General features: G+C 41.6%; 1 protein-coding gene across 1 annotated transcript; it reads right to left on the reverse strand.

The window, feature by feature from the left end:
* Positions 1 to 113,533: 113,533 nt before the first annotated feature.
* Positions 113,534 to 436,839, reverse strand: CNBD1 (cyclic nucleotide binding domain containing 1). Its single transcript, XM_054017211.1, has 12 exons — positions 436,788 to 436,839; positions 429,226 to 429,301; positions 419,187 to 419,300; positions 240,402 to 240,547; positions 234,214 to 234,371; positions 213,699 to 213,833; positions 208,447 to 208,579; positions 182,208 to 182,317; positions 180,062 to 180,212; positions 146,268 to 146,335; positions 115,782 to 115,841; positions 113,534 to 113,671 (listed from the first exon to the last, which is right to left on the reverse strand). Exons 1-12 carry the CDS (start codon positions 436,837 to 436,839, stop codon positions 113,534 to 113,536), a joined length of 1,341 nt encoding a protein of 446 aa, XP_053873186.1.
* Positions 436,840 to 500,300: the final 63,461 nt, after the last annotated feature.

Genomic DNA, 500,300 nt, shown 5'->3' on the forward strand with positions numbered 1-500,300 from the left:
ATCTTCCAGAAAACACCATCCTAGCCACTATGGATGTAGAAGCTCTCTACACAAATATTCCACACAAAGATGGACTACAATCCATCAGGAATAGCATCCCCGATACCATCACAGCAAACCTGGTGGCTGAACTTTGTGACTTTGTCCTCACCCACAACTATTTCAGATTTGGAGACAATTTATACCTTCAAGTCAGCGGGACTGCTATGGGTAACCGCATGGCCCCACAGTATGCCAACATTTTTATGGCTGACTTAGAACAATGCTTCCTCAGCTCTCATCCCCTTATGCCCCACTCTACTTGCGCTACATTGATGACATCTTCATCATCTGGACCCATGGGAAGGAGGCCCTTGAGGAATTCCACCAAGATTTCAACAATTTCCACCCCACCATCAACCTCAGCCTGGACAAGTCCACACAAGAGGTCCAAACACCACCTTATACCGGAAACCTACTGACTGCTATACTTACCTACATGCCTCCAGTTTTCATCCAGACCATGTCACACGATCCATTGTCTACAGCCAAGCTCTAAGATACAACTGCATTTGCTCCGATCCCTCAGACAAAGATAAACACCTACAGGATCTCTATCAAGCGTTCTTAAAACTACAGTAGCCACCTGGTGAAGTGAAGAAACAGATTGACAGAGTCAGAAGGGTACCCAGAAGTCACCTACTACAAGACAGGCCCAACAAAGAAAGTAACAGAACGCCACTAGCCATCACCTACAGCCCCCAACTACAACCTCTCCAGCACATCATCAAGGATCTACAACCTATCCTGAAGGACGATCCCTCACTCTGACAGATGTTGGGAGACAGGCCAGTTCTCACTTACAGACAGCCCCCCAACCTGAAGCAAATACTCACCAGCAACTACACACCACACAACAAAAACACCAACCCAGGAACCAAACCCTGAAACAAACCCTGGTGCGAACTCTGTCCACATATCTATTCAAGGGACACCATCATAGGACCTAACCACATCAGCCACACCATCAGGGGCTCGTTCACCTGCACATCTACCGATGTGATCTATGCCATCATGTGCCAGCAATGCCCCTCTGCCATGTACGTTGGCCAAACCAGACAGTCTCTATGCAAGAGCATAAATGGACACAAATCTGACATCAGGAATCATAACATTCAAAAGCCAGTAGGAGAACACTTCAATCTCTTTGGTCACTCAATAACAGACCTAAACGTGGCAATTCTTCAACAACAAAACTTCAAAAACAGACTCCAACGTGAAACTGCAGAACTGGAATTAATTTGCAAACTGGACACCATCAGATTAGGCCTGAATAAAGACTGGGAGTGGCTGGGTCATTACAAAACCTAAACCTAATTTCCCCAATACTAATTTCCCCCTACCGTTGCTCATACCTTCTTGTCAACTATCTGAAATGGGCCACTCTCATTACCACTTCAAAAGTTATTTTTCCTCCCTTGGTATCCTGCTGTTAATTGAATTGTCTCGTTAGACTGACCTCACTCTTGGTAAGGCAACTCCCATCCTTTCATGTATTTATACCTGCTCCTGAATTTTCTACTCCATGCATCTGATGAAGTGGGTTCTAGCCCACGAAAGCTTATGCCCAAATAAATGTGTTAGTCTCTAAGGTGCCACAATGACTCCTCGTTATTTTGCTGATACAGACTAACACGGCTACCACTCTGATCCTTGGTTACTGTTGCAATGGGAAGTATTTCACCATCATAAATCATCATCATCATCTGATATGAATAAGTCATCTGTCTTTTTCCCAAATAAAGAACAAAAATATTTATTTAACACTTCTGTATTTTTCTGCGATATTATTGGCAATTCTACCATTTTCATTAAGTTATGGACTAAATGCCATTGTTAGGGTTTCTTTTGTTACTGATATACTTAAATTCTTCTTAATGTCCTACAACTAGGATGCCCATATCTCTCCTCTGTTTTTTGTTTCCCTTATAAAGTTTCTACAGTCTTTTGCTGCTCATTTAGAGCCATAAACTTTAAGGTCAGAAAGGACCACTGGCTCATCTAGTCTGACCTCCTGTATATCACAGGCCACCAACACCACCCAGCACTTGCATACTAAACCCAACAACAGAAATTGGACCCAAGTAGTATAACCCCAGGAGACTAGACAATTATGTGCCATAGGCAGAGACTAGGAGGGGCCAAGGTGCACCAGTGCCTGAGGCCCCTGCAATGGCAGGGAATTGATTAAGTAAGATATAGCTAGATAATCCTTGCAAGTCATCCACACTCACACCCTGCAGAGGAAGGCAAAAAAAAACCCCACCCCTAAATCACTGCCAATCTAATCTGGGGGAAGATTCCTTCCTGACTCCACATGTGGCAATCAATTAAACACTGAACACGTGAGCAAAACCAGTCAGCCAAGTACCTGAGAGAAAGAATGCTTGGTGCCAACTCAGGGTCCTAGCCCACCCCATTCAATATTCCATCTCCAGCTGTGGCCATACCGGATGCTTCAGAGGAAGGAGATGAAACAAAAAACAAGACTGAAGAACTTGCTACGAACTTCACCTTTCCCCCATTTGTTATTTGTATTTTTAATTGCTGCTTTCCCTACCCCTCTCAATCAGCCTTTATTTTTTTATCCAGTATAGCCTTATTTTATAATTGTGAGATTGTGGCTTTGGGGGCATCTAGTAAAATGCTCTTAAATAGCTTCCAATTATCATTAACATTTTTCTGTTTAAATTCTTTCTTCCAGCTGATTTGGCTCACAATTATTTTCAGCTTTGTGAAACTGGCTCTTGAAAGCACCAAGTATATATTTTACTGGTTGGGTCTTTATCTTCACATAAAAAATGTAATCAAGACATGATCACTTACACCTAAGTGACCACTAGCTTATACTTCTCTAATCAATTCCCCTTTATCTGGCAAGATCAGATCATATATAGAATTCCCCCTGTGATGAATGCAACACTTTTTGAGTTAGGAAAGTGTAATGTATAATTTTTTTAAAAATCCCAAAGATGTTTTAGTATTGGCAGCATGAGCCCTCCAGCATGTGTCACTCACAAATCCCCCAGGGTAACACAATTTTTTCCCCCCTGCACATTGTAAATAGGGGCTTAAGGAGCCAGTCATTCTGGTCTCTGATGTAATTTGGTAATCTCTTGCAGACACCAGCTAGTACCTCATCTTATGCTTTATCTGCCAGAACACTGATCCATAAGCACCACTCTCCCTCGCATTTTAACCACTCAATCCTTCCTAAATAGGTTATCATCAATGATTTTAATCTTCCCAGCAGGTGTCAGTAAATTGTCTAATTTATATTCGTAAATGAACAATTCCTCGTTTATTACACAGACTCCTAGCATTATTGTATAGATAATTAAAGAATAATTTTTCTTCACTTCTCTTTGTGTTTTGTTTAATTTTGTTCTTGACATCTTGGTTTTGTGCTAAATGAATGTACTTATTTGTCCCCCATTTTCATCCTCCCCTTTTGTTGCCCCATTCATCCCCTCTCCCCACTGAAGGTGGGTGAGTGTTCACAAACCAAACTCCTCTACCTTACACCCCTTAGCTAGCCAGTGGTTCACTTCCAGAATCTTCTGTCTTATTTCACTCATAGGACAGGAAGGATCTCAGAGAAGACATTTCTTTCCTTCAATACCCTTCTGAGTTCTATTAAATCATCATCATTTCCTGCCATGAGTGCAGGGGACTGGACTAGATGACCTCTCGAGGTCCTTTCCAGTCCTACGATTCTATTATTCTATCTATACACTATGAGATATAACATGAAGCAGTGTTATTATTGCCAATATGCACCACCACCAGAAAGTCTGAACCACTCACTTCAGAAGCCTATCCAACTCTTGCAGTCACATTTTGTGTCATGGTTCCAGGAAGGCAGCACACAATCCTTTTCTCTGCCTGATAGAATGTTCTTTCCACTCTTCTTAACATAAGATGCCTGACAAAGACCATCTGTGTTATTTGGATGGTTGGAGCTCTCTTTGAGGGTACACTTGATAGTCTTGTGGGTTGGGCTGAGCAGCCATTTTCAGGTATGTCCTGTAAAGCTTTCTTTTCCAGTCAACCATCTGGATTTTCAGAGACATTTTCTGCAGTTTCCACATTGAGAACTTAATTATGTGTTATTATGTATTATTCCTAAGGCAAGCAGTGAAGATTTTAAACCAAACCATGATTCATAGACTGAGAACCGGCTGTTCTATTGTCCTCTACTCGATATATATTTACAATATAACTTTTTAGAAGCCTCTCTATGGATTAGATCACCAAGTATGGGACTTCCAAGAATCTTTGACTTTTAGTGACCATTAAAAATTGTTGCTTACCACAGAATGAGCTACATCCAGCCCCAGTATCAAACATCCATACGGTGACAATAATGTTTAAAAGCTTCAAGAGATTATATTAATTTCCCAAATATCATCATCACCATCCTAAATCTCAGGGATCTGACCTCATACCAGTGATTCTACTGGAATTATCTTCATTCAAACAAATATGACCAGATTTAGGAATTTCTAAAATCACATTATCTGAAGTCAGTGAAGTTACATTGATGTACCTTGTGTGATCAGCATCAGGTCCAAACTGTGTTAAAGCATATCTGACTGGGAGGCACATTCTTGTCAGAAGAAATAATTAGGAAGAACACTAACAGGAAGTTTTACTAGCTGGCTTGCCAGACCCCAGTTGGGTAGCAACAGCATTAGCAGGACAATTCGGAGTCTTATAGGAATACACATGATGACCTCACAGCAGTATTCTTCCCAAGCAGTCAGGATACTTTTATATAAGCAACAAGTCTTTGGCATTGGACAAAAGCCAGTGAGCACTCTCTTTCTTTTGGCTTTTTAAAATGATGCATGTTTTTCTAATTATATTAAGAAAAAAATAAAGGTAGCAAACACAGAGAAAGAGATAGTGCCCTAATATATTTAAAGGCATTTATATTTATATTTAAAGATATATATTTAAAGTTTAAGTATTATCCTTATGACCTAATCTCATATTCTAATAGCGTAAGCAAAATAACCAAAGCAAACAAACAACGTAATACAAAGGAAAATAAAATAGTAACACAAAAGACTCTGCGGCCAGATGGGCAGGAAAACAAAAAAGTGTAAATCAGGATTAAATCCATTGCACAGATGGTAAGAGATAAGACACAAGATGGGATGAATCAAATATAAATAGACAAACACAACTCACCATTAGAAGTCAAGTTTGATTCAAACATACCACACGGTACTATCTGAGAAAAACTAGTTAATTATTCTATCAACAAGGAAAAACTGTGGTCCTGTGATAATTGGGCCTACACATTTACCCTAATTATGAGCTCAACAGTAAAAAGTGAGGGGAAGTTTATAAAAGGTCACAATTACCTACAATAACAAATGGTGATGGGAAAAGTTATGAAAGGGAGACAGATACTGAACAAAAAGGCCTACTGACATAACTCAAGGACTGTGTCAAGGACTTGCTTGGTAAACAAGGGTGGAACCAGAGATCAGTAAACCAAATTTGGTGTGTCAAATCTAGGCCCAATTGGTAGACGAAATAATGAGAGGATGGGCTATTCCACCCATTGCTCCTTTTTGGGTTCCTTAAAGAAAGAGACTTTGGGAGAAAAATTGGTTATTGGAGCGAGCTTCACCATCATGACTGCTACTCCCAAACACGACCTGGAAAGTGATACTTTGTTTTCCATCCTCCCCTCCCCCAAAATGTCCTTTTTCTTTCCTACCTTATTTCCTTTTTCTCTCTCTCCTTCATCCTTCTCTGTAATAATAGTCTGGCTTAGATGGCCAAGACTATATATTTTGCAACATTGCTATAAGCCTGTGATCAGAGAGCCCAGCTGAAAGCAATGCCCTAAACAGCCTGATGCTGACACAAGTTTGCCAGGTCTCTGGGTGGCTGAGAAAATGTGCTGGGCCTGTGGTTGAAAATTAGAGTCAACACCAGAGACAGAAGCTGAATTTTCTATCTTTGCTGATCTTTTCTGTGTGTGTGTGTGTCTTGTTTGGTCGTCTAGGAAATGGGATTGGATTTTAATAACAACAGCTCCAGCCCATCTCCACTAACTTCTTCTCTTTTCCCCCAAAAGGACAGTTATTAGCATGCTTAACACCCTCCAAAGACTGTTAAAACCTTCCAAAAGTTTTCTCCAGCTAAAGGGAAAGGGAAAGGAAAAGGGGACGTTAAAATTCAAACCTTAATAAATACTTTATATTTCAAATGCGTTAACTATGTTTCCTTCTTTTCCTTTATCTTTAATAAAAGGTTAAAGAGGTTTTTAATGATGTGTTTGCCACGGTACTAAGCAGGCTGAGGTATACCAACCCCCAGACTTTGTTTAACACTGTTTAATAATGGACAGTGACTGGGTTATGTTAATACTCTTGGTCCATCTAAATTAATACAATAGCAGTATCTCAGTTAACACTGTGTGGTAACTATGAGTGAATGTTGACTTCTCAAACGCAACTATACATGCAATTGTGAACCATGCCAATGGCAAGGAGTAAGCTGTACATTAACGTTAAGTGGGCAATATCTTCCACACACTAGTAGCTACTTCAGCAAACCAGGGTCACAGAAAGGCTGTCCTCTGGCTTCCTCTGAGATGCACAGAAAGATCTCTGTCTTTTTATGCTCTCTCATTTTTTCCCCCTGACTCAGTAACTCTTGCTTGTGGGTAACAAACCCCATCCCTCATGTGACCAGCCACAGTTGTTTATTTTTCAGTTTTAAGCATTTTGGTGTCTTACTAAGGGATTTTCTTCTTTCCTACATTTATTACACTGAAAGCTCTCTAAATATCAGCATTTCCATGGGGAAGCACCAACATGATGTTCATCTGCTTCTTCAGTTCACGAAATTTCGTGGTATTTTTCATCATCTGTCTCTAATATACTCTCCAAACAAAACAAAGGCATCATCATCAGGCTCCCTGCTAGCAACAGCAAAGCCTGACTGTAGTGACAAGCCTCAGACAAGAAGAAGGGAGTAAATAAAAAAAGTACAAATTCCTTTGCTGTTTATAACTAAACTTGTTTATAACCTCACCTGTTTGGTTGGGTTAACAGGGACAAAGTATGCTGCCTGGAGCTAGTAAGTTATTAATTACTCGATTGATCCACTCTCTGAGACATTTTACAAACTAATTAGGCTTTGCAAGGGCACACCCATATTAAAGTATTGGTTTCAGCTGTTGAGAGACTTCAGGCTGGAACAGTTGAAAGCAAGATTATACAATGGAGAGGAAGGGATGAAATTCTGTGAAATAAGAAGCCCTGTCCTAAACTGTGTAGAAAATAGATCCCACTGTACATGACACAGATCAAAGGAGTGTTTAAGTTCCTGAAACATGATTTGTTCTCTTCTTGATTTATTCATTTAGTTTATATTTTTATCTGTGATTTTGTTCAGACCTCATAAGGTAATAGCATATTCATGTCTGAATCACTATTCTCCAATGTGAAGTAAGGCTGTGATCTTCTACACCCTTTAATATATTAATTGCATAAAAACTGACTCTCAGGTTTAGTAGCACAGAGTTCACAGATGTGGTTCCTTCCATTTTGCATGAAAAGAGCACCATAGACAGAAGGAGTCAGTCACTGAGCCTTGGAGAGCAGATTTCTGGTAGATCAGTAAGAGATCCTGACTTTATTCCTAAAAAGGAGCTCAACCATCCTATGTGTTTGCATCACAAAGATGCAGACACAGATAATCATTCCAAGTAGTTTGTGAGAAGATTGTTGTAGATTGTTCCAATGATCCCAAATGAGGATCCACGAATGGAGAACAATTCAAATACTTAAATTATTAGTTATAAACACAGTTCAACCTTAACTTATGCTACACATTCACTAAAACACCACAGTTGGCCACACAATTCTTCTTACAGCTTTTGTAAAGACATACCTTTATTTTGCTGAGAAGAGGTTCATATTAGGTAGAACTCACTGTGACACTATGTCCCATTTTCTTCATAGTAATATTGTTATGATATGAGTATGGCATAATTATGATGTATTTTGTGCAAGCTCAGGCATGGGAGATATCATTGAAAAGGTTATGATTTACTGAAAATGATTATCCTACTTGCATGCATGTATCATTTTGGTATCTGAAGTTAGGAATATTGTCTATGTATTTATTACAAATGTGTTTACACCTGGGGAATGCCCACTAGGCAAAAGACTGTCAGTCTAGACCAGGGGTCGGCAACCTTTCAGAAGTGGTGTGCTGAGTCTTCATTTATTCATTCCAATTTAAGGTTTTGCATGCCAGTAATTTATTTTAATGTTTTTAGAAGGTCTCTTTCTATAAGTCTATAATATATAACTAAACTATTGTTGTATGTAAGGTTGTATGTTGTATGTATGTAACAAGGTTTTTAAAATGTTTAAGAAGCTTCATTTAAAATTAAATTAAAATGCAGAGCTCCCCCTCCCCCCGGACCGGAGGCCAGGAGCCGGGCAGTGTGAGTGCCACTGAAAATCAGCTCGCATGCCGCCTTTGGCACGCGTGCCATAGGTTGCCTACCCCTGGTCTAGACGGCTGGCTGGGAAGGGCCATTAGGGAGAACAATATGTCTTAGAAGAAGCTAATCTCCCACCGGGGAGCCTTCCTGAGGATGCTACAAACAGCCTCTGACTCATGGCTGCTATGACACTGTGGGGGACATGTGACCAGATCACCTGGTTCATCTTGGAATACCAGTATTTTTCCACTGAAAGGCGTGGGAACCAAGCTTGGAGACAAAGGGTTCCCGCCGTATGCAAAAGCTATTTAAGACAGGGGAGTGACATCATTGTGATTCTTCATTGACTCCCCTCCCAAAGGAGACTCTTGGAAACACCTGAGGAACAAGGACTGAACTAGGGGGAAGTGCTGGACCCAGGCAAGAGGGATTTCTAGCCTGTGAAAGGAATACATGGGGTTTTAAGCTGCAATCAAGTGCAACTTGCCCCTTAAGAGCCTACAACTGGCTTAAATCATCATTTAGGGTGAGAATTTTCTACTCATATCCTAAATTCCCTCTAAGCTGTGCAGATGCCTATTAAGCCCTGCGCAGAGGCTCAGGGCTGTAGCAGGGAAAAATGCCTCTCCCCCAGCGCAGACCTGTCATGGCAGAGAAGGCCGCCCCTCCCCACTGGCCTCAGTGCAGACTAGCTCTGGACTTGCAGCAGCCGGGGTAGAGGAGCCGCTCCTCTGACCTAGGTCCACCAGAGCTGCCGGGGAGAGGAGCCCCTCCTCGGCCCAGCCCAGCCCCACCCCACCAGAGCTGCCGCAGCCAGGGAGAGGCGCCTCTCCCCCAGCCCCAAGCTGCTGTGAGAAGAGAGGGCTGGAGGGAGTCCTCTCTCCCAACCACAGCCCCAGCGCAGCCGGCACCCCAAACCCCTCATCCCTGGCCCCACCCCAGAGCGCGCACCCCTTGCTGGAGCCCTCACCCCCTGCACCCAACCCTCTGTCCCAGCCTTGAGCTCCCTCCCGCACCCCGAACCCTTCATCCCTAGCGCCACCCTAGAGAGTGCACCCCCAGCCAGAGCCCTCACCCCCCCCCTTGACTCCAACCCTCTTCTCCAGCCCTGAACCCCTCCCACACTCCCCCTTGGCCCCACCCCCACTACATGAATTTTGCTATGTGCACCAATATGAAGGTTATGCGCCACACATCACCTCCATATTAGTGCACATAACAAAATTCATTCTGCTCAGGGATGTTAAAAATTAGAGGGAACACTTCTTATATCCAATCTCTTTAGTATATTAAGCTTAGATTGCGTTTTTGTTTATTTGCTAGGTAACCTGCTTTGATCTGTTTGCTATCCCTTATAACCACTTAAAATCTATCTTTTGTTGTTAATAAATTTATTTTTGCTTTGTCTAAAACCAGTGTGTGTGTGGGAGTCATAACTTGGGGCAGAAAGCTGTGTATATTCCTCTCCACATTGAGGGTGGGGACAAAATTCATGAGCTTAGGTTGTACAGTTCCTTGTGCAGTGCAAGATGGTATAATTTTGGGTTTACCCTCCAGAGGGGTGTGTGCACTTGAGTAGCTGGGCAGTTCCTCACCCAAAGCCTTTCCATGCAGAGCTGATCTTAGCGTCTGCATGTAGCTGCAGCTGGGTATGTCCCTACCTGTAGGTCTGCTGGAGGGGGCTTGAAGGCCTGTCACAGTAGTACAGTGTAAAGGGAGCCCAGGCTGGTGGGTCAGGTGGGCTCAGTAGTACCCCGGTTCCAGATGGCACCCCAGGGGAACCCGTCACACTCGCTACCCAGAACCCACCATGCAGAAGCATGAAAAACTGAGCTTTGTGCTGGGAATTCATTGGCAATTGTGGAAGTGGAACAACACCGTTCTACAGCTGCTATTACATCATATGGGCTCCAAGCCCTTATGTGAGGAGTATGTGCTACTGGAGCGTTGAACCCAATATCCTTGTCTGTCCTCAGCTCATCCCCAGTGGCATGCTCATCTTTTAAGACTCATCAACGAACTCTGTGGGTTGCTTGCTGGGCTACAAAGCACCCCACTTGGTTGCTTCTCTCCAGGTTCATCTCGCCGTCCTCCCAAATAGCCCACAGGTAGGACAAACAGCTTGGTACTGGCCCTCCCAACTTGGATGACTTTCACACATTCTGCATAGTTTTGTCATTTATTACTTTTAGACCAGTAGAACAAAGGTTATTATTCAGAAAATGTCTGGAGACCTGTTTGGGATTCATTCAGTTTCAGCTCCTCTCAGTGTAAGCACATGAAGCCATTTACAGTAAAAGAGAATTATGGTTTCAGATCATGAACTCTGTATGTGGTTTCTGTGGGTATCCCTTCCAAATATGACATTTGCAAGAGATATAAAAATAAACTAAGTTAAAGACTAGCATTTTTGTATGCACACCCACTATTTAAGTAATCACAACCCTGGCTTCTTCTGACTCGCCCCGAGAGAAAGCATTTAGTTGTTTGTGCCAAGCAGGAAGGATACAAACAGGAAAGTAAGTCTGAACAGAATTTGAATCTTCGAGGGACACTCTCAAGAAAAAATGCCCACAAATTAAATTTAAATGTAGGGAGGAGCTGACAGGAAGCTGATTATAGCTCTCTGATTCTCATCTGCCCAGCCCCAGCACTACTTAAAGCTAAATTTAAGCTAGTAGTATTTCACTGGAGGCAGGTTATCTAAGGGACTTTCCAGCAGTAGAAAATGACTTTGCCACACCTCCGGGCTTAAGGTTATTTCTACGGAATACTGTAGTATTTATATAAAATCTGATTGCAAACATTCATAAATAACAAGAACAAACCTCAGGATTAACATACATTCATACCATCAGCAGACATTTTAAAGGTCGTTATTACTGGTCTGCGTAACTGGTTTGTAGGCCTTGGGCTAGCTCCTCTGCATAAGGATCATTTTCATGAAAAATCAAATATTATCAAATGTGCAAAGTAAACAAACTGGGGAATGTGGAGCAAAAATATTTTTTCTTTTCCCTTTCATTGATAATCTTGGATAACAAAGCAGTAGTAGTTGCAAAAATTTCAATCAGAAGTGTGACTTTTAAGTTTAAATGTGAAAATACCCCTCCTCCCCGTTAACCCGGTAATGTCGAGGTGTTCTCTTCCCCAACCCACCCACCCCCCACATGTTCCTCTTGGCTTGTCAAAGACAGAACTTGTGAAAAGCCACATGTATCAGGTAAAGAAAAACAAAAAACCTCCAGAAACACATGGTGATTGCTAAACATATAACTTGCAATTTGGGGACATGTCAGTGCTAGGAATTATGTTTTACTTGTCTTCTCCTTTGTCATGAAAGCTGCATCTGTAAATTGTAGCATTCAGGAACACAGTGGTTCAAGAAAGACCTCTGTTTAATGAATGCCCAAAAGTGAACAGTAGCACTCTTAATTATACATGGAAAGAAAGCTTATTCTGAATCATGATAATGACTGTAGCAGTTTAGGAGAGGTTTTTAGATTATTGCTTAGTGATAGTGTATGCAATCTCAGTATGCTGGTATAACCACTGTGTCTTTAAAGTCCTTTCCACTCTGGCACAGAGAGGTCTTTCTAGGACCATTCTCTGTGCAGCCTGAGTTAGGAATGAGAGAGAGAAGCCTGCCAAAAGCTCTCCACAGACTCTTGTCTGTAGCCTGATGGTTATTTTGCAAATTTCTTGGGTTTTTAGCTCATGTTTCTTGTAAGCTTTGTGCCCTGGGTTGTCTGCCCAAACTGTGACTGTAGCAGGGTGAATGCTCACTCCAGCCCTGAAGAGGTTGGAAAAGCCCTGCAGAGGGCTGGGGCTGTAAAGGAGCAAAACCCTGGCTGATTGGGGAAATGGCTGCAGCTGGGGCCATGCCCCAGCTGAGCAACTCAGCCTTATAAGAAGGCCAGGGTAGCCAGAAGCAGAGGAGTCTCCCTCTGACAACAAAGAGAGACAGGCCTGACTGCAGGGAGCTCACCTGGGACCTAGAGTAAGGCAGGGCTGGGGAAAGGCCTTGGGGGCTGGGAAGCCCTAGGCCAGCAACTCCCCAGGCTGCAGGGCCTGGTCCTAGTCCTAGGCCCATATAGGTATTGGGGTTGCAGAGGGGCAACCTGAGGGTGGGTAAAGGCAGCCAGTCCAAACCCCTTGTTGCCTGTGATGATTGGCTGATAGACTGCAGTCTGCCCCAGGGCGCGGGGGCTAGATGGTGACTGGAAGTAGCCATGACTGAGGTGACATTGGGATAGGGGGTGGGGGTTCCCCTGGGTGGGGAGACCCAGAGAGAGAGTGGGGTACTACTAGGGGGGCAGCACCCAAGCCAAGGGCACCGGGGTCCAGGAGGGACATGGGGGGGGGGGGGGGGGCAACGACAGGCAGGACACCTGGCCTGCAGAGGGTGCTCTGGATGCTGGTGAGTTAATTGCTGAGGCCACCAGCAGGAGGTGCTGCAGGGGTGAGTCCACCTGATTACAGTGACAATTAAACTAAATTCACTTATGTAACTGCCCCACCTCAGCCTCATTTACACAATAGCAAGGATTCACTGAAATGTCAGCATTTTACACCTGAGCAAACTAGATTGGGTAACTCCAGATATGCTTGAGCAAGGGGGTTAGAGACTAAGGCAGAAATTTTATTAAATGATGCTACCTTCAGAGCAATGTTTCCACCACCCTGAACTACATTCTTCCTAGAACTATTACCACAAAGGAAGATTATCACAGCACTGTTGAAAAATTGTTTGGTTGATGCTATGGCATCCCTTGTGGGAGTTTATTTGGAGTCAATCCTTCTAGAAGTGACATTAAAAAATGCCCTTTCCCCAATGTTGATCATAACCACAAATTAAAAGGGCATGAAAACAGTCACCTTATGTTGGGCAATTTAGCCTCAACCCATACAAAGCATTGATAAGATGGCCAAACTTGACATTTTTATTAAAAGAAAAATTAAATCACACTTTTCTACTTTCTACTATCTTGTCAAAGATCTTTCTACAAAGGAAAGTCAACCGCCTACACAGCTCCATACAGTGAAATCCATTTTGTTCTCTCTGAGTGAAAAATAAGTCTAATCACTTTTCCCCTGGAAAAGACAAATGTGAGCAGCAGGCCCATTGAAACAATTGATTATTCAGTTTCTTGAGTTAAAGCACAAGGGTCTTATCTACAAAGCCATCAAAAAGATTTTTTTATTGAGAATCCAAGTTGACAGAGCATTATTTAATGTCTGGAAATACAAGCAGCTATTTTTCTTTTTGTTTATACTAAACAAAAAAGCTAGTAACTTACATGTGAGAAAAACCTCAGATTCTTACAAGAGTTAAGAACTTTAAAACAAACTATTTCCGAATATATTTCATGGCCAAGTTTTTAAACAAAGCATCCCTAATGTGAGGCTCCTAAATTCCTATTTAGTTGCCCATAAATTTTACTGAACTTAGTAGAAGTTGCAGGTGCTCAGGACCATTAGAACCTCACTTATATGTAGGATGTAGGAATCTAATATAAGTGTTCCAGGTTTGGGAAAAAAAGACCAAATTCTACCAGCCTTACTTACACTAATAACACCTTAGTCTATGGATAGGAATTACTGAGTGAGTAAGAGTATCAGAAACTGGTCTTTAGAAGGCAAGACTGATATTCCAGTCAAAATAAATTATCTCATTCTGCAACATATATAGCCCTTTTTTTGCATGTATAACACTGGTTGTTACCAAGAGAAGCTTCATGCATGTCTCAAAGGCATCATATTTCCCTTTGTTTTCCTATACCTAAAATGACAGTTTACCTAAGACCCAAAGGGAGATACTTTTATAGCTATAACTATAGTTTAGTAGTATACAGATAAATCACTGAACCACTGGTTTCACTGCATGCAAGAAGTTAAGCTAAACCTGTGCTACTGTTTGATTTAATATAAATAACAGTTTTCATTTTATTATGTCACTATTCAAATGTCATTTTAATATTATCAAAAAGCCCAGCATTTGTTTTCCTCTACTGGTAATGCATCCACATTTTTTAAAGAAAGTTTTCAAAGTGTTCCTGACGTTATCTGGATCCACTTCTTAACTATTAACAAGAATAAATATGAAAATTAAATCCCTATTGCAAAAAAGTTGTGCTGTTTCTGAACTGTCATATATGCAGACAGATGGCCATCAAGCAAATGGCTTCATTAAGAGAACTTTCCCATTCAGAAAGCCCATATGGTGGCACACAAGAGTAGAAAACTTATTTAATTTTCAATCGAAAGGAGTTCTTTATGAGGTTTTCCATGAGGAAATAGTACATTGGTCCTACAATACTTTTAGTATTTTTCCTGTTAAATGTTTCTCATTTAAGAAAATACATAGAGTAGAACTGGGTCAGTGTTCAATATTGCTTCACTCCATCTAGTCTATTTGATTAAATTTCACTTTGATGCCATTTCAAAGAAAATATTAAGAAAAAATAGGTAAAGAAAATGTGTTGAAAAGTGGTTTCCTGGGAAGCAGGAAGAGGAACGGTGCTTTAAATGTGAGTCATATTAGTTACACACACCACAATGGTTTTGGCCACCAACATTAAAGAGAGGCAGATATGACATGTCAGATATTTATAGAAAGCTAATAACATCCTGCTCTTTAATATTATTGTGTGGTGTATGTATAGAGGACAAATTCAAAATTACAATCACATGGGAAAATATGTTATCAAAGTATGTCTGCCATGCATGATGTGGTTCTGCCCCCTGGAAGGTATTTCCAAAGTACTTTAAGAGACAATGGGAATTTAGTTACAGGGAGATAAACAGGACCATCACAGCAGAGGAGGAGATTGCAGTTCAATTTGCATTTTAAAGCAAGCACCAATGGGGGGGGGGGAAACAGCCTGAAACTTCCGTCACCAGGAGACTCCATGTTGCCTTCCTCACAGTTTGAATGAATTTACTTTGGGGGTAACCTTCAAAAGAATCCATTTCAAAGGTTGACTGGATTATGAAGGGCAGAGAACCCCAACTTATCTTTCACCTTAGACGACAAAGGAACCATGCATTTTGGACTTTGTGGGAGATCCTGATGAGAAGGATGGTCAACCATCTTGCTGGAGGGTAGATTGGTAAGCAAACTACCTTGAACAAAGGTTGTAGCTTGTTTTGTCAAATCTTAGCTTCTAGAAAACGTTTTTCACTTTTTTTTTTGCTTTTTTTGCCATTTCTAATACTATCCTTTATACTTGAACTCACTTCAAATCTTACCTCCTTTTGTTAATACGTTTGTTTTACTTTTCAGTTAAACCAACCCAGTGCTGTGTTTGTTTTAAAGTGAATGTTAACTCCAATTAATATGGCAAGCTTTTGGATTTGTATCTTTAAAGAAACAAACCAACCTTAATACCCCTCTGAATGGTCCAGGAGATGGCTGGACATTGCACAGCATGTGGTTCAGGGAAAATTCAGAACTGGGTGTGCATTGGGGTCATCCCTGCATAAAGTAACTGGGTGATAGAGACTGCTGTGAGACTGTTGTGTTATAGGCAGGCTGCTGGAGTCAGAGTGCTGAACCAGGGCTGCATAGCACACAGACTCAGAATATTGCATGCTTGTCTGCTGGCTGGAAGTGTCTAGACAAGGGAACCACAGCAGCAGAGCATTTTGAGGCACTCAGGGATACAGGACAGGTTTCATAGATTTTAGGACTGGAAGGGACCTCGAGAGGTCATCGAGTCCAGTCCCCTGCCCGCATGGCAGGACCAAATACTGTCTAGACCATCCCTGATAGACATTTATCTAACCTACTCTTAAATATCTCCAGAGATGGAGATTCCACAACCTCCCTAGGCAATTTATTCCAGTGTTTAACCACCCTGACAGTTAGGAACTTTTTCCTAATGTCCAACCTAGACCTCCCTTGCTGCAGTTTAAACCCATTGCTTCTGGTTCTATCCTTAGAGGCTAAGGTGAACAAGTTTTCTCCCTCCTCCTTATGACACCCTTTTAAATACCTGAAAACTGCTATCATGTCTTCTCTTTTCCAAACTAAACAAACCCAATTCTTTCAGCCTTCCTTCATAGGTCATGTTCTCAAAACCTTTAATCATTCTTGTTGCTCTTCTCTGGACCCTTTCCAATTTCTCCACATATTTTTTAAAATGCGGTGCCCAGAGGTTATGTCCCTGGCCTGAATTGCACCCCAGAATGTGACAGCCTTCTAAAACCTAGAAAGGGCAAAGAGCAGATGCCTCTTCTAAGTCCATTGTGCATTATCATGCAGATCTACTATAGCTGTTCAGTGCTCTCACACTATGGTGATGAGCATTGCAGGGACATAGCCATGAAATCCTGGTCCCATTGACATATTGGCAAAATTCCCATAGACTTCTTTGAAGCCAGGATTTCACCCACTAATAGCTAGTGTGAACTAGCTACTTTTAGAAGCCCGAGGAATAGGCATGGCTGAACTTTTTGGCTGTTAATTGGCATTGGCCACTGTGGGAAGACAGCATACTGGGCTAGATAGACTTTTGGTGTGACCCAGTATGGCCGTTCTTATGTTCCTGTCCTCCACCCTCTTTTACCAGTAAGTGCCATGCTCTGGTAGGCAGAAGCCAGATCAGACACATTCTTCTCAGGTTAGTTAATTCTTCAGAGGATTGAGAGCTAATGGCAGGAAAGTGGATGGGAAGGCTTCAAAGTACTTTTTACATAAAGTGATTGTGTGCCCAATCCCACTTCCATTTAATTCCAAGGGGGCAGGAGCAGGCCTCTCATTTAAATGTTCTCAACATCTCCACTACAAGCCCTAAAAGCAAAAGGGTCTATTGTCTCAATGATGAAAGTGTGTAGCATTAGTGATCAGAGCTGGAATTCTAACTTCATATTTGGATCATTGTCGTTGTTGGCTTCATTGCAAAATTCAGTAATTGGTATCTCTGTATTTCTGTTGCAAATACTTGCTAATGATATTCTCTGTGTGCAGTTACTCTTCAGTAATTGAGTCCTTTCATAATAGAGGACGGTTTAGAGATCCAAATGTATCTTTAAAACCTTAAATAAAATCCTACCAGGGCTAACATTTTAAAAGAAATACATGGTAATTAAAAACACATTTTAGGATGTTTTGGACTATAAAAAACTTTTCCAAAAATAGTTCACAAATCATATATAAATGTTTACATTAATATTTTTAATACTGAAAAAATTGAAAAATGAACAGAATCTGCAGAAAGGATTTTTGAATTACTTTATGTTCCTTTAGCTATTCAAGTTGTGCACTATAGTTATATTATCCTTCCTAGTGCATTTAGCATGTATTATAAACTATAATTGACAATGGAAGAAACAGTTTTTAAAAGTTGCAATTCCTTCCATGATATCTAAATATAAGAGTACATTCTAGTCTCGGCCATTAACGAAATGGAAAAAGACAATTCTGTTCTTTGTTTGTGTAATTTATAATGGATTGATTGGAGACTAACAAGCTGGAGATTCTTCACCTATAGTTCTGGTGAAATGTGTTTTCTGAAGACAGATAGACAAAACACTGCATCCAAAAAAAAAAAAAAAAAGCTACATATATCTGCTTTTCTAAAACCAAATATTTTAGTCCAAATATTTAGTTCATTTCAGCAAATGTCAGCAAAAATACCAGATACTGCAAACATATTTTTCTTATTAAAAATTTTTTCCACAGTGTCTAGGATACTTGACAGCCATTGTTCTCTGCTAGCACTCTTTTCCTGGATTTCATATTAAGGAACCCAAAATTCATATGCACAGCGTTCATTGACTTGCATGGGAGCAGAGTTCATGGACTGTTGGTTAAATGGGAAATTTAACTTGCATTAGAGATGGGCTGGGTAGAAGTTCCCCACTGTACACCTATGTAAAAAATAAAATGCTTCCTGTATCATCCCTCAACTAGTTAATCACATTAAAAGTCAAGACAGGTTTTCATACACAATCTACCTGAAAATAATTCTGCTAATATTGTTTCATCCTCATTCAGAACAATTAAAGCTGTCTCTCTGGTCCTACTAATGAAGGAACATACCCAATGTAGGTAGGGAAGGGTGGCAGACTCAAGAAAGAGTTCCCAATGACTTCAATGATCATTGAACCAGGTCTCAAATTACTAGAAATATGTGCAACCCATTGGTTCTAGTGTACCCAAAGATTTTATGTGTGCGAAACTTAACACAACCTGATTGAGATTAAGTTAATCTAAATGTTGCATGAGAAAGATTTCAATGTGAGTTAGGTTCCTAACCTACTTAGGGTCTGTTTAAATTCCCACAAGGTGTCCACCTGCAACTTTCAACATCTAAAAATACCTTTGAAATTCTGGTCCTTTGTCCCTCATCAGCATCATGCAGTTTGAGAGATGCTTTTCTACATGATGCAAAGGAACATCTCCATTTATGCTCAGCTGGCAGCTCTTCTGCCTAGGAAGAATGAATTTAGTTTGAATTTATTTTTCCACAACAAGGACGTAAGGTGCATACATACAGTCATGCAGAGAAGATTTTGGCCACCGTCAGATGTGCCCAATAAGGCAGAATAAAATTATACAGTAAAGTTTATCCTCCAGATAAAACTCTATCACCCAGCTACCCTTTCTCCCCTTAGGAGTTTCATGACCTCTTTAAGTGTGAGATTTATTCATTTGTAGGATGGGGAAAAAATGGGTTAATAAAGCACAAAGAACAATTTACTCTAGAAAAGTTCACTCCATGCTTTTTTCTGCATAAATAATGCACAATGCTTAAATAAAAGCAAGTCTTTTTAGGAGCATGCCAAATATAGTCAATCCATTAGGAACATGTTAACTGTAATACTTGTCACTTCTGAAGACACATTGCTAGAGTGACTAGCTCTCAGTTATACATGACGTGTTTCACTTTTGATAGATGATTACTATTGAAAGCAATTACTTATTCATGTGTCAGGACCATTCAACAAATACAGCTACTTTGAGGTGAAAGACACAAAACAAGGCGCATGATAGAAAAATAAAAAATAATGAGTAAGTAAAGACAACTGAAACATGAAACTGAAAAGATGAATTTAAAAATAAAGGCACATGCCTAGTGAAAAAAGTTTCCTTTCCACCTTCTTTATCATTGAAAATATTAGCTGCCAGCCAACTTGCTGAAGTAAGTTATGCAGAAGACAGATAGCTGTTCTAGCTGTGTCTTCAATGAGTAGTGACTGCAGTGAGGCAGACTTCATTAGCAGCTCCGCCGACCTTTCTTCATTTGATCTAAATAGGGATTTATAGTATCAGAAAAATGTAGATGAACTGCCTTTAGCCATATTCCAGCTTTGAGCGTTTGTCTTGTGGCAGTCTGTCTTTGTCTGAAATCCCAGAATGGATTTATGTAGAAGTAGAAGAATGAGAAAATAATAACCAGGACAACTGAATTGGTAAACTTAGTGATGCAATAAATACTGAAAATGAAGAGGAGAGAAAAATTGTTTTAAAAGATAAAAACATTTCACTTAGATATGAAGTAACAGTGCCCTGTTTTCTTATACGCGTCTGGTAAAGCCTAATGACCTGGAGAAAGAGTATAAGTGTATCCTACGAAGAGGCAATTTTAGAGATTCCCCAATTACTTTCCTAAGGCATTTCTGTGTGAGATGCATTAAATCACTGTACACACTACTAAAAATAAATAGAAATCTTCCTACAATAATCTTCCACAATATGCTATTTAGCTATGTCTTTATTATGTCTAGAAAAAGAAATACAAGCAACCATGAATGTACACTATGTATTCTGAAAATATAAATATAATCCTAGATAGCTATCTGCACTATGAAGGGCTTATTCTGCCAGCCTTACTCACACTGAGCAGTCCTTTACTCTGAGTAGTCCTGTCTCACAGGGGTCAGTGAGACTATCTGCAGAGCCAGAAAATGTGTGCAAAGGTGGCATAATCAGGTCTATAATTTATTTAAAAAGACAGCAGAGGCTGTTTTAAAATGGGCACCAAAGATTTTCAAAAATATGTGCTGAAAGCTAGGCTTTAATATTTATATTTAGACAAAATAGGCACTCAGCACTTTTGACTGTAAGGCCCCTTATTTATGTGCTTAAATGTGGATTTAGGAGCCTAACTATTGACACCCAGTTTTGAAAATCATGGACCAAATGTTCAGTAAATTACAAAGGAAGTAATCTTAGAAGGTCTCTAAAGTCCCAGGCGAAGTAATGTTCCAACAGAAGTCAGCTTGGAGGACCTTAAGGTCACAAAACAACCCATTTTACCAGGGAGAGGTGTTTTGGGTACTGGATTCCTGTTTACACACTATACCACAAGACTGAAAGGTATAAGCTACAGGACTTTGTATAGCAGTAATATTAAGGCTGAAACTTGGCCACTGCATGTGGCTTGTTAACAAGCCTTTTTTCACTACATCATATCCGAGGACTTAGGAGACCACAACTCCCCAGTGAGGCTAGTCTCCTTCGTCCTATAAGTAATTCAGTATCAAATCTGGGTAGAGCTCTTTAGGCACCTTAATCACAGGAATTTAGCTCCAGACCGGAGTCAGACTAAACACTGCTCTGCAGCAGCAATATATGTTAATTTGAAAGTGCATGTTACAGGGGCTGTTTTCTCACCTATAAACCCACCCTGGTGTTTTCTTTGATGCAGGGTTATTAAATTCCTCCACTTCCACATATCAAATGTATTATTGCGGAGGTGAAAAAAGCCGATGACACACGCACCTTCAAAGTGGGTTTGATTCTGCCCCCATTGAGGCCAATAGCAATTCCCACTGATGTCAATGATGCAGAATCAGGGCTATAGCCATTTTTTTAACCTTTGAAAGTCCCTGCTTTCCCAGGCATTCAATTGTTACTTGTATTCTTCAAGGCCCTCTTTGTACATTATTAGTCTGAAGCTCCTGATGGGAAGTTCAGTGTCTCTTTCCACTGAGAGCTTTCAAACTTTTCTTAATTGTGGAGTAAAGAAGCAGTTACCAATAATTTTAGCACTGAGTTTAAAATCTTAACATAAAGAAGATCAGCACGTTTATTTATGTATTTTAAAACAGAAATGGTGTAAACTACACATTTTTAATCTAGGTTTTTAAACAGATGTGATGTTTCTAACTGGGATTTTGGTATATACTATTATGAAGATAGGGGCCATTTGCAAAATTTGGGTTTTAAATGTGCACATCCAAGATTTGGGGTTATTTTTTATTCAGAGTTTTTTGGGGGTCCATCTATAGTTTTAAATGACTTTGCTGCTTATAAAATATCTTTTGTCTGAAAGAAGAATGAGGTATGCTGGGGAATATCAAAGCAAAGTGCAAGGATTCGGAATCTATGAATGTTAATATAAGCCCAGCTGTGGCTGACGTATGACAGAAGCACTTCCAGTACATTCAGCCTTTGTAATCGATAATACCATTTTAGGAGGAAAGCGTGAGAAAAAACGTAAGGCTCTTCATGTTTATTTTCTTGCATGTTTTGAATATGTTTGGGATATTTTTATTTAAAAAAATGTAAATTACCATATTACTACTGTAAAGGTAGATTTAGATTTGCCCTGCAATGAAACCAATACCTTGACTACTGCCATGGTAAGAAAAGATACTGTGTATCGCTTCAGAGCCTGTGGTTAGCAGGTAAAACAGCTGGTGTGAAGCTTCAATGTTCCACACTTCACACCTTGAAGATCACAGTTCTTTTTTATTCAGGAAGTGGATCACAGCAGCAGCTCCACTGTGCAAAAAACTGAGGAACTAAGCATGTTAAGAGAAGTGAAGGATGATCTCAATGTGGTTATAGCGTTTGCTCTTTGAATACTACAAACATTAAAAACATTTTAAAATAACAGGAAAATCGTATAGTGCTGTTGATGCTTTTTTCTATCTAATTCCAGGGCAGAAAATACTTTGGAGGACAGCATGGAAAAGATCAAGGCTTATATTTCACAAGGCAAATGCGGTTATCCTGCCTCAGCGTTTTTCATGCCTTCAGTAGACTAGAGTTTTCAAAGGCACCTAAAATAATTTGGTACCAAGGATTTGGTACCTTCTGATGATTAATGATATACAAAGAGGCCTTGGGGAATGCCTGAAATAAGGCTCAAATTTTTAACAGCAAGAGTAATTAACCATTGGAACAACTTACCTAGGGAGGTGGTGTATTCTCCATAACTTTAAGTCTTTAAGTCAAAACTGGATGGTTTCTAAAAGATATGCTATAATTCAAACAGAAAGTATGGACGTGATTCAGGAATTACTGGGTAAAGTTATTTGGCCTGTGTTCTGCAGGCCAGACTAGGTGATATGGCCTTAAAAATCTGTGAATCTCTGATTTAGACACCCATGACTAAGCACCCTTTAGGCATCTTTAAAAATATCTGCCTTAGATATAAGGGAAAGGTAGTTTTCAACTGCATTATACTTTACTGAAAGAAAACAGGGTATGAACTTTGAGCATATGGGCAAGCACTGAGAAATACTGAAAGCCAACAAATATCCATTGCCAAACTGATGAAAGTTGCCAATTGAATTCCAATTCTCTCACAAATTTTCTTTCATTGCTTGTGTCATAACTATAAAGGGAAGGGTAACAGCTGTCCTGTGTACAGTACTATAAAATCCCTCTTGGCCAGCGACTCCAAAATCCTTTTCCCTGTAAAGGGTTAAGAAGCTCAGGTAACCTGGCTGGCATCTGATCTAAAGGACCAATAAGGGAACAAGATACTTTCAAATCTTTGGGGGGGGAGAAGGCTTTTTGTTTGTGTTCTTTGTTTTGAGAGGGCGTTCGCTCTCGGGACTGAGAGGGACCAGACATCAATCCAGGTTCTTCACATCTTTCTAAACAAGTCTCTCCTATTTCAAACTTGTAAGTAAATAGCCAGGCAAGGCATGTTAGTTTTCCTTTGTTTTCTCAACTTGTAAATGTACCTTTTACTAGAGTGTTTATCTTTGTTTGCTGTACTTTGAACCTAAGACTAGAGGGGAGTCCTCTGAGCTCTTTAAGTTTGATTACCCTGTAAGGTTAATTTCCATACTGATTTTACAGAGATGATTTTTACCTTTTTCTTTAATTAAAAGCCTTCTTTTTAAGAACCTGATTGATTTTTCCTTGTTTTAAGATCCAAGGGGTTTGGATCTTGATTCACCAGGAGTTGGTGGGAGGAAGGAGGGGAATAGTTAATTTCTCCTTGTTTTAAGATCCAAGGGGTTTGGATCTGTATTCACCAGGGAATTGGTGAAAGGTTTCTCAAGGCTTCCCAGGGTGGGAATGGTGGCAGCGGGACCAGAGCTAAGCTGGTAGTTAAGCTTAGAAGTTTTCATGCAGGCCCTACATTTGTACCCTAAAGTTCAAAGTGGGGATACTTGTCAGGATCATTGGGTGAAATACCCAAAATGAGAGATTTGTTTAATGCAAAATGTTTTCAAATAAATTTAAAAAGGAAGGGAATTTTGCTGTCTCACCCCCAAAAAATCTACAGGTTCAGCTTTTTTTAAATCTTATGATGACTGAAAATTTGACACATTAATTTCAGCCCAATTTTCAGCTGAGCTGGTTGTAATTGATTACCTAACTCACATAGTCTTGATTCTTACTTCTGGCCTGGCTGAGCCTAGATCATGTATGCAGGAGGCTGTCAGAAGCTATTTTGATTCATTTCCTCAGGAGGAAAAGCCGCAATCTGTGTGATCTCTTTGAGCAGGGCTGGCACCAGGCACCAGCGCAGCAAGCCGGTGCTTGGGGCGGCACTTGGAAGGGGGCGGCATGTCTGAGTCTTCGGTGGCGGGTCCCTCAGAGGGAAGGACCAGCCGCCGAATTACCACTGAAGAATGAAGCGATGCGGGAGAGCAGTTGCCGAAGTGCCACCGATCGTGGCTTTTTTTTCCCCCTCTCTCGTCACCGCTTGGGGCGGCAAAAAAGCTGGAGCCGGCCCTGTCCTTGAGCCAACTGGAAAAAAAAATTGGCACCAGGGCTCCCGGTCATAAATCATTTCCTTCCCTATGATGGCCTTTCTAGGATATTAGAACAGTAACCTTGTTTCTTCACTTCAAAAGAAAGTAGTGGGAAAAGCATCCCATTCACCACTGAAAATTAGTAGGCCAAAAGTTCTTCCTTGAGAAGATGACATACAGGCCTGGAAGGATCGTCTTGGGGCAGAGTGCCAGATGAACTGTGAGGGGGTGGTAAGGAGTTCACATAGTTCAGATAAAGAGAGGGAGTCCATTCATCAGATTTACAACTACTAAGGCCACAATTAGAGCTGGTTGAATTTTTTTACCATAATTTTTGTTGTTGAAAAAAGTTGCTTTTTACTAAATGAAAAAAATTCACAAAAAACTGTCAACTTTTCGAAAAAAAATTATTTTTCCATGTTTTAATTGGAAAATTTTATCAAAATGTTTCACTTACCACAAATTTGTTTTTAGTAAACAAACAAATGTCTATAAAAAATTAGGAACATTTTTTTAAATCTCTGCCCTCACTCCATTCAAATGCTGTAAAATGGGAACAGCTTCAAAATTTCAAAATCTTTTGTAGATTTTTTTAAAAATATGTAACCAGTTCTAGCTATAATGAGCTATATACACCAAGCTTTTTGCATATATTGTAGTTTTTCTGTATTAATGCTGGGATTTGCATATTTGTATTTTATTTCCATTGTAATCTTAGCAGGCAAGTTGCAAGGATCAATAATGATTCGTTTACACTGTGGGATCCTAATATGAAACAGGCTGGCTTATCTGCTGCAACACCATAATAGCAATATCCTCCGCAATCACAAAGCCCCTGACTTCAGTCTCACTACCCACTACACGTACTACTCCGGCTTCTTTAAATTATAAATAATTTTCTGTATGGGAGTCTACTGCATTCCTATGGACTGTACAGTGAAGAGGGAAGGAAGAGCTCTTAATAGCAAGACTAGCAGTAGGGCCAGAGGAGTAGCTTACTACCAATGGCACAACAGAGAAGATATCTGTATCCACTGCTTCTCCCTCATGGGTTCTTTGGTGACAGGCATTGACATCTCTGAATAATGGTCTCTGGATTCACTGTGATGGCCAGGGCTCCCAATCAGCAAGGCACTGCTCATAGACCTGTAATTCTCAGCCATTCTGAGCAACAGGAGAGTTCTCTGCAGTGGTCCACACTTACTCACAGCTAGTAGAAGGTTCCATCATAAAGCTCATTGGGAATTTTTAAAAATTGGAATTTAATGAAAAAAAACCTGAAATTTTTCACCCACAAAAATTGTGGAAAAATAGCCCAATTTTTCAACCAGCTCTAATCTGGAAGATGGGCTTCATCTGTGCTATTTTTAAATGCATTTTTCTACATTCACTATGTTTACTTTTAAAAAAAGTGTTAGCATGAATTTGAAAAGCTGTGATCCCTGAATATCTTTTGTATGAATTTATTGGTCTTTTTGGTGAGAAAATAAGCATTTATAATCAGCAAAAGTTGTATTTTCTTTGTGACTCAGGCCAGGAGGCTCACTTACGTGGGCTCCAAAGCACAGTGTAGATATACCCATCATGGCCTGAATTGGACATCTGTCTCAACCTGGCCACCCCTTTTATGCCTGAAAAAATGTAAGTGCAAAGAATAATAGGGCAAATAATTTCCAGCTTTGTAGATGCAACCAGGTACTTAATCCTCAAATTACATTAACTGCACCTTTCAGTTATTTGCACCAACAATTTGTGGGTGCAAAAAGTCAGGGCAGCTTTTACAAATTTGGTCTGCAGACTGGATAATCCCAGAAATTTTAAAATGTACTTGGCTATTTGTTCAAAATTTTTGCTTTCTGCAACTAAATGTACTAACTATTTTCACCTGAAAAAATCCTTCAAGAAAGGATTACAGTGAGCTTTTATGAGTGCAGTGCTAGGTAACGATGCTCGGAGGAAGTACTTTTTTTTCTCCCATTTTCTAACATGGACACATAAAAACAATATCTGCTGATGCAAGATAAAGCTGTAGTAGAACTAATAATTACAAGCCTTAAAATGCCTGAAATAGTACAATAAATTATTTCTCTAGTAAGCTACATTTATTGACTTAAATGAGCTCAAATGGATTTCTTCCAGTCCTTCAGTATTGAATGCTTATACACCCAGATTGTCAGAAAACCAATGAAAATACATTGATTTAAAATCCAGAACCCAATTTACAGTTAGCAAGAGAAGCTGCTTTCTATAACAGTTATCAGCCACAAACAGTCAAATTCCAGAGGAAATTCAGTGACTTCTGGAGTTTGTTAGGCCAAGTAAAACTCAGCTTGTGAGGTTCAGTCACTTAATTCACTCATTGTTTGTTTTGTGAGGAGGAGGAAGGGTTGTTCTTGTTTTGTGGGGGGTTTGTTTGTGTGTGGCATTTATTTAAACTAAACCTCCTTAGCTTCAAAAGCCTAAGGAGAAATGCTGATGAGACTAATATTTCCTCATTTGATTCAGGTTTGAAATATCATAATAGCCTCTCTCCTATTTTATTCCTTCCATTTTGTTTTAAACTCTAGGATATGCCTCCTCTGTGTACCAGATGGCTGACTAGTCAGGCAACCTTGGTTCTAAACCTGACATCAGTCTTTGCATGATCGGGGCCTTGGTCTCTCTAGAACATCTGTGAAATGAGTTCCCTACCTCACAGGGAACATGTAAATTTTAATAATGCTTATAAAGTGGTTTGGGTCTCTTAAAAGGAAAATGTTATGGAGGGTAAAGTTTTTTTTTTTTTAATTCTAATATATTTTGCAACTTGGGTCCATGGCCGAAACCAGGAAATGCATGCAGATTCTTTAAAAAAAAATTAAAAAAAAAAAAATAGAGAACCGAAAACTTTTGTTCAAGTTTTTGCTGGATTTTATTGTATCCAAACCAGGACACCTATTTTTCATGTTAATACCAGATAGACAAGCCCTTAGATGCAGCAAATACATAGGAATAAAGCTTCAGTCAGGTTGATTCCTGGCTTTCCTGTTTGCATACATAGTTTATATATGCTTAAAATTCAGGTGCTTTTATTCCTCAACCATAAAGGCAGGAGAGAGTCAAGGAGACTAATATCATTTGGAAAGATACCTATACAAATTGTGTCTGTGAAACAGCTATTAATTACCCCTCTGAGAACTGACAGTTGTATATATAACTACAGGAACAAGCACTCAGTTTTGACTAATGCTGCCCCCATTAAGTCAGTGGTAAAACGCCCATTGACTTCAATGGGAGCAGAGTTAGGCCAATGGAGAATGCTTTTGAAAATCCCACTGTAGGCTTTAAAACTAGACTGAAGAACTCCCTAGAAACTCTATTGTAAGGACCAATGCTATAAAAGACTCTTGAACTCAGGGAGTAGTCAGATCTTGATCTGACCTTAGCAGCTCAGGCCCATACACATTTCTTCAGTGTCTCACAAAACCTTCAAAAAATTCAAATTGGTTTGCCTATGGGCAGTTTGTGATGGACTGAAACCTGGCTGAATCATAGCAAACAAAAGAAATCTAAGGGATAAAGGAGTTCAGGAAAGTTGGCAGTTTTTCAAGGAGACAATATTAAAGGCCCAACTGCTAACTATCCTGATGCAAAGGAACAATAGGAAGAAGCCAATAGTATAAGCATATATAGACAAAACCAGAAAGGCTAAGGCACAAAATCAGTTACACCTAGCAAGAGACATAAAAGTCAATATGAAGGTGTTCTTTAAATACATTAGGAGAAAGAGTCGGTCTTCCACTTAGTTGGGAAGGAGCGCTAATAACTGATGAAATCAAGAAAACCTAGGTGCTTAATGTCTTATGCTTTAATCTTTGCTAAAAAGTACGGCAGTCAAGCGATTAAAAAAATTGATTGCATGCTTAATTGCACTGTTAAACAATAAGAGAATGCCATTTATTTAAATACTTGTGGATATTTTCCACATTTTCAAATATATTTCAGTTACAACACAGAATACAAACTGTACAGTGCTCACTTTATATTTATTTTTTATTACAAATATTTGCACTGTAAAAAACAAAATAGTATTTTTCAATTCACCTAATACAAGTACTGTAATGCAATTGCTTTATAATGAAAGTTGAACTTCCAAATGTAGAATTATTTACAAAAAACCCACAATGTAAAACTTTTGAGCCTACAAGTCCACTCAGTCCTACTTCTTGTTCAGCCAATCACTGAGACAATCAAGTAAATGCACAACTGGTTGAAAGGCTGTACTCAAAGAGTAGTTGTCAATATTTCACTGTCACACTGGGAGGGTATATCTAGTGAGGTTCCACAGGGGTCCATCCTGTGCCCAATACTATTCAATATTTTCATTAATGACTTGGATAATGGAATGGAGGGAATGTTTATAAAATTTGCAGATGACACCAAGCTGTGAGTGATGGCCAGCACTTTGGAGGACAGGATTAAAATTAAAAATGACCTGACAAATTAAAGAATAGGTCTGAAATCTACAAGATGAAATTCAATCAAAACAAGTGCAAAGTGCTTAGAAAGGAAAAATTGAATGCATGACTACAAAATGAGGAATAATTGACTTGGTGGTAGTACTGCTGTAAAGGATCTGGGATTTTAGTGGAACACAAACTGAATATGAATCAGTGTGATACAGTTGTGAAAATTGCTAATATCACTCTATATTAACAGGAGTGTTGTATGTAAGACACAGAAGGTAATTGTCCCACTTTAGTCAGCACTGGTGAGGCTTCAGTTGGAATAGTGTGTCCAGTGATGGGTGCCATGCTTTAGGGAAAAGGTGAATAAATTGGAGAGTCCAGAGGAGAGCAACAGAAAAAAAGAGGAGAGATTTAGAAAAAGTAACATATGAGGAAAGGTGAAAAAACTGGGCATGTTTAGTGTTGAGAAAAGACAACTGAGAAGGGACCTGATAACAGTCTTTAGATATGTTAAGGGCTATTCTAAAGAGAATAGTGATCAATAGTTCTCCATGTAGAGGTCCATTTCATGATTGTAATAGCTGCTTTCATTTAATTAACATTCTATGGTACTCCCTCTGCTATGTAAATACCTATATTAATGTTAATTACTTGGAATAATAAAACTGTAATCATGTAACTGGTAATAAATGTAGCATGCAAGCAATAATATAATATTTAAAAAACAGACCAGAAAAAAGCAGTGTTCTTCAATTTATCAAATTATAGATTTTTGCACACTAGACAGTATGACAAGCTGCTATTTATGTTAACCCAACAAAAGCTATTGTCAAAAGAGCCCACACATATGGTATTTATAAGATAAGTAAAATCATATGAACTCAAATAAACTTTTCCCTGGACTTCCTGCAACTCATGTATTCTTTCTTTTCAATTACTGGAGATAATTGAATAATGCTGTCTTTTTATGCAAAGAAGAAATCATTGTTCAAAAGTCAAAGAATTGCTTTGGCAGACTCTAAGAAAGGAACAATGCTTTAGTTTAGAAAGTTGATCTGGAAGTTTTTATTATGGGATTCTAGGCCATTTTCAAAACACAGACATTTCAGTTGATAACAATTTCTGCTACATGAAAGAGTCAAAAGATGCACTAAAACTTGTATTTCATGTGAGTAATGCATAATTCTATGAAGTTAAAAACAATAGTTTAGTACTTGAGAACCTATTAAACGCCCCTAGCAATTTACAAATATTCAATAAAGTCTAAACACTAAGCACATTTTTGAGCCAGATTAATTCTAGCTATGTATTTGTCAGTGTTCAGTTGAGACATGGGGGCCTTGGCATGAACAGGCACGTAGTTTGCTGGCATCACAGGTAAACTTAAAATGTCTGAAATATCTGAACTAAAACCCCTACTCAAAATGGATCATTTGTGGGTGTGAAAGCACCTAGAAGATTCACATTCATAAACAACATGGTGCCCAGGAGCTATCTCCTACTATAGCTTCTGTGACAGACCCAGACCAGTGGGGTACAGCTGTCTGGTAGAGGACAAATATACTGGTCACTGGATGAGTAGTTTTCTGTTCCCTGAGTGACCAGAGCAGGGGCTGCACTAGAGTAATTAGGAACCTGCTAGAACCAGTTAAGGCAGACAGGCTAATTAGGACACCTGGAGCCAATTAAGAAGAAACTGCTAGAATCGATTAAGGCAGGCTAATCAGGGCACCTGGGCTTTAAAAAGGAGCTCACTTCAGTTTGTGGTGTGAGTGTGAGGAGCTGGAAGGAAGAGGTGCAAGGAGCGGAGAGGGAGAGGGAGAGGGAGAGGGAGAGGGAGAGGGTGTGCTGCTGGAGGACTGAGGAGCACAAGCATTATCAGACACCAGGAGGAAGGTCCTGTGGTGATACTAAGGAAGGTGTTTGGAGGAGGCCATGGGGAAGTAGCCCAGGGAGTTGTAGCTGTCATGCAGCTGTTACAGGAGGCACTATAGACAGCTGCAGTCCACAGAGCCCTGGGCTGGAACCCGAAGTAGAGGGCGGGCCTGGGTTCCCCCCAAACCTCCCAATTGACCTGGACTGTGGGTTCTTCCAGAGGGGAAGGTCTCTGGGCTGTTCCCCAACCCACATGGTGAATCTCTGAGACAAAAAAATCTGCCAATAAGCGAAGGAACCACCAAGATAGAGGAGGAACTTTGTCACACTTCATACATCCAAGAGTTTTCAACAGAGAACAAGTTTTATGGTGCTTTTGCTGCAGTACACTTTTTTTTTTTTTTTTTTTTTTTGTTAAAGTTGAAATCCTTAAGGAAGGTCAGATTGGCCAGTATGGGAAAATTGTCAAAGAAGGTCATGTCTAAGGCAACTTAAGAGGTGCCTCTGTAAATGATATTGGTTCATAGATTTGAGTGTGATTATGCAGAGGCAATTACAGCACTTTAAAATTTATCTCAGACCTTCTCTTTGATAGTTTATTCCAGTTCATGCAAAAGGTCACCCACCATGCTAGTCCTTTGTAATAGAAGTTATAAGTGACTAATTCAATCAAGATAATGTTCTCAACATTACAAAAGATGGTCATGGTGATTTTGCTTGCAGATATTTGAGTTCATGATATTGGATAACTCTTATCTAAACCACGAAGCCAAGATATTGATCTTCTCTACATCAATCATAGCCTCAAAAGGTCCTGGCTTTATATTATTGTAAGTCAGAAGCTCATGATTGCACTGGATGTGTAGTCTTTTGTCAGTAGTGAAGAAACCTATGGTTCTTGACTTTCCCCCCAGTTAGTTTCACCTAACATTTATTTTTCTCCTTATGCTACTGCCATTTAAACCCTTTGTTTCTTGTATATTGTTTCTTATATTACTCATTTCCAAACTTCGGTGTAATTTATGCAACATAAACCTTCCCTGGTGACTTCTGTAGGAATGGCTCACAGATAGCTGCTTTGTGCAATTGTTATCCAGGCTTGATTTCCCAGATCATGATTTTATCATTTAAATAGTCAATTGCACATGCAATTGTCTAGCAGAGGATCATTCTTGCATCAACTGACTGCATGTGAGCCTTGGTCATTTAAGCATCTATAATGAAAACTCCCTGTCCTTATCTGTTGCTAAGCTATGGGATAAATGACTGGGCCCATCAGTTTGATCCTTCATTCAAGGGGGACCTGCTGTCCCCTTTACCCTGATCACAATCCTCTTCCTTTCCTCTTTCAATATACCCAAGTCCTTGTAGAATATTTTCCTTCAATCCCAGTCTTCTTCTCCCTAGCCAATATAGCTTCATTTCCTTATCCCTCATCCCATGTGCTCTGACCTCCCAACATCTACCTCACCCTCCCTCCTCTTCCTTTCCTCTCCACATCACCTCCATAGAATGAGTAATTAAGATAATGCCATGAATTGATCTAGCAGATCTGGTATTCTCTGTTATTTACTAAGCTGTCTGTTACATTCAAATATGGCATCCATGAGCATTTCCCCTGCCAGTGGTGCCACAGAATGCATTCTGCCTTGTGAAGGCCCAGAGTGTGTGTATGATTTGAGTGGAGCAGATGATCCATTGTTCAACAGAAAACCTTCTGAAGCTGTTATCCTGTGATGGAAATAAAGGCAGAAGACCTACTGGGGAGCGGTAGCAAAAAGAGGAAGGCCATGGGTTCATGCTGGAGACCATGCATAGGAAAGATGCTGGTGCCTTTTGATGGCCAAAGATTTAATAAGTAGCATAAATCTACTAAAACTAAAGTAAAATTTGTGAATTTGGAGAACTAACAAATCCTCTAATAAAGGACATGGTTGGTTGTGCTATTAATAATTCCTGTTTGAAACAGTTTTAACATTAGCTAAAGCAGTAAAATATCAGCACCTCTGCAGAAGTTACTAAATCACAAATAAAAACCATGAAGAAAATGAAGAGGCAGATGGTGTGGTTGTCCTTACAAAAAAGGAAAGAAAAGAAGCTCTTTGTAAGAGTGTTTGACAAAAAATTACCAGAACCAGTGAGCAGTAAACTAAGGCAGAGAAGGGGTGTGGGAATTGTGGCATTCAGCATCCCAGAAATAAGTGTCCTACATATGGCAAAGTCTGCAGAAACTGCAATACAGAGGCATTCTGCAAAAATAATCAAAGCAAATAATGTAAATGCACTCAGAAATCTAAATTGCTGATGCAAGGACTGCAGTAAATGAGTCATGTTTTGGAACAGTGCCCCATGTCAGTACTGAGGGGGGAAAAAAATAAAAAACTTTGTCATGGCTAAACGTGATACAGGAATCCATTGTACTATCAGCAAACATCTACCAGAAAAATTAGGAATCAATTCTAGATTAAAAAAAAAAAAAAACACCACAAAAGTAAAATAATCAATATTTACATTTATTTGTCTGTAGGTTAGTCTGCCTGGAAAAATGGTGAAAACTCAATTGTTTGGGATTGGACACAGTACTAAGCAATGTAACATAGGGAACAATCTTGCACTGGCATGGAGGTGGACTGGATGATCTAATATGCCTTTCCCATCTTTATTTTCCATCTCTGACCCCTGAAATTTTATGCTTCTGAGATAGCATCACTGCAGAAAAATTGCCAGTAGTTGGAATAAGAACTCTAAGATCATATGGTAAATAGGGCCCAGATCCCAATCAGGAATGGTTCCATTGTGATTGGCATAGAACAGGCACAGATCAGGAGAGACACACTGTCCTAAAGAGTTTACAATCTAAGACAAGAGGCAAAAAGAGTGAGATTCTCACTCCTGCTCTGGCCCCTTTATTCAAGGTAATTTTTAGATTGTTTATCTTGAATAAAATGGTATTATAAATTAGCCAATGTAAAGGGGCCAGAGCAGCATGACAAGGCTTTAAAAGTCCTGCTTCTGGCTGAGGGAGAAGACCCCCAGTGAAGGAACTGAGAACAGCCACAGGATGTCCTCTGTGGACCCCCCATCTCCCCTCAAGATCCACTGTAGGGGACATACTGGTGACATGGGTGGGGCAAGATGTGCATTTCAGGGGCAGGACTACAGTACATAGTATTGTGGAGATTTTGGGCAGCTTTGCCACCATAGGGAAGACTGGGGAGGCTTCCAAAAGTTAGTCTCCTGAGGCTCCCTAAAATTATGAGGGGGCCACTCCAGCCTTAGAAGCAGCCCAGAATTTGGAGACTACAAAGGTGGCTTAAAGTCACCATAGCCTTCTGGGCTGTGAGTCTGTGCTGAGTCGCATAGAAGTACAGCTCAGAATCGATCCCTCATTCTTTATAGGAACTGCATCTTTACCTCCTTTCTCCCAGTTTATTTTGACTGTAAGCTGTCTGAGGCAAGGACTGTCTCTTAGTTTGTGTATGTACAGTGCCAGGCACAATGGGTTCCTGATTCTCTAAGACCCTCTAGGATATTTTTGTAATTGTGAAGAAATAATGATCTAGTTTATAATCAAGGTCTTATATGAAAGCCCTTCATACTTGTCTATAAACAGCAAACTATTCATAATCTGTCAACACATTAACAGAAGCTGGTGAACAGACCTTTCTTGCCTAAAAGTTTTGGCCAAACCCCACAACTTTTTATATGATCTACACAAGGGTGCCTCATCTACAGCACCATTCTGGGCCAGATACATCACTTTATACTCTACCCCATTCATAGTCCCAATATTGGCCATGGCCTGCCCAATTTCCAGATTTTTATTCTTTTATAATATATATATAACCCACACACAGTGAACATACTGGCTAGTGGCTCTGTACCCCAAATAATTTACATAACTTCCCAAAGCAGACATAAAATTTATTCTATCTGATGCAGGGTCAAATCCTACGGTCTGCAGATGGGCCAAAGGAGATCTCAAAGATTGCAGAAACAGATCATTTCTGTAAGATGAGTGTCCTAGACATGGAGCAAGTGACTCTGGGGTGTGTGTTCATGCACCTCTACTCGGGCGAGGTTGGGAAGAGCATTAAACTTGGGCATGGACAGCCACTTGGATACCTACTACATAAGCAAAGGAAAATTATGTGAACAATGGCTCCTTCTGCTAGCACTCCAACCGCCAAAGTCATAAGAATCTTCAGTGAAGGGGTTTCTACAAACCCCCAAGAAAAGCTAAAAAGTTACCCAGTCAGCACTTTCCTTCTTTGGTGTCCCTCACCTCCCACAGGGAGATCTTCCCAGGCAGAGTCCTCGTTGCTCATGTAAATAAAGATTTTTCTGTTTCCCAGGAAAACTGCGCCCCCCTGTTGACAAGTAATGCCATCAGAAACATTGGGTAATTTGGTGACCAACTCCTTTTCATTGCTTATATTTGTTTAATTTTCATTAAAGGAAAGCAATGTGACAGATTTTGTTTCCTGCCAGATGCTCATGGCAGGTGTCTAAAAAAAAATGTGCTAGAGCTCTCAATGGATACTTTCAAAGTCTATTATGAACACACAAATTATAAAAAGTGTAATACTTAAGACAAGGTGCTTTATATAGACTGAAAAGCACACCAGATGCAGTCTGAAATTAATGGAAATATGGATATTCTGTTTCATTTTCTCCCCTGATTTTCAAATATCATTCATCACCCTAAACTTTCAAGGGTTCTTTCCAAGGCACCTGTGTCATCCATACCAAATATAAAATAGAGATTCCACTTTGGTAGAAGCCTGGGCTCTAAATCAGGGATAGAACCTTATTTCTCCTTTTCCTCCACCTACTGGAACATACCTTCTATCCCATAATAGAGATCGGGACTGTGGTTCTTGTATTTACATAAGGGACAAGCGACCCTGTGTCCTCTCCCATTTAAAAAAATCCCTGCACACCAGGGCTTACTGTTACTTTTGGGGTATGCACACAGCTTCTGTTTGTTTTCTCTTTAATTTTTCTAGATGCCATGTGAAATATCTATCATCATCACCAGTCTAGCCTTGCCCCAATCTTCAGAGTCAATATCAAATCCCTGTACACTCTTAAGAGTATCGGCTCTAAAAAAAGGGGCACTATAAAAAAGTCTTTTGAGGAGTTCAATTTAAAGGTAGACAAAAGACTAATATAGTTGCAGAGAAACCTAAGAGGGAATAAAGAATTGACATCAATGCTGTGAGGACAGGATGGGACCAGACCGATTCATTAACAAACATAGGGCTAGGGACAATATTTGCTATTAGAATACAAAGGTAGTGAGCATGTATGTCTCAGGGGACTGAAGAAGCAACACTGAGACTCACTTCTGGGACCCAAATTCAAATCTGTCCTAAGTCAATAATGGCCATTAAGTCATCATCATCAAATGAAAAAAGAACAGGAGTACTTGTGGCACCTTAGAGACTAACAAATTTATTATAGCATAAGCTTTCATGGGCTAGAGCCCACTTCTTCGGATGCAAGAAGATCATCAGAGGGCCATTCAGTGGCCTATGGAAAATCAGCTGGTGATCTCAGTCATGTTTATACCCTATTAGCACCATTGTTGGTGTTCTCAACAGACTAAATGTGCATGGAACTTAAACTACTCTCTCACCTCTAGTGGGGATTCCTCCAAAATAAGACTGAGACCTGTTGAGGAGCAATATGGGGAAGTTTGTACTGCCACAAGGAGTTGACCTGGCACTGTTAAATTAACTAAATTGACATCATAGGACAATGAGGTGAATGAAAGGGAGAAACAAAAGACATTTACTAAGTGCTGCAAACCTTGGATATGGTTCCAAGCCAGTTCAGAAAAGTCTCAGACACTTAGCTCTAACCAGTCCAAGTTATGTTTCCAAATGGTTCACACATCTGTAGATCCAATTATGTGCACATTGTTCTTTGTGGGATGCAATTTTGTTTTACTGCCAATGGAAACAGAGAGGCTATTTCATCTGGGGTTGTGTAGAGCAACAATGACATCTAAAATCTAATGACCTAAAGCGTTTACTCAGAGGTGCCTTAGACTTACCCCTTTCCTGAAAGATACTAGTCTGGACTTGGAAAATCTAATTTAATGTTTTTTCTGTTCAAAAAATATCATTCTTGAGTAATTAGTAAAGGCCCACTCTGGAGCCTTTTATTGGATCTCCAAATCAACTCACTAAAGGAGATCCTGGAGTGCTTTGTCCAGAAAGTGAGAATAGAGGGAATAGGGAACCTGACAGAGGGTTATTGCCCAGGGACAGAAGCAGCATAGGAAATAGGAAAGCCAGCAGGGATGGTTTATTTTCCCCAAGGGAGTGAGGCAATGGAGGGAGTTAGGACCTCGGTAAATAATTAAATTAATCCAACAAAATAAAAAGCCAGCTATTTATAGTTCAAAAGGCCATTTGTTGAGGAAGAAATGTATTTAATGTTGCAAATTCTGACACATAGGTATGTTTGCTTTATTTTTTAATCCTTTTGTCTTCACTTAATTCCTCCTTTGCTATAATATTTGGCCTTCTAGCAAAACAGAAGTATGGAATTATTTCTAAGTAGCATTTTGGATCTGAGGAGGAATGCCATTGGTGTTCAGAATGTCTTCAGTGCTCAATAAAAAGTTTTAGTTCAAGATATTGGTTGGTGTATTTTTTTTTAGTTTGCTTTTGAAATAAAATCCTTTCTGTAAGATCGTGATTACAATAGGTTTGTATAAATTAGACAGAGGATAAAATCCATTGCAGAATTTAGACATCCCCTCTGCAAGTTCCAGAAAATCCTTATGTCCAAACCTAGATAAACTAGTGCAGACTCTGATCCGAAAGATCAATACAATTTCAGGTGCTCAGTAATGAGCAAATAGACAACTATGATGCTGTTTCAGGCTGGGGAAAAAAATCCTATTGCCCAGAAATCCAGAGCAAACAGAACCTGGAAAACGAAGTATCAGCTTTTTCTGAACAGCAGACAAGTGCAACAGGAGACTGGGATTGGCTTACAACAACACTGAGCTGTCAGAGAGAAGGGGAGCCAGAACAGCTGAAGGGGAGTGGATCCAGGCAATGGGGGAAAAGGGCTGAGCTGAATCATAGAATCATAGAATATCAGGGTTGGAAGGGACCTCAAGAGGTCATCTAGTCCAACCCCCTGCTCAAAGCAGGACCAATTCCCAACTAAATCATCCCAGCCAGGGCTTTGCCAAGTTGGGCCTTAAAAACCTCCAAGGAAAGAGACTCCACCACCTCCCTAGGTAACGCATTCCAGTGCTTCACCACCCTCCTAGTGAAATAGTGTTTCCTAATATCCAACCTGGACCTCCCGCACTGCAACTTGAGACCATTGCTCCTTGTTCTGTCATCTGCCACCACTGAGAACAGTCGAGCTCCATCCTCTTTGGAACCCCCTTTCAGGTAGTTGAAAGCAGCGATCAAATCCCCCCTCATTCTTTTCTTCTGCAGACTAAACAATCCCAGTTCCCTCAGCCTCTCCTCATAAGTCATGTGCTCCAGCCCCCTAATCATTTTTGTTGCCCTTTGTTTCTGCCCTTCTGAACAACAGAACTGAGCTGTCAGGTAGAGGGGAAGGGAAAGGGCCTAGCTAATGCTAGTCACTCAAGTTGTGTTTTGGGAGAAATGTGTGGGATGGAGATGAAAAAGCAGCACTGACCAGCTCAGCCTCACTTTGGCTATGTTGCTGTTAGTGCTTTGATCTGAGGTGTGCAGTGACTGAGGCATGGAGAGACCAGGTCTGACCTTTGAGACTTTTCCAGAAAGGCAAACAACAGCATTTCCCCCCCAGACAAGCCAAGGCTGACTGTGCAGCAGCTTCTAAAGCTTAGCAAGCTTAGCAGCAGCAAATGATCTGGAACATTTTGATTAAGGGAGGAAGTGTAAGGCTTGCAAGTCAGAAATCCGGACCTTGTCCTCCAACTCTATAGGTGAGAAGTGCCCTAAACACAGTGGCTCTGGCATAATGCCACTATACAGTCAGGGAAGTAGTCTGCAGAAACCCATGCAGCATAATTTTCTGTATCCTTTGTATCTGAAGAGCCGTGCTTTGTCCTATGGCACTTCCTCCATGGAAACACGGGGCAGCATTTTAAGAGAACTCATCTCCCAGTTTTTGGACCTAAATGAAGTAGCTAGATCTTCCGAAGTGCTCAGCACCTCCCAATGCTTTCAGTGAGGACTTGAAAATCTGGTTGGTTATTAAGATGCTTAAATGGGAGTTCTTCAGTACTGAGCTCTTTTGCCAATCTGGCCCAAAGTACATGCTTCACCTTAAAATAAAAATCCAGCAGATCCAAGCCAGTTCTAGTGCATTTAGAATAGTATTTCATTTATATATTTTCCATATTTAACTTCAGAAATACTCTCTACACAAACTTGATTAAATTGTTCAGTATTTAACTGATAACAGCTATTAACAACAGTTCAGGATAACTACTGAAATGTAATATTTAATTTAGTTGTCTGGCAATGAAACTAATATGATTTTATTATGATGTTACAGTGGCTCCCAGTCAGGGCCCCATTGTACTAGATACCGTACAAACACACACAGAGGTATAGTCCCTGTCCTGAAGAACTTCAGTCTAATCTGAGACAAAAATGCAACAAGTAGATTTATTAAAAAAAAAAAAAAAATGAGATGGGGAAAGGAGGGACAAGGGTAACAGTAGTAGCAGCACATGGTTACACAGACCAGGTATATGGCCAACTTCTATTTTATTCTTGTTTATATATGTTGTTGTACCGCACTTAACCCTGTAGTATCCGAACACTTTCACTCTGGCATTGAGCAATGTGATTAACATCTGTCTCGTGTTCGGCCTCTCAAACCTCTTTTGAGGGGGAGAAGTGTATGCAGTAGAGTTTGTGTTTTGGAATTTACAGACAGACACAGACATTGCTATGTATTTTTGTTAGAGAAGGCAAGGTCAGAAAAAAACGCCTTGCACTTAGAACAGGAAGTGATGACATTTGTGATGGTCCTTAGTTCAATAAATATAACATTGTTATCCTCATGGGAGATCTAAATGCACAGGTTAGTGATGATAAACACTGGATGAACACATTATGGGCAGACATGACATCCTAGGACAGACTGACAACAGGGAATGTTTTGTTGAACTGTATAACCTAAGCAATCTTTGCATTGGGTGTACACAATTTCCACACAAGGAAAGAAATAAAATGACATAGTGAGCAAATGATGGCTTCACTCAAAAACATGTTGTCATTAGTAGGCACTGGAGAAGATCATTGTTTGATGTCTGCATGTACACAAGTGTTGGTGTCAGAAGTGACCACCATCTAGTTATTGGGATTAAAAAAACTACAGCAGGTAATACTACACAAGGTAGAGGATATGTATGATGTTAGATAATTAGTAAATCTAGCACTGAGGGCTTATTTCAAGCTGCAGCTTACCAATAGATCTGAAAAGTTAAAGACAATGATGGAGGACATAAAAGAACAATGGCAGTTGTTCAAAGAAACAAGTGTGGATACAGGTAGGATTACAGTGGAGGTGAGATGATCTAAGAAGGAAAAATGGCTCCAACCAAATACAGAGGCTTGTTGAAGAGAGAGAAAAGAATTACAGGAAATCCAACAAGAATGAGACTGGAGCAAAAGACCTATTCTACTACAAGAATATGCAGACAAAGACGAGGAAGTTAAAAGATCAGACAAAAAAAAGAGATAAGAAAGAATGGATGGAAAATAAAGCAAGAGAATCTGAGAAGGTGAACAGGAGATAGGATTCTAAACAGCTTTCTTTACATCACTGTGAAATTAGGAAGGCTCAAGATGGCACAATGTTAACCACAGAGAAAGGACAGAGAGCCCATTGGATGGAACATTCCCCCATTGTGCTCAACCAGCTAGAACCACTAACACACTGAGAGATGTAAAGAAATAGACTTACCAATATCATCAGAAGTAATCATCTTTGAGGAAGTAACTGAAGAGTTGAAAAGCACCAGGCTATGATAAGACAGATGCTGAAATGTTAAAAGCTGAAAAAGAAGGGATGGTGAATTACATGTGAAAATATTACCTCACCCACCTTGTCTTTCTAATATCCTGAGACCAACATGGCTACAACAACACTGTAAACAAATGTGCAAGTTGGAGAGAATGGTTTGGGGAAAGGAGACTGTCCGAAAGATTGGAGAAGAGGTATCATCCGTAAAACCCTAAAAACAGGGAGCAGTTTATTTGTGATAGGACTGTCAACCCTTTCCAGCTATCTGTACCTGAAAAAGGGTTTGCATTATCATTTTGAATGAGAATGAAAACTGCTGTTGCTAAAGTACTCAGGGAGGAACAGGTTGGATTTTGATCTGATCGATCATATTCAGAACAGATTTTCCCCTTGAGAAGACTATTTGGGAAAGACTTAGAATACCAGCAGAAGGTGGTTTTTAATGACCTTGATTTTATTAAATCATTTGATAGGGTCCGCAGAAAAGCCCTTTACAAGATCCTGAGACATTTATGGAATTCCAGCAAAGACTGTTAATTTCATAAAAGCTTTCAATGATAAGTCTGCATGCAGTGTCAGGATAGAGAGCAGACATGCAGTGTCAGGACAGAGCAGACATGGAATAGGATAAGATGGTTACTGGTGTAAGACAAGGTTGTGTAATATTCTCACTTCTCTTCTGCACTGTCATGTGATGAGAACAGTGATGGTTGCTGCTAAGGACAGTGATACTGTTTGGATAAGAGATAATCTGCAAGATTTAGATTTTTCAGATTATATGGTCATATTTGATACCAATTTGGATGTAATGAAAATACTGTTTATGAGCATAAAGCAGAAACAGCTCAAGTGGAACTTCAGATAAGTATGCAGAAGACCGAGACCATAGAGACAGGAGAGAAAGCTGTCAACACTGGCTGATGTGTGATTGACAGAGAAAAGTATGCAAGAGTTGATGACTTTACCTATCTTGGAAATACAATTTTTGCTAATGGCCAGCTCACTAAAGAAATGAAGGCAAGAACTAGTAGAAACAGTGGATCAGTCTCCTATTTGTCAAACAACTGGAAGAGTAAGAAAATACATCTACACACTAAAATGATATTGTGCAACATTATTGTCCTTCCAGCACTATTGTAATGTAACACATGGTGGAAATGCACAACAGGAAGCTGAATGCATTCCACCAGCATTGTTTAAGAAGAATCTTGGGAATTCATTGGAGAGACTGTATAACCAATGTGGATGTGTTATGCCACACAGGTCAGTAGACTGTGGATTCAATAATTAGACAGAAACAGTTATGGTGGTTTGGCCATGTCATCAGGCTATGCTGTGGCAGAAGCACAAGCTGCTACTTAGATTGGATTCCAACTGAAGGGAAGAGAAGGCCCGGAGGACAAAGAATGACCTATCACAGGATGTTCGAAAAGGATGCTGCCATCATGAAGACAATTTATGATGGCATAAAACATCTTGCTCTAAATAGACAGCAGTGGGGGAAAATGGGTTCTCTCATGTGTCACTAGGCACAGGAGATTGTAAATTTAAGTAAGTTCGTTCATGTGGGAGTTCATTCCATGGTCAGGGCTGGCACATGATTATATCCATCCCTATTCATCATAGCCCTTAAATTGGAGTTTAAAGTAAAGTTAATGTGACTTAAGCACTTGCTTAAAATTAAGTACCTGCTTAATGGCTTTGCTGAACAGGGATAGTTTCCTGAATTAGGATCTTAATTATTTTTATCATTATAAGATTTAAGTAAACAAACATAAAACAGGTATCAATCTTCACAGGTCATTTAATTAAATCAGTTGCCATAAAATAAATAGCAAATTAATCATTCAAAACAGATGTCAATGATTGGAAAACATGTTTTGATAAATTGGATGATTTTTAAACAAACTATTTTCTAGTGTCTGAGAAGCAAGAAGAAACAATATTTATTCTAATTTAACTTTTGATTAATCTTTTTCTGGCTCAGATGCTTCTCTCAGTTAAACCAGTATAAATCTGGAGTAACTCTTGAATTCAGTAGAGCTGCTCTGGACTTACACTTGTGAAGCTGAAAGCAGAACTTGGTTGGTAACCCCAAAATAAATAAATAAAAGTAGACTTTAGTAAAATAAGACAGATGTGAGGTCACCCACCAAAACTAATATATTTACATAACTCTTAAAATGTGAAGAGCCTGAGGTTAAGGCTCTCTAAACTGTAGGGGGGAAAGCATACAGTGTTAACTGAGCTTCATCTTCACACCCAAAGGCTTGCTGAATAGCTCAAAGAGAAACAATTGAATGACACTTTTGGAGAAAGAGGACCTCAGCTGTGTTGACATGTTTTAAGCAGGGTCCAATATTTCTCTCTAAGTATCTTGGTTCAGTTGAGGGGAGACGTACCCATTAAGTTTAAGGGGCTCAATGGTGAATTTCTAGAGAACTTTTTGGACTTTCTTACAATGCAGTGCATTAATTAAGATTCTCTGCAAGTCAGAAGGCTTTCAATCAAGCATTCCTAACCCATGTAGATTAATGAAGATTGTGAATATTATAATGAAATGAAAAGATTTACAGGACTACATTCACTAATTTCATCTTCCATAACAACCATCTGATAAGCTTCAACTGTGAAGAGTTTTAAAATGTTAGTAGGAATAAAGCAATGCAGTATGAATGCAATTTACTTGTTAGGTTCATTTAAACAAAACAAAGCCAGTATTTGTTGGTTTATTAAATTTAAAGCTTTGAAATCATTTTTAAAACCTCCTGAGAGATTTTGTCTCACAATGGTTGGTACCAAGGTGGTTTACTGTATTGATAGAAACATCATTGATACACACATCATAATCCCCACAGATGCTCTCACAGGAAGTTGATTGCTCACAGGTCTAAGGTTCACTTCAAAAGATTCAATCCTGGCTTCTTCTGATATGCCTAATGGGAAGCCTTTTAAATATTATTGTAGTGACAGTCTCCCCTAACCACTTCTTTGAACAATTTTTTGAATCCCTGGGTTTATCTGATTTATTTTCCCTTTCTCCCCTGCCCTTCTTCCCCATCCAAAGTATTGCTGTGTGATCCTTGAAGATTGCTAGAAAGAGAGTGTTTGGGACTGTACTGTTAAGCACAACTCTGGAACATATAGCTAAAGAAAAAAATTAAGAATGAAACGCACCTTCCCAAATCACAATGCTCCAGAAACAACTGGCATTTGGAAATGACCAGTTACAGTCTAGGGATTCTCATTGTTTTCAGTGCTAGCCAGAATATGCCCATGATTCAAGATATCTGAAATACTATGATTCAGGGAGATTTATACTACTGACATGGGAATAGCACCTGTTTGAACTCCTTTTGTGTTTTATAAGGCTTCTTGCATTTGATATTATATTATCTTTCTCTTTTAAAACATCTTTTTAAGTGGAAACTATGATGGTAAATGGTTATAAACAATTAATGAAAGGAATCTACTCAATTACCAGCAGGTAAGATTCATGTCTTATGAGCCATCTGTTTTCAAAAGAAAGTGAATATTTAGACTGTTTATCTTGGCTAATTTATATTACCATTTGATGCAGTATTTACACCTATTTGATTGGCAGAGTGCCTAATTAACCACTGTTCTGCAATAACTGCCTGCAATGTATTTGATACACTACATTGGTTAGTGTTTTTCAGAACTATGAGGTGATGACTGCTGTGCTTGAAGTAACTAGAGCAGAAATTTAGTAAAAGTTCAATACAGAGCCGAGCAATTTAAAACTGGCTTGCACAGTAAGCTAAAAGAGTGTAAGCTCTCTTTGTTTGCAACTCAAACCGCTTGCTTTGAAGTGAATTCCTATCAAGGAAAGCCCTTGAGGCCTTGTCAACAGAAGAGATCAATTGTAGACTGGTAGATTATTCAAAGGTCATTTTGTAGGAAGGATTTTTCATCAGGATTCAGACTACCTTTTTTGAGCTACAATTTTTTTTTAACATCAGATCTTTGAAAAACAATATTACTGTTTAATATTAATGTTGTGCTTTTCATTTGGGCTCTCGGTGAAGTGACTATACAAAAGTTGAGATGAGAGAAATATTTTTACAGCAAATACAGTATCTTAGACTCCTAAAATTTGGAATAGGCAGAAACCACTCTCTCAAGAGCTCTATTGCACAATAGAAAACCTGCAAAACATAGCGGAATGACCTTACTTTCTGCTAACAATGCCAAACGCTGTTCTTTCCAAGCTAAACCAAACAACCAGTCCTTAGCAATACCATAACGTTACATTGAAATATAAAATCAGAAATGAAGAATAGACAATAACACTGAGCAATTAGTAGGGCCCTACCAAATTCACAGGCATGAAAAATGCATCACGGATTTTGAAATCTGGTCTTCCCCAGTGAAATTTGGTCTTTTGTGTGCTTTTTACCCTATATTATACAGATTTCATGGGGGAGTCCAGTGTTTCTCAACTTGGGGGTCCTGACACAAAGGAAGTTGCGAGGGGGGGGTCACAAGGTTATTTTAGCAGGGTTGTGGTATTGCCACCCTAACTTCTGCGCTGCCTTCAGAGCTGGGTGGCTGGAGAGTAGTGGCTGTTGGACAGGCATTCAGCTCTGAAAGCATCGCCCTGCCAGCAGCAGCGCAGAAGTAAGGGTGGCAATACCATACCATACCATCTTTATTTCTGCGCTGCTGCTGACGGTGGTACTGCCTTCAGAGCTGGGCTCCCAGCCAGCAGCCACTGCTCTTCAGCTGCCCAGCACCACTGCCACCAGCAGCAGCAGCGCAGAAGTAAGGTAAGGGTAGCAGTACTGCAATCCCCCCACCCCAATAACCTTGCAAATCCCCCACATCTCCTTTTTGGGTCAGGACCCCTACAATTACAATGCAGATTTAAATAGCTAAAATCACGAAATTTATGATTTTAAAAAATCCTATGACTGTGAAATTGATCAAAATGGACCGTGAATTTGGTTGGGCCCTAATTATTAGAGATACGTTACTACTACCTATTGTTGTGCCTTTGCAGAATTGCATCAGATTAGGGCTGTGCAGCAGGTCAATTTTCTGCTAAAAGAGAAATTTGTGACATTGATTTTTTCCTCCCTTTTTTAAAACGATTGATACGATTCACAAAATATACTTATGTCTTGTGTATCTTGACCAGAATTGGCAAATAGTAGCAAAACTGCACACAGCAAATTCCACTATGTAGCCTATAGAGCTAACTTAGCCTTTTATTTTACTTAGCAGTAATACAAGGAACCTACAGGCCTGTGTCTGTAAGACATTGTCTTAAGCAAGTTAGCATAAGTAAAGCAGGCCTATGACCCTTAGCTTACATAAAATGGCCCATTCAGTTGCCCTAGATTTTGGGGAACTGGGAATAGCTTGCTCAAGAGGGGAGTTGGTACATAACAATACCAGTCAACCAATATTGATACAGGATTTGAATATTTTAGGATAGAATCATTGGCAGAAATCTAACCACAAACTTGCTTGAGCAAAGGTGGGGTATATGATAATGAGCTAACTGGTATTAATATGTTCACCTATGGGATAAGTGCATCCTAATGAGGAAATTAGATTTGGACATGGAAGGCTGGGCATCAGAATGAATATTCATGATAGTGTCCAGGCCCTATAATAGGCCAAGCCACCATGTAGTGGGGTAGCGAACTTTCCATCATTGACCCTACAGCTCTTCAGCCTTTGCTTTGTCCTCAAACTATCCACAATCCTGAGGTCTCTTCCAACCCTAATTATCTATGAATGACTCCAAGATATTTCTTGAGTGGTAACAACTAATTTAGACCCCATCGTTTTATATGTATAGTTTGGATTATGTTTTCCAATGTTCATAACTTTGCATTTATAAACATTGCATTTCATCTGCCATTTTGTTGCCTAGTCACCCAGTTTTGAGAGATCCTTTGAGAGCAAGTAGTAGTGATTCAACAGTAAATCAATCACAACTGCATTGCATTGTTTTATTATTTTATGTGGTGTAACAGTCAAGATATTCTCCTTTCATGAATTATTCTTAAACCTATATTTTTATATGAAATGCTAATGAATGTCGTTTATTCATGGATTTTTGCAACAACACAGAACTGATTAGTTTGTAAGTCAAATTATTGAACTAAAATTAGTATAATTACAAAATACAGCTATTTTCTTGTTCTTGAGATTTGTTGATTGCTAGGGCAATTTCTGCAACCTTTCTCCTATCATCAAAGTAATTACCTTACAAATGTGTACATTAGTTACACTTTTAATCAACATTTCTTTATCTACTAGGAGCGTGGGCTGGATATGTACAATATAGATTAATATATGGCTGGGTTTTCAAAGAATTATAGCTTCGAAGGCTAGAAGGAACCATTGTGATTATCTAATCTGAACTCCTGTACAACAGAAGCCATAGGACTTCCCCAAATTAATTCCTAGAGCAGTTCTTTTTGAAAAACATCCAGTTTAACAGCACTGCATACCGGAGCTGGCTAGAGAATAGAATGGTTATTCCATGGGAGCTGTGACATTTCAAAATTTGTTCTCATTATAGGTCGGAACAACAACAACAAAAACAAAAAACAAAAAAAAACAGAAAATTTGAAATTTCCCATGAAATGAAAGATTCCCCCCTCCCCCCAAAATCAATTTGGAACCATCACAATATTCAGTTTTGACAGTGTTGAATATTTTGTTTTGATAATGTCAATATATTTAGTTTCAGTAAGTGTGATGGGGTATCCACCCCACACAAGCCCTGGAAAGGGTTAGGGTGGCCATGTAGACAAATAATTGGCCAAGCTGCACTGGAGGAAGAGCCATGGAGCAGGGAGTTGATTAAATGAGGCTCAGTGGGGCAGGTACAGGAGGGGCCTGTATAAAGCCCAGGAGCTGAGAGCAGAAGGGGGCTGCAGTCACTCCCTGAGAGGAAGGAGATGTGCTCAGGACTATAGAGGTAGTCCATGGTTACTCCCTGAGAGAAGGGAATTAGAAGGCAGGCAAACTCAGAGGGGGGAAGTCAGGAAGGTAGGAAAGGCTCATGGGGAAAGCATCAAGGGAGGACAGTGCAGGGCTTGGCTGCTGACTGGAGGGCCCCTGAGCTGGAACCTGGAGTAGAATGTGGGCCTGGGTTCCCCTACCAACCACTGGGGATGTGGCACCAACCAGGTAGAGGACAGTGGACTGCCTGATTTGTTCTGGAAAGACTTTGTTACATGTCCCTCAGCCCCCATGCTCCCTGGAAGGGGGAACCATGGAGTGACCTCACCGGAGAGCCGAGTCACAGAGAGGAGGCTGCGGTTCCTGGAGCAAGAGGGGTCTGCGAGGCAAGAGGATGATGGGAGAGATACCATCAGAGTAGGCTGCTATGCCTGACCAGAGCTAATCCCCAGGATGGCCATTAGCAGTGAGTGAACCCTGTCACATTAAGGTAAAGTTTCATTGTGACTATGTAAAAACATTGTAATATAAAATACTGTATATAATATATAAATCAAAACAAAATTAAAATGATAAAATCAAAACAAAATGTTGTCATAGGAAAAAGTAAATATTTCTCATTTTGATACTATCAAAAATTTCATTGAGATTGACATGTTCCTGCAAAACATTTTGATTTCAACAAAACTGCAATTTCCAACCGATAATTGTTCTGTTGAAATGTGTTTGACCAGTCCTACTGACATAATTGCAGATTTTATGTACTCTATATTTAGAGAATGAAAAATTTATTTCATCATTGGTTCAAGTTTTCACAGTTCAAATTTTACTGAATATCAAAATAGAGGGGGACTGGACAGCTCAAAAGAATTGTAAAAGGATCATTAAGAAATGTACTGCCTTCAAAAGAAAAGATTGCACAGTACACTAGTGAATAAGTTGAATGAGTTATACATCCTACCATTCCATTACAAATATCCACTGGTAATAGTTGTCCCTTCAATGCCAAAAAAGCAAACTGGCTACTTGTACATCGTCTTTCCTTTAAAGATTTACAGATGTGTGTTTGACATAATGGGAATAGTGTTTTACAGTAGTAATCTGTTTATTCCTATGGTCAATTTTATAAAGAATAGGAATATTAACATTGCAACACTGGTGCTTTTCTTATTCTAGTATGAAAACTAATCGGCAGATTAGTAACCTGTGGCCACTGCAGTCTGAAATGGTAATGGAAAGGCTACCCAAGTGAAAAGAGAACACTGATTCTCTTTGTTAACAGGCAAAAGAAATATATTCTGGTGAATTATTTCATTTAATTATTTCAATGGGAAACATTATGGCTAGTTAAATACAAATAAAAAGTTGATGGAAGGCTCAGAAAATTCTTTTCAGATTTCAAAGATGCTGTTAATATTTTCAATATTTGTCAAATATTGGGTTACCTGACATTGGCCACTGTCAGAAGACAGGATACTGGGCTAAATGGATCTTTGGTTTGACCCAGTATGGCTGTTCTTAATGATTAGTTATGTTAACCCTGAATTGGTTAAAAACTTAAAGCAACATACCTTACAACAGCTTTGAAAGTCTGTCATGCATTCAATTGGGATCTGTATTTTCCAAGTCTTACTCCTCATGATCAGATTGTCAAAATAACAAATTCCTATTTTCTAATCATTAATTATTCTTTTCTAAATTCAATTTAAGGCACTTTTAAATACTTTTAATGGTTAACCTTACTTTTCCATTAGAGGTAATGGTTAGAATACTATTGCATTGAAGTTAGTCTTTGAATGAAGAAAAGCTCCAATACATATCACAATAACCTGCACTTCCTTACAAGGAGCGGTGAAATCCCTGGGAACCATAATTAAAGGCTCCTTCATACAGTACATTTTAAAACTATCCAGAGACTGAAGCTGGCACAGAATACAGTGACCTGCTTGGCAAGTACAGTATCCTACCATCAGCACATTCATCCTGAGCTCCAAGATTTAAGCTTGCAATATGTATGTTTGCAGGTGATGCTTAAGATGTTGGCTTTGTCCTATAAAACTCTAAATAACGTAGGACCTATCTAACCGAGAGACTTCCTCTCTCCCTGTGCCATAAACATCACAATTGAAATCAGCAGAGGAGCTTAAGTTGAAGCATGAGAAGGTGTTGATAGAATGAGGTGCTCTGTGAGGGCCGAACAGCTTCAGAATTCGCCCTTCCCCCCCGGGTCTGAAATAGCCTGAATCCAACGACGATCAGGACAAAGTATATTTTTCTCCCGAGCATGTGAAGACTGGAAGAAGGGAAGAATTGTTAAAGGAGGAGGGGGATTTGAGCTTTGAGTTGCCTGGTTTGCTGGTAGCAGGTTATATTGATTTGTATGGCTACATTTTAATTCTGTATTTTTAAGCTATGTTTAGAACATCTACAGTGTATGGGTAGAAACCCTAATGTATATAAATTTGAATGAAACTATAATTAGAGTCATAATGAAAACTGAAATCTCCTGGCTTTAAATAATTGTTAGAAGCTTTTTTCCCCTTTAGAATAAAGACAGGGATAAGAGAAGACGTTAAAGAAGGGAGACTTAGAAGAAATAAGGTACTCATATATTAGTGTAGTTTCATAGTAATGTGGATTATATAGATGTTTAAATGAATCCCACAAGTGCTAAATTCAGAGTACCTTTTCATGGTCTATGGTTTAACTCAATAATCATTTACATGAGGTAAACCTCCCGTTTATTAACACCAAAATGCAGCAAAAATTAAAAGTTATTAAACCAGTTTATTTTAACTCTTTGTTACATGATGGGAATTTGAAGTGGGTTGCAACCAAAATAATCTCATCTTTATCAGTGTAATAAAATCACAATGCTGTTACTTCAGTTGAGTCAATATCTTCAAACAGATATTAAAAAGCGAATAGAGGCGAAGACACGGAGGAAATATAGGTGCTCTTTTTATGGTTTGATGATAGATGGATGATTGACACACATTAGACCTATATCTTGAAATGGAAAAGAAAGAAAAGCAGAGGACAGACACAGAAAACAAAGCAAAACAAATAGAAATCCCCCCTTCTGAATTATTCTGGGTTTTATTCTTCTTCTTCCATGGAAAACCACCCAGGATGTAATGACAGCCCTTCTAGAATTTTCCAGTAATGTTTGAGTTAAAACAGTTTTACACAGGTTCATAGATGTAAAGGCCAAAATGGAATACTATCTAGTTTGATCTGCATAACACAAGCCATAGAATTTCACCAAGCAACTCCTGCATCAAGCAACTTGTGGCTGAACAGCAACATATATTTTAGAAAGAAAGCAAAGAAAGAGAGAGAGAGAGAGACCTTGAAATAGTCTCAGAATATATCAACAGAGCCCAGTTCTTGAAACAAACATGCCCAGTATTTTTTTTTTTTTTTGATATAACAATAGCTGAAACATAACAGGCTCTTTGTAAGTAAACTCCAGAGTAACAATTGCTTATTCTAATTGTCTAAAACCTGTTATACTCTTTTTCTCTCTATCTCATAGTTAGATCAGGCTTCCATTGTCATGACAGTAAATTAAAATGAGTGGCTTTAACTTAATTGTATTGCTGTCATCCCACAGTATATTAGAAAGAATATTACAAGCAATAGCTGCCGTACCCTCATGGGTTGCTTACTAACTCTTTCAGATCTTTTCCCTCTGTCCTTTAAAAATGGATTAATATCTGTGTATTGGAAATCTCTAGAAATGATGTATCCTAAGACATGACATCAGTGTAAGTGAACACTTCCCTGGCATAAGGGTCTCCAACTGCTAAACAAATGGCAAGGCATCTTGTCAAAAATAAATGTTGACATGAAGCTGAAACATTGATCCTGTGATACTGTTTCATTACAATTACTATTTATATTGTATCAAATGATTGACACTGCTGTAATTATTTTATCTGATAGAGGGTGGTGCAATAGAGTTTCAGTATCTCCCTGTAACACTGACTAGCTGTTCTCTGATTGGTTTATGGAGCAGACTAATTAGACGCTTCAGGCTATCAAAAAGTAGCTTATCATTAGAGCTCATTTGGCAGCCAGGAAGCCAATATTAATACAATTGAATACTAATAAGATTTCTAACATGCCTCAGTGGATTAACTTGCTACTGGCCAGAGTTAAATAGGAAAACATCTCTTTTCTAGATCTAGTAAGTTGAATGTATATGGACAAATAAAGAAGCCCTGTCTAGATCTCTACACTGAATAATAGTTCAAACAGTATATGCCGTGCCCCTGACAATACAAGATACCAGTCATAAGTCACTAATAATGACTATATTCTGAGCTCAAATGAGGGCTGACAATCTACTATAGGGCCTGAATCTTGAAAGGTGCTGCTGACCCCTTGTAAGAGCCATTGAAGTTAATCACACAAATTCTTACTTATTTTTACTCAACTTTAGTCAAAACTACCATTGATTTGCATACAAAAATGAGTAATAATTCCAGGATTTGGTACTGAAAGTTTGTTCATTGCCACCATTTCCTCTGTTTCAGGTCTTCATCTATGCTCTCTTTGCATTTCCCTCTCTCTAGCTTTGATGTATTTGGTAATGTGGCATATATATTTTATATATAGTTAATTACAGAATTATTTATGATTGATGTTTGAATTAATAGGCAAATATTTCTCTCATAAAAAAATAAAATAATTATTCCAAAATAGAAAAAGAAACCATTTATCCATGAAGAGCCTGATTCGGTTAGTTCTCACTTTGACAAAGCTCCCAATGATTTCAGTGCAACTATGCAGATCCAGCGGCCCCAACAGAGTCAGTCAGTGGTGAAATGCAGCAACTGGTTGGGGTATCTGGGTATGGATTATGCGCCTCAAACCTTTATGTATTTCATTTGCATAAAGAAATATTATAGTATGGTTTCATATGGGTGAAGAAATTTCACCCTACATTTCACTAGTTTGAAAATTGTTACAGACTAATGATTTACAACATAAATATAAAATAGCTGCAATTTATTGACCAAATTCAGAGTCTGACTTTCCTGTACCGCATGTTGAATAAGAACATGAGAGGAAGTTTCTAAAACTAAGCTGGCTATTTGTTAACAGAACTATTTACAGATGTGCTGCAACTATAGCTTAGATTCCAGCCATGGGCACACAGACTGGCTTCCTGGTGTCTCCTCCAAACTCTTCCTTCCTGCAACCTGTGTTCCTCCTTCCAGGTTCCATGCAGGTCACTACATACACTATTGCTATAATTATGCATAACAGTGATGATGGTAAGAAAGGCAGCAATAAATAGCCAAATCTAAGAGCAACTTAAGAACTGAACTCTGAACCAAAACTCAGAGGACCAGTTCTTTCACCATCATAGCACACATTCTGATATGACATGTTCTTGGAGTATAGTCTGTTTTATTGCTTTTTGAAATAACATCACCAACTAGTGGAAAATCTGAAGCTTGTCTCTCTCACCAACAGAAGTTGTTCCAATAAAAGATATTACCTTACCCACCTTGTCTCTCTAACATCCAGGGGCTGAAATGGCTTCAACAACACTGCATATTTATTGAAGTGACAGTGCAAGGGAAGAAGTGGAAGGTACTAGCTGATTCCTAAGAAAGTCAGAGACTAATGTTGCTGAAATGTATTTTGAATATATTGCTATTAGCTTGCTGCTCTTAACTACCAAATTTCACCAGAATCCTCTTCTGGGGAGCTAAAATGCACTCACAACTTAAACATTTATTTAAATATTTGCACTATCATCCGCTGTTTACTTTATAGTTTCTAGCTCACCAACTCAGTTATATACCAACCACTAAGTGGAGCATCAGCTCTCAAAGGTTTGTGGTTATTACTCACCATGATGGCAATTAAAAAAGAGTGAAAACTTCTATATCCCAGTGCCAGTTCTTTGGATTCATCAGGTGGCCTTGAATTACCTTTTGTAAAAATGCAGTTACTTAATCTGCATATGTTTACATATTTTATATGTACTGATGTTGCTACTTCTTGTGTCCAAGAGTCAGGCATTGAACTACAACAGCCATATAAGTGATACACTGACCCCTTTTGTTTTCATAAATTAAATTAAAATTGTATTCACACTTTAGTCCTTATATCCAAAGCCTGCTTTTAAGGGATTATATGCCATAACATGAAGCAGCTATTCAATTTATGCTGTTGACCTCCTGACTAAGGTCTGCCTATTAACCTATCAACAAGGCTCATAAAAGTTCATTGTATATTTTACTGAGGACAAGGCTTCAGTGTTCACAAAATCTATTAGGTTTTTGTCTTACCAACATGACATTTACTCAAAAACCAATTCTACAAATTACTTTTGGGTGACATTTGGAGGTTAAGACTGTTCAAGAAATAAAGGGGAGATATTTTCCCTCATGTAACCAGGCATCTTGTGATTAACCAGTCGGTATGCAGACACCAACGTATTTTATTGTTGTGCAGTCTTCTCTTTTAAATCATTCTTTTTGTAATGACATTTTTCTCCCTAAACAAATTCTTTCCTAGTGGCTTGTTCAGCCTGATTAATTTCAGAACCATTGCCCATGAATGTTTAATAAATACCTGACAGACAAAAAAAATAAGCTCCACCCACTTCCTCAGCCAAGAGGTCAAACAACCTCTATATGCACTTCTACCACAATGCTGTATTCTGTGAACTAACTTAAAGGGAGGTGTTGAAGCACTAGGGGAATATCTCTAATAAACATCTCTACTAAGGGACCATATTGATCACTAATCTCAAAGTCTCTGGGAACTAATACCATATAATACATGAAATAGATTGTGACCTCTCCTGCATGCCTTACAGCTAAGTCAGGAGTGTAAAGTACATCCGTCTTCCAGTGAGAATAAGGGGAGAGATAGCTCAGTGGTTTGAGCATTGGCCTGCTAAACCCAGGGTTGTGAGTTCAATCCTTGAGGGGGCTACTTAGAGATCTGGGGCAAAATCAGTACTTGGTCCTGCTAGTGAAGGCAGGGGGCTAGACTCAATGACCTTTCAAGGTCCCTTCCAGTTCTAGGAGATAGGATAGCTCTATTAATTATAGAGCCATCATCATGAAGCCAGTACTTCCACCACCCCAAAGCATGTGGTTAGGTGTGAAAGGGCAGAAGATGGGGGAACATTGGCTCCATTTTCATCTCCTGAACTTACTGACCAGCACAGCTGTGACATACACCACACCAAGTGCAGTGTTGGCTCCACCAGAGCAGGAGGAAACCAGGAAAGAAACTCTGAGGTAGCACATACTGCTCCGTACATGGGGCTTGTGGAGAAGCTCCAATGGGTCCCATAAAAATATTGCAAACTAAAAGGTTGTTGTGTGCTGAGATAACCTTGGAGAGGGAGCAGGGAAGAATAACTTCAGTTCCCTCAACCAAGAAATATCCTCACATCACACATAACTGAAAAGAAAACAAAATATCTTTAGTTCCATCCAAAAGGAGTTTATAGACGTACTCTGATATAGCCCTCAAGCATCACTAAAGAAGACCCCCACCTCCTGTCCTCTTCAGATTATATTGTGGGACAGACAATATCTTAACTCTGCTAATCACAGATGCCATGACGGTTATCATTAGGGCAGCAGGTGTTTATGCAACTATCCCAGTACTGGACTGTTTCTCACTGCGTAGCAACTTAAGTCTCCCTTAGGCTTCCTAGTGTAACTTTTTTAATCAGTGGGAAGAGCTAGGAAGTAGAACTTGGCCAGATATATATGAAGACAGTCATTTAAAATTATTTTGTGTGATCTGGGAAAGTTTCAAGTTCCCTAAAACTTACTTCTTTAAGTTTTTACATTATGGCATTTCCTCAGAGAAGAAATTAGTTTGAGAACTTCTGAAAACATAATTCCCTCCAGCTTGCAATATCCAAAGTGCCTTTCATAACACTGTCCCTTCTGTCCTCCTTCTACTCTCTGGCCTTTCCTTCAGGGTTTTTTTTGTCAACAGTTCCTCTTCTTTTCACCATTTTCCCATGATGGTTTCACAGGACTCAGTTTTTGGCCTCTTCCTTTTCTCTCAACATCTGTCTTGGTGGCATGATCCACCCACAATATCTTCAGCTACTTCTTCACTCTTGACGTAACCTATCTCATAGGTCAGCCTGTCTCTGATATCTCTTCCATGATGTATTGTCATCAGCTTCAAATTAACATGCCAAAAATAAAACTAATTGGACCTAAATCTGCTCTCACCATCAAAGTTACACTCATGTAACTTCACTAACTTCAGCATAGTTACCCCAAGGTACACCAGTGAAAGAAGAATCAAGCAGCCATCTTGTTTTCTTTCTGAAATCATCTGTCTGTCTCTCTCGAACACTTCACCATTCTTCTTGTCACTCTAGCCCATAATCTAGGTTGGGTGATAAGGGGTAGCTACTCCTTACTCCTCGCATCCAGGTCACATCCATATCTTGCAGCTGCTTCCTCCATATTATCTCAGAGAGTCAACATTTTCTCCCTATTCTGACTGCTAAAATTTCTGTGCAGACCTTTATCTCTTATCTTGATTGTTGTTACTACCTCCTGTCTGGCCACCTTGATACCTGCAGCACACCCCCCCCGCCCCCCCGACACACATACACACACCCCTCCATCCCTAGAAAATGCAGCTACAAAGCACAGTTGCCAACTTTCATGCAGTAAATAAGCACCCTGGCTCACAGTAAGCCAAAAATCAACCTAATCCCATTTCAAAACAAGGCCAAAACAAGCCAACCCCTAAGAACCCCAACACTCTATGTGACTAGATTCCCCACAGCATGCAATCTGGGACTGTGGTGGGTCCACTGTGCACCCCTGACTCTCACCACCTTTCCCCTGCTTGCCCCTCCTTGCCGGGAGCCAATCAAAAAAAAAAAAAAAAAAAGAAGAAGAAGCAACAAGCCACAATAAGCAACAAGCTACAAGCCAAAAATTAGCCAACAAGCAATTCACAAGCCAATTGAGCCAAAAACAAGCCCAATGTCCGCGGGTTTTTTTCTGCAGGTTTGGCATGTCTACTATGAAAGTTATGTCTACACAGCAGCTGGGAATGTGGATAGACACACAGACACTAGCTCCCCTTGAGCTATCAACTAAAAAGAGCAGTGTGGCTCTGCCTCGGTCTAGCCACCCAAGTATGTATCCAGGGGTCGCGTGGGTGTGTACTCAGGTGGCTAGCCTGAACCACCATCCTTGTTGCTATGGCCATACTGCTATTTTTAGCATGCTAGCACAAGCAGAGGTAGCACATGTCTGTCTACCTGTGCTAGGAAGCCCACTATCAGCTGCTGTATAGACATGCCCTAAGATCAGGCTCCTTGCTTGGGGTTCCAACCCATATCAATCCCCCTGTTTGAATCCCTCCACTGGATTCCACTTCAAGTTCAAGCTCCTTTCTTGTCCTTGCAATCAAGGCCCTAATCTCTTATCATAACACCACTCTACTCTGCCAGGGCTACAAGCCTCAACATACCATTTGTTTATAGATTAAGCTGATATGCTCTAAATACACGTAGAAAATTAACCTCAATTAGGTCATTGTATCTAAGAGTTTTTCTTTGTGCTTCTGAAGCAAAGAAAGGGAAATTCATGCATATACACTAATATTCCAACAGTAAAAAAAAAAAAAAATCACCAATTCATTTTCAAACACATACTCTGGACTTCTGCTTTTAAAATGATAGGACCTCCTTCCGCCAGAAATGCGGTTTCAGAATCTGAGTCATTTCAGCAGGTTTGTTTACCATAAAGTAATAATTCATTCAGATAAATTACCACCCTGTCTTTCCTTTGTCATGAATATTAAAAAAGTATCACACTGCAGATCATGGTCCTCATTATGATCTTATGTTTGTGTAAATCAGTGGAATTACTGCAGTGTAAAACTTGAACGAGATGAAGCCCATTGGCTGGCTACTAAGAACTTGACTAGAAAATAGAAGAGATATATTTAGGCCAAGTGGATGTCTTTCTGTAAGAATCATGATTTTAATATTAGTGCACAAAAGCTATGCCTCTGAAACTCAGGACTCCAGATTCTTAACAGACACTGCTTAGATCTGTATATCAACTTTAAACACATTGTGAGAGTCTTTAACAAGTGATGTTATTGGCTTTGAAGATTATAAAGTGAACTAGTAGTGAGTCACTAGTCTACTTTTATTCATCCATTTGAGCAATTGTTAAATGGCTCTGCTAAATCAATTCACTTGGAGTACTAATCTACCCAATGCTTAACTAGGTTTTATCAAGGCAGCACATTTATAGATCTACCAGATACAAATGCTAACTTCCTGAACAATTGATTTATAAATGATTTTTAAGCTATTTTTTGTAAGGAAGCAGGTGAACTGAAATCTTTTTAAATGATAGTTTCAGTTTGTGAACAGAATTTAGGAGGGCTGCAGTTTTACCTTGGGCAATTTATACCTTTATACAAGGTGTTAACAGTGACTATCACTTCTACAGGAACACCTGAATGATTTATGTTTATGATTTTACACATCCTGGAAAACATTGACAATATACATTCCCAGCCAAATAGATTTCAAAGTGATGATGCGTGAGCCGGCTTCTTTTTATCTGAGACCTGGTCTCAATTATTTGTTCATAATGAAGACAGCATATAGGTGTATAACCTATAAAATGATCAATCAAGTCAAACTTTTTTTTTAAATATAAATTAACCTCTGGATTGGGGTTTTTTCACCTGAAAGTCTCCTGTTAATCAGATAAATATGCTTTACTAAAATTACATAGAAATTCCTCCAAACCTGGCTAGTTTGTTTGTAAGAGCAAGACCCAGTAAGTTGTGGTAGCTAAACACACGTTCCTGAGACCATACTATGCAATGAGGTGCCACTGAAGTCAGTAGGGTGCTGTTGTAGTTGCAAACTGATGGAAGGATCAAGCCATAGTCTTTTAGCACAAACCTATGAAGCCTTTTAGCCTTCTATCACAACAGCAGTATAACTAATTATGGATAATTTAGTCACCGCCCATTGTAAGCGATGGTGCAGAGCTGACCCACTCGAGGGGGAGCACTGGCAGCATTCTGCCTCATTGAAAACAGCAATGATATAAATATAAATATGAAATCAAATCCAAGCAGCATACACAGCCGTATGCATGATTAGTGCAGGGCTATAAATGTGCATGGTGCAGAACAAAAATATAAGATGTGCCCTGCATTACACAATTTACAAACTAAGCTCTCAGTACTGCTCATGTTATGTAGCACCTTTCTACTTCAGGATTGGCTCCATTAAAGGCCATCTATACTGTATTTGAGGTCTTCAATAGATTACACACTAAAGTATTTTCCTCAATATTAACTATGGGTATTTTGTCATAAACTTATACATGCCAGGGGGGAAAAAGCTAGCAATGAGAAAGCAAACCACATACATAGGGCCTGATTCTAACAGCCTTATTTTGCAAGAAGTTCCACTGATTTTGACTGGGCTATTTGTGATGTGAGGCACTCAATGAGAACAAGAGTGGCAGAATCTGGTCCTTAGGATCTCGTGCATCCAGCAACACTCAGAGCAATTCTCTCTTTCCCTGTTCTAGTTTCTATGCCTTTTTCCATGCAGCTTCCTACACTTAAAAGGCCCTTCTTGATCTGTTTTGTCAAGTCTACACTGTCTCCTCTTTCAAATCTTCCTTAAAATACTTCTTTCTTGATGCCTGTGAACAACAGAAACTTTCAAGATACCTGCATTATTAACTGAAGCAACTTATGATCTTATTACTGTAGCCCCTTCTTCCCCTTCCTCTCACTTAGGGCCAGATTCTACCATTGATTTCACTGGAACTACTCGAACTACTCCATGTGAGTAAGGCTGGCAATATCTGCCCACTAATATTTATCATCCTTTCTCATGCAATGTTTAAGCTGAGAGCCAGATACTTCCCCCATCCCTTTACAATGAGTAATATCTTACTCCATGATCTGACCCATTGAAACTAGTCTTTTGATTGGTATATAATATGCAGTGCCCTATATGTTCCATGTGCAAATGCAGACTATATCATAGGTGGTATAAGTTTGACACGTACTACTGAGAATGATTCCCAAATTCAAGTGCATGACTTGATGTTGTTTGTTTAACAGAATCTTCATAATGCTGTGGACTGCCAAACATATTATAATGGCTTTGGGGATTATTACAAGTAAATCATGCAGCAAATCTGCATAATAATGTCCTTATGCCATGATGCATCATGTCAAAAATCCACAATGCAACATTTTAAAGACATACCAAAACCCCTTAGGATGCACCAAGGTTTGGTCACATTTTGTTGCTTTTGAAATGGAAGAACCTTACATTGACCATAATGAAGGTACTAGGGAGCACAAAAAAAATATAGCAGGGAAACCAATCGCCAATGTTAGTTAACTGGCAAAAGGAAAGAAATTCAGAGTGAAGGCTTTCACTATAGCTAAGCCACTCTGCCTAGGTAAACAAGTGGATACAGGCTGTGATTTTCATAGGGTCCTAAGGAAGTAAAGTGCACAACTCCCATTGGATTCAATGGGATTTAGGACCCAACTCCCAGCCATACTAGAGAACACTGTGCTTCACATACTGTATGATTGTATACTTTGAATTTCACAGCAAAGTTCATCTTTGAACTCAAAACCTTAAGTGAAACTAAGTATAATCCTCCAAGTTTCCTGGGGTCAAAACCAGTGAGTTTCACATGATCACCACCTCAAACATGGATCAGCCCAGGTTTGAAAGCTTTTCAGTAAACATAGCCCAATGCAGGGATTGTATGAAAACCTGAAACTAAGTAAATATTGTTACAAACATTTTTTGCACAGCTCTACTATGGAGGGGTCCCATTTAGAGTCTTGGCTGTAGCAATGTGAAATATGTCCACAAAGTAAGTTAAGCAACTGGCTGTAGTTTAAGTTTCACTACCAGTCTGACCACAAAAATACAGAGAGACCAGACTTTCCATTTTCCAACACAGGTGACCTGAAAACAGGAGAATATTCACAAGTGCTGTAAGTGAGTGCAGCTGTATTAAAGTCAGAGGAGTTGCTCCTGCAAACATCAGCTCTGAATGTATTCTACCATGAACACTAACTTCAGAAATATCGATCTCTACTTCACTAGCTTTTGCCACTGTTGTTTAATAAGTATCAGGGGGTAGCCGTGTTAGTCTGTATCCACAAAAACAACGAGGAGTCCGGTGGCACCTTAAAGACTAACAGATTTATTTGGGCGTAAGCTTTCGTGGGTAAAAACCCCACTTCTTCAGATTGGGTTTTTTACCCACGAAAGCTTATGCCCAAATAAATCTGTTAGTCTTTAAGGTGCCACCGGACTCCTCGTTGTTTTTGCTGTTTAATAAGTTTTTGCAATTTCCTCAAGAATAATCTCACAGCTTTCCCCAGAGACTGTATTGCAACTCAGTCTTATTGTACAGTACACCAGCTTAGGCTTTCTCCAGCTGCCCTTCAGAGTTAGAGTACACTAGTTCCTCTTTGTTATGTTCATGGCAAATCCACTGAGCTTTAGAAACAAAACAAATTCTCTTCTTGGAAGGTTGCAACCTAACACCAGTGGCGTATTATCACCTAGGCCAACAAGGCCTAGGCTCTTGTCCCCTCCCCAACTCCGCCCCTTCCCCAAATCCCCGGCCCGTCTCCTCCCCCAGGCGTGCCGCACTTCCCTCCTTTCACCTCTCTCCCAGGCTTGCCACGCTGGGAGGGAGGGAAAAGCGAGTTGCAGCACGTTTGGAGGAGGTGGACCAGAGGTGAGCTAAGGCCTGAGGGTGCGGGGAGTAACAGGGGGCTGGGAACCGCTCCCCAGCTCACCCCAGCTCACCTCTGCTCTGCTGCTGCCATCCCCCGAGCGCGCCGCAACTGCCCTTCTCCCCCCTCTCTCCCAGGCCTGCTGCTCGAAAGTGCTGGGAAGGAGGGAGGAGAAGCAAGTAGCGGCACGTTCGGGGGATAGCGGAGGTGAGCTGGGGCCAGCGGGCACGGGGAGTAACTCTTGGGGTGGGGGAGCAAGGAACCACTCCCTGCCCGAGCTCACCCCTGCTCCACTGCCGCCATCCCCCGAGCATGCCATAACTCCCCTTCTTCCCCCTCCCTTCCCAGCTTGCCGCAGGGGAGCGGAGGTGAGCTGGCAGGGGTCGGGGGGGGTGGCAATTTTTTGACGGCCTAGGGGCGGCAAATTTGTTAATCCACCCCTGCATAACACTGCTTTATTCCTTAGAATTCAGAAATCTAACACTCAACAACCAAAGAGAGAGAGAGAGAGAAATAGCAGACAGGCAGAAGTCAATTCACCTTACTCCAGACTGGCTCTTTTGCAGATTTTCTACTGAGGATTCAGAGCATATGGCTTCCCTCAAAGCCTTCTTGCCAGCAAGCAGGATCAGGAAACTCTTATAATGTAAGTTGATAGCTGTAATTTTAATATAGCTTTCAACACACCACACTCTTTTTTTTAAACCTAGTATAACATGAAGCTGATAAAATAGAAATGAATTTACTTATAGGCATTTCTTTTGAGTTCATCACCACCAAAGAATCCAAGTGCCTCATGACACTTGCTTTGAATCATATTACATCTACATAAGTGTCGAGTGTATGTTTGCATGCTATAACAGTCTGTCTGGGAATACTGAATTTATGCATAGACTATGGAGTTCAAACTTGAAATAAGTTTTAAATGTGTGGATATTTTTCTTAAGAAAAAATACCACACCTTTGTGAAAGAAATTTATCAGCCAAGGACACACACAATATTTCATCCATTTTCATGTTTATGCGTTCCATCTATAGCACTTAATGCTCGAAAAAAAATCATTTGAATTAAGTTGTATGCTCAAATTCAAAATGTCAAGATGAATGTGTAACTGAATTAAGATTATTTTTGAAGATTTATGTGTATCACATGTTACAGCGTGGCAATAGTCATATGGGATTAAACCCAGAGCATGTGACAAGTTATAAATTGCATTTATAACATGCCTTTGACTGCCTTACCTGATGCACTGTTCACTAATCCGTATGTTCTGGGACTATCTCTAACACTCCAAACAAACCTCAAACAAAATCAACATGCAAGAGAAACATTTCATTCTTGTGGAATTCCCCCCACAAAATGCATTGGTCTGAGGCTTAAAACAGGCAATATTCATTCCTGGACCAGTCACCAGTTTAAGGCTTTCAATCCCACAACTCAGGAAGACTAACTGAGTGCAGACATACACTACATGAGGGCATGGTGTGATGTAAAGCAGAGGTTCTCAAACTATGGTCCGCGGACCGAGCTCCATTCAGGTGGTCCACAGATAGTTCCCTCTATGGTGCACACCTGGGCGGCCACACACGGGAGAATGGAGTGCCACCCACCTATTTAGTGGAGCTGTGCAGACGTGGCTCCACTAATTAGGTGCCTAGACCCTGGAGAAGATGCACACGTAAGGTGAAATGGTGGCCTTGGGGGAGATAGGGGATAGGTGGGAGGGGGCAGTGGGGTGAGAAGAAGGGGTGGGGGAAATTTGAGATGTGCAGGGCTGCGGCGGCCAGAAAAAGAGGCAACTTTCCCCAGCTCCAGGCTGCAGCTGCCAGGGAGAGACAGCCATCCTTCCCAGCCTCAGCTTTGTGGCTGCTGTGGCGGGGGAGAGACCCCCTTCCTTCCCAGCCCCAGCTTGGGGGCTGCCGTGGCAGGGGAGACAGGGCACATCCATCGCATTAGAAAGGTAAGACTACTGATACTAAAATATGAGTTGTGTGCTTTTATTTGTAGAACAAAAAAAATGTTAATTATTATTAAGTTTTTTTTATATAGTGCTTTTATCCAAAGGGTTTTACAATCGTTAGCTAATGGTACAAACAACATTTGGAAAGATCATTAAGTGGTCTGCTGAGACCCTCAGCAATTTTCAAGTGGTCTGCAAAAAGAAAAGTTTGAGAACCACTGATGTAAAGGTTTTAATAAAAATTAATTGGGGATGACATGAGCATAACTGAAAATTGTGAATAATGCAGCCAGTCGAAACTCATGCCAATGAAATCTTTCCAACACCACACTATCATCTATTCACCTTCTCTGGAAGTGTGTATGTGCATAACCACATAAATATTCTCCTTTGGTGTCCATACACTTATACACAGGATCAGACAAGTAAAGCTGAATTTCATAGCAATATTGCTTTCCTCAAGTAGCTAGCCAAGTTTGGATGAGGATTAATACAACAACATGATCCTCTCTTTTTTGGTGCTGATTTGATTACCATTTGACTGTGCACGTAGCAGCCAAGGGGACTACAGGAAAACAGACTAAATATATACAGAAGAAATAAAGCAGTCAATTAACTAGAGACAAAAATGACTAAAGTTGTTACAAATAATTTGAATTAAAAGATTAAATATTAAAACTACATAGTACTCAGACTCCGTTTTCCCTAACACCTCACCCCCACTCCCAGACCTGCACAATTTGGCACATTTTACCACATGTGGCAGTAGCTGTTACAATAGCAAAGAGTGGTTTAAAGAGGACTTGAGGTTCATTGGAAGATCTATATGGGAAAGTGTGTACAAAGTGTGCCTGCAGAGAGATCTGCATCATCTAATTGTAGCTAGAGGAGTTATTTACTCCTGTTCAGGAGTACGATTATAAATTGAAAAGAAATGCTACATAGTGTAATCTGCATTTCATTAGCATGGATGTGACAAACAGACCATAAATATCTGTATTAATTGCATAGATTGATCTGTGTCCAGCACATAAATCACATTTCTGGATTTCTGGTATCAGTTTCAACACCCACACCCACCCAGAGAAAGAGAGAGGACACCCTTTCTAACAGCCATCTAATACCTTACATACAAGGGTCATTAACAGACAATGTTACAGCAAATAGCCTTAATAGCTCCAGCCTGCTCTCAAAGGGGCAGTGAAACCAGTTTGTACAGGGTGGATCAGACCAAGAAGCAGATTGAAAGTCATACAGGAGGATGTGGGCTGTCTAGGAAGAGAATGTAAGCAGGGCGAGTTCTTGAAGAGGGAAGCCAATTCAACTTAGCTTGGGGTGAATCATAAGTTTTGATTACATTAAATATGTATGTAGGCTGTTTTAAAATCCTCGCTCTCATAACATAAGGCTAGGTTTACACTACGGGGGAGGAGGTCGACCTAAGATACGGAACTTCAGCTACGCGAATAACGTAGCTGAAGTTGCATATTTTAGGTCAACTTACCTGGCTGTGAGGACGGCGGTGAGTCGACTGCTGCCGCTCCCCTGCCGAATCCGCTTCCTCCTCTCGCTGCGGTGGAGTTCTGGAGTCGATGGCAGAGCGATCGGGGATCGATTTTATCGTGTATACACTAGACGCGATAAATCGATCCCTGATAGATCGATCGCTACTCGCTGGATCAGCGGGTAGCGAAGACGTGCCCTTAGAATGGCAATACTGGGTCAGAACAGTTGTCCATCCAGACAAATATGCTCTCTTCTAACAATGGCCAATGCCAGATGCTTCAAAGGGAATGAACAGAACTAGACCATTATTAAGTGATTCCCTCCCCTGTCATCTAGTCCCACCACCTGTCAGTCAGAGGCTTAGGGACATCCAAATCATGGGGTTGCATCCATGATCATATTGGCTAATAATCATTGATGGACCTATCCTCCATGAAATTATCTAATTATTTTTTTAACCCAGTTATAGTTTTGTCCTTCACAACATCCCCTGGCAATGAGTTCCACCGGTTCACTGTGTGTTGTGTGAAGAAGTACTTCCTTTTGTTTGCTTTTAACTTGCTGCTTATTAATTTCATTCAGTGACTCCTGGTTCTTGTGTCATAAAAAGGGTAAACAACACTTCCTTATTCACTTTCTCCACACCATGCATGATTTTATAGACCTGAATCATATCCCCCTGTAAGGCTGCATGGCCATCCCTCCCTGTCAATTTCTGAGGGAGGCCACACCTCCTCACTGTCACATACCTGTAAAGGTGATCTCAAAAATGGGAATTAGCTGCTCCTAGTATTCAGGCTCTCCAGCCAGGCAGAGCAGTAAGACAGTCTATGAGACCTGGGCCCTCAGTCAGGGCAGGGAGCAAATAGCTAAACAGCTTTGGTCTGCAGTCAGGGCAGAGCAGTTAAGCAGTCACAGAGCCTAGGCCCCAAGCAGGGTAGAGCACCAAAGCATTCAGTGGCTCAGTCAGGGGTGGGCCAACACAGGTAGGCTAGCATCCTAACTCAGCAGACAACAGGCCTCCTGGCCTCAGGTGGGGTGGCAGATGGTAGGAGGATGCAGGCCCACCTGACTTCACCACATCCCAGCCCAGAGCCCTAACAGTGGCAGAGTGGTCTGCCACTGGGTCAGCAGGTATCCAACCACAATATGCTAACCTAGGATCAGGCCAGCAGTTAACCAGACAGTCATCTAGTTCTCCTGAGCTACTTCCTACATCCCCATGGTTTGGTACCTCTGTAACATGGGGGTCCTCTATCTCCTTGGGGAGTTCTGGCCAGTCTTGTGGCAGCAGCCCCAGCAGCTTCTCAGCATCTCTGTCAGCCAGCAGCCCAGGGAGATTTGGCCAGTCCTCAGCACAGCAAGGTTCCTCTGCAGGTTCCAGCATCAGGCAGGATGCAGCTGTCTCCCTTGGCAGCTCCAGCCCAACTGGGCTGCTGGGCCCACCTTTTGTACTTCCACTTCCTGCCCCGCCCCTCAGCTTCCGGTGGGGCAGGCATGGCTTTCTTGGTTCTGCACACTAGGGGCATGTTGTACTCCCTCCTGGTCAATCTCTGAGGGACGCCACGCCTCCTCGCTACATCCCCCTTTGTCATCTCTTTTCCACGCTGAACAGTCCCAGTCTTTTAAATCTCTCCTCATATGGAAGCTGTTCCAGACCCCTAATAATTTTTGTTACTTTTCTGTGTACCTTTTCCAAATCTAATATATCCTTTTTGAGATGGGTTGACTAGAACTTCACACAGTATTTAAGGTGTGGTCATAACATGGATTTATATAGTAACATTGTGATATTTACTAATTTAGTACCTGTCTCTTTTCTAATGGTTCCTAACATTCTGTTAGTTTTTTTGACTGTCACTGCACATTGATCAGATGTTTTCAGAGAACTATCCATAGAATCATAGAATATCAGGGTTGGAAGGGACCTCAGAAGGTCATCTAGTCCAACCTCCTGCTCAAAGCAGGACCAATCCCCAACTAAATCATCCCAGCCAGGGCTTTGTCAAGCCTGACCTTAAAAACCTCTAAGGAAGGAGATTCCATCAACTCCCTAGGTAACCCATTCCAGTGCTTCACCACCCTCCTAGTGAAAAAGTTTTTCCTAATGACTCCATGATGACTCTAAGATCTCTTTTTTGAGTGGTAACAGCTAAATTGGACCTCATCATTTTGTATGTATAGTTGGGATTATGTTTTCCAATATGAATTACTTGTCCTTTACCAATATTACATTTCATCTGCCATTTTGTTGCCCAATCACCTAGTTTTGTGAGGTCCCTTTGTAAATCTTCACAGTCTGCTTTGGACTGAGTCATTTTTGTATCTTCCACATTTTTTTCCACTTCACTGTTTACCCCTTTTTCCAAATCATTTATGAGAGAACCTTCCTTTTTATTTCATGATTGCTTACTTTGCTTAAGAGCCTTTGGTGAGGAACCTTGTCAAAGGCTTTCTGAAAGTCCAAGTACACTATATCCTCTGGATCCCCCTTGTCCACATATTTGAAGACCCCCTCCAAGAATTCTAATAGATTGGTGAGATATGTTGACTCTTTCCCAACACATCGTGTTTTCTACGTTTGTGATAATTCTGTTCTTTACTCTGTCTTTCTTTCTCTAATGCTTTGTTCCAACTGCCAAATAAAAATATTTTGTTTTAAGAAGGCTGTGGATCAATATAAATGATCACATGTTCCTGAAGGGAAGAAATGCAGGTGCCTGAAATCCAGTCAGACCTATAGGGTGACAAACATTTGGTATAAACAGGGTAGCGTACTCAGCTTCTGATCAAAGAGTGGAAGAATTGTCAGATTCTATCCCAAGACATACAAGGGCAAGAGACTGATCACCTGTGGGGGTGCTCTCAAAGAACCCAGAAAGAGTACATCAGTGCAGCCAGCCCTGTAATTGTGACAATGAGCTTCCCATGCAAGGTATATCCCTTTGCGCAGAGCTCTTTTAATTCACTGTTGTCAGCAAAATTATTGAGAGTTCAATTGCTGGACTCTGACCCAGATTGACACAGAATGAGGGGCTGGGTCATGAAGGTCTCCTCTACAATTGATGGTTGGGCAGTGGACCACTGATAGTGCCTCCAAGATGTTATGTAATACATTTAAGTGGAATACATGCACTCATGCCCTTAACCTGCTCTTTAGAAGGAGTAAAGGAGGTTGTCAAAAAACTCTTCTCGAAAAATAGGGAGATGAATGGATGCACTAAAAATATAATTTTCCACTCACCCATCTCTGTGGAAACTTGTACTGGTTTAAATTGATAAATGTTGAAAAGGGCTGATTGCTAAAACATTTGAGTCCTAAACAGTATTTTGTTCTTTTATAGCTACATTAGATTTGACTGGCTCCTGGTAAACTTGTGCTCTGATCAAGTCAGGAGAAGCCAGTTGAGAAATGCAGTGTGTCAGTTTGCAAGATAAAGAAAATAAATATCCCATTAGGGAGATTAGACTTTAGGTACACTTTAAATACTATATTCAGAAAGGAAGAGCATTCTATGTACAAACAAGAAGACTTCAAATTTCAAGCTGGTCAAAAAATGTCCAGCTGAACATTTTTCCATCAGAAAATGCCATTTCTTGTGCTGATTTCAACAGAAATTTATTTAGGAAAAAAATTGAAACAAAGCACTTTGATAATGTCAAAATGCTCCATTTTGATTTTTCATTTCAAAATTGGTTTGGTTCAAAATTTATATTGTTTTATCTTATGTATGTAATATGCTATTAAAGTCAAAATCCAGATGAAACATTAGTGATTTTATCAAAACTAAATGTTTTGATTAACTCAAAAATACATTTTTGAAATGTTTGTAGCTATTGGAAATATGTAAAGAGGCAATAGAAAGGTGAAATTCAGAATTACGTACAGATTATTCAGATGGAGGCTGGAGATTAGTAAGAAAGAACAAGTTACATTTAAATAAAAATACTAAACATGGGATAATATGAAATTTTCAACCCAGATTATATGTCATTTCAGTAATCATTAATATGATGTCTTTCCATTTCAGATCTGCTTCCTAAATGTAAACCAGGATGGGACATTTTTGTCTATGACTTGAAAATGTAGACCAACTGCAACATTTTTGTCAAAGGTTATCAAGCACTGTATACACAAAGATTTTCTGGCTGGGTTTGGTTTATGTAGTCCAGATGTTTGGTATTTTAAATAATTTACAAGTTATATTAAATAGACATCAAAGTAAATTTAAGGGAGTAGCACTTTTCAGTAGCAAGAAATTGTAAAATGAGACACTGAACAAAATACTCTGTACCTTCAGTGTCAGAGCGGATTAAGGGAATGAATGCATGTGTATTCCATTGAATGTATTACATAACTCCGAGATTATCCACACACACAGTTCAAAAGATTCAGGGCCCAAATTTGAGATTCCATTTGATAATATTTCTTTTTAATTTTTGTATATTGTTTATTGTTCTTTCCAGAGTTTATTTCACCAAGTATGATTAGAACTGAATATGTAGGACCACCATTTTCAAAATATGGCTTCTATTTTTGTTCAGATTATTTTACACACCCAATCAATTGTGCATTATCAATTGTGTTTGCAAATAGAATTTATATGAGCAAACATGGTTTGCATGCAGAATTAAGTGGACATTCAGTGCCTACTTATTCCTACTCATGTGGATCCAAAGTCCAGGTAGGCCTTGCAGGGATTTAAAGTGGATTTCTTACTCCCCCTTTCTCCCTCAAAGTGGTGCATGCACAATCTAAATATTAAGGTACATGTCTGCCTCAATCGAATGAGCATGTTTTAACCTTTAGCCTGTGTGTATTAACAGGTGCCAATACTGTACACACTTAAACATGGGCTTACTTATAGTCAGGTGATTAGCCCTATTGAACACAATGGGATTACACATGTGCTTAAAATTCAACATGAAGGTGTTTCCAGGATCAGTGCCTAGTAATGTACGTAAAGCAAAAGGTTAAAACATACTCATTCCACAGAGGCAGGCACATGCTATGAAAGGTTAAAATGAGAAGGAGAGCATCCCTCTCCCAGTGATTTCAGTGAGGAACAGTTGAGTTTGAGCACTGTTTTAAAGTTTTAACATGTATTTAATATTTTGGGGTTTACACAAACTAGAACTAGACTCACGAGGGTTTGTAAAATCAAAACTATGCAGGTTTGCCAAATAAAGAGATGGGACAAACCCAGCAGTTTTTAGCTGAACCCTATACCACCTCACTGAGCACTCTGATGGTTTAATAAAATGGAACTTGGATATGAAAGGGATGAAATCTGGCTGCAAAGTTTTGCAAAACCGTACTGCTGCCTCCTCACTCTATCTGTGGTCTGTGTATATGTAGAATATGGTGTATTGGTGCACTAGGCAAATAATATTTTTCCTCCCCCTTCCTCAATGGAAACTCTCTCATTAAAACATCTTTAGAATTAATTTTATCCTCTGCACTTATTCTAGAATTTCTGTACCTTCTCTTCTTAGGTCTCACTCCATGTCCCCATTCCGGATAATTACACTGGCAGCCGGACTTACAAAATTGTGCATTTCACGTGCCAGGTCTGATGCTCCATATCATTGGCTTCAACTGGTCACACTGCTGTTCCCAATGAAGCACCTGACTATACCCAGGCAGTTTAAGTTGAGGCATCTACTGGCCTGGGCTGCCTGCCTCCCTGGAAATTTCCAGGGCCTTTCTTGAATGGAATAAATAAAACATGAAATTTCTACAGAACGCAGCATAAGACATCGATGAGCTTGATTAAAGACATTTCTGCATAACAGGTTTGTGACAATTAGGAGTGAACAAGTCACCTTTACAGGAGAGTGAATTTGAAGACAAACAAGGACCAAGAAGGTTAATGAAGGCGATCAGGTTCCAACGCTGTCATCAAACGTTTCTAAGGAAAGTTGCAGTCTGCCGAGTTTGATAAAAATGCAGGTCCATGTACTAAAACTGAGTAAGGAAATCCATCTGTTCCCCAATAAATTACCAGGAGGTACTCTAGAATGCTCTATTATTAGACATGCATGGAACCCCAAGGCACCAGCCTCCTTTCCCCTCACCCACTGAACAGCTGTTTCAGTGAGCCACAAGCCCTTATCTCAGATTTGCAGATGGACCCTTTAGGTGCCAGTCTGACCCTTTGAAGGGTAATTACAGAAACTTGAGTAGAGCGGAATAATTTTAGCAGGATTTGAAGGAGTGAGATATTAATAATTCATGCAATGTACTTAACTTGCAAGATTTTAATTATATCTTTATCATTTCTCCATTTAAACTTCCAGTATAGCAGAACGGAGAGAGTAAGCTAACAATTTAAGCTTCAGAGTACTATGGGTAAACTATATGAAAATATATTTCATGCCTTGTTTGCCAAAATGACTTTGAGATTTTAGTTAGTGCTTTAAAATTATAGCTCTGTATACTGACAGTTAAATACAAAACGTTTTTCAAATGAAAAACAAGTATTTCTACTTAAACTAGTCAAGACCAGAGTCAGATACTGGCAGAGCTAAGGATCCTACCCAGACCTCCTCACTTCCAATTCTGTGCTTAACCATTGCTGAATGCCCATTAGGAAGAGCTGAAGGCACCTGGGACCTCCACAACATCTGTATAAATAAAGTACTGGTAACTCGAGAAATAAAAGAGGTAGGAACCCAGTGAACATGATGTACTGCAGCCCTAAATTTGGACCTGCACCTAATAATTTGGTATTGAGAAGCAACATGGTGCCGCAGGGAGGGTATTGGGCTGGGAATCAGGAAACCTGACTGCTGTTCCTTGCTGTGCCACTAATGCACTGGGCAACCTTGGACAACTCACTTCACCTTGCTGGGCCTGTTTCTCTTCCAATTCTTCATCTATCTCATTCAATGGGATAGATTAAGAGAAGCACACACCAGAATACCCCACAGACCCATGGTTAGGGCACTCTCATGAGAGACGCCCTGTTCAAATCCTCTCCCCTATCAGGCCGAGGGAAGAACTGAACCTGGATGTCTAACCACTGGCCTGATGTTAGAAGGGAGGCAGCACAACCACCATCACATCCTATTCTGGTCATAGGCACTGAATGTGGGAAAAAATAGTGGGTGCTCAGCACCCACCTGTGGCCCCACCAATCAAGTCCTGCACCTCCCACCTACCGCTGATCAGCTGTTCAGGAGGTGCTGAGGGTAGGAGGTTGAGCGAGGATGGGGTGCACTCGGGGGAGGAGGCGGGGCAGGAAGAGGCAGGGCTGGAGTGGGGCCTTGGGAGAAGGGGTGGAGTGGGGGCATGGCCTGGGGTGGAGCAGGGGTTGAGCACTAGAAAGTCAGTGCTTCTGCTTCTGTTGTTTCTTGGGAAAAAAATGTTTTGGTGACTCCAGGAGAGGGGTTTCTGGCTGTGGCTCCTAGATAGTGATGTACACCTCCCTGCAGCCCAGACAGAGGTGGCTATCTCTGTGAGAGGGGTGGGGTATAGGAACATCCCTCTTGTTGGCGTCTCCCATTATCTAACTTAGGCAGCTCCCTATCTAGCCTGCTGGCTTTTGTGGATCCCATTCTCAGGCACTTATCTCTCCCCATATGCTGTATAGGCAGCTTAGGTGCCTAACTGAGGTTTAACTTCTTATCAAACTGTCTGTACTGGGCTATCTTGATTATCACTTCAAAAGTTTTTTTTCCTCTTACTTAATTGGCCTCTCAGAGTTGGTAAGACAACTCCCACCTGTTCACGCTCTCTGTATGTGTGTATATATATCTCCTCAATATATGTTTCACTCTATATGCATCCGAAGAAGTGGGTTGTAGCCCACGAAAGCTTATGCTCTAATAAATCTGTTAGTCTCTAAGGTGCCACAAGTACTCCTGTTCTTTTTGAGAAAAATTAGAGTAATTTGATATTCATGAAAAAAGAAGTTTTAAAAAAAATATTCCAACATTAAAGTATACTAGTGTTCACAGACTTGCTTGGGGAGCAGTAATCAGGTGGAGCTTTAGGAGCCCTTTGGCTCCCAATCAGAGCTAATTCTAAAAGAGGACTTGCAGCACAGAAGATAAAAAAAGTAAAACAATTAAGATATGGCGTATTGTGCAGGCTGTGTACTTGCTATACTTGCTGCATCTTAAGCAGATATTGTTGCTGCCTCTTTAAAAAATGTATTTTCTCCTTCTTCTACTCTTCGGGTTGTCTGAGTCCTGTTTCAGTTAGTTAAGTGGTCCAGCTGTAAGCTGCTGTAAGGCTGATGACTACCCACACACTACCCAGGGAGTAACCACCCCACTCCCACCCCTTCCTCAAAATGACAGGCTAAATAAAACATTGCAGGCAATCAGGCACAATTTTTTGCAAGAATAGGCTTTCTTGCAAGGTTTCCATCATCTTGTGGTTTTGGCTGATTCAGAAATACCATGCAATGAGAAGTGCCTCTCTCCTGGTTTTTTAGCCAATGCAAGAGAGTGCTGGAAACCAAAACAAAGAAGAAAAGTTTAACCAAACTTTTCCAAGGCTCAAGTAAAAGTTTAATTCAAAAGCTGGACAAAGGTTTCAGTTAGTTTTTACCTTATCAACTTGCCTGTCTCTAATTTGTGATTCACTAACTGACGGAATCCAAAATTCCAGATTACACAGTTAAGGGAACAGCGATCTTTGTTTCCAATAGTTTGTTTTAATGTTTTTTAACATTTATGTCTACACATTCAATTAGTGATTTCAAATGTTGAGCAGAGTTTTCATTACCTCCATAGGCATGCATATGCATATTAGTGTTTACATTTACTTGCCTTACAGTTTACAATCAGGTTGTGTCCTCTAAGAAATGAACTAATTTTGAACCTGATCTTACTATGACCATACAGTAGTACACAGTGTTCTTAGTACAGAACAACCTCTATATTATGAGCTAATTGGGAATTGAGAAGTTCACTAAATTGAACATCTCAAAATTACAGTAGATATGGTCCATAAGTTGCAAGTATGGTGCACTGTGTTGTTTTCTTCTTGTCCTTCAAATCACTGAAAAGTGACTTCCAATGTACTGAAGGCACTAGAGTATGAAGAAATGTTGACTTGTTCTTCATCAACTTCATTTTCCTGATGTGATATTTTTTTCCTGTCATGAAAAATAATTGGCCATTCCTAAGATTGGTGTTTATAAAAATAGAAATTCTACTGTATTATAATGAGCAGTGCAGACCACATCTCTACTAATAGATGGTGCTGAATCTTCATGTTAATTTGTTGTCTTGTATGTTGTTATGTTATTGTATCTGATCCGAGAGGTTTTGGCAGGAATTTTGAGTTCTGCTGGAGTTGTTACTTGAAGTGTTCCAAAAAGTCCTTTGCGTTCCACAAGTGAGTATTACAAGCGGTGGCAGCAGCTTCAATGTTGTATGTAAAGGAGGGTCAAATGATAGTGGAAACACTGTTTTTCCTAACTTCACAAAGATTTCAGTGTACTATGTCTGGAGGATAGTAACACTGCAAGAGGGGAAAACAGCATCTGTGTCGTGGCCAAGCACATTTCCCTTTGAGCCATTACTTTGAAAACAATGCTTTGCACATGTTCTTGTAAAAATTCACAAAGGCAATCAGGAAATGTATATCTTGTTGTAAATATCACTGTCTGAGATAAGGAATAAAAAAAATTCCTGACATTGTGGGTTCCTAATTCAGTCATCAAGAAACAATAACTCAATTGTAATGAAAAAAATGCAACTTCAAATTAATAATGCACACTACTGTTTATTTTGTCGAGCCATAGATTTTCACTATACATAGTTTAATTAATGGAGCCATTTCAACTGAATGCATAATGTATGGGAGACCATTTGTATATTATTTAAAAAGCAAGACTTTAATAAAACTTATTAATGTTCAGATTTCTAATATGTATAGTCAGTAAATCATAAAAATGTGTCCGGTTAAATAAAAAATTTCAGCCATCTCTTTAGTTGTACAAGCCCGCACAAAAACTGCTATAAAAAGTATATACTAAGCTATTTTGAAATTTACAACCTTTAAATTTAATCATCTGGTTTAGCATTTGAGGCAGTGGTGCCAACTCCTGTGATTTTATCCCAAGTATCACAATATTTGATGTTTTTCTTAAAACTCTAGCTCCTGGAGTCTTGTGATAACATACGAATTTCAGCTTTAGTTTTTTTAAACGAAAATTTCTAGCCCTCATGATTTTGGAGAACAGCTTGAAAATATGACCCAAGTGTACCCTAAGGGCTCAAAACCAAAAGGCAAAGAAAGAGATTCTAAAATTGTTTGTTTTAATAATACATCTCATGCTTTTTAAAGAACTTGTGATTTTGAGGCCTGACTCCAGATTTTGGGATTGGCAATATTGTTGATGTGTCATAGAATTAAAAATAAACACACAGTATACATCACTGGAGCAATACGTGCATTGGGTATTTCTGATGTAGTGGGTGAGAACGTGGAATAGGAAGTATCATCCGCGACTTTAATATTTGAATCAAATAAGCTTAACCCATCAAAAAACCAAAACAAAGACTGAGAAGAAATTGTCACTCAGGAAAGCAAATGACATTAAAAAGCAAGGAAAGATCAGTCTGGTCTGAGTCACTAAACTCGGATATTGATCTGGGTCTGAATCCAGATTTCCCCAGAGTTCAGAAGGAACCTCAGATCTGATGTTCCAGTTTGCACCCATCTCTAATTTACTGGCATTTTAGGCTGACTGATTACAATGGACAGTGGGAAAATGAGGACAGAACAGAACAGGATTTATGTAAAATGCTCTTAACCAGAATTGACAAAGATCATTGAGGAAGCCTCATCTCACTGGACTTTTAAAAGCAGACTGGACAGGAAAAGGGACTGGATGGCTCTTAGCTCTTCTATGTCTCCTATGATTCTACAAAGGGAACAAAAGCTTTCGAATTGTTTTGATGTAAATAAAAGGCCTAAGCAGTTTAGTATTTATTGTATTACAAGTAGCCAGGAGAGTGTTTAGATTAAGTCTCCAAAAATTAAAAGGGACCTCTGGCCACATCCTTTCAATATCATCCAGTTCCTCCAGCAACCTGTGTCAAATCACAAACAGCTGCTCTGTGGATTGTAATCAGCTCAGCAACTGGTACTGTATTTGAAGACATTTTTATGCAGCCAGCGTTAGCAAAAGACCTAGGACCCTGAGAAGTATTTTTACACTCTTTCTCAAATGTTGACTAGATACTCCATGCAAAAAAGTCAATTTACTGCAAAGGGATATCCAGATATTTCAAGTTTAGCTCTCATATATGACTTGCTGATCTTTCATTGCGTCAAAGGGCATGTCTACACTGCCCCGCAGTCCAGATCAACAGGCTGTGAATAGCAATGAGCTGAGCTGTAACTTCCCGTGTGGACGCTGCAGCACATAATGGCACAGCAGCATCCCCACAGGGAGTGACAGTACAGCACTTTGGTGCTCATTGCTATCCACATTCTGTTAGTTCAAACTGGGGAGCAGTGTAGACATGCCCTCTGACTCATTGACGGATCAGCAATTATATATGAGAGCTAAACTTGAAGTATCTGGATGTCCCTTTGCAGTAAATTGATTTTTTGTATGGAGTATCTAGTCAGAATTTGAGGAATAGTGTAAAAACAATAAGTTATGAGTGTTTTCATTAAGAAATATGAACAATGGTACTAGTTATAGGCAGGTTTTTTTTCAATGGGGTCTGCAACATGAACTTTGTTCCAAACTTTCTACTAATTCTGGAATGTATAAAGCTAGGGTTCCTGTTTGGACATCTCTCCCCGGTTACTAGAAAGTATTAAGTCACTGTCATTGAACAAAAAAACTTCAGAAACAGACTTCAAAGAGAAACAGCAGAACTAAAATTCATTTGCAAATTCAACACCATTAATCTGGGCTTGAATAGGGATTGGGAGTGGCTGGCTCACTACAGAAGCAGCTTTTCCTCTCCTGGAATTGACACCTCCTCATCTATTATTGGGAGTGGACTACATCCACCCTGATTGAATTGGCCTTGTCAACACTGGTTCGCCACTTGTGAAGTAACTCCCTGCTCTCCATGTGTCTGTATATAATGCCTGCATCTGTAGCTTTCACTCTATACATCCGAAGAAGTGAGGTTTTTACTCACGAAAGCTTATGCCCAAATAAATCTGTTAGTCTTTAAGGTGCCACCAGACTCTTTGTTGTTTAAGCTCTATGTATCTAGTTCTGTTCCTGTCCAATTCTCACTAAGCCCACAGAACTGGGGGAAAAAAACTGTTAACTTTGCTATGTTTACAATTGTTTTAATTTGATTTCATCTTCTCCAGGGATCCTAGTATTTATTTAAGTAACTTGTGCCTTGAGAGAGATGGGAAGAGGTAATAATTTTTGTGGGTTATTTTATGTGGTCTTTAATGGATATGTATTTTTATCCCTCAATATTATAAAATACATGAACTAATTTAGAAATTATATTTAACCATACATTATAATCTGTGCTAATATGATAAAATAATTTATAAAGAGAAAAATTCTATTAATAAATTGAAGGTCCTTGCCCAATCCTGCCACTTCTTTCTTTTAAACATATCCACAGTTCACCTTTTCTTCTCCATCCTTGCTGCTGAGTCAATATTTTTTGTACCTTCCCATCTTGACTTACTCAGCTGCCATATCTCCCAATTTCACCTCAGTCCAAAATGTAGCTGCAAATAGTCTTTCCTTTTCAGTGCTTACCATATTATTATTAATAATTTGTATTGCTGTAGCAGCTCCATCATACTGAGCAGTGTACAAAAATGACAAAGATGGTCTGTCCCTCAAAGAGCTAAATAAAAGAGGAAAGACAACAGGTGGATACAAAAGACATAGAGATGCCAAGATGATGATTAGGTTTCTTATTTCTGGATTCTTTCCATTGGCATCTCTCTTTTTCCGCATACAATTCAAGCTCTCCTCCTCATTTTCAAGCCACTCTCAGCTCTCAGGTGAGCCATTGTTTCTTGCCTAATCTATCCCTGTCTCATTCACCTGTTCCAGTCTTTGGGCTTTCTTTCAGTCAGGCCATAACATATAGGTAGAACAGTCCTCACACTTTCAGAAGGCTGCAGCCACCAATCTGTTTGGTGACATATTGTGAATATAAAGCTCAAACACCATTGTGCATCCCTTATGTTGTACTGTTTTGAACTTACTGTGTATTTTACATCCTTAGGGAATGTCTACACTGCAAAAACAACAACAACAACAAAAACACAGCTGTCCCAAGACAGTGCCCACTGCTCTTCAAAAGGGTCTAGGGAGATAGCAGACGTGGCCTAGAGGAAATCTCCCCGGATGCATGATCGAAGGGAGGAACGGAAATAGGCCTCATAGTTGCAGAGACCTCCTTGTCCAGCATCCTTGCCGGAAGCTAGCAGGTAAGCCAGCACTCTGATGACTTAGGCATCAGTCAGCTACCCCAGAGAAGGCTGATTGGGGATGTGCAACTAATTGGCTGATCAGGCTGGATAAGCCAATTAGTCCGTCAGCTGAGGGGCATAAGAAGGACACAGAAGACAGTACCGAGGAAGAGAGGGAGTAACTAGGTCTAGCTGAGGCCACTGTGTGTAGAGAGCTCAGGAAAAGGAGACCTTTGTTCTTCTCTGGCCCTGTGGGAAAGAGCTAAAGGTAGAGAAGCACTATAAATAAACTTCCTGTGCAGGGCTGCATTGGTGTTGGTGATGGGAATGTAAATAAATCACACCAAGTTGCCACTTAGGAGAGTCTGAGAGGTTCCTAGGGCATCTGAAGATGGGGATAGAGCATGCCATCTTACACACATATTGGGGGACCAAGGGAAGACTGGGGAGTTGAGAAGGGTATACATCATTTTTCAGGGTACAGGTGTGAGAATAGGAGAAATGTAGTGTTCCTTCTACAGAAAAGAAGAATAATTGAGAAACAGGAACTCAGTTTACATGGCTCTTGTCTCTCAGTTCAAACCATGAGAACCTGTACAGTCATTCTGAGCGCTCTAAGCATTAATGGGGCCAAGTGCCCCAGTTGAATATTTGTACAGACAAATCCCACTCCACTTTAAGCATACAATGCATACAGTGATTTGGGGAGTGAGGGTGGACAGTTTTGGGTGCTCATTTGCATGCCATTGCTCAGAATGCTCTTCCAGCCCCTCCCTATTTCACGGCTGTACAGGATAGGAGGGGTTGAAGGATTTGCACACACTAATATTTGGATGAACTTGATTGCGGCAGGCTTTTAACACCATATTTTTAGCAAAGCAACAGAATTGCAATCAATTATATAAAAGTCCTGGTCTCATAGCCAGGTTTATCATTCCTGTAGTGGTGATACATGTTAATTTTCCAATTCCCATGAGATAACATAGATTTGCCTTTTCAGTATCTTGGGAGTTAAGTTTCTGGTTGTTTTTGTCGTAATAGTTTCAAGTTACTCAAAGTTGCTGTGGTAAGGCATCTTGTGCAAAAAATAACAGGGAAATAAACCTTTGGAAACAAAATGATTATCTAAATAAAGCATGTGAATAAACCTCACTCTAAATGATATGCCTAAGTAAAACTATCAGAGGGGTAGCCGTGTTAGTCTGAATCTGTAAAAAGCAACAGAGGGTCCTGTGGCACCTTTGAGACTAACAGAAGTACTGGGAGCATAAGCTTTCGTGGGTCAGAACCTCACTTCTTCAGATGCAAGTCTTCACTTGCATCTGAAGAAGTGAGGTTCTGACCCACGAAAGCTTATGCTCCCAGTACTTCTGTTAGTCTCAAAGGTGCCACAGGACCCTCTGTTGCTTTTTTCTAAGTAAAACTATTCATGCAAGAGAACTGTACCATATACAGTCTATGTACATTATTCTTCCCTTGGAGGACAAAAGACATGTTTTGAATTAACAAGTAGTTCAGTTTAGACCAAAATCCTATAGGTGGCAGTGTAAAGCACATCAATAATCAAAGTGTTTTTCAAGTGGGAGTAACTCCGTTGTTTTCCTTATTCCACAGCACGGTGCGCATGCGCGCACACGTATTTCAGGCTCCTAAATGGTCATTCAGAGCCTTTCTATTTAGATTAATCAAAGGTTTATAAATCAGTATCTTATTGTGTATATAATTTGGTTTATGATGCTCATGTGTCCTTTATCTTCACTGCAGGTTGTTGTATTTCTCCCAGTTATACCACCCACCAATTCAATCTTTTCAGTGCTTTTCTGTTTTCCCTCCCCACCCCCACCTCCAAGTCATTATAAATGCAGGGTTTTACAGAAGCAATGTTCTGAGCAACAGGGCCCCGGCTATGGAACTCCTTACACTCAGCTGTGCCCAGACCAAAGTAGCAAGAGTCAATCTTCAATAAAGGCTTTTACCAGGAACAATACCTGAAAATAAATTGAAAAAATAACTAATTCCTGAATATATTATTTACAACCCCCTGAAAGCCTAGGAATAGACATGGATTCTTATGCTTTTTTCCAGAGCAGATAGTATTCACCCAAGTTTCAGAGTAGCAGCCGTGTTAGTCTGTATCTGCAAAAAGAACAGGAGTACTTGTGGCACCTTAAGACTAACAAATTTATTTGAGCATAAGCTTTCGTGGGCTACAGCTCACTTCATCAGATGCATAGAATGGAACATATAGTAAGGAGATATATATAGACATACAGAGAACATGAAAAGGTGGGAGTTGCCCTACCAACTCTAAGAGGCTAATTAATTAAGATGAGCAATTATCAGCAGGCGAAAAAAACTTTTATAGTGATAATCAAGATGGCCCATTTCAGACAGTTTGACAAGAAGGTGTGAGGATACTTAACGTGGGGAAATAGATTCAATGTGTGTAATGGCTCAGAATAGAATTCTGGGAATGTGTGAATAGAGACTGGGAATGGCTGAGCCATTACACACATTGAATCTATTTCCCCAGGGAAAGGAAAGAGGAAGGAGGTAAATAGCCGGGTCCCCCAAGGAAAGAGGTAAATAGACGGGTCCCCCAAGGATCTGACCTGAGGCCAGTGCTGTTCAACATATTCATATATGATCTGGAAAAGGGGCTGGGATAGTGAGGTGACAAAATTTGCAGAGGCTACAAAAGTATAACTGGACTCAAAAAAGAATTAGGTAAGTTCACAGTAGATAGTTCCATCAATGACTATTTGACAAGATGGTCAAGGATATAACCCCATGCTTCTGGTGTCCCTAAACCTCCAACTGCCTGTAATTGGGACTGGACAACAGGAGATGGATCACTCACAATTTCCCTGTTCTCTGCTCATTCTCTCTGAAGCATCTGGCACTGGCCACTGACTGAAGACACAGGATCCTGAGCTAGATGGCTCATTGGTCTGATCCAGTATGGCCGTTCTTATGTTCAAAATATTAGACACACATTTTATGGTAAAATATCTAAAGTAGACAGGTAACATAGCTACTCTAGAACCTTGGATGCATAAGTGGGAGAATAGAGAGAGGAGAAGTAAGGATGTGTTAATGCTTCCATATACAATATTACTGAGATCATTAGTGGAATACTCCAAGGACAGTCCCTCTGTGCTTCTCGCATAGAGGACATGATTGGAACAGTCTCGTTATACCAGTCCCTCCAGCAGGTATGGCACCTTGGCTGCTGTAAGTTATATGGAGGGACCAGCCCTGCACACTGGCGTCCCAGGCTCAGGGTAGTACAAAGCTGAATTTTGCACCACACACACCATGCTAGATGCAGTTGCACAGACCCCAAGATCTGGTTCCTTAATTCACCCTCTTTCAGTGTCTCATTACACACATTTGAGTCTATATGTGGAAAAGTCCTATAGAACACATGAGAAAATGCTATTTTGAAATGTCCTGTAGAATTTAATAGAGAATTACATTCCCGCTAAAGAATTCTGTAGCATAGTCAAAAATCTTATAGAGGGAATAAAATTCTGTATTACATTCTAAAGGTTTTTACAGTAATTTCTATAGAATCCAATTAATTTCATTCCTGTTAATGAAGTTCGATAGGACTTTTCCATAAAGACCCGTGAAATAAAGAAGCTGTTTCCAACTCAAGAGAATAATAAATGAGGGCACTGGAACATCTTCAGCAAGCACATGTGAAAGTAATTATTGGAAGGAAATGAGAAGCAAATGAAAGTGTATCATTTGATGCAATTCACTGAGCTAGCTCTATGGGATTGGCTTGCCCTGGCAATTTGATGTCAGAAAGCACACAATCATAAAGAGGTTATGGTAGGTCTGGCAACAACATCTGTGCTCCATGTGTTTAAATAACACTGTTGGAGGGGAGACAGAAACCTAAATCCTAGTTTAAATCCCTAGTTCTTTAAAAGCTATTCTCTATGTTATTGGGCCAATCCATAACAAATGAGCAAGCCCCCAATATAATGTGGATAAATAGGGTGAGAACATTTTGGGAATGTATTCTGCCTATATTTACATCTGTGCATCACTATAGATTTATGTGCCATCTCTTTCTGTTGTACAACTTGTTGTCTCTTCTTGTATACCTAGAGTACAAGATTTTGGGACAGGGACCATTTTTTTATTATAGAGAGAGCTGGTCAAAATTTGGAAAATTTAAATTTTTTATCTGAAAAAAAAAAAGAATGCATTTTTTCACAAAAGAACTGTGAAATATTTTCACATTTTGACCGGCTCTAGTTATATGTACGCTACCTAACACAACAGGGCCCTTACTGGACCTGTGGGTACTACTACAATACTAACGATAAATTAAGAATAAAGACACACAAAAAAGTATTTGCTTGTACTGTAGTGAAAGTCTATTTGTGACTACTGATTGGGGTGTCTGTCTCCTTCAGATTCCCTTCTCCTACTGCCAACACATTCAAAAAGCATCACATAAATACCTAGAAGAATAAAACACAATGAAAGAAAATGAACAATAATGAGGGGAAAATGAAATACAGGAACAAATAATTACCTGTGCATGAAGTGCAAAATTCGATTCTTAAGAAAAGTTTAAGGAAGATATCATATCCAGTTTTTCTACTCCATATTTCAACCCACTCCTAGGTAAGGTAGAATTTACCTCAGATTGACATTCTTTATTTTATAGTACTTCCTAAGAACACTAGCTAAGGATCAATGTCCTGTTGTGCTAGGCACTGTATAGACAAAGAAGACAGGCCCTGCCCCGGGCTGTAAACTATCTGCAAATCAGGCTGGACACAACAAATGGACAAAGCAGACAAACAGTGTGGAAGTAGCTTGGAAGGATGAGGTCACAATAGAACAGATTTATAGCAGAAAAGCAGAGATCTCTGCTCTCCACTTGCCTAACCAATACCAGCTTTATAGGCATCATGGCACAGGTAGGTTTTAAGAGGATAAATTAGTAGCTTTCCAGACGTTGATGGGGAATTTTTCCCACCACTCATGAGGGGTGGCACAGACGAAAGCACAGAAATGTTTAAATGAGAAGCAGATACATAGGCAATTAAAACTGTCATTTTTGGAAGTGCAAAGGCAAGAGTTAATGGCCCAATAAGTTAGTTAATCTGATAGATAGGAAAGGACAAAAGAGTGATGAGGGAAACAGTTGATGGATGCAAGACTAGGGGTGATATAGCCAGGAAGACAATCCTAGCAGCAGCACTTAAAATGGATTTGAGGGGGACAACGTGGTAGGCATCAAGGCCAGAGAGAAGGAGGTGACAGTAGTTGAAGCATAAGATGAAGGCCAGAACAAGACCCTTAGTATTTCAGAAAGGACTGAATCTTTTTGATGTTATGTAGATAGAAATTGCCAGACTTGGACATAGTCTGAATGTATAGGTCAAGAGTGAAGGCAGAGTCAAGGTAATGACCAAATTACAAGCCTAGTAAGTAGTGGTGGTATCCATGGTGACAAAGAGAAGAGAGAAAGATCAATTAGGATGTTTTATTGTTAGTATTACTGTGGTGCCTTAGAGTGCACTATTATGCTATTCCTATTATGCTAGGCACTGTGCAAACACAGATAAAAAAGTCAGCCAAAGCCCAAAAAGCTTACCATCTAAGCTTAAATCAAGAGGCAAAAGACAGATGCAGACAGATGGGGAGAGTACAAGGAAACAGTGGGACAATGTTGGTCAGCATGATAGGCAGTGGTCTCAATACCTCAGCAGCCTAACTGTTGTCAAGTGTTTTGTAGGCATCAAAGGAGGGTTTTGAAACACTGCTCTACAGCCAAAATGCTTCTGAAATAAATGTAGTCAAACTTTACTAATTCTGGGTCACTGAGAACGAAAATGATGCTTAAAATTGTTGATTGGCTCTAGTTTTCAAGCTATGCTATTGGGTCAGTATATACGACCCTTGACTTGGGAATGGCGGAGGATAAGTGAGTTATAAAGGGAAGGGATCTCAATTTAAACCAGAAATGACTAAAATACATCTTTGACTGGATCTATGAATAAATCTATGACTGGGTTTGGACAGTACTTGCTTTTTAGGCAAAACAATGAATGATGCAATCTGAAGCTAGTATTGCGTCATTGCGTTCCAAACATAGCTTAAAATTACAGAATTAAAATGTAGCCGTACAAATCAATATAACCTACTACCAGCAAACCAGGCAACTCAAAGCTCAAATCCCCCTCCTCCTTTAACAATTCTTCCCTTCTTCCAGTTTTCACATGCTCGGGAGAAAAATATACTTTGTCCTGATCGTCGTTGGATTCAGGCTATTTCAGATCGGGGGGGAGGGGCGAATTCTGAAGCTGTTCGGCCCTCAAAGAGCACCTCATTCTATCAACACCTTCTCATGCTTCAACTTAAGCCCCTCTGCTGATTTCAATTGTGATGTTTATGGCACAGGGAGAGAGGAAGTCTCTCGGTTAGATAGGTCCTACGTTATTTAGAGTTTTATAGGACAAAGCCAATATCTTAAGCATCACCTGCAAACATACATATTGCAAGCTTAAATCTTGGAGCTCAGGATGAATGTGCTGATGGTAGGATACTGTATTTGCCAAGCAGGTCACTGTATTCTGTGCCAGCTTCAGTCTCTGGTGTGAAAGTGAAATGAATTATATTAAAGAAATAGAATGAATTAAAGAATGCTGTATGTACCTTTAAGTAGAAATGAGAAATGCTGCAAGCCAGGGGGGCAGGAAAGCAGACATTAACTGCTTAACTTGCCACTTAAGGGCAATTGGTGAAGCATTAGTCTTAGATCCATAAGAGTTAACAAGGAAGCAGGTTATGCATATTGTGCTCCATGCATATTTTACAATTTTGCTCTCTCTGTCCCTTTGTTTAGTTTGCACCCTTTTATCTGTATAAATAAGACTGTTTGAATCTTGCATGGTGGCTCACATTATCTGAATGTATTAGCAGAGCGCTGTGCTAATAAAACAGAGTGGTCTGACAAACTATGAGTCCTGAGTCTAACTTTGACAATTTGGAGGTTCCACCGAGATGGCAACCGTCTTCACTGGGGCTGTGTGATTCCTGACCGTTTTTGTAGGACGACCGTGGTAGCCGGCACCTGGGCATTTGGCCCGAGCGGTCCTCCTCCTGAACGGAAGGGTGCACAACCACAGTGAGGTCTACGCCATTGAACCTGTTGGTTCCCACTCTGTTCTGGTAGGGATCCCAGGATCTGGCATCAGGAATCTGGTCAGGTAATTATTTCTGTGTTTTGTCCGGACTGAGGACTGTCCTGTCTCTGTGTCTATCCGTGCTCCTGTGGAGTGTTTGAGTCTGGGTGCCATCTCCGTCCGGGGATCGGCCGACCAAGGGGTTCCTGTCCCCCCGGTCTGAGTGAGTGAAATCTGCACAATCGCAGCCGCACCGCACCTTGGGTAAAACCCTTGGTGTGAAAGCAAGGGCGATTGAGTCAGTAGCCTGTGGGCTCCTTTTGTGTGTTGCACCGGGCATCGCTCTGACGAACCCAAATTTCCTTCTTGTGTGATTGGTGTGTATAAAGTCCTCCTGTATTGGAAATCAGACGTCTAAGTTGGGACAGTTCCCTAAAGGAACGCCGGCTCAGTTTTAGGAAGGGTCCGGACTCCTGTAAATTTCTGGAAAAATGGTCTAGGCTAACTCAGGGAGATCCCAAAACTCGGTGGCCATTGTTAAAACCTTGGACCAAGGACTGAGTGGACATCTTACAAAAAACAAACTCAGCCAGCCTAAAACTAAATTGGCTAAAGGAGAGGTTAATTGTTTCATGCAGTGGTGGGAAGAGGCAAATCGTAGGTGGACAAAATCAAAACTCACCTCTCTCAAATATTCAAATAATAAATTAAAAGCTTTATTAAAAGCCTCCTCTCCCACCACCAGACTGAGTGCTCCCCTTCACTCTGTTCTCTGACAAAAAAAAAAAAAAAACAACCCCGGATCGATCCCAACTCCCTTCATACTCCCATCTCATTGTACAAAGGATAAAATGCCCCTTGTTCTGTTCCCCTTCGTTGTCTGCCTCAGAAACTGATTCTTTAGTGTTCTATTACCAATTCAGCAAGGAGGGTGGGCTCCTCAACTAGCCCCCACCCTTCCTGGTCCCTTTCCTTAAGCATTTCTTTCAAAATTGTGAAATGACCACAATATCACTCACAAAAATGGTTCATTGGAAAAAGCAGGACTGGGCCGGACAAGCAGGCAAGCAACAGATAAAGAAAAAAAAAAAAAAAAACAGGTTGGAAGCCCTAAGGGCATAGTGTCAGGAGTAAGTGCAAGTATGAACCCCTGGAACAATACTTAAAATGGTGAAATTTGAGTTGATAAAGGTGTCGTTTTGGGAAATAAACAAGTGATTTAAGGAAAGAGAGTGAAAAGTTAACTCTACAGAGGCTGGAGAGAATTAAACAGTTAAACTTTGTGAAAATGTTAAAAAGGATCTTGTTAAAAGAATTCTTGGTTTCTTTGCAGCCATTCTAAAGGAAAAATGGGCCCTTTTCCAGAGGAATGTCTGTAAATAGTCCAGGTAAAGAGACTATCTAATTAAAATCATTTGACTATGGACAATTGAGTCAAATTTGCTAAAAGAACATAGGGGGGGTTCTATTGGAACTTAACTGCCCCAAATGTATAAAGGTAATGTAATCTATGTACAGCTATGTAAAAACAAAGCAGTGTAAGAGGGATGTTAAGGGAGAGAAAATGTGTATGTATCTGTCTGTCTGTGGGAATATGTGAGGTTTGTAAAACTCCTGTTTTGTACGTTTAAGATAAATTGGTTTTGTTTTGTTTATAATGCCACTAAAAATCCATTTGACTCTTTAATTCAAAGTTGCAAAACTGACAGACCTTTTTGCCAGACACAAGTAATCAGTGTTGGTTGACTTTGAGATTTGGTATTTAACCCTTAAGGGGTAACTTGATTCTTTACAAAATTTAAATGTTTTCAAATAAAGACCAAGTCATGACTGCAGTAGGACAGTCAAAATCAGAAAAATAGGGAGAGATTCTGGATTCTGTTTGTTTGTTTTTGTAACAAAATAGCAAATGAAAGCTGCAGGAAAAGAATAAAATCAGTGGCCCTCTGAAGCAACAGCAGGGGTGAGGTGCACAAAACAAAAAGAAGCAATGTTAGAAACACTGAGCCTTAAAATGGCTCTGTGTAATCAGACTGTCACTTTGATAAGGGTACATAAAACTCTGTAAGAACAAAAGAAACAGTTACACCTTATGTAAAAATTAATATGGCTAATGTTTTAAAAGTTAAAGTATAGAAGGAATGTGCAGACGTGTGCAGTGTATATTATAGAGGGGGTAAAAGAAATGCAAATGAAACATGCTACTTAATTAAAATCCTATTAGGGCTCCAAAGGAGCCACAATAGACTGTGTTTTCTTTTACAGATCTCTGTGTTTTGGAAGCAAGAGTTAAAAGTAATCAAAACTCTGGTAAAAGTTAATTGTGTTCCTTTTAAGACAGAGTCTCTGAGCTCTGCTAATGGTTATGAATCCAAAAGCCAAGCCTGTGTGGATGCAAATTATCTAACTGATAAAGGAAGTGAGAGAACTGCCAGCACAAAGAAGTTGCAAATAGAGAACATACCTGGTCAGCAAACAAATTGTCTAAATAAAAGGCACGGCACAACAAGATACCTTTAATTAAAATAATTTTAATGTTAATAAGTACCCCTGTAACAATGTATAGTGTGTATGATTTTGGGGGGGAAAAAAATCCTTTATGGTAATGATGCTTTTCAGCTGTGAACAAACTTAAAGCTTAATCCAGCAGGAAAGACATTGTAACCTTGGTCTGCTGTAAAGGGAAAACTGAGGTACACCACCTCATGGATTTAATGACTGAACAGTGGGATAATTTCCCCATAACTCTTAAAAGATAGAAGCCATTAAAACCTGGCCTGCCTATAGAACAAAAACACAGGAAAATATGGAGGTAATTCCTCTTGTTTTGCCTGCAATCAGCAAGGGTATTTGTAAAAGAAAGGAATATTTTAAGCAATAATGAATGCCACCCCAAAAGGGGTAGAAAAATGTTATTTTTGTCTTTCAGAAAAAGCTAATATCAGCTACAGGACAACCTAATAAGAAACAAATAAAAGTGGGTATGCTTATCCATGCCTGTTGCTCCAAAGCCCTGTAGTAAAGACATCTCACTAGGATCCTGTATGTGGGATAAAATGAATAATGAGACCAAAGTACTGTATAATGGGCTATGTGTATGTGTTAATTCTTGGGGGGGGAAAAGTGTTTTAAAAGAATGGAAGTGTTAGCAACCTTCCAATAGACAAATGTAAATGTAATGCAAGTACTGTGTTTACAAAAGGTAAAAAGGTAACATAGTTCCTAAAACAAACAAAGGGGCAATGTGGGAAACCGAACCATTCATATTATACATGCTAAGAATTGCCACTGCAGAAAGACATAACAGCTTACCATTGGTATAATATATTTTCTGAATGGTCTCCCACAACTAATGGCGTACTAATGTTACTAACCCTAATTGTTTTGGATTTTAAATTGTATGTGGGTTTAATTGGAATGTTTGAAATGTGCTGTTGGATAAAACAAATGTATGCAAAGCTAGAGCCACAGGCCCAAATCACCTCCCAGTATTTTCTATTACGTGGACTAAATAAGAAGTGACGCTGGTGATTAATAATCTTAGTGTCAAAAGGGGGATATGTAGGAGCAGGATTTTATAATGTCCCATAAGAATTAATGTATGATTTGATTTCATCCCTGTCAGCCACCCTTTTTGAATAGCAGAAAGGAATGACAGACCAGAACAATCCTTATGACTGATTGTGGTCACTCTTTTGTTTTAGAATAAGTTATAATGTCTACTATGGTTTCCTATATGTATTACAAAGTAGGCCTCTAGTTAAATATACATTTCTTTGTTTTAAGGTTTAGTAAGTAAGAAACAGGATACTCTATTGTGTCTATGTTAAGTAGATTAGAGGAACATTGAAGGCCTGGGTCTCAGTGTAAATTGTCTTGGTTATTGATTGTAAAACTTAGCAAGGTTTAATTTGCAATGCCTTTTTGCTCAATATAAAATACTACTGTTTGTATTCTCAATCTGTGTGAATAAGGAATGTATGCATCAGGAAAAGATAAGGTGTGAAGGCCATTGTTATAGCCAGAGTCAAGGAAGAAGAAGTAAAGAGACTTAAAGGACATCAAAGAATCATCAGGTACTGCTTATTATCCAGATGGCTGTTAAACTGTCTGGCATCACAGCGTGCATACATGCTTCGCAGTGTAAGAAGGCACCCCCCAGCAAACCAATCACCTCAGGACCGCGCAGAGTCAATTTTGACTCCAGAAGAAGACATAGAGGAACAGCCTGCAATACCTTACCATCTACGCTCTCGTAAGGGTTGCCAGAAGCAGACGAGGACCTAAAGCAAGGCCCAAAAAGAAGCAGTAGTGAGCCTAGCACCTGCTGCCTGGTGGATGTAAAACTGTGACTGCGGTTCCCTCAGTTGAGGTTGTCAGAACCGGAAGGGCCTTGCCTCCAACATGAGCCTCTGGTGGCACCTATTCCTCGGCTGCTGGTGTCTTAAGGTCTGGGGAGTCCACAATGACAATTCTTTTATCCAGCAGCAAGTGTGGATAGCTCAGACTCTTAATATTTCTAATTGCTGGGTCTGCAGCCACATCCCAGCTCACTCTCAAGCTGGTGTTCCTGTCCTGGCAATCCCACTCAATTCCCCAGACCACACTGGAGGACTTCATCCGTTTAACAAAACATGGAACAATAATGACACTTGAGAAGCCATGGGAATAAATGTACCTAAATGGATAAGTGTGGTGGAGGGAAAAGGTCATTGGTGTTGGGTGTGTAATGGGACTGGGCTGGATCTGGGAAAAAGTCATTGCCTTCAGCATATTGTGGCCAATGGTGTATGGGATTATTCGAACAAAACTAAAGAGTGGCGGGCCGGGTATGGGGATATGAATTTTTTCTTGACCTGGGATCAAACAGAAAAATCAATCTCATGTCCCCCCTACAGTAATCTTAGTGAAAACAATACAATCTTTCAATGCCATGCAAATAACACCACTCCTCGTAAGGAGAATTACCCTGTGCCCTTCAGAGGATATTACTCCTCCTTTGTAGGCACCTATGTGACAAATGGGTGCAACCGACCCTTCCCAGCCTTAATAGGCCATCATTGGGTTTGTGGGACCAAAGCTTATACTGTGTTACCAGCTAACTGGTCAGGTATCTGTTATCCTGCCTGACTCTTCCCACAATTCCGAGTGCTAGGGTCCTTCCCACGAGAACGCCTTCGTAATTTCAGGCAAAGAAGAAGGGACTTATCAGATGCCCAATGGTATGTAAATAACATAAGCCCCTTGACCTGGGAAGAAGCCATTGGTGGTTCCCTTATCCCACTTGGGGGAGTAAAACACCATGCAAAAAGGCTCCTAAGGTTACAAGCAGTAGTTGAAATAATGGCAAATGAAACCGGAGAGAGTTTAAAGACCCTGGCCAAAGAAACAGGGGCGATCCGACAGATGGCCCTCCAAAACCGTCAGGCATTGGACATAGTGCTGGCGGCCAAAGGAGGGACCTGTGCTCTTATTGGAAAAGAATGTTGTGTGTTCATACCTGACGACACCAATGAGGTAATAGATCGCGCTAGTCACTTAGAACAAATTGCATATCTTCCCCATGAAAAGCCAAGTTCTTTATGGAAGTGGCTAAGTAACCTATTCAATTTCTCTGGCATAGGAAACTGGTTGTTTCAGGGAGCCCTGACTATCCTGTGTGGAATCCTAATGATTTTTGTATGTTTTCAGTTAATCTCCTGTTGTATCCAGAATTGTGTAAGGTATGCCACCCAGGTGACTGCCCCAAAACAGAGTGCTAATATGATGATGTTAAATATCACTGATGAACGAAGAGATAAAGAACTATTAATATGTGGAACCCAGTAATTGTTGGTCTTTGCGTAAGCTTGACCAAAAGGAGGGATTGTGAAAGTGAAATGAATTATATTAAAGAAATAGAATGAATTAAAGAATGCTGTATGTACCTTTAAGTAGAAATGAGAAATGCTGCAAGCCAGGGGGGCAGGAAAGCAGACATTAACTGCTTAACTTGCCACTTAAGGGCAATTGGTGAAGCATTAGTCTTAGATCCATAAGAGTTAACAAGGAAGCAGGTTATGCCTATTGTGCTCCATGCATATTTTACAATTTTGCTCTCTCTGTCCTTTTGTTTAGTTTGCACCCTTTTATCTGTATAAATAAGACTGTTTGAATCTTGCATGGTGGCTCACATTATCTGAATGTATTAGCAGAGCGCTGTGCTAATAAAACAGAGTGGTCTGACAAACTATGAGTCCTGAGTCTAACTTTGACACTGGATAGTTTTAAAATGTACTGTATGAAGGAGCCTTTAATTATGGTTCCCAGGGATTTCACCGCTCCTTGTAAGGAAGTGCAGGTTATTGTGATATGTATTGGAGCTTTTCTTCATTGAAAGACTAACTTCAGTGCAATAGTATTCTAACCATTACCTCTAATGGAAAAGTAAGGTTAACCATTAAAAGTATTTAAAAGTGCCTTAAATTGAAATTAGAAAAGAATAATTAATGATTAGAAAATAGGAATTTGTTATTTTGACAATCTGATCATGAGGAGTAGGACTTGGAAAATACAGATCCCAACTGAATGCATGACAGACTTTCAAAGCTGTTGTAAGGTATGTTGCTTTACGTTTTTAACCAATTCAGGGTTAACGTAACTAATCATTAAGAACAGCCATATTGGGCCAAATCAAAGATCCATTTAGCCCAGTATCCTGTCTTCTGACAGTGGCCAATGTCAGGTAACCCAATATTTGACAAATATTGAAAACGTTAACAGCATCTTTGAAATCTGAAAAGAATTTACTGAACCTTCTATCAACTTTTTATTTGTATTTAACTAGCCATAATGTTTCCCATTGAAATAATTAAATGAAATAATTCACCAGAATATATTTCTTTTGCCTGTTAACAAAGAGAACACTGCTCTACAGCCAAAATGCTTCTGAAATAAATGTAGTCAAATTTACTAATTCTGGGTCACTGAGAACGAAAATGATGCTTAAAATTGTTGATTGGCTCTAGTTTTCAAGCTATGCTATTAGGTCAGTATATACGACCCTTGACTTGGGAATGGCGGAGGATAAGTGAGTTATAAAGGGAAGGGATCTCAATTTAAACCAGAAATGACTAAAATACACCTATGATTGGAATATGACCGGATCTATGAATAAATCTATGACTGGGTTTGGACAGTACTTGCTTTTTAGGCAAAACAATGAATGAGGCAATCTGAAGCTGGTATTGCGTCATACATGGTATGAATTGCATCATGTTATTCCGAGAAGTCATGGATGATGCAATCATAACGAAGCTTACATCACTCTGCTAAACAAATTGCCCTATATCAGCTCTAGAAATCATACAGTGTCGTGCTCTCTTATTTCTCAGTGTTTGATTTTGCAAAGGGACACATTTCTGTTTAGCCAAAGTGAACAGAGATGCCTCGTACTTGTGTGAACAGTGCAGATAACTTCTGCTATGTTTGTGGTGAAGTGACTTTTGCATCACAAAAGCGCAGTATAACCACTATGGTTAAGAAAGCCTATCACCTGTATTTTGGCTGCAAAATTGGAGATCAGGACAAGAGGTGGGCCCCACACATATGCTGCAACACTTGTGCAACAAATCTTCTCCAGTGGTTGAACAGGAAAAGGAAATCTATGCCTTTTGCAGTGCCAATGATTTGGAGAGAGCCAACAGATCATACCAGCAATTGTTACTTCTGCATGGTGCCTCCAGTTGGGAAAGGTGTGTCAAAGAAGAAAAAGTGGACTGTGCATTATCCAAACATTCCATCAGCTATACGCCCAGGACCCCACGGAGAAGGACTTCTGGTTCCTGATGCACCAGAATCATTCTCACTTGAGTCAGACGAGGAAGAGGAAGAGGATGAAACTTCTGGTCCTGAGCCATCAATGTCACAGGACCCACATTTTCTCCCATCCTCCTCCTCTGAACCACACCTCATAACACAAGGTGAACTGAATGATCTTGTCAGGGATTTGGAACTACCCAAGAGTAAGGCAGAGCTGTTGGGCTCCAGACTACAGCAGTGGAATCTCCTGGCAGGTGATGTTAGGGTTTCCATGTTCCGTGACCGTCAAAAGGCTCTTGTCCCATTCTTCTTTATGGAAGGTGATCTTGTAGCCTGCAACAACATCGATGGTGTGATGGCAGCCCTCAACATCATTCACAATCCAGATGAGTGGAGACTGTTCATTGATTCATCGAAGACGAGTCTTAAAGCTGTTTTACTGCATAATGGCAATGTTTTGCCATCAATTCCAGTTGGTCATGCAGTCCATAGGAAGGAAACCTATGACAACATGAAATAACTTTTGAGGTGCATAAACTATGACCAACATCAGTGGCAGCTTTGTGGTGATTTGAAGGTTGTTGCTCTCTTGCTTGGTCTACAGACTGGATACACAAAGTACTGCTGTTTTCTCCGCGAATGGGATAGTCGTGCAAGAGATTCCCACTACATCAAGAAAGATTGGCCACTCCGACTGTCATTGGAGCCTGGGAGGAAAAGTGTTCAGCATCCACCACTTGTTGAATCAAGGAAGATTTTGTTACCACCCTTACACATCAAGCTAGGTCTGATGAAGAACTTTGTCAAGGCCATTGACAAAACACAAGCAGCTTTCAAGTACCTCCATGGAAAATTTCCAAGATTAAGTGAAGCTAAGATAAAGGAAGGTGTCTTTGTTGGTCCTCAGATTCGTGAACTTCTTCGAGATGATACATTTGACCATGCACTGTGTGGCAAGGAAAAGATGGCCTGGAAAGCCTTCCAGTTAGTGGCAATAAATTTTCTCGGAAACAACAAGGCAGACAACTACAGGTTGTTGTTGGAAAACTTCCTCAAGGCATACAAAAACCTTGGTTGCAACATGTCACTAAAGATACATTTTTTGCACTCTCATCTAGATTTTTTTCCACTGAACTGCGGTGCAGTGAGCGACGAGCACGGCGAGCGATTTCACCAGGACATTGCAACAATGGAGAAACGCTATCAGGGCAAATGGAGCCCATCAATGCTTGCAGACTATTGCTGGACAGTGACAAGAGATGCTCCATTTAATGAATACAAGAGACAAGCCAAGAAGTGCCAAGTAGACACTGAATAGGACTAAACTATGTACATAATAGTTTTTTGCCTTTTGTTTCATAATAAATTTTATTTATATAACCCTTTTGCTGATTTTTAAAGTGTTACATAAACAGGACAGGTGAAATATTATCATGTAAAGCAACCATAAACACATGAAATGACCTAGGTTTACAATTTATGATTAAAACTCTACTATCTACACAATATACATAGACATAAATTGTAAAAACTTAAATATCTTAGAAACAGTAGCCAATCGGTTGTTTTAATTGTCATATTTGAATTCAGCACATCAAAATACATAATAAATAGCACATTTTATCTCTGAAGCAGACGACTTCTCAAAAATTGTAGACCAGTGTAATGAGGTAGGTTTGTGGAGGTTTATGGGGAGCTCCTCTCAAGCATGAGGGGCAGCACTGGAGAAAGCGCAAAGGTGCTTATTTGAAAATTTAACAAGTGGGCTATGAAGGCTGGCATCATGGCATGCAAGAGTCCACATCTCAATAGTGGATGAAAGGTGATAGGAAAGGTGGGGATAAGCCAGGAAGGGCCTTGAAAGAGAAGACTAGTGCTTATTATGATCAAGAGCTCAGTTTTCATGTTGATCTTCTGTTATAAGACTGGAAGTAATTAGTTATGTCCAAATTGCACTGATAGAAATAAGTTGTCCTGGCATACCCAAGGTGCATTACAACTTATACAAGATGGCTCAGAAGTGCACAAGTAGACACATATATTTAGCTACTCGCTGACCCTCATATCGCCATGGACATGAGCAATGTCAAGGTTTGTGCCCATCTCAGAAGTGATGCTCCTGGTATTTTGAAAAGTAAATATAATGTGGTTTTATTTTGTCTAGTCTATAGTATATAAAATCCTTTCCCTAAATTCAAGGCAACAGAAAGCATGTGGTGTACATTACAGAAAACAGCAGTGTAGCAAACACATCCTAGAATAGAAACCACATGTAGTAGCCAGTGTGTAAATTTAATCAGAAATACAGTTTTACATTAAGTGAAATTATTCCCCATCCCTCCCCTGTTATTTTGCATTTACGAGACAAAATACTATAATGAACTTTTAAATTTAAAGTGAAAGAAAATGGGGCTTTACAAATATTCTCGTCTCCATAAAACATTAAGAAAAGATATTATATTCAGCAAATTAGAATGTAAAGGTGTTACTTAGAAAATTACACAGAATCAAGAGAAAGGCATGAGGACACTGAAGCAAAGAGACAAAAAAACAAACAGGAAAAACCACACCCCTAGAAAGTAGCTATGGACATAAATAAATAGAATACAACCCCTTAAGAGATCATGATGCATATATTTACTCTACCATTCAATCAGTCATAATAAAGATGCCTCATAACTCTGATCTTTTTTTCAGGGAAACTAAAGATTAGGTCAAGGCAAAATAGCCATTTTCTGTTCTATATATAGTCCTATCTATCCATCTTCTAGCAGTGATGAGAGTCTTTTCACAGAGTAGAAAGAAATATCCCAAAGATGAATAGATTCTTATTATCCACCACAGGTGCCACACTGAGATCCAGGTAATTAGGAATTAGGTTTTCTCACACACAGAGATAATGTATGCTTTTGGGCGGGGAACCCAAACAAACAACAGAACAACCTGTCTCCATCAGAGAGTGCTGCGTTTGAGCCTCACTCTGCAATCGCCTCCATCTTCAATTACCTCCCAGCACACTATCTCCATTCTCCATCACCCAGCAGATAGGCAGGAAGATTCCATATATTTAAAAGTTCTGACGTAGATCTTCATAGACACCAATGGTGGATTAGACACTAAGGACTAGATCCACAAAGGGGACAGTGGCTAATTTTCAATCACCTCGTCATGCAGTGTAATTCACAGCCCTTAGTTAAGCACCCAAGCTCCCTATACAATGCAAGGAAAAATTAGGCACCTAAGAATGGTATCCACAAAAGCCAGCTCACTGAACAGGAATCTGCCTAAGCTAGCCAATAGGAAATGACAAGAGGGGTTGAACTTAAGTCTGGTTAGTGGGCGGTGCCTAACTCCACTGGAGATAGAGGCCAAAGCCCTTTATCACAAAAATTGAGTTGGAGGAGCCACCACTCCCCTGAATAACTTTTAGTCCCCTAATTAGAACATTCACCTATGATGGGGCATTCCCTCTCTGCTCAACTTCTGGCTTGCCTGTACAGCTGCTGCCTACAGAGTACAAGTATCCTGGTTCAAATTTCAGCTGATGTAATATGCAGGCCACTTCCATAGACTTCAATGGAAGCACTCACATGCTGAAGTTAAAGTTAAGCCCGTGCTTCTGTACTTTTCTGGATTAGGCCAGTGCGCTCAGCACCTTGCAGGTTCAGGCTCAGACAGATACCCACTACCAGATGGAGCATCCACTAACTGTCTGACTGACAGTTTCCACCTTCTTTCTCCACCCCTCCAGCTAAGAAAAAGAAAGCATTTCCAGTCCAGAAGTGTTTCCAATATACATGCAAAATGTCCCAGCAAGTTCCTCATCACACACAGTGCATTTTTCAAAATATCAGCATTACCTGGACAGATTACATGTCTAGTTAACACCAGTTGACTAATTGGTAAATGTGCATTACAAAGATTAACGTTGGATCTATTTGCTCTTCATTTTTAAGTGCTTGTGGGTAGCCAAATGACCTCTGTAAACAACCAAGAACATTTGTTTTTAAAGAGAGTTACCAAGACCTCATTAAAACTGCCAGGGACTGTGCTTTAATGATCCATTTCCTTTCTCCTTCGTACTACTTACAAGATATTTGCACATAACTAGAAGTGTTTGTTCATGAAACCAACTTCCCCCTTTTTCCTGGGTCACGCATTGGTGTCACATTCCCACGCTTGTGACATAATTCCTTGTATACTGTTGAGTTCAAACGCATTGCTAACTTTTCTCCAGTTAAAACAGACGATTAGCAATCCTTTTGGAAAGTGCTGCAGTTGATTTAGGCTGTATGACTTTAACACTACTAGGGGTCAAACAGCTAAAACCCCAGGTAATGCTTTAGAATCCTACTTAGTGTTTCCATAGCTTGTCTTTGACCAGTATTTTTAGGTAAAGGATTTAATGTTCTGGTAAGAGGCCTGGAAATATCTTGTTAGCTAGCAGGGTAATATTTATTGGGCTTGAAGGGCTTGTAGTAGTTATGGAGTCCAATAGGGTCTTAGATCAAGTGGAAGAGATAAATGGTAAACATATTATTACTAGTACTGGATGTATGTGTATGAATGGGTTTCTGTTGTTTTCATAGAATCATAGAATCATAGAATATCAGAGTTGGAAGGGACCTCAAGAGGTCATCTAGTCCAACCCCCTGCTCAAAGCAGGACCAATTCCCAGCTAAATCATCCCAGCCAGGGCTTTGTCAAGCCGGGCCTTAAAAACCTCCAAGGAAGGAGACTCCACCACCTCCCTAGGTAACGCATTCCAGTGTTTCACCACCCTCCTAGTGAAATAGTTTTTCCTGATATCCAACCTGGACCTCCCCCACTGCAACTTGAGACCATTGCTCCTTGTTCTGTCATCTGCCACCACTGAGAACAGCCGAGCTCCATCCTCTTTGGAACCCCCCTTCAGGTAGTTGAAGGCTGCTATCAAATCCCCCCTCATTCTTCTCTTCTGGAGACTAAACAATCCCAGTTCCCTCAGCCTCTCCTCATAAGTCATGTGCTCCAGACCCCTAATCATTTTTGTTGCCCTCCGCTGGACTCTTTCCAATTTTTCCACATCCTTCTTGTAGTGTGGGGCCCAAAACTGGACACAGTATTCCAGATGAGGCCTCACCAATGTCGAATAAAGGGGAACGATCACGTCCCTCGATCTGCTGGCAATGCCCCTACTTATACAGCCCAAAATGCCGTTAGTCTTCTTGGCAACAAGAGCACACTGTTGACTCATATCCAGCTTCTCGTCCACTGTGACCCCTAGGTCCTTTTCTGCAGAACTGCTACCTAGCCATTCGGTCCCTAGTCTGTAGCAGTGCATGGGATTCTTCCGTCCTAAGTGCAGGACTCTGCACTTGTCCTTGTTGAACCTCATCAGGTTTTTTTCGGCCCAATCTTCTAATTTGTCTAGGTCCCTCTGTATCCGATCCCTACCCTCTAGTGTATCTACCACGCCTCCTAGTTTAGTGTCATCTGCAAACTTGCTGAGAGTGCAGTCCACACCATCCTCCAGATCATTAATAAAGATATTAAACAAAACCGGCCCCAGGACCGACCCTTGGGGCACTCCACTTGAAACCGGCTGCCAACTAGACATGGAGCCATTGATCACTACCCGTTGAGCCCGATGATCTAGCCAGCTTTCTATCCACCTTACAGTCCATTCATCCAGCCCATACTTCTTTAACTTGGCGGCAAGAATACTGTGGGAGACCGTATCAAAAGCTTTGCTAAAGTCAAGGAATAACACATCCACTGCTTTCCCCTCATCCACAGAGCCAGTTATCTCGTCATAGAAGGCAATTAGGTTAGTCAGACACGACTTTTATTCTTCCCCACCCCTGTTTTTGCCCTGTGGCAGCCAGCATGGTTCAGTGGATAGAACACTGGGATGGGGAGAAGTCAGTTCTCTCTCTGGCTCTGCTCTATGACCTTAGTTCCATCACTTCCTCTCTGCACCTCTGCTTCCATTCTACTTTTGTGTCTGTACTCCAATGGGGAGGAGTTTAATTATCAGTGCAGTTATTTATGGGATCATCTAGGAAAAGCAAGTATTTAAGTGAATAATATTTATTGTACTGGGTAATCCAAACAACATATTGATAATATCATAAAGGTACCTTAGTGTACTCTCATTGAAGCTGATTACATGTTTGATTGTGTCACAGGAATACCAGTGAGAGAGAAAACACCATTGCCCAAGCTGGCTATTTTCCTTGCAGTGGAAGCTCCCAATAATAGCTGCATTTTCAGCCACCGGAGCTTTTGCAGCTGGGAATGGTATGTGAACCCTGGCCTGCTATTTTCTAGGAAATGCAGGTGAGAAGTCAAGTGGCTATTTAGTTTTTGTTTGTAATTGCTTAGATGAAAAAATGTGTCTTAAGAATTACTTTTATTCAAGCAAGTGAATAGAAGGATTTTCTACTCAAGCTGTATCACATATCAGTAAATACTTTGTTATGGTTTGGTATGAGGTTAATTGTTTGATTGTTTTCCTTTATGAATGAAGAAGCAGCTTGAACTCTTTTGGGTGAGGAACTTTGCATAATCTTTGCATAGAAAATGGTCTGTATCGAACAGGAATAGAAACAGGGCCAGCTCCAGGGTTTTTGCCGCCCCAAGCAGTGCAAAAAAAAAAAAAAAAGCCACGATCGCGATCTGCGGCGGCAATTCGGCGGAAGGTCCTTCACTCCAAGTGGGAGTGAGGGACCGGCTGCCGAATTGCCGCTGAATAGCTGGACATGCCGCCCCTCTCCAGAGTGGCCACCCCAAGCACCTGCTTGGCAAGCTGGGTGCCTGGAGCCGGCCCTGAATAGAAATATGGTACAGCTGGAGGAACTACAGAAGCAGGCAGAAGCCTGGCTATGATTTTGGATTATAAGCATTTCTGCTCATTTATAATTCAGATAATAGAGAATTCATTAATTTCAGCTATGGCAATTTGTATTTTAATATATTTTGCTAAACATCTCTTTTTTAAATCTTTTTTTGAATAAAGGATCATTTTTATATATAAATCTGCTACAGTTGCTCAATGACACAGCTCAATGTCCTAAAACTGATTTTATATACACAGGCACATACATACGTGCACATACATGAATACAGACACACACACGTATACACATTTTATATACATATAAACAAACAGTTGGTTTAAATCTAATCTATGATTACATTATACTTTTCCCTCCCTTTCTGTACCTTAAAGAAATAAAAATAAACAACAATAAACTTAATATTGATTTTTTAGAGGGAAAACTAACTCTGTAATCAGGGCCGGCTCCAGGGTTTTGGCTGCCCCAAGCAGCCAAAAAAAAAAAAAAAAAGCCACGATCGCGATCTGCAGCGGCAATTCAGCGGGAGGTCCTTTGCTCCCAGCAGGAGTGAGGGACCCATCCCCCGAACTGCCACCGAATACCTGGATGTGCTGCCCCTCTCCGGAGCGGCCGCCTCAAGCACCTGCTTGCCAGGCTGGTGCCTGGAGCTGGCCCTGTCTGTAATGAAGTAGCTATGGTATATGTGCATCACTGATCTCTGCTGAGTGAAATCAGAAAGAACGGATTAATTGAATGCAATAGAACCTATACTGTTAATAGCTAATAGAGATTTTCCTTTAGTTCAGACATTTCCTGGAGATGCTCCTGAGATACTGTTAGTGGTGCTACTGCAAACTCTCAGGCAAATGTATTAGTGGAATTAATAAAACACTGCTTCTTACTGCAAGGAGGGTGCCCAAATCTAGGCATGGGTATGTAACAGGAAACTGTCTTGCCCCAGTGGTTTGGGACAGTCTGGTGGCACATAGATGTAAATGGTGAGTGGACTGGATGGAAATGAGAAACAGGGAGGCCACAGAGGAGGAGGGCACAGTCATGAAGATGAGTGATAACCAAAGCTCAAACAAATACTTTAGCTGAAGGCATAGGGAGAAATGAGCAGACTTTTTATATGCAGCAGGATTTGAGGACAGCCTAGATGTGTAGGGAGGAGAAATGGAAAAGCCAAAATGAACCCAAGCCTGTGCAGTGACAGGGATGGTTATGGTATTACCATCATCATCAACAGAAAAGCACAGGGTGTTTAGTAGGAAATGTAAGGAGCTCATTTTTAGCAATGTTTAATATGACGACATGGCAGGGCATCTAGGAAGAGATACTGGGAAAACAGAAAGAGATGTGAGCCTAGATAAGACAGAGAGAAGCTAGAGATAGATGTGATATTCATCAACAATGTATGGGTGTGTGTTAACTGATGATCTTAAGACCCATTGAAGTAATATTATTACTATAAAAGACTCCTAGCAAAGGAATGTTACTGAACAAAGTCACAGAAGTAACTGAACTCTTGCATTAGCTATCTGAATAGAGAGGATTGACCTGGCAATGAGGAAAAACTATTTTCCTTCAAGTGGATGGTCAGCATTCTATACTAGGACATGTCGCTTGGATTGCTTGAAAGAACAAACTGAAACTCAGCAGTTCAATTGCACTGGGGGGGGGGAGGGGCGGGGTGATCCTCCTGGCAAACACATTACTTTTGGTACAGGCTACAAGCTTGATAAGTTGATGCAAGACTGAACCTGGATCCAGCACACTACACTGAGTACATGTTTGATCAGACCCTGCCTTGGCACACTGGGGTGGATCTATCTTTCTGTCTAAGGTATCACTATCACCATGTTAGTTGAGTACCTGCAAAATTTCTGGTGACCCGCTAAACATAAGCGACTCTGTCCTGTCTATTGTGATCTGTGGGATTCTTTTGGACTTACGTGCTCATTCTGCATAAAAGGAAGGGTGGAGGAGGTCAGCTCTAAGCAACTATCAGCTCATTGCTGGAAGAGAAATGGGTTGCTTGGGTTGGGACTATGCACAGACGCTATCGCTTTAAATAAGTTTTATGAGGGGCAGTGGGAGGGAGGGTATTTAGAAGGTTATTGTGCAGATTGTGGACTCTGAACACTTGTGAGGTGCTCTACAACATTAAGTATTTAATTATCCCAGTGAATATTGACCATTTCTGCAGCTATTGCAAACTTCCTTCTAGTGGGTCCTATTCCATTTCATGAAATGAACGGGGGAAGATTAAGGCTATAATTTTCAGAAGCACCTAAGTGACTTAGGAGCCTAAGGGAAATCAGGACCCTGAGACTGACAGTCCCCGGGAACAATGGGGACAAATGCTCCAGGCCAGCCTGATTGACAGGGCAGGCAGGCTAATCAAGGAGTCAGGAGGCCAAGGTGGTCTCATCGTCCATGTGAGCTGGAATTGCCTGGGTCAGACAGAGTGGGGCCGAGCTAAGGAGAAAGCAGGGGCCCAAGCTGTGCGGGGGAGCAGAGATGTGCTACCCAGAGAGGCCAGAAAAACAGCCCAGAAGCAGGTCAGTGCTGGGAGCAGAGTCACAGAAGTAGCCCAGAGAGCAGATCTGTGCTGGGAGGAGAGCTGCAGCAACCAGAGCCAGAGGGCCCAGAGAAGCATCACAAGGAACTGGAGGCAGAGCAGCAGCAGCAGCCGTGCCGAGGCAGAGTGGAGCTGTAGCTGAGGCAGAGAAGCTGGAGCAGTCCAGAGCCGGGTGCGGTGAACAACTGGGGAGAGCGAGGGGGACCCTGGGCAGCGGGGCCAGCACAGGGAGACGACCCTAGCCAAGGCGCCTGGCAGGCCAGACTTGGAGGGAGATCGTAACCCCAACGGGGCGGAGGCAACGCTGGGAAGAAGGGTCTTGCCACCTAGAGCCTGAGAGCGTGTGGCCACCGCCAGAGCAAGTGTCCGACCCACAACATCCCTGAGGCACAGCCAGGGCCTGAGAAGGAGGCCTGGGACTTGTGAGGAACAGACTGAACTTCCCTTACATTCCAGAGATGCTGGTTGTGATGTCCCTGTGCCACAGAGTGGGGTGACGGGTTTTCTTTTAACCTTTCCCATTTTTTCCTTATTTTTTTCAATTGATTGCTGTTTAATAAATTGTATTTTTTTTAACTGCATGTAATGATCAATGGGTCAGGGAAGCATCCAGTGCAGAGAGAGCACGCTGGAGTGGGGACACCCTAGCCCCTGCCCTAAGTGACCACGACAAGGTTGGGGGTTGAGGCCCCCAGGAATCCTGGGCCCAGCCTTGTTGGGGTTACAAGGACTCTGCCACACAGCGTGGAAGGGGAGCGCTTGAGGTCAGGCAGGCCTCTGGGTAAAGGAAGTGGGAGTGAGGACTCGGATCCTTTCGCTAGCTCACTTCACCGGGGTAGTGTATAAGCCAGGAAAGTTCCCCACAATAGTGGGACCATTCCACCGCTTGCACAAGCCTATGTTTCTTTCAAACATGACTTAGGCACTTGGGCCCAGATCCTCCAAAGTATTCAGGCAGTAAATGCCCATTGCAATCATTGACTTCAATTGGAGTTAGATGTCTCAGTAACTTTGAGGATCTGGGACTAAGTCACTTTTGAAAAGGAGCCTTAGTCTCGTAAGTCAGTTAGGTGTTGCAACATTGAGCAAAACGATGCTTAAATGTCTTTTAAAAATCTGGGCCCAAGCCCAGCAGAGAAGCTGGCTTAGCTGTAGGCAGCCAGCTGGAAGGGAACTAGCAGGAGCCAGCCTCATCAGCATAAACCTGATATTTCCCCCACCAATTTATTTGGGGTCTCCCACAAAATCACAGCCTCAGGGCCAGTGTTTCGTTTGTTGTAGTGCATCACAGAAATAACTCCTGACCATTAGGAACAATCAGAGTGACAAACTTTCAAACCTTCTGAGCAGTTATTTTTTCAAGCCTATCTTTGCAAGGACTAGGGCAGGGATCGGCAACCTTTGGCACGTGGCTCGGTTTGTTTACCTGCTGTGTCTGCAGGTTCGGCTGATCGCGGCTCCTGCTGGCCGCGGTTCGCCACTTTGGGCTGCGGGAAGCGGTGTGGGCCGAGGGATGTGGTGGCCACCGCTTCCCGCTACCCCATTGGCCTGGAGCGGCGAACCGCAGGCAGTGGGAGCCGCGATCGCTGAACCTGTGGATGCGGTAGGTAAACAAACCGGCCTGGCCCGCCAGGGGGCTTACCCTGGCGAGCTGCATACCAAAGTTGCTGATCCCTGGACTAGGGCAAGGTATTAACTTTTTCTGAAAAATGAAAGCCAAGAGTTTTCTTGTCACCATTTCCAAACCTATCATTGTGAGGATCAGTGATCCACAATACGCTGTATGCCAACTTTGATGCTAAATTCTTTCCCTTTCTGAGATGTATTTAACTCAGTGCTGTAAGGCAAATGCAGTTTCCATTTCCAAATTTAGATCTAAAATTCATTTGTAAGCACATATATATTTTTAACTAGAGTAACAGAAGTGAAGATGGCAAAAGTTTCATGCAGCTGGGACAGAATATGCCCACAAGTCAGTATAAAACCATAATAAGTCAGTAATACAGCAGGGTCACAGTTGGATGCATCTGACATAACTGAATAGGATTTTGTCAACCACTCATTTTGAATTTAGAGAACATTTTATTGCTATGTGCTAATATTGAATCAGTGTTCCCCATATGCTCGCTTTCCATTCAAAAACGTATCAGGGGGAATAAATGAAATGGAAAAAAATTCAAAGTCACACAGTCTATTCATTCTCCCCCACCCAATCTGCAAGACAGGGTCAAATAATGAAATGGAAAGCAATGATCGGGCAGTATCTGAACTTCCAAGCCTGTGAAACTCAACTAGTAACATAGGCCAAGTCTACAATACATGGTAAGGTGTGATTCCCCTGTGTGTGTGTGCTCATAGTTCTCATCAAGCTAGCATGAGTATAAATAGCAGTGTCACTGCGGTATCACTGGTAGTGGCAGCAGAGGCATAGCTGAGCTGTGTAAAGTACAAACCTACCTGAAACCGGTGTGTATGTACTTGGCCCAGCCATGCCTTCGCTGCTCATAGCATTGTTACAATGACTACACTGCTATTTCAAGCTAGCACACATATGTGTACCCAAGCAGGGGAATCATACACACACACAGCTCGTAGTGTAGATTTAGCCACAGAGGGACTCACTTTCAGTGTTCCCCTCCAACCCCCACAGCCATGGAAGAACAGCACCACCAATGCCCCCTCCCATTCAGCCTCACAAGTAGTGGTTTTCTGGGGGGCGGTGGGGAAGGGGAGGCGGGGAGGGGGGAGTTAAGAGGTCTGGTTCCCTGAAAGTGGATTAGGAGAAAACATCTTCTAAAAAAGATGGGGAATGGGCTTGTGGTTCTTAATGCCTCGTGCAGCCTGGAGACAGACAATCTCCTCTTTCCCATACCCTTAACCTCATACAAGGAGAAGGTAATGAGGTTCCAGCCATACATCTGGGACCAGGTTAATGGATAGGGAATTGATTGCAGCCCTTCATCAGATGGAACAGAGAGGTAAGGGGCTGATAGCAGCGCTCCACCAGGTGGAACAGATTACAGTGGATGAGCTACACTGGATGAGTTATTGCTAGATAGTTTCCCAGATATACTACTTAATAAACTTGAGGCCCAGTTAAACTATATTCCTGGTGTCTATTTTACCAGGTATATAGCAATAATGTATTTGAAAGACATAACATGTTGCAGTGTTACTGAGAGACTGAAGTGCACTTTTATTCGTTTTGGTATTCTAGAACAACTAATGACGGACAACAGGTCACAATTACTACAGCAGAATTTAAGTCATTCCAAATGAAATATTATTTGGATCATACTACTAGCACCCCACATTACCAGCAAGCAAATGGAGAGGCTGACACTCAGCCAAGAAAATCCTACAGCAGGAAGATCCATTCTTTGCTCTTCTGAGTTACAGAACAACACAGTTGCAGCTACTGGATAGAGTCCAGCACAACTCCTGATGGGAAGACAATTCAGAACCACTAGTCCAACTTCAGAAAAGAATCTATCTCCAAAGTGGTCAGATATGTAAAGAGTAATCAAAGTGGATAAAAAGGCTAAACAAGCTTATGAACACTTTTATAACAGACGTCACTCAGATAACTGCCAGGTCTGTCAAACTGGATGAACAACTGCAGCTGTCAAAAAAAAAAAAAAAAAAAAAGAACGTAGTGCCCAGACCATATATGATTGAGACCGACCTTGAAGAGCTCAGCAGAAATTGTCAACAGTTACTGTTTATTCCTCAGAAAAAACAATCAAAAGAGAAAACTCTACAAATGGCAGATGCAGAACAAGAAGACAATTACTCAAGGGTTCTGGACCAACCACAGCCAATTGTTGCAACTAATGGACAGCCAGATGACCAAGTTATTATGCTTTCAGGTCATGTAATACAATTCAGAGACACCTAATAGACTGATACGTACTGAACTTCCAAGACAGCATAATAGTGTAAATATTGTAAATGGTAGGAATGTAGAATTTAAAGGGGGAGATGTAATGGAATGCTAATCCGCATTTTGCTGTTCAGCTACTAGGTGACACTGTGTGTAAAATACCTTATTTAAGCTAACCTCGGCCATACCTGGGAGAGCATTAAAGGATCTTATGATGAACATATCTGGTGTATATCTTGTTCAGAAGCAAGCTATGTAGCCATATCTGGTAAAGGAATATGATATCCCATAAATCATTCCAGCACCTATTGGTTTTAAAAAGTCATTCAATCTGTCTTTGTCTGTATTCTTAAGTAGGTTAGGGCAATTCTATCAGAGACTGCAGGGGGAATGTAAATACATACTCATCTTCTAGCATTAATTCAAATGCACATTTGATATGCTCGATGTACAGTTACTAAATAGTTACTAAATGTTTGCTTTGAAAACAGGCCATTTGAATTTAAAAAGCCAAAGACATTGGTAAAAGAGCTATAGATTCATTGCTTGGACAGATAACCCACTTAGTTATATTCTCAGAAATCCAGAGACAGATCCTTGTGAAAAATTAAGAATAATTCAACTGACTTCCATAACAATTTTGATTTAAAGTGTGTGGCTTCTATTGGCAAAAAATTGGCTTGCATAATAATTTTGATCTAGAATGTGTGGACCAAAAAAAATAAAAAAGTTTTCAGCTGATGCATTAAGTTGTGGACCAATTATCAAGGTTCCTATTATTCACTATATAGTTTATAAACCCCTATGCTAATAACACCAGTTAATGATTCATCACAATAACTTTCCTTTTAAAATAGCAGTTCATTCAAATTAAATATCAAACTCCCCTACATTCCATTGCAGCACATCATGGTATCTGTTGGCAAATGAGATAAATGACTTATCAGGGATATTAAATGACATACCCTGTGGAAGATTTTACACTCAGGCTGTAGCTATCCTGGTTTGCCAAGCAACACATCAATTTTGTCCTCTCTGACAATGTGTTTAACCTGTGTTTTTTCACAGTGGGTTTTAAAATAAGCAATTAGAAGACACAATGTTTTCTTCGGGTTGATGTATTATGTACTAAGACACAACTGACCTTCAAAGCATGATAGGTATCAGGAAACAGCAACTGTTCTTAAGCTCCTAAAACACTGGGATAAACTCATGTGCCAAATAGAATACTTTTAACCAGAAACGTTATTTTAGTAAGAAGATGACCTTGCTTGTGTTCTTTTTCCAGATCAACTGTAAGTAAATGTATTATGTTATATTAATAGTTAGTCTGGACTTCCAGATGTCAGAAACTTGTGCTCAACAGATTTTGTTGGATAAGAGTTGGACTTCATGTTTTATTTATGAAGCTGCCTTGCTTATACAGTTCATAAAATATGCGGAAAAAGAAGGAATGGTTTCCTTTTTCACCTCTCTCCTGAATCTTGACTTAACTGATTTGTGAACACCTGCAAAAATGAATAAAATACATAGACATGTAGTGAGTAATGTGAACTTTGAGAGGGAAATGAACAAAGGATTATTAGAGAATGATGGCCAAGAATTCTCATGATATATCAACTCTCTAGAGTTACAAGGGATATGCAGAGGATACAGCTCTTGGACATATGATTCAAACCCTTCCACCTGGAGTTAGATGTCTTAAGGTGTTAAAGCAGGCAGGCTGCAAAAAGTTACACCATTTGAAAAGCTACTGGCTTTAGCCTTTGTGTGTCTTCAATGGAAGATCTCCAACCCTCATCTTAGACATAATTAGATCTGTCTGATGGACAACAAATCCATTTTGCAGAAATTGTGTCAAAATGGCTGTTTTGGGATCAATAAACTAAAGTTTTTGATTTGGGTCTCTCTCTCTCTCTCTCCCACCCCCTCCAGAAATATCTAGAGAGCTGAGGACCTTGCATACCCCTAGAACAATCCTTGAAGCTGATGCATCTCCGCTAAATACCTTGGCTTCAACAAACCAGCATTTTGCCTTGAGATTCCATTTTGTCAAAAAAGTTTGGACCAGCTCTAGATATAATTAATTCAGTTTTACAAAATGATGGTTTGGGGTGGCATTTTACCATGAATTTACCCACTGCCAGTTTGCTGCACTGACCACTGTGCTAGGAGGTTAAAATCAAGGCTCTACCAACTCACTGCCTCTTTGCCACCCAACTGCATGGGTGGTGGATGTAGCAGGCAGACAGCACTTAGTTACTCCTCCACACTGAGACCCAAGGTCCAGGCAGTCAGTGCAGCAGTGGAGGGAAAGTTTTAGTTCCCCTTTTGCCCCTGTGTGTGCATGTATCTGGCCCTGAGACATTAGAGGGTCCAACATTAAGGCTTAGGGGCCCTCCATCCTGCAAGTTATGATCTTAAAAGAAAGTTACATTAAAATGTCTTGACTGAATGCTATATTAAGAATGATGGAGCACTGATACACTCCTTTATTCTTTCCTGTTTTTAACTGATTTTTTTCCCATATGAGTCAATCTCACTTCTTGAACTAACATGAAAAAAATAGAATAGAGTGGTCAGAGGCATCATGCCTATGCCTTCTGATATTACTGGAGGGTTATTTTCCCCTTCAAATTCACTTCTTTAGCTTGGTTTTCATAAAGACAAATACTTAATTGATTGAACTCTGTTGGAAGGTCTTATGTTCCGAGGCCCCATAAAACATTATTTGGATTTCCCTGTATTTAACAATTTGGGATGGTCTGGTATTTATAGAAATGTACAATAAATCTCCTCTTGGAACAAATACCTTTGTGGAAATTGGGCATTCGATCTCGCTAGTGCCATACCTATTACAAAATGGAAGTCTTGCTGGGTTACATTACCTTGGATGTTACACTTTGCTCATCTCTGAAATACAATATAATCTGTTTCCGTGAATGTGTTTCACATCATTTCCGTTGTTAATAATGAAGTGTAAACCAGAGCATTATATTTGCATTAATGTGACCATGAAGGAATTAGATTTGTTTATGTGGCATTATCAAGTCGTACAAACTTTCTAATCTAACATTCTGACTTTGATTGTATCTCACTTCACTGGGTTGCCAAATTCCTAAGGATCAAATTTAGCCCCCTGTGGGGATAAAGTAAAAACTGAAATTTCTGCAACCTAAATTAATAATAATAATAATAATAATAATCTGTATATGGATTTCTGTTACTGCATGCAGGTACATTAAGCAAAACATGAATAGATCTATAATCAAAGAAACAGAAATGTTGTCAAGTCTCAATGGTCTCATAGCCTAGCATCTGAGAAAGGAGAAGATAAAATGAAAAACTATACCGCTAGCCAAGAAATGCAGTGAGACCCCAGACCTGTTTTAACTACATCTTTTTACATTTAATAAAAATAGTAGCAGGCATATCTCTCCATCTCTGAAGACCTACATCATGCTGGAAGCAACGTGTGACAAAGATCCCAAAATGAGGGACACATACACACACACACACACACATAAAGATATGCAGTAGTCTTATAACACGGTGTGATTCTCGCCTTTAATGTAAGTGATTCTCTCTATAAACCACAGTTTCACAGTTCTTTATTTCAGATGTAAATAATTTTCAAAGATGAAAATGAGGGGCCACCAATTGTGTGTGGAATGTTGGTACCTTTGGGACTGAAATAAGTGATGTATCTCAAAATGAGGGACAGTTAATAGGTATGATAACTTGTGAACTGTATTAATCTATTGCAAATCTGACTATATTATGTACTCCCAAAGACTGTCAAATACCTACTCTACATTCTGTGTTCCTTTACTTCATAGTGGGAAATGAATGAGGCTTGTAACCTGGCTGCATAGATTGTAAGCATGTTATTTACATTCATATCACTGTTTGTTATGTTAATACTGATACATTTTTATATCTGATGCAATTTTTAGCTGCACTGTCTGTCTAGTAGCATCAATTTATGTGTTATATCCTGTTACATTTTGTAATGAGTAAAAGTGTTAAAATGTTTTTGATAACATTTTCAATGAAAACCTATTTAAATTTGGCAGATTAATACTTTTTAAAAATATGTCTTTGCTGTAGAGAAGACAGAGTAGGCTTGAAAAGAAGAGGTTCTTTCCAACCAGTAGTTATAGAGTTAATGTTTCAACAGACTACAAAATGATATCATGTCTGCTGATATTTTCTGTCATTTCAAGGGTAGGAAGATGGACAAAATGTTGAAAACTGCATGGTTATACCAGAAATGGTGGTGTTAATGTAATAGTCAAATTTTCAAATCTTACATATAAATTGTACTCTTAAAATAGGTTTTTATGATTGTGCAGAGGTGATAGTGTGCACAAAACCTTAATTTATAAGCCAAATAGGAATAATTTTGTACCACTCCCCAAAGCTGTTATTCGGGCACAACTCCCATTACATACTGTGGAATAAAAGTGTATACAGGCACTCCATTTGAGAGGCTGCTTCCAGCGGTGTCTACAGTTTTGCAGTTGCTTTAATTATGGACTCACTTAACAGAATTTAGAAGTCTAATCACCTGATTTTGAGGAGAAATCTAATAAATAGCTAAGTAGTATGAACTGCACTTTCAATCAAATGCATGTGCAAATTTGCAGACATTTATTGCAGGCAGGAAATTATACCTACTATCAGATGATGGGTTGGGAGACCCTTTTAAAATCAGGGCCACTGGGTAAAAAATCTGAGAGCCTAACAAATTTCCTATTCAAACAGAGGGTCCTGTGGCACCTTTGAGACTAACAGAAGTATTGGGAGCATAAGCTTTCGTGGGTAAGAACCTCACTTCTTCAGATGCAAGAAGTGAGGTTGCATCTGAAGAAGTGAGGTTCTTACCCACGAAAGCTTATGCTCCCAATACTTCTGTTAGTCTCAAAGGTGCCACAGGACCCTCTGTTGCTTTTTACAGATTCAGACTAACACGGCTACCCCTCTGATACTATTCAAACAAAACTTCTTACAGGTAACATAATCACTAGCGGCAATTTCCCCAAAACTGAGTGTCTATGAAGGACCCAAGTGCATCAAATATTTTTCCAAATATAAACTAAATCAGGTAAAATGTCATGCAAACTATAAGCATGGGAACCCCATTTCTTATTTTTTTCTGAAAGTTAATTTTAAAGGCCTCTGAGACTTTGATTACTGTAACTTCCATACTGAACAACTGCTGTACTGAAAAGCCATTCAGCTCATTGTCTCCCTCTCTATGGGCCAGATTCTGGCTGGTTCCTGCACAGGCAAGACAGAGGTGGCATGCACTTGTATACTCCTGCACAGGTGCTGGCAAGAATCCTGCTGGGGACAGTAGTTCTTAATACTTGCTATCACCAATGTAGGTGCCGAAGCAGTTGCAGGCGATCACCCAGTTAGGTGTACCCTCATTAGGGATGTAAAATCCACCACTCCAGCATTCAAACCCTGGGAACTGCCAGAAGGAACCTTCGCTAACTCAACCAGAATTCCTCCTGGAAGCCAGAGCGGTAATGCAACCCCTCTGCATTTGTTTTCATTGTTGGGAGGAGAGGGTATTACTGTACCCCCTTTGCCATCATTTCAAAGTTTGCAGTTGTAGATCCCAGATGCACAGGCAGTATCCAGTCTAGCATCCCAATGCTGTCAGTATGCAGAACTACCACAGAGGCGGGAATGCTACTTTCAAACTATTAATAAAGATAATAGCTACTCATCGATCCAGTGAATAATCAAAATTCCAGTTTTTGATTACAACAATACTACAAAGGCCATGGAAAAACCCTCACTCATGCTGCAAGTTGTTCACAATCCACTGAATATAAATTATTCTTTCGGCATAAAGATTCAAAATATCTATACATGAATCTTCATTTATAAAGTAGTGAGGGAAGTGTATTAAACAGCTGAGTCTGAGGCAAAAGTAAGGGTAGAATTAACATCTTTTGGGACTTCAAGGTTAGGGGTTTATGTTTGTATTGCAGGGCTGGCCAAGCAATAGATTGGTTTTCAACTCCCCATCCCTTTCATCACCTTTCTTGAGGTTGATGGCTCTTTTTCCTATCCTGTATGCTTTCTGATGAAGTCATCCTATCTCAGGGGATCCCCTGATGGGCAGAAATGTCTCTTCTTGGGCACATTTCTACATCTGCGCTGGGTACTGGCACAAGTCTCTTCAAATATTGTATACACACTACACTGAGTTGCTCCTCATGAGATATTCCAGTGTTTGACAGAACAAAACTGAGTTCTTCACTAGGATCGCAGGGAGAAAGGGAGGGACATGGAAGTCTCAGGAGGATAGAGGCATAGAAGTCAGTTGGAAGAAGTAAGGTGAGACTGCAGAGAAGCTGTGGAATGGACAAAAATATCTTATGCTTAGAATATCACACAAAAGTCTGTGGCTCCAAAAGAGAGCTACAAATAGCACAATTCACTATCTGTACAACTATGTAAAAATGCGTTCTTCTATGCAGGGAACCATACCCTTTTTCTTTACTATTGATTTCAATAAGGAAAAACTAGGCTAATTAAATGTGCTTTGTTAGGAAACCAGAATCCTCTTATTCCTGGAGTTTGTAATAACCTGTTAAAGCTGTCCTCAGGGTAACTCAATGTTAAGAAAAAGATGTACTTGCTTGTTTTTATTTCTTCCATCACAAAAAGATTAAATAGGTCATAGTGCAGGAAACAGGCGGGCAGGGAGAAGGAAGGGTTGCCAAGCCAAAATAATTAACAGCTGCATGCTGGTCTACAGAAACAAACAGGGTGGGCGAAGGATTTAATCTAGGAAGGCTGCTGGAAGAGCTCAGAGAGAGAGGATTGATGAAATGACTGTTGGCTTACATTGAAGTCCCCCGCCTCTCATACACTGCTGTCACTCAGACAACAATTCAATGATGCTTGTTCTGTCGATTTTTTTCCCCCTCTTGGCCGGATGACTCCACTCATGTGTCCATTTCCCCAAACCAGGGATAATTCCATTGTGAAACAATATATCCTGCACCACCTTGTTCTGACAAGAGAAAAATAATGTATTAAAGAGAATGGAAAAGTAACTATACACAAGCTTAAAAGAGGGGATACCATTTAATATGTAGCCTCAACACAGAGCAAATTCTGATCTCCATTACAGCCAATTTACCTCATTAACTTCAGTGTATATGAAGCCTAGTGGCCTAATTCTCCTTTCACTTGCTCTGGTGTAAATTGGCAGTAACCCTTTTGAAACAGATCAAGATACACCGGTATAAAGCCAGTGAATGTGAGTGGAGCCCCTGGGACTTTTATTTGATTTCAATGAGACTGTGCAGATGTAATTGAGTATGGAATCTGGTCCAGAATCTATAGGTCTGTACTAGAGATCACAAAGAGTACATCTAAACAATTAAACATCTGTGGCTGGCCCGGGTCAGCTGATTCAGGCTAGCAGGACATGAGCTTCAGAGCTGTAAAATTGCTGTACAGACATTTGGGCTCAGGCTGGAAGCCGAGCCCTGGAACCCAGCTGTGAAGATCAGATCCAGACCTGAATTCTCCCTGTAAGTTTGGGAAGTTTGGAGCCATCTTTATGGTTTGTTGCTATTTACAAAGAACTAGAAAACTGATTGTTTCCATTTAATTAACAAAAACATCTCTAAGAGATATTTCCATATGGGACAAAGGCAGAAACATGAATATTCTGCTAAACATTGAAGTTTTTGTGGCACCTTAGAGACTAACAAATTTATTAGAGCAGAAGCTTTCGTGGGCTACAGGCCACTTCTTCTTAGTTAGTCTCGAAGGTGCCACAAGTACTCCTGTTCTTTTTGCGGATACAGACTAACACGGCTGCTACTCTGAAACCTGTCATATTGAAGTTTGTTTGCTGTTATTGTATCGGTATTTAATCAGAATGTTAAATAATGTATATGGTATGTACTGTAAATTCTGATTAGAAGTGAAACTCTGAAGTTTGGTGAATAATGAACACAGTTGTGTCCTTTCTTTCTGAGTCTTGTGGCAGGCAGCTAAAACATAGAATATTGGAAAAAATACTATTTATTATTGGTATTTCTACAGCACCTATTGCTATGCTATCTAAACACTATGCTACCTAAACTTTCTCACTTTTTACTATTAAACTAATTTAGTTTTTTATAATGCAGCTGCATTTGATCTTCACATTACATGCAGGGAAAACTTTGTAGGATTGATTGTTAACAAGAAGGTTTAAAAAAAAAAAAAACAGAAGAAAATATAGCATTTTCAGTATCTCAAAAAGGCCTTACAATCACCAGCAGGACATCTGTTAAAAATCTAGCACTGTCTTGATCACATAGGGACATCTGAATACTTTAATGCAGAGCAGTGATAACACCTGCTAACAGATTAAACACATTATGTAGTGTTTTTTCAATAATATATCGTACTGTACTGAAATTTCATTTATCTTCTCATTTAGCTGCAGCTTTTATCAAAAAACAAATGGTTTAGGGATAGGACTGGAGGAAAGCAAAAGCATCCTAGTGCGGTGAAGAGTAATGAGATCTGATGTTCATCTGCAAGTTGGAGAGGGTTGTAGGACATGGGTGACTGCATTTTGGCAACCACAAACTACAGCACAATAAGGATCCATGTAAATTTAACTGATTAAGCAGCTGACTAATTGCTGCATAAACAAAATTGGAGATTCTTTATCTTATTTCTATAGCTACCTAAACCACATCTGCATATCAGTACACAATTAGAAGAACATGAATATTCTTAAATTGATCACTGCATACTGTACTGATTGGGTTTTTTTAATTACCATGATTATTTGTATTATTACTTGGCAATGAATTGGTGCATTTTAAAAAGAAGTTTGTTTTTTAAATCCGAAGGATATTTCTCCCCAAATTATATTCACTTTAAAGTAGATCAAATTTTCTTCTAAGCAAGACAGTGCCCCTTTAATTCCAACACAACTGTAAAAAGATGCATCTGAAATGATTTAGTTCTTAAAATTTCTATTAATATTTTAATTATATTAAAATTGATTTTTCTAAGGCTTCATAAAACTACTCATTATACAGGCCATTTCACATGTATGGAAGGATGCTAAGTAAGAGCTCTCCAATGTTATAGTTTATATATTGTAGTACCTTGACACTCTGCCATTCTTTGTGTTTCTCTTTATTTATATATTCAAAGTTGATCTCATCCTGCATGAAAACAGAACAATGCTGATTAGTTAAGTTAATGTTTTTTCAATTATTTAGTCTTTTGTGGCCTATTTTCAATAACTACCTAATTTTATAATCCCCTCAAGCCTGTATGATTTAATTTATATACTCCTACACAGAATACATCAGTGCAAACAATATGAAAATAAATATTCTTAGTTACAGAAACAGGAGTATTGAATAACTGTTCTCTACTAAGAATAAGAATGTTCCTCTCACAGGGAGACACAGGCTGACTCAAGAACCCCAGCTCATTAGGACAATTTTCCCCCACAACATTTTTTTTTTTAAATGCTGGTAACTACACACAGAACCCAGTTCAAGCAGCTGGAATCCTCTTCTCTTACTGCAGAAATCTAGGGGGGGACAGAACCTAAAAGTGTCCTCTACACAAAAAATGAGTCCCTTCAGTTTTGGGTTAGGCCAAACAGTCATCTAGCTAACTTGCCCCCAAATCCTTGTGCATAGTGATGACATCCTGATAGATTTGGGGCACTTTTTATTTATCTATTGCATGCATGCCCACAATACAATACGGAGACTGGCTCTGCTCTGGAGCCCTGAAAGAAATACTAACAGACAAAACAAATAATCAGTCTGACTTTGATGAGTAGGAACTGACAGAGGGGCTCACCACTTGTAGCAATGCCGGAATCTCAAGTCCGCATAACCTGAGGGGAAGTTCCCTGAGTGGTTTTATGGAGGAGATAGGCGGATAACATCACTGTAAAATAGACCTCGGAATGATCTCTGAGGTGCATACATCTCACAAACCTGCTGTCAGTTTCACTGGCTCATATGGCCAACTGGCTCCTTCAGGTAGCCAGTCTGGTGGTGTTTACAAAAACAATGACAAGGCTGTTTTCTGTAAAATTATCAGGCCCTGAAAAGGGGGAGCATTCCTGGTTAACAAGCAGACATGTTTACCTTGTTTATTTATTAAAAACGTAACTTGCATTGCTCATATTAATGCAGAGTAGGGTGGTGATCATAGTGGGTAGAGACAGTGTGAGGAGAGAGGGCATAAGAGTCAGTGATGGGGGGAGGATGGTCCTCAGGCAGTGAGGGTGAACTGTTTTGCAATCCCAGCAAAAATGATAAGGTTGGCCTGCCCAGAACCTTAGAACCTAGGCACTCCAAAATTGAGAAACACACAAATAGAGCCCAAGGAGCTTGCCAAAGGCTACAGGGAAAGAGTGTGAAAGTTAGGATTAGAATTCTGGAGTTCCTGGCTACAGGCCCATATGCAATCCAATATCTCTTATTCTAGAGTTAAGCTATTCTTAGTATACAGTTGAGTGTGAATATGTGGAAGTAACTCACGTGAATGATTTGCTGAAATTATAAAATTTGAGAGGAAAGGCTGAATGGCTCATGAAAGACAGAGCCTTGAGACTGAGCTCAGCCATCCCTTCACACTAATTCATGAAGGGAGAGAATGAGAACCCACTGAAGTCAATGAAAAAAGTCTCCCATTGACTTCAGTAGTTTTTGGATCAGGCTCTATATGCAATTTAGAAGCATTTAAAAACCATTCAGGACCTAGTTCTAACCTTTACAAGAACAAGAGTTCTGCACTTGGACTGATGGCTATACAACCTGTAGTCCTTTGCATAAAATTACCATCAGTGTCTCCACATTACAAGGTGCATAAGGCAGAATATTTCTGCTCTTGCATTTCAGAAGATCTACAGTGGCAGATCTGACTATGGATGAGATTCCATCTCCACATATGTTGCTACCTAAACTAAAATGGTCCGTGATTAATCAACACTACCTTTCCTCTGGCATTAATAAAAAAAATTGATGAGTGGGGAATGTAGGGAGGGGAATATTACTTTCCACTGAAAATATTAATTTCCACTAAAAGTGCTGTTAAGAGAAAAATGAAAGACTGCTTGGATCAATTAAATATCTGCAGTATTAATCACCAATGTTCCTAAGGGACCTACCAGAGAAAATAGAAGTGCCACTAGCAGTTATTTCTTAAAATTAAGAAAAACAGGTGAGGTGCCAGCAGACAAGAAGAAAGCAAGTATTGTGTCAGTCAAAAGGGTTTAATCGAGTAATTCTAAAGCATTTAGACTAATCCTATACAGTGTAAAACAGTGGAATAAATAAGGATATCAATATTAAGAAAGGAACAACAAAACTTCAACAGACAAATATGGTAAAAGTACTGGGGGATAGTGTCTCAGGAGACATCAATCAGTTTTGAAAACAGTAACTAAGATATGGGACATTATTATTACTATTATTAAAAAGTGCTCAAAAACATGCTAGAATCTTTACAGAAACACTGGCTCTTTCTCCACAATGTTACATAGAATTTATGATGGTGTAACTCCACTGATTTATATTCTCTATGAGAATCAGGCCCATAGGATAAGTCAGATCCCTAACCCATAGTGCTCACAATCTAAAGCCTTTACCTTGCACACAACTGTGCAAATACGGACTCTTACACCTATGCCGAATCTCTTTGCCTTCAGTGGGACTCGTCATGGGTGTACAAGTGTCATCAGTCCATTTGTTTGCAGGAGTGAGAACAGAAAGACATGGGAAAGGTGGAAGGAAGCAGCACAATATTGTTTGTATTACTTTTTTCACCATCAGATATTCCTTTCTTTGATCCAAAACACACAGCCTATTTTCCTTCTGCTTATTTAACCTATGACAGCCTTACCTCATATACTCTATTTTATCCTTTGATTTTTCCATTAACAGTATTTTTTAAACTCAACCTCATTCCACCCCATCTTTCCCACACATTCCTCCTTCCAATCTATGTTGATTAGTTGTTTTAACCCTTTCCTATAGGCAATCCCTGCCTGACATAGTTTCCCTACTTTCCTTGACATGTCCCACAATATAACCCCTATCCACTCCTGACACCTCCCACCCGACTTTCAAAGTCTCTTCCCCACATTCAGGCTGGTGTTATTGATGCCAGAGGGAACTCAAGGCAGTGCACCCCTTATTAAGAAACCACTGTTGCCTTGTCCTGTATCCTGGGAGAGGTGTAGGTTTTGCTATGCTATGATTATGGTATAGCTCCAGCCTCACATGCTCAAGTTCAATGGGAAAGGTTGCTGCGATCCTGGTAACCCCAGTGCCCAAGGAGGCCTGCCTGTTTCACTCTCCCCATAGACGACAGCTGTGCACATACTCCTGAGGCTTACAAAGAGGGAGAATTGCTCAGCGACTTACAGTTGTAAACCACAGAGCAATGACTTGGAATTTTAAAAAGGCAAATTTAGATTAGACAACAGGGAAAAGGTTTTTAACAGTGTGGACAGTTAGACAATGGAATAAATTACTGATGGAAGTGCCCCAGGCCCCTTTATCAGCAGCGTTCCAGAATAGGCGAAATTAAACACACTTGAGAGTATAGCACACAAGAAAACCCTGCTGCGGAGGGGAAAGACTAGATAAAAACAAACAGATTAGTTTCAGCCCAAAGGTAATATTCGATGGTTCGGGCCTGCTCCTGCTGAAGTCATTGGGAGTTTTGCCAATGATGTGAATAGAAGCAGAACCGGGCCCCTAATTTTTATGTGTCTCTTTCACCTTTTTTATTTTTCCACTGTGCCTCTTACTAGCCTACAATTTCAGATGAGCCATCCTGATTTTTTAACCTACCTGTCCCAGTACAATGTAGACCATCTCGCCAATTATGAATTGCATTGGCTATGAAAAGAATCAATGTTTGCTGACATGCCATTATGAAAAGAGGTAATTCTAAATCACAATAACTCAATATAAAAACCAGAGATATCACTTATGGAAATTTTATCTGCTTTAAATCTTGACAGATTTAGTATAACTATTGTGTAAGGAGCTTTTTAAAAATCAAATGAATGTGGTTTAGGGTTCACTATTAGATTGAATTGCCAGGATTTAGAACTTCAGAGTTGAAGTTCTTTGGGGGCAAGCATTCCATTTCGCTCTGTTAATTTTATGTTCTGACACCAGCTGCAAAGTGCCATTTACATCTGCAAACCCACTAAATCATAAAGGAGTAATCTTCAGCTCAAGCTATCCATCATTAGTAAATTGACTGATTGCAGGTGAGACAATATCCTCCCACTTAACAATCGTCAATTAGCCAATATGTCTATAGTTAATTTGGTCAGTATCAATTGCTGGCACATAGTATTTCCTTATTTACACTTCATTTTAAAATAAATGACAAACCCCTGTCAGTGTTACCCATGTCCTCCCTTCTTCCCTTTCCTCCTTTTGTTACAATTGGATTGAAAGATATTTGGATCAAGGATTATGTCTTGCTAAATGTTTATACACCACACAGCACAATAGGGTCTCAGTTCTGACTAGGGCCTCTCGGAGCTACTGCAATACCAATCATAATAGTAGCAGCCAGGGCCAGCTCTAACTTTTTTGCCACCCCAGGCAAAAAAGAAGAGTGCCGCCCCACCATAACACCCCTCCTCCAGTGCCACGCCGCCGACCCCCCCCAGCACCACACTGCGCCGCTGAAACCCCCGCGCCCCCCCCGAGCGCCTCGCCGGGCCACCCAAACCCCCGCCCCCACCCGACCGCCTCGCCAGGCTGCCCAAACCCTCGGAGCACCGGGCTGGGCCAGCCAACCTCCCTCCCCCCCCCGAGCGCCGCGCCGGGCTGCCCAAACCCCCGGAGTGTCAGGCCGGGCTGCCCAACCCCCCCAGCACCGCGCTGCCGAAGTCTCCGCCCCGCCCCCCCCAGCGCCGCACCACTGAAACAAAACAAAAAAACCCTTCGAGCGCGGCCTCGCGAACAAAAACAAAAACACCGTGAGTGCCCCCCGCCACCCCAACATTGGCCGCCCCTTATAAGGTGCCGCCCCAAGTACGTGCTTGGTCGGCTGGTGCCTGGAGCCGGCCCTGGTAGCAGCATGAAATTCAAAAGGTTTAGTACACAATTCTGTCCTCTGATTGACTTCACTGGGGAGCTGAAGCTGAGCTTCTCAGCTCAGAATGAGACAGCTGATTTTTATTCAAATATAGCCAATTATAAATGTTCATTTCACCTACATTCCCCTAGAAACTCTTTTGACCCAACATCTCTCTCTCCAGGAACTATCTGATATTCTAGAAAGCTTGTTATATTTTTCCTTATCATATTGGTGTCCATTTGAAGCCCAAAATGAACATAGCCCAGTCATAAATGAATCCATGACATTCACTTATGCTACATCTTGATAATCAATTTCCCCTCTCCAGGATTAAAAGTAGCAAGACTTTCAAAATATTGTACAGCTCCCTAGCCAGAGAGATTCCTATTGGCTACACATCTAAAAAGGGTCAGACATGTACATTATTTCTTCCAATGTCTATGCTAACAGACACACACTGAATTGGATCCAAGTCCATCTAAGGAGAGAGGCATACATGGAATTCAGTGTTTTGCTAAATCAACCCACTCTTTAATGGGACTCCAGAATCATGATCATGGAAGACAGTTTGATCAGAAAATCCATGCATTTTAGGGGATGGCAGAATTGCAGAAGATTTATTTATGTGAGCAGGCTCCTGCCAGCCCATTACTCCCTTTCCGCAAACTCTGGAAATACACATTGTGTCTCTGAGCACAATTTAGTCTTATAAATGTTAACAACTGACATTTTACTTTTCCCTAATGTGATGTTGAGAAAATAAAAACTTCTACTTTCAGTAGTGTAGACAATAGTATTACCCCCAAGAAATACAACAATAAGTAAATATTAATTAGCTGCTAAATCTGATACTCCAGTGCCTGTATAATAATGTATGCACTATGGGGTGAAGTAATCTGAAAGGTGATCTTCATTTTTCCTCATTCGTCATACCCATACTGCACTAGTAAAGAGGCTGTTATGTGTTGTAATTATGAGAGATCGATACCACCTACAGCTAATACTCTTCTTATTCAAAGAAATTCTAACCAACAGCATGGGTTCTAACTCCAGTCATTTTATTACAATACATAGTAATAAATACAACACTTAAGTATGCTTTAGATCCATCTAATTAACTCCTGATATAATTAACATATTCACATTTAATATTCTGCCCTCTCTGAAATACATACCATACTTCTGCTAAAAGAAAATCTGTAAATCCATTATATTGTTTACAGGTGTCAAAGTCGTAAGTATAGTTGTAAATTATTCAAAAGAGCAGTTTCTTATATTTAATCGTCATACTGCATCAAACACCATGAATGCAATAAAGCCATTGCAAAGTCCACATGCATTTAATGTCTTGTCACATAACAGAACCTTTAGTCCAGAGAGGCACCCTTCATGTCCATAACAACTTGGCACCCCTTAATTTGCAGGGGAATTCCTTAAGCGTAAAACAAACTTAAGAGTTGAATCTGTCCATCAAGAGAATCAGAAACATAGATTTCCTAATCCTGATGTAAGTGTGTGAGGAACAACAGCCAGTATTTTTTCCATATGATTAATTATATGTGCAAGGGCATTTCTATTCCATGCTCTTAAGTGCCTCAGGAAACCTAGGAGAGGGGTTGTTGTTTTGCTTTTTTAAAACATACCTCATACAATGAAAGCTGACTGGAAGTCTGGATATTAACGTTACAGAATGTAGCTGTGTACAATTTATTTTACTTTTCTAGCATCCAACTATGTCTTGTACACTCTATTGTACCTTGTTGTCAGACTTAAACCTTTTGGAGAATATTAACATTTAACTTGGTCTGTAAACTCTACCTATGTTTTGCGGGATAGAACTGGGCTGTTGCATGACAGTTTGCTTAGTAGTTCTATAAGAAACCATATAACAAATGATTTCCAGGGCTTTTCTTCTAGGTCAGCAGTTTGCAAACAGTCTTTCAAATTCAATTAAAATGCTTTATTTCCCCACTGGCCTAAGGATAATAAATGGAAGAACATCTGTACTTAATATTTCTCTCCTATAGAAATTCTTCGTATTACATACAAGCAAACTGAGGTGCATTGTCAGTGACTAGTTATTTCCGATTTCATTAAGACTGAAGGTTGTTAACAGGAACTTGATTCCTGTTGTGAAAGTAATGTTAAGGCTAATTTTGGCTAGTTGCAGAAATAATTAGTAAATAGATCAGCATAGCAGTTTGTTCTGCTGTTGTTTCAAAATGCCCCACTGTATCAATTCAATATTTTGCCATTAAGAATCAGGTGAGGGAACTGGCTGTGACAGCACTGTGTGTTAGAGCTATTTTAATATACATACAGTGCCTGACCTGAAGCGTGTTGAAGTCAGTGGAAAACTCCAATGACTTTCAATGGCCATTACATCAGGTCCCTGGGAAGTAACATGATTTTAGACCACTCAATTAGTGAGTCCATTCTTGGCCACCAACAGAGACCTGTAAGCTTTGATTTGACTTGAATAAATCTATGATAGTTTCATGAACAAGCTGAGAAAACCTGAGCTGAAACTTAAAGGAACAATCATAGAATTGGCCTAATTCTGACCTCACTTAGACAAGATTTACACTGGTGTAACTTTATTGACTTCAGTCAAGTTGTTTTTGATTTATATCAGTGAGATTAGAGGCCCAATTCATTCTCTCAGTGGCACAACTTGAAAGATGGGGAATAAAATCTCAGTAAAGATCCTCTTGTGAAGATCCTTCAACGTAATCCCATCAGGCACCTGTCCTAGCTAGTTTTTCGAGCTCCTGGTGGTACAGCAAAGTACCCCTGGGGCATGCTCAGATGGAAAAAAATACCACATTAAATCTATAGAGGATCCACAACTGTTGAATAAATTGTAACATCATGATGTAAATATCAGAAAAAAAATCTGCTAGAGATTGCTGCAAAGTGGTCTAAATCAGGATTTTATGCCTCTTTTTTATTCTCTGGTCATATGATCTCAGAAAATGTATCTGATTAATATAGCACATGGAAAGATTCAATTTCAAACTACATTTAACTTAACATTCAAACAGAGCTCTGAATTTTTTTCATTCTATGCTGGTGTCCTTCACTACACTAGAGTGTAAATCCAAACTGGCTTTGCAAAAATCAATGACATGACCTTCTGGAAAACATTTGGTGATGATACAAGTGTAGAAGACATGCAGCAAAACCAAAGAGAGACCCCCATGGGTTATGCAGCTTGAAAGATACTAGCTATTTTAGTATTATACCAAAGGTTATGATTTTGCAATGAGTATTTTAATTAAAAGTCATGGACAGGATGTGGGAAATAAACAATAAAACATGGATTTATTGAGAAGTCTGAGACCTGCTGTCCAGGGCTGAATTATTGGGATTTTCAAGAAGTCATGGAGGTCTTATAAAATCATGGAATCTGTGACCTCTGTGACAGATTCATAACTTTAATTTTATACCTGATTATGTGTGCCCTGCAAGTCAAAGGTAGTGAATAGCGTATTGCTTCATGGCTCCAAGTAGACTTCCTCAGCAACTGCTCATGTGTTGCTGTCATTCACAGCTTCCTTAGAAGGCTCATGTTGATCCACAAATATATACAAAATATCAGCTTTCTCTTGGAAACATCAACTGAAGGCATCCCTTCTGAAAGGTCTCACCATTCTTTTCATGCTGCTATTATACACTCTCTTTTACAGTTCCATGGATGCAGTTTCCTCACAGACAAAAGGAAATGTCTGTGTTTCTGTTTTATGAGGCAACATCTCTTTTGAGTTTTACTTTGCATGCAAATGCAACTGCACTGTTCAGTGTATCACTCAGTGTAGTCTGTCACCATGGAGACAGGGGCTTAAAAAGCAGGGTCATTCTGAGAAAGTGTGGAAGAATTGCATCCATTTACACATTGTAAGTTTAAAGTAGTAAAAGGTCTATTCCAAGAACTGGGATGATATTTTACAATACAGAACTCCACAATTATATTACCAGTGTTATGTGTCATCAGTGCATTAAGGCAACCAAGCACAGGGCTTGGTTTCCTCAAATAAGTTACCAGACTTAGTTTAGGACCTGTGAGCCGAGCACTGAAAACACTGGAGGCCAGTAGAGTCAGTCAGAACTGACACAGCTGAATTAATGTATCATCTGCTCACTGGAGTGTAGCTTTCCTCCATGGGTGGAAATATCCATATGGCAAAGAAGTTTATATGAACAAGTTTAGCTAAACTGCAATTATCTACTTTAAGGACAGTAACTTAATATTCCGGTTTTATGGAATAAGAATAGTGGAATATATTACCTACATGATCTACCTTCCCTAAATGTCTACATTGTGTATCCTAGGCCAGATTCTATACCATTGAAGTCAATAGTACAACTCCCATACAAGTCAATGAGGACAAAATTGGACCCCTTTTGTAAGGTAGCCTGTGTAGTTGGCTGCATACAGCCAAAGAATGAAAACATGACTTTTTTTTCTCAATGTATTGGGTAATGCTGAGATCCATGGATCTTCCTAGATATAAGAACTATGTTCCATTTACCACTATGTTGTCTGACATGCTTGTCTAGTGATTGCACAACTAATTAATTAAATGTTTGAACATGGTCTATAATCCCTAGAGCAATTATCTTAGCCTCTGCCATAAACAGATTCCATTTGATCAGCAAGAAGCTCAGCTTTCTGTAAAGTTGGTTTTGATGGCAGAAGAAATCATTTATATACGCATGACATGCCTGTTTCCTTTACCATCTGAAGGTGTATTATCTCACTGGACATAATACTTTACACATAAGTTCCCATAAATATATTAGTAGATATCTAAGTACGCTGGCAAAATGAGGATGTGTTTACTACCACTTGTACTTTCACCATAAGTTGGTTAAAGCTGAAACCACAATTGCATACCCAGTTATTAAGAAGGAAAAATGCATAAAATATGTATGTTGCCTTCAATATCAATACAGTCTTAGCAAAGCAGGTGTCCTGCATATCCCCATTACTATTAAAGGTATAGATTTCAAGCATATCTAACTAATGTTTAAAGGGTAGCACAGGTTCACCAGCCTCAGGAAGAAATGCAGAAGGATGTATAAGAGATATAGGGTGAAATGTTTAAAAGTCCCTAAGTAACTTAGGCTCTTAAGTCCCATTGACTTTCAGTGGATATTAGGCTCCTAAAGGCCAGATTTTAAAGAGATTTAGGTGCCTATCTGCATCTTTAGGTGCATAAATACCTTTGAAAATCTATCTCTGAGGGCCTTGCTGCCATAGATGTCACCTCCCTATACACCAAAACCCCTTACAATGACAGCATCACTGTCTGCCTCAAACATCTACAAGACAATGGACAACACAAAGATATCCACCCCAAACATTGCCATACTCATCCATTTCCTCCTCACCTATAACATTCAATACCAAATACTTTGCCCAAACCATGGGAACAACCATGGGTATAGGATGGCTCCCCATTATGTCAACCTCTTCATGGACCACCTTGAGGAAGAATTTCTGGACAAATGTACCATGAAACCAATGAAATACTTGAGATATATCTATGACATTTTCATCGTCTGGACAGATGACCTAAACTCCTTCACAGATTTTTCACCACAACTTCAACAAATAACTCCCGTCCATCCAACTCTCTCTAGAATGCTCCCACACCAGCATCAACTTCATGGACACCATGATCCGCTTCAACAATGGACCCCTGAAGACCAGTATATACAAGAAATCCACAGATTACCACTGTGACTGGGGTCTTTGCAGGGAGCCAGCTGTGGTCACTCAATTAGGGTGAACTGCAAAGAATGGGGTAGCCAAACCCCCAAAACTGGTGGACATTCCAATACTTAAATGCACCAAGCCAGCATAAAACAGCTTCTTTATTACTTTACTGGTTACTCAGAAGTCCAAACAACACAGTTCCCTTAAAGTGATCCAACCTCAGGCCTCCATCCAGTTACCCACATCAAATATGATGATTTCAGTAAATCTTATTTCATCATTTAAAAGAAAAGGTTCTACCAATCCCTACAGAAAGTGCCTGTATCACAGCAGTTTCTATAGGTGGGCTGCAGTGTAACTCTTAAAAATGTATCTTACATTCAAATACCGGTATTAACATTTTAAAAGTAGCCTACCCACTCTGCCTCATGGGCTGGTCTACACACATAAATTACAGTGATTTGACTGAGCTGGTTTCAAAATTGATCTATTTGAATCAGTACCAACCTCTGTGGACACTCTTACAACAGTTAAGGTGGTTAAAATCAATTTAGTTTAAATTTGATTTATCATATTAAAATAAATCTATTTAAAGGTGCAATTTTTTAACTGTGAGGGTAATTAACTGTTAGAACAACTTACTAAGGGTTGTGGTAGTTTTTCCATCATTAAATCAAGATTGTCTGTCTTTCGAAAAGATACGCTCTGGTTCAAATAGGAGTTAATTCAGGGAAGTGCTACGGCCTGTGTTATGCAGGATCAGACACATTACCTCCCAGGTTAATGAATGTTTCAGATCTTACCCAAATACACACTACAGCCTGTTCTTATTAATTAAAATCTAAAGGTTTATTTATAGAAAGAAAGAAAGAAAGAAAGAAAGAAAGAAAGAAAGAAAGAAAGTTAAAATTGGTTAAAGGAATCGATTACATACAGTAATGGCAAAGTTCTTGGCTCAGGCTTGTAGCAGTTATGGAATAAACTGTGGCTTAAGTCAAGTCTCTGGAGTACATCCACAGCCTGGATGGATCATTCAGTCCATTGTTCAGAGCTACAGTTTGTAGCAAAGTTCCTCCAGAGGTAAGAAACAGGATTGAAGACCAAATGGAGAAGATGCAGCTGCCTTTTATAGGCCTTGGCTACACTGGCAGTGTACAGCGCTGCAACTTGCTGTGCTCAGGGGTGTGAAAAACCACCCCCCCCCTGAGCGCAGCGAGTACAGCGCTGTAAAACACCAGTGTAATCAGAGCCTGCAGCACTGCACGCTCCCTCGCAGAGCTGCACGCTACTCCCCTCAGAGAGGTGGAGTACATACAGTGCTGTGAAGTCCTGAGTGTAGCCAAGGCCAGAATCTCTTGCATGCGGCCAGTGCTTCCTTTGTTTCAAACACAAGCTGCTCAGCACATGGCTTGGAAGCTTAGAGTTCTCTCCATAGGCATTTCCCTGCATGCCTTGCTGAGTCATAAGGGGTACCTGCCTTCTCTCAATGGGTCAGTTGTATAGCTGATGGTCCTTAATGGGCCATCAAACAGGCTAGGCAGTGCTGATGCTAAACTGTCTGGGGGTGTCACCCAGAAGCATAGCACAAGTTTGAAATACAGACATACATATCTATAACTCATAATACAAAGGTGATACAAACATATAAACAAGATTATAATATCTGGCAAATTATGACATTATTGCAGATATCTTACATGGCATATCTGGCTGATTACTTCATGGGCATTACCCAGGAGCAAACATTTGAAATCCAGGTATAGAGCCAATATTATAACTTTAAATACAAAAATGATACATGCATACAGATTACATAATCATAACCAGCAAAGCATAGCCTTTTCATAGACATCTTACTCGACAACCTTTGTACAATATTTGCTGCAAATATATAACAGTGGTTGCAACAATGATCTATCTGGTCATATTTTAATCAGATAACGTCACAACCACACATACCTTTACACCCCAAACAAACCAAGACATCTGTTATCTACAGCCAGGCCCTCAGATACTACAGAATATGCTCCAAGGAGAAAGTCCAGGATATACACCTTACCATGCTTAAAAGCGTCTTCACCAAACAAGGACATTCCACTAGAGAAGTAAATTGCACCATTGAACAGGCCACCCAAATACCCCAAAAGAACCTGCTTCAATACAGAAAAACAACTCTCTGACTGCACACCTCTATTTGTCACTTACCACCCTACATTGGAACCCATACATGATATCATTAAACAATTACAACTCATACTTGATGGAGACCACATCCTGAAAGAAATCTTTCCCAAACCCCCTCTTCTGGCCTTCAAACAACCCCCCCAACCTCATCATCAGAAGCAAGCTCCTCACAGACCAGGACCCCCCACAACTGAAAGCGGCACCAGACCCTGCCAGAACAACAGAAGCAAAACCTGCAGACATATCTCCACTACTACAATGATCAACACACCCCAGAACCCTCTTTTCAAGATCCATGAGTCCTACACATGCCTATCACAACATCTGGTGTACCTCATCCAGTGCAATTAAATGTCCCAACAACAACTATGTGGGTGAAACTAGACAATCCCTAACATCTCGAATGAACTCTCACAGAAAAATGACAAAAAGACAAAAACACCATATCACCCATGCGTGAATACTTTTCACAGACTGATCACTATATCTGGTGTCTCAATTCTCATCCTCAAAGGAAACCTGCACAACACCTTCAAAAGACAAGCCTGGAATCTTAGATTTACAACTTTGCTAGACACTAAAAATCATGGTTCTAATAAAGACACCATATTTATGGATTATAATAATAATCTGTAACTCACTAACCCCCTCCCCCCCACACACTTTTGTCCTATGACTGTAGGGGTGTTAATGGGGCACTTCACCTTTAATGGTCCCTTCGAATATGTGCTAACTACTTATGCTAAACTATCTGTTCAATCTTGTGTTTAGCTGTGAGGCTCTCAATGCCTTTCCTAGACCTAAAGAAGAGCTTTGTGTAAGCTCGAAAGTTTGTCTCTCTCACCAATGGAAGTTGGGCCAATAAAAATTATTACCTTACCCACCTTGTCTCCCTAGGGGCCTAAGTCACTTTTAAAAATTGGATTTAGCCTCCTAAATCACGTAGATACTTTTGAAATTTTTGCCCACAATGTCCTGCTTCATCACCTAAATGTTAAACACTGTCATCATTAATTGCTATCATTAGCTTTTAAAAAATAACTGTAGCAATCTCATCTACAACTGTTGGAAAAATTTGACCATTATATACTATAGTCAGAGAGAGTATGAACACCATAGAACTAGCAGTGTTACTTAGAAAAGTCTATATTGCTGGTCAGAATTTCCTAACATTGTATAGGCCCAATTCTGACACTTATTCATATTTTATAGTGTCTTGGTCACCAAAGAGCCATGTTGCAATCTATTGGGATAGTTAAGAATGTAAGGTATTATTCTACGTAAGATTTGCAACATCTGGAAATATCAATCTAAAGAAACAAAGGGACATCCTTTCTTATGTTCTCCTTTCTTGTGTTGAGTAGCACCTTACTCTACGAGCAGGTTGAGTGAAATTAATGAGAACAGTAGTAGAGTAAGGTGATATTGAACATGAAGAAACATACCAGAATCTGGTCCAAAGTAAAATAAGCTATGAACATGTGAGTATAGTGACACTTACTATCATCTAGCTACCACCACAGCTATCTCATATCATTCACCACAGAGACAGTCATTCTCAAGTTGCAGGAGTTCCAAATGATCATTCAAATGAGAATGATGGCTAATGGTGAATATGAGACATTACCAGGGATGGTTATTATTGTTATACTTATTTATCTATGCTGTAGATTTTACATAGTTTTTAGTTGGCAATTGAGACAAAATAAATAATATAAACGCCTGCAAAAAACTTAAATATGGATGGAAAAACATTTAGAAGTCAATCCTTGGTTTAGATTTGTGACTGCCAAATAGGCCATTTTTCACAATTTGTTCCCAGCTGTGCAATGATCTTCAACTTATAAATAAGGCCATTTTTGGCAGATCAATGACATATGGAAAACAGTAGTCTCCATCAAAACAGTCCAGGTTTGTGGGAAAGTAATTATTCTTAATATGGAAAAGAACAAGAAGTGAAATCACTGAGACAAAGAAGCATTAATGAGTCAATTTTCTACAGCTTCACAGATGAGGGGAAAATATAACTTGGCTCAGTAGAACATCATCATAACTAGCCGTGGCGTGGGACAGATATGAACTTATTCCTCTAACTTGAAACTCCCACAAGTGTTGTCATTATTCTAAAGATAATGAGTGTTCAACCCCCTATCCCATGGAAATACTACAGTATTTTGGTACCATTGTTGTCTCTAGAGTTTGAAAGATTTGTTTTGAATTGTTGTCAAATGGGAACAGTAAATGTTTACTGCTTTCTAGTTACAGTACAATATTTTATTTTATATTTCTTCAAAAATGTTTCTCCCAAAATGTTGAATTCAACAAGCACTAATATTTTTTTTAACCTTTATTAAAGATTTTTCAGATTAAGAGTAGAAGACTGCAAAATATTGATTCCACACTCATGAAAGTTACTAGAACTATATTTAACACTAATAAAGTTTATTTTTATGAATGTACACAGCTATGTGGGAAAATATTAACATTTTCATACAGTACAGTAAAGCACTGTACTACGCTCACAATACTATATTTAGTTGACAATCAAAAGAATGGAAGTTTTGTATCAAGGATATAGTGTTTTTTAATAATTTCAGATCAAAGTGTTGCCACAATTAAATTTGTATTCTTGGGACCTGATCCTTCCAAGGGATCTAGAAGTGTGGACTTTCACAACTGCATGGAGTCCTGCTGAGTTTAACTGGACACTGCATAGGGGTAAACTCTTCCCGTATCGATCTCTTGCCAGGATTGGGGTGTTGGAAAGGAAACTTGATTTTATTGGATAGCATCATGCAAAGTTGATCACGGATGCTTACAGTGGTTTTCTAGAGACTTTTTCTATACAGAAAGGGAAAAAGGATGAAATCCAATATGGAAAATACAGTATCAGCATTGTTTTCTTTTTGCCTACCTCTTTGAAGAGATCTTACTGAACTGTCAGCAGACACTAAATAACAAAGCCTGATAAGTTCCAGAACAAACAAGGATGTGTATATGACAGGAAGCACAGGCTGAATCAATTCAATTACACTCACAAAATGTCCACAAAGTACATTTTTAATATGAAGAATCAAATTAAAATCAAAACAAATATATTAAAAAAAAAGTTTGGAAAGAGACTGAATTAAAGCATCTTACAACAGCATGTTCTTTTAGTTTAAAAATGTTTGATGATTTGCCATGCAAAAGTCCCAAAGGGTACGTCTACACTTACCTCCGGGTCCGGTGGCAGGCAATCGATGTTCTGGGATCGATTTATCGTGTCCGGTCTAGACACGATAAATCGATCCCGGAAGTGCTCGCCGTCGACGCTGGTACTCCAGCTCGGCGAGAGGAGTACGCGGCATTGACGGGGGAGCCTCCCTGCCGCGTCTGGACCCGCGGTAAGTTCGGACTAAGGTACTTCGAATTCAGCTACGTTAATAACGTAGCTGAATTTGCGTACCTTAGTCCGAAGTGGGGGGTTAGTGTGGACCAGGCCAAAGAAGCAACAATTATTGGAAGTAAGTTTCTAATTACAGAGTGGTGTATGGATCCCTTTTACTGTTGATTTCCAATGTGTTTCAAGGCTAGATTTCACCACAGCAGTCTTATCATCATCCCCCCTCTCCTCCCCAGCACATTTCTAAATCCATTGTTACAGAATTTTGTTTATACAAGATAGTATAATTATTACCACTCATCACCATTGTAATGTGTATGGGAGTGGGAACAGCTGACCCCTCAAGTCTTAAATATTTTATATTAAAAAAATTGATCAACTGGAGTTTTCAGTTCATAGAGGAACTGGTTGCTCCTCAGATTGAAAAAAGTGATATCTCCTGTTAACAGCTCCCGTGGGGAACCCACTGGGGCTTCTCTGTAGAAGGGGACGGGGTGCATGTTAGTGGACTGGGTTACAGGACCAGGCTCACGGTCTGCAGCTCCTGGCATCACGTCACATTATCCTGAAGACATTTGAAGAAATTGCCTAAGTCAGTTTGAGTGTTTAAAACTCCTAATCAAGATTATTATATTGGAAACATGAGGCTATTAAAAGTTGTGGGGTCAAAGGACAAGTAAAGACCTCAACCATCCACACAAGGCAAAATGCTTTCCTTTTTAAACACAGAAAGTGCCTGTATCACAGCAGTTTCTATAGGTGGGCTGCAGTGTAACTCTTAAAAATGTATCTTACATTCAAATACCGGTATTAACACTTTAAAAGTAGCCTACCCACTCTGCCTCATGGGCTGGTCTACACACATAAATTACAGTGATTTGACTGAGATGGTTTCAAAATTGATCTATTTGAATCAGTACCAACCTCTGTGGACACTCTTACAACAGTTAAGGTGGTTAAAATCAATTTAGTTTAAATTTGATTTATCATATTAAAATAAATCTATTTAAAGGTGCAATTTTTTAACTGTGAGGGTAATTAACTGTTAGAACAACTTACTAAGGGTTGTGGTAGTTTTTCCATCACTAAATCAAGATTGTCTGTCTTTCGAAAAGATACGCTCTGGTTCAAATAGGAGTTAATTCAGGGAAGTGCTACGGCCTGTGTTATGCAGGAGGTCAGACTATATGATCACAATGGTCCCTTCTGGGCTTGTAATCTATGAATATATTCAGTTCAGTGCCCCTGAACTACTTTAATTATACCAGCTTCTTCCATCCCTCTACAGGCCATTATGCCACCAGAAAATACTTATAGAGTGCAGTGTGCTCCAGCCACATCCCATCCTGCCCCCTGGACATATTCAACATATCCCTTATCCTGAGAGCAGGGAAGGGAACTGACTTAGAACCATCACACCCAATCTATATTAATTGGAGTATCTCTCTCCTCATAACAGGGGTGTTCTGAGAGGACTATTTAAATCCCCTGTATGTCTCCAGAGTAGTGCAGGAGCTGGGTCTCTCTCTGTATATATATATATATATTTGATTTCACTTTAATATTTCCATCTCTCTGCTCTTTTTTCACACTTTCTCATAAGTAGAGCACAAAACCAATAATGTTTAAGTGAGCTCATCCATCTGTAGACTTCAGTGCCTAGAGCCGTCAATCAAGTATCTTCCATGACCTCTAAATTCACAAACCCAAACCCAATCCCCCTTCCACCCACCCACACAAACACACACACACTCCATACACAAAGTTTTCTGCTGACAGGAAGATAGTGTCAACAATCCTTACTAAGTGCATGGTTATAGCTCTGAGTAGTTTTCCTATCTTCTATTACTTTTCAGTGGGGGGAGCCATCAAACTATAACTCTATTGAAATCCTCCATTAATTTCTATTCATCCTCAAAACATTATCGGTATTAGACAAAAGCAATTAATGCTACTAATTTGTAGCACTCGGAATCTTTTTTGTATGATTAACTACTGAAGTAGTACAAATCTTTTTTATTTTATTATCTTCCATAGGATTTGAATTTTTTAGATGAGATTTCATTACAGAAGAGTTGGGAGAAAAGCTCTGAAATCTCTTATCTTAATGTAGACCTATGTTATTCTAAGAACTGTAATGATTTACCATTTGGTACTCTATTCTTCATAAGCATTGGCATATACTATAAGGAGAATACTGTTTTTGATAATATCATGTTTGGATTGTACCATTACTCTAGCCTGAGATAGTACTATTTAAATACTTTAAACAATATAATAGAATATTCTTAACTGGGGCATACTTTGATGAATGTTCTGGATTAAGTAGCCAACCAAATTAAAAGGTTTTGTTTTTAAAACCAAACTTAATTTAAATTCTCTCTCACACCTGCTATTTATAATGTAGTAAGGTTCGAAATTTAACACTCTGCTCTGAGGACACAGAGCAGAAAAGTCATGCAGAGAAAAGGCAGGAATTAAAAAGTAAATGGAAGTAGAATAAGGAAGGATCAAGCTCGACATAAGGTCTATCACAGAGCAAGTCCTCATGGAGATTCTTCTCAGATCACTTATCTCTGTCATCAGATACCTTCAGTTAGCGTCCCTTATTGTCGGTAGGAAAAATATGGGGGCCCTCTGTGTCTGGGAGTTCAGATCACCTGACAGGATTTTGTTTTGCACAGTTGAAATCCTGTGCTTCATCCAGAATCAGGTATCTCATGTAGGGCTGGATCCTGCCAATATTATTCATGTTGAGTGGTACCAAGTCTACAAGTAGTCCCAATGGTTTCAACATGGCTACTCGCAGAGTGAGGAACTATTCAGCATGAGTAAGTGTGATGGAATCTAGGCCATAATAAATTAGCACCACTTCTCTAGCCAAAACAATTCACAAGAAGCAGAATTACTATCCTAATTAAGTCATCCCTGGGAAACATCCCAATTAAGCAGATATCCAAATTAATATATCCCAATTAAGTGGAGTGCACTGTATTTCAATATTTAGCTGACAAGTGGATTTATTAGTCCTATTATATTGATGTAAATGCAGCAACAATTACCATTCACCTTCATCAGTCAAAATATCATTAAGTGTGGGTGAGTTGGCACAGTAGGGGGAAAACTGAAAAAAAGGATTGTCACCTTTCCACTGGGGAAAAACAAATTAAGACCTTTTCTTCTCCATCCTACCAAACCATGCACCATATTCTTTGCATTATGTCTCCACAAATGCCCTCTCATTATGCCCAGCAAAATATTCACCCTATTTTCCAAAACAAGATAATACTAAATGCCTTGACTAAAAACACATAATATTATAGACCTGGAAAGATTTAATACGGGGTAACTTCAGCTGTGGTCCAACCTAATTGATTACATAGGCACACATGGCATAAGTTTCTCTTTCACCAGTTTGCATTATAAGATTTTGCATTACCCAATATTATAAGACAGCACTGTTGATATTCTGTTACTTCATGGTGCAAAGGGGCAAAATGGGATTAATTTCGGTTTTGTAAAACCTCGTGAGCAGGTTCATAGTTGCAAAGCCAGAAGCAGGTGAAAACGAGCAGCTGAGTTATGTATTGTTGTGTATCATTCTGCGCATTAATAAGACTTCTTTAAAAAAGCCTTTAGAATGCATTTCTTAGTATTTATTAAAATGAACAGGAGTACTTGTGGCACCTTAGAGACTAACAAATGTATTTGAGCATAAGCTTTTGTGGGCTAAAACCCACTTCATCGGATGCATGCAATGGAAAATACAGTAGGAAGATATATATACACAGAAAACATGAAAAAATGGGTGTTGCCATACCAACTCTAACAAGAGTAATGGGTTAAGGTGGGCACTCACATTGTGAGGCACTCAGATGTCCTCTGCAGAACTAACAGTGCCCCTGGGGCAGGGAGTTGGTATTTTGTTTACAAACGGAGGCAGGGTGATGAAGATCAGAAAGGGCTGGTAATTGCCTGTAAAACAGGAATCCCTCTGCACGGGGTGGGAGTGTTGGAGAGAGAATGCAAGGGACCACAGAAGAGCCAAGGTTATATTCTGAGAAGAGGGAGATTTGAGGGGCATAAGTGAAAAGAAGGGGCCAAAACCCAGGGAAGTGGTATAGAGAGGTTCCCACTCTACCTGGGGTACTTATGTGGTCCCATCACCCTAACATCTGAGTGCCTCATAATGTGAGTGCCCACCTTAACTGATTACTCTCATTAGAGTTGGTATGGCAACACCCATTCTTTCATGTTCTCTGCGTATATTGTGACAGACCCAGACCAGTGGGATACAGGAGTCCGGTAGAGGGCAAATATACTGGTCACTGGATGAGTAGTTTTCTGTTCCCTGAGTGACCAGAGCAGGGGCTGCACTAGAGTAAATCAGGAACCTGCTAGAACCAATTAAGGCAGGCAGGCTAATTAGGACACCTGGAGCCAATTAAGAAGAAGCGGCTAGAATCAATTAAGGCAGGCTAATCAGGGCACCTGAGTTTTAAAAAGGAGCTCATTTCAGTTTGTGGTGTGAGTGTGAGGAGCTGGGAGCAAGAGGCGCAAGGAGCTGAGAGGGTGAGCTGCTGGAGGACTGAGGAGCACAAGTGTTATCAGACACCAGGAGGAAGGTCCTGTGGTGAGAATAAGGAAGGTGTTTGGAGGAGGCCATGGGGAAGTAGCCCAGGGAGTTGAAGCTGTCATGCAGCTGTTACAGGAGGCACTATAGACAGCTGCAGTCCACAGGGCCCTGGGCTGGAACCCGGAGTAGAGGGTGGGCCTGGGCTCCCCCCAAACCTCCCAATTGACCTGGACTGTGGGTTCTTCCAGAGGGGAAGGTCTCTGGGCTGTTCCCCAACCCACATGGTGAATCTCTGAGGCAAGAAAATCTGCCAATAAGTGCAGGACCCACCAAAATAGAGGAGGAACTTTGTCATGCTGGTGTCAGGAGTGGAATGTTGGGGTGCACAGCGCGGTGGAAGAAGGAGGATGATTAAAAAACAACAACAACAACAACAAACAAAAGGGAGAGGGTTTATTTTTTTTTCACCACAATGGATGACATAGTGCGGGCACTGATACAAACTATGGTGGCCCAGCAGGAGGCTACCCGTGTCCAAGCAGCCGCCCAACAGGAGGCAGTGCGGCTGCAGCAAGAGACTAATCGCCTGCTGATGGACCAGGCTGCTCAAGACCGAGCTATGTTGCGGGAACTGGTAAACCAGGTAAAGTCCCTTACAGAGCTGAATCGTGGCCCTGATGGGACGTGGCTCATACGGGCCAGCCATTGGCTGCAGAAAATGACACGGGAGGATGATGTAGAGGCATACCTTCTGGCCTTTGAGAGGACAGCCCTACGGGAGGCCTGGCCTCGAGATCAGTGGTCTGGCATCCTTGCCCCATTCCTGTGTGGGGAGGCCCAGAAAGCCTACCATGATCTGCCTGAAGAGGCTGTGGCAGACTACCCCCAGCTGAAAGCAGAGATCCTGGCCAGATCTGGGGTAACAACAGCAGTGCGGGCCCAGGAGTATCACGGTTGGAGATACCAGGAAAACAAAACCCCGCGGTCCCAATTGTATGACCTCCTCCATCTTGCACAAAAGTGGTTGCAAACAGAGTCCCGTAGTCTGGAAGAGATACTAGCAGTTCTGGTCATCGACCGATACATAAGGGGACTACCACCAGACCTTCGTGCCTGGGTAAGCCAGAACGAACCCTCCATCTATGACGAGGTTGTCACCCTGGTAGAGAGGCAAAGGACAGTGAGGGAGCTGAGCCAATCAGTTAAGGAAGAGGCACCTCAGGTTATACTAGCAGCACCAAGCCCTAAACTTCGGGTGACTGGGCCTCCAGGAGGGCCCAGGTGGAAAAAGAGAGAGGCTGAAGGCCCATCAGAGGCCACAAAGAGTCTGAGCACTGACGGAGAAGAGGATCGTGATGTTAGACTGCCCAAACCAAGAGACCAGCGAATGCTAGACGTTATGCCTGCGGGAAGTGGGGACACATAGCTACACAGTGTCCCAATGCTGAGGAGCCTATGCAGTGTAACCTGGGGAACTGGGCAGATCCATGCTCCCTAATCCACCTTGTGGGGGTCTCACTAACCCCACATATGTATACCAGACCAGTGAAACTAAATGGGTTAGGGACCACGGCACTGGTTGATTCAGGGAGTGCTATCACGCTTATCTCAGGGAAGCTTGTGAAGCGTAGTCAGCTGCTGCAGGCTAAACGTACGGGGATAACATGTGTCGATGGGACAGTTACTACCCCACCATCCCAGTAAAAATCGAGATCCAAGGGAACACTACTGAGGTAGCAGCAGGTGTAGTCTCTAAACTCCCATACCCAGTGCTCATAGGGAGGAACTTCCCAGGGTTTGGAAACTTACTCCCAGTAGGGGGATTGGAGAAAGATGGGGACCCTAAAATTGATGAGGCATCCACAGCAGACTGTCAACCCCCAATCTTCTCTGAAATATCCCCAGATTTGTTCTTTATTCCCAGACAGGGTAGAAAGACGAAAAGGGAAAGAAGGGCAGCTAAGGCCTTGGGAACCCGAATACTGACCCAAAGCCAGAGGGTCGCCCTTGTAGGTAGGCGGACCCGCGCAGCTGAAAAGGAGGTCACGCAGGAGGGAGAAGCACCTGAGACTGACCCCCACTCTAATGCTTCTGAACCAGTAGAGGCAACAGAGACTGGGCCCCTAGATCTTGGGCAGATTAGCCCCGGGAGAGGAAATTTTGGACGGGACCAGGCAGAAGACCCAAGGTATGACAACATTCGGAAGGAGGTGACTGTAATAGATGGGGTTCCCATGGAAGGGAAAACCAGGGACCAGGACCCTACTTCATAATGAAGAAGGATCTCTTATACCGGGTTGCACCAGTACAGGGGCAGAAGGTACAGCAGATCCTAGTACCTCAAAAACACCAGAATGTTGTATTAAGTCTTGCTCATTGCCATCATTTTGGGGAGTATTTGGGGGTAGAGAAGACCCTGGCACGAGTCCTAGGACAGTTCTTCTGGCCCGGAGTACATAAAGAAGTGCGGAGGTACTGTGCCTCCTGCCCGGGTGTCAGCTGCACAGTCCCCGTCCCCATTTGAGGGCACCTTTAGTACCCCTTCCCATCATAGAGGTCCCCTTCGAGCAAATAGCCATGGACCTAATGGGACCCCTGGAGAAGACTGCTTGGGGCCACCAATATATACTTGTTGTTTTGGACTATGCTACTCGCTACCCAGAAGCCATCCCCCTGCAGAACACAGCCTCTAAAACTATAGCCAAAGAGCTGGTGGGGATCTTTGCCCGAATGGAGCTACCGAAGGAGATATTAATCCTCACAACATCCTGGTGATGAAGGGAAGGAGGTAAGGGCCTTTCTTTATAGATAGAGAAACTGAGGCAAAGATGAAGTGACTCTCTTGAGGCCACACAATCTGCACTAGGACCCAGGTCTCCCCACTCCCAATAGCTTAAATCATTAGACCATGATGCCTCTTAATGAGACATTTTGTCTTTTATGTCCCTGCAAATTCTCCTTCAACTCTGTTAAATTCCTGCCCTCTACAAATTTGTTACTTGAAAGTAACACTAGAAGTTTTGGACCAAGCAAGGAGTAAAATGTATGGATTAACAACCATATTTTTTCAATGTTGCCATTGCAGTAGTCAAAATAATATTAGATTGCTGTAGTACTTCCAAGTTTTCAAATAGAAAACAAAGACGTGATATTCTTTTCCCACAGTGAGTTTGACTCATCAACAGTAATATGAAACATCAGGGGAAATGAAAGCCAAATGGCAGTATTACACTCCAAGTTCAGAGGATGAATTCTTAATATTTTTAAGCAAATGCTCTAATACTACAGACAGAAGTTTTAATATTTACTAAGAAAGTAAATTATATTTTTAAGAAACAATATTCCAGGGGGCATTACTACAGTATGAAGGACACACACACTGTAGTACCCCTCTTTAGCCAGGGAGATCTTGATATAGGTCCCTGTCAGCACTTCAGAGTGCTAGTTGGGAGGGTGAGTTATCTGAGTGACACATTTTTCCTCCCTTGCTGCCTTCCACTTCTGGCCCCCTCCCTTTCTCTAGCAGCTGACTAAGAGGACTTCTCTGTAGTCCTAGCCCCTGCAGCTAACAGACAGCAATGTTCCACCACTCTTATTTATGTTGAGTTGTAATTTACTTCATGAGTATTTCACTGAAGTCAGTGGAGTAAGGCACTACTCAGTTTGAGAAAGAATTCTAGAATCTGGCCTAGGATGAATAGAGAGAGGAAAGCACTTATTACATAGGGCTTGATTGTGCAACCTTTACTGACATTAGTGGGCATGCTTACTCACATAAGCTGTCCTGTTGAAGTCAACTGAACCACTGGAGTAAGTAAGCGCTCACCCAGCATAAAGATTGCACAAAATAGTCCTCATCTAGCTTCTTTCACCTATGAATGTTAAAACCCTTCATAAACAAAAGGCCAGACTGAGCCTTTAGGCTATGCCCTAAATGTGGTGAGGTGTACAGTTGCATTGCTGCAGAAGGAGTATCAAGAATGAAATTGTGACTTATTCACAATTCCTTTTCTGTTCCCCTCTTGCTCTGATGGTAGAAAAAAGTTTACTGCGATCCTAAAAAGGGCATAGTTTACTTCTTCCTTTGCATCCATCCAACTTCATTGACTGGTGTGTTGGCAATGGCTGTGTTCATGCCCTGTCCCTGTCTGTGCCACAGAAGGAAGCAGTAGCAGGGATCCCTGAACCACATTCCAGATACAGTAACTCCTCACTTAATGTTGTAGTTATGTTCCTGAAAAATGCAACTTTAAGTGAAATGATGTTAAGCAAATCCAATTTCCCAATAAGAATGAATGTAAATGGGAGGGTTAGGTTCCAGGAAATTTTTTTTTTTTTTTTTTTTTTGGCCATACAGTAGAGTACTATAGTTGGGAGGTGCCCCTACCTTACCCCACACAGGCACAGCCCACTGACACTGGAAACAATAAGGCCGGCAAGGAGGCGGAAGGTGCTATAGGCTAGGAGAAGCACGTTGCACAGCAGCAGCAGTTTCCCCTACTCTGCAAGCACCAGGGGTGGGGGGCTCAACCCTTGGCTCGCTCACATCACCCCACCCCTTCCGCCAAACCCCCACCCTTAACCCACCTCTTCTTCTCTCTCCTCCCTCCCCCCCTTTATTCTGCATGCTGCGTCCTCGCTCCTCCCCCGTCCCTCCCCTGCCTCCTGCCCACGGCAATCAGCTGGTTTGTGGCATTTGGGAGGCAGGGGAGGGAAGGGTAGCCTGTACGCTGAGTCTTTGTTCCTCCCCCCTCAATGCCGCAAGCCAGCTGATTGCTGCGGGGAGGAGGTGGGGGGGGGAGGGAGAAGGCGCTGATCCGCAGGGTCTGTTGGCGGGTGGGAGGCGCTGTGGTGGGGGGCGTAGGGGAGCTGATAGGGGGGCTGCCAGCTGTGGACAAAGCAGGCAGCCAAATGACGCTATAGCAGAGCATTGCGCAACTTTAAATGGAGCATGTTCTGTTATTGAGCAGGGACATAAGATCGAAACAATGTTAAACGAGAGGATGTTGTTGATGAGGGGAGTTGTTGTAGTGTGGGCTGCTGAGGGTGGGCCTTACCCCCCCCCCCCCAACTGCCCTTTGTGGCAGTATTAGAGCTCCTAATAATCTAGTCTTACCTGATTAAGCCTCACAACATCTCTGTGAGGTACATATGGATTGTATTATTATCCCTAATTTACAGGTTAGAAAACTGAAGCACAAAGAAGTTATAGTTTGCCAAAGTCAAAATTGCCAGTCTGTGGCAGAGCAAGGGACAGCTCAGATATCCTCAATTGTGGTACCGTGCTATAACCACATGACCCAATAGATATCCAACACCTTGGACAGGAGTGCACTGACTCCACCCACTACCAGTGCCAATGGAGCAACCAAAGAGAAAATGCTTCCTTATCCCAGAAGTTGAGTTCACTGACCCCCGAGTATTCCACTCCATGCACCTTGAGGACCAAATGAAGTGACTTTAGAAAAGGAGAAAATGTTAACTAACTGTTTTTGTTAGTAAATCTAAGGTTGCATGATATTTATTAGAGTAAAATAAATGTGGTTGCTTAAACATTATATAGTAACCAGACAGAATTATAAAATGTACTATGAATATTTGATGCCATAACAGTTGTGTAATCCACCTAAAATTGATAGTAAATGTTTTTAGTATCTGTAAAAACAGGAGTCCGGTGGCACCTTAGAGACTAATAGATTTATTTGGGCATAAGCTTTCATGGGTAAAAACCTCACTTCTTCAGATGCATAGAGTGAAAGTTACAGATGCAGGCATTATATACTGACACATGGAGAGTAGGTAGTTACTTTGCAAGTGGAGAACCAGTGTTGACAGGGCCAATTCAATCAGGGTGGATGTAGTCCACTCCCAATAATAGATGAGGAGGTGTCAATTCCAGGAGAGGAAAAGCTGCTTCTGTAATGAGCCAGCCACTCCCAGTCCCTAGTCAAGCCCAGATTAATGGTCCTTGTTGTTTTTGTAGATACAGACTAGCACGGCTAACCCCTGATACTTTAGTATCTGTGTTTCAGATGTGGTTACACTTGGGTGACACCCACTAAGCAAAATGCTTCCAGCCTAGACAGCTGGTTGTGAAGGGCCTATCCAAGGTAATGAGCCATTAGTAAAAACAAAAGGTCTTAGGAGAAGCTTATCCCCCACCTGGTGAGCCTTCCTGAGAATGCTCCAGACAGCCTATGAGTAATGACTGCTATGACTCAGCAGGACATGTGACCAGACCACATGGCACTGATCTCCATTTTGGGTACCTGTATTTTTCCACAAACTGGGTGGGGAACTGATTTTGGAACAAGGGGTTCCTGCCATATGTTAAAGCTGTATAAGGTGGGGTGTAACATCATCAAGGGGCCTCACTCCTCACACAAGAGAGCTCTTGGAAACATCTGAGGAACAAAGACTGGACTTGGAAAAGGGTCAGTCCCAGGCTAAAAGGATTTCTAGCCTACGTACAGAAACCTGGTGAATTGCTTGTATCATCAGCCAGGGTGAGAGCTTGCTAATTTATATCCAATTTATCTAATATTTTAGGCTTAGTTTCCTGTTTTGTTTGTTTGCTAGATAATCTGCTTTGATCTGTTTGCTATCACTTATAAATCACTTAATCTATCTTGTTTTAGTTAATAAACCTGTTTTGTGTTTTTAATCTAGACCAGTGTGCCTTCAATTGAAGTGTCTGGGGAAAATCTCAGCTTGGTTTAACACACGTGTATTGTGCATATTCCTCTCCACATTGAAAGAAAGGCAAACTGGGTAATAAATTCATACTGGTCAGGGTTTCTATCAAGGCAGGATGGTTCAGTTCTTAGGACCTGGGTTGGGGGATATTTTGGCTGTAGCCTCTCTATTGTTGGTTCATGCAGTGGCTGGTCAAAGCCTGCATGTAACTGCAACTGGGTGTGTCCCTGCCTGTGTGAATTCTGGTGGAAGTGTAGGTCCGAAAGCAGTCTATAGCTTATCAGAGCAGCACAGTGCTGAGAGGGAGCCCAGGCTGGTGAGTCAGAGGGCTCAGTGGTACCACACTTCCAGGTGACACCCTGGGGCAAACCTTTCACAGTGTACATTGGTGAGGGGACTCTCCCCAAATGTTGTTTATTGTCTGTAGGAAATGGGTATTTCACACTAATAGGAAAAAGGGGTTTTGAAGTTAAACTCATTAGCAGATTTAGGTTTTATGACCCCCGATCCAGCAAGGTAATCAAGCATGTGCTTCACTTTTACTATTATTAGATGTTCTTGTGCTTTGTGACACATGGCAACCCAGTCTTTCAACCTCCAGCAGTTGAATGCCTGTTCTTGCTCTGTTATAGTCTGTTTCCATGACAGCAACATATTTCTCAATGGTTTTCTTATGTTAGCTCTTGTCCTGCTCTTTTTTGTATGTGATCCAATTGTTTCTCAGTAATTCCATCATTTGCTTCCATGCTAGTTTTTGATTCCTGATACTGAAGAGTCCCCCGCCCATCCCAATACACCGGTGATACATACTGCATTGCTTAATGAATCTTTCACCATTGTCTATTTGTCCCTAAGTTCTATGATTACCTGTGCAATGTTCACATCTAGGGCTGTCATTAATAACTTTGACTTTCATTTGTAACAAAATGTTCTTATAATTTTGTGAGTCAACTAGTTTCCATTCCTGTAGCACTTGAGTTGCCTGTTTATTAAGGAGTAGTCCGCTCCCAATGTGTGAGTATCATATTAAACGGAGTAATTTTTCTATCTACTTGACTCAGTTTCCCAGTGCCCCACATGGTTCTCACTTTCAAGCAATTCTAGTTTTAGTTGTTAGGTTATCTTTAGGGCCCTACCAAATTCAGAGAAAGGAAATGTGTGTCATGGACTGTGAAATCGGACTAGTGTAGGGTGAGTTGTGGTAGTGCCATCCTTACTTTTGTGCTGCTTCTGGCAGTGGTGCTGCCTTTAGAAATGGGCACTGGCCAGCAGCCCCCACTCTCCAGCCACCCAGCTGTGAAGGCAGTGCAGAAGTAAGGTTGGCAATACACCCCCCTCCCCTCCCAATATCCTTGTGTCCCACTGTTTGAGAAACACTGACTTAAGGGATTTACAAATATGCACAGTCTAATGAGGACCATTGCTCCACCCAAAAGGACCACAGTTGATAGCTCCAGGCATCATGTAGTGAAGTTCTCAGATCTGGCTCAATCCTGAAAATCCATAAATTTCTGGGGTGGCCCCAGAGACAATGACAGGCAGGGTTACCATGTACTCCCTTTTGCTCATTGATGGAGAATTTGAGAGGTTGGTATGCTGGGACATTTGTCCATCCTGGCGACATGGCTGTAAAGCATGCAACACCACTTTGAATATAATGAGCGACTAAAGGAAGGCCAGATCTTTGTGAGATTGTGACTTTTGCACAATGTCAGATGACTTTATGCTCAGGATTTGGTGTGACAGAGCATATAGAATCCCTCTAGCCACTCCAGGCTGAAAAACCTCACTGAATCAGAGCCCCTGTCAGCTGTAATTGATGCAATTTTGAAAGAATGAGCTAGATTCTGTTCTCTGTGAAGCTAGTATAAATACAGCATCACTGCCCTGAGTCAGCTGCATGTTTGGTGACAAGAAAATAGGATCTAATTCCTCCCAGTATGTCTGTACTACACTACTTGTAGCTCTTTTATTTTAGGTTTGCTGAATAAATACTTGTTCCTGTGCAGACTAATGGATAATCAGAACTTGAAAATCAAGTTCTCTTTTTTGCTCCGTACAGTTTGGCCAGGGTTAAGCTTCCTGCCATTTTAGTGCTAACACTTGCCCCCTTCTCAGATTTGCATACATCACTGGCTTAAGAGGTGTATATTCATCAACTGAGCTTCAAGTCCAATTCTCTTTCAGCCCCTGTACAGAGGCATGCTAGGGCCATGGCTGGAGGAATAAAGAGGAGTGTCCACACTGCTCTCTGGCTATTACAGATTGTGGAACAGCCTATTTGAAAGTAGGCCAGGGTACACTGGCCCCTGGAACAACCCAGAATCTGAATGGCACAAATGGAGCTTAAAGTCACCTTAGACCTCACTCTGCCTGGGCAGTGTCTTCTGAGCTTAACTTCTGAAAGTTGAGCATAGAATTTGGCCCCTTATATGCAGCCTACACAGATCCCCATGATGCTAAAAAAAGAGCATGTATACTGAGTGAGTCAGGAAAATGTATTTTTAAAAGGACTCTGTGCAGCTTTTTAAACAGGCCTCTTCTAACAACGTGTTCACATGGGGAAAAAAGTGAAAGCAAGTATCTTTGTTGTGACTGGGAGACTATTGTAAATTCTTGTGCTGTCACAAAATATAGCTGTAAGCAATACCAACATACATTAGCAGGTGGATGAACTGACAACCGCTTTCACTCACTTTCTGCTTCACTTTGCATTTTTTCCCCCAGACAAATGTAAAAATGCTGATTTCTACCGACATTTGTATCCTACCTGGTATTCCTAGTTAACTTGTTATCATGCAGTGAGCCAAGGGGAGAAATTACTACTCCTCTCATCACAATCTTGTTCAGGTTTAATTCATTTTGAGCAGTCCAGGACATCAACTGATGTAAACTGAAGATCTGCCCCTTCATTCTAAACATATCACACCTTGAGCTTTTAAACTTACTTGTGTGATATTATAAAATGTTGGCTCAGCTGTTTGGAGGAGAAGCATTTGAATCACCATGTCCAAACCTAAAACAAAAAAGTGGAAGAAATTTCTCAAAATTTTAAAACTTAATACAAATGACAGAAGCAGCAGAAAAGTGAGTGGGTGAAATATTCTTAATTGATTATAGCTACAGTGAATGGTGTCACTAGTTAGGGGCTAATCCAAAGCCCATGGAAGCCAATGGGAATCTTTCTATTCACTTCACAGGGTTTTTGATTAGACTCTTAAAAAGGGCACATTCTTGTTTGCCTAACTCACACAAGCAAACCCACTGACCTGAATGACCCATTTGAGGAAGACAAATGGTTTTGCCTCAGTATATAGACAATGTTCTCCCTACAAACCTGAAGCAGGTTCTCTCCAATCCAAAGGTTCCTGATTATTCTTGATCAGGAATGCTGCAAACACTTATGAAGGTTTCTCTTTGCACAGGAGTGAACATGATTGCATGTTACTTTGAGGAGTCAAAACAATTATTTATTCACAAGAGAGCCAAATCCTGCTCATCTTGCACTTGTGACCAGCCCCAATGACTTCAGTAGGCCTGTGACAGATTTCTGTTACCAATCTGCCTGAGGCGTTAGGTGATCAGGCTGAAGCCACAGGATATTTTGGGGAGGAGATGATGGAACACCTCAAGCATCTAAATTTTAAAGCTTTATTAATAAAATAGAGAGTGCTGGGAATGCTCCCATGTCACTTGGGGAAGAAAGAAAGCATTACACCCCAAGCGCTAACCCACTTTCATACTCACACATGCACTACCTAAGACTGGCCCGGCCTGGGTGTAACGTAGGGAGTGGGGAGAGAGAAGGATGGACGAGTGTGTGGTCCTGGGCCCAGGCCGTCCAGGTCTGCTGTTGCTCTCCAAATTGCTCCAGCTCTCAGGAGGGTTTTAAGTCCTGGCTCCTTGGGGTGGGCGAGGGGGGGGAGAAGGGAAGTGTGCTCCGTTCGGACACCTCTGCTCCTAGTGCCCTCTGTGCCAGTCCAAACTGGCTTTCCATGGTTTCTTTAGCTTTCCCAAAACACCCTGGCTCCTGGGACTCAAGGCTTGGCTCTTCCGCTTGTCATCTCGTCTGTGTTTTCAATCTCCGCGGCCCTGGACTTTGTTTTCTTCTTCTTCACTGGCCTTGCTGTTTTGCAGGTCTGTATAGTTGGATTTCTCTCTCACAGCTGCTTGGGCACATTCAAGCCCCAGTCTCTCTTAGCTGTCAACCAAATCTTAACTGTGAGCAGTGTCCTTGGGTGGCTGGGGCCAGTGTCTTATCTTCAACCTGAGACTGAGCAAGCTGAAGTGTTGAGTTAACCCGTTCTCTGCTCTTCTCCTTCCTCCCCTCTCAGCCTCTTGTACCTGCAAAGGAAACTTCCACTCCCCACTCACACACCTTTGACCCTCCCCAAAATGCTTTGCGATGCTTGCAACAGCGTTAGCAATATACAATACTGATCTGCCTTCCCAGGGGACTCCCTGAGGGAGGGGGCCTTGGGGTGTGACAGGCCTGCTCATGTGAGTAAGGTGAGCAAGAATTTACCCACAGTCTTATGGTAGAGACTCATTTTATAGGAGGGGTTAAATAGTAACAAGAACAAAAAATTATTAACAACAAAAGTAGTATTGCAACAGAACTTTAAACTAAATCCTAAGTTATAAAATACTGAAATGCATATAAGTAAAAAGGGACATAAACCATTACACGAGATATCACCAGGCCACTTCCTTTTCCTTGTTTTAGTGGCTGACCATGCATATAGGGAAACTGCTCGGATCACAGATACATTGTCAGTTCCTAACAAATATTCTATTTTCGGAGACCTGCCAAGACCCTCCTGAATGTATTATTGCACAAACTGTCTAAATATCTGGCATACCCATGAATCTTTTTAAGAAGGGGGAACCAAGGTGACATCTTTGTAACAGAAACAATGCCATATCCAGTTGCTTATTAGTATCCCCTGCCCTCAACTTAATTAGGGATTTCATATTTTTAAATGTAAATCTAATTTCCAATTCTGAGAAATGTAGAGAATGCAAAGAATTTTGAATATGCTCCAACCAAGGAAATTTATGTGAGACAGTCCCGCTGAGCTGTTCCTCTAAGCATAGCCTTGGCAAATGCTGTGGGTACATACCAGGAATATGAAGCCAAAAATATTGCAATATTGCACTTTGGACAAAACAGAATTAATTGTCTTCGCTTTAAGAAGAGCAACTGGAGTATTATTGGGAGGTCAAGAATCTTCCTAAGAAATTTGTTTTAATCATTTCAAATTCCCTGGGTTCATTCCATCCCCATATTTCTGCACGAAACAATATTTGAGTTTGTGCCTCAAACACTATAAGATGATGCAATGAAATTGCTCCCGTGAGTTGAAATAAAATGTAACAGCTTGCACAGAATTTGAGGCCTTGTCTTTCGTTCCCTGAATGTGTTCATCCCACAAACCATTCTGTGAGAACCAGATACTCAAGTAGGGGAAAGAGCTAACTTGTTCAATATATTGCCAATCGATCCTCTATTTATGCAACCTCTGGCTCTGACTAAAGAGAATTACTTTGGAATTTTAAATTTATTTATCAGAGGCTCTCCCATTGGCAGTATAAACCAAATGAATTTAATAAATGCTTTAGTCCCACTGGTGGTTGCGATAATAGAACCATATCTTCCACATATAATAAGACAAGGAGATTCATGGATTTTAGGTGGAAATACTGATCCCCTTTTAATGCTAAAACATAATTGATATAAAAGTTAGAAAGAAAAAGGGGCTAGGAAGCAGCCCTGCCAAGCCACCTTTGTAAATGAGGTGGAATCTGTTAATTGCTCACCCAGACCTATTCTAATCTTGGCCACTGTTTGTCTGCGAAGAGCTCTTAAAAACAAAAACAAAACAAAAAACCTGCAGATCTATTCCAGGTATTCCCAATTCCAGATAGTATCTTTCAATATACTCAAAGGATGATTTTAGATCAATAAAAGCTGCATACAGTTCCCCCCACCCTTAGGAGGCACATATTTGTAGATTAAATAAGAATGAACAACAATTATCTGTAATTGAGTGGCCATTTTAGAAACCAGCTGGTTCCTGAGCAAATAATTTTTTCTGCTCTAATCTTCCCAACAAAATATCTGGTGAAAATTTAAAGCAATGTCCAAAAAACTGATGAGCAATAATTCCCCTTTTTCTCCTATCCCCTTTTTTGTGAAGTGGATTGATACCAGTAGCCTCACCTGAGTGGAAAATCTGTGTATTATTTATACCAAGAACAAGTGCCCACTGGTCAATGTTCTCCTTAAATATTTCTGCAGGAATAAAAATCTTTCCTTGGCACCTTATTACAATGTTGATCAATTCAAAATGTAAATTCCTTCCTTACTGGATACTGCAGACCATTCTAGATGGAAACTGGGAATGGAGGCTACCAGAGTTAATAAATATCCTATCTTTATAAAGTACAGAAATATATTTCTCCCAGATAGGCTTGGGGATCATAGCTTCAATATTGCCCCAATCCTCTTGTAATCCATTGCTACCAATTTCCAAAAATACTCAGAATTTCTCACTTTCGCAGCAAATTCAAATTCCTTCTACAATGCCACACAACGTTCTGACAATTTTTTTCTTTCAGCAATCTTTTATTATACTTTCTAAAATGGACTAGCTTTTGGGTGGAACCTGCAAGCTAGCTTTCCTGACCTCCCTTGCCAAAATCTCTAGCTATGCATTATTTTGAAAAATAAAAAAATAAATAAATAAAAACCCCCTCTATAACATAACATTCTTTTATCTTTCGAATGGAAAGAACAGTCCTTCTGGTAATCAGATCAATCTGTTATTTGTGTACAATGAAGTAAGTCAAGGTACAGACTCACATAACTAAGGTTGAAAAATTGATTTATTTTTTTTACCCTAACTAGGGTGACCAGATGAGAGGAAGAAAATATCAGGACACATTTGGGGGGGGGGGTGGTCCTGGCAGAGCAAAAAAAAAAAAAAAATGCTGCCGTCTGGTCACCCTAATCCTAACACATAATTAGAGGAGAGATTCTCTTTACTTTTATATTTAACCAGTGGAGTCCACTTAATTTACCTTGCATAGAAGGCTTCAAAATTAGAAATGAAATACTGAACAACAGGGATCAATGAATATAAGAGCCCCAGGGGACAAAAATTAACCTAATTAACCTGGAGGGGCTGATGGTCACTATCAGATTTAGGAGCTACTGAAACATTAGAAAAATAAGGCCAGCTTAAAATTGGAATGGCAATATAGTCAATCACACTCCTACCACTTGAGAGATTTAGTGACCCATCATGTCATCACCTACCATACCACTTAAAACTTCCAATCTGAATCTATTCAAAATTGCAAAAAATATCTGGCCTGCTGAATTTCTTAATTTATCTTTAGAATATTTTTTGGAAAAGGGCAAACAATCCATCATTACATTTATTATTTGATAGATTTTAGCAATTCATTGTTTTCTGCACCCAATTGAGCATTAAAATCACCTAAGAATCAAATTTGCCATTGGATCATTTCAAATCAGTATGTCAATAAGAGATTCTAATTCTGCCCATATAGATTCATTATAATAGGAGGCAAATATTCATTCAAAGAAACCAATATATTACACTGGTCTACAATTTGAGAAGTCGTCTGCTTCAGAGATAAAATGTGCTATTTATTATCTATTTTGATGTGCTGAATTCAAATATGACAATTAAAACAACTGGCTACTGTTAAAATGTAAAAACTTAAATATCTTATTATGTCTATGTATATTGTGTAGATAGAGTTTTAATCATAAATTGTAAACCTCTGTCTTTTCATGTGTTTATGGTTGCTTTACATGATAATATTTCACCTGTCCTGTTTCTGTAACACTTTAAAAATCAGCAAAAGGGTGTTATAAATAAAATTTATTATGAATCAAAAGGCAAAAAACTATTATGTACATAGTTTAGTCCTATTCAGTGTCTACTCGGCGCTTCTTGGCTTGTCTCTTGTATTCATTAAATGGAGCATCTCTTGTCACTGTCCAGCAATAGTCTACAAGCATTGATGCATCCGAAGAAGTGGGCTGTAGTCCACGAAAGCTTATGTTCTAATAAATTTGTTAGTCACTAAGGTGCCACAAGGACTCCTGTTCTTCTTTTTTCAAGCATTGATGGGCTCCATTTGCCCTGATAGTGTTTCTCCATTGTTGCAATGTCCTGGTGAAATTGCTCGCCGTGCTCGTCGCTCACTGCTCCGCAGTTCGGTGGGAAAAAAATCTAGATGAGAGTGCAAAAAATGTCTCTTTAGTGACATGTTGCAACCAAGGCTTTTGTATGCCTTGAGGAGGTTTTCCAACAACAACCTGTAGTTGTCTGCCTTGTTTCTGAGAAAATTTATTGCCACTAACTGGAAGGCTTTCCATGCTGTCTTTTCCTTGCCATGCAGTGCGTGGTCAAATGCATCATCTCGAAGAAGTTCACGAATCTGAGGACCAACAAAGACACCTTCCTTTATCTTAGCTTCACTTAACCTTGGAAATTTTCCACAGAGGTACTTGAAAGCTGCTTGTGTTTTGTCAATGGCCTTGACAAAGTTCTTCATCAGACCCATCTTGATGTGTAAGGGTGGTAACAAAATCTTCCGTGATTCAATAAGTGGTGGATGCTGAACACTTTTCCTCCCAGGCTCCAATGACTGTTGGAGTGGCCAATCTTTCTTGATGTAGTGGGAATCTCTTGCATGACTATCCCATTCGCAGAGAAAACAGCAGTACTTTGTGTATCCAGTCTGTAGACGAAGCAAGAGAGCAACAACCTTCAAATTGCCACAAAGCTGCCACTGATGTTGGTCATAGTTTATGCACCTCAAAAGTTGTTTCATGTTGTCATAGGTTTCCTTCCTATGGACTGCATGACCAACTGGAATTGATGGCAAAACATTGCCATTATGCAGTAAAACAGCTTTAAGACTCGTCTTCGATGAATCAATGAACAGTCTCCACTCCTCTGAATCATAAATGATGTTGAGGGCTGCCATCACACCAATGTTGTTGCAGGCTACAAGATCACCTTCCATGAAGAAAATGGGACAAGATCCTTTTGACAGTCACAGAACATGGAAACCCTAACATCACCTGCCAGGAGATTCCACTGCTGTAGTCTGGAGCCCAACAGCTCTGCCTTACTCTTGGGTAGTTCCAAATCCCTGACAAGGTCATTCAGTTCACCTTGTGTTATGAGGTGTGGTTCAGAGGAGGAGGATGGGAGAAAATGTGGGTCCTGTGACATTGATGGTTCAGGACCAGAAGTTTCATCCTCTTCCTCATCTGACTCAAGTGAGAATGATTCTGGTGCATCAGGAACTGGCAGTCCTTTTCCGTGGGGTACTGGGCGTATAGCTGATGGAATGTTTGGATAATGCACAGTCCACTTTTTCTTCTTTGACACACCTTTCCCAACTGGAGGCACCATGCAGAAGTAACAATTGCTGGTATGATCTGTTGGCTCTCTCCAAATCATTGGCACTGCAAAAGGCATAGATTTCCTTTTCCTGTTCAACCACTGGCGAAGATTTGTTGCACAAGTGTTGCAGCATATGTGTGGGGCCCACCTCTTGTCCTGACCTAACCTTGTGAGGAGGGCTTTAAACTAGGTTCGACGGGGACAGGTGAGCAAAGCCCACAGGTAAGTGGGGAACATGGAGACCGGGGAGACGGGTTGGAAACGAGAGGGAGTGTGGGCTATATTGGCAGAGAGAAAGGAGGGTCAGGACAAAACTGGGAGGAAAGATCAAACCAGTATCTTAGATGCCTATATACAAATGCGAGAAGTATGGGGAATAAGCAGGAAGAACTGGAAGTGCGAATAAATAAATACAACTATGACATTGTTGGCATCACTGAAACTTGGTGGGATAATACACATGATTGGAATGTTGGTGTGGATGGGTACAGCTTGCTCAGGAAGGATAGACAGGGGAAAAAGGGAGGAGGTGTTGCCTTATATATTAAAAATGTACACACTTGGACTGAGGTAGAGATGGACATAGGAGACGGAAGTGTTGAGAGTCTCTGGGTTAGGCTAAAAGGGGCAAAAAACAAGGGAGATGTCATGCTAGGAGTCTACTACAGGCCACCTAACCAGGTGGAAGAGGTGGATGAGGCTTTTTTCAAGCAACTAACAAAATCATCCAAAGCCCAAGATTTGGTGGTGATGGGGGACTTCAACTATCCGGATATATGTTGGGAAAATAACACAGCGGGGCACAGACTATCCAACAAATTCTTGGACTGCATTGGAGACAACTTTTTATTTCAGAAGGTTGAAAAAGCTACTGGGGGGAAGCTGTTCTAGACTTGATTTTAACAAATAGGGAGGAACTCGTTGAGAATTTGAAAGTAGAAGGCAGCCTGGGTGAAAGTGATCATGAAATCATAGAGTTTGCAATTCTAAGGAAGGGTAGAAGGGAGAACAGCAAAATAGAGACAATGGATTTCAGGAAGGCAGATTTTGGTAAGCTCAGAGAGCTGATAGGTAAGGTCCCATGGGAATCAAGACTGAGGGGAAAAACAACTGAGGAGAGTTTGCAGTTTTTCAAAGGGACACTATTAAGGGCCCAAAAGCAAGCTATTCCGCTGGTTAGGAAAGATAGAAAATGTGGCAAAAGACCACCTTGGCTTAACCACGAGATCTTGCACGATCTAAAAAATAAAAAGGAGTCATATAAAAAATGGAAACTAGGACAGATTACAAAGGATGAATATAGGCAAACAACACAGGAATGCAGGGGCAAGATTAGAAAGGCAAAGGCACAAAATGAGCTCAAACTAGCTACGGGGATAAAAGGAAACAAGAAGACTTTTTATCAATACAATAGAAGCAAGAGGAAGACCAAAGACAGGGTAGGCCCACTGCTTAGTGAAGAGGGAGAAACAGTAACAGGAAACTTGGAAATGGCAGAGATGCTTAATGACTTCTTTGTTTCGGTCTTCACAGAGAAGTCTGAAGGAATGCCTAACATAGTGAATGCTAATAGGACGGGGGTAGGTTTAGCGGATAAAATAAAAAAAGAACAAGTTAAAAATCACTTAGAAAAGTTAGATGCCTGCAAGTCACCCGGGCCTGATGAAATGCATGCTAGAATACTCAAGGAGCTAATAGAGGAGGTATCTGAGCCTCTAGCTATTATCTTTGGAAAGTCATGGGAGACGGGAGAGATTCCAGAAGACTGGAAAAGGGCAAATATAGTGCCCATCTATAAAAAGGGAAATAAAAACAACCCAGGAAACTACAGACCAGTTAGTTTAACTTCTGTGCCAGGGAAGATAATGGAGCAAGTAATTAAGGAAATCATCTGCAAACACTTGGAAGGTGGTAAGGTGATAGGGAACAGCCAGCATGGATTTGTAAAGAACAAATCATGTCAAACCAATCTGATAGCTTTCTCTGATAGGATAACGAGCCTTGTGGATATGTTTTGGGACCGGCTCTGTTCAATATCTTCATCAACAACTTAGATATTGGCATAGAAAGTACGCTTATTAAGTTTGCGGATGATACCAAACTGGGAGGGATTGCAACTGCTTTGGAGGACAGGGTCATAATTCAAAATGATCTGGACAAATTGGAGAAATGGTCTGAGGTAAACAGGATGATGTTTAATAAAGACAAATGCAAAGTGCTCCACTTAGGAAGGAAAAATCAGTTTCACACATACAGAATGGGAAGAGACTGTCTAGGAAGGAGTACGGCAGAAAGGGATCTAGGGGTTATAGTGGACCACAAGCTAAATATGAGTCAACAATGTGATGCTGTTGCAAAAAAAGCAAACATGATCCTGGGATGTATTAACAGGTGTGTTGTGAGCAAGACACGAGAAGTCATTCTTCCACTCTACTCTGGTTAGGCCTCAGCTGGAGTATTGTGTCCAGTTCTGGGCATGCATTTTAAAAAAGATGTGGAGAAATTGGAAAGGGTCCAGAGAAGAGCAACAAGAATGATTAAAGGTCTTGAGAACATGACCTATGAAGGAAAGCTGAAAGAATTGGGTTTGTTTAGTTTGGAAAAGAGAAGACTGAGAGGGGACATGATAGCAGTTTACAGGTATCTAAAAGGGTGTCATAAGGAGGAGGGAGAAAACTTGTTCACCTTAGCCTCTAAGGATAGAACCAGAAGCAATGGGTTTAAACTGCAGCAAGGGAGGTCTAGGTTGGACATTAGGAAAAAGTTCCTAACTGTCGGGGTGGTTAAACACTGGAATAAATTGCCTAGGGAGGTGGTGGAATCTCCATCTCTGGAGATATTTAAGAGTAGGTTAGATAAATGTCTATCAGGGATGGTCTAGACAGTATTTGGTCCTGCCATGCGGGCAGGGGACTGGACTCGATGACCTCTCGAGGTCCCTTCCAGTCCTAGAATCTATGAATCTATGAATCTATGATCTCCAATTTTGCAGCCAAAATAAAGGTGATAGGCTTTCTTAACCATAGTGGTTATACTGTGCTTTTGTGATGCAAAAGTCACTTCACCACAAACATAGCAGGAGTTATCTGCACTGTTCACACAAGTACGAGGCATCTCTGCGCACTTTGGCTAAACAGAAATGTGTCCCTTTGCAAAATCAAACACTGACAAATAAGAGAGCACGACACTATGATTTCTAGAGCTGATATAGGGCAATTTGTTCAGCAGAGTGATGTAAGCTTCGTTGTGATTGCATCATCCATGACTTCTAGGAATAGCATGATGCAATTCATACCATGTATGACGCAATACCAGCTTCAGATTGCATCATTCATTGTTTTGCCTAAAAAGCAAGTACTGTCCAAACCCAGTCATAGATTTATTCATAGATCCAGTCAAAGATGTATTTTAGTCATTTCTGGTTTAAATTGAGATCCCTTCCCTTTATAACTCACTTATCCTCCGCCATTCCCAAGTCTTGGGTCATATATACTGACCCAATAGCATATCTTGAAAACTAGAGCCAATCAACAATTTTAAGCATCATTTTCATTCTCAGTGACCCAGAATTAGTAAAGTTTGACTACATTTATTTCAGAAGCATTTTGGCTGTAGAGCAGTGTTATTATCTGGGAAGGAGATACTATATGATTGAAGACAGGGATTACTCGGAGCTAGTACATTAACTATAGCATTTAATTTGATTGAAATAAAAAGGGATATTTTATTAACTGGTCTGCCCTTCTTAGCTTGTTCACAGACCCTTTGGAACAAGATTCATAGCCTGGAAGATAAAAAGATTCATCTTTGGTAAGCCAGGTTTATTGTCAAAAAAATCAAATAAAATTGTGCTAAATAATTCTTAAATTTCAGATACTGGGCTTTACTTTTTAAGATGGTGATATTCTAGGATAGAATTTCAATAAAAACTTCATAATGTAGCTGGTGAGCAAACTCTAGTTAAGTCATTTCCTTATCAGCTGTCTGTTAGGTTATCAATATGAATCACCCCATTGGGTTTACAGTTATGATTAGTTTTCCCAATTCCTTTTTTAAATCCTTTGATTATCTGTTGACTCCAGTTTATTACAGTCTAAGGCAAGCCCAACTGGGTACACCTCTGCAATGACCCAGGCCTCAGCTAGGCTCTGCCTGCTGTGAGGAGAGGTAGAGGCAAACCAATATAATGGAGAGAACCTTTTAAATTGCATAAAGGTAAACCCCAGAAATTTGGCAGGAACAATATAAAGTAACATCAAATACTTGCTTAGGAAAATAAATTTTAAATTATCAGCACAATAAAAGGAGTTTTTATTTCAACAATATCCTGTGTCACCCCAAGAGGGAGTCAACTTTTCCTCTCCCTGGCTGCAAAGTCTAGCTTCACCCCTACTGTCCCACCTTCACCTCTCTCTGGCGTGTGAGGCTTCTTTGCTTTGATGGAACCTCTTTGTTTGCAGGTACACCTGTAAACAACAGCCCCTCACCTGGAAGGCAGCACCCATTCCCCAGGTGTCCAAAGAATATTCCCTCTGTCAGTGTTCCAATAGTCAACCTCACTGGTCATGTGTTCTGTGTCCCTCCCTATCAGGCTCCTTGCACATGACCTTCACGGTCCAGTTTCTCTAACATAGCTTCCTCTGGTCAATCCCCTTTTCACCCCAGCACAGTCTTTTGTCTCCTTCTCTAACCACCTTCCAACTGCTGTCTTTGGGTGGATTCCAAGCCCTCTCCCCAGCTCGATCTGCCCTCTCATTGGCTGTCTCTCCCCAGGCCAGCTGCAGCAGGTGCTAGTGCCAGGACCAGGGTTACTACACTTTAAACACAGGATAAAAACCAACTGAATTTTTGGAAGAGTCCTCATCCTTTCTTTTAACATTTAACCTGGCAGAGGGGAGCACTTCAGGTAATCATTCCCAGACTGGTCCCTTTTAACCTTATCTATCCTGTATCCTCTGAAACCAAGAAATCTCTCATACCCCAGTTCTTCTTAACCACCCACCAATTTTTAAATGTTATCAATACAATCTGGTAGGCCTAAGTTAGAGTCTTTTCACCTTTACATTTTGATCTCTAGGTAAAGAATAATATACCGCTTGTTCAAGTGGCAGATAAATCTGACATTGTACATGAGACAGTCTTTGTCCTTACTCTTTGAAAATGAATGCCACTGCCCATGCATTCTTAGGGTTATCTGTTTAAGAATGCTAGGGCTTTTATCCAGGCTAGAATGATTATCTGGAGCCATGAGCAAAGGCTCATGTATCTGGAAGAGGGCTGGCAGAAGGAGATAAAGAATCACCTATGGGAGACAGAGCCAATTTCAATACAACTAACCACAACTCCTACTCAGACTGTCTCAGATAAATACAAGATGGAACAAGTTAACACATATCCTAAGTATATTCTTATGCTAAAGAACCTACTCCAACTTGTATTTAGCTGTGGCACTCTTAGTACTTTTCCCAGGAGATGAGCTCTGTGTAGCTTGAAAGCTTGTCTTTCACCAACAGAAGTTGGTCCAATGAAAGAGGAGAGGTGGGCGAGGTAATATCTAAGGATTTTTCATTTGCAGTCAGATAATACATTGGGGTTTTGTAAAATGGTTTTTAAAAAACCATTTTACACAGTAGAATGTTTTATGTAGAGTAGTGGCTAATTTGTGCCATAAGGGCCCAGCCCATTGTAAAGGCAACACATTACTGCCATACCTCAGGAGCATCCCAGGAAAGGAACAGTAGCTCAGCCACAAGTCCCTTTCTGCTCCTTCCTGGCTCCAGGGAGAGGCAGTAATTTGCCCTTGGCCTGTAATAGCAGTAAATTATTACCCTCCCCCATTACTGCTCAGCTCAACCCACCCCCGACTCCCCCCACTCATCTGTGGAAGCATTAGTGAGGTGGGTGCAGCTCTGGCACTCCCAAACCCAATGTGTGGGAAGGTTATCCATCCCCCTTATGCAGAGGACATGTAGTAGTCCAGAGCACAAACTAGCCCTAAATGTGTTTTCTAAAATTTGGAAAAAATCTGAAAAAAGAATTTGTTTCTTTCAAATAGTGGTACAGAATCCTGCTTTTATGTCCAATTCCCCCAAATACTTTTGATTATGTTCATACACAAGAGACAGATAATGAGATAAATTCTGCTCTCCTGTACAATGCATTTACTACTGATTTACAGCAGTGAGACAGTGGAATCTGGCCCAAGGTCCCCTCTCCATGACATTTTCACTCTTATTATTAACATTTCTGGGTGAATATAACAGTTGGTGTGTTCTAGTTAAGAACAGAACAGCTTAATAAATGGTTAATCAGCATATCTAGGGCCCAGTCTTGCAAACACTTACATATGTAAGTTTACTTGTATGAATAGTCTCATTGCAGTAGTAATTTTACTCCCATTTGTGTTGGTAGGATTGAGTCCTTGGTGACAGAAGGATTAGTTGCTCCAGGCAAAGAGATTTACAAATGGTTTATGTACAGTATTTTCCACTCACCCTTCCTTGCATAAGTACAGGTTACCACCAGTGATGCTTGCAAAGCTACTTAGATTATTGGACAATGATTTCTGCCTTTGCTAGCAAAGGTCACTATGAAGAGAGGAATGCACTGTCCAGTTTGGATTGTTGAGATGAAGCCAAAGTGTGGAAATGACAGAGGTTGCAAGAAATAAGCCTGACACATTCTTTATGATGACAACCCAGGGACCTGTTGTGAGTTCATTGCCAGCCAAGATACACACCATGAACAACATCACTTCTCAGAGGAAGGGCCTTCAACAGCATGGCTAGGCCAAGGAGGAAGGGGTCAAAGGGCTTCACCTTTTTTCCTGTTATGGGTTCTCACTCAGAATGCACCCCTGGTGTCATCCTAGCATTGCCGTGTGCATACCCTCTGGTAGGCTAATATGGAGTGGCAGGTGCCTCAGTTCCCCTTTATGGCCTGGCTATAAGTTTGATGAGGCTTGTGTATAATGATCAATGCCCCTTCAGGGGTCTAGTGTATTTAAATAAAAATAAAAACCAGACATGCAAGCAATTCTTCACCCCCAGTGTCCTGGCTGGGGGACAAGTTAATATTAGTCTGTTTCCCCACCTGAATCTATCATCTTGGTCCAGGCTCTTCACCTGGAAGAGCCCAAGTAAGGCCCTTTCAACCCATTTGTGGGCTCAGGCTTCCTGCCACCACCCTGGGAAGGGTTCTTCCTCTTGAATCAAGGCCCCTGCAGAGGTCAAACTGCTGCAGCTATTCTCTGGAGTGAATTTCCATGCATGTTTCTCTATGTTCCCATATGCTAATCCTCTAATTTTATATGGTGGTTTCACTATTGTCTATTGGCATGATGATTTAATTATTCAGGTGGCTTGTCAATCAATTTATCACATGGTAATCACTACTACATATTTGGTGTACATACAGTAATAGAGGAATTCATCATATACTTCTGGGCTCATTACCAGCTCTTTAGAAGATTATTCCATCACCCAGGACTTATTAGAACATTCCAAACTCCTGGTCACTGTCAGACAATTTTAAAAAAAATATCAATCTCTTTCTCCACCTGAATATGGAAATTTCCCTCCACAAAATTACAACTGGCAAATTCCAGGAAGGGTCAGATACCGCCCTGCACCAGTAATAGCTTTTCTTCACATGAACATACCACAACTTTAAAGTCTGTTGTTTTGCAGCCCTGAGTGACTATAAATATATGCTTTATACACCCTTTCCCATGGTATCTCACCTTACTTAAGCCTTAGAGCCAGTGCTAGAAACTCTTACTTTTCTGCATAAACCTTGCTCAGTACAAGTAATTCCACTGAAGATAGTCAGATTACTAACATAAGAATGACCCACACAAGGCTTTGCAGCTCTGGGTTCATCACTTAAGAAAAATATTTTTTTCCTCCCCACACTCCATTAAAACAATAGAAAATTTTTAATAGAAATGAAAATTACACCAAGTTTTTGATGGAAAATTTTGACCTGTGCTATCATATCAAAATTCATACTGATATACAGAGACAACAGGTATAAACTTGACCCTTTTGAAGTCAATGATAAAACTTCCATTGGCTTCAATAGGGTCACCCACCATACTGTAAAAATATAAGCTCAAGCAGTTAGAGGTCTACATTTTCTGACTTCTAATTTTTGCAGAGTGCAGAAATAGCCTCACATACTCTCACTAGTTTATAGAAGATCCTACATGTGCCTAATCCTATGTGGTGTGCTGTTCAGGATCAATTTCTGCCCTTTGGTTCTGTTTTCAAACACATTCCTAAACAGCACAAACTTTTGAAAATAGAGCCCAAAGAGGCTATTTAACCTCTATTGTAGAGATTTCAATTTTTTTTCTCCAAGATCGACAAATCTCTTAAATACTTTTTCCTTGGGTTGAAAAAAAACAGGCAAACAATACCAGTCTGTTGGGCCTTCATCTTAGAAAGTGACTTGCAGTTATTATAGTAAATTCCATAAAGCCAGAAAACCCTTCTGGGTATGACTTCAATAATGCTTTTGAAGCGCACAAAAGTTACAAAACTTTAAAAACAGTTGGTGGGATAACCTCAAGTTCATATTTTATATGCCTTCCATATTGTAGCAGCAAGCCCTATCAAGCTCTCTTTATATCTCTATACAGAAAAGGTCAAGCAAACAAAATGAATGAATAAACAAACTTGGAAAAAGTTTAAACTTGAGCAACTCAGTATATGTAGCTCATTTCATCTAGAACCTTGGATCAATGCAGCTCCTAGAACTGCCTGAATGTAATAGCCCAGTTCAGTCTCCAGTAGTCCGTATTCTACAAAAACAAAGTCTACAGATATAATTTGTAATTTACATTATTCCTTTTATAATAGACAGTTGTGGACTTTTTCAGCAGATTTACTCAACCTTATTTATAAATGCTTCTTGGTCACTTCCTATCAACTCTTGGTGAACATTTTGTCAGATACAGTCAGAGGTTAATTTATATTATTGATTTGCCCAGCTATGTTTTTAATCTTTGCAATATACTTAACTTTTTTTAATCTGTACATGTGCTAGCCAGCATAGCCAAGTCCATTTCAATGGGATTAAATCTGCAATAGGTAAAGAGGGCACTGTTATAATTTTATAATTATGACTGTCATAATTTTTGTAAGAATGGGCTAAATTCACAAGGAGGCGTTGGGCATTGCAGCACCTTACTTTTAGGTACACTGCCACCTAGTAGACTTCACAACACCAAACTTAGGCAGCCAGGCTCCCCACACAATGCAGTGGGAGAGTTTGGTGTCTAAGAAAGGTATTGACAGAAGCCAGCACGCTGAGCAAGGAGCTGCCTAAACTAGCCAGAAGGAAATGCTGTGGAGTGGTGTGTGGCCTGTTTGGCCCTACATATTTACCCTATTATTCCAATTGTGAACAGCAAGTGAAAGTTGATAAAAATATCACAGGAACAAATGTTGATGGGAAAAGGTAAAACAGGGAGACAGATTGAATTAGTCAAAACAAAAAGGCTTACTAATATAACTCAAGGACAGTGTTAAGATCGTGCCTAGTAAACAAAAGTAGTGTGGGCCTGAAACAAATCAATAAATCAAAACTAATGTGTCACAAAACAGACCTAATTGGTAAATAAAATAATGAGAAGTCAGGCTATTCCAACCACCACTCCCTTTTGGGATCCTCAGAAAGAGACTTTTGGGAGAAAAGATGGACAGATGAACAGAGATGCTGGCTAATTGAAAGATAAGGGAGCAAGCTTCACCATTATGGCTGCCATGTTCACCATCTCCTGAGACCCCAGAACTTCATCCTAATCCTGAGAGATGTTCTGACAAAACCAGGCCAGAGAGAAGGACCCACATGACAACTGTCTCCACTAGTTCCAGTTAAATCCCAAACACCATCTGGGATGTGAGACTTTGTCTCTCCTCCCTCCACCCATGTGTCCTTTTCCTTCCATATGTTATTTCTTCTTTGTCCTATCTCTCTCCTTTTTCCTTGTGTCTAATAAGAGTCTGGCTTAGTCAGCCAAAACTGTATGTTTTACAACACTGCGGTAAGCCTGTGACCAAAAAGGCAGCTAAATGTAATATACTAGCATCAGGCTAGCTAGGGTAAGTTTTAAAGTCTCGGAGTGGGTGATAAGACAGTGTGCTGTGCCTGTGTTTCTCTAACAGTGAGGTTGCAAGTGATAGTCAATACCAGAGACAGAAGCTGCATTTTCTATCATTACTGTTCTTTTTTCCGCCCTTTTGTGTGTGTTTGTCTTGTTCTGCCTTCTAGAAAATTGGATTAGACTTTAACAACAACAGCAACCATGACAGCTCTAGCGCATCTCAAATAACTCCTTTTTTCTTTTCCCCAAAAGGCCAGTTATTACCATCTAAGAGACTGTCAAACAAGGGTGGGGGAGGGGGAAAGTTCTTTCTAAAGAGACTTACCAGCTAATGGGAAAGGGAACAAGTAATGTTGTTCTATTGAATGCCTTAATACTTTACTTTCCAAATGCTTTAACTTCTTTTTCTGTATCTTTAATAAAAGGGTTAAAGGATTTGTAATAGTATGTTTGCCATGACACTAAACAGGCAGAGGTCTCTGTATTCCAAACCCCAAAACTTGTTTATGTTGCAATTTTAACTAGTGACAGGGTCATGTTCACATCTTTGGCTCTTTAGGCCCATATATTCCATCTAATTAATACAAGTCTAAGTCCCACTCCTCAATGGGAGGTAGGCACGTAACTCTGGGTTGGAGGGAACTGAATCTTCTCCAGGAATTGTATACCTAAGCTAGATCAGCCCTTTCTTGGGGAACTACCCCCTCCCCTGCACCTCATATCCAACAGTCCAATGGTTAGCACATTCCCTTGGAATGTGGTTGATGCAGGTTCAAAGCCAGAGTCTGCCTGATCTATAGGCAGGACTTGTGCCCGAGTCTCCACCCTTCCAAATGAGTGCCTTAACAAGTGCTCTATAGGGTCATTCTCATGATCTCTGGCCCAATAAATATTTAATTGATTATACAAAGAAGAACAGTTTCAATTGGAGAGTGAGAAATACCCACCGCAGAATCCTTATAGGGCACTCATCTGGCAGATGGGAGGCTAGGGTTCAAGTTCCTTCTCCAAATCAGAAGGAATAGGGATTTGAACCTGGATCTCTCCCATTCTCGAGGAGAGCTCCAACCACTAGGCTGTTGGATATAAGGAGGACAGCATCTCCTCCTCAACTGTGTTTTGTGGGGGGTTAGACATATTCTGAGCACACCTGTGGGATCTGGCCTCACAGATGAGAGATAGGCAGGAGATCATCTAGTCTGTGAATCCCACCAAAGCTTAGGTGGACTTGTACATGTCCACTAACACAAATTTATGTGCATAAGATTTTATGAGCAGAAACTTAAGCCCTTAGGACTTTAAGTGCCTACAGGGTTAAGTGACAGCTAAGCAGAGGTTTTGTGAATGCCAGTGACACCTAAACATTGGACTTAAGCAGCTAGCTGCCCCTTTAGATGCTTAAGTTCCCCTTGTGAAACTAGCCCAATGTGCCCAGTCCTACTCCCATTCAAGCCTATAGGAACAGGAACAATGGTGTCTGCCTCACCATTAGCTATAGTAACATCTCAAAGCTAGAAATTGGATCCATAATACAGATGATCTCTTCCTTCACCTCTTGCAAACACAATTTGTTATTGAACCGTTTTTAGATGAAAACATGAAGATTATTATTGGACTCTGCAAGCATGTGTGGGTTTTGATATTTTATATAAACATACACTGGTTTCATTTTAAAAGTTCATTCCAGTTCTGAAGATTTTACCCAATTCTACAGTTATTCCTATTATCTATATTTTAGAGATAGAAAACATCATTGAAAATGGTAATATTTCTGAAATCGGAATGAAATTTTTAGTGCACCCATTACCTCACATTATGACAGTGCCCCTTAAACCACGATGTATTCCCTGTTTTGGGCTTTGCTCTCCTTTGTGTTCTAACAATTCCTGGTTAGAGCTAAGCCTTTTCTCCAGGAGGCAGAATCTTTCATTCTTTGAAGGCTTAGTACAATCAGAGAGTATTCCTTATCTTGCAAACTTGAGCTTTAGGAATATAGTTTCAGAGCTTGAGTTTTGATATTTTTGATCATGCCAATAATGCACTGATATTGTTATGTATAAATAACCTGACCAGCTCTGACAGCCTTTAAAAGATATACCCCTACTTTTAGAATCTCTTTTCTAACCTGACCCTGCAGGGCATCAAGCACCCCCAGCTTCACTAGAACCGGAGAATGCTGAGCATATCTTAGTGCATGGGAGAGGTTCAGGCCCTTGCTGGATCAGGCCTGTAATTTGTATCTGACTATAGCAGCAGCCTACCATTCTATTCAGTTAACTGGAAAATTCTCAGTGCATCTGGGCATTCGTCTTGGATTCTACATTTTCATCAATTATGCTATGGGATAATCAAACCTAGTCACTGCTAACCCATATGGTTGTTTTCTGTACACTATAATAGCTAGCCATCACCCACTTTTTTTATTTTTTCCCCTTTGTTATTTTATGTCCTGAAGCACTGGCTCAGTCGGTCAATTGCTTCAATCATTGCTAGTGCCAGAGGATAGAAAATAGCAGAGAAAAAAAATTACTGGATCATCAGGGAAGGCTGGCTGCACTTTTCAATACACTAATACTAGCATCACCAGCTGCATCCTGTCAAAGATTATATCTGCCACACTTTAAAAATACGATGTGCGAATTCAAGGAAGAAGAAAAGATAATCTCATGATGAGGACACTTCTTGGAAGAATCTGCCTTGATGTACTGGTGGGTCTATGTATTCCTCCCTATAAATAGATTGTAAATGAAGAACAGACATCACTAGGACCTTCATATCAGAGAGCTCTGTATTAAATCAATACTTTTTCCAGAGTAAGAGATTCTCTCCTGCCACTCATCCTTTTTCCTTGTTGAAAGACTTGCAAGTACCAATTTTGTGGCCTCTGCTGTACAGCACAAATAGGCATTACCAAATAGCAGTGGGGAAAGGAAAATTCACATTAAGAAAGAAACAGTGTATTTTCTGGCACTACTAAAAAGTCTTTTGAATATGTTTTTTCTGTGATGTCTGCAGAATGTATTTGACTGATCAATAGCCAATTGTCATGAAGCCCTTGGGCAAGAACAACATCTAAAAGACCCTTTAGCCAGGATAAGCTGCCAGGAGCTTTATGTAAATTAACAGACTACAGGGGTACAAAGGGACAAGCTGTAGATAAGTCATGGAATTGTTTTTCAGCTTCATATTACTGAATGTTTTGTTGTAGTTTCTTTTATTTATCATGTTTTGCTGGTGGATAGCTCTTGGTTTTAGAGGAATTGTTTACAATCCTGAAATATGGTGATAATTTAATGCATGACAGCATTTAAGACAGATATATTTTGAAGGCCAAGAAGTGTCCTTTGACTCATGCAATATCTCAAGACTTTAAATTAGATCACTTAAAGTATAGGTCTGCTTCATGAAATACTCAGTTCATTTCTGGAATCGTTATGATCACTAATAAAATGGATTTCTCTGAAATAAAACCCAGAAGTGTAGATTTGACTCACTGATCTAGAAAATACTTTAACTGAACATGACATCATTCTATATTAAATTGCTGCAGCTGCACAGAATGGATAACATGGAAAACAAGTGAGAAACCTGATCTTAAAAAATTAAATTGGATGATCTGATATTTGGTCGACTATGTAAAAATGGCTGTTCTTCGGTTTATTCAGAGACATATTTACAGACTTGAGTGTAGATACAAAGTTTTTATTTCTTTATACTCCCACTAGACCTCCAAAGCCAATACAGCTAGGAGAAAGCAAACTAGATTCTATTCTTTAATACCATCAGCATTTCTTACCAAGTTCTCATCAATTCCATCTGTGCAATCTCATTGCCTTCAATGTCTTAGGGCATAACTTGAAGGCAGTGAGTTTCAAAAGAGTTAAGTAGGAAATGGTTTGCCCCTCGCATGACAGTTTTCAAGATTTCAGAATTTGTTCTGTCTTGGAATTGGGACAAAAAGAGAAAATCATAATCTCAAATTTTCGTCAATCAAAAACCTGGAAAAAAAATTCACATCAGGTCAACAAAAACATTGTTTTGATCATTTTTCAAAATGTTTTGGTTTGTTTACTATAAATTCATTTACATTTTTTAAAAAAGAAAAGGTCATTTTGACCTGAAAAACAACCTTTTGTTTTGAAAAATGTTGAAAGGGGATATTGACAATTTTGAAACTTCTCAATTTTTCCTCAAAAAAACCAAACAAAACAACAACAAAAAAAACCCAAGACATTTTTTCAGGAAAGGGTCGTTTGACAATTTTAGTCTTGACAAACTGGCATTTTCCACCAAAACAACAAAAACCAAACCAAACAAAAACATCAAAAAGTTTCTGACAAGCTCTAGTTTACAACTGTAATGGAATCATACTGCAGAACTTTAGTGGTAGTGATATGTGAGAAGGAAAGGACAGCTTAATTCTCAGATCCTATGAACTTATGTTTTCAATGCTGGAAGTTAAAAAAAGATTCAGTTTACAAGTAAACAGAAGTACAGATGTTAAATGACCTGCTCAAAGACACATGGCGAGTCAGTAGCATTGCTGGAGATAAAATCCAGGAGTCCAGCTACTAGGTGTTTAGATTACCTCACACTAAGGCAGACACAGGGGAAGTCCTGGAGCAGGGAGGCCCCCCGACAAGCCTGCTTCTGGGGAGAAGACCAGAATAAAGGGAGCCTTGGCAGCCCCAGGCAAGGGGCGCGGTGAGGAGGGGGAAGAGAGGCCAGTTCCTGGGGAATTACTGCAGAGCTGTAACAGGAGAGGAAGTTTCTACTGAGGGGATCTTGCTGAATTCTTTCCTCTGCTCCTAGACACCCCCCAAAAAAGAGGGAGGAAGAACAGTTGGCAGAGGCTCAAGAAGGCCCCAGGCATAGGCCCTAGAGAATGGGGGTTTGACGTGAAGATTAAGTCCATGATGACCATGCTCCAAACTGATGCTAGGGTTGTAGGAAGTGGCCCAGGGAAAGGTGGGCAAGTGATCCAGCCAGACACAGGGCAAGTGCATGCTGCTTCACTTTCAGGGTCCTGGGATGGGACCTGGTGGAGAGGGAGCACCTAGGTCTCACTACACACCCCAGAGCTATGACTCCTGGCCCCTAAGGAGGCTAGAACTGGTAGTTACCACTAACAAGACCAATCCAGCTAAAATCTCATCCAGAGATTAAACTGACAAAGACTGGAGTTGGAGGCCCGAAGCTGTTGTAGGCCTGCTGACAGCCCAAGTCACCATGCTACAGTTACATGATGGGTGCAACACAGAAGCCTGAATGACTAGAAAGCAATCACTAGATCACAATGCACCTAGAATTCAGCACAATGGTTAAGCTTTTCTAAACTAATTAAATATTTGGTGTAATGTCTCCAAGAAGAGTTGAGATGTCTGCACTAGTGTTTGTTCTGAACCCTTTACATGAGAGATTCTAATCTCAGACTTTTGCAGTCTATTTGGATACTTACTACAACTTTAAGTGGTTTGTTATTATACTCATTTTATAAATGAAAGAAAGTAAGGCACAATGGTTTGTCCAAGGTGACATAGCAGGTCAGCAGCACAGTCAAAAGAAGAACTCATGTTTCTGGATTTCCAGTCTCCTCTAACTCCCAGTCTATAATGTATGACAAAACCCCTGTATTTGCGGTTAAATGGGTAAGTAAAGTCACAATTGTAAATAGAGGGGAAAAGGGGAGAGACTGCAGCACAAAATGTGACTACACAACATTTGTCCAGGTTTAGAGGCAGACTTGATGACAAGATGTCAAAAATAGAGTATATTAAAAAAAAAAGAGAGAGAGAGAGAATTGATAATGCTGGGGGTGAAAGTGAAACACTGAACACAACAAACTGCAGTGGGTATCTGAACAGACATGAAGAGGAAATCCAGGACAGCATCTGGAAGGGTATGCACTCTGGGCCATGACCAAAGCCCACTGAAGTCAATGGAAAGACTTCCAATGACTTCAATGGGCTTTGGACCAGGCATTCTGTTCAGATACTTTAAGATATGCAGGACTATGTGAGGATTTCCATGGATTTTGATCAGCATGCTTGCAAAGCCATTTCCCTCCATGTGGCTGCTAAATCCACCCACTGAGGCACCATGTGTTGATATGCCACCAGTTGAAATCCAAGGTGTTTCTCCCCCCCCCCCATTTCATCATCTGCTTTTTTGTGCAGAAGGAAATGATTTGCTTCAAAGTAATGAAGAGCTTGGCTACCTAGCAGTTCCTAGAAACAGACAAGAGAATACTTGGCACAAGGGAGAAGTGACTATAAAAGATATTAGCAATGAGAATGTAGATTGAGGGCTTTAAGTGAATTAGCCAAATAATGTTCAGTGGATCATTATGTTATTTTTGAAAGGTTATGGAAAACTGAGGAGTTAGATTGAGAGGAGGACGGTGTGTCCTGCCTGTGGATTTTTCTACAGTTAGAAATAGCACCAGTTCAGCAATCATTTTGGCAATCAGTTTAACTGAACCAGTGCTTTATCTGTAAGTGTAGACAAGGACAACCTAAAGTCAGTTAACCCCACATCACTTCAGCTGAACTGATTTCTGATAAAGCACCATTTCAACAATCAGTTAAGTATAGACAAAGCCTCTCTCTGAAATTTATGGCTGTTTCTTCAGAAGAGCACAGCTCCCATTTAGTAACCTGTAAATTAAATGGCCAGATTCAGGAACTGCTGGGTGTTGCTTTTGAGATCTCACCATTACCAGTGAAAAACATCTTTAAAAATAACAGATAGACCAAAGGAAAAATAATTGTGTCAGTTACCATTCATTCAGTATAATTTCAATCACACTAAAATACAGGGGGGGAAAAAACAAAGAGGCATGATTCTTTTTTGCTTTGCTCTTTGTGCCGTCATTTACACTTGTGCAAATGGAGTGCAAAGTGGATCTAAAACACTACCAAAGAAACATGGTAGCCTGTTACAACCACTTTGTACAAGTATAAATGAATATGCTAGATACAAGTCACTGGGGTATTAAGTCCAAAACTGCTAATGGAAGCATGCAAAACCAAAGGATTAGAGTAGCAAATATGGTGCTGAAGAAAGCAAGGTGGGTGAGGTAATATCTTTTATTGGACCAACTTTTGTTGGAAAGAGAGAAGCTTTTGAGCCACACAGAGTTCTTCTTTAGGTCTGGGAAAGGAGTTGAAGGAGGAACATTCTGGTAATTATAATCTATTAAATTTCACTCAATTACTAGAAAAATAATGGATAAAAAAAATCTGCAAACTCAGAAAACAGAACCATGAGCATTAAATAGCATAGGTTATTAAAAAAAAAAATCATACAGATTTGATTTCCTTGTACTGACATCCAAAATTAGTGGACAAGCACAACCCTTCATGATATGAAAACGTAAATTCTCTATTTTACATTGTATAGCTGGATTTCAAAATATATTCTAAAGGCATTATTTACATGCTAAATTCTATTAAAAAAACAAATATATGGCTAATTCTGTCTTTTTGCCACAAACGAAGTTAGACAGACCCACTAAATGCAATTGGAAAGTGTTCATTTCAAAAATATATGGTCTCCTAGCTGTCTTCCCATAGAAACTGCAAGGGAACTCTGGGATTTGCAGCTGTAAAGGGTTATTCAGATTCCTTAGGCATAATGTAACATTTCTTCATTTTCCAGCAAATGCCTAAGGCCACATAAAATTTCTATTACAACAAGCAAAACTCCTCAATTTGTCATTGGCTAAGGCAGCAATGCTAAATCACATTCTGTGTTCCTGAGGAGCTCCTGGGAATGGAATGGTTCTCATCTGTGGAAATATACAGTATAATCTTTCCTATTAAGTGTGTCATTGTAAGATGACATTCAAAGGATGTGAAATGTACAAGACACACATTTCTCTATCTCAATGCCTCTAATATTTATATCTATCTATATATATATATATACACATACAGATTTTACACACACAGCTACAGAACCTAAGGACTAAACATTTTAGCCAATATCATTAGTCTGTTTTTAATCTCAGCAACCCAAGGTCAGCATAGAGGGGTGGAACACTTCTCTGGAGCTCCCCTTGATGGAGTGCATGTGCCTGGCCTTTCTCTCCCTGTAGCCCTCCTTGGACTCAGGTCGTTAATTAGCCTCATCTTTAAATAGTCTCATTCCTTGTATTGAGCCATACTCCGGGCTGCCTTGGAAACAATGTCCTCACCCTCTCTAGGTCTTTCTGGCCCCAGCTCTCCTGCTGGGCCACTAAAATAATTCAGTTCACCTTCTGGGATGTATCAAATTCCCAGTCACTTCCCCAGCAGCCAATGGGGGAGACCCAGGCCCACTCACTACACCAGGTCCCAGCCCAGGGATCCTACAGTTACAAGTCATCCACACTCTACCCCTTTAGCTATGCTGTGTTGCTACTATGACTCCCTGGACCACTTCCCCACAGCCCCAGCACATTCTTCACCCTTACCTCAGGGCCTTGTCCCAGTTGAGTCCCAGCAGTCAGAAAGGAACTCCTTCTCACTCCCTCTGGTCTCTCTCAGCCAGCCAGGAACACCATCCATGCTCCTCCAGCTCCAGCAAGAAACTAAACTTGCTCTGGCCCTGCACCTCTTTTTATACTAGCCTACTTGGCCCTGATTGACTGCCTCCCCTACAGCCTCTCTAGGCTGCTTGGGGGATCCCACTCTACTGCCTTTTTGGGGCACAGGGTTTGGTAAGACTGCAGGGGCCTCCAGAAGGTCTGGTGCACCCTATCACAGTCAGTATAACAATGAAAGATCTGCTTATTTTATCTCAATGGGACAGCCATAGCAACATTGATTTCAGTGGAATAACGCCCACTGATTTCAGTGGATATTTGAGCTGGGCTTGTTTTTTTAAGGGCTCTCTTTAGCATGCATCACCATAGTATCTAAAGATGAAATTCACTTGCAGAGTGGCAGGCCATTGCAATGCCATCCATATGATTTAAACAAAGTAGTAGCCAAGTGGGAATATGAGCAGAGCACATTGGGTACCTGCATTCCCTCTACGTATCATGGAAAGGGGCTCAGCTGTAGCCCTGCACATGCTGGCATAAAAGGCCATGAAAGGTTAAGGCCATGGAAGAAGCCATGAGATCTGAATTCATGTTGTGCCCTTGGCACCAACACCCCACATAAATGGTGTGGAGGGCTTGTGGTTGCTGTTGTGGCCCATACACTGGAATAGCGGTTATTGGAGAGCAGTGCCTAATTCTTTCTCATTGATCTAGCTCTCCGCATTTCCCTCACCAAACCCTACACATTACACCTGCATAGAACCTGATTGTTCAGGCTTTATGTATCTAGAATGCACTTCATTTAACGTGTTGCAATGTTAAATATTTAACCTAATATAAAACTTTTGCTGTTCCAGACTTTTTCCTTTTCATTATTTCAACTGTAGCATAGTTGATTCATAGTCAAAACAGTTAATTCTACAATTAAGCCAGCGAGCAAAATAAACAGGAAAACAGTAAAGGAAAAAAATCAAACATTTGGAATTTTGTTGGGTATATTTTTAGACAATTAAGCTGCAACCTCAATATATTGTATATTGATTGTACTTTTCATTTAAAATCATTTTTTCTTTTCTTCCCCATGTAACCTTCACCCAATCTTGGAACACACAATACATTTCTCTCATGGGAACTGCAACAATCTAATAAAATTAAGGGCACTTATCACCTAGCAGTGCAGATTTCTAAGCAACATTTTGACACTTTCTAAATAGTCAGAGCGAATATCAGCATTCTCTAAAGTGATAATACATGAAATCAATTTTGTATAATAACACAAGAATAACCTGTTTAATGTTATCACATGGATCCAGTCAAGCAAAATCTGACAGTTTCTCTGTTAGCAGAGGTTGAAAATATATTTTTGCCCATGCTGAGTTAAAGTTCTTTTATTACATGCTGGAGAAAAACAGATTATCTTTGATTTAAGTATTGGTAATTCAGTTTTTTATGAAGGAAATAATAGTCCCTTATTACTACACATGGTTCTCCCCAACTTACACAAGTAGCCCCATAAGTAAAAATAATGGGTCATTATTCTCTGCAGAATAAACACAGATTATTTTTATTTGAAGAGTTGGTAATTCTTTTTATTATAAAAAATACCAAGCCATTAATCTGACATAATTTACCACAATTGGGGGAAGGTGAACCCTATATATAAAAATAATGCATCAGTATTCCATTATAATAAATGTTTCTTATACCATACTTTTATTACTTTAAATCAGGTCTTTTTATTCTCTCCAAGAAGCAATAACTATATACAAAATAAAACCACATAACTTGGAAGTTTCTGGAGCATGTAAATTAGCATAAGGAAAGGCTTCCTGTTTATTACTTCACTGGGACCTTTGGTAATAATTAGACAAATTGAATTGATTGTAAAGTTGTCATTCAATGCTCTGTAAATTACACATGAGAACTAGAAAAAATTGGTTACCTTTGATTTAAGAAAAGATCATTCTTTTTATTTTAGACATATAAACACTCATTTTTAACATATACAGTTTAGCTCTTTACATTACACCAAGCGGGTGGGGCTACTATCTAATTCAAGATAACCTGCTTCTCTAAGGGTACATCTACACTACAGCGGGGAGTCGATTTAAGATACGCAAATTCAGCTACGTGAATAGCGTAGCTGAATTCGACGTATTGCAGCCGACTTACCCCGTTGTGAGGACGGCGGCAAAATCGACTTCTGCGGCTTTTTGTCGGCGGCGCTTACTACCACCTCCGCTGGTGGAGTTAGAGCGCCGATTCGGGGATCGATTGTCGCGTCCCGACGGGACTCGATAAATCGATCCCCGAGAGGTCGATTTCTACCTGCCGATTCAGGCGGGTAGTATAGACCAGACCTAAGTCACAGATTAAAGACTTGTTATTTTTCACAAATGAGAATTCAACCATTCTGGTACCAGCCAGGCTCTTCAGTAGTGTCTGCTGAGGATTCTGAGTGAAATATTGCCCCACTGAAGCCAATGGCAAAACTTCCACTGACTTCAATGGGGCCAGGACTTCACCTTCTGTCTCCAGGTCAGCACACTGAAGAAAGGATCACAGCAACATCCTATTCCTTGCTAGCTTGCTGAAGAAGCTAATGATCCTCTGATAGAGCGAGCTGCAAGTCTGGCCATGTGTAGATCTGAATTTTCTATGTGAGATTTAATCCAAGACCATATTGTATTTGAGCTGACTGGCCTGCAGGAACCTGTAACCATCACAAAAGGAGATTATCATCTGCTTCTATTCATACAACTTTCCAGGTACCCATTAGGGACCTGACCCCACTTCTGAGTGAAGTCAATGCCAAAAATCCCATCCATTTAAATGGGAAAAGAATCGGTCCCTACTGCAAGAATGGATACACCCATTATGACAATGTGGAACAAAACAGAATTAGTGTTAATCTAGGATTTAGTATTCTCTGATAAGAGGAACTCTTAGGATTTAGGATTTTCACTTCTCTGGGACTCACTAGTTGTCAGGAGGACCAGCTCTGATACCCCGGTCAACCACAGAGCTAACAACCATTCAGCGTTTGATCTAGTTCCATAAACTGCAAAACGAAATATGCCCTTTAGACACAATCCTGAGTTGGGGCTGTCGTACTGCCTCAGAAAGAGTTTGAGAGAGACTAAGTTTTAGAGAACCACAATCCTGCCTGCTCTCTGGTGCACAGAGTGGTTGATGTATGCTGGTGCATCCTGCTCTCCCAAGAGCACCCAACATGCTCCACAGGAAGGGACTATGGCTCTACTTCATCTCTAATACTTTTGGGGGTTATGTGCCCCTTCAGGGATGTTCAAAGGATCCAAAGGAGTTTTCTTTGTTATAGGCCATGACAAAAGTGTCTTCTTTTGACTGCCCTTGCAATTGTCACCATCTTAGCTACAAGATATCCTTCAGTTTGCATATTGCCTGCATATTTCAGACACTGTTCCAGTTATGGTAGCTTTCCAATCCTTTAAATTCAGCACACATTATATTCAAGGGGCATGCCATGAAACTATCATGTCTGAAATTAAAAAGTGAAGACAAGTTTAAATATAGATTCCTTATTCCCATAATGTAGAATGACAAGAGGTTATGGTCATGCATGTTCATCCTTACACAGTTTCTTGCTTTCCGATATCAGCTATTTACACATCTGAATGTTCACCAGGTTAGCAGTAGAACATGGGTCCATTTTAAATGAATAATTAAATGAGAGCATACAACTATGAACAATTAATAAACAAGAGTTTGCCCATGCATTATTTGATAAGTAGTGGGATCCGATCATTGAAAGTGATGGATATAAACAGGAGATATTAGATAATCAGAGAAAACATATATATAAAAGAGGCAGGCAAAGAGATCAACATTTTCAAACATGACTGCTGAAAGATAGGCACTTTTAATACAACTTTAGATTCCTAAGAGTATGTCTACACTGAAAGGAAACAGCCATGGGTGGCCTGGGTCAGCTGACTTGGGATTACAAGGCTCAGGTTGAGGGGCAATAAAATTGCAGTAGAGACATTTGGGCTTGGGCTGAAGCTCAAGCTGTGGGACCTTGCAAAGGGGAAAGGTCCCAGAGCCCAGGCTCCTGCCTAAGCCCAAACATCTACACTGCAAATTTTAGCCCCACAGCCTGAGCCCTGTGAGCCCAAGTGAGCTAACTCAGGCTACACTACAATACAGTACACCGCACTTGCGGCTAGACATACCTTCTGTAAGGATCTACAATACCTAAATTCTCAAACTTGATGGCCTAACTGGCCATAGATATTTAGATGATGCTACAGTGATGACAAGTTGGAGAACATTTTCCTTTTTATCTCTTATTGTATTGTTATTAAAATCCTCAAACATTTCTACTTACCAAAACATGAATTTGCACAGGATGTGGGAAGGAGAAGGTATTTTTTAGGAAGTATCTAAAAAATCATCCTTGCTGGCAAACTGAGATTTTCATTGAAAGAAAAGAAAACTCGTATGGATGAATTATCTCAAAGAAAGTTAGAAGCGACCCAAATCTTTGCAGAAACTTCAAACTGAAACTTTCCTGAGCCTTGAAAATGTTCATTAACATTTTTAATTTTTTGTTCAATGTACTTTTGTATTTGCTGGGCTTTGGCCAGAATGGATGAAACCAAAATATTGCAGGTTAGGCTATTCTTGGGGTACGTACGTCCTTGTTGAACCTAGGAAATACTGGAAATCTTGCCAGAAACTGTTTTAGCAAGATTTCACATGATTTCCTGACTGAAGAGATACAGATAAATTCAGATAAAGCATCCAGGTGTTCCTATTCCATGTTGATGGGTTCGTCATAAACGCATTGAATAATAATTGATAATAATAATGTTTTGGACTTCTACGGTAGTTTGCTAATTTTTGTTGGCTTTGAATTCTGAGGTAGTTGTCATGCTAATTTATACATGTATTTAGTACTCTCACATGGCACCCACTGGGACAAATAAAGGATTTGTAAGGTTATCTTCACCTATCACTGAAATATAGCAACCTCTGAGATTTACAACAGTAATTTAGGAAAAGAGGTGAAGAAAGAAAACTGTTTCCAATTGAATCTGCAAGGGGAATTTAAGAAGGCAGAATGTAATTACCTGCATTGGAATTTGGCAGGGCCGCTGGGTTAACAACCATCATCTTACAAAAATTATCTTGGGATCACTACTAATCACAAGTGGTCAGGAGTTTGGTGACACGTCTTATTTGATGTAATGAGATGGCACCTCCAGCTGCACAGTTATTCACAGCTTTTTGTTGACACACTGGTTCAATACAGATTCCAAGGGAACAATGCCACCTATCAAATTAGGAACAACACTTTTTCCAGCAACTACAAGTTCCTTGAGTCTCCCATCCAAGAACCAAACACTTGACTCAAATCATACATAGCTTGTGAGATCCAGTGAGATTATAGAACAACTGCTACAGCTGTTTGTGTGAACCAAACCTCTTGAGGTTCATACATTATTAATGTGAAGAACACAATGATGTTGAGCAGATCTGTCTGGAGTCCTGAAATTAGGATGCAAAACAACCTGTTTAAAATATCAGTCATATGTGATGACAAGTTTAAATATAGATTCCTTATTCCCATAATGTAGAATGACAAGGGGCTATGGTCATGTATGTCATCCTTACACAGTTTCTTGCTTTCCGATATCAGCTACTTACACATTTGAATGTTCACCAGGTTAGCAATAGAACATGGGTCCATTTTAAATGAATAATTAAATGAGAGCATACAACTATGAACAATAAACAAACAAGAGTTCGCCCATGCATTATTTGATAAATAGCGGGACCCAATATTTGAAAGTGATGTATATAAACAGGAGATATTAGATAATCAGAGAAAATATATATAAAAAGCAGGCAGGCAGAGAGATCTACATTTTCAAACATGACTGCTGAAAGATAGGCACTTTTAATACAACTTTAGATGCCTAAGAGTATATCTACACTGAAAGGAAACAGCCGCGTCTGGCCTGGGTCAGCTGACTTGGGATTACAAGGCTCAGGTTGAGGGGCAATAAAATTGTGGTATAGACATTTGGCTGAAGCTCAAGCTGTGGGACCCTACAAAGAGGAAGGGTCCCAGAGCCCAGTAACTTCCAGTAGATTGTCCCTTACACATTTTGCTATGTCAAAGCCAGGCCAGAAAAAGGAAAAGAGAAGGGGGAGATTGGTAGGAAGGTCACAGAAGAGAAGCCAAGCAGAGAACCCCAATAACCAATAAAATTGTAGGATCATGTTATATTCTCAGATGCACACACAGACCTCCCAGTAAAGTCATGCATGTCTGAATGCAAGATTTGTTCTTAACACTTAAAAACTAAGCACGATGGGTCTGATTCTTCTCCCAGTTTTACAAAAGTAAACTAGAATGGACTCCGTTGAAGATGGTGTAGTTACACTGTTGTAAAAGCAGCATAAGTGAAAGAAGAATTGGGCCCACTTTCAAAATAATTATCTTGTGAGTAGCAATAGTTACAGCGTCTCCAGTGTAAAATATTACCTTTTGTTGAAAACAAGAGTTTCAAGGCTTTTTTGGATCACAGAATCTGAGAATGGACTATTGGCCTTAGTGCACTCTCCAAATTACTGGTCTCACATCAGATTCAAGGACCTGTCAATGCTACTTTTTCTCTCATTAATTTGGGTTTTAGTTCAAAATGGGTGTGATATTTGGATTGGCAGAGTTGAGTTACTCCATGTATTTTTGTGTGTGTGTCAAAATGTACAGACTTCTTATATCAAACACATTTCACCTGTTCTGAGAACTTAAGTAAATCTTCAGTAGTGCATAGGTCTTATATTGGCCCTCTGCACAGGCGTGAGTTTCATCCTAAGTGTGCGGCTACACAGCAAAAGGTGCTACTTGGGTTAGTCTCATCAAGCTACCTTGAATCCAGTGCAGGTAACAACAGCAATGAAGACAGGGCAGCGTAGGCTTCAGTACAGATAGTGCAAGACCAGCATGACCCTGGGTATGTACTCAGCTCATCTGTTCTGTTAGACTACACAGCACTGGCTTCATTGTTACCCGCACTACCTGAATTCAAGCTAGCTCACAGGTAGAATAGTTCACGAACCACTCTTGTTGTGTAGACATACTCTAAGTATAGTGAGTCATAGTGAAGTAACTGCCTCGATCACCTGCTTTTCCCACAGAGCATACTGAGATATGAAATCGAGGCTCACTTCCTGTTTGTCCCCAAGGGGTTTCTCACTGGACAGCATATTCATGAGGACACTCAGATTCTCTAAGGAAGCTACTGAGTCAGTACTCAGACTCACACATGATCTATAATATTATAGGCAGACCCATTTAAAACTCTGTTTCAAACCCACTGTTCTTATTTATTATTTGTATTCTGATAGTGCCTTAATCAAGTATCAGGGCCCCATTTTGCTGGGCACTGAATACATATGTGATGAAAAGACTGTCCCAGCTCCAAAGAGCTTACAATCTAAGTATAAGACAACGTACGATAAGTAGATACAATGAACAAACTGGGGAGCACAAGATAGCATAAGTAAGAGTGAGATGATTATGATTTCAGTGACAATACACCTACTGCCTAAACACCAAAAACCCAGCACATTTTAAGAGAAAATATGCCCTTTGATATTGGTCTTCTTAATTAGACATTCACATATGGTTAACATATCATTGCAATAAAGTTGTTTTAACCTTTTGTAGTTTATTTTCAGATGTCCAGCTAAAATGCCTAAAAACACCCATAAAACCCAGTTCATGAAATTAAAAGAAACCATATTCTTTAGCATGTTATGGTAAAACAAAGAATATAGTCCAAAAAACTAAATGCAGCCTAGGGAATATTTAGCTAATTATGCACACCATGACAACATCTTTACAGGAGATAGTTTCAAGTGAGTTTAATGTGGACTAAGATTAGAAATCTGCACAGCGCTAAAATCCTTGTAAAGCCTCTTTAGAGTTTGAGTCTGCCGGATGGCAAAGATGGCTTTAATATATGCTTGGAACAAGCACTTTCACGTGTGAAGTGTTGATTTTATATAAAACAGCCCACTGTGCATTTGTCCTGCATCAACTGACATAATTAGTATAGGAAAAAATAACTATCTTATCAAGTGATATCAGTGCAATAGTAAAGGAAACACTTTTAAAGAACTGCATGGGCACTAAAATACCCTTCTCTTAATGTCAACAAATGGCTTTTCTTCCATTGTCATATTTTTATTATACAGTTTATCATATTTCCATAAAAAACCCGCCTATGATGTCATATGATAAGAATATGACGTCATATAGTCCAACCAACTCCATGAAAGAAATTAAGGGGGTTATTTGTGGGGAGAAGCAAGAAACCAGGAGCATGTTTTGAGTGTGAAAGGCTTGGAGGCATATTGCATGGTTTGCATGGCCTGACAGTCACCAGAAATTCTTGGCAAAGCAGGGAGTGAGGGAGAAATTCAATTAAATGGTTCACTTAAGATTTGGATGGGCACCCACATTTTGGATGTTTATATCTGAACTGAAAGCCATTCAAATCTTTTTGAGGTTCATCCATTATTGCGTGACTCATTGATTGATGATAATAAATGCCGCCCCCCCCCCCAAAAAATAAAGGATCCCTTAATACTTACCTAGTATAGCACTGGCATCAATTATGCCCAATTTAACATCTGTCGCGGTTATGACTCTACATGTGAAAGGGGTCTGAAGAAGAATGCTCACTTCTCCAAAGGACTGTTTCTCATGGAGCTGACCCACAAGAACCTGTCTGGTTTGCTTAACCTGGTTGGGAAACATGAATATGTTTAGTATACCACATAACATTACAGCATAGCTGAACTAATACATTTTATACGCATTTTAAATATAAAATATAGGAGAGACAAGGTGGGTGAGGTAATAGATTTATTGGACCAACTTCTGTGGATGAAAGAGACAAGATTTCAAACTACACAGAGCTCTTCTTCAGGTCACCCAAAGAGGAGCTATGTGTAAGTTCAAAAATGTGTCTCTTTCACCCACAGAAGTTGGTCCAACAAAAGATATTACCTCACCCACCTTGTCTCTAATATCCTGGGACCAACACGGCTACTACACTCTGAAAACATATGTAGACTATATTTCAATTCACTAAACTGGCAAATTAAAATGGAATTTGCAGTTTACCCAAATGACAAGAGCAGTGGTGAATATTAATTTCATGATAGCTTGTGGAAACTTTGGCTGTTCCATTTAAAATGATTTTGCCTGCCCACAATGATGCTTTTCTATGAAAATGTAGGAGTCTAGTTATTTTTCTGCATCAGAGCATGAGAAAATGTAAAAAGTTGATTTTGTTCCAAATTTCAATCATAAGTGAAAGTAGTCTATGTTCTTATTTTCCTCTAAAATTTAACCATATGACCTGCTCAAAGCAGAGTACAAATGGTCACTGATTAAAATCTTGCTAGTTTTGCTTTTTAGCCAGATTGTAATATCCTTTCTCATGTTGAGTAGCTCCTTCCTCTTTTGGTAATTGCAGCTTCTACCTTACTCCTTTTGGATCCAAAGCACCTTACTTTGTACCCCAAATACCAAAAAGCTGTATTACTGACAACATTATCTTTCAGCAAGAGCTAATTTATTGCTTTCTACTTATGGTACTATTTAAAGCCCAAACAATTAATGGTCTGATTCTGCAACCCTATGTTGATCTGTTCTTACTCATGTACACAGTCCCACTGAGTAAGTGCTTAGAGTCACAGATTTTAGGGCCAGAAGGAATCACTATGATCATCTAGTCTGACCTTATATCTATCACAGGGCAAAGAACTTCACCCAGTAATTTCTGCAGCAAGCCCACATCTGCTGGTTGAGCTATACTATATCTTTTGTAAAGATATCCAGTCTTGAGTTAAAGACTTCAAGTAATAGTCTCCCTAAACCCCAGATAAGTCATTCCTCTGTCTTACTTCTAATCTGTATTTGTCTAACTTCAACTTTCAACCATTAGATCTTTTTCTGCTTGATTACGGAGCCATCAACTATCAGAAATCTCTTCCCCATGTTGTACTTGTAGACAGCAAACAAGTTACTTCTTAACCATCTCTTAGATTAAATAGATCAAGCATCTTTATCCCCTCACTAGAAGGTATATTTTCCAGACTTCAAATCATTCTTGTAGCTCTTTTCTGAACTCTTTTCATTTTGTCAACATCCTTTTTGAAGTCTAGACACCAAAACTGGACTCCAGTAATGATCAAATGCCATATACATAGGTAATATCACCTCCCTTCTCCTACTCAGTATTCCCCTGGATCCAAGGATCATATTCACCCTCTTAGCTATAATATTGCACTGGAAGGTCATGTTCAATTGGTTATCTACCATGATCCATAAGACTTCTTCAGAGTCACAGCATTCTAGGGTGTAGTCCTCCAACATATAAGTGTAACCTACATTCTTTGTTCCTAGATGTATGACCTTGCATTTGGCTGTGTTAAAACATATGTTCAAATAAGCCCATGTTACCAAGAGATCCAGGTTAGTCTATACAACTGACCTGTCTGCAACATAACTTCCCACTCCACTGATTTTTTTTGTCATCTATAAATTTTACCAGCAATGCTTTTGCATTTTCTTCCAGAGCATTGATAAAGATACTCAATAACTGTAGGCCAAGAACAGATTCCTCTGGGGACTGTACTAGAAATTCCCTGTCAACAAGAGTAAGGTTTGCAGAAGCAGACCCTAAGAAACAAGTGAAATGCTTATTTTCCAAGACATAAATGAGCTTACCATTTTCCCCAATGGTAATTTCACAAGTGCCTCAGTTTCTCTGTAAACATTACAGTATCCAGATTTAATAAATCCTACAAATGTACTGATTTCTCCTCCTTTTAAAAGCACTGAAACAAGAAAAGCAACAACCAAAAATTCTCTCAGCAATTGTTGGTAAAAGAACAATTATAATATTGCAAAAAATCAGCATATTGCAAGAATGAATTTTAATTTAGTCTATTATGTGGTATTCAGAAGTTAAATGGTTCATGATTCCAATATCAGACCCCAGTCCTGAAATTTACAATGAGCAGGCAGACTGCTGCACATATGTGTAGCCCTATGGAAGTTAGTGGGGCTTTGCCTGGGCACAGCAATCCATCAACACATTGTCAATTGCAGTACTGGGACCTTAACATGCAGTAATTATGTACAGAATTAATACAGCAATAGACTGTGGCAATGACATCTCCCCCCCCCCCCCCCGCCCCCTTCCCCAAAATGAGTGAAGTCATAGTCTGAGTTTTAGTTGAGGCTTTTGTTCAAAAACAGGAGCATTTCTGAGTGTTCCCACAAAAATGGTCCTGTTTTTCAACAAAACAGAATACCTACATCAACACATTTAGTAGTTTTTTTCCTTGAAATCAGATCATTTAAACTAGAATGTGAAAATCTTGAATTCTGCCATTTTTGCATTTCCTATATTTCACACCATGCTACACATGACACAGTGACATGGGCGAAACTCAGCAGTTGCCATGGCAACTCCTCAGACAAGCAACTTTACCTAAGACCATCTTAGGGTAGGTCTACACTTACCTCCGGGTCCAGTGGTAAGCAATCGATCTTCTGGGATCGATTTATCGCGTCTTGTCTAGACGCGATAAATCGATCCCGGATCAATCCCGGAAGTGCTCGCCATCGATGCCGGTACTCCAGCTCGGCGAGAGGAGTACGCGGCATCGACGGGGGAGCCTGCCTCCCGCGTCTGGACCCGCGGTAAGTACGAACTAAGGTACTTCGAATTCAGCTACGTTATTAACGTAGCTGAATTTGCGTACCTTAGTTCGAAGTGGGGGGTTAGTGTGGACCAGGCCTTAGCTAAGAACAATGGACCAGATCCTCGGCTGACTTAAATTGGCATAGTACCACTGAAGTTACTGGAACTATGCCTTATTATACCAGCTGAGGACAGGGGCCCGTGAGGGGCAAGACTTTCCTAAATTCTCTTTTAATTGGTGCTTTCTCTCTCTTTTCCCCTTGACTCTGGAAGACTTTCTATGATTCTATAGCAAGGAAGGAGCCATGTTTTTGCTCTGGGGAGAAGAATTAATTAAATAAATTTGCTGTTCTGCAAGAATTCTTCTTGACATTTTATATTAACGAAAACAATGACACCAGTACTACAATGTTTATTACTACAATACTAATGAAACTGTGGTGAAGGAGGCACATGATGCAGACAGATTGAACAGCTGTTGAAAGGAGAGGTTCCCTGGGATTACATTATCACAGACAAGTCAGTCTGGACCAGATCCTAAACTCGTGTAAATTGGCAGAGTTCCAGTTAAGTCAATGAAGCTGCCCTAATTTACACCAGCTGGGCCTCTAAATTTCACTCAGCATCCACATTTTCTCATGGCTGGAAGAAATAAAAACAGTAACAAAATTAGACATATGATTTCAAAATGTATGGCCAATATGTTCCTGTTCCCTTGTGCTGCTGGGTGATGCAAAGCAGCTGTAAACCCAATGCAAGCAGCCAGTTATGCCAGGTTTATGGCTGCTCTGCATAACCAGAGTGGCTGAAGTGTACTGGCAAGCATGTCCCAAAGGCTCCAATAATATTAAAGAAGAATCTGCTGCCTTGCTCCTCCGTGGAATCAAGCTGAGGACCAGAACTACTTCAATGGCACCTTTTCTGAAAATGACTTGGGGGAAACTGAAGGAAATTTCTAAAAGTGCCAAAGTCATTTGTAGAGTGCCATTTTCAAAAGCTCTCAGTGTTGTCCTGACTCTGTTCCCACTGAGCTCAATGGGAGTTAGGCCAATGCGCAGAACTTCTGAAAATCCTGCCCGTAATTTCCACCAAGGATCTGAAAGATGCTGCGGCAAACAGTGTGGAAAAAACAACTCATGTAATCAGCAGAGAAAGCAAATGCCACGAGAAACATCAAGAGAAACATCAGAAAAGAGACAGGAAAATGTAATCAGATAGAAAAGACTCAAAGCAAGCAAGAAAGAAGCAGAAGCAAAGTATCTGTAAAATGTTAAATGTACAAATTAAAAGAAAGAGAAAGTCTGCAACAACAGTAAGAATTGGGCCTGGATTTTAGAAGTTTTGAAGAAAAGCTGTGAAAGTGAGACAGAAAACAACCAGTCTGATTTATTGATTATAGAACTCATTAGCTGAGAGGATAGCTAGTAAATTTCCTAATCTCACTCAAGAACTGTTCAGAGAAAAAGAAAATTTAAATATACCTAGAGACCAGGGCCGCCCAGAGGATTCAGGGGGCCAGGCCTGAAGACCCGGCACTTTGGTGGTGGGTCCCCGAGCGGAAGGACCCCCCGCTGCCGAATTGCCACCAAAGACCCGGAGCGGAAGAAGCTCTGGGGGCCCGGGCCCCGCGAGAGTTTTCCGGGGCCCCTGGAGCAAGTGAAGGACCCCGCTCCAGGGCCCCCGAAAAACTCTCATGTGGGCCCATGCGGGGCCCGGGGCAAATTGCCCCACTTGCCCCCCTCTGGGTGGCCCTGCTAGAGGCAGAGTTTGTTAATTCCTGAAGAGTCAGAGATAAGATTTTTCTGGTATGGGACCACTCATATCTGGCTGGTGCAGTATCTGATGACCAATCTTTATGACTCACGAGCCTAATTAATTGAAGAAAAAAGTTGACTTAACCACAACATCTGAGAGAAAACTCAATTGAGAGGGAAGCCTGGGATGTTCTGTTGGATCTCTGCCCATCTATCATTCATCAAGGCCAACCATGAGCAAATATTCCCAATATTATCAATTCAAATCTCATATGCAATTAAGGCAATTAAAAGTGTCCTGGTTTATTTCCCATTAGATCTCTCTCAAACCAGAAATGAGTCCTTATCATTAGAAAGAACAATTTAAGTGCAACTGCTGTGTGCTAAGTAGATACATAACATCCTTAAGTCATGCTGCTCCTAAATCACTGAGGCACTTCTGGAAATCCCACTCATTAATTCCAAATGGAACCCGACAATCTCTCTTAATTTTTCCCCACCTGAGATGGAACAATAAGACTACAATCTTGGGTGAAGTTTTGTAAAACACAGTTACTGGTTTTCTGACAAAAAGACTGTCAGAAAAATAACTGCACACATTTTTCAGTTAAAGCTAGAGGTGATTTTGTAGATCTATGATTAAATATTCTTTTTTATTGTATTTATCTTCATGTTCACATTTATAGTTACCTAGGAAATAACACATTTTCAGCTGTAGTTGTTCATGGTGTAATTTTATACGTCACCATCTACCTGGGCATTTAGCCAGTCTGTAATCAAGGGCAGATTTTTAATGAAGTCTTAAAGGATTTTCTTTTAATATGCCTATTTGCATTCACACAATTTATATTTATCCATATCTGATCTTTTGAGGGGATCCTCACAACTGGTGCAGAAGGACAGCATTTTGACTGTGTCGTGGAGAGCCTGTGCAAGAAGTCTTCACTCCCATGCAGCATGGGTCTATGTTCATAGGTATTTCCATCCCACCTAGTATGCAGGAAAGCTCTGGACCTGGGGTGATGACAGCTGCGGTCAGTGGGAGGTAGATCACGATAGTCATGAATCCACAGCCAAAATCCCTATATCCGAGGGCACAGCAGTTGCATAGGTTACTGCAGCCTTGAAATTTCTTCCCCGCAGCTTGTGGCCTGCATGGAAAATTCCATCCCCATTCCACTGCCTCAGTGGAAGCCCTCCGCTCATGAGCAATTTACTTGGGCCAAACACAAGGAACAAGATTTGACCCTATGTAACTGTCTCTGAAACATGGACGTACTGCTAAACACATGATGCAATGTGTGCTTGTATTATGAATTCAAGCAGTGCAATTTTTCTTAATTGAATTAGTGATCAATATATTGTTTTTCTATCTTTTTTACTCATTTAATGAAATTTCACATGGTTTATTAGAAGCCAGATCTTCCTCAATTTTGCTTCTTCATTAAGGGAACACCCAATATGAGGTCCTTTTTATAGTAAAGCAGCCTTCCAAAATTTCATTCATGTTAGGCTTAATTTATTTAATCTGTGCTCATCTAAAATGAGCAATTGCTCCTCTGTTATCACAATGTTATTATACATCACGCCTGTTACCCCAGAAGTTCAGTGTGGGGATCATCACAAGACCTTCACACAAGGCTTAAGCATCAGTTAAGTCTCGCTTAAGTTTGTAAGAGGAACACAGGGGTGAAATTTATCTTTGGTGTTTAACAAACATGTAATAAGACACAATCCCTGCCATAAATATGGTCACAAAATTCTAACCAGAATACACTCAAATTGAACATTTTTACTGCCGTCATTTATACTATTGCAGGCTCAAGGAGCATTATGGGGAATAGGTAGAGGGAAAATGAGGCCTGAACGTCTAAACTTCTCATTTAGCACTTCATCTAGCAATCATCTTAGAACAGAAATATCAGAGAGGATTGAGGATATGCCATTATTTGGTAAATAAAAAAAAAATCAACCTAGTCAGTTCATCTCAAAGCACAGAAACAAGACTTAGATTATAGGAAATTTGATGCAACAAGCAAATCCTGGTGAAAAACATTTCCTGTTTCAGGGCATTACAGAAGGAATAAGCAAGGCAATAGATACAGTACCCACAAAATTAGAAGACAATGAAAAAGCTAGTCCTTTACCAACTTGCCATTTTCTTGACTACAAACTTGCAAAGATATGTTCCTGAAAAGAGCTCAGCTGAAATTAATAGAATGCCCGGTAGTGCTCAAAAGTGATTATGTACATTTTAGTATAAGTACAGCCTATTAGATCCCCCTCCCCAGTGTTTGTTTTACACAGAACTGAGTAAAATAATACAACTGTATTTCCACCATTCTGTCTCTTTAAATTTGGACTGTAAGTTCTTTTCATTCTGTGTTTCTACAGTACCTAGCACAATGGGGTCCTGATCTATGATTGGAGTTCAAAGGCACTACCATAATACAAATAAATAAATAGTCTATCTTGTAACAGTCTGCAGCAGATCTCTGGTGAACAGGGTGTATTTGCTGAGGAGTTTTCAGCTCCTTGCAACACTCCAGCAGTGGGCTTTATCATCTATGATTCTTACAAATGTACATAAACATTAACAAAATGTTCCTGGATAAACACCCTGGTTTGTGAGTCTAACACCCGCACAGGCATAAGTGTCCATTTGGAGGCATCTCTTTGGGGTATAAAAGGACCTATGAGTCAAAGCCTCTAATTCTTTACAGTCAATACAGACCCAGTATTTTTTTTAAAGTCTCTAATACATTTCTCATATGGATTTGCTGCAAAATATATGACATTTACAGAACCCACATCAGCTCGATGTGCTATAAAGGTTTTTAAGGATTCTCTTTTGGGATAACCTGTATAACTCACTCATAAGTTCCTGAAACTCGAGTAATATGGCCATTACAAACTCATGCCGATAAAATCTTTATACCACATCACCATGAATTGTGTATATTTATGTACATATGCAAACACACACAGGTATAGCCATCATACAAACTCTTATATTTCCCAAACCTTTGTACAAATGTTCAACTATTACATAAGCCGACTTTATTCTGCCCATGCGGCTGTGACTAAGCTCAACCCATGCCAATGACAAATGTTTCCATAACGACCAATATGCTTTAAAATGGGGAAAGGGAAGGAAGACTATAAAAGAAATAGAAAAAGTAAACCCAGTAAGTAGCATAAACAAAAAAGTGATGGATCAGGGTACTATGAAACTCTCATTGCCATTCATTTTATATCATTGACTGAATCCTTGGCTTGACAAATACTGTCCAGTTGGCTGAGACAGGGTTGGGTGACCCAAAATAGTTTTGCATTATAAATGATGTTGGCAAGTCAATAGTGTTTTAAATTATTGAGTGGACATCAGTTGATTGAGATAAGGTCATATAACCCTGTAGACAAAACCAGAGAAACATCAGCAGAGTGTGTCTGATGTTTCAGTGTATTTAGAGTAAAGAAAAAAAAGGAATATAGGTGAAATATAGAAACTTATCCCTCAGAACTGTCTTCTTTGTACCGGCTGTCACTGCAGACTGCCCCGTTGACATATTAGATTACATGCACCTGCTGCTAAGCCACAACTTGGTCAAGATCCCCTACTACCTGCTCTTTGTCCCCCATGCAGGGCACTGAAGCTAATTCAGCCATGGGGATGATGTAGCTTTTTTGAAGCTACTGGCATAGGGAGTGACAGAGGAGATCAAAGATGGGAGGGAGGGGCTGAGTATTTGTGGATGAGGTTAAAGGTAGGGCTGGCCAAAAATTTTTACAAAACTTTTTCAGTAAAAATGGGCATCCAGTGACACCTAAATGTTTTGCAAATTTCTGTCAGTTTCATAAAGCTGTTTACCAGCCAATTTTTTTAAATGGTCACAATATTTTATTTCAACATTTTCAAAATGAAAAATTTCGTTTTTTTTCAGTTCAAAACAACTTTTTGTTTCAAAATTTCCTTCAATTTTATTTTAAAAATCAAAAACCCTTTACAAATGGTCGAAATTAAACAACATATTGGATTTCGGGTGGGATCAAAACATTTGATTCAACCCAAAACACCATTTTTTCAACTTTTCAATTTGCTGAAAATTCCCCAAAACTTCCAGTATTGCTAGAGAACTGAAAAACTGATTATTCAGACAGTTGTAGTTAGACTCTGGTTTCAGGGGTCTGTGGTATCCTTGCCCCTGGGAATTTTCTGTGGGGGAAGGAAGTGTCTCTGGGATAATGGGCCCTGGTTTTGGAAAATCTGGCCCCATATACATTGCACTCATACTACTGGTTATAATTAAGGTTGCCTAAGAGATTTGGTCCTAATCTTTCTTCAGTTGCTTATGTCTTCCTAAATCTTTCACTTTGAGTTGAAATTTCAAGGCCTGGTCTCTGTCGAAGTGTGATTTTTAAAAAAATGGAAGTAAAAGTGGTTCAGCCAATTTTGAGAATGAATTCAGTGGAGAGGAAAATACCACTTCTCCCCACCATACATTTAATTGTGAACAGCTCTAATGCTGACACAGCTGGGAGTTGAAAGTTGAACCTGGCAGCAAGATGGCACTCAAGGCGCCTTTCAGTGTGCTAATGAATTGGCTTTGATTTTGCTGTGTGAGGAGGGCTTTTAAAACTAGGTGGCATGAGAAAAGTAAACTTTTTAAACAAAACACTTTGTAATAATCTTCTGTCATTGATCTCAAAGTCAAGAATTGCCACAATAAATCCTCTGTATGGTAGGAGATGAGTCAGGAGGAGAGCCAGCCTGATTGCTGTACAAGAAACTGGATAGGAAAGTGGTTTTAGGACTATTGCTGGTTCTTAAATCTCTAACACTATTTCACCACTTTGCCTGTCTCCTCCACTGTGAAATGGAGGCTATCACATTAATATTTTAACATCTGCAGGTATTTGAAGAATGAGTCGTTAAGGAGAGGCTCCTGACTCTAGAAATGTTTACATCAGTGCAACTACAAATACTAACATCCTGCCAAAATACCTGACACCAGGTCTTCTGTGAAATGTGATGCACTGTGGGTATGTGCAGGCTTACCCCGGGTTCCTACCCAGTTTTTGGCCCAATGCCCCTGACAAATTTACCCAGGCTTTTACAGAGTCTCTACTGGTGGTAAATCCATATGAAAGGGAAGGCGGGGCTTTCAGAGGCAAAAGTTGCCCCCAATCTTGCCTTCAATGGGAGGTTCAGGCAGCCAGCACATCCTCAGAAATGTCATGCTTCTCCCCATCAAAAAGTAACAGACTCCTTTGCCCCATGATTATAGCACTACACATAAGGCTGGCCTGAGGGTCTGGAGAGGAATTAACAGGATGGTTGTAACTACCAATGTAACCGACCATTTTTATATACAATATTTGTCTGTGTTGGTGAATGGGAGGATCTTCATTTCCCACCAAGCTTACTAATGGTGAAGGGATGTTATATCCTGTAGGTAAAGCAATATCTTCTCTGTGTCCCTGTATGGAACATGGCTAGTAACGGTAACACTTTAAAATAGCAGTTTAATCATTACTCTATTAATGTCTTTAGCATTTATTTTAATAGTACAATAAGTTCATTTGGTTTTCATGTAGATGTAATGAGTAAAGGATTTCCACTGTAATTCAGCGTTACTTAAAATGCACCATTATTTTACCACTAACACTGATGATGTAATATTGAATGAAATTCACATGCTCAGTGAGATCACTGATATTGGTACAAATGTCTGAGGCTGCCTTGACCATGAAGGGAAATACAGGTTTCTTGCTCAGATCTGTTTGTGCTCTACTTTGCTAATAGGCATAAATCTGAGAATCATGTATCAGCAGAGAAAACCTACTTTTGAAGCAAGTGCCATGAGAACCATGCCCACAGAGGACAGAAGAACTTTGTTTGTATTGAAGACATTTTGAGACTTTCAGTTGGACAGTTATGACCTAGAAAGTGTGGACATAATACAGAGACAATCACCCATCCAGAGGGCCAAGTCACTAGAAGAAAAATCACCACAGTGCCAAAGTGACCATCAACAGGGGCACTATTAGCTGAAAGACAAAATACACTTCTGCTACAAGTACAGACATTGAAGTACTGCATAGAATACACCTAACTGTTTAGCCTGTGTACACATTCCCTTTTGTGACTGATCAACAGAGGATAGCTGCCAGCTATTTCTCCCAGGTAATAGATTTAGGACCTGATACAATTTCAACTGACATAATTAACATTCTTTCCAAATTATAGAGGACATTATTTCACAGGGCTAGTCCTTTAGGTCAAATGATAGAGGTTTGTCCTTTAGTGCTGAAGGTCTAGAGTTCAAGTTCTGCTGTTAACCAGGATGAGGGTTGCTACACATAGATTTTAGAACAGATCACAAAAAGAGAAACAACTACCTTGGATGTCCACCTACAACTTGTGTTTAATTGAAAATGAGTAACTGATTACTAATAACAAAATTTACATTTTGTTCTCTTTTGTGGGATGCTTTAACCAACCTTTTTTTTTTTTTTTTTTTTTTTTTAGAATTGCTTCACTATTTATTTACGTGCCCACTGGTAATACTAAAAGTATTTCTTAAACCAGTACATCATTGTTTCAAGATTTTTTGAGCCCTTCTGCATCAATAACTAGTTTGAAATGGATTGTAAGTATATTCTAGATCCTTCACAAAAGAATCTTGTGCACTGTCAGAAACACTAGAAGGGAGGAGTATACAGAGAGGAGTATGTAGAGGCTAACAGAGAACAGTTATTTCCTAGAATGAAATTATTTTTTTTAAATTTCACTCAAAGTATTTATATAAACCAGTTTTCAGGGTAGCAGCCGTGTTAGTCTGTATCCTCAAAAAGAACAGGAGTACTTGTGGCACCTTAGAGACTAACAAATTTATTAGAGCATAAGCTTTCCTGGGCTACAACCCACTTCTTCGGATGCATATAGAGTGCTGTCGTCATCATGAATAAATTGGAATATGACCAAGAGGCTGCTAGACAGCTCTCTAACACCACATTCTACAGGCCACTATCCTCTGATCCCACTGAGGATTACCTAAAGAAACTACACCATCTGCTAAAAAAAACTCCCTGAGAAAGCACAGGAACAAATCTGTACAGACATATGCCTAGAACCCCGACCAGGGACACTCTATTTGCTACCCAAGATCCATAAACCTGGAAATCCTGGACGCCCCATCATCTCAGGCATTGGCACCCTAACATCAGGCTTGTCTGGTTATGTAGACTCTCTCCTCAGACCCTACGCTACCAGCACTCCTAGCTATCTTCGAGACACCACTGACTTCCTGAGGAAACTACAATCCATCGGTGGTCTTCCAGAAAACACCATCCTGGCCACTATGGACGTAGAAGCCCTCTACACCAACATTCCACACAAAGATGGACTACAAGCTATCAGGAACAGTATCCCCGATAATGTCACAGCTAACCTGGTGGCTGAACTCTGTGACTTTGTCCTCACCCACAACTATTTCACATTTGGGGACAATATATACCTTCAAGTCAGCGGCACTGCTATGGGTACCCGCATGACCCCACAGTATGCCAACATGATTTAGAACAACGCTTCCTTAGCTCTCGTCCCCTAACACCCCTACTCTACTTGCGCTACATTGATGACATCTTCATCATCTGGACCCATGGAAAAGAAGCCCTTGAGGAATTCCACCATGATTTCAATAATTTCCCTCCCACCATCAACCTCAGCCTAGATCAATCCACACAAGCGGTCCATTTCCTGGACACTACTGTGCTAATAAGCGATGGTCACATAAATACCACCCTATACCGGAAACCTACTGACCGCTACACTTACCTACATGCCTCCAGCTTCCATCCAGGACACACCACACGATCCATTGTCTACAGCCAAGCTCTAAGATATAACCACATTTGCTCTAATCCCTCAGATAGAGACAAACACCTACAAGATCTCTATCAAGCATTCTTAAAACTACAATACCCACCTGCTGAAGTGAAAAAACAGATTGACAGAGCCAGACGAGTACCCAGAAGTCGCCTCCTAAAAGACAGGGCCAACAAAGAAAATAACAGAACACCACTAGCTGTCACCTTCAGCCCCCAACTAAAACCTCTCCAGCACATCATCAGAGATCTACAACCTATCCTGAAAGATGATCCTTTACTCTCACAGATCTTGGGAGACAGACCTGTCCTCGCTTACAGACAACCCCCCAACCTAAAGCAAATACTCACCAGTAACCACACATCACTGAACAAAACCACTGACCCAGGAACCTATCCTTGTAACAAAGCCCGATGTCAACTCTGTCCACATATCTATTCAAGTGACATCATCATAGGGCCTAATCACATCAGCCATACCATCAGGGGCTCGTTCACCTGCACATCTACCAATGTGATATATGCCATCATGTGCCAGCAATGCCCCTCTGCCATGTACATTGGCCAAACCGGACAGTCTCTCCGCAAAAGAATTAATGGACACAAATCTGACATCAGGAATCATAATACTCAAAAACCAGTGGGAGAACACTTTAACCTGTCTGGTCATTCTATGACAGATTTGCGGGTGGCTATTTTAAAACAGAAAAACTTCAAAAACAGACTCCAACGAGAGACTGCTGAGCTGGAATTGATATGCAAACTAGACACAATCAACTCAGGATTAAATAAGGACTGGGAATGGCTGAGCCATTACAAACATTGAATCTATCTCCCCTTGTAAGTATTCTCACATTTGCTTCTTATCAAACTGTCTGTACTGAGCTATCTTGATTATCACTTCAAAGGTTTTTTTTCTCTTACTTAATTGGCCTCTCAGAGTTGGTAAGACAACTCCCACCTGTTCATACTCTCTGTATGTGTGTATATATTTCTCCTCAATATATGTTTCACTCTATATGCATCCGAAGAAGTGGGTTGTAGCCCACGAAAGCTTATGCTCTAATAAATTTGTTAGTCTCTAAGGTGCCACAAGTACTCCTGTTCTTTATATAAACCAGTGTTATGCTGGGATTTTTTTTTTGTAAAAGCCTGTGAATTGGCATATACCGTAGTGCAGCTAGTTTCTAAAATGCCACTTCAGCAGCACCTTCTGTACAGCTGCCAGATGAGCACTTATCTCTCTAAGGTTTTGAATTCCTGAGGAATGCCAATGTTAGGGAACAGCATAAATGGAAGCATTACTATTGTAGGCAGACTTACTGCCATGGGGGGGTTGGGGGGAAATATCTGGAAGGGGAAAGTGTTATGGATTATTATTTCTGTACATATCCTGTTTATATAGCTCGCACTCAGCTGCAGAGTAGATATACCCTTAGTGATTTGGGACCTCCGTTTTTGAGCGCCCACCCTGAGACACTCCAGAACAGCCCCATTTTCAAAGTATTGAGTACCTATCCTCATGGATGCCAAAAAATTGAGGCACCAAAAACGACTAGTCACTTTTGAACATTAAAGTCTTGATTTTTCAGGAGTGGTGAGCACACACCAATGAGTGCTGAGGGTTTCTAGCATATCTGAATATGAGGCCCTTTGTGTTTAAGTGGGAAATACTGTACAGAAAAAATATTTTGATTCTCGTACCAGTGGAAGCCTCACTTTACCAAACTCTTTTACTATTGGAAATATTAGCTGCAACCAAGAGCTCAGGGACTTTGTTTCTTCGACTGACATTCCATTTTGAGCAAGCTGAAGAAAACTCTGCACTTCATTTAATCTGAATATCAAACTTCTCCCTGACAGAGAATTACGTCAAATGATTTTCTACTGTTTTATAAATGCATTAAGCAAGGGCACACATTCATATTTGTAAGGAAACTAGTGTAGTAGGAAAAGAGCCTGAGACATAAGTCCTTGTACTGTATTATAGGCCTGGTATGAGGCAGGACCTGCTCACAGAATCTGACAAGAACAGGGTTAATATTGCAAAAATACACATTCTTAGAAAGTGCTAAGCACAAAGTATTCATGCAAACATGCTGACCCTCTTAAGCAGGGTGAATTTCATCCTCTGTGAATCCCTGGTTCATTCATATGTATCCAAGGCATCAAAGGACTCAATGGGCAGACTGTTACCATGTATGAATACTAAAGGAACTAGGCAACACTGCAGTTACTATAGGACTAAGAGTCACAGTTGCTTCAAAGCAGAGGATATATATTTATTAAAAGAAGACATTGCAGCCTATCAAGTAAATAAGAGACTAACAGTTGTCTAAATATATCTTTATGTGATATCCTGTAACATCAAGTAAATATGAGTTTGGAACATTTAAAAATGGCCTAAGTGCGTATTTATTAAATATACTAGTCTACCATGTCAAGCAAAGCCTTTCCTATAAAAACCTCTCTTTTCATCATGTTACATTTTAAACGATTGAAATTATAGCACTAAAAATAAGACTATTTTGAAAGGCCTGCCCTGGTCACACAATTGTACATTTTCAGGTTAAAGATGGTACTCCCTCTACTGGCTGTTTGATGGTGGCCTATGTAAAAATTAGTTTGATGGTTTCTCTTCAATTTCTTGCACCCTTCTTAGCAGCCTCTGCAAAGCCAAAGACTGAAATAATATTCACTGCTAAGGCACAGTGGGTGAGTGGAATGGGAAAGCCTGTACATGGATAACTGGAGACCATGGCAGTACTATTTCAAGCCCACAGTGCACTTCAATACACCTCAGTACACAGTACACTTCAGTACACAGAACACCAGAACACTCACATTAATCGAGGGGAAGGAGCTAATGAGAGAATGAAAATCAAAATAATGCGGTGGTCATCTTTTTTAAGGGAAAAAGCAAAAAGGTTTCTGTTTTTGTTAAATGTATAATTTTAATAAATACTCATTAATTGCTCTCAAAGTGAATGACTCCAAGTGTTTTGTAAACTGGAGAAACCATCAATTGGTACGTAGGTCTCATTGATTTCCAAAAATCATTGTAGCAAATACATTTGTAAGATAAAATATTTTTTTCCAAAGACCAACACCCATACGTTAGTAGAACAAAAATGAAAATAAGATTGCATTTTGTTCCTCTTAGCTTAGGTTATTTTTTTAGAGAACATCATTAATCAGATTTAACAAAAATAGCAACATATTAGATCATTAGACAATTTTTTAAAAGCTCTTAGGACAGTTAGGCGGCAAAACTGTGATACTGGCCATTTTTCCGTTTTGTGACAACAGACTGAGACCTGTCTTGTCATTTATTTGCCTTCCATGAGAACCACAAATTGATATATTAACAGTAGTTCACAATATACCATGTCTATTCTCCACTGAAATTATTTAAAAATTCTGTTTCAAGCCAATGGAAATGAAGATAGCCACAAACTTTTGTGGAGGAGAGGGATCTTTAATCTAGCAGATGACAGCATAACGTGATTCAATGGCTGGAAGTTAGAACAAGGTAAATTTAAACTGAAAGGAAGGTGCACATTCTTAACGGTGAGGGTAATCAATCATTGGAAAAAACTCACCAACAGATGTGCTGAATTCTCCAAGATTTGAAACTTTTACATTAGGATTAGAATTCTTTCTAAAAGGTTTGCTTTAGTTTAACCATAGGTTATTGGGTAGAGCTGCTGAAACTTTTTTTTACTAAAAAATGCAGATTGGGGTTAACTGAAACCAATTTGTGTAATTTTGGGGAAATTGTTTTGGTTAAAAAAGAAAAACCCACCAGAAATGTCAAAACAACCCTGCTCCAGAAGAGAGATTCAAACCTGGGCTTCTACATGCCAGGTAACTGCCCTAATGACTGAGATAAAGATTACACTGGTCTACAATTTTTGAGAAGTCATCTGCTTCAGAGATAAAATGTGCTATTTATTATGTATTTTGATGTGCTGAATTCACATATGACAATTAAAACAACTGATTGGCTACTGTTTCTAAGATATTTAAGTTTTTACATTTTATGTCTATGTACATTGTGTAGATAGTAGAGTTTTAATCATAAATTGTAAACCTAGGTCTTTTCATGTGTTTATGGTTGCTTTACATGATAATATTTCACTTGTCCTGTTTATGTAACACTTTAAAAATCAGCAAAAGGGTTATATAAATAAAATGTATTATGAAACAAAAGGCAAAAAACTATTATGTACATAGTTTAGTCCTATTCAGTGTCTACTCGGCGCTTCTTGGCTTGTCTCTTGTATTCATTAAATGGAGCATCTCTTGTCACTGTCCAGCAATAGTCTGCAAGCATTGTTGGGCTTCATTTGCCCTGATAGCGTTTCTCCATTGTTGCAATGTCCTGGTGAAATCGCTCGCCGTGCTTGTCGCTTACTGCTCCACAGTTCGGTGGAAAAAAATCTAGATGAGAGTGCAAAAAATGTATCTTTAGTGACATGGTGCAACCAAGGCTTTTGTATGCCTTGAGGAGGTTTTCCCACAACAACCTGTAGTTGTCTGCCTTGTTGTTTCCGAGAAAATTTATTGCCACTAACTGGAAGGCTTTCCATGCCATCTTTTCCTTGCCACACAGTACATGGTCAAATGCATCATCTCGAAGAAGTTCACGAATCTGAGGACCAACGAAGACACCTTCCTTTATCTTAGCTTCACTTAACCTTGGAAATTTTCCATGGAGGTACTTGAAAGCTGCTTGTGTTTTGTCAATGGCCTTGACAAAGTTCTTCATCAGACCCAGCTTGATGTGTAAGGGTGGTAACTAAATCTTCCTTGATTCAACAAGTGGTGGATGCTGAACGCTTTTCCTCCCAGGCTCCAATGACTGTCGGAGTGGCCAGTCTTTCTTGATGTAGTGGGAATCTCTTGCACGACTATCCCATTCGCAGAGAAAACAGCAGTACTTTGTGTATCCAGTCTGCAGACCAAGCAAGAGAGCAACAACCTTCAAATCGCCACAAAGCTGCCACTGACGTTGGTCATAGTTTATGCATCTCAAAAGTTGTTTCATGTTGTCATAGGTTTCCTTCATATGGACTGCATGACCTACTGGAATTGATGGCAAAACATTGCCATTATGCAGTAAAACAGCTTTAAGACTCGTCTTCGATGAATCAATGAACAGTCTCCACTCATCTGGATCATGAACGATGTTGAGGGCTGCCATCACACCATCGATGTTGTTGCAGGCTACAAGATCACCTTCCATGAAAAAGAATGGGACAAGATCCTTTTGGCGGTCACGGAACATGGAAACCCTAACATCACCTGCCAGGAGATTCCACGGCTGTAGTCTGGAGCCCAACAGCTCTGCCTTACTCTTGGGTAGTTCCAAATCCCTGACAAGGTCATTCAGTTCACCTTGTGTTATGAGGTGTGGTTCAGAGGAGGAGGATGGGAGAAAATCCTGTGACATTGATGGTTCAGGACCAGAAGTTTCATCCTCTTCCTCTTCCTCGTCTGACTCAAGTGAGAATGATTCTGGTGCATTAGGAACCAGCAGTCCTTCTCCGTGGGGTGCTGAGCGTATAGCTGATGGAATGTTTGGATAATGCACAATCCACTTTTTCTTCTTTGACACACCTTTCCCAACTGGAGGCACCATGCAGAAGTAACAATTGCTGGTATGAGCTGTTGGCTCTCTCCAAATCATTGGCACTGTAAAAGGCATAGATTTCCTTTTCTTGTTCAACCACTGGCGAAGACTTGTTGCACAAGTGTTGCAGCATATGTGTGGGGCCCACCTCTTGTCCTAATCTCCAATTTTGCAGTCAAAATAAAGGTGATAGGCTTTCTTAACCATAGTGGTTATACTGTGCTTTTGTGATGCAAAAGTCACTTCACCACAAACATAGCAGAAGTTATCTGCACTGTTCACACAAGTACGAGGCATCTCTGCGCACTTTGGCTAAACAGAAATGTGTCCCTTTGCAAAATCAAACACTGACAAATAAGAGAGCACGACACTGTATGATTTCTAGAGCTGATATAGGGCAATTTGTTCAGCAGAGTGATGTAAGCTTCGTTATGATTGCATCATCCATGACTTCTAGGAATAACATGATGCAATTCATACCATGTATGACGCAATACCAGCTTCAGATTGCATCATTCATTGTTTTGCCTAAAAAGCAAGTACTGTCCAAACCCAGTCATAGATTTATTCATAGATCCAGTCAAAGATGTATTTTAGTCATTTCTGGTTTAAATTGAGATCCCCTTCCCTTTATAACTCACTTATCCTCCACCATTCCCAAGTCAAGGGTCGTATATACTGACCCAATAGCATATCTTGAAAACTAGAGCCAATCAACAATTTAAAGCATCATTTTCGTTCTCAGTGACCCAGAATTAGTAAAGTTTGACTACATTTATTTCAGAAGCATTTTGGCTGTAGAGCAGTGTTATAAGGAGACACTAGCACTTCCTTCTCCAGCTGTGTTTTGTCAGTCTAGCTCTTTATTTCATTCTCTTTTGCTAAAAATACCCAAAATGAAACATTTTGTTTTGAACCAAATTAAAAATTTTACTTGACCCAAAATGAAATTCTGACAATTTTCAATATTGTTTCAACCCAGAACCATTTTTTTGGAACTGCCAATAAATTGAAAAATCAGTTGTTTGCCCAGCTCTATTATTGGGCCTGATGCAGGACATTCTGGGTGAAATTATATGGCCTGTGCTACATAGCAAATGGGGTTAGATGATCACAATGGTCTCTGTGGGCCCTAAAATCTATTACATGTAGGAAACTACCATATAATGCAAATGTTTTGGTTAATATTTTCTCATGAATGTTTATCAACCTAAAGATAAAACTCAGAGCTTACCCTGAGCTGAAGTCTCTTGCTTACTTGAAGAACAAAGTAGCTTGGGCTCAGATCCTGTAAATGGCTTGATAAGAGCAGACTCCAGTTCCTGTGAAGAACCTCCAGGAAGTCAGCAAGATTCCATGCAGGTGAAGGATCTGCCCACATGGAGATCTTTGCAGGATCAGGTCCTTAGTGTGAACTGTCTGCTGCCCTGCATTACCAATAAAACTCATCTCTCACTCAGAGATAGTAGACTGAGAGCGCCAGGTTCCTCCCTGATACAACTGAATTGAAATCAGTGGAGCTGCACTGGCCTGGATTTGACCCAGACTGTTGAGAATTCTCTAACATTTTCTATTGCCTTCAGCCATTTTCTTTTGGACAAAGATTAAAGGGAATGGGGGTAAAAACAAAACCAGGTGAAAAATTCGCAAAAAGCTTTATGAAAAATTGTTTGTACCTTTCATCAAAAACTGTAGGCAAAAGTTCTCCAGCCAGCACTAACTGGGGTTCAAATTCAGCAGCGACATAAATGATGACACAAGTTACCTGATGCATTAAGAGGTCAGAACACAGAAATGGCAACATAGTGTGACTTGCACCCATCTGGTACTCAGTGGGTGTGCCACAGATTTGGTGTTATGTGGGGACCAAATTCAGTCCTGCAGTAAATGGGTGCAAAGAGCGCTGAAATCTATAGGAGATTTGCCCAGTTCAGGACCATAGAATTAGGCCCTGTTTGGCTCTAAGACACAGCTTACTATATGCTATTATTGATATATGATCTGAGCAGCCAGCAATTTAGCTGACTTAAAACTAATCAGAATAGAATCTCAGTTTTCTTTATGAGAAATCTAAAATAAAATAATAGGTAGGAAAACCTCATCTGGATTTATGAGGATTTACACACTATCCCCACATGCTCCTAAGCATTATATATTATACATCTTGTAAGGCACTTAATAGCCAAATAAAATAAAAAAAGGAAAAATCATTGAGCACAATCTTAATGAAAACATTATATTTTGATGACACTTACATGATAAAAGACGCCAAGGGAAATTATTCTAACTTTTATGAGACACATAGATGGTACAGCTTCCATGTCATGTACTATATATACACCAGTGATTTCTTTAAAAAAAGGGATGGTATGCATTCTGTAGTTATTAATATAACAAGGTGACCTACCAGATTATCAAAGAAAGACAGGCACTTAAAGGAAAATTCTGTTCATAAAATCAGAAAAGCAGAGAAGAATAGGAATTGGTGAAATATTCTTTATACGTTTTAAGAAAGAAAGAGGGGCATCTGGTTACATTACAAATATTCCATGCATTGCTGTGATGAAATAGAAAAAGCATCTGCCATTTCTAGCGGCCATCCACAGAAATGCTCTGATCTTAAAGGAAGTTAAACAGAATCAGAAGAATGTATTTTACTAGGAACAAGAGGAACTGTTGTTCCCTGGTCATACACAGTCTTGCAGAGAAGTGAGGGGTAGTATGGTACATACTCATTGAGCTGGATAATAGAAGCCGTAGGACTAGAGAATCCACTGAACTTCCCAAAGAAGAGAGAGAAAAAGAGCAGAAAGACACCAAATTTTCCTTACAGAGGATTCTGCCAAAATACTTTTCCAATAGCAACAGTCATACCCATCTAGCCTGTCTCAGTATGGAGATTATCTGTTTGCATTTTAGATTATGGCTTGGTGTTGTACTGTATAACTTTGCCCTAAAATGAAATATTTGCATGATAAAATCCATTATAATAAAAATACTCTTCTTCAAAAAATATACCTTGGAGCCCAGCAGAATTTTTATTATACTAGCATTTATTTTATAATCTATTGGAAGTTCTTTACTAAATGTGGCCAACATTTTCAAACTCTGGTAGTTAAAGTTAGGGACCAAACTTAGCCACTTAAATAACTGGCCTAATTTCAAGAGACTGCTACAACTGATTCCAATTTTATTTAGATGCTAAACTATACATTTAAGTTAACAAAGGTGTTTAGTCAATGTGAGTTAGGCACCTAAGCTGCTTTGGAATGTTGTAGATCTTCCCAGGCACCCATCTACAACTTTATGCCTAAATATCTTTGTAAATTTGGCCCTACATGCAGATCTATCCCTGTCCCCAGTGGAACAGACAGGGAAGCATTTATCACACATCTCAGTTTTGAAAAGCCCTTACCTGAAGAAAAGATAATCCACTAAACTTTCTATAAAAGTGAGGCTTTGGAGACAGGCTATGCTGCTGTTGATTGGTGCTGATTGGGCACAGAAAAGGCATGCTGAAAGAGGACTCAGTGACAAACATCAACTGGGGCATAACAACCAATGCTACAACAATCCAAGCTAGGCTGCTGCAGTAAGCACGGACAATATTACAGAGAGAAGAGTCTATTAGAGATGGGATAGGTGTCAGGCTCGTGAAAGTCAATACTATAGGAAAGTGATGGAATTAATTCTAACCTGGAAATAAAATAATACCTATGGGCCAAACTGAGATATGGGATTATATATAGGAAGGTGAAGAAAAAGAAAGAAAGAAAGAAGAAAACAGGCAATAATGACTAGGAAAACTACATACAGAATCAAGAGCTTGAATTTGGGGACATTTGGGGCCAAAATAGAATCCTGATGTTCCACAGGGGCATGCAGCTTTATTAAGAGCATTCTCATAACCTCTCAACAATGTTCCGTGTTCATCAAGTTAAGATGTACAGTCATATATGAGGCCATTGTAACTATATAAACTGTATGTGCGTGCCTTGTCTTTAACTGCCTTTGTAATACTTATTTAATGATCTGCCTTTTCTGATCTGTACATGTTTCAGATCAGGATTTTCCTAACACTTTAAGACTATTGATTATTGTTCATGGCTGGTTTAGTCATAAATCCAAAGAATATAAGGTCAAAAGGGACCATTAGATCCCGTAGTCTGACCTCCTGTATAACAAAGGCAATAGACTTTCATTCAGTTATTCCTGTATTGAGGCAATAACTTGGATTTAACCAAAGCATATCTTCCAGAAAGCCATCCAGTCTTGTTCTGAACACTTCAAGTGATGGAGAATCTACCACTTCTCTTGATACTTTCTTGCAATGGTTAATCACTCTCACTGTTAAAAATGAGTGCCTTATTTCTAATTATAATGTGTCTGGCTTTAATGTTTAGCCATTGGTTCTTGTTATGCCTTTCTCCGCTAGATTAAAGAGCTCTTTTGAACCCAGTATTTTCTGCTCATGAAGGTACTAATTCACCTGAAGTCAGACACTTCTGATGGCATAAACTCTTTGACCTAGAAAAGAGAAAGTAAAAAAAACAAAAGATGATCCTGTCAATAAAAACAGTGACAATAATAATCTCCCAGGCTGCTAGCGCTGAGTCTGAAATGATCAAAAACATGTTTTTTCAAATGTTGTCAATAGGTGCCGTAACTGACTGGAAGGCATAATGAATCACATTATAGATGACCCTCTAGGGATAAACTCAATGCATAAAACTGAAACAATGGCAAAATTGTCCATAGAGGAAAGGAAGAGTGAAAAACAAAGGAGAATGAAAACCAGGCGAATGCAGAACAACAACAACAAAATCATGGATCAACTTATTCTTTTTACTCAAAGAGAATCATTTAATATTTTCAGAGATGTAAGAAAGTCAATCACATCCTTTATACTGAGACATAGGGCAACTATCACTGGCACTGAAAATATGATTTCTTGCCAGCAAGAGTAAGAGCCTTGGGAAAATCAAGTCATAACCAATATTGAACAGAGATGATAGCCAAATTTTATCTAAAGATCAGTCATTGTTTAAGGTCCTACAGAAATTCACAGTTTCAATATTGATTATATCCTGTGTTTTTATTAAATGTTTATGTTTTTTGGCTTCTAAAATATATTTTACATTATATATATATATATATATATATATATATACACACACACACACACACACACATACACATGTTGGTCACTGAGTACCTAACAGGTTTAAGACCCACTGATGATAATTTGTTTTTTCTTTAAGCAGATATCTTTGGATAAACTTTGACTTTAATTGTACCCCATGGGGAAGTAAGGTTCCACGCTTCCTTTACAGGATTGAGGATTGTATTAATCCAGGGTGGTAGATATTTAAACAGTAGCTAATGCATATTAAAGATATCCAACATATCCATACCCAAATTCTTGTCTGAGGCGGCCCAATCTGCCAAAGAAATGAGTGTGCAGGAAAAACTGTACAAGAGGTTGTACAAAGTATCCCCTGAGTAATGAATATAGTTCTGCTCTACATTTATTAGAAGTCTATTTTCATTAAGCAGTCTATTATTGTCAGTCTTCTGAGTGGTTACTTAAATTTAATCTCAGCTGGGGAATCATCTCACACTGGAGATCATCTCCAACTCTGACCCATTGAATTTAAAATGCTCAGAAGTTTAGAACCATTGACCTGACTTTTTTCAATCTTTGTATAGTAGATCTTAATGAGCACTAAAAAAAAAAAAGATTTTCTATATGTAGGACTGTATAAGGAATTCCTCTTTGTATTGTATTATTCATTAGTTTAATTAGCAGATAATTCATAATGATATAAAGAGCAACCATGTCTTTTTGCATCAGAACAAGAAGACAAAAATTAACGGACTTTCAACATTACATATGTATTCCTGCTTTTTGTGTATTATTATTATTTATTTATTATAAGCCAGATTTTCAAAAGAGATCAGATCCAACAGCTCGCACTTAAGCATCTAAATAAATGGCCAAATTTTCAGAAGTGTTCCCCATTCTCAAACAAATTTGAGGCTTACAGTGAGAGCTGCTGGGAGCTGAGCACTTCTGAAAAAATCTATCCCTGTCGGTTTATGGCAACACTCAGGTTATGTCTACACTACCGCAGCAAGTTGACCTAGGCTACACAACTCCAACTACGTGAATAACATAGCTGGAGTTGACATACCTTAGATTGAGTTACCACGGGGTCTACACCGCGGGGGGTCAATGGGAGAAAATATCCCATTGACTTTACTCTTCTCGTTGGATGTGGTAGGTGTTTTTCCGCACATCCAGAAGGGACAGTCTTCACTGTGAGGAGCTCACACACCAAGGACAAACAGGCATGTAGACAGAATTTAGGGGGGTCAGAAATAAGGTATATTTGCATAAGCCAATTGGATTCACTCTAGGCAGCACGACAGAAGTGAGTCTTTAAGAGCCAGGTTAAGAGTCTGCAACTGAACTCAGGGAGGCTGTATCATGCACAGAGGGTAGGATGGAAGCAAGCACAGGGGCAACTAGTGGATAGAAGATTACCAGGGTGGGAACATTAGTGGAGTGGAAGGGATGGGGTCAATATAAAGCTGAAATAAGGAGTGCTTAAAATCTTTATTTTAAAAGTGCATTAATGATGGGACATAAAGGAGGGTAGACATACCAAAGGAACTTGTGCGTTTCATTATGTTTGGCTGGATGCCTCCAGAAACCAGCCACCATTGCCATTTGATGTGACAGATTTCTCTTTTAAAAGACAATGGATGAAATCCTGGCCCTATTGAAGTAAATGGTAATTTTGCCTTTTACTTGAGTGGGGGCAGGATTTCACCCCATATCTTTAATATTCACCTTTTTCAACACCATTTAACTACTTGGCACTAGCTATATATCCATTATGCAGTATATATGCTAATATGTGCCAATTAAGAAGCAGTCATTACAAATCTGCTATCATTAGGCTTGATTAATCTGGGAGGTTTCCAATAAAGCAGCTGTTCCAGTTAAGTCGAGTGTACTGCAATAATATTTTACATTTATATAGCACCTTTCATACCAAAGCACTGTAATTATTAGACAGATAGATCAATACTACATTGCAGCAGGATTCTGTGTACGTGGGCAGCAGACAGCTGTGAAACTGTGCACTGCACCACAGTGGAAAGAGGAACATTTTATACAGTGATACTGAGGTGAACTCCTCATCTTAAAAAATGTGATAGCAGATAGAGGTTCAAATGAAATCTTGGCACCACTGAAATTGATGGCAAAGTACCCATTTACTTCAATGGAGCCACGTTTTTACCCTCAAATTTTTAAGTTCTTGTCTGAAAGATGTACAGATCAAACAGCGTAGAATGCACTTTATTTATCTTGAGGGTGAAAAGCAAAGACAAACCAGCCTAGATTTGAGCCTGAGTTTCAAGGCAGACTAAATATTTTAAATCTGTTGCTTAGACTTCTCCAGAGTGCCCAAGGCAATTCTGGCTGTAATCTGTGTTGCTTTTCTCACCTTCTCTCTTGTCAAAAATCCACCCTCCCCAGTGTATTTTAGTGCGTATCCTCTGGGAGTCTCCCATCAGGCTTAGCGGAACACAGTAAGCATGGACCTAGCTGTCACGAAACCTAGATTCTAGTCTTAGGTCTGATGCAGATTTGGTGTGTGTCCTTACACAAATCATTTAATTTCTCTGTGCCTCTGTAAAATGGGATCATAATGCCAGCCACCATTGTAAAGTGACTTAATTCTACAAAATATGTTTTATATAGTAAAATGAAGCAAATATCTGTACTTATTTTATCTAAAGAAATTGTTAACCAAGAAGTCACTGCAGGTGTGAGGCTAAATTACAAGGCAGATGCACAAAGACAGCAGGAAGAGGATGGAAATTAGGTTAGTAGGGAAACAGAACAAGATGAAGGCAAAACTCTGTAGCCCAAACAAAAACACATTTAAATTGTGCTGGTCAATGCTCCAGTTTTTGTTAAATCATGACAACTAGTTTATATTTAACTAATAATTAGTATGTTGGACCACACATTCTGGTACAATGGAGCACACCCCAAAAAAGCATACCTATAACCCTTTTACTTGCAGAAAACTCTCCATTCGTACATGACAATTGAGCAGTGGCCCATTTTCACAAGATATCACCCACGTTGCATGCACAAGTGTTGGGTTTTGTGTGCACAAGGCGTGCAAAACCAATTTTAGAGGCATGCCCATTGTGCTTACAACAGGAAATATACCCCATTGTGACTTAATATGAATCATCTAAAATCAAAGATCAAGCACTGTGATTATGAGTCCCTTGCAATATTTCATCATTTTACAGTGTACATTTTAACAGAAAGCAAAGATACTGATTTAGTGTGCAAATCCCCAAGCACAGCTAGGTAGGCCTATGGAGGGTATGTATTCTGCAAAGGCACTATGCTTACATCTTACACTGATGTCAAATGGCAACCTTGCGGGAACGCTTGAAACAAAATTAAAGGGTTCTGAAGGGAATTACAGCCAGCGGTGCTTGGCTGGAGGACGTTTGCTGTGATACACACCTTTGAAGATGGTAGGAAAGGGATAAAAAAGATTTATTAAAGAAGTGAAGATTTTGACCTGAGAATGGAAAAAGAAAAACTTGATTTTTATAAATGAAGCCAAACTATTATTTTACTTGTAGCATAGTCACAACGTTGTTTCCATTTTCCTTTAAAATAACCCATTAATTCATTCCCTCATTATGGTAGACATGGCTGGACAACCTTCTCCTGCTCCTAGAGTTTCATGTTTTGTAATAATGCATCTTCACCGGTAGAATATCAAGCTTCTGACAGTAACATGACTATGAAGATCAAGGTTGTCACCTGACCTGAAAGTAATAATATTGTGCTCTAGTAAATCAAATGTCCAAATAAATGAACATTTCCTTCATGCCACTTTCTGGAGTGATCAAAGTGCAACCTGCTGGCAAACACAAGCCATGGCTCTTGATGATACAGCTTTCAGCTACCTCCATCTTCAATGTAGATGTGCAGGCCTTGGATGCCATATGCCACGGTATACAGTATTAACACAGGTGGAGGCCACAGGGTCGAGTTGGAGTGTGATATGTTGGGACTGATAGCCTCAACAAGCCATATATCTGCACAAAAGATGGTTGCAAACTGATCCTTTCCCTACAGACTAAGCACAATGCTCCTGGCAAATTGCCAATGGCATCCTTTGCAGCGAGCCCCTACTGTGCTGTATAAACAACAAAACAGATTTTAAATAATAGCAACAAAGGCACATCTTTACTTCAAACAAGTCCTGTGTGACCAATGACACCGATTAGTAATATCTATAATATCAATCTGAACTATCATTGTTTATTCATGCAATTGCATGTTCTAAGAATTTATACAAGTCTTTCAAAAACATTATCTCAATGGGATCAGTCAAAAAAAGTAATTATACAAGTCAAATGGAAAAAAAAGAAAAAGATTTCTAATGAAATTATATTGCATATAATATATGGATTTTACTCCTTTTTATAATCATCCTGGATCATCTAATACAACTGAATCCGAACACACATTCTGTAATAGATTCTGATCCATCATACTGGGCACCACTCAATGCAATGAGTGGGATAATAAGCAACTTTTAACAATGAATTAATCAAAAGCTTCTGATAGTCATTAATTTTTCATTTTAATGCAGATTATAGATATAATTCACTCCAGTATTAACTGGCTGGTTAAAAGATTTTATCATTCAGTTTTAATATGAATAAAGGATGATCTTACTAAATTATGCCTATATGAAGCTTTAAATAGCTTCCATTTGAGAAATGACTAAAAAATAGTTTAAGGAAACAAACACTTATTGGAATCTTCCTTAATTTTGTGTAATTTATTACTTTGCTATATTTGCCCAAAAAATAACTTTGTATTGTGAATTTACAAGTGAATAAAAATAGACTGAAACTAACCATAGCCTGCAGGAAATTGCCTCCATTTCAAATGAGACATTAACTGAAATACATAAAGCAAAGGCCAGTCGCGATAATATGGACAGCCATGAATTAATTCTTCCTTGGCAATTCGTTCACGCTTAGCTATTTCCTGAAAGACAGATACACGTTCAACAGTAATGATAAAATATGTAAAAGAAGAAAAAACCTAAAATGAAAAAGGCAGCAAAGAAAAAAACCACCATTTGCATATTAAAAATCCATAAAGTAAAGCAAATTTGAGAAGTATGAGGTTTATTTTAGGTAGGTTTTGTGACAATAGAGCCAAAATACTAAACTTTAGTAATTATAACTTGAGAAATAGTGATTAGAATTTCTTTTTCCTAATTGTGAACTTCTTTAGAAAATGATGAAACACACTTATATTTTTTTTTAATGGGGGGGGAACCTTACTCTAAGATCCTGTCTCTGCTGCATAAATCAAACTTAAAAGTCAATCTTGTCAGTTTCAACACAGAGACACTGATCCTTTGAAGTATAAAGCTGCTGCTTAGAAAATCAAAAACAGCTGATTTCTGAAGCAAGAAAACGATTCCTTAAAAATGTGTTTCCACTTTGAGTTTAACTAGACTTGGGTCCTATTCACAATATGCTCATGTACTCTTTCTACAATATTTAACCACACTTCATTAACACGGCTTAACACCCAGATCTTGTAAGCATGATTTTTTGTTATTTACAACACCCTAGAGTTACACCCATCACTTCCTGGACTCCATCTAGCATTCCAAAGATTATACAGTCTAAGAGGAGGACGGGCACAAAACACACATTATTATATTACAGGAAAAATTGCATAATGTATGAAATTTATCTTTTCAAATCTCTCCATTACTCACTCTACATTTTAGCAGGTAACTTTTTCTTGTTTCTCAGAAAAGGAACTGCATAAAAATTACAGATAACCTGGATGAAAAATAAAGGCAGCCAACATACTCAGTGGAAAAGCTTGATCCTCCCCTTCAATTTAAAAATGCATCCCCTGTATCTTGGAAGTTCAGCCACTACTTGTGTGCAATATGCTGTTTTCCTTGTTTAGATATAGAAAATAATAGCTATTTAGAGAGTTTCAGAGCTGTTCCTCCAAATGATCACAGTTTGCTCCAAATACACTTACTGGCTACTGAAGGTATCTATTCAGTCCCAAAGTCAGAATATCATCATTTATGTATTATTAATAGTAATAATCACCAAGGAGTCTATTCCATCTTTTTTCTAGTCTTCATCTATTTTTAGGGATATGTCAAGGCTGCTTCCCCACTCTGAACTTTAGGGTACAAATGTGGGGGCCTGCATGAAAACTTTTAAGCTTAACTACCAGCTTAGATCTGGTCCGCTGCCACCATCCCAAAGCTAATTCCCTTCCCTGGGTAGCCTTGAGAGACCTTCACCAATTCCCTGGTGAATACAGATCCAAACCCCTTGGATCTTAAAACAAGGAGAAATTAACCATCCCCCTCCTTTCTCCCACCAACTCCTGGAGGATCAAGATCCAAACCCCTTGGATCTTAAAACAAGGAGAAATTAACCATCCCCCCATCCTTCCTCCCACCAACTCCTGATGGATCAAGATCCAACCCCCTTGGAGCTAAAAACAAGGAAAAATCAATCAGGTTCTTAAAAAGAAGGCTTTTAATTAAAGAAAAAGGTAAAAATCCTCTGTAAAATCAGGATAGAAAAATAACTTTACAGGGTAATCAAACTTAAAGAGCTCAGAGGACCCCCCTCTAGCCTTAGGTTCAAAGTACAGCAAACAGAGATAAACACTCTAGCAAAAGGTACATTTACAAGTTGAGAAAACAAAGATAAACTAACATGCCTTGCCTGGCTATTTACTTACAAGTTTGAAATATGAGAGACTTGTTCAGAAAGATTTGGAGAACTTGGATTGATGTCTGGTCCCTCTCAGTCCCAAGAGTGAACAACTTCCCAAACAAAGAGCACAAACAAAAGCGCCCCCCCCCCCCCAAGATTTGAAAGTATCTTGTCCCCTTATTGGTCCTTTAGGTCAGATCCCAGCCAGGTTACCTGAGCTTCTTAACCCTTTACAGGGAAAAGGATTTTGGAGTCTCTGGCCAGGAGGAATTTTATAGTACTGTACACAGGAGAGCTGTTACCCTTCCCTTTATAGTTATGACAGGATAAGATTCAGAGTAGCAGCCATGTTAGTCTGTACTCCTGTTTTTTTTTTTTTTTTTTTAGGGAGAAGAGTAATCCTCAGCCTGAAGAGTCTCAACAAATGGAGCAGAAAATTTAAGATAAGACTCCTGAAGCTTACCAGTAGCCAGCTCCTGGGGTTGATTTCCTGACTTCTTCTGACTTTAGAGAAGCTCAACTGAACCTCTTGATCAGGCCTTAGCACAGAACATCATCCAGGATCTCTCACATACAGAAACATTCTAAAGTTGGGCTTAATCACACCAGAAAGGGTATTTACAGAGGTTGTAGTAGTCCTGTTTCCAGCTGTTAGACAAAGAGGTATTCACATCTATTACTTGCTGGGTGACATCTTGATTTGAGCAACCTCAAGACTAAAAGTGGAACAAGACAACAGGCCAGACCTTTGGGCCTGTTCCAACTTCTTTTACTACTCCAGGGAGAAAAATATGGCATAATACTGGTTTATATGGTCATATGAAAATTCCACCAGCTTGAAGGAATCCCTAGGTGGTGTATAACTTGTGTAGCCATGTTGAGGCCTGGCCCATCACAACCTCGATACAGATGATGTGTTGGGGCATGTCCTGGGGAACGTAAGAACGGCCATTCTGGGTCAGACCAAAGGTCCACCTAATCCAGTATCCTGTCTTCCGCCAGTGTCCAGTGCCAGGTGGAAGGGACATGGCTATCGTGCTGCTGTGTTTCAGTGATCCCTGGCTACCACTATGGCCTTGCCATATTGTTATAGCCAGTCACAATTTACAGCAGCCCTGTGACTGCTCTAAGTTATGCTGTGGGCCAGACTAATCACCAGCTGGCCCCAGAATCTGAGGACATCAGTGAGAGAGAAAGAAAAGGGAGTGCAAAAATGGTATAAAGTTGCCTTTGTCTCTACCTTAGCTTGTTCACTAAGCATAGCTTGCATGGACCTGAGAATTAGAGCCACCATATTTGGAGTTCAATGTTTTTATTCCCACATCTTTCAAGTAAACTCCCAGAAAAGCCAGTTTATCCCAGTTCAGACCATCCAGCAACTGGGGGCAGCAACAGGGAACTCACAGGAGACACCAAAATGCACAGGCCCAACGAGAGAAATTTGTGACCCCACCCCATTGTGTTTCCTGGGTCCTCACTCCTACCATTTCACTTTATTTACACTGACATTAGAGACATTTTGGGGGTCCACTTTAGCTCAGGGGCCTGGTACAAATGTTCCACCTTCTTCCCCCCGTCAATGCACACAACTTTTCTCTCAGATGAGACTCAGGGATCAAATCAAGCAGACAGATTCAATGCCCCTCATCAGTCAAAGTGCTTTCAAGCCTCCTTGGATTGCCAGTGTCCTGCATGGATCTGCTAACTTGGGCTAGACTTGAAATGCAGCTCCTCCAACAGTTTCTAATGATCCTATCTCCAAGCATATATGTAGATGTACATAGATAGATGTACAAAGATGTAGAGCATCTATGACCTGCACTACAAGATGGTCCCTTAAAATGTCAACTAACCTCCAGCGTGGAGGTCAGCCACAGACCATTTCGAAAAAGGACTCCTGATCAGAGAAAAAGACAAAAAGATCTTCACCACAGATGCCAACTTATTTGTTGGAAGAGTTTACCTGTCACATTAGACTGTACAGGGATAACGATCACAGGAGGAGCTGAATCAAAGTATAAATTTGCTGGAGCATTTTGATGATGACCCACACAGTATCATGCCAATGACCAATCAGTTCCAATAGGTAGCAACACACCAGATTGACAATAAAGGAGGGAGATGAAGGTCTTAGCTCCTTGGACAGACAGAGGAGGGAGTCAGATATTGTTCCTGTGGAAATAGTAGCAAGACACTGCTTGGAGAAGTTGGTTTTGGATTTTCTGTCTCCTACCTGTTCTATCAGTCTCTTGAGCAGTTCTTGTTGCACAGTCTGGTTGATGAGAAACCTTGGGAGGACTGTAAGTATTTGGATAGACCTTTTGCTGTTTGAACAGACTTTTCCATTAATCTATTTGATTGTGCATGGAAAGGGATGTATGTGGTAAACTGTAAACAGTTATAAAAGAGAATTTTCCAAGTGTACTACACATGAACTGTAGTAACTGCTGGCTCTTAACTCATCTGGAATCCATGGTGAGCAAACTTGATTTTCAATATGCTATTGCATTATTACTTGATGTGTTGTAGAACAGCTTAGCTTTCATAAACATGTGAATAGTAGCCCACTAATAAGAGGTAATTCTTCCTGTTTAATTCAAATAATTCAACACATATCACTAGTCTTTTGTGGTTTTAGCCGTTCTTTTGTATTGTCTTTCCCATATTTATAGCAGATTTCACAATTGGATACCTTATCTTCAATGGCAGTGTTCATGCTTGGCCAAAACAGGATTTCTCTGATCTGATGTTTCTCAGATGACCAAAATGGATTATGCTTACAATATTTGATCTAGTTTCAGAGTAACAGCCGTGTTAGTCTGTATCCGCAAAAAGAAGAACAGGAGTACTTGTGGCACCTTAGAGACTAACAAATTTATTAGAGCATAAGCTTTCGTGGACTACAGCCCACTTCTTCGGATGGTGGCTCCTATTATATTATCATCTGCTGCTGTGCTTTTTGTTGTGTTGGAGGCCCTTGTTGAAGCAGCCAGGAGGATGAATGACTTTGAGGGGGTTTATTTCTTTACAGAAGTGGTAGCCATGCTTCCTCCATGAGACTGACAGATCTGGTCCTTCCACCTGGGGCTGAAGAACAAAGGAAAATACCCCTGCTGCTGAAGACAAGCACTAAAAGTAGAGGCCACCTGACATGGCAGATGAGGTAGAGTAGCTGGCCCCTCTGCCCACCACTTCTCAACCTTAGAAGGTGTATAATTGAGCCCTCTATGTGCAAATACTCAAAAACCTGAAAACATATTTATGTTAGAGCATTTTCAAGTTAATCAAATGGTTAAATTAAATAGATCATACTTAATTATGCAACACTGAAGACAAGAATGTTCAAACTATTGCATTAGAAGGGTTCTAAGACTCTAATAGTATCACAGTTTTACCTCTTTTATTCTCAAATAATCTGTGGAAGAAATTTTAAGAATTTCGCAGTTTTCTTCTGTAATGATGGACAGCAGGATATGCGGCAGTTTTGGTGGGGCTGTTTCCAGAGTCCCAAAACAACTTCCTCTGATAAGCTTAAAAAAGAAAGGCAAAAGTATCAAACTTAATTTTTTCTCTGTATCAGTAAAATGGGGGTAAAAATGAAATTTAAAGGTTAATTTATGTGCAACCACTTTATTTTGAATACTTTTTACACCTCTAACTGTTTCTGATTTAGTCACTCCTAATGTGTCTGAGTCTTGCTTCATATTACTTTCTGAAAGCATAGCCAAGATACAGTCATTGGCACCAACTGATACATTATGCATTAAACATGAAATCATGTGGCAGTTAGGGAAGTACAGCAGAATAGTATGGTAATGAAGTTCAATTTGATTCAGTGTTTTTTGTAAACACCCCTTGTGAAAAAGAAGCATTATTCCTAAGGATCAACTGTCCTGCCTTATGAATATGTCTTCTGCTCAAAGCAGTCAGCTCAGGGAAGAATGTGGGAGACTGCCTAGGAAAGGTGAACTAGAGTTAATGGGCCGGACCCTCAGATGATGTAAATCAGCATAACTGTGCCCTTGTACATCAGTTGAGGATGTTTCCCACTGTATTTGTGGTGTAGTTGAACTGAGATGAAAGCTCCGTTACCATTTAGGTGATAAAATAGTCAACAATAAATATTTGTTGACGTTATCCGGTGTGATAGGTGAAGATTTAGCAGATCAGCAAGTAAACAAAGCAACATCCCAGGAATTTCTAAACCCATTGCATGAGGCCAATTCTGTCTTGTGCCTGAATGACACTTAGCACTAACATAACTCTGTATTTCCTCAGCATAACACTCGCATGCATTTTGAAATAATTGGAAAGAGAAATGTACAAATTGATTTGAATCCACAGACGGCACCTGATCCTGCACCTACAACTCTGAGTTCTGCTGGAGAAGAGGGTGCTCAGAACCTTGCAGAACCTCAGCTCCAATAAGTAGAAAAGCCTTCATCTATCTTTATTAGATAAGACAGATCATGTATTTTTCCCTGCAAGACGGCCTGTCATAGATAATCCTTTTTAAATCCTAGTAAGCTTTGCTTTTGCAAACAATGGTTGTAACATTGTAGTATAACAAAGATAACTTTTCTTTACATGTTTGTACAATAGTCTTCAAAGTAACTTGCTTTGAAGTGTTAATTAAATGGGGTACTAGGTCATCAAACATCCATAATTACAGCAAACTGGGAATTTAAGTACTGTCAGTGTTATTGCAATGCTGTGAAATAGATAAAATGGTCTCAGAAATTTAGACTGTATTATTCACAATCTTCTATTCTATTTGCTGTCTTTATATTTAACAATAATGCTTCAGTAACAAATGGTTTTGGTAAACAATATTCGCATCACTGCCTTCTCTACTTTCAGTGCTATGTTCACACTAAACTGCAACACCTTAATATTCCTTCAACCACATATGTTGAGGCTTATAGACTCAGAAGTTTATAAACATTAGGATCCATGTCCACCAGAGCTGGGAGAATACTGAGAAACAAATTCCTCAGCACATTCACTTGAATATAAATATTAGCTCACTTTGACATGCTTACATCCCTTTTGTGTTTGATTCCCACAAATGTTACACACTTTAGCTTGTGAAAAGCAAATTTCAAATGGGCATGTTCGAATATTTGTCCCAGAACAGGTACATTTTATATGGGATGGGATGCTGCTTGTTCAGGTAGCTGAGGGCCATGGTTCAGGCTACGTTTTACTCACGGGTATTTTTAGTAAAATTCACAAAAATTCACAGCCCATGACCTGTCCATGACTTTTACTGTATACCCCTAACTAAAACTTGGGCAGGGGTCTGTGGGTGCTCTGGGGGGTGGTCCGGGGGTGCTGTGGGTGCTGGGAGAGATGGCCCGGGCCCCCACTGGTGCAGGGAGGGGGCGGGCCACAGCATGCGGCCCGGGACTCCCACTAGTGCAGCCCCTGAACCAGCCCTGGCTGCTGCAGACATCAGAGGTCACAAAGTCATGGAATCCGTGACTTCCGGGAAAGACTCGCAGATTTAGCCACAGTTAACAAACTCCTCTCCAGCACCCCTGCCATAAAGGAAATTAAGGCTCACATTCAAGTCAATCCTGCTCCCCATTCAAGTCAATAGCAAAACTCTCTTTGACTTAAATGTTTCAGAATCAGGCTCTAAGTGACCTAGACAATGATGTGACTGGTCTGATTGCAGCCAGGACCGTGAACGCACACATGCTAACTTTATATGGGTGTTATGAAAGAAAATTTCATTTCTATTCAATAAATCTTTCATAATTGAAAAATCAATACTTTTTTTTAAGACTGAGGCATTGGTGAGCCAGAAAGAAAAAGGTCTCAACAATTTTTAAAATTCCCTATTTCTGTTTACCTCTCCCTAAATTTCTACCGTATTGCCTCTGAAGAGATTAAAATCCCCAGTGGTTTCTTCAATCCCTCTCCTCAATTACAGGAGTTATGTTTATCAAATTAAAAAGAACAATACCATGTGACTTATGTGACCAATCAAAATTAACCTTTACAGTAAAAACAACGAGGAGTCCTTGTGACACCTTAGAGACTAACAAATTTATTTGAGCATAAGCTTTCGTGGGCTATAACCCACTTCATCAGATACATTTAGTTAGCCTATGATAAAGGTCAGTAGCTGGATGTTTACAACCCCTTTTCACATCTCAATTTAGCTATGTTTATGAGAGTAACAATATACACTCATTAAGCACTTCAGATGGTCAAATTAACCTTTAATTAACCTCTCAGCTGATGCTATTGTTAGTCTCTAAGGTGCCACAAGGACTCCTCATTGTTTTTGCTGATACAGAGTAACACGGCTACCCCTCTAAACCTATACAATGTAAGTTTGAATACTGAGTATCAAATGCTTACAATAAATGGAGTACAACCAAACCAAAGTCTAAACTACTCACAAATAAAATAAAATAAAATAAAAAACTGGGAATCACAATCTGCTAATGAGTAAAGAAAGAAGCTAAATTAATGGACTAAATTCTCAGTTGGAAATTATTTGCTCAGTTCTAACACTCTATCAGTGGTACAGATGCAGTACTTTGTTACCTGCCCTTCTTTCTACCCGACATATTTTCATATCATAGAACTTCTAGTCTTCAAACTGCTAAAATTACACTGCAGTAATGAAAGCACTCAAATTCTGGCACTATGATACAAACCATATTTATTACCTAAGCAGTCCTTCAAAAGAATGACACAAAATCATGATGGATCATTGTAACCCTGGCTTTATGGGTAAGCCGATATTTTTCTGTAGCTCCACTTAACTATTTTACTTATGGCTCACTATCCTGTACTTTGCAACTTTTGTCTGGCTTCCAAAAGTCAAGGCTTCAAAGCAGAGAATTGTATATTGAACTTTTTTCCAGTGCAGTATATCAACCATGCAGATTCTGGAATCTCCTGACAATATTACCATTTTCCATAAAAAATTCTGAATTTCCTCAGTTTTGTTCAAAGTCAGGGATCCAGAAGATTCAGAGACCTTTCAAATGTGAAAAATTCCTCATGCCCATGACCAAAAGGAGGAAAACTGCATCAACTCCTGAAAAAGTCTAAAATAATGCGGAATCTATCTGCTGTTCTCAATAACTCTGTTATCAGCTGACACCTTCTTGCTAAAAAACCTGAGACCCCTAGAAAAAAGATTGAGGGAAACATCTGGGATAAGTAAAATTGGTCTTTTATGTACGAAAATTTAACAGCATCAGCTCAGAGATTAATTAAATATTTGTTTGACCATCTGAAGTGCTTAATGAATGTATATTGTTACTCTCATAATCATAGCTAAATTGTGACCTGAGAAGAGGTTGTAAACATCCAGCTACCGACCCTTATCATAGGCTAACTTGCTAATTCAAGGATGCAGTTTCAACTGCTGTTTACCATGTTAAGATTTATTTTCTGTTGTCACACACCTATTAAATGGCTCAAGCATCACTTGTATGTTTAACACATACGTAATCATGGTCTGATCCTTGTAAGGTGGTGAGCATCTCCTCAAGACATTGAGGCCAAGCCCTTCAAAGGTTTTTATATGCCTACCTCCCAAGATTTGGGGCTCTAAACCTGAACGTCCTAAATCCCAAAGAAGTAATGGAAGATTAGCGTGTTCGGCACCTCATAGGAGCCAACCACAAATGATTAATATTTCAGTAAAAAAAGTCTTTTACTTACACTTGATTCTTACTAAAATACTCCCTTTTCCTGGGGTTTGGCACATTCCCTCCCTTTCAGGGGGCACAGCACTAATGCTTTTGGGTGTTGGCTGAAACAACGGTCATGCATCTACCCAATCCACACAGTCACTGAACCACTGGTCATCTGTCTAGCAGAGGTACTTATGTGACCCCTGTTACCATAGTATGGGAGCACCTCAATCTTTAATGTATTTATCCTCACAACCTCTCTAAGTAGTAGGAAAATACTGTTATCCCCAAAGGGAGAGCTCCACACAGATTCTCAAAGGCACAATTTCCATTGATTTCAAAAACGTAAATACCTTTGAGGATCTGGGCACAAGTGACTTACCCAAAGCCATACAAGAAGTCTGTAGTGCAGCATGGAACTGAACCTGGTCTCCTGTTTTCCAGGCTAAGCACCAGGCCATCCTCTAATACCCCAACTCCTTCTCCTATACCATGCCTCTGAGCTGCTGCAGAGAAAATTGTGACTGTGGAAGTTGTGAATGCCCCCTGTACGGCCACTCTATGACTTCCCCCTCATGGAGCAGAGCCATGGCACTTGGCATGATTCTGTGCCGGAGGTGAGGGCAGAGCTCCCTTTAGTCCCCATTTACCAGTTCTTAAAGTGTGGAAGAATTGCTGTACTCAGAAACATATACATACGGACATATTAAGATTTCCTCATGTTCATGTTCCTGGTTGTTCCCTAATTAGGATTAGGCCCCTTTATTTTGATTTACTGCTTTCAATAATCATGGGGGGTGAATGAGCTGCTGTATATGAGGAACAGCCAATGTTTTGACTATGGAAACAGGTTTCCAAATGAATATTTTGGAAAGGACCATATTGTGATGGGTTCAGTCACAGAGATCCCCTTGGGACTGTCACCTGATGTGCTGAAATTACATTTGAGCCCATTTTCCTTGCCAGCTTGGGACTTCCTAAACCCTGTCTTGTTGAGCCAGAGACACTAGTCTGCTGCAACACAGACCCAGGGTTTGGTCCATGCCCCCAAAGCTGCAGATTAAACTGAAAACAGTTTAGCAGATTACCTAACTCCAGCACCCAGACACCCAGTTTCCAATGGGATCCAAACCCCAAATAAATCCATTTACTCTGTATAAAGCTTATACAGGGTAAAGTCATAAATTGTCCGCCCTCTATAACACTGATAGAGATATATGCACAGCTGTTTGCTCCCCCAGGTATTAATCACTTACTCTGGGTTTATTAATAAACAAAAGTGATTTTATTAAGTATAAAAAGTAGGATTTAAGTGGTTTCAAGTAATAACAGACAGAACAAAGTAAGTCACCAAGCAAAATATAGCAAAAACATGCAAGTCTAAGCCTAATACATTAAGAGACTGATTACAGATAATATCTCACCCTCAAAGATGTTCCAATAAGCTTCTTTCACAGACTAGACTCCTTCCTAGTCTGAGCCCAATCCTTTCCCCTGGTACAGTCCTTGTTAGTTCCAGCAGAACTCAGGTGGTAAGCAGGGGTTTTCTCATGACTGGCAGCCCTCTTTGTCCAGCTCCACCTCCTTTTATAGCTTTGGCGCAATGTGGGAATATTTTGTCTGTGCTTGTCCCCACCCCTGCCTCATCAATGGAAAAGTACAAGGATTAAGATGGATTCCAGTATCATGTGACACAGTCTCCATTCTTCCTGGGTTGGCCCACATGTACACAGGAAGGTTTGCAAGTAAATAAACCATTTACAACCAATTGTCCTAGTCAATGGGAGCCATCAAGATTCTAAACCACCATTAATGGCCCACACGTTGCATAATTATAATAGGACCTCAGAGTTATACTTCATATTTCTAGCTTCAGATACAAGAATGATACATGCATACAAATAGGAGGAATATATTCAGTAGATTATAACCTTTGTTATGATACCTTACAAGAGACCTTTTGCTTAAAACATATTCCAGTTACATCATATTCACACTCATAAGCATATTTCCATAAAACATATGGAGTTCAATGTCACACATACATGATGCAGTCTGCAAAGAAACTTAAGTAGGCTAAAACTCGACAGTAAATAGCTGGAAGGATCTTTTCACTTCATCAGGGAAATGAGCTTTTTTATAGGAATAATAAAGGTTAGTCAATCTGATCTCTTTTCATTTTATTTCTCTTGCATGCATGGAAGAGAAATGTTTTATAATGCTCCACATCTGAAGTAGTTAACTGACAGTCCTGGTTTCACATCCTGAGTGTGGGTTTGATCCTCCTTCCATTGCCTTCCACAGAGAAGGGTCAAGCCCTAATAGAGCTGGTCAAACATTTTTGAACAAATGTTCCTTCAGAAAACAACCTGTTTCAGGAGCTAAAATTACATGAACATTTTTAATATTTTGAAATTGTGTTTTTCTCTGTTTGCTGAAAATCCAAAAAAGTTTCACGTTTTAGTTTTTGTTGTTTTTCTCCTTCTGACCCCGTCCTTCACCAGTACCACCATGAAAAGGGGGGAGGAGAAAAATTGGGGGATGTGAAAAAGTGAAATTTTTTCAACTGATTTTTTTGGTAAAAAGAAATCTATGAAAATGTTCAAAATCTGTTCTGTTCAAAAACTTCAAAACGTTAACATTTCAGAAACTTTCAAAACCAAAACATTTTAGCCAAGTACATTATGATTCTGATCCTATGCCCATTTCAGGCAAGAGATGAGCTCCACTGGCGTCAATGAGAGTAGTACTAGCTACAGCATATCATAATTAATTTATTTGGTTGGAGGTCCTCTGGAGCCCTTTGCCTTTTCTTCCTCAGCATAATCACACTAAAATATCTGCTACTGAGGTGACTTCTTAAAAAAAAAAATGACAGTGCTTACCTCAAACGTCTAAAGCAGGGCAAACCCCTATTGCTCCATGACAGCATTATCTTTCTAAGTACAGTAGTAATAATTATGAGAAGGGAAAACTTGTCATATTTGTTATCAAGTATACCATTTATTATTAAAAATACTATCAAACAGTAATTAAATACAAACCTCAAATAAAATAATCTAACATCTAGGGCAAAGGAATTTGATTCATAGTCTTCAAAGATTTAACAAAATATATTTGAAGAAAATGAAGCACTCATTACTCATCACTGAAAACTTAAAGAAAACCACAATTTTTTATTAACACCCACTGCTATACTTATATATGCATATATTAAATCCTTACTTTTTATCCACTAAAAATTTTATATATTCTCTACATTTTATATTTTAAAATAGGGATAAACAAATACAATATAGAAGAAGCAGTAATTACACAAGATATTTACGTTTTTAATGAATTTGCTTAATAACAGGAAAATGACCGACTTCTTCTTTGGGTGGTGGACAGGTTTGGGAAACGATCAAACAGATGCAGCACAATGGCCATGAATTCTGCCTCTTGTTTTGATTTTGTTTTCTAAGATATCAGTAAAAATTATTGAATATTTGTCAGTGACATTCTGCCCTTTTATTTTTATATCTTTATTAAAGGAACGTCAGTAAACAGATTTAATATACACCAATAAACTTCCCCCTTGTTATGACTTTTATAATGGAACTGCAGTAAAAAGATTAAATGTACACCAACAATTTCATTATTTAAAAAAAATATTGTAAACAACAGTAACTATGCTAAAGACTCATTTCCAAATTCACTTCCATTGGCGTGCTTCCCCATGTAAGCAGGAAAAAACTGCAAGGATTTTTTCAAGATACTTGGTGATGCATGCCTCATTTTCAAACGGAGTCCTAAGAACACATTTCAGCAAACTCTACACCAGGCTTCAATAACAGGTATGTTGTTTGCTGAACTGGGGTCCAAGGGCCCTCCTTGTCTCCCCACACCAAGCTGGAGTACATAGACTTGGCTCAGGGAATGCCCCTGAAAGAAGAATCCTCCCCTACAGGCTGCTCTACAGCCATTCCCATAACCCTAGCGATGCAGCTGCCCCTATGGTCACTGCACTTCACATCTGCTGGAAGGATTTGGCTGCTGTATCTATAACCCACACACCTTCTGGGTGTGATGCTCTGTCCCATCTAGTGGCACTGAGACCATTGAGAGAGAGAGAGCGATAAAATGAGTCTGCTCTACAGTCTTAGCTAACAGTTTATTCATGCAGTAGAGGCTCATGTCCTAAGCTCCAGAGGCCCCAGGTTCGGTCCTGCCTGCTTATGACCAGGGTCTGTCTGTGTTACATATCTACATGGTTGCGGATCCACCAACCTCATCTCTACTCCTTCCCTTGTCCACCTCCACTTAGCTTGCCCAGGTCTCTTTCCCCAGCAGTGCAGGAGTAGACCCCCTCATACCAAGGTAGGACACAGGGTTCCTTGCATTCTGCTCCCTAGCATGCAGAATTCCACCAGTTTTACTGTCCACAGAGGACCTCCATACCAGCAGGAGAGAGGGCAGAATTTGTTCCCAAGTGTACAATAGCAAACTGACCACTCCTATACCCATTTGGTGGAATCTAAAAACAAACTAAGGTTATGTCTACACTACAGCCTATGTTGGCAAAATGTATATCACTCAGGGGGTGAATATTTCACCCTCCTGAGTGACATATGCATTTGTGTGCACAGCACTATGTCAGCGGGAGTGCTTCTCCCACCAACATAGCTTATGCCACTTGCAGAGGTATATTTTTTATATCGACAGAAGAGCTCTCTTCCATCAGCATAGAGCATCTTTGCTAGATGTGCTGCACTGGCCCAGCTGTATTGGTACAGCTGCGTTGCTGCAGCACTGCACGTATAGACATATTTTTAATTTAAAAGAAAAATGATGACAAAGATACGCTGTCTCCAAATACAGGCATGAGCAAATTTGTATATTTTTATAAATGTTTAGAATGCACAAAAAGTTATAAACTTTTAAAATTAACAGAGCTTATCCAAAGGCAGAACCACTCAATAATTTAATGTTCTAAGATCTGCTCTCCTCCAGTTAATGGATTTGTTGTCAGGTTTCATTGTTGTATTCAATATTGCCTGTGGCTAACAGATTTACAGTGCTTCCTGGAAATTACTTTCCTCCCCTTTCTTCCTAATGTGCCTTTATCTTATAGCAGGCACATTTAGGCACCATGTGGCTGGAGAGTCTGTCCATCATTTAATTAATGTGCATAATAGAGCACAAAATACCACAAACAGAAACTGGAGAGTTCTTTAACGTAAGTGTTATTGTATCCCACATTCTCAAACACTGAGAAGTACTGGAATCACTTCTTCAGACTACTAGAAGCAGTGCTGTCATCAAGTACAGAAATTATATATACACACACACACACACACACATATAAATACACATGTACACACACTCCCCCTTCCAAATCACTGTAGGTGAAGTGTACTCCCTACCTTTACACAAACCCTGAGTAGTTAGGCTCTGTGAAGGGAACTCTGAGGGTTCTGAAGGGCAGAAACCAATCTGCCCACCCCAGAGGCTGGCTGTTGAGCTATATTTCTGACCCTCCATAGCTGCTATGTCAGACTTCAGGCTAGAATACCTGTTCAGAGTTCCTCCAAGCCACCTATGTGGGCTCTTTAGCTACTGAATGCATCTGTGGCTCACTTCCAATGGCTCCATCCATTGCAGCCACATCAGAGATGGCACTAATTGCTCCTCCATAGTATGTGGAACAAAGCAGACAAAGGGACCCATTCATAGCTACTCCACCCAGAACCTATGCAGAGAGCCATACTGGAGGTTTGATGGTGCAGTCTTGTGTGAATCTTTTAAGTTAGGATGAATGTGCCCCCTATGATATGGAAACAATTTTCCAGTTACTCAGCAGGTGCAAACATGATATTTGTCCCAATGCCATAACATAGATGGGGCTTCAATTTACTCTTTATCTTGGCTGATGTATTAAAATTATATCCTCAATGGCCCCTCATTCACTTTAATTTTATTCAAATTGATGATAAGCCTATAATGTGTTGCTGAAATTAGAAATCTATCCGTGATATATATGTGAGTTACTAGTGCTGAATGTGCAGATATCAGAAAGAAGAAATTAATGGCAGATTCCTCAATAATTTTGCTCAAAGCTTACAACCTGCTTAGATTGAAGATCTTAAAAGATATATCCAGTTTAACAGAGACATATGCAAAAGATATATCCAGTTTAACAGAGACATATGCAAGTTCAGACTTTGTGGCATCATTTTCTAACATTACAGGAAAGAACAGGCCAAAGGTCTGTCCTTACTTGGCACTATCAGAAATGTTGAATATTAAAACTGTAAAACTCTAGCTGTTCAATAACTGGCTTCCCCTTCAGTAACTGGAGTGTGAAATTTATTTTGTTGCCTGTAAAAATCGGTACCCTGATTTTAAAAACTCACAACTGGAAATGAACTTCAACAACGTCAGTTTCAAACAGAAAATTCCAAGTCTTAGTTAAGTATGGTTCAACCATTTTATCCCAAAATACCGATGCAAAGTGTCAGAGAGATAAGATCAATTTACATATTTCTAATCATTTGATGCATGTTGCATTTGAATATGAAGCAGCATTTTTGACACTATTTAAAAATTGTGCCATATGGGCAATAACAAAAACCTGTGGTTTAAACAGACAGAATCCCAAGAACAATCAGCATTTCATTATCAGTTTGCATTTTTGCAGATAAAATAGAAAAATGTGGAGCTTTCTTATTTATGAATGATATTTCTATATAAATAGGGCCTATTATTAATCACGGCACTTGTTCAAAACTGTTCATAAGACAAAAGCAACTGAAAGTGATTATGGCTTACAATATACAGGCTGTTGGGTAGTCAGAGTGACTTCCATATGGTATACTTTATTATTTTTATTCTTCATAAACCTATTTACATTTCAGTTGCTTTTCCATAGTGGTTTTCTGGTCACATTTTCATTATTGATAATGTTTTTGTTCAAAGATGGGTTTGCTTTTTTCCAGTTCATCGTCTTTTCCTACTGAAGGACCCAATCCACTGAGATTTCGAGTGCCCTCAACTACCAGCAAAGTCAATAGGAACTGAGGCATTCGACAGCCCACAGGATCAGATCTTAAACTTTCAGTGAAGTAATAATGCCAAGTTGGTGATTTCACGCTCATTTTTATGACAGATTTTGACACAGAACTCCCATTTCTCTGCAGGATAAGGAGGCTGGGAAAGAAAGAGTTCTTATTCAGACATGAATGTCTTAAATAATAGCTAAAGGAATACTGAAAATGACAAGGCAAAGAAATTTTTTTGTATAAATGTTCTCTTCTTTCAAGTGTATTTCTGCATAAAGGCTCTATTAGCATTTCTATTATAAACATCTATTTTCAGGAGGTCATAACTTGGTTGGAAGTATTTGCTTCAGGCTGAAACTCATAATATTCCCAATGTAGGGACTTTTTCCCCCCTTAACATTAAAAGCACCAGAAAAAGACATTTTGCTCTTTTTAAGCTATAAGGAGGAATGTGAAGAAACAGAAATTCATCAGTTTTGGACTCCATATTCTAGTTCTGTTGCTTTTCTTAAACTTAGAATTTGCATGCCTTCAGTCAATAGGGACTGCCATAACTATAGAGAGTAAAACTATGCAAACCCTTGAATAATAAAACCAAATATCTTTTTCTTAAGTCATAATGAATCTAAAACTCAGCCCAGGCTTCACTGAAAGTTTCACCATGCAAACCTGGGCCAGGTTTAGCATGCAAAGCCTTCCTCCCCATCCGTGCTGCAGATGGATTTATGGTTTTTTATTTTAAACAGGAAACATGAAAAATTCATAAGAGAGGAGGGATGATGGTTAAGGCACTAGACTGCACCTCACAAGATCAAGGTTCAATTCCAGGCTCTGCTATTGAGTTTCTGGGCAAATTTGGGCAAATCATGCACTCTCTCTCTGCCTCAGTTCTCAGAAATGGATATAACAATACATCCTTCTTCCCACCTTTTGCCTGTCTCATCTATATAGACTGTAAGATGATCAGGGTAGGGGCTGCCTCACACTGTGTTTGTACAGCACCTAGCACAATATGACCCCAAACTAATTTGTGGTCTCAGGTGCTATTGTAATATAAATAAATACTCAACAATGAACTCACTGGCTTGGCTCAGTTTTGCTTTTGAGCAAAGCTCAAGAAATTTCTTTTGCATAATTTTGAATATCTGCAGGATATTTCGTTCCTCTCACAGATCCGACACCCCTTAGAAATGCACACAAGAATTAACATTTCTAAATATATAGGGCATTAAAGATACTCTACCTGAAACCTTCTATATAAAGGATGCCTCTGTGACACTAGCAGACCGAGCACCAGTTCATGCCAAGGTTCCCATGTCTCAAATGGGACTAATAGGTACACAGCTGTAATCTGTCTGGCTCACTTGTGGGTTAATATTGATAAAATAGATATTAGAATTATAAGAAAGTTTAGACTCTATTGAATGCTTATGAGTTGCTGAATGAATTAATCTTACTGATCTGTGTCCCATATTACAATGTAATATTTGAGCAGCAGTATTGTCACTGTATGAAAGGCCATACAGGAGAGGGACATTAATTAGCATGAAGAGAAACTCTTCTACCGAAATCATTACACCCCTTCCCAAAGAAGAGCCCCATTGATACAGGCTGTGGGTGGATCTTACAACTGGAAACTCCCTACATCTGGCCTGAGAAATGGTCAGCAAAAAGACTAAAGACTCTTGTTGTTGTTCTGCTCTCCTCCCCATGAAGATGAGTCATGCAAGTGGACTCCCATCAGCTGAGTATGCAGCTCAGAGCACATGGTAGGATGAGAACAAAAAATCCAAACAAAAGGAACTAGGGACCTTGGCCTCGGGGTGGGGTGGGGGTGATGGAATGCTCCCCTGTATTCACACCCTACATGCTATTATAATAATCTTTGTACAAGGCATGCTTTGCAAAGTATCATTTGAAAACCTGTAACCTGCACATTAATAATATCATGGTAAAATGCAGGTAGCCACATTATGTGTAAAGTTATGAACCTAAGCTGAAAGCCCTGGCTGGGATGATTTAGTTGGGGATTGGTCCTGCTTTGCACAGGGGGTTGGACTAGATGACCTCCTGAGATCCCTTCCAACCCTGATATTCTATGATTCATGACTGGAGTGGGTTTCTGGAATCTGGGGAATGGCTAAACCAGTTTCTCAAAGACAAAGGGCAAGCTGATGCCCCAGCCAGGTGTCAATAAAGCTGATGGGACATCACCTATCAAGTGGCCATTCTTAGCAAGAAAGGGGGGCTTGGACAAAGAGATCTGTGTCTTAGCAAACAGCATGAGGTCTCCTTCCTCCACCAAACCCTGTCTCAGTTCTCAACTGAAAATGCTTTTTTCAAAGAGGGACTAAAGCTATAAAAAGTAGTGGCAAACACCCACCCTTTCTCTCACCCATTTCATTATTTGCACCTGAGAAGACAAAGGAAACAGCCATTGGACTTTGGGGGAGGGAGTCCTGACCTGAGAGTTTGGTCAGGAGCCCATACCCCTCTCTGAAAGTCAGGCCACACATGTTTCATGTATATCTCCATTGGAGCTGGGAGGTGTAAACTCCAGCTAAAGGAGACATATCTGTGGTACCTCTGATTTAGCTAGTGTGCTAAAAATAGAAGTGTAGTCACAATGGTGCAAGGGGCCCTCAGTGCAATCCCATCTGAGACCATAGGTAAGTACATGAGGTGGCTATCCCCTCCCACCACTCATGGGACTACAGTTACGCTTCTATTTTTAGTGTGTTAACTCGATCACAATTAGAGTGGATATATCTCTCTGAGCTAGAATTCACACCTTCCAGCTCCAGTGTAGTCATACCCTAAGTTTGGACACCCAAAATTCAGTATAATCAAAACTAGAGTCTATTTTGGGCCAGAACCTATGTGTGTCTCCATTTACCAATCTGTAAAATGGAGGGAATACATACCTCACAGGAATGTTGTGAGACTAATTTCATTAAAACATGAAAAGGCTTCACATTCCTATGGTGAAAGGTGCTATAGAGGCAAAAATTATCATCAAACGTTTTAATATCTTTATTAAACATTAGGGCCATGTTTTGTAGCATCAGTTGGTATGCATTCAAAGTTGGGAAATAATATCTCCTCTGTGCTTTAATATACTGCATAACACACTGTAGCTGGATGCTTAAGTTACAGCTAAGAAAAACAACCTTCCATGACAGCCATTTCCAACATTTTTGAAGCTGACTGACAAAGAGAAAATCAATTAGTACCTTGAAAAGCACAGACAGGCATTAAGTGTATATCAAAAGGTTTCCAAGAGGAGATAAGCTTCTTTATAACTTCATAAATGTATGATGTCCTACTTCAAAAGGATGCATCTTGCAAGCATAAATCTCGGGGGTTGGTAGGCGCCCACCCGCAGTGCCGGGTTTACAGTGGCTCCATGGAGCCGGGCCCATGCTCAGAAGGAGCCCCGGCCCATTCTGCTTGCACTGTGCCCCGAGACCCTGCTGGCTCCCCTGGCCCACCACTGGCTCCTCTCGGCCTGCCTGCCAACTGGCCAAGGGCTCCTCTCTGCCCCCTGCCCACACACCCCTGCTCCTCTCAGCCCCCTGGCCAGACCCCAGTGCACCTCCGGCTCTGGGCAGTCTCTGCTTCCTACCACCTGTGGGGGCCCACGTGTCTCCCCGAAGCTGAGCCACCTGGGACTGGTGCAGAAGCCTGGCCAGTCTCAGCCAGGAGTGTGTGTGTGTGTGTGTGTGTGGGAAGACAGTGTGGAGGGCTTGACTGGTCCCCTCCAGGCAAGTGCGTCGAGGGACCCTGGCCAGGGCAGGTCCTGGCCTGGCTGATCGCGCCACTTCCAAGGAGATGGAGCGATTCCCAGCCCTGGGACTGGCCCTGGGACCAGCCCTGGCTGTGCTGCCGGCTCAGCCCGGCAGACACAGTCGCCTCCCAGCATGGCCGGTGAGCGTGGCTGGGAGGCATGGGTTAGGGGAGTGGATCTGTGGGCAGTATGGGGGGGTACTGGGCTGTGAAGGGATGGGGAGGATCTGTGTGTGTTGGGGCACTAGGGAGTGGGGGTTCTGTGTGTGGGGGTGCTGGGCACTTGTGGTGGGGCTGTGGGCAGGGGTGGTGTTGTGCAGGGTGCTGTGCATTTGTGGGTGGGTCGGGGGGGGCAGGCGCTGGGCATAGTGGGTCCAGGGGGCCTCTAGCCATAGTGAGTTGGGGGGTGCTGGGCCGGGGGGGGAGGGAGGCTGTGTGGTGTGGCATGGGCCTGCCCCTCAGGGGAAGGGGCATGCTGGCAGCACAGGGCTGGGCAGGCCACTGTGCGTCTGGTAACTGCCGGTTTGTAAATAGTGCCCTCGCATTGGGTGGAGCCAGGCCACTCCTGCCATGCCATGCCCCATTGCCTCTGGCTGGCTCCTCACTCCGGGGACTGACCTCCCCGTGCCATGCTCCACTGCCTCCATGGGGGCCCACAAATATGTTTGGCACCAGGCCCACAAAAGGCTAATCTGGCCCTGTTAATCTGTAGCAAGGAAAGCAAATACTAGATAAAAGTCTGTTGCACTACACATTGAAACTAGTACTCTAAAATTAGTTCAGCAAAGTAGTTACCAGAAGCAATAGCTTTATTGAATAGAGGCCTGACAACCAAACCAGTTTTATATATAAATATGTTGGTTTTGTGAGCCATACATCTGGGAGTCTAGCTTATGAATAAGGGAACTTTAGAACAAATGGTCTTTCTCCTGTTGTTCATAAACTCCTGACAGCAACAGTTCCTTTACTCAGAAGTCAAATGGCCATACTAATGAGTAGGGTGCTAAATATTTCTTTCTTCTTGATAAGTTACTCTGGGTGAAAATACACTGAAACGGAAAGACCTGTGACAAAACAGACTGAGAACAAACACTCCTATCCTGATCAGTGGGAAGCTATCACATTCTACATGGTCCATGTCACACTTGTTTCAGATTTATATTGGGACGTTATATAAGCTTCTGATCCACTTGACAATAGCCAAAATGAAGTTTCTTGTTAGTAAACAGTGACAATCCTGAGGGTCCATGCATAAAATGCACTGCCTAAAGGATAAGCAATGATTCTCATTTAAATAATTAACAAAGTACAATTGTTGGATTGGGTGAGTAGCATAATACTTTACCTACAGTGACACAAAGGCCCGGACTGTCACCAAACACATTAAAGGGGTCTTTTCCTAATATTCTGAGAAAACAGTTGGCGCACCTGTGGCAATCTGTCAGAAAGATTCAATTTAGAGTGGACAGAATAAGGGAGAATTGATCTTGCCTCCCTGCCATTCTGCTCAAGGTCAGTTATTTTATTCTAGTGGGATGGCATAAGGAATTCTGAATGACCCCTTTTTGCAAGGCATCAACTCTAGATCCTGAAGGCATTTGTAATTCATTCATTGTTTGTTTTGATGAGACAAGCGATATGAGAGAAAATATACTTAAAATGCTTGAAAGGTAAACCTAACAGCCTCAATCCCAGCAGGCTGATGTAAACTTCTTGTAAGTGATTGTAAGTGACAAGACCATCCACAAAAAAATCAAATAACTTCCCCAAACCTCTACATGCCAATCTGAATGATTCAACCTATACAGCAAGAAGGACAGGAGATTCCAATTTTCTCACAAATAATTTTCACATTATTCCCTCAACACTGACAGTATAACTGCAGTATAATTAACTCAGTTTACCTTCCATGGTCATGCATACAATTATAGCAAAACCAAATGCTGCTGTATTAAAAGATCTATCACTTTTTTCTTAAACAAACCTCTAGATTTGAAAATTTAAATACCTCATTGCACTAACTCACATACAAACATACTGAACAACTGGTAGGCAATCTTGTCAACTGGTCACTTGGGAAGAACATTTTATAAAATAAATTTGCCCTAAACTAGTTAGCTCCTTTTTGTGAAATAGGTAGAAAAGAGAGGTTAAACTTTCACATGTAATTGCATGGTTTATATAACTTGTAGTAACAAATAATTCATTAAAAAGGGAATTGTGCAGAAATTTAGGGTAAAAATTTCAAAAGCCCCTAAATCTCCTTGAAAATCAATGGGACTTAGACATCTAAGTTCTTAAAGCACTTTTGAAAAAGTTCTCCTCAGTGTATGATGTGGAAGATTAAACAATTTTGTTACTTTGAGAAACAAATAGAAACACATCTCATCTCAAAATTATATTTTAATGAAAAAACAAGACTATGCCACAAGACACACGAAAGAGATAAGTTTACCTGTTACAACTTGTAATCGAAATTAATTGCTTGAATTGTCAGCTGTCCCAAAAAAATCTTCAATACAAATTCTTGAAATGGAGCATCTGCCAACATACTGTGTATATATAGCTGGGTCCTCAAACATGCTGAGCACCCTCAGCTGTCATTGGCTTAAACAGGTGTGTCAGTGCTCAATACCCCTGAAAATGAAGCCCTTAGCTCATAATGACCACCTAATAATCCCTATTAAGGGAAGTGATTATTCCCCTCTATTCAGCACTGGTGAAGCCACACCTAGAGTATAACGTCCAGTTTTGGTCCCCCCCATTATAGAAGGGATGTGGACAAATTGGAGAGTGTCCAGTGGAGGGCAACGAAAATGATTAGGGGGCTGGGGCACATGACTTACGAGGAGAGGCTGAGAGAACTGGGGTTATTTAGTCTGCAGAAGAGAAGAGTGAGGGGGGATTTGATAGCAGCCTTCAACTACCTGAAGGGGGGTTCCAAAGAGGATGGAGCTCGGCTGTTCTCAGTGGTGGCAGATGATAGAACAAGAAGCAATGATCTCAAGTTGCTCTGGGGGAGGTCTAGGTTGGATATTAGGAAACACTATTGCACGAGGAGGGTGCTGAAGCACTGGAATGGGTTACCTAGGGAGGTGGTGGAATCCTTAGAGGTTTTTAAGGCCCGACTTGACAAAGCCCTGGCTGGGATGATTTAGTTGGTGTTGGTCCTGCTTTGAGCAGGGGATTGGACTAGATGACCTCCTGAGGTCTCATCCAACCCTAATATTCTATGATTCTATGACATGGCCACTTTGAGAGAGCACAGAACCATCTGAAACTGAGTAGTGAATATTACCTGATGTATAGAATAAGGTATGTTTAAACATGAAAAATTTTGTCACTCACATAAGTATTCATTGTCCGGCTATACTGAAAGAAGGACAGGAGACATTTGATGTGGTATTAATCAGGCTGCAACTTTATTATTAGATGTATGAGACAACCTAGCAGTGCAGGTAACCCCATCTTCATTCCATAATTAACTGGAGGGCTTCCACCAGCTCCCCCTCTTTTTCCATCCAGCTCCCCCCAGCCAATGTACTGCTGGGACATTCCCATCTACCTCCCCATAGGAGGATGAAGGTGGGCTATAAGAAACAGGAGTTGGCTCCCTACTGTACCTATCATAGGAGTCCCTAACCCCACCCTGTTTCATTCCTTTAATTAACACCTCTTGTTAAGTCCTTTTCCAAGCCATTTATCTGGTCACTGTGTACCTTCCCTATCGAGTACCTTCACCGGACAGCTGCCCCACACTTATATAATGAGTTGTGACATACACCCTACCTTGACACGCATGAAACTCCTTCCTGAACCCGCTGTGGGGAAAGGCAAAAAAACCCCAACTCCATCTAGGCCAATCAGGTGGTGAGGGAAAAATTCTTTCCCAGCCCCCCCTAAAAAGAGGCGGCTAGCGCACTGCCCACAGCAGGACTTGAACAAGCCTGGTATTTTAACAACTAAAGGAGAGGGAAGGTGGGTGATGCCTCAGCCTGCTCTGTATAAACTGGGGCTTCATGCAGAGGGCAGCCCCTTTTAAATCCTTCCATCATTCCAAGGGATGAGTCAGCATCACCATGTTGGCCCCTTATCACCTTTTGCAGCAGTTTTCCTCTTCTCCACCCCACCCCCAGCCACAAAGCCCTGTTCCCTTCCTTCGGCCAGCCAGCCAAATTCTCCTCCCCTCTCCGCTTAAAGATGTGATACACTGAGTTTATTTAACACAAACTAAACTGGATTATTATAAGGTGAGCAGCAGACAAGTTGCCTAATATTTTCCACGATAAAAGATTCTATGCACTAAATGAGGCAGGCGTCCTATGGAAAAAATAGTGTGTGATCATGTAATTAAAGATTGTATCAGAATGACTATGAACAACAGGGCAGAATTAAGGTTTGCACAGGCAAACTAAAATCTGGCATTTTATAACTTCAAGGGCTTGACTTTCAAACCTAAACAATTTTATCAGGTATTTTTTGTATGTAATAGATAGTATATTTGGAGCCCTCATCAAAAATAATCTGACATTGCAACTAGCAATGCATAATGGCATTGTTACACTAAGGAACTCTCCTGCCTGGGAATGTCCTAAGTTTAAATAGTTTGACAGAAATTTCATCATCTGGAATAACACAACTGTAGTCTTAGATCTACCACTGAACCCTAATCACTTTATTCTGGGAGATTTGTCTATTCACCATGACATTATAACCAACAAAGTAAAATAAATGAGTTCTGTGTGCTTTGCTGATTGCAAAGAAATGAATATTTATAAAACAGAAATCATCAGTCAGCAACTGGAAATTAGTAACCTACCTAGAATAGAAAAATATCTTTCAAAATATTGGATAATATTGGTACTCTCAGTAACTTCTGAATTAATTCCAGAAGTGTTTATAAGTGTGTATTTGCTAGTGCATGTATGTGTACCATCCTATGTACGGTGCAATCTTGTTTATCCAAAGAGCTAAGGGGACAGCCTATCCCTTTGGGTACTCAACATTTGGACCACCAGGGGTTTACTGCTCCACAGACTTTGAAATCTATGCTTCAGGAGCCAACAGAGTACTGTCTGTTTTCCTCAAGGCCAACCAGCTAAGAAGCAAACAGTAAGTCTATGGCTGTGCTGAACTCTCTCTTTGTATGTGTATATCTACATATATAATTATATTGTTACATAATATTCACTTATATAAAATGCATGGCACTTTATAGACAATTAAAAAGACCACTCCCTCCCCAAAGAAAAGAGCTTAAAGGTAAGTTGAGCAGAGTGCATCAAAGGATAACAAAGGGGAGGAGCTATTTTATGTACCTGAAGAACTGCCAAAATTCCTTCTTGTATCAATATAAACAACCTAACTAGCTTTCTCTATACTGTTAATTATTTCAATAGAGTATCTCTATCATAGCTTACCATTGTTCGGCCTGAAAAACCAAACATAGTAGCTTGACTAGTAGGTGACATTGCTACACATGATGAATCAAAGTCTTCTCCAAGCATTCTTTTGTAACACCTTGCTTGAGGTCTAGCAGAGCCTTTCAATATGGCATAGAAACCTTGATTTCCAACAACTGAAATTAAAAACAAAACATGACTTTCATTTCTCAGTCTATTATAGATTGTTTAACACATATACTGGGCTCCCTTCATTTTAACATGATCTTTGTGTTGTTTGCAATAATAATAAAGTTCCTAGACATTACTTACAAAAATATACAAAGAAAAATAATTCAAACTTAGAAAAATATTTAGAGTATGAATATCCATAACCAGTGTGTGGTTTGCAAAAGAACTAATATTCTCTCATTTAAAAAATAAACCAAATAAAAAAAAAATCAAACAACAAGAAGTGAAGTGCATAGAGGGGTCTATGAGGGAAAAGTCAAGAAACCTACACAGTATAGTACTGTGCTACTGCTATTTTACAGCTATCTAAGAATAACTGGTCCATCTGTTTTTGACAGATAGTCACAGCATCCTAGACAGTAGAACATTCTAATCAAGCAATAGGGCTACTTCTTATTTAAGGACTGACATTCTTATTTAAGTCAGGTAGCATACAGCAGCAGCTCTACATCATAATGCTGGGAATCATTGAACAGATATATTATTTTAATCCTGATTATGTTTAAATGCTTGTTTTTATTAAGGTTATAAACTAAGTGTTTCATTGCACTGACAAGCAGTCTCCCTTAATGCAATCTAAGAGGAAAAACTTTGGGGGCTCAAATATTTAGAATATTTAACACTTTATACAAAAATATTAAATCAAAAGTATTTTAAATGTAATTTATTATAATTTGTAAATTTAGGAAATGCACCTATCAGACTTCTCTAAGTGCAGGTACAAAGCATACTTTAAACAACTAAACAATCTCAATTTAGTCCAAGGTAAGTTAAAGGACTCCAGTTGGGCCAAAGCATAAAGCTAAGGTAGGCACCCAGTTCTCACATTTTGGGATTCCTATCAGCATCTGGATGTCTAAATACCTATTTTAAATGCCTGTGTGCCAATTTGAAGGACTAAATGCATAGATGTTATGGAGTACACAGAAAGCTGCAATGACTTTAGGGTTTCACAGGCATTTAGGTTGTGCCATTTCACTTCTAGGCTTCTCCATTTCTACTTTTGTACCCCCAAAAGCACACACAACAATCATTTTGGGACCACTGAAGCAGAAGATGAAGCATTGTTTGCCAGCACCATAGTCTGTATACGGCTTTATCACCCAATGCAGTAAAGAGTAGGTTAGGTCCCCATTAATCACAGTTGGTAGAGAAACACCACTAGTGTCCCTGTTGGGTTGAAACAGTAGTGTTCCTTTCCCACCTGTCTCTTCTTATACAAGCTGTAATTCTTTAATTTAATTTTCTTGCATCATGAACTTGTTTACTCTTATCCACATGTGGAGCAGTTCTCATCTGAGTAGTTTTGTGGGGCAAGAAAGTAAAGAGGGGGTTAAGTCATCCACAGATGACCCTGCACTTGCTGCCAGTTCAGAGAACCACAAAGTTGTCCCACCAGGGGAAAAATATTTTCTTGCCCCGTAGTCTGTCCTCCTCATAGTTCTGTCTGGCAATGTAAATGAACAAAATTTTTCCTCTGTATCTAACCTCAGAGAGCTGTTACTCCATGTTTTTTTGCCATGTCAAGCATCAAATTCCAGAAGTTGAAGGATGCAGTAAAATAAAGAAACAGAAAGACCTCTCTGGCTGAAAATGGGCACTATGACCCATGAGACAGAGGACTTTTAGTTTTTCGAACAAGAATTCCCAAAATCTTAAATGGAACAGACGGCTAAAGAGATAGCCTCTCCACCCCCAAGGATACCTGAAAGAGACTGGAACAAAGGACAGTAACCACAGGGGATGAGAGTGATTGCTGGACCCAGACTAGAAGGAGACTAGTCTGTAAAAGGAAGCCTATTGGAACTGGTGAGGTTTTATCTGTATTCAGTTTTCTTAGACATAGACTTGCATGTTCTATTTTACTTTACTTGGGAATTCACTTTGTTCTGTCTGCTACTACTTGAAACCACTTAAATCCTACTTTCTGTATTTCATAAAATCACTTTTTACTTATTAATTAACCCAGAGTATGTATTAATACCTGGGGCAGGGGGGACAGCTGTGCATATCTCTCCATCAGTGTTATACCTTGTATAAGCTTTATACAGGATAAAACTGATTTATTTGGGGTTTGGACCCCATTGGGAGTTGGGCATCTGAGTATTAAAGACAGGAACACTTCTGTAAGTTGCTTTCAGTTAAGTCTGCAGCTTTGGGGCACGTGGTTCAGATCCTGGGTCTATGTTGGAGCACAGGGCTCTTTAAAAATTCCCATGGTCCTTAGCCACTGTCAGTACTCTACGGAATACCTGAGCAGCATGTCCCAGAAGGCATTCACTAAAACACAGTTAAGCAATTTGCTAAGTTCAGAGAGAAAACATGACTGATGGCAGAAAAGCTGCTGTGTGAACATAAACCACACTGTGTTACTTGTAACCAATTAAGCTGACCGTGCCTCTTTGGATATAGGGTGACCAGACAGCAAGTGTGAAAAATCGGGACGGAGGTGGGGGGTAATAGGCACCTCTATAAGACAAAGCCCCAAATATCGGGACTGTCCCTATAAAATCAGGACATCTGGTCACCCTATTTGGATATGTCATCATAGTTGTAGTTGTAATGCAGATTAGTCCCACCAGCACTCATTGTCAAGAACTGTGTATTTCAATCAGTCCTAAATACCCTTTGTTCAGTTCCATCCATTACACTAATTCAACCCCCATGCACCACAATTTTTCACCCTCTTTGGTGTTGACATTCTTAAAATATTTTTAGATGATTCAGTTCATTTAATCTTTCCTCATAAGTCAATCCCACAAACTCTGAATCATTTCTGTTGTTTTTCTCCAAATTCCCTTAAATTTGTAAGCATCTCTGTGACATTAAGATGCCCATATTTCTATGCAGTATTCTAGGTAATACCTGAAAGGCAACACTCTGTCCTGAGACATGAAGTGACTGCATTAACAGTCCAAAGTTGTATTACCATATCCTGCTGCAAGCTCGTGTTCAATTAGTTGACCACTACCACCTCATAAGTCTCTTTTGGCATTACTGCTTTTCCAGTGTCTCCGTCCCATATGAATATCTTTGTTTTGGAGTATTTTTGACAAGAGTTAATAATATGCTATATTTCTAGTGCCAAACCTCATTTTGTTATACATTTCTAAATTCTCAAAGGCCTTTCGTATTAGTTCTTCTCTTGATTAGTACCCCTAACACCTCTTAATTTTGTAACTGCAAATATAAAGCCAGATCCTGCCACCTTTCTGTTGAACTCATTGGACTACTCACCTGCTTAAAGTTATGTGTATGCATGAGTCTATCTAGGATCAAAGCCTACCTCCACAAATATTCCCACTGAAACCAAGGCAAACCCTAATCACAATGTAACAATTACAAACCCTTTGGTGAAAGAGCCATCGAGAGATCTCTCTTCATGTATGTGCAAAGCACACACCAAAATTTGAAAAATAATATGTCTATATTCCTTAAAATACATAGAATTACCAAATGTTAAAATCAAAGGTAATCTTTTGGGGGTCATTATTTTCTTTTGCCCATCTACTCAGTAAGTGACATATAACCTCACAACTGCTATATTTTTTTATAAGTATGATTAATGCAGAACAGCAGATGAGATATTACAAAAAAGTGTAATAAAATAGTCAATTAAAACACAATAGTTGTGAACCCTTAGAAAGTTAACAGGTCTGTTAGCAATACATTAACAGGTCTTTGGGGCTTTATACAGCACCCACTGATGTCAATGGGAGATGTGTCATTGATTTAATGTATGCAGTACAGGTCCCTTGATATATGTCAAAGTTCTCTGATAGAAATCAAAAAATGTTGCACCTTTAGTACTTCCAAAAAGATACCGGGAAAACAAATTAATGTAGAATCCCTTGTTATAGAATTTGTTAGACTGTGTAAGAAAAAAGAATGGTTTTCCTGAACTGTTCTCTGAAAGATAATCATCTGAGATTAAAAACATGTCTGGCATGTATTAATTGTATCGAGTCTGTTTTACTTAGTATAAAATCATTTTAGTGTTTATTTTTGGGTCATAGCACCTGATTAGATTGAAAATGTTGCTTAGCCATGTTCAAAGAACTGGAAAAGATTGCACATTGATGCAAAGCAGCTTTGTCTTTAAGGCAATATGTGACAGGCTGAGTCATTAAGATTAGCTTTTATCTCATACACAGCTTGGTGATCAGCAATTTTAGCCACCATTTTACACCACATTGTGATTTTGAATTAACTGTTGCAAAATCAATAGGGCACCCAATCTAAAGTAACATGAATGTCCCAGTGACCAAGATATGTACAGTAATTCACAGTGAAGACCTCGATTCTTTCAAATTTGTATAGTGAATCAAGATGCCAATTTTCATGACTATCATTTGAGTCACTAGCTTTGACTTTAAATTTGTCCTATTCATTATCTCTACATCATTATGCAAATATAGTTCCTGCCTGCAAACATTCTAGTTCAGTCTGCCTGTTAATTACACAGCAATGCTGTAATGTAAGCTGCTTGGTTCTGAGTTCTATGCTTTGATTTCCATATTCACTTTAGATGCATTATTTCAAACATTTAAAGGACGATTGGAATGCAACGATTAAGAATAAATGGATATGTTGGATCCAACTGAGGCCTACTGTTAGACCTGTACTGGCACAATCCTGTTGTTAACCAATGATATACCAGACAGTATTACAGAAGGATATGAGTTTTAATTGTTCTCCCTCTCTTTTTTTTTTTTGGTACAGTGTGTAGTCTGAGGAACGCATGTGCCAAAAGAGTTAACCTAGCTAAAGATAGCATGCTTTATATATATATCACTACTTTATTTTAGGACAGCTAAACAAAATATTTATTAGCCAATTACTTCTAATTTTCACACCTCTACTCACTCCCAAAAGGGACCTCTCAATTTTTTTTTTAATTAAGCTTTCTCCTCTCACTCTTGTTTTGTGGAATGAATACAGACCAAGACATTATATTTTATTTTATGTATTATCAGATCCATGCCACAATAAGGCTATATAACATTAAGCACCATTGCTCTGACGATAGATAACTCAGAGTGATTTGCTTTCATAATGTATTTTACAGCAAGACTGTCCCCTCACTAGAATACATCATAAGAGCAGCGGCACTTTGTATTATCCATCACCAGAGCAATGGCGCTTGGTGTTATCCATCATAAAAGCAATGGCACTTAATGTTATACATCAAAGCGATGGTATTCTGATGATGTACAATACAAAACAGCATGCCTTGATGACATGGCTATAACACAAGGTTGGTCTAATTTGGAAGAAGCTATTAGAAGTTTTTGAAAAGAAAAACTTCATGAACTTTTAAAAAGTCTAATCTGCAGGGATTTTATATTAGTGTCTCCCATCATATAAATTACAATAGGTCTTCTGGAATTTTTACTTCTCAAGGATTGGAGAGAATCATTAGTAGGAATGACATTTCTCACTACAATATAGTTATAGGAATAAAAACAGTTTCCTAATATAGAGCAGGATTAGAAAAGGGTCAGGTTGGGCATCCAAATATTGAGGCACCTAATATCACTAGTCTCTGTTTAAAATCTTGGCTAGTATTTCTGATTTGTAGTCACTGAATACTGTTCAGAATCTGCAGGTCCTGCTAGAAGCAGATTTCTTGCAGAAGGATACAACAAATACCCTTGTAGGTTTCTAGTAAGATTAGAACTTAAACATTGTGCTTAAAATTCACTCTAAAAATGAAAAAAAAAAAAACCTACCTTTTCCCAGAAAATTTTTTAATATGGAAATTTATTTTCCTCTCAAAGCATAACTAATCTACCCTTGACAGCACCTTCACAGTCTTTTAGAATGACAAGAATGTGTCTCATCCCAGAAGCATATCCCTAACAGACTGCGATATATGCAAAGATACAGAATATATCTGTTTCAGCACCTGGAAAAGCAATCTATTTGTATTTTATAACCAGATAAGAAAATCATTACAACAGATACATTGCTACCTGTGCTTCCTTTTGCCCAGTATTCCTTGATGGTACACATGCTGAGTTCCTTCAGTTCTTCATTAGAAAGCTGAGCCCTGATGTCAGGAATGAGTTTCATCATCTCATACACTGTGTTATGTTCTTTGACAGATCTTAGAATGGGGCTGCAAAATAATTTATTAATATACATCAGGATGTATCGCATTTGGGAGATTCGATCTATATAATTTGCTATCTAGTCAAAATCATTTATTGTTTTGTTTGCAGATACGTTTGAATATCAGACATTACTTCTGCTGCAGAGGTCCACTGTGCCTTAGCTAGCATTGATTTTAACTGTAGTTAACACAATACTGTTTTCCAGTTCATCACACTTTTCTTTACATCAGGCATAACCAATTCCATTGCAACTACTATTTAACTGAGATGCTCTACACTGTAAATGTATGGCCTTGGGCCATAAGAATATTATGTCACCATATAATATTTTGAGATCTTGTCAGAAACATATGTGCAGTGATTATTCATTATTCATAACATTAATTAACTTACTGTATAAATTCAGGAGGCAACATAAGAATTACAACTTATTTACTTAGAGCAGTAATGAAAGTATCTCAAAGTCACAGTGTATTAAAAGTAGTTCCATCACATAAGTATAAATCATGTATCATTACTACAGTACTGACTTAGTAGTAATCCCGTTCATTATTGGCTCTGCTGGGTTTAGCTTTTGTAAAGCACTCAGCTAAAGAAATTTTACATACTGATACTCAGCACTGTGAAACTGTGCATTTCTTCCCATCTTGGTGTGTGCCAAACTTCTCCCCTATAAATAGTTCCTCTTAAAATAAATGAACCAAATAAAAGTAATGTTTAGTTATAAATATTCACACAGAGAAAGTAAAATAATGTACACTATGTAAAGTGGAACACTATTGTGCATATTTAATTATGTTCAAAAGGAAGATCAGCCTTTTGGTGGGGGAAAAGAGTGCACTGCAGAAAAAGGAATCAAGGGCTTGATTCAAAGCATACTGAAATGACTCAGTTTTTCCACTGAATTTTAAGAGCTTTGGATCAGGCCTCAAAAGTGAACAGTTAAATCTCTACTGGGAGAAAGTACACTTTACAGAGGAAGGGGCATATTTAATCTCAAAGGTATTAAATTTCATGCTTCCAGATATTCAACCAATTTATGGACTTGTTCATTATTTCATTACTAACCTTAAATCTAGGAAACAGAAATTAAAATAGGGTGGTTTTATGCTCACTAATTAATATCCCCTAGCTCATTAACAAACACTTCCCATCCTATCTGTGCTCTAGTTTACTCTGTTGCTCCCAACTGCTCGTTATACATTGTCTCTTTTTAAAAAGACAGTTTTTGTATTGTGACCTAAAGGTAAATAGAAGGAAGTGAAAGGTTTATTTTCAATGATGCTCAGACCAAAGTGTTATTTAATTTAAAATATGGAAGAGAATTCTCCAAATCCCTTTTAACTTATTGCAAATATTATCTATACCTTCTGATACCTGTAGCTCTAAACTATTTGCTCAGCCAAAACAGATTATAAAGCCAACCTTGTGCTCGTATTTGCTTAGCCCCTCCCCTGAGGTGCAGCTCACCTCCTCCCTGGTACTTGCTCCTTGGAGTGGCTTCTCCCCTGTCGCACATGGGATGGGTCCTAGATTCTTTTTTGTGATGCCTGGTGCCTCCACCCATTGTCCCTGGGACACAAGTGGTGCTGTCCCTTGGGAAAATGAATAATGCTACCCCTGCTGGCAAGGAGCATAAAACCCAGTCCACAAGAAACAAAGAAATGATGCACCCAAAACCAACAATATACCAAAGGGGGCGTTATTGAAAGCAAGAAAATAGACTCTGGGGAAAGAAAGGGTTGGGGTTAGGGTTAGGGCTAACTAACTTCTGATACTCTCGACACAGGTCTCTGCAGGGCTGGAACTGCCTGATCCTTGTGCTCAGTCCCACGGCAGTTCAAAGATTCCCTTTGTGGGAGGGGGAGTTAATCAGAGAGTTCTTGAGCTGTTCTGCTTCTCTCTCATCTCCAACACTCAAAAAATCCTGAATCTAAAGCTAGTCTCTCTGTTTGTGAGTCAGGCTGTCCCCTCCCACTGAGGGGCTAAGCAGCCCTGGCTCATCATTGGCCCATAAAACTGCTTGTCCACGTCAACCCATGCAGAAGCCTCTCTATTGGCCTCAACCAAAGTTTCTAGTCCCTTCTGTTCCCGCCCCTGACTCCAAGTATGCTGGGAAGTGGTGTTAGAGGGATCTGCTAGCCATTACAGTTGCAGTCCCTTGGTTAGGCCCCCCTAGAGCAGTGGTGAGCAACCTGCAGCCCACCAGGGTAATCTGATTGCGGGCCACAAGACATTTTGCAGACATTGACCGTCCGCAGGCACCGCCCCGTGCAGCTCTCAGTGGCCGCGGTTCTCTGTTCCCGGCCAATGGGAGCTGTGGGAAGCGGCGGCCAGCACATCTCTGCAGCGGCCACTTCCCACAACCCTACTTGAAATATGCAGCAATGAATGGAGATTGGGTAATTGTACACATAAAGAGCCCACTATTGGTGGCTAAAGGACAGTATGCTACTCAAACTTTGTAACTCCAACCTGTGAACCAACACTAAAAATATAATTCTATCCTCTGCACAAAATGAGTTTGACACACCTACTCCTAACGCATATTGTCCCAGGGGTATCCACTGTGCCTGCTAGGTATCTGGCGAATTAAAAATAGCATTGTGATGTCACAAGTGGGAGCCAAGGGATTTGTTCAGTTGAAAATCATATCATATGCCACGAAGCATGCTCAGAAGTATTATTTCAATTGCTTATCATATTATCCATGGAGTTTTTAAAATTTAGTATGTTATAAAGTTTAGCCATTTTTAGTAATATGTAAAATTATCTGTATAGAAAAAAGGTGGTCAGAATTGTTTTGAAGTGAGACTATTATATTTTTTTCCTTCTTGTCACTTTAAAGTGGCTTAAGGGATTTTGTTCAAGCATTCCAAACTAATTCTTCTTTGAGTAGACACCAAGCATGGAAAATTGCAGCCTGAAAGGTAAATTTTTCACGAAGCCTGGAGTAGGGAAAGTCAATGGGATTTTAACAGAAATTGTTTTGCAACCTCAGCTTCTCTACAGCAGCTGCAAAAAGCATGACCATTGTAATAAGCTGATCTGTAGGAAAGAGAAAGCAAAGAATTACAAAGACGTCTTTTCAATAATTTATAGTTCTTAAAACATGAAAATTTATTCTTTATATGTGAGAGGGTGACCTGTCCACTTGAAGGGGTGTTGGATTAATTTATATGGAATACATGGGTCAAAGGTGCTAACATAACCCAGTCACTGTCCAACATTAAACAGTGTTAAACAAGATCCAGGGTTTGGTATACAGAGATCTGAGCCTGCTTAAAACCATGGCAACCACACTATTAAAATCCTTTTAACCTTTTATTAAAGATAAAGAAAAGGAAAACAGTTACAGCATTTGAAATGCAAAGTATTAAATAGGGCTTTGATTTTAACAGCATCACGTGTTCCCTTCCCCTTTAGCTGAAGAGAGTGTTTAGAAGGAAAACCACCCTTGTCTGACAGTTTTTTAGACGGAATCAAGGATGATAATAACTGTCCTTTTGGGGAAATGAGAGAAACATTAGGTGAGATGGGCTGGAGCTGTTGTTGTTAAAAGTCTGATCTCATTTCATCCCAGGTGGTGTTTGGGATTCACATTGAGCCAGTAGTGGTGACCATGTCATCTGGGTCCTTCTCTCTGCCTGCTCTAGTCTGGCTATCTCTCAGGATCAGGATGACAAAGGCTCTGTGGGTATTAGCCATGATGGTGAAGCCTGCTCCAATAGCTAATTTTTTCCTCAAAGTCTCTCCTTTTTGAAAGGACTCCAAAAGGGAGTGGTGGGCGCAACAGTCCATCCTCTATTTTGTCCACCAATTAGGTCCAGTTTTTGACACACCAATTTTGATTCACTGATTTCTTGTCCCACACTTTTCCTATTTACCCAAGCACGATCTTAAAACAGTCCTTGAGTTATATCAGTAGGCCTTCTGTTTGGACTAATTCACTCTATCTGCCTTGAGTACCTTTTCCATCAACATTTGCTATTATAGGTTATTGTGACATCTTATGAACTTTCACATACTTTTTTACATTGAGATCACAATTAGAGTAGATGTGTAGGCCTAATTATCACAACAGAGGTTATGGGGCCTGGGACAGCTAACCCCTATTCTGGAAGAGGTGATCAAAACAGCAGCAGACTAGCTGGGGAATGAGGCTGCCCAGGTGTTAATCAGGTAGCTACCTTCTGAACATGATAAAACCCAACTGTTGGTGACTTGGAGAAGAAAAAGGGCAAACAGCCTGGAGAGGAGAATTGCAGGGGAGCACTGAATCAGAAGAGAGGCTCCTTGGGATAGGAACCAGAACCAGAGGGGGCACTGGTGATCTGGGGAAGCCTGCCTGAATCACAGCACAGCACAGCACAGCCCCATGAAGGGGGGCTGTGGAATCCCTTAGCCAAGGGGTGGAGAAGTTGTGAGTCAAGGGACCAAAGCAGGAGCAAACCAGTGGGATAGACTCTCCAGAGAGGCCAGGAGCTGCAGTGGGACTGCCAGAGCTTCTGGCTCAGAGAAACTGGGAACCCAAAGCTTTGGGGGGTGAATTGGAAGTCCCAAGTTTGGTCCTGGAGGGCCAAATGAGACTGTATTTTAGAAAGAATTAATAAATTTGGTCCCAGGAAGGAGAATGTTATTTTAAACATTGATGCTGTGAATAAAGTTACTGGGAGAACCCGGAGGGAACCAAGGGCAGGTTGCTTGCAGAACCACATTGTGCCATGAGGGAGCATGCTATGGGATGGCACCCTGCCACACTACTGAGAATACAGCACTACTTTTGATCTAGTATCAAGGTTGGATTTGGTGCAGCTGAGGAAAGCAGGAGGAAACATGATTTTAAGCAACCTTTCTGCTCCCCAACCCAGGACCAGCAAAGTCCATTTTGGCCTTGGCATAATTTAGAGAAGACTAAGGCCGGCTGTAAATTTTGCTCACTGCTGTGGAACCAGAGGATCCCCTATGCTATGATGGTTCTTGTGCTACCCAAGGACTCTTCTGTCAGGGGAAATACACAGTTACATCTTTAAGAAGCTGTGTCTTTAGTTAGCTGCTGTATACAGCTAAATTCAAACAGCCGTAATCAGGGATGAAAATCTGGCCCACTATGCTGAAAGTGCTCTAGCATGCTTAAATAGGTGGCATAGTTCCAGCCTTGTTCACTTGCCTTTGCTCTCTCATTTAGATGCAAATCAGTTTTGTGCACCAAAGCGTCACCTGCCAGTCTTGTAGGTACTGATACATGTCATGCACAGCTTGCATGTACAGCTCAGGTGCATCTTTTAAAAAATGTAGTCTACTGTACATTTCCATCATTTGTGCAGCTGGACTACTGTAGCCATTAAGCACTGAATGAGTTAATAACAGGATACAAAAAAGGAAAGACATGCATAATTGTAGTTTTGGACTACACACAGCTGGGACACAGACTGCCTCAGTAATAATTGGAATAAAAAACAAGCTTACCTTGGCTTTGGTTCGGCAACAGATTTGACTGTATGTAACAGACTGAATTTAAACAATAATATGATTACTAGCAAGCTCACAATGCCATTATAAGTAACCTAACAAAATAATATTGGGGAGATTGCATTAAATATTTGGAGACATGTGGGTAATATAAAATGGCAATTTAACCGAACTATTATTTTGATCAGTACGTAGTTGCTCGCCTAGGGCCCAATTCTTAAATTAAGCTTACTGTAACTTGACGTGTCTTCTGAGGAATTCTGCATTTATTTCCAGATATTGTTATAGTAGGAAAAGCCAGGAGTAGTTCATAATCAGCCTTCAACTATTGTACAGTTTTCCATATCTAAGGAATATGCTTATCCATACATACATCCTGTCCTGACTAGCAATCAGGCAATTATTCATATTAACAAAGCACACTGTTCTTGCAAATAAGGCAATACTATAATGCAAGCGAGTGGATGACTCAGAGGGCCTAGAGTGGATGACTCAGAGGGACTCAGCTGCCTTGCACTTTTAAGTGAGTGGTCCAAATATCACCTATACTGGTAGTGAGTGACCTAAAACAGTCATCATATGACAACGGTTTGGGGTCTGGCCCACATGAAACAAATTGGGGTCTTAGCCCTGTCCCTAATGGATGGGTAACTTAAGAGTTAACATTATAATGGATAAAGCAAAACTTGCAGAATTGGTGGTCATTCAGACATTTTAAAAGCTCGTAATAAAATTCATTACAAGGCTATTGAGGAAACTGGATAACGACAGGTTGAGTAGTACTGTAAACTCCTGTCATGGTTCAGATTTGAGATATTAAATAAGAAAACAATGGAAGTAAATAAGGGCTAGATTCTTACAATGAGGAGTTCTTTGCTTCATGAGAAGCACCATTGATTTCTTAATAAAGAACTCTCAGGATGGGAAAAGAGTACTGGGGTGATCCAGGGATCAAGATGGAGTGAATAAGCAAAGTAGGAAAATTCACTATTCATACAAAATTATTTTGGTCAGTAAATGCTACAAACTGTAGGATTTTGAGGAACTAATCCAATGGGCCAATACAAAGGCAGATGAAGTTCAGTATAGGACAATGGCAAAATAAATCACATAAAAATAATTGATTTAGACTAGTCGCTCACAGTGATTGGCTCTCAATAGTTGAAGTCTCCCTGGAAAAAGATCAAAGCAACTTAGCAGAGACCACACTGAACAATCTGATGAAATGCACAGCAGCAGTTATAAGTGAATAGGATAGTGGAATATGCAGAATTAGAAAGGGACTAGCACAAAAAAAAAATGAAGAAATGAGATGACCGTATTATGAATACAGGACCATCTTTTCAGTTTGCAACTATATATTTGTTTAATCCTTTAATATAAATTTGCAATCCCCCTCTTATAGTCATACATACAATTTCAGAGATGTGTTTTGCAAACAGAGTAAAAGCATTTAAGAAGTATGGAGCCAGTACCTTCAGGTATAAAACTACAACCTTATGTGCAGATAATGGAGTTATTTTGAGGGGTACTGAATACTGTGAATATTCACATCAGATCAATTCAAAGTTGTTTCAGTTATTGTGATGCACTGGGAAACCCAGTTCAATGATCTTCCCACTTGCACCCTCACTTCTGAGGTGTGGTGGCCCAATAACAACATAAGAACAGCCATACTGGGTCAGACCAAAAGGTCCATCCAGCCCAGTATCCTGTCTACCGACAGTGGCCAATGCCAAGTGCTCCAGAGGGAGTGAACCTAACAGGTAATGATCACGTGATCTCTCTCCTGCCATCCATCTCCACCCTCTGACAATCAGAGTCTAGGGACACCATTCCTTACCCATCCTAGCTAATAACCATTAATGGACTTAACCTCCATGAATTTATCTAGTTCTCTTTTAAACCCTGTTATAGTCCGAGCCTTCACAACCTCCTCAGGCAAGGAGTTCCACAGGTTGACTGTGCGCTGTGTGAAGAAGAACTTCCTTTTATTTGTTTTAAAGCTGCTGCCCATTAATTTCATTTGAGAATTCACTGGGCTGTTAGGCAAAACAAAGCTGACAACATTTATTGACAATTTTTGCATTGTAATTTGAAAGTAACCTGTAACTCACCCCCATTTCATGCCAGCAAGAGAAGGGGAAAGCAGCTACAGCTGTAACCTGGAGAAAAAGGGGATGGGAAGCTGAGAGTCAGGGTTACTCCTTCCCACTCCTGCACCCTTAGACCAAGAACTGTGCCGGGGAGTCCATCCCCTCTGGGGACATCAGGGCCTAGCTATTCTCAGTGTTCCCCCTGCCATATGAGCTCAGGGAAGAGAGAAACTGTTGGAGGAGCCAGACAGAAACTCAGCCAGCAAGAGCTGAAAAAGAAAGGAGCTGCAGCAGGTGTTACCTCCAAAACATACAGTTCATGGTGGTAAAGCAATGTTTTCAGTGCTGTGCTTAGGAAACGGAGCAACTGAAAATTTTCTGTATTAAAGGGATCTTCCAAAACTGAGGACATCATCAGTGTCTGATGGTTGGCTTGTTGTTTTTAAGAGTTTTTTTTTTACTCTGGGTGTTTTTTCCCTTCCACTGATTGGCTGTTTGCACCAACTCCCTCCTGCCCTTTCCCTCACAATTTCCTCCCTTCAGCCTCATTCCTGGTCCTCCATGCTCAGAATTCTTCTACATCCATCTCAGGGCATCCATGCCCCGCAGTGTCCCCTGCTGGGGAAGTGTGGTGCTACAGGCGCTCCCTGACACTGTTTCTGCCTTCCCAGGGTCTCCCCCCATGGTTCACGTGGCTCAGCTCTCTAGCTGGGTAAATCTCAAAGTTCAGTCTCCTTTCAGGTAACGAGTCCAACCAAAATCCCAAAAGAAAAGCCACATGTGGGCTTTTCTTCAGCCCACCCTTCAGGCTCAGTTTCCAGCCCCCTCCTGGCTCACTTTTCAGGGTCTCTGGCTCTGACTCCCAGGCTCCTTCCCTGGAGTTTCCTCACACTCTAAACCCATCTGGGATAACTTTTAGTCTCTGGCTCTAGAAAAGATTCCTGACTCTGGCTCCTTTCCTGGAGTCCCTCCAGACCTTCCTTCACAGCCTCCCACAGAAGCCTAGCTTGCTCCTTATGGATCCCCCCTCAAACTGATTTCTCGGCCCCTTTACAGAAATCACCCAGCTGATCAGGACCATCTTCAGGGGGTTGGGTAGCTAATCTAGCACAGGTGTGGGTGGTTAAGCCCATAAAAGGCCAGATAGCTTGTGACACCTCATCTTTTCAGTGACTCCACTACCTCCCTTTGCCTCTTTTAGCTCATAACAAAGATTCACCCAAAACATTTTAAAAAACAAAACAAAAATAAAAAAGTAAATTCACGCTACTAACATGCTGTTTGCTGACCATCCCTTTGTTCACTCTGCTGATATGTTATATCCCTTCCTCCAATCCATTGCCTGTTTTGTTGTTTAAATTGCAAGGTCTTCAGGACAAGGACCATCTCTTATTCCCTGTGTGTACAATGCCTAACATATCTGGGTCCCAATCTCAGACTGGGGCCCTGAGGCACCATCATAATATAAGTAATAAATAATAATTCTTCCCATCTTTGCTTTTCCCAGGCTATCCTCACTGATGCCATGTCACAGCAAAACTTCTTCCACCTGGGGAGTACTATGTCTCATCACCGCTGCTCATGCTGTCAGCATGCAGCTGTACTAGGACGTCCCTCCCGCCAGAGACTAAGGGTTCATCTACACTTACTGGGGAATCAACGTGTGGCGATCGATGCATTGGCAGTTGATTTAGCAGATCTAGTGAAGACCCACTAAATCAACTGCAGATCACTCTCCCATCAACTCCTGTACTGCACTGGATTGAGAAGTGTAAGGGGAGTCGATGGTCACATAGTGTGGGCCCCACAGTAAGTAGATCTAAGCTATGTCAACTTGAGTTATACTATTCACATAACTCAAATTGTGTAGCTTAAATCGACTTTTCCCTGGAGTGTAGACAAGGCCTAAAGGTATTTCTACACAGAGGTTTGCCTGCCTGAGCTAGCTTAAATCCAGCTAGCATGGATAACAACAGCAGTGAAGACAGGGCAGTGCAGGCTTCAGCATAGGTAATACAAGCCCAGCACAGACCTTGGGGACATACGTGGCTCACTAGCCTGTGCTGCACAATCTTCACTGCTATTGTTACCTGCACTAGCAGGATTCAAGCTAGCTCGAGTTGACTGACCCATGCACTGCTTTTGCTGTGTAGACACACTCTTAATATGCTGCCACCACAGTGCATCCAGCTGCTGCCATCACATGGAGTGAGGAATCCATCTCAAGATCCAAAATGCTGGTCTCGGTACAATATTATTTGTATTACAAAAGTGCCTAGAAGCACAAACTGAGATGGGCATCTCATTGTGCTATATATATATAGGAAGAGACAGTTCCTGATCTGAAGGCAAGAGAGACATAGTAGTAGTATCCCCATTGTATAAACGAGGAACAGAGGCACAGAGAGATTAAATCACTTATCACTTGCCCATGGTCACATAGTATTTGCTGCAGAGGTCAGATATACTTTTGTTTTAGTTTATATAAACAAGAAACATGATTAAGGATCAAAACTGACTTTACAAACATGGTTGTGCTGACATGAGTCCTTCACACTAAAATCAAGTTCAGGACATTGTGCCTCACAGCTTTGTTTCCAAAAAGCAAAGAAAAAGAATACTTTCAAGATGGTAACAATTGATCAAGCCCCAATCTCAATGTGCATTTGCTCATGGGTTGTCTTCAGAGGGTTTGGTGGGTTTTTTTTTTTTGTTAATTGATGCTTCACATGTATTTAAGCAGGTAATTTTCTTTAGTCCTCAAATAATATAAAGTGATCAAAGTTAAAGGCTTAAGGGAGATATACAACAGGTGGCAAGAGTTGCTTACCACAGATAAACTGACTACTTCAAAAATTACACGTTTTATTAAATATATTTCAAACCTGCTTTCCACCCTCTCATTCTCTCACAAGTTCTCCTCCCTTCCCCTCCTCCCCAATTCATTTATTCCATCTGTTTGCTCATACTAAGTTTGGCAATAAAACAAAGTCATGCCATTCAGCTCCCTGTGAAGAAAGTCAAAGCTTTTATATAATGCAACAGTTACATTCATGTTCCTGTTGAGATGATTCCTTGTTTTTAGTAATATTTGCGGTAGGTCTTTAATGGATAGCACACATCACTTATTGGTGTCAGATGTTCTGTCACCATCTCTAGACAGCATCTTCTTCTGCATAATAAGTCTTCATGTTTACCTTCAAGAATGTCAATCATTCTATATTTAGACTTGCTTGTCAATTAGCAGCAGGTCTGACAGCTGCAGTGAAAGGAAAACACTTTAAAGGCTTGATGACAGTTATTACAGATAAGACATGTGTCTCTTTTTGGGGATGAGGGGAAACGGAGTGTCTCTAAAACTAGAAAGCAAAGAGGTCTTCCCCCATGGCTAATTTTTATGATTATTTACATAATCCTCTAACAATCAGATTAGGGGGCTACCTTCTTCTGCTTTTTCTGGTGGGCCAACCGGTATAACCACTGCTCACCAACTAGACTTCTCTGGGGTTGGATGGCCTTAGAATCATAGAATATTAGGGTTGGAAGACACCTCAGGAGGTCATCTAGTCCAATCCCCTGCTCAAAGCAGGACCAATTCCCAACTAAATCATCCCCAGCCAGGGCTTTGTCAAGCCGGGTTTTAAAAACCTATAAGGATGGAGATTCCACCACCTCCCTAGGTAACCCACTCCAGTGCTTCAGCACCCTCCTCGTGAAATAGTGTTTCCTAATATCCAACCTAGACCTCCCCCACTGCAACTTGAGACCATTGCTTCTTGTTCTGTCATCTGCCACCACTGAGAACAGCCAAGCTCCATCCTCTTTGGAACCCCCCTTCAGGTAGTTGAAGGCTGCTATCAAATCCCCCCTCACTCTTCTCTTCTGCAGACTAAATAACCCCAGTTCTCTCAGCCTCTCCTCGTAAGTCATGTGCCCCAGCCCCCTAATCATTTTTGTTGCCCTCTGCTGGACTCTCTCCAATTTGTCCACATCTGTTCTGTAGTGGGGGGACCAAAACTGAACATAATACTCCAGGTGTGGCCTCACCAGTGCCAAATAGAGGGGAATAATCACTTCCTTCAATCTGCTGGCAATGCTCCTACAATACAGCCCAATATGCCATTGGCCTTCTTGGCATCAAGGGCACATTGCTGACTCATATCCAGCTTCTCATCCACTGTAATGCCCAGGTCCTTTTCTGCAGAATTACTGCTTAGCCAGTCGGTCACCAGCCTGTGGCAGTGCATGGAATTCTTCCTTCCTTAGTGCAGAACTCTGCACTTGTCCTTGTTGAACCTCATCAGATTTCTTTTGGCCCAATCCTCCAATTTGTCTAGGTCACTCTGGACCCTATCCCTACTCTCCAGCATATCTACCTCTCCCCCCAACTTAGTGTCATCTGCAAACTTGCTGAGGGTGCAATTAATCCCATCATCCAGATCATTAATAAAGACATTGAACAAAACCGGCCCCAGGCCTTCCCACGGTCTACTCCAATTCTGCATCAGTACCAGGATGACTGAGTTTTCATTTCTTTTACTGCCACTCTACTAGCCCTTCTAGCATGTAAAAGGTTGAGTTCTGCTTAGCAGGAAGTTTCTTTTCAGTTTGTACATGGATAGATTGGTTTCACCTGCATTTCTCAGACTTTTATTGTGTGCCTAGATGAGGCTCAGATTCATGGAATCACAGAAGTTAGAGACATGTCTGGGAATAATCTCAATCAATCTGTGAAAGACTCAGGTTTCACATCTCATATATAATAATCAACATATGTGTTTCAGATCGTTACCACTTTTGTGACAAGTTATGCTAGCAGCACTCAAATTCTGGCTCTTCTCCCTCTAGTGAGCTAGGCTCTTGTTTTACTGCCTCCTTTACCTTCTGCTGTGGCATGAGAATATTTTCTTTCCCCAGTCCTGGTGGTTTCATTGGTATTGTTACTACTGTTATTTTGAACCTCTGACCTCTCACTCCCTGGGGCCAACTATTGTACTGCTATTCAATGTAGCAAGTATAAAAATATGACTGTCTACAGACCCTTTGTGATCTTGCATGTGATGTCTGCCACTACTTCTTCAACCCCTTTCCATGCAGTGTTATTTTGGTATGTGGTTTCTTTGCTTTCTGTATGTAGTTCCGATACTCTCCCTGTAATCTCACCACTGCTGTAGTCCTGTGTTCTCTCAGTTTTCTTTTCAATCTTTACTGTTTTTTTTTTTTTTAAAGAACAGTTCTGCAGATTTCCCGGTATCATAATAGTGCTGCTGCTCTGACCATTTCCCCCCAGTTTTTAAAAGATGTCACTAGAAGTGGACAGGTTGTCAAACATATTAACATCGATAAAGTTTACTGGTTAAACTGAAATGACCCCTAACCAATGTAGGGCTGGGAACAGGGCTCTCTGTCAGAGATTTAAACATGTCAATAATACAAATTAGAGAGAGACCTGAACTAAATCCCCCAGATATTAACACCTCTGAACTTTGAGCATGAACATATCTGGATCTAAGTTTTGCAGCTTGGAACCCCACTCTTTTTCAGCTCTGTGTAAACTCAGAAGCTTGTCTCACTCACCAACAGAAATTGGTCCAATAAAAGATATTACCTCACCCACCTTGTCTCTCTTGTATCCTGGGACCAATATGGCTATAGCAACACGGCACACAGGAATTATTTGTACAGTTCCTGGCTGCCAGTTACACATTTTTGTCATTCCAAAATGATAAGTCCCATCCCAAATGATAACACCAAAGAGTTGTACAATTATAAGGCACACATAAAATATACACATCCACTTCCACAGTATGTCACTGCAGGCCACCAGCCCAACTGGTACTTACAGTATACAGACTGAAGAATTGTGCATCAGCAGGATTACAGCTGTCACTAACAGAGCCTACTTTGAAAGTCAATACTAGCCTCTTAGATTCCAGTTTGAATAAACAACCACTGGAGTGAGACAAATAAAATGATATGCTCCAGTTCTGCTCTCAGACTGGTGGTTTGGCACTGCATAGGCTGCAAAAGGAAAGGGTCACTACTAACCAGAGGATAAAATAAAGAGCCATGTGCCTTCTCCAGATTGTGGTAATAAAGTCTGTCTGTGGGTCAGTCCTGCCAGCTGACACATGGCAGGCTGCACTGATGTTGCTCAGAAAGTTAGCTTCTCAGAACTCTCACCTATTCCTCTCCTAGTCTCTGCACAGAACAGCTGATTTTTCCATTATATGTGCCTATACTCTCTGCACCTAAAAGGATTAAATCTACCACTAACATTACATAGCTTTTTGTATGCCCATCCCAAATCCAATAGGATCCTAACACAGAACCACATACCCTTTAATCACACATCATGGAGTTTCATGTACTAGATTTACACAATCTCTAGGATTTATACTTTATACCATAACGAAGGATTTCTGTAATCCCCATTCTCATATGACATCAGGGATTTAAGAACAACCCACTGCACACTGAGGGGGCAATAGCACTACAATACTAATTTCTGAAGAATCAGAATCAATACAAATTACATGATTTCTCTCCAGAATGGGTTTGAGGTGAAAATACACTTTAGATCTTACCCAAAAACCATGCTGGTAGCCAATCCTTTAGTAACTAAACACTAAAGGTTTATTAACATAAAAAAAGGGAAGCGAGTTATTAAGAGGTTAACATGAATCATATACATTACAATTTATTTCAGAGCTTGTAGATCAGAATCACAACAGTGATGTTAAATCTGCCAATTTGTAAGAAGTCTCTCTGGTTCATCCCCAATATTGGGTCCTCAATCCATTTTTCAAAACTCTTCTTTGTAAGAAAACATAATCCAGAGATGTGGAGCATGAAAGAGGCAAGGGGATGAATGATGTCACACTCACCAATTTATAGCCTCCAGTCCATGTGCACGGAAAGTTACTGTCTCAAACATGGAGTCAGGGATCACATGTTCTACGTGCCTTTCTGAGTCATGAGGCATCCATTGTCTACATGCCCTCTGAGGCATCTTCGGGAGGGTCCCACTGGAAGAGTTGATTCTCCTTAATGGCCCGCCAACCATGGTTTGCTGTTCTTGATGTAAATTTGTCATGTGGGTGTTACTCAGGAACACAATGTGTTTGAAATACAAACACATAGCAAATATTCATAACTCCAGATACAACGATACTACATTGAATTAAACAGGCTAAAACTTAGCAGCTCATAACTTTTCCAATGCTACCTTACAATACGTACTTTGTACAAGATTTATTGCGACTGTAAAACAGAGTAGCAACAGTGATATAAATGGTCACCTTTCTTCTATACAGCGTCACAAAGGCAAAACACTCATTTCAAAAAGTCAGCATCAGACCGCAACATGGCTAATGTAGAAGGTGCTTGAGGCGGCAAAAAAATGATGCAGAGTAAATGAGAGTGGCTTGGAGACTGAAGAACATAGGAGAGAATACAAAGAATTGAGCAGATAGATTCAAAAGCAGTTTAGATGAGAGAAAAGCAAATACAGGAGGCAAAATGTGAGGAACATGAGAATTATAAAGAAAGTAGTAATACAAAAGGCATGTTTACTGTAATCAGAGTTCTTTCTAAAATGTTTTCCCCATGACCAAGCATAATAAGAGATCATGAAGGCAGAATCCTCACTGAAGAGGATATCAAATGCAGGTGGAAAGACTACTGTGCCATTCTGTATGCCTCATCAGAGACACTTACAATAGTGGCAGACAGAAAGGAGAGTATGGACCTGGAGCCATCAATCCTGTGCAAGAAAGTAGTGTGTGCTACTATGAAAATTCCCAGGAGTAGATAATGTACCAGCCGAAGTGCTAAGTGTTTGGTGACCTCATTATTGATATAGTGTGGAAAATTTGCAGCAATGTATAGATGACTAGAAATTGGCTGGACAACTGGCCAAAGGTATCTTCCTAATCTTACCAAAGAAAGTGGAAATAACAGAGTGCAGTAACTATTGTATCATTTCCCTGATCTTGCATGCAAGTAAAATGCTGCTGTACTTAATTTAAGCTCATGAATGACAGAAGCAAAACTACCACCACAACAAGCTGGTTTCAGAGAGGGAAGAGGCACGTGATCAAATTGTGAATGTCATTGAAAAATGCTGGGAGTATAATCACCCATTGATTATGTTTTCATTGTCTACTCCAAAGCATTTGATACAATCCAACATGGCCGTCTTTGGAGGATAGTGGCAGACATGGGGATTCCAAAGCATCTCATTGAACTCATCACAAGTCTCTACTGTCAACAACAGATCACAGTGCAAACAGCAGCGAGCAACAGTCAGTGGTTTTCCACTGGGCATGGTATGAGACAAGGGTGGATTCTGTCTCCAAGTTTTTTCAACGTGTACTCGGAATTTATTATGAGATAAGACCTGGAAGGTTTTGATAAGTGGAAGGAGCTGGGATTTCATTTGTGGACACTTTTTAACTGACCTCAGCTGATATGATGATCTTTGCTGCAACCATCCATTCCATGAAAAAGTTAATGTGGAATATGGGCTATCCCTGAATGTGGCAAAAACAAAATGCATGTACATTGACATAATCAATAACAATGGGATGGAACTGGACATCACAATCAATGGTCAAGCTTTAGAGGCAGTAGACAAAATTTAATTATCTGGGATCATAAATATCCAACCAAGGAGGCTGCTCCAAAGAAATTGGAAGATGTCGTTCAGCCCTGTCCTCCCTTAAGAAAGTGTGGTCAAACTGTGGCATCTTGAAAAGTATGAAATTTCAACTGGTGACAAGGTTAATTTTTGTCATAGTGACTTATGGATGTGAATCCTGGGAAACTAATGCTGCTGACAAGAGGAAAATTGAAGTCTTTGAGATGTGGTGCTGGTGAAGACTCTTGCATATCTCCTGGACTGAAGAGAAGATGTTAGAAATATTATTGGAGAGAAGTGGACTCTGTTGTCGGAAATCAATAGGTGCAAACTTAGGTACTTTGGTCAAATCAGACATAGAGATAGAAATAACCTTGAAAAAGTTATCATGGGAGGAATGCTGGCAGGTCATCATGGTAGGGAACAACCAATGAGAAGACAGACAGATGATGTGCAGTAGATCAATAGGAAGTCAGCTGCTGAGTATATGAAATTAGTGATGGATTCAGAATGCGTCCAAAAATTCTGCTATGATGTCACCATTATTCAGACATGAACAAATTCATTTTACATTACAAAGGACCAGAAGCACCTGGAGTCAGTAAAGAGTATCTAAATCCTGTTGTACCACAATGAGGCAGAATATGACTCTTTGCCCCAGTGTGCCAGATGGCTGGTGAGAGGATTTTATTGAGGGGATAGAGGGGAAGAAAATGGAAACACCAGATCATCTTCCAAACAAACAATGTGCTGGGCTCACAAGATTGTCTCCAAAAGATCAGAGATCACGTGGTGGGGAAAGAGTATAATCTGTTGTCTGATACCATTTTCTGACTCCAGGATGATCCCAGGCCACTGTTGCTGCCCTTCTGCCCTCCCCTCCCAGCAGACTTAGCACCCACGTAAGAGTAGGGACAAGTGGGCTGCAAGAGAATGCAGGGAGAGGTCGGAATGTCTGAATGCCACACAGACTTCTACTCACCACCGGAGCACCTCCTCTGGCCACGTCTGGGGATTTGCTCTGCTGACTTGATGCCCTCTTCTCACGGTTCCTTAGCCCATCGTCTCACTCTCCCATTCTGCAGCCCCCCCTCTTGCTCCTCAGAAGCTGGTGTGCCTTGTCTTCATGGCTTAACCTTCCGGCCAAGTCACAATAGTCCTCCCCTTCTGGGCACTATCAGAGTCTTCCACACTGTCAAAGACAGTCCTTAAGTCCACTGCCCTGGCTGAATGAATGGTTCTGGACAATCTTATGTTCACTGTCCAGATAGTGCCACTCATTCAGCGGATGGTAGGGAAACCCAGGCCAGGCCTCTCACTGGATTGCAGCTCAGGGGCCTTGTCTCTAGCAGCTAAGGTTGGTACTACCACGAAACTTCCTGCCAATCCACTGGACTACTTCCTACCTTGCTTGTCCCAGGCTTGCATTCTCCACCCTTCTAGTTAAACTCCTATCTCCTGCATCTGCTAGACAAACCCTTCCTCTTAAAGTCCAAATCCCTTTCTCTCCCTTGTCCCAAGGAGAGTGGTGGCAGCCTCTCTGCTACCAACTCCCTGATTATATAGAAGCCCTGCCTATTTCTAGACAAGAGAGCTTCCCTTAAATAGGGCTTTCCTCTCTGCCTAACTGTCCCACAGTTTGCAGCCTGATAGATTAATTGGGTCATCTAGCCCACATTAACCCCTTCAGGATGAGTATGAGGAGCACACTCCAGCACACTGAACCTCTATCTCTCTGTGAAAGGAAATGTATTCTTCCACTGCACTCCCCTCTCTATACCCATGCTGTTCCTGGAAAGATTAAGACTTATATGTTATAAGGATTAATAAATAAATAACACGGTGTTGCATACTCATATTACATTCCTTTCCCCCTTTACCACTGGCTCAACTCCATTATTTCCCTTGCACCATCTTGTGCATCCTGGCAAGTCTGTCTTTCACAGACTAGACTTAATAATGTCATTTGGGTTAAGCATGGAAGACAAAAGCCTATAGAAAATCTGCCCAGTGTTTTGTTTCATCTGACACTGAGACATCAGGTCACTAGGTATCCAGGAAAACCATTTTGAAATGACTGCTGCATTTCTTCACTGAACAGCACTTAAAGGTAAGTAATTTTCTCTTCCATGAAATATAGTAATGTGCATTACTGCCTTAACCTTTCAGCATTTTAACTTTTGACTAGCAACTACACCTTTTCCCTCAAATTAGTGGGGCCATCAACAAGAAGAAGTGGAATGAAATTGCTAACCAGTCAAATATAAAATGTGAAAAGGTGAAAGTGGAATGCCACACCACTATATTTCATAGACTATAACAGACATTACTGTTGTGAGACATCATTCTTGTGACAGAAGTTGTGGACACTAAGTTCATGCAATTCTCTCACTTCTATCAAGTGTTTTATTTACAGGACATTGTTTAGCATTACTACTTTCTTTGGGGATTTTGTCAGGGTAAAAGCCTTAAAGGAAACAGTAGTGCTGAAACTTTAGAGGAATACAGTCTCCTTACCATTATGTAAGTCATTATTTTTTGAAGTTGTGTCTGATTCAGGTTTTTCTTAAAGAAAAAAATCCACATTTGTTGTTTACATCCTGTATAACAATAAGGCTGTGACGTGGGAAAAAACTTACACAGAACCTGCCTGCATCAAGCTTGTGCTTTGATTTGTTCAGCTTAATAAGCATTACATTCACCAAAACAATTTTTAAAAGAAGGCACTTTGGAAGTGCAGTCTTCCACTATAGTCATTTACACATAAAGTACCATAACATTACTCAATAACAGTCTTCTCTTATGACAATGACAGTAAGAAGATGTGGAAAGTACTATAAAATTGGTATATTTTAATTGGAAGGTTAAAACTAATCTAGACCTTTGCAGATCCTTAAATTGTTCATCATTTTAATGGCTGATTTATGTATCTCACATTCAAAACAGAAATATAATAATTTACATGCCTACAAGACCACCACTACATCTTCCTAAAGTTCTGATATTTAAAAAACAGTCGGATTATTAATCCAGTCATGATTCTGTGAAATCAAAAGATTTGTTAGAAACAAATAGAAAAATCTTTGAGTGAAATTTATTCAGTTCTTCAAAAGATTTCTAAAACATCTAATTGGTAAGAAGGCAAAGGACTGGGGCCTTGGCATTATTCAGAGATCAACCAGAAAATGTGCAACAAAGTCTTAACAGGTTTTAGTGCAAGAAAATTTGCATGGACATGGGTGGTGGGTGAAACCCCTTCCCCCTTCGGGGAGGCTAGTCCCCAGCCCTGCCTCTTATTCCCAAGGCCCTGCCATAGTCCCAAGCTCCTGCGCCCTATGGCCAATGGAGCCCTGAGCAACCCCGCAGCCGGAGAAGCCCTGGCACACCCGCCCTGAGTCCGCAGCCGCCTGCCTGAGCTCCGGGCCACCCCAGCCGCTGACTGACAGCTGGAGCAGAGCCCCTGCCAGCTTCAGGAGAGAGGGAGAGCGAGGGCATGGCCTTGGGGCAGAGTGAGGGTGAGGCCAGAGGTCTGAGTTAGGGGAGGCTTAGCCTCCCCAGGCCTACGATACCCGCCTCCCATGTTCATGGAGCCAAAAATCTGCACGTGAAAACCACTCTTGGAGAACTTCTCCAAAGCATTTAAGGAAGAATAAAAAATCCTGTCATCTCAAATATGTGAAAAATTGGTATACGATTTTTATCGCCCTGAATAGAAAGGTATAAATTGCAAAACAAATTGAAGAAAGTAAGGACAGAATGGAATGTCATAGGAAATGTTCTGAGGCAGTCGATTCAGACACTAACTGTTAGATGCCTGCATGGGGGCATGTATATCCATTAAGGCCTACTTACTTGGCAAATTACTATGTGGCAAGCCAAAGTGAGACTCCACATTGCACCAGTTTGACACAGTAATGTCCAGTGCGGACTCTTCTACAGCAGTGGTTCTCAAAGCCGGTCCACCACTTGTTCAGGGAAAGTCCCAGGCGGGTTTGTTTACCTGCCGCATCCGCAGGTTCGGCAGATCGTGGCTCCCACTGGCCGCAGTTCGCCGCTTCAGGCCAATGAGGGCAGCGGGAAGTGGCGGCCAGCACGTCCCTCGGCCCTCGCCACTTACTGCAGCCCCCATTGGCCTGGAGTGGTGAACCACGGCCAGTGGGAGCCACAATCAGCCGAACCTGCGGACGCGGCCGGTAAACAAACCAGCCCGGCCCACCAGGGCTTTCCCTGAACAAGCGGTGGCCCTAGTTTGAGAACCACTGTACAGCATACTGAAAGTCCTGCAGTGCAGCTTGACATACTACTTCTTGGCAGTACAGTACATCAAGCCACATGCCGGGATTTCAGTGCCCATATGGTAACAGTGTAGCATATGGGATGTTATGGCACAGTGTAGCAGAGTCCGTATGGGATGTTACTGCACAGCAAGCCAGTGACCTGAAGATTCACACCCTGGCTTGCTATGCAATAACCTGCCATGCAGACAAGCCCCTAGGAGTTAAGGAAAGAAATATCTATATCAATATGACAAACAAGGAATAATTTGGAAAACTAAGGGAAAGAGTCAAAGTGAAACATGACGTGTTCTATAAATTAAAAAAAAATGGAAAGTGACAAATTATTTACAAAAGGACTGTAGAAATTCCGCAGTTCCAGAACGTGGGGAAAAAGGTCTGTTTGCTTACACTACCACAACCCATCAAACTGGACAGTACAGAAGATCCAACCAAATTATACTCTCTATCGGTGAAATTCACTTCTGATCATAGCTCTTGTACACACATTAGTCCCATTTAAACCCCATGTCAATGGCTTTAGTGGTGCATAGCCCCGGCCCCGGGCCCTGCAGACAGCGTTGAATTTCACTCTGAGTATGTAACTCACATTGATATCAGGGCTGTGCAGGAGGGGCTCCTCAGAAAGAAAGGTAGATTTAATTACCATCCTCTGAATCAGATACAGCATTGCAATCTACTGCTGTGAATCATACCTGCTGATACAAACACATCAGTTTTGCCTGTCCAATTTTCACATCATCAACTCCCACAGGAGTTGCATAGATGGATCAGTGTGTGAATCTTGGTATGGTATTAGTTACAGTCCATGGGACAGGTTCCAAACTCAGTTATACCAATGTAACACTCAAGTCATTTAGGGCGGATCTACACTAGAAGCGCTAGATTGGCACAGCTGCATCACATCTGGTGAAGACGCACTATGCTGACACGAGAGCACTCTCCCATCAGCATAATTACTCCACCTCTGTGAGAGGCAGAAGCTATGTCAGCGGGAGAACATCTCCCACCGACATAGCGCCGGTGTAGACAGTGCTTAGGTCGCTGTAACTTGTGTAGCTCAGAGGGTGTAGTTTTCACACCCCTGAGTGATATATGTTAGATCGAATTACACGGTAGTGTAGACCTGCCCTTATTGACTTAATTAAGTAACTCTGGATTTACACTGGAGTAACTGAGATCAGAATCAAGCCCAGCATTTGACTCTAAATTGCGAAATTATGCCTCCTTGACCCACACCCTTTTCATGCACAACTCCTCCCTTACTATGCAGAAAGGTGTCTCTTTTGTCTCCATGGCACCACCTTTCTGCCCCTGCCGAGGCTTCTCAGTGAAGTCCCTGGTCTTTGCTGAGATGGTGACAGGGATGGGAAGTGTGTTGTCCTGCATTAAGCCCTGAGAATATTCATCAGAAAAGATAATGCAGCCTGGAGCTGTATTCTTTCTGCATAATCTTCCTTGAGGATTTCAGGGGGCAGTCAAGTCTGAAGGAGTTTGTATAAGCACAGCACAGACAGAGCCACCATTTCTGGGAACTAGCAAGGCCTTGCTAGGAGCCAGAGTCAATGCAGAAGCACCAGGTTCTGAGCAGACAGCCCTCACAGCCACCAGATTTAAGGGTGAGCCCTGTGGCCTTTCCCACAGGGAACCAAACCCTGACCCTGCCACAAGAGATGAAATGGGAGATTCCCCTGTGGCAATTTCTTGCTCCCACAGGCTCCACTCAGAGGTTTTTCAGCTGTAGGGAATGGTCTGAGCCTTTTTTATCTAAATTCTCTAGAGCTCGTAAGCACAAGACTCCAAGTGCATTTTTACAATGGTATGTTGCTTGATTTAAATAAACCATTGCAGAGACAGGCAAACTGACCCTGAAAACAGGAACTTTACTACTCTGAGCTCACAGTGAACCAACACCTTTACTGAGATTCAAAAGAGTTTGTCTAACATTTGTTGTGGATATTTTTGTTATTTTATTTTTAAATTCTGCCTCTGCCCTTCCTGGCTCTAGCCAAATACAAAAATGCAGCATTTGAGAAGAAAGGGTTACAGTATTTCAGACCCAGTCAAAGCCAGGAAAAACTGGAAATCCCAACAGCCTGCCCTTGTAAGATTTCCAACCAAACTATCAAACCAATGGAGCTTTGGATAATGCTGCATGGGCTTCAGAAACTTTTAAGGTTCACTCTGGACTAACAGTAACTTCTGTATGTTTATTTAGCACTTTAGTTTCACCACTTGTGCAGTCTATGCATTTATTTTTTATAAGGGCTACATTTCTCTGGCAGATGCTATAAAACACTCCAGCAAATAAAATATTAATTTAGCATTTATTAATGAAATGCTAGTTGCCAAAAATACATTTACAAAGCCATGGAAATAAAAGTAACCACTTGCTAGACTTTGAGTAAAGGCTTGTCCACACTGGAGATGAATGCACCAGTACTACTTCGGTGCAAACCCCTAGTGTGGACACTGCAACAGCGGCCAGGGTGCAGGTTGCTTTTTATGCTGGTACAGCACATCTACACTTGGGGTATATCGATACTGTAATCACAGGGTGTGATTAGCTTATTTCCTGGAGAAGTAAAGCCACAGCAACATGAGCTTCAGCGAAGAATGAATAAATCCACCCAGTACCCTGGGAAATTATTTGTGGAGCTAGTCCATACTGAAGCCTGCACTGCTGTGGCTTGGCTGCTTCAGGAAACCAAGTTAGCTCAGGTATGTCTACTCTAGTGTAATCGCACCCTGTGACTACCATATAGACATACCCTTGTAGATGCACTGGAGCAGGCTCATCAGTGTAATTACACAAGTACAAAAAGCCAGCATGCAGACAAGCCCTAAGTACTATGTTTCCTGAGACAAGGAAGAGAATATACTAGTTTCTCTTGGTGGTGGATTACCATTCTCCTGTTCTGTGAGAAACTGTGTCGACTACATACATGAATAAGGAATACAGGCATGAACCCCAACTCAGTGATTCCATAGTGAGAGTCACAAAATCAAATTACTTCCCTCTTCTCTCCCTCGCCTTCATTTTTATATAAATGTCACAATGAGCCACCCTCATTCTACTTTGCCCCAGACTTCACTCCATCCACTTGAGGAGCACTACAAGACCTCCGGGTCCTTTTCTCTTTAACAGTAAATAAATCCAGCTGGAAAACACTATATCAAGCACCCTATGCTCCAGTGTTAGAAAACTGCCAGGCATCCATCAAATGGTGAACACCATGCCCAGTGTCCCAAAGTATTGTAAGAACATGGAATTATATCATGCTATCTACGGTAGCCTTTCAATCATTAAAGATCTTTTCCCCCCCAAATCTTGAAAGTTAGTCGCTGCTTCAAAAATGATATAAAACTAATAAAAATTAACAACCAGTATTCCCTCCTGAAAAGAGTTGCTAAATCCATTCTGTATTTCTGCTGAATCCTCTGCAACAGTTAAAGAAATTTTCCACTGGGAAACTATAATAGGGTTATAAAAATGCTTTGTGTGGTTTATGATGAATTAAATTATAAGACAGTCTGCAAACAATGAGTGATTTAATTTCTCCTTATGCCTAATAACAGACAAGGTGTAACTTAATATAACCCTGCTTCACATCCTGCAGTGTCTTGTTACCTAAACACAAAGTGGGAGATTTCCAAAGGCAAAAATTGGTGTGAAGATCCCAGCTCCCACTGACTTTCCATGGAAGTAGGGCACCTAACTGTCCTTTGAAAATTTCCCCCAGAATGCAATATACTAATACTGTATTTTGCATGGACAATTAAAGAATGCTATGAAATTGCAATGACGAAGGCCAAGATTTTTAATTCATTAGCAATTTGGAGTGCCATCTTAAAGGGGCCTTATTTTCGGAAAGAACTGGGCATCCACCCTCTGCAAATCAGGCACTTTTGGAAATCTTGTCAAAATGCGAAGAAAATATGGATTGGTTTTCGTTTTTCAGAATGCTCAACAAGTGTGCAGCTGTAAAAAAAAAATGTCCCGCTTGTTTGTTCTGTATGTACCTTTATGTCTCCTTTGAAAAAAAACATTTCCTTATTTTCATTGTTATTGTTGAACATGGAAAAATTGAGTAAAGTAGTCATCAATAGGTTAACTGGGTTACTCAGAGTATTATGGGTTGGAGCCATGCTCCCCCTGCCCCATTACTTCCTCTATTAGTTAGTGAGTGTTAGCCCCCACTCTATGTATATTTGAATAAAGTAGCATCCTCTGAGCCTGCCATACTCTAAGTAAAAAGTGTTTCTTGTGCACTGGCCAGTCCCTTACAAAATGTAGGTAGGCCACCCCATTCAGTTTTAAAAGCAGGACTGTCTGGTTTGTAATGTTTGACCCCTGACTGGCACTGAGACAAAACAGAACATGGTTTTATCTGTTATCAGACGACGGATGCCATAATGGAGACCATGCTGTTCTGCCCCCTCTGGAATGGCCTTGCGATGTTACACCAGTGGGGACGGGGCAGCACACTTTACAAAATTGTGCCCCACATGCAGCATCACCTGGCTTGCACCATGCATGCGAGGTCACACTGGCAGGGGTGGGATCACACCATTCCTGAAAGTACCCAATGCCCGATATTCTGGGAATGTACAAGTGGCCACCCTAACAAAATTGGTGATGAGGAAAAACATAAGAATGTCAATTTATGGAAAAATTGAAGGGTTTACTGCAGAAAATTTGGATTGGCAGCAATATAGTAAAAGATTGGGCCACCATTTTCTTGCAGATGAGATTATAGATAAGGACAAACAGAAAGCAATTTTTCTCAGTGTCTGCATCAGTAAAATCTATTCCCTTTGCTGGAGTTTGTTACAACCTCGGAAATCAAGAGATAAAGGTTTAGAAGACCTGCAAAAGATCTGAACTGAGCACTTCCACCAAAGCCAAACATTATTGTGGAACACTTTAAAATTCATAGTAGAATGAGGAGGCAAGGTAAAAGTGTACCTCTGTGTATGTGGCAGTACTAAAAAGATTAACAGAATATTGTTCATTTGGAAATGTCCTAGAGGAGATGCTGCAAGACAGATTTGTTTGTTGTATTAGTAATAATGAGAGAATTCAAAAAGAATTGCTGGCAGAGTGGAATTTAATCTGGCCCAAACCAGTAGAATTAGCAACAGAAATGGAAGCAGCAGTGAAAAGCTTTAAAAAAGATGCACGTAGAATGCAGAGCGAATCAAACAGACTCAATAAACAAAATGCAAAACCAGCAGAAAGAGACTCAAGCTCCTGAGGAGTGTTTCCACTTGGAGAAGCTCATTTTGTATTAGTTGTAAATTTAAAACAGCCCAGTACCATAAATGCTTCAAGACTGGACACAGCCAGAAAATGCAAAAGGTGACTATCAGCCTATGAGGATAGACCTGAAAGGACCAGAGGAAAAGCAGAGGGCTTTTTACCTTGAGGGGGAGGAAGACACATAGGATGAAGTAAACACCATGTGCTGTCTAAAAGGGAAGAAAGTGGGACCTTATGAAGGTAATGGTACAGTTAAACAACCATTCAGTACAAAGGGAAACAGATACCAGATTTCAGCTACTGTGATCAATGAATATACATCTCAGCAGGGCAAAAGCAGAACTGAGCTCAGAGGAGTGTCCCTCCATACCTACATTAGAAAACCTGTCCAAGTGGTAGGGTCTGTGCTTGTGCCTGTAAAATTTAAAAGCCAAAAGGAAAAGTTACCAGATTTGTCCAGGTACAAAGGCAAAATCTACTAGACAGAGATGGTTACAAGAACTAAAAACTGAACTAAGAGGAAATTTTCAAATTAGACCCTAGCAAGGCACCAGCATTCCAGGAAGTCTTAGATGATCACCCAGCCAGTTTTAAAGTGTTAGAGCCCTTGGAGGGTTTGTTACGGCTAGGATTTATATCCAGGACGGGGTCAAGACAAAATACAAGACTTTAATATATTATAATTTAATAAAAGCAAAATACGTTAAAGTAGTTCCTTATGCCCTCAGAGAAGAGACTGAAAATGGATGGCATCATATCATCAGTGCACTTTTCTGAATGGGCCACACCTATAGTGCCCATGGTTAAACCAGAGAAAACTATCTCCATCTGTGGGGATTATAAAGTCATGGCGAAGCAGATCTCCAAGTTAGAGACTTCCCTATTCCACAGATGGAGTGTTATGTGGGGTGGGGTGTCAAAATTTAGTAAGATGGATATGTCGCAAGCATACCAGCAGATGAGGCTGGAGGAGGACTGTAAGTAATGTACCATTATAAACTCACACAAGGGCTTATACCATATGGAATATCGTCATCACCTGGAATTTTCCAGTGGCTCAAGGAAAATGTGCTGAAAGATATACCACGTGTTGTATCAAGGATTGATGACATCCTCATCACCACAGACAGAAGTGATGCTGAACATCTGTCAATACTGGAGAAGGGACTTCAAAGATTGGAGGCAGTGGGACTTCACTTAGAACAAAGTAAATGCTTTTTTGTGAGACCACAAGTAGTTTTCTCAGGGAACAGAACAGACAAGGAAGGATTTACCCTGTGGCATACATATCCTGTGGGATACACAGGGATTTACCCTATGGTAGATAAGGTCACAGTAATTGAACAGGCCCCAGCCCCTTAGAACAAAACTGATTTATGAGCGTACTGAGGTACATTAAATTATTTATCACAGATTTCTCCCAAATGTTGCAGCGCCTACAGAACCCTTGCATCAACTACTGAGGAAGGAGACCTGCTGGTATTGGGGAAAGAGACAAGAGAGAAGTTTCCAGACTCTAAAAAGCTACTGAAGTCCTTAGAACTCCTTGTTCATTTTGACCTGGGCAAAGAATTAATTCTGCCATGTGACACTTCGTCATATTGGGTAGGAGCAATTTTGTCACATAACGTGAGGGTTGTTGGACAACAGCCAGTAAGTTATGTCTCCAGGTCATAAAGCTGAATGGAGCTATCATTATTTAGAGAAAGAATGTCTAGCTATTATTTTTGGAATCAAAAAATTCCATCAATACCTGTATGGGAAGCCTTGTACCATTCTGACAGATCACAAAGCATCCATGGGACTCTTCAGTGAAAACAAGGGCATGCTGGCCATGGCAGCTGCCTAGCTACAGTGTTGGGCTTTGACCTTAGCCACTTATGAGTACAGGATAGTCTATAAGGCATGGCATCAGCATGCCAACACAGATGCCCTCAGTCAATCTCCAGTACTTTGCAGAGGTATGTGTTTATTTAGAATGTTTTCTTTACAGTCCAGCTTGAGAGAATGCTTAATGAACTGAACACAAAAAGTAGTCAAGTCGGATTAAAAATGAACCAGTTGAAAATGAAATATATGAGATCGGATGTTCTTCCAAGAACCCAAATAACTCTTGGAGGAGAGCAGATCCAAGAGTCCGACAAATACGTTTATTTGGGCCAGGAAGTCAACATGGGCCACGATCAGAAAGGCGAACTGTCGCGCAGAAAAAAAGCTGGATGGTGCGCATTCAATGACATCAGGGACATCCTCCAAGGAAAGATCAGCAAAACAACTCGTGCGAATCTTTTTAACTCGACCGTGCTTCCAGTGATGCTATATTGCAGCGAAACATGGTCGCTGACGAAGACTGAAGAACATCAACTGTCTGTCACACAGAGGACAATGGAACGAACATTTTTGGGCATTTCGCTCCGCGATCACATCCCCAATGAAATAATTAGGCAGCAGTCTGGAGTCTGAGATGTTGTTGTCGAAAGCAGGCTCAGCAAAATGCAGCGGGTGGGACATGTGGCCCGACTCAGTGACAACAGATGGACTGCAGCTATATCTGAGTGGTATCCGCGAGAACTGAAATGGCCACACGGTCAGCCTCCAAAGAGGTGGGATGATTTCTTAACAAGGAGATATGGACAAATATGGCGAAGGATGGCCAGAGCCAGAAGGATGGAAGACGTGTTGTGATCAGCTCAGTCTTAACTGATGAAGGACCGACAGTCTACGCAGTCTACGTAGTCTTTACAATTCTGGCCCTGTGTTATTATTATTTATATTACAATCGTGTGCAGAGATCCCAACTGAGATCAGGATCCCATTGTACAAATACATCCCAAGAGACCCCCCGCCGCCCCGAAATTGCTTATAATTTAAATAGATAAGACTGACAAAGGGTGGGAGGAGAAACAGAGGTACACCAAGGTGAAGTGACTTTCTAAAACTCATAAGGCAGGTCAATGGCACAGACAGAACTAGAACCCAGGCTAGCACCTTATCTGCTGGACCATGGCCACATTTCTGATAGACTCCAATCTTTCCTCCATAATTCCAAAGTATGAAGAGAAGACTGTGATTTTCATTGTTCCATTGGGAGCTGGCTGTAATTCCTTAGACCCCTTTGAAAATCCCAGTTGAAATAATTTTAAAATGCATCTCTACATCTGATGGTTTTGTTTTAAAAAAGTGTTTCAAGAATGTATCCTAAGTAGACAAAAAATCCAGATAATAATCTCCCACCATTTTATGGAATACAATAATTATCACTGCATGCCAATATAATTGCTTTAAAATGTCTATGTTCCATTATACAGTGCTTACAAAGACATTATAGCAATGAAGAGAAGCAGAGGTAGTATTATTTTAAGTATAAATTGAATTAGGAACAATTTACAAAGATACTGCAATGAAGCTGATATCCTGTCATACCTGGTTTCCACCTGACCTTATGCATGGAAAAGTCTAGGTTAACGTTAATGTTTTTGGCATATAAAATATTCCTCTTTTTCTTTTATAACCCTTAGAGCTCAAACGGGTCTTTTCATATGTTTTTAACATCACCCTTGTGTATAATTATAAAGAAATGGTTTAATAAAAAAGCCTGGTAGATCCATGTGGCTGCAAACTTTCTAATGAAAGTTGACCTCCACTTTTCTTGCTACAAGATTCTACTGAAATTATTTAATTTATGCTGGTTGGAGCACTAACTTTCTTTGTTACCAGAAATAGTGTTCCTTCATTGGCCCTTATATTTTTCCTTGGTTCACTGAGTTTAGCACAGAAGACTTAAGCTTTTTATCGCTTGTCTTGGAAGATTGGTATCATTATGTAACTTTTAAAGGCTGTTCCTACTTGATAAAGTTTCATTTGAGATTGTTGGTGAGTTCAAATACCTAGTCCGATGGTGGGCCTCCAAACTTGCTTTAGAAGTATTATATCAAAAAGCACGTAGACGCTGTTGACTTTAGACTGAGAGTTCTTCATCAGAAAAGGAAAGTTAGGCCGTTCCAAACTTGCTGAAAGATCATAGAATATCAGGGTTGGAAGGGACCTCAGGAGGTCATCTAGCCCAACCCCTGCTTAAAGCAAGACCAATCCCCAGACAGATTTTTGTCCCAGATACCTAAATGGCCCCCTCAAGGATTGAACTCACAACCCTGGGTTTAGCAAGCCTATGCTCAAACCACTCAAATCTCTCAGAGTTAGTTACTAATCTCACAGCTCACCAATCTTATTCATGCTAAAGCTTTATAATTTTTCTTTAAAAAGTCTGCAATACTGCCTCTACTATCTCTGACTCTCACCCTTTTAATTCATTTGATCGTGTTAATTGTTGTTTTTAAAAAGTGATCTGCAAAAATGGGGCTGGGAAGAAAGGGTCTGTCTGGTTTTAATTTACTTTCAGGCCTTCAGCAATTGTTTAAAAAGTTGCATGTGGTACTGTTTGTTTTGTAGCTTAGTAATATTAGAAATTTCAAGTCTGATCCTTCCTTTACTGTTCTGCAAGACTCAGAAATCTCAGAAATGTATTGTGTGCTTTTCCCTTCTCCAACTAGGATATACCATTCCCAACAAGTCCCAAACTCATTAGTATAAATCAGCTATTTATGCCATAGATGTTGCAACACACATGAGCCTTCAGGGGCAATATGAATTTGGTCAGGATACAGGTCTTGCTGATTACTTAATTGGTATATCATGTACAGGGGGCAGACTGGAAGTAGGCACAGATATATTTGCATGAGAAGCTAGCAAATGGGTGCATGATAATTAAAATGTCCAGCCATGGGTTTCTGTAAAATTAGTAATGTAACAAAACAAAATAAAAAACAGATGTTTCTCAGTCCTTTAGTTAAGATTGGTCGGATGTCCAATACATGTTAGAACTTGTTTAAAGAAAAAATGGCTGAAATATTAACCAGAAGATCTCCATTACAAATTTTTTAAAAAATAGCTCTCCTGAAGTCAGTGAAGGTCAAGACCCAAAATAAGTGGTGATGGTGCAGACAGCGATCTGCATTGTCATTGAGACCCCCAGTAGTTGACCCATACTTTCAAAATGAAAAGGTGGAGCACTGGGAGCCATAGGCAGCGGCGTCTCCAGGTACCAGCGCTCCAAGCGCGTGCCTGGGGCAGCAAGCTGCTGGGGGCACCCTGTCGGTCCCTGCGAGGGCAGCAGTCAGACAGCCTTCGGCAGCACGCCTGCAAGAGGTCCGCCGGTCCTGCGAATTCGGCGGTAATTCGGCGGCAGGTACGCCAAATCCGCGGGACTGGCGGACCTCCCGCAGGCATGCCACCGAATCTGCGGGACCGGGGACCTCCCGCAGGCATGCCACTGAAAGCCGCCTGCCTGCCATGCTTGGGGCAGCAAAGAAACTAGAGCCGCCCCTGGCCATAGGGAAGCATTCTGACAGCAAATGGTTAATGCGGAAGTGTGAAGAAGGGGTGCCCTATGCCCTCTCCCATGTCTTCCTCTTTACAGAATGAAAAACTGGGACACTTGACAGGAAAGAGCAGCATGGAAGAAAACAGTATTTACCCCTTTTTACCCCTTCTCTGTTGTCTCTCAGTCCCAACTTCTCCCCTTCTCCCTATTTATCTTTCCCTGCTGTCTCTCCACCCCAACACACTCAGTTTCACATGCAATTTCATTTACCCATTGACTTAATTCCATCCCTGCACTCAACCTGTCAGCCAAATAGACATTTATTGAAATTAGGAAAAATATGTGGAAAATAATTTGTGACTTTTCCACTTTCTTATAGATTTATAAGTTTTAAGGCCAGAAGGGACCACTGTAATTATCTAGTCTGACCTGATGAGCACAGGCCATAGAATTTCCCCCAAAATAATTCCTAGAGCATATCTTTTAAAAACACATCCAATCTTGATTTAAACATTGGCAGTGATGGAGAATCCACTCTGACCCTTGGTAAATTGCTGCAATGATTAATTACTCTCACTGTTAAAAATTTAATTTCTTATTTCCAGTCTGAATTTGGCTAGTTCAATTTCCAGCTGTTGGATCGTGTTATATGTTTCTCTGCTAGATTGAAGAGCCCATTATTAAATATTTGTTCCTCATGTAGGTACTTATACACTGTAATCAAGTCACCCCTTAATAGATTGAGCTCCTTCAGTCTATCACTATAAGGCAGGTTTTCTAACCTTTTCATCATTTTTGTGGCTCTTCTCCGAATCCTCTCCAATTTATTAACATCTTTTTTGAATTGTGGGCACCAGAACTGGACATTGATAAAGATGTTAAATAGCGTAGGGCCAAGAAACCTCTCTCTGCAGGACCCCACTGGAAAACAGACCCACTCAATGATGATTCCCCATTTACAGTTCCATTTTGCGACCTATATGCTAGCCAGTTTTTAATCCACTTAATGTATGCCATGTTAATTTTATATTGTTCTAGTTTTTTAATTGAAATGTTGAGCAGTACCAAGTCAAATGCCTTACAGGAGTCTAAGCATATGATATCAACCGAACTTGTAATCTCATAAAAAAAATCAAGTTAATTTGATGGGATCTATTTTTTATAAACCCAAATTGATTTGCATCAATTACATTACCCTCCTTTAGTTCGTTATTAATTGCAGTCCATGTCAGCCACTTCATTATCTTGCCCAGGATCAATGTCAGTCTGACAGGCCCATAATTACCCGGATCATCCCATATACCCTTTTTAAAAATGGCACAACATTAACTTTCTTCCAGTCTTCTGGAATTTCCCCAGTGCTCTAAGACTTATTAAAAATCAATATTAATGTTCCAGCGAGCTCTTCAGCCAGCTCTTTTAAAACTCTTGGATGCAATTTTTCAAGCAGCTCTAGTGCCAGCCCACCAGTCCCCAGTTCCAGCCCAGAACATCCCAACTCCCTCTTAGGCCTGGTCTACACTATGACTTTAAATCGGATTTAGCAGCGTTAATTCGAATTAACCCTGCACCCGTCCACACAACGACGCCATTTAATTCGAATTAAAGGGCTCATTAAATCGATTTCTGTACTCCACCCCGACGAGCGGAGTAGCGCCAAAATCGATTTTAGTATTTCGATTTAGGATTAGTGTGGCCGTAATGCGATGTTATTGGCCTCCGGGAGCTATCCCACAGTGCACCATTGTGACCGCTCTGGACAGCAATCTGAACTCGGATGCACTGGCCAGGTAGGCAGGAAAAGCCCCGGGAACATTTGAATTTCATTTCCTGTTTGCCCAGCGTGGAGAGCACAGGTGACCACAGATAGCTCATCAGCACAGGTAGCCATACAGGCGGATAATCGAAAAAGAGCACCAGCATGGAGCGTACGGGAGGTACTGGATCTGATTGCTATATGGGGAGAGGATTCAGTGCTAGCAGAACTTCGTTCTAAAAGACGAAATGCCAAAACTTTTGAAAAAATCTCTAAGGGCATGATGGAGAGAGGCCACAATAGGGACTCAGATCAGTGCCGCGTGAAAGTCAAGGAGCTCAGACAAGCCTATCAAAAAACAAAGGAGGCAAACGGTCGCTCCGGGTCAGAGCCGCGGACATGCCGCTTCTACACCGAGCTGCATGCAATTCTAGGGGGGGCTGCCACCACTACCCCACCTGTGACCGTGGATTCCGGGTCAGGGATAGTCTCATCAGCTACACCTGAGGATTCTGCGGACGGGGAAGAGGAGGAGGAGGAGGAGGACGAGCTTGCAGAGAGCACCCAGCACTCCGTTCTCCCCAACAGCCAGGATCTTTTTCTCAGCCTGACTGAAGTGCCCTCCCAACCCTCCCAAGCCAGTATCCAAGACCATGACCCCATGGAAGGGACCTCAGGTGAGTTTACCTTTTAAAATATAAAACTTGTTTTAAAAGCAAACATTTTTAATGATTACTTTGCCCTGAGGACTTGGGATGCATTCGCGGCCAGTACAGCTACTGGAAAAGTCTGTTAACATGTCTGGGGATGGAGCGGAAATCCTCCAGGGACATCTCCATGAAGCTCTCCTGGAGGTACTCCAAAAGCCTTGCCACAAGGTTTCTGGGCAGTGCAGCCTTATTCCGTCCTCCATGGTAGGACACTTGACCACGCCATGCCTGCAGCAAGTAATCTGGTATCATTGCCTGACAAAGCCTGGCAGCATATGGTCCCGGTGTTTGCTGGCATTCAAGCAACATCCGTTCTTTATCTTGCTGTGTGATCCTCAGGAGAGTGATATCGCTCATGGTAACCTGGTTGAAATATGGGAACTTAATTAAGGGGACAGAGGTGGCCGTTCCTACTGGGCTGTTTGCCTGTGGCTGAAAAGAAATCCTTCCCTGCAGTTAGCCAAGCGCGCGGGGGGGGGGTAATTGGCCCTGAGCTTTTCGCGTTTGGCTAGCAGGGATCTTCCCTGATACCTGCCAGGCGGTGGGGGGAGGGATAAAGCGATCATCCCAGAGAATTCATGGCCGGAGGGGAGAGCGGGGGGGTTAGTTTGGTTTCTGCAGGGATCTTCCCTGATACCTTCCACGCGGTGGGGGGAGGGGTACAGCGATCATCCCAGAGAATTCATGGCCGGAGGAGGGAGCGGGGGGGTTAGTTTGGTTTCTGCTGGGATCTTCCCTGATACCTTCCACGCGGTGGGGGGAGGGATAAAGCGATCATCCCAGAAAATTGGATGTGGGGGTTAGTTTGTTTTCTGCTGCTGAAGGTAACAGGAAAACCGCAGCAGTCAACGGGCTTTGCTTGGTATGTGGGAAAGGAGGGCGCAGAAGCCGAAAGACAGTGGCTTACCATGGCTGCATGCAAGCTGAATTCTATTGCCCGGACCTGCGTCTGTGATCTCTAACACCAAAGCCACAGGCACTCAATATTAAGATGGAAATTGCGACCTTGTACTGAAATCACATGTGCTATGTACTGTGAATAGTGTTTTTCACCAAGAAATAGTATAAGCATTGTTCTGTAAAATGTATCATTTTAAAAACTTCTCTCCTTTTTCTCAACCCTCCCTCCAGCAGCTGCAAATTTATCAAGCCTCCCTCCTCCGTCACGAAGGCTATCTCAGATAAGGCGGCGTAGAAAGAGGACAAGAGACGACATGTTCACTGAAATAATGGAATGCACCCGAAATCAAAGAGCTCATTTGAATGAGTGGAAGGACACTGTAACTAAATTTAGGAAAGATGCCAGTGAACGCGAGGTCCTGAGGGACGCTCGAGATGAGAGGTGGCAGGCTGCAACGCTGGGGCTGCTGCGTGAGCAAACGGACATGCTCCGGCGTCTGGTGGAGCTTCAGGAACGGCAGCAGGATGACAGAGTGCCACTACAGCCCCTGTATAACCTCCCTCCCCCCCACCATGTTTCATATCCTCCTCACCCAGACGTGTAAGAACGCGGGGGGGTAGGCTACGTGCACCTTCCCACTCCACCCCAGTGGACAGCCCAACCAAAAGGCTGTCATTACATTGAATTTGTTCAGTGGCCTTTTACTTCCCTCCTATCCTCCTCCCAAACCTCACCCAGATTACCTTGTTGGTTCTCTCCCTATGTTTACTATCAGTTAATAAAAAATACATGATTTTTAAATGATATTGACTTTATTACGTTTGAAAGAAAGCTGGGGGAACGGGGAGGGTGGGTTCCTTACAGAGAATGAATGAGTCAATAAAGGGGGCGGGTTTTCATGAAGGAGAAACAAACAGAAATTTCACACTGTAGCCTGGCCAGTCATGAAACTTGTTTTCAAAGCCTCTCTAATGCACAGCGCTTCCTGGTGTGCTCTTCTAATCGCCCTGGTGTCTGGCTGCGCGTAATCAGCAGCCAGGCGATTTGCTTCAGCCTCCCACCCCGCCATAAAGGTCTCCCCCTTACTTTCACATAGATTGTGGAGCACACAGCAAGCAGAAATAACAATGGGGAGATTTCTTTGGCTGAGGTCAGAGCGAGTCAATAGCGATCTCCAGCGACCTTTTAAACGGCCAAATGCACATTCTACAACCATTCTGCACTTGCTCAGCCTGTAGTTAAACAGCTCCTGACTCCTGTCCAGGCTGCCTGTGTATGGCTTCATGAGCCATGGCATTAAGGGGTAAGCTGGGTCCCCAAGAATAACTATTGGCATTTCAACATCCCCAACGGTTATTTTCTGGTCCGGGAAGTAAGTCCCTTGCTGCAGCCCTTTAAACAGAGTAGTGTTCCTGAAGACGCGAGCATCATGAACCCTTCCCGGCCAGCCCGCGTTGATGTTGGTGAAACGTCCCTTGTGATCCACAAGTGCTTGCAGCACCATTGAAAAGTACCCCTTGCGGTTTATGTACTGGGTACCCTGGTGCTCCAGTGCCAAGATAGGGATGTGGGTTCCATCTATCGCCCCACCACAGTTAGGGAATCCCATTGCAGCAAAGCCAACCACTATGACCTGCACATCTCCCAGAGTCACTAGCTTTCGTAGCAGCACCTCAGTGATTGCTTTGGCTACTTGCATCACAGCAGCACCCACAGTAGATTTGCCCACTCCAAATTGATTCCCGACTGACCGGTAGCTGTCTGGCGTTGCAAGCTTCCACAGGGCTATCGCCACTCGCTTCTCAACTGTGAGGGCTGCTCTCATCTTCGTATTCTGGCGCTTCAGGGCAGGGGAAAGCAAGTCACAAAGTTCCAAGAAAGTGCCCTTACGCATGCGAAAGTTTCGCAGCCACTGGGAATCGTCCCACACCTGCAACACTATGCGGTCCCACCAGTCTGTGCTTGTTTCCCGGGCCCAGAATCGGCGTTCCACAGCTATAACCTGCCCCATTAACAGCATGATCTCCAAAGCACCGGGTACCGCGGTTCGATAGAATTCCATGTCCATATCCTCATCACTGTCCTCGCCGCGCTGCCGTAGCCTGCTCCTCGCCGCCTGATTTTCCAGGTTCTTGTTCAGCATAAACTGCACGATAAGGCGCGAGGTATTTACAATGTTCATGACTGCTGTCTTGAGCTGAGCGGGCTCCATGCTTGCCATGGTATGGCGTCTGCACTGTTCACCCAGGAAAAAGGCGCGAAACGCCTTTGTTTGCCGTTGCTTCCTGGAGAGGGGGGAGGATATACCCAGAACCACCCGCGACAATGTTTTTAGCCCCATCAGGCATTGCGATCTCAACCCAGAATTCCAATGGGCGGAGGAGACTGCGGGAACTATGGGATAGCTATGGGAAAGCTACCCACAGTGCAACGCTCCGGAAATCGACACTAGCCCTGGTACATGGACGCACACCGCCGAATTAATGTGCTTAGTGTGGTTGCATACAATCGAATTTATACAACCTGTTTTCCAAATTCGAATTATATAAATTCGGATTAATCCCGTAGTGTAGACATACCCTTAGAGAGAACTTATTTTATTACTTAACCTCTCTACAGTGAAAAACCACACCCTCAGCCCTTAACCGTCTTTTATTCAACATTCAGGTCTAGAACCACCACCACACAGATAACTCTCCAAGCTCAGAAAGCCCATCCCCAAGCTCCGACCACAGCCCATCATCCACCTGCAGCCTCAGAAGCACCTCTTTCTTTCCAGCTCACAAACCCTCCTGTTACTTGCTTTGGAGAAGCAGGAGCAGAGCCAGTAGAGAGTATGCACATGACCTGAAACACCTGCAATACATGCTATGTGCCTCCTCCCTGTGCTGCAGAGGCTCCATGGCCTGGATTCTGCAGAGAACAGGTACAGACAGTCCTATATGCTGCCTCTATGGACACCAGACCAAAGCCTATATTCCCTGCCCTGTGCCTCTCCCTCAGCTGTTGGCAGTGCCAAAAGTCCCAATTAAAAGCCAGATGTACTGTAGCTTCTAGGAGCTGGAGCAGCCTCAACACCTCCAGGAGCCCTAGTGGCAGGAGGTGACTCTGCATCCTGAAGCACATCAGCCACATTACAGACCTGTGGCATTATTGGTAGAGCCTAGTCCCCTTGGCCTCTCATGACCACTCACGCTGACTGAAACATGCAGCAATCTTTTCCCAGTTAGTTATTTAACTAGTCTGCCAGTGAACACAACAATCAGCCTGAATGTGAGTCTCATTAATCTTTTTGCTGCAAATCTTCAAATCAATAGTCTTAAGAATAAATCAAGATTTATATGGAAGGTCTCTCAAATTCACTTAATATAGAGCCAAAGCCTGCCAGCAGCTGTTAAGCAGAAGTCCCCTTTGAAATCAGTGGGGAGTTCTGCTTAAACAGTGATGGCACAATACGGCCCACAGAAAACAAATGTCCTATTTGAAAGTTATGAGGCAGTCAAACTACCTTGGAGCTCCTCGTGCCTTATGGGAACCATTGAGACAATTATGCTGAAGGACCATATTTTCAGTTTATTTTCTTTCCTCGATTTTATTGCTAAGGACAATTCATGAAGCTAAGATCTTGGTTTCTGAAGAGTTCAGCAGTTCTTGCCACTAAATTTATTCTCTGCCAGAAGCTGCAAATCCTTTACCTCGGACACCATAAACATCTCCACAGCAAACAGTTCTGATGTCACAAAGAAGCCTGGGTAAATTCTTAAGCTGACAAGAGTTTTAGATGAAAAATTTGTTCTTCCTTAAAACTCTTAATCGTTTTAGAACTTCTATGGCACCTTTCACAAGAGAATCCCACAGCACTTTACAAACATTTTATCTAGGAACTTATATGGAACTCATTGCCATAGTATCTGAATCCTTCATTAATGAATTTATCCTCACAGCATCCCTATGGATGGAGAGAAGTATTATTACCCCGTTTTTCAGATAACACAAAGGTTGTTCAGATAACACAAAGGCTGTGGTTTCATTCCAAGTGAAGCACCTGTTTAACAGAACACAACTTCTTCCAATTAATTAGGTACATTACACCTTCCTGAACCAAAGTATTTACGGCAGCTTGTTTGTCTGGGGCTGGGAGCAATGGAGACATTTTTGGAGGGAAGAGGGGAAAGAGATCTCAACTGGGCACAGCTGAGGCAGTGTTCCAGATGGACCTCTCTTTTTTCCTTCTTCTCCTCCTCTTTGCTTCAGGTGTGTGAGGGCTACTTTTTCTTTCCCTTCCCCCTTCCTTCCTCATGCTCAGGGCATAGAAAGGATAGGAGTGTCATATGCTGCATCTGTGCCAGGACTCCAGGGCCTGTCCCACCCATTGCAACTGCCATTGGACAGCAGAGATGGTGCTGGGCCTGGGTGATTGGCTCCCATTTGGTGGGGCAAGGAGCATGAAAGGGTTGATAGAGTTAGGGGTCTAGGCAGTGTAGCCCTGTTTCAGCCCCACTCTTCTCACCCTTAACCTGATTGCCATTGTTCTGGTGATGCTGAGGGCTTGTCTGAATACCAATTTGGGGGTTTTCCCACATGTCAAAATTAGCAAGCTGCTTTGTGGGATTCTTCATTTTCATCTTGCATCCAGGATGTTCCCGGGTTTAAATTTCAATTGTCTCAACTTTGGCATGCGATCGGGGGTTACACAGTGTCTGAATGAGGTCCCTGTGACCCAGTGGGTTGCCTGGGCATGACAGCACATGGGGACAGGGTGTGCCTTAACATCTAGTGCACCTTGTGGCTCCTCTCATCTTCTCTCTCCTACCTCCGGTGTGGAGGAGGGGAGCAGGCTGGGATTCTGGCTTCCTGTCAAGGCTCCTTGGCAGTCCTGAGGACCTAGAGGGGACCTTCACACTCACCCGCAGATATACAGTCCCTCGGGCCCATTGACATCTACAGTGGGACAACCCTTGAACTCCTAGGTGCTATAGTAATGCAAATAATAAAAATAATAGGGGAGTTTGAGCTAGTTACCCCAGTTATGTAAATGTTTTAAGTAAAATTGCAGCCTCCACAACTCACAGTATTATCATGTCTGTGTCCACATCAATCTGCTATTTTAGCAGAGAAGAATTCCAATTTTTAGAACTATCCTTCAGGAAACTGCAATGGGTCAAACCCAGCCCAGATCAGTACTGTTATCAACAGAGGGCATATCATAGAATCATAGAATCACAGGATTGGAAGGGACCTCTGGAGGTCATCTAGTCCAACCCCCTGCTCAAAGCAGGACCAATTCCCAACTAAATCATCCCAGCCAGGGCTTTGTCAAGCCTGACCTTAAAAACCTCTAAGGAAAGAGATTCCACCACCTCCCTAGGTAACCCATTCCAGTGCTTCACCACCCTCCTAGTGAAAAAGTTTTTTCCTAATATCCAACCTAAACCACCCCCACTGCAACTTGAGACCATTACTCCTTGTTCTGTCATCAGGTACCACTGAGAACAGTCTAGATCCATCCTCTTTGGAAAACCCCCTTTCAGGTAGTAGAAAGCAGCTATCAAATCCCCCCTCATTCTTCTCTTCTGCAGACTAAACAATCCCAGTTCCCTCAGCCTCTCCTCATAAGTCATGTGCTCCAACCCCCTAATCATTTTTGTTGCCCTCTGCTGGACTCTTTCCAATTTTTCCACATTCTCCTTGTAGTGTGGGGCCCAAAACTGGACACGGTACTCCAGATGAGGCCTCACCAATGTTGACTAGAGGGGAATGATCACGTCCCTCGATCTGCTGGCAATGCCCCTACTTATACAGCCCAAAATGCCGTTAGCCTTCTTGGCAACAAGGGCACACTGTTGACTCATATCCAGCTTCTCGTCCACTGTAACCCCTAGGTCCTTTTCTGCAGAACTGCTTCCTAGCAGATCAATGAGCAGCTAGACTGACTCAGTGATGCCCAGTACATGAACACCCTGGATCTCACCAAAGGCAAATTCCACTGGACCCAAGCTCCAGGGAGAAGACTGCGTTCACCACCCCAACCAGGCTGTACCAATTCACCAGGACTGTAGTGGTCTCTCACTCTCAAGGGGGGAGCAGCATCAGGCAGCATCAGGCAGCAGCACTCGGGCTCTGGTCCTGCTGGTGGGGCCAGTTTATAGCTCGCAGCCTCCTCGCAGAGGCAAACAACCATTAACAGTCTGGAGCTCTAGCCCCTTGAGCGCAGCAGAGCAGTAAGCAGCCTTTAGCCCAGAGTCTCCAGGCCAGGGCGGACAGCAATTAACAGTCTATAAGGGAAGCTGTGGCCCTCTGGGTGAGGCAGAGCAGGGAGCAGGTTTAGCCTCCGGGCTAAGGCAGACAGTAAACACAGGCTATATCTACACTACACACCTTTTAGCGACACAGCTGTGTTGCTACATCCATGCCACTAAAAGGTGCACAGTGTAGCCGCTGTTTGTTGGCGGGAGAGAGTTCTCCCGCCGATAAAGCGCTGTTCACACCGGTGCTTTTTGTCTGTAAAATTTTTGGCGTTTAGGGGTGTGGTTTTTTTAGGCTGATAGGGTGGGGGTAACTTGGGGAATTGGAGGAGTCGGGGCAATCTCAGGGAAGCTCCCTGCCAGGCATGTGTATCAGGCTGGGAAATCATCTCCCTGTAAAAGGGGGAAGGGCAGCCACGTTGGTTTAAATGCTGCTTCCTTTCTTGGCTGGCCCCCTTGCTGGGTTACGTCCAATTCGGTTGTGAGGTCCATGGCAGGGTCGGCCCTGAGGTGTTAGAGTGGCAGGGCCTGGCCCAAGCGGCTGATTAGACCCATCCACCTCAGGGAACAGGTGCATCCTCTGTACTCAGCACATGGTTTGGCTTGGCTGAACTCTGTGCCCTGTGGCAGGGCTGGAGTCCCAGCTTCCTAGCAGGCCGAGTTCATTCCTGGAGCTCCCACCCTGCCTTTCCCCTGAGCTCAGGGACGGGGCTTCAGCACTCTGCTCTGGGGGGCGAAAGGATCCAAAAGGCCTGACCCAACTCCCTTGCCCCCCCACAGCCTTCGTCCCCACGACTGACCCCAGCCTCCCCCCCCACAGCCTTCGTCCCCAGGACTAAGCCCAGACTCCCCACCCCCAGGCTTGGTCCCCATGACTGACCCCAGTCTTCCCCCCCACCGCCTTCGCCCCCACAACTGACCCCAGACTCCCCCCACCGCCTTCGTCCCTACGACTGACCCCAGCCTTCCCCGGCCTTGTTCCCCACAACTGACCCCAGCCTCTCCCACCCCCCCGCCTTCGTCCCCACGACTGACCCGGACTCCCCTGAGGTTCAGCGCCCTGCTCCGTTACTCAGCACCCAGGAGCGCATTGGGCAGAGCAGAGGAAGCCCCGGTCCCCTCTCCAGGGAGCCTAAATCCGGACCTGGCAGGAGGGAAGGTTGGGGGTCTGGTCCCACAGGGACTTGGGGTGAGAGGGGCGGTTCCGTCATCCCCAGGCCCAATGACTCTCAGCACCGCCCTGTACAGACTGGCCCAGGGGCGGCGGGGCAGGGCTTGGCTCGGCTCGGGGCTCCTTGTCTTCTGTGAAATAAAAGAGGGGTCTCAGTCTAGGTCTTTGTAAACAAGTGGCCACAACCCCGAAAGCAGTAAAATTGGTGCTCACGTTGGCAGTTGCAACTGAGGGGAAAGGATGAAGAGGGCATGGATGCTGACCCTATCTCTCCCTCTCTTGAATGGGTCCCTTCAGAATATAGCTAACACACTTGGCAGGGCAGCATGGGGAAGCTAGAACTGCCATTACTTATGCCACTACTTTTCAAGAGATAAACAGAAGCCTTCATTCTCCATCATTGCCAGTCTGGGGCCTGATTGGTGCTTACAGGTAGATACTACATTGACAGATGTCTTGGAAATATAGATGATAAAATAAAGCTAGACTTTTCATAAGCACTATACTCAGGGCAAAATAGAAATAAAAAGACATTCAAATAATGAAAAAACCTATACGAATGTTGATGAGGTGCCATTCTGAGAGGAAGTTTTTTTTCCCCTGACCAAACTTAAGCACAGCCATGTTTGTTGCAGCGTGATTAAAAACACATGGAGAAAAAAAATCAACCTTCCCCAAATGGTCATGGGCAAAAATCAGCAGGGTAAATATTCTGAAGCTTGTAAAAGGGTAGGACTAACAATCAAACAGTGGTTCCCAAGCTTTTCTGCTCTGTTCACGTTTTTATATTGAACCCAATCAACATGTTATCTGAGCACCTTCATATAGCGCACTAAGTGATGCAACTAGCAACTGTTGGCTCCTCTTCCTGGTTTGGATTGGCAAGTGGGCATCCCCCTCCACCCCTTGTATCATGTCCTGACACAGTGGCTGCTGTTTGTCCTTTCATCTGTCCATTTTCTCTCTCTCTTCTCCCTTTTCTGTCTGTTCTTATTTCCCTGCCCCCTTCTTCTCTGGCAGCTCTGATCTCCCTGCCCAAAGCCAAACTGAGTTCCGCAGAGAAGAGAAACTTCAGTTGGAAGGCTGCTGTGTCATTCTGCAGTCTTTAGCTGACTGCACAAGCAGCTCACATTAGCTGCCACAATGTGAAGTAGGTGGCTTTCAAGAAGTCATTGGCCACTTTACTTGTACATACAACAGAATATCTCTAGTGTGTGTCAACAGTGGATCTTGGTTTTTGCAGCCTTCCACTCTCTGAGTATTAGAACTAGCCTGGGGACTACTGGGGACCCCCAGATGTGCTAATTGGTAAGCGGTGGCAATAGCCCAACCCCCACATAAAGTTACATTGTAAAACAAAATCAGAACAATTTCCTTAAAAGAAATGTTCATCTTCTATTGAACAGGCACTAGAGTCTGGCAATGAAAAACAAAATGTACTAGCACAAGAAACGTGATTAAGTAACATGTTATTGATTTGGATAATGGCTTAGATCTTGATATTAACATCAGAGGCCATAATGCAGCAGGAAAAAAGGTTTCTGCATTATTAAATGCATATGATATCTAGAAGGAGAAATTAGAGAAAGTCACATAACTCCTGAGCGGTAGAATAAAGCAGAACCATGTAGGGGTTACAGAAGGTCATCAAACAAGTGAAAATATTTTTGTTACCATATTTCCCACTTTTTTAATAACCATATTTAACAATTCAAAAAATCTTTGGTTATTGAAGCTCAGTGTAGGTAGGTACTGCTAATCACTGAAGTATGTAAAACATCTCTAACAGCATGTCTCTCCAATGATCCATCACAATGTACACATTTTATGATGACATCTATGATCATCTGCATATATTTTCTCCCATGTTTTAAAAAGTTTTTTTTAAATCTGCGACTGATAAGGAAAATGAACTTCAACACTTACACAGTACTTAAATCTATTGTAGTCTCAAAACACTTACAAAGATTAATGCATTAAACCGCAATGCCCACGTGAGCTAGAGAAATGGAGGAATGGAGAGATGAGGCGACTTGCTCAAGCGCACTCGGCAAATCTGAAGATGATCAAGGAATAGCACCTATGTATCTCTGACTTCCAGTCCTGTGCTTCACCACTACACAAAGTTTTCTAGGTCATGCTGATCAGGGGTGTGTGATATTTATACACAGTAAGAGCCCTGCATGAGTAGTCCTCATGCATGATAAATAGTGCTGAATGAGCTCTAGCATTGATATTGATTATCAACTTAGACATGAATTTGCAATGTGAAATGGCTAGAAACATCCTCCTCAAAGTTCACACACCACAGATCAGAAGAGAATAGTTCCAATTTATAAACTGCAGTGTTTCTCAATGACCGGTCCATGGATCGGTGCTGATCCCTGAGATCTCCCTGACATAGTTTAGGAAGGCAGCAAGCCAATCCCTGGTATCAAAAAGGTTGAGAAATGCTGCTCTCATGCAATCACACCTTAAATATAGCCTTAAAAATACACAAATTGGAGGGAGGTTCAGAGAGGAGCAAAAAAAGAGTGATCAGGGATTGAATAAATTGATTTTTGAGAATAGACTGAAGAAGAAATACACATATAGCTTTGTTATATGACTAAGGGGGACAAGATCTATTTATGTGCTTATGTGGTCTCCTCTTTATAGCATTTGAGTGCAGAGCCACAAATATTTGAAGGCTGACAATATAGAGGGATAGGAATTATATACTGTGTTTAATGGGATAACTAGAAATTGGATGAAATTTAAAAAGGGAAAATTTAGACTTAACCAGAAAAAGCTTCTAGCAGAGAGAACTAGCAGCTGTAATAATAATACCTAGTTCTTATATAGCAGTTTCTTAGGAGATCTCAAAGTGCTGCACAAAAGTGATCATCTCCATTTTACAGATGTGGAAATGAAGTACCCATGTCCCAGTAGGCCATTGGCATAGCTGAGATTAGAACTCAGGTCTCCTGAGTCCCACTAGACCACACTGCCTCCCGGTAGTCTCCTAAATGATATTATTGGAAACTCCATACATAACAGCCCACTGGACAATCACTAAAAAATGTACTGTAGGGAACACAGCTGCATTTGCAGGGAGGTTATGATGTGTCATTTGTATTTTGGTAGCACCCACAACCTGTGAGGTGTTATCCAGGCACAGAGATGATACACTCTCCTCCTCAATGAACTAGTTATCAAAGAATGGATAGTCCAACAGATCTAAAGTTTCTTCTGTGGATCTGGAAATAATAAGGATGAGCAAGGGGGCAGAATCTGGACCTATAAAGACCCATGCAATGCCACCTGCTCTGCTGTCCAACAGACATTGACTAGGAGGTTTTATGGACAGATTTTGCCTTCCTTTCTGTAACGGACCAGGACATACACAGTCTTGCCTAGTGGTTACTGCAGGACTGGTGTCATGAAGTGGCCATGAGGTGATGATTGGCAAGCAGGGATCAGAGTACCTATTGAGTTCCTGGCGGGTGGCTGGACGCAAGCCTGCCTATATCTAAAGGTCCTTCGCCCAGCCTAACTGGAAGAGCCACTGAGTCCAGGGCTCAAATGAGGTAGGGAGACAATTAATGAAAAACAGGGACAGGAGTGAGGTTATAGGGTAAAATCAGGGAGCCAGAGAGGGCAGCAAGAGCAGAAATCAGTCCGGATAGGATTGGAGACCAAGGATCAGCATAGCTATCAGGCTGTTGTCAGGAAGCAGGAGTCAAGGTCACGCTGCACTCAGAGACAGAGGATCAGGGTAGATATGCAGTCTGAAGTGAGGCAGTGCAGCAAGCCAGAAACCTGCACTGTTGCCCAGACAATGTCCTGGGGCACCTTCATGGGTTAAATAGTAAGTGTGGGCCAATCAGCAGGCTGCAGGGTGCTGTCATTCTGACCCCTTTGATTGGTACCACCTGCAGTGCTTAATCTCCACAGTGCTCCTTTGAGCCACGTTTGCATAGCTTCCTGAGAGAGCTGTGGGAACATCATCTGCTTCAGACATTGCAAACCCAGGTTCTAATCTCCTTGGTCCTCATGTTGAGTAGTACCTCCCTTCTGATGAAGTAAGGGAGCAAGTATCTAGCCCTTAGTAATGTGCAAGAAAACAGCAGTTTTATTTACCTTAGGAGTGTGAAAGGAAGACTATAACTGTTTTGTACACACTTCATGAAAATACATGCAAACTTAATGTACAGGGCAGTGGTAAGGTAAAAAGAAAAATCAGTACAGTATGTTGGAATTTTAATCCACCCAAATCCTGGTGCATGAGAAAAATGTATAGTAAAGATTAAAATGTGCATGTATCTGATTGGGAAAGAAACTGCATTTTGAGTTAGACGTGTACCATTTAGTAGACAAAAAGCTTTAATAATAAAGTTGCGCAGAGATGCAATATGCCAACTGTAATTCAAAAAGTATATGACCATGAGGATGACATCATTTGGCTATCCATAATACAGTATAAGGGAGCCAAAAGAGAGACTTTAAATCAAGACCATGAATGCATTAGGAAATACAGCAAACATCTAATGCAATGGAATTTTTAGGTGCCTCTATATGTACGGACAGATAATTTTGACTATTAATAGACACCATATGGGATGTGGTCTATACAATAAACACCTCATTCATTCTCATTTTTTCCATATATCACATTACCTGAATTGGCAGAAATTATCTTTTAAGATCAAGTCCCAAAAGGTACTGGGCATCTGTGACTTCCATTGACTTCAAGGGGCATTTTAGGTGCTTAGCACCTCTCAATATTTGATCCAGAGACTATACCATAGATTTCAGGGAGCACAACAAGAAAAGACCTGAGGATTAAGCAGTGTCTATTCTCCTTTCCTTATGTATGTGCAATTCTCATTGACATTAACATACACAAGGAGGAAAAATCTAAAATAGATCTTTCTTAAGTAACATAAGTACATGTTTTTTACTGTACTTTACCATGTATTTCTTCGTGCTAGATTGTGATTTTAGGCAACGGGTGGTGTGCAAACTAGACCACCTAAGAGTAACCCTATGTGGCCATGTACCTCAGAGATCACCTTCCTTTCCTGTTTCTTTCTGTTGCTCATAGAGAAAGAACAGGTTGTAACTGTAATGCACCATCACAAGCAGGAAGACAACACACACCAGTCATCACCATAATTTGCAGCTAGCCTACACTGGTCCAGCAAAACCAAGACTCCGCGCTCTGCTCTGGTGTGTGTGGGTGGAGGAGGGCAAGCAGACATTGTTATGAATCTGGACACAAGATTTGGGGCTTCAAGGGAATTCTTCTTAGCTATATAAAAGTATTTTTCAGCTCAGAAAGTTTCATTTTATCAATGTAATTGTTTGAGGTCAATTTATAGACTTTGATTGCATCCATCAGTATATATGTAGGAATAAACTTTAAAGCAGTATTCTCTCTGGCTTCATCATCCTGTCAGAGGACCTGTATTCACACAATAGATAATTCCATTGTTTTTTCCAGTACCTAGAAAAAAAATACTCTAATCCTACCTTATATGGTCAATTAAATCTCACTAAGGATTAGCTACTCTTGATTGCTGAGGCATGATGTGACCTACTCACCCCGTAAATCAATCTCCCAAATTGCACTGAATAATATCAGACAATATCTTCCAACATGGCTTGGAATTAAGACAGAAAATTACTGTTAGCAACATTTTGGGTCCTGCTGTGCCTGAGTCATTAAGTTTAAGGCCATCTTTTGACAGCTACAGAGTGGAATGGTGCACTTGGAGATAGCAATATCATCCTGTTTCAAAGGGAGAAATGATCTGCATTATGCAATTTAGCAGTAGAAAAATAAAAAAGGGCAACCAGCTAGAAGCTAAATGGGAAAAGAAAGAAAGAAACAAAGAAACAAAGAAAGAAAGACCAAAGTCGCACCTCAGATAGTATGTGCACACCACTGCCACTGGCTTCAAAAGGAGATATACATATGTGATAAATGAAAAGGGGAGGGGAGTAGCTCCCTTTTATGGACCCAGCCAGCCAGTTAGCTATAAAGTCCCTCTTAGTAGCTGTTCTCTACTTGCTTTACCTGTAAAGGGTTAAAAAGTCTCCCTGCATAGGTAAAAGAAAGGGTGTGGGTACCTGACCAAAAGAGCCAATAGGAAGGCTAGAACTTTTTAAAATTGGGAAAAAGTGTCCCCTTTGTCTGTGTTGTTCTCCGGAGAGAAGGGGACAGAGCAGTGATGCTGTAAAAAGCATTGGACCAAGTATGAAAAATCATCAAATCATACCTAGAAACTACTCATTTAAAACCCCAAATATGTAAGTAGATCAGGAAATGTCTAGAAAGACACGATTAGGTTTATTTCTTTATGGCTTGTGTATTCCTCTGTGCTAACCCCAAATGCTTTTCTTTTGCTTGTAACCTTTAAGCTGGACCTTAAGAATGTTATTCTTGATGCTAAAGTTTTGTAAGAGGATTTTTTAAATCTAGCAATAGCCTGAGTTTCAAATGTATTTTCTTTCTTTTTAAGAACAGGATTGGATTTTGTGTCCTAAGGGGTTTGTGTACATGTTGTTTAATTAGTTGGTGGCAACAACTGATTTCCTTTGTTTTCTTTCTCAGCTCTTCCCCGTGGGTGGTGAAAGGGCTTGAGGGTACCCTACAAGAAGAAATTCCCAAGTGCGCCTTCCTGGGTTCTAAAAGGGGGTTTTGCACTTGGGTGGTGGTATCATCTACTCATCCAAGGTCAGAGAAAAACTGTAACCTTGGGAGTTTAATACAAGCCTGGAGTGGCCACTATTAATTTTTAGAATCCTTGCGGGCCCCCACCTTCCTGCACTCGAAGTGCCAGAGTGGGGAATAAGTCTTGAGAACATATATACATACATGGCAAAAAATTGGTCCTATAGGAAAATTGTGTCCAATCCAAAGCCCACTGAGATCAATGGAAAGATTCCATTGACTTCAGTGGACTTTGGATCAAATTCTAAAGGAAAATTCTCACTGAAGTTTTGTACTGGTTATTTTTATGTTATATTAATGTGCCTGTGTGTTTTCCCACTGGCAGCCCAGGTATTGCATACTGAAGTAACCTGCAATCACAGCAGAAGCTAGTAGATAAATATTGTTCAGAATGCCTCTGTAATGTACTAATAGTATGAGTTATATCTTCAGCAGTGGCTGAGATACATATGTGTATATGTGTGTGTGAGAGAGAGAGAGAGAGGTGGGGATAGCCAGGAACAGTCTGGCTCCTCACATAACTTAAAACAACCCTGAGGCTGCTCTAAATTATGCCTAGCTGCTGCCCATGATGTCATTCCAGCAACTAGGGATTTTAAGAATGCATTTGTGCTTTGGCCACATGCCCTTTGTCTGGCCACACTCCATATCCTAGGGGCTGCCAGGGTCCCTGAGGAGAGGAAAGGGATAGCTACAATAGTTCTGAACCACCTGAGAATTTGCCCTGGGAGAATTCCCAGGAAGCTGGATCAGCCAGTTTTCCAGTGACTTTGCACTGAGGAACTGCTCTCTATTTCAACAAAAAATTACAGCAATTAGAAATAACTGCAAACTCCAAAGTTCAGTTGCAGCATGAACCAGAGATAAGGCAAAATAAGTTTTTGACATTTTGATCTTGGTACCATTCTCTATAGCCTTCTCATAGTGAATCCATACTCTCTATTTCTCCCTTACATCCAGCTATTCAGCCCATGTGTCTGAGCAACCAGTCTCTTTGCAAGGTACATTCTAGCTCAACTTCTATGAGCCTGGGGAAGCCACCTCTAACCAAGGGACATTTCAGCCCCAGACAGACTTGCTCTGTATGGAATCTCAACCAAAAAGATGCATTCAGTGCCAGAATTCCTGCTTACCACGGGGGGAAACATTCCAGAGTATCAATCAGAGTTAACATCACAGATGGGTTCCAGAATAAGGAGTTGCAGCGTGCAAGGAGCAGAAGCCAGTGCTGATTTGTACAGTATAGCCAAGTATTTCAGTAGCTAACAACGAGGAGTCTGGTGACACCTTAAAGACCAACAGATTTATTTGGGCATAAGCTTTCGTGGGTAAAAAAACCCACTTATTCAGATGCATGCAGATGTGGGTTTGTTATCCATGAAAGCTTATGCCCAAACAAATCTGTTAGTCTTTAAGGTGCCACCGGACTTCTCGTTGTTTTTGTGGATACAAACTAACACGGCTACGCCTCTGATATTCAGTAGCTAAGAATTTCAAAGCTATGTAAGAAATTTGGATACCTAATTCCCACTTAGGCCTGGTCTACACTACGGGTTTAGGTCGACTTTAGCAGCGTTAAACCGAATTAAGCCTGGACACGTCCACACAACGAGGCCCTTTCTTTCGACTTAAAGGGCCCTTTAAACCGGTTTCTTTACACCACCTCCGACGAGGGGATTAGCGATAAAACCGGCCTTTGCGGGTCGGAATTGGGGTAGTGTGGACGGAATTCGATGTTATTGGCCTCCGGGAGCTATCCCACAGTGCTTCATTGTGACCGCTCTGGACAGCGCTCTCAACTCAGATGCACTGACTAGGTAGACAGGAAAAGACCCGCGAAGGTTTGAATTTCATTTCCTGTTTGCCCAGCGTGGAGAGCACAGGTGACCACGCAGAGCTCATCAGCACAGGTAACCGTCATGGAGTCCTCCCAGGATCGCAAAAGAGCTCCAGCATGGACCGAACGGGAGGTACGAGATCTGCTCGCCATATGGGGAGATGAAGCAGTGATAGCTGAACTCCGTAGCAGTAAAAGAAATGGAAAAGTATTAGAAAAGATCTCCAAGGCCATGAAGGACCGAGGCCATAACAGGGACACACAGCAGTGCCGCGTGAAAATTAAGGAGCTACGGCAAGCCTACCGCAAAGCCAGAGAAGCAAACGGAAGGTCCGGGGCAGAGCCGCAAACTTGCCGCTACTACGCGGAGCTGCATGCGATCCTAGGGGGTGCAGCCACCACTACCCCAACCGTGTGCTATGACTCTCTCACTGGAGAAACACACAGGGAAGACGGTTCGGGGAACGAGGAAGATGACGATGGAGGTACTGTAGGTAGCTCACAGCAGCAAGGAAGCAGAGAAACCGGTTTCCCCAACAGCCAGGATATGTTTGTGACACTGGACCTGGAACCAGTAACCCCCGAACTCACCCAAGACCCTCAGGGCACACAGGAGACCTCTGGTGAGTGTAACTTTGTAAATATTTGTAAACATTACAAAAAAAAAGCAAGCAAGTCTGTTAACGTGTATGGGGATGGAGCGGAAATCCTCCAGGGACATCTCCAGAAAGCAATCCTGGTTGAAATGGGGTGATTTTATTAAGGGGGACATTCAGAGGCGCCCGTTCCTGCTATTCTGACCAGAAATGTTCCCCGCTGTTAACCACGCGGTGGGGGGGAGGGGTGAAGTGATCATCCCAGAGAATCGTGTGTGTGTGTGGGGGGGTGGTTTACTTGTGTTTGTGCCGCATGTTAACCGGGAAACCGCAGCCCCCTCCTTTTACATTGAAACCCCATTTTAAATGGATAACCCAATTCATCCTTGATATGGGAAATGCGCTGCTGTTTGCAACCTTTCCCGCATGTTAAGAAGGTTAAAAAAGCCAAAACACTGTGGCCTACGATGGCTGCCTGCAAGCCGAAATATGCGACCTTGTAATGAAAGAGTGTACCCATTGTTCCCTAAAATGTGTCTTTTTTAACCACCTCTCCCTTCTCCTCCACCAGCTGCAAATGTTTCTCCTTCGCAGAGGCTCGTGAACATTAGAAAGAGAAAACGTAAGACGAGGGACGAGATGTTCACGGAGCTGCAGATGTCCGCCCAGGCTGATAGAGCACAGCAGAATGCGTGGAGGCAGTCAATGTCGGAGATGAGAAAAGCCCAACATGAACAAGAGGAGAGGTGGCGGGCTGAAGACGATAGGTGGTGTCAGCTTGCAGACAGACGGCAAGAGGCAATGCTCCGTCTGCTGGAGCATCAAAGTGATATGCTCGAGCGTATGGTTGAGTTGCAGGAAAGGCAGCAGGAGCAGAGACCGCCGCTACAGCCCCTGTGTAACCAACAGCCCTCCTCCCCAAGTTCCATAGCCTCCTCACCCAGACGCCCAAGAACACGGTGGGGGGGCCTCCGTCCACCCAGTCACTCCACCCCAGATGATCGCCCAAGCATCAGAAGGCTGGGCTTCAATAAGAGTTAAAGTTTTAAAATGCAGTGTGTCCTTTTCCATCCCTCCTCCCCCACCCATCCCAGCTACCTTGGCAATTATCCCCCTACCTCTGTAAGGAACTAATAAAGAATGCATGAATGTGAAAAAACAATGACTTTATTGCCTCTGCAAGCGGGAGGGGAGGGGAGGGTGGGGTGGGGTGGTTGGTTTACAGGGAAGTAGAGTGAACCGGGTCGGGGGGGGGGGTTGGAGGGTTCATCAAGGAGAAACAAACAGAAGTTTCACACAGTAGCCTGGCCAGTCACAAAACTCGTTTTCAAAGCTTCTCTGATGCGCACCGCGCCCTGCTGTGCTCCTCTAACCGCCCTGGTGTCTGGCTGCGCGTAATCAGCGGCCAGGCGAGTTGCCTCAACCTCCCACCCCGCCATAAAGGTCTCCCCCTTACTCTCACAGATATTGTGGAGCGCACAGCAAGCAGCAATAACAATGGGGATATTCTTTTCGCTGAGGTCTGAGCGAGTCAGTAAGCTGCGCCAGCGCGCTTTTAAACGTCCAAATGCACATTCCACCACCATTCGGCACTTGCTCAGCCTGTAGTTGAACAGGTCCTGACTCCTGTCCAGGCTGCCTGTGTACGGCTTCATGAGCCATGGCATTAAGGGGTAGGCTGGGTCCCCAAGGATCACGATAGGCATTTCAACATCCCCAATGGTCACTTTCTGGTCCGGGAAGAAAGTCCCTTCCTCCAGCTTTCGAAACAGAGCAGAGTTCCTGAAGACGCGAGCATCATGTACCTTTCCCGGCCATCCCACGTTGATGTTGGTGAAACGTCCCTTGTGATCCACCAGGGCTTGCAGCAGCATTGAAAAGTACCCCTTGCGGTTTACGTAGTCGGTGGCTTGGTGCTCCGGTGACAAGATAGGGATATGGGTTCCGTCTATGGCCCCGCCACAGTTTGGGAATCCCATTTCAGCAAAACCATCCACTATTGACTGCACGTTGCCCAGAGTCACTACCCTTGCTATCACAAGGTCTTTCATTGCCCTGGCAAATTGGATCACAGCAGCCCCCACAGTAGATTTGCCCACTCCAAATTGATTCCCGACTGACCGGTAGCTGTCTGGCGTTGCAAGCTTCCACAGGGCTATCGCCACTCGCTTCTCAACTGTGAGGGCTGCTCTCATCTCGGTATCCTGGCGTTTCAGGGCAGGGGAAAGCAAGTCACAAAGTTCCATGAAAGTGCCCTTACGCATGCGAAAGTTTCTCAGCCACTGGGAATCGTCCCATACCTGCAGCACGATGCGGTCCCACCAGTCTGTGCTTGTTTCCCGGGCCCAGAATCGGCGTTCCATGGTATCAACCTGCCCCAGTGACACCATGATTTCCACATTGCTGGGGCCTGTGCCTTGTGAGAGGTCTATGGCCATGTCAATTTCCTCATCACTCTCGTCGCCGTGCTGCAATCGCCTCCTCGCCTGGTCCGGGTTTCGCCTTGGCATGTTCTGGCTCTGCATATACTCCAGGACAATGCGCGTGGTGTTCATAGTGCTCATAATTGCCGCGGTGATCTGAGCGGGCTCCATGATCCCAGTGCTAGCTATGGCGCCTGGTCAGAAAAAAGGCGCGAAAGTAGTATCTGATGGACCAGGAGAAGGAGGGCGGGAGGGAGGGAGGGAGGGAGGGAGGGCCGAGTGACGACATGGCGTACAGGTACAGGAACAGGGAGAAACACAAACAACTGTCACACAGAATGGTCCCCCCAAAGATTAAACTGGAAACCCTGGGCTTAGCAGGCCGTTGATTTCACGGAGGAAGGGGAAGCAAATGAACACAGAACAAATCTATTTTTTACATCTTAAGGTGGCAGCCGACGCTGCAGCATGAGTGACAGCCATACCAGTACGATGATGATGGGTACCAATCATAATATACCATCATCTGCCAAAAGGCAAGGGGCTGCTGCTGTGTAGCAATGCAGCCCCACGTCTGCCAGCCCCACGTCCGCCAGCACCCAGCATCGCCCTCGGCCTCTTCTGGGTGCTTAGCAGACAATATTGGGCAATTGGCAGAAAATAGTATATTATGACTGGTAACCGTCATCATCAAAACAGTAGCATGTCTGCCCAGGTGGCCATGATTGACAGCCATACCAGTATGACGACGACGGGTACCAGTCATAATATACCATCGCCTGGAAGGGGCTGGTGAAATGCAGCACTACGGCTGCCAGCCCCACGGCTATCACTCATGCTACACCGTCTACCGCCAAAAGGCAGTTAGCAGCTGCTGCTGTGTAGCAATGCAGTCCCACGTCTGCCGGCACCCAGAGGACATATGGTGACGGTGAGCTCAGCTGAGCTGAGCGGGCTCCATGCTTGCCGTGGTATGTTGTCTGCACAGGTAACCCAAGTAAAAAGGCGCGAATCTATTGTCTGCCGTTGCTGTGACGAGGGGGGAGGGGCCTGACGACATGTACCCAGAACCGCCCGCGACACTGTTTTGCATCATCCGGGCATTGGGATCTCAACCCAGAATTCAAAGAAAAGGCGCGAACCGCTTCTCGGCTCGAGCTGTGGCGCAAACGTAGTATCTGACGGCCTAGGGGAAGGAGGGAGGGGGGCCGAGTGACGACATGGCGTACAGGCACAGGGAATTAAAATAAAGAACGGTGGCTGTGCATCAGGGAGAGACACAAACAACTGTCACAGACTGGTCCCCCCCAAAGATTAAACTGAAAACCCTGGGTTTAGCAGGCCGTTGATTTGACGGAGGGAGGGGGAAGCAAATGAATACAGAGAAAATCTATTTTTTTACATCTTAAGACGACGGTGCAGCGTGACTGATAGCCCTCGGCATCTTTCTGGGTGCTTGGCAGCAAATACGGGGCGGTGTATGACGATGGTCTTCTGGCCTATTGCACGAGCTGCTGCTCAGGGAAGACTCTGCTAATGTGCGATGACCCGACTTGTAATAGGACGGCTAACAGTCATAATACACCATTTACTGCCAAAAGGCAAGCCCCACGGCTGCCAGCACCCAGATCGCCGATGAAGGCTACCAGTCTACTGCACCGTCTACCGCCAAAAGGCAGTTAGCAGCTGCTGCTGTGTAGCAATGCAGTCCCACGTCTGCCGGCACCAAGAGGACATATGGTGATGGTGAGCTCAGCTGTGCTGAGCGGGCTCCATGTTGTCTGCACAGGTAACCCAGGTAACCCAGATAAAAAGGCGCGAATCTATTGTCTGCCGTTGCTGTGATGGGGGAGGGAGGGGCCTGACGACATGTACCCAGAACCGCCCGCGACACTGTTTTGCATCATCCGGGCATTGGGATCTCAACCCAGAATTCCAAGGGGCGGCGGAGACTGCGGGAACTGTGGGATAGCTGTGGGATAGCTACCCATAGTGCAATGCTCCGGAAGTCGACGCTAGCCTCGTACTGTGGACGCGGTCTGCCGACTAGAGCACCTAGAGCATTTTATTGTGTGGACATACAAAATCGGCTGTATACAACCGATTTCAATAAAACCGGCTTCTATAAATTCGAACTAATTTCGTAGTGTAGACATACCCTTAAATCAATAGGAATTGGACATCCAAATGCGATAGATGGCTTTGAAAAAATCTCATTCTACAGATAGAATTCTTTTTGGCCCCAACCCCTAAGAGACAATGCAGATTCTTGGTTTCTTACCCCATTTTTTCCACCATTCCCTGCATCTTTTTTTCTTCTGTTGCCATGCAGGTCTAGTGCTCCCAACATTCCTCACGGTTATGTTAAGGGATCTAAAAGGTACGTTTGGCTTTGAGCTTATGTAGGATATGCCGCATAAGGTAGTTTGTGATGTAAATGTGACAGGTTCTGCTACATTAGGAACAAGTTATGAAACTGTAACCCAAACCACAAGAAAGGAATAAGTAAGTAGACATGTCTGGAGGAACTGAGGTACTAAACATGAAGCTTGGCATAGAAATAATGAAAATTTCCTCACAAATAAGCTTTGTATTGCATATAGAATGAAAAGATACAAGGGAACATGATTCATCTTGCAGGTATATAGGAAATGTTAATCACCTATGTGACATTAATGTATGATTGAATAATGCAAGTATGTAACCAACCACAAAGGGCAATATGAAACGATTGATTAAGAAGTGTTATGCAGCTAACCACAAAATCATGATGACTTTTGTTGTTAAACAAGCCAAACTACCATGATCATTTGTGGGTATGTCAAGCTGGAAACTTAGAGTGTATTAAGAGCATAATAGAACCCAGGACTTAATAGTTGTCTAGACTGCTAATTGCAAGGTTGGCATTTGCTGGTGACTGGATGATGCTACATGTGCAGCTAATCATGAACTGTAGAAAGACGTAAACAACTACTGTATAAAAATATATGAAATTATAAACAGCTTGGGTAAGGTATTAACCCTTTCTGTATCATGCTGATCTATTTTTACTTAATAAAACCTGATTGATCTTGGATATTTGATATCCCATTGATCAGTAATCTAAACTAAAAGCTCCTAACACTCCCCACACTGCTCTCTCTTTTTCCACCTCCCTCTCATTAGGACAGGAAAATTGCCTTATAACAACCACAGATAACACTTAAGTAGTATTTTTTCTTTAAATCTCAGAGTTCTTAACAAAGGTCATTTATAGATGGGAAAAGAGACACTGGAAAGTTAAGTGATTTTTCCCAAGGTCACAAAGCAGATTTTAGTGGTAGATCTGGAAAAAGAACTCATATTTCCAGACTCCCGAAGTGTACTAACCACTGGACTACACTGGCAACACATGACCGGCTGGTATTTTCCTAAAGTCTACACTTTAGATTTGGGATCCCAGGGTGTATATATAGGATTCCTCCTACCCCAGATGGGTTGTCCTGCAGTTAAACTATTCTCAGAGTGAGAACCCCCACCACCTGTGAAATGTGGTGTTTTTCAAATACTACTTAAAATCTTTTTATTATTGTAGATTTATAATCAGCTAACAGGTGCTCGGAATTTGAGACCTAGTATACCATACATGTAAAACTCAGAAGTACATGGCACATCAGCTTTGTAATTTTAACCAGTGTAGTCATCACAGATTCTTATTCTGATACATGTACCACACTTTGGGAACCACTGAACTAAGAATTTATTATCCTTATTAGACATCAACACATTGTCTTTATTGTGATTTCCATAACTATAGGAAAGCCTCAAATCTATGCCAATTTTTCTATAATTTACATTGTAAACAATTAAACATGGGTTTTGAACTCTGTTCTTCAGAGGATTTTCTTTATATAGATCTTACATTCTGGTTAATATCTATTTCTCCCAATCATTATTGGGAGAGCTTTCAATAACTATAAATTGTTTGACTTTAACACAAAGGACAGATTTTAGGTATGCTGCTATTTCATCTAAAATCATGTTTCTTCTATAATCGTGCCTCACAAAATTTTAGATAGTTCTAACTAAATTCTTTCTCTAGTTTCATCCCTTATTTGTGAAAGACTAGACCTAGAAAACATGGTTAATGGATAAGACCCTAAACCAAGGATTGGCTTCACTTTATTCACATGATTTAGCATTAGTTGTCAGCAAGCCTGACTGAGATCCAGTATCATTTAGGGCTTGTCTACACTTAAAATGCTCCAGCAGCACATCTGCACCGATGTAGCTCTGCTGCTGTAGATCTTCAGCGCAGACGCTACCTATGACGACAAGAGGGCTTTTTCCACCAGTGTACGTATTCCACCTCCTCAGGAGGCAGTAGCTGTGTCGATGGGAGAAGCCCTCCCATCACCATAGCTCTATCTACACTGGAAGTTTGATTATATAACTACATCACTCAGGGGTGCATAGGTGCTGGAACTAGGGATGCTGGGGATGCTACCACACCCCCTGGATTGAAGTGGATTCCATCATATACAGGGTTTACAGTTTGGTTCAATGGCTCTCAGCACCACCCCACTATACACATTGTTCCTGTTATAGTGACATAAATTGCTAGTGTAGACCTAGCCTTAGTTGAACCTCATTTACATGACTAAGAGGTAGCAAGAGACACAGACTATGACAGTCTTGTTAAAAGGGACATCAGGCTCTTTTAACGCTGCCGGGTGCAGGGAAACCTGAGTGAGCCACTCTAACTAGATCACAATTACAGTTTCAAATGTAAGGAAGTTAGAAAACAATTTACTGTATTTTCTGGCGTATAAGACTACTTTTTAACCCAGGAAAATCTTCTCAAAAGTCGGGGGTCGTCTTATACGCCGGGTGTCGTCTTATAGGGCGGGTGCTGAAACTTCCGAGCCGGACTGGAGAATCTGCGGTCACCGCATCTGGTGGGGGGAGCTCAAAAACGGCCGCGGCCGCATCCCCGCCCGATGACGAGGTGAGGGGGCGCCTCACCGGGAAGGTGTAAGTGAAGGGCGGAGCAAGCTGCAGGCGTCCGGGACGCCCGGGGTATGGAAAAAAGAGATAGAGCGGCGCTGTGCCCAGAAAAACATGCCTCTTTCACCCGTCTGGCCTGCCCTTGTATCCTATTACCGTACCTCCTTCTCTGCCTCTCAGATCTCGCTCCTGAGGACTGCAGTGAAGCGGCGCAGGCGCGCATGTGCGAGATCTGAGAGGCAGAGAAGGAGGTAATAGGATACAAGGGCGGGCCAGACGGGTGAAAGAGGCGTGTTTGCGCTACCGCTCTGATAGTCTTGGAGACAGGGAGGGCTGGGCAGGCAGGGAGAGCTGACCAATCCAAGCAGGCTTTGTATACAACAACCAGCCAATCGCCGGTAAGGTACATCGCTTGCCATGATTGGCTGGTTTTTGTATACTGGGTACCACATACAGTACAGCACCAGTATCTGTACCTGTTCATACAGTATAGCACCAGTACATACAGTACAGTATACAAATATCCAACAGTCAAAACCCCATCATGGCTCCACCAGCAAGAAGAAAGAAATATGAAGCCAGTTTCAAACTTAAAGTTGTAAACTTTGCCATGGAACATAATAACTGCGCTGCTGCAAGACAATATGGAGTAACAGAAAAGATGGTTCGGGACTGGAAAGCAAAAGAACAAGCATTAAAGAGTATGCCAAGGGGTAAGTGTGCATTAAGAAGAGGCACTCCACATTGGCCAGAACTCGAAAAACATGTAGCAGACATGGTGAATGAGCATCGCCAAAACGGTTATGTAGTGACACGAAATAAAATACATTTGTTTGCACTTCAGTGGGCCAAATCTAACCCAGATCACAGCAACAGATTTAAGGCCACTGTATCCTGGTGTACTAGATTCATGGGAAGGCATAATATGGTACTGAGGCAAAAGATGAAAATTGCCCCAAAATTACCTGCAGATCTTGATAGCAAAGTAAATAGTTTCCATCGATACGTAATACAACAGCGCACTAAACATGGCTATGCGTTAAGTAGTATTGGAAATATGGATGAAACTCCAATGAATTTTGATATGGTTGGAAATAAAACTGTCCATCAAAAAGGTGAAAAAACAATTTTAATTAAAACAACAGGACATGAGAAGTCCAGTTTTACAGTGGTACTAGGATGCACAGCTGATGGCGCCAAACTGAGACCAATGATTATTTTTAAAAGAAAAACAATGCCGAAATTCAAGTTCCCTGTTGGTTGTTTTGTACATGTGAATGAAAAAGGCTGGATGGATGAAGAAGGGGTAAAGCTATGGCTTGATAATGTATGGAGCAGGCGACCAGGTGGACTTATTCAAAAATGTAGTCTACTGGTGTGGGATATATTCAGGGCTCATTTAACTCCCAGCACCAAGCAAATGCTTGCAAGACTAAACACAGATGCGGCAGTTATTCCTGCAGGATTGACATCGTTGGTACAGCCACTGGATGTGTGCCTAAACAAGCCATTTAAAGATCGCATTCAAGAACAGTGGAATGAATGGATGGTTAGCGGCGAAAAGTCATTCACAAAAGGAGGAAACATGCGTGCTCCACAGTTGGATGTTTTGTGCAAGTTTGTCATAAAAGCCTGGAATGATATTGATGCAGAAACAGTAATCAAGTCTTTCAAGAAGTGTGGCATATCAAATTCATTAGATGGTATGGAGGACGACTACTTGTGGCAAGATGAAGAGGAAGCCGAAGCTGAGACCACACCATCTGATACGGAATTCGATCCATACGATGACTGTCTTACAAATGTATCACAAGATGTCATTGATGTACTTATGATATCAGATGACGAACAGGAGGATTTTGAAGGCTTTTAAAGGGAAACTGTCACGCCAGCAAAACCTGTAAAAATACCGTAGCTTGCAGTTATGATGGGCGTTGCTAACTCGCCAGGGACTTGCCCGGCACTTGCTCTCTCTCTCTTGTTTGTTATCTTCCTCCTATCATCATCAGTTCCAGTTTGGTTGACAGCTTAGAAAACAAACAGCATGGCAGCTCCCATGGGTTTATTGTCTTATCCTTCCTTTCAGCTTTAGAGTGAATTAGGAAAAGTTTAATCCACTTGCACTGTTTTATGTTTACATGTTTGATGACAAACAGCCTTATGTTTATAAGTGACAGTTTTCCTGCTAAGTACCTGCATGTCATAAGCATTTGAATTAAAATTACCATATTGAAATCAAATCTGATGTTTTTTAAATTTTTTTTTGGTGTGCGTTGGAAGAGGGGTAGTCTTATACGGCGAGTATATCCCAAACTCTATATTTTCACTGGAAAAGTTGGGGGTCGTCTTATACGCCCAGTCGTCTTATACGCCGGAAAATACGGTAAATTCAATTCATTTTGAAGTTATTGTCTGGGAGGGGCTTGGAAAAAGAGAATGGATGATGAAATTTTACAATATTGTACTTTACATGGTAGCTGACTACTAGCTCCTGAAGAGAGAGTGTGAGTAGGAGTATAGTCAGATTATCTCCTAGCATAGAAATGTAGTTAATAAAATCTATCTGCTTTCAGTCAGTCAATTATTGTTTTTAATTTCTCCTGTGCAGCATTTTTAGATTGTGTGGCTTCTCTGTTACACTCTGGTAACTTCTTTTAATTATTAGTTCAACATTTTTATGCATGTTTTTATTTTCCCTGTACTGATTAGCAATTGATAAAAGTGTTTCTTTCTCTTTTGACCATCGCTTTTGAAAGAACTTTTTAAAATAACTAAATATTAACTAAGACTATTGTTCTCTAAAAGTGAAATCCCTGACCCTGCAAATTGTTGTGTACCCACGGATCCCTGCACACGCCCAGAGCCCCATTGACTTTAATGAAGTGTTGAACAGGCACAGGGGTCTGCTCATGCACAACTTGCATGATGGGGGCCAAATTTATCCATGTTTTTGGTCAGCTATTTCAAATATTGTCCTCTTCTGCCATTGCTTTAATTGTCATTTCCTGCCCAATGTCCAGCAATGATCTGGTTTATTGGAGAAAACATTGCCATCAGTGGGAGCTGAATGCAGAGAACGACAGCCAGTAACCGTTATCATGTGTAATTACTGTGGCTGCTCAATACACCTAACCCCTAGGGTGTCAGTAGCATGGAGGTGTACCACAACTTGAAGGTAGGCACTAAAGGAGTTTCAGCAGCTAGGCCTTGTAGGTGCCAGCCTTTGTGGATCCCAATAACTATGCAGACACATGGCTAAGTGAAATGATATTTTACTAGGGCTGGCAGGAGAAGGAAAGGTTGCAAATAGCATAGGTACAGAGGCTTATAGTGGTTCCTGTTTGGGTCCCTGGGGCAGTCTAATCAAGAGTCAGGGGTCTTCAAAACTAGTGCTTGTGATGCCCTCTCCAGAGCACCAAACAAAAAGAGGCTTGCAGGTTTCCAGGCCAGGCTCAGTTAGTATCTCTCACTGGGGCCCCTCTACACTGGATCCCTGCCCAGCCACTGCTGCTCCCCTGTAAGTCACACACAGACTTGTGCCCAACTGTAAAGTCTGGCAGTCACAGCATGTTCCACACACAGTTCCAGGGAATAGTTCCTGGAGATTCTGCTCTGAATTCAGCTTCTCTCCAGCTCCCTGTTTGTGATGCTTCAGCTTCTCTGCAGCTCCTGGGTAGCCATGTGGCTATCACTTCTCCACAGCGCCAGGCCCTTCCTAGTTCAGGACCTTTCCCCCTACCTGGCCAGAAAGAAGAGGATGTGCTGTGGAGCGGGAGATGATGTGGTCCCTTGCTTAGCAGATCCATCACATATCACAGCTAAATATTTAAAACTGTGCTTCCCAGATAAGCATATCAAAACTGCAAAATTAGGGCAAGAATAAATATGTAGACATGTGAAGGAATGTTGATACACATGCCATTTTCAAATGCACATTTTTACCTAGAATAAGAACGATCTTACATAAAATTAGGAGTGTGGGTTGATCTCTCGTTGTGATCATTCATTTGCAGATTTTAATGGAAAACTGTGGGGGCAGTTTCCATTTTGTTTGTACAGTTTTAGAATTAAAGCATCAACTAAATAATATATATATTGGTATGTTAATACTTAAGGCAGAAAGGGTTTCAATTACAATGAGGAGGAGTTTGATTATATAACATTATGCTACAGGCAGTGATTTATAGGAACAAACATTTCCTTTTGTAACTCAGAGTGGGAACACCTTTCCAAGGATACAAATCTGTTGAACAGATGATAATGGATTTTTCAATTTATTTTTTTGAATTAATTTTTGGTTTTAGGATTACATGAAAAATTGTTGGGGGGGGGTTTGGAAAATTTGGAAATTGGATAATAAAGAAGCTATGGTAGTGGCTAGCCTAAGTTTCAGTCCATGTAAATAAAATCGTCTAACTAGTTCAGGGCCAGATTTCCATGTGCTCAACACTCACAATGGGAGGCAGATTTTCAAGAGAGCTCAGCTACTGTATAGGCACCTAAATAAGGGCCAGATTTTCAGAAATGCTCAGCACCGAGAAGCTCCTGTTTTAACACTTATGGTCAGTCCTTCAAGAGCTCAACATGGTGAGTTCTTCTGAGAATCTAACCACTTATTTTGTTGTCTCAGTGGAAATTGGGCACTTTTGCATATCTGGCCCTGATGCTGGGTGCTGAATACTTGAAATCTCACCTAAATGCCCTAGTACATTAGGACCAGGACTTTGAAGTCTGGTCTTAAGTGAATGGAGAACCACTGGAATTCACACAGTGCCAGATTAAAGAATTTTGAGGTCCTGTGCAATACGGAAATTCTGTGACAGATTTATGTTACCAATCTGCCCGGGGCGTCAGCTGATCAGGCTGAGGCCACAGGATTTTTAGGGGAGGAGATGGAGGAAGCACACCAAGTGACTAAATTTTACAGCTTTATTAATAAAATAATAAAATAACAGCAGAGAGTGCTGGGGGTTCCCCATGTCACTTAGAGGAAGGAAGAAAGCGTTAGTGCCCCAAGCCCTAACCCACTTTCATACTCACACACACACAACCCGAGGCTGGCCAAGCCTAGGTGTAACATAAGAAGAAGAGGGGGAAGGGTGGACGGGAGTTTTTGTCCCGTACACGGGTTGTTTAGGGTCCACTGTTGATTTTTGACTTGCTTTGGCTTTTCGGAGTGTTTTTAAGTCCTGGGTTTTTTGGGGGGCATTTTGTTTAGGGACCTGTGTTTTTTGTACCAGTTTAAAGGGAGGGAGGCAATTGTGGGTTGTGACAATTGCCCCTCAACACACACACACACACACACACACACACACACACACCTTCACTGAAATTTGGCCTGACTGCCTCCACCACAACCTGTCATGATGGAGAGGGCAACCAGGCCAAATCTGAGTAGTGCTGCAACCTCATGAGTTTCAATGCAATGCCACTCACCCAAATTTGGCCTGGCCACCCTTCTTCATGCAGGGGGCAGCTAGGCCAAACTGAGGGAGAGGCTTTGCAACCTGGTGTGCAGGGTCACAGAATCACTCAGGTTTGGCCTGTCGCAAAGCCAACTCCCCATATCTGGTGGCTGGGGGGCCCCTTAGGATGAGGGCCCTGTACAAGTGCATTGAATGCATATTGGTTAATCTGGGTCTGAGTTTACAAATTACATGTGATATGTTTGCATCAACCTTTGTGGCTGATGAGGCATGCTCTTTACATTGTCCAAGCTCCACCCTTTTTTGTAGCCATTGCAACCAAACCCCGGTAGAGTCATAATGTTTAAGGTCAGAAGAGACCACTACATTATCTAGTCTGACCTCCCATGTATCACAGGCCACCAACACCACCCAGCACTCTCATACTAAACCCAACAAACTGAAATGAGACCAAAGTTTTACAGCCCACAGGGGACTAGACTATTATGTGCCACAGGCAGAGAGCAGGAGAGGCCGAGGTGCACCAGTCCTCAAGGCCCCTGCAATGGCAGGGAAGTGACTAAGTTAAATGTAGCCAGATAATCCTGGCAAGTGACCAGCACCCACACACTGCAGGGAAAGGGGAAAAAAATCCAAGGTCACTGCCAATCTCACCTGGGGGGAAATTTCTTCCTAACCCCGTATGTGGCAATCAATTAGACCCTGAGCATGTGAGCAAGAACCAGCCAGGCAAGCATCTGAGAGGCAGAAAACTCGGTGCCACCTCAGCACCCTGGCCAATCCATCCAATGTCCCTCCTCCAGCAATGGCCCTGATGCTCCAAAGGAAGGAGATAAACAAATCTCTCCCAGAATACACTGGGGGGAATCCTTTCCTTACCACTGCTGGGGTGGGCAACTGAAACGCTGAAGCATATGCTTTAAGAACAGAAGCCATAAAAGCTGAAATGAGCTGGCTGTAGAGCTCTGCCCCTTACCATCTCAAGCAACCCTGTTATAACAATTGCATGCAAAGTCCAAACTGGAACTCACAAAAAGAGCTTGCATTGAGTACAAAAGGCAATACAGTGTTAAAACACTTTTCAGCAGGAGGAGTTTACGGCACCTGTCTCTCATTTAAAAGATAAGAAGGCAACAAAATCCACATCCTCAATTAAAACAGCCCAGTCTCAAATACAACAGCCATATTGAATGCTGATCCCTGAGTAGCTCTCTCAAAGAAAACCTCAGTATCTGGGGTTAAAAATTCAGGCACAATTGAGAAACTTTTTTCTTTACTGTCATTTTTCAAAATTCTCAAACTACCACACTGGCAGGGAAGGGATTAATACAGCCTTAGGGAGGCTGCACAGGAAGCAGCTAAATAGTGGGAGGTGGCATTAGGCATCCAGTCAGGGTCCAGTGGGTTCACATAAAAGGGAGCTGCGGGGCAGAGCAGGGTCAGTTGGTGCTGGGAGCCTAGCAGGCTGAGAGACCTGCGGCACCTTGGACAGAGCAACTGCTGGCAGAGATCAAGGGAACAAGAGAAGCTCCTGGCTGGCTGCCAGGACTGAGTAGTTGCATGCCCTGAGGAAGTGCAAAGAAGGCGCTGGAGCCCTGGGGAAGTGGTCCAGGGAGACATCACAGCAGCAAGAGGAATAATAGGTGCAGCAGGAAGCTGCTATCCACAGGGTCCCTGGGCTGGGACCCAGAGTAGTGAGCGAGCCCAGGTCCGCCCCACTCACCACTGGGGAAGTGGCAGGAGTTAGACTGAGATAGCTACTCTGCCCACCCCGGAAGGGGTGAAAACATAGATAGTGACATGGTTGGAGGTCTGAGTCATGAACACAAGACTGTGGTTCCTGGACTGAGGTGGGTCTGCAGGCGGAGAAGGCGGTGGGAGAGGAACCAGGGGAGGGCACACCAGCTGAGAGAGCTAACACCCAAAAGGCCAGCAGAAGGCACAGCTCTGATGAGTGAACCCCATGACACACCACAGTGCCAAATCACAGTTACTAACCCTAACTCCCACTGGGAGGCATCCAAAGAAATATTAACTCTGGAGAGTGAATCCACATCAAGTAGCAAAAACAGGAACTGGGGACAAAAAATGTCTCTCCCTGTGCTATAGCAAAGAGTTAAGGTGCATAACCTTGGGCAACAAGGTTTGCTTTTAATTATTAATATGGTTCCAAAAGAGAGACATAGGGAGGAACATTTAAAAAGGGAAACACTACTTCTTTAACACTTGAGGAGAACTGTCATTGAATAAACTTTTTTTTAAAATGCTTTGAATTTTGACTTGTGAGAGACCTGGTAGGTGATGCATCATTTTTGAAAGCTATGGAGTGAATGGATCATTCTTTTACCAGCTGAAACCTGGGTTCAAATGTCTTAATTGACAATAAATGTGAAGGTCTCATTCTAGCCCCAAGTGGATATTTGTGATATTATAAAACCATAATACAACACAGCAGTGTGGGGAAATTAGCAAAGCACTATTGCTTTTCTCTCTCAATGCCACTAGTAATTTCTTACTTTCCTCAGAAGTAGATATCTAACACATAGGAATTCACCAGTTTGGAAATTACAGAAACTATATTAACTAAAGAGATATTAGTTCATTTGACAGCTTAGAGATTCTTTTGTTTTCATTTCTAACTTGCACTTAAAGGCATTTTCAATCTCATTACATTATTTAGCATTGTAATAGTGAATCATGGCAAATTACTCTTGAGCTATTGAAAAAATCACATTTAGATTAATTATTCCCTAATGACAGATTTTCCCCATATTTTGAAAGGGGAAGAACTTTTTTTCCCCAAAAAACCATGAATAAAAAACTTAGCCTTGAGCTTTCAATAAAGAATCTGAAATAAATACTCATATGAACAAAATAAAAACAGCTTATGAAGAGTAATAAAAATGTCCTGTAAGGAACTGCTAGCAAGGCTTGAGCTAGATACAAATGTCTAGTGGCTAAAAAATTCCCTTTTGATATAAACACAGAAAAAGTGAGCTGTATAGTCACTACACAGCTATATCTCATCAAGACTTAGGAAAAGAAAGGACTGTGGCTTTTCTGCAACACTTTTGCTCTAGGAAAGCATTATGTAGGGGCAGATAAAAATTATATTATCAATTCTCAGGTGTGAGAATACTCTTTATCATGACAATAAGGTATTATAAATATGAAAAGAAAAGCATATTTTATTGTGTAATCATTAATTGGGATATTCCACAACAAAAGAGATGGAGGGTAAAATGTCATATATTTTGAAACTTTAAGTCTTGTCCTTAAAAGGGGAACAAAGTAGTGTTGGACATGGTTATGAGCCAAGAGCCATCTCAGTAGAGCATGGCTCAAAGCAAGCCAGGAGTGACGTTAGGTATACTTTACTGATCCTCTGTAAATGAGCAGTGTGCAACCCCATTTAGAATATGCTGGTAGTCACATCACGTAGTCGATTCAACTGGGGTCCTGGCCAAGACTTCTAGAATATAGAATATTTTCCTTTGACAGGGCAGGGTGCCAGCCTGCCCACTGACCCTTCCCTAGTATCCTCTTAAGTGATAAATATCATCCTTGTATGGATGCATGGGAGGTGGATTGCTAGAATGGTTCTCTAGACTCTCTATAACACTTTGCAACACTGGACAAAGTTCAGCTATACACACACACACACACACACATATATATATACACACACACACACAATCTCAAAAACAAAACCTATATTTAAAGAATGTTAAATTTGCAGATTTCAGCACTCAAAAGTTAGGAAATGCCAATATTAACATTACCCATATAACATTAATTTGGCCCTCTTGTGCATATACACTTATTATATAATCTTTAATGACATGATCATGTACTATTTTTTCCACTCTCATTCAATGAACGGGTAGCTTCTTTTTATCATTTTATCTTCTTCATCAAACATGCGGGCTCAGGCCTTTTTTACCACACACCATTCAAACCCTGCCTGGAATACATTAATTTCCTCCTGGGCATTTCTGTGGTGCTTTCACCGTGGTATACGAGTGCTTCAAAAGCATTAATGAATTTATTTTCACAACATTATGTGAAACTAGAGGGCGATATTATTCCCATTTTACAGACGGGGAACAGTGGCAGAGAGATAGTGTAGCTAAAATAGTAAAAAGTGTCCACTAATTATGGGAGCCCAATAGAGACACAGAGGGCCTGATTTTCCAGAGTATTTAGTATTTTTATACCACTTTTTATGTTCAAAGCAGAGCTCAAACTAGGGCTGCCAATTTTCTAATGGCACAAAACCGAACACCCCTGCACCGCCCCTTCCCCAAGGTCCTGCCCCCAATCACTCCATTCCCTCTCCCTCCGTTGCTTATTCTCCTCAACCCTCACTCACTTTCACCCAGCTGGGGCAGAGGGTTGGGATGTGGGGTGAGGGGTTTGGGCTGTGGGAGTGGGTATGGGCTCCGGGTGTGGGTTCTGGGGTGGGGCCGGGGATGAGGGGTTTGGAGTGAAGGAGGGGGCTCAGGGCTGGGGTTTGGGGCGGGGTTCGGGTGAGGAGTGTGCAGTATTTGGGATCCAAGAGGGAGTTTGGGTGCAAGAGGGGACTTCAGGATGGGGCTGGGGATTGGGGTGTGGGAGGGGACTCCATACTTAGGCAGGGGGTTGGGGTGCAGAAGGGGATTCAGGGCCCCAGGGGGTCCCAGGAAGCAGTCATCAGCTCCCTGCAGCCTGTAGGTGCATGGGCAGCCAGGGAGCAGGCACTGCCCCCGCATCTCCCAATGGTCACGGTTTCTGGCACTCAGGGAGGGGCAGCACGCGGAGCCTCTCTAGCCACCCATGCGTCTAGGGGCCACAAGGATCCAGTGCTGCTTCTGGGAGCTATGCATAGCCAGGGCTGGCTCTAGCTTTTTTGCTGCCCCAAGCAGCAAAAAAAAGCACCACCCGCCCAACCCCCCCCCCCCCCGCTGAGCGCCGCGCCGCCCCCCCCAGCCGAGCACCACCGGAACCCCCCCCAGAGCGCCGCCCCCCGCGCCGCCCCCCCGCCGAGCAGCGCCACGCCGACGCCGCACCCCCACCGAGCACCGGAACCCCCTCCAAGCGCCGAGCCCTACGCTGCCACCCCCGCCGAGCGCCGTGCCGCCGGAGCCCGCCCACGCCCCCCGCCGAGCGCTGCCGGAACCCCTTTCCAGCGCCGCGCCCGCGCCGCCCCCTCACCAAGCCCCGCGCAACCGGAGCCCGCCCCCCCCCCCAGGGCCGCGCCGCCGGAATGCCGCGCTCCCCCCGCCACCCCTTACCAGGTGCCGCCCCAAGCATGTGCTTGGGTGCCTGGTGCCTGGAGCCGGCCCTGTGCATAGCTAAGGCAGGCAGGGAGCCTGCCTTAGCCCCGGGACCCCGCTGTTCCGCTGACCGGACTTTTAGCAGCCAGGGTCCCTTTTTGACCAGGCATTCCAGTCGAAAACCAGATGCCTGCAACCCTAGCTCTAACCAACTTTAGTTCCACTCATGAGTTCTCAGCCCATCTGTAAATCTGGTCCTGGATACAATCATAGAACTGGATGTCATCTAGTCCAGTCCCCTGCCCTCATGGCAGGACTAAGTAATATCTAGACCATGCCTGACAGGTGTTTGTCTAACCTTTTAAAAATCTCCAATGATGGAGATTCCACAACCTCCCTAGGCAATTTATTCCAGTACTTAACCACTCTGACAGTTAGGAAGTTTTTCCTAATGCCCAACCTAAACCTCCCTTGCTGCAATTTAAGCCCATTACTTCTCGTCCTATCCTCACAGGTTAAGAAAAACAATTCTTCTCCCTCCTCATTGTAACAACCTTTTATGTACTTGAAAACTGTTATCATATCCCGTCTCAGTCTTCTCTTTTCCAGACTAAACAAACCCATTTTTTTCAATCTTCCCTTATAGGTCATGTTTTCTAGACCTTTAATCATTTTTGTTGCTCTTCTCTGGACTTTCTCGAATTTGTCCACATCTTTCCTGAAATGTGGCACCACACAATACTCCAGATGAGGCCTAATCAGTGCAGAATAGAGCAGAAGAGTTACTTCTCGTGTCTTGCTTACAACACTCCTGCTAATACATCCCAGAATGATGTTCGCTTTTTTTGCAACAGCATCACTGTTGACTCATATTTATCTTGTGATCCACTATGACCCCCAGATCCCTTTCCACAGTACTCCTTCCTAGGCAGTCATTTCCCATTTTGTATGTGTGCAACTGATTGTTCCTTCCTAAGTGGAATACTTTGCATTTGTCCTTATTGAATTTCATCCTATTTACTTCAGACCATTTCTCCAGTTTGTCCAGATCAGTTTGAATTTTAATCCTATCCTCCAAAGCACTTGCAACCCCTCCCAGCTTGGTATCATCCGCAAACATTATAAGTGTACTCTCTCTGCCATTATCTAAATCATTGATGAAGATATTGAACAAAACTGGACCCAGAACTGATCCCTGTGAGACCCCACTCATTATGCCCTTCCAGTATGACTGTGAACCACTGATAACTACTCTTTGGGAATGGTTTTCCAACCAGTTTTACACCCACCATATAGTAGCTCCATCTAGGTTGCATTTCCCTACTTTGTTTATGAGAAGGTCATGTGAGAGAGTATCAAAAGCTTTACTAAAGTCCAGATATACCATATCTACTGCTTCTCCCCTATCCGCAAGGCTTGTTACCCTGTCAAAGAAAGCTATCAGGTTGGTCTGACATAATTTGTTCTTGACAATTCCATGCTGACTGTTACTTATCACCTTGTTATCTTCTTAATTATTTGCTCCATTCTCTTTCCAGGTACAGAAGTTAAGCTGACTGGTCTGTAATTCCCTGGGTTGTCCTTATTTCCCTTTTTATAGATGGGCACTATATTTGCCCTTTTTCAGTCTTTGGGAATCTCTCCCATCTTCCATGACTTTTCAAAGATAATCGCTAATGGCTCAGATATCTCCTCAGTCAGCTTCTTGAGTATTCTAAGATGCATTTCATCAAGCCCTGGTGACTTGAAGACATCTAATTTGTCTAAGTAATTTTTAACTTGTTCTTTCCTTATTTTAGCCTCCACTCCTACCTCATTTTCATTGGCATTCACTATGTTCGACATCCACTCACCACCAACCTTCTTGGTGAAAACTGAAGCAAAGAAGTCATTAAGCACCTCTGCCATCTCCACGTTTTCTGTTATTGTTTTTCCCCCCTCATTGAGTAGATGTCTCACATTATGTACCCAGAAAATGAGGGTCACACAATTAGTGCCCAGCTGTGTACATTTTGGTTTAAGTTACTCACCCAGCATCACACAGGGATTCTGTGGTGGAGACAGGGACAAAATCCAGTTCCCCAGGGTTGCATTCAACCTATTTAACAATCCACCTTTCAGAGGCAATCCTGCGCTCACAGAACAGTAACTCTACCCACAATAAGAAAACAATGAAACCTGGAGAGGTACCACACCCACGCAACACAGCCCAGACCTTTCCCCCCACCCTAAATTCTTAGATGTTTTCCAATTTTACCAAAATGTAACTCCAACAAGTCAAATAAGGAATATTACTGATAACTGTACACAACGTATAGTGCCTTTGCTGGCACAAAAGCAAACCATAACAATGGAATGTAAAATTTCACTATTAGATTGAAAATGAACATTTGAATATGCTGCCACTAAATTAACCTTTATTTTCCGTGTGTCTGATCTCAGGGCTAGGACTTGTCCCCTCTATCCTGCTATGATCTGTTAACATGTTTCAGGGGTTCACTTATTCCTTCAACTCGCTCAAGATCCAATAGTGCTCAAGCAAATCTTAGATGTGTCCTATTGAAAGTTCTTCCAATATATGGCACCGAACTGAACATACTACTTAATGTTTTCCATACTACTTAATGACTAAGTAGAATAACAGTATTTAAAGTAATTTTTGGCAACCCATTGAGTTCACATTTGTATTTGCCTGATATACATATAGATATGGGGTGAGGGGTGTGTGTGTGAGAGAGAGAGAGAGAGAGAGAGAGAGAGAGATTGTCTTTGTTTTAGGCTTGAAAGTTTTTGGGATAATGAAAAAAACTTCTGAGAAAAAAAAATTAAGAACTTAATCAGTTCATTAACTGAGTATATTCAGAGCAGATTCTACAGAGACAAATTAAGAAGGTTCTATTTTACTCAGAAGTTGTCTGTTAAAATCAGCTTTAATAATAAGCAAAATTAGATTCCCTTTGTGGCTGGATTGCACCCATCTGCATCCAACTATAAAAGAGCTATCAAAGAAAGCTGCCCATTACTTATAAATTCAGAATGGCTTTAGAAAAAGATCCTTCCAGCTTCATTATCATCTTTCCAATAATGTCCTACTCTCCACAGGTTGTGGGTGAATGCTGCACTGTTATCAGTAAGGGCCCTCGCAGCTTTGTAATTTAAATAAATGCCCATCAGGTACTCATTTAAGAGAAACTAATGCTCTCTGAAGAGAGAACATTAGAGTCTGAAAAAAAAACTATAGACAAATCCCATTTGCAGGCCTCTACTCTCTCCAGTATGCAAGTGACACATACTTTTTCAAAATGTTGTCTTAGAGGCAGGGATGTGACAAATATTCCAAATTGGATTCAATCCGCACATGAATCCAGTCTCCATGAGGTTATTGTTTCACTTGATGGTTAAGCCTGAAAATGTATGGAGCTTAAATAGTAATCGACTATCACTCATTGCCATGCAAAGGCATATGCCCAACAAGATATGGTGTCTTGATTTGTCAAACTTTAAAACCAGCCAGTCTCTCCAAGTTTGATGAGGCATTGCTATTTTAAAATCTCTGGGGCAAGAATAAATGAGAACAGGAAGAACATTGTAATGGGACTCTTTCAGTAGGTCAAAGAAACCCTTCTAACTCTGATATAGGTTTTGTAAAGTGGAAATTTCATGACAGAATACTACGTTTAGCCACTACTAATATATTGGCTGTGAAAAAGCAAACTGAAATCAAGCATTTAGACTCTTATAAAAGTACTTTGTTAGTAGCGTGAGCCCAAGGCCTCATACTTTGTGTGGTAGTTAAAACCTGTGTTAAGTGCATGTAAAATGCTGCCACTCGTGAAAGTGGAAAATTCTGATTTGGGTTAGTATTGCATCCACTGGGTAATTTTGCATTTTCAATTGTCCATAAAACTGTTGCCACCTCTTCTCAGACAATGATCTAGCTACTGTGATCCAGGGCCATCCTTAGGCATATGTAGCATATGCAGCTGCGTAGGGCACCCGCAAATTTGGGGCACCACCAGGACCATAGGCGCTGACTTCTCATCTTGCCATAGAGTGCTCAATGCCCCCCCCATTTGCTCCAGGCCCCGCCCCCCTCCACCCCTTCCTCCAAACCCCCACCCCACCTCTTCCTGCCCCTGTTCCACCCCTGCCTCCTCCCCCGAGCGCACCCCATCCCCGCTCCTCCTCCTACCTCCCAGAGCTTGAATGCCACGAATCAGCTGTTCACGACACTCCAGAAGTGCTGGGAGGGAAGGAAAGGAGTGGGCCACTGGAGCGCAAGAGGCACAGGGGAAGGGAGGCAGAGGGGGGGGAGCTTGGCACAGGCGGGTGCTCTGCACCCACTAAATTTTCGCTGTGGGTGGTCCAGCCACGGAGTCCGCGCCTATGACCAGGACAGCAGGTAAGAGCAGGTCAGCTCCCGCACACCCAGTGCACGCTGCAGTCTCCTTACTAAGCAGAAGCCAGAGGCCATATTCACAGAGCCGAATGCACCAGCATGGCGCATTCTGCGTGAGGGAAAGGGTATGGGGGTCAGGTATCTGTGGGGAACTGTGACTCTCTGCATCATTCTGTCAATAAATCAGAATTTTTTCTATAGCGCTACTTCTTTAGTGCAACTATAGTCCATCAGCATTATAGTGTGCTTAATTTGTTTAAACTGTTTTTAATGAAGTGCATGTGGCAAGTTTTCCAATACTGTAAGCTTATGTTTGTGTTGCTAAGAGCAAGTTGGGCATAGGGGTACCAGTTTAATAATACTGAGTAGGGCCCCATAAATCCTAAGGACGGCCCTGCTGTGATCCCTCTGTCCCCTCCAGATTAAACCATTCCCAATTCTTTCAACCTGGAGCTGAACCCAAATGCTACAAAAAGAATGAAATTTGTAAAAGACGCAGCACTATGCACCAAATGCAACATAGGCCTACATTTGTATATCACACCTATGTTTCACCAACCTCACCAGCTCGTCATTTGGTTTAGAACAGAACTCTAATCCCTGTTCTTAATACATATTAATGGAGTGGAACCCAGCTACTCCACTGTAAGTCTAGACTGAAATTAAAAAAAAAAGGGCACTGAGTCTCAGAGCCTGGGTCAACAGGCCGGGCTATGGTGCTAACAGTCGAAATGTAGACTTTGGGCTTGGGCTGGAGCCTGGGCTCTGGAACCCTTGCAAGGGGGAGGATCTCAGATCCCGGATTCCAGCCCAAGTGGGAACATCTATACTGCAATTTTTAGCCCTGTAGCCAAAGCTCTGCAAGCTCAAGTCAGCTGACGCAGGCCAGCCATGGCCATGCCATGGGTCTTTTATTGCAGTGTAGACGTACCCTCGGAGACCAGTTCACCCCACAGGACTCTGCAAAACAGCTATGCTCTATAGTGACAATGCAGTTGGAGAGAATCAGGTTTAGGTCTTCAGGTGCTGAGGGCATATGGCTCTTCATGCAATAGTATGGATAGCTGTGGGAATCCAGGCCTGAAGACATCTGATTAAGCTAAAAATCTGACTGTGTTTAGGTCCAGAAGTTCACACCCTTTTGAAAATTTTCCCCAGGAATGGCATCCATAAACAGCAGCAGCACCACCATTATATGTATCAACCAAACCTAAATTCACACATCTCCGCTTAGAGAGAAGCCATGAGAAATAAAATCACTTTGTTATAGTCTCTTGTACTTCATCATAATTCTGCTGCCACAGAATATCAAGGTGATAAGTGCCTTAGAAATGCCATAAAAAGATAGATTAGATCCTAGAAATGAGTGTAGACTCAGAGTCCTACCTTGTATAGTACTATATATAGCAGAGTTTATTGATAGTTCTACTTAGCAAATAATGCATGAAGATGGAAGAGTTGCTACTACTTATCTCAAAACACCCATTTCAGAACCAGAAAATATAAGCGGAAACCTGACTGTCTCATAGGTTCTGCCCAAAAAAGCCATAAAAGCAGAAATCAGAATGTATATCAATATATATCCTATTGATATGTTATGAACAGCACTAAAACTTCCAACAAACAAGGAAAATGGCAGAGGTGTAAAAGAAAGGTATTGGGAACAGGAGGAGAAGAGAAAATTAAACATAAATATGGAAATTAACATGAAAAACTTACGCTACTAAGAACCTTCCAATCCTTTCAGAACAGATCAATATACGACCACAGAATATCTTAATGTTATTGATAAAAGACATCCTACAAAACATCAATTTTCAAACAGAATGGCAGAAGGAAGCAGAAATCAGAGAGAACCAGAAGTAATTCCGGATAATATAACTCAAAAAACACCATGTATCTTTCAAGAGCCTTGGGGACAGATCTTCAATTGATGTACATTGATGTAGCTCTATTGAAGTAAATGGAGCTATGTCACTTTAATCATCTGGCCCTCTACATCTTGGAGGGGTGTCCCCAAAAGACACTCAGTAAGCAGGATTCCTTGTACATATTCATCAATCAGCACAAACTCCAGGTTACCAATCTTCTTCCCAGTGGACTAATCCATAAAACACAATAGTGCTAAAAAAAATCAGCAGAAAATTTTTCACTAATTGAAGTTACCAGAATATTCTGATACCAAAACAGAGCATGAATTCTAAGACAAAGTGGGATGCACATTACTCCTTATAATGAGTGTAAATTGTTGTAAAATTACAAATACATTATAGAGAAAGTTCAGAACCTGCAAGTGTCCTTATCTCTCAGGCTCCAGTGGTTGACATGAACATTTAGCCTTAGAGGCAGTAATTATCCCATTGGTGGTTTCCTCATAAGTACTAATTTGTAGTAGGTCCTAGCCGGGGCTCGACCCTTCTGGACAGGAGGGGAGCCACACCGACTCACTGCTGTGGGAACAAGTAGTCAGTTAGTCCCGGAACTCCGGCTCTTTAGTGCAGAGTCGGAGCAGCCACAGTTAAAGCTCAGGCCCTTGACTGCAGGGGCTGAGCGAGCAAAGAGTTCAAAGCCCAGGCCCTGGATCAGGGCGGGGCGAACACGGTTGGCTCAGGCCCGGGTTTGCAGGGGCTGAGCGAGGAAACAGTTCAAAGCCCCGGCCCTGGATCAGGGCGGGGCCAACACAGTTAAGCTCAGGCCCTTGTTGGCAGGGGCTGAGCGAGTAAACAGTTCAGAGGCCAGGCCCTGGATCAGGGCGGGCCAACACAGGTAAGCTCAGGCCCTTGTTTGCAGGGGCTGAGCGAGCAAATAGTTCAGAGGCCAGGCCCTGGATCAGGGCGGGCCAACACAGGTAAGCTCAGGCCCTTGTTTGCAGGGGCTGAGCGAGCAAATAGTTCAGAGGCCAGGCCCTGGATCAGGGCGGGCCAACACAGTTAAGCTCAGGCCCTTATTTGGAGGGGCTGAGCGAGCAAATAGTTCAGAGGCCAGGCCCTGGATCAGGGCGGGCCAACACAGTTAAGCTCAGGCCCTTATTTGGAGGGGCTGAGCGAGCAAATAGTTCAGAGGCCAGGCCCTGGATCAGGGCGGGCCAACACAGGTAAGCTCAGGCCCTCGTTTGCAGGGGCTGAGCGAGCAAATAGTTCAAAGCCCACGCAAGGCACGCCTAGGCCTGCTGTAGCCGAGTGTCGGGTGAGGGGGATGCCTGCCACCCGTGAGTGGGGGTGGCAGGGGGGAACGCAGGCCCACCCACTCCACTGCGTTCCAGCCCGGGGCCCTAACAGCGGTTGCTGCCGCTGCTGGTCAGTGGGGTATCCAGACCGCAACACACTGACATAGGCTCACATTCAGTTGCAGCCGGACCGGGGTCGGCTATCCCCGGGCCACTTCCGTGATCCCCCTCAGATCCTACCTCGCTCGTCGCGCCGGGCTCAGGCCAATCCACCTGCATGGGCTCCTCTGGGCCGGGGCTCGGTGGCAGGTCCGGTAGCTCTGCCGGGAAGTCAGGCCAACGGTCCCCAGGCGGCTCCTCTGGGTAGCAGCAGGGGCGGAGGGGTTCGGGTCCAGTCTCACCCTCAGGGTTAGTGGGGTCCGGTTCCCAGGGGTTCTCCCAGTGGCGGGCGTGAGCGGGCTCCGGCGGCTCCTCTTCGTAGCGGGCCCGGGGTAGCTCAGGCCAGCCAGGGTCCAAGCCCCGGTCTTCAACGGTCTCCTGGGCAGGAGCTCCCGGCCGCACGTCTGCTCCCTGCGGTGGCTGGGCTCCAACTGAGCTCTGGCGGCCGGCCTTTATACTTCCTGTCCCGCCCCTTGACTTCCGGGGGGCGGGGACAGGCGGTGGTGGTCCCACCCACTCTGGTGCCGGCACGTGGGCTCCCTCTTCTGGACAGGAGGGGAGCCACACCGACTCACTACATAATTATAGTGGAATTCTAGGAGCAGTTTGGCCATAGCTCCCCCCTCCATTTGTATTCTTACCTCCAATTATCACCTGCAAATCTATTAAATGCTGAGGCCATTCTTGGATGCACTGGTGCAGTGTTTGGTATTGCTATGTATGGAGGCCCAAATGATGTATTCATGCTGTCCTCTCCCCCAGTCCTGGATCCTGCTGGGGGCATTTTACTCCCTTATGTAATTTAGATCTGCCTCGGGGCTGTTATATTGTATGCTAGCTTGGAAGAGCATCATAAGGATTGTTGCACTGGCTGGAGATTTCCAATGTACCATGTGGTCCAGCCGTGCCCCTACAGCAAAGACTGGACAGCAGTAGTGCCAGGGAAAGAGCTGGGTTACACTGGTTCCATGCCACCTGAAGATTCCTGCACACCAAAGGAAACCCTCAGCTTCCTATTTAGGACAGCTTTAACTCTTTTGCAGCACCAGAGCAATATAACAGAGACTTAGATTGAGCCAGGAACTGGCCCTGACCTTCTTTATATTTGCGGAGAAGGTGGTGGTGGGGAAAATCACTATTTCAAAGAATAGAGCAAATTCTGCTATGTGTTTTACTAGCATGGCAGGTCGGTCAAATTATAATTGCCTCTAATTAACACTACTGGAAGATGTAATATTCTTTACCTGAAGCTAGAATGGCATTCAAAAGGGCTGAAATCCATTCCAGCCTTTGATATAATAGAAAGAAGTGTGTGGGGGGGAGGGAAATCTTTTCCAATATGATCCTCATACCTGAAAGCCTATCAGTATGAGAAAGGTCAAAGACCACAGCATGAATAGAAGATGGCTTTTGGAAAACATTATTTGATCCCTATAGCTAAATGACACCTGCAAGCATTGATCACCGTGACCAAATGTCTAATTCACACGACCTTGAAATTCCACCTGGAGTTCAGTATGATACAGTAGAGCAAACTTCACCCCTGCAACTCAGAGCTGGCTTTTAACATTCATTAAGCTCCTTACCCTTTCTATCAGCAAGCCAATTTTCTCCTCTGAAAAGCAGCTTACACACCATTTCAGAATTCCTAAAACTTTTGGTCTCATGTGTGACTGAAGATACCAATGAGGAAAGATTACCAGTGGCCAAACACATTTAATAAAAGTTATAAAGTTCAGAGGCTCCAGGGATCCAACCAAACCAAGCAAACTGATCACCTATCTGGCATAGCACCGTTCTGGATGAACTGATTTAAAGGAAAGTTTCTTAAAAAATCATTGATTTTTATAACAAACAAAAAAAAAGCCTCATTTAAATAGCTTATTTATTTATTCATTCATTTGAGTTTCCTAAAGAGAAGTTAATTCTCATTGGCTAGTCGCCACAGCAAAAACTTCTATCTTTTTACTCAAAGTGTTGACTGCATCCCTACTATGCTAATAGTGCTGTTTGAGAGCTTGTACATGACACACTTTGTTCTAGCAAGGCTTGATTTAACTAAAGTGTTCCCTCAGTCTTCCTCTGTGTTTTAGTAAAAAAGATATTATATTATATTTTTCTAGACATTATCTTATGCATCAACATGCAGTATATGCAAGCAATATTTGATCAGATTAAACTAAATGCGTGTACTGAGCCCATGTTCCTTAGAGGAATGAGCATAATCCAGAACACTTGATTTTTATTCTCATCTTGGCCAAAAATTTACCTATCTAGACTGCAGATATTTTAATTCCTGATTACTTTAGTTTTTCACCCACTGTAAACAAAATTGCTACACTCTTACAGATGGAAACACTGAGGCTCTGAGGGGGGATATAACTTAATGAGGAAACACTGTGGTCTAGTGTATTAAGCATAGAACAGAGAAATCAAAAGGCCTACATTTTAATCCTGCTTTTGACACTGACTTGCTTTGTGACTTTGTGCATGGCACAACACATAAGCATCATCAGTGTGCCCAGCTATAACATTGAGGCAATTTACCTACTACACTGGCATGTTGTGAGACCAAGAAAAATAAATATTTGGAAAGTGCTTTATAAATGCAAAATATTACTAAAGCTAGACAGTAGCAGAAATGGGACTGGGCAGTGTTTAAAGTAGGTTGAAGTGGAATAGTGAGCTCTCACCACATTAGCCAAGAGGGACCCCTTCCTGTACTTTTAGCATAGCAGGAGGAAATGTGCTTTAACTCTTGGGCAATGTAACTCAGAAGTTTTGGTATCCCACCTCTGTTCTCTCTCACCCTAGACCACATGACCTTTAGAGAGATTACTCTCCCCAATTTCTTCCTCTTCATCCTGCAGCAATTACAAACTTCTTAAGTGTGTATTTGAGTGAATGTGTGTTTTGTGTTTTTCTGTTTTTCCTCAGTGAGCCAGAGAATCTAGTGTCCAATTCACACTGGTATAGAGTTGCATGTGCCTCGCCCCCAGGATTATCCCTAGCACAGGACTATGTCAGGGGCAGGTATGTGGCATTCTGGATTACGCCTGCAGTTGGTTTGAAACACGGTTATTTCCTAGCTACTATAGGGACCTTGGGCATGCAAGCGAGACCGGCCTTCCTAATTGCCTAGGGCCAAACATAAGTCTCAAGACTGAGAGGGTACAAGGCAACCTTCTCCCCCTCTACATGGAATTCTGCTCTGGGACAGAGATAAATTCAGCCCCTGCTGTCCAGTAAGTTTATGTTTAAAAAAACCTAACCATTAGCCAAAACACTTAAGTCAAAATGCAAAACCTGATTCATAAAAACTTGGTTATGTTTCAGGTTTAATTTATTATGCTTGGTTACAATCTAAACTCCATGGACTGACGTAAGTATGAGAGTAGGAGACATGCCACCCACCCACATCAATGGGTGGAGGAACTTGACGGGGCAGACATGAAAGAGGGATAGTCCCAGCAGCAAGGGAGGGAGACACTCACCAAGGGAATACAGGTAGCTCCTCCCCCTAGGAGTCTCTGGCATCCATTGGCCAGCTGGGGAGAGAGGAGTGTTGATTGGACAGAATTCCCCAGCTCCCAGATTTAACCCGGTGAAGGGGCCATGCGGAGCCTCTTTTGCCTTTGTTCCAGAAGCCCACCTTACCTATCTGAACTAGGAATGGGAACTCAGCCTAACAGATGCTGTAGGTCTAATCAATCACCTGTTTAGGAGGCCAGGAAGGAATTTTGTCTCCCAGAGGCCAATTGGCAGAGTTTTTTGCCTTCCTCACAGCACCTTCAACCCAAGTGGGGTACATAGGAACATGCTTAGTACCTAACGGAGGTATTGGGGTGCAGTTGTTTATTCATCACAACTTGTGGCCAGTTTCCAGTGCAATTAAGAGAATAAAATGATCAGTTCCCAGAGATAAAAGACTTGGGATTTTGACGATGGGCCTTGGGCTCATGTGATAGGATGAGACTTTGTGGCCTTTGTGGGACAAGGCCCTTGTGGACCAAATTCCCCGCTCTTCTGCACCCTCTTCCCCTTTGTGGTGGGCGGGAGGGTAGGGTGCTAGTACTCAAAGAGAACTGAGTCCTGAGGAGTAGACTGAAGAGAGCCTAACCCTTGTTATGGGTTATATGGTAAAGAGCCTGTAACCCCCACACTGGAACCAATTAATTGCCTGGTATAGGAGAGTATGGGTGATGGGTGGATTAGTAAAGAAAATGCTTTCAGTAACACTAGGGATCTACTTGAACTGTTCATTGAATCCCACTTAACATTCCTTCCTTAAACAAATATAAGCTTTGGTGCCTACATCCGTGCTTCCTATCCTCAAAGTTACTTCGTATTTTTTATTTGGAGAAAAACTAAACGTCAACAAAGCACATCCTCTACTACCTGATAATCCAATTCATCACCCTCAAGTAGGTCCCTGGTATATTCTAAAAAGCCTTAATCTTGTGCAAACATATGTCTGCAAAGGAAGTCTCTTCTGTAAAGGACACTTCCATGTCTCCTTACTTCTAAATGTCAACTTTAACATACACCCTTCACCCCACAGTACTTTGGCATACTCTCAAAGGTTAATGTTTGGAAGCACCATAGATTTAGATTTTCAATACCCGAGTATGCAGCTAATTAGAGTTACAGCTCAATACATAAAAAGAATTTGACAAACCTGGCACTGTCAAAAATGTATAAGGGACAGTACTGGGACTAAATTGCAAAAACTAGAAACTCACTATTTTGGGTCTAGTTCAACACAATATATTCGGTTTCTGTACTCTACATTTCTCAGGGATTGTGCAGTCTAATATAAAAGCTGAAGGGCCGAGAGGGAGGAGTTCCTATATTTGGCCTATGGGTGCTATATTGTTGTTAGGGCTGGTTGAAGATTTTGTTTTGGGAGGGGAAAAAAAGTATTTACTTTCTGCAGAAAATTTCTGTGTTTGTAAATATGCTCCAGTGCCATCTATTGAATCCTAAGAATCAGACTTTTTTCTTTTAAACATGTTAAGGGTATGCAACACTTACAAAAGCACCACACTGTACTTGAAGATGCTTCTCAGCAAGTCATTTGCAAACAGCCTTTCAAAACTTGATTCAGAAGTTCTCTTTTCTCATTGACTTGAAGATAATAAATGGAAGAACATCCGCACTTATTTCTCTTTCAGAAATTGTTAGAATTCTTAAGATTTTACCTGACTTTCAGAGACTATAATGGTGCACCTGGATCTTATTCACTACTGAAAACTTAATTATTTGATTAGAATTGTGGAAATAATTTTGCAATTTCTGGCTCACCTATGATTGAAGATGCAATAGCAGAAAAATAAAATCAAGAACATGAATCAGGAGATAAGAAAACAATTGAGATAAGACGGTGCTGTTTAGTAGCACTGTGACTGTTGGATATGTATGCTGGGCCCCCAGGGTGAGAAGGGCTCAAAGGGAATAAATAGGTGGTGTACAAGCCTAATGGCACTTGCGCAAGCAAGTAATTCTCTTACAGTTATTTGGGCAATAGGAAGCCATGCCTTTCCTGTCTGCTTTGAAGCTAAGCAAACTTAATTTAAAATATGAAAATCACAAAATAACTTTGTAATACCTTATGTAGGAAATTGTGACCTTTAGACTCTTATTCCTGGAAATGAGTGAAAACTAGACACAATGGGGACATATCGTCTGTCTTTTATCTTTGGAGGGCAGAGGGGGAACACTCTTGCCAGACTGTTTTCCTGCCAATTCAAACCATTCATCCTCTGTCTAGTTAATCACATAGGAAGCAACATATCCTGCTCGAATAGCATCTGAAGACAATAGGTAACGTTTGTAGCATTCCCTATTCTTCTGAAAATCTTGTATTAAGAATAGTATTGACATTTTTAAATGTTCATATGCAATGAAAAATAGTGAACTTTATTAATCTGGCATCTTGGTTCTGCTATCATTTCTTTACCTGGATATTCATATTAGATGTTATCTGAAGACCATTAAACTCAATAGAAAGACTTCCATTGATTTCAGTGGGCATTGGATCAAGCCAGGTCTTCCCTATGGAAAAGCCTCAATGTCCAGAGAAGAAAAGCTGAACTGGCCACCCTAATCAAAGACTTAGTATGAAGAACCATATATTGCGTCTGCATTTCACAGACTACACTGAACTTTAATTCTAATGTTTCAGTCTTATGTCAGAGACATGACTTCAGTATCATGGCAATTAGCTTGATCCTACCTCATTCATTTCAATAGAAGTAGGATCAGCCCATACACATACATACCTATATACATAGTTACGTTAGTATATAGAATTAACAGCCAAGATACACCATGTTGCCAACTCTTGCAATTTTCTCATGAGCTTCACGGTATTTGATGTTTTACTTAAACCCCCATTTTATGGAGACAAATGATTACATAAGAATCTCAGCTGGCTTTTAAAACACACACACACACCACCCCTAAGCTTCTAACCCTTATGGCTACAGAGCAAAACTTGCAAAAATATGACCTGAGTGCACCCTCGAGACAAATAAAAACATCCTCCTCTTCTTTAATCTCATAATTTTTAGAGAATCTCATGATTTTTGGGGTGGGCAATACTGGATCCCCAAAGTTCTCAGGCTCCCATATTTTGCAACATCAGTGTAAGATGAATTATAAAATGATTTTATTTACATTATTATTATGTAATGTAAATGTAATTAGGCACATCCCTAAACTTGAAGTAATGATCCCACTTTTGAAACGGGGGGAGAAAAGGTCTCTTACCTGATCAGTCACATTTCCTAAGAATTATCTTTTTCATATGTTAATGGATAGAAAAAACATGAAAAAGTCAAAGATTTATTAATACTTTTGCATTTCTGTTTTGCATTGTATTACATTTTTATCTCTTAATACTCTAGAGTTTATGCCTCATTTCATATTCTAATTACACCATCAAGTTGCATGTGGGGTGGTGCAGTCCCCTGACTAACTTATAATATAGTAATCATTGATACTCCTTTTGCCAATATTCAGGCCGAGTTAACATGATATTTTAAATGTACAAAACCTGGATGTTTATGCAACAGAAATACTAAGGGCCAATTTCGCAATTCCTTTAACATGAGAGTATTTGGATATAAAGATTTATCAAGTGAAAATCAAATAAAAACAGGCTGGTCCTACTATGGGCTAAGCAGATGGTGACGAAAGATTACTCATGTTCCTATATTCATAATCTAGTAAAGACACCTCTTTACAATATACTTTCTAGGTATTGTTTGCCAAAATTATAATTAAAATAGCATTTCTTTTAACAGTTTATTAAGTAAGCTTTAAATGTACTAGCTTTCTGGCAAAAGCATATTTGTGTATAAGGGTGGTGGCGTGCATTAACTCATCAGCCTTCCAGAAGGGCTTGATTCACATATGACTTTAGTTATTACAGGAGAAAGGAGCTTAGTATCAGAAAAACCAAAAAACAGAACACATTTCCATACAACTGACAACCTCCACTGAGGAGAACCTTTAGTCTTCCATAGAAAGCAAGATACAGGTCTAAGTACAAGTGTCCAAGTGGGTCTTTGTAGTTAAAATGAACACTGACCAGATCACATTTGACTTTAGGAAATGTCCTTCACTCTTTTAGGTGCTCAGATACCACAGTGTTGGGTGCCATGTACAAAAGATAGAAGCACTAAAATCCACTCATAAATAAACTTCACCCACTCATCCCCCAAAACTCCACCTTAAATACAAAAGCCACTACATCTGAGCAAGCACTTAGAAGAGTACTGCTATCAGTGATTAACAACTAAAACACACACGGCTCAGCTGTGGATTTGCCATGATCCCAATGCAAGGGACAGCCCGCTGTTGCTCCAGCCCTGGAACAGGCTGGAAGACAGATTGTGACTCAGAATCACAGTTTGTCTCTGGATTTCCCTCTGCTCTTCAGGGGAAGATTCCTAATCTATGGCTATACCTGTTTTAGCGTATTTCCCCTTGAACGCTAACACAGCTAAGCTAATGGAAACATTGGCAGTGGAGCCCAGGCTCTGGCCACTACCTGCCCATTTTTGTGGGGTGAAAGAGTAGCCCTGCAGAGTCTGCTCTCCATGATCCTGGCATCTGGCAGAAGGGAGTAACAGAGGTGCCTTCAGCCCCTTACTCTCTTGCATCACTGCACAGATCAGGCTCACAATTAAAAGAGAAAATTCTGCTGTAATTTATTATGCAAGATTCCGATGCTTGATTGTTACAGCTTGCACCTATTTCTAGAACAGTGGTTGCAAAACAGTTACCATGATAATCCCATTTCTACATGCTCACCACTTTCTGTGATGGAACATCTATTTCTGGATATCCGATTTATACTTTGCATGATACTTATGAAATTGTATGTGATTTCCAGGTGAATAGCTTTTACTGGTCAGTTGGAGGAAACAACTCACAAAAGATACAGATAGCTAATGTACGGAGAGGTACCTCTACAGGTGGCAAGGGAGCCCCAGCACCTTCTGCAATCCGCCAAAGAATCCCCCACTCTTGTTCCAGAATTGTGTTCCAGAATCTAACTTTCCATTTTAAAAAAATATTGTTTCTAGGCCACATGGCTGCAAAAACCCATCAACAATGCGACCCAAATGGAAACTGATGCCTTGTTGTTGCCTTCCTTTGGTTGTCTGCACTATTTTGCCCAACGTCTTAGAGTGTTGCTATCACCAACTCAGCTCCACTAGTGGTGGGAATTATGGGAGCCCTAGCGCAGACAGTGTTTGAAGGTGGCAGCCATAGTTTGAAGAACCTTCTCAGCTACCTGCTCAGAGCTGGGATATAATACACTGTGCTTAAGACACGAGAGGCCGCAGTCGCCTTGTCTACACCAGTGCTTCCATCTACTGCAATGTTGGAAAAATTTAGGTGAAAAAGCCCAGTCTAAACAATGTTCCTGGAGTTTGCAGACAGCCTGAAAACAAATAGCGCTGAGAGAGAGAGAGAGAGAGATCTGAACCATCCTATTCACTTCAGTGGGGAATTAACTATGAAATCTAAAGATGACACTTCATGCTGATCATTCATCAAGACATGCAGGTAAATGAAGACGGACACAGGGATAGATTTAAGCACCAGGCCACAACTTTGACTTAACGCTGCCTCCCTCATACCAGGCATTTACGTGGGTCCAGTGTGTGGTTACAGGGCTCCTATAATACAACACATAGTTCCCTCTCCTCATGAAGATGACTGAAGACACCAAAAGATGGACCTTGGTCTGTGAGGACTTCAGGTCCTTCCTTTTCCCACAGTCCAAGGTCTACCAGCAAATTCTCACACCTTACTTACGGAAGATGGCTCTTTTAGCCTTTTATCTGAATTGGACACTGGCTGTTTTTAAGTCCTACTCCTATGTAACCTAGCAGTTCCTAGAGAATTCTGTGAGGAAGGTGAACCCCTCCCCCCCCAGGCCACTGCCAATTTGGTCTCAACAGGAAAAACTCCTTTCTGACCTCAAAACAGGCAATTGGTTGAATCTGCAGCTTCCTAAAAATCCAGCTCCTAAACTACAGTTGTAGAGAGGGAGGGTGAGGCAGCTAAACTGGAGTAAGAGGATCCAAAAACCCCAGGCAAGGTTTAAATTAGTGGCGGGCGGAGGGGAGAGGGAGTAAAGAGCCAGTCAACTCCCTCTCTGACTGGCTAATGGCAAACAGAGAGCAAATGGAGGGGAGGCCACCCCAGCATTCCTCCAGAACGGTGCTTCCCTTGCCACCACCTCTTTTCTCAGTCTGCCGCCCCCCTCCCCCACCGCTAGTCCTATCAAATTTTCTACCCATTGATTTGGCTATGTGGCCTTTTAACCCACCCACCCAGATAATGTGCTTACCCCTAATATGCATATCCCATGTAGGGTTGCCAACTTTCTAATCGCATAAAACCGAACACCTTTACTCCGCCCCTTCCCCAAGGCCACATCCCTGCCACACCCCTTCCCCGAGGCTGTGCCCCTGCTCACTACATTCCCTCTCCCTCAGTGGCTCACTCTCCCCCACCCTCACTCACTTTCACTGGTCTGCGCTGGGGTGCGGGGGGGCGCTGGGTTTGGGCCAGAAATGAGGGATTCAGGGTGAGTGAGCGGGCTCTGGGCTGGGGTAGGGGTTTGGGAGGGGGTGAGGGCTCTGGCTGGGAGTGTGGGCTCTTCAGTGGGGCCGGGGATGAGGGGTTTGAGGTGCAGGAGGGGGCTCCAGGCTGGGAAGTGGGGCAGAGGGGTTCAGGGTGTGAGAGGGGGTTCTGGGCTGGGGCAGGAGGTTGGGGTGCAAGAGGGGGTGAATGCTCCATCTAGGGGTGTGGGCTCTGGGGTGGGGCTGGGGATGAGAGGTTTGGGGTGCAGGAGGGGACTCTGGGCTGGGGCAGAGGGGTTCAGGGTGCGGCAGGGGTCTCTGGGATTGGGGTTGGGGTGCAGGGGGAGTGAAGGCTCTGTCTGCGGGTGCAGGCTCTGGGGTGGGGCCAGGGATGAGAGGTTTGGCATGCCGGAGGGGGCTCCAGGTTTGGGGGGGCTCAGGGATGGGGCAGGGGGTTGGGGCTCGGGCTTACCTCCGGGGTCTCCCGGCTCTCGGGGTTGGGGCAGCGGGAAGGTTAAGGCGGGCTTCTGAGCTGCACCCCAGAAGCAGCCAGCAGGTCTGGCTCCTAGGCAAAGGCATGGCAGGTGGCTCTGCGCGCTGCTCTCACCCGCAGGCACTGCCCTCGCAGCTCTCATTGGCCATGGCTCCCGGACAATGGGAGTGTGGAGCCAGTGCTCGGGGCAGCGCATGGAACCCCGTGGACCTCTCGCCTAGGAGCTGGACCTGCTGGCCACTTCCGGGGCGCAGCACGGAGCCAGGATAGGTAGGGACTAGCCTGCCTTAGCTCTGCAGCACCACCCATCGGACTTTTAACTGCCCGCTCGGCGGTGCGGACCAGAGTCGCCAGGGTCCCTTTTCGAGCAGGTGTTCTGGTTGAAAACTGGACACCAGATCACCCTAATTCCCAGGCCATTAGGGGGCCAAAGCCCCAACTACCCTCTGTCATGTATTAAAACCTCCGGTTTCCCTTCTGACAATTAGCAGAATACAGTTAGGTGGTGTCAATACAAGGACCTGTGTCCTAATGAAAACAAAGTGTGGGGATAGTGTAAAAGAAATTTAGTATCAAAATAAATAGCACACAAGCAGTGCTTAATTTATGCCAGGGCTGCACCTCAAGGCTTGGCAATTCATAGCCCTGGCACCTCTCTGCCCCTTGCTGCATTCGTTATGGATATAAAAAAATTGCTTGAGCCCTGGCACCTCTTTCATTACAAATTAAGCACTGTACACAAACCATTGTACTGATTGTGTCATTCATTTTCATATTTAAGTCAATAAAACTTTCCTTTTTCATTTAAATAATGTTGTCACCAAATTTCCAGTCTGACTTACTGGAGCACTACAAAAATTGGGGCCTGGCCACCAAATCTAAATCCACCTTGCTGCAATGTTCACGGGGCACATATAGTAGGAAGGTGAACACAGACACTGCTTAAATTGATAGATCATTAAGATTTTTGACTATATATGCAGGACTGGAAGGGCACAATCAGAAAAAATATGTCTACACAAAGTCTCTACATTTTGCTTCTCCTCTCTTACCTTCAGTGTAGAGGAACAAGACAGGTTTGTTACAATCTGAGCCTTCTATAACACTTTACTAGACCACGAGATTTGGATTGTATAGAATAACAGTATTTCATAAAGATGTTTATTAAAGATTCTCTCTGAAATCAGCAGAAATACATTTTCCTACACAGGGAAATTACTGTGAGCAAATTATAAATTATGATAATCCCAGTCCAGCATCTCGTATCTATTGTCAGTGGGAAAGCTAGGCGATTCAGCTATAATGCTTTAGAATACAACCATCATAGGGTCATGATCTTTGAGAGAAGGAGCTTTATAATCAGCTATAAGAACGCCTGTTAGGTATATCTTTGGAGTGAAACCTTAAAACCTTTTCCCATAGTAATACATATTTCAGGTTCATTCTGCCAAAAAACCCAATATAGGACGATATGGTGGCTGCATTCCATAACAGAATAAAAGGCTTTGTATGCACAAATGACCAACAGATGTAGAAATGTTTAATATTCCAACTCTAATCAAATAAGATCATCTGATAGCCTCATTATATTAAACACCATAAATCTGATTTTTTTTTCCTATCTGAAAGCCTACTCAATTTTCAACATTGTAGTGGTCTGACCATGCCAAAATTTACCATGCTAGATCAGATGGTAAATCTCACACAAGAAAATATGTTCCATAGATTATGACCTGGCTCCGGACATTGATTCAAATGAACTGGTATATTACAGTGAAGTACAGCTATAAAAGGAGTGAAAATAGAGAATGATAAATGAATATTTTGCAGTTCTGTACTGCCTTTCCTCCCAAACGATTCTAAAGTTTTTTACAAACTATGGCCCCAATCCTGCAATCAGATCCATGCTGGAGGAGCTTTGGGCCTACACGGAGCCCCACTGACTTCAGTGGGGCTGGCAATTGACCCCAGGCTCTACCCACATGGATTCAATTGAGTATAGGGCCTTAAACTTGCAGTTACATCACTCACAACTGAAATGTAGTAATTTGTGTTGTTGAACAAGAATATAAGTGTAGCCTTTTAGCAAAGATAGATTTGAGCTGTATCAGACAGTATTACAGTGATACTACACAGTATGTCAAAACTAATTTCATCCAGCCACCTGGAGTGGTATATCAGTAGGTTTATATATAATCAAAACTCCCCTCAGCCAAAATGTTTATTATAGGAAATGGCTAAAATTGAGAGATTACTCCAGTCTCAATCTACTGCATTTTGATTTTATAGTACAGTATTGATTTTGCGGTAATGTAAGTCCAAATCCCACTTTGCTGCTGTAATCTTACTATCTTTCACAAGTGAACAAACGACTACCTTAATAAAACTATCTTACGCTAAAAAATAACACAGCATACCACTGATCATCTCATTTCCTCTGCTGTAAACTAAGCTGTGCTGGCATTACACACCACCAGATATATAGCAACTGCAGATGTTTCTACTGATGCGCTAGTTAAATTATTTTTGCTATAGCTCCTTTTCACAACTTAGCAGTAAAATCACACTTCAGGCTCTAACTTTTCATAGTCTTAGCCCCAAAGACTATTTTTTAAACTAAACCTTATTTAGAGATGATCTAGATTTTCCAACTGAACATTTTCCTGGTGGAAAATGCTGATTCAACAGAATCAAAACATTCTGCAGGAATGTGCTGATTTTGTTGAAAGCTTTGATGGAAACCAGGCAGGCAGGCTTGTTTCTCCCAGCTGTGTTTCAGGGCTGTGATTCCCTGGGCAGCTGCCTCACCAGAGCTGCCTGTTTCCTGGAGAGCTGGACAGCACAAGAAGGCAGCTGCTCAGGTAGCTGGTTCTCTGACCACCTGGGAGCCTGCTTACTATAACTGCCTAATTCCCCAAGCTTCCAGCACACTAGTGAGTCCAACAGCTCAAGGAAGCAGCTGCCCAGGGAGTCAAGCAGCCAGGAGGAGCAAGACAAAAAAGTCCATTTTAGTTCTCCTAAAACAGAAAATTGGGACATTTTTTCCCCAAATATTTGAAGTTTTTCCACAGGAGGCAAATCTTTTTTCTGTCCAGCTCTAGTCAGACTTTAAAAAATATATATATATAAAAAAATCAGCACCCATTCTTAATATGGAATTATGGTTGCTGACATCCAATTCTAAATAATGAAAACTCTAAAAGCAGATGAAGACTGAGTCAAAGTTCCTTCACAATCTTCGGGCATCACTTCCTCATTTATATTCCATATTTCAATAACTACACTCACATACAAGTCTGACTAAGAAATCAAAATATATGTTGCAACCTTAACATTGATCCCAACATATAAATTCAACTTTTTATACTTATTAAACACATATATTTGCTTACAGTATATTCAGGCCATTTCTGAAGAACTCTGCATTCTTAATAAGTTTTTTTTTTTTACAAGGCATCTCATATTTGTCTATACACATGTAGGCAACATTAAATAGAATTACACCCTCATGGACATATCACACACACACACACACACACACACACACACACACACACACACACACACACAACCACAATCCAAGAACATTATAAATATAGCAAAGTCAAGCACTCAACAGTTAGCAAGTGCCAGAATTAAGGTTGCCTGTGGAACCTTAATTTGTCCCCCTTGTGCATATGCATTATGATAGTCTTTAATTATTTGATCACATTTTATTTTTTTCCCCCCAGAATCCCTGCCTCATTCAGTACAAAGGATGGATGGTGCTCAATTAATAAGCAGCTACTCAATATTTCATTTTATCCTCCTCATTCAATGTGTGGCACGATTAATTATTTATAGCATACCATCCAAACCATGCACTCAATACAGAATTATTAATTTCTTCATGGGTTTTTCCAAGGTGTATTTACCAAAGTATCAGAGTGCTTCACAAACATTAATGAACACATCTGCGCAACATCCATCTGACCAACAACTGCATGTTCTCTCTCTTTTATCCCTCTGACCACACTTGTGTGCCACAAAAGTTTCATATGGCTGGGCACAATGAGTGTCCAAAGCTGTATTCTGCTTGTTTGTTTGGTTGAGCACTTTGGATGGTGTCTCAATTTTGCACCAGTTCTCAATAGTACATAATTGTAACCTCATAATTCAAAAAAAAAAAAAAAGAATTACATACACATCTATGTTATGTTTATGCGTGAAAACAAGGGAAAAACAGAAGGAAAATATTGCTGCCCTTTTACGACCCGAACATTTGGTCAAATTACTGGTCCCTGGGGATGATCCAATTGGAAGCAGAAATTGATAGATATGGTATTTTCTTTGATGCAATATTGGTTATTTACAATGCCTATACCAGGGATCAGCAACCTTTGGAATGCGGCTCGCCAGGGTAAGCACCCTGGTGGGACAGGCCAGTTTGTTTACCTGCCGCGTCCGCAGGTTCGGCCGATCGCGGCTTCCACTGGCCATGGTCCGCCGCTCCAGGCCAATGGGGGTGGCGGGAAGCGGCAGCCAGCACATCCCTCTGCCCCTTGCCGCTTCCCGCAGCCCCCATTCGCCTGGAGCAGTGAACCGCGGCCAGTGGGAGCCGCGATCGGCCGAACCTGCGGACACGGCAGGTAAACAAACCAGCCTGGCCCGCCAGGGGGCTTACCCTGGCAAGCCGCATTCCAAAGGTTGCTGATCCCTGGGCTATACAAAGTCCTGCTTCTCCAAAGGCAGGTGAAACCAAAAACTAAAGCAGCACTTTCTTAGCTTGGCCCCAAGCCTCTTTAGCCGACACACACAAAAGCTCTCTCTAGCTTTTCCGAGGGTCACACTGTGCTCTCAGCCTGCTGCTTGACTCTCCTGCTTTTTTTTAAACCTCTGCCTCTCACTCCATTCTTGTCTGTTCTCAGTTACAGTTACTCACACACACATGCCTGGTCACACTACCCAGTGGAACCCCCTGTCCACATGGTGCTAGTTTCTGGGCAGATTCTATTAGGCCTTGTTTTAGGTGTGCCCCCTTACGTGTTTCTTTCAACTGTTTTAGGTGAAGGGTTTGTTCACAATTGTGTTTGAACAGGGTTTTAACTCAATCCATAACAAGACTATCACCCAACTCATAACACCCCCCCATCTTTGCTTCACTCCTCATCACAATGAGGCCCAAAATGGTGATGCCCTGTATGACCCATTCCAAACATAGAAAACAACCAATTCAACAAATTAAAAATCATACAAGATTAACTATTTACATATGTCCATTGTCTTTTTGTCAAGATGTTTCCACATCACCAATCCAAACTGGTTTTTATTCCCACCCATATCCCCTTGCCATTTTTCGCTCCCTAATGGACTTCACCATCACAGAGGGAGCCCTTTCAATCAGCCACTGAGGAATACCCATTGTTTCAATGAACTTTGATGGCTGAGGCCGACCCTGCCCATTCTATTTGAATGGGGGATTCACGTCCATAGCAACTTTTCCAGTCTCAACTTCCACAGCTACATTATCAGATAGGGGTGGGGCCCGGGCAGTCAAGCTGAAATTCTGTCCCCCACACTGTAAGCACTAGCTTCTGTGTCCAACATGAAAGGGATTTTGAAACATGGATAGGCCAAGACAAAAGCAGTCCAGACTCTAAAAATGCTAATTCACACCCTGCTTACTACCAAAATTGTTCTCTTACAATTTGCTGCTTGTCAGAAACATTCAAATAAACAGGGATCAGTTCTTGTTTCAGATCCACAAGATCTGTAGCAGCTAAGATTCCCTCAAGACCCTGGGTCTCAAAACAGGTTTCAACCATTCCCCATCTTCCCCTTGCTGTATAGCTACCACAGCACGTAGCTGTTCTAATGGTTTCTGCCCTTGGGGGCAGGACAATTCATTCACTGCAAACCAATTGCCTACAAACTATTTGTCTCACCTGGGCCATATCTTTAAAAGGAATTTCCAGACACCTGGAACTTATAAGACATCTTTCCTGGAACTGATTACATAGTTGTCAGCCATAATGATATCCACTATTTCTGCCATCCAAACTTCTTTCTCAAATTCCAGAGGTCCAATCTTCAAACCCAGTTTTCGGAACTCTCTTCCCATCACTGTCTCCATTTGAGACCAATTAGGTGGTTCTGTTCTTGATTGCAAATTCTTTAGACTTTTTAGCATGTCTGGTTTAATAACAGTTATGTTTGAGCCCATATCAATCAATGGTTTTCTACAGATCTTATTGCACACTCACTAGCCCAGCTTCCATTATTGTTGTTTAACTGCCCAGATCTAAACAAAAACTCTGGGGGCTGATCCTTGGACCTCCATCAAGCTTTGCCCCTTCAGCCTGGTGCCCCTGTTTCTCAAACTGGGAGAGAGGTTTTCAATAGACACACTTGAGAAAGTCTGTCTTGGCCTGTCTTAAGTTTATAGCAGTCCTCCTTTTTGTGCCCAATTTTGTCACACTAGCAGCATTTAACTGAACTGTTTCCTTTAATTTTCACATTATTGCCAATTTCCCTTCTTTTACAAGCCAAATGTATCAGTTTTTTTCTAATTGTTCAACAAGGTCATGAACAAGATTAGAATCCCGTTTCATCATATATATCAGACACAGAGCTGTATTTACAGGACTCATAACAATCAGCTTCCATCTTCTTCACTGGTGGTTGCTTCCTCTTCTGGTGCAAAGAAAGATTCAAATTCTGTAGCAAATTCCACCCCCTCCCAGAGTGTCGTTGGCCTCCTTTTTCTGATCATGATCTGCAAGTCCAGCTGGGCATCTGTAAATTGGCCAATTGCCAGTTTATCCTGGAAGGCCTCAGTGGTGTCTGTGCATGCCAGGAACATAAGTCTCTGCAGCTCCTCTGCCTGGTGGGGTTTCTCCCCCGCTCCTTCTAGCTCTTTGCTGTGTCTGGCCAGCTCAGATTGATAGCTAGCTCCTAACCACATGTCAAAGACCAGGTCCAAATAACTCAGTCTCCTTTCCGGGGCTAAATTCTGCAGTACAATCAGCACTGGGTCACCCAAACTGGCTGCTAGTAACCCCCCTTCTGTCCCTCCTCCCAGCCATCATTTGAGCTTTTGTGGAACTGAGTCCAAATATGCCTCCCAGGGAGCTTTTCCCTCAAAGATAGTGAGTGGGATTTTGCATTATTTGAGCTGGAACAGCCTAACTTCTCCCCTCTAGGCCTCTGTGGATTATAAACGGGGTAGCAAACTGTTGTAAATGTCAAGACTTACTCAAGCCCTCTGGGCTGGCTCAATTTCTCATCCAGGTGGCTGCCTTCCACTGTGGTCTGTGACCCTTTGATTTCTTTCTGTAGCAAATTTTTAGCTCCATAACTCTTTGCTGCAGTTCCTCATGATTGGAAATTCCAGATTGATGAAAGCTTCCTTGGACTCCACTTCTTTCATGGAAAACCTTCTGGTCCATGGCAGTCAGATGACTGGTCACTTCATCAATCTTTTTTACCATTGCAGCCTGGGTGTATTCCAGCTAGGCTTCCTAATCTGTCTGGACACTTCGTAGTTGTTGTTCCAACACAGATTTCACCTCTACCTGCAAGTCATCTCCGATCCCTTTCTGGCAAACCTCCAGATTTAATCCTTTTTGTGAAGCCTACAGCTCCTATTTCAGGTCTTTCTTTAAATCCTTTTGCAAAGTCTCCAGCTCCAGTTTTAACTCTTGTTGTAAATCCTTTTGCAAAGTATTCAGATCCTGTTTTAGGTCTTGTTTTAAATCCACTGGCCACTTTTGATTTCTGAAAGCCCCTCACCCTATTTATTCCATCCTGGTTCAACAGGAATACCATCTCATAATCTGTGTTTTTGGGACTGGACCCCACTCGTAACACCAGTGTTGCCCTTTTTCAAACTGAGCATCTAGTCAAATTTCGGGGTCCTGGGGATGTTCCAGTTGGAAATAGAAACTGATGGATCTGGTATTTTCTTTAATGAAATCTTGGTTATTTACAGGGACTGTACAAATTCCTGTTACTCCAAATGCAGATGAAATAAAAAACTAAAGGAGCAGTTTCTTAGCTTGGCCCCAAGCCTCTTTAGCCAACAAACAGTAAAGCTGTCTCTAGCTTTTCCCAGAGTCACACTGTCCTCCCAGGCTACTGCTTGGCTTTCTTCTTTTTTTACTTCTGGCTCTCACTCCATTCTTGTCTGTTCTCAGTTTCTGTCTGTTCTCTCACACACCCTGACACCACACATTTGGTCACAACTCCCTCTAGAACTCCCCATGCATGTGGTGCTAGTGTCTGGGAAGATTCCACTAGGCCTTGTTTTAGGAGTGGCCCCTTAAGTGTTTCTTACAACTATCTTAGGTGAACAGTGCATTCCCAATTCAGTTTGAACAACGCAATTCATAAAAAGGTTTTGTACAATTTATAACAATATTTACTTCAAATGCACCCTCTACCAGCATTCCCACCTCTTTTTTTTTTTTTTTTTTTTAGAAGTGACTTTTAGCTGCAAAGGCAGTTAAATCTGTTACCTGCCTTTCCTCTCCCTATGTACCTCTTCCTCTCTGCCTTTCCCCAGGCTGTTCTTTCTTCTTTTACCCTCCTGCTGCCAAGTTGCCTCAGGAACTGAACCACCAAGAAAACTCTCACAATTCTATGAAATTTTGGGTGCAGGCAGGGTGGGATTAGATGAATTAAAATATTTACAGTCAGAACTAAGGGTTTTAGGGTCACATCATTTCCTGGTAGCTGAAGAGGAATTGCCCTTCACAAAAAACAAAGTGGTGGGTGAGGTCACACTACTCTTACATTTTGAGAGAATAGTGCCTTTCTTTCAAATAGCATTTTTTCTGACAAGAAAGCACCCCCTTTTCAGTCATAAGTGAAGGGCTGAGTAAGCTCCTCCTCCACTTGCAGATTTCGCAAGGGGTACTCACTGCCTGTTTAGTCATTAGGCCTGTAAGTGCATTGAAAGTCTTGAGTTCCTTCCTCACCCAGCAATATGGGAAAGACAAAGCGAACACTCAGAAGACAGGAAAGAATCTTTAAACTCCCAAGCAAATGCATCATATTGCATATTTCCCACAAATCACCTTTGATATTTTCATTAGCAAAAGTATGGAAGAGACTCCAGGGCATGGACAGCACTAATTAAATGAAATGTTCTTAATTCTTCAAACTGTCTTTTGTAACTTTTATGTTAATACGGCAGCACCCTGTGGAGATGGGTGATGAGAGGCAGATGTGGGGGAGGGCAGTGGGAAGCTGAAGGAGAAATAGTCAGTTTTCAACTCTCTCCTAGCCCCAAATGTCTGGATCTTTAAGCTACTTTTAACTCTTAGTGCAAAAGCTAAACTGTTCAATATTTCAATTTGTAATTAGTATAAAGTGAGTTAAAATTGAGTGCTGGGTGGTAAACTGCTACTGAAAGGGAAGCTGGGTTTCAGGGGATAGAAAAAAGGGTCTAAATAGTCCATGGAACCTTAAAAGAATAGGGAAAGAGGATTAAGAAAATGAACAAACAGCAGAAAATTCAAAAGAGTAGAAAAAAGGTATTTATAACTCTTCCCTTATTATTGTCTCATCATTATACTAGAAACTACTTTTCACAGTGGAAGGATGTTTGCATAAGATCCCCTCCCTCTAATCTCTTTTTAATATTTTTTTTCCAAAATGTGAAGTCATACTCTAATAGTAAAAAGCCACTTCAGGTTGTGCATTAATAGGCTACTGATGGACTTGTAAGGTGGCTGAAAGCAGCCAACTTTTGGGCACCCATCCTGCTGGTGTGCACTCTATAGCTTATTGCTGCATTATGGGATGAATTAAAATAAAATGAATTGCATGTGGATGCCTCTTTTTCTCTGGATGCCTGTCTGAATAGGTAGCTGTATGGCTGGGTGAATGGAGATCATCTGGGCTAGCTTGTAGAGACCACAGAAAACACTAGATAGACTACTTATGGAGTAAAGCACTACTCAGTATAAGTAAAGGCCAGATCTGGCTCTAAATATTTGGTTATCTTCATGACATGGCTGCATGCCTGAGCTAAGTATTAAACAATTCTGCTGGTTATGCACAGTAGATCAACTATGAGTAAATAATATTTTTCTGACAACATTATAAAAATAAACACGGGGTTTCAGGCCTCTCTCTTTCATTTGTAAAATCCCAACTGACTTTAATAGGGTCACCGAGTATAAATCATTGTCAAATTTGTCTGTCCTTTTAAGGAGTGACTTCTAAAATATTGCAAGACCAACACAAACTTTGTACAACAACATAATTCATTATTCTGAAAGTTTTAAAGTAAACATAAGACATGATTAATAATAATATATTGCTTAATGCACTATTAGGTTTATCTTGTGCCATGTGTTATTGCTAAAGAAGAAATTACCTGGAGGAATATTTATTTTCATGTATTCTTGTTTGTACAATAACTGAAATATACAAAAATCAAGCACTTTCATCTTGCACTTGACAAAGTTGCACAGTTATACTGTAAGTAGCCAAAGGCATAACAGAGCTTGTTTAATGGACCAGTAAGTCTGATTAGCAGATGTTAATGGATGCTTTCTGGAGTCCTACTGCTTTTAGAAAACATTATGAATATTTTCTCGTTTTACTATTTGCAAGTTATTAAATTGCCCCCCATCCACAGTATCTTTTTTCAAGAGAGTATAAAATAGTTACAAAGATTTTAATTTGTATTTGTAATTCTGGTTTGAGAATAAAACCATACAGCTCCAAGGGAGTCCCAAAAGGCTCTCTCATTTGTGAATGGATCATCACTCACCTCACACTGTTTTCACTTTGTAACACCCTTGGGAGCTTTTCCCTTTCCAAATATTCATATTACTAACAGAAGATGGTCCTTTTCCCACAATGTTTGAATACTATTTCTGAAAATCATGTATATGGAGGAGTTGGGGTGGACATCTTATTGCTGTAATTTCTTCTGAAACACATCTTTTCTATGACAAAACTGTTCCAACTTGTGCCAATTTTTAAAAAGGGTTAACAGGATGATCATGTTAATTATAGGCCGATCTGCCTGACACTGATCTTGGGCAAGACAATGGAGTGGCTGATAGGCTGGACTCAATTAATAAAGAATTAAAGAAAAGTAATGTAATTAATGCAAAGCAAGATGAATTTATGGAAAATGGATCCTGTCAAACTAATGATAACTTTTTTTGATGAGATTACAAGTTTGGTTGATAAAGGTGGTAGTGTTGATGTAATTTACTTAGATTTCTGTAAGGTGTTTGACTTGGTACCACACAACATCTTGAGGAAAATACTAGAACATATAAAATTAACATGGCACACATTAAACGCATTAAAATTGTCTAACTGGTAGGTTTCAAAATTTAACTGTAAATGGAGCATTGTCATCAATTAGGTCTGTTTCCAGTGGGGTCCCACAGGGATCGGTTTTCGACCCTACACTATTTAACATTTTTATCAATAATCTGGAAGAAAACATAAAATCATCACTGCTAAAGTTTGCAGATGACACAGAAATGGGGAACTGGTAAATCATGAAGAGGATCACTTGGTATACTTGGCACAAGCAAACAATATATGTTTTAATAAGGCTAACTGTAAATGTACAAAGAATGTAGGCCATACTTACAGGATGGGGGATTCTATCCTGGGAGGCAGTGACTTTGAAAAAGATTTGGGGGTTGTGGTGGATGATCAGCTGAATATGCACTCCCAATGCAATGTTGTGGCCAAAAGAGCTAATGCAATCCTGGGATGCATAAACAGAGGAATCTCAAGTAGGAGAAGAGAGATTAAATAACCTCTGTGTTTGGCACTGGTGCGACAGCTGCTGGAAGATAATGTCCAGTTCTGATGCCCGCAATTCAAGAAGGATGTTGATAAAATGGAGATGATTCAGAGAAGATCCACAAAAATAATTAAAGGATTGGAAAACATGTGCTATAGTGATAGACTCAAGAACCTCAATCTATTTAGCTTAACAAAGAGAAGGTTACGGGGTTACTTGATTACAATCTTTAAGTACCTACATGGGAAACAAATATTTAATAATAGGCTCTTCAATCTATCAGAGAAAGGTATAACATGATCCAATGGCTAGAAGTTGAAGCTAGACAAATTCAGACTGGAAATAAGTCGTACATTTTTAATGGTGAAAGTAATTACCTATTGGAACAATTTACCAAGAGTCAGGGTAGATTCTCTATCACTGACCATTTTTAAATCAAGATTTGGATGTTTTTATAAAATATATGCTGTAGATTTATTCTGAGGAAATTCTATGGCCTGTCCTATACACCAGGTTAGACTAGATGATCATAATGGTCCCTTCTGGCCTTAGAATCTATGTATCTATGAAAGGAGTCCTTTTTCAGGTCTGTTTCACTGCTAACAAAAATGGCCACCTGAAAGAAACAGGATTTGAAATAATGAAACAAATGTGAATCATATTCACATTTCTGATTAAAATATTGTCTTTCCCTCATGGACCCACCTAGCAACATGAATGGAGTATGTTTCTGACAACGTTAAGCAATTATTTTTCTTTTGCATGCTGTTATATACTGAAATAAAAATATATTTTTTAAGTTTGTTACTGAAAATGAGAGAGAATCATTTAATATGTTCACTCCAGACACCACTCTGAATATTAGATGTGTTCATAAGTTAAACAAATAATAGCAGTCATAGACAAAAACTAATTTTCAGGCAGCAAACAGAGTGCAATGGTTTTCCACTCTGACAAATAGGATCACGGGGACAAACCCAGGGAGAACATCATCCAGGAGATCAATCTGGATACCTAACCTTTAGTCCAAACCCCCGTCATCCAATGGGATTTTAATAAAAGATTAAGCTATATTAATCTCTGTTAAACCAAGGATGAAAATAAACCAAGCCTAACTAATATGACAGTGCATCCCTTGATGATAAGGCATGGAAACTTGACTCCCTAACAAAAAGCTCTAATCCCCCAAAACAATAAAATACATGTTTTATCTCAACCATTTGGTGTTTAATTTAAGATATGGAAAGTACACAGGACTCTAAAGAGGAACAGGGAATGTTGTTGAGTCTATAATGTATTAGTATTACAAATCTGTGTGTGCTCTATCTGTTCACGTCCTGTGATCTGACTCAAGGACCACATTGAGTCTTATTGATATGTTTCTGCAGTAATGACTTATTTCAGAGCTCTCTGAAGTACTGAAGATACTGGAATGATAAATATAGGGTTTTACTATATTGAGTAACTTTGATTAATCAGTAAAATGTGGATTTGAGTATACCCTTGATTTAGGATGAGTAGGCAAAATTTTAGAAGGTTGCTCATTTAGGTCTCTATCTCCCCACTCTCTCAATGCAGTAAAAGAAAGAAAAAACTGTTCATCACCATCCCTTTTTCCCTTGCAAGTGTAGAATTAATTCTCCCTTGTGCTAGGGTTCTGACTTCTGAAGACTACTGCATTCAATCACTGATATGTAATAATTTTTTTTGGCAGAAGGATTATTCTTATATGGTGCACATTATTCCTTTGCCTGTGGCTATATATCTAGCCAAATGTCTATTGAGCTTATATCCAGCTAAACATCTTGCTTGTAGGGCTTACAAGCTAGTAAACAACTAAATGAAGTGGCTACATATATGATAATCCATTAATACAATGGGAAACAAAATATTAGAAAAGAATACCTAAATTCAGTAGATTTACTGGATTTTTGTCCTGTATTATATTTAATGGATTTTGAGTTAACAAAGAAGGGAAAAAGAAAAGAGTGTTACAGAAATAACGTGCTACAAAATGAAGACCTCATTTCCAATAGCTCTATTAGATCAAACATGTTTGTAATATCAAGCCATAGGAAAATCACATGATACAGCACCAGCATCTGGGAATTCTGGTCACTAAAGAAAAGTCATTCTTTCATGACTCCTATGAAATTATTGGACTGAAGTTGGACTTTACAGCATAATATTTTTATCAGCCATAGAGATGTGGATATTGGGATGTGCTGTAGTTTAACTTTTATTATGATGAGTGTTTGTATATACACAATGGCCCAGATCATCCCATGAGAATGTAATTGCTTTGTGGGAGAAAGGTACAGAAATTAAAGATTTTTAAAAAACAGGAAAGCTAGTATAAAGTTAATACATGACCAAGAAAGATACTGAAGCCTCATGCCACATGTCGTTAATGTGTGGGTTTAGGCCAAAATTTCAATCTGGATGCCTGAAGTCAGACCTCTTAAATACATATTTAGGCACCTAAATAAAAGTGAGCACTTTGAAAGTCATGGCACTCAGGTATGAAAATTTTGCAGCAGATTGTCCAGTTCACCAATCACCTCCCTGTTACTAGCACAGGGGAATGAGGGGATGTGTTCAGGAAACGCTAGAAGAGTGGAGGGGATGGGATGGAACAGAGCTTTGCAATGCCTATTGTCCATGCACACAAAAAATCAGGCCCTCAGCTACGCTAACTTCAACCCTAAGGCCAATTTCTGCAAGATCAAGGAGATGCTTCTCTGGGGTTTCTCTCCTTCCCCCTCCATCCAAGCTGACCTCTGACTTTAAATTATTACCTCCAGAAATGGCATATAGCCATAGAGAAAGGGGAAAAAATAAGGAAAAGCAAAATAACATGAAATCATGCCATAGGAAATGTACAGATACATGTGTGGACGATAAGTGGAATATCTTTTGTTGATATTGTTTTATATCTATCTATAAATATAATATGCACCTCAGTTTACCTGTATGACATTATCCTGCCTGGCTACATAGAGTTAAATCTAAAGAGGTTGTAAGGAAAACTAACGGAAAATGAAACAATGGCAAAGAAAAAGGAACTATCCTAGAGACTGCCAAGGGTGCTTGGGGAAACAATGTTGGAGTGATTAATTTGGGAATACTCCCAGCCTGGCTACAAATAGGTTGGCAAAGTTTACTCTTCCCAGGCTGAACCTAGGATTAAAGGGGATGCTAAAACCATAGTGATGCTGTCCTGTGTGGAGGGTTGGGGGAAGCAGAGTGCGCTGTCAGCCACTGCCCTGATGGGAGGCACTGACAGACACACACTGAGAAAGAGAGACAGAAGCTGCAGCAAACAGGCTGTCTCCCCCAAGCTGTAGGTGAAGGGTACTTACAAAACCTTGCAAGGAAATATTCAGTTCTGTGCTTGTACAGCTTCTAGCACATTGGGATCCTGATCCATGGCTAGGGCTCCTAGGTGCAACAGTGATACTACTACTACTAATAATTACCGCGTAGGTCAGTGCTTCTCAAAGCCGGTCCACCACTTGTTCAAGGAAAGCCCCTGGCGGGCCAGGCCGGTTTGTTTACCTGCCACGTCCACGGGTTCGGCCGATCGCCACTCCCATCGGCCGCGGTTCACGGCTCCAGGCCAATGGGGGCTGCGGGAAGCGGCGCGGGCCGAGGGACGTACTGGCCACTACTTCCTGCAGCCCCCGTTGGCCTGGAGCAGTGAACCGCAGCCAGTGGGAGCCGCAATCGGCCGAACCTGTGGATGCAGCAAGTAAAAAAACCGGCTCAGACCGGCCCGCCAGGGGCTTTCCCTGAATAAGCAGCGGACCGGCTTTGAGAACCACTGGCGTAGGTAACACTTGTCCATATAGTTCTTTATTATTGTAATGATTTTCTCTGCTTGCTGTGTACCTTTGGGGATATAATTCTTTGTTTTGAAAAAGCTGTTTTAGAGTTTCTTTAATCAGCTGCTGTCACAGGCTCCTGGAGAAATGGGCTTTAAGGTGCCAAACACGGCTGGACCTGTTGTGTTAACATGATGGGGAAACAGCAGAGCTGCAGCCTAAAAATCCAGTCATAGTGTGATCAGACCATGTGGTTCCACCCAGAGAGCTAGTGACACCTTTCCCCAAAGGGATGCACGTCTGAGGAACTAAACAGTTCAAAAGCGCAGCTCGCCCTGTAACCATGACACACACACAAAGCTGCCTTAATCAGTGCTTAGAGAGTAGGTTAAAAAAAAAGAAAAAGTGGTCAGTGAAAATATATCCATGGAATCTTTTTATTTTGTTTTTTTTTTCTGTTCTGTGACTTGGGAAGGGGCTGTAATTGTACAGTCTGGATGAAATGTACCTCTGTGTAAAGGGCCAGAACAAAGCCTATGAACTATTTATGTCTCACTTAAACTCTCATAATAAGACTTCAGTGGGACTTAAATGTTGCATAGGCCTCGTGGTTTCCCTCTCCACAGGGATAAATTTCATCCTGACTATAATTACAGCCCCTTCCCAAGTTACAGGGGGGAAAAAAGGGGAAAAACAAAGATCTGGGCAATAAAAATTACCCCTTTCTTTCACTGTAAATAAGCACACATCTGCAAAGTTCCCTTTTGCTTGTATTCTCACAAGAGCTTGTGCCAGAAAGAGGCAATTGCACTGATCTTAATTATGGTTACTCTATTGTAGGGGAGGACACTGAGAGGTTGACCACAGCCATGTGACAAAGAATATTGTCTCCTACTTTTGCAGAGTAGTTACTTTGATTGGATCTAAGAATAGAACTAGCAAGCTTGGAGGAGACAGAAACAACTAAAAGGGAATATCAAACACATTTACTTTTGATTTTTTCTGAGTATAAGATACCAACCAACATTAACAAAACATGTTTGCTAATTAATACAGTAGTTTTGAATTTCAACTTGCTGTATGATTAAAACTGTTTTTCATGAATGCAATAAAAGATGGTTGAAATGGTAATTTGATTCTTGAACTAAAATTTGACTAACAAAATTTACTTTTGATTAGTGTATTTGCATAAATAAGTAGTTAGAGTTCTTAATTATATGGAATTTGTGAACATGTCAAAGAGCAAAATACTATTTTGATATGTGACAATCAAATCTTTCTAAAATTGCCCCAAATCAAGCAAATTAAATCAATAGAAAAAATCAGTTAAGTCACAAAATTACTATCATCATGTTATTAGAAAAATATTATTTCTGTATGGGTGAAATTCATCCAAATTATAAGGGCCAACAAAACACCTTCAACAGTATAGAAGTTCTGCAGATACTTGTGGGCTGAGGGATGTGGAATGGAGGGGCAACAGATGCTATTTCTGCCTGTCCCCAGGAACAGCAGTTGGATAGGGCTAACTGTATCACCTAGACCTGTCATTTGGATGTGCAAAGGAACTCTGCCCTCCTCAAGGTCCAAAACCAGAAAGGTACTTCAGCAAATGCTTAACTTTAAGCACAATCACCTGTCCCATTGACTTCAATGGGACTATTCAAATACTTAAAGTTAGGCAGGCGAATTGAGGCTTAATTCCCTGCAAAAACCCATTAATTCAGTTTGTGTACACAATGGGCAGGGAAAAATTTCACCCTTAATAGACAAAGTCAAAATTTATTTTGAATTTTAGTTTCTTTAGTTCCTTTGAAATATAATGAGATGTCTTGTTTACAAAAGAAACACAATATATTTCCTATGAAGGCAAGCATTTTTCTTTTGAGTTAAGTGCTTCCTTTTGGTAAAAAAAATTGAAAATGTAATTCAAACAAAAACTATTCATTGCTTGCTAAATGTATGCTGTACAGACTAAACTAAATGGAATGCAAATGCAGAAATCCCATAAAGTTCCAGAGAAAACTAGGAAAAATAAAACCTGGATATTATCATTATCCAACTATGAGCGAGAATTTCAAATAAGTTCAGATAATGGAGTTTTTGGACAGTCAAGGGAATTCTCAATGTATTTATAAGACACCGAGGGATATGACCATTTTAGCATAGCAATGACCTTTGGATAACTGAGATCTGGACATTCAGGTTACACTGCATTAATCAAAGGGGAGGAAAAAACCACTGACCCTGTAAGAGGCCCAATTGTACAAGCTCTCAAAGGTTACCAAAGCTGACAGCACAATAGGTAGCCTTCTACTCCAAAACGGGACTGAATATAGTCCATCCATCGCATACGTGAATCCCAGGACAGAATTTAGATAGCCTTGGTACTGCTGTACGGATCACCCCACTACACTGTAAAGTCTCGGCTCTGGTTCTTCACTGATTTGGTTGAGACAATTTCTGGAAGGTACAAATGCTAAATTTTCTCTGGCTTAATTTAGGCCACAGACACCCACTGGGGTATTAAAGGTTCAGACTGCTTTGTGCCACAGCTTGTGCTTTCAACATGTGTCCTGTGTGGTTAGTAAAGACCAGCATGGAAGAGCCAAGACTTCGTTGATGGAAATTGTCAAAGCTTCCTGTAAAGGCTGGCCTGGAGTAGTACCAATTTGTGGATATTTTGGGTATCCTGCTGCAGCCACAGGTCTCTGAGGTGAAAGTGGTAGAAGTCTCTATCCCTTGCGTTTGCTGAGCAATCTATAACCTTCACCCCTTTCTGAGCCAGGGAAGGCTGGAGGGGATTGATGCCACAATGTCCTCAAAGTAAATAATAAAGTCCACTCAGTAGTGGATGTTCCCCAGGCTCCTCAACAGTCTCTCTTGGTCAGGGGCTTAGTGCTTGTCCCAGCTGTCAGGCTTCTAGTAAAGCTCCATTCATGCAGAGAGGCAGAATTGCATCCTGCTCTTTGCCAGTCAGCCCTGAACTAAGCCACGTTCTCTCCTTTTCTTCCCCCACCAGACCTGGCAGCAGATATAGAAAGGTGTGGCTAACAGGGCTCATAGACTCTCTGTCAGGACTGAGATCCCCACTTTGAACTTTAGGGTACAAATGTAGGGGCCTGCGTGAAAAACTTCTAAGCTTAACTACCAGCTTAGCTCTGGTTCGGCTGCCACCATCAATGGATTCCCTCCCTGGGAAGCCTTGAAAAACCCTCACCAAATCCCTGGTGAAAACAAATCCAAAACCCCTTGGATCTTAAAACAAGGAGAAATTAACCATTCCCCTCCTTCCTCCCACCAACTCCTGGTGAATCAGTTCCAACCCCCCCCTGGGATCTACAACAGGGAGAAATTAACCATCCCCCCTCCTTCCTCCCACCAACTCCTGGTGAATCAAGATCCAAAACCCCTTTGGATCTAAAACAAGGAAAAATCAATCAGGTTCTTAAAAAGAAGGTTTTTAATTAAAGAAAAAGGTAAAAATCATCTCTGTAAAATCAGTATGGAAATTAACCTTACAGGGTAATCAAACTTAAAGAGCTCAGAGGACTCCCCTCTAGTCTCAGGTTCAAAGTACAGCAAACAAAGATAAACACTCTAGTAAAAGGTACATTTACAAGTTGAGAAAAACAAAGGAAAACTAACACGCCTTGCTTGGCTATTTACTTACAAGTTTGAAATAGGAGAGGCTTGTTTAGAAAGATGTGGAGAACCTGGATTGATGTCTGGTCCCTCTCAGTCCCCGAGAACGAACACACTCCCAAACAAAGAACACAAACAAAAGCCTTCCCCCCCCAAGATTTGAAAGTATCTTGTCCCCTTATTGGTCCTTTAGGTCAGATGCCAGCCAGGTTACCTGAGCTTCTTAACCCTTTACAGGGAAAAGGATTTTGGAGTCTCTGGCCAGGAGGGATTTATAGTACTGTACACAGGACAGCTATTACCCTTCCCTTTATAGTTATGACACGCCCCCCAAATCACAGATAGTGTTGGATGTTCGGTTCCACACTGGCTGTGATTTCTTCCTGGAGTTCTAGGAGAAAACAGAGTTAATAAGACACATGTACCTTTAGACATACTACTGATTATATAAAAACTAACAATATGTTTCATTCCAAGAACAATTGTTAATCAGTTAACTCTGGGAAACTTTCCCGGGAGAGTGCATCAGCCACTTTGTTAGAAGCTCCCGAAATGTGTTGTATTTCAAAATCAAAATCTTGGAGAGCTAAACTCCACCGAAGAAGTTTTTTGTTATTTCCCTTGGCCGTATGAAGCCACTGTAGCGCAGCATGGTCTGTTTGTAGTTGGAAACGCCGTCCCCAAACATATGGGCGTAGCTTTTCCAGCGCGTACACAATGGCGTAGCATTCCTTTTCGCTGATTGACCAATGGCTTTCCCTCTCAGACAGTTTTTTACTGAGAAAGACGACAGGATGGAATTCTTGATCCGGTCCTTCCTGCATTAAAACTGCTCCCACGCCTCGCTCGGACGCATCTGTGGTTACTAGGAACAGTTTGTCAAAGTCTGGGGCCCTTAGCACAGGGTCAGACATGAGTGTTGCCTTAAGCTGGTTAAAGGCCTTTTGACACTCATCAGTCCACTGAACTGCATTTGGCTGGTTCTTTCTGGTTAGGTCTGTCAGCGGGGCGGCGATTTGGCTGTAGTGGGGTACAAATCGCCTATAATATCCAGCCAAGCCTAAGAAGGATTGGACCTGTTTCTTAGACTTTGGAACCGGCCACTTTTGGATAGCATCCACTTTGGCCTGTATGGGATTTATAGTTCCTTGACCCACCTGGTGCCCCAGGTAAGTCACTCTGTTTTGGCCTATTTGACACTTTTTAGCCTTAACAGTTAGTCCTGCCTGCTGGATGCGCTCGAAAACTTTTTCCAGGTGCTCCATGTGCTCTGCCCATGAATCAGAAAAAATGGCCACATCATCGAGGTAGGCAACTGCAGATTCTCCCAATCCCGCTAGGAGACCATCTACAAGTCTTTGGAAGGTGGCGGGTGCATTTCGCAACCCGAAAGGGAGTACATTGAATTCATACACCCCTGCCTGGGTGACGAAGGCTGACCTTTCCTTAGCGGGTTCATCTAGTGGTACTTGCCAGTACCCCTTGGTTAAGTCTAAAGTAGAGATGAATTGGGCATGTCCCAATTTTTCCAATAGCTCATCTGTGCGTGGCATTGGATAGTTGTCAGGACGAGTTACAGCATTTAGCTTACGGTAGTCCACGCAAAAGCGTATTTCCCCATCTGGTTTGGGAACTAGAACCACTGGAGATGCCCATGCACTCTTAGAGGGGCGGATTATACCCATCTGTAGCATGTCCTGGATCTCCCTTTGTATAGCAGTTTTGGCATGAGGTGACTCCCGGTAGGGTGGGGTTCTAATAGGGTGAGCATTACCTGTGTCAATGGAGTGGGATGCCCGTTCGGTCCATCCTGGAGTGGCTGAGAAAATTGGTGCAAAGCTTGTGCACAGCTCCTTGATCTGCTGTCGCTGCAGACGTCCAAGGGTCATGGAGAGGTTCACCTCTTCCACGCCACCATCCTTTTTTCCTTCGTAGTAGACACCTTCAGGCCACTCCGCGTCATCTGTTTCCTGGGCTGTAAACTGGCAAACGTTTAATTCTCTGGAATAAAAGGGCTTAAGAGAATTAACATGGTATACTTTAGGCTTTATGTTGGAGGTGGGGGAGGCTATGAGATAGTTAACAGCTCCTAGGCGCTCCTGGACCGTGAATGGTCCTTCCCACGACGCTTCCATTTTATGGGCCTGGAGCGCCTTTAAGACCATGACTTGGTCTCCTTCTTTGAAGGACCGTTCTCTGGAATGTTTATCATACCAGGCCTTTTGCTCTTCCTGAGCATCCTTTAGGTTTTCTTTAGCAAGGGCCAAAGAATGTCGGAGGGTGTTTTGTAGGTTGCTTACAAAGTCTAGAATGTTTGTTCCTGGAGAAGGCGTAAACCCCTCCCATTGCTGCTTCACCAACTGTAATGGCCCCTTAACCTCACGGCCATACACAAGTTCAAATGGTGAAAACCCTAAACTGGGATGTGGTACAGCCCTGTAGGCAAAAAGCAACTGCTGCAACACGAGGTCCCAATCATTGGAGTGTTCATTTACAAATTTACGTATCATGGCCCCCAAAGTTCCATTAAACCTCTCCACCAGGCCATTGGTTTCATGGTGGTAAGGGGTGGCAACCAAGTGATTCACCCCATGAGCTTCCCACAGGTTTTCCATGGTTCCTGCCAGGAAGTTAGTTCCCGAATCTGTAAGGATGTCGGAGGGCCAACCTACCCTGGCAAAAATGTCTGTTAATGCCTGGCACACACTTTTAGCCCTGGTGTTGCTTAAGGGTACTGCTTCTGGCCATCGGGTAGCAAAATCCATGAAAGTCAGTACGTACTGCTTTCCTCTGGGTGTCTTCTTTGGGAAAGGACCCAGAATATCCACAGCTACGCGCTGAAATGGGACCTCAATTATGGGTAGTGGCTGGAGAGGGGCTTTAACCTGGTCTTGGGGCTTTCCCACTCGTTGGCACACCTCACAAGACCGGACATAATTAGCAACGTCCTTGCCCATTCCCTCCCAGTGGAAGGACTTCCCCAACTGGTCCTTGGTTCTGTTCACCCCAGAATGGCCACTGGGATGATCATGGGCTAAGCTCAAGAGCTTTACCCGATACTTAGTGGGAACTACCAACTGTCTTTGAGGATGCCAGTCTTCCTGGTGCCCACCAGAAAGAGTCTCCTTGTATAAAAGTCCTTGTTCTACAACAAACCGGGATCGGTTAGAAGAGCTGAGAGGCGGTGGGGTGCTCCGCGCCGCCGCCCAAGCTTTCTGAAGGCTGTCATCTGCTTCCTGCTCGGCCTGGAACTGTTCCCTTGATGCTGGAGACATCAGTTCCTCCTTGGACTGTGGACTGGGGCTTGGTCCCTCTGGAAGCGATGCAGGTGCTGGGGCTGTTTCCATTGACTGTGAACCGCTGTCCGCTGGTGCACTATGTGGTATCTCAGGCTCTGGCTGAGCCTCTTGGGTAGGCTTATCTGCTGCTTCTGCCAGTTCAGGCTCGCTGGTGCCCTCTGGCGTTGGAGTTGTAGACGGGTTTGCAAGCGCTGGACTCAGGGCTGGCAATGGTTCTGGTGCTGGTTGCGTTGCCAGTTCCGGTTCTGGGACTGGCTTTGGCTGGGTCTCTGGGATTGGATCCACTACGGCTGTTGCAGTCGTTGGCAGAGGATCCAGTTCCACCACCTTTGTCTGGGTCTCCGGTAACACAGACGGGGCCCTGGTGGACGGCTCAGGAACAGGGATGGGGGTGAAAGCTTGCTTAGCCTGGCTGCGGGTGACTATTCCCACCCTCTTGGCTACCTTCACATGGTTGGCCAAATCTTCCCCCAGCAGCATGGGAATGGGATAATTGTCATAGACTGCAAAAGTCCACATTCCTGACCAGCCCTTGTACTGGACATGCAACGTGGCTGTAGGCAAGGTTACAGATTGTGACACGAAGGGTTGAATTGTCACTGTAGCCTCTGGGTTGATGAGTTTGGGGTCCACTAGGGATTGGTGGATAGTTGACACTTGAGCCCCAGTGTCCCTCCAGGCGGTAACCTTCTTTCCGCCCACTCTCAAGGTTTCCCTTCGCTCCGAGGGTATGAGAGAGGCATCTGGGTTTGGGGATCTTTGGTGTGATTGGGGTGTAATGAACTGTAATCGGTTAGGGTTCTTGGGGCAGTGAGCCTTTATATGTCCCAGTTCATTACATTTAAAACATCGCCCTGCTAAGATATCACCGGGGCGATGTTGGTTGGTGGAGACTGGTGTGGTGGGGTGAGAAGGCGTCTGGGGTTTCCCTTGAGATGTGGGTGGGGCCTTGGGTTGTCCCCGGTGGTAAGGTTTTGTTTCGGCTTGCCCCTTCTGATATTCGCTCCAACTGCTACTAGTTTTTTTCTTTTCTGCCACCTCCACCCATTGGGCTCCAATCTCCCCCGCCTCAGTTACAGTTTTGGGCTTCCTATCTAGGATGTACCTTTCTATTTCCTCAGGAACACCCTCTAAAAACTGCTCCATTTTTACTAGGGAAAGCAGATCTTCCAGAGATTTAACATTTGCTCCTGATACCCAGGCATCACAATTTTTGTCAATGTGGTAGGCATGACGGGTAAATGACACATCCGGTTTCCACTTTAGGGCTCTGAACCGCCGACGGGCATGCTCGGGTGTTAGCCCCATTCTGAGTCTGGCCTTGTTTTTAAAAAGTTCATAACTGTTCATGTGTTCCTTAGGCATTTCAGCCGCCACCTCTGCTAAGGGTCCACTGAGCTGCGGCCTCAGCTCTACCATGTACTGGTCTATAGCGATGCTGTATCCAAGGCAGGCCCTTTCAAAATTTTCTAAGAAGGCCTCAGTATCATCGCCTGCCTTGTAGGTGGGGAATCTTCTGGGATGGGAAGTGGTACCTGGAGGGGGGTTGTTAGCATTGGCTGGTGCATCCTGCTTAGCCTTTGCTACTTCCAGTTCATGCTTCCTTTCTTTTTCTCTCTCCTCCATCTCTTTTTCTTTCAGCTCCATCTCTCTCTTGTGGGCCTCCTCTTTGGCTTTTTCTTCTCTTTCTCTCTGCTCTGTCTCGAGTTTTGTTAATTGAAGCAGTCTCTGATGTTTTCTTTCATTTTCTTCTGCTTCTAGTTTGGCCAGTTCTATTTTGTTAGCTACTTCTTTGGTAGTCATTTTCCTGTTTTCTTGTGCTGGGTCACCCCCTTTGCAGTTGACAAACTGGGAAGCTCTCAGCTCTGGCTGCTGCAGAGTTAACAGTAACTTTCTAACTAGCTACTCCGGAGGATGTAAAAAGAAAAAAAAACAATTCAGCTTGTAAATACCTTTTACCAGTCATTTGCTAATTGAACCCTTCTCTTAACAAAGGACCTGTAAAAAAAACTTAACACCTCTGCCTTCAGGCAAGGAGAGATAAGATATGCATCTATCTACTTCTAGCTCCGCTTTCCAAGCAGCTAGAAGGAAAAAAAATCTCACTGGCTTTTTGGGTATAAAATGATCCCACCGCTATTCACCATGTCAGGACTGAGATCCCCACTTTGAACTTTAGGGTACAAATGTAGGGGCCTGCGTGAAAAACTTCTAAGCTTAACTACCAGCTTAGCTCTGGTTCGGCTGCCACCATCAATGGATTCCCTCCCTGGGAAGCCTTGAAAAACCCTCACCAAATCCCTGGTGAAAACAAATCCAAAACCCCTTGGATCTTAAAACAAGGAGAAATTAACCATTCCCCTCCTTCCTCCCACCAACTCCTGGTGAATCAGTTCCAACCCCCCCCTGGGATCTACAACAGGGAGAAATTAACCATCCCCCCTCCTTCCTCCCACCAACTCCTGGTGAATCAAGATCCAAAACCCCTTTGGATCTAAAACAAGGAAAAATCAATCAGGTTCTTAAAAAGAAGGTTTTTAATTAAAGAAAAAGGTAAAAATCATCTCTGTAAAATCAGTATGGAAATTAACCTTACAGGGTAATCAAACTTAAAGAGCTCAGAGGACTCCCCTCTAGTCTCAGGTTCAAAGTACAGCAAACAAAGATAAACACTCTAGTAAAAGGTACATTTACAAGTTGAGAAAAACAAAGGAAAACTAACACGCCTTGCTTGGCTATTTACTTACAAGTTTGAAATAGGAGAGGCTTGTTTAGAAAGATGTGGAGAACCTGGATTGATGTCTGGTCCCTCTCAGTCCCCGAGAACGAACACACTCCCAAACAAAGAACACAAACAAAAGCCTTCCCCCCCCAAGATTTGAAAGTATCTTGTCCCCTTATTGGTCCTTTAGGTCAGATGCCAGCCAGGTTACCTGAGCTTCTTAACCCTTTACAGGGAAAAGGATTTTGGAGTCTCTGGCCAGGAGGGATTTATAGTACTGTACACAGGACAGCTATTACCCTTCCCTTTATAGTTATGACACTCTCTTTAACCCCTTTTCTGCTGGTGTGGAATTTCTCTGTTTCATCACATATCCCCCACCTTATGACCCCATTTGGGGTATATCCCTCCTGCACCAGCTCTCCCCCATCTCACAAAAAGAAATTGACATTGCAGTGGGCTCTTACAGCCTGGTGTTGGATGTGGAAAGAGGAGGGCTGGAGGACAGGTACCACCTCATAATTAGAGGATTAATGTCCTTCATGGTATGGAGCCAACATATAGGGGCATGGTCAGTGACAATGGTGAAGTGACTCCCCAGTAGGTAGTGTTGGAGTGAATCCAGAGCCCACTTCTCTGCCAAGGTCTCTTTTTCAATTTTGGAATAAACCTTCTCTCTTTGGGCTAAGATAGAGGATGGGGTGCTCATTGCCTTCCAGAATCTGGGATAAAACAGCCCCTAATCCCACATCAGAGGCAGGAGTTCCTTGGTGATGTCAGGGCTATAAAAGATTGGTTCTCAGCTGAGATGGGCCTTAAGAGTTTGAAAGACCTCTTCACAAGCCTTGGTCCACCAGATCTTCTTGGGGCTACTTTTTATTGGGTAATCTGTAATAGGAGCCACAATGGTCAAGAACCAAAGAATAACCCATTGGTAGTATCCTGACAGTCCTAAAAAACAGCATACCTTTTCCTTTGAGGAGGGCATGGGGGACATCTGGAGGGGTTGGACCTTATTCACCCAGGGTTACACCATGCATTTCCACAGAGTGCATCTGAGATAGGTAGTCTCATCATTGCCCACGTGACATTTAGTAGGGTTTAGTGTCAGGATGGTTCCCCTGAGGGATTATAATACAGCAGTTATATGTTCTACATGGTCTTTCTAGTTTTGACTGTAAATTATGATGTTGTCCTGGTATAGTGTGATAGCTGCTGTGGGCTGGAGGATCTGGTCCATCAGTCACTGGATCTTGGAAGGTCCCCATAACCTGAACAGAATTATCAGAAGATACAAAGGGGCAGTAGAAAAGGCAGCTTTTTCTCCAAATTGATGTGTGAGGAGGTTCTGCCAATACCCCTTGATCAGATTCAAGTGGTAATGTACTCCATCTCACTAGTCAGTCAAGTAATTCGTCACGTAATGTGTGGCATACGGTACGCATCAAATTTTGATATGATTTTGAGTTTCCTTTAATCTATGCAAAAATGGGTAGTCACATTGGGTTTAGGGACCAGTTCTATTGGATTTCTCCAGTTTTTAAATGACTCTTCAGTTACTCTCAGCTCTAGCATTGATTGGAGCTCTTGCTTCACAGTTTAACCTCAATTTCTGGGGAAGAAGTTGTGGATTTTTTCTGACCCTAAGTCCGGATTTGGTTTGCATATCATGGGCAATTAAATGGGTTCACCCAGGTTGGGTAGAGAATACTGTGGAGAAGGCAGTGATCAACTGCAGGGTATGGCCTCTTTTTTTCTGGAGAAGGTTGCTCTCGATTTTAACCATTCCTGGCTTTGAGGTTTTGGTGGCCTGTGGGCATAATTTGGGTTCTGTCGGGTAGGGGCTGAAAAAACATTGGGCCAATTGAGGATTGGGCAGAAAAAAACCTGATGAGGTTCAACAAGGACAAGTGCAGAGTCCTGCACTTAGGACGGAAGAATCCCATGCACTGCTACAGACTAGGGACCGAATGGCTAGGTAGCAGTTCTGCTGAAAAGGACCTAGGGGTCACAGTGGACGAGAAGCTGGATATGAGTCAACAGTGTGCTCTTGTTGCCAAGAAGGCTAACGGCATTTTGGGCTGTATAAGTAGGGGCATTGCCAGCAGATCGAGGAACGTGATCGTTCCCCTTTATTCGACATTGGTGAGGCCTCATCTGGAATACTGTGTCCAGTTTTGGGCCCCACACTACAAGAAGGATGTGGAAAAATTGGAAAGAGTCCAGCGGAGGGCAACAAAAATGATTAGGGGTCTGGAGCACATGACTTATGAGGAGAGGCTGAGAGAACTGGGATTGTTTAGTCTCCAGAAGAGAAGAATGAGGGGGGATTTGATAGCAGCCTTCAACTACCTGAAGGGGGGTTCCAAAGAGGATGGAGCTCGGCTGTTCTCAGTGGTGGCAGATGACAGAACAAGGAGCAATGGTCTCAAGTTGCGGTGGGGGAGGTCCAGGTTGGATATCAGGAAAAACTATTTCACTAGGAGGGTGGTGAAACACTGGAATGCGTTACCTAGGGAGATGGTGGAGTCTCCTTCCTTGGAGGTTTTTAAGGCCCGGCTTGACAAAGCCCTGGCTGGGATGATTTAGCTGGGAATTGGTCCTGCTTTGAGCAGGGGGTTGGACTAGATGACCTCTTGAGGTCCCTTCCAACTCTGATATTCTATGATTCTATGAAAACAGGCTCTCTTAGGCCTTCCATGGCTTTAAAGGATTCACATAGATTTGTTGGAGTTTTCACTTCTCTGGTTGTCAAATTTCGTAATTCACTAGCCCCACATGTCATATCACTACATACCGTCTTTGCCAATTGGCTAGGAGCTTTGATTCTGTACTAGGCAATAGTAAGAGAACCCAAAATCTGTGTTGAAACACCAAGGCAGGCATTTTTATTATAGGCTGCTTCTTGGGTGCTCTGGAATTGTAAGGGACTCTCTGGAGCGAACAAGACTAAATCTTCCAGCTTCTCTCACTGGTTAAAGATGTACTGTACCACATTATCAACTTGAAATGACTGTTCTTCCCACATTTGTAAAATGAGATCCAAAATCCCTTGTGGTTATCTCCCATACAATAACTCGAATGGCAAGAAGCCAGTAGATGACAGTAGTACCTTTCATATGGCAAACAGGAAGGGAGGGAGCAACTGGTCCCAGTGTTGGGTATCCATGACAATGAAGCTCCTTAGCATAATCTTTAATGTTCTGTTGAATTGTTCCACCAGTCCATCTGTTTGGGAATGGAAGATGGACATTCGAAGGGTTTTTATTTTCAACAACCAATATAATTACCTCATTATCTGGGGCAAAGTTTGTTCCCTGGCCTATTATAATTTCAACTGGTACCCCAACACAGGCAAAGATCTTTATAAGTTCTGCAGCAACCATTTTGGCATTCATAGAGTATAGTGGTATAGCCTCCAGGTACCAGGTCACATAGTCCACCACTACTAAAATGAATCAGTAGCCTGTGGTGCTCTTTTCAAGAGGGCCAACGATGAACTATTCCAATGCACTCAAAGGGTATGCTTACCAGCAAGAGAGGAACCAAGGTGTCTGGTTGGTGGGTCTTGCACACATGCTCAGGATCTAACTAATCACCATATTTGAGGTGAAGAAGGAATTTTCCACCAGATCAAATTGGCCATGGACCTGATGGGTTTTCGCCTTCCTCTGCAGTGTGGGTCAAAGGTCACTTGCTAGTTTGAACCAGAGTAAATAGTGGATTCTCTGAAACTTGAAGTTTTTAAATCAGATATTCCCTTCCTAAGATCCAGTGGATGAGTGGACTCTTGAACTGGGCCCCACGTTGAGGGCGCTAGACTATCCATGGGCCTTTTGAGCCCTGGGATCTCCTGAGGGGGGAGCATATTGAAGCCCCTCAAGATATATGCTTTGATGGCCAGCTTTCTCACTTGGCTTTACTGGGCCATTGGTCACAGTGGGTCCCTCACAGAACATGATTGTAGGGACCTCTGCTATCAGATAGTTTTCCATGAGATGCATGGCATCAGTCATGGTCTCAAGACACTCAGTCACCAGAGGGCAGTGTCTGGGTGAACTTTTCAAGTAAAACTAGTTCTGCCACCTGTGCTTCAGTCTTCATCTTTGGTCTGTGCCATGTCCAGCATAAGTCCCATAGCTTCTGGGTGACCAGCTGGGGCTTTGCTCCTGGAGGGTACCACTTATCCCAGAAGCATTTCTCTTTCAAGATGTCTAAGGCTTTGAGAATGGCCGCTTTGACCTGCACATAAACTTGGGCCACAACTGGGTCTAAATCACAATATGCAGTTTGTACCACTCCAGTTAGGTATGGGGCCAGCAAAACAGCACATTGTTTTAGGGGCTATCCATGGCCACTCACTCAAAGATTTCAAGGAAGGCTTTGGACTCATTGTCAGGTCCCATCTTTTGTAAGCCTGACAGGGATGGGGGCCACTGCTTGATCAAAGCTCGCTGGTCCTGCTCTGGCGGATGTGGCAGAGTGACCACCTGTTGTATTAGCTGCTGATGTTGTTGCTCTCTTGCCTACTATGTATATGGAGCCAGGCTGCACAAGAGCTATCCATTTTGTGGATAGAGAAATTAAGTTTCTGGGGCCATTACTAAGGCACTATTACAAAATGTTCTTTTCATTAAAAAAAAAAATAGTGTATTCCAACCTTTAGCATTTCCAACATTTAAAAAGCAAGCCAGTGGATTTGTTTTTGTGGTGATATCCTTTAAAAATATGACAAGTTCAGAAGCTGAAGGACCTACACTCTTTTGTATACATTTCATTTCCCTTAACCAAAATTTGACTTCTACTGAAACCTATATATTCATATCTGTCCTTGGCTGGATTACTGTTCTCTCGCTAGAAAAGTTATATAATTCAGAAAACACTGGCCTCTGGAGATCATTTAAGCAGATTTGTGAAGCAAATTTTGTCCTGTGGTTTATTTTTTTAAAAAGATGGATGAATAATATTTTGATTGATTTTACGTAACTAAACAGAAATCAATTTGTGCAAATTTCTGGAACAGGGGAGTTCTACATCACACAAAGGTCTGAAAGCTGAAGACCAACGTAAATAATGTCCAGTCATATATTTAACAAATAATGTAAACAAACTAACTAAAAGCAGAGAGATCTATACAGGAGGGGAAACCTTCCTGGCTGATAAATTACTGTACCTTAAGAATCTGGACACAGTTAGCTTAAAGGGAGAACGTTCATGGTTTCCCTGACACTCAAAAATAAAGTATTGTACCATATCATACTGAGGCAAAGTGGCCTTGCTCCGAGCTTCCAACGGAGGGCCCACTATCCACACCCGGAGGGCGGAGCCAGGCTGTGACCACCCCTCGCACTGGAAGCTGAAAGATGGACAGGAAGCATAAGAGGCAGGGCCTCCAGCTCAGATGGGAGAGAGCCAGCAAAGGAGTCAGATGCCTCTACCTTGCTGGCCCCTGGAGTGGGGATGGAACTGAACCAATCCCTACCCCGGGAGGACGACCCCAGCAGCTGCTGGGACTGCCCTCTGAAGAGTACCCCAAGGAGAGGGAGAACCCTTGGACTACGGAGCCCTGTCCCCGGACTGTGGGAGGAAGTAGCTAAGGGAAACTACACTTTAGTATAGTTTTGCTGTCAGAGCGTGGGTCAGCCTGTTTCAGCTGGATCCTCGCTGAACCATTGGCGGGATTCCCCTCCATTGTTAGGGCCCTGGGTTGGGACCTGGTGGAGTAGGGTGGGCTTGGGTCCCACCATCCTTGCTTCCAATGCCACCCCTGGGATGGCAGCCTACCCACCATAGGCCAAACAGCCTTCGTTTGTCTGCTGTCTGCCCAGCCGGAGAGCTGAGCTAAAAACTGCCTATTGCTCTTCCCCACCCAAAGGGTCAGAGGCCTGATTCTAGTGATTGCTGTCTGCCCCAGCCAGAGGGCTTGGATAAACACTGCCTATTGCTCTGTCCTGCCCAGAGGATCAGGGCCATGACTGTGTTGATTGCTGCCTTCCCTACACAGAAGGCTGGACTCAAGACTGCTCTTTGATCTGCCCTGCCCAGAGGGCCAGAGCACCAGACTGTATGTGCTGTCTGCCCTAGCCAGGATGCCAAACTAAAGACTGATTGTTGCTAGGCCCTGCCCAAAGGGCCAGAGCTATAGATTGGTGATGTGCTAATCAGGGCCGGCTCCAGGCACCAGCCCACCAAGCTTGTGCTTGGGGCGGAACCTGGAGGGGGACGATGCGATATGGTGCTCCGGCTCCGGCCGCCGGGGAGAGCGGGGCCATGGCCGGGCTCGCTGCCCTCCCCCCGGCACTCTGGCCACTGGGGAGAGCGGAGCCCCGGCCGGGCACTCCGCCCTCCTCCCAGGGCTCCGGCTGCCCTCCCCCCCGGCGCCCTCCCCCCTGCCGCCGGGGAGAGCGGAGCCTCGGTCGGGGCTCGCCGCCCTCCCCGCGGTGCTCTGGCCACCATGGAGAGCGGAGCCCCGGCCGGGCACTCCGCCCTCCTCCCAGGGCTCCGGCCGCCCTCCCCCCCCCGGCGCCCTCCCCCCGGCCGCCGGGGAGAGCGGAGCCCCAGCCAGGCACTCCGCCCTCCTCCCAGGGCTCCGGCCGCCCTCCCCCCCCCGGCGCCCTCCCCCCGGCCGCCGGGGAGAGCGGAGCCCCGGCCGGGCGCTCTGGCTGCCGGGGAGAGCGGAGCCCCAGCCAGGCACTCCGCCCTCCTCCCAGGGCTCCGGCCGCCCTCCCCCCCGGTGCCCTCCCCCCGGCCGCAGGGGAGAGCAGAGCCCCGGCCGGGCACTCCGCCCTCCCCCCGAGGCCCCGGCTGCCCTCCCCGCCATGCTGGTGGGGGGGGGGGGCGGTCGGAGGCTTTTTTGCCTGAGACGGCAAAAAAGCCAGAGCCGGCCCTGGTGCTAATTCCCCTGGTCACAGACTTTGACTGCTGTGACATAGTGAGATGGAGTTGCCTCCCTCCGAGCCTGAGGGGGAGGGACGACCGCCAATCCACTACACATACACTTTTAACACCATACTGTAGCTCTACTTAATATACAATTAAGAGTCTCTCTCATTCTGCTTAGGTTTTATTTCATAATACTTTCTTTGTTGTCATCCTCTAAAGACTAACCCCAAACCACAATGAACTTGTCAGATCACAGACTAGATCTGCTCTGTGTCATGAATTTCATTTAGTGCAATGACATTATTATATTTCAAAGACAATTGTGTGCAAGTGTCAGATACAGTACCAAGATGTTACTCAGCTGTCATTAGCTACAATCAGTCTTGTTGCTTATTCATGCCTGAACTACTCCATGGACAATGACTTCTTTTGTCCAATATCTAAACCATTCTTCTAACATTGTTTAGTCTCCAATTAGCCTTTACTGAAAACAACATACAGCTTGTTTATTCTTTTACTGGAACAAAAGTTACAACATGTAGAAAACTGTCTTCTTATCTAAAGCTTTGTTTATTGTTTTATCCTTTTGGGGTTTTATGATGAAAAAAGATCTTGCTAATAGTCATATCTGAAATTTAAATTTGCAACCTGCATGAAATCTTTGCTTAATTCTTCTCATAATTTAAAAGTTGAAAATGACATTTAGGGAAATATTTGTACAACTGGAAACTAGATTATTGAGCAATCTCTGCTACTAATTGTTCTAGAACATTTATTATATATTCTCTAGGAGGAAGTCTTAATAGCCAGACGTAATAGCACTAGAAATATAGAGCATAATCACCAGAAACTGGTTTGAAGCTAGAAGGATGAAAATTTACTTGCAAAACTAGTTTAAAATATTTAAGATCTTAGATTGTGATGAATGATTCCACTCAAAAAATCTTATTGTCAGATCATTTGGACATAGGGAGCAAAGGTGAGCCAAAAAAAGAACTACTCTCTGCATTTCTTATATGCCCCAAAACTCCTACTGAAGGAATAGATTCCCAATACAAGATCTAAAATCCAGCCTTGATTTCTACAATGATTATCTATCTCATGGAGTCAGGATGTTAACAGTGCAAATGAGGAAGGTTAAGAATAAGCTAGGAAAAACTCTCTTGCTTGGTTACCAGTCAGACTGGAAACCTGAGAGCTCCTTTTACGGAAAAGGCCTAAAGAATGTGATGGGGATTAAATCTATATATTTCTATAGAAACTATTCTACAAACATTGGCCAAGATTGTCAGATGTGAGTACTGATTTTGAATGCCTCAATATTTGAGTGCTCCATTTGAAAAACCTTAAAGGGACCTGATCTTCAGAGAGTAGGTACTCAAATCTTTCAAAAAATCAGGCCCCTTTAAGATGTCTCAAGTTGGGTATCCAAAAATCACTAGTGATTTTTTAAAGTGTTATCCCTAGAACATTATCATAAAGAATGGTTATTATTAATTATTTGTATTGCAGGAGTACCAGGCCCGGTAGCAATATTCTTTGACAAAAGCAAACAAATGGAAGGAAGCACTTCCTACAGCAGAAAGAAGAAAAACACATGGTACAGTGGGGCTCTTACCTGATACAGCTAAGTAGGTAAGGGCAAGGAGTCCACTTGTAGGTCATTTGAGCTAATTTTGTTATTCCAACACCATCAAATTGCTTTTTAACTGAAGTAAGGATTGCAGGATCAGGTCCTTACTCAGATATGGAGGGTATCTCTCAAAACTCAGGTGATTGCAGGAATAACTTGATGAATTGTCAATTGAAGTGAAGTACAAGGATGGAAGGACTGAATCAGCTGGGTAATGAAAATTGCTCCTCTATAAAGGCTATGGAAATGAAGATGAAAATGTTTTCTTTGCACATAGTGAAATGTCATCAAGTTCAGAAACAAATTGGAAAAGCTAGCTCAGATCAATAGGAAAAAATTGAAAAGATACCACCTAAGGAGAGAGCAAAGTTCAACTCTCACCCTCAAGAGAGCTACTAGAGATGAAAAATCAGATGAAACACAAAAACCCCATATATCTGAAAAGTAAATGCAATACACCATGCCCATTACATACATTATTATATATGAATATATAAGCCTGAAAATAAAGGAATGTCCATGAACAGAATACACATAAGAAATTGAGCAAATACAGAATGAGAATGGGCAAAATAGGAATGACAAAAAGAATCATGGGGAAGGCACCTGCATAACTAAGTAGCAGGTGTGCAGTGAGAGAAAGCAGTTGACTCTTAGGAGTAGAAAATGAAGTCCTCATACCTAAGGTAGAAATCTCTGTGAACCTCTGCAGTAGTTGAGAGGTCACATTGCTCCTTTAATAAATGATGAGATGGACATTCCAAACTACTGAAAAGATAAAGGGCCACATTTTGTAAAAGAAACTGAGGCCTGAGTTCCACAAACAAAAAGGAACATGTTATTACTGTGATTGGGTGTGCAGTTCAGGTGATTGCAGGTGAAACTGGCTATGTAGGCAACTAACTAGCTATATGCACCCCTGTAGTGGTAGCAATTATGCATGCAATCACAGGTGCACTACTGCATGTACCATAGGCAACCTCCTGGGATGAAAGGGGAGGAGGGAGAGATTGACAGGACTCAGGGGAGGGAGTCTTAGGTCAGAGAGAAGAAAGGAGATATTTGAAGGAGTGAGACATATTTGGAAGTTGGGGGAAATATTGGGGTTGAGAGGATACAGAGAAAGAGGTTCCCGACACAGAAAGGAGAGGAAGGAGGGAGAGATTGTGGGGCACGATTTCTGGAGCTGACTGGGGAGGAAAGTAGAAGAGATTTGTGGGGATTCATGGAGATAAGAGAACTAGGGGAGGATGGTTAGGGGATTAGAAGAGTCCTGAGCACCAGGGAGGGCAGAATATGAGACATATTTGGGATAAGTTCCTGAAGTGAAGGTTGGGAAGGAAGAAGAAACTCCGAGTGGAGGGAGTTCCTGACTGAATCCAAATGGCAATTATGGGTAGATGTTCTTCCACCAGCAAGGCCCTCCTGGAACCTTCCTCTCCCCTTTGGGACTTCTGGTGAGACAACAGGGGAGGAAGCGACAGCAAGTTTGCAGGCTTTATTGTGATTCCCATCTCTTTGACCTCAAACATTAATAGCATCATCTCTAAGCTGTGTTATTGCCTGGTTGAGGTCAGCACTAGGATGAAAAGCAGTTGTCTCAGACTGAACCCAGACAAGACTGACAATCTCAAGACAAGTGGCTGCTATGGACAGGGTTAATATGGAGAAGGACTTGTCCTGAGATTGTTAAACTGGTCTGCAGCCTTGAGAATCTCACCACCTTGCAGTAAAAAAAAAAAAAAAAAAAAAAAAATCACTTCTACCTGTCAGAAGATTGCACCCAATGTTTTCAGACCCAGTTTTGGCCCTTTGGTAATCATACCCTTGATGAAGCCTTCCAACAATAGCACACACCAGCATTTACACAGGACAGAGGGAAGAGAAAAATGATACTGTGATTGTTCATACCCTTAGGATGTGCTAAGATCCTAGGATGCCTCTATAAAAACCTAAACAGAGAATGAAGGGCACTCCTGGGAGTCTGGATGGGAAATAGAGGGCTGCAGACGTTATGCTAGCTGGGGATCTGGTGCAGTGGTGTCTGCTCCACCCTGCCCTACAGGAGGAACCAAAGACTGAGCCCTCAGTGTCTGTATACGTATTGTCACTGTACCCTGTAAATGAGTGGATAAATTCACCGTCCAGAAACGTTGTATAAAGAGCTACCCTCTTTCCCTTTAGTAGCTCCTACTAGCTTCTATGGAGAGATTCACAGCAGGGGTACCATGACCCTGGATCTCTCCTGTCAGCTGACCCTGCTGTTAGCTTCCTGTAGGTCACAAACTTACACAAACATATTCATGTCCCTGTGGCTTCTAATTTTAAAGGACCCAAGGGCTGTAATGGATTCCTGGAGCTGTGCACATAACACCCCGAGGCTTAGTGTTTTCTGGCAATATTGGCTTTGGAATCAGCTCACCTGCTTTTCTATGAACAAGCTATGCTGATAGTAAACAACTAAAACAAGTTTCAGGTAAATCTAAATACCTTATAAAAGTTTATCCTGCACTTTCAACAAATAAACCCTGTTGGCAAATGTCTGTAACATGCAGCGTTTGATCAGCAGAAGGAAAAAAGCAATGCCTGAAACAACTGAGCTGTTGATATTTTGAAACTAAAAACCCCAAAAGAAGGCAGCAAAAGCTCGAAAATACTAGCAATAAGCAACAAAAGGAAAACATTGTCAGGAGTGTGCAAGTAAATTGTATTTTGCTAACACTCGTTTCTGGTATTATGTTGTGTTTTTTTCCCCAAGCACTGAACAATAAAATTACAGATGGCAAGGGCTATGTGATTTCTAAATACAAAGTTAGGTTAGGCACAACAGTGCCATCATATGTCCAAAGTTCATGTATTTCAAAGTGGTATTTGAATATCAGTTAGAATTTCAGAGTATAGAGTGCAAAATGATACACTGATTTCCAACAGCAAGAACTACCTAATACTGCTATGTTTGCTAGTTTTCATGCAATTAGATACTATACTTTGGAAGATAGAAATATTTTTGTTTGGTCAGAAATAAAAACCAATTTCTTTTAGTAAGAGACTGGAAACTAGAGCTCCCACTGCTTAGAAAAATCTAATGAGCATGCTCACTTGATAGAAACTCCCAAAGCTTACAGTCTTATTAGAATAAAAAATAGGGCACTGAGATACATGTGTCTGCCTCTTTATACCCTTGCAAATGTGTTTAATTTTTTCTTTAGTCAGGAGCAGGTAACAATGTTAGATCTAGATATACATCGTGATTTGTAACATTCCCAAAGTTCAAGGGTTCCAGTTTGGTCCTTTAAGGGCAAAGCTCTGTTTACTATGGGGCAAAATGTCCTAAATTCTGCAACAAGGTCTCTGGATTCTTTGGCATTCTGATAAGAATTCTGTAGCACCTTCAAATGAATTAAGGAAAATAGGCTTTTTCCTGAATTAAACTTGAGCATCAATAATACAGTCAGTATCATACACACACACACTCACATTATTTATTCAGTTTATCTTTAGCTTGTTCCCACATTTTCAGCTTTGAGAGTCCTCAAGTTTTGTACTGATAATGTCTAACTGCTTCATAAATGGCATCGGGAGAAGCTGCGGGGGGGAGGGGGGGCAGTGAGACAGGGGACAGTTGGCGTTTTTGGCACCTGGGAAGGCTAGAAAGGCCATTTGCAATGTGGAATAAGCACATTAATTTGACGTTTCTGCTAAAGGGTTCAGAGGTGAAATAGTAAACCAGGTTCACATTTGTATTATCTTTTGATTTAAGAGTCAACAGACCCATGAGGCAAACAGAGGCAATTCATACCTCTTTGACTTATTGTTTCAGGCTATTTGCAAACTTTGCTTTGGTTGACAGTTGGTTCATATTTTCAAGTTTATCTTCACAACCAGGAAGGCTAGAAATTTAAAGAAAAGTTTATATTCTGGAACATATTTTTCTAGCAAGGGTGAATTCCATGCCAAATTCCCCAGCTATGGAATGCACATGGCCCTGCTTATAAGATCAAAGTTCGGATCTGGATTATTAGGACCCAAAAAAATTGGTGGATGTTCAGATATGGCATTTCAATTCAAGCCCATCTGTGTTTACCATTAATCCTAAATTTTAAAAACATAACAGGTAATATTAAAAAAAAAGAATGTGAATTAATGCATGATTACAAAGTAGCAGAAAACTCCCAATGATTTCTATGGCAGTAGGGCTAGATCCTTTGTTACAATGAATAACAAATTCATTCTGCATTCTTCAAAGAGTTCAGAGAGAGGAGATATTGCACGTCCAAACTTGCATAGTAAAATGTTATAACCTGACACTAGCATAGTTATACAAAAATTAGGCTTCAGAAATAAATATCTATTTTGTAGAGAACTGTGAAGAGAGACAAAGGGCCTAATTCTTAACTGGTATAAATTGGCTGAGTTCCACGGAAGTCAATGGAGTACTCAGATTCACACCAGCTGAGAAACTGGCCCATACAATATCTAATTTGTATATAAGCTCTGAAAACTGTTGATAAATTTGCTCAAATACATGCAATTTGTTCAGTTGAGGAGGAAGTAAAGTATAAGATTGTCCTACTCAAGAGCTGGTGTTGTCTTCCCCGTCAGATTATCTATATGGCACAAATACTTTCTTTAATACCATCTTGTAACATATGAAGTAGAAGCCAGAGGGACCTGCTAATTATCACTGTGCTATGTGAAGGGTAGCGAATGTAATATAAGAAATGCAGGAAGGCAACCTAAAATGGTAGGGCCCAAATCAGCCTTTAAAAAGAGAATGAAATAAATGTTTGTAAATAGGAGTATGTTTGTTTGCCGGCTGCTGTGCTGAAAGGACCATCAAACATTATTGCTCCCCTCGAGTTTATTTATAGTTCTCCAAGGCACCCTGTCTAGAACTGTTTGACTAGTTAGAACCATCAACCCCGTACAAAAAATGAACAGCCAATCAGAGAAACAAAAATATTGTAAAATATTTTTATGATTAATTTGGTGTGCAATTCATGTCATATCTTGGCATTATTAGAGTGTGAGGTTATTAAGTATCTGCCAGAATTGTCAGAAGCCTCAAAGATTAAATAAAAATGAAAATAAAAATAAATCAATGAGAGAAAAAAAAATAACGCTACTTATACTATGGTCTAACCCTCCCTAGAGGATCCCCTTCCAAAATAGCATGTGTTCTGTTATGCAGAGAGAGAGAGGAGCAGTTTATACATAGTATCATGCAGTTTGTTTTTGTGTTTGCTAGACAGACAGATGTATTTAGAAGGGACATAGAGGGGATCAGCTATAGTTTTTGTAGAGCAAGAGAGCCATTATTCTAATGGCACTAATCTTCCCCTCCAGCTGGCTTCAACTGCTTGAGCCAGAGTTACTACTTTCATTTGTGCCACTGCTTGTAGGAAATTATTTTCACAGCTTAATAACTTGGCCAATTAAACTTAAAACAATTCAAAGGGGTCTAGTTATCATTACAGAATAATGGACTGCAAAATGTCAGTGTTATGAGGGGAAGAAGGATCTGAAACTGATTAAGCTTCTATTTCTTCTCCTGGTCTCAAACATCTCTATCCATTTGAGTATCTCAGTCATACTGTTGTATTACACAAGAAATCCAGAATCAATAGAGAGGGTCATATGGGAAGGCTAGGATTTCATTTATTTTTAATTTATAGAATAGTGCCATGCGATGAATGGATTTTGGCTCCTTCGGAAGTCTGCTCTCTCAACACTATCTAAGTCTACTATTATTATGGGACCAAAAAGTCTTTGGGATGTCATGAAATAAGCCAAGGTCGTAAGAACGTAAGAGCTGCCATACCGGATCACACCATGGTCCATTTTGCCCAATATCTTATCTTCGACAGTAGCCCATACCAGTGCTTCAGGGGAAGTGTACAGAAAAGGGCAATTATGGAGTAATCCACCCCTATTTTCTACTCTCCGCCTCTGGTAGTCAAAGGATTAGGAGTGCCCCAAGCATTGGGTTGCATCCCTGACCATCTTTGCTAATAGCCATTGATGGATCTATCATCCATGAACTTATCCAGTTCATTTTTTGTCCCAATTATACTTTTGGCCATCACAACATTCCACGGTAATGAGTTCCACAAGCTAATTGTAAGCTGTTTGAAATAGTACTTCCTCTTGTTTGAATTAAGATTTTCAGAGGAAATTATATTATAAATTATATATATATATATATATAATTATATTATAGTTTCTACCAGTTTGCCCAGCACTGAAGTTAGGCTTACTGGCCTGTAATTGACAAGAGTTCCTCTGGAGTCTTTTTTTTTTAAATCAGGGTTATATTAGCTATCTTCCAGTCATCTGGTACAGAGGCTGATTTTAGTGATAGGTTACATTCTACAGTTAATAGTTCTGCAATTTCATATTTCATTGATGGTCTTTAAGCCATGATCTCAGCCATGTTACTAGCTAATATTCAGGCCTCTGTGTATTCTAGTCACCTCATCTATTACATGGGTTGTTGATTTACCAACATTGCTCTTTCAAATACTGTGGAGATATTAGCAGCTTAGTATGATCCAGGACTCAGTGGCTTCATGGATTAAAAATAAATTTTGAATATTTGGATTGTGACAATAGGACACTTAGGAACAAAACTGAAGCTAGTGTAGATACTTCCATACATATCACTCCCACAATTGTGGAATTTAAACCCCCACTTCAAATGCTAGTTTCAATAATATTGTAAGGGCTGAAAAATCATGACAAACTGAACTGATCCTTGAAGGAACAGCTTTGATTAAGAAATATCAACTTAATAGGGGTCAGTGAGGGTACTCAAATAGAAGAAACTGAAGTGGATTACAAAAGTACTTGGATGGCTAACTTTCAATTCCCTTAAGGCTACATCTACACTACACATCACTTTTGGCATCATGTAGTGTAGACGTAGCTGCATGCCACAGTAAAGAGCACACCATGTCCACATGTGGTGTGTAGCTACACATGTCACTGAAAGGCTCTGAGGCATTGGGAAAGACTTCAGCATCTCCCCGTTACTGGAACCTTTTCCCACTTCCAGAGCCTTTCCTAGACACAGGGAAGGACTCCAGCCGTGAAGAAAGGCTCTGCGTGCTTTTTGGTGCTGCCAGGGTCTTTCCCTGTATCAGGGAAGAGCTCCAGCAGTGGGGAGCAGCCTGGGTCTTTTCCCACTACCTCCTCCCTGCCAAAGCCTTTCCCTGCTGCCAGAGTCTTTTCCGGGGAAAGACTCCAGCAGTGGGACACTACACTGCTAACAATAGCACTGTAGACAGGGGGGCACGGATTGGGTGGGTAGAGAACCATGTAAGAAATGTGCTCGTGTATGTACCCACATCCTTCAGGAGTGTCTTTACTTTACTCCCCTACACTGGGCCTCACTCTCTACACTGCTATTTATACCTATGCTGGGAGGGTCGGGGGGGGGGGGGCGCTACACTGGTATGTACACTACATGCCACCGAAACAAACATGCAGTGTAGATACACCCTCCGAAAGCAACACAGCACAGCCAATGTCACACATTACAGGGTTTTTTGGTAGAATCTTCAACTCTTGTAAGGCGCAACATTCTAAAGGGGCTATAGCATATCAAGTTGTGACCTACCAGTGCTGTATAAAGGAAAAGAAATAGTTTAAATAGCATTTTTGATCAAATAACCCCAGTATCCCCACCCCCATTTTCATTCCCCTCTCCTCACACACACATTCAAACAGGTTTGCACTGACCTGTATATGGAAGTCAGGAGAAGAGGAATCCCCACAAACATAGGAGAGATTCTGTGCATTGTTTTGGTCTTTGCTATGTTTATACAGAGAAAGTTACTGCATTGTTGTTTCCTTTTTAACTGTGATTGTATTTGGGGTGAGAGGGTTTAATGTACTTTGGATTTGTGCTCATCCTTGTGTCATTTAGATCTTCAGACACCCAGGGTTATTTTGGTTTTATAGGACTGGAATTTAATATAAAGAGTTTGCTGATATGTAAAGGTTTTGCTATTGCATCCTCAGGGAATGGGGCCGACTACTGTCTGGCCTGGAAATGACTTTGTGATTTTCAGATCCAGGAGTGTAGTCCTGAATGGGCAGCTACCGGAACCCCCTCCCACCCTCTACAAAATGGCATCCTCCATGCAGTGCGACCTCGCAATCATGCTGGGCAGAGGACACCATTTTGTTGTACCAAATGACAACCTCCTTTGACTGCGCCCGCACAGTGCATCCAAGACTATGCTGTGCAGAGGGCACCATTTTGAGAATGAATGGCATCCTCCTTGTGGCCTCCGTTATGGCACAATCCAGCCCCATTACAGCACAGTGTTGTACCTTTAGCAATGTTTCTGTTCTGCTGTATTGAGTTATTAAACTAATCCAAAATAACAGTTCGAAGATGTATAAAATATGCACACCTTCTTCTATGCTCATAAAGACGCATTTCTAATTTCTCTTGCTTTTCACCTTTTTCTCCAGGCCATTTAAATACTGTAGACCTGGCTTGACAAGAGTAATCAGACATGGATGAGGCTTCATTTCTTGTGAGACAAGGTTAGGGAGGTAAATGGATCAGCAGGCTAGAACCGGAATGTGTGTACTAGCTAAAATAAGGGGGAACACCAAGGGAGCTATTTACAATGGGAAAAGTAAGAATGGATAAGATAAATTGGGAACATAAAGATAAGGTAAAAGAGTAAGTCATACTGGACAGTGCATAATGTAGAGTAGGAGTGGGGAATCTTTTTTCTATCAGGGGCCACTAACCAACAGAAATTATCAGTTGCGGGCCACACACAGCCCCACGGGGAGCATGGAGGCTTGGGGTTTCCCCCCACAGTGGGGCAGGTCAGCGCTCGTGGCTCCTGCCCCACACGGGGGCATGGAGGCTCAGGGCTTCCCCTACGCTTCAGGGTGGGGCCAGAAATGAAGTGTGCACTGCCCACGCCTGCAGGCACCACCCCCGCAGCTCCCATTGGCCACAGTTCCCGGTCAATGGGAGCTGTGGAGCCAGCACTGGGGGCAGTGCACAGAGCTTCCCCGATGACCCTTTTTCCTAGGGGCTGCAGGGACATGCCAGTCACTTCCTGGAGCTGCACAGAGCCAACCAGACTTTTAGTGGCCAGCAACCCCAGCTACCCCGCCCCGCAACAGGGCAAGCTGGTGCTCACAGCTCCAGCTGAGTGGGGGGGCACAAAGGCTCAGGGCTTCCAGCCCGCAACACGGAGAGTTGCCACAGGCTGGATGAAATCAAGCAGTGTGCCAGATCCCGCCCGTGGGCCATAGGTTCCCCACCCCTGTTGTACAGGGTTTGGTTCCTACAAAGTTACCAAACCAGTTTCAAAATGTGTAATGCAATGTATAGTAAATTCAGTGTAATGTGTAAATGTATATAAAGGAAGAGGTTTGCTGTGTAACTTTTGATGTGTGGTATTCCCTGTTCCCACTCCCTATGTTTGAGTCTAATCAACTCAGCGTAGCTTTGCTGTGTGCCAAGCAAAGGAACCTGAGTGATGTGTGCAGTTCTGGTCTCCCCATGTTTAAGAAGGATGAATTCAAACTGGAACAGGTACAGAGAAGAGCTACTAGGATGATCCAAGGAATGGAAAACCTGTCTTATGAAAGAAGACTTAAAGAGCTCGGCTTGTTTAGCCTAACCAAAAGAAGGCTGAGGGGAGATATGATTGCTCTCTATAAATATATCAGAGGGATAAATACCAGGGAGGGAGAGGAATTATTTAAGCTCAGTACCAATGTGGACACAAGAACAAATAGATATAAACTGGCCATCAGGAAGTTTAAAATTGAAATTAGACAAAGGTTTCTAACCATCAGAGGAGTGAAGTTCTGGAACAGTCTTCCAAGGGGAGCAGTGGGGGCAAAAGACATATCTGGCTTCAAGACTAAGCTTGATAAGTTTATGGAGGGGATGGTATGATGGGATAACCTAATTTGGGCAATTAATTGATCTTTGACTATTAGCGGTAAATATGCCCAATGGCCTGTGATGGGATGTTAGATGGGGTGGGATCTGAGTTACTATAGAGAATTATTTCCTGGGTGTCTGGCTGGTGAGTCTTGCCCACATGCTCAGGGTTTAGCTGATCACCATATTTGGGGTCGGGAAGGAATTTTCCTCCAGGGCAGATTAGCAGAGGCCCTGGGGGTTTTTCACCTTCTTCTGCAGCGTGGGGCATGGGTCACTTGCTGGAGGATTCTCTGCACCTTGAAGTCTTTAAACCACACTTTGAGGACTTCAATAACTCAGACATAGGTTAGGGGTTTGGTACAGGAGTGGGCATGTGAGATTCTGTGGCCTGCATTGTGCAGGAGGTCAGACTAGACAATCATATTGGTCTCTTCTGACCTTAAAGTCTATGATACTCTGAGAACTAAGTCAAATTGAGTTCTTGGGGAACTGAGCGGAAGAGGTCAGAGCCTACCCCAACTAGTACAAAACTCTGTACCTTTCTGACATTCTAAAATGGGATTAAAATGCTGTTTTGGAGGTAGATAGGTAGGTTCATCATAATGCTACTCCAGCACCATTTATAGTTCAGAACGTTAGCTCAATACCTAGGTCCAAGGCACCAAAGTCTTGGAGAAAGAGAGGATGTGTGACTCCTGTGACCAATTAAAGTAGTAATGTTGACTAGTTTTGACTTCTGAAGACAGTACTGGTATGAGCTCGGTGAAACCTTGTTTTGGGGTGAGTTAAAACCCATTGGGATTCACGGCTATGACCACCACCTTCAATTAATATAACCAAGGATAAATTATAATCCCCCACGAAAGGATTGTGAACCCAGCTAGTCTGCATGTGCAGAAGGCTTTTTTCCTGAGCATTGTTTTCTGTAAGGGGGGGGGAGGGTGTGGTGTGGGTGGGTGGGTGGGTGGGTGGGTGTGTAAGGGAATGTAGAACACAGAACCAGAAAAAGACAGACATCCTGAGGAAATCCAGGCAGAACTAAAGCCTGTATGCACAGTGTGACCCTGAGAGAGGAAACTCTCTAGTTTTCTATTGGGGGTTCTGGCTGAAAAAAAAGCTTGGCTTTTTGCCTTTGGCTCCTCCTACATTTGGAGGAGCAGGACTTTGTACATTCCTTGTGAATAAACAAGATAGCAAAGAAAATACCAGACTAGCAATTTTTCTCTTTTAGTTTGTGGGCAGATATATAGCAGTAACACTCACAGTCCCCTATCAGGAAAGGGCCTCCAATGTGTTAGACTCTGTACAAAGATTCAGTCCCTACCCCCAAAGATCTTCTCAGTTTCTTCAGTGAATGACCTGGCAATTTAACAAAGGAGTGGTCTAAATGTATGTGTTTGGTGAAAAAAAATTACATGCAGGAGTTACTAGTGAGGTAAACCTGACTAAGGCTATGGACACGATGAGAGGGGCATTAAACAGGCTTTTAATTAAGCCAATTATTGTCCCTGGATTGCTTACATTATTTACAAACATGCTTTGTGTTATTCTAGGTGGCAAGTTTGAGAATGACTCATTTTTCTAAGCAAGTTGGAAAACCTTAGTGCTAACAAAATGTTCACTTCAGTGTCCTCCAGTGACAAGTATTAGAAGCTTTCAAATAACTTGCTTGCTGAATGACTTAAACAATGGTACCAGTATGTCTCAGAAGCAAAGGTTATGAGTTCTGGTCACTAGCAGATGACAGTTGGAAGTATAGATACAGGAGACCAGGGCTGCACTTTACAATAATTTACTGACAAAACACTTTCAAAACTTTTTTAAAATGTTGATACAATCTTCCCAAAGCCTCTACAAAATTAATTCATTAGCTAATCTTGTAGGTGTAGAGCACTTAAATCCAAAAAGACTTGCTAAAAATCAGATATTAAAAAAGATAGCAATTTAGATGAACCATGAGAGTAAATAAAAGAAATATGGCTCCCAGAAGTTAGCCTTCATTGATGTCATCTTACAACAACAAGCTGATTGGTGGGGTTCTCTTATCTTTGATGCAAATACACTTACAATAATCCAGAAAACATTAATTCTGGTTTCAACACATTATTTGCCAAGAAACAATGTCTTTAAAACTAGCATTGTTTTTTTTAAATGGGGTTTTACATTTTAAGTTGGTTTATGACGTGTTGGAACAAGTGTTGGCTATTGGTGACAGTAAAATAGTGCCAGACAGTCCTATTTGATTAGTTAATCTATGAAAAATACCCAAGCATTGAAAATATAGTAGGGTTTAAAACGAAACTAATACAGGATTTTTGGCCTGAAGAATAGCGTATATAAAAACTTGGCCCATTAGTAACAAACATATGGTTATGTTCTAAATAAATTAAGCACAGATTAATGGGGCAATGATCAGGTCCTTAAAGTCAATGGGAGTTTGGCAACTGTCTTCAGTGGAAGCAGCACCTAGTCCTAAATCTGTCATTTAGAAATGGGGAAACCCCTTTTTATCATAGAAGAGTGACACAGAGGGTATATATATGTAGTATGTCAATCATATTCCTTTCAGGCAGTTTCCTGAATTCCTTGCCCACTCAAATTCCCACTAGTTTCACTGGGATATTGGATGCAGATGGACATAAGGTCTGGTCTATAATTTTTCACATTCTGGGAGTTTTCCATTTTTTTTTTTATTTTGAAAAAAAGAAACTAACTTTAATGTTACTGTTTCTCCCCTAAAAGCATTGACAAAAATATATTTCAAGTAATTTGGGGGAAAAAAATCTTCAGCCTTGGACTCTAATTCTGAGTGATCAACTTTAGACAATTAGGGTAAGATTTGAGTAATGCCAGAGCTGTTTTAGTGCAGCTTGGGATGGGAGCAGTCCCCCCACAAATCAAAACCACAATATTTTTCACTGGAAATTGACCTAGAAGTCACTTTTCAAAATTTGGCCTATAATATTAAAAAAAAAATTAACAAATTCTCATTTCTCTATACCTCGCTTAAGTGTCAAACAGATAGCAAAATTGGAGATGGTTACTTTTTGCCTTCCAGAAAATGTAAATGAAGCATATGCTTAAACATTCTGCTTGTCACTGTTAGAGTTCTTTAGTGGTATTAACTAATTTGCAGTGTGATGTACAATTTATGTTGCTATTTTGAGGTGAATTTGAACTAAGATATATGGTTTGTGCTGCTATTATATGGTCCCAATTATCTGTTGTGTAATTAGTGGATTTATAAATAAAAACGCTTGGAAACATGACAAGATTAGGGCCTTTTTTAAAAAAAAAAAAAGAGAGATCAAGGAAAGGTGTTTTAACATTGCAGTTCCTTAACTTTTGTGTACTTAAGTGTACCAAGACAGTTTGGAATTGTGGGCATTAGAAATAGTCCTAAAGTACAGAGTGCCCACAACTTTTAAAATAATTAGCCAAGCCAAGGGGACTTATAAGGGAAGAGACAGATAAGGGAAATGGATTTAAACAAAGCCAATATCTGCCAGTTCCACTGCAGGAGTTTTTGTTTGGTTTAAAAAAAAACCAAGATATGCTTATGTGCATTCACCAAAAGAAGAAGTCAGAAGCCAAAAAGAAAAATAACTACTATATGGCAGATCAAAGAAATCCCAAAATCCTTATTCAGTCATTAGTCAGAAAAAATTCCCATTGAGTCAAAATTGCAACTTCCTACAGATCTCCCAAGGGGAATTTTGCTAAAAGGCACTAAGGGGCATTTTTTTTTTTTTTTTTTTTGTTAAATAAATGTTTCTGTCTCAAGTTAGGCACCTAAAACCATATTAAGGGAGGGATTTTCAAAAATGCTCAGCATTGATGGAACTTGTTTACTAGTGAAATCCGTGGGAGTTTAGGAGCCAAGTTAGGCCACTTTTGAAAATCCCATTGCCATGAACTTCCACTGGACTACTCACAGGCTAAGTGTTAGGAATTTGCAGAAGTATCTTGCTATGAAGGGCTCAATAGTCCAGTGTAAAATATAGAATTAATTTCTGAAATAAATGGCAACAAAAAACTGAATTTTCTTGTACCGTAAAAAGATTATGGTAAATATTTGCTACAGGAACCTTCTTGTTCTAGTCTAAAGTGAAACAGAATGAAGAACAAGCAGCATAGTTCACAGTGCATATACTGAGACAACTATATTAACTTATGAAATTGACCAGCACAGTTATACAGTATGCATATTGCAAGTGTCAGACTCATGGAATAAGGCATCTTTTTAAAAGATGGTTCAATGTAAATAATATTAACTACAATTTAACAGCTATCATTTAAAAAACAACTTTGGTGAATAATCCAGAAATTTATCACTCCAGATGGTATGTGATCTGTTTTGCCTCCAGCTTATTGAGTTATTAATTTACAACACTTTAAAACAGTAGTGTAGTTGAGGGTAAACTCTGGTAAACTGAGTTTATCCCCTTCTCATTTGGAGAACTGGGGTTTAGTTTAGGTTAGCTTACCCACCACACCACTGATTTTGCAGTTGTGAGCAAAATCTATTACAGGTTGTGCTGAGTTCCTGCAGATAAAACAATTGCCCATAAATGTGTTGCTTTGACAGAGATTCAACATTCTCATACTTTGGATTTAGTTGTCCAATTTTAGACGTCATAGTTAGGCACCTGAATAAGGCACCTGGTTCGTATTCATGATGAAATCACAATTATTGGCAACTCCTCCTTGATACCAACTGGAGGTATATCCTGCAGCTCTGCCTCTTAACAGTTATATACTTTGCCTGGATGAGTTATCTGTGCTCTGGTGTTGTAGGGGAGAAAAACCTTTCACTTTTCTGTAACTGGGAGCTGTTCAACCTCAAAGGAAAGTTAGAGGTAGGTGAAGTTGATTGCTGGTCTGGCCTCAAAAACTCTGTAAAAATGTATGTTATATGGCAGCCTAAGAACTATAAATCCTGCATCAGATGCCTTTTCCCCACATATGCCCCTTTGCATAAGCAGTAGGGGAGGATCTCCCCTTTATATTCAAGACAGTGTTAGGAGAAATTGAAGATAGTCAAATTCATCCACTCACACATCACAACTAAAAACTGCTGGCTAGGGGAGACAGCCAGCCAACCAGCAGGCTAATGCTTATACGGATGTCATCAGCGCACATTAGCCACACACTGCTCCAAAGAACACCCTGTATAATCCTACCTGGGCTGGCAGGATTCCTGACACGAAAGGGTGCACCTGCCAGTGCCTCACTCATTGCTGCACTGGCCTGGGAAGGACTTGGCCCTGAGTCTGAACTGCAAAATCTTGATGTACTTGGGAGTAATTCCTTAGTCTCTTCCACTGACAGAGCTTTGCATCATTGTCCAATAGAAAGATAATGATCTTCAGATCCATCATACCCTCCAAAGGGGGGAAAAAAAATCTTTAATTGGTGGGAGTAAAAAAATATATGTATGTATGTTGCAGGCATCTCTCAGAGGGCCTCAAACTCTCTGGCAGATGGAAAAGGCAAGAGAATTTGTAGCCACATGGTGTGCTGAAAGCTGAAGCTGGATATTTTCACAGCTAGTTTATGAGTTTGTTAAAAAAGAAAGGGGGGGGGGGGGAAGTCTGTAACACAAATTTATTCAGAAATAATTCAAACAATTAAGAGGAAACTAAGGCTCTCTTTCACAATACATAGGCATTTCTTTCATGGCTGCAATTTTTTTTATTTATTTTACAGTCATCTTGAGATGTTCTACTTTATCACAAGATTTATTTCTATATCCTATCTTCTGGAACGAGGTCGGCAACCTATGGCACACGAGCCGATTCTGAGTGGCATGCTGCCTGCCCGGTGAGAGGAGAAGGGGCCGGAAAGTGCCACGCTGGGGAAAAGGGGGAGGAGGGAAGCTTGGCTGTCATAGGACCAAGCTTCTGCCTCCTGCCCCGACAGGGGAGAGCGGTGGAGGGGGGTCCCGTCCCCCTGCCCCACTCAGCCTCCCCACCCACTGCTCTCCCCTGCGGGGGCAGGAGGCAGAAGCTGGGTCCTGTGGCAGCCAAGCTCTCCCCCTCCCCCGTTTCTTCCCACAATGTGGTGCATTTGGCCCCTCCTCCCCCCTCCGCCCCCCGCCAGTGACGGCTCTTGCAAGGGGAAGCGGAGCAGAGCCGAGCCGAGCGGCAGCGTGCTCGCTGCTCCGTAGAGGAGGCAGAGAGAGGTAGGGACGGGCCTTGGGGAAGGGGGTGGAACAAGGCAGCACCCCAGCCCTCTGCCCTGATCCTCCCCACACACACCCCAACCCTTTGCCCTGACCTCAAGTTGCCCCCCCACACCCTCAGCCTTCTGTCCCCCCCCCCCCCCCCAACACACACACCCCTGACCAGCATAGCTTTGCCAACAAAATTTGTAGACCCGGTCTCACTACCTGCATTATTTCTTCTTGTCTGTTTCTTGCTGCTTGCCATGTGACTGTAGTAAATAGTGTGGTCTGTTTGTGGAGCTGTGAGCTAAATCTAGCAATCTGCTAGGCAAGGCTGAGAGCTTCTGCATGAGCTCTAGTCCCTAATCCCTTTAGGAGCCCTTAGCCAGGAAGTAGGGCTACCCAGGAGAACAGGGGTTTAAAAGCCAGCTTCCACATCACCCAAGGAGCTAGGAAAGTTTTTCAAGGCACTTTAGAAAGGGAGTGAGAGCCAGATACACCTAATAAACATTCTCTAAACTTAGCCCAACAAACATCCCCTGCACACACAAAAAGCTACAAAAGTAAAAGGCTGAAATGGAGGTGCCAAGGGAGACAGGTAAATAGATAAGACTTTTTCGACACAATAGAACAATTTCACCCTCAGTCTGACAGCCTCTGTGCTGTTGAGAAGGATGAAAGTCTCCACGAAGGAAAACAGCAAACTGGAGCAGAGGGAAACAATCCCATAGTTGGGACCCTCCTTCCAGATGTCAGGATATCATCTCACACTGAGGATCTCTCTGCATGGGAGGGGACCCCTCTTATTAGGAAGAGACAAGTAATGGGGGATTCAATCAATAGAAATATATGTAGCTGAATTTGTGGTAACCAGGAGAAATGCATAGTCAATTGCCTGCTGGGTGCGAAGGTTGCAGATCTCAAGACATCTAGACAGACTTATGTGCAGTGTTTGGGCAGAACTGGTGGTTGTGATACATGTAGCAATGTCATAAGGACAGGTAGGAGGTCCTAAAGGCCAAATTTAGCCTGCTAGGTAAGAGATTAAAGTCCAGGATCTCCATAGCATTCTCTGAAATGCTCCCAGCTCCATATGCAGGGCAGCAGGGCCAGCTCCAGACACCAGCTTAACAAGCAGGTGCTTGGGGCAGCCAAGGGAGAGGGGCGGCACCTGCGGCAATTCGGGGGTGGCAGGTCCCTCACTCCCTCTAGGAGCGAAGGACCTGCTGCTGAACTGCCACCACCGATCGCGGCTTTTTCCCCTCTTCTTCCCCCAATTGCCGCCACCGATCACGATCACGGGTTTGGGGGTTTTTTTTGGCTTGGGGTGGCAGAAATGCTGGAGCCGGCCCTGCAGAGCAGTTAGACAGAACTGCAGGGTCTCAATGCATGGATGAGACGATAGTATAGGGAGGAGGGTTTTAGGTTTATTAGGGACTGGTGAACATTTTGGGTAAAGGAAGAGCCTATACGGAAGGATGGGCCCCACCTAAACCAAAACAGAACCAGATCGCTGGTGTGTAAAATTAAAAAGCTCATTGAGGAGATTTTAGACTAAGGGCTGGGGGGAAACCTGACCGCTGTGGAGGAGAATATGGTTTGGGCAGAGACATCCCTTAGGGGAGGAACCATTAACAGGGATTCTCTACACCCTAGTAAAAAGGAGAGGACAGAATTTGATAAAGTACAGGTAGGAGCTGAAGAGAAAACAGTCAAATGAAGAAAAAAAAAAAAGTCCCATTCATTTACTTCACATGAAAGCAGACAACTAAAAAGTGACAAATTTTATAAGTGCTTGTATACAAATGCAAGAAGTCTAAATACTAAGATGAGTGAACTTGAGTGCCTGGTATTAAATGAGATATTGATATAACAAGCATCACAGAAACTTGGTGGAATGATGATAATCAAAGGGCCACTGTAACAATAGGATACAAAAAGGAAAAAGATCTTGAGTCATCGTGGATAGTTCTCTGAAGACGTCCATGCAGTGTGCTGCGGTGGTCAAAAAAGCAAACAGGATGTTAGGAATCATTAAAAAGGGGATAGAAAATAAGACTGAGAATATCTTATTGCCCTTATATAAATCCATGCTACACTCCCATCTTGAATACTGCATACAGATGTGGTCTTCTCATCTCAAAAGATATACTGGCATTAGAAAAGGTTCAGAGAAGGGCAACTAAAATGATTAGGGGTTTGGAACAGGTCCCATAAGAGGAGAGATAAAAGAGGCTAGGACTTTTCAGCTTGGAAAAGAGGAGACTAAGGGTATGTCTACACTACGGGATTAATCCGAATTTAGATAATTCGGATTTGAGAAACAGGTTGTATAAAATCAAAATGAGTGCGGCCACACTAGCACAGTAATTCGGTGGTGTGCGTCCAAGTACCGGGGCTAGCCTCGATTTCTGCACCGTTGCACTGTGGGTAGCAATTCCATAGCTATCCCATAGTTCCCGCAGTCTCCCGCGCCCATTGGGATTGTGGGTTAAGATCCCAGTGCCTGATGGGACAAAAAACATCGTCGCAGGTGGTTCTGGGTACAGCCTCACTTCCTCCCTCCCTCCCTGCATGAAAGCAACGGACGGCAGACAACCATTTTCGCGCCTTTTTTCCTGGGTGGGTGAACACTGCAGACTCCATACCACGGCAAGCATGGAGCCCGCTGAGGTCAAGACAGCACTCATGAATATTGCAAACACCTCGCGCGTTCTCGTGGAGTTTATGCTCAGCCAGGACCAGAAAAACGAGGCGAGGAGGCGGCGGCAGCGCAGCGACAAGCATGATGAGGACATGGACACGGACACAGAATTCAGTGAAACCACAGGCCCCGGTGCTTTGGAGATCATGTTGTTAATGGGGCAGATTCTATCCATGGAACGCCGATTCTGGGCAAGGGAAACAAGCACAGACTGGTGGGACCGCATAGTGTTGCAGGTCTGGGACGATTCCCAGTGGCTGCGGAACTTTCGCATGCGTAAGGGCACTTTCATGGAACTTTGTGACTTGCTGTCTCCTGCCCTGAAACGCCAGAATACCAAGATGAGAGCAGCCCTCACAGTTGAGAAGCGCGTGGCGATAGCCCTGTGGAAGCTTGCAACGCCAGACAGCTACCGGTCAGTCGGGAATCAATTTGGAGTGGGCAAATCTACTGTGGGGGCTGCTGTGATGCAAGTAGCCAAAGCAATCACTCAGGTGCTGCTACGAAAGTTAGTGACTCTGGGAAATGTGCAGGTTATAGTGGATGGTTTTGCTGCAATGGGATTCCCTAACTGTGGTGGGGCAATAGACGGAACCCATATCCCTATCTTGGCACCGGAGCACCAAGCCACCGAGTACATAAACCGCAAGGGGTACTTTTCAATGGTGCTGCAAGCACTTGTGGATCACAAGGGACGTTTCACCAACATCAACGCGGGCTGGGCGGGAAGGGTTCATGATGCTCGCGTCTTCAGGAACACTACTCTGTTTAAAGGGCTGCAGCAAGGGACTTACTTTCCGGACCAGAAAATAACCGTTGGGGATGTTGAAATGCCCATAGTTATTCTTGGGGACCCAGCCTACCCCTTAATGCCATGGCTTATGAAGCCATACACAGGCAGCCTGGACAGGAGTCAGGAGCTGTTTAACTACAGGCTAAGCAAGTGCAGAATGGTGGTAGAATGTGCATTTGGCCGTTTAAAAGGTCGCTGGCGTTCATTATTGACTCGCTCTGACCTCAGCCAAAGAAATCTCCCCATTGTTATTTCTGCTTGCTGTGTGCTCCACAATCTCTGTGAAAGTAAGGGGGAGACCTTTATGGCGGGGTGGGAGGCTGAGGCAAATCGCCTGGCTGCTGATTACGCGCAGCCAGACACCAGGGCGATTAGAAGATCACACCATGAAGCGCTGTGCATCAGAGAAGCTTTGAAAACCAGTTTCATGGCTGGCCAGGCTACCGTGTGAAATATCTGTTTGTTTCTCCTTCATGAAAACCCTCCCCCTTTACTGACTGATTTTCTGTAAGGAACCCACCCTGCCCCTTCCCCCATCTTTCTTTCAAACCAAATAAAGTCACTATCATTTAAAAATCATTTATTCTTTATTAATAGATTAGAAAAAGAGGGAGGGAACCCGGGTGGTATTTGGGAGGAGGATTGCTGGGAAGGAAAGCCACAAAGAAAAGGTTAAAAAAATGACAGCCTTGTGCTTGGGCTGTCTACTGGGGTGGAATGGGAAGGTGTACGGAGCCTCCCCCCCCACGTTCTTACACGTCTGGGTGAGGAGGATACGGAACATGGGGAGGGGGGAGGGTGAAACAGGGGCTGAAGCGGCAGTCTGTTTTCCAGCAGCCGTTCCTGAACCTCCACCAGACGCCGGAGCAGCCCCAGCGTTGCATCCTTCATCCTCTGGTCTTCCTGCCGCCATCTCTCATCTCGATCGTCCCTCCTCTCCTCACGTTGGTCCCTCCTCTCCTCACGTTCACTGACTTCTTTCCTATACTTTGAAACTGTTTCCTTCCACTCATTCAGATGAGCTCTGTCACTCCTGCTGGATTGCATAATTTCAGAAAACATGTCCTCCCGCGTCTTCTTCTTACGATGCCTTATCTGTGATAACCTTCGGGATGGAGGAGGGAGGCTTGAGGAATTTGCAGCTGCTGTAGGGAGGGGAAAAAAGAGAGAATTGTTTTAAAAGCTACATTTTGCAAAACAATGCTTATACTCTTTCACGGTGACCAACACTGTTCACATTACATAGCACATGTGATTTCTGTGCAAGGTCGCATTTTGCCTCTTAATGCTGAGTGCCTGTGGCTTTGCTGCTAGAGATCACAGGTCTGGGCAACAGAATTCGGCTTGCATGCGGCCATGGTAAGCCATTGTTTTACAGCTTCTGCACCCTCCTTTCCCACATACCAAGCATAGCCTGTAGAGTGCTGCAGAAGCCTGGCCAATCTCAGCCAGTTGGGGGGGGGGCAGTGTGGGGGGGCTTGTCTGGGCCCCTTCAGGCAAGTAGAGTGCTGCGGTTTTTCTGTTAACATTCAGCAGCACCAGAAAACAAACTAACCCCCCCCCCCGCCATGAATCTCTGGGATGATCACGGTACCCCTCCCCCCACCGCGTGGCTGGTATCAGGGAAGATCCCTGCAGGCACCAAACTACCCCCCCCCCCGCCGCCGACCCCCCCCCCCCCCTCGCCATGAATTCTCTGGGATGATCACGGTACCCTCCCCCCACCGCGTGGCTGGTAACAGGGAAGATCCCTGCTAGCCAAACGCGAAAAACTCAGGGCCAATTTCCCATCTGCGCTTGGCTAACTGCAGGGAAGGATTTATTTTCCGCCACAGGCAAACAGCCCAGTAGGAACGGCCACCTCTGTCCCCTTAATTAAGTTCCCGTATTTCAACCAGGTTACCAGGAGTGATATCACTCTCCTGAGGATTACACAACAAGATAAAGAACGGATGTTGCTTGAATGCCAGCAAACACCGGGACCATACGCTGCCAGGCTTTGTCAGGCAATGATACCAGATTACTTGCTGCAAGCATGGCGTGGTCAAGTGTCCTACCATGGAGGAGGGAATAAGGATGCACTGCCCAGAAACCTTCTGGCAAGGCTTTCGGAGTACCTCCAGGAGAGCTTCATGGAGATGTCCCTGGAGGATTTCCGCTCCATCCCCATACACGTTAACAGACTTTTCCAGTAGCTACAGACTTTTCCAGTAGCTGAACTGACCGCGAATGCAAAGTCAGGCAAAGTAATCATTAAAAACCCGTTTGCTTTTAAAACAAGTTTTATATTTTAAAAGGTAAACTCACCTGAGGTCCCTTCCATGGGGTCAGAGTCTTGGGTACTGGCTTGGGAGGGTACTTCAGTCAGGGTGATAAAAAGATCCTGGCTGTTGGGGAGAATGGAGTGCTGTGTGCTCTCTGCAAGCTCCTCCTCCTCCTCCTCTACCCCATCGGCAGAATCCTCAGGCGTCGAGACTATCCCCGACCCAGAATCCACGAACAAAGGTGGGGTAGTGGTGGCAGCCCCCCCTAGAATTGCATGCAGCTCGGCATAGTAGCGGCATGTCCGTGGCTCTGACCCGGAGCGACCGTTTGCCTCCTTTGTTTTTTGATAGGCTTGTCTGAGCTCCTTGACCTTCACGCGGCACTGCTCAGAGTCCCTATTGTGGCCTCTCTCCATCATGCCCTTGGAATTTTTTTCAAAAGTTTTTGCATTTCGTCTTTTAGAACGAAGTTCTGCAAGCACTGAATCCTCTCCCCATACAGCGATCAGATCCAGTACCTCCCTCACGGTCCATGCTGGTGCTCTTTTTTGATTATCAGCCTGCATGGTTACCTGTGCTGATGAGGTATCTGTGGTCACCTGTGCTCTCCACGCTGGGCAAACAGGAAATGAAGTTCAAATGTTCGCGGGGCTTTTCCTGTCTACCTGGCCAGTGCATCCGAGTTCGGATTGCTGTCCAGAGCGGTCACAATGATGCACTGTGGGGATAGCTCCTGGAGGCCAATACCATCGAATTGCAGCCACCCTAACCCTAATTCGAATTGCTAAAATCGATTTTGGCGCTACTCCGCTCGTTGGGGTGGAGTACAGAAATCGATTTAAAGGGCCCTTTACATCGAATTAAATGGCGTCGTTGTGTGGACGGTTACAGGGTTAATTCGAATTAAAGCTGATAAATCTGAATTAAAGTCGTAGTGTAGACCAGGCCTAAGAGGGGATATGATAGAGGTATATAAAATCCTGAGTGATGTGGAGAAAGTGAATAAGGAAAAGTTATTTACTTGTTCTCATAATGTAAGAACTAGGGGCCACCAAATGAAATTAATGGGCAGCAAGTTTAGAATAAATAAAAGGAATTTCTTCTTCACAGTGCACAGCCAACTTGGGAAACTCCTTGCCTGAGGAGGTTGTGAAGGCTAGGACTAACAGGGTTTAAAAGAGAACTGGATAAATTCATGGAGGTTAAGTCCATTAATGGCTATTAGCCAGGATGGGTAAGGAATGGTGTCCTAACCTCTGTTTGTCAGAGGGTGGAGATGGATGGCAGGAGAGAAAGATCACTTGATCATTAACTGTTAGGTTCACTCCCTCTGGGGCACCTGGCATTGGCCACTGTCAGTGGACAGGATACTGGGCTAGATGGACCTTTGGTCTGACCCAGTATGGCCATATTTATGTTCTTATATTCAAAGAATATAGGCATGAGAGTAGGTCATGCTGGTGGGGAAGTGGCACTATATGTGAAAGAAAACAGAGTCAAATATAGTAAAAATCTTAAACAAAATTGACCTGGACCATAGAATGTCTATGGATAGCAATTCCATGCTTGAATAAGAATACAACAGTAGGAATATACTAGCAACCACCTGACCAGGATGGTGATGGTGATGAAGCACCCAGGGAAATTAGAGATGCTATAAAAATAGAAAACCCAATAATGGTGGGGGATTGCAACTATCCCCATTCTGACTGGGGACATATACCTCAGGTCAGGATGTAGAGAAAAAGTTTCAACACCATTACTGACGGCTTCTTGGAGCAGCTAGTTCTGGAACCCACAAGGGGAGAGGCAATTCTTGATTTTGTCTTAAGTGGGACACAGAATCTGGTCCAAGAGGTGAATATAGCTGAATGGCTTGGTAATAGCGACCATAATGTAATTAAATTTAACACACTTGTACAGGGGGAAATACCAAAGAACCCCACCATAGTAGTATTTCACTTTAAAAAGGGGAACTATTAAAAAATAAAAAGGAAGCTAGTCAAACAAATAAAAAGGAACAGTCACAAAAGTAAAAGCCTGAAATCTGCATGGAAACCTTTTGAGCCTTTACTAGTGTTTAAATTAACTTTACCCCCCAGATAAAAAAAAAAGCCACCATGGCTAAACAACTAAGTAAAAGACTGTTAGAGGCATCTCACTGGTTGGATTACAGTAACCCCCTTGGGAACTGCCACCTGATTTACCAAGACTACCCCTGCTCCTGTTTTCCCTGCCAGCTCAGAACTCCAGCACCTTGTCTTGCTGAGCCAGACACTCCCGTCTGCTCCAACACAGACCCAGGGTCTGAATTACTTGCCCCAAAGCTGCAGGTTTACCCGAAAAACAGAAGTGTGCTTGTCTATAGCACTCAGATGCCCAACTCCCAATGGGGTCAAAACCCAAATAAATCCGTTTTACCCTGTATAAGCTTTATACAGGGTAAACCTCAAATTGTTCGTGCTCTATAACAGAGATATGCACAGTTGTTTGCTCCCCCAGGTATTAATACATACTCTGAGTTAATTAATAAGTAAAAAGTGATTTTATTAAATACAGAAAGTAGGATTTAAGTGGTTCCAAGTAGTAAAAGACAGAATAAAGTCAGTCACCAAGCAAAATAAAATAAAATGTGCAAATCTATGTCTAATCAAACTAAATACAGATAATCTCACCCTTAGGGCAGGTCTTCACTACAGGGGGGAGGTCGATTTAAGATACGCAAATTCAGCTACGCGAATAGCGTAGCTGAATTCGACGTATCGCAGCCGACTTACCCTGCTGTAGGGACGGCGGCAAAATCGACCTCTGCGGCTTCCCGTCGACAGCGCTTACTCCCACCTCCACTGGTGGAGTAAGAGCGTCGATTCAGGGATCGATTGTTGCGTCCCGACGGGACACGATAAATCGATCCCCGAGAGGTCGATTTCTACCCACCGATTCAGGCGGGTAGTGTAGACCTAGCCTTAGAGATGCTTCAGTAAGTTTTTTCCTCAGACTGGACACCTTCCAGGTATGGGCACAATTCTTTCCCCTGGTACAGCTCTTGTTCCAGCTAGGGGATTCTTCATGATGGTTCCTCTCCCTCCTCTGTTCTCTTCCAATCCTTTATATATCTTTTGCATAAAGCAGGAACCCTTTGTCCCTCTGGGTTTCCCCCCTCCCCCCGGAAAAGCACCAGGTTAAAGATGGATTCCAGTTCAGGTGACATGATCACATATCACTGTAAGACTTCATTACCCACTTGCCAGCACACACACACACACACACAGGAAGACTATCAGATAAAACAGAGCCATCTGCAGACAATGGTCCTGGTTAATGGGAGTCTGTGACGGGTTGGATCACAGAAACCCCCTTGGGAGCTGCCACCCGATGTGCAAAGACTACCCCTGCTTCTGTTTTCCCTGCCAGCTCAGGACTCCAGCACCCTGTCTTGCTGAGCCAGACACTCCTGTTTGGCTCCAGACACAGATCCAGGGTCTGAATCACTTGTCCCAAAGCTGCACGTTTACCTGAAAACAGCTCACAGTAGTGTGCTTGTCTTTAGCACTCAGATGCCCAACTCCCAATGGGGTCTAAACCCAGATAAATCCGTTTTACCCTGCATAAAGCTTATGCAGGGCAAACTCATAAATTGTTAGCCCTCTATAACACTGATAGAGAGATATGCACAGTTGTTTGCTCCCCCAGGTATTAATACATACTCTGAGTGAATAACTAAATAGAAAGTGATTTTATTAAATACAGACAGTAGGATTTAAGTGGTTCAAAGTAGTAACAGAACAAAGTAAGTCACCAAGCAAAATAAAATAAAATGTGCAGATCTATGCCTAATCAAACTGAATACAGATAATTTCCTCACCAGTTCCAGAATGCTCCCTTTTACAGGCTAATCTCCTTTTAGCCTGGGTCCAGCAATCACTTACACCCCCTGTAGTTACTGTCCTTTGTTTCAGTCTCCTTCAAGTATCCTCGGGGGGGGGGGGGGGGAATTGGGGAGGCTCCTTCTTTAGCCAGCTGAAGACAAAATGGAGGGGTCTCCCACGGGTTTAAGTAGACTCTCTCTTGTGGGTGGAGACCTCCCTACTATGCAAAGCCCAGCTCCAAGATGGAGTTTTGGAGTCACCTGGGCAAGTCACATGTCCCTGCATGACTCAGTCTTTGCAGGCCGACGCCATTGTCCACATGGCATCTTGCATGTCTCCAGGAAGACTTCTCATGTGGATTGGAGCATTCCAAGATGCATTGTTCCCTAAGTGTCTCCTGATCAGGTACTTAACCTGGCGAATTCCTTCCTAAAACAGCTGACCAAATGCCTCACAAAGCTTACTTAGAAATCAGGCAAGCATACAGCCCATATTCTTAACCTCGAGTAGAAAATGATATATATGTACAAATAGGATGAATAGATATAGTAGATCATAACCCTTATGGAGATATATTACATGGCACAGGCAGCACAAAACATATTCCAGTTATGTCATCTATACATTTATAAGCACCCCCTCCCCATAAAGCCTTATGGGGTACACTGTCACAGAGTCATCAAGATTCCAAACCACCATTAATGGCCCACACTTCGCATAATTACAATAGGCCCTCAGAGTTATATTTTATATTTCTAGTTTTAGAAATAAGTGGTACATTTATACAAATAGGATGATCACACTCAGTAGATTATAAGCTTTGTAATGATACCTTACAAGAGACTTTTTGCATGAAGCATATTCCAGTTACATTATATTCACTCATGTTTTTATAAAACCATATAGACTGCACCGTCACAGCATCCTTTAAAAATTGGAAGTTAAGTCATACTGAGGAAAATAGAAAGGAGCATAAACTCTGGCAAGTGAAGTGCAAAAGTATAATTAGGCAGGCCAAAAACAATTTGAAGAGCAACTAGCAATAGACAGAACAGTAAAATAAATAAATAAATAAAAATAAGTACATCAGAAAGAGGAAGCCTGCCACCCCCACCCACCCCCCCCCCAAAAAAAAAAAAAAAAAAAAAAAAAAAAAAAAGAGTCAGTGGGGCCACTAGACAAATCGAGATGTTAAAACAGCACTCAAGACAGCCAAGGCTGTTGCAAAGAAGCTAAGTGAATTCTTTGCATTGGTCTTCACTCCAGAGGACAAGAGGGAGATTCCCATACATGAGCCATTCTCTTTAGGTGACAAATCTGAGGAACTGTCCCATGTTGAGATGTCGTTACAGGAGGTTTTGGAACAGATTGATAAATTTAACAGTAATAAGTCCCCAGGACCAGATGGCATTCACCCAAGAGTTCTGAAGGAACTCAAATTTGAAATTGCAGAACTAACTATGGTATGTAACCTATTGCTTAAATCAGCCTCTGTACCAAATGACTTGAGGATGGCTAATGTTATGCCAAATTTTTAAAAGGCTCCAGAGGCGATCCTGGCAATTACCGGCTGGAAAGCCTACACTTCATTATAGTTTCAACCAATTTGCCTGGTACTGAAGAACAGTATTATACACATAGATGAACACAGTTTGCTGGGGAAGAGTCAACATGGCTTTTGTAAAGGGAAATCATGCCTCAACAATCTATTAGAATTCTTTGAGGGCCATCAATAAACACATGGACAAGGGTGATCCAATGGATATAATGTACTTGGACTTTCAGAAAGCCTTTGACAAGGTCTCTCACAAAGGCTCTGATGCAAAGTAAGCAGTCATAACATAAGAGGGAAGGTCTTCATGAATTAGTAACTGGTTAAAAAAATAGGAAACAAAAAGTAAGAATAAATGTTCAATTTTCACAGTGAAGAAAGGTAAATAGCAGTGTCCCCCATAGATCTGCACTGGGAATAGTGCTGTTCAACATATTCATAAATGATCTGGAAAAAGGGGTAAACAGTGAGGTGACAAAGTTAGCAGATGATACAAAATTACTCAAGAATGTTCAGTCCAAAGCTGACTGAAGAGTTACAAAGGGACCTCACAAAACTGGCTGATTGCATAACAAAATGACAGATGAAATCCAGCACCGATAAATGCAAAGTCATGCTCATGGCAAAACAATCCCAACTATACATACAAAATGATGGGGTCTAAATTAGCTATTACCTCTCAAGAAAGATCTTGGAGTCATTTTGGATAGTCCTCTGAAAACATCTGCTCAATGTGCAGCAGCAGTCAAAAAAGCTGATAGATAATAAGACAGAAAATATCAGATTGCCTATATAAATCCATGGTGTGCCCACATCTTGGATACTGTGTGCAGATCTGGTTGCCCATCTCAGAAAAAAAAAATATACTGGAATTGGAAAAGGTACAGAGAAGAACAACAAAATAAGGGGTATGGAACAGCTTCTATATGAAGAGAGATTAAAGAGACTTGGACTGTTCATCTAGGGAAAGATGAACATGGGAGGATACGATAGAGGTCTATAAAATCATGAATGGAGAATGTGAATAGGGGACTGTTATTTACCCCTTCACATAACACAAGAACCAGGGGTCACCCCAATTAAATTAATAGGGAGCAGGTTTAAAACAAACAGAAGGAAGTACTTCTGACAATGTACAGTTAACCTGTGCAACTCATTGCCCAGGATGTTGTGAACGCCAAAAGTATAACAGGATTCAAAAAGAATTAGATAAATTCATGGAGGATAGATCCATCAGTGGCTATTAGCCAAGATGGTTAGGGATGCAATCGCATGCTCTGGATATCACTCAGTGAGATGGCCAGATGCTGGGACTGGATGACAGGGTGGATTACTCAATAATTGGCCTGATCTGTTCATTCCCTCGGAAGCATCTGGCAGGATTTGGAAGACAGGATACTGGGCTAGATGGACCATTGGTCTCACACAGGATGATCATTCTTATGTTTCAAACAAATTTTTATAAAAGAACGTAAGTATATTGACATCTACAACACATCTGTGTGAATTTTAAACAATTTAACAAAATGAAGCCAATTTTTACTTCTGGCAGATATACTGGGATGGATGAGTCACTTTTGACACGGTTTTGACTGACAAGGGTGTGATAATTTTGAACCAGTTAGGCTGTGACAATTGGGGTGAGTTTTTTAAACAATAATCAAAATACATATTGGTGTTTACCTTGTGCCTAATCTGCAACAACCATTTGGCAAACCCCGAAACATAAGAGTTGCAACTCTAATGCTAACACCTGACTGATTGACAGCACAGACTAGGGTCACCAGATGCCCAATTTTATAAGGTCAGTCCCGATATTTGAGGCTTTTTCTTATATAGAGGCCTATTACCCCCCACCCCCATCCTGATTTTTCACACTTGCTGTCTGGTCACCCTAGCACAGACACTGACGGAGCAATGCCACATTCCCACTCATACCTGCCGGCACAAACACAGATTGGCAGACCGAGGTGGTGGCAGCAGCAGATTCTGACATTTCTGGAGGGCAGCTTAATTAACATTTTGAAATTAACTGCACAATATGACTAGCAAGCATGAAAATAAGAATAATTGGGTTATTTAAAGCAGAAATCTTATGAAAAGGAAAACTATTTCAAATGTTAGAATTATCAGAAACTTTAAATAAAACAGTCTACCGATACTGATACTATGTGTTTGGCTGATATGTCATCAAGTGACATTACAGGGTCAAATGCATCTTTGGTGTAACTCCAATGACTTAGCTGACAGGTAATTGCTTAGCCCATTATGTCATTAATACCTCTAGTAATTGAAACAGGACTAGGTCGAGAAAAAAGGAAGAGTTTATCACTAATGTCCCAATTGACAAAGACTTACTCGTATGCTTAACTTTGATCTCCAGAAGTTGTCTCATTTAAGTCAATGGAATTGTTCACAGAAGATGATACAAAGCCCACTACTCAACAGGAAGAATTTCCATGGCCTTATAATCAGGTCCAAAATGTATAAAGTTAAATTAAAACTCTGCAGGATCAGGGCTTAACATTTTCAATTTCCCTAGCTATGCAATACATTCTTTAGTGAAATCACTACATATTTACAAGAAAATATGCATCCCTACCCCAGGTAAGGATCCATGGGACTACAACACGGGTCTGCAGAGCCTAGGACAGCTAACATTCCCACATTGCCACCAGGAGGCCATGCATCACTCCATCCAAGGAGCACTGTTGAGATTAGGTGCCACAGGACTACCAGTCAATGGGTCCAGAGCAACAGCACCCTCCGGCCCTCCAATTGACCCACGCTCACTATTTAACCATGGAGAGTGGCCCAGGATATTATCTTGGTAACTGAGGGTTTATGCCCCTCCTTATAGGGCAGCATGGCCTAATGGCCAGAGTCCATATAACTGCCCCTGGTTGCAGGGCCATAGGATCTTACTACTGGCTCAGCTGGGGGGTCCTACTGAAACATGCTGAGGCTTACTGGGTCAAGGTAACATCACCTCCCCCGGGTCGCTTCCTATCCGCTTGGGAGTTGGGGTCTCCCAGGGTTCTCCGCGAGTCTCCAGATCAGTCGCCTCCTCTGGTTCCTTCCGCAGTAGGGGTTCGTGCTGGCCTGTAGAAGCCTCTATTCCTGGCAGCTTCAAGAGCGTCGGCTGGTCCTCTGCAGGAGCTTCCCAGTTAGGTCCTTCCCCTGCGGCCGCCAGCCCCGACTGAGCCGAGTTCCCTCCTTTTATACTCAGTGAGCATCTGGATCATGCACAGTACAAATGGGGCGGGACTTCCTCTGTCAGAGCTACTGGTCTGATGCCACTGGGGCTAGTGCGGGGCGGGGCTGCCCCATCACAGTAACCATACAGACTTCTGGCTTGCTGTGACTTCAGACCTCATCTTGCTTATTGATCTCCAGCTTCTGAGCCCAGCCTGACTCTGACCTTGCTTCCTGATTCCAGCCTGGTAACTGCCTCTCGTGTGGTCTCTGACCCCAGCCTGACTCTCGTCTGTTGACCCTGGCTCTAGAAATTACTCTGATTCCCTGCTTACTAAACTACTGCCTTGTGACCATCCTTTACTTGTGGACACCAGTCCAGCTGTGCCTACTAGGCCAGACTGCCTATGCCCCAGTCCCTTAAAGCCTAAAAACAATATACAGCTTCTCCTTATTTATATAGCGAGAACAATGTGCTAGCTGTTTTAATGACAGGTATGACTATGGTCATGGCCCCAAAGAACTTACTTATCCTGTGTTTACACATTATCTGTTTAGATTGTATCAATTTAAAGAAGTGTCACTGATCACTGAAGTTTAGTGCAAGTCAGATTAATTCCAAATTTATTATCCTAACAAAAGATTTGATATTTTCTCATAATTAAAGCCATGTTTTGAAGATGTCCTGTTCCTAAACTAGTTGAAATAAAGGCAAAAAGACTGATCATAATACTTACATTTTTCTCAGTATCCTTATTAGAATATTCATCTTCTCCTTGAACTCAGGAGATTCACGCCACACCTTCTTGGGATTTTTGATCTTTTTAACGTAAATACCTATATTGTGAGACATTTGGTCCACTTTACTTCCATTCACTGATTCACTGGAAAGTACCCTAAAACATAGGAAATACAGTTTTATAGGAACATAACAGTATATATGGCACTCCACTTAGAACATTACTAAGGCATTCAACAACTTAGCATGTTGAGAGGTCCCCAAACTGTGGGGCATGCCTCCCGAGGGGTGCATGGAGGAACATCCAGAGGGGCATGGTGGGACCCAGGCCAGCTCCCACGAGGGAGTGCCACCCACCTCTCCCTGCCCCCAGCTCTGCTCCGTTCCCACCCCCAGCAGTGTCCCCGGCTCCCAGTCGTGTGCCTGGGCCCATCCCCAGCCTCGGTGCAGCTCCAATTCTGACACCCTCCAGCCCCCAGCCTCAGCAACTGGCCGTGGCTCCATTCCCAGCCCAGGGCCGAGGCTGGGGGTTAGGCCGGGAGTGGAGCTGCACCTGGTCGTGGGCCTGGCTGCCAGCCCCCACTGCAGCCCAGCTCCTGGCCAATCCCCAAGCTGCAGCCCTGGGCCACAGCCTTGCTCACAGCCATGACCCACCCCCAGCTGCAGCCCCATTGCCCCTGTCTGCATCCCTCTTCTCCCCCTCCCATCCTCTCCCCACCCCCAAACTGTGTCCCTGGCTCCTGGGGTGGGGTGCTACCCTCAAAAGTTTGGGGACCGCTGCCTTACTAGGAGAACAGAGACATGATTGCATCCCCTCCCCCACACGATATGCAGTGTTTTGTGGTGGTCTAAAATGTTTAGATGAGTAGGTTTTTTTTTTTCCTCCATACTCTAGTTGTTTTAATCATGGTCATCCATGGGTTTAATCTAATGAGATTTAAAAATTTGCATTATAGGACTGACACTGAAAATATAAAGTACAATATAATGCTGTCTATTTTCATTGTGATTCACCCCCACCCACACTGGTAGAAATCACATTACTAAAGAACAGAAATGGTATATTACAGGGGTAGGCAACCTGTGGCACATGATCAGATTTTCAGTGGCGCACACTGCCTGGGTCCTGGCCACTGGTCCGGGCGGCGCTGCATTTTAATTTAGTTTTAAATGAAGCTTCTTAAACATTTTTAAAGTGTTATTTACTTTACATAAAACAATAGTTTAGTTATATAATACAGACTTATAGAAAGACCTTCTAAAAATGTTAGAATGTATTACTGGTACGCAAAACCTTAAATTAGAGTGAATACATGATGACTCGGCACACCCCTTCTGAAAGGTTGCTGACCCCTGGTATATTATCTAGCTTTCTTTTTCTATTGAATATAAGACATCTACAAAAGACACTTAAGAAGTTTTACTTTTAAATTTCTTAAAAGACAAAAGATATATGGCCTACCGTCCATGGACAGGTACTGATCACAGGTCTGATCAGTCTGTAATAAGTAGATTCGGGAGATTTTATTAGGATTCTACTCTAAGCAGAAATGTGGCCTTCTAATACTGTAATAACCAGCTTCCAATAACCAGCACAACTGGAAAAGGGAACAAAAACATTATGTAGATCCAATGTCTTAAGCCAAAGCTTGGGGATGGGGGCCCCAGCAGGCCTGGTTGCTACTACAGCCCATAGGCAACAATAGTGTCTGTAAGAACAACGAGGAGTCCTTGTGGCACCTTAAAGCCTAACAAATTTATTTGGGCATAAGCTTTCGTGAGCTAGAACCCACTTCATCAGATGCATTGAGTGAAAAATACAGGAGCAGGTATAAATACATGAAAGTGTGTGGTCAGTCTAATGAGATAAATCAATTAACAGCAGGATACCAAGGGAGGAAAAATAACTTTTGGTTAGAGAGTGGTAAGAGAGTGGCCCATTACAGCTGATGAAGTGGGTTCTAGCCCACGAAAGCTTATGCCCAAATAAATTTGTTAGGCTTTAAGGTGCCACAAGGACTCCTCGTTTTTGCTGATACAGACTAACACGGCTACCACTCTGAAACCTGAGTAGTTTCTGTGGAACTCATAGGGAAGGATTCTGACCCTATGCAGCTCTGCTGCATGAGACCCATTCAGTTAGGCTTTGTGTAGGACTCCTGAATTTACCACTAATATTTCACATATTGTAAATTTCAAATGTTTATTTTAAAAAAGGCTTAAAAAAAAAACCCTCCTCTTACTCCAAGTCCCATACTCTAAACATTAAACAGGCTGCCTCATTAGGAAACTAGGAACTGTGATGAGTAGGTAAATTAAGTGAGTCAGAACAGCTTCTTAAAACAAAGTATTTATTTTTCCATAAGAACATAGCATTCAGAGAGAAGGGTTTAAACAGCAGAAGGCCAACTTAAAATTTAGCTTTCCTTAAGATATATGCAGGTACCAATTTAACCCAAAGTACCCCCACCTCAGGGTACTTCCACTACCTCCATGTTCCCTGTCTTCCCTGACCTTCAGGGAGTGTCTGTTTAAACCCAAGTAGGCCCTTTGTTCTCTATGACCGCAAGCTAGGACCTCCTTCCCTTGCTAGGACCTCCTTCCCTTGCTAGACTTGTCTGGTGAGCACACCACGGGTTGGCGGTAAATCACCAAAGAGAACTGTCTTGTAACCCTTGGTAGATGGCTGGGTGTCTACAGTCATTGTTGTTCTTTCCTGGGGAGGTGTGCGGTGAGCTCCCACAGGATGTTAGTCCTTTATATTGTTTGCTAATAGATGCACACATAACAGTCATAAAAATACAGCTGTCTTCCACATTCTTCGGTGTTTGCTTCTAATGGAGATTAGGGGTGTTCCCAAATAGTTCTTTAAAAAAAGGTAAGAAAAGAGAAGCACCACCACCACCAGGCAACAACATCTGGAAAAGGACCACTCCATCTTTCCATCACTTCACCTCCAGCTTCTCTCTCAGCTGACCAGCATCACAGTCAACAACAATTTGGGATAAGTGCCAAAACACTTCTCCATTTAATGAAAGACATAATGGGACAATCTAACTGCCCAACACATTTTGCTCTTGTCTAGATTAACCTTGATCTACTACAGAAGCAGTTATAACTCATAAGGTGTGTGCCTTCAGAATACAAAGTGACTTATTTATTGGGTTGAAAGAATTCTGTGCAGCAATGTGTTAAGATTAAATCTTAACAAAAACCATAATAAAAAGCTTATGATAAATATTTGTTAAAACTGATTAGAAAGTGTTATTTAGCAGTTTTGTTAATATTCCCATCAGGCCACTGAAGCTAGAGAATATACTGGTTTACATTTTCCATACTTGCAATTATTTGCATGGCTTCTTGTCTGTTTCCATTTGTGTTCTAAAGATAGATTAAGTGACAGATGTAACATTTTCATCTCCCTTGCACCAGTCTAATCCTTTGCTTTGAAGATGGATTTCCAATGTGTAAGGATACCTTGAAAATCTGCCAGCAGCTCCCTAGGAACCCTGACATAGGAGATACTGACGGGATGTGTTAAATACAGCAGGTTGGGAAACTTTTGATGTAACATTCTCTCATTAGAATTTGCTGGTTCATCAAAATTAAGTACTTCATGACACCATGTTGATCTCAACAAAATTCTGTGAGACACCTAAGTTCCTGCCAGCTTGCCAAACCAGATTCTCACCAGCCTGCCCGACAGGCTGATAGACAGCTAGGAGCTTGGAGTCCTGGCTCTCAAGATCATAGTTCCTCAGCAGTTTGGGCTCCCACAGCTTTGAAGTTCTCAGGGTCCCTGGTTCTGAAGCAGCCCACCTGATGGGCTTGCTGAGGAATCAAGGCTCCCATGGTCTCTGCTCTGCCTAGCTCCAGTGTTAAATAATGGCCTGATCCTGTAGTAATTAAAGTTAAATTGGTGTTAAAACACTCATTTACTGGGAGGAAGACTGGGGCCTAAATAGATATTTTTGCTACCCCAGCCCAACCAGGCCCTAGCCAGCACTGCTGGCTTGGTGTATATACTAGCTCCTTACACATGCACTCCACGAATGGACTGCCTTGTCCCACCACAGCCTTTTTACTAGTGGGGGTTTGTGTCAGTAGACGTTAGCATAGACCAGTGGTTCTGAACCTGCGACCCAATCAGCACAGAGCTCCGGCCCATTGACATCCTTAGGGTACAGGTACAATACACACGGCTGGCTCCAGGGTTTTGGCCACCCCAAGCAAAAAAAAAAAAAAAAAAAAAAGCCGCGATAGCAATCTGTGGCGGAAAGTCCTTCGCTCAGAGCAGGAGTGAGGGACCATCCGCCGAATTGCCGCCGAATAGCTGGACGTGCCGCCCCTCTCCGGAGCGGCCGCCCCAAGCACCTGCTTGCCAGGTTGGTGCCTGGAGCCGGCCCTGACAATACAGGTAGTATTGGATGCAGTCCACAATGGCAAATAGGTTGAGAACCACTGACATAAGCCCTTGAATGAATGTATGTATCTGTTAAGATTTAGATAAGTTTCCTGGTTCAAGGACCCATGGGAGAAAAGCCCATGAAAAAAACTGAAAGTCCAGCTCTGTGTTATCCTGGAGATCACCAACTACAACATCAAACCTCTGTAAGCACCTAATAATGCATGCCGTACAGATGTCCCTGAGCTGTAAGAGTCAGATCTGCATCCAAGTTTCCCTAAAAAAATTCAGAATGTACAGACCCATGCTCCTGATTCAACATATTGTATGTGGAGAGGAAAGTCATGAAGTTTGGATGCTAAGCTTCAAAATTTGATGGTGTTTGGATATGGAGGTTTTGTTTGTTCAGGTGCATAGGCCTGATTCTCCACTGCTTTCCCCTTGTATTGTCATTGACAGCTGTGCAAACTGAGTGTGAAGTGCTCCCAAGACAGAGCAGAAACATTTTATACCCATTTTGCACAGGTGGAATTCATGACACAAGCTGCCAGAGCGTGAAGAATCTGGCCCCATTCTTTTTTTTTTTTTTTTTTTTTTTTTTTTTTAAATCAACTAGTGTTTATTAGGCCTGTCAAGCGATTATGTGATTAATTGCATTTTTTTCAATGAATTGCACTGTTAAACATCCAAAATATTTAAATAAATGGTGTTGTTGTTTTCTACATTTTCAAATATATTGATTTCAATTACAAACAAATGTTTGCACTGTAAAAAACAAAAGTAGTATTTTTCAATTCCAATTCAATTACAAGTATGGTAGTGCAATCTCTATCATAAGAGTTGGATTTACCAATGTAGGATTATGTACAAAAATAACTGCATTCAAAAACAAAACAATGTTAGACTTTAGAGCCTACAAGTCCATTCAGTCCTACTTCTTGTTCAGCCAATTGCTCAGACAAACATGTGTGTTCACATATGCGGGAGATAATGCTGCCCACTTGTTTCCAAAATCAGCTGAAAGTCAAAACAGGTGTTTATATGGCTCTGTTGTAGCCAGCATCGCAAGATATTTACATGCCAGGTGTGCTAAAGATTCATATGTCCCTTCATGCTTCAACCACCATTCCAGAGGACACGTATCCATGCTTATGATGGGTTCTGCTCGATCCAAAGCAGTATGGACTGACACATGTTCATTTTCATCATCTGAGTCAGATGCCACCAGCAGAAAGGTTGATTTTATTTTTTGGTGGTACGGGTTCTGTAGTTTCCACATCAGAGTGTTGCTCTTTTAAGTCTTCTGAAAGCATGCTCCACAGTCTGTCCTGATCAGATTTTGGAAGACATTTCAGATTCTTAAACCTTGGGTCAAGTACTGTATCTTTAGAAATTTCACATTGGTAAGTTTTGTGTTTTGTCAAATCTTCAGTGAAAGTGTTCTTAAAATGAATATGTGCTGGGTCATCATCCAAGACTGCTAGAACATGAAATATATATGGCAGAATACGTGTAAAATGGAGCAGGAGACATACAATTCTCCCCTCAAGGAGTTCAGTCACAAATTTAATTAACACTTTTTTAAACGAGCGTCATCAGCATGGAAGCATGTCCTCTGAAATGGTGGCTGAAGCATGAAGGGACATACAAATGTTTAGCATGTCCGGTATATAAATACCTTGTAGTGCTGGCTACAAGTGCCATGCGAACACCTGTTCTCACTTTCAGGTGACATTGTAAATAATGCTGCCCGCTTCTTATCTCCTGTAAATGTAAATAAACGTGTTTGTCTTAGCGATTGGCTGAACATGAAGTAGGACTGAGTGGACTTCTAGGCTCTAAAGTTTTACATTGCACTCAAAAACAAAAATTATGTAACAAAAAAGTCTATATTTGTAAGTTGCACTTTCACTGTAAAGAGAATGCATTACTGTACTTGTATGAGGTGAACTGAATACTACTATTTCTTATTTTTACAGTGCAAACATTTGTAATATAAAGTGAGCACTGTACACTTTGTATGCTGTGTTGTAATAGAAATCAATATATTTGAAAATGTAGGAAAACATCTACAAATACTTAATACATTTCAACTGGTATTCTATTGTTTAACAATGTGATTAAAACTCCGATTAATTGCAATTAATTTTTTAAATTGTAATTTTTTTTTGAGTTAATCATGTGAGTTAATTTTGATCAATCAACAGGCCTGGTGTTTATACAGACCACTCTAGAATTAACTCTTTTCTGCTTCCTGGTGACATTCTCTTTTCTAACAACATGTAGCCACCTGCATGTATCATACTCAAAACATGTTTGGGAAACATGACAGTCTCAAAAACAGGAAGAGTTTTAATCCTCAGATTTCTATTCATTCTACATTTACATCTCAATTCTGGCTATGACTATGCAAATCAAAGTTGAGCTTGTGCTCCTTCATCTTTCTATTTATTGTTATTTAATATTTGTGTTCTAGTAGTGGCCAGAGGGCTCAATCAAGATTAATTGATCTACATAAAATGACATCAGAACACACTTTACATACCCCAAAGAGCTTATTGTGTAAAATTTGCCAGAACTGGGAAGAGGCCCATATTCTAACCACTGATTTATACATGAGAGTGCTCTCAAGTATAAATTGATAGACAATAGGAACACAGGTTCACAGATAACATGTGAATAAGGGTCTTTTCAAGTGTAACTCATTTTACTGTTATCCTAAAGAACAAAATGATACTACATAGTTCCTGGAAGTCCCCTTTTTACCCAGATTCATGTATTTTTTTTTTCCAATCAAACTTTAGGACTACATACTTTATAATAAGAACAGGAGTACTTGTGGCACCTTAGAGATTAACAAATTTATTTGAGCATAAACTTTTGTGGGCTACAGCCTACGAAAGCTTATGCTCAAATAAATTTGAGAGTCTAAGATGCCACATGTACTCCTGTTCTTTTTGCGGATACAGACTAACACGGCTGCTACTCTGAAACCATACTTTATATTATTAAAAATATTCTGAGCAATGCCATAAAAGCTAACAAGAACACCAGAGTTGTAGTTTTATTGTATTAACTCTTATTAAATTACAATTTTCCAAAGAAAGGGAATATTTAAAAGTCACTGTTTCTTTGCCAACACATGGGAAATAGCAAATCAGAGCAACAGACACGGGGGTGGGGGGGTATTGTGTTAAATCAGACCTCATGATTAAACTTGATAGATCAAAGGGGGACTATTTAAAATATTCAGATACAGGGATGGAGAGAAATTCATTCTGGAATAGCTCAGTGTGTATTAAAATGACTGGGGTGCTGTCAATCAGCATGAAAAACAAAGCAGGTGAATAAAACAAAAGGGTAACTGTCAATTTAATTAGGAGATCTGATTTAACATCCTGCAACATTGTCTATTTTGCTACCTCCTGCTGTTTTCTATCAGCTGATTAAGGACTTGTCTACATGGTCAGGTAATGCACCCTATGGGGGTGTGATTTCTGAAGCACACTACTACATTAAAGTGCACCAGCAGTTTCAAACAGCACTGCATTAAAGCACACTAGGGACATTTTAGTGCACACCAGAAAGGTCTGCATGGACCGATTAACAGCATATTAGTGTGCTTCAGAAATCACATCCCTGTAGTGTGCATTACCCCACCACGCCAACAAGCCCTCAGAAAAAGTAACACTTGAAGGCTTGCCAGTTTCATTTTTCTCTTTAGTCGATCCAATGCCTACAAGTTCTTGTGATTGCCCTGCTGTGAAATTCTACACCAACATATTCATCATTGACTCCCTACCCCTTCTTTATTTAATTTATTGACTATTTATGATCCTGGTTTTATTTTACAGCTTTTCTAGCTATAGACTATGTCTGAACTCTGTAGTGGGGCTAGCACATTTGGGGTCACTTGGGAAACAAATCCACTCACAATATTCTATATACATAATTGGTATTTTTTCCCTTTAATACTATGTCCTATATTTCTGAAACATGCATCACTTGATGCAAAAATTACAGAGTAAGATATACATAATGAAGAGTGGAGTAAAAAACCCCAGCCCAAATGGAAATGACAGCAGCGCCAGATATATGTACCTTGTTTTTTTAAATTATAGGCTTACTTCAATTCTGGTGCAAACTCACTGAATTTAGGAAAGTTACACCAGGACTAATTTGGCCCTGAATGTATATATCTCAGTGAAACTTAGGGCTTATCTACATGGGGAAATATCAGCATAACTATGGCAGTGTAATTATACCACTATAACTACCTATGCAGCCACTCCTTCTGGTTTAGCTTGCACTACTTCCAAAGCAGCATAAGCCAAACAGGTAAAAGGCAGTCTTATTCCAGAAGAAAGAATATCTACATTGGGAGTTATAGTGAAATAATTATACTACTCTAGTTATGCTGGTGTATGTCCCCCTGTTGACCTGCCCTAAGCTTCAAAGAGAAAAATACAGTGGGGGCCAAATTTGGTCCTGGTGTAAATGGGTGTAACTTTCTTTACTTCTGTTATTTTGCATCATTATAGTTATACTACTATAACTATACCACTACAGTTATTCCAGTAAATTTCCCCATATGGGCAAGTCCTGAGAACACCTATTATTACCATGCTTAACACAATGTTCTGGTCCATAAATGGTGCTCCCAGGTGATACCACAATAATGATCATCATTAACATTTCATTTTATTTATTTCTGTTGGTTGAGATATTCAAGGGGTTAAAATGAATCAAAGATGTGCGGTTAAATCCCATACACAGCTTTGAAAGTCACTACCATTATGCCTTCAATCCAAAGTAGTTGGGACGGACACAGCAATTACAGATGCTGCAGACTCTTATTGACCTACAGACCAACAATCATGAGTTCACCCCCCTTTACAGTGAATGGATAACTCCAATTTAGCAGTTCCCAACACCACTGTGACCCTAAGAGTATCCCTATGCCAAGAGGTATTTAGCAGTGAGCTTCAGCTGGTCTCACCAACTCAGTGTACCCCAACTCTCTATTGTTGGAATCTATATCTAAAAGTTCTGATGTAATGTCACTGAAAACTAATCATTCACTGATCATTAATGTTCTTGAGGAATACATGTACAGTCAGCTCACAAAGGATTATGCAGATGTGCTGAAATCTTAACTAAAGTTATTATCAGCCGCTCATTCTCCCTCCTCCCCCCCCAACATGCCTTCTTTAAACAGGTTTTCTCCAAGCAAAGGAAAGAGACCAACCCTTCAGACAAGGTGTGCCTAAAGTCAGTTATTCATTTGTATCAGAGGTTGCAGGAAGAGATCATTTGCATTGTAAAAGTCACCGGCAGAGGAGAAGACAATAGAGTCTACACCAGACAGTGTGGCATCCACATCCAGCAGGGAAAAGGAACTTTTCCCATGGATACATTCCAGAAGAATACATTGGAATGGTTTACTGGACTATAAAGAGAAGGGGAGCACATCCCTAAGTTATCTTTCACTTGAAGAGACAAGGAAAACCAGCGCCTATGACTCCCTGGGGATCCTGACTAAAAGCTAGTCAGCCATTGCTGGAAATGGAAAATTGTTTAAGATATTTTCTTCACTAAAGACTTGTTAAGTTCGCTCTTAGCCATTAGAAAGTACATTTTTACTTTTGTGTAACCCTTTCTACTTTTATCCCTTATTCTTGAACTCACTTAAAGCCTCTCTATTTTTAAACTTGTTTTACTTTTTATCTAAACCAACCCAGTGCTTTGATTGAACTGAAGTGATTGTTAGCTCCAGTCAACATAAGCTGTTGTTTCTGTCTCTTTAAAGGGGCTGCAAACTTAATATAGTCTGTGAATGTACATTGATAGAGGCTATATACTGCGGACACACACCTCTGTTAAGTTCGGGGCTGGCATTCATTGATTATTACCTGCTAGGCAAGGTTTGGGCTGGGAGAGCCCTAAGCAGTTTCCTGGTAAGGCAGACAAGCTGGTGTGTCAGGGGGTTGTCACACAGCTCAGTTACAGCAAAGCTCCCATATACTGAGGCTCAGAGGGTAGCACAGTGCCTCACAGCTCTGGGTACCCCCAGCAGCTTGTCACAACCCCCAACATTCCACATAGCAACATGGGCCACATCTCTACCAGTCCACATGGGGGCAGGGGGACAGTAAAGCAACCACAACTTCATGCACACTGACCTGTGAGAGCCACAGCTGGTGTACGTGTAGCCAAAAGGGACAGGAATGTTTTCTGCCTTTCTAATTTTAAAGTTCTGTTCACTTGTTTTAGAAAGAGGTGGGGGCTGTATTGTATTGCTTTTTTATTTGCATATTGTTGTGCTGGTTTTGGTACATGAATTTATTTTCAAAAAGTAAAAATGTATCTTTATTACTTCACAGTATATACTGGAGAATGCCAAGCACCACTCAAAGCACCCACTACTTGTAATTATATAGGACTACAGAACTCATATATTCAGTGAAACACAAAGAATAATTATAAACATACAGCAACCACCACCTAATTCATACATTCAATAAAAAAAACATTCATACAACAGCATGGCACCCTCCTCTCATGCACACCCCCTTCTGGTCAGCTGTGTCTGCAGTCTTTAAGACAGTCCCAGCCCTGGTATTGGGCCATACCCTCAGGGCTTCCTCCCTGAAGGCAATGGTTTCACCCTCTGGGTGTGTTCCAGCCCCAACTGAGCCTCTTGACAGCTCAGTTCCTTTCTGGGGGGGACTTACTGCTGTCCAATTGTAGTCCCTTCCTCAGTAGCCTGTGGAGGGTGTCTGGACCTACCCATTACTCCAAGTACCAGCCCAAGGACCCTAAGAATAGCGACCACACACTGCCATGACCCTTTAGCAAAACTTCCTTCAGTTCCCCAGGCCACCTCCCCACAGCCCCAGCCTTCACCAATACCTTACACTTAGCTCACATCTCTTCTAATTTCAGGACCAGCAGCTAGCCAGGAGCTCTTCCATGTTCCCCAAGTCCCTATTAATGGAGTTATCCATTATCCTTCAGGTTCCTTTGGCCAGCTAGGCACACCACCTATGCTCCTCTAGTTCCAGCAAGGAACTGCCTATCTTTGGTGCTGCAGTTCCTTTTTATAGAGCCCTCCTGGGTCCTGATTGGCTGCTTCATGAAGCCTCTCTGATTGGCTTCTTTCCCTGCAGCCACTCTAGCTTGCTTGGAGGACCTCTCTACTGTGCCTTTCCTGGGAGGAGTGTGGCAGGACCCTGAGGCCTCCAGCAGGGGGTTCTCTGGGCCTAGTCCACCCAATCACACAAGGTAATATTCATAAATGTACACCAAGCACTACACAATTCCTAAGAACCCCCAAATCTTCAGAGCCCTCCAGAGCACAGTTCACCACACCATATTAATGTGGCTGACCTTTCAAGGCCTCTCAGAGTTGCATAGCTCTGCACTGAGCATTTTTAATGGCCCTTGTGCCTAGCTGTTCAAAGTCAGCAGACAGCTGCTTGCCCTCCACTTTTCTGCCTTTGCTTCAAAGATATTATGAATGACACAACAGGCAGCTATAAATAGTATATTTTTCACACTGAGATCCAATTTTGTGAGTAAACACCACCTGCATCCCTCCAACTTACTAAAATCATATTCAACGGTCATTCTGCACCTGTTGAGCCAGTAATTGAATCTGTGAGGATGTCAAGGCGGTTGGTGTATGGCTTCATGAGCTCGGGGAGCAAGGATCCCCCAGGCTCACTACTGGCATTTCCACACTGCCAATGGTAATCCACCAGTTGGGAAAGAATGTCCTGGCTTGCAGTTTTCTCAACACTCTTGTATTCTTGAAGTTCTGTGCATCATGCACCTTCCCTGACCAGCCCACACTGACATCAGTGAAGTGACCCTGGTGATCTGCCAATGTTTGCATAACCACAGAATGGCAGCCCTTTCTACTGATATACTCTGCAGCAAGGTGGGCTGATGCCAATATAGGGATGTGCGTGCTGTGTATTGCCCCATCACATTTTTCCAACCCCATTGCTGCAGATTCATCCACTATGTCCTGCACATTGCTGAGAGTCACAGTCCTGTGTAGCAGGAGACATTTAATGGCCCTGTACACTTGCATAACAACTGTGGATTTTCCAACTCCAAATGATTTACCAGTGGCCGGTAGCAATCCAGCATTGCAAGCTTCCTGAGTGCAATTGCCACTTGCATCTCTACTGTCAGTGCAGCTCACATCTTAGTGTCCCTGTTCTGGAGCACTAGGGTGACCTTGGCACACAGATCCAGGAAGGTAGCCTTTAGCATCCTAAAGTTCTGCACCACTGCTCCTCATCCCAGACCTGCATTATGATGCAATCCCACCACAGTGCTCATTTCTCAGGCCCAGAAGTGGTGTTCCACCATCTGCAACTACTCCATAAACACCACCAATAACTTTGCATTTTTTCGTTATGTCCCTTAGCAAACAGTGGGCTGTAGTCCATGAAAGCTTATGCTCTAATAAATTTGTTAGTCTCTAAGGTGCCACAAGTACTCCTGTTCTTTTTGTCTTCAAAGGGATCATTATGTCCCCAGAATTGCAGTACTGACCGTGGGCCTGCAAATACAAAAGGATGATACACCCTGTATTTGCAATGTTCATGAGAACAGTGCAGAGTTTCTGTAGTCTCCATGCTTCTATCAGTGATGGCAGACATCAAAAAGTTCCACATAGTTTTGTGGGATGGAAAAAAAAAAAGAGAGAGAGACATGAAAATTATGGGATATAAACAATTACGGGATAGAGAAAGCTACATGACTGGAACTTGGCCCTTTGCTCCCAGTCATCCCTGCATGATTTGTTTCTACCTCACAATGCATTACAAAAATTTCCTAGAAGGCAGTGCACCAGACAGAGATAAGTGGCACACTGGGGGCACCACACTATGTATTGACTCAAGCGCTCCTGGTGGGTACATTCAGTGCCAATGCAAGCAGCCAAGTATGCACACACGAGTGGTATATTAACTGGAGCAACTTTATGCCAATGTAATTTGTGTTGACCAAAGTTTATAGTGTAGACAGACATTGCCCTCTGTTGTCCCCGATTCTCCCAGGAGTTCACCCCAAGCATCACTCATGCATATAATTTACTATCCACAGGCCATATAGAGAAGTTGGCCTTCTTCAAAATGAATAAACTCTTGCTTCCATGACAGAGCACATGGCTCCTGGTAACAGGGAAGGAAAAGGACATAGGCAAGGAGGATAAAGTGGAGAGACACTGAGCACTAATAATAACGTAACATACCATGATGACATAATCCACAGAAAAAAATTGCTCCTGGTGGTCCTATATACACAATGCCATCCATCAGGGGCTCATTCACCTGCACATCTACCAATGTGATATATGCCATCATGTGCCAGCAATGCCCCTGCCATGTACATTGGCCAAACCGGACAGTCTCTACGCAAAAGAATTAATGGACACAAATCTGACATCAGGAATCATAATACTCAAAAACCAGTGGGAGAACACTTTAACCTGTCTGGTCATTCAATGACAGACCTGCGGGTGGCTATATTACAACAGAAAAACTTCAAAAACAGACTCCAACGAGAGACTGCTGAGCTGGAATTGATATGCAAACTAGACACAATCAACTCAGGATTGAGTAAGGACTGGGAATGGCTGAGCCATTACAAACATTGAATCTATCTCCCCTTGTAAGTATTCTCACACTTCTTATCAAACTGTCTGTACTGGGCTATCTTGATAATCACTTCAAAAGTTTTTTTTCTCTTACTTAATTGGCCTCTCAGAGTTGGTAAGACAACTCCCACCTGTTTATGCTCTCTGTATGTGTGTATATATATATCTCTTCAATATTTATTCCACTCTATATGCATCCAAAGAAGTGGGCTGTAGTCCACGAAAGCTTATGCTCTAATAAATTTGTTAGTCTCTAAGGTGCCACAAGTACTCCTGTTCTTTTTTCTGGATACTGCTTCCCTGGAAGGTATTTAAAATCATTTGATATATAGGTGATGAGGAAATAGAGAAGGCAAAAAAGGACAAGTCAGCACATATTAGCATCAGTGTCTGGGAACTCTCTGTTTTACTTGTTTGGACTGCACTAGCACAGTGGGACCTGATCTCTGATCGGGGCCCTGAGACACTACAGTAGTACAAATAAACATCACCTTTAGCTTGTGTTTTATATATTTTTCAATATATATGATCTGCCATGGGAAACTTCTGTGTATTCCTTTAAACATTTGCATACTGCAATGGAAAAGGGAAGCATATTTGCCTACTGTGAATGTCACAATATTACATTAGCACTGCTGCTAAGGTGAGATATAATCATAAGAAAAGGAAGCTGTGATGCCCTGTGTATGTGATGCTACTATCCGAAAGAATGATTCTTTAATTTATGAGTCTCAAGTTAACAGTCTGTCCCTTTGGCACTGATACCTATCTTGCATGCTTCTATGTGTCTGACACCCTATATACATGATGAAGAAAGCAGCACGGATGCTGGCAGAGACCTATAATTTAGTTTATGGGTCTCAGTTTATGTACAGAGATTGGGCTGTATATCAGGGGTGGCCAAACTTACTGTCCTTCTGAGCCACACATGACAATCTTCAGAAGTTTGAGAGCTAGGGTGCGCCTGCCGGGGCTCAGGGCTTCTGCCCTGTGGGAGGCACCTGCCGGGGCTTGGGGCAAAAGCCCTGCTCCTGCTGATGCCCCAAGCCCCAGCAGGTGTGCTCCAAGGGGCTGAAACCCTGAGACCCTACTCCCCACTGGGCAGAAGAACCACCCTCCTGCAAGGCATCTGTCCCGAGCTTTCCCTCCCCCAAGTCTGGTAGGTGGAGAATGAGGGGGCAGCGAGGGGCTCCGTGAGATGCACTTTAACTATAAAAGAGGCGCATATGGTTCACAAGCCACAGTTCGGCTACCCCTGCTATATATCATGCAATCCTATCACCGCCTGTATGCAGACTACAGCTGTCAGTTAACTATAACTATAGATCATTAGCCATACGGTGGGTGGGGATTTATGGTAGAGGAACTACTTCTGGCCCCGGAAAGGGGGAAAATCATAACAGACATTTTGGGGAGTACAATTTCCTCCCACTCTTCTTTTTTGAAGATCTATTTTATTGGACCATGAAAACAACTCTGCAGTCTATCAGGTTATGGTAGTTCTCCAACCAATTAAGACTCCAACAATCAGCGTGCTATAACATTTTAAAGACAATTCTCTGTAACATAAGATTCTCCAGAATGTTTTACGAATGACATCATGCCCCCTCTCCCCAATTAAATATAGGAAATGCTCACAGATGGATCGGGTTGAATAAAGCATAAAATTAATACCAAGTGGGAAAAATATTTAAATTTACAAGAGAAAGAGACATCAAATCATCAGACAGGAGTAGTTTATAATGATTATATGTTCAGAGAGGGGAAATGGCTCTTGGGTACTTGATTTCTGATTGTCTTTTCTTCCATTTGTCTGTCTTTTAGACCAATGTTTCCCAAACTATAGAGTATACCCTTTTGGGATGGTGTGAAGAGACCTCACAATTATTTTACAGAATCTCAACTAGAGATTTACTTAAAGAAAGAAGAAGGAAAAAAAAAAAAATAGATGTTATGGTTGAAAAAGAAAATCCTCAAAACTTGAAGCAAGTGTAACTGATGCAGCAATACCTGAGAGCCTGAACCAACAACTCTGAGCTGTTAATTGCTCCATTCATTTCAATGGGAGGTAACCAAGATACCAGTGATGATGCTTTCATGTCAACAATGATAACTTTATCACTGATCCTCAAAGCATGTAAGGAAGGAAGAGTAATTAGCATATGAAGATGTACATCAATATTTCTCAAGTCTGGGGGGATTAAAAGTGTATAAATAGAGGCTCATCTACACACAAAAGTTGCACAGGCTTAAGCTAAATCTGTTTTTAAAATCGATTCAGTTAAACCAACGTGTGGATGCTCACTTTGGCTTAAGAGTGGCTTCATTAGGGTTTAGCTGAAAACTCTTCCTAATCAGCTTAAACAGAACCACAGTAAGTATATCCACACAGCTTTTTGCAGGGCTTTATGTAAAAGCCACTTAATAGTCCTCTGACAGAGGCCTGGAGAATGAGCCTTGGGAAACCAGGGACAAGAACCATGCCTTGGGCAACACCAACAACATACCCAGTTTCTGATGATTTTGACCGGGTGCTGGGCACTGTGCCCAGCACAGAGCCAACCGTGTTTCATGATGACTTGGTCAGGTGGGATGGTTCCCTGTTGGCCCCTGAATGCAGCATGGGGATAGATGGGAGCCAGCAGCAGTCTCCCAGTAAGGAGCATGAAGTGACTCTTTCAGTGAAACCAGTCCCAGAGCAGGCTGTGGATCAGGCTCAACAGGAAATTCTCAATCCCTACTCGGAAGAGCTGTTTGATCCCCTGTGAGGAACAGCCCACTGAGGAGCCTGCAGACAGCCCAGTAGAGGCAGAAGCCACCCCAGAAGGCGGTATGTGTATGACTCAAATTTACAATGCATTATTACAGTAAGGGAAGGGACTTCTGCTGTAAGAAGCAATGCAAAAAACTATAAGCCCTGACCAGCATGTGGCCACTAATAGCAGATTGTATCACAGAGCCTTGGTGTCACTCTTGTTACTAATTAAGCTCCCCTGGAGAAGGCTTAATTGGACAGAGGTGTACCTGGTCACCAAGCCAGATTAGGGCATATGAGTCAATGAGCCAATTAGACCATTAATAGAGGAGCTATATAAAAGGCCTTTAACACCCCTAAGATTGTAGAAGGTACACACTTGGGTTTCAGTTTCTCAAATTGGGGAGCAGCTTTCAGACATTTGGGAAACATGGTGTTAGATTGTAAATTCTTTGGTCTGTCTGTTTTTGTAGGTTGTTTAGTGCCAAACACCACAAGAGATCTTCATTTGAGGGAAGGGATTACTACAGCTCTAGTTACAGACTTATGTGATGGCACAAGTCAGATTCTCCCTGCTACTGGCAACTGAGGACTTTATTTCAAATGGAATAAACAAGCATAAAAACCTTTATTTGAATAAAACCTGAGGCTGTTGTATAAATTACCTTTATTTTTCCAGCAGTTTAATATTAATCAACCTTTAATATCGTATTCCTAGGACCAGAATTGCAGGAAACAAGGCCTAGTCATAAGGTGCTTTTCCATGGAAACCCTTATCATTGGAAAGAAAGAAAATGGGTCTAAAATTCTTAAGGGACAAAAGCTCAAGACGCAATTTTGCAAAGAGTCAGAAAAACCCAGTTCTCAAAATCCATTCTCTCTGAGTTATCAGCTAAATTAAGCTTGATACGCTTGTCTTTATTTCTTAACAAATCCTTGTGCTTGTACAGAAACATATTATCCTTAGAAAAAAGTTTCAAACAATCCTTCAGTGTCATGCAGGTTTTTTCCTATCTAGTGCTGAAGCACCTTTTCACCTCTTGCAAAAGAGTTCAAGGCTTCTTGTTACTGTTACTTCTAGATCTAATAGGGTAGCCTCCCGCCATTCAGTGTGAGCAGCTTACTGGAGCATTGGCTATATTCCCTCTTTAGTCTCTGGGGTCCAAGCTTTGGAAAAAAAATAAAATAAAAGAGTTTGGCTTGATTAAGTAGACTTTATCTGGAGAAAGTTTAGTCTCCTAGAGTTTTTCCATTTAGTGCACACATACCCTTTAAAGAAAACTAAAAGGAAAGGGAATTTCAGAAAAAAAAAAAAAAGGGGGGACAACTAGCAATCCTAAATCAAGCAATAAACTCAATCATATGTGTATGTGTGCCTCTTCCCCTATTCCTCACACTCTGCTGTTAATATATGTATATAATCTTATTAGCTGACTGCATTAATCTTTAATTCAGTCAGCAAAATTACGCTGGATATACAGGGATATTTATATAGGCCATTCAAAATATATTTTAAAATGAGGTTTTAAAGATGAAAGCTTTTGCTGCAAAAATGTTTTTCTTCCATTTGAAGGTTGAACAAAACTACAACTTTGCTGATCTGTATTTTTTTCCTTTTAAGAAGAAAAAAACCCTGAGTGCTGTAATTTATTGAATGTCCCCCTGAAAGCAAAGAGATTGACTTTCTGTCTATGACTGCCAAGAATTCCTGTCACTGTAAACACTAGGATAGATTAAATTTTAAATAATAAATTCCCATGAAAGAGAGGTCATACTGTCATATAATCATTTTCCTCCAAAAGATTTCTGTTTGCTAAAGTATATTGACTGAGGTGATTGCTGGTAAATATATAATACAGCCTGACTACCCTCTAGGAGTTGAAAGTGAAAACAATTGACAATACTATGTTTCTTTATCATCTGCTAATACATTGCATTTTAACACATAAAAAACGTTAAAGTTAACTGGCAGCACCCAGAACATTCTGACTTAAGGCAACTCTTTCTTCAAATTCATGCTTCAGAGGCTTGATATTGCTCAATATAGGTCACGCACAGTTTGGAAGAGCTGTTGGGAGGACGTATGGCAATTTTCATGGCTTTTGTTGGTTCAAGTTACAAGCTTAACCTTTGAAAATCTCCGATATGGTGGGCAAAACTAAAAAAATCCTCCCCCACCATTTTGGACAGTTTCAATCAGTTAAAGAGATTATCTATATGTATGCTGCTCTGGGATCGATAGAATTACCTCTGAAACCGATAGAAACTGTCAGACAATGGAGAGGAAAAGTTCTTAAAAATAAACACCTGTGAGGCATTTTACTCCCAGAGCTTCACTCCCTTACAAATAGGCAGAATTCCCCAAGTTCTTTGGTCCCTAAAGGCAACTATAGAAGGCAGGAGAGCAAGACAGTCTCCATCTACCCTAACTGCTGGTTGTGGCCCACCCTGGAACTTAACTACCACCCATGGAACCTTCTAGCCATTTTCTTCATGACTGCAGTCAGCAGGAGAGCTTGCTGCACACGCTGCACCTCATCACTGGTGTTCTGGCTCTGCACCCTCTGGGCATCTATATGGCTTTGGGTACCTTCCACGCACCAGGCAGGTGTAGTCCTTTCCATTTGTTTTTATTTGCCAGTGGGGTTGAACCTCATTCTCTGTCTTAAAGTTTTCTTTAACTCCCACCACCATAGCATCACACTTCCCAGATAAATTAGATCGGCATAACAGAGCCCCTAGCAAACTTCATGAGTCTTTTGCTCTTCTCCCTTCCCTGGAGGTTCTGTTTCAGATACAAATCTTTCCTTTTCTTCTTATGGTTCCAGTAGCAAAAGCCCTTTCAAAGAGGGAAATTTGCAGTTTCTTCCAAAATGTGACAAAGATTCTGGATTACTCCAACCTCTTCTAGAAGTTTGTTTTAGAGCTGAAGTCACTTTTCTGACTGTCCTATAGACATTATGCACCAATGCAGCTGATGCAGAAAGACCACTGGGCAATCATGAATGTAGCCCGATATCTTCAAAAGAGCAGAATTTAAGTAATTTTCTCTTTGATGTTTCTCACACTACACAGGTGCATACATCACAACCTGCTCTTGATGATGCTAGAAATACCAGCATTCAGTCTGACTGATTTTTCTTCTCGGTTGCTACTGCCAGAGGTTTATCAATCACACAGGTCTCCTCTCTCCAATGCAAATTGCTAGATCCAGTTTCCCTTGGCTTAGCACATGGAAGAGCTAGGTTCAATTCCCTCTTCTGCTAGGGACTTCCTGTGTGAATTTGGGCAAATCGCTTAACCTTTCTGTGCCACAGTTCCCCACCTATAAAATGGGAATGGTAACACTTTCCTACCTTGTGGGGGGAGGTTATGAGGATAAATACATTAAAAGATTGAAGAACTTTGAGATCTATAGATGAAAAGGGTCATGTAACTATTATTATTCCTTTTAACTCAATTAATGTAACAGGTGTATGGAAATAAGGTCACTTCTTGGCACCCACAATAGGTGAAAAATTAGGAGCAAAGTCTTAAAGAGTTTATTAATATCAAATAGTTTAAAAATGGTTTTCTAAACATGAAATTACTTATTCAAACAAACACACACCATTCCCTTTATTGATCTCACAGCTGCAACTGCCGGTTCAAGGCCTTTGTCCCTATCCTCAAAGCCAGGTCCTAGCTACATTGGTGATTCATTAATGAGTCACCAAAACAGCTGTTCTATAACAATGCAGATTACAGAGCCCAGGACAAAATGTGCAAGAGACAGAGGTAAGGCAGTAATGGTCAAGGAGGGCCAGCTTTTGGATGGACTTCCAGGAGAGAGTAGACAAATCCAGACTGAGCACCCTTAGGATATATCTACACCACAATAAAAAAAAAAAACAGCAGCACCGAATCCCAGAGCCCAGGTCAGCTGACTCAGGTTGCAGGGCAAAAAAATTGCAGTGTAGAAGTTCGGGCTTGAGCTTGAACCTGGCTTCTGAGACTCAACCGCCTTGCAGGATCTCAGAACCCAGCCTCCAGCCCGAGCCCAAACATCTACACTGCAATTGTAAAGCCCTGCAACTGGAGCCTGAGTCAGCTGACACAGGTCAGTCACAGGTCTTTTAATGCAGTGTAGATGTACCCTTAGAGTAGGGTTACCATATTTCAGCAAGAAAAAAAGAGGACGGGAGGAGCCCCGCCCTAGCCCCGCCCCTGCCCCTCCCACTTCCCGCCCCCCCAGAACCCCCAACCCTCCCCCCGTTCCTTGTCCCCTGACTACCCCCTCCTGGGACCCCTGCCCCTAACTGCCCCCCAGGACTCCACTCCCTATCTAAGCCTCCCTGCCTCTTGTCCCCTGACTGCCCCAACCCTTATCCACACCCCCACCCCCAGACAGACCCCTGGGACTCCCACGCCCCATCCAACCACTCCCCACCCCCTGACAGCCCCCCCCCAGAACTCCCAACCCATCTAAACCCCTCTGCTCCCTGTCCCCTGACTGCTCCGATCCATCTCCCCACCCCTGCCACCTGATAGCCCCCCCCAGAACTCCCAAACACTCCCCCCCTGCTCCTTGTCCCCTGACTGCCCCCTCCTGGGACCCCTGCTCCTAACTGCCCTCCAGAACCCCACCCCCTACCTAAGGCTCCCTGTTCCTTGTCCCCTAACTGCCCCCTCCTAAGACCCCCCCCCCCCAACTGCCCCCCAGGACCCTACCCCCTACCTGTACCCTGACTGCCCAAAACTTTCTCCACTCCCCCCAAAAAGCCCCCCCCCCGTTTCTTGACTGCCACCTCCAGAATCTCCCTGCCCCCTGACCTCCTTACCCTGCTGCTCAGAACAGAGTGTTGGGCTCTGTGCCAGCCGGACACGTGGCTGAGCTCCCCAGCACAACAAAACCCGGTCTGGCCCTGCACAACAAAACCCGGTCTGGCCCTGCACAGTGCTGCCGGACTGGGCTGCAAGGGAGCTGCCGGCTCAGAATGCAGGGCGGATCCGGCTCCTCTACAGCTGCTCCTGAGTCCAGCCCGGGACTTCCCTGCAGCCCTCCCAGCCGCTCGCTCTGCTCGGGGGAAATCCCGGACATTGTGAGTGCTTTACAAATTCCCCCCCGGACGCTATTTTTAGCACAAAAAGGAGGACATGTCCGGGTAAATCCAGACGAATGGTAACCCTACCTTAGGTGTCACAATGCAAGAGCTCTTTCTGTGATAAAAGCTTTTCCATCATAGCCAGAATGACACTTAAAATCACACACACACACACAAGAAAACCCCTACCCCAGGAAGAGACTCCCATCACCAGATATGGGAGGAAAGCCGGTAACGTTCACTAGGGACTTTGTTTTTTCCAATCTTACACAGAAAGCACTGATATTATAGGGATGGGTGCTAATATAAAACCCTAAAATAAACACAATTCTAAAGCTACCAGCAGCTCTATGAAAAAAGTGTATTCCAGCAGCTCCAACCATAGATACTCAAGCCATCCAACTTTCTCCCCATCAATTTGCCTTTTCCCTTAAAGCTAGATGCTACTCTTAGGATTCTATGCAACTCTGGAAGTGGTTATGGGTCTTAAAGGACTGAGAACCTTTGCTTATATCATCCCGTATCTTGTCAAATGAGCTACTATGCTTGTGCACACATACACAGTAATGATTTTGCACTAGCACAGAGCTATGTGTTTGGAAGTCAGGATTAAGTCAGAATATTATAGTACATTCAAATGGTGAACATATAGCCAAATAGGGAATAATAAAAAAAGAAAATACAGGGAAAATTTGTTACAAAACACATTCATATGAAACAAAGAAAAATCTCACTCAAATAAGCGGCAGCATATCATCATCTATAAACAGGGTGCAACTGCACATAGATAAGAGCTTACAGTCTAGGTTTAAACAATCCCAGAAGGCAACTGCAGATCTCCTCAGAGCCATATGAGGAGGTACAGTAGAAACAGATTCTAAAAAGGCAAAATCCAGGCTGCTGTGTTAAATGTTGTTACTGCAGGGCTCTTTTCTTTAATCTAGCAATTACAATACTAGCCTAGTACTATGAACTAATACCTACCCAGCACTCTCCAATTGAACCTGATGCAAGCATACAAAAACCATCAGACCAAATTCTGTCTTTTGATACACTTGTGTTCCCACTGATGTCAACAGAAGTCACACATACAACTCAATACAAAGTAAATGAAACTGCAATAAATAAAAGCACTTTGGCTTCAAATTCTCTGCCCACATCTAGTCTGATTCCCCCTGCTCTCCTCCCCTCCCCCCAAAAAATCTGAAAATTATTCACATTCCATTGTCTTAAAAATATCACTGAAGACAATATAGTGCAGATAAATTACAATGATTACTCAGATGTGTTACTCAGACGGCTGGCTTCATGAGTTTTTTATACATCTCACAGATAAATAAGAGATTCACGTATGAAGTCAGGTAGATTTATAGCACTTTTTGAAGGATTAGGAGTCCATAAATCAAAACGATTTGATCAATAACCTGGAAATGTAATTTTCCCATCTATGACTATATAATACGGATAATCTTCATTTTACAGAAATCTATAAAAGCATAAGACAATGTAAGTTACAAAAAGTGTGAGCAGGAAGCAAAGCAATTCATGTCACACTACATGCCCTGGAAGATAAAGGTTTCTGCAAAATGTAAAATTTTCCATTTGGGTTTAATTTTTGTGGCTGAGTTATCAACCTCTCAGGATATGGCTTTATCATGAAATTGCCAAGGTCATTTTATCTACAGCAGCCTAAACATAAGACTCCATAATTTAGGTATTTAAATAATTAAAATTATAAAGATTTGACCAAGAAGAATAGTATTTACAGAGAGTAATCCTTGTAGAAGTTACTTTGCTCTTTGAGTATTGTGACAAAGTTCCTCCTCTATCTTGTGGGTCCTGTGCTTATTGGCGGATTTTCTTGCCTCAGAGATTCACCATGTGGGTTGGGGAACAGCACAGAGACCTTCCCCTCTGGAAGAACCCACAGTCCAGGTCAATTTGGAGGTTTGGGGGGAACCCAGGCCCACCCTCTACTCTGGGTTCCAGCCCAGTGTCCTGTGGACCACAGCTGTCTATAGTGCCTCCTGTAACAGCTGCATGACAGCTACAACTCCCTGGGCTACTTCCCCATAGCCTCCACCAAACACTTTCTTTATTCTCACCACAGTACCTTCCTCCTGGTGTCTGATAATGCTTGTGCTCCCCAGCCACGCCCTCTCAGCTCCTTGCACCTCTTGCTCCTAGCTCCTCACACTCTCATCACAAACTGAAGTGAGCTCCTTTTAAAACCCAGGTGCCCTGATTAGCCTGCCTTAATTGATTCTAGCAGCTTCTTCTTAATTGGCTCCAGGTGTCCTAATTAGCCTACCTGCCTTAACTGGTTCTAGCAGGTTCCTGATTACTCTAGTGCAGCCCCTGCTCTGGTCACTCAGGGAACAGAAAACTACTCATCCAGTGACCAGTATATTTGTCCTCTACCAGACTCCTGTACCCCATTGGTCTGGGCCTGTCACAGTATGTTTTAGATATTTGGGGTCACGGGTAGCCATTTACAATAAATACTTTTCAGAAACAGTGTTATGTCTTGAAAATAGCTCTTTTAACATCAGGTCTAAATAAACCAGATTTGAAGAAAATTCTTTTCCAAATCCCTCCACTGAGACAACTTTTCTCTTTACAATGGGCAATCCAACATACCACATACAAGCAATGTGCTAGATTTAACACATCTTTGCTCTATTTTAGCTTTGCTGGGGCTCCACATGGGTATAAGAGTTTGCCCATGCATCTCCAAATGCAGGATCAGGGACTCTTTTAGTAGAAACACTGATGTGTCTGTCATTTCTAGACCATGATAGATTTAAAAACATATGGAGAAATACTTTCCTGTGTGGCCATTCGTGTTAGCTTCAGTGGGTATTAGATATACTTAGCAGACATATATTGTTTTAAAGTGTTTTAGCCAAAAAAATTCACTTATGAAAAAAGTGAAGATTAGGGTTAGTAACTGGTCAGTCTTGGTCTCTCTCTTGTTAATTATTTTTATCTTTTATATTTTGGATATTTAGAAACCCCATCCAACTGTCACTTTTTCTTCTTGATTGCAGGTAGAAGTCATAGGTAGGCTGAAAATTTTTCATCAAAATTTTTTCTATGGAACATTTGATTTGTAAATAATTAAAATTTTTCATTTTTTTTTGGTCGGAAAACGAAGGCATGTTTGTTTTAGTTACCAAAAACCTAACAAAAAAACCCTTGTTTTTCAATGAAAAGTTGAAATTGTCCACTGAAAATATGTATGAAACTTTGACAAAAATTAAAAAGATTTCCCTGGGCAGGGGATTCTGACCAGTTCTATTCACCATGGGGCAGCAACAGCTGTCTAAAAATGAAGGGCTCCTGCTCCACCTACTTCAAAGACCCTCCATCATAAAGGGCTTGGGGAGGAGAAACATCTGTGCCCTTCATAGCATCTTTTGCAGTCGGGGCACAGTCAGAGGGGAAACCTCCACCCTCCAGAGAAGGAAGACACAAGACCTCTGTTTTTTCTCATGCTGAGACGGGGGACACAGGTAATTCTTGCCAATGCCCCTGTTGTCTCTCCCATTCTTAAGGGGCAAGTGTTCTCATGGCCTGCCATGAATATTTGCTAAGGAATCTGCAGGGATGCTCTTTACCTGCCCTTCTTACTTGGAAGAGAAGTTCCCTCTCTGCCCCCCCCCCCCCCCCGGAACTGCTACAGACTCTTTGCAGGACCCAGTTCTTCTCCTCCATAGGTTCCTTAAGGTTCAGGGTCTCTGAAGTAGCTGTAGCAAAATAATATCTCACTTAACTTCAGGCAGCTGCTGCTGCCCCAACTAGGTATACCCTCTGCTATGATGTAGGTGTGTACCTGGGCAAGGTTTCTACTTGCAGTCAGGAAAGGAAAGAAAGACTATCGGGGACTTAAATGTTCAACACTGATATATATAGATAAATATGCATGTCTGATTAGCCATTTACTCATTGGGGCACTCACTTTTTTCAAAAGTGACAGGAAAAAATATAAAAGCAGACACACTCTGATAATCTTTTTTCACAAACACAACAAACTGGGAGGTAAGTGTAACCAATACTTTTTTGAAAGGTTGGACAAATGTACTTCTTAGCAACGAACAGATGTTTCTGCTCATGCAGAAAATGAATTTACCACTAGCTACTAATCTTTGTCTTCTCCAGCTGTTCTGTGATATGCAGTGGTGAAGGTTGATCTGATAATATTGTATGCTTTTCTTTCTCTCAAAACAAAAACTAGAAGATATTCATTACCTCTTTGAGAGTGTTGGAGGAATTCCTGGCAATACAGTCTTTTCTTGGTAGAATACTTTGGGATACAGTTTCATAAACTTTTGATGAGCTTCTTCAGTGGTGTGTGGAGTCTTCCTAAAGAAATGAAAAAGAATATATTCTAGAAATTTTAAACCTTAGACATAATGTTAGTATTATTTGCACCCAGTTCTGCTTCTACTGGAGGAGATAACAACACTATCTTAAGTACGGAGAGGGGACTGGTGATGAGCACCATGCTGGTTAGTTGGATTTGCATAAAAACTCCCAAAGACTTCAATGGGAACAGCAATGGGAATTTAATCTGTTGTTCCTGTAACATTAAGGGAGCATAAGCTCAAATTCTATCCTCAAAGTGAGCCATGCAACTCACACAAAAATGGGTCTTTCTCACTGCCTTCAGTGTTGCAGTTTATATAATATCACACTTGTTTAGAACTATCAAAAGAAATAGATTATAACATGGAATCTATGGAGACAAACTTATTTAAAAGGGGATTGTTATAATGGCTTTTCATGAAAGGCCAGAATAAACCATTGAGGAATCAAGGGCCAAAAATGCTCAGTTCCCATTTAGGCATCAAAATGAAATGGCCAGATTTTCCTCAGTACTCAGCACCCACCAGCACCAACTGAAAATAGAGGGACCTGATGGGTGGCAAGCACTCTGGCAAATCTTACCCCAGAGGAGCTTTGGACAAGGTGACTAGTAAGTCACATTCTGCCACTCTGATGCCTGTTGAAGAGTACACAACTCCATGAATAGTCCCACTGAAGTTACTGGAACTAATCATGGAGTGTGGTATTGGTAGAAGCTCAGTATAAAAAGCTGCACTCTGGAAGCCATTTGCAATTCACTACTTTTACTGGTACCAGAAAGCCTATGAACAATGCTGCAAATTCTTCAAAAACAACAAGGAGTCTGGTGGCACCTTAAAGACTAACAGATTTATTTGGGCATAAGCTTTCGTGAGTAAAAACCTCACTTCTTCGGCTGCAAATTCTTGACTGTCATCTGCTGGAACATTATCTGTTATCTACCTACAAATATAGAGACCTTTGTTTTGCAGAGCACTCTCATAGCAGGTACTACTCAACATGAGTGAGGGTGGCAAAATCTGGTCCTACATAAAATTAATACATTTTACACTAAAAAAGCATTGGACGTGCAGAACTAGGTGAAATCCTGACCCTACTGAAGTCAATGGGCACTTTGCCCATTGACTTCAGTGGACCCTAGATTTCCAGCTAGATGTTTAAGAACATCATTAGTTTTGGAGGTATGTGATAGAAGTGACCATGACAAGCAGCTTGGAAAGATATTTCACTTCATAGGCTTATTAGACATGGCAATATTTATCTACTTTATTTATATCTTTACCTTATCTTCAGAGTCAAGAGAAATGTAAATTTCTACCTTTTACATTAAAAGAGGCAGCAGATACTTTTTGATATGTATTTAACTAATTTAAGAAACATCTAAACACACAACTGAGTTTCCTTCTTTAATTATGTGCTATCTTGAAGAAACTTGGCCAGCAATTATTCAAAAATGCATTTTTGAGATGTCCTGAACTAAAAGTTTATTGTCATCAATAAATTATTCAGATCCTCTGTCATGCTGTCTGGAGTGGCTCACAACTGTGAGTGTCTATCTCAGGGCAGACTGACAGAAAACAAGGGCAGACACCCCAAACTGGTGGTATGTTCTATAATTAGATTATACCAAGCCAGTAACAAATGTGAACTCCTGGATCACTATAACAGTCTTACCATGGAGTCACAGACAGTCCCCTTAGACTCTCCAGACTAACTTGCCACCCAGACAAACTGAACTTTGTGATGATGTTACTGGAAGAAGTGGGCTGTAGTCCACGAAAGCTTATGCTCTAATAAATTTGTTAGTCTCTAAGGTGCCACAAGTACTCCTGTTCTTCTTTTTGTGATGATGGTCACTCGAACCAAAAATGACACCTCATCAGGTTTCTCTCAGTCCCAAAAGACCAGTCCCTTACCCCAGATCAATTGGTACTCTGGATCTTATACCAAAGACAATGCTGGCAGCTATTCTATAGTAAACTAATTTAAGGTTTATTAGGTAAGAAAAGGAAATGAGTTATTGAGAGGTTAAAGCAGGTAAAATATATGTACAGGTGAATCACAGTTTGTAATCTCAAATGATGACAGTGATGTAATAAACTGTCAGTTTCCCAAAAGTCTTTTCAGGGTACCCAGATTGTCTCTGGGGATCTCCACTTTGCATCTGGTACACTTCCCTGTAAGAGTCCAAATAGTTCAGAGATGAAGGATCTTTCCTAAAATCCATATTTATATTTTCTGCTGTCAGAAAGCAAGCTAACAGTCTTTTTACCACATTGGCTTTTCCTTTGATGACAGTGCGTGAGGAATGTACTTTGAGTCTCTGACCTCCTGTCATCGCATACAATGCCCATTTGTTTTTTAATTAGCATTTTTTTTCTGATAAAGTCCCTCATTAGCATTCCACAAGGCTTTTTGATATCTGATGAGTTATTTAGTTGCAGGGGTATGTACAATGTAAATGCTTGTTATTACATTACGACAGGATACAGATAAGTAAAAACAGTGCATGTGACATCCCATTTATGAAGTAAGTTTAAATGCCCAAAACACTTATACATTTAACAAACACTTTGATCTATACCAGTGGTTCTCAAACTTTTTCTTTTGCGGACCACTTGAAAATTGCTGTGGGTCTCGGCGGACCACTTAATGATCTTTACAATCGTTAGCTAATGGTACAAACAACATTTGGAAAGAGCTTTGGATAAAAGTGCTATGTATAAAAAACTTAATAATAATTAATGTTTTTGTTCTACAAATAAAAGCACACAACTCATATTTTAGTATCAGTAGTCTTACCTTTCTAATGTGATGGATGTGCCCTCTCTCCCCTGCCACAGCAGCCCCCAAACTGGGGCTGGGAAGGAGGGTTGTCTCTCCCTCTTTCCCCCACTGCAGCACCCACTAAGCAGGGGCTGGGAAGGAGGGAGGTCTCTCACTCTCTCCCCCGCCGTGGCAGCCCCCGAGCTGGGAAATTCGCCTCTTTCTCTGGCCACTGCAGCCCTGCATGTCCTAAATTTGCCCTACCCCCTCTTCTCCTCCCACTTCCCCTCCCACCTACCTCCTATTACCCCCCAAGTCCACCTCATCTTACATGTGCGTCTTTTCCAGAGTCCAGGCACCTAATTAGTGGGTGGCCCTTCATTCTCTTGTGTTCGACTGTACAGGTACACATCTTAGAGGGAAATATCCATGGACCACCTGAATAGAGCTTGGACCACAGTTTGAGAACCTCTGATCTATACTAATACACAAGTGAATTGGCCTGAATACGCTCTGACATGATCTGGTCTGCCAGTGTCACACCCTCATTTTCCAGCTCAAATTTCACTCTGCCTTACCGTTTTTGTTTTTCTAAAATACTGTGCTTTAAGATATCAATTTACTGCTACCCATTCACTCAGTTCTTTATAAGCCAAAGTAGCCCCTTTGCCTTTCAAGTTATTATCTTCCTCATTTTCGAGACATTGGGCCAAATTCACCTCTGATGTAAGGGGATACCTATGTTGAAGTCAATGTAATTGCATCCATTTAAAGCCAAACTTGAATTTGGTGCACAATCCTGTGACATTGTTGCAAGTGTATGGCGATATTAAGGTTTGAGGCATCATTTGTGGATTTGAGGGTTTGGGGTTTTTTTTGCTCTCTAGACAATTGAAGTTCAAAATCATATTTTGCAATCAACTTTCATGATAAATACAAGGTTATCTATGCCCTATTTTTATTTTTCTGAGGAGATTACAGAAGAAAATATAAGATTCTCTAGTCAAGATAATCAAGTAATAATTTCCCTAAACAGCACCATTTTAAAGTTTCCCCGGGCAAACCATCATAGTATTTCAAGACTAAAAGTCAATAGGCACGCTCTGCATGAAATAAATACTGTATTTGAACTGAATTGCATTAGGGATGAAATCATCCCATTATATCCAGACTGCAGATCTCATAAGAAGGATGTGCACCATAATTGTTACTCATCCAACCTTCTGGTTTTGCACTGAAAAATATAGCAATGGTAAACTGAACCATGATCTTTCCAGATTGCTGGACATGAAGGTATGCAGGAGCTTTGTGTGTAGGAGGGTCTCCCCACACAATAGGTGTAGGAAGAGGGCACATTGAAGCCAAATAGCAATATGACACTATTGTGAGAATGCAGATTTTGGTATGAATTGTAATTTAATGCTACGCTAAGGAGATTTCATTTTCTCCTAACACCATGCAAATACTGAGTAACAGAAAACTGAAACTGATGTGACCATGTATGTGTTAAGAATCATTCCCAGGGAGAATGCACAATGAGGTATTAATCATGTGAAGGACCATGGGAGTGTTCTGGGATATATAATATGTTTGGATGCAACATCTGTGTGCATGTCCCTGTACATGTAGGGCAGAGGTTCTCAAACTGGGAAATGGGCTCGGAATGTATTCGGGGAGGGGGGGCATGAGAAGCTTTAGGGGAAAAAAAACATACTGCACACATTTTACCCACAGCAATGAATAACTAGCAAAGCTGATTCCTCTAGAAATACCAGGTCCTTAGATGGCGCCGTGCATTTGACTCTAGATGGCGCTGTGCATTTTTACAGATTTCTGGTTATACAATGCATTATACAAAGTCGTTGCCATATGTATGTTAATCTGGTTGCTACACCGCCGCATGCACATTTAATTGTAAGCATTGACCACCATTGCAGTTTTGCTTTTGCTCTTATTACAATGGATCCATGGCTCTGTTTGAATCAATACCTTACTGTTTCTAATATTTAGTGAGAGTTGCATGTTGATTTTTTTTTAATTGGTGTATGTACTTGTGTGGTGGGGGGGACATAAACAACTACAGACACAAAGAAGGAGGGCACGATCAAATACGTTTGAGGACCACTGAGTAGGGTATTTGGGTATTTTCTCCATTTCTCAGCGGAAGCAAAAATGTGATGTAAAGGTCTAGAGATTTTGATAACATAAGGGTAAATTGTAATGCTGTACAATGACTATAGCTTTTCTGCCTCAGTTGGTACAGAAAATTATGACCAGAGGGCACATTTTGCGTTCTACACTCAGTCTCCTCTGTGTGAGATGACTGAATGATTTGGCCTCATAGTTGGGCATGTTACAAGTTTGATAGCCAAGTACCAAAATAAATCCACATGTGCAGATGTGCCTTTGCTATGCACCTCTGTCACAGCAAAATCCAGTGGGAGGCCCACAAGAGAGCGAATATGTCACTTTTTGACTGTTATCCCCGTTTTTCTGCTAAAGGGCAAGATTTCGTCATAGAACTGCAAAGCCAGGCCAGCCCTGTTTCCTGGTGGTAATGGTCTGTGTCATGTTTGGTTCCTGACTCTAGCTTCTTATTTCCCAGTCCAAAAGATGCTCAGAATGAAGAAGACTGGAAGAAAGTGACATGTCCCCTCCCCCCTGCCCGCCACCCACCTCACTCACATCCACCACTGACTGAGTCTGTTAAAAAGCAACCTTGCTATTCTCCCAAAAGCCTCCATCTAGTGCTCCTCAGCCAGTGGCTGGAACATGAGTAACGTGAGGAGAATTTCCTGTGATCCCTCACAAAGATGCTGGTGATTCTCTCCCTCGGCCTCAGCAGAAAGAGCCATGACCAAGTTATAGTAACCAAAGTTGTAAACTCAGATTTTAGATTTTTAATAACTTGATTAAAGAGAAATATTTGGTTAAATTGTCAAATATGGGGCCAAATTTAATCCCCATATCTACAGTCCTGCTTTCTTTTCTCAGTTGCCCTTCCACATGTTCCTCTTTACTTCTATGCTTTTTTGTTACGTTTTTTATATGAGTAGGTGGAATCCACAAATCAGACTATAGAGTAATAGTGTTGTCCAGTGCTAAATGCCCTGTGAGTGCCTCAACACTTCACAGGATTGAGAGCAAAGTGAGATGAAACTTCTAAATTGCACATATCTCAACATAGTTCTGTCCATCCAGTCTCCATCCTTGGAAAGGAAGGAAGAGGTATAGCAATTTTGAAAAAATCTGTTTTTGTTTATTTTGTTTACTGCTCAAAAATGGTAAAATACACCAAAATAACTCCTTAAAGAAGCACATTCTGTAGGAAGATCACTTGCTCATCTAAGTAACTGCAAGAACTTAAGCTGCCTCTCCCCTCTTTTCAGGATGCTAACAAACAGTTAGCTATCAGACTGATACGAACAATCAGTTTAGCCTGCATGAATCTGGGCAATAGCAGCTGTTCCAATGTGATTTTAATCTACACAGGCATAGGAAAGCTCTCCCTAAGATATGATAATCAAAAGTAGTCTCATTGACATAGGAGCTTCAGAGTGTGAACAGGATGAATGCCCATGTATATCTAATTCCCATGATGATGTTGTTTTATTTCGCATTTTGCCTTTTACGAGAGCTGAGGAAGAACAGCTATTTGGTTCCTTAGACTCTAGAAATTCCAATTAAACTCACAGTCCCTGTGTTTGCTGCCTGAGGGGGGAAACACGGTCAGAACACAAAGCAGTAAGCTGTATACTCTTTAAAGAGAGGCATTACATCAATCCTGTTAAAAACTGCCTGTTTTGATTGATCTTAAAATGTCTAGTCCTTTCATTCCTTGCTGCTTTTTTCAGATGAACTATATAGTATATTAAAACAACAAGGAATCCGGTGGCTATAGTATATTAGTAACAACTCACAAAGCACCTAAAACAAATGTCTCATTTTTGTCTGAGTAGCCCTCTCTAGTAAAGGGCATAATTTATAATTGATCTTATTTTCAGGAAGAAATACAACTATTCATGTAACAAAATCTATTAGCAACATAATGGTGAGGTAGAAATAATTCCTTCTTCCATTAATTGGCTTTAACATGACTAGCGGAGATAGACCCTGTGTTATGATCTCAGCTAAAGTGACTTACACTCAAGTGAAATCTTGGCCCTGCTGTCTTCAGTGGGAGTTTTGTCTTTGACTCCAACAGATCCAAGATTTCACCATAAGACACTGAGCATTCTCTTCTTTCTTAGAGCCAGACATGCTCCCTAGCCCCTTATATGTTCCACCAAACAAGGTGAGGACAGGCTATGGGAAGGCTGCAGAAGGGTATTTGCATCAGTTGCTCACCATGCAACAGTGCTCTGTGGATGCTCTCTATGTGGCATGGAGAGAGCCAGGACTGGAAGGAAAGCAGAGCCTGTGGCTCCACAATGATGCAGAACCCCTATTGAAAATCCCCACTGTGAGGAGGTAGAGAAGGGGAGGAAGCAATCGTTATTACTGCAGCCCATGGGCTGTTCCACTTGCTGGGGTGCAGTTGTGCTAGTGCGCTTTGCACTGGAAGAAGGAGAGGATTCCTTTGGCCCCAAGCCCTGGCACAGATCCCGAATCTGCCCCTTGGTGTTCCTTCACCTATTCAAGAAAAAGATGTCTGGCATCACAAAATATTTAAATTAAAAGCCACCGTATTTTCTTGATGTATGTGTACTCTAAATATTGGAACCAAATCACTATTTTATTATTCACACCAAGATTCCAACAAACTTTCTTAAAGTTATTAGCAGTAAACCCTAATTTTTACAAAGGTCTTCACAAAAACCTTCTTAAAATCAGGAGTTTATTAAAAGGTACAATTCAAAGTGGACTGAAAATACACTTTAATTAATACAATAGAAACAGAGGTACAATCATCTGGGGTTGGGCTGGTGGGCACAGAGGTATTTTGGATTACACAAACTCATCAAATCAGAGTTCGGAAGGTGGATTTTACCTGAATTTCAATCCAAAAGGAGGCTTAAACTCAGATCCATCTTACCTTGGATGGAAACAAGTGAAGCATAGGTCTCTGCCCTCCAGGAAGAAGACCAAGTGCACTGGGGTAGGCAGGACTTTGACAGGAGGAAGTTCACAGAGATGGCTGGGTGTCTCATAGGGACAGTGAGATGAGTGTACTATATATCGGGAGAAATCTCTATCTGAGGAGAGTAGTGTGGGGGAAAGAGTGAGAGTGGAAGCGCACAAGCTCAGATATGATCACTGCAGCTTTCACGCTACTCCATCCTCCTGCCTTTACTCCTTTATCTTTCTATAGTTGTCTTTCCCCTCTGACAGTCCTTACCAGGACAGACATGTTCAGAGCTGCTCTGCCCCTTCTTTCCCCACTTCCCTCATTCCCTCCCTTCCTTTTCTCTCCTCCCTTTTGCTGCTCCCCATGAACAGCTCAGTATTAAGTGGTGGGATTGCAACATCTGCAATAAATAAACTAGTCATTACCCAGTGCAGGTGACTTGAGTTTATTTGCATAATGCAATCTTGTTGATTAATATGTCTTGAATCTTATTTTTTAATTAGAAAACAAAATCTTTGATTTAAAGTTTTGGATGGCTGCATATCTACAGAAAAATGTGATTTGCATGACATTTATCTCATCCAAAATCTGAGAAGCAACTCACTGCACATACAAACAACTGAACTTTATTATGATATATAAGAAAGCTGCATTAATGCAGCATTGTGGCTGAGCTTTTGCATGCCCAGGAATCAGATTTTTTTTAACGGCAAGAGTTTTTTATAATTGTGGTAGATTGGGAAATCTTATAAAAGTAAATGATCTTCAGAGTCAAGCTTTCATCTCTGTGATGTGCAGAATTTATATTTATTTGTATTGAGGTAGTTCATGGGCACCTCAGTCATGGACCAGGACCCCATGGTGCTAGGCACTGTATAAACACAGAGCAAAGAGAGGCCTTGTCCCAAAAAGTTTATTTACCAGAACACTATGAATGGGATATGAGAAGGTACCTGAGTCCTCTCTTTGCTTCTTTTGCACAGTATTTAATACATTTTTAAAGAGACAAAAATGGTTTTTTAAGGGTACAAAGGATATTCCTAACAATAAAGGGCCTGATGCTGCAAGTAGTTCTGTGCATCCAAGGTGGATCAGTGAAGAGAGGAAACAGAGGGAAAAGGAAGCTGGAGGATAAAATGGACATTCTTCTTTCAGCAGAAGCTTATTGATTGCTATTCTAGCCACTCTTAATTCACTTGCTACTCTACAAAGCTAAATTTGGAATACTGATGAGTTCCCAATTTGGGTCCCAATCCTGAACTTGCACTTGTGTTTAAACTTTAAGCTAATGAGGAATCCCATTGGACCTGATGGGACTGCTCACGCATTTAAAGTTCAATGTGTACATACATTTTTTACAGAATTGGGGTCTAACCTGGCAACAGATCTATTTGCTAAACTGGGGGCGGAGGCACAGGTGGGAGGAGGGGTTGTGTTTTTATTTTCACTAAAAAACAAGTTGAAAGTAGCTGATGGGCCAAGAACTGCTGCTGAAATGGCAGCTGGCTTCATGGGTATGACCTGAACATAGTCCAAAGAAGTTTAAAAAGAGAAAAGTTAGAGTCCAACGAACATTAAATACATTTAAAACAGTAGAGAAAAACTGTTTATAATTCCCTGATTTCTCTTGTTCTTCTACTATGAAGCATTTTTCATATTGCAAGAATACACATCTCTCCACTCCAATTTTTCAAATTAATGCCATTTGCTATAACACCATACCTTCCCCGGGGTGTGTATTAGTAATCTACTGATCCCCTTCTGCATAACTGAAAAACATTCAAGGCATTTACTAATAGCCTAACACTGCACACCTTGGAGTGGTTTATTGCTGTAATATAACTCTCTTCACTTTCCCATAGCTGTCCTGGCTCTGGGGTAAAGAAGAAGAAGTAAAAAGGAATATGAACCTATTTTTGTCACTAAATAAAGACTATAGCACACACAGGGAGCAGATCTGTGCTGTAATAAGGTTGCACTTTCACACAGACTTTTCAGACTGTAACCACACTTTAAGAATTGTTTTACTAATGCCCTTTCCCAACAAAGCTACAAACAGAACCAAATGTATTCGTTAGAGTTAGTTACCTGTTTTGTAGCCCACTGATGCTACATAAGGCATCCAACTGATCATAGTTTACCCTCTTAGAAGTTTTTTTCTTATCTGCAAATAATAAATAAAAACATGTGGATGAGATCTTTAGAATGAATCCAGATTTTACAAGATATGCAGATGTACAGACAGAGCCCAAAATATAGTATTAGAAGTATTGCAACTCCCATTCAAATTAGCAGCTCACTTCAACCTCAGGTTCTTCTGCTATAGGCTTGAACTTGAGCTGCTAAACCAAGTTGTCTTGTTTTCACTGCTACCAAGTTAGCTAACATGAGATAATAACACACCTTTTTACAGTGACTATATTAGTGATACCATCTTCAGAGTTCCACAGCGGTAAGGGAAGTTTACAGAAAGTCTTACATCTAAAGAGATGCGCACGCATTTTAGCATCACAGCCGCTCTATCACTGCTTTAAGACACAATCCATGCACCATGCAGCCCTTCCTGAGGTTGGACTTTATTAAGCAAATGAACAGAAATTCTAACTCAAGCCTTCATTGGCTTGCTCCTACTGTTCCTAGTATAAGTTGCTCAGGCCTCCGCTAGGTCCTCCATGCCTCAAAACCAAAAATCTCTTCAATGGGGCACCCCAGCTTTCAAGTCTGCTTTCTTCCTTTTGACTCCTTCCAGCTAGCAAGCCCTTGCTCCAGGCTGGATATTGGTAGCAGGTGTTGTGGTGTGGGGCCAGGACAAATAATTAATTCCTTTCTGCCCTTGTCCAGTGTGGGCTCTGTCCACCTCATCTCAGCAGCCAACTTATTAATATGTGAGCACAAGGAATTTGAGATTTGATAGACTCCGTGAACCAGTTTGTGGCAAAATCACTGGTGTATTCACGTTGATTGCTCACTGTAATTTTAATGTTGCCTAGAAACAAGTGGTGTTTAGGACCTTGCAGCTTGCAAAGACTAAAAGAAAAACATCCCAGTACTGAGCTGCATTAGCTAAGGATGGGTCATTTACAATTTCCCCATATACCCCCACAACTATTTTCCTTTCATAGTTATGCAACCTGAGTCCCTTGAAATAATTGGCCTGATAACAGGGTGTTTTCTATTTTTTTCTAATGTATCCTTATATAATGCCTTGCAGGCTGCATGTTGCAGTTAGATACAACTGTTGTCCTCTATGCTGAGTGCCAGCTCATCAGGAGAGCAGGCCATCTAGAAACTTCACACTGCCCAGTCCTGCAGCAAGAACACGTGTTTTTTGGCTCCAGACTTCACAGTGTAGAAATGTAGATTCTCAGCCTTTGGGCCAATGTCAGTGAACCATCCTGTACCATGGGGGATGGAGTGACCTGCGGAACATAGATAGAGTCGGGTTTTGGCCTGAAAAGTGACATACAAGGGCTGTGCTGATTGAACGGCCTTCATCGGCTGGACTCCCATGCTGTCCTGGTGGATTCTGAAGTTAACTACAATGATTGGAAACTAGGGCTGTCGATTGATCGCAGTTAACTCATGCGATTAACTAAAAAAATTAATCACAATTTTAAAAATTAATCATGATTAACCACAGTTTTAATTGCACTGTTAAACAATAGAATACCAATTGAAATTTATTAAATATTTTGGATGTTTTTTACATTTTCAAATATATTTATTTCTATTAGAATCAGAATACAAAGTGTACACTGCTCACTTTATATTATTTTTATTACAAATATTTACACTGTAAAATGATAAACAAAAGAAATAGTATTTTTCAATTCACCTCATACAAGTACTATAGTGCAATCTCTCTCTCATGAAAGTGCAACTTACAAATGTATCATGGAATATCAGGCTTGGAAGGGACCTCATCTAGTCCAACCCCCTGCTCAAAGCAGGAACAATTCCCCAGACAGATTTTTGCACCAGATCCCTAAATGGCCCCCTCAAAGATTGAATTCACAACCCTGAAGGGTAGCAAGCCAATGCTCAAACCACTGAGCTATCCCATTTTTTTGTTATACATCTGCACTCACAAATTTTAGCAAATCTGGCATGTAAATATCTTGCAATGCTGGCTATAACAGTACCGTGCAAACACCTGTTCTCACTTTCAGGTAGCTTTGTAAACAAGAAGCGGGCAGCATTATCTCCTGCAAATGTAAACAAACTTGTTTGTCTTAGCGATTGGCTGAACAAGAAGTAAGACTGAGTGTACTTGTAGGCTCTAAAGTTTTACATTGTTTTATTTTTTAATGCAGTTATTTTTTGTTCCCAATTCTACATTTGTAAGTTCAACTTTCATGATAAAGAGATTGCACTACAGTACTTGTATGAGGTGAATTGAAAAAAACTATTTCTTTTGTTTTTTACAGTGCAGATATTTGTAATAAAAATAACTATAAAGTGAGCACTGGACACTTTGTATCCTGTGTTGTAATTGAAATCAATATATTTGAAAATGTAGAAAACATCCAAAAATATTTAAATAAATGGTATTCTATTATTGTTTAACAACGTGATTAATCATGACTAAATGTTTTAATTGCTTGACAGCCCTAGTAGACACCCCAAGGAAGGGTAGGTGAGCAGGCAGACAGGCGAGTGCAACACTGCCTGCCCTCCATTGAATCCACCCTGCAGCACAAAGAAGTGCAGAATTACACCTTCCTGCACCACAGTCAGTGAATCTGGTTCTTTGTCATCTCATTGGCTAAGTGGCCAGGACATGGGACAAAGCCTTTGTTTCCTTTATGGTGTCAGGCCTACCAGGAGTAACAGCTAAGAAAAGGTGTTCAGCAATGACTGGAGGTGAAATCCTGTCCCCACTAAAGTCAATGGCAAACTACTGTTGACTATAATGGGGCCATGAGTTCACCCAGTCTGACGTTATATGATTAAAATATGATCATGTCGATTATTGTTGTCACTGCTGTTATATAATCACAACAAATCTTGTACAAAGTGTGTCATGTAAGGCGTCTATGAAAAAGTTATGATTTGCTTACTATGATTATCCTATTTGTATGCATGTATCAATTTTGTCCCTGAAGTTATGAATATTGACTATGCACCTGTATTTCAAATATGTTTGCTCCTATGATAACATTCACAAGGTATTTAGTCAGCATATTCTGAAGGGACTATTCAAGTTGAATGGCCCATCAAAAAACACTTAACGCACAATGGACCATAGAAGACGCCTATCTATACTTAATGGACTTTCATGTGAACGTTCTAACTAGAATGGGTGATGGCCCCTGCTATGACTCAGCGAAGCATGCAAGGGCATGTGATGAGGCCATGTGACACTAAACTCCATCTTGTTACCTGTATTTTTCCACAAGCTGTGCGGAGGGCTTTGTTTGAAACAATTGTTTTCCCTCCACATGGCAGAAGCTATAAAAGGCCCAAGAAGCATTTCCATTTTGCTTCTTTCCTGCTCAAACCTCTGGACAAGGGACTGAGGACCTTCCAATTAATTGGAAGCAAATGGAGACTTACAAGCCCGCAGTTTATTCCATCACTGCTACAAGACTGATCCAAGAACTTTGCAATTATTGTATGTATTTAATTCCTTTAACCAATTTTAACTCTCATCTTTCTTTTTATAAATAAACCTTTAGATATTAGATACTAAAGGATTGGCAACAGCGTGATTATTGGGTAACACCTGAGTTATATATTGACCTGGGTATGTGGCTGGTCCTTTGGGATCAGAAGAAGCCTTTTTGGTTGATTCAATTGGTCTTAAATAACCACTCATCATTAAGTCTAGTGTTTTTGGTGGTGATACAAGGACTGGAATATTGCTTTTCTGACTTCTTGTTAGCTAGTGTGGTGAAACAGAAGTTTACTTTTGTTGCTGGTTGGGTATATCTTATAGAAGAATAACCACCCATTTTGGAATGTGTCTGCCCAATTTTCAGCAGTTTGTCCTGAATTTGGTATTCTCAGTTGTGATCCACTGAGGCACAGTGACAGCCAGCATGTTTAAATCCTACTTGGTTTAGGAGGGAAGCTTTTTGTTGTTTTCAGACTGCTCTTCCACTTCTATAGGCAGGACAAATTTTCATGGACTACTGAACCCAACATGCAGATGCCTTGCAGCAAGAGGCTTTAAGAAAGGTGTGATTGCTATTTACAATCCCAGGTGCCAGCTCTCAACTGCCAGAGTTCTTTTTACCCAGTACTAGCAGAACTGCATACAACTTGTTAGACTTTCACTTCAGAAAATACTAGGAAAAATATACTGCTCTTTCTAAACAGCAGCACCTGCCCTCCAAAATTACAGAATGAAAATCTGACATCCCCAAATTAATGGCACTTTTATTTCACATTTCCAGATGATGAAAAGTTTGACTTGGTACACAGCAAATCCTTGGTGGGAGGAGAGAGCTGTCTACAAATTAATCAGCAATGACAGATGCCACCATCTAATTATAGAACTGAGATGTGCAAAGAACTATAATGAAAACTGATTACTATCCACATAATTTCTACAATTTTAATTTTAATAAATGCTTTAAATGACTGATTACACAATTAAGTCACATTTTGCCTCCACCATCCCTAGTTATAAAGTCCTGCGGCAATATACTCATACTTTATACCCTAGTCCTATTAGTTCACTTTATTCTATAGAACTAATTTTATATTGCATTTTCTGGAACAGAAATCTTATATTTATATATTATTTACATAAATAGACATAATATGTCACATCCAGAACAACTTGGCATTACTTTTAAGTCACAAAGCATACAGGTAAATAAGCATATCATCCTCACCCCTTTCTCTACCCCGATATAATGCTGTCCTCGGGAGCCAAAAAATCTTACCGTGTTATAAGTGAAACTGCGTTATATCGAACTTGCTTTGATCCGCCAGACTGCGCAGCCCCGCCCCCCCCCGGAGCACTGCTTTACCGCGTTATATCCGAATTCGTGTTATATTGGGTCGCGTTATATCGGGGTAGAGGTGCACAAACATACACCCCAAATAAATAGTCCAAGCCAAACCTGGGCCTCGAACTTAGCTCTCCTCAAAAGCCTGAGAAAGCATGTATGTAGCCAGGTAGTCACCCACCTGCCACATATAACTATAAACTTGGTGTACACATTTGGTATCTGTGTGCATAGTCCAAGCATACACAAATACAGCAATGCAACTGCATGTGCCCCAGCTTTGTAACTCTGGCCCATAATGTTTTACCTTTGGACAAAATGTTTAGTTTACCAAAAAGGGCTTTGCACATGGATGGACATAAGTATTTTTAAAATAATACTTCAAGTCCTGAAGTGTTATAATCAACTTGTAACCATCCATTCAAAATGCCCCATTCTGTGAACAGAATAACATTATCCTGTGCTATAGGACTTAATGATAGAGGACCGTATGCTGCTGGGACCAGGGTGGGAAAAAAGAGATGTAAAATATTTCAAGAAAAGTTTTTGAAAACATGAAAGTCTAAATTGGCACAGATGCTTAACTGCCGTGAGGGTCCCTGGGCATGTAGCATGTGCCTAATGAAGCAGTGCTAGTATAGCCTTTGGATGTATGCAGCACATTCAACTGCCCCTGACTCATCACTGAAAATAATTAGGCCAAACTAAATGTTATAGGATGAGTGCCAGGAATGTGTTTCACTCAAGGTGTAAATGTCATAAGCCCTTCAATTGGAGACAAAAGGTCCAAATTAGCTTCCTTAAAGGCTAGGGACATACATATTATTAAAGCATGAGTTTCATTTTTAAACACAATAAGTTAAAATATAAGTGTTTTTCTACTTCTCAGAGTGAATATTTCCTGTTTCTGTGCCCAATCAACTGACAGTCATTACTTCATTCATTTTAATTCCAGCAAATTAGTTTTATTTTTTCATCTTTCTTAGCAAGTCTGTGTGACAGATGGAAAACTATCAGTTTTGGAGCTCACATTCTTTACTGTTCAGGGATTTTCATAGGGTTTCCAAATAAGAATGGGCCAGATAACTGTTCAGCTGAAGATTGCTGCTCTTTTCTGAGTTTATTGAGCCAATCATTTCAGAGCACACAAAAAGATTAGCTGTCCTAAGGGTGAAATCTTGGCCCCACTGAAGTCAATAGGAATTTTGCCACTGACTTCAGCGGGGCCAATTTCTCACCCGTGGTGTTTGTCTGACACAGTTACGTCCTCATCCTAAGAAATGCAGAACCCCTATTGAGCACCCATCACTCTTATGGAAATCAGTGGAGGAGCTCTGCAGCTGCTCCATCCCTATCCAGATCAGGCCCTGAGCAAACAGGGCTAATTTTCAAAGGAAATTAAGTGCAACATGAATACAAAAGAATTTCAAAAGCGTGAGCATGAAACACGTAGTCTCCACTCATTTCACAGATCTAGAAGGAAGCTGTTTTCTCCTTCTCTTCCATTGCATCAGTTCTCTGACCTAAGATCACTGTGAAGAGGTGACAGAAAAGCCATTTTAACATATCACAGTCCGTACTCCACAACCCAAGGCCATTCCAAAAGACATTTATGTCATGAGCTGTAATAGTGACTCCACAAGTATCATTCCAGGACACATTTGGGGGCAGGAGCCCTAGAATTGATATCTGGCTGATAAATACTTGAATGTATTTAAACCTAATTGATTTATTATTCTTTTTTAAATGATGGAAACTCTGAACACCCACCTGGCCTACAACAGCAACAGTTTTCAAAGAAGCAGAACACCCCTGGTGGGATATTCAGAAACGCCCAGCTCTGCTGCCACCGAAGGTAATGGGAAAACTCCCATCTGGGTGATTCAGTGGAAGCAGGATGAGGCCCAAGCACTTTTGAAAATCCCACCCTTAGTGTACATTTTTCATTTAGAAGAAAGAAAACATTATCCCTCCACCTAACCCTAGGAAAGATCTTCCATATAAAGAAATAACACAAAGGAGAATGTTTTGCTTGAAGAGGGACTGTCTGTCTAGTACCCTCCTCCAGACAAAGAATTAAAAAAAAATAGTAGCTTCATGAGTAAAATATTCCATTCTTTGCATTCCTAGAAACAGCCAGAGTCATGGTTGTCATAATGTTGAAAAGCTACCTTGACTATTTCATTTTCATCCTATAATCTTTGCGGTTTCAGCGATATCTTATATACTTTACAGTCTTTATGCCAGACAGTATTGGGTTTTGGTGGGGGGGGTTTCCCCTTATATCACACTAGTGGCACCAGTCCAATGGATTTTAATAGTTACACTTGAATTATTTTCATATAAATTCAATATTTTTTTAAAACATAAAATAAAATTTCAAATGAGAAAAAAGTTTATAACCCTAAGGAAATTATTTATCTAGCATCCTAAATGTCCTCAGTACTGGGCAGACAAATACAAATATCTCATACAATAATATCTAGACCTTAAGAAATTTTATAAATGAATGCTGCAAACAAAGAAATAAAAACATTCATATGTAAATATTTCAGCATGAAAACTAGTTCCATTGGCTTGTAAAAAAAATCCAATTAAACCCACGACTAGTCCCATTACAACAGGGATTTAGCAATACTCCTATAGCAATTAGGTTTTTTTCAGCAGCAGTAAAAAGAGTTACACACTCACAAGTTTGTGCTTTGCTGGGAGCTGAAGTAGAAGCAGCAAGAGGCAGCAACATGGTCTCTTCTGAGGGAGCCCCAGTGGAATCCCAACTCCCCCTCCCCTGCCTCCCACCCCCTCCTTCAGGTGAGGTCACAGAGAAAAAGCCAGCATGATTCTCCCAGGTCATAAAGACACATGCTATCTTGTCAACATTCAAGCCAGCAACCTATGATTATTCAGAGTGCCACTGTCTCCCTCTAGTGGCTGGACTACCAGACATTGAGGAGCCCGCTACAGCCTAGCAATAATAGACCTAGATATTTTATTTCATACAATAGAAACTCATGATTTTAGAGACAGATACCGACTGAGACTGACCCACCCAGGGTCATTGTGTTACAGTATTGCCAGTCCCAAGCATTCAAAAATAATGAGATTGGCTTAAGAGAAAATCAAGAGATTTAAAAATATAATAATTTAGGATTCTTTTTATTCCCAGTGGCTTGAGGTTTTAGGGCCAGGTTTTTAACGTTTTTCTCTCCAACAAGAGGACTAGAAACTTACTGGATTTCTAAATGAAAACTGAGATGAGACCCTCATCTAAACATGACTCCACTAAATATTGTGAGACTTGCAATAAAAATCAAGAGTTGGCAACAGCATCCTCCTCTGACTGGAGTGTTGGTCAGAGTGACTGATCAGGAGTGCCTGAAGAGTCATTGATCCCAGGGCCGGCTCCAGGCACCAACTTGTCAAGCAGGTGCTTGGGGTGGCCGATCCAGAGAGGGGTGGCACGTCCAGGTATTTGGTGGCAATTCGGCGGACGGTCCCTCACTCTGCCTGGGAGCGAAGGATCTCCCGCCAAATTGCCGCCGCAGATCGCGATCGCGGCTTTTTTTGTTTTGTTTTGGCTGCTTGGGGCAGCCAAAACCCTGGAGCCAGCCCTGATTGAGCCAGGTGACTCAATTTCTCATTAAGGAAGAAAATTCTATGCAAATCTGTTAAGCCTTCTAGTTTCCCCAGGTGACTCCTGATGTCTTTCCACAGCTCCTGCGTAACTGCCCGAATCTCCCTTCTTAGTGGCCAGGTAGTTACCTAGTGAATTTCAATAGGGGCCTCATGCAATGGAGACAGAATGAAGACCCAAGTGCAGAAGAAGAGGCCACAGCAATGTCCCTGCAACAGGAAAGAGCCACAGCCACAAAGGGAATAGGAAAATACACCCTGTTGGTAGGAGTGGGTCACTGCATCTCAGCACATGCAAGCAGCAGTGTCTGGTGTGCAGCTGGGGTTGCTCTGTAAGTATTAGCAACAAAGAAGCTCAGCTCGTAGTCGTCTCCGATTGTCAAAGCTAGTTTTACATCAGATGTTAGCAATTCACAAAAAGCACACAATGGAAACTATTTATGCATAATACAAGACATATAATAATATATCTCTATGGATTAAATAATAAGTACTTCTCTATGTGATCAACAGCTACATAAACGCTTCTTTTCAGCTGCATTAAAGAAAAGAAATGTACAAGGAGTCTGAACTTGACATTTCCTTAGTTTCAAAAAATTAGCTAACAGAAGTTTCAGGTACTACACCTATTACCAAGTCCCCACACCAATTGTTATAGTTTTTCAGCCATATTTTTTGTCTTACTTTTAAAACATTTCTGTCACTTCTGCTTCTATTTCAAAGACTCAGACAAACTACCAGGAAAACTGACTATAGAGAAGTAGTGAAAGTGACTATCCAGAAAGTGCAATAAAATGCATAAAGTATACAAATAGAGAAATAGCTCATTTTTTCTTAATCCCTAAATTACAGTAATCTTTGTGTTACCTGTAATAATAGCAAAACAATTTCAGACAAGTATTTAAATGTAAAGGTATTTTAAACTTGACAACATCCCTATAACACTTACTAGTATGCCTGCTATTTTTCATCATACTAAATAATTTGATAACCAGGTAATTAACTTTTGCAAATGTTATTTCCATCTTTATTCAGATTGCTAAAAGCATTTCTTCTGGCACAAATCTTTTCTATTCAAGGTAATACAAAATTAATACCACAATTTAGCAGTCAATCCCCATTTAGCACAGCAGTTGAATGCTCACTTTAAGCATTTATGTGCCTTGCTGAATAGAAGCCCTTTGCTGCCTTTCAGTATGTGAATATTCCTTGCATCAGAGTAACAGTTTAGTTGGTTGCCTGCACTGCACTGCCTTATGGACCAAATTTATTGCTGGTGCAACTCTGCTAGGTCAGTGGAGGTGCACCACAGATGAGTTTGATCATACATCTATTAGGGAGGATAGAAAATTGTTTCCTGAAGAAAAAAGTCCAGAAACTCAAATTTGGGACTTAAAAGAGGAAAAGAACAGAAGTGCTGGGATAAGTGGAATTTCAAAGGGATCCTTATTAAGATGAAAAAGGCTGACATTTTGCCTTTATGCAAGATCAAAAATCCTGTCATGATGAAGAGTTCATGGGTGACAATCCAAGTTGTGATGACCATTCTCGGCTAAATCTTCAAAAAGGATCAAAGCCCTTCGTGGGTTTTGGTTCATTCTCCTATCTGCCTGGAATTGCTTCTAGATTTTAGCCACATGTGTATATTTATAAAAAGGAAGATCATTGTCAATACAAATTAGGCCTTTTAATTTATTGTTTCAATTCTATGCTTGTGATCAAAAAGCTTGTATTCTTGGCAGAAATTCCTCCAAAAGCAAGGCTGTAGCAGATATTAATTCCAACTTCTACAATGAAAGAGAATTCAGAAAGAAGGCCAAATATGCAGTACAGTGCCCTAGAGTACTGAAGCAGTAAAGGAGAATACACACATTTCAAATCTCAAATGTAGAAAGTAGCAAAGAAATGTAACAAGGAAGGCTGTACAGATTCCTTTTCATTAAACCGGTGTTAGAAGGAAGATGCTTCAGAATGACAGATTCAAGTCACTGCTATTTCTGGCTAGATTTTAATAAAGATCACTGTGATGGCACCAATTTTTTTTCTTTGTCTCTGCTGTGTGCATAGAACATATGTTCAATATGAAATTTAATCTCTAGGGAAAGAAAACGGAACACAAGGCCTGCTCTCACCATACAAGTGTGCAACCCTCATTGACACTAACAGGAATAATGGAATGCCTAGATAGTAGAACAGACCTGTAGGTTTTCTGTCACAGTGTCTGGGGAAATACACTTTTAAATGCATTTCTTCTCTTCTATTATTGCTGTGAATTTCCTTTCCTTTCTTTTCTTTTCTTTTTTTTTTTTTAACAAGCAAGCAATGGAAATGTCCCTGCAAGAACACAGTGTGAAGGTTTCTGCATAGAATACATTTTAATACTGCACTATATTTCAACAGCATACTGTTCAGGAATGCAAGGTAGAAGAATTTAATGCTAAAGGGGTTTTGGTATACAAAAGCTATCTTGTGTTTCTTATCTAATAACTCAGTTATATTATTGTGAACATATAAATGATTTTCTTTGCTGTCTCTCTTGGGTCCCTCTATTTTCCCCCAGAAAACTCTGCAGAGTAATTGGCATATCAGCATTCCATTGTATGTAATTTTTATATCTATTCTTGAAGTTGTTCCTTTCAGCACATCACCACACAGGCCCCTAGGAGCAGTAATCATACACTTCTCTGAAAACAACAATGATGGAGAAAAGTTCTAAAATATTATTTGGCAGAAGAAGGGAATGAAACCCATATTCTGCTGTTCTTGCACAAACGGAGATGGGAAAGGAAATGAGTACCAGACTCTGCAGTGTCAAAAAATATGGTATTATGTAGCCTGATCCAGAGAGCCAATAAGCATCCTCAATTATAAGGACACTTAGCTTTAAAGGTACTTTTGTTAATAAAACAATAGCCTCATGTAAATCTTACTTATCTGAATAAATCTTATTCACACAAGTGAACTTCATTCTGATCTTTCTTACATCACTGAAAACAAGGAGTAACTATTGGAGTCAACAGTTTCACCAATGTAAAAACAATGTGAGATCAGAATCAGGCCAGTTGACTTCACGCTCCTGCACAACTCCACCAGAGTATATACATCATGTCTTGTTTCTGTGTTTTGCTAATGAAGCCAGCCTCACCTGGAAAAAAGTTAATGTTGTGCCAAGTCTTAAAGAGGGTAAATGGAATGACCTGGGTAATTATAGGCCTGTCAACCTGATGTCGTCCATAGGCAAGATAATGGAGCAGTTGATACAGGACTCAATTAATAAAAAACTAAATGATGGTTAATATAATTAATGCTAGTCAACATGGGTATATGGAAAATAGATCCTATCCAAATAAATTGATATCTTTTTTTGATGAGATTATAAATTTGGTTGATAAAGATAATAGTGATGACATAGTATCCTTAGACATCTGTAAAGTGCTTGACTTGGTACAACACAACATCTTAATTAAAAAATAAGAACAATACAAAATTAATATGGCACACATTAAATGGATTAAAAACTGGCTAATTGATAGGTCTCAAAATATAACTGTAAAGAGGGAATCATCATCAAACTCGTCTGTTTCCAGTGGGGATCCACAGGGATGGGTTCTTGGCCCTACGCTATTTAACTTTTTTATCAATAACCTGGAGAAAACATAAAATCATCACTGATAAAATTTAGAGATGACACAAAAAGGGGAGACTGGTAAATCATGAAGAAGACAGGTCACTGATTCAGAGCAATCTGAATCGCTTTATAGACTGGGGCATAAGCAAATAATATTCATTTTAATACAGTTAAATATAAATGTACATCTGGGAACAAAGAATGTAGGCCATATTTACTGGATTGGAGAACAATTTACCATGGGTCATGGTGGATTCTCCATCACTGACAATTTAAATCAAGATTGGGTGTTTTTCTAAAAGACATGCTCTAAGAATTATTTTGGAGAAGTTCTATGGCCTCTGTTATACAGGAGGTCAAACAGGTGATCATAATACTCCATTTTGGCTTTAGAATCTACTAATCCCATTTACTTCCTCTCACTTTTGTTTTTGGGTTTTCTCCTGTGCTTGCCACGGTGCATGGAACAACCTCCCAGTCTCAGTGAATGAAACCCCTTCTCCTAATTTGAATTCTTTCTAAAAACCTATTTCTTTTGCGATGCTCAGAAACACACTAATTCTGCATTAGCAAAAGTTTTGAAAGATGTGCCCCTTCTTAAGCCAGCAGCATCCCCCAAGCAGCCCTGCTATTTGTTGTTAAAATTACTCAGAGAAAATTGTGCAGATCTTTGTAATGTGATACCGCCTCTTCTTTCTTACAGGATGAACAGGTAATGTTGGCATTTCAAATATCATCAGCATCACTTGAGGAAGCACCCACTGAAATAACTAAGCCAGATCACATCCAGAACTAGTTTTTTCAAGCTCTCTGCAAATTCAGGCAGAGATCTTTGCAGAAGTTACACTCAGTTCATGTTTCCAAGATTTGTTCGCAACCATAGTAGTTAGAAGCTTACCTTATTTTTAAATGAAAGCTGGGATTCTGAAGAAAAATTAAGAAGCCTGTCCACACCTTCATGCTAGTTTTTCACACTTCCTCCCAATGGGGCACATCTCACACTCTGGAAAACATTGCACTAACCGACCACAGCCAAATACAATTCTTCTCCATGGCAACAAGTTCTAAGGATGGGAAGAAAAAGAAGAAGAATTCAAAGTTATCACCACCTCCCTTGGGGTTCTTGGGTGCACTCCAATGCATAAATTTCAGGGTTTAAAAAAAGTTAGAAAGATTGACAGATCATTCCCCCATTTATATTGCAAATATTAAATATTTGTTATATATTTTCTTGTAATCCAGTCTCACTGGCTTCACTGAGATTTTTTCAGTATATAATCTTATCTGTGTATTAGAAGAGAGGAATATGATGGGTCCAGATAATGTGTGAATATGTGCAATTTTCACTGTAATTTGCATGATCAAATGGAGGAAGTTCATTGCAAGATGTATAGATACACTCATTGAGCAAAAGTTTGTCATCTACGCACTGATGAGGAAATAGATCCCAAGAAATACATCCCCGGCCCTTGCTAGTCCCTTTGAAATAACTGCCTTATGAAACCATAAATATAATTATTAATTTCCAACAACTACAATTCCAAAATATTGAAATCATAATTCTTTTCCTTCATTCATTTAGCTAATACCAAGCATGTAATGATAGCTAGGAGCATAAACTGCCTGTGTTTTTTAAATGAGTAAAAAAATTAAAACACTGACAATGCTTCCTTTCTGAAGTTCCAGCAAGAACCCAGTTGCTTGCTTAGGACCAGAGTCTGCCACAATTCCTCACACTCAGTATTGCCTTACACCATGTAGTCTCATTAAAGAAACCAGCAGAAACTGGCCCTTACAGTTAAAAAACATTTGCCATTCAGAAATATGGCATCAGTCTAGGTACACAAAGAATGCAGGACTGGTCCTGAACGTTCTGGTGGATCAAATTCTACATTTCACCAGCATATGGGAAACTGTTTATATCCTATTGTGACAAAGAGACCCATTTGTAGTTGTCAGACCTGACATACTCATGACACCTAACACACTGTTGTCATGATATATACCCAAAAGGTGGCATGTAACATATCCTTGGAAAACTAATACTGCACAGATCATTAATATTATTGTGTGATGTATGTACAAGTTGTGTACAAAGAGTTATGGGTATAAGCTAGAATTATTAATGAAAGCTGATGACACCCTGGTGATTAATATAATTGTGAAAGCATGTATTAACACTATACAAGGAATTATGAATACTCATTGATATTATGCTTTAAAGTCTGTGACCAAACAAAGGGGGAAACAGGAGGGAAGGCAGTGATCTACATGTATCTACCTGTTCTGGTCATTCCCTCTGAAGCACCTGGCATTGGCCACTGTCAGAAGACAGGATATTGGGCTAGATGGACCTTTGGTCTGACCCAGTAGGGCCATTCTTATGTCTCCAATGACAGTAATCAAGGTGTGACCAAAAACAATGGAAGCCGCATGTGCATACAAATCAGCAGGGGTGGGAAGTCCACAGGCAGGGAAAACAGCATACAGTCATCCTGAGTCTGGGAACGAAACAGTGAGTTTGGGAAGATATAAGGAAAGAGAATAAGCCATCTTGGCATGCATCACTGGACAGACCCAAGGGGCTAGAGCTCTTGGCAAGCTGCGAAAGATGGGTAGGAATAGGGTGAGAAATGTAAGTGGTCATGTATTTGTAAGGTAAGATGTGGGATTGCTGCTTGTCAAAGCTGTTTAATTTTCTGCCACTCAACTATATGTGGCAATTTAACAGAAAACAAGAAGACAGGTACAAATGATGGAAAAGAAAAAGTTGTTAGGCAGTGAATTTTTACACAAGTGCTAGACTGGAAGAAAACTAAATTTATGACTCACTCTTTTTCCTGATTTTGTGTGTCAAATAAAGACAGCAGCCAGGAATGACGCATGGAAATGGCTGTGAATAAATGGGAAAAAGCTGTCTAAGCGTTATTTTAAGAATAAACTGAAGCACTTCATGTGAAAAGACTTACAATGTGTTCTCTTCACCTAAAGTTTTAGCTTTTTCTGACCTTACAAAAAGTCTAAGGTGCAAAACAGGTTTGTACATATAGTAGATCGTAATATGGCAAAAAAAAACCTTATTCAACAGTTTTCCAGAGATATTACACTTAAGAACTCACATATCTTAATGTAATTAATAAACAAGCTATTTTGAAATAGGTTGAAAAATCAGATTAAGAGACAGATTCTAATCTTAGTACTTCGTCATGAAATGCATTTGGTGTCAAATGCCCTAGTATAAAAGAAAGGATTGGTGAAAGATATAAATTCTTTATTGTGTTAAGATTTCAACACATTCCATGTACTATTTACCAATACCTATACACAGGGTGATTTCACAGTTTTTAAGCATTAGCAATGTTAAACTCCGGGAACCCAAAGAAAGGTTATAAAACCAGTGAAAATTATAAAATGGGTCATTTTAAAATGAGTATGACTTTTAAGCTATTTGATGTAATCATGTAAGACTTTCACAAAAAAATAGTCTTCTTTAGTCAGTAATGTGAGTTTGAAAAGGAAATGTTGGTATTTTTCTTACAAAATGGGTTAAGCCACCCATTAAAGTACATTTTCAACATAATAATAAATAAGAGGCTGAGACTAGTGCTTTTATAACATGGCCAGATCTTGCCTTAGCATTCAACCCATTTGATTTGCACTGGCTTCAAGAGTGAGAGCTACTATTCTGATGTATGTCTTAACATTTTAACATAAAATATTATCAGCTTCAAAATACTAGTTTTGCAGTAAATTTCCTTAGCAATTTGCTTTTTGTAGAATGTGCATAGTAGGGCTCTTGATTAATCACTGTTAACTCATGTGATGAACTCAAAAAATTAATCGCAATTAAAAAAATGAATCACGATTAATCGCAGTTTTAATTGCACTGTTACACAATAGAATACCAATTGAAATATATTAAATATTTGTGGATGTTTTTCTACATTTTCAAATATATTCATTTCTATTACAACACAGAATGCAAAGTGTACTCTGCTCACTTTACATTATTATTTTTATTACAAATATTTGCACTGTAAAATGATAAAAGAAATAGTATTTTTCAATTCACCTCATGCAAGTACTGTAGTGCAATCTCTTTATCATAAAAAGAAGAACAGGAGTACTTGTGGCACCTTAGAGACTAACAAATTTATTAAAGCATAAGCTTTCGTGGACTACAGCCCACTTCTTCGGATGCATATAGAATGGAACATATATTGAGGAGATATATATACACACATACAGAGAGCATAAACAGGTGGGAGTTGTCTTACCAACTCTGAGAGGCCATTCTACTGCCACAAGTACTCCTGTTCTTCTTTTTGCGGACACAGACTAACACGGCTGCTACTCTGAAACCTCTCTTTATCATGTAAGTCCAGCTTATAAATGTAGATTTTTTTGTTACATAACTGCACTCAAAAACAAAACAATGTAAAACTTTCAGACCTGCTGACAGCAATTCCGGGCCCCAGGACCAGGGCCGTCCCTAGGGAGGTGCGGGGCCCAGGGTGGAAGTGATGTATCCATCACTTCTGGGACTGACCCGTCACTTCCGGGACCAACCGCGCTGGCCAATCCCGCCGGCCCCACAAAGCACAGGGCCCAGAGCAGTCACCCCGATTCACCATAACCTAGGGATGGCTCTGCCCAGGGCAGACCAGTCAATGGGCCCCCTAAAAAGGTCCGCCTGACATTTGGGCAGTGCTACGCCTGCGCTGGCTGGTGCTCAGTGACCTGCTGCCGGCTGCGCTGCTGGTGCCCAGTGAGCTGCCAGTGCTACTGCTGGGTGTGCTCTTCCGGCACTGCCAGGGCTTCCACATGCCCGCTCAGCTGCCTTTGCCGCCACCAGTACCACCCCGCTCGCATATAGGAGCCCTGCACCCTGCCCAGGCAATTGCCCTATTTGCCCCCCTGCCGTTGGCGGGCCCGAAAACTTTAGAGCCTACAAGTCCACTCAGGCCTACTTCTTGTTCAGCCAATCGCTCAGACAAACAAGTTTGTTTACATTTACGAGAGATAATGCTACCTGCTTCCTATTTACAATGTCACCTGAAAGTGAGAACAGGCATTCGCATGGCACTTTTGTAACTGGCATTGCAAGGTATTTATGTCCCAGGTATGCTAAACATTCGTATGCCCCTTCATGTTTCGGCCATCATTCCAGAGGACATGCCTCCAGGCTGATGATGCTCATTAAAAAAATAATGCATTAATTAAATTTGTGACTGAACTCCTTGGGGGAGAATTGTATGTCTCCTACTCTGTTTTACCCAATTCTGCCATATATTTCATGTTATGGCAGTCTTAGACGATGACCCAGCACATGTTGTTCATGTTAAGAACAGTTTCACTGCAGATTTGACAAAACACAAAGAAGATCCCAATGTGAGAATTCACTCAACCCAAGATCTAAAAATCTGAAGTGCCTTCCAAAATCTGAGAGGGATGAGGTGTAGAGCATGCTTTTAGAAGTCTGAAAAGAGCAACATTCTGATGTGGAAACTACAGGACCCAAATCACCAAAAAATAAAATCAACCTTCTGCTGGTGGCATCTGACTCAGATGATGAAAATGAACATGCATCAGTCTGCATTGCTTTGGATGGTTATTGAGCAGAACCCATTATCAGCATGGACGCATGTCCTCTGAAATGGTGGTTGAAGCATGAAGGGACATATGAATCTTTAGTGCATCTGGCATGTAAATATCTTGCAATGCCTGCTACAACAATGCCATGTGAATGCCTTTTCAGACTTTCAGGTGATATTGTAAACAAGGAGTAGGCAGCATTATCTACAGCAAATGTAAACAAACTTGTTTGTCTGAGCGATTGGCTGAACAAGAAGTCGGACTGAGTGGACTTGTAGGCTCTAAAGTTTTACATTGTTTTATTTTTGAATGCTGTTATTTTTTTGTACATAATTCTACATTTGTAAGTTTGACTTTCATGATAAAGAGATTGCACTATAGTACTTGTATTAGGTGAATTGAAAAATACTATTTTTTTGTTTTTTACAGTGCAAATATTTGTAATAACAATAAATATAAAGGGAGCACTGTACACTTTGTATTCTGTGTTGTAATTGAAATCAATATATTTGAAAATGTAGAAAATATCCAAAACTATTTAAATAAATGGTATTCTATTATTGTTTAACAGTGTGATTAATTGTGTGATTAATCGCGATTCATTTTTTTAATCATGCGATTAATCATGATTCATTTTTTTTAATTGCTTGACAGCCCTAGTGCATAGACATTGAATTGCTATTACCCATACATTGTATTCATGTTTGTGTCCAAAGGCAGCATTGCCTAGTGGTTAGTGCACTAGACTGGGACTCAAGAGTCTGGATTTTCTACCTGTCTCTGCCTCTGGCCTCTGGGGTGACCTTGGGGAGTTATTTTGCCTCTCTGTTCATCAGTTTCCTCATCTGTAAAATGGGGATAATGACACTTATCTCCTTTGTAAAGTACTTTGAGATCTACTGATGAAAAATCTAGGTATTATTATAACTTGGTTGTCCCTAACATGGGCAAAGTCTGTGTCCCAAGTATGAGAAAGTTGAATTTCTTATAGTCTCCTTTAGCTGAAACTGTGATGTATGTCGTGGGTGTTTCCGCTCCCAATAGGGTAGCACAGAATACCAATACCAATTTTCCCCAGGAATCAATATCACAGACAGATACAGAAAGCAAACACTCCCCAAATAACTCTGTTGTTTACTTTAGAGCTCATTAGGATTGTAATTAACTAGAAGAAAAAAGAATCCACACTGTCCCCTTTTCTCTCCGTCTTATATTTTTCTCTTTCATTTTATGAGCATGTGGTTTTAATAGGTTATCTTCTTTTACTGTATATTATACTGCATTGTCTTACATCAGGTCAGATTCATTTAAAAAATCCATACTGCTTCTGTAATACAGTAATCTGAACCAGACAAAAACTATATTTTGGGGGCTTACCCAGCACAAATACCAGAGTCATTAATGAATTTAATTTCTGCACTCAGCTGTTTTCATACTTTTTCAAAGGATTCCATCTCCACCTATTTGTTTTCATCATGAATAGTGAAATTCATCAGTGTTTTCAGATTTTTTTAAAAGATTTTTTATTTAGCTCAGATGAGATGTAGCAAATATAATTCCACATCAAATAGACAAAGTTCTCAAGTGACATGCAAAGATGCCAATTAGCATAAGTGAAAAAAGGTGCTAAAACTGTCGGAACATAATTTGGTTTTACAGAGTGCTTTTCAAAAGCTAAGAATCTCACAGCTAAGCATCTTGGCTAATAGCCTTTGATGGGCCTATTCCCCATGAATTTATCTAATTCTTTTTTTAACCCAGTTATACTTTTGGCCTTCACAACATCCCTTGGCAATGAGTTGGTCTTCACAACATCCCTTGGCAACCTGACTGTGCATTGTGTAAAGTACTTCCTTTTGTTTGTTTTAAACCTGCTGCCTATTAATTTAATTGGATGACCCCTTGTTCTTGTTTTATATACCACAGTTAGTAGTTCTGCAATTTCATATTTGAGTTCCTTCAGAACTCTGGGATGAATCCCATTTGGTCCTGGGGACCTATTATTGTTTAATTTATCAATTTGTTCCCAAACCTTCTCTATTGATATCTCAATCTGGAACAATTCCTCAGGGCTTGGATTAGCAGGCAGCGATCGATCCAGCGGGGATCTATCTATTGCATCTAGTATAGACATGATAAATCAACCGCTGAGTGCTCTCCCGTCAACTCCAGTACTCCACCAGAACGAGACAAGCAAGCGGAGTCAATGAGAGAGTGTCAGCTATCGACTTACCACAGTGAAGACACCACGGTAAGTAGAGCTAAGTATGTTGACTTCAGCTACACTATTCACGTAGCTGAAGTTGCGTATCTTAGATCGACCCTGCGCAGTAGTGTAGACAAGCTCTCAGATTTGTCACCTAAAAAGAATGGCTTAGATGCGGGAATCTCCCTCACATTCTCTTCAGTGAAGACTGATGCAAAGAGTTCATTTAGCTTCTCCAATCCTTTAGCACTCTGATCATCCAGTGGCTCCACCGATTGCTTGGCAGGCTTCCTGCTGATGATGTACTTAAATAAACAATTGCTGTTAGTTTCAGTGTCTATTGCTAGTTTCTCTTCAAATTTGTGTTTTGGCTTGCCTAATTGCCTCCCTCCGCAGCATGGGGTGGGGGTCACTAGGTGGAGGATTCTCTGCGTCTTGAAGTCCTTAAATCACAGGATTTGGGGACTTCAACAGCTGAGTCAAGGGAAAGGGGGTGGGTCAACTTTTGTGGCCTGCATCATGCGGGAGGTCAGACTAGATGATCATACTGGTCCCTTCTGACCTTAAAGTCTATGAGTCTATAATTGTACTTTAGTATTTAACTTGCCAGAGTTTATGCTCCTTTCTATTTTCATCAGTATAATTTAACTTCCAAATTTTAAAGGTTGCCTTTTTGCCCCTAACCGATATAGTTTAACCAGGGTGGCATATTTGGGTCTCTTAATATTTTTTTTATTTGAGGGTAAACATTTAACTTGAGACTCTGTTATGGTGTTTTTAAATTGTTTCCATGCAACTTGCAGGCATTTTACTCTGTGACTGTTCCTTTTAATTTCCATTTAATTAGCTTCCTCGTTTTTGTATAGTTCCCCTTTTAAAAGTTAAATGGTATTGTGGTGGGATTCTTTATTTGCCCCCCCACACACACACACACACAAAGATGTTAAATTTAATTACATTATGGTCGCTATTACCCAGCGGTTCAGCTATATTCACCTCTTGGACCAGATCCTGTGTGCAATTTAGGACTAAATCAAGAATTGCCTCTCCTCTTATGTGTTCCAGGATTAGCTGCTCCAAGAAGCAATTATTAATGATGTTTAGAAACTTTGTATCTACTTCCTGTCCTGTGACATGTGCCAGTCAATATGGGGATAGTTGAAATCTCCCATTATTATTGAGTTTTCTATTTTTATAGCCTCTCTGATCTCCCTGAGCATTACATAATCACCATCACCATCGTGATTATGTGGTCTGTAGTACATTTCTACTGTTATATTCTTATTATTCAAGCATAGAATGTCTATCCATAGACATTCTATGGGACAGTTTGATTCATTTAAGATATTTACTGTATTTGATTCTATGCTTTCTTTCACGTAAAGTGCCACTCCCCCACCAGCATGACCTACTCTGTCATTCCTATATATTTTGTACCCTGGTGTTACAGTATCCCACTGATGATCCTTGCACCAAATTTTTATGATGCCTATTATATCAATATCCTCATTTAATACCAGGCACTCAATTTCACCCATCGTAGTATTTAGACTTCTTGCATTTGTATACAAGCACTTATCAAATTTGTCATTTTTTAGTTGTCTGCTTTCATGTGATGTAAGTGAGTAGGACTCTTTTTCATTTGACTGTTTCTCTTCAGTTCTTACCTGTACTTTATCAACTTCTATCCTCTCTTCTTTACTAGGATGTAAAGAATCCCCATTAATAGATCCTTCCCTCTTGGATGCCTCTGTCTAAACCAAGTGCTCCTTTGCATCTGTTGGCTTTCCACCAGCCTCTAGTTTAAAAAGTCCTCTATGAGCTTTTTAATTTTACACACCAGCAATCTGGTTTTGTTTTGGTTTAGGTGGAGCCCATCCTTCCTGTGTAGGCTCCTCCTTTCCCAAAAAGTTTCCCAGTTCCTAATAAACTTAAAATCCTCCTCCCTACACCATCGTCTAATCCATGCATTGTGACCCTGCAATTCTGCCTGTCTAACTAACCCTCCATGTGGAACTGGAAGCATTTCAGAGAATTCTACCATGGAGACCCTGGACTTTAATCTCTTACCTAGCAGGCTAAATTTGGCCTCCAGGACCTCTCCCCAACCTTTCCTTAGGACATTGGCATCTACATGTACCACAACCACTGGCTCCTTCCCAGCACTGCACATAAATCTGTCTAGATGTCTTGAAAGATCCACAACCTTCACACCCAGTGGCAATTGACCATGCAGTTCTCCTGGTCATCACAAACCCAGCTATCTATATTTTTAATGATTGAATCCCCATTACTAATAGCTGTCTCTTCCTACTAACTGAGTTCCCCTCCCCTGGAGAAGTAACCTCAGTGCAAGAGGATACCATGACATCATCTGGAAGAAGGGTCCCAACTATGGGATTGTTTCCTTCCACTCCAGTTTGATGTTCTCCTTTCCCGAGACTTTCATCCTCCTCAACAGCACAGAGGCTGTCAGATTGGGGGTGAGACCACTCTACTGGTTTCTGGAAAATCTCATGTATGTTCCTCTCTGTCTCCCTTAGCTCCTCCACTTCAGCCACTCTGGACTCCAGAGCCCGTCCTCAGTCTCTGAGAGCCATGAGCTCCTTGCACCGAATGCACACATACACCACCTGCCCACAAAGCAGGTACACTGCATTCAGTGCAATGAAACTCTATTGGACTTCTGCCTGAATTCTTTTTACTCCTGCAGCTTTTGTTTTTTGGTTTTGGTTTGTAATTTTTTTTTTGGTGTGTGTGTGTGGGGGGGGAGTGTTTATTGGCCCAAGATTAGAGAATGTTAGGTGTAGCTGGCTCCCATGCTCCCTCTCTAACCTCCCTCACAAAACTCCCCTGTTTGCTGCTCCCATTCAGTAGCTCCTCTGGTTGAACAGGAACTGGTAGTTTAAGCACCTGTTCTCCATGACTGGCCCTGCCCCCGCTGAAGGATGAATGAATGCTAAATGGACTAGGGATCAAAGCCTCATTAAGAAGCTCTCAGCCTGGTCTGGCAGGCATTCTTCTTACCATATGCACAATGTGCCTCAGGTGGCATGTGACCAGGATTCATCACCAAATTTGGTCTGTTGGTTGGGTCATTAGCTTCCCTGGCCCAGGCCAGATACTGATGGGGAGTGCGATGCGAACGCTGATCCATGCCTCCCTCTAGCAGACATGAAGAACAGAGTATCACGACAGCCTCTGGAATAAAAACAAATATGATTTATGTAAAACTGCTTGAAAGTGTTTCCTATTTTAATTTTGTTGCCTATTTGTGGTTGGTAGACTTGTTGCAAACATTACAAATGGGCAGTGTTTTACTCATGGTACATGCAATAGAGGTCCAGACCTCATCCAAATTCTACAAACATTTTGGGCCAAAACATGACCATTAATAGGTCCCTGCAGAAGGGAGTAAGGGGGCATTTTATGCCACTTATTCTCTTACACATTAGCAAATGCATGTAAGAGCAGGCAGGAGTTGGCTCCAGCATCTGTGTGGCCACAACTCCCTCACTGAGCCATATGGGCTGGGAATGGACAGTTGAGATTCAGAGCAGTTGTAGCCCCATCACCACCACACCAGGCAGCATAGCTGAGCCAGCATGGAGCAGGAAGTCAGCTGCACCATGAAAGGATCTGTCACAGTGCACTTCTTCCCACTGGAGAAGGAGGAAACAAGGTCTGAAACTTGATCCCTCGTATGCTCCTTTGGCAGTCTAATAACTCCACCAGCTAGCCTTTTTGGAGCTTCTCAACACAAATCCCTCAGGAGACCCCCTGCTACTTTATACCTGCTGTATTATCTTCTGCAGGAGTGAGATAATGGCCCATTTCTCACTCTCCAGAGGTTTACTCCTCAAGGTATTACCAAGTAACCTCTTTTCCCCAAATCCTCTGGTGGATCGCCTGTCACAGGACAGCCAGGCATCCAAACCTTTCTGCCAGTATCAGGTCCTTTTTAGGGGGCAGGCAGGTGGCATTAGAGTTGCCAACTTTATATTCACACAAAACTGAACACCCTTGCTCTGTCCTCTGCTCTGCTCCGCCTCTGAGGCCCCACCCCTTCTCTGAGGTCCTGCCCCCACCTCACTCCATCCTCCCTCCCCCCACCCTCACTCACTCACTCACTCTATTTCACTGGGCTGGCTCAAGAGGTTGGGTTATGGGAGGGGGATGAGGGCTGTGGCTGTGGGATACAGTATGGGGCTATGGGCTGGAGCAGAGGGGTTCAGAGTGTGGGAGGGGACTCTGGGCTGTGGCAGGCAGGGGACAGGGTTGTGGAGGGGGTGAGGGCTCCAGCTGGGGGGTGCAGGCTCTGGGGTGGAGCAGCAGATGAGGGGGTCGCGGTACAGGAGGGTGCTCTGGGCTGGGATCGAGGGGTTTGGAGGGCAGGAGGGGGATCAGGCCTGGGGCAGGAGGTTGAGGTGTGGGAGGGGGTGAGGGGTGCAAGTTCCCGGTGGCACTTACCTCAAGCAGCTCCCAGAAGCATCGACATGTCCCCCCCTAGCTCTCCTACGCAGAGGCTCAGCCAGGTGGCTCTGCACACATCACCAAGTTCCCAGTCAATGGGAGCTGCAAAGCCAGCACTTGGGGGTGAGAGCAGCGTGCGGAGCCCCCTGGCCACCCCTACACCTAGGAGCTGGAGGGGGACATGGCGCTGCTTCCAGGAGCGATGCAGAGCCCAGACAGGGAGCCTGACTTAGGTCTGCTGCACCGCTGACTGGACTTTTAACAGCTGCTGACTGGAGCCACCGGGGTCCCTTTTCTACCAGATGTTCCGGTCGAAAACTGGACACCTGACAACCCTAAGTGGCATGCCGCCCTTCGCTGGTGCTGTGGGACATATTAACCGCTCTGTTAAACCATCTCACAAGATTGTGAGACCAGAAGGCCTACAGGAGATGGGTTAAATGATCTTCTAAAAGAAGGCCCAATGCTGGAGGGAGTGAGCTACCCAGATGCTTCCCAAAGAGATGATATAATGCTTTACAAAAGGACAATGAGCTGTTGAGACACCCCACAGACAAGAGGCCTGCACTCTGATTACCTCTTCCAAGAAGTCCTGCTATCAGAGATGTAGAGTGGAACATTGAACTAAACTTTTTCAGCCTATCAAAAGAGAAAGATTTAGTCTGGTTCTCATTTTGCCATTCACTAATAGCCCCCAAAGTGTAATGAGAATTTTTATTGTACATAAGCTATTTTTCCTTTATAATTATGTACTATTGCTCCAGTCCTGCAAAGACTTAAACATGTGTAAAGTTAAGCAAGGGCGTAAGTTCCTGCAGGGTCTGGGTTTATATTTTATATCAGGAGGAAAAATCTCTCAGACCAGCTACCTAGTATTTTTTTAAAAGAACACAAAATAGTTTCTGTCAGTCATAATAACAATGTTTTCATGGCGAAAAAATAGGTTGAAATAAATGTGCAAGTGCGTTTGACTGTGATATTTAAATGTCTCCAGGCTGGTAATTCAGAGGAGCTTGTAAGCTTGCAATCGGCAGAAATTAAATGGAAAGTAAGTTATGACATTCTGTCAGACTTCACCTGCAAGTGCAGAATAATTATAAAATCAAGTCAGCTTAACCCTCACAGTTCCCCAAGAGCATAACAAATTGCGCACGTGTAACGCAGACAGACCCCGGTCGTCTCTCTCTTTAAGTGGTCTCAGTGCCACTAGATGGGACAGAATACTGCACCCGGGAGGTGTGTGGGTTACACAAGGCTTTAGGAAACCCCTTTAAAAGTGTTAAACAATCAAACTTTTGAAGCGACCCAAATTGAAAAAGCTCTTTAGTACTGTAACCTGCATGCTTATTGAGCTTGGACAGAACCCGATTGATTTCATTGGGGATCCATTCAGGTGTATGGGTTTGGCCTAAGCTTGTAGAATTAGAGCGGTAGTTTGCATCTGACTCCTCTTGAGCAGAGAAAACAGACTGGTGAGTTTCACTTTTTGTTTGTATTTGTAACCGAGTCTACGTCACTTGTTGTTTCCCATTCTGCACTAGCCCAATGGTATTATTGTGTGTATTCACTACACTGCAGGATGTATGTTTAAATTACTGCTGAGCAAATAATTGATTTTTTTGGTTTGTTGACACTTTTTACTGAAAATAAATAGTCATTGGGCCAGGAAAAAAGAGTGAGCCCTCACCTGGGATGTGAAGATCCAAAATCACATCCCTATTTACACACAGTAGAACAGCTTCAGCAGGAGAGACAGTGAGAAACACTCATAGTAAGCTATTCTAAAGCACAGTGGCTAGGGTGTGCTTCTGTAATGTTAGAGCCACAAATGCCTTCTCTGTAGCAGGCTGAGGAGAGAATTGAACCTGGCTCTCCCGCATCTCAGTTGAGTATGCTAACTTTTGGGCTAAAAGTTATAAAGAAGGGGGCTGCCACCACCTCATCTTCCGATTCCTGTTTTGTTAGTCCAGCACAAGAAATGGAAGGGTTTCAATAATGTTGAAATGTATGTGTTTTGTTTTGACATTACCAAAACTTTTTGATATCTCAGTTTGGTCAAAACTGTTCAACAAACTTGGTGTGACTTCACAATTAGTCTCAGGTTGACTGGAGTTTTTCATCCAATAAACTATTTGCCATAAAAAAATTCACCCAGTTCAGGAAAGTGCTATTATCCCCATTTTACAGATGGGCAACTGAGGCTCAGAGAAATTAAATGACTTGCAAAAGGTCACACAGGAAGTCTGGAGCAGGGAGTGGAGCAGGGAATTGAAGCAGGTCTCCCAAAGTTTAAGCTAGCTACTAGAATTTCCTCTCTGTATAGAAGGAGCTACACAGCACTTACAAGAATTCGCAAGTGGGAAATGGATAGCTTGGGTCCATGTGGAAGACAAATCGTCATCCCCAGCAGAGATACTCCAAGAAAGTCAATACTGCTTCAGGCTCTATTAAATTTTTCAGATCCATCCTGCACAGGGGACATCCACAAAGTAGCTAATAACTAGGAAGCCCTAGCAATGGACTCCAGTGGGGCTGCACTATCAGGGAGAAATGCCAGAGAGCCACCTTCTATAGCAGTGCAGAGCTTCCCCATAGATGGCCCTTTACCACCAGAGAATCACAGGCTTTACAATCCATAGCCTCACTTTCTTCATGGGTAGTTTTTGAACCCAACCCTCCTGATGGAAAAATGTAGAGGAAATTCCACAAGCAGAACCTTGAAGTTTCTTGCCTCCTATAAGTTACCCTCTGGGTTTGCATCACCGTAACTGAGTTTAGAATCTGGCCTTAATCTCCATCTGTAATCATTTGTACTGACATCATTATGCAATGTGTTGAGGGAGTTTCTGAACTGATCTCAAGATTGCCTCATTATAAAATATATTTCCTTAGTATGCTCGCATACTCTGTTAGCCAGAAATCAAGTAATTGGAAGAACTTGAGGACAGCTCTGCAGAGCTTCAGACAAATGTTTTGTTTTCTTCTAACTTAGTTTTGTTGGTGGTGATGTTTATAAATGTTATACAGTCTGCTCTGCTTTTCTCTAATTTTAGGAGCAGATTATGACTACAAGGTGGGTGAGGACACAAGGAAGAGCCAGAATGCTGGTACTTGAGCAACCTGTATTCCGCACTCAAAATGGGCTCGGCAAGGGCCCCATTCCATATTTATACTCTATAGTTTTGCATGCCAGGGATGGCAGGCATTGCACTCTTTCGAAAGAGTATAGTAGATGCCACTCCTGACTGTGCTTCCCCAGACCCCCTGCACTCTGCTGCCAGGACACATTAAACAATTGCCAAGTGGGCATTGCCCCCTACAACCCTCTAACTGAATCCACAGCCTAGCCCATAATAGGAAGATGTGTATTTCTTTCCAATATTTATGATCAGTTTATCTAAAGGGTGAGACAAGATCTCATAATGCAATGGCAGGAACTCAGCACAGGTGTTAATGTGTAGCCAGATGGTGCCACATTAATCTACTACATTAAAGCAGATTTAACACATCTTCCTCCATTCTATTTCAGTAATTGGGACTATTTCTTTTCTTTAGAATGTAACTGATTGTGTGAGCAATAGATGATTGTCTTACAAATCAAATTCCCTAAAGATGGCAAGGTTTAAATAATATTCTTGCACTGTTCACCAAGGTAGCTGCTTTTCAAAATATGCCACATTTGTAAGACTGACAATCATCTGAAGAGCAAACAAGACAAAAATGAAATGATAAATAATAATTTCTGATTTTTTTTGAAAGGCTTCTTTTTTTAAGGAATAAAATCTGTCTCTGCGCATGTTAATGTAAATCACTGCAGTAAATGTTACATCTCTGTCTCGGAGCATGTTAATGTAATTTACGCTACTGAACATCACATTTCCATCTGTTGAAGCAATCTGTTAAAATGTACTGTATTATTATTTTCCGGAGACAGAGGTTTTTAATCCTTCAAGTTGTTGTTTTAAGTTTCTTCTGATGAAAATAACATCTAACATGTGACACTGACTGAAAATAAATAAGGCGTTTGATTAAGTTAAAAATGGGGTATGCAAATTCCTTGCTGGTAGAGAAGCACTCACCAGCTCTCTGTAAAATTGCAGCTGTTGGAAGGCTTGGGCCAGATTTTCCATTGTTCAGCACCAACATTTAAGGCCAGGACTGGCAAAAGCACTCAGAATCCAGCAGTTCCCTCTGGAGGGATATATGAAGTCGAGGGAAGACACCAGTAGTGTGATTTAGTATAATAGATCTTATATTCTTCCAAATTGACTCAATTTTTAAATTTCTTTAATTTTTAGATAATGAATGTTCATTCAGAGCTACAATGCCTAGAGCTGGGGGGAAATTTTCAGATTAAACTTTTTTTTTTTTGCCATAAAATACAGATTTGGGTCAAGCAAAATCTTTTGACAATTTGGGCCAAATTCGCTGAATTGTTTCAATAAAAAAATTAAAAGCAAATCATTTCAACATTTTAAAAACATTTCAGTTTTTTTTTATTTAAAACTAATTTGTTTTGAATTTTGCTTCAATTTATTTTTTTAAATTCAAAAACTCAAACAAAACATTTTGGACAACCTGAAGGTTTTTTCTCCCAACTTTCTGGTTTGCTGAAAATTTAAAAAAACTTTTTTTTTTCAGTTTAGCCAGCAAACCGAAATCCCATTTATACACACAGCTCTAATAATGACCTCACTTGAGAATATCTATATAGACTATTTGTAAAATATTCATTGAAAGAATTTGCAATTACATTGTAAGCTATTCAGAACAGGGATGTCTGTTCTGTGTTTGTACAGTGCCTAGCACAATGGGACTAAGGCCTCTAGGTATTACCCCAATACAAATAATAAATTATAAACAGACATGTATATTTCCATGATTAATTTTAAATGCTTTAAAGTCAAGACTAATTAGAGTATATCATGTAATTACATTAAATATTATAGATTTTTTTTAAACACAATTTTATTTACCAAAGACTGTAATGGCTCCAAATAGCCATTATTAGAGTGCAGAACAGTGGATATGATTTTTGCTGCTCACCAAATACAGGAAAAGTGCCGGGAACCAAACCATAATTTCTACATGGCATTTGTAGACTTGCCAAAGGCCTTTGATGCTGCTAGTCACAAGGGTCTCGGGTGAATCTTGCACAAAGTTGGGTGCCTGTAAAAATTCATCACCATCACATGGTTGGGCCACAACGGCATGCTGGCTACAGTGCTGGAAAATGGTGCTTTATCAGAGCTTTTTTTGTCATTAAGCAGGGCTTTGTGCTCACACCTACACTACTTACCATTCTCTTTGGTGCTAGATTCTTTCAAAGACTACAACCGGCTGATTTACAAACAATTCTGCACAGATGGCAACATCTTCAATTTCCAGCATCTTTGTGCTCACACTAAAGAGATTGACTTGCTCGTCAGGGAGTTCCTCATTGCAGTTGACTGTGAGCTCATAGCACATACCGCCGAAGACATGCAGCATCTAATCGACTGCTTTTCTACATCAGCAAAGAAATTTGAACTCTTTATCAGCCTCAAGGAAACCAAAGTGCCTTGCTAGCCTGCTCCAGGAAAAATGTATTCTGCCTCCAAAATCACTACTGATGACATACTGCTCAGTGTGGTAGAAAAATTTTGCTATCCTGGCATCACTTTATCTAATTATGCCATGATCGTCAATGAAATCATGCAGGGCATTTCTAAAGCCAGTTCTGCCGAAAGTCAACTTTCTCATTACCTCTGGAATGTGACAGGCATTCGGCTTCACATCAAGATTAGTGTCTATTGTGCAATTGTGCTAAGCACTCTATTCTACAGCTGTGAAACATGGACACGCTATAGCAGGTCCTAGAAGCAACTAGAGTGTTTCCGCATGTGCTATCCGCATCTCATCTGTAAAATCAAATGGTCAGACAGGATATCAAACTTCAAAGTCCTGGACTGGAGCTGCATGACTGGAGCATTGAAACCGTAATCATACATGCACAACTTTGCTGGGATGATCACCTCGTACATAGAAAAACAGATTTAACTTAACAAACCCTCTTTTTCTGAGCTGTTCCTATCTAGCATGTTAATGTGTGCTACAAATTTTAAATATGCAGATTATGGACACAATAGGATGTATTAGAATAGCACATTTAGTGGGGGGAAGAGATTATTAAAGGGTATAGAACATAACTGACTTTAACCATTGTGCCTTTAATTTAATCTGGCTTTGAGCCTTGTGTTCCATGATTAGTTACTTTTCCAGTATACGGGGCAATGCTCACCCCACCAGCTGGGGTGCAGCTTTGATGTGTCTGGGTGCAGTAGACTCACCTTTGGAGTCTGAGTGTGGAGGAGGGAAGGAATTTCAACTGGGAGCCGCTAAGGCAGTGATCCATGCGCCCCCCGGTCTTTCCTTCACCCCTGCCTTCAGTGTGTGTAAGAAGCTTCTCTCGTCTCCCTTCCCACTCCTCCTTCCTTCCTTATGTGGTGAGGCCACATGCTATAGCTAGCCCTGCTTTCCAGGGCCTGTCCTACTCAAGGCTGTTGCCTTTGCGGGGGAGGGTGCTGGGGCCAGGTGACTGGCTCCCATTTGGAAGCTGACACCATTTGCTGCCTAAGCCATACCTCCCAACATTTCAAATGGCTAAAGTGGAATGCAGCACCACTCAGGTTTGGCCTATCTGTTCCTCTGTAGATGGAGACGGAGGAGCAGCCAAACCAAACACAGGTAGCACTGAGAACCCATGCACTAGGTCACACCATCACTTAGTTTGGGGACCCTCTCAAACAGGGGGCCCAGGGCAAACTGCCCTTTAATCAGGACAAGGGACTTGGGGAGTCAAAGCAGGACAGTCCCACAAAACCCCGGACAGTTGGAGGTATAGTCGAACCGAGGTAGCCATTGGGAGGAGTTCCCTATTTTAGCCCCACCCTAGTTGATGGATTCCTGGCAATGCAAGGGCTTGGCTGATTGCCAGTTTGGGGGTCTGCAAGGGATTTTCCCCATATGTCAAAACTGGCAGATGGCTGTGTGGAATTTTTCACCTTCCATCTGGCATCCGGGAGGTCAGGTTTGTGGAGTCTGGGTTACAAATGTCACACTTTTTGGCAGGTTCCAGGTGGCTGGGGGGGGGGCTACAAAGGATCTGATTTGAGGTCTCTGTAACCCAGTGGGCTGTCTGGGCATTGATCCTGGGCATAGCAGTGCATAGTGAGGGGTTATGCCTCTGTATTTTGCATAGTTTGTGTCTCCCCTCATCTCTCCTACCCCCAGCATGAAGGAGAGGAGTAACTCAGGACTCTGGCCTACAGTCAAGGTCCATGGGACATTGAGGGGACCTGACCTTCACACTCACCCTCAGATGTATAGTGCACTGGGGCTATTTGTAGCAGTTGAGATCTGCACTGGCACAACCCTGCCAGTGAGCATGGAGTGGTTACACCAATTGGGTAATAGTTTTAAATAAAGTTGCAGACTCCCCATTTAACTATTAGGATGCCTATATTTCATTGTTTGAGTTCATATCAGTGCTTCAAACTACATTACAGCCCACTTATGAGGGAGCCCCAGAGCTTCTGGGATTTGAAAGGAGAAATTACCCAGGATTCAGTAAAGGCAACAGAAATCCACTGGGCCCTGTAAGGGAAAAGGTGGTCAGAGGGCTTGTTGTGAAGTTACAGAGTGGTTCTTAGCTTATCACCTTTGGAAAAGGTTCCAATTCAGTTTGAGGAAAGGGCTGAGATTCAAATCAGCTTCCCTGTCTAAAAACGTGAATTGGTTTGAAGTTTATTACACTGGAAATACTGATTTACAGCATCCAGTGGGTCTTGCCAGGCAGTACGATTACTCCCCGTTAGACATTCCCCTTTTCAGTAAAAATAAATATGACTTTGTTTCTGATTACAAGTCAGAACATGCCTCTCCATTAAGCAAAGCGAAGAACAACAAGAATACATGTAACTATGTATTTAGACAATTTCCAATATGCATATTACAAAGTCAGTGACAATCAGAGGTATTGAGTTGTTATAGTAACACAGGATTATAAGGTGCCATCATTTTTCCTGCAGAACTGCCCTTGAGAACCAGAGGGAGTTCTGCTGGGAAACTGATGGCATAATATAGTCCACAGATGTGATTATTTTATATTATCCTAACTAAGGCCCTGATCCAGCATTTAAGCACATGCTTAATGTAAGATTGTGAGTAGTCCCATGAAAGTCCATAAAAAATTAGCATGTGCTTAGGTGCAGTGCTAGCTTGGGGCCAAAGCTAACCATGGATGAGCAACCGATTTTCAACTCAGCCACTTAAAATATTTTTTAAAATACAATAAAAAAGCCCGTATTACATTACAGATTAGCAGCCTATGGAACTGATTTTAAAAAGAAAAAAGCACCTGAACCAGCACATTCCTAATTTACTTGTATAAAAGAAAAATCTGTATTTGTTGTCCTTCCTTAGCCTATGTTTACCTGTTATAGAATCACAGACGATTAGGATTAGCAGAGACCTCAGGAGATCATCTAGTCTAACCCCTGCTCAAAGCAGGATCAATCCCAACTAAATCTGTGCATAGACTGATCGCTCCTCAGGGCAGGCATTGTCCCTTCTTCAATGCCTGGAAAATGCCAATAACCCTATGAGTGCTACCATAAACAAATAAGGCCCCAATCCTTGCAACTTGTTGTATATGGCCAGACTGCCCTCTGTCCACACACACCCTGCGTGAAGTCACTGAGCTCCACACAGGCTCATCAGTCCTTCCATATGCAACAAGTTGTAGGACTGGGTCTAAATAATAATAATTTCTCATTTCTATTTAACTTCAGATCAAACATGCCTGCCAAGCTTTCTGCTTAATTATACAAATACATCTTTATAACTGAGCTACTGCCAGACACTTAATTCTAGTGGCACTAGTAAGTGTGTCTTTAAGACAAGAAGAGTTAACTTTGCTTCTTTTGTTTTAGATTTTGGATAAACTGTTGCAGACAGACACTAAGCAAATTAATTAGCCAGCCTGATGGAGAGCAGTGTAATCTGATTATCACCACATTCTCACTGCGGGCAAGCTGGAACTACACAATTTCATCACTGCAGTTCTTTTTGTCTCATCCAAAGAGGTGGGGCAACACCACACTGAAATCAAATGAGGCACTGCTGAAGGGACATAGTAATGCTATATATTTCTTAATATCAGATATTTTACAGAGTCATCTAATCCTGTGCCTAATTTAAAAATACAGAACCTTCTCCCCATTCTATAGTAAACAAGAAGAGGCACTGGAATGATTAACCTCTGAGGATAGGACAAGAAGCAACTGGCTTAAATTGCAGCAAGGGCAGTTTAGATTGAACACTAGGAATAACTTCCCAATTGTCAGGGTGCTTAAGCACTGGAATAAATTGCCTAGGGAGGTTGTGGAATCTCCATCCTTGGAGATTTCTAAGAGCAGGTTAGACAAACACCTGTCAGGAATAGTCTAGATCAGTGCTTCTCAAAGTCAGGCCGCTCGCTGCTTGTTCAGGGAAAGCCCCTGGTGAGCCGGGCCAGTTTGTTTACCTGCCGGGTCCACAGGTTTGGCCGATCGCGGCTCCCACTGGCTGCTCCAGGCCAATGGGGGCTGCGGGAAGTGGCGCGGGCCGAGGGATGTGCTGGGCGCCCTTCCCGCAGCTCCCATTGTCCTGGAGCGGCAAACCGCGGCCAGTGGGAGCTGCCATTGGCTGAACCTGCGGACGCGGCAGGTAAACAAACTGGCCTGGACCACCAGGGGCTTTCCCTGAACAAGTGGCAGACTGGCTTTGAGAAGCACTGGTCTAGATAATACTTAGTCCTGCCATCAGTGCAGGAGACTGGACTAGATGACCCCTAGAGGTCCCTTCCAGTCCTATGATTCTATGATTATATTTTAAACAAGGTATTTTCATTAAAAAGAAGCATTGGAATATTAAGCCAATAGAGCAATCTCATTGCATGGACCTCATTGGATGCTGTACTCAATCGAAGAGAAAATAAGATGGAAAATTCTCGTTTCAACATTTAATGTAAATGTTTCATAATAATGTATATAGTACTGCAAATTTATATTTGACAAACAGAAGAGCATGTCTCTTATCCTGAAGAGCTCACAATCTGAATAAGACAGGGCAAACAAAAATGCCAGGGAATAATTAAGGATGAGACGGAAGGAGGGATGCCCAAATGGGGTAGATCCTAAAGTAAGATTTGGAGGATGGGATTGAGTCAGCTGGCAACTAGTCTCCCCAACACTCAAAAACATCCTTTAGCCCCCAGTCATGCAACCTGATCCATGCATGCAAATTTTTGCACTGTTCTGCAAGGACTGATAGAGATTCTGTGAGGTCATGAGGGTCCGCCTGTATAGATCCTATTGCAAGGCATTATTTTATTAAGTAACCCCTTCTCTACATATCTCATAGCTCAGGGCAAATGTTGATTAGTGGGTTAGGGGAAAATACGTGAAGCATTCTCTCCTTAAAACAGTAAACAAAAACCCGGAGTACAAAATCTGGAGGAAGAAAAGAAAAAATAATGTATGTTAAAATGACAGCAAGGGGAGCGACTTGCAGCATAAGCACATCAAGGTGTTTGTGGTGTGGGACTCTGAACTGCGCTGCTTTGGTTTGCCATCCTCTTACATGTGTGGCTCAGGCCATGCTATTGATTGCTCCCCATGTTGGTGTCTAGACAGCAAGCAATGCTGAAAGCTGACCAGGATGATCAAAAAGAGGGGGGAAGAGAAGAAAAGTGAATAACTTATTGTGACAGTTTAGGAATCTATGTGAACTGATGAATTCCAGTTTGATTTTATGAAATCTCTGGATGCTTACACCATTATGGTTGTCTTTCATTGCCTCCTTGCATCATACCTCTTGTGTTCAGGGGAGGCACATTGCCATTTGGATGTCTGCTCATAAATGGGACAGACATTAAGGACCATTGACAATTAAATGAACTTGCCGAGGTAGGTCAATATCCAGCCAGACCATCTTAAGGACCTAGCTAGAGATTGAGCTGGGTGGCACTCAAGCTTCAAGGAGGCTATGTCCCTTTTGGGGCTTGCCATGATGGTGATGAAGAAGCAGGATAATGGAGGACTACTGATTGGCTAATTACTCTTATCAGCTCCACTGCTCCTTTTGAGGCACAGGAGGTTGTGTACATGATTGCAGCATGGCTGGGGCATAAAGTCTCACACTGGCACTTATGACACAAACCACACATAAGCAGGAGGGCTTCTGTGTGTGCCCAAGTCAAAAGAGACCAGAACCAGAAGACAAGACTGGGCAGCAGAAGAGGGGGTACAGAACAAGCCTAGACCCCCCCTTTAAGACACTAAGATCCAAAGGACTCTTAAAAGGGGTGAGGAAACTGAGGTAGGGGATTGTATGCAGGTGTTTCCTATTTTTCTATAGGTCTGTATATCTCTTGTGCTTTCTTCATGAGAAAAGTGTATGGTTAAAAATTCCTTTGCAGAGTCCATGTGTTACTTGCTTACACTATCACATAACCCCTAAAATGTAAGACAGAGGGGCTCTGGGAACATGCAAGAACTACAGGGGAGGGTTGGGTGAGCCAGCACTAATTTCAGGGCCCAAGCAATTGGACTCTGGGGTCCTTACTGTCAAGAATAGTGTCAGACAGGGGGTCCACAACCAGAGTGTGTGCCTAGAGAACCAGAGCAACAGTGGCTTAACTTTGCCAAGCCCCAGCAAGTCAATAGCACACAGAAGCCAAGGTTTGGGTCCAGTACATGAGCCAGATGAGCAACCAGGAGGAGAAGCTCATCAGGGTTGTAAAATTTGCACTCACTGAAAGCAAAGTTAGTCACTTTTCTTTCCCCCCCCCTCTCTATACCTAAGCTAAGGATGCCTTATCTACTTTAAGGTATGAGAAGTGTTAAGCAAAACCATTTATTTTGTTTTAACTCCATTTTATCTCTGTTTTTATTGAGATCCTGTTGTCTGGGCAATTTCACATAGACATTCTCAAAGAAAAGAGAACTCCGCAGAGGTACCCAATGGAATAGTTTCTGGAAGCTACTGCTCCCTCTCCATCTAGTCAGGTGGCCTGAACAAAGGTGTCCTACCCCATTTAGTCAGTTTGCCATCATGGAGCAGTATGTGAATAACCTAGTGAAAAGTAGAAAGATGAAGGAGGAGATGAGAGTTGGAGCTGGTGGCTGTCATGCTCTTCAGAATAAATAGTAGCCTTCAACAATGTGTCTCTTGGAAAGCTCATGGAGCCTTGTTTGGCCAGCAACAATAGGGGAAAGTCTGGTCTGAAATGGGTCCTTCTACTGCAAGAGATATCCTGATGTCCTGTATTAATTAGTGTAAAGTGACTTTTTATGTTTAATTTTTCAAGACCTTCTTCTTTGAAATTCTTCCACATTGGGATGCTTTACCACACCTAACTATGTTATCAATAACGGGTAAAATTTTCAAAAGCAGCTGATAGACTTAGGCTCCTAAGTCCCATATTCAAAAGCAATTTAGGCCCTTATGAGTCTCAGTCCCATTGAAAGTCAATAGGGCTTAAGAGCTTTGACCAGGGATGGCCTTAGCATGGGTTTATGGATTCAATTGCACCCACCGAAACCATGAAACGAAAGGTACAAAAATAAGCAAACACACGCTTCTCCTGGCCTGGTGTTGTGGGCAGCCAGAGAGGTGGGGCTGAGCCCACCCGGGATTCACCACATAGCAGTGGCTCCTTTCCCACTGTGGGATGAGTATGGGGTGGGCTTGTTCTCAACGCTCACCCCACCCCAGGGCCTCCCCTCTGTACCAGACAGGATTAGAGTTGCGGTTCCAAGGCAGAGGGTGATCTTGCAACTGGTCATAGCCCCCTCAACAGTTTAGTAGAGTGCACCCATCGAATTGAGAGGCTACATTTACCCTGGCTTTTGATGATGGGATATAGGGGCCTAAGTTACTTAGGCTCTTCTGAAAACTTTCCCCAATTTCTGAAAACTTTCCCCAAAACTTTCCCCCAGAGCTTTATCACGCACAAGTTGATATAAAAATTGAAAACGTTTAACTTTTCCATCAGGTTTTTTAATCCCACAACCCATTCTACAATTAATTAGCATTCAACTTCAGTGCTTCAAAATCTGAAAAGTTAATTTTAATTACTCTTGGATTACATTTTGCATACTCCTGCAACATTAGCAATTTTAAGAGAAATGAGGCTGCCAGAGGGCGAAAAATGATTTACCAATGTAATAATAAGACAATTTTAGATTTACCTGCTGTCGCAATTATGAACCTGTTCTACAAAATGAGAAGGGTCCTTCATTTAATTTGTTTTCTGTATTTGATTACAGATCTCTCTGCATGCAAACTCTGCTTCTTACCTCCCTGGATTGCCACAGAAATTTTGTTAATAGGTGTACTGGTCTTTTGCAAATGATACAGGGTGGCAGTGTGTTACCGGTTAGCTCTGTGTTCTTGGGGAACCAGGGTGTAGTATCCAGCCTGCCTGACTCACGAAGGACACCCCATCCCCCGCAGTCTCTCCTTGAACCAAAACCGATCAAAAGAAAGACTTACAAAAAGCAATGAAAAGGTAGTGGGAGATGCACCTAAACCCCTCTGGACAAGGGTGACAGGATTAAGGCAACTCCCCTAGTCTCATTGGCATCAAAGATGGAACAGGGAGGCATCTCCATTAGCATACAGAATGGAGAACCGTGATTCCAAGGCAAGAACCTCACTGAATTCTGGGACCAGAAAAGCAGGGAAGCACTGCATGATGTGGGATGTGTGAACCCACGCCTGCACACACCCAGCTCAGTAGTTATCAGACCAATTCTAATAATAAATCCTTTATCTGTATCCAAAATACTGACGCTGCCTAATTGCATTGTGAGCACCCTTGAAGGAACACTGCCCATAGCCAGGAATGATCAGTTCCTATTGTCTAGCCTGAACTAGTATACTCCCTTGAGCCATTAGGTTACCCATAAACAAATCTAGTTTTCTCCCTTGAACCACTGTTGTTTCCCTACACAAAAAAACCTACCCACACTCAAGTAAGTGTTCTGATGCCTGGATCCAAAATCTGCATCAGTTCCTTTGGGACTTCATCTTCTCCTGACTGATCATGCTGGAGGCTCTGCCTCTCTCCAGCACTCTATACCCACAGCTACCACCACCACTACTTAGGAACGCCGACTGGTTCAAGATTCACAGATTGATGAGAGCCCAACTCTCTCTGTCTCTCTCTCTCTCTCTCTCTCTCTCTCATTTTTTTTTTTTCTACTCTAGGTATGGCTTTCTAACCCTGACTTGTGTGATCAGGTATAGTTTTCTAAACCTGACTTTTGTAATCAACTTAAAGCTAGATTTAATATTGTAACTGTCTTGTTTGTTTGGCTCTCTTTGCATGGTTAATACCTGGCAATAAATAACTTTCATGGTTAAGCTGGTTGCTTCTCTCTCTCCCCCTCATGGGTGTTTTTTGGCTTCCCTATTCGCTCTGCAGCAACGCTCCTCTTACCTAAGCTAAAGATCCCTGCAGCGCCCAAAAATCCTGTGGGGTTTACTCATCAAGTGGGTTACTACCAGAACAATTGTAATGTGAAAGTGAGGATAGAGACGTGCTGAACCTGGGACATAGGAGGGTGGCAGCTTGAAAGTGCTGCTCTACCCAGCCTGCTCAGGCGTACTCTGTTCCATTGTGGTGCCCATGGCATATGAGGGTGGCAGCTTAGAAATGCTGCTCGACCCAGCCTGCTGAGTCCAGGTACATATAAGGGGTCAGCTTGGGAGCGCTGATGGACCCGGTCCGCTCAGACGTGCTCTGTTAATGAGTGTGTGTGTGTATGTTCATCTGATTCTGGGGCTGGTGGAACCTAGGTCCTGCAAGATAGCTCCATTGGGAGGGAACTTGAAGGGAGAAGTAGAGCTCTGTATGAGAACACAAGTGACACAAGTACACTGATAGAATTACAGAATTCCTCCCCTCCCCCCAGAAGAGTACCCCTAATAGATGAGCATACCCCAAAGTAACGGGCAAATCTGGTAATAAGGGGGAAATGTTTAATATTTATAGGAAAAGTTCCAGTCATTGCAAAGTATAACCATGACCACTCACTGCTAGGTTCCCTCTCGCTGGGCTAGCAGCCCCTGACGGTCATGCCAGTACTGTGGTGGTTTCTCTGCTGGTAACTCAGCCCTCCAGCCAGGCCACTGTCTTTAGTCCACCCCTTCCAGTATCCCATTTGTTCCGAACAAAAATTCTTCTGCCTTCTATGGGCTCTTCCTCACTGCCAGTCTTCAAGTCAGCCTGCTGCCCCCTTGCTGGGCTCAACAGCTCTTACAATGGGCTTGTATGCTGCCTTCCCTGGGCTGGTAGGGGAACAGTCCCACCCTCTACTCTGGGTTCCAGCCTAGGGCCCTCTACCAAAGAGCCAGATTTGCTCCTTTATCTGTGCTGCAGTTTTCCCTGGGCCTCTTCCTACCTCAATTTTCAAGTTCCCCTCTGGGTATGTCTAGATGGGAATAAAAAAACCCACAGCAGGCCCAGGTGCTGGGACTGAAACATTGCTGTGTAAACATTCAGACTTGGGCTGGAGCCTGACCTCTGGGACCCTATGAGGGTGGAGGGCCTTGGAGCTCAGGCTCCAGCCCAAGCCCAAATGTCTATGCAGCAAATTTTTAGCCTTGCAGCGTAAGCCCAAGCCTGACCTGGGTCAGACATAGGTTTTTTTTATCCCCTGTGTAGACATACCCCCAGCCACTTCCTTGGTTATTCAGGGTCTCTCCCAGGCCTCCCTGCCTGGAAAGTTTTTCTTCCTCATTCTCTTCCTTTCCTGCTCTGAGCTTTTCCCTGCTGATTCAGGAGCCTTCTTACTCCTTGCAGTCTCCACAGACCTTGCTGCAGTCTCCTTTTATACCAGAATCACCTGATTACTCTCTGGTGGGGCCCATCCTGGAATCAGGGTTGGCTTAGCCCCAGGTTCTCAAGCCCACAGGGAAAGCCACCTCACTGCACAAAGATTACATATATTTTACACACACAAAATGCACAGTATGATGGAGTTATGGCTGAGTCTATATATCAGTAATTTAGACAATAATTATTCACAAACTAGAAAATTAGCAGTTAAGGATAAGCTAAAAAGGGTATAAAAATAAACAGCCCGGGCAACCTTAACTCTGTCCCATCAGAGATTCTTCAAACTGCTCACAGTTAAAACTCACTAAAATCTTGTGCACAGGCTACACGTGAATACATATTTTATAGGATTTATGGTAATTTCCCCCCATTATATTAACTGAAAGTTTCTCCTGTAGAAAACTGAACACTTTCCTGTAGTGACATTATGCAAAAACCATACAATTATGAAGAAGGCACTTTAGTCTTTGTGGACCCACAGTAGCCTAAACTGATTTTTAAAGACATAATCAATTTTTTTTTTTAATATTTTCCCCTCGTGGGTTCACTACATGGTCAGTATTAAGGTCGTCTGGGTAACCTAACTGAGCATTTCCATACCATAACATATTTGAATTTTTAAATTTAACCTTGACTCTTAATTTTCTGGCTTTGTAATGGTTTGTGCCTAATTACAGCATCCTTGCAGTGCATTTTACCCCCAGTTACTCAGACATACTCTGAACCTAAACTCTGTCCTAGTGCAGCTTTTGTCTGGGAATTAAAAAATTATTTGTGTCTCTGAGAAGCAAATCTCTTAGCTGTGAAGGCAGCAGAACTATTGCATGACTCAGGATGCTGGACAAACACACAAGCAATTCCCATCCTGTGCTCCGCAGTGACTCCTTCCATGCTGCTGCTCATGGGAATTTTAAGGACGGAGTTGCAAACCAGTGAATCCACTGGCCAGTCCTCCTTCCTCCTCACAGACTTGAAGTATACAGAGAGATGTAGTAGCTATTTCCATGTGCTAAAGCTGCAGGAAGCAACTGCACTGCAGCTCCACAGGCTTGGTGAAGGATTCCTAGTGTAGGAGCCTCTAGACCTTGAGGGTGCACCATAGGAGTTGATAGGAATTTTGACATTGACTTTAATGGGAGCAGGACCAAGGCTTTACTTACATCATATTGTATTGTTTATAAATGTAAATATATTAACTCTATTACAAACTGTGTTTTTCAACACTCACTGTCACAGAGCATCCCCTCACAGCATAGTGGATGAGGATTTAAGGCAGCTTTGCCTCAATTTCCCTTTGGTCTTCTCCAGGGCCGGCTTCAGGCACCAGCTGAGTAAGCTGGTGCTTGGGGCGGCAGACTGTTCGAGGCGGCATTCTGCCCAATCCTAGGGCAGCACAGCCGCTTTTTTTTTTGTTGTTGTTCTTGTTCCACTCTGGCCGCCCTGTAGGGGGCGGCGGCGCGGAGAACCAGAGCACCCTGCAGGGCAGTCCTCTTCCTTCCCTCCCAGCTGACTGGAGCGGAGCCCTTGTGGCAAGCTGCAGGCGGCGGCGCAGCAGGAGGGTCCATTTGGCAGCGCCCCTGCTGTAGCCCTGGCCGCCCCCTTCTCTCTCTCTCCTGCCCACTCCCTCCCCGTCCTCCCCCCCAGCACCCACACTCCAGCCACGCCACAGATTTTTTTTTTGCCGTTCTGGCCACTCCGTTTTTTTTTTTGTTTGTTTGTTTGTTATTTTTTTGCTTGGGGCACCCAAAAAGCCAGAGCCGGCCCTGGTCTTCTCCAACTCCACCCAGCAACCAATGCCTTCTCGACCTCTTCAGTGCTTAGCCCTCCAGCTAAATCACCTTTAGTCCCATCCCTTGCAGGGTAGCCATGTCCACAGGCTTTACATTCAAAGCTGTAAATGTTTCTTCCTCACCGGTGGCAGGGCACACCACATTCCTTCCTCTCCTTGACTCCTGGGGCTCTCTACAGCCCTCTAACTAAATTCTGTGAAAAGTCCTCTTCGCTCCCCCTTAGCTCCAGGGGACCACAGTAGTCCCAGGCAAACCCTAATCCTCTCACTGACCCTAAGCTCAATCCTCAAGGCCAAAGCCCTTGCCAAAAGAGACCTAGAAGCAACACCTGTTTTCCCTCAGGTATTCCAATGGAGCCTCCCCTGGGGCTCTCCCTCAGCCAGCCCTCTACAAGGGGCATTTATCTTTTCTGCCTTTTAAGCCTCTCTCCCTGCCCATGTGTGGCAGGGAGCAGCTAATTGAAATGGGCTAGCCAGCCCCAGGCCTCCTGGGCCTTAAAGGTGCAGACCACCCTGTCACAAACTGAAACCAATCCATAACGTCATCTCTGAACACGATTTTCACTGAAACTCTGTGCAAGGTCAGGGAAATCCCAACTCAAATGATTTGAGCATACTGTTCATCTTTCCTTGTTGATGAAACATTTATTGCATCTCAAAACCTTCATTTGATAGCTTCTTTTCTCTTCTCCATTCATAACCCTCTCTGCATTTCATTTTTTCTACTGTTTTATTTTCTGACACATCAAAGAGGGAAAGCAAAGCATAGACAGTAAATCAGACTGTAAGGTTTTCTTGGGTTCATACTCTGTTAAAAAAAATACTGCTTAAGGATTTTGCAGTTTCCTTACCTGCTGGTGTCCCATTGTGGATTTGTATTCACAATTATATCTAGTAGCGCTGCAGCAAAAGCTGAACCCGTGGAGACCTATGTGCATTTAGACTTTTAGTAGAAAGCTTTGTCTTGGTCTGCTACACATACTGTTTCAATCCCTGGGTTACTTGTTAGGATTTTTTAAGAGATGAGGCTAAAATGAAAAATTCAGACCTAGATCTAAACTTCTGCAGAGTTCAGGAGTGTCTGGATCTTAGGTTTTAATTTGGGTCCAACTTTACTTTTTGTATTAAAAAAAAAATCTATCAAAGATCCCAGAGGCAGAATTAAGAAACACACACACACACACACACACACACACACACACGGAAGGATGGATAAATACCCGGCATGACCAGCACAGCAATTTCCCAAGCATTCTGTCCAGGGATGGGAATGACTCATTTTGGGAGGGACTGTTGCCAGTTGCAGCTCCTACTACAGTCACTGGGTGTATCATCACTGACGTCACTAGATGCAAGAGCAGGAGCACATATGCTGAAATCTAACCCAACCCTGTGCAGATGGCCAACACAAAGACTATGCACCAATTAAGTTTCATTTAAACCCACAAAATACAGTGCAATTGTGATATAAGTGGTGCATAGGTCTTGTGCTGGTCCTCTGTATTAGGATGAAAACTCTTCCTGTTTTCTCTCTTATTTTTCAATACATAAGATGAACATTTATGAGATCATTGGGATTTACATAGCCAGATTTGGCAACTGTGATGGGGCGGTTGCCTCTCACTGGTAGGTCTGGGGTTAGTCACCCTGGAGAGGCTGTGCGAGAGTCAGCCAGTGAGGAAAAGGCTTATAGTGCCAGACAATCTGGAGAAGCTTTATTGGAACAGCGAATCAGGGCCAGGCTGGCCCATATAAGATGGGCCTGCTAAGCAGGACAGAGGCTCTCTCCCTGGAGGTCAAGGGAAGAGGACTGGCTGCCCTGTAGGATGGTTGAGAGAGACAGCACCATGGATAGAGCAGTACTGGGAAGAGTCAGCAGAGTAGGAGAAAGATCCAGGCTGATGGCTGCCAGACTGAGGCCCCGATACAAGGGCAGAGAAGGTGCTAGGGCTGTGGGGAAGTGGCCCAGGGAAGGAGATGGCAGAGGCAGAGGTGGAGGAGGGACAGTACACGGCTGCCAGCTATAGGGTTCCTGAGTCAGGACCCGGAGTAGCGGGTGGGCCTAGGTTTCCCCCACCCCTGCTTGCCACTGAGTGGAGTGGCCAGTTCATAAACTGCAGTTTGCTATTGCAACAAGTGGCTAGAATCAGGACTGCAGTTTGCCACTGAGGCAAGTGGTTGGACTAAGGACTGTCGGTCCCCTGGAAGGAGGAAGCAGTGCAGGTCCTAGAGGTGGAGACAAATGAGACAATGGGTGAGACACCACCTGAGGAGGGCACACTGGAACCCCTGAGCTAATTGCCAGCATGGCCAACAGGAGGCCCTGCGGTAGTGAGTCCTGCCCCATTACAACAAACTTTTCTGGATTTGTTTGTACTGAAATACATTAAATCAAATTTGAATCTCTTTCTCTCCAAGAATAAGTTACTTATTATCTGAGTAGGCATTTCTGTGTTGTCAGGTGTTATTTACATTGGTTTGTTAGATTTTCCATTTGTGGTTAATTAATTGGTTTGTTTAGTCAGTTGTTTTATGGACTTTGCAGTTCATGTTTTAACTTTATAAAATTAAAATGAAGTTTTAAGAACAGCAATGAAAACACTTTCTAATTATATTTATAGTCAAATATTCCCTAATTTCTGGAGAATGGTAGGCAAATCATTATGGGTGCAATCCATCATGAGAGTATTTTCATTGACCTCAGGTGAGAGGGCATCAGGAAATGACTTCACTAGGGCCTTACACCAGAGGATGGCAACGTTTACCTGCTTCCTCACAGGAGTATTGTGAGGGCTCAATACCTAATGTATGAAGAGACTCTTACTTCACAGTTAGACAAAACCTTCTAGCCAAGAATTCCTGCCATCTGTTGAATATTTCTGTATGAATTACTTTTATTGCCCATGTATCTTTTGGCAATTAGACACTCAAACCTGCTAACTGTTGGAAATAACTAACACCTGCAGTCAGCTAACCTCAGTATTTGCAGTATTCATTGTATTCCCAGAAGAGGGAATATCTGAGGGAAATCTTATAGAAACTGAGATAATTATATCTATTTGCCTTAGGTAAAATTATATCATCTCTGGGAGGCTGATTCTCCTCTCACTTATCCCCCATTTACACTAGTGTAACCTCATGTACTTCCGTTGAGTTATTCCATATCGACACAGTATGAGAAGGAGGAACAGGTCCTGAATATCTATGGACTAGCTTTCTTTTACTCCCCAGCAAATTATTTAAAAAAACTTAAAGTAGGTCATCTTGAGACTTAAACTATTGGCTCTTGTCTCTTTTAAAAGAAAAACCGGTTCCTGAAGAAAAAGTCATAAGGTATGTCCATCAGAATTCTGTGGTTTATGTAGATTGAGAGTGAATTTTTTTACTTACTCCAATTTTACTAATTTATTTCATTTTCCTGCTTTCTGAGTCTATTTCTAGGAAAACCAAATTAGCACAGACCAAAACCTGTTTTTTCCTGGCTTGAGGTCTCTTAATGCTCAGCATAAATTCTTTAGGGCTATAATAGCTATTACAGAACAATCAAGGCAAAGTTGCAAAACAACTGGAGAGGCTTATTCAAATTATATTAATGAAAAATGAACTGGAGCATTGGGGATACGGTACAAGTTAGTTGCACTTGTTAGCCTTACTCAGCTATCTTTCTGGCTTCCAAGTAAAAGCAAAATGTTGAAATTTGATTTTGTAGGTGGCTGGAGTGCGATTTTGAGCTTTGGAGACCCAGGTCTGATCCAGAACCCAGTGACTTTAATAGGAAGTCAATGAGTTTTGGATGAGTCCCTCAAAGAATTATTTCTCTCTCACAAGAAAGTAATCAAAAGTTTCAAATAAGCCACTATTTGCAATGCAACAATAATACTGTATGCAGATGTTGGCAATCTACTATATTTATTAATAAAAATCTCAATAGTCGGGGGATACTGCTGGCCATCGGTTGCCTAAAAATGATAAAATTGTTGGGTTTGTCTAGGTAGGGGTAACCTGATACACAGATTGAATCATACTTGTATTTCACGGTCTGAATCACTTTGAAACAGGACCCCTGAACAAGAATATTCTATGAATCCCAATCATAGGATATTTGTCTCTCTGGTGCCTAATGTTCCAGATTCTCTCTTCTCCTACTTCTGCATGCTGCAGTCTAAACGTTAATGCACCACTCCTTGCATCTTTGACCTTAAAATAAAGTAGAATGAGAGGAATACTGCACAATCAATATTTTATTTATTTGGACTATGAACAATTTGGAATTTATTGTAACCATGGAAAGCATAAAGTCCTGGAAGAAGCACCCAATAATTCAGATTTTCTCTCTTTGGACAAGTCATCTGAGGTGTGTGGATACGCTTTGTTTTGATTTGATTTTTGTATGTGTGTTTAAACTTGGACTCCTTTGTGCTTACATTGGCTATCACTGAACCTATGATAAGCAGAATAAGAAATGTCTTTCCAAGAAATTAGCAAGGCTCATGGATGAAAGGGCTGGAGCCTTTATCTTTAAAGAAGTGAATGTGGGACTATTATTTAATTTCACAGTGAGTGAAGCCTTTGGCAGAGAAAATACTATTGTTCCTTACTGGGGGGAAAAAGTATCCAGAAATTGTAAACTTGGGAGACAAAGGGTGTTACCAGAATAAACCAATTGTCCATGTAATCTAGTTTCAGGTCTCTGATTGTCAGCTGTGCCATATGCATTACAGAAATGTATGCATTTACCCTTACTGAATGGGCGAGGCAACCTACTGACAGATGTTGAAAAAGCTGAAGTACTCAATACTTTTTCTGCCTCTGTCTTCACAGACAAGGTCAGATCCCAGACTGCTGAACTGGGCAGCACAATATGAGGAGGAGGTGAGTAGCCCTCAGTGGTGAAAGAACAGGTTAAGGACTAGTTAGAAAAGCTGGAAATACACAAGTCCAGGGGCCGGATGCAATACATCCGAGGGTGTTGAGGGAGTTGGCTGATGTGACCGCAGAACCAATGGCCATTATCTTTGAAAACTTCTGATGACTGGGGGAGGTCCCGGACAATGGGAAAAAGGCAAATATAGTGCCCATCTTTAAAAAAGGGAAGAAGGAGGAGAATCTAGGAACTAAAGATCAGTAAGCTTCACCTCAGACCCTGGAAAAATCATGGAGAAGGTCCTCAAGGAATCCATTTTGAAGCACTTGGAGGAGAGGAAGGTGATCAGGAACAGTCAACATGGATTCACCAAGGGCAAGTAATGCCTGACCAACCTGATTGCCTGCTATGATGAGCTAACTGGCTCTTTGGATATGAGGAAAGTGGTGGACATGATATACCTTGACTTTAGCAAAGCTTTTGATATGGTCTTCCACAGTATTCTTGCCAGCAAGTTAAAGAAGTATGATTGGCTGAATGGACTATAAAGTGGATAGAAAGCTGGCCAAATTGTAAGGCTCAGTGGATAGTGATCAGTGACTCCATGTCTAGTTGACAGCCAGTATCAAACAGAGTGCCCCAGGGGTTGGTCCTGGGGCTGGTTTTGTTCAACATCTTCATTAATGATCTGGATGATGGGATAGATTGCACCCTCAGCAAGCTCACAGATGACACTAAGCTGAAGCATGAGGTAGATACACTAGAGGGTAAGGATAGGGTCCAGAGTGACCTAGACAAATTGGAGGATTGGGCCAAAAGAAATCTGATGAGGTTCAACAAGGACAAGTGCAGAGTCCTGCACTTAGGAAGGAAGAATCCCATGCACTGCTACGGGCTGGGGACCAACTGGCAAAGTGGCAGTTCTGCAGAAAATGAGCTTGGGATTACAGTGAACGAGAAGCTGGATATGAGTCAGTGTGCCCTTGTTGCCAAGAAGGCTAACGGCATATTGGGCAGCATTAGTAGGAGCATTCCCAGACGATCGAGGGAAGTGATTATTCCCCTCTATTCAGCACTGGTGAGGCCACACCTGGAGTATTGTGTACAGTTTTGGGCCCCCCACTACAGAAAGGATGTGGACAAACTGGGGAGAGTCCAGGGGAGGGCAATGAAAATGATTAGGGGTCTGGGTCACATGACTTATGAGGAGAGGCTGAGGGAGCTAGGCTTATTTAGTCTGTAGAGGAGAAGAGCGAGGGGGGATTTGATAGCAGCCTTCAACTACCTGAAAGGGGGTTCCAAAGAGGATGGGGAAGGTCTATGTTGGATATTAGGAAACACTATTTCACTAGGAGGGTGGTGAAGCACTGGAATGGGTTACCTAGGGAGGTGGTGGAATCTCCATCCTTAGAGGTTGTTCAGGCCCGGCTTGACAAAGCCTTGGCTGGGATGATTTAGTTGAGGTTGGTCCTGCTTTGAGCAGGGAGTTGGACTCCTGAGGTCTCTTCCAAACCTAATGTTCTATGATTCTATGATAATTCCCCTGATCAATTCCGTTATATGGTGAAAAGGGCTCATAGGGGTCTTTTGCCACCAAACTGACAAAACAGGGATAATTTCCCTATTTCTTAAGGATTTCAGCCCCTTTATGGTACTGTTGAATTAGACCTGACAGAGATGGTTTTTACCCCTAGAGTGCATAAAAAGTATTTGCAGCAACAGTCAAATACTTTAAAATAACGTTGTCCAGGTGAGAATACACCCTGAATAATTGCAATGGTTGTTTACTCCTCTTCAGGCAATTGCCCAGAGGCCCAGTGATTTAAAAGGGCCTGGGCGGAAGGGATAAATACATATTTTTAATAAAAATTGAGATTTAAAGAAAAGAATCCAGTTTCCTCCTGCTGCCGCTCTGTACAGAGCACCATCCCTCATTGCAACAGTAATAGTTTGCCAGGCGCTGCTGCACCCTGCTGGTCCGGCAGAGCAGCAACAGCAGCCTGGGAACTGCGGAGTTTGCCTTCTCTAGCTGCGCGGGAGCCGCTGTGCCTGCAGTGCTGGCTCTCCAGCTGTAGGGCTGAGGACAGGGAGACTTTAAAGAGCAACAAGCTCCCTCTGCACTACCAGATTTCCTTCCCTCAGGGTTGCAGCTCCTCACCAAACACAAGCTAGCAAGTTCAGCCACCCAATTGAGCTGCCCTAGGTTTGCTGAGAGGCAGCCAGGGCTATTCCCCCTTTGCTGCTGCTAGCAGTCAGGGCTGGCTCCAGGCACCAGCCTGGCAAGCAGGTGCTTGGGGCGGCCGCTCTGGAGAGGGGTGGCACGTCCAGGCATTCGGCGGCAATTCGGCGGACGGTCCCTCACTCCCGCTGGGAGCAAAGGACCTCCCGCCGAATTGCCACCGCAGATCGCGATCGCAGCTTTATTTTTTTTGGCTGCTTGGGGCGGCCAAAACCCTGGAGCCGGCCCTGCTAGCAGTGGCTGATCAGCCGCTATCACGAGTGCAGGATGAGGAGCTACCTCCACCTCTCAGTCAGGGAACGAGGCACAGGATTTCCCTCTGCCTTCGCCCTTGGCCATCTCCTCCAGTAGATGTAGCTCACCATGCCTGCCATCTCCTCGTTGCTCTGGGTGTTGATGTCCCACAGCACCAGCAGTGCAAGTACTGTATTGTATATTTTAACTTTGTTGGTCATATTCAGTTACATCTTGTATATCAGTTTCTTCCTTGTCTTTAGATTACACATGAATCATGATTAGGTGTTTAATTAGCCTACTTGATACTTTAGGTATTTTCTTTCTTTGTGCTGCTTTAAATGTGTTTTATATAGTTCATTCCATAATATATTTATTTAATTTAAATATATAATTCAAAATAACAAATTCTACATCTTCCATTTAGGCTCACAATTTAATACTGGTGCTGTAATTGGAAGAAAAAGTTAACTAGATCAAGCAATGCCACAACTTACACATAGTGGGTTCTAATGTGCTATCAATAGGAGAAAAAGTAGTGTCGTAAACCTCAGCCATCCCTTTCTAGGGGGCCCATTGATTGTACTGCCCTGGGGCCCAGAATTGCTGTCAGTGGACTCATTTCAAACTACACAACCTGAACACTGCTATGCTGACAATATTTTCTAAGGTCCTTACTTACTCCTGGCTAATGGGTGTTTTGTGTAAAGGGCTGCGTCAAAACTGAAGGCCCCATTCTCCTGTCCTTAAAAATGCTGTGCTCAGAGGTAGCCATTATCAATGCACAAGTTTTATTGGTCCAGCAAAACCAAGGAACACATTCTTGATTGTCCTCTACTGGCTCTTTATCTAGTAATAGCTAGTTATCTAAACCTACAGATAGAGAGCTCTGTAATAGTTTTTCCATTCCCCTAAAAGAGCAGATCAATTCAGTGGATCTGCTGAAGCAAGGGGCAATTTCATAGAGGCCTTTTTGTCCTGTATCCTGGTGTCCCTAGACAGCCCAGATACCTCGGACTGTCTGCACTGATTTGTTGGTGTTCCCCCTACAGATAGAGGGGAGAAATCTAGCAGAGCACAGCTGACACTGATCTCCCCACTCACACGGGATTGTGAGGCAGTGGGGCAGCATGCTGAGGAGGCAGCTGTGTTTTCTTCAACGACTCTCTCCCCAAGGGCTTCTCCCTGTTCAATGAAGAACTCATACCTATACCAGCTTGTGCAACCCCATCTGGTTCACATGCATCAAGATGTCTGCATGCTTCAGACAGACACAAACAAAAAAGAGCAAGCACGTTAGGATGTGCATCTCTGAAACTTTCTGCCACACTGTATGAAAGAGCCCAAACTTCCTGTATGGAAGTCAGAGACACATTTTATAATCACAACCCACTTCAGAGAGTTTTCTTAGTGGAAACTCTGCTCAGTGTAAAACAGAGCAGAGATATTTCAACATCCAGATTTTAATATTTAAAAAGATATTAAATTAGGCATAGAAGACTTATCACTTTACATTTATAGTGCTTTGCCGATACAAAGCACAGCACAAATATTAACTAATGCTATATGTGTCATATCTAATGGAATGCCATATAAAGTCTTATTTATGGGGCAGTGGCCTTAAGAATAAATAAAGGATTTGACAAGGATAGACTATGATCAGGTAGCTCTTTTCTATCTTAACTTCTATGATCCTGTGTAAGAATCGAGGCTAAGAATTGACCCGTTCATAAATGGGTTTCACTAGTGAAAACATCCATTAATCTCTTATGAACTTCTTATAAACGAAGGGGTATTGAAAATGTTCCAGAGCCAATGAGTAGTGGAAATAGGAAATGAATGTTGCAGAGATATGAATCTTTTGGGATTTATTCTTTGAAATCACTCACCTTGCATGCTCTTCAAGACCAGGACTCAATTCTTTTCCTATAAACAATTTGAATGATAGATTGGCTGGCTGAAAATTGGATTTAGTATTTTTGAAATATGCTTTGGTTAGAAACCTGTTATATTTTAGCCTTTTTGTTTATAGCTTGGTAACTGCTCCACTAGTTTTCTTTAAAAGATGCCGTGATTTTTTCCTCTGGTTATTGGCAGTTTATTTGTCTTGAAAATTGTGTGCCTTGATTAATGAATAGTCTTCAAATCTATGTAAAGGAATACAGATGCAGATCTTCTAGCTCCTGCTTCTTTTATATAAATAAAATTGTATGAAGAATTCTCTTGCAAATTGTTATCATCAGGGGATTGAGAATTAGGCACCCATTGGAGTATAAAGAATGCAGACTCTGGTCACAGGGACAGTATGGTTCCTGATTCACAGCTCCTATGCGATTACTGGGCATTTAAAAAAAATGCCTTAAATATGCATGCTTTTCCCCATGAAGAAAGACAGCAGAGGAACTGCAGAGAATGGAGTTAGCTATGTGAAAGAAGTTGGGCTCCAGGTATAGTGGTTTCACAAATGCTGTGGATTGCACAGCATTTACAAAGTATATCATGCCCCAAAATCCATATATTGAATAAAAAAGCAAAGCCCAAGTAAGGGGTGTCGTTGACTTGAAACTGTTCTGGAACACAGAAATTGAAGGAACAATTCTCAGCTATAACAAGATGCTTCTATAATATGCCTGTGACCAGGTACTGCTAGGTATGGAAAGAAAGGTAGAGACATGCTCTGCTTTTTTTTCCTCAGGGGAGGTTTGGATCATGTGGATCCAATGTGTCTGTAGCCATGAGCCATGCCTCACTATTTATGCTAACACCTAGTCATGCAGTGGGCTTCAAAGTCCCCTGGTGCAGATACTTCAGAAACATGTCCCCTTGTTGAATGGAAACGAAACATTCCACTGCATTCACACTCCTATGCAATACAATAAAGTTTTAACTTCATAGTTTTGCCTTTAAATCTCTTTGCAATGCTTCCCCACCAACATGTTGAACTTCAGCCTTCTATTGTCTCCACAATCAAGCTCTTTGCTCCACCAGTGATGCCATTCTCAATGCCTTGTTTATTTCCTCCTCTCACTCATGTTTCTATGGTTTCACTATGCATGGAATACCCGGCCTATCCCAGTTCACCAAACCAGAACCATCTCATTCAAGTCCCTAATTAAATCCCCACTTCTTCTGCGAGTCTCTCAAAGTGATTGGATAACCAAACACCTGACTAAACTTACACTTACACACACACACACTTCTGGATGTACTGGTCTGTCCTGTCTTTTCTGTGTCTACCTTTTAGATGGTAAACTCTTCATGACAGGGTGACGGTGGTGTACTGAAATCTGTGTTAAGATTGTTAACCATCACCTTAGATTCTGTGGATTTTTCCTGGTCCTGCTTGCAGTCATGGGACTCTGTAGGGAAATGTGCGATCAGTCAGTTCTGCAGCCAAACAAGAATAAAGTAAAGTGGAGTGAATTGTGCCTCTGTTTTAGGGAGCAGCCTGCTTTTTCTCTCTTGGTTTTTAGGTTCTTGTGGGTTATCATTCTGAATTCTAACCAATAAAGTAGTGTTACATTGCAGCTTTCCAGCAACAATATTTTATGTTTATCTCACTTCTCTGTGTGGATGCTGGGAAACGTAACAGGGACCAACTTTAAATCTGTCTACTTTACAAGCATATTGCTGGCACTAAGAAAATATTGGTGCATCTCAAAGAGCACAGCATGTCTTGGATTATATGAATCTTGAATTGGACTCCAGGGTTCAGCATCCCATGGATTTCCTGCATCTTAGAACTCAGTACCTTCATTTAGTGCATTACCAGCTACATCAATCTTTGATATTAGGAAGCAATGATGTGTGCAGTGCCCTCTAATGCCCACAGAAAGGACATAACTGCTCCCACCAATTAATGGAGACGATCTTCTTTAGCTCAAGTCATACTTGATGTATTTGGGGATATGAAGAAAAAGACTTCTAGTCCCTATACTCTCTATATGTGGCTTATCTAGTAATTGTGTTTGCTGTCAGGAGCACATTAATTTTATGGAAAATAGGACTTGTCAAACCCGATTTCATTTGTTGAGCAGATTACAAGTTTGGGTGATAAAGGTAACTGCTTAGATGTAATAGACTTTTGTAAGGAATTTGACTTAGTAATACTTGCTATTATAATTAAAAATAACACTATACAATATCAATAAAGCACATATTAAATGGATTAAGAACCAGCTAACAGATCACAAAAAGCAGTCAACAGTGGGGTATCATCAAATAGGGGCTGCTGGCAGGGTTTCACAAGGATCAGTACTATGCCTGATGCTATTCAACATTTTCATCAATGATCCAGAACTAAATATAAAATCCCTGCTGATAAAATTTGCAGCAGGCACAAAGATTGGTGGAATGGTAAATAATGAGGAGAGAGCAGTCATACAGAGGGATCTAGATCACTTGTGGGGCCCATTCAAACAAAAATTATTTTAATACAGTAAGATGCAAAGTTATACATCTAGGTACAAGGAATGTAGGTTATCCCTACAGAATGGGGACTGTGTCCCACAAAGCAGTGACTTTGAACATAAGAACCTAAGAATGGCCGTACAGGGTCAGACCAAAGGTCCATCTAGCCCAGTATCCTGTCTTCCAACAGTGGCCAATGCCAGGTGCCCCAGAGGGAATGAACAGAACAAGTAATCATCAAGTGATCCATTCCCAGCTTCTGGCAAACAGGCTAGGGACACCATCCCTTCCCATCCTGGCTAATAGGCACTGATGGACCTATTCTCCATGAACTTATCTAGTTCTTTTTTTGAACCCTATTATAGTCTTGGCATTCCCAACATCCTCTGGCAAAGAGTTCCACAGATTGACTGTGCATTGTGTGAAGAAATACTTCCTTTTGTTTTTTAAACCTGCTGCCTATTAATTTCATTTGGTGACCCCTAGTTCTTGTGTTATGAGCAATAAATAACACTTCCTTATTTACTTTCTCCACACCAGTCATGATTTTATAGACCTATATCATATGCCCCCTTAGTCGTCTCTTTTCCAAGCTGAAAAATCCCAGTCTTATTAAACTCTCCTCATACAGAAGTCGTTCCATACCCCAAATAATTTTTGTTGCCCTTTTCTGAAGCTTTTCCAAGTCCAATATATCTTTTTTTGAGATGGGGCAACCACATCTGCATGCAGTATTCAAGATGTGGGCATACCATGGATTTATATAGAGGCAATATGATATTTTCTCTTATCTATCCCTTTCTTAATGATACCCAACATTCTGTTCACTTTTTTGCCTGCCACTACACGTTGATGGATGTTTTCAGAGAACTATCCACAATGACTTCAAGATCTCTTTCTTGAGTGGTAACAGCTAATTTAGACCCCATTATTTTATATATATAGTTGGGGTTATGTTTTCCAATGTGCATTACTTTGCATTTATCAACAATGAATTTCATCTACTATTTTGTTGCCCAGTCACCCAATTTTGAGAGATCCTTTTGTAGCTCTTAGTTAAGTCCCAGGCAGACTGCAATCTTGAGTAGTTTTGTACCATCTGCAAATTTTGCCACCTCACTGTTTACCCCGCTTTCCAGATCATTTATGAATATGTTGGACAGGACTGGTCCCAGTACAGACCCTTGGGGGACAACACTATTTACCTCTCTCCATTCTGAAAACTGACCATTTATTCCTACCCTTTGTTTCCTATCTTTTAACCAGTTACTGATCCATGAGAGGACCTTCCCTCTTATCCCACGGGATGTAGGCGTGACAGTAGACAAGCAACTGAACACAAGGTCCCAATGTGATGGTGGGGCAAACAGGGGTAATGTGATCCTGGGATGTATAAGGAGGGGAGTTGTAAGTAGGAATAGGAGTAAGGAGGTGATTTTACCTTGTATATGGCACTGGTGAGACTGATACTAGAATATTGCATCTCTTCTGGTGTCCATTTTTTAAAAAGGATGTTGAAAGATTGGAGAGGGTGCAGAAGAGTCACAAAAGTGATTCAAGGGCTACAGAAAATGCCTTCCAGCAAGAGAGAGAGAGCTAAAGAGCTCAATCTGATTAGTTTATCAAAAGAGGGGTGAGAGGGGACTTGATTAGTGTGTAAGTACCTTCTGAGAGAGTGGATACCAATTACTAAAGGACTCTTTAAACTAGCAGAGAAAGGCATAACAAGAACCAATGACTGGAAGCTGAAGCCAGACAAATTCAAATCAGAAATAAGGCACAGGGTTTTAACATTGAGGGAATTAGCCCTAGGAACAAACTACCAAAGGAAGTGACGGATTCTCCATCTCTTGATGTCTTCAGATTGAGACTGTTTGCCTTTCTGGAAGATATGCTGTAGTTAGACACCAGTTGTTGAGCTCAATACAGTGATAACTGGGTACTGTGGTATACAGGAGGTCAGACTAGATGATGTAATTGTCCCTTCTGGCCTTAAACTCTATGAATCTATTGCTGTTCTTGAATGATCGGTTAGTGTAATTAATTCATAGTTTGCTTCAAGTCCTTAACACTAGTTGCCCCTCCTTTTCCAAGGAAAAGTAGAACTAATGGGAAAAAATACTAAGTGCCAGTCTCGCACTCCGAATTTCTTTTGCACAGGTATACAAGTCCCATCAACAGCAATATCACTGTGGTTGCATACAAGAGGGGGAAAGGCCACAAAGACTGGAAGGGGTATTCTGCACTGCCATGTGCACTATAGAGCAGTGCGCCACAGTGTCACAGTCCACAACATGTAATGGGTTTCAAGGACATGGTTAATACACTTCACACACACACCCCCACCACCTCCCATTGGGTATGCAATAGGTATGGAAACTTTTGCAATCCATGGATATTGCAGTATCTGCCCTGGCGTCCTGTGCTCTGCTGCATCGATAATCTAATCTACAATTTTAGAGAGGACATTTAGTCTCGTGGTTAGAGCACTAGCCTAAGACTTGAGATACCTGCGTTTAATTCCCTGCTATCCCACAGGCTGTGTGACCTTAGCTTCTTTGTGTCTCAGTTCCCCTCCGTAAAAGGGAATAACAGTAATTCCCTCCCTTACTGGGATGTTGTGGGAATAAATATAAAGATTGTGAGGTGCTCAATTACTATGGTAAAAGGTATATCTAAAGTACTATCAGCACCTGAGATGGATAGATACATCTGCTAGAAATAATGACACTTCATGGAAATCTTGTTGAAAAGTTTCTCTATATAATCCATTTTATTTACATGGAATATAATATCATTTAATTCTCTTGCTTTGGTCTTTATTACTAAGAATATTTGCATGTTCAAGGAATCTTTTTTTCCTGAGATTTCATTTGCTCGTGGCATTGTGATTCATTGCCATGGAAGTGATTATGTAGTCAAAAATGGAAGATAATGACTTCAGGTGAGAAAATATGACAGACAGTATAAGCTTTATTTTCTTCCAAGACAAAAATGTTTTTCATACTTTTCCATGAGATGATATAGCAGCTCTTTAACTATTACCATTCAAAACATCATTTTCTACCATATGTTGCCCACAGAACAGTGGCATTGTCGGTACAACAAAAGAGAGAGAATACCTGTAAATTACAAAAAGTTATTTCAGCACTGGGATCCTAAAGAGCTAGATCTCCTCCTAAAGGCAAATGGAGTAGTCAGAAAATAGTGATTTGCATTCCTCATGCTTTCATTTCAAAAATATAAAAATCTCTCAAGCCAAAATATCTCCCTGGGGTATTTCTGTCATAGCATACAGCCAAACAATTTTCTTATTTGAAGAATTTTTCTGACTTCCCAAACCACACGGGAACAAAATTCATTGGGTTCCAAAAGTAAGATATATTGTATTATTCCATGGTTTCACTATGCAGCACACCGGGAACTGTTTATTCTTAAGAAAAAATCCTTTCTCAAACTAGTTTTCTTAAATTCGGTGGACAGATGTGTGACAAAAGTAAATCACCATACAAAGGAGTGCAAATAAAATACACAGCAGGATTAAAATACAATTAATAGGACCCAGAGAGTGCAGGAAAGTGTGTAACGATTTGGATCCTGCCATTTATCAAAGGACAAACATGCCAGGCTGTTGAGGTTATTGCATTGTTCTATCATTGGCATCTGGCTTCTTGGCAGATTCTGTAGGCAGTGAGGCAAATAGTTCTAAAGCTGTTTGCAGTTTGCATAAACTATTACATCTGACAGGGATGCACAAACTTCTGTGTCTGTCTTAGAATCATAGAATATCAGGGTTGGAAGGGACCTCAGGAGGCATCTAGTTCAACCCCCTGCTCAAAGCAGGACCAATCCCCAACTAAATCATCCCAGCCAGGGCTTTGTCAAGCCTGACCTTAAAAACCTCTAAGGAAGGAGATTCCACCACCTCCCTAGGTAACCCATTCCAGTGCTTCACCACCCTCCTAGTGAAAAAGTTTTTCCTAATATCAACCTAAACCTCCCCCACTGCACCTTGAGACCATTACTCCTTGTTCTGTCATCTGGTACCACTGAGAACAGTCTAGATCCTAAAGGCTACATTTAGTCTTGTATTTGCCTTGAGATTCAGTACAACAAACTCTCCTGCTTCAGTCTACCTAGCCTACAAAATAAACCTTTTGAGAAAAATCTTTCATGAGAATGCTTGTGTGCTCAGTGAGACCCATCCATTTTATTTACAAACAGTAGGCTATTATTTGTAGTTTAAGTATTAAAAATAACTGTGGAGAAATGACACTATTTTACTAAACAGATTTGCTCCATCTGTGTATTCAGGGACATATCTGTTCACCTTAACAAAAATATATGTTTATACCGTTTTACTCCCATTAGGCCTGCGGAACCAGCGCAGCTGAGACACAGTGAAATGGAGTCCAGTCCTTCTTGTATGTCATCAATGGGATTATTTGATAACTTCCAAATACTTACCCGACTAGGGTGACCAGATGTCCCGATTCTATAGGGATAGTCCTAATATTTGGGGTTCTTATATGGATGCCTATTTCCTCCCCCAGCCCCCACTCCCTGTCCTGATTTTTCACACTTGCTATCTGGTCACCCTACTTACACCTGTGCAAGTCACTGAAGACAATGGGGCCACCCAAGTCTCACCGAGGGCGGAGTTTGTACCATAAGACTTCTATTATTGATGATGATGCGAAGTAGGAATGGCCCCCAGCTTGAATCAGGGCTTGACTCATTGTTGCCCTGGGGCCTCTTTGCACCTGCTGTGTCAAGTTGCTCAGGCACAGCAAGAAGAGAGGAAACCAGGCACAAGTTCCCTACTGGGATTCCCCTGGCACATTAGAGGAATCTCCAGTGGAGATAGAGCTGGCATTGCTGGCTTCTGTGCCTTTCCCCCCCCAATCTCTGGTACAAGGCATATGTCAAGGATAGAGAGGAGGAGCATCCAGAGCATATTGCAGTTTAGCTATCCCCAACTGGCATAGTCATGGGTGTACTACAACCAGCTGGTGCAAGTTACAGCAGCCTGTAGCCAGGGCTGGGAATTAGAGAGTCATAACCAATGACCTGAAGCTGAGGTCTCCATCCTTCCATACTAGACTCTAGCCAACCCAAAGACAGGAGGCTGGTGGGCTGGGAAGGAGAGGGATCCCAGCAGGCTAGGGTTCCCTTCCTGCCTGCCTTCCTGAAGACTGGACCAGTGAGCCAGAAAGGAGTAAGGTGCCAACCCATCTGGACCCAATGGCAGGACCGCCACCAACCCAGAAGGGAGCTTTTGTGTGAATGATTCCTGTTACCACCAAGAGGGGCCTGCCACAGTACCAGAGGGGCTCCAGCCAAGGGTCCTGAATACCTTACTCCAGCTTGGTTGTAAATTCAATGTACACAGAGCCAAAGCCCTTAGTTCTCATCAAATAGTAAAACAGTTTTAGCCTACTGGCATTAATGGAAGTCATGTAGTTAAAGTCTTAACAAGGCTTTGAAAATATCCCCCTTCCTGTTGTTGTTTTCACAGTGGCTCAGGTTTAAGGGGCTATATGATAGGAGCTGTGTGAGAGAGAGAGCAGGATCTTCATGAATGAAGAATGAATTTTCCAGGATTGCATCTGAAGGAAAATGGCTTATCTGCAGTTTTTACAACCCTGGAACAACCACAATGTTAAATGGTATGTAAATCTTTTCTCTTCCTTGATAAATACTTAATTTTGTTCATAAACTGCTTAATCAGGAACTTAGTAATGCTCCTGATTAATGAGTTTATGAAAAAAATCACATTTTATCACAAGCAGAAAAGGCAATTATGTAGCATTTAGAGCCATAACCAAGCCAAGTCAAGACTGCAATAGAAGAAAAATGGCTTCTTTCCAGCTTTTACAGCCCTGGCTGAGTTTTTAAAATACTAAAGAAATCTTTTCTCCTACCTTGCTAAAACTTTCATTGTTTCAGAAACCACTTTAAACTGGGAAACTTTCAAATTCTTTTCTAAAAGGTCTTATGGGTGTGTGGGGGGAGGGGCATTTTAATCAGACTATTTGAAACAGTTGAATATTCTTTTCTCTAGAGACATAAGGACTGTGCTCTGGTTGCCATTACAATGGAATATTTATCATCAGTTACCATTCAGTGGTATTTATGATACCATACTACTTTCCTGTCATTAGACTGTAGCTAAGCTTGTATATTACACTACGTCCCATGTTATCGGAGCACCTTAGAATAGACTAGAACTGTTTTTTCTGTAATATAAGTCACCTGTTTACAGTTAATCATTTACATAACCCTTTGTAGGACTGGAACCTTGCTGTATGGTAACTGTGAGTAACTGCTGGCTTTTCACTAGTGACCACTGTATCTTCCATTTAGCAGTAAGAGGAGTTGCTCAATATATAGCTAGGATAATCTACCTCTTAAAATGTGTTCTTCTTCAACTTCAAATAAAACTATTGTCAGAGTTATGCAATCCTATTAAATCTGGCTTGGGTGTGTTTTGTTCATGTTTGATGAAGTCAGTCTCAGTTGAGCAGGTTCCTAACATATTACACATCACATCGACACTGACCCTCCCTGTTCTGATATCACATATTGGGCATGGTCCTTAGCATCTTCAACCATGATTGTTCTCAGCGGGTGTAGTGGGAAATGTAGTACTTGACGAGGACAAAGAGCTGTGGCAAAAGAAAGTATTCTCATATTATTTAATTTGTAGGTCAACTTAGAAAATGTGGTTGAAATTAATGGCATTCCACTAGACAATGGATTTTAGGAGTAGAGTTAGGTTAGCCTGAATTGGAGTTTAGTACTTTGGGGGGAATTTTCATAGACTTATTTTGAAGTAAAGTACAACTTGCTCCAATTAAGTTTGCAAGTGGAAAGGAACCATTTGGCCCATATTTGCTTGTGATGGCTTGAAAATCAAAGTAATTAAGGGGAAATGAAGACTTCACAGCATTCTCATCACCTGCCCCATTGAAGCCCCTTCATGTGATACAAAATGGTTGGTAGGTCCTGGGGCAGCACTGAGGACAGCCATTCCATGAGACTTGATTCCCTGACAACCTAGCTGTTTGTCCAGCAGAAGTATATGTGGGTGTTAATGATGCTCCTTGAAATATTAACTTCTATGTACATCTTCCACTCCCTCACATAGGCCTCCCTTCTCTTCAGGTTGAGTGTACATATTAGCAAAAACAATGTGTGCATCATACTGTCAAAGGAAAAGTAAGGCCAGAGTGAAGGAAAGGATGGAACCAGATTTGCTCATGGATCACTTTGAGCCTAGGTAAGAATGAAGCAGCAACTCACCAAGAGGAATGGTGAAAACAAAACCTTATTGAAGTCCATGGCAAAACTTCCATTGACTTCAACAGAGAGAGAATTTTACCCTAGGTGTATTTGATGTACTTTACTCTTTGGATAGGAGAGGAATACGTGGCCCTTAACCATTGTTGCTCTGAGTAGAATGGAATCAGAGACTAAAAAGCATAATAAGTAGTGTTAGAGTGACAGCGGAGATGACAGGATGGATTCATATTAACTAAAGTCTTCAGTTTCACCTTATATAGTAAAGAAACGTGAATTCTAGTCAATAGCCACTCCTCAACCACTCCTCAAAAATTATAGTTTTGGTTAAAAATAAAACCCTACTCTTCAGTGTGTAGCATGTAATTGGCTAAAACTCCTTGTAGTAATGTAAGAAATTAAATTTCCCCCATAATAGTTGAGTTATTCATATTACACCATAGTGCCTTGCTGCCTCAACTGAGATTAGGGCCCCACTGTGTTAAGTAAAGGCATGAGAGCAAGTCCCTGCCCTAAAGAGCTTATGCTCTAATTAGATAAGACCGACAAATGGTGGGAGGGAAAAACAGAGTAACACAGAGGTTCAGCAGCAGAGTCAGGAATAGAGCCAAAGTCACCTGATTCCCAGTGCAAGGCCATATCTACTGTACCACACTGACTCTGAGCAGTTAAAGAATTTTCTCTTTCTAAATCATCCCCTATTTTAGCTGAGGAAGCACTTTGCTCTTAGGTTTTCCTGTTTGTTGACTAGCAGAGATTGTTTCTGTTCGCAACGTGCTTTAAATATTTATATTAACAGAACATCAGGCTCAGAGTCACAGCAGCAGGCAGAGGGACACAGAAAATGTGACTGGTTTGGAGGAATACATTACATACATCTTAGCATTTTCATTCTTTTGATAACACAATGCATTTCAGTTTTCCAGAAGAGTTTCAGCTTACAACTTATTTTCTCATTTCCCACTCCCTCAGATAAATATGTTTTAAAGCAATTGGCATGAAAAGCCCTAACTGTACCACCATGTCTCTTACTTTTTTTTTTTTTATGATCCCAGAAGACTAGGCACCACGAACAATTTATCCACAGCTCTTCTCACCACCATTGCCAGCCATGTGTTGTGAGGGTTCCTTCATTGTTCAAATTAGGATGGTCAAAATGTTTTGACCAAAAGTAAAAAGTTGAAAACTCTTTTCAAGAAATCAAAATGTTTTTGCAAATTTCCTATTTCTCAACAAATTCAAACCAAAAGTAAGGTATCTTTAAAAAATATTCTCTGCTGTATTGGTGACAAAATTGCACGCTCTTCCTTTTCTACTCCTTCCTCCTTCACTTATTTTTGCAACTGGAAAAAGATTTATTTTTTTAAAAAGAGTATTTTTCCTTTCCAACTTGCCCACATTTTTGTTTCCCCCTTCCCCTTTTCCCAGTGGAGGAGAGTAGGAGTGGGGAGTTCTTTCCCACATCAAAATTAAGTTTTGAGTTTTGAGTACAGAAACAAAACTTTCAAAATTTCAGGGAAAAAAATGTTTTTCTTTTTTGACCAGCTCCACACTTCATATTAACTGGCCCAGAATCACTAACTATAGGTCCAGATCTGAACTTCCCCAAACTTTGCAGGGGTTCTGACCCCTCTCTCTCCTCCTCACTTATAAAGAAGTTCCATTTCCACCCCACCAACTCTCTCTCGCTCGCTCTCTCGCTTTCTGCCATTTATGTATAATAAACCCTCTAGTTGCTTCTTGTAGCTTTCTCACATTGATGCTATTTCCTCCCTACCAGTTTGGGAGGCTGCATGGGTTCTGGTGACTTCCCTACATGAATAAGGCAGCAAGGAGATGGAATGGAACTACAATCTTCCTTGCAGGAATCAGGTATGGATAATTAGGAAATTTGATCTTGCTCATGACTTGCTGGTGCTGGGATCACATAGCACCGCAGAAAGGAGCTGGTGATTGCACTCTAGATGAAATGTGGCCTGGGGCCTCAGGAAAAGCAGAGTTTTATGCAGCTGCATAGGTCACATAGGCCTAAGGTGGTTATTGATCAGGTATTCAACTTCAGAGAATTTACTAAGATTGTGCCGAATGCTAGGATCAAAGTTTGTAACAAAAATATTCATATTCTAAAAAGGGTACAGAGGAAGGGGCATAATGTTGGGGTGTTGCCATTTTACAAAGAAAAAAAATATTTTGATTTTGCCACAAATCTTTAGCCGCTTGGCCAGGTTTACATGACGCAGCCTATTCTTTCAGTATGTGTTTCAGAGAAGATCTCACTGATCCTGGTTGCATCCTGGAAGAATATTTTCACCAAGATGATTTGTTCTCAACTGTGCATGCCTGTCAGAGCAGTGCAAGCCATTTGTGAAGGAGGTCACATACTCAATGTGTCAGTTTGGTTGACACAGGTTGGAAGTCAAATCACCTCATGGAAGTTCACTTTGAAGTTCAAGTTTAACAGACTTAAGTGTCTAAGAGGACTTTCCCACAGGAAATGTATTTCTACCCCTCTAGCTGTTCCCTCTTGTCACCTGATTTATCCCCATCAGGGGGTTCCACAAGTGGGGAACATGGGGGAGGGGTTGCCATATTCCCTGATGGGTTAACAACCTCAATCCACATTCACCGGGCTTTTAAGAGCCTAGGTTGAAGATTGCTAACACAGGTCAGACTTAAAACAGGCTGTTCTGAGTTCATGAGCAGCTTGGCTTGAACGTTTTGCAAAGCTCCAATGACTTGGCCTACATATTTTCCTGAAAAAGCACATGCCTGTACTGGCTTTTAGTGCAACAGAAGGGACTATATTGACAGCATCAGAATGAGCAGACTGTGTGAGGGCAGTTCTCCCGCCTACAGTATAAGACAAAGAATGTGTTCCTATGTCTAGTACATGCTGATGTGTTAGAACTGGAGAAATAAATGGGTGGTATCGCCTAACTATCCACGTATCTTATGCTAGGAAGATCTGGAGTCATGCACTCTTTAACTTGAAATTGTTCAATGCCTGACACAATCTGGCACGTTGTAAATGGATACTGTTACCCTACCCAGATGTTGTAAGTGCCAATGTGTGCCTGCTAGCCCATGATCTGAAATGAGTCTGACTCCAGTGAGAGCTCAGGTGGGACAGTTCTCCCATACAGTTCAGTGTACAGAGGGGACACTTCATGGTGCAGACTGCTCCCTCAAGTCTCATGTGCTCCTCTTTGTGGTGGGGCAGAAGCCCCACTTGTAGGAGGGGCAGCAGTTCCTTCATCTCCTTAAGTACAGGGACTGCAGTTTGTAAATGGTACACAAGGCACACAAAGAGGGAGAGGCTCCTTGTATATGTACCACTCAAGCTGAGGGACTTGTGATCATTTGACCTGAGTCACCTCTGTCAGTGTCAGAGGTGAAAGGCCCTGTGGTATTGAACAATTATGACCAGGGCCGCCCAGAGGATTCGGGGGCCTTGGGCAAAGCAATTTTGGGGGCCCATTCCATTAAAAAAAATTGCAATACCATAGAATACTATATTCTCGTGGGGGCCCCTGTGGGGCCCGGGGCTGGGCAAATTGCCCCACTTGCCCTCCCCTGGGCAGCCCTGATTATGACCATAAAGGATAATAAAGAGCTACAAAGCTATTCAGTGTTGTAAAAGTGAACTGATGGTGGTGAGGTCAACAGGCTAAATCCCCCTGCCCCTTACTCTGACTGGCTTAGCCTAGAGTGGTCATTGATCCCTTCCACTGATCCTGCAGACCAATAGAGAGCAGCAAGGCAGGTTTCCCTCCTCTGTTGTTTTTCCTCAATGATCTCCACCTCTCTGACTCATATTTCTTGTATTCTGGTCTTTAAAATATGCCCGTATCAATAAGCAGTGTCAGCCTTAGCAATTGGCAGGCCTGGGAGTGAGGTTCTGTTGCTTCCCCCACTACATCCCTAATGCAACTAATTCCTACCCAGCGTGATCAGACCGTCATGCACGAGGCCAGTGTAAGGATTTGGGGGAGGTTCCGAGAAATGATTCTTTAAGATGGGGCTGTACTCTAACAGAGTCATTTTACAGAAAAAAATATATGGAAGAGAAGGAATGAATTTTAGCCCACACCCTACTCCAGTCTACTGCTGCAGAAATAATTCCCATCTGCTTGTTCCTGTCAACTGTAGCAATTGGTTTCTATTAGCTTACCTGTAATGCTTTGCAATGAAAAAGGCTAGAAACCTCATTTCTTATAAAAAGAAGAAAAGCTGAAATTCTCCTTTACTTGTTTAGAGCCTTCAGAACAGAGGGTCCATGGCCAGCCATCTGATCTGTGGGTCCCAAATGCCAGTACCAATATGCAGCGTCTACTTAATCAAATGAATACTTATAAGGGTTATTATAACTTCCTAAACTATGGACTGACATGTTCAGTTTCCAAATCCTGCATACTTATCCCTATCATGTCTGAATTCAGTATGTATATTCTTTGTCACTGATTAATACTATGTAGGGAGAACTGCCCAAATCCACAAAAGGACTTAGACATTGCAACAATGAGGATTGCAATGTCCAACTTTAGGTGACTAGTCACCCAGTGGAATCCAGAAACCCTGAGTTTGGTGCCTAGGCTCTGTAGACAATGCACCAGGGGAGAGAGGCTCCTAAGAATGGGATCCACAAATGCCCAACATACTAGGCAGCCAGGGAGCCTCCTAAGCTAACCAACAGCAGATGCCAAGGAGATGGTGTATTGTAAGCCCTGCCCCTCTCAGGGATTCAGGTGCTTAACTCCAGGCGGGAGGGACGTGCCTATCTGCATTTGTGATCCACAGCCAGGACCTCTCTCTTGGAGTCAGGCGCCTAAGATATTTCCTGCAAGAAGGAATGCAGTGCATGCCTATCTCTACACAAAACAGCTGGTGGAAGGGAGGTGGCACCAGTCTTCCTCATAACCTTTAGCCCCATGGTTAGGGCCCTGACTTGAGATGTAGGAAACCCTAGTTCAATTCCCCACCTCTTCCTCATATGGAGCAAGGATTAGAACAGAGGCTTCCCATGGCTGAGATCCATGCCCTGAACAAAGGGGTCTCTCAATGTCTCCTGTTGAAACTGTCCTACTGTCTATAAATAATGAAATATGCATTGGGCCACCAAGAGCATGAGAATGACTCTCTAGTCTAGTGGTTAAGCCACTCGCCTGAAAGGTAGGAAACCCATCTTCTAAATCCTTTCTCCTCAGCAGGCAGAGGGGAGAATTGAACTGGGATCTCCCACATCTCATGAGAATGATAGAAGCAGTAGCATATAAGGAAGTCCTTCCCTCCCCACTTTTTTGTGTAGAGTTAGGCATGCTATGAGGACACTTGACAGATTTGGCCCTCCAGGCAAGATAGGTGGGGCAACACCTAGTTTCACCTGCTTTGAGATTGGTGCCCAGACTGAAGCATTTTCCAGAGGCAGAAATGTAGGTGCCTAAGTGACTTTTAGAGCAAAAATGTAGACACCATGGTATTAGAGGCCCCTCCAGTGTTAGGTGGCAGATGAACAGAAGTTTTGATGATCTCAGTGGGGCCTAAAATGAGAAGTTCAGTGCCTAAGTCATTTTGTAGATCTGGGTCTGCAAATGGCTGGTCATTGCAATCTATCAGTCAGGTATTTCCTAAAACCAATACCCACTTTACTGTAGCTGAGAAACAGTGAGTCCACATGTGAATTACTATCAGTTGAGGTTGAAACCAAGTGGGAGTGAATTGGATAGAGAGATTAATTTCAGCAGAAAATACCAACATGTATTCTTAAACTAGGAGCAACTGTCAAAGTAAAACTGTGTTCAAGAAAAACTAGAGAGAGAGAGAGAGAGAGAGAGACTTAGTAGAAACTGCATTTTGAATTTTTTTCGTTGTTATAGGCTTCTGAAGAAAGCTGTGCTGCTTTATCTAGTAAAATCCCTGCACCACAGAGAAGTTGTATAAATTCAAGTTGCATGCTTAAGAAGTAATGGATTTCCAAGTTCAGTTTTGCCTGGTGGGAAGATCAGAATAGAGGGGAAATGCAGGGTGTGATCATTGCCACACAATCTACATCTGGTCTGATGGAAAACAGAAAAAAAATGGGAAAGTTATCTATAGATATATACCCACATTCACAAACAAGACAGATTGACAAAGCCTCTATTGGAATTCAAAGCCTCTATTGAAATTCAAAGCAATGACATTATCATAGATTTGTCCATTAAATATACTGATAGCCATGCAGTCATTGCACCAGGGTCCCAAGTGTACCACACATTTCCCATTGATCTAAAGCTACTTACTATTGCAGCCGTATATATTTTAGCTGACCAAGGAATCCCAGAACATTATGCCTTTTGGAAAAAGTGTTGACTTGTTCACATTCTCACACATACAGTGTGGTAAGTGCCAGGCCTGGCAAAACCAAACCGAGCATCCTACACCAATCTAGTCATATCTACAATCACAGTTAGCAAAATGTGAAGGACAAATGTGATGTATGTTGCATTGTAATTTACCCTTTTGTTTCCTGCATACTTCAACTTAAAATTTCTAGGACTTTGAAAGCGATTCCCATTTGTGTTCAGTTCAGGCACTGATTTAGTGAGTCATTGGTTTCTCTTTCATAGATATTTTATTAATAAGTCACCTAGTCTAGTCTAAATACATGTATTTTGGCCTGTGTGTACATTAAAAAAAATATAGAAACATGTTGCTTTGAGGAAAACTTAGTTGTAACATCCCTGCTTCAAACTCCCACTTTTTCCATTCTCAGCATGTGCATGCATTTATACAAGTTTTATTGCACTTCATTTAACTTTACTAAAAAGAGAAAAATTATTATATGGGGGTGAAAAATATATATTGTCATGCTTGTAGTAGGTACAAGCTATAGAAATTTGATCCAATGTATAGCAGCATAGTCTCTCCTCATTTCTTAGACAGCCAAGAGATGATTTTAGGTACCTTATTACTTGCAATAATGAAAAAAAATCAGACAATATTTATCCATTATAAACATTTGATCATCACTAACTCTAGTTTCTAATCTCCAAGTCCTCTTAATTTAACTGTTAAACAATTTGGGATTTGTTTGTTAGCCATAACGGATTTTTTTTCCATATATTAAATATTAATTCTGTAACCTAGATTAAAACATGTAAATGCCACATCACGGTATATAATTGTATTAAGGAACACAGGGGATTCAAAGTTAGATTTAATGATGGCTAGGATTTAAATACATATATGTGCACACAATTTCAGCCACAAAATTGGTATTTTGAGAGATTTTTAACTGGCCTTCCTGTTTAAAATCCAAGAATACCTCATATAAAGATTAATCCCTTTCACAAATTCTGGAACATAATTATATTCATACTATTACATGCGTGATCATGCAGTTTAAAATCTGCTTTAAGGTTAGAACACTTCTACAAAAAGGTTACAAAAATATGGAAACCCTGAAACTATGCCATTCACTTAAATAATAAAGGAACTAAGGTTTCAACAGAAGGAAAAAGTGTTCTTTGAAATAAATAAAGGGGTAAATAAATGGTGTTTCTCAAGGAGTTAAAGTATATATTGTAAAGCTGTCAGCTCTTGAAATAATCTTTGTAACTGCAGATGATACATTATTAAACATTAGGAGTACTCCGCCTGTATCAAAAGAAAGCACAAGGCAGCTCAGAAATCCCTAAATCCTTTAGATTTTACTATAAATACAACATATAGTAAATATCGGTGAACGCCAACTAAGAGTCTGTATCCAATTAGCTTATCTGCCTTGCTTGCCACACCATTAATCTTCTTACTTAGCAGCAGATCATGGTGTTCAATTACCTGAAGTGCTTTTAGTGTGTTCAATAGATGATAAAAATAACCAAATATTGATAGTACATAAAAAATAACCAACTATTGGAGCAGGTTAATCACCTATCCAGTCAGTGATATGTAAGAGCAGGAGGTGAACAAGTAGCCCTATTTGTACCAGTGTATCAGATTCATGATGACCCGATTACTGTTTATGAAATGGTAACATATAGAGGTTTTTTTTCCAAACATTTATTCCATTAGTCACAGCCTAAACCAATACAACATTCATTATTCACAGATGTCAATAGTTACTAACAGGTTCCCAAAGGCATTTTCCTCATAGTATCTATTACATTCATTTCTTGTTCATTTTAATTATAAATTAAAAGCAGCACAAATATTATAATCAAAAAGAGCTAAAACACTGCTACTTACTGAAACCTTTTATAAAGAAAAGCATGTAAGTCTGCAGAAATGCTTCACAGAGTGCCTGTTTTTCCCTTTAATGAATGTAACACGTTTTAATTGTATTATATTACAGATGGTAAAAACCTACAAGAAAAAAAAATCAAAATAGACCTTTATAAAGGTTCACAAAAAAAAAAAAAAAAAAGAGGACTTCAGTTTCATAATGAAGTACCAGGAGTTCTGCAAGAGGTTCAGTCTCCAGGTGTGATTCTGATGTGGCAATCCATTAGGATTTGTACAAACCCCAGTTTAATCCACTGAAAGAACAAATAGTCTTCTTTAGCTGATTCATGTTCTTATATTTTTTTCCTCCTTAAAATTTCTCTGTTATTAGACAAATAGAAAAAAGAATGTGGCCAGAATCTCAGATGCAAAAGATAAAGCTATAATCCAGATTGTATAATTAATCCAGTGAAAATGGTTTATATATTTATAATTTAATGGTTGCAATTTACCACATGTAAGAGTTAATGTGGTCTGAAGCCTCTGCTAGAAGTATTTGGCTTTTTTTGGAGTAAGGGGGAGGGAAAGTCATCTGACTTGTTAAACCAGAAAATGCATGTTAATAAAGAGGGCACTTCTAAATTTCCACTTCATTGAAAATCTGAGAACCGTGGCTCCCATCCCACAATGAGAGTCACATAAATGGACTTCTGAGCACATATGACTGATGGGGCTCCACATGGGCACAGGAGTCTGACTAGATGGGTCTCACTGCAGGATCAAAGCCTGTATATTGATTGATGAACATTACTATTATTTGTATTATGGTTGCACCTAGAGGCCCCAACCATGATCATGGCCCATTGTACTAGCCACTGTAGAAACATATAGTAGGAGACAGACCCTGCCCCAAATACTTTACATGAGTGTTCATCTATATAAAATTTATTTTTTCAATATTTTGATCTAGTATTTTAAAAATATATATTTCCTTTATGGAAACATCCTGAAGAATTTAATAGGGACTAAACCAATGAGGTTCAAAAGGTGTCCAATATGGTTATGTGGAAATTGCTGAATTTATTTAATTTTTTAGAGAATGATATCCTTTTTATAGGGTTTTTTAAGTCATCCTATATAATTTATAATATGGATATAACTTTCTTTTAAAATCTATTAGGTCCAAACACCAATTTAAAAATCACCATCTATTAAAATCTGTAGTACTGTCTCAAAAATCTTGATCTGTTCAAAATTATCACCAAAAGCTTTTCTATAAAATAGTACTGGTTGGGATTTCGTTTGGAAATATTTTTACCTTTCTTTATTAATCTGAAATATGCAGCTCTCTTTAGCTGAAAGGCATAAACTTGCTAAAAATGAGCACCAAGTTCAAAGGACACCTTACACTGTTTAATGTCACTTGTTAGATGAATGCATCAGGATTGCAGAGGGAATTAATTCTGGAGAACTCATGTAATCCACTGTGTAGAAGGTGCAGCATTAGGATGATTGGCCAATTAACCTTTTTCATTTCCCAGTTAGACTCTAAATGCCTTTATGACTAAACTCGACTGTAAATGCAAAATTATAAATTAATGTTAAATACTCCAGGTGTAATATAAAACATAGGACATTGCTTTGCCCCAGCCAGGAGACAGGCACTATTCCTCCATATACATTTATGTAGAAACTTAAAGT

Source organism: Malaclemys terrapin, chromosome 2 (assembly GCF_027887155.1).
Source record: "Malaclemys terrapin pileata isolate rMalTer1 chromosome 2, rMalTer1.hap1, whole genome shotgun sequence".
In the NCBI taxonomy this organism is placed as follows: domain Eukaryota; kingdom Metazoa; phylum Chordata; order Testudines; family Emydidae; genus Malaclemys; species Malaclemys terrapin.

Excerpts from the sequence above, each read along its gene's own strand:
- CNBD1 (XM_054017211.1), bottom strand. The coding sequence starts at position 436,839 with ATGTTGCTGCCTCTTGCTGCTTCTACTTCAGCTCCCAGCAAAGCACAA. Across the intron at positions 213,834-234,213 it reads GTTTTTCAGGCCGAACAATG|CTTATCAGAGGAAGTTGTTT; the intron begins GTAAGCTATGAT and ends TTCTTTTTTAAG. Across the intron at positions 208,580-213,698 it reads ATTATTTGAGAATAAAAGAG|GAAATAGCTAAGCGTGAACG; the intron begins GTAAAACTGTGA and ends TCTGTCTTTCAG.